This window comes from Scyliorhinus torazame, chromosome 8, assembly GCF_047496885.1.
Source record: "Scyliorhinus torazame isolate Kashiwa2021f chromosome 8, sScyTor2.1, whole genome shotgun sequence".
NCBI classification, from domain to species: Eukaryota; Metazoa; Chordata; class Chondrichthyes; order Carcharhiniformes; family Scyliorhinidae; genus Scyliorhinus; species Scyliorhinus torazame.
This window is the reverse complement of record NC_092714.1, coordinates 207,641,482-208,162,061: the sequence shown is the minus strand read 5'-3', so window position 1 is coordinate 208,162,061 and position 520,580 is coordinate 207,641,482. Positions and strand designations below refer to the sequence as shown.

The 520,580-nt window shown below is 48.2% G+C and overlaps 2 protein-coding genes and 1 pseudogene across 6 annotated transcripts; 1 reads left to right on the top strand and 2 right to left on the bottom strand.

Moving 5' to 3' along the window:
• Positions 1-136,427: 136,427 nt before the first annotated feature.
• On the bottom strand, positions 136,428-423,255 carry atp9a (ATPase phospholipid transporting 9A). The gene is made up of 28 exons (XM_072514714.1): positions 423,110-423,255; positions 376,527-376,665; positions 369,362-369,475; positions 359,397-359,505; positions 351,945-352,003; positions 337,292-337,343; positions 333,719-333,813; positions 331,771-331,851; positions 330,750-330,825; positions 323,373-323,449; positions 321,242-321,402; positions 315,602-315,744; positions 309,449-309,561; positions 304,621-304,833; positions 275,694-275,855; positions 254,008-254,100; positions 250,567-250,650; positions 248,866-249,036; positions 244,942-245,040; positions 238,743-238,832; positions 235,359-235,503; positions 193,398-193,462; positions 191,904-192,059; positions 174,687-174,751; positions 166,179-166,287; positions 161,914-161,971; positions 159,773-159,976; positions 136,428-142,864 (listed from the first exon to the last, which is right to left on the bottom strand). The coding sequence occupies exons 1-28, from the start codon at positions 423,175-423,177 to the stop codon at positions 142,728-142,730; spliced, it is 3,138 nt and encodes a 1,045-aa protein (XP_072370815.1). The 5' UTR covers positions 423,178-423,255; the 3' UTR covers positions 136,428-142,727.
• On the top strand, positions 189,304-189,509 carry LOC140428993 (U2 spliceosomal RNA; annotated as a pseudogene).
• A 45,941-nt stretch (positions 423,256-469,196) lies between the features above and the next one.
• On the bottom strand, positions 469,197-516,478 carry sall4 (spalt-like transcription factor 4). 5 transcript variants are annotated; one of them, XM_072514710.1, is made up of 4 exons: positions 516,265-516,478; positions 483,421-486,042; positions 473,748-474,061; positions 469,197-471,962 (listed from the first exon to the last, which is right to left on the bottom strand). In XM_072514710.1, exons 1-4 carry the CDS (start codon positions 516,329-516,331, stop codon positions 471,519-471,521), a joined length of 3,447 nt encoding a protein of 1,148 aa, XP_072370811.1. In that variant the 5' UTR covers positions 516,332-516,478; the 3' UTR covers positions 469,197-471,518. The 5 variants fall into 5 exon arrangements, with proteins under 5 accessions (XP_072370811.1, XP_072370813.1, XP_072370814.1 ...); XM_072514712.1 differs by lacking the exon at positions 516,265-516,478 and adding an exon at positions 515,655-515,745; XM_072514713.1 differs by lacking the exon at positions 516,265-516,478 and adding an exon at positions 515,009-515,157.
• Between the last annotated feature and the right edge of the window lie 4,102 nt (positions 516,479-520,580).

Sequence of the window (520,580 nt, the reverse complement as noted above, 5' to 3'; positions counted from 1 at the left end):
ATCGAGACCACCTTCAGAAATCTATCGGTAGTTTTGGGGGGAAAAAGGTTTCGGTGTCTTGGAGATAATTAGGAGAAGTGACAGGAATAATGAGACATTTGAAACTAGGTTCTGAGGGGAAATTAAGCCCTGAGGTTTATATTTTATATATTTTTTGAAGCAAAAGGAACGATGATGCAACTTTGACGAATCCTGGAAAGAAAAGGATAATACAGATGCAAGCAGATGTTTTAAATTGAGTTTAAAGGACAGAACCGAGGAGAATGAACGCAAAATTATGCAGGACTCGAGTTTTATTTTTTGGGGTCCTCCAGGTGAATACACCATGTAGGGTGAGCATTGAATTCGAAACTCTACTCATGGGCGCCCGCTTAGCTCAGTTGGCTGGGCAGCTGGTTTGTGGTGCAGAGTGAGGCCAGCAGAATGGGTGCAATTCCCCTCACCTGCTGAGGTTATTCATGAAGACCCCGCCCTCACAACCTTGCCCCTTGCCTCAGGTTAAATCACCACCAGTCAGCTCTTCTAGCAGCCTTTGGTCACCTGGGGCTATGGTGACTTTACTTCATACCCGTTAGATATGAATGGATGATAAACTATCTTTCCTAGTTATTGAGGGACGTGGTTACAAAACTGCCATTGGTCTCAATGGGTTGGGAGGGGAATCATTTGGAGTCTCTGTTTCCTTTTTGCAACCCATTGGAAAACGTGCCTTGGGAGAAGATCAGGAGCAGGTGGAATGCTCTCATGCACCCCATCCAGTTACATGGCATGTTGATCCCACTGACTAAAATGGCATATACAATACAGCCACCTCGGTGAGATACTGATACTGTTGCCACTTTGAACCATTCCCCAGTTTGCGCAGGAAGCGAGTTGGATGGGGAAAGGGTTGCTAGAAGGGGGCTGCAGTGGGGGAAAAAAATCTCCACAAGCTACTGGGCATATGGAATAGCCTCTAAGCTAATGCAATTAACCCTGTGCTTAATTAACATCACTGAAAACAACCTAAGTGAATATTTGGATGTGAAACGATTAAGAGAAAGAAAATGAGGGACAAATGCAGCTATAGAAAGTGAAAGTCTGGACCTGTGTGAACCCTACAAATACCATGCCAAGCAAAGCAAGGCTAGACTCGGGACCTGAATTACAGAATATAAAGACAGATATGCTCAAGCTTTACTAGATTCACCTTTTCCACAGGAGCAAGTTACAGACCTTTCTTCATGGGATTAGATGGTTGGATAGAGTCCAATCAGAACGGAATCTGCATTGATCTGTGAAAGAAACAAATGTAATACTAAAAGAAATGTTGAGGCATTTTCTGTTGTTATTTCTTTACTATTGACTCTTGTATAGCTAGACGAGTGTTAATAAAGCAAAACTGTGATAAAGGAACAGGTACTCCAGTGAAAGAGTATCACGTCTTTGTCCTTCTAATTTCTGTTCCCACTTGTCAAGTGAAAAATAAAATCACTTTAAATTGTATACTTGTGATACATCCACTCCAGCCAGAAGAGAACTTGACATTCTCAAAGTGAGCCAGTAAATACGACAAGTGTTGGAGATCCTTAACAGAAGCAGGACATGTTGAAAACATTCAGCAAGGCAATGTGGAGAGAACAGTCACAGTTACATCTCAGAGATATAGACTGTTCACTTGAGGCACTCCTACTAAAAAACAACACACACTCTAAAACTAAGGCCCTGTCTGTCCTGTCGGATGGACATAAAAGATCACACTGCACTATTTAAAGATGGGTGGGAAGTTATCTCTGTGTCCTAGCCAACATTTAACCATCCAATATTATCAAAACAGAGTAACTGGCCATTGATATTACTTTTGTGCTTTGCCATACTTTCCAAACAATATGGTTACTCAACAACAACAAAAATACTGCCCATGAGATACTTTGGAAAAGTGCTACATAATCTATGTTAATTTTTCCAACTTCTGGCACTATGCGTCATGTGAAAATTGAAATTGTTACATTAAAATGTTTGTGTTTCAGCGTGAACAACTACTGATTGCTGGTGGGAAGTTTTATGGTGATTTAAATCATTATATATCATATAATGGCAGTAGTAGTCGATAATGCCCTTTACCATATCAATAAAGTATTGTTTGCCGCATGGCTCACTGCATTGCAGTGCAAGCAGCTTCAGAAAATGAACTGTAATTCTATTTACAGAAGAGAGAAAACACCATACAGTTAATAATCAATTGCACCTTGTTTTGACTGTAATATTTACATTAACTAAAAGAGCAACTGTGATAATACCGGCTGATACAACGTAGTTCTTTTTTATAGGGGCTGCTAAAGAAGTTCTAAGAATTGTTTATTTATATTATATGAGACGCTTCCTTTCAAACAAACCTTTTTCCTAAATCTGCATTTGTTACCCTATCCAGTTTAAATTCTAATAGCAAGATTATATATTAAGTGTATCAGATGGTTGCAACATTGAAGCTTGAGAGGTGCTGTATGTTGAAGCTAGGTAGCATTTTTATTTTCTATCAGCTCAAGTTATTGGATATGTTTGTTTATCATTCATGAGACCGTTCAGTCATTGAGGCCCTCAGCTCTGGTATTCCCTTCTTAAACCTCTCTACTTCTTTCTCTTTACCTTCAAGGTGTTTCTTAAAAACTTACTTGTGACCAAAATATCCTAACATCACCTTTGTCTGATTATGCTCCTGAAAACATAAGAATATTAACAATGGGAGTGGCAGAAGGCCAAATGGCCCTTTGAGGCTGATCTGCTATTTAATAAGGCCATGGCCGAGCTACAATTTCAACTCCATTTTTTGGCCCAGTCTCCATAACTCTTGACTGCCTCAAATTCCAAAAATCTTAGAATTTACAGTGCAGAAGGAGGCCTTTCGGCCCATAGAGTCTGCACCGGCCGTTGGAAAGAGCACCCTACTTAAGCCCAGACCTCAACCCCATCCCCGTAACTCAGCAACCCCACCTAACCTTTTTTGGACACTAAGGATAATTTCACATGGCCAATCCACCTGACCTGCACTTCTTTGGACTGTGGGAGGAAACTGGAGCACCCGGAGCAAACCCACGCAGACACGGGGAGAACGTGCAGACTCCGCACATGCAGTAACCCAAGCTGGGAATTGAACCCAGGTCCCTGGCTCTGTGAAGCAACAGTGCTAGCCACTGTGCTACCATGCCGCCTTATATATCTAAGGCACAAATGCAAGTTGTTGTTTTTTGACAACTGCTAATGGATCACTGCACGAGGAAGGAGGAAAAGATCTCAAGTCACCATTGGAAAGCACATCTCTGAAGACAGTATTAGGTTGTGTTCTAATGCTGTACATGGCAACTGGCCTGCTGACAACCACAGACTAGGCCACGGCTTGCAAACTTAAAGTCTTCCGAGGGAGACTATAACATGAAATCTGGACTTCTGTCAGTGCACCTGTACTTCTGACAGCCCATTCCAAGCAGGACATTCCTTTTGTCAACACTAATACAGAACGTTTTCTGCAATGATAGTACTGTCTCCCTTTGAGGGGCTGAAAATACCCTTTGGGAGTTTGGAGGCCACGTGAATATTTATGGGAGATCTCAGATAGGAAAGTTTGAAAGTCATTGGTCTAGCCTCACACGGATGAGGTGGAGAAGGATTGCCAATGCTGGTGGAATAATACTCGAGCATGAGTCACTGGCTTCAGGAGAGGTGGGAGAATGTTGGAATTGAAAAATAAAGTGTGTGGGGGTGGGGTGATTTTTATTGCATGTTTAACGGTGCAAGTTAGCAGATTATGAATTGCTGAAGTTTCCTTTTCTCAATATGGATCAGGCTATCCTGTCCAATGTACAATTCTTGGTACAAGCTACCTAATTGAACTTAATGAACATCTGTTCAATGATCAGTGGCAAAGCCCTGATATAAATACATCTTGATCGAGTTCCAATGTGTTTCTGACCCAGTGCTGGAATAAGCATTAGTTTTAAAATAACTTTTCATGATTTTGACAAATAGCAGAACAAGATTCAACCATCCACAAGGAACATCAATATTTGCACTGCAGACAGATGTCTGTCTTTCTGAATTTTAATGTATTTAATAAAATGTTAATGTATTTAATGGCACATACGTTTTAGATGTATATAACTAATCAGATAAACATGTCTTAGAATCAGGGGCGGCACAGTGGTGCAGTGGTTAGCACTGCAGCCTCACGGCGCCAAGGACCCTGGTTCGATCCAGGCGCCGGTTCACCGTCCGTGTGGAGTTTGCACATTCTCCCCGTGTCTGTGTGGGTCTCACCCCCTCAACCAAAAGGTATGCAGGTTAAGTGGATTAGCCATGCTTAGAATCATAGAATCCCCACAGTGCAGCAGGAGGTCATTCAGCCCATCAAGTCTGCACCGACCCTCTGAAAGAGCATCCTACCTAGGCTCAAGCCCTGCCCCATCCCTGAAACCACACCTAACATTTGGACCCTAAGTGGCAATTTACCATGGCAAATCCACCTAACCTGCACATCTTTGGACTGCGGAGGAAACAGACACGGGGAGAACGTGCAGACTCCGCACAGACAGTGACCCAAGCCAGGAATCGAACCTGGGACCCTGGAACTGTGAAGCATCTGTGCTAACCACTGTGCTACCGTGCTGCCCGTGCATTGCAGAGAATGTTGCCACGACTATCACAGCGCCAGGGATTCCGGCATTGGGTGTCTGTCTGTGTGGAGTCTGCACGTTCTCCCCGTGTCTGTGTGGGTTTCCTCCGGGTGCTCCAGTTTCTTCCCACAGTCCAAAGCTGTGCAGGTAAGGTGGATTGGCCATGATAAATTGCCCTTATGTTAGGTGGGGTTACTGGTTTACAGGGATAGGGTGGAGGTATGAGCTTAAGTGGGGTGCTCTTTCCAAGAGCCGGTGCAGACTCGATGGGCCGAATGGCCTCCTTCTGCACTGTAAATTCTATGATTCTATGATTCTATAATAATAACACATCCCATTTGGGAGTTAGGACAGGGGCTGTCTACTTCATATTTGCATATTTTGCCCTGCACAGGAGGTCTAATGTAAATAAATGTAGGATGTGTCTATACATTATATGCAATTTTTAAAATAGGTTTTTTAGTTTCTTTAAAAGAAAACAAAATCTACAAATCAACATTTTCTTTGGAAAAATCTTAGTTCTTTAGTTAAGAACATACACTTGGAATATGCTATTAATCCCATGCCACTTTGTTCCCTCCAAACACACTTTTCTCGTTACCAGTGGAATCATTTAAAAAGCTGGAACGGGGGAAGCCTGGAAATCGCAATAAGAGTTTTGAACACACAAAAAAAAAAACGCTAATCGTGTGTGCCAAATGTTGGAGACTGGAAATATTTTAAGCTAATGTTTGTAACCACGTGGAGACTCCCAAAACAATAACAGTTGTTTTGCCTCCTCTCTATATGTGCCGCCTTTGTTTTCAAGGAGATTGATTAAACGGGTCCTTAAGGGAAATACATGCCATAAATAACAGCCACCTACATAGCAGCAGCCTGCTGATGCTGGAAACAGAGTGTGCAGGCGTCGGAGAAATCCACAACAAACAAATGGATTTTTCCAAATTTTGATTTTATGTCCAATTATATATATATATTAAAATGCCGACGTGCTCAATGGCCAGCCAAATTTCATTTGTTTTTAGGAATCGCCCCAATCCGTCACCTTTCAGAGTGACTTGTCCTGGGCTGGCTGCTGTCTCCATCCCTAGTGCTAAAATGTCCCTCCACCAATCCCACGATGGCACATTGGACGAGTTGAGAGTGTTCGTCCATTGCCGTCTTTCAAAGGGATGGATGTCTGTGACGATGTTTACAAATAAAACACTGTGTTCAGATGGCATTTTTAAAAGCAGAAATAGTCCCGGTGCTTTTCACCAAGTCAGGCCTGGTGCATTTGGCAGAGTTAATCAAAGGGGCTGGTTTTAGGGAGGCTCTTCATCATAGAATTTACAGTGCAGAAGGAGGCCATTCGGCCCATCAAGTCTGCACCGGCTCTTGGAAAGAGCACCCTACCCAAGGTCAACACCTCCACCCTATCCCCACTACCCAGCAACCCCACCCAACACTAAGGGCAATTTTGGACACTAAGGGCAATTTAGCATGGCCAATCCACCTAATGTGCACGTCTTTGGACTGTGGGAGGAAACCGGAGCGCCCGGAGGAAACCCACGCAGACACGCGGGGAACATGCAGACTCTGGAAAGACTTGCATTTGTAGAGCATTTTTCAGGGCCACAGAACCTCCCAAATCACCTTCCAGCCAACGAAGCACATTTGAAATGGAATGGTTGTTGTAGTGTGGGAAATGTGGCAGCTAATTTGTGCACAGCAAGATCCCACAAAAAAAATAATGTGATAATGATAGAGAATCTATTTTGTGGTGTTGATTGAGAGTTAAATATTGGCCAGGATAACAGGGATAACACCCCTGCTCGTCTTCAAAACAGTGCTGATGAATCGTTTAATGCTTACCTGACAGGGTAGTCTTGGCTTAAAGTCTCTGAAGAATGGGTTGAAGTGGGGGAGTGGGAGTGGAAGGGGGTGGGGGTGGGGGAGAGAGTAGTATAAAGGGTTAACAGATGGGTTATGCTAATGTATGATGTACATGATGACCTATCATTGACATCAGTCCGTTATGTGTTGGGCTTAAAGAGAGAGAGAGAGAGAGGTCGGAACACTATGCCGAGGAGCAACGTGCCTACTCTGTAACTTGTTGGAATTGCAGGAAGAATAAATAAATATTAATCAGATACCAGATTAGGGGCGTGATCTTCCCGCCTCGTTACACTCGCGCTCAAGCGTAATGACGGCGGTGAATAGCGGGAGAGGCCAATAATGGGAACCGCGCCAGGCACCAAACAGTTATCGATGCAACCGGCCTGCTCCCTTAGGCGAAATCGGGATCCCGCCGAGAGACCAATTATCACCACTTAAGCCCCATTTACGTACAATTATTGAGAGCCACCCGTCATCCAATGGCCTCCTGTCATTCACCGGCCACCACAGCAAGTTCTCACGCTGGCACCGATTAGTACTCCTTTTGACAAACGTGAACCTGGCGGAAGGACTTCTATGGGGAGCTAAGGAGGTGAGTAGCCATCTTTGTTCACAGGCAAAGAGCCAGGGAGCACTCAGCTTGCTCCCCTGTGCTCAATGGGGGATGGGGAACCCTCGGCTGGGGGTGGGGGGACTCTCTGCAGGAGGGGCCGCCATGGGAGAGTGGGGTGCACAGGGGGGCCAGGGGGGTAACCACTCACTGCACCATCATGCCAATCCCTGCATCATATGTACCCGTTCTGGGGGCAACCCTTGTCCCTGCCAGTCTGCCACCGGACCATCCAAAACCCCCACCAATTCCGAGGCCTCTGGCCATGCAGCTTAAGGCTATTGCCAATAGGGAATTGGCAATCGTGGTTAAGTGAGCACTTCATACATGCCAAGTGTATTCCCGAGGATGGGCGGGTCACGTAGCTTGTGGAAGTCATAGTCTAGCATCCTAATCAGACCGTGATGCCTGGACACTCCGGGAGGCAACATCACACAAGCAGCAGCCAGGTGATGGGAAAGAACCCCAGCGACATGTCCACGGCTGGAGAGTGGTTGAGTGCCATGGGGAGGGGGCCAGCACCCGATCCAGGTGATGTTGTGAGTGGGTATCTGGGGTACAGGGTCTGGGGCCCAGTGAGGGGGGCCTGCTACAGCCTGGAGTAAATGGGGGGGGAGGGGGGGGCATTCCGTGTAGGGTGGTGGGGGGATTCAATGGGGGAATGGAGGGTGCCGGGGTGGGAGCCATTGCTGTTTGGCGGCGTAACCCTGTCTCCCAATGCCTGACAGATATTGAATGCTATGGCAGGGATGTTGGACACAGAAGTTGCCCTAGTGGTGCTGGTGCTACGTGATGTGGCCAGATGCTGGAGAAGGCAGCGGCCCATGTGCCAGACCCTGCCCCACACCTTGAGGACCCGGCCGCCCATCAGGTTAGGGAGGGACCCAGAGTCCCACGATGGCCCAGGGTGTAAAGGCGCTGCTGGTCATCGAACAAATGACGGACAGCATGTGCCGCAGAAGGCTCCATCTCAACAAGGACCTGGCACCACATGAAGGAGGAGGACACCCGCTCCCGGTGGCCATCAAGGTCACTGCAGCCCTGAACGTTCATGCCACAGTATCATTCCAGGGCTCGAGCGAGGTAGTTCATAGCCCTGTGTGGTAGCTCATAGCCCATAGTGCATCCGGCAGGTCATGATTGCCCTGTATGCCCGGCGGAAGACTACATCAACTTTGACATGGACCAGGCCCAACAGGATACCCGGGTAGCTGATAGACCTGCCATCACAGGGATGCCCCAGGTCCAGGGAGTCTTGATGCCACGCAAGTTGCCCTTGGCTCATAGGGCCATCCGGGGGTGCCCTATGTTAACCGATCGGGGTTCCACTCCCTGAGCATACAGCTCATGTGCGACCACCAGATGAAGATAATGCACCTGTGCGCACGCTTCCCGGGAAGTGTGCAGACAGCTATATCCTGGGGCATTCGGTCATCCCTGTCTCTTCGAGGACCTCTCTAGGATGAGCAGTGCATAGGACTCCTAAAGATGCGGTTCCGATGCCTTGACCGCTCCGGAGGTGCACTCCAGTACACCGTTCGGAAGGTTGACGACTTTGTTGTGGTCTGCTATGTCCTCCACAACCTCGCTCAGCAGTGGGGCGACGAGCTGGAGTTGGTTACCAGGAACATGTGGCCACCTCGGCAGAGGAGGAGGAGGGAGACAAGGATGAGGAGGAGGCGCCAGACCAGCAGTGGCTGGAGGACGAGGCCAAGGAGGAGCCTGAGGTCCGGCCGGAAGCTGCAGGACAGGTAGCGGCGATGAGGGCCTGGCAAGCCCGGAGGGCCAGGGAGGCCCTCATACTGGCCCGATTCACCTCGGCCGTGGCCTGGTCCATCGTCACATCCTTACCCAATCACCACCCCCATTTCACACCCTCCTAGAGTATGTGTCACATCAATCCAGGGTGCTGGGACTGTGTCGGCACCGTCAGCGGGTCATTGTTGAGGGCAGGAGTTTGATGATAACCCGCAGAGAGCTGGACGCTGGTGCTCCACAATTTATGCCATAGTCTGACTCCTGCCTGTCTGCTGAGTGTGCGCTCACACCCATCACATGCATGTGGTGAAGCATTATGGAAGGAAGTGACAGAGGCTTCCTACTGGTTGTGCACAAGGGTGTTTATTGTTCAATATATGTCCCCACTCTCCCAATGGTGCAACTCCCCCCCCCCACACCACCATGCCATCAACCTCCACCAATCCCCTACCTACCCCATTCCCTCTCCCCCTGTGCCCTCAGTGATCCTCGATGTGCTTTACCCTCTTAGCTCTACCACTACATCTAGGTGTGTCCCCAGGATGCACATCTGAGGAAGAGGTAGCCAGCTGCTTACCACGTCCCATAGCCTTCGAATACCCCTGGCGGGTGTCCTCTGGGGGCTCTGGGGACAGAAGGTCCCGGCTCACTTGTCGATGGCACATGCACAGCTGCGCCGACCAGTCCCATGTGCTGACCCCGAGATGTGGCCTCATCCCGAGAGGTGGAACTCGGGAGAGCTGGTGGCTGGTGGCTGGTCCCCAGCGCCTCGCCCATTCCCATCTGAGAGCGGGGCATATCCTGCAGCACCGCAAGGTCAGCCTGGTACTGGGTGACATCCCCCAGCGAGGCAGACATATTGGCGAGACCCTCAGCCATGGCCGGCACCGACTGTGCAACGCCTTGGCCACTTTCACTCATGGTGCCGACGTCATAGAATCATAGAATCATAGAATTTACAGTGCAGAACGAGGCCATTCGGCCCATCGAGTTTGCACCGGCTCTTTGAAAGAGCACCACATATCCACCCTATCCCCATAACCCAGTAACCCCACCAAACACTAAGGGCAATTTTGGAAACTGAGGGCAATTGAGCATGGCCAATCCACCTAACCTGCACATCTTTGGACTGTGGGAGGAAACCGGAGCACCCAGAGGAAACCCACGCACACACGGGGAGAACGTGCTGACTCCGCACAGACAGTGACCCAAGCCAGGAATTGAACCTGGGACCCTGGAGCTGTGAAGCAATTGTGCTAACCACTATGCTACCGTGCTGCCCTCTATGCTACCGTGCTACCGTCATGCACCAGGCTTTCCACTGTGGTCGCCACGCTAGCAGTGTTGCCCTCGGTGCCGCGCCCGTAGCCTCTTGGACTCCTCCAATCGGCTATGGATTTGCTAGAGTGACGCTGACATCTCCCTCTGAATGTCCCGGCTGCTCCTTATCGTCTCCATCAGCTCCGGCTAATCCTGTTCCAGAGGCTCAGCATCAGGCTGGGTCCCAGCTGGGTCCAGGGATCCAACAGACCTCCAACTGCTGTCTTGTCTGGGGGTTCCTGCCTCCCCGGATGTGCATCATCAGCAGTGTGGTGCTCACCAGATTATGCCCCAGAAGCCTGTCCATTAACATTTCCCACCGAGGTGTGTGTATCTGCGCTGGTGGAGGGTGGGGATGACAGCTGTTCCGCGACTATAACAATTGCATCCTTGGCGCCCTCCTCCAAGGTGTTCTCCTCGGAGTCAGGAAAGGGGGCCGCCAGGGGTGGGCCAACACCGTCGGCTGGAGGACCTGCCGGAGAATGAACATGTGGTCAGTGGGAGGGATGGGTCAGTCAGTAAGGCAATCAGTACTCACGTTTGACAGGTCCACCTGGTGGAGCCTGGTGGTCCCTCACCTCTGCAGCATCCACCAGCCTCCGAGTTGGTGACCGCCCTGTCCTCGGCCACACCAGTTACCTCCAGGGCCCGCTCCTCGAAGGAGGGGAGGAATCTCAAGTCCGGCACCCCAACACCAGTCTGGGCTCTCTCCCGCCGATTACGGGAGAGCTTTTCCTGCTGAGACACAGGGAGGGCATCGATAGCCATACGCGTGATTCAGAGTTGTGCGCGGGGGGGGAGGGGTGGGGTGGGGGGGGGGGGGGGCTGGGGGCATGGTGTGCGATGGGAGTGTTGATGGGGTGGGTATTTGATTTATTATTGTCACATGTATTAGTATACGTTAAAATGTATTGCTTCTTACATGCTATGCAGACAACGCATACCGTACATAGGGAAGAAAGAAGAGACGACAGAATGTAATATTACAGTCATAGCTAGGGTGTAGAGAAAAGATCAACTTAATACGAGGTAGGTCCATTCAAAAGTCTGGTGGCAGCAGGGAAGAAGCTGTTCTTGAGTCGGTTGGTACGTGACCTCAAACGTTTGTATCTTTTTCCTGACAGAAGAAGGTGGAAGAGAGTATGTCCAGGGTGCGTGGCGTCCTTAATTATGCTGGCTGCCTTTCCGAGGCAGCAGGAATTGTAGACAGAGTCGATGGATGGGAGGCTGGTTTGCGTGATGGATTGGGCTACATTCAAGACCTTTTGTAGTTTTCTGCCGCCTTGGGCAGAGCAGGATCCAAAACAAGCCATGATACAACCAGAAAGAATGTTTTCTATGGTACATCTGTAAATGTTGGTGAGTGTCGTAGCTGACATGCCAAATTTCCTTAATCTTCTGAGAAAGTAGAGTCGTTGGTGGGCTTTCTTAACCATCGTGTCGACATGGGGGGACCAGAACAGCTTGTTGGTGATCTGTACACCTAAAAACTTGAAGTTTCGACCCTTTCTATTTTGTTCCCATTGACGTAGACAGGGGCCTGTTCGCCGCAATGCTTCCTGAAATCGATGACAATTGGCTTTGCATTGCACATTCTCCCCATGTCTGTGTGGGTTTCACCCCCTCTTTCATTTCATTGAAATTTGGGGAAGAGATTATTGTCATCGTACCAGTTCACCAGATTCTCTAACTCATTCCAGTACTCTGTCTCTTCATTGTTTGAGATCCGACTCACTATGGTGGTGTCATCAGCAAATTTGAAAATCGAGTTGGAGGGGAATTTGGCCACACAGTCATAGGTGTATAAGGAGTATAATAGTGGGCTGAGAATACAGCCTTGTAGGGCATCCTCGGTTGAGGATGATCATGGAGGAGGTGTTGTTGCCTATCTTTACTGATTGTGGCCTGTGGGTGAGGATGTTCAGGATCCAGTCGCAGAGGGAGGAGCGAGTCCTAGGCCACGGAGTTTGGAGATGAGTTTTGTAGGAATAATGGTGTTGAAGGCTGAGCTGCAGTCAATAAATAGGTGTCTGACATAGGTGTCTTTGTTATCTAGGTGTTCCAGGATTGCGTGCAGAGCCAGGGAGATAGCGTCTGCTGTGGACCTGTTGCAGCTGTTGGCGAACTGTAGTGGATCAAGGAAATCCGGGAGGCTGGAGTTGATTCGTGCCATGACTAACCTTTCGAAGCACTTCATAATGATGGACGTCAGAGCCACTGGACGATAGGCATTAAGGCACGCTGTTTGGCTTTTCTTTGGTACAGGGATGATGGTCGTCTTCTTGAAGCAGATAGGGACCTCAGATTGTTGTAAAAAGAGGTTCTCTGCGAATACCCCCACCAGCTGATTCCCGCAAGACCTGAGTGCTCATCCGGGTACCCCATCCGGGCCAGTGGCTTTCTGTGGGTTGACCTTCGAGAAGGCTGCTCTGACAGCTGCAAGGGTGACCTCAGATACAAGTTCATCCGAGGCTTCCGGGGTGGAGGGCATGTTCAAAGCGGGCATAGAATGAATGTGTTGGGCTCATCAGGGAGGGGTGCGTTATAGCTGGAAATTTTACATGCTTTCATCTTGTCACCTGTTATGTCTTGCAGACCTTGCCAGAGTCGGCAGGGTTCCGTGTGGCTAGCCTGGGACTCGAGCTTTGTCCGGAACTGTCTTTTGGCATCTTTGATGGATCTCCTTAGATCATACCTGTGCTGATGGGGGGGTGGGGGGGGTGGGGGGGGGGGGGGGGGGGGGGCGGAGAGAGAGGGTTGGGGGTCGCCTGAGGGAATACTCGCTTTGGGGGTGGGATGTTGGTGTCCACTCACTCGTGCTGCCCTCTGTAAGTTGTTGACCTTCTTCCGACACAGGAGGCCAGTCCTCCTGGTCACACTGCCCAAGCTGACTGCTGCCACCACCCCATCCCAGGCAGCACTGGCTGCCTTGTGGCTCACCCTCGGGGACCCTCGGGGGAACAGGACATCTCTTCTGGACTCCACCACATCCAGAAGCCTCCCCAAGTCAGCATCCCTGAATCTTGGGGTCTGTCTCCTAGGCACCATTGTTGCGAGCTGGCTGCGGTTGGCTGAGCAAGTGCACTTTAAGTGCGGCTAGACCTTGTTAACGGGGGGCTGGCGAGCGCTGTCCCGGCGAATCAGCTGACGAGCTGGCATTCGGGCCGAGAAGCCCAATCGGCCTCGTTAAGTGGACCAATTAACGTTGAATAGTGTTGCCGGCCTCGCTGGGCTGAGGGCTGGGAAACCCGCGACAATTCCTGCTCGGTAGCGCAATTGGAAATTTTTCCAAAAGGTCGCGACCCATGTCTACAGTCTGTCTACTAATCTAGTCCCACGTCTGAAGCTGCAGAATCATGTGCAGCAATCTTGTTCCCTAGTTAATTATCTACAGGAAATTCATCTCATTACAGAAGATGAGGCTGCCTTATCTCCATACCCTCAGCAATTCTTCCCATTGCCAAAGTGGAGCAAGATCACACAGAGAGAAGTGTGGCTGGTTTCCCACAGCCCACAGAAAGTAGACAGTCCTCCCAAAATATCAAGTGGAATTCTCCCATTTTGAGACTGAGTATGGTGGCGGGCGGCTCCGGTGACCTCCACTCCATTCTATCAAATGCATTTTATGCATCTAATGACACAGTTGTCTGCGGTTCCAGCCCAAGATCTTACTCTTTCAGCTGTGTGTTCATTAGATGAAGAAATGGTGAGCAGCTGTTTTAAATTGCCCCCAAGTGTACAGTTTTCTCCTGGATGCACTTGTGGTATTTTCAAATTCAATAATTGAAATGAAACGAATAAAACCCTACACTCACAGGGCAGCACGGTGGTGCAATGGGTTAGCCCTGTTGCCTCACGGCGCCGAGTTCCTAGTTTCGATCCCGGCTCTGGAGTGGAGTTTGCACATTCTCCCCATGTTTGCGTGGGTTTCGCCCCCACAACCCAAAGATGTGCAATAGGCAGCTTACATCGCTCTATTTTGCAGATCACGATTACATGTTTGACACATTCATATAGCTAACAAATGCATACCGTTCTCTGTTCAAAGAATGCCTCATCATTGGAATTTTTTTTGACCACCTTTACTAAAAGTAGATGACATTTGGTTGCCCATTCATGAGCTTTGGTGATAGGTAGAATTTCTACAGTGCAAGAGGAGGCCATTTTGGCCCATCGAGTCTACACCAACCCTCTGAAAGAGCACCTGACACAACCCACTCCCCCACCCTATCCCTGTAACCCTCAAAGCCCATAACCGACCTTAGCTTTGGCAATTTAGGCAACCTTTGGACACTAAGGTGCAATTTAGTTGTGGTAAATAGTCCATAGTCCATTGGTTGAATATTTGAACTGAAAGCAAGAAATGTGAAGTGGAAAATAGAACAACAATAATAAAATAACAATAGAACAACAATAATAAAAACAGAAAGTGTTGGATATACACGGCATGTTGGGCAGCATTTGTGACGAGAAACAGAATTAACATTTCAGGTTGATGATCTGATCTGCAGTTATCTTCATCCGCCAATCCTAAATCGAAGCCACATGGCCATAAGATGTAGGAGTAGAAGTAAGCCATTTGGCCCATCGAGTCTGCCCCGCCATTCAATGGATCATGACTGACCTGATTATCCTCAACGCCACTTTCCCGCCTTATCCTCATAACCCTTGATTCCCTTACTGATTATAAACTTGTTTTTCTCAGCCTTGAACATATTCAATGACTCAACCTCTATAATCCTCTGCAGTAAATAATTCCACAAATTCACTACCCTCTGCGAGAAGAAATTCCTCCTCACTGTTTTAAATAGGCAGCCCATTACTCTGAGATTATGTCCTATACTCTCCAACAAAGGGAAACAACCTTCAGCATTGATTCTCACCTGAGAATCCTATATGTCTCAATAATGCTGTCTCTCATTCTCCTAAACTCCAATGAGTAATGGTACAACCTACTCAACCGTTTCTCATAAGAAAATCCCTCCATATCCGCAATCAACTTAGTGAACCTTCTCTGGACTATCTCCAATGCTAGTATATATTTACTTAGATAAGGGGATCAAAACTATCCACAGTATTCCAGGCATGGTTTAACAACTGTCTTGTAGAGTTTTAGCAAAATATCCCTATACTTATTCCTAGTCTATCCCTATTCTATTTATTCCCTTTGAAATAACGGCCACCATTCCATTTGCCTTCCCTATTACCTGCTGAATTTGCATGCTAGCCTTTTGCAATTTATGTCTGAGGACTCCTAAATCCCTCTGTGCTGCAGCTTTTTGCAGTCTCTTTTTAAATAATATTCAGCTTCTTTATTCTTCCCACCAAAGTGCATAATGTCACATTTTCTTAAATTATTTTCCATCTACTAGGTTTTTGCCCATTCACTTAATCTGTCTATAGCCCTTTTTAAACTCTCTGTGTCATCTTCACCACTTGCTTTCCCACCTATTTGTGTGTCATCTGCAAACTTGGCCTTGTCCAAGTCATTTATATATATATTGTAAATAATTGTGGCCCCAACACCATTCCATGTGGCACTCCACTAGTTACAGGTTGCCATCCTGAAAATGCCCCTCTTATCCCAACATTCAGACTTATAATAGTTAGCCAATTCTCTATCCATGTGATACACTTTCCCAACAACATGGGCTCTTAGCTTATTTAATAGCCGTTTTTGAGACTTCATCAAGGAAATCCAAGTATATTACATCCACTGGTTCCCCTTTATCCATATTGCTCATTACCACCTCAAAGAACTCTAATAAATTTGGTCGGCATGATTAATTTATTATTATTATTATTTGCATGGAGAAAAACTGCATAAAGTTGTAACGCAAAGGGACTTGGCGGCACTTGTGCATAAAATATAGAAAGCTAGCGCACAGGTGTAGCAGGTAATCAGGAAGGCTAATGAAATATTGGCCCTTATTTCAAGGGGGTTGGAGTATAAGAGTAGGGAAGTCTTGCTTCAACTGTACAAGGTACTGGTGAGACCACACCTGGAGTACTGTCAGCAGTTTCCATTCCCTTATTTAAGGAAAGATATTATTTCATTGGAGGCAGTTCAGAGAAGGTTCACTAGAATGATCCCTGGTATGGAGATCTACTAATTGGAATGTAGAAGAATGAGAGGTGATCTCATTGAAACATATAAGATTCTTAAGGGGCTTGACAGGGTAAATGCTGAGAGAATGTTTTCCCTCATGGGAAAGTCTAGGACCAGAGGGTGGAGTCTCACAATAAAAGGATGCAAATTTAAGACTGAGATGAAGAGGAATTTCCTCTCTGGGGGTTGTGAATCTTTGGAACTCCTTTCCAAAGAGGGTTGTGAGGGCATTGTCCCGGTGTATATAGGTAGATTAGCTGAGATAGGTAGATTATTGATCAGTAAGGAAATCAAGGGTTACAGGGAAAGGGCAGGAAAGTGTACGTGAGGAATGTCAGATTATTGAATCTATTGAATGGCGGCGCATGCTCAAGGGACCAAATGACCTACTCCTGTTCCTATTTCTTATCGTCTTATGATTTCCCCTTCATGAGGCCATGCTGACTCTGCTTGATTATATTATGTATTTCGAAATGCTCTGCCATTCCATCCTTTATAATGGACTCTAACATTTTTCCAATGACAGATGTGAAGCTAACTGGCTTATAGTTACCTGTTTTATGGCTCCCTCCCTTTTTGAATAAGGATGATACATTGACAGTTTTTCAATCCTCTGGGACTTTTCCAGAATTTAAGGATTCCTGGAAGATTACTACCAGTGCATCCACTACCTCCGTAGTTACTTCCTTTAATATCTTGGATGCAAAAAAAATCAGGTCCAGGGGACTTATCGGCTTTTAGCCCCATTAATTTCCCTAATACCTTTTCTTCAGTGATAGTTATTGGGCAGGATTCTCCAGTTCACCAGCCACGTGTTCCTCGTCCGCACGCCCTCCCCGGCAGCGGGATGCTCCATTCCCGACACCTGCCAATGGGATTTTCCATTGTGGCCACCCATGCTGCCAGGGAACCCACAGGCGTGGGTGCGCTGCCGGTGCAACGCAGAATCCCACCGGCAGAGAATCCTGCCCATTATATTTATATTCTCCCCCACTTTTGTCCTTGATTATTTCATATTTTTGGAATGCAATTCGTGTCTTCTACCATGAAGACTGACACAAAGCATTTATTTAACTCCTCTGCCATTTCCTGGTTCCCCATTATTTTTCTCCCAGTCTGATTCTCTAAGGGGCCTATGTTCACTATGACCTCTCTGTTCCTTTTTATCTATTGGAAGAAGCTCTTACTGTCTGTTCTTATATTACTTGCTATTTTACCCTCATAGTTTATATTATTTTTAGTCATCTTTTGTTAGTTTTCTTTTAAAAAATCGTAAACCCCTGATTTACCGCTAACCTTTGCTCTTTCAGTTTAATACTATCTTTAACTCCTTGGTTAACCATGGTTAGCCCCTTCCTAGAATCCTTCTTCCTCACTGCAATGTATCTTTATTGAGATTCATGAACTATTTTCATAAACTGGTCCACAGATCCCTGAAAGTGGTAATGCAGTTGGATAAGGTAGCTAAGAAGGCGTACGGTATGCTTGCCTTCATCAGTCAGGGCATTGAGTGTTGTATTATGTAATTTGGAATAACACAAGCTGCCACTGGGGCTGTTTAGCACAGGGCTAAATCGCTGGCTTTGAAAGCAGACCAAGGCAGGCCAGCAGCACGGTTCGATTCCTGTACCAGCCTCCCCGAACAGGTGCCGGAATGTGGCGACTAGGGGCTTTTCACAGTAACTTCATTTGAAGCCTACTTGTGACAATAAGTGATTTTCATTCATTCATTTCATTTCATTCACTTGATGCAGTTTTGAGTAAAGGATGCTCCAGACTTTGAAGTGAATTCAATGTGTTTTATTGAACTATTAGCACAGTTCTCAATGAGTTTGACTCTCTGCCAATGTAAATGTAGTAACTCAGTCTAACTGAACCAGCCTTGGTCTAAGCCACGTGCTGGGATGTGATGCTGAGGATACACCCTGTCTCACTCTGTAGATGTTGGTCTGTGGAAAGAGGCGGGGTGTGAGTGCCTCATCCCTTTTATAGTGAGATACCACCCGAGTGTCCTGACTGCTCATTGGTCGTGTCCTATTCTATGTGTTCATTAGCTGCATGTTTGCATATCATGACATTGAGTATAAAAATTGGCAAGTCATGCTGCAGCTGTACAGAACATTAGTTACGCCATATTTGGAGTATTGCATACAATTCTGGTCACCACATTATCAGAAGGATATAGATGCTTTGGAGAGGGTACAGAAGAGGTTTACCAGGATGTTGCCTGGTCTGGAGGGTATTAACTATGAGGAGATGTTGGATAAATTCGGATTGCTTTCACTGGAACGAAGGAGGTTGAGGAGTGACCTGAAAGAGGTTTACAAAATTATGTGTGGTATGGACAGAATGGATAATCAGGCGCTTTTTCCAAGGGTGGAAGATTCAATTACTAGGGGATATAGGTTTACGATGCAAGGGGGAAAGTTTAAAGGCGACGCGAGGCATGATTTTTACACAGAGGGTAGTGAGTGCCTGGAACACGCTGCTGGGGGAGGTGGTGGAAGCAGATACGATCAAGACATTTAAGAGGCATCTTGACGAATATATGAATAGGATGGGAATAGAGGGATACGGACCCCAGAAGTACAGAAGGTTTTAGTTTACACAGGCATCATGATCGGCGCAGGCTTGGCGGGCAGAAGGGCCTGTCCCTGTGCTGTACTGTTCTTTGGTCATTGATCTTTGTCTTCCATTGCTAATCAACTGTCTTTTCTGCTAAACACTTTTTCCAATCCACCTCAGCCAACTCTGTACTCATTCCTCAGGCATCTCCACGATCCTCACGTTCTTCTTCCTTGAGCAATTCTCTAGGTCGTCAGGCTTCTTCCTCAACTTTTCTTGTCTCCTCCACCTTTTGCATTGGCGCATTCTGCGCCTCCAGCCTCTGCTCCACTCTCTCCAGGGCAGCACGAATTGACTCTGTACCCCTCGCCAGGTCCTCTGAGGTCGCCTATCGCTGTTTTTTAAATTCAACTGCAAAGAATTCAACCAACTGCTCCGTCGATCATTGTGCGGGCAACGACATCATAGATCCCTCCAACATCTTTTCCCCTGCTACGCCATGTGTATCCTCCTGTTCTGAAGAGTGCCCCTTATTTGATACATTCTTCTTCTGGTACCCCTTCGACATTCCCGACTGAAAGAGAAAACCTCATTCTTTAAAAGTCCCACTTTTTCCACCCGCAAAACGAGTAGAAAGGGCCAAAAACCTGACCTCAGCCAGGAGCCACCTTATGTACGACCATTCACTTCATGGCCACCACCGGAAGTCTATTTTACAACAATGAGTAAACTTCAAAGTAGACACCAAACACTTTGGTGGGGGAGCTCCTGAAAGGCGCTATATAAATCAAAGTCTTTCTTTGTCTTTCTTCCCCATGGAGGATGTAATTCAGCATGACAAATTTATCTACGCAGTTTCCAGTATAACGTGGACCAGAAATTTAAGATGGAAATAAGAACAGAATGTATAGCTTTAAAAGAGGGACTGAATTAAGTCTGCATATATTGGTCCAATTACCCCTCCCCTCAAGCCTCACTTCATCTGAATGTACACTTTAATGTTTGCTCCCTGTGTGCAAAGTTGACCGGTATGTTCGATATTTATGCAAGAAATTGTATGTTGAGCAAACCTAGAGAAGCCCCTTGCTTGCTGTAGGCCTCCCATTCTGCAAACCAGATTATAAAGTGCCCATCCCCAATTCATAGAATGCCTGTTTTGCGACCTGTAATCCAAGGCAAAGAAACAAGACCGCATTACCAGTATCTGTAGTTTCATTGAGTTAGCTGTAGCTGAAAAGGGAGAAGGTTATGCTTTTTAAAAATGCTTTGGTTCATATAGGGTGACACTGTGGTTAGCACTGCTGCCAGGGACCTGGGTTCAATTCCGTCCTTGGGTGACTTTGCGTGGAATTAGAACATTCTCCCTGTGTCTACATGGCTCGCCGCCGGATGCTCTGGTTTCCTCTCACAGATGTGCAGGTTAGGTGGATTGGCTATTCTAAATTGCCTCTTAGTGATCAGGGATGCTGTTGCAAGGTAGTGTGCTCTTTCAGAGGGTCGGTGCAGACCCGATTGGCTGAATGGCCTGCTTCTGCACAGCAGGGATTCTACAATGCTTGCATTTATGTATTGGCTGCATTAGGCCATTTTGCTTCACAGGCCTCCAGTATTGTCATAATATACACCAGTATATCATGGTGCAGACACACACTGATGGACACACAGTGGGACCAATCAACACACGCAACACCGCAGCCAATCACCACTGAGAGCACACGCACTATAAAGACAGGGGGCATCAGAGATCCCGCTCATTCGAGTTGCAGCTAGCTAGGAGGACAGAGCTCACAGCCTGCAACACCGACATTCACTATGTGCTGAGTGCATTGACTGGTTAGGACAAGGCAAAGGTCTTTAGTTAAAGCAAGTATCATATTAACCCACAATCTGAGTATGTTGAAACAGTTAATGATTCAATAAAATAGTGTTGCACTATTTTGGTGACCTGTATGTGATCCAGAACACCCAACACATCATGATACCAGGAGTGGTGGGATATTGGCACTTCTTAGACCTACCTGCAAGTGATCTGCCTTCCGCCAGCATTCCATCATCCTGCAACATGGACAACATCAGCCCACCACCGCCGCTCCGCATCGCCTGCAACCTCGGGGCCAACTGGAAGATTTTTAAACAGCGCTTCCAGCTCTTCCTCTAAGCCACAGACAGGGAGGGCGCCTCGGACACCAGAAAGATTGCTCTTCTCCTCTCCACGGCCGGGGACCATGCCATCCACATTTTCAACTCTCTCACCTTTGTAGATGATGAAGATAAGACGAAGTTCAAGACGGTCCTCTTCAGGTTTGACACTCACTGCAGCGTAGAGGTGAATGAAAGTTTTGAACGCTATGTGTTCCAGCAACGTTTGCAGGGTCAGGATGAACCTTTCCAATTCTTTCTCACGCACCTCCGCATCGTTGCGCAATCTTGCAGCTACGGCCCCACCTCCGACTCCATGATACACGACCAGATCGTTTTCTGTGTTCAGTCGGACCCCCTACGTCAGCAGCTGCTCAAAGTAAAGCAACTCACCCTAGCGACTGCCATCGAGACCTGTGTCTTACATGAAAATGCCACGAGTCGGTATTCCCATATCCAAGCGGCTGAAACGGCGCGGCAAGGTCCCCACGAGGTGGAACGGGTCCAAGTGATTGAGCATCTCCAGGGCCTCAGCCTGGATGAGGGCAGCCATTTCGCGCGCTTTTCGCGGACTCCCGCACTTGTACGCACCAAACGAGGGGACTGCGATGTTGAGGAACGGAATGCGCAGGCGCGCACCACGCACGACCGCACCACGCATGCGCGGTGGTGCAACGAAAGTGCTGACATCACGACGTGCGCCAACTGTGGCGCCGCCCACTTAAAGCAGCAATGCCCCGTAAAATCTCAACAATGCCTACCATGTGGGAGACTTGGCCACTATGCTGCCTTCTGCCAAGCAGCTTAGCCTGCCAATTCATCTCGCTTCAGCCAGCCTCGCAGGAATGTTCGGGCAATTCAACCCACGGTCACCGAGTCCGATGCGGACCTCCCACACAGCAGTGACACCGAGGACCCGAAGGCGCCTTCTCGAGTCGGTGTCGTAACGAAAAACAGGCTGTCCCCGAAGCAAAGACACCAGCCGCTGTCGGTATACAGCATCGATCCAGACGATGAGTGGTGTGCCACCCTGACGGTCAACCGGTCTCAAATACGATTCCGCCTGGACTCTGGTGCCTCTGCCAATCTCATGGCGTGGTCTGCTTTCCAAAGCCTTCGTGTCAAACCAGCCATCCTTCCATCGGCCTGCCAGCTATTGGACTACAATGGCAACACCATTCCTGCTATCGGCTCATGCCAACTGGAAGTGACGCCCAAGTCACGGAAAGCCATCCTTCCCTTCGAGATCGTGGGCTCCTTGAAGGACTCCCTGCTTGGCGCACAGGCATGCAAGCTGTTGAAACTCGTTCAAAGAGTTCACTGTCTCTCCTGATGATACGTCTGCCTTCCAGGACGCTGACTTCAGAGTGCAACTCGACGCCATCATCGACCAGCACCGCGACGTCATCGAAGGCATGGGCTCGCTCACATATACTTATAAGATCCAACTCAAACAGAACGCCACACCTGTGGTGCACGCACCTCGCAGAGTCCCAGCACCCCACAAGGACCACATCAAGCAGCAGCTGCAGGACCTCCAAGACCAAGGAGTGCTCTCCAGAGTTACGGAACCAATCGACTGGGTGTGCGTAAAAAATCCTTCCGGCGAGCTGAGAATTTGCATTGATCCCAAACATCTCAATCGCAATATCATGAGGGAGCATTATCCGATTTCCAAACGCGAAGAGATCACATGCGAGATGGCTCATGCCAAGCTCTTCATCAAACTTGACGTCTCGAAAGGATTCTGGCAAATCCAGCTCGACAGATCCAGCAGGAAACTGTGTACCTTTAACACCCCCTTTGGCAGATATTGTTACAACAGGATGCCGTTTGGGATCATATCGGCTTCAGAAGTGTTCCACCAGGATCATGGAACAAATGATGGAAGGCATTGAAGGTGCCTGCGTCTATGTCGATGATATAATCATTTGGTCCACCACCCCGCAGGAGCATGTCAGTCGCCTCCAGCACGTGTTCAAATGCATATGGGAGCAGGGCCTTCGCCTCAACAGAGCCAAATGCTCCTTTGGTCAGACGGAACTCAAGTTCCTAGGGGACCACATCTCCCAGTTGGGTGTGTGGCCGGATGCGGACAAGGTGGCTGCTATCACAGCCATGAAAAAGCCAGAGGACATGAAGGCGTTCCTCCGATTTCTGGGCATGGTCAACTTCCTAGGGAAGTTCATCCCTAACCTCGCCTCTCATACCATGGCTCTCAGGGACCTGGTCAGGAAGACGACAGACTTCCAATGGCTTCCTGTCCACGAGGGCGAATGGAGAGAACTCAAAACCAAACTCACCACGGCCCCGGTCTTAGCTTTCTTTGATCCAGCGAAAGTGACAAAATCTTTGTCCGATGCCAGCCAGTCTGGCATTGGGGCAGTGCTCCTGCAACGCGATGAAGCCTCATCATAGGCCCCCATTGCATATGTGTCACGCGCCATGACTCCCACGGAACAGCGCTACGCGTAGATAGAAAAGGAGTGCCTGGGCCTTTTGACCGGTGTCATCAAGTTTCATGATTATGTGTATGGCCTTCCCCAATTCACCGTCGAGACCGACCATCGCCCGCTGGTCAATATAATACAGAAAGACTTGAAGGACATGACGCCTCGCCTCCAGGGTATTCTGCTCAAGCTCCGGCGATACGACTTCCAGCTGGTATACACCCCGATAAAAAGACCTAATCATTGCCGACGCTCTCTCCAGGGCAGTCAACATGCTGTGTGACCCAGCGGGATTCGTCTGCCAGGTTGACGCCCATGTGGCCTTCGTGGCCTCCAATCTACCTGCCACGGATGAACGCCTCATCCAAATTCGCCACGAGACAGCATCTGACCCTTTGCTACAGCGCGTCATGCGCCACCTAACAGACAAGTGGCTCAAGGGCCAATGTCCTCAGTTCTACAACATCAGATGATCTGGTGGTAGTCGATGGTGTTCTCCTGAAACTGGACCGCATTGTCATCCCGCACAGCATGCGCCAGCTCATCTTGGAACAGCTACACGAGGGCCATTTTGGCATGGAAAAGTGCCGCCGACGGGCGCGAGAGGCTGTGTACTGGCCCGGCATCGCTGACGACATCGCCAACACAGTGCTCAACTGCCCCACTTGTCAGCGCTTCCAGCCGGCCCAACCACGTGAGACCCTACAGCCCCATAAGTTGGTCACGTCCCCTTGGTCCAAGGTTGGCATCGACCTGTTCCACGCTGGGCAGGGACTATGTCTTGATTGTCGACTACTTTTCAAACTACCCGGAGGTGGTACGTTTACACGGCATCACATCGTCTGCAGTCATCCGTGCCTGCATGACACCTTTGCTCGACACGGCATCCCACTCATTGTGATGTCGGACAATGGCCCCTGCTTCGCAAGCCTGGAATGTTCCAACTTTGCCAGGAGGTACAACTTTGTGCATGTGACATCCAGTCCCCTGTACCCCCAATCCAACGGCAAAGCGGAGAAGGGCGTCCACATAGTCAAACTGCTCCTCTGCAAGACTGCCGATGCTGGGTCGAATTTCTACCTCGCCCTGCTGGCCTATCGCTCGGCCCCACTGTCCACTGGCCTGTCGCCAGCCCAGCTGCTCATGGGTCGCATCCTGAGGACGACGGTGCCATCCATTCATGTCCCAGACCGCGACCACGTTCTGGTCCTTCAACGAATGCAGCTGTCTCGTGCACAGCACAAGGCGGCCCTTGACTCCCGTGCAGCTGATCTCCCTGCTCTGGCTCCAGATGACAACGTCCGCATCCATCTTCTGGATGGCAACCGCTGTGGTTCTTCGGCAGGTGGCTCCCCGCTCGTTCTTGGTTCGTCTACCGGATGGTTCCATTCTGCGCCGCAATCGACGTGCCCTTCGTCTCATTCCGCGCTCGCTACGTGATCCTCCACCATTGCCACGCCCTCCTGTTGACCCTGACCTGGACTATGCAGAGATTCCGGTCACTCTGCATCCTCCTCACTCTGACGCAGTCCAGCCTGCTCCTCAGCCGGTGGCTCCCGACCCGCCCTTGAGGCGGTCAACCAGAATTCGTCACCCACCTCAGAGACTTAATTTGTGAACTTTTGGACTAATGGACTTTCTGATTTGTTCTGTTCTTCCGTTTAATCGTTCAAGTGGTTTGTATATAGTGTTCATCTCGTTATTCTTGTGACACACTGTTTTTCTGCACCAGGCAGCTTCCTATGTAAATAGCTTATGTACATAGTCCTGTAAATAGTTTGCACACACGTAGTCAGGAACATTCACCATACACTATTTATTGCCACGCAGGTACATTTTTTATAAAAGGGGGATGTCATAATATACACCAGTATATCATGGTGCAGACACACAGTGATGAACACACAGTGGGACCAATCAACACACACAACACCGCAGCCAATCACCACTGAGAACACACGCACTATAAAGACAGGGGGCATCAGAGTTCCCGCTCATTCGAGTTGCAGCTAGCTAGGAGGACAGAGCTCACAGCCTGCAACACTGACATTCACCATGTGCTGAGTGCATCGACTGGTTAGGACAAGGCAAAGGTCTTTAGTTAAAGCTAGTATCGTATTAACCCACAGTCTGAGTATGTTTAAATAGTTCATGATTCAATAAAATAGTATTGCACTATTTCAAGTGTTGCTGACCTGTATGTGATCCAGAACACCCATCACATCAAGTATTACATATTTATTTAGTTCCCCTGATAGTACTTCTTTCCATTATTTTTGTTATTTTGCTTGGTTTGATGTTGCACCTTACAATAGGATGAGGATGGATATTCCTTTAGGGATTCTGAATGTACTGCGTAATTGAAACAAGAAAGAGAATTGAAACACCAATGTATACAGATGCGGTGACATCAGCATCCATTCCCCAGGACATGCATCTGGACATATCAAAAGAGTTTTACCATCAGCATCGCCCCTTCACAAGGCAGGCGACACAGAATTGCGCCATCTGTTGCACATTTATACTACCAGATCCTTCAAAGACACCTTAGGATATTTTTGTCACTGAAGCAATCTGCAGTATCAGGGAATGATACTCACTTGGACGGATTTTTAATCAGCTGCAGGCAGGCTGCTCAATTTCCCAATGCTGAGTAGCGCGACAGTTTACCAACATGTTCCCATCCACAGATCATATTTAAATATGCCAATTTGGGGAGGGGGACTATCTGCTCGCAAGTGATAAGTGTCCACTTATGACCCTCAATGGGCTAGTAAGGCCTTTGTGCAAACACCTGTTTGACTTTTCCAGCCTGCTGCTTGGCCCTTTGTTGAATGGAGGTGGCAGCATAGCAGAGCACTGTTGTCCATATTACATTTTTGACATGCCAGTGCCAACCCCACCAAAACCGCCTTGTCATTTCCAACAACTTCCTATTGGCTTGCCTGCCTCAGAAACCCATCTGTTGTCTTTAATTGGAAATGGCAAGGCAGTTTTGGTGGGGTTGGCACTGGCAAGGTAAACATGCACTCTGGTGTCTAATTGGCATTTTCATAGAATTTACAGTGCAGAATGGCATGCTCATCAAAAACTGCTTTGGGCATCAAGCGCAACCCGATGTAGGCCCAGGACTCGAAAATACCCTCAACGTGGGTGTCTTGACTCCAGCAGAAAATTTCAACTTACTGAGTTTGCAAACACCTCCATAGGTTCTCCTATGGAAATGGTACAGTGAAAAGTATTGTTCTGCGTAAAGTCCAGACAGATCATTCCATCCATGAAAAAACATATGATAGATACACAATGTAAATACATAGACATAGACATCAGGAGAAGCATATGGCGTGTAGTACTACTCAGTAGAGAAGATATGTGGAGAGATCAGTTCAGTGCACAGCGGGTAATTCAGGAGTCTGGTAACAGCGGGGAAGAATCTGTTTTTGAAACTGTTAGTGCGTGTTCTCAGAATTCTGTATCTCCTGCCCGACGGAAGAGGTTGGAAGAGAGAATAACCCAGGTTGGAGGGGTCTTTGATTATGCTGCCCGCTCTCCCAAGGCAGCGGGAGATGGAGACAGAGTCAATGAAGGAGCAATGCTTGTGTTGGAAGCAGTACATTGCAGAGAAGATGAGAGGTCACAGCTTTGGCTTGTTTCATGATTAATGGGCCCCACAATAAATATGAGAAAATATGTCTTGGAAATAATCATTGCGTGAAATTAATTTTGCTTGGAATATTTGTAATCCAAGCATTTAAGTCAAGAATATTTTGAAGGAACAAATGTTTAGACTTTTGGGGCGGGATTCTCCGTCCCGCCGCATCACATTTCTGCCCTACCCGCTGGCGGGAATCTCCATTACGCTGGCCGGTCAATGGGGTTTCCCATTGTGGGGCAGCCCCACGCCGTCGGGAAACCCCGGGCGCTGGCAAAACAGAGCATCCCACCGGCGGAGAACCCTGCCCTATATATTTATTGCAATATAAATGTTTGATTTCAAATATTGGGCAGGATTCTCCGCTGGCGGGATACTCTGTTTTGTCGGTGCCCGGGGATTCCCGACGGCATGGGGCTGCCCCACAATGGGAAACCCCAATGACCGGCCAGCGTAACTGAGCATCCCACAGGCATGGTGAGGCAGAAGTGTGCCGTGGCAGGGCGGAGCACCCCGTCCCATTGAGCACTATTCTCTGGAAAGATTTCTAAGTGTGTTAGCGAGCGGGAATTGCCGTAAGTTTCCCAGGTGCTCGGCCCAATGAGACCGGCAATGCTATTCAACGTTAATTGGTCCACTTAACGAGGTCGTAAATGAAGGCTCGCCAGCCGATTCGCCAGCACAGCGTTCCCCAGTCCCCCGCTAAGAAGGTCGAGCAGCTCCTAGATGTAGTAGAGGCCAGGAGAGATGTCCTGTTTCACCAACGGTCCCTGGGAGACGAGGGACTGCCAGGGGCGAGATGGCTGTGGCTGTAAGCTCCGGGATGGTGATGAGAGGGACTGGCTTCTAGTGCCGTAAAAAGGTCAATGACCTACACCTGCAGCATGGGTAAGTAGACATCATTGTCCCCCCCAAAAAACGCCACAGAGGTGAGGAACCACCGGGCGGACCTGTCAAAAGTGAGGCGTTATTGCCTTACTGCTGACGCATCCCTCCCACGGGCCATATGTCCATTCTCCTGCACGTCCTCCAGCCGACGGCTCTGGCCCATCTTGAGTGGCTCCCTCTCCAGCCTCCCAGGAGACCACCTTGCGGGGAGCTCTGAGGAAGACATGATTGAGGTGTCGCAGCTGTCATCCCCATCCTCCACTGACGCAGATACTCACACCTCGGTGGGAAATGTTAGTGGTCAGCCTTCTGGGGCACAATCTGGTGAGCACCACACTGCTGTACATCAGGTGGAGGCAGGAACTCCCAGGTGAGACAGCAGTCGGAGGTCTACTGGATCCCAGGATCCAGCTGGGTCCCAGCTTGATGCTGAGCCTATGGAAGAGGTATTACTGGAGCTGATGGAGAAGATAGGGAGTGGTCAGGACATTCAGCGGGAGATGTCAGCGACACTCCAGCAGATCCATAGCTGATTGGCCAGAGACCAAGGGCGCAAGAGATGTTGCCGGCAATGGGTGGCACTGAGGCCAACACTGCTATGGTGGTGACCACAGTGGAGAGCCTGGTGCATGACGTCTGCATGATTAAGGAAGGTGTCCAAGGCGTTGCACAGTTGGTGGCAGCCATGGCTGAGGGTCTCGGCAGAATGTCCAACTCGCTGGGGGATGTCACCTAGCACCAGGCTGACCTTGATGAGGTTCTGCGAGACATGTCCCGCTCTCAGATGGGAATGGCCGAGGCGCTGCGGAGCTTGTCCCAGTCGCAGGTGGGCATTGCCGAGGCACTGCAGAGCATGTCCCAGTCACTGAGGACCATCACCGAGGGTGTCAGCCCGATGGTGCAGGCATCGGGAAGCCACTAGGGCTGGCCAAGCCAGATAATGCAAAGGCATCCGGAGCTCAAACTAGCTACCCCCTCCGTCCCAAGGTGGAAAATGGGTACCGCGTGGGATGATGGGCCGCTGAGTGACAACCCAGGCCCGTCCCATGGAGTGGGATGGTGACCTCCAGCTCCCCTGAGTTCCAACCCTCTGATAAGGCCATATGGCACAGTCAGCACCCGTGACAGGGCGTCACGGCTGTGCATGTGCCGCAGACAAGAGCGCTGGAGCCAGAGCCCCCAGAGGACACTCGCCAACGGCATCGTAGACCACGGGACGAGGTAAGCAGCTGGCTGCCTCCACCTTAGATGTGCATCCTGGGAACACACCTAGATGTAGAGATAGAGCTAGGAAGGCAAAGCACACCGAGGATCACAGGACACCTGTGGGGGAAGGGGGAGGGGGGTAGAGATAGGTGATGAGGGGGGTTGAGGGAGGGGCAGCATCATTGGGACAGTAAGGAACTGGAAAACCCCTCTGGAGGGTGCCCCCCCTCTTACCCAGCTGTGGGTCCCCCACACCCCGCTGAGCACTGGGGTGGCAAGCTCAGCGCCCCCGGAATCTTTGCTTGTGAGCAAAGATGGCTACTCACCTCCTTGGCTCCCAACAGAAGCCTTTCCATCAGGTTCACGTTTTTCAAAAGGGGGACCAATAGGCACCAGCGGAACCACTTGCTGGGGAGGCCGATGAATGACGGGAGACCGTTGAGTAAGAGATGGCTCCTGTTAATTGTTTGGAAATAGGGCTTAAATGATGATAATTGGTTTCTCACCATGCTAGGCGAAATCCCAATGTTACCTCTGGGAGCGGCCAGTTGCATCGCAAACTGTTTAGCGCCTGGCACGGCTTTCGTTTTCGGACTCTTGAGCGAGAGCGCAATGAGGACGGAGAATTGTGCCCATTCTCTTGGTGAAATTGGCTGAATCCAGCACAACACCAGGGAACAGCATAAAATCAATGGAGGGGTGGAGCGAAGAGCACAACTTCAATATTGGATGAGACGAAGAGAAAAGAAGAGCACGAAGGGATAGGACGAGAGAGGAGCAGCACAGCTTCTGGTGATAAGCTTGGAGAGTGGCTGCACAGCATTGGAAAATTGAATGGGAGGACACTTTGGAGATCAGACACATGTGAGCTCCTTTTTCAGGTGTAAGACCATCGACAGAAAGCTTGCAAATGATGCAATAATTTTAACTACCTAGACAATAGGCCTTTAATTTCCTTATGCTTCTGCCTGAAGACCACAAAATGAAAGATCTTCAAATCGGCAATGAATCATGCCACAGAAATATTCCAGTGAAACAACAGAATGGCCTTTCTCAATCCTTTCATTGTCATTTTAACATATTTTAAGTGGCCATTTACATTCCTTTCAAGTAGAAATATGGAAGAAACAGTTTTGTAATAATGATTGTAAATAGGTCACTGGCTATTTTTTTGTCTGTGTAAGATTTTAAAATTCTTGATAAGGTTTCCCACAGACTTGATTCTCTGTATATAACAGGAAATCGAGGGTTAAGGTGCAAAAATGAAGATCGCAAGAAGGCTTAGTGGAAAGAGTTACAATATTTGTAACCAAAATTAATTGTCAAAATGTTGCAAATTGCTGCCAAAATTAAAATTGGGAAGCCGGTATCGGGCAGGAACTTTAAATTACTTATCGTGCAAGAGATACAAAACATGAGTAGATTGAAAAGTTCATTAAGAGTTTTCTCCCAGATAAGCCAAATAATACCTTTGAACTGAGAAATGGGCTTGTGCTGCATCTAAGGGCAATCAGAAACTGTTTCTATGACATGTGAAGGGGATGCAAGTGCAGTGGGTGGAAGGGCTGTGGGACCAGGTACTTTCAGTGTGTAAGGGATCATCCAAAACTCGGCTGCTCATATCCCAATTCATACTACGTTCTGTTCACTCCTGTGCTCACTGGCCTCCTAGTCCAACAAGACCTAGGCCGGAATTTTACGTTGCTTGGGCAGGCACTCGCTCAACCGGTGAAATCGCACAACAAGTCGTCGCACGCGCACCCTGATGTTGTTGTGCACTCGCGCGTCAGTGAGAACGCACGAGGATCAGAAACCTGTCTGCCGACAATCAAGCACACAATTTAGCCCATTAGAAGGCCAGTTGAACACAGTTTTATGTGGACCATCTGCTTAAATTGTTGGCGAGTGGACTGATTGGCCAGGCGGTCTTTACGTTTGAGAGCTAACCTTGATCCAAGGAGGGATGAAATGTTTCGGCGAGCGAACACACTGAACTCTTGGTCCGGGACGCTTTCGTGGCAGGCATGCTATCCTCACAAATCCGCTAGCGACTGCTAGAAAAAGACACTCTAGGTCTCAAGGAGGCACGGGCCCTTGCAGGCCCCCTGGATGTGGCCTCCAGAAACGCCCGCGCTTACGTTCCTGACCGCGCGGCAGCCCCCTGGGCAGCGTGGAACCCCTCCGCAGCCGACCCCGAGACATCTCCCATTCCCCCACAAGCCTGTGCTGCAAGGCGGCCTGGCATCCCTGGGGGGCCCCGCTGATACTTTTGCCGGCATGCCAAGCACGCCCGCCAGCGCTGCCCGGCCCGCGCATCCACCTGCAAGGGATATGGTAAAAAGGGCCAATTCGTGGGGGTATGACAGGCCCGTGCGGTTGCTGCGGTCTCCAGCGGCGAATGCGGACCGCCAACACAAACCTCTCCACGGTCCCCGTGTGGCCAGCGGTCGCCGCCATCTTCCTACTCCAGGGCCACGTGCGGCACCCGGGCACCGCCATCTTGTCCCGCGGATGCCACGTTAGAGGGATGGGTGCCGCCATTTTGTGCACCCCCAGCCAAGTGCGACCAATGGGAGCCGCCATCTTGGATGAACCCCCAGGACCCCAGCTCGGCTGACCACACACTGCCCGAAGAGAATACTCAACTGCTGCGATTAGCCTCGGTGACTCTGGATCAGTCCCGGCCTCGAACACTCTCAACTGTTACAACGACTGTATTTATCAACGGGCATGAGACGTCCTGCCTAATCGACTCTGGGAGCATGGAGAGCTTCATACACCCCGACACGGTAGGGCGCTGTTCTCTCCTCGTCCATCCCGTTAATCAAAAAATCTCCCTGGCCTCCAGTTCCCACTCAGTGGAGATAAAGGGGTTTTGTGTAGCAAACCTCACAGTCCAGGAAGGGAGTTCAAAAATTTCCGTCTCTACGTCCTTCCCCACCTCTGCGCGGCCACACTCCTAGGTTTAGACTTCCAGTGTAACATCCAAAGTCTAACCTTCACATTCGGCGGCCCTATACCCACCCCCCCCCCTCACTGTCTGCGACCTCGCAACCCTTAAGGTCGACCCGCCTTCCCTGTTTGTGAACCTCACCCCAGATTGCAAACCCGTCGCCATCAGGAGCAGACGGTACAGTGCCCAGGAGCGGATCTTTATTAGGTCAGAGGTCCAAAGGCTACTGAGGGAAGCAGTCATTGAAGCCAGCAACAGTCCCTGGAGAGCTCAAGTAGTGGTGGTAAAGACCGGGGAGAAGCATAGGATGGTCATCGACTACAGTCAGACCAGCAACAGTTTACGCAGCTGGACGCGTACCCTCTCCCCCGCATATCCGACCTGGTAAACAGGATCGCGCATTACAAGGTCTTCTCCATTGTGGATCTTAAGTCCGCCTACCACTAGCTCTCCATTCGCACTCGTGACCGCAAATGCACTGCCTTCGGGGCAGATGGGCGGCTCTACCACTTCTTAAGGGTTCCCTTCGGTGTCACCAACAGGGTCTCGGTCTTCCAGCGCAAGATGGACCGAATGGTTGACCGGTACGGTTTACGGGCAACATTCCCGTATCTCGATAATGTCACCAGCTGTGGCCATGACCAGCAGGACCGCGACACCAACATCCAAAAATTCCTCCAGACCGCCAAAATCCTTAACCTTACATACAACAAGGATAAATGCGTGTTTAGCACCGACCGGCTAGCCATCCTCGGCTACGTAGTGCAAAATGGAGTTATAGGCCCCGACCCTGAATGCATGCGCCCCCTTATGGAGTTCCCCTTCCCTCACTGCTCCAAGGCCCTGAAGCGCTGCCTAGGGTTTTTTGCTCTTTTTAACCTTAGTCTAGTTGCTCTGTTTACGTCACCTTTGCTCATGAATCGCCAGGTATCTTTATGATACCGCCACGTGGTTCAAGTTCAGGTTATGATTAATAACACAGCACACCGCTTAGTAAGGATTAAAACAACGGTCATTTATTATATACAACAAGCAATATTAATACCCTAATACTACTTTCTATATAATAAACCTATCACTACTGGCCAATGCTTAACTTAGGAAGAGCCCACCAGGTCAGGGAAACGAATGGCTTGTCCAATCAAATCTGGCCCGCGGGATTCAAAAGGCTGCTACAGGTCGGTGGCTAGGTGTCTCTACTGGATAGCGATCGCTGGATGCAAACTTACAGTTGCCGATGGCTGGTCTTGCGAAGTTCTCGAGCAGGCGAAGATGAGAGAGCGCGAGAGATCTGAACTTGGACCTTCACTTTTATAGGGCCCAAGGGCTTCCCGCCTCCCGGGGGGGCCCTTGACCCTGAGTCCCAAGTGATTGGATTCCGTCCCCAATATCTGGGGTCGATGTGTCCAATGGTGAGGCGATTCCTCGATCGGGGGGGTGGTCGCTCACCTGTCTTTGTTTCGGCCACTGCAGGCGCCGACAGGTCTGGCCCGGTATTCAATTGCTAATATGTTGCAATTATTCCCGGGGATAGCCGATTTAACTGTGGATGCCTGAATAGATTAGCTGCAAACAGTCCTGAATTCAACTGCGGATACCTGGGTTGATGGGCTGCTGATAGCCCTGAGTATCGATCTGGGCTACGTTCCCAGAGCCGAATATGCAAAATTGTCTGCAGCTGCCTGCTTGTGTCTTCTTGGCTGCTTTTCCCAGCAGTCTTTCGGGTTAGCCATTTTAAACTGGGTTTTGGCCAGATTAATCGAAACGTAGCCATTTTACATGGCTACAGTTTTTCAGTTATTACGCCCAGTGGGTCCCCAACTATGCGGACAAGGCCCGTCCCCTGATCCAATCCACAGCTTTTCCCCTGTCGATAGAGGCCCACCAGGCCTTCAGCCGCATCAAAGCAGACATGGCAAAAGCCACGATGCATGCCATCGACGAGTCCCTCCCCTTCCAAGTCGAGAGCGACGCGTCGGACGTAGCTTTGGCGGCCACCCTCAACCAAGCGGGTAGACCCATGGCCTTCTTTTCACGTACCCTCCATGCTTCCGAAATACACGACTCCTCAGTCGAAAAGGAGGCCCAGGCCATAGTAGAAGCTGTGCAACATTGGAGGCATTACCTGGCCGGCAGGAGATTCACTCTCCTCACTGACCAACGGTCGGTTGCTTTCATGTTCGATAATGCACAGCGGGGCAAGATAAAAAACTATAAGATCTTGCGGTGGAGGATCGAACTCTCCACCTACAACTACGAGATCTTGTATCGTCCTGGGAAGCTAAATGAGCCTCCCGATGCCCTGTCCCGCGGCACATGTGCCACCACACAAGTGGACCGCCTCCGAGCCCTCCACGAGGACCTCTGCCACCCGGGGGTCACTCGCTTTTTCCATTTTATCAAGACCCGCAACCTGCCCTACTCCATCGAGGTCAGGACAGCCACCAGGGACTGTAAAATCTGCGCGGAGTGCAAACCGCACTTATACCAGCCAGAGAAAGCGCATCTGATAAAGGCTTCCTGTTCCGTTGAACGGACTTCAAAGGCCCCCTCCCCTCCACCGACCGCAACACGAGTACTCCCGGTTCCCATTCGCCATCCCCTGCCCCGACATGACCGCAACCACTGTCATCAAGGCCCTCCACAGCATCTTTGCACTGTTCGGGTTCCCCGCTTACATACATAGTGACAGGGGGTCCTCCTTTATGAGCAACGAACTGCATCAACAACTCAGCAAGGGCATTGCCTCGAGCAGGCCGACCAGTTACGACTCCCGGGGTAACGGACAGGTAGAGAGGGAGGACGGAACGGTCTGGAAGACCGTCCTACTGGCCCTACGGTCCAGGAATCTCCCAGTCTCCCGCTGGCAGGAAGTCCTCCCGGATGCCCTCCACGCCATCCGGTCACTACTTTGTACAACCATCAATCAGACACCTCACGAACGTCTCCTTATCTTCGCCAGGAAGTCCTCCTCTGGGACCTCGCTCCCGACCTGGCTGGCAGCAACTGGACCCGTCCTGCTCCGAAAACACGTGCGGGCGCACAAGTCGGACCTGTTGGTCGAGAGGGTCCATCTTCTCCACGTTAACCCCCAGTACGCCTACGGGGCGTACTCCGACGGCCGACAAGATATGGTCTCCCTACGTGACCTGGCGCTCGCCGGAGCCCCACGTACACCCCAGCCACCAGTCCCACCCTCCCCTCCACCAGGGCACCTTACAGGAGGATCGGTCCTTCCACCGGCCCCGTCTAGCCCCCCCCACCCACCGACGCACCCCACAGGCGCTCCCTTCCCAGGTCAACCGTTTTCCCCACCAGCGCCGTCTAGGAGTGTTGAAGCTGCCATGGAGATCGAAGCCACGCTCCCGGAATCACAGACGCCCGAGCCTCCACCAGAGTCACCACCGAAGCTCCGACGATCACAAAGGACGACCAGGGCCCCCGATTGACTGATTGCTTCATTTTAAATTGTAAACTGTAAATTTAAATCATCAATTGTAAATAGTTATTTGAATTGTAAATAGTTACAAAACGCTGTACGGAGGTATTACGGTACCTCCATAACTAATTCTACCACGTTGCCATGTTTGTAGTATCAGGCCACCACCTTCGCTGGACTCTTTTATAACATGGGGTGAATGTGGTAGTAGAGGTATTATGGTACCTGGTATGCTGGAGCACCATTGATGGAAACTGTATGCTTTCTATTGGTTAAGATGCATGGTAGCTCCGCCCTGCTAGGCGGGGTTTAAGAGCCCGTGCCTCCCCAGCAGCCTTCATTCTGTACCTGAGCTGCTGGGGGAAACATCTAACTTATTAAAGCCTTCAGTTCGACTACAACCTCGCTTTAGTGGTCATTGATCGTGCATCACCCTGTTACTAGGTCTCGATTTTCAGTGCCACCTCCAGAGCCTTACCCTGAAGTTCGGCGGACCCCTGCCCCCCCTCACCGTCTGTGGCCTCACGACCCTTAAGGTCGACCCGCCTTCACTCTTTGCGAACCTCACCCCGGACTGTATGCCCGTCACCATGAGGAGCAGACAGGACAGTGCACAGGACAGGACCTTTATCAGGTCGGAAGTCCAACGACTTCTGCGGGAGGGGGTCATTCAGGCCAGTAACAGCTCAAGTGGTGGTAGTGAAGACTGGGGAGAAACACCAGATGGTCATCGACTACAGTCAGACGATCAATCGGTACACGCAGCTCGACGCGTACCCCCTCCCACGCATATCTGACATGGTCAACCAGATTGCGCAGTATCGAGTCTTCTCCACAGTTGACTTGAAGTCTGCATACCACCAGCTCCCAATCCGCCCGCAGGACCTCTAATACACTGCATTCGAAGCAGACGGCCGCCTCTACCATTTCCTTAGGATTCCCTTCGGCGTTACCAATGGGGTCTCGGCCTTCCAGCGACCGAATGGTTGACCAGTACGGACTGCGGGCCACATTCCCGTACCTGGATAACGTCACCATCTGTGGCCACGACTAGCAGGACCACGACGCGAATCTCCAGAAATTTCTCCACACCGCTAAACTCCTTAACCTTACCTATAATAAGGAGAAATGCATTTTCCGCACTACCCGCTTAGCCATCCTTGGCTACGTTGTGGAAAATTGAGTCCTAGGGCTCGACCCCGACCGCATGCGCCCCCTCCTGGAACTACCCCTCCCCCACTGCCCCAAGGCCCTGAAACGATGCCTGAGGTTCTTCTCATACTACGCCCAGTGGGTCCCTAATTATGCGGACAAGGCCCGCCCACTCATCAAGTCCACAGTTTTTCCCCTGGTGGCTGAGGCCCGCCGGACCTTCAACCACATCAAGGTAGACATCACCAAAGCCACAATGCACGCGGTCGACGAGTCCCTCACCTTTCAGGTGGAGAGCGACCCATCGGACGTGGCTCTGGCCGCCACCTTGAACCAGGCGGGCAGACCCGTGGCTTTCTTCTCCCGCACCCTCCATGCCTCTGATATTCAGCACTCCTCTGTCGAAAAGGAGTCCCAAGCCATTGTGGAAGCTGTGCAACATTGGCAGCATTACCTGGCCGGCAGGAGATTCACTCTCCTCACTGACCAACGGTCGGTTGCCTTCATGTTTATCAATACACAGCGGGGCAAGATTAAGAATGACAAGATCTTGAGGTCATAGATCATAGAATTTACAGTGCAGAAGGAGGCCATTCGGCCCATCGAGTCTGCACCGGCTCTTGGAAAGAGCACCCTACCCAAGGTCAACACCGCCACCCTATCCCCATAACCCAGTAACCCCACCCAACACTAAGGGCAATTTTGGACACTAAGGGCAATTTATCATGGCCAATCCACCTAACCTGCACATCTTTGGACTGTGGGAGGAAACCGGAGCACCCGGAGGAAACCCACGCGCACACGGGGAGGATGTGCAGACTCCGCACAGACAGTGACCCAAGCTGAAATCGAACCTGGGACCCTGGAGCTGTGAAGCAATTGTGCTATCCACAAGGCTACCGTGCTGCCCTGCTGTGGAGGATCGAACTCTCCACCTATAACTACGAGATCTTGTATCACCCGGGGAAGCTCAAAGAGCCCCCAGATGCCCTATCCCGCGCTACATGTGCCAGCGCACAAGTAGACCGACTTCGGGCTCTCCACAATGACCTCTGTCACCCGGGGCTCATCCGTTTTTTTCATTTTGTCAAGGCCCGCAACCTGCCTTACTCCATCAAGGAGGTCAGGACGGTGACCAGGGACTGCCAAGTCTGCGCGGACTGCAAACCGCACTTCTACCGGCCGGACAGAGCGCATCTGGTGAAGGCCTCCCGCCCCTTCGAGTGCCTCAGCATGGACTTCAAAGGGCCCCTCCCCTCCACTGACCGCAATGTGTACTTTCTCAATGTCATTGATGAGTAGCCCCGTTTCCCTTTCGCCATCCCATGCCCTGACATGACTTCTGCCACGGTCATCAAGGCCCTACACAGTATCTTCATCCTGTTTGGTTTCCCCACCTACATCCACAGCGATCGGGGATCCTCCTTCATGAGTGAGGAGCTGCGTCAGTTTCTGCTCAGCAAGGGCATCGCCTTGAGCAGGACGACCAGCTCCAACCCCCGGGGAAACGGGCAGGTGGAGAGGGAGAATGCGATGGTTTGGAAGGCTGACCTGCTGGCCCTTCGGTCTAGGAGTCTCCCGCTGGCAGGAGGTCCACCCCGATGCGCTCCACTCCATCCGGTCGCTCTGTGCACTGCTGCCAATGAGACCCCTCACGACGTGTGTTTGCCTTCCCGAGGAAGTCCACCTCTGGGGTCTTGCTCCCAAACTGACTGACAGTTCATGGGCTCGTCCTCCTCCGGAAGCATGCGAGGAGCTGTGGTAGTCACCACTGCGTTATTATATGTATTATGGTAAGACACGTGTATTAGAGGTACATGGGTAAATCCCTGCCTGCTGGCTCCGCCCAGTAGGCGGCGTATAAGCGGTGCTGCAGCCATTCTGGTGGCAGCTACAGGAGGCACAACATCTTTGCTCAATATAGCCTCGATTATTCCACTACTCTCGTCTTTGTGGTAATTGACAATGCATCAATTTATTGAGCAAAGATTTGTAAAATGATGGGTCTTCGCATCAAGCCTGATCACCTGCAGCTGAGCCCTCAAGCAGCCAACGCTACGTCCGCTTTTGACCACTGGTTAGCCTGCTTCGAAAGCTACCTCCGAGCATCCGCTGAGGAACCCTCGGACGCGCAAAAGCTCCAAGTCCTTTATTCACGAGTGAGCCCTGACATTTTTCCTCTCATCCGAGATGCCCCACTTACTCGGAAGCGATGGCATTCCTGAAGGGACATTACGCTCGGCCAGTCAATCAACTATATGCCAGGCACCTCCTGTCCACGAGACAGCAACTCCCCGGTGAGTCCCTGGATAATTTCTAGCATGCCCTGCACATCCTGGGGAGGAACTGTGACTGCCAGGCATTTTCGGCAGTCCAGCACACAGAACTTTTAATCCGAGACGCCTTTGTTACGGGCATGAGGTCTGCGTACATCCGCCAGCGCCTATTGGAAAGGGATACAATTGATCTTGTGGGAACTAGGCAGCTAGCGAACTTGTTAGAAGTTGCCTCCCGTAACATCCAGTCATACGCCCCCGACCGCACGGGACCCTCATGGGCATCTTGGGCCCCACCAGCTGCCGACTCCAGCTCATCGCAAGCCTGCGCCACGCGGCAACCAGCCAACCCTGGGGGGAACCAAGTGCTATTTTTGCAGGCAGAACAAACACCCTCGGCAGCGCTACCCGGCGCGGAGCGTGACCTGCAACGGATGTTGGAAAAAGGGACACTTTGTTTCAGTTTGCCAGGCCCGGTCAGTCGCCACAAATCGTCCCCTTGTCGAAAAAGTCCTCCTCTTCCATGCGAACCCACTGTACGCCTACGTGGCACACCATGACGGGCGGCAGGAGAGTCTCCGTCCGGGACCTGGCACCCGCTGGTTCCCCATCCACAACCACCACCAACCCTGACCTGGTACCATCCCCTTCCCCTGCCACCCCCGCCCCTGCGCCGTTCATCCCCCCAACAGCGACGCTCACCGAAACCCCCACCCCAGCAGCACCCGTTCCCCGCCGGATCCACTCCTGGGTGAAGAAGGAGAGGCCAACACGCTCCCGGAGTTGCAGGTGCCCGCATCGGCATCCACACCACCACAGGGACTGAGACGATCGCGGCAGAGGGTCAAATCCCCCGACAGACTCGACCTGCAACGTTGCTTCACCCCCGCTGGACTCTTTTTTAAGCAGGAGGTGAATGTGGTAAATACCACTGGTTATACACTACGTGTATTATGGTACTGCCACTGTACTACAGTCAATACAGTAAACCCAGGCCTGCTGGCTCCACCCAGCAGGCTCTCTGTATAAAAGTGTGCACTCTCCTGCGCTGCCTCTATTCTGGTTCCAGCTGCAGGAGGCTTAACATCTAGCGCAATAAAGCCTCAATTGTTCACCATTTCATCTTGTGGTCATTGATGGCGCATCACGTGTCACACTGGCTGCCTGTTAATTGATCTGCCACTGTGAAATCGCATTCCAGGGCCAATTCCACAAGTATCGGAAAAAGTGATTCTTGCCGGTAATATCAGATTTTCCAATTTTCCACACCCCTCACCGGTGATGTAACGATGTTCACATTCAGAAAATGTAGGAACCTTATTTAAATGCATTTTAATATACTTACCAGGCTCTTCAACCGCATGATCCCCCCCACACTGAGCAGTGGCGTTAGCGAGGTTTGCAGCAGGTTCCAAAAGATGTGAGTCAGTTGAGGGAATCACCCCAGGGGTGCAAACGTAGGTGTAGCCCCGAGGGAAAAGGGACATGCCCTGTCCATGACACTGCCTCCGGCACAGGTTGGCACTGCCATGTTGGCACTGACAATCACACAATGTCATCTTGTGCCATGGGGAGTGCCGGAGTGGACCCTCTGGGAGCACCATTGGGGGTGGGGCACACAGTAAGCTTGTTGGCGGGGAAGGAGTTCCTGATGCTGGTGCCTGTGGTGTGTGTGTGGGGGGGAGGGGGGGGGGGCGAAAGCTCTGATGTTACTGGTGGTTGGGGGATGGGGGCATGAGAACCCCAATGCTGATCGTGGTCATGGTTTGGGGGATGGGGAGTGGTGAGAACCCCAATGCTGTTGGAGGTGGGGGTGGGTGAGAACCCTGATACTGATAGAGTGTGGCTGGAGGGGGGGTGGGGGGTTATTTTCTGCACTGCTCAGAGCGCATCGTCGGTTCTATCAGGCTCCACCCCGCCACAGTGATGGATAAAACACGTTCACTGAATATCGTTTTTTCAGAGATTCTAAAAATCAGGACTAAAAACTCGTTAGGCAGCTGTAGACCTACATGTCAGATTGCAGTCAGCACCTGACACTGTGAAAAAATATGGATAAATTCTGCCCTTTGTTTCAAATGTCGCACTGATTTGATAGTTTGCATGTTCTTTTTAATAAAAGTGAATAGAACTTTCAGTAAATTGATTAGAAACCTATGTTTTGTATGGTTTCAACTTTTACTTCAATGATTTACTCAAGATTACAATTCATTTTGTCATGGGCAAAATTTGTGCATTTTATCATTGTTGGTGATTAAAGTGTTTCAATCTTTTAGGTTAGTGTATTTTCTTACCCTCAGGATAATTTGTCCCAATTTAAATGATTTCCAGCAGCAAGCATTTGTGAATTTAAAATTAATGTAGATTATTTATTATCACACTCCAGAGGTTTAAAAAGGTCTCAACACACTATCACACACATTTAAAGCAGCATGACTAAACGTATTTTATGAGACTAACCCATAATTGATGTTTTTGTCTAGTGTCCCAGGCCAATTTGCAGATGATACAATGGTTTATGATATATATGATGTTATCTGTCCAAGAACAGCTCCTGCAGTTATTTTTAAAACCAGATAACAAAGGTTTGTGACCTGTTTCAACTCCGAAGTCCTTTTCCAAATGAGGTGGTGTGTTAGGTCAATAAACATTTTGTACTATGGTTTTCACACTTTGATGGTTTGAAACATCCAAGTTCTTTGTATTTGCATGTGGAGCCATCACAATACAACCAAAGGTCAAAGGAACCCATTTCATATTCGTCTGCCATCCAAAATGTTTTGGCATTGCAGTTATCCAAAGTGGCTGTGAGATTCCTTCACTCAGGCCCACATTTACTCAAGTAAAAAAGTATTGGCCCCAGACTCTAATCTCCAACAGTTCAAATGCCAAATAAGTCACATGGAATGCTGCAGGCATCTTAAGAGTACATGGCCATTTAAAAAGATATATAGGTTTAAAATGTGTAATATCTTCATGCTTATATATGACAATGTAAAGGTTTTTGGCTTTCTTTAGTGAAGTCCCTGTTGTGGAATGTTATGTAAGGTCCTTCCTGATGATTCCCTTATTTCCCCTTTATTTTTGCTGTTATTATTTTTGGTCCAAGTATGCTTAATGGACATGTATCTTTAAACCAAGCAGCAGAGAGAACGAGGAATTGAAGGAGTTGCAACATAGTATATGGTGTGGCTAGCTTTGGACAGCAAGACCCAGACTTCTCGGCACCCGAGAGATGCGGTCGGACTCGGTTTGATTGATTGGCTGGTGGCCAATGAATTGGCCAAAAGGCCGTGTTCTGCCTGGTAACAGGTGGTGACTGAATCCTGCCTGAGTGGAATAATTATCAGAGTCCCAAGGAGTTCAGTTTTAAGTTTTGAACACACAGGGCCAAGTACCTGCCCCCTCTCTTCTTCTCTCTCTCTCCAGAAAGGCTGTGAGTTAATATATTTCTGAACTTACAGAGAAGCTGAATGAACAAATCTACAGTGAAACCAATACAAGCTGCAAGCAGAGACCTGGATCTGAAAGTTCCTTTGAAGGAAGGACTGCTTAAAGACACCCATCTGAAACAAAGACTCTTTTTCCTTTTACTTTTTATTTTCACCCCTCTCCTCCCCTCTGTATTTGTCTGACTTGTGTTTGTTTAGAAGGTGGGGCAAGTTAAGGTGGGAGATTTAGGAATTAAATAACAATTAGCCAGTTGTATTTGATGCAGGTTTCATGATAGTTCGTGTTATAAATCAAAAGTAATTATGCTTAAACTTACAAACCTGGTGACTGTAATTATTGGGAAGCCAGCCAAATACCTCCGGCATTTTTAGAAGACTTATTGGTTAATTCAATTGTGTTGCGACTCTGGGTCATGTGGAGCTGGAATTGGCTGCGCACTAGCCCAGGGTGTCATAACAGTTATCATCTTTGAGAATGCAGGGCGGCACGTGGCACAGTGGTTAGCACTGGGACTACAGCGCTGAGGACCCAGGTTCGAATCCCGGTCCTGGGTCACTGTCTGTGTGGAGTTTGCACATTCTCCCCGTGTCTACGTGGGTCTCACCCCCACAACCCAAAGATGTGCTGGTTAGGTGGATTGGCCTTGCTAAATTGCCTCATACTTGAAAAAAAAAATTGGGGACTCTAAATTTAAAAATATATATTTGAGAATGCAACAAACGTAGGTACATTAATAAAGTAGGAAATGAAAAAGCTATTTTAACATGGTGCTTATTGTAACGTTAATGATCACCTTTGGATAAAATGATGGTTGAGTTCCTTAAACATGCTTATGATAAACAAAAACCATTCCCTTTAGCCAAATTACACATAATTGTAAAGAATCACCTTAAAGTGTCATGGATGTGATGTACTATTTCTTCTTACTGCAATGAAATATACTATTCAGCATCAATCAAATAATGCTATTTTGAGTTTGTTGGGGCTGATCTTGGTTTCAGACAAAGCTCGGCACAACATCAAGGGCCGAAGGGTCTGTTCTGTGCTGTACTGTTCTATGTTCTATGATCCAGTGTTCAGTGACAAGAACACGCAGCACATTTCATAGAAGGTGACAGGCAGTTAGACTTAAAGCACATACATAAAAATAAGCAGGACTAAGTGCAAAAATATTTTAAATCAATCAAACCCAACAGCTAAAATAATTCAGTTAACAGAAGAAAGTGCCTTGGATGTGAATGGGAAAGGTTTGTGCTTATTTTAAATTGATAGCTGTGCATTTCCTTACTTTAAATAGCTCACCTTTCCATCACCTTACACCTGTGTGTTGTGGATTCTATTTAAAAATAGGAGTTGTTGTAATCATTGTGGTTCAACATACAGAGACCATCTATCTGTGCTTTCTGATTAAATGAGGAAGTCAACATTATCTGTTTGGGTGCATCTGCTTCATATACTGTCAGTTTACTGACAAATCCTGCCACAATCTTTTATTTTATTTGAAGCATCCCTTTCACAATAAACAGCGCAATGGAATAATTAGATTCTTTAAATATGTCGAGTCTTGTGCCTGGTTTCCTGCTGTGCTTAATATATGATTGATTTATCAAAATTCTAGCCCATCAGATGAGGCAGTCAACTAAAAGTATAATTACAATTCCAAACAGACATCATTCGAAGAGCAGGCAGGAGTTACCGCTAAAATAGAGTTGTGGTACCTTCGAGGTTTTAAGTCACTAGGCTGTGGCAGTTGTAATGAATTTTGGCCAAGGGAACACACGGATCAGTAAAACACACACAAGGCATTGTGAGCTTTACAAACATTTTGGGATCTTTTGATGTTTTCTGACTGTGACAGAAAATGTCATGTTTTCATTTAGTTTGGTTTAATAAAAGCAATGTGAAGAATATTACAATGCTGACTCACTCCCTATCCATGCGCTACCAAAGGACTGTTTTTACAGGTGACAGAATTTCCCACAGTCACAATGACTTCTGTAAATTGCTGGTGAACTTTAGCATCCAAAATAAAAATGGGAACTTTGTGAATGGAGCACTTTCCTGCTCACTGTCACTATTTCTTCAGTCACACAGGCAAAACTGTGAGAGAAAAAACTGCTCACCTTTGTAGAATTGTGTGGTTAACAAAATCCGAATGTCAGACTTTTGACACCTTGTGCTATTGTATTCAGCCTCAACTCAAAATTGCTGAATGCGAAGCACCCACACGTTAAACAGGACTAAATACGCCACAATTGCAAGAATGCGTCATATCCAAAGTGCACATTAAATTAATGCAACTACTTCAAGTAGAAAATGTTAGCAAGTGATTCGGATTCAGGCCCATATTGCATAAATCTCATTAAGAAATTCAAACATCCTAATTTAACATTTCTTGTCAAATCAGTTATGTAAATACCTGTATTTATCTTCACGATATTAATGCAGAGCTTTCCTCCGGGAAATTAATTGGATTGATTATAGTCCAAAGTAGAACAAATTGTCTGTGATATAAAAATTTAATAAGATGCCAGCAATCTTGTGTCTTCCACTCTCTCCAAAATCAAAATCAATAAATAGTATTTCACATATCATACCTGAGAATGAATCCTTCAACATCAGTATAATATTTTTATGCGTGTGATGTTTTGTGTCGGTAACTTTGCTGGATTACTTAAAGGCAAATGATCAATCTAAACCAATTTCTCCCTCAGCATGTATAAAACCAACTCTCATTCACAGAATGAGGTCAAAAACCTGGAGCTAGGGAAAAGTTTCACTAATTCATAGATATCAAAACAAAATTCATGAACAGGTCATTTTCAGATGCGTTCGTTTGAATAACGAATTCAATTAACATTTACATGTTGCCCTCCTTGGTGGTTTCACCAAGTTAAGACAGTATTTGCCATCGTAAGCAGGAAATAACAATAATAATAAGATGGTAATAATGACAACAACTTAACCTTTGATGCTGATAACACTAGAAGTGAGTTTAAATGGGGTCCATTCATATAATGGCCACATGCATTTGGGGCGCCTTGAAATAATTTAACAAAATGCTAATGTTTGAATCTGTGTTTGAAAGCAGCAAATTAATTGTTAATTAAGTGCTTTGCATTTCAATTTTTGTGAATCCCATCAAAACAATTTTATTATCCCCCTAATCAGAAACTGGACAGAGAAACGCAATGACTGTACAGAAGTTTGATCCAAATTCATTCTCACTTTGATGGTGTCAGCTCCTTCCATTAGCAGACTCAGTAAATCCCACCGATGGCAGACGTCTCATACTGCTCTATGACCCTTTGTACAGTCGCAGGATGACGGCAACAACGACCAGGATCTGGATTGAAACTCTGCATCGATCAGACATCTACTTACTCAATATTTCCGGCAGTGCACCAAGTTAACATTACAGTAGAACTTATTAGAGTCAAAGCACTTTTATTCCAGGATAAGGTGAATGTACATGCAGTCCCTTGGAAGGAGTGGTGACCACCAAGCAGAGTAACTATAGAACTACTTACTAAGAGAGTAACTATGTACAGAGAATGACAATGATGCTACCGATGACTTTGACTCCAGAGCCCGCCCTTAGCCCCAGGATTTGCATTTCTCGGCCTGATTGGCCAAACAGGTTAGGTAATCCTCCAAAACCCCACCCCTTACCGGGGCTCACTACTGCATCCCTCCTCCTTTACATCCATATTAACACATACCGACAAAAGTTAAACCACTTACATTATAACACCATAAAGGAATTTGTTAGCACAGCCAATTCTAAAATCAGTCTGTCTGAGAATTTCCTCGCTGTTTTGGAATGACACAGCTCCACAGGAGGTGTCTCAACAGCAGGGGCAGATTTGGTTTCACTTCCATCTTGTAAAGGTACATCAGTGAAGATCACTTCTCCAGTTCCCACAGGAACACGACTCAACCCTTTCTCAGGCTGTCTTGTTTCCATATTGCTTTCAAACACAACAACATCACTGACAGGCATACTCAGAGCAGCAGACTGCCCCAGCAGTTCTCTAGGTAACTCCCATCTTCTCAAGTGACAGGGCAGCACGGTGGCTCAGTGGTTATGAAAATGAAATGAAAATCGCTTATTGTCACAAGTAGGCTTCAAATGAAGTTACTGTGAAAAGCCCCTAGTCGACACATTCCGGCGCCTGTTCGGGGAGGCTGTTACGGGAATCGAACCGTGCTGCTGGCCTGCCTTGGTCTGCTTTCAAAGCCAGCAATTTAGCCCTGTGCTAAACAGCAGTGCAGTCTCACGTCGCCAAGGTCCCAGGTTCGATCCCAGCTCTGGGTAACTGTCCGTGTGGAGTTTGCACATTCTCCCGTGTTTGCGTGCGTTTCGCCCCCACAACCCAAAGATGTGCAGGCCAGGTGGATTGAACGCGCTAAATTGCCCCTTAATTGGAAAAACTGAATCGGGTACTCTAAAAAAAATTTTTTTTAATCTTCTCAAGTGATCAAGAGTCAGAGTCATAGATGTTTACAGCCTGGAAACATGTCCTTTGGCCCAGCTTGTCCAGGCCGCCCAGTTTCTATCACTAAGCTAGTCCCATTTGCCCACATTTGGCCCATATCCCTCTATAGCCACCCTGCCCATGTAACTGTCTAAATGTTTTTTAAAGGATAAAATTGTACCTGCCTCTACCACTGCCTCTGGCAGCTCATCCCAGATGCTCACTACTCTCTGTGTGAAGAAATTTCCCTTCTACTCAAGAAGCATCTAGATGCTTCTTCAGCTTTTTATTTTGAACTTTGACATCATACGACACTGGGCCCTTTCTGGTCATGACAACACCTGGGACCCAATTTTGACCCATCCCAAATTTTTAGCGTCCACTAGATCATTCACTTCAAATGTTCTCTCAGCCTTTGTAGAACCATGATGTGTCTTTTGCACACTCCTCTTTACCTCCACCCTCTCCACCAAATTTGGAAAACCAGGTCCAACTTCGTCCAAATAGGTCTACCCATTAGCAACTTGACAGGAGTTACTCCAGTGGTCATGTGGGGTGTCGTTCGAGAAGTAATACAAAAACATGCTAATTTGGTCAGCAGGAATGCTGGTGATTGCTTTTTCATGGCTGCTTTAAACGTTTTCACAGCCTTCACCACCAATCCATTTGAGAAGGGGCGCTGCGGTATGCATATGCTTATTGCGATTTGACGACATGTAATTCTGGGACTCCTCAAGTAAATGTTGTCCCATTGTCCGAAACCAACACTTCCAGCAAACCATGGATGGCGAAGGTTTGCCTTAACTTTTCAAGTGTTGACAAAAAAGCCATGGACTTAATTTCATAGATGCTTAGCCATTTTGAGTGTGCATATAAGTAGGAAAATGGTGTCCATGAATGGGCCTACAAAATCAATGTGGAGTCGCACCCACGACCTACCTGGTCACTGCCAATGATCGGGGCTGCTGCCGCTAACTTTTATTGTGTCTGGCATTGCTCGCAGTGTTTAATCATACTTTCTATGTCTGTGTCTAACCTTGGCCACCACACCTAGCTGCGAGCCAATATTTAAATTTTGGACATCCTGGGTAGATGCTGTGTAGTTTCTCCAATGACAACTTCCTGCCGGGCATGGGGATGAACACCCTCGCTCACCACAGAAGGATATCATCTGACAGCTCAGTTCATCTTTCCTTATTTGAAAGGGTTTTAGTTTTTCAGATATTATTTGTGAACACCAGCCATGAAGAACCATATGCTTAACTCTGGAGAACATTGGATCCTTCTGAATCCAGTATATGATCAGCTGCGAGACACGGGTAGTGCGTCGAAGAAATTCAAGGCAAGGACAATTACTTGAGGCAATGTTGGGGGTGGCGTACTTTTCGGCAGTGGGAAATGGTTCAAGGCATTTGCATTTGATATTTATGTCCCTGGTCTGTGCTGGAAGGAATGGGTGGGATTCTCCGTTTGGGAGAGTTTTCCCACCTTAGCTGAATTGCAAACAGTTTATGACCCCCCTGGAAGCGCAAACTGGAAAGTAATTCAGTGTTCAATGCCACGCAAATGTAACCATGATGTGGAGATGCCGGCATTGGACTGGGGTGAGCATAGTACGAAGTCTTACAACACCAGGTTAAAGTCCAACAGGTTTGTTTTGATGTCACTAGCTTTCGGAGCGCTGCTCCTTCCTCAGGTGAATGAAGAGGTATGTTCCAGAAACACATATATAGACAAATTCAAAGATGCCAAACAATGCTTGGAATGCGACCATTAGCAGGTGATTAAATCTTTACAGATCCAGAGATGGGGTAACCCCAGGTTAAAGAGGTGTGAATTGCATCAAGCCAGGACAGTTGGTAGGATTTCGCAGGCCAGATGGTGGGGGATGTGGTGGGCAAATGTATGCATGGCATGGAATACGACGGATTCCCAGGGAATCCCGCTACAGGTCCACCACCTTGAGATGACAGCCCAATAGTGATGTCCCATGGCTGGCCCCGCACTCCCCCTCGCACCACAAATTGGCCCTGAGCCACTTCCCTGCACCGCACAGCAGCCCCCCACCCTCGAATTTCCTGGGTGCCCCCGTACCCCTAAGCACGGGAGTGACCTGACTCATCCACCTCCATGGACCCCTGTAACAGGAAGACCCCCCACAGGGACACCCATAGGGACACTGTAATAGGGAGACCCCCCACAGGGACTGCTGTAATAGGGGGACCTCCCCCCCACTGGCACTATTGTAATAGGTAGACCCCCCCCCTACACACACAGGGACTCCTGTAAAAGGGAGACCTCCCTCCCCACACAGGGAACCTTATAATAGGGAAAACCCCCACAGGGCCCCTGAAGTGTAATAACCCTCCACAAAGACCACTGTAATAGAGTGATCCCCCCCCCACCCCCCGCGAACTGTGCCGCACAGCAGCTCCCCACCCTCGAATTGCCTGGGTGCCACCCCTACCCCAAAGCACGCTGGTGACCTGACCCACCCCTTCCATGGACCCCTGTAATAGGAAGACCCCCCACAGGGACCCCTGTAATAGACAGATACCCCACAGGGACCCCTGTAATAGACAGACCCCCAACAGGGACCCCCATAATAGGGAGACCCACCCCACAGGGACTGCTGTAATAGGGAGAACCCCTACTGGTACTATTGTAATAGGGAGACCCCTCACTGGGACTCCTGGAATAGGGAGACCCCCAAAGGAACCCATGTAGTAGAGCGACCCCCCCCCCCCCCCACAGGGATCCCTGAAATAGGGAGACCCCCCCATTGGGCACTCCTGGAATAGGGAGACCCCCACAGGGACCCCTGTAAAACAGAGATCCCTTTTGAACCCTTGTAAAAGAACCCCCCCCCCACAGGTACCCCTATAATAGGGGGACCCCCCCCAGGTACCCCTATAATAGGCCCCCCCCCAAGAGGACCCCTGAGCACCGTGATCGTGTTGGCGGCCGGCGTCGAACCCCATTTTGCCTGACGCCCGATTCTCTGTCCCATTAGGGAACGCGATCCGGGCATTTCAGGAGAGTGACTCCGCCCTATATTCATAAGTGATCATCAATAAAGCCCAACGGTACATCCTCACAAACGCTATTGAAGGGATGGCTTTATCTTCTCGAAATAAACTTAGCAGGGGTTTATGATAAGTAATTATGGTGAACTGCCATCTGTAAACATATTGGTGGAATTCCCTTATACTGAAGATGATGGCCAACCCCTCTTTTTCCATCTGTGATTGTGCCTTTTCCCCTTAGGAATCTTGATGAATAGCCTATGGGCCTTTCTAACCTGTCCTCCACTTTATGTGACAGGACAGTTCCAGTTCCATAAGGAAATGCAACACAAGTGAGAATCATTACTTTGAAAGGGTCAAAATGGACTAAAAAGCAGGATGATTCCACTTGTCTAAAGGCTTTGATTTGCTGTGTCTACCAGTACCATCTATGGTGTTTCGTTAATAATGCATGCAAATGTGCCAATATCGTGGACAAATTTGGAACAAACCTTCCATAATAACTTATCATTCCAAGAAAAACATTTTGAGTGCGATTCAGCAGACTCATGTTAAAGACCACTGAACGGCACACATTTAGCGGGTTAGCTCCCAGAAGGCTCATTTAAATATTCAGGTCTGGATTTCAGCCAGCGAGGGCAGGATCCTGATTGTGCTGTGTGGAGAGTGTTGGGTGACTCGCGATCGACCCCGCACAGAGCCCAATTTGAGGCGTGGGTGCTATTCACCCGTTGCTCCCGGGTTCATGCCAGGCTCAACGGGGTTGCTGAATTGCCCCCTTTAACTCTGACACTTTCTTTGGGGCTGGTGCTTCTTTAACGACCCTAACTTAATCTTCCATCAAGGACAAACCTTGTGCTTCTGCTCCAAACCCTAAATAAGTCACTCTGCCTTAAAGGTGCATTCAACTCTCTTTAATCTTACTCCAGTTTCCTGGAACCTTTTCAAATCCTCCTCTAGATTGGTTAGGTGTTCTTCTGTGGCTCCAGTGATTAGCATATCATCCAAATAAGTATCTACCTTAGGTAAATCGTGTGAAAGGCTCTCCAGTGTGCGTTGAAAGGTTACACAAGCCGATAATACTTCAAAAGGCAGTCTTGTGTACTGGTATAGGCCCTTATGTGTTTTGATAGTGACAAACTCTCTGGATGCCTCATCCAACTCCAGCTGCTGCTATGGATGAGTCATGTCTAATTTAGAGTAAATTAGACTTCCAACTAGCTTGGCGTAAGGACTTCTATTTTAGGTATGGGATACTGTCAAATTTTTCCACTTGATTCACCATTAATTTACTGTCCCCACATATTGGTAGTCTTATCTGGCTTATCTGCCCACTCCGCAAACTGCACAAGCTTCGTAATGCCCAAATCTTCTAACATTCTAGGTTTGGTTTCCATCTTCTCATGTGAAGAATAAGGCTGGGTCTTGTCCTATAAAGCTTTGGAATAGCCTCTGGATGTACATAAATTTTGGCTTTCAAGCTTTGTATTTTGCCTCGTTCTTCTTGAAATACCTCTTGATATCGCCGGAGGAAGTCATGTAGTGCCCTTCGTGAATTTTGAGAATTTCTAGCCAATTCAATTTTATTTCCTGAAGCAAATCTCATCCCATCATGGGCAGCACGGTGGTGCAGTAGTTAGCACTGCCACCTCATGGCGCCGAGGTCCCAGGTTCGATCCCGGCTCTGGGTCACTGTCCGTGTGGAGTTTGCACATTCTCCCCATGTCTGCGTGGATTTTGCCCTCACAACCCAAAGATGTGCAGGATAGATGGATTGGCCACGCTAAATTGTCCCTTAATTGGAAAAAATGAATTGGGTACACTAAATTATTTTTTAAAATTTATCATTTCAGATACAAAGTGACTTGTGGCAGCCATCTTTAATCTGTGTCTTCAAAAAGTCCTTTTTAAACAGTTCAGTATATGCTTGATCAAGCAGTGAAATTACAGTTTAATATCACCATGCATAAGTCAAATCAATGTGACACTGTATAAAACAAATATTTGGGACACCGTCAATGAACCGTTGACAGTTAATATCAGATTTACAGACTGCGTGACTTTTGGACAGTTAATTTATCACATTCTTAGTTGAAATCCAGACTAAGTAGCAGACTAAGAGGTTAGACTCAATCAGTTGCACCCAAGGCCAAGGTGCAGGCCTCATTGTATATCTGTGACATGTATTTGCATTGTCCAGTGTATGTGACAGACTCTATATAAATGCAAGTGTGTCTTTTTTTTTTAACACAGCATGCTATTTTGTTGTTTTTTCCTGTCAGGTCTGAGTTATGTATTTGCTTTGACTTATTGTCTAGTTTACTTAAGGAACCAACTTTTTGCTTCAAAGATGTTTTATTACATGTTTTGTAATAATTCAAATTGAGAGTCAGCTTAGTTTTAAAAAAAACAAAATCTGGTAAAACTTTCAGCCTGTTAAGCTGATTAGATGCAAACCCGGAGACCAGAGCGTGCAATAGTATATCTACAATACACTTCTGGAATATACAAGGAACATGCACCACTTCCCTGAAAGAATGCTTTAAGTCAACAGGACTCTGAGGTATGTCATGATCAAACCCTTTGGAGAAGCAGGAAATGTAATAAAAAGTAGCCCACAAACTCTGTCTCCAGCTGCTGGGTTACTGGGGAACTGGAATCAGATGTTGTGTGTTTTACCACATGGCTGCTTGAAAACAAGAAGAAACAGACTGTGCTCAGACACACTGCCACATCCAAGAGCCATGAGTCAATCTCCCATATCGTTAGGACCCTAAAGGCCTTGTGTGCACAGCATTTTGATTATTCCTGCCAATTGTTTCTCAAAACTAAAAGATTTGCCCAATCCAGAAAGGTTTCCCCATCAGGAAAGTTCCACTGAACCAGTGACCATGTTAACCCAGAGCATGAAATCCTTTCTCAGCTGAAAATAATGATGATTCCTGACATCTTTATTGTGAAACGACTTCTGCTTTGGAAGTGTTGCAGTGTTGCTGAGAGTAACTCAGAGAATGAGGAGTTTAATAAGGACAGGAAAGCTAGACAGTGCAACACACATGCATCATTTTGCTGCCAAATCAAAGCTGCAGTCCGGCTGGACTGTCCACTTTAGACCATAAAATCAAATTGCTGTAAAGAAGCAGGTCCTGAAATTCACCACAATCAGAGGTTATTTTGTTCTGGTTCACTTTTATTACCAATATTCAGATAGTTGGGTGTTTGGTATCAGCACCAATTGCTATGCTGTATGAAATCTGGGGCTGAATTTTTGTTATAACCTGCCGGATTACTATTGGCTGGGGACTGTAGGGTAGTATTTTAGTTTAATAACGTTATGAAAATACAGAAAACAGTACAACAAGGACACCAAACACATGGCACCCCAGAACACACTTACCACCTCCCCCGCCCTACATCAGCAGAAAGGCACACCAGGCCAACCCACCAGAATACGCCACTCCAACACGGAGCACGGCGGAGGAGAGAGAGAAAGAACAGTCCATCCCTCTCATAATTCAGCCCAGAATAACCCCGGCACATCATAACCAAACCGTACAGAGCATATCAAAAGACAAGGAACAATGCCACCAGCTGACGAGGCGGTGCCTCGCTTGCCCCCCGGCCGCAGAGACCCACATCGGTGGAAGGGCGCTCCGAGCAGCCCAACTCACCGGAAAAGATCTCGCTAACACGGGGTAATGGAAGAAGGAGAGGGAATATCATCACCCTGATGCACTATCAATTACGACGAGACGAGAGTAGAGAGTAATCGAGGCTTTATTACACAGAGATGTGTGGCCTCCTACAGCTGCTGCCGAAATGGCTGCAGTTCGGAGAGCACACACATTTATACTCCGCCTACTGGGCGGACCCAGCAGGCAGGAATCTACCCCCGTACCTGTAGTACAGGGGCCTTACCGTAATACCCCCGTATGCAGTGCAGTATATACAATATAATACAACAGTGGTGACTTACACATTCACCCCCTGTTAAAAATGAGTCCAGCGGGGGGGGGGGGGGGGGTGGTGGAAAACTATTTACATACAGGCTGTCATTAAAATTTCAGAGAAGGTTACAAATTTAGACGGTCGGGCACCTTGATTCCTCATTGAGAGCACCGCAGTGCTGGTGGAAAGTCAGGCGTCGGCTCGGTCGTCAGTGACTCCGGGGGCTTGTCGACATCCTCTTCATCCCCGGGTGGGGCGAAGGAGAGGACCGATTGTCCTGGAGCGGGGGCTGTGTTGGGGTGCGCTGGGGAAAGGGAGGGCGGCGCCGGGGCAGAGGGGAGGGGTGTGTGGGGACTCAGCTAGTGCCTGGTCCCTGAGGGAGACTGTGTCTTGGCGGCCGCCGGGGTATGCTACGTAGGCGTACTGCAGGTTTGCGTGGAGTAGCTGTACCCTCTCAACCAACGGGTCCACCTTGTGGAGCCGCACGTGCTTGCGGAGGAGAACGGGTCCTGGAGCTGCCAGCCATGTTGGGAGCGAAACCCCGGAGGTGGACTTCCTGGGAAAGCCAAGGAGACGTTCATGGGGGATTTCGTTAGTCGCCGTGCACAGGAGCGACCGAATGGAGTGAAGTGCATCGGGGAGGACCTCCTGCCAGCGGGAGGCCAGGAGATTTCTGGACCGTAGGGCCAGCTGGACAGCCTTCCAGACCGTCCCGTTCTCCCACTCCACCTGCCCGTTTCCCCGGGGGTTGTAGCTGGTCGTCCTGATCGAGGCAATACCCCTGTTGAGCAGGTACTGGCGCAGCTCATCGCTCATACGTGAGGTACCCCAGTCACTGTGGACGTAGGTGGGGAAACCGAACAGAGCGAAGATGGTGTTGAGGGCTTTGATGACGGTGGCAGATGTCATATCAGGGCATAGGATGGTGAAGGGGAATCTGGAATATTCGTCGACCCCATTGAGAAAATACGTGTTGCGGTCGGTGGAGGGGAGGGGCCCTTTGAAGTCCACGCTGAGGCGTTCAAAGGGGCGGGAGGCCTTCACCAGGCGCACACGGTCTGGCCAATACAAATGCGGTTTACACTCCGCGCAGACCTGGCAGTCTCTGTTGACAGCCCTGACTTCCTCGATGGAGTAGGGCAGATTGCGGGCCTTAATGAAGTGATAAAAGCGGGTGACCCCTGGGTGACAGAGATTGTCGTGCAGGGTCCGGAGTCGGTCCACTTGTGGGCTGGCACATTTACCTCGGGACAGGGCATCGGGGGGGCTCGCTGAGCTTACCGGGCCGATACAAAGTCTCGTAATTAAGGGTGGAGAGCTCGATCCTCCACCGCAAGGTCTTACCATCTTTGATCTTACCCCGCTGTGTGTTGTTAAACATGAAGGCAACCGACCGTTAGTCTGTGAGGAGAGTGAATCTCCTGCCGGCCAGGTAATGCCTCCAGTGCCGCACAGCTTCAACGATAGCTTGGGCCTCCTTTTCGACGGAGGAGTGCAGAATTTCGGAGGCATGGAGGGTGCGGGAAAAAAATGCCACGGGCCTGCCTGCCTGGTTGAGGGTGGCGGTCAGAGCGACGTCTGATGCACCGCTCTCAACTTGGAAGGGGAGCGTCTCATCGACCGCGTGCATCGTGGCCTTGGCGATGTCGGCCTTGATGCGGTTGAAGGCCTCGTGAGCCTCGGCCGTCAGTGGGAAACCGGTGGAGTGGATGAGTGGGCGGGCCTTGTCTGCATAGTTAGGGACCCACTGGGCGTAGTACGAAAAGAACCCCAGGCATCGTTTGAGGGCCTTGGGGCAGTAGGGAAGGGGGAGATCCATGAGGGGGCGCATGCGATCGGGGTCGGGTCCTAGAACTACGTTCTGAACCACATAGCCGAGGATGGCTAATCGGTTTGTGCTGAACACACACTTCTCCTTGTTGTAGGTTAGGTTGAGGAGTTTGGTGGAGTGGAGAAATTTGGAAAGGTTAGCGTCATGGTCCTGCTGGTCGTGGCCGCAGATGTTGACGTTATCCAGGTATGGGAATGTGTCCGGTAGTCCATACCGGTCAACCATTCGGTCCATCTCCCGTTGGAAGACCGAGACCCTGTTAGTGACGCCGAAGGGAACCCTAAGGAAATGGTAAAGGCGGCCGCCACTTCAAACGTGGTGTACGGGCAGTCTGCCTTGCGAATGGGGAGCTGGTGGTAGGCAGAGTTCAGGTCCACTGTCCAGAAGACCCGGTACTGTGCAATCTGATTGACCATATCAGATATGCGTGGGAGGGGGTACGCGTCGAGCTGCGTGTACCGATTGATGGTCTGACTGTAGTCAACGACCATCCTGTTTTTCTCCCCTGTTTTCACCATTACCACTAGGACTCTCCAGGAGCTGTTGCTGGCCTCGATGATACCTTCCCGCAGCAGCCGCTGGACCTCAGACCTGATGAAGGTCCCGTCCTGGGTGCTGTACCATCTGTACCTGGTGGCGACGGGTTTGCAATCCGGGGTGAGGTTTGCAAACAGAGAAGACGGGTCGACCTTAAGGGTTGTGAGGCCGCATACAGTAAGGGGTGGTAGAGGCCCGCCAAATTTCAGGGTTAGGCTCTGGAGGTTGCACTGGAAGTCCAGGCCGAGTAACAAGGCAGCGCAGAGGTTGGGGAGGATGTAGAGCCGGAAGCCGCTGAACTCTACACCCTGGATGGTGAGGGTGGCGATGCAGTGCCCCCGGATCGCCACGGAGTGGGATCCGAAGGCCAGGGAGATTCTTTGGTTAATGGGGTGTACCGTGAGGGAGCAGCGCCTTACTGTATCGGGGTGGATGAAGCTCTCAGTGCTCCTGGAGTCCAGAAGGCAGGATATGTCATGCCCGTCGACCTTTACCTTTGGCGATGTGGTCGTGAGGTTGTGCGGTCGGGACTGGGCAATTGTGACGGAGGCGAGACGCGGCTGGTCTTCGGCATTGCAGGTGATGAGCGGCCCAATGAGGTGCCCGACGGGCAGGGGTCCTGAGGTGGGGAAGGTGGCGGCGCCCACAGGCTGCACATGACCTGAGGCAGGCAAGATGTCGGCTCCCTCAGGCCGCACATGTCCTGGGGCAGGCAAAATGGCGGCGCCCACAGGCCGCAAGTGTTGTGAGGGGAGCAAGATGGCGGCGCCCACTGGCCGCACGTGGGGGGTGCAGGGACAATAGCGGTGATTGAGCGGGCCTGGCACACTGCAGCGAAATGTCCTTTCTTGCTGCAGATAGAGTGCGCTCCGCGCCGGGCAGCGCCGCTGGGGTTGTTTTGTCTGTCCGCAGAAGTAGCACTTGGGTCCCCCAGGGTTGGTTGGCTGCCGCGCGACCCAGGTGTGAGGTTGGCTGGGGGCGGTCGCTGATGGGGCCATGATGGGGTGGCCGCTGCCGGGGTCCACGATGCCCAGGAGAGGTGGGCCGTGCGGTCGGGGGCATACGCCTGTACGTTGCGTGAGGTGACTGTGAGGGTGAACGCTAGTTTCTTGGTAGCTGCGAGGTCAAGTGTAGCCCCTTCTAAGAGACGCTGGCGGATGTAGGCCGATCCTATGCCCGTAATGAACGCGTCTCTCATTAGCAGGTTAGAATGTTCAGCGGCCGAAACGGCCTGGCAATCACAGTCTCTCACCATGGCGAGCAGGGCACGCCAGAAATCTTCCACAGACTCACCGGGAAGTTGGTGCCGCGTGGACAGGAGGTGCATGGCGTAGATCTTGTTGATCTGCTGAGCGTAGTTCTCCTTCAGTAGCACCATGGCCTCTGCATAGGTAGGCGCGTCCTGGATGAGGGGAAAGACATCAGAGCTCAGCCGCGTGTACAGAATCTGGAGCTTCTGTGCTTCTGGGATTGGGTCTGTCGGTGATCCGATATATGCTTCAAAGCAAGCTAGCCAATGTGCGAAGTCCTTTTTGGCGTGTCTGCTTGAGGATGAAGCTGCAGGCGACCCGGCTTGATGCGGAGATCCATCTTTGTAAAATCTCTGTGTAATAAATTGATGCACTATCAATTACAACGAGACGAGAGTAGAGAATAATCAAGGCTTTATTACCGGGCAGCACGGTAGCATTGTGGGTAGCACAATTGCTTCACAGCTCCAGGGTCCCAGGTTCGATTCCGGCTTGGGTCACTGTCTGTGCGGAGTCTGCACGTTCTCCCCATGTGTGCGTGGGTTTCCTCCGGGTGCTCCGGTTTCCTCCCACAGTCCAAAGATGTGCAGGTTAGGTGGATTGCCATTAGTGTCCAAAATTGCCCTTAGTGTTGGGTGGGGTTACTGGGTTATGGGGATAGGGTGGAGGTGTTGACCATGGGTAGAGTGCTCTTTCCAAGAGCCGGTGCAGACTCGATGGGCTGAATGGCCTCCTTCTGCACTGTAAATTCTATGACTGCACAGAGATATGTGGCCTCCTACAGCTACTGCCGAAATGGCTGTAGTTCGGAGAGCACACACATTTATACTCCGCCTACTGGGCGGAGCCAGCAGGCAGGGATCTACCCCCGTACCTGTAGGACAGGGACCTTACCGTAATACCCTTGTATGCAGTGCAGTATATACAATATAATACAACAGTGGCGACTACACACACCCCCACCAGCATCGGTGGCGTGCACCAAAAGAAAACACAACAAACGGGCAGAAAGAAAGCGAACACCAACCCAGACAGCAGACAAAAAACAGCACCAAGACAATAACAAGCATATGAGCAAACATTAAACAACAATATGCAACAATACAAAGACACCAACCATTAACATGGCCTTCCAAACTTGAACTAGGAACAGTCAATATGTCACGAAAGTGGCCAACAGCCTTCAGGGACGTGTCATTACGGCCTCCAAGGTGTCCGGTTGAGCTGAGCCACCACCGCCCTCCTCCTGTAGTCCTAATATCTGCTCACCTACTCCAGCTGGCCCCCAGTCCAGGCCACAATAGGAGGAGCAGCAGGAACAACATATGGCTTCCAAACATTAAAACAGTAAACAGTCTAGCAGTCCAAACAAAAGCAGCATCAGATGGTAAATCAGTCCTCCAAACCTCCAGCATGTTGCAGTTGATTTGGGCCACCGCCCTTCCTCACCGGCAGCAGGGCACCTAACTTCCTCCCTCTCCTGCAACAAGGCATTCAGATGAACCAGCCACCACCCTTCTTTCCTCCTTCCTCCAAGAGTCAGCAGCAGTAATCCATCAAACAAGCAGAAAGGGAGGCAGGCAGTTGTTAAATCCAGCCTCAGGCTGAACCCCAGGCCAGGCCTTACCAGCAGAATGTCCAGCCCTCGCCCTCATGTTTGCAAACAGCTGTAGCAGTCTTTCAGCAATGGAACTGAGAGCCTCCACAGCTCATGTGTGCTCTCTCCACAATCCTTAGTGAGTATGAGCTCCCCCAATGAGGAGGGTGGAGAAATCATTATGAGAGTCACCTGCATAAATAGAGCTGGTCAGTGTGGAACCAGCTAGAGGAGAGAGCAGTGGTGAAGTGTGCTGCTGTTGTATATATGTAATTGTAAATAAAGTTATTTCTTTCGACTCTACAAACTCGTGCTGGATTCTTCGGGGCCCTCAGAAAAATTTTCATCCAGGTTCAGGAATCTGATTTGGAGACCAGTTCAAGATCCCAACCTTGCAAGGCATGCTCCACACACGCCCATCAGTACCTTTAAGGACTCAGCCAATTTAAAGGCCTGGGAGCAGGGTTGCCATCCAATTAGGGATGATGGGCGGGCTCCTGAGGCCGGAGGGCAAACTGGAGCCTGTGTAGCATTCACATATTAGCAGTCCCATTAACTGAGGGGAGAGCTGCCAATCTGCAGGTGGGGAGGTGAGGCGGTGGAGACGGCCAGGCGACTCATGGGATCCATTGCAGCTTCCCTGCTTCCTGACCTGAGCCCACCACATTGGCCTGGACATGTTCCAGGCAGATCCGTGTTATCCACATGCCAACTTGAAATCCCAGTCTTAATCGAAGCACAGCCAGAGGCAGAAGTGGAGGAGGAGGAGACTGCAACAGCGGAGAAGGTGTGGCAGAGTCAGCAACAGCAGCAGAGGGAGTACCAAAAGGTGGTGGCTGAGAGAATGCAGAAACTCCGCAGAGTCAGTGAGGAGATGATAAGAGACTGATAAGAGACTGGGAACATCAACAAAACTGGCCTAGCTGTGAGGCTCAGGGCAAGATGGTGACCATGAGTGGATACCTTAGACCATAAGACCATAAGACCTAGGAGCAAAATTAGGCCATTCAGTCCATTGAGTCTGCTCTGCCATTCTATCACGGCTGATTTCTCATCCCCATTCTCCTGCCTTCTCCCCATAACCCCTGATCCCCCGCCCACCCCTCCCCTCCTGTCCCCCTGGCCCGGCAGGATTCCAAGTCAGCAGTGTTCCAGCCCCACAGCTGCTGCCCAATTAGTGCTGCAATCCATGAAAGCCTCTGGCTCCAGCCCCAGCCCAGAACCATCCAACTCACTCTATTGATCACTTTTGACCGCTAATGATCGCTTCCACAAATTTAACAAGCTGTGATAGCTTTTGAACACTTTGATAACTCCTGATGTAGGAGCAATCAAAATGAATCATGTCAAATGATGGCTAATCGAGTGCTGTTGATGACAAACGATCACTGTTTATACAATAAAATCACGTTCCAAATTACATCTTTTGACGTCAAATGATACACTGACCATTTTGAGTGAAATTGAATACTAAATCAATCTCAAAATCTTCTGGTCAACCCAGCCTCTCCAAACGTGGCTCCGACTCGTGGTCATGGTACCAACTTGGCATGATAGCAGTATGAAATTGTCAGCCTGCCTATTTCTGATCTCAACTCTGACATTTTTTTGAAATTTCAGCATGTGGGGTACAAAGTTTGATGGATACATCTCAAGACTTCTTTTTATACACAAAGACACTTAAACAAGGACTAACTGTTGGACATTACACACTCTTGTCCGCTCCTGCCATATTAATATAACACTTAATTTTTCTGACAATTGCTCAAGTGCAATGTTATGTATCGTGCTTGAAAGTTGATACTTAAGTTGCTTGAGAGAATGTTCATGTGATATGTAAAACAGCTCCTCACTATAGCAAAATACATCATTGCCACTGATATCCTGTATAACATTCATTCCTCTTGGCTCCATAAATGCCTGAAAACATTTTAAAAGATTTTATCTGTACAACTTGTTCCTACTCGAACAGCCTAGTCAAATATACTGAATTCCGCAGGAAGGCATGAAGTGAATCATCTCCATCAATCTAAAATACGTTTCTGCTGCTCTTTCACACCACTGATATTGTGCGGGATTTTCCTCATGTTTTCCAACGCCGGAGGCGGCTCACCACAGACGGGTTATTCGAATCCCGCCAATGTCTGCATCGTTTGGCATGGCTCACCTGTCTCGCCGCTGGGGAACCCACCTTCAGCCGGACCGGAAGATCTGCTGATGGGAAGGGTTAGAAAATATTGCACATTATGTCTGGAGGCTTGGATGCAAATCAGGCTATTCCTTCATCCTCTATCCCCCAACAACTGGAAGCAAAGAATCCCAAGAATTACTTCTTGTTCCTTTCATAATCAAAATACAAGCAAAATGTCAGGCTGCTGTTGGTTTAGATATTTGGCATAAAATATTGCCAGCATACCAAGAGATGCATGTCTCCATAGAAACACGCCATGCCACACTTCAGGGATTTTGCCATCACTAATAAAACTATAAGGAATTAGCTTATAATTCTATTCAATGTGGTTGTTAAAGAATATGTTATCCCGTGGAAAGGTATTTATTTGCCTTTCAACGTTCTCATTGCTACTCTCCATGTTGTGGTAAACGGGAGAGGACATTGGACGTCAGTGGTAACTCTTTCGTGACCCCCTAAACAAAAATCACCCCCACATCCTTTTCCTTTTCCCAACTCGAACCTTTCCTCTCCACGTAACTGATTCCACTGGGAATAGGCTTGGCAGCAGGACAAGGTTAAGAAGTTCACACCCAAGAATTGGGGGATTATTAAACTACAGAAGTCAAACAGGTAGGGGTATAAAAACTGATCAAAGTGGATTTCCAACTTTATTTTACATCATTCAAATACCATAAACCGACTCAGTACTGTGAAATTTATTGGTCTTTTTCCAGCATTCAAAGTGCGCCCTTTGTGGCCTTTCAGGGAAGGCTGTGTGCCAGCTGCATTAAAAATAACGGGTGGATGAGTCACCTGCAGATAAGCTTCTGCCCATATCTCTCGGAACCAGGCACTGGGTGGAGCCCCGCAGGAATGACTCGTTCCCCTTTTAATCTTCCCTCCCACCTGTACAGGAATGTAGCTATAATTAGGAACTCAGCTTGGTGAGGAAAACAAACTTCTGGGCCATCACTGGCTCGTCATTACTCAATTGGACAATAACAAACTGAGTTCGGTGAGCCAGGCTAATAATTTCCCCAGCAGGTGAAGTATCAACAATATCTCCATGTGTGAAATAGCAGTTATAACATTTACTGCTTCAGTTATTACATCAGCTTCCTAAGGTGATGCTACCTGAGCTGCCCCCCATGTAGGTTGGAAGCACAGGTCAAAGTAAAAAAAAAATCTGGGGTAGCTGACATGTCTCCCAAAGCCTTGGGGATCGCCTCCAAAGCGAATTAAATTGCGCTGCCATCATCATACACGACGGCGATGACAAGAACAAATTTATGTAGCGTCCAATGTCCCAAGCTGCATCACCAGGGCATTCTGGAACTAAATATGTCACCGAGCCACCTGAAGAGATATTAAGTCATATCTCCGAAATCTTTGTCAAAGAGGTTGGAAGGAGCACTGAAGAAGAAGGAGAAGGAAAGAAAAGGTAAAGACAGACGGGGGTGCAAGGAAAGAACCCCGCAGCTTAGGGCTGAGGCAACTGAAAACACCACCACCAATTGTGGAGAGGGCTGGGGGGTTGGAGGTTAACACAGAGATTGGTGTTATGTCTTCTGGTTCCAATAAGTTCAAAATGATCACAATTTCAGCTTCAAAATTCTGGAAGTGTATTTCGTGTTGGGGCGGGCCAGAGAATCGCCAGGGGGGCCGCTGCCAACACCCCCCGACCGGCGCTGCACGATTCCCGCCCCCGCTAAATCCCCGGGGAGGAGAATTCGGCAGCCGGCAGGGGCGGGATTCACGCCACCCCCGGCGATTCTCTGACCCGGCGGGGCATCGGAGAATCCCGCCCCTGGTTTTTGATGCAGAACATGGCCAGCAGTGCAGGTTCAATTCCCGTACCAGCTGAGAATTCTGAGTTCTATCTCTGTGTACCCAAACAGGTGCTGGAATGTGGTGACTAGGGGCTTTTCACAGTTACTTAATTGCGGTGTTAATGTAATGGCTGCAGAATGTGTCCGTTGAAGAAGTCTTCATAGTCTTCTGAACATTAACAGCAAGTCTTTATGAACTATTTGTAACCGTATACAAATAAACAGTAAAGGCTTCAGGCAAGGAGTTATCTCTATCCTCGGGCTTAACACGTCGCTGGCGAACAGCGCACCTACCCTAAGGTACGGGTCGTGAGCCTTCTTATATCACTGTATGGGCAGTACTGTGCTCAGTCCCACCTTAACCCTGTGTATACGAGGACATTTCTACTACATTTCTTGCATCGCTCCATGTGGCTGGTGGACTGATACATTGTTACTCAGCACATGGCCGCAGTGCAACAGGCCAATGTGGTGCCTGTATGCACATTCTCTTAACAAAAGGTTCCTATTGATTTACAACTAACATAACAATTGGGAGGGGCCAGGCCATGGAGGGATTTGAAAACAAGATTGAGAATTTAAAAGTGAAAACATTGCTTAACGGGCAGCCAATGTAGGTCGGCGAGCCCAGGAGCGATGGGAACAAGAGGTTGTGAGAGTTCCTGATGGGGTACTGTAACAAAAAAAATCAAAACATCAAAGGAAACTTACAAAATCAGATTAAAATGGCATTACCGGGGGTGATGATGCACCTCAGCCCCTGCGGTACCCACTGGTCACAGAAAGCCTCAAGTCTATGGAATGTAGATTAACCAGGAGCACATTGGAATAGTGAAGTCTAGTAGTTAACAAATATAAATGAATGAGGGTTTCAGCAGCACAGGAGCTGAGATAAAACAAGCCCTGTGGGTAGAACCTCCACTCAGTCCATGGCAAAAAGCTTCCTGATTCAAAGGGCTGCCAGTTTAATTGTCTCATCAATCCCCATTGTGCACTCGCCTTGTTGGCCCTGGTGATCTTCAGACAATTGCCTTTCTGCATATTTAAATCACAGACCTTATGCTTGAGGCCTGCCATGACTGGTGGGTGCTGTGGGGGCTGACGTCCATCACCACCCTCGATAATGGCATTTGTATTTAATTTTGTAAGTTTCCTTTGAAGTTTTGATTATTTGGCATGTAGTCTGCACTTTATCCCCGTGTCTGCGTGGGTTTCCTCCGGGTGCCCTGGTTTCCCCCCACAGTCCAAAGATGTGCAGGTCAGGTGGATTGGCCATGCTGAATTGCCCCTTGGTGTCCAAAAGATTAAGTGGGGTTACTGGGTTACGGGAAGAGGGTGTAGACGTGGGCTTAAGTAGGGTGCTCTTTCCAAGGGCTGGTGCAGACGTGATGGGCGAATGGCCTCCTCCTGTAAGTTCTATGATTCTATGATTTCAATCCACCTTTAAGTGACATCCAGAATGCAGGTCTACTTATTAAATGCAACACTTAATGCTGTGAAACATTCCACTTCAGGGAGAAAGGGAAGAAGTTGCAAAGAGTAAGGATAAAATGACTCGACCAATCTGGCCTCTAGGAAATACATCACATTAGGTTAACACAAATAATAGTCCTGAAGAAGTCTGCTGCCCAGATTGACTGAGGGGGGAAATACAGTCAGCAAATGATAAAGGGGGGGCATTATTAGATCAAAATTTATAAATTGTTATTCAATGACAATTTATTTAATATAGGTAAAGCTTCCCATCGGGCTGGTTTAGCTCAGTGGGCTAGACAGCTGGGGCGGGATTCTGCGAAAACCGGCGGGACGGATGATGCGACCATCAATTCACGCGAGATAGAAGAGTTCAAGTGAACAGTGGCTTTAATCGACTAGAACAGTGCCTGCCTGCGACTGCTCTGCAAGTGAGAGCCTCCTACAGGGCAGCTGCTCTTTATATCTCCCCTCAAGGGTGCGGAGCCAGGGGCGGAGCCCACAAGGGCACCAACATGATACATTCCGTGTAGTACAGTACAATGGTCCATAGGTGGCGCCCACATGGGCAACAGCGTGATACAATGTAATACAGTAGTGAATGGTTAGTACAATACGTTCACCACAGCGGGCAACTTTGGCATGAAGGAGTGGCGTGAACCACTCCGGCGTCGGGCCGCCCCGAAGGTGCGGAATCCACTGCACCTTCAGGGGCTAGGCTGGCGCCGGAATGGTTTGCGCCACGGCGGCCGGCGTGGAAGGGGCTTGGTGCCTCGCCAACCGGTGCCGAAGGGCCAACGCCGGCCGGCGCGAGTTGGTGCATGCGCAGGAGGTCCAGCGTGCACTGCCGTCATCCCAGCGCATGCGCGGGGGGGTTCATCGGCCATCGCGGAGGTCCACAGCAGCCGACGCGGAGGAATAGAGTGCCCCCACGGCACAGGCCCGCCCTCGGATCGGTGGGCCCCGATCGCGGGCCAGGCCACCGTGGGGGCACCTCCTGGGGCCAGATCCCCCCGCGCCCCCACAAGGACACCGGAGGCCGCCCCCGGAGCCAGGTCCCGCCGGGAACTACCTGTTCTAATTTACGCCGGCGGGACCAGCCGTAAACGAGTGGCCACTCGGCCCATGGCGGGCCAGAGAATCGCCAGGGGGGCCGCTGCCAACACCCTCCCGACCGGCGCTGCACGATTCCCGCCCCCGCTAAATCCCCGGGGAGGAGAATTCGGCAGCCGGCGGGGGCGGCATTCACGCCACCCCCGGCGATTCTCTGACCCGGCGGGGCGTCGGAGAATCCCGCCCCTGGTTTTTGATGCAGAACATGGCCAGCAGTGCAGGTTCAATTCCCGTACCAGCTGAGAATTCTGAGTTCTATCTCTGTGTACCCGAACAGGTGCTGGAATGTGGTGACTAGGGGCTTTTCACAGTTACTTAATTGCGGTGTTAATGTAAGCCTACTTGTGACAATAAAGATTATTTATTTATTTAATGGCACAATCTAACAATTGTCCTCCAATCTGTGAGATATTGAAAATTACCCTGAAACCCACTCAACTCCACTTTGTGACAAACTGTTGCAACCGTTTTCATATTCAGCATTGCATCATCGTTAACATTGCACTTAAACATTGAGTTGCCACTGAAAACAATGGAGCAAGCCAGCATATTCAATTGATATCACTGGGATTTGAGCAGCAAGTTGCACATAGCTTTCTGACACTGAAAATAGTGTCTCCTATCTTCTAGCACCATCTTCTGGACAATAATGTAATAACAGTACAGATGAGTGGTCCCAACATAGAAAATTGCAATTCCTCACGGCAAGCAGGCTTCCCCCCACTACTGTACCTGGAAGACCATTTAAGGCATGAGCCAGCGTTGGTGCGAAGATGTGTTTCTCTTAGAGATCCTTCAGTCGCTGTGTACCTATGTCTTATTGGCACTGAATTATGGCTAAAGTCAAGTGGCCCTGATATCAACTTCAAGGTGGGTTCTGAGGCAGACATGTGCCAAATCCAGATTCTGCAATCTCAGCTTGATTGGGGTAAACATGTCTGGGTGTCTTTCCTCCAGGTTGCATGAGGGCACATGACATGATACTGAAACAGCCAATGCAGAAATCAAATTTGGAAGAGCCAGAGTGTAAATCGGATGGGTGCACACAACTAGGCTGGCACTCAGGTTCAATGAGGCCTCACTGGAATTACACCTGGTTGCAGTCAGGAATAGGGGGATATCACACATTTCCCCAGCAAACGGAGGAAGAAACCCACAAAGATGGGGAGCCAAGCCATTGGGACATTATGTAGTACTCTTGGATGTAATGCAGGAAGTGATTTAACTAGGTCTTGAAAAGTGAAATAAATGAGCGGACTCATTGACATCCTGTGGTGTAAATGTCAGGCCCCAACCACTCTGTCCTACTAGGCCTACTCTGTCACATTCACCCTTCACTTTCTATGTAAATACCCCATCACCCATCTATTGCTGTCACTTGCATAGTTGAAGGGTTGCCCGTGAAAACTGTGGCGGAGGTGGTGGTGGTGGGGGGGGGGGGGGGGGGGGGGGGCCTGTGATTGTTGGTGGCGTTCATTGTTATTTGATCCAGTCAGAATAATTAACTGAACCTTCTGGCTACGAGGGCATCCCAGCAAGCAGTATACACAGCTGGTCTGGTGATGCTGCCCTGCTTTCATGTTGCTTTTCCTCCTCCTCCTCTTCAATGTTCTCCTCATGCCTCCCTCCATCTTTCACGAGTAGCAATCCTTTCTGATGGACAAGGTTATGCTGGATGCAGCACCCCATTATGTTTCAAGACACCTTCACTGGTGAGAATTGAAGGACACCTCAGGATCTATCCAGACACCCGAAACACAACTTCAACAACTTGCTGGCTTGCTCTGTGATGCAGCTGGAGGTCATGTGACTCCTATTGTCATGAGAGCTTATGAGTCTCATTGGTGGAGAGGTAATGATCTAGATTTTAATGCTTGAACAAAAAGGTCTTGCGTATTAGACAGATCGGTATGAATGCATCGTGCGGGTAACATCAGTTCTGCTTTGATGCAAGATTGCCCCTTGAGGTTTATAAACACTCCAGGGGTTATTGCATGCAATTGATGATATTGCTGTGCTTTTTGTTCTATTCACCCATGGGACGTAGGCTTCACTGTTTGGGCCAACATTTGTTGCCTCATCCCTTGAACTGAGTGGCTTGTTCAGCCATTTCAGAGTCATATGAAGGCAGACCAGGTAAGGATGGCAGATTTCCTTCCATGAGGACATTAGTGAACCAGATGGGTTTTAACGACAATCCACAATGGTTTCATGGTCATCATCAGACTTCTAATTCCAGATATTTATTGAATTCATATTTCATCATCTAACGTGGTGGAATTTGAACTCGGACCAGAGCATTAACTTGGTCTCTGGATTACTAGTCCGGTGACAATATCACTATGTCACTGCCTCCTCTTGTGGGATGTAAACCTGAGGGGCAAATACAAATGCTTACTTATTCTCACTGTTGTCATCACAGCGGTTGTTTACAGAACTCTCAACTCTGGCAAAAACTCCATCGGTCACCTGCTGAATGCATTTTTGTGTAACAGATTACCAGACACTCAAAAGTCTCTGTTGGCATCAAGCAGAAAAAAGATCAACGGTGGTGGTGACCTTCAGAGCCACAGGAATTGATAATGCAGCTGGAAGCATTGGGCTGTGAACAGCACCTGAAACCAACCCTGGAAAACCCTCGTTGGAGGCAGTGAATGCAAAGAAATGTTAAAATCCATTGAAACCCCCCCCAATTCCACATAATCTCTGTTTATGCTCATTATCATGTCAAACAGGTTACTTGCATGCAGCCAAACACTCTTCTGCTAAACATGGAGTGGATAGGTTGCAGCCAAGTTATGATCATGCTTCAGTTTTCTCCAATTTGTCTTACCCATCTAAGTTTGGGCATTAAAATTCCCCCAATATCTTGCATAAATCAAAACTTAAAAATAAAATTGCCTCAGAAATCACTTTTCAGGCTTGAAGGGTCAATAGCATTACCTTTCTCAGCATCATTTCTAGGGCTTTGATGTTTTCCTTGTGCCTTGATGACCAGATTTGATGTGTAGAGGGGTGTGACCAACCAGAACAAGATTACAGGCTATTTAGTGTTGTTGCTCAATTAAAGGAATCAGGAGCGAGCAGGAGAATCATTGGAAAAGAAGGATAAAATGATCAATTCAGTCAAGTTAAGAAGGATGAAAAGTGACAATGTGATACAGTGATAGTGCTGAAAAGCAAATGGAATGCAGCCATTACAATTTCTACACACGTTCTTATATTCAGCTTCACTCTTCATTCAACACATCTTGGGCTGGATTCTCCAATTTTCAGGCTATGTCCTGACACCGCATGGGAACGGTGGTGTTTTCCGACAGAAAATTTGGCGCAAATCGGACACCTCCGTTTCGTGGAGGGGCTCGTAGGCAGGCAGCACAGAGCACCCGGCTCTAGCTGCCGATACGGCCCGGGGAATTGCCGGGTCCGTGACCGTGCATGCACATGGCGGCGGCCTGCACCGTGCAACATGGCGCCGGCCATGCGCAGACCCAGCCTGCAGAATAGCGCCCCCCTCTTTGGCCGACTCATGAACATCAGAACACCCCCCCAACAGTGCCCCCAGCCCCTGCCAAAGTCCCCCTGCCCGCAGATTGGCCCTCCCCTGACTGTAGCAGCACTGGACTGAGTCCGCAGCTGCCACACCGGGTTCCCGACAAATGATAGTCGGGAACTCGGCTGGTCGGGGCGGAGCATGGGTGGGGGGGGGGGGAGGGCCTCAGACAACATCCTGAGGCCGTCGATACGATGCGCGGCGTACTCCTAGAGTATGCCGCTTTGGAGGCGTCGGAGCAACGCGAAAACAGCTCCGCCCCCGATTTCGTCGGAAACATTGATTCTCCGGCCGAACGCGATTTTGGCGTCGGCGACCGGAGAACCCCGCCCAAGTGTCCTCCTAGAGTTGCAGTGTCTTGGCTCCCCGATATCTAACTCAATGATAACAATCTAGGGGTCATATTGTAGTGTAAGGGTCTGACATAGCGAGGGTTAATGTGGGACAGTGCTGTCCACAGAGAACAGATGACCTGCACTTAGGAATCAGACTAGTGTTGGACAGAGCCATGTGCGCAAGCAAGCTTGGAGACGTCTCTTAACTCAAACCCTTTGCTGTATATACGTTCATGGTTCTTGTAGTTACTAATTACATATTGGTAACCTAATTAAGACTGTGAAGACATCATTAAGACCTATTGAACAGTATCCCACATCCTACAACACATAGCAAAAAATGTGTACTGCAGATTATGGTCTTATGCACTGCAACCCCATGCACTCCCATCTTTACAAAGGAGGAATGAAAAACAAATCAAATGTAATGAAAATGATGGTGAAGCAATAAAATGGTTTATTTAATACTGAATTTCTGAATGAACAAAATACAGTTCTGCAGATAGGTTCATCTATTTCCTGTTGGTTCACATACCATGAAATGTAGTAAATCCCCCAATTTTCCCCCATTTTGAGCTAAACTCACAGGGCAGGCCCTGAACCAAATGGCATCAACCTTTTCTCTTACAGACCACATACCTCAGCTTGGAGTCTCGCAACCTCTGTCTGGCTGATACGAGACTGAGATCTGCACCTGTCGCAGAATGTGCGTCATTTTGTGGCTAACCTCCCCCTCTGTCAATTAAAGTCTCCACTTTGAACAAAGCCTTTCTTTCATCTCTTGTTGTGCGCCTATTGCCAGACATATTAACAATTATTATTGTTACATGGAAAACCGTTCTAAAAGGAGGTGTGAACGGCTCTGGGAGTTGCCCAATCACTGCTTCTCAATACTTTTCAGATGACAAGATGTTGAAAGAGAGGTGGTGAAGGGAGAGAAAACTCCGGAATATCAGTAAATAAATAATAAATAATCTTTATTGTCACAAGTAGGCTTATTAGGGCAAAATAACATTTAGAAATGATAGCCATGATGGAAAGAACAACTAAGGGAAATTAAATGAGGGGGAAACTTTTTGCCAGCGGTAAGCCAAATTTTGGTTAGACCTAAAATGTCAATGCACTCCTCAGCAGTAACACTGAATGATAAGAGACTAACTGGCAAGGAAGTAGACATTTTGGAGGACAAAGTAACTAAGGGTAGCAAAAAGGTGGAATGGACGCCAGAGAGAAGGAAGGACAGGAGAATAGGAGATGCGATGGTGAGGATTGCCCCAGATGGGTGGAGTAATCAGGAGAAACAATGGGAGAGGCGAATATTGACATTTAAATGATTGCTACGGCAAAACCTAGTAATCTCCAAGCTAAAACAAAGAGAGTTTACAATTAAGGAAAGGCATTGATCTGAGATGGCAAAGGAACAGAATTTCAGTGGTGAAGAAATGACAAATGGAATCAAAGTGAGTTCTGGGGAACCAAGGAAAAGTTTTTCTTAAATACATCTTTACGGGGTGTGGGCTTCACTGGCTAGGCCAGCAGTTATTGCACATCCCTAATTGCCCTTGAGACGGTGGTGGTGAGCTGCCTTCTTGAACCGCTGTAGACCAGATGGTGCAGGTACACCCACAGTGTTATCTGGGAGGGAGTTCCAGGATTTTAACCCTGTTCTAAAATGAAGGAACAGTGATATATTTCCAAGTCAGGGTGGTGAGTGATTTGGAGGAAAATGTCCAGGCGGTGGGGTTCCCATGTATCTGCTGTTTTTGTCCTTTTAGGTGGCAGTGGTCAGAGGTTTGAAACATGCTACCTAAAGAGCCTGGTGAGTTCCTACAGTGCATCTTGTAGATGGTACACACTGCTGCTAATGTGTGTCAGTGGTGAAGGGAGTGAATATTTGTGGAAGGGGAGCCAGTCAAGCGGGCTGATTTGGCCTGGTTGTTGTCATAATGTACATTTTTGTATACAATGGAGTGCAGACAGGCAGTGACTGACGCACAGGATGACCAGTAGGCACACAGAACAGAGCAGCCAATCACCAGACAGGACACAACCACTATAAAGCCAGAGGGCACCAGTTTTCTCGTTCTCTTGGGACCCAGCCTCTGAGACAGTCAGAGTTAGTGAGCTGGCCAGTGCAAACACCATGTGGTAGCTAGAACGTTTGGTTAGGCTAGTATCAGGTCTCCAGTCAAGTCAGCATAGTGTCAACCCACAGTTGAACATGTATAATAGTTTAGATGTTAAATAAAATCATGTTGCATCTTATCAAGCGTTGGAGGTCTGTCTCTCGCTACACTGCATCAAGTGCAGTCCACGTCGACCCAGCCTACCCAACACATCAGTTGTGTCAAGCTTCTTGAGTATTATTGGAGCTACACTCATCCTGGCAAGTGGGGAGTGTCATAATATACACCAGTATATCATGGTGCAGACACACACACACACACTGATGGACATGCAGTGGGACCAATCAGCATACACAACACCGCAGCCAATCACCAGTGAGAGCACACGCACTATAAAGACAGGGGAGAGGAGAGTTCCTGCTCATTCTAGTAGCAGCCAGCTCGGAGCACAGAGCTCACAGCCTGCATCACAGACATTCGCCATGTGCTGAGTGCATCACCTGGTTAGGACTAGGCAAGGGTCAACAGTTAAAGCTGGTATTGCATTTACCCACAGTTCAAGTATGTTAATATAGTTAACCTGATAATAAAATAGAGTTGCACCACTTCCAGTGTTGGTGATCTGTTTGTGATCCAGAACACCCAACACATCAGGGAGTATTCCATTACACTCCTGATTTGTGCCTTGTAGGTGGTGGATAGGCTTTGGGGAGTGAGGAGGTGAGTTACCCACCATAGGTTTCCTAGCCTCTGACCTGCTTCTGTAGCCATAGTATTTATATGGCTAGTCCAGTTCAGTTTCTGGCCAGTGGTAACTCCCAGGATGTTAAGTGGGGTATTCAGTGATGGTAATGCCATTTAATGTCAAGGGGCGATGGCTAGATCCTCTCTTATTGGAGATGGTCATTGCCTGGCACTTGTATGGTATGAATGTTACTTGCCACTTGTCAGCCCAAGTCTAGATATTGTCTAGCTCCTGCAGAATTGGCACAAGGAATGCTTCAGTGTCTGAGGAGTCATGAATGGTGCTGAACAGTGTGCAGCTATCTGCAAACATCCCCACTTCTGACCTTATGATGGAAGGAAGGTCATTGATGAAGCAGCTGAAGGTGGTTGGGCCTCGGACATTACCCAGCGGAACACCTGCAGTGATGTCCTGGAGCTGAGATGACTGAGCTGCAACAACCAGGGTGGCATGTTGGGACAGTGGTTAGCACTGCTGCCTCACAGCACCAGGGACCTGGGTTCAATTCCAACCTCGGGTGACTATCTGTGTGGAGTTTGCACTTTCTTCCTGTGTCTGTGTGATTTTCCTCCGGGTGCTCCGGTTTCCTCCCACAGTCCAAAGATGTGCGGGCTAGGTGGATTGGCCATGCTAAATTGGCTCTTAATGTCCAGCGATGTGCAGGTTAGGTTATGGGATTACAGAGGATAGGGTGGGATGGACATTCGCAAATGACAAAGTGCTCATTCAAAGGGTTGGTGCAGACTCGCTGGGCTGAATGGCCTCTTTCAGCATTGCGGGGATTCTATGATTCTATGAACCACAGCCATCTTCCTTTGTGGCAGGTATGACCAGTGGAGAGTTTCTCCCCTGATTCCCATTGACTCCAGTTTTGCTAGGGTATCTTGATGCCATACTCGATTTAATACTGTCTCGATGTCAAGGGCAGTCACTCTCACCTCACCTCTGGAGTTCAGCTATTTTTGAACCAAGGCTGTAATGAGGTCAGGAGCTGAGTGACCTTGGTGGAATCGAAACTGAGCATCAATGAGCAGTTTATTGCTGAGTAAGTGCCACTCGATAGCACTGTTGATGACCCTTTCATCACTTTACTAATGATTGAGAGTAGACTGATAGGGCGGTAATTGGCCGGGTTAGATTTGTCCTGCTTTTTATGTACAGGACATACCTGGGCAATTTTCCACATTGCCGGGTATATGCCAATGTTGTAGCTGTCCTGGATCAGCTTGGCAAGGGCGTGGCAACTTCAAGAGCACAAGTCTTCAGTACTATTGCCAGAATTGCTTTTGCAGTATCCAGTGTCTTCAGCTGCTTCTTGAAAGTATATGGAATGAATCTTTTGTTTGCACTGAGTGCTGAATGTTGTGCATTTGAGTGCTATAGTGAGAGTTTGGTGACTGAGGGAGTATAAGGGTTCATTTTTATCTAAAGTCCAGTCTTTCTTTTATTTAGTTAATTAACTTAAAAGTTGCTGTTTGGTTTAGAAGAAGGTGAATTTTCAATCAACTTTAAACAAAGGTTCTACTTGTAGGTACTTGCAGCTGGAGCTTGTTAATTAATTAATTGGATTAGGCCAGTTTTCAGAGGCTAGATTCACAGTATAAAAGTGATCCACCTACAGTGCAGACTTTGTTTGCACTGAGTGCTGAATTTGGTGCATTTGAGTGCTATAGTGAGAGTTTGGTGACTGAGGGGGTGCTGAATTTGGTGCATTTGAGTGCTATAGTGAGAGTTTGGTGACTGAGGGGGTGCTGAATTTGGTGCATTTGAGTGCTATAGTGAGAGTTTGGTGACTGAGGGGGTGCTGAATTTGGTGCATTTGAGTGCTATAGTGAGAGTTTGGTGACTGAGGGGGTTAGGTGAGGAGGGAGTAAGGTGCTCCTTTCATTTTGTTTCCTACATTTCTGCAAAGAGCGAGAAGGGAGCCAGGAGTTTACAGAGAGTGCAGCTGACTGGGAGCAGAGTCGGAGGGCGGAGGTCCAGTTGGTCCACAGGGCAGCTATATTCTGTAAGGTAAGAGGGGATGGAGGCTAGGCCAGTTGCATGCTCCTCCTGTAGGATGTGGGTGGTGAGGGATACCACCGGTGTCCCCGCTGACTATACCTGCGGGAAGTGCACCCAACTCCAGCTCCTCAAAGACCGTGTTAGGGAACTGAAGCTGGAGCTGGATGAACTTCGGATCATCCGGGAGGCAGAGGGGGTGAAGAGCTGCAGGGAGGTAGCCACACCCAAGGTACAGGACAAGAGTAGCTGGGTTACAGTAAGGGGAAAGAAAATAAACAGGCAGACAGTGCAGGGATCCCTCGTGGACGTTCCCTTTCAAAACAAGTATACCGTTTTGGATGCTGTTGGGGGGGATGACCTACCGGGGGAAGGCCCTAGCGGCCAGGTCTCTGGCACTGAGTCTGGCTCTGGGGCTCAGAAGGGAAGGGGAGAGAATAGAAAAACAATAGCTGTAGGAGATTCAATGGTTAGGGGAATAGATAGGAGATTCTGTGGTCGCAAGCGAGACTCCCGGAAGGTATGTTGCCTCCCGGGTGCCAGGGCCAGGGATGTCTCGGTTCGTGTCTTCAGGATCCTTAAGGGGGAGGGGGAGCAGCCAGAAGTCGTGGTGCACATTGGTACCAACGACGTAGATAGGAAAAGGGGTGTGGAGGTAATAAACGAGTTCAGGGAGTTAGGCTGGAAGTTAAAAGCCAGGACAGACAGAATTGTCATCTCTGGTTTGTTGCCGGTGCCATGTGATAGCGAGGCTAGGAATAGGGAGAGAGTGCAGCTGAACACGTAGCTGCAGGAATGGTGGAGGATGGAGGGCTTCAGGTATTTGGATAATTGGAGCGCATTCTGGGGAAGGTGGGACCTGTACAAGCAGGACGGGTTGCATCTGAACCAGAGGGGCACCAATATCCTGGGAGGGAGGTTTTCTAGTACTCTTCGAGGAGGGTTGAAACTAATTTGGCAGGGGAATGGGAACCGGGTTTGTAGTCCAGCAACTAAGGTAGCGATATTCAGGACGCCAAAGCATCTAGTGAGGCAATGAGGAAGGGAACACTGACAAAGGAGAGTACTTGCAGGCACGGAGATGGGTTGAAGTGTGTATACTTCAACGCAAGAAGCATCAGGAATAAGATGGGTGAACTTAAGGCATGGATCGGTACTTGGGACTACGATGTGGTGGCCATCATGGAAACTTGGATAGAAGAGGGGCAAAAAGGATTGTTGGAGGTCCCTGGTTATAGATGTTTCAATAAGATTAGGGAGGGTGGTAAAAGAGGCCAATCCACCTAACCTGCACATCTTTGGACTGTGGGAGGAAACCGGAGCATCCGGAGGAAACCCACGCAGACACGGGGAGGACGTGCAGACTCCGCACAGACAGTGACCCAAGCCGGAATCGAACCTGGGACCCTGGAACTGTGAAGCAATTGTGCTATCCACAATGCTACCGTGCTGCCCTTAAGAACAAATAAATCTACACTATATCATTTTACTGTAATCCATGTACCTATCCAATAGCTGCTTGAAGGTCCCCAAGTTTCCGACTCAACTACTTCCACAGGCAGTGCATTCCATGCCCCCACTACTCTCTGGGTAAAGAACCTACCTCTGATATCCCTCCTATATCTTCCACCTTTCACCTTAAATTTATGTCCCCTTGTAATGGTTTGTTCCACCCGGGGAAAAAGTCTCTGACTGTCTACTCTATCTATTCCCCTGATCATCTTATAAACCTCTATCAAGTCACCCCTCATCCTTCTCCGTTCTAATGAGAAAAGGCCTAGCACCCTCAACCTTTCCTCGTAAGACCTACTCTCCATTCCAGGCAACATCCTGGTAAATCTTCTTTGCACCTTTTCCAAAGCTTCCACATCCTTCCTAAAATGAGGCGACCAGAACTGTACACAGTACTCCAAATGTGGCCTTACCAAAGTTTTGTACAGCTGCATCATCACCTCATGGCTCATAAATTCAATCCCTCTGTTAATGAACGCGAGCACACCATAGGCCTTCTTCACAGCCACTTGAGTGGCAACTTTCAAAGATGTATGAACATAGACCCCAAGATCTCTCTGCTCCTCCACATTGCCAAGAACCCTATTGTTAATTCTGCATTCCGCATTCATATTTGTCCTTCCAAAATGGACAACCTCAGAGGTAGGTTCTTTACCCAGAGAGTAGTGGGGGCATGGAATGCACTGCCTGTGGACGTGGGTGAGTCGGAAACATTAGGGACCTTCAACCAGCTATTGGATAGGTACATGGATTACGGTAGAATGAGATAGTGCAGATTAATTTGTTCTTAAGGGCAGCACGGTAGCATTGTGGATAGCACAATTACTTCACAGCTCCAGGGTCTCAGGTTCGATTCCGGCTTGAGTCACTGTCTGTACGGAGTCTGCACATCCTGCCCGTGTGTGCGTGGGTTTCCTCCGGGTGCTCTGGTTTCCTCCCACATGTGCAGGTTAGGTGGATTGGCCATGATAATCCACCCTTAGTGGATTAATTGGCCCTTAGTGTCCAAAATTGCCCTTAGTGTTGGGTTGGGTTACTGGGCTATGGGGATAGGGTGGAGGTGTTGACCTTGGCTAGGGTGCTCTTTCCAAGAGCCGGTGCAGACTCGATGGGCCGAATGGCCTCCTTCTGCACTATAAATTCTATGATAATCTACGATAATCTATGAATCGAATTGGCTGGAGACTGACATCTGTTATGCTGTGGACCTCTGCAGGAGACTGAGATGGATCATCCACTCGGCACTTCTACCTGAAGATTGTTGCGAATGATGTGCTGGGCTTCTCCAACATCTGTAAAGGAATGATTCTGCAAGTATATTTATGTCAGGTTGTTGCTTCACTAGTCTCTGAGACAGGTCTCCCAATTTTGGTGTCAGTCAGTTACTGTTTCCAGTGCCAAGGTCGATGCCGGGTGGTCTATCCAGTTTCTTTCCTTTTTATTGATTTTGTAGTGGTTTGTTAGGCCATTCACATTGCTGTGGATCTGGAGTCAGACCAGGTAAGGACATTAGTGAACCAGTCGGGTTATTTTTAACGACAATCGACAATGATTTCATGGTCATCATGAGAATTTTAATTCCAGGTTTTTATTGTATTCTATTTCCACTATCTGCTCTGGTGGGATTTGAACCCTGGGTCTCCGGATCACCAATCCAGTGACAATACCACTACATCACTGCCTCCCTTTAGGTGTGGTTAAGGGAGAAACAGGGTGAAACTGGGAAAGTTGAGAAGCTGGATTCCAGGACATTTCCATATTCAGGAAAAAACACACAACTTGAAACATTTTGCTAATAATGGAAGAAAAAAGAATGGGCAATAAGCATTTAGAATTGGACAGGGTGGATTTAACGATCAAAGTGAGATTTAAAAATCCTAGATACGTGTCAGCTTTGACTCAGCTCACTTGGTCGCATTTGTCTTGGCAGTACAAGGTTCTGAGTTCAAGTCCAACTCCAGGGCTTGAGCACAAAAATCAAGGTGAACACTCCTGTGCCTTCCTGACGGAGTGCTACATTGCCAGAGGTACCATCCTTCAGATAAAATGGCAAAGCAAGGCCCCATCTGCTTGTTTGGGTGGATGTGAAAGATTCCATAACACCATTTTGAAGAGCAGGGGAGTTATCCCCAGCGTCCTCGTGAAGATTTATCCCTCAGTCAACAGCGTGAGAACACATTATTAGGTCATTAGCACATTGATGCTTGGGAGCTTGCTGTGCTGCTGCCATGCTTTCTACATTACAACCCACTGAAGTTTAACATATATAAGTACATTTTAAACAAGGGTAATGACTCACACATCATCAGGTCCATCTGATCAATTTTATTCATTTTTACCCAAAGTCTTCAACATCAGAATTCAGACAAAAGAGACATGCAATACATGCAAGGCAACTTCCTGAACTATATTGAGTGTCTGCCACACGTTTCTCCAATTTCTCACTTTTTTTGAAAGTATTGACATGTCTTCTATACATCATCCAGGCAGCCATGTTTCACCTGTGACCTTAAGAGAATACGTCAACCGCAGAAGTATCACAGTCAAATTTCCATCCTAATTGTGGTTTCTATCCACAATTTTCAGCAATTATCGCTGGATGATTTCTCACCTACAGATGCTGAGGTCAATAGTGTACTCATCAGTTCATTGAAATCAACAACTGAATGGACAAATCATGGGAGTTGGAAGCTCTCTGGTCTATGGTTCAGTGCCATAGCAGAATTGCACCAGTGAGAAGGCTTGCACAAAAGTAAACTAATGTCAATTCTCCTGGTTCAAAGTTACTCCAATGATGGAATGTAGACACTACTTTCCCAGGGTGACTTTTAAAAAGGAGCATAACCCAACAAGAGTCGACACTCTCTGCACGAAGGTTTGTTCCCCTCTTACTCTGGAAGGTCTCCAGTAACTTTCATCAGTTTTAAGAATTTACACTCGCTTATAGTGGGTAACACCATGGGGGATTCAGTGGTAATGTGCACACATTTCCTATCTGTCACATCACACTTTTGCGGTTTCATACTTCTTTTGCCACACTTTATTACAGACAAATTTATTCAACGCAGGCTTCCTGCTACCAATTGGATCATATATAATTTTCTGAATTTGTTTAAACAAAAGAAACAGCAAGAACATAAGAACTAGGATCAGGAGTAGGCAATATAGCTCCTCGAGCCCGTTCCGCCATTCAATACGACCCTTGCTGATTTCATCACAGTCTCTGCTCCACTTTCCTGCCCCTTTTCCACATCCCTTCAGCCCGTTACTAATTAAGATCTGTCTATCTCTTCATCAGATTTATTCAATGTCCGTCATCCACCATTCTCACGTTGCATTGTACAAAACCGGGGGCCAGTTACCGGGGGCCAGTTTAGCTCAGTTGGCTGGACAGCTGGTACGTGATGCACAAGAAGACCAACAGCGTGGGTTCAATTCCCGTACTGGCTGAGGTTATTCATGAAGGCCCTGCCTTCTCAACCTTGCCCCTTGCCTGAGGTGTGGTGGCCTTCAGGTTAAATCACCACCAGTCAGCTCTCCCCCTCAAAGGCGAAAGCAGCCTATGGTCATCTGGGACTATGGTGACTTTACTTGCTGTACAAGGATTCCTGCATCAAAATAAAACACAAGTTCTGTAGTTCACAATTAGAAGGCTTTTTAAAAATGGTATTATTCCCTCATCTTAGTAAATACTTACACTGAATACAAATAGACCTAACCTAGGCAGCAATGGCTTCAATCTGAATGAACCCAATTCAAATAAAGGTCAATCATTCTGCTAAAGCCAGGAGAACAAAGATCCAAGAGTCCAGATGAAAGAGAAACACTTCCTTGAGATGGCAGTGCCTGCCTCACACACTCACTCCACTGAAACAGTTCAGGCATCAACAAACAGGATATTTTTCACCTATTTTGAAGAGAGGAATCCCCATGTAAGGACAGCTGGTGAGGCAGAAGGCATTACCACGGCAGCAACTTCCACAAGATGATTTCACCTGCAGCATTTTGACACCTAGCCAGCACACAGGTATAGTTTTTACAGCCCGTTTCTTTTCCTTGCCATCTCCGCAGTCCATGGCCCAGAGCGAGGCCAGATTGGGTTTATTCAAATCATCTTCATCAAGCAGCTCGTCAGAATCAATGTGATCCAGACAAATGGAGATGGATAAAGTGCCAGGGCCAGATGGGTTCCCGTGGAGATTTATTTAAAAATTGTTTGATTGACTGGTGTCGTTGCTGGTGGAAACGTTTGAGGACTTTCTTGGAGGTGATTATGCAAGCGTCCTTCTCATTATTAAATGTTAATGCTCAGATTTTGTGAAGGTGTTGTCACTGAGGTTGGAGGGGTGTCTCCCGCAAATTATTGGGGAAGACCAGATGGGGTTTGTGAAGGATAGGCGCTTGTCATCCAAGGCGAGGTGACTTTTTAATGTGGCATTGTCCCCAGCAGAAGGGAGCAAGGAGGAGGTCATTGTGGCATTGAATGGTGAGAAGGCCTTTGATAGGGAAGAATGGGGCTATTTGTTTGCAGTGCTGGAAGGGTTTGGGTACGGCCTAAGTTTGTGGCGTGGGTTTGGTTATTATATTAGGCACCTAAGACTAATGTTTGCACAAACAATGTGAGCTTGGGATATTTTCAGTTGCACAGGGGAACGAGGCAAGGGTGCCTGATGTCGTCCCTCTTGTTCGCATTGGCAAGTGAGCCATTGGTCATTGCCCTGAGGACGTCGGATAGGTGGAAAGGGATAGTAAGGGGGAGGGGTTGAACACAGGGTGTACTTGTACACTGATCATAGAATTTACAGTGCAGGAGGCCATTCAGCCCATCGAGTCAGCATTGGCCCTTGGAAAGAGCACCCTACTTAAGCCCCATGCCTCCACCCTTTCCCCTTTATCCACGTAACCCCACTTAATCTTTTTGTACACTAAGGGCAATTTTGAATGGCCAATCCACCTAACCTGCACATCTTTGGACTGTGGGAGTGTGGTAGTGTGTATTGGGGGTCATGTGGGACTGGAAGCCCTAATGTCATTGGCTGACAGATCCCGGGTCCTGGTTGGCCGTTGACCTCAAGCTCCGCCCTGAAGGCGGAGTATAAGAAGCCGGAGTCTTCCCCCACAGGCCAGTTTACTATCGAGCTGCGGGGGAACAGACACGCTTAATAAAGCCTCATCGACTTCACTCTATTTGTCTCATGGAGTCTTTGTGCGCAACAATTTATTAAGCGTGCCTAAAAAAAAAAGGACTATGGAGCTCAGGATCATTCCGGAATGCCTGAGGATCAGCCCCCACGCAGTGAACGTGGCAGCAGCCTTCAAGCACTGGCAGACTTGCTTCGAGGCCTACCTCAGAACGACTACCGGCCGAGTCTCAGAAGACCAAAAACTGCAGGTCCTGCACTCGAGGGTGAGCACGGAGATTTTCTCCCTCATCGAAGACGCGGAGGATTTCCAGACGGCGTTCGCAGCACTGAAAAGTCTCTATGTCCGCCCAGTTAACCAAATCTACACTCGCTACCAGACGGCAAGCTCCCGGAGAATCGATGGACGAGTTCTACGCCGCGCTGCTGATTTTGGGACGAGCCTGCAGCTGCCCGTCGGTGAACGCAAATGAACACACGGACATGTTAATGCGCGGTGCTTTTGTGGCAGGTATGCAATCCTCCCAAATCCGCCAAAGACTTCCAGAAAAAGAGTCGCTAGGACTCTCAGAGGCACGGGCCCTAGCAGCCTCCCTAGACGTGGCCGCGCGTAATACCCGCACCTACGGCCCCGACCGCGCGGCAACCCATTGGGCCCCGTACGTACCCGTCGCGGCAAACCCCCTACCCCCCCACAGGCTTGCGCGGTCCAAACGCCGAGTCGCACCGGGGGCGCCCGCTGTTACTTCTGCGGCCAGGCGAAATACCCCCGGCAGCGCTGCCCGGCCTGCGCAGCTATCTGCAAAAGCTGCGGGAAAAAGGGCCATTATGCGGTTGTGTGCCGGTCCCGCGAGGTCGCCGCTGTCCCGGGAGAACAGGGAGCCCTGCAAGCAGTTTATGCGCCCCAACCCCCCCAGCACGCCATGTGCGACCCGCAGGCGCAGCCGCTCTGGGTCCCGACCACCGCGGTCCCGGGAGAACTGGGAGCCCTGCACGCCACCTACGCCCCCCAACCCCCCTCCCCGCAGCCCATGTATGACACGCCGCCGGCGCTACCGCTTTGGGTCCCGGCCAACACTCTCCACGGAGAGGAGGGAGTTTTCCGCGTCCCTAACGCCACCCTAACCCCCACCGCGCGCCCCACGCCTGACCCGCCGGCGCCGCCGACCTGGGCCCCGACCACCGCTGTCCCCGGTGAGGGAGCTCCGCGCGGTCCTAGCGCTCGCGGTCCTAGCGCTCATGGTGAGGGAGCTCCGCGCGGTCCTAGCGCTCGCGGTCCTAGCGGTCACGGTCCTAGCGCTCCCCAGCCCCCCCAGCACACCATGTGCGACCCGCAGACGCCGCCATTTTGGGTCCCGGCCACCACGAGGGGAGGAGGGGCGCCGATGTGCGACCCGCAGACGCCGCCATTTTGGGTCCCGGCCACCACGAGGGGAGGAGGGGCGCCGCCATCTTGGACCGCCCCAGATCTGTACGACGCGTGGGGGCGGCCATTTTATCCACCCCCGCCGCCATCTTGTGACCCCCCAGCCACGTGCGATGTATGGGGGCGGCCATTTTGTTCATCCCCGACGCCATCTTGGACGGCAACAACGGACCCCACTCCACTACTACAACCACGGCTCGCTTCGATTACGCTCGATCAAGCTCGGCCCCGGACACTCCAGACGACGACGACAACGGCACTAATAAACGGCCACGAGACGCCATGCCTAGTCGACTCCGGGAGCACGGAAAGCTTTATACACCCCGACACGGTAAGACGCTGTTCCTTAACCACCTATCCCAGCGCACAAAAGATTTGCCTAGCTGCAGGATCCCACTCCGTGCAGATCCAGGGATTCTGCATATTTACCCTAACGGTGCAGGGGAGGGAGTTCAAAAACTACAAACTAAACGTCCTTCCCCAACTCTGTGCCCCCACCTTGCTGGGATTAGATTTCCAATGCAATCTACAGAGCCTTACGTTCAAATTCGGCGGCCCCATACCCCCACTCACTATCTGCGGCCTCGCTACCCTCAAGGTGCAACCCCCGTCCTTGTTTGCGAACCTCACCCCGGATTGCAAACCCGTCGCCACTAGGAGCAGACGGTACAGCGCCCAGGACCGGACCTTCATTCGGTCCGAAGTCCAGCGGCTACTAAAGGAGGGCATAATCCAGGCCAGCAATAGTCCCTGGAGAGCGCAGGTGGTAGTAGTGAAGACAGGGGAGAAACAAAGGATGGTCATTGACTATAGCCAGACCATCAACAGGTACACACAACTAGACGCGTACCCTCTCCCCCGCATATCCGACATGGTCAATCGGATTGCCCAGTATAAAGTCTTCTCCACCGTGGACCTCAAGTCCGCCTACCATCAGCTCCCCATCCGCCCAAGTACACAGCCTTCGAGGCAGACGGGCGATTATACCATTTCCTACGGGTCCCTTTTGGCGTCACAAACGGGGTCTCGGTCTTCCAACGGGAGATGGACCGAATGGTTGATCAACATGGGTTGCGGGCCACGTTCCCGTATCTCGACAATGTAACCATCTGCGGCCACGATCAGCAGGACCACGACGCCAACCTCCAAAAATTCCTCCAGACCGCCAAAGCCTTGAACCTCACGTACAACGAGGACAAGTGCGTTTTTAGCACCGACCGGCTAGCCATTCTGGGCTACGTAGTGCGCAATGGGATAATAGGCCCCGACCACGAACGTATGCGCGCACTCATGGAATTTCCCCTCCCGCACTGCCCAAAAGCCCTGAAACGCTGCTTGGGGTTCTTTTCGTACTACGCCCAGTGGGTCCCCCAGTACGCAGACAAGGCCCGCCCCCTAATACAGACCACGACCTTCCCTCTGTCGACAGAGGCTTGCCAGGCCTTCAGCCGCATCAAAGCGGATATCGCAAAGGCCACGATGCGCGCCATCGACGAGTCCCTCCCCTTCCAGGTCGAGAGCGACGCCTCCGACGTAGCTCTAGCGGCCACCCTTAACCAAGCGGGCAGACCCGTGGCCTTTTTCTCCCGGACCCTCCACGCCTCAGAAATCCGCCACTCTTCAGTAGAAAAGGAAGCCCAAGCCATAGTGGAAGCTGTGCGACATTGGAGGCATTACCTGGCCGGCAGGAGATTCACTCTCCTCACGGACCAACGGTCGGTAGCCTTCATGTTCGATAATGCACAGCGGGGCAAAATCAAAAATGACAAGATCTTAAGGTGGAGGATCGAGCTCTCCACCTTCAACTATGAGATTTTGTATCGTCCCGGAAAGCTGAACGAGCCGTCCGATGCCCTATCCCGCGGCACATGTGCCAACGCACAAATTAACCGCCTCCAAACCCTCTACGGGGACCTCTGCCACCCGGGGGTCACTCGGTTTTACCACTTCATCAAGTCCCGCAATCTCCCATACTCTTTAGAGGAGGTCCGTACAGTCACAAGGGACTGCCACATCTGCGCGGAATGCAAGCCGCATTTTTTCAGGCCAGGTGGAGCGCACCTGATTAAGGCTTCCCGCCCCTTTGACCGCCTCAGTCTCGATTTCAAAGGGCCCCTCCCCTCCACCGACCGCAACGCATATTTTCTTAATGTAGTGGACGAATACTCCCGCTTCCCTTTTGCCATTCCCTGTTCTGACATGACCGCGGCCACAGTCATTGGAGCCCTGAACAGCATCTTCACACTGTTCGGTTACCCCGCATACGTCCACAGCGACAGGGGGTCCTCTTTCATGAGTGACGAGCTGCGCCAGTTCCTGCTCAGCAAGGGCATAGCCTCAAGCAGGACGACCAGCTACAACCCCCGGGGGAACGGGCAAGTAGAAAGGGAGAACGGCACGGTCTGGAAGACCATCCTACTGGCCCTACGGTCCAGGGACCTCCCAGTTTCACGGTGGCAGGAGGTCCTCCCGGACGCTCTCCATTCCATCCGGTCGTTATTATGTACGAGCACTAATCAAACGCCACATGAGCGTCTCCTTGTCTTCCCTAGGAGGTCCTCCTCTGGAACGTCGCTGCCGACCTGGCTGGCGGCCCCAGGACCCATCCTGCTCCGAAAGCATGTGCGGGCACATAAGGCGGACCCGTTGGTCGAAAGGGTTCACCTCCTCCACGCGAACCCCCAGTACGCCTACGTGGAGTACCCCGACGGCCGACAGGACACGGTCTCCCTGCGGGATCTGGCGCCCGCCGGCAACACGCACACCCCCCCCGACACCATCAACCCAACCCCCCCCTTCCTGCCAACGCCGCACCCCGCGACCGCCCCCTTCCCAGGAGGATCGGTCCCCCTCCCCTCAGCTCCGACCAAGAATCAAGCCCGAGCTGAAACCGTACGGCTCCTGGAGGCGACAACACTGGTACAAGCACCACCACCACCGCCGGGGCCGAGGCGATCGACACAGACGACCAGACCGCCCGACCGACTCGTGGCGTCAATGTAAAACAAATATGGACTGTTCACAAGAACATTTTGCTTTTCTTCCTATACCCTCTGTAAATAGTTGCAACAGGACAAAATTGTCCAATACTGTATTGCCATGTGAATGTTTTGTCCTCCCAGGACCAGCCCTGTAAACCCTTACCACCATACGAAGCATCACCCCGCCGGGTTCATTTTTGACAAGGGGTGAATGTGGTAGTATGTATTGGGGGTCATGTGAGACTGGAAGCCCTAATGTCATTGGCTGACAGATCCCGGGTCCTGGTTGGCCGTTGACCTCAAGCTCCGCCCTGAAGGCGGAGTATAAGAAGCCGGAGTCTTCCCCTGCAGGCCAGTTTACTATCGAGCTGTGGGGAAACGGAAGCCTCATCGACTTCACTCTATTCGTCTCACGGAGTCTTTGTGCGCAACAGGGAGGAAATTGGAGCACCTGGAGTAAACCCACGCAGACACGGGGAGAGCCGTGCAGACTCTGCACAGACAGTGACCCAAGCTGGGAATCAAATCTGGGACCCTGGAGCTGTGAAGCAACTGTGCTAACCACTATACTGATGATCTTCTTTGATATGTAATGAATCCAGTCCCCACAATGGGTGATATCATGGCACTGCTGAAGTGATTTGAGACATCTTCAGAGTATAAATTGAATTGGGAGAAAAGCAAGTCTTTCCCGATACCTCAGCAGGGAGGCAGTCAACTTGGGGGTGTTGCCGTTTTGTCTTATGGATTCTCATTTTAGAGATTGAGGTGTACAGATAGCCGGTGATTGGGCCCGGCCTTGGAAATTGAATTTTACGAGCCTGGTGAACAGGCTGAAAGCAGACTTCCAGAAGTACGATAGCCTCGCTCTTCCCTTGGCTGGTAGAATTCAGTCGGTGAAAATGAATGGCCTGCCGCATTTTCTGTTTTTATTTCAGTGATTGCTGTTTTTTTTAACCAAAATCCTTTTTTGAGGGAATGGCGAGATCGATATCGACATTCATTTGGGCGGGAAAAGTAGCCAAGTTTAGGATAATGGTGCTTCAGGGAGGGCAAGTCTGAAATTATTATTATTGGGCGTCAAACGCTGAGAAGGTGCTGGTCTGGGGATCCAGAGTCTTTACGGGTTCATATGGTGTTGGACTAGCGTAGGGAGTTGGGGCTAAGGTCGTTGGTGACTGCTTCTCTCCCTTTTTCTCCAGAGAAGTACCCCAGGAATCCAGTGGTGGTATCCACACTGAAGATACAGAGACAATCTCGACAAAATTTCAAATTGGGGGCGGTATCGAAGTTGGTGTTGGTTTGAGTGAACCACATGCTCGAGAGAGCGAAGTTGGGACACTGGGGGCGCGATTCTCCACTCCCACGCCGGTTGGGAGAATCGCCTGGGCCGCCAAAATTTCCCGCGACGCCGGTCTGACGCCCTCCCGCGATTCTCCTAAGCGGCGGGAATGGCACGGTCGAGTTTCACGGGCCGCAGGCCGGAGAATCGCCCGAGACACCCAAAACGGCGATTCTCCAGCACCCCTGCTATTCTCAGGCCCGGATGGGCCGAAGTCCCGACGGCGTGACCCCAGTTCACGTCGTCACCGTTCACACCTGCTATTTAAAGTCGTCAGCCAGTCGTGCTGGCTGACGCTGAGCAGGGAGGAGGTGAGCGGACTGTAGCGCAGCGCCCGGAGACCGGGTCGGCTTCCCTGAGAAGGCTGCGGCCAAAGGGGGATTGCGGGAGAGTGTGCAGGTGGGGGGGGGGATGAGGGAGAGTGCGCAGGTGGGAGGGGGGATGAGGGAGAGTGTGCAGGTGGGAGGGGGGGGTGAGAGAGAGTGTGCAGGTGGGAGGGGGGTGAGGGAGAGTGTGCAGGTGGGAGGGGAGTGAGGGAGAGTGTGCAGGTTGGGGGGGGGGTGGCGGAGAGTGTGCAGGTTGGGGGGGTGAGGGAGAGTGTGCAGCTGGGAGGGGGGTGAGGGAGAGTGCGCAGGTTGGAGGGGTGAGGGAGAGTGTGCAGGTGGGAGGGGGGATGAGGGAGAGTGTGCAGGTGGGAGGGGGGGATGGAGAGTGTGCAGGTGGGAGGGGGTGAGGGAGAGTGTGCAGGTGGGAGGGGGTGAGGGAGAATGTGCAGGTGGGAGGGGGGGATGGAGAGTGTGCAGGTGGGAGGGGGTGAGGGAGAGTGTGCAGGTGGGAGGGGGATGAGGGAGAGTGTGCAGGTGGGAGGGGGGGATGGAGAGTGTGCAGGTGGGAGGGGGTGAGGGAGAGTGTGCAGGTGGGAGGGGGATGAGGGAGAGTGTGCAGGTGGGAGGGGGTGAGGGAGAGTGTGCAGGTGGGAGGGGGTGAGGGAGAGTGTGCAGGTGGGAGGGGGTGAGGGAGAGTGTGCAGGTGGGAGGGGGGTGAGGGAGAGTGTGCAGGTGGGGGGGGGGGTGAGGGAGAGTGTGCAGGTGGGGGGGGCTGACAAGGTGTGGAAGAACCTCCGTGTAACATGTCGTTTCTCTGCCCCCCACCACCCTCCTGCAGGTCACCATGTATGCCAACCAGACAGCGATGTTCACTGCCGTGGTTGGAGCCGCAGTTCTGGAGTTTGCCATCCGGCAGTATAGAGTCGGACGGCCCACAGTGGCTGCAGATGCAGCGGTTGCTGCTGCAGCAGAGGGGATGGCCGCGGAGTGGCCCGTCGTCGACGCGCAGGCCGCAGGCGCTCAGGACCCAAATGTACAGGGGGATGCCGAGGGGAACATTGACCGCCAGACGGCGAGGAATGCAGAGGAAGTGCTTGGGGGGGAGCAGGCGGAGTAGGAGGAGCAGGTGGAGCACGAGGATCCACTGATGGTGGTGCCAGGGCGCCACAGGCGTCCAGCAAGGCCGAGGGTGTACTGTGACAGAATGTCGTTCGAGGCCCTACCGGACATCACATGCAGGAGGAGACTAGGGTTCAGCAGGGAGACGGTCGCACATATATGCCAGCTCGTGGCGCACCTCGCACCACGTGGAATGGGAGGAGGACACGCGATACCAGTCTCCGTCAAGGTGATGGTGGCCCTAAACTTTTACACTACCGGTTCCTCCCAGGCGCCGAGCGGGGACCTATCCGGGATCTCACAGGCATCGGTCCACAGGTGCATCAGGGCCGTCACCGACGCCTTGTACGCCATTGCGGACAGGTACATTTAATTCCCCGAGGACCGAGCACAGCAGGAAGTACGGGCACGTGGATTTGCCAAGGTGGCCGGGATACCGATGGTCCAGGGTGTCATCGATGGTGTGCACGTCCCCATGCGCCCGCCTGCAGACAGCAGTGACGTGTTCATGAACAGGAAGGGCGCGTACTCCATGAACATTCAGGTGGTGTGCGACCCCCACATGAAGATCATGCACGTGTGTGCAAAGTACCCCGGCAGTGTGCATGACGCCTACATTCTGGCACAGTCGTTCATCCCCGCAATGTTCGATGGATGCCCCCCCCGGCTGAGGGGCTGGTTGCTGGGCGACAAGGGCTATCCATTGAGGTCATGGCTGCTGACGCCAATACGGAGGCCTCACACCAACGCGGAGGGCCTATACAACGAGGTACATGCAGCAACCAGGGGTGTGGTGGAGCGGTGCTTCGGGCTGCTGTGGTAGTATGCATTAGGGGTCATGTGGGACTGTGAAGTCATGATGTCATTGGCTGACAGATCCCGGGTCCTGGTTGGACGTTGACCTCTAGCTCCGCCCTGAAGGCGGAGTATAAGTGCCTGGAGCCCTCCCCCGCAGGTAGTCTACTACTGAACTGCGGGGGAAACAGTCACGCTTAATGAAGCCTCATCGACTTCACTCTATTCGTCTCTGAGAGTCTTTGTGCGCTACAATTTATTAAGCGTGACTGTTTCGAGGCCTACCTCAGAACGGCCACCGGCCAAGTCTCAGAAGACCAAAAACTGCAGGTCCTGCACTCGAGGGTGAGCACGGAGATTTTCTCCCTCATCGAAGATACGGAGGATTTCCAGACGGCGTTCGCAGCACTGAAAAGTCTCTATGTCCGCCCAGTAAACCAGATCTACGCTCGCTATCAACTCGCAACGAGACGGCAAAGTCCCGGAGAATCGATAGATGAATTCTACGCCGCGCTAATAATTTTGGGACGAGCCTGCAGCTGCCCGTCGGTGAACGCAATTGAACACACGGACATGTTAATGCGCGATGCTTTTGTGGCAGGTATGAACTCCTCCCAAATCCGCCAAAGACTTCTAGAAAAAGAGTCGCTAGGACTCTCAGAGGCACGGGCCCTAGCAGCCTCATCGACTTCACTCTATTCGTCTCTCGGAGTCTTTGTGCGCTACAATGCGCTTCAGATGCCTGGACCGATCAGGAGGGGCCCTGCAGTACTGGCCCGACAGGGTCGGTCGCATAGTTGTGGTCTGCTGTGCGCTGCACAACATTGCCATGCAGAGGGGAGATGACCTGCTGGAGGAGCCGGAGGGAGGACCCGACGGCACCGGAGCCAACGCAAACGAGGGGGATGGGGAAGAGGAGAATGCCGTGGATGAGGATGATGGGGCGCATCAGGGTGGGGGGAGGGGCGCAGGACGTAGACACTGCCCGGCAGCTCGTTACGCCCAGGAGGCTGCGCAACGGCACCTCCGGGGACAGCGGGCACGCGACGCGTTGGTGGCCGCACGGTTCACGCACTGTGGGGGTCGGATTCGCTGAACACTGGCACTTGCACCGTCAGTCCTGCACACGGGCACCACACAGCACCCACCACCTCCTCCCCCCCCCAACCCCGCCCCCCCCCCCCCCACCCCCCGCACCCCCGCACCATGTTCACGGCAACAATTCCACATCACCTTACCACTGCGGCACTACGGGATTGCACAACATTGATGATTGTGTAAGCGGGTGTGAACAGTGCAATGTTGAATGATGACAGCCCGCTCTGCGATGAGCTGTGTGCTCAGATTCGCCAGCCAAGGTCTGACTCATGGCTGTAGCTGAACCATACACTCCGGTGGTCACAGCCTTCCTGACGGAGATTTCACCACATGCCCGTGTGGGGTGGCTGGCGTCGGTGTACCGAGGACAACGGTGTCCGATTATGGGGGGGGCGGGGGGGGTAAAGGGTCACCACATCCGGAACAGACCTTGAATGGCTCGTATACCACAACGCCAATCGGGCACCCTCCCGGGCCCCCAGGCACCGGACATAGCACACAGTCTTCCAAGTCAAATTTAACAGTGCGTTTATTCGTGTGGTGAACATAGGTGCCCTACCCACTACAACTAGACTGTGCCCTGCACCCGTGCCAACTTCTTATGTGCCTAACGACTTTGCCTTACAGGCCCTACCACTACGTCTAGGTGTGTTCCCAGATGGTACAGCAGGAGTGGAGGTGGACTGCTGTGAATCACGCCCTTCGACATGGCTCCCCGTCGGCGCACGTTTCCTGGGGCGGCCCGGCTTCGATGGGCCAGGCTGCTCTGCGGGCGTGCTGGATGGCGTGGTGCCACCCTGACCTGCCCACTCCCCACCAGATGCCCCAGGGACGCAACGGGGGGAGGCCGAGTGTACCGGGACGTCCCTTGGTGGAGCTACCGGGACGGGCCCCAGAACCTCCTCCTCCCTCGGGGAGCCCGGTGGCCCATGGGCCTCACTGTGGGACGGAGATGCGCTCGGAGACATGCCCCATCGCATCCCCGACACCTCGCGCTGCCAGTCCTGGAGGCCTGCAGCGGTATCGACCACGGTCCAAATGTTCGCCAAGACGGGGCCCAGGGAGTGCCACATTCCTGCCAAGGTCTGTGCTATCTCAACCTGTGAGTGCGCTACGCCATCCATCACGTGTGCCAGGCGGTCTATGCTCTCCGCGACTGACTGCTGGGACTGAGCCATCGCTTGCTGGGACCGGGCCATGGCATGGTGAGACTCAGCCAGGGCCCGGAGAGCGGTGGCAATGTCGTGTTGGCTCTGGCGCATGGCTACCTGTGAGAGGGCAGCCCGCTCCTGGGCCATGGATGACGCGTGCATGTGAAGCCCAACGCCTTGCAGAACCTGACCCATGGCCAAATCCCCTTCACCCATTGCCTCCACCGCGGCCGCCACCCATGCGGTGTCGGCCTGGGTGGCTGCGATGAGCAGCACCACTCCCTGCTCCTGGACACGGATAGACTGCTCCAGCTGCGTGTGCAGGTCCTGGAAGATGGCCCTCATCCCGTTACTCAATCCCTGGGTGTCCATATGCATCGGTTGTCCGGGTGGGTCAGTTACATCCAGGAACCCAGGAACCGTCTGGGTGGCAGCTGGTTGCTGGGCCTGGGCTGCCCTCCGACCGTCCAGCCCCTCGGCTGCTCCAAACTCCACCTGCTGTACCGGCTCGGCTGTGGGGTGCGCACCAGACCGTGACCCGGGAGCCTCATCACTTATATGCCCAACCGAGGTGAGTGTCTCTGCGATGGTGAACGGTGTGGGAGACAGCAGTGCCGCAAGCTCGAGGTCATCATCCGTCAAGAAGTCTGGTGTGTATTTTTCCCCCTCATGGCCAGGCGCAAGCTCCATGCGGGCCATGTCGTCTTGACCTCCAGTTAGATCCAACGGGTGTGTGGCCGTGATGTGGGCTTCGGCATTACTGTCCACGCTGTGCCCCTGACTAACCTCTGTCCCGGAGGTCTCAGCGTCCCGGTCCTGTGTCCCAGACTGTGAGGTCTGAACTCCTATCCGACCAACTACCAACCTCTGCCGTGCGTCCCTGGGTGCCGTTGCGGTGGGTGGCGTTGCGCTGCTTCCTGGGCGAGACGTTCCTGAAGGTTTGGCGGATGGCCCTGGGGAACATAAAAGATTCGGGGTTCGTTAGACACGGTGGCCCGGGTGTATGGTGATGGTGGGTGCACAGTGTGAGGGGAGATGGGATCTGGGGTGCAGTAGCCAGAGTCTGAGGGGGGAATGGGATCTGGGGTGCAGTGGCCAGAGTGTGAGGGGGGATGGGATCTGGGGTGCAGTGGCCAGAGTGTGAGGGGGGATGGGATCTGGGGTGCAGTGGCCAGAGTGTGAGGGGGGGGCGATGACGGGTTGGGGGTGGAGAGGACATGCAGCGTTCTCTCACTTGCTTCTGCGCCTCCGACCTGGCATGGCGCGACCTCCCGGGTGGCAGATCCCCCAGCGAGGTCCAGGGCCCTCTGCTCGTGAATGGTTAGGGGGTGCAGGACCGGAGAGCCCCCTCCGGTTCTCATGCGCTCCTGCTGGTTGAGTGCTGTCTTGTCCTGGGGGGTGGGGGGGTGGGGGGGGTTGGATAAAGCATCACCATTAGGCGGGTATCATCAGGGCATGCAGATATTGACAACATTGTTGCTGGTTCAAGAGACAGCACGCCATGGGTTCGCTCCAGGGGGGTCCCGGGGCTCATGTGGGTCGAGTAGATAGTTGGGCACCGTGACACCCCCCAAACCCCCTGACCCCCCCAACATCGCCCCTGATGCCCCAGTCCCCCCCAACACTCCCAATGCCCCCCCCAACCCCACCTCTCCCCCCCGCCGTGCCGGGGGAGGGAAGGGGGGGAGCCTGCGGGCACCCTCATGGCACTTACCCTGGCAGCCCGGGTGAGGTCGTGCAGCTTCTTGCGGCACTGCTCCCCCGTCCGAGGGGTCTGCCCCACAGCACTGACTGCAGTGCCCACCTCCCGCCAGCCGCGCCTCACCGCGCTGGATGACTGGCGATGCCCACGTCTTGGGCAGAGGGTGTCCCTTCTCCGCTCTACCTCATCCACCAGGGTGTCCAGGTCCGTATCCCGGAACCTCGGTGCCGCTCTTCGGGGCTCAGCCATCTCCTCAATTCTCCTCTGGGTCCTCTGTGCGCGGTTCGCGCAATTTATGACGCAGTGCTGCATCATTCGGGTGTCGCACGGTGACGACGCGGCCTTCGCGGAACGCCCCCCCGAGGTTCTCGCGGCCCCGATTCTAGCCCTTTTTCGGGCCCTGAATCGGTCGGGATCTGGGCCGTTCCGTGCCGTTGTGAACCTCGACGGCGTTCACGACGGCGCAGCCACTTCGGCGTGGTAGTGGAGAATCGCGCCCTGGGTTTAGGGGATGGGAGGAGAAGAGTGTTGCTGTGGTGAAGGATTTGTTTCCCGAGAGCCGATTTGCGAGCTTTGAGGATTTGGCGGAGGAATTTGTACTTTCACAGACGGATACATCATTTCCCGATTCTAGTGAGATTTTATGCCTGCATTGTTGTTCTTGCTGATGGCTGGTGCAGGTGCAAATTGCACCTCCCCGTCCCCCCAAAGTATCCCAGGCAGTAGATAGGGAGAGGTCTCAGAGAGGAAACAGAGACAGGAAAAGGTGCTAGTTTATTTAAAAAGGAAGAAATAAAGAAACATGCTCCAAGTTAGAGAAAAGACTTTAAGTAAAGACAGCTCAGGAAAAGCCCTGGTAACCGATGATGGCTCAGGGGAAGCCCCGAAGATCCAAGGAGGCAGTCAAAGGTTGGTGACTTTGCGCTGCCGGCCATGGGGTCAAAGATACCCCTTTTGAGGTTCCGCTCAGTGTGGCTAAAGATGTGAAGTTGTGCCTGTAATTTGGTGTTTGAGTGTAGACTCGGGAATCCAGGGGAATGGAATCTCGGGAGACGGGATTGAAACCCTGCGAGGTGGGCCACTGTTGAAGCGTCCGAGTAGGACAACTTTTGAAGAAAATTTCAAGGTGAGATCTTCAGAGGAGAAAATTCAAATCTCTCATCAGAGAGAAAGTGTTGAGATTGTTCGATTAACAGTGTGACTGACGTTGGGTGCGTTGTTGAGAAATCTGTGGGGCGAGATCCTTTGTCCCGCCGCACCAGGGGATTCTCCGCTGGCGGGATTCTCCATTTTGCTGGCAGCCCAGGGGTTTCCCGACGGCATGGGGCTGCCCCACAATCGGAAACCCCAGAAAATCCAGCCCTAGATTTCTGGTGCGACGGGCCCCCAGGATTCTCCATCTCGCCAGCCGGCTAATGGAGTTTCCCATTGTGGGTCAGCCCCACTCCGTCGGGAATTCCCCGGGCTGCCGGCGAAATGGAGAATCCCAACAGGGGAGAATCCACCCCATGGAATCTGGTTTGGTCGCATTTGGCATTTATTATGCAGGGTAGTATGTTCAGCCACAATTTGCCTGTTAATTCATATATACCTCATGGTATATAGACAGATATTGAAATTGTTTTACCCGTCTGACCTTGAAAAGTTTATCTCTGTCAGCTCAAAACCCAAGGAATCTTGCAATGTTCTTCACTGAGCAAGTATCTTGAATCTCACACTTTGTCCACTTTAAACAAACCATTATTTGTCCCTAACTAGAACGTAACAACAACTTGGGGTCTGGCTAAGGATTATAACAAGTGGCGAGATTACTTCACTATTCTGACTCAAATCAGCTTTTTAAAACAGTCCAACATCCGATTAGCTTTGTGTATTGCCACTGAGCATTATTATGATGATGTCAATTTATTGTCAATCAGATTTCATTCAGGGGAGGCAGTGGCTCAGTGGCATTGTCACTGGATTAATAATTCAGAGATCCAGAATAATGCTCTGGGGACATGGGTTCGAATCCCAGTAGCACAGATGGTGGAATTTGAATTCAACAAAAATCTGGAATAACAGTCAAATAACGACCATGAAACCATTGTTGATTGTTGCAAAAGCCCATCTGGTTTACTAAGTCCTTTAGGCAAGGAAATCTGTCATCTTCACCTGGTCTGGCCTACATGTGACTCCAGACCCACAGCAATATGGTTGACTCTTAAATGCCCTCAGGGATGGGCAACAAATGCTGACCCAACCAGCGACACCCATATCCCACGAACGAATAAAGAAAAAAAAAAAATTCTTAAACCTTTTTTTCCCCCAATTAAAGGTCAATTTAGCGTGCCCAATCCACCTACCCTGCATATCTTTGGGTTGTGGGGGTGACACCCACGGAGACACGGAGAGAATGTGCAAACTCCACACAGACAGTGACTCAGGGCTGGGATTGAACCAGGGTCCTCGGTGCCCTGAGGCAGCAGTGCTAACCACTGTGCCAGGGTGTCGCCGCAGATTTTGTTCATTTTCCATGCACTTTATTTTCTCCCCATTTCAGTCATATTTCCTTCCTGGGTGCTCCAACACATCTGAAGCCCTTTGCATTTCTCAACATTGAATTACATGTGCCATCTGTCCAATTCAGTGTTCAAATCCCCCTGCAGCTTATCTCGCTTATTTTTGGAGGGTACCGCAATCATTAACTTTGTGTGTTGATAAACTTAACAACTGTGCTTTTGACTTCGAGCTGCAAATCATTCATAAAGTTATTAAACAAAAACTGGTCTCAATGCAATCTCCTGTGGAGCTCCACTGGCAACATTTTCCCAGGCTGATGAGAATGCCTATACCAATACCCTCTGAATTCTATTATACAAACAATTACATGTCCATTTTAAAACATTTCCACTAATCCAGAGGTCTGTGGATGCTCCATTCTTGAATGTATTTAAGGCTGGGATAGACAGATTTTTGGTCTCAGGGAACTGAACGATATGAAGAGTGGGCAGGAAAGTGTTGAAGCCAAAGAACAGCCACAGACAGCACAAATTATGGAGTGGGCTTGATGTTAGTGCTGTTATTTCTCGTGTTCTTGTGTACTTGTGGAACTGTGTCACAGGATTCTCTGAAATATAAGTACTCTCCGATCCTAGCATACTCGTTGTCAGAGCTTTAAAGCAGCCAGAGACTTAGATTGGCGAGACTTCTTATTCATGGACCCATGCTATCTTCATGATACTCCATGATTTGATCTATTAGATAATTTGCCCTCAATGGAGATCAAGCTCACTGGTCTGTAGTTTCCTGGGTCACTTTTGCTACCTTATTTTAAAAGTGAGAGGCAAATGTTGCACAGTGAATTGAACACATTTCTGCAGGTGACCTTTATATAAACCTGGGTTACAATGTATTATGACACTAGCAGTATAACACAAGTTCTGTGACTACATACATTTTGTATTGTCTGTAACACTTCCTGTGTCTAATCATAAGCAAAATCTTAGGCACATTTCTGCTCCATACTTGTTGCTGATTTGCACAGGAACCAATTTGGAAGTTTTCATAAAACTCTGAATTTATTTGGAAAGTCCTTTTTGTTGCTCTCTTTATATTGGGGAAAACAATGTTAAAGATGTTTCTAATCAACTAAAAGATAAAATGACAATAATAATGATTAAAATGACCTACAGATTTTAAAAATAATTTTGATGGCTTCAATTACGTTTTTACTCACAGGTTTCACCTTCAAAGCATTGAAGGCAATGACTTCTAGAGAGTGCATTTATGTTCAGATTCCTCAGCAGAATACAGGGTGAACATGTTGAAGATAACTTCCAGAATATTCTACCAGATGTTCGACATGAACTACTCAAAGTTTCATTTCTCAGGCTATAACAGAAATTAGAAGTTTCAATTTCCTGATGTCACAAATTAAAGCACGATCGATGGAATTTGTTAGCTATGTTTTGACAGGAAATCTATTTTCATTTGGTCCTTTTTCAACAAGGTCTAAGGCAGTGGAGAGCTTTGAAAAATTCGATGGGCAAGGTTGAGGAAAATGTCAGGTAGAGAGAGACATGCTTACAGATAAGAAGAATGACAGTTGCTAAGAGAAGGAAGCTCTTGGAAACACAGGGGGCGGGATTCTCCCCTACCCGGCGGGGCGGGGGGTCCCGGCGGGATGGAGTGGCGTGAACCACTCCGGCGTCGGGCTGCCCCAAAGGTGCGGAGAAATCCGCACCTTTAGAGGCCAAGCCCTCACCTTTAGGGGCTAGGCCCGCGCCGGAGTGGTGGAAGGCCTTTGGCGCCACGCCAGCCAGGGCCAAAGGTACTCTGCCAGCCGGTGGAAGTGCACGCATGCGCGGGAGCGTCAGCGGCTGCTGACGTCCGCATGCGCGGGGGGGGGGGGGGTCACCTACACGTTAGCCATCGCGGAGACCTACACGGCCGACGCGTAGTAAAAGAGTGCCCCCATGGCACAGGCCTGCCCGCGGATCGGTGGGCCCCGATCGCGGGTCAGACCACCGTGGGGGCACCCCCCAGGGCCAGATCGCCCCCCCCCCAGAACCCCGGAGCCCGCTCACGCCGTCTGTTCCCGCCGGTAAGGGAGGTGGTTTCATTCATGCCGGCGGGACCAGCATTACAGCAGCGGGACTTCGGCCCATTGCGGGCCGGAGAATCGGCGGGGTGGGGCCCGCCGACCAGCGCAGGGCGATTCCCGCCCCCGCCGAATCTCCGGTGCCAGAGAATTCGGCAGCCGCCGGGGGCGGGATTCATGCCGACCCCCGGCGATTCTTTGACCCGGCGGGGGGTCGGAGAATCCTGCTCAAGGAGAGAGACAGTAAATTCTGACAGACACACCATGGGCACGATTCTCGCTCGAGCGAAATGAGGCCGGTGAATAGCGGGAGAGGCCGCAAACAAGAACCGTGCCAGGCGCCAAACAGTTTGCGATGCAACAGGTTCATTCCAGTTGGTGAAATCGGGATCTCACCGTAGCATGGCGAGAAACCAATTATCACCACTTAGCCCTATTTCCATACAATTAACAGGAGCTATCGCATATCCAACAGCCTCCCGGCATTCATCAGCCTCTCCAGCAAGTGGTCACACTGGCTGCGATTCGTACACCTTTTGAAAATGTGAACTTGGCCATAAGGCTTCTGCGGGGAGTCGAATAGCCATCTTTGCTCTCAGGATGAGAGGAGGGAGGAACTGTAGGACCAGTCGCAGGCTGCAGGACAGGCAGCAGCGACAAGGGTCCGGCAAGCCCGGAAGGCCCTCATACTCATCCGCTTCACTTAGGACATGGCCTGGTCAGTCATCGCTACCTTACCCACCCACCCATGGGTATGTGTCACATCACATCTAGGGTGCTGGGACTGTGTCGGCACCCTCAGCGTGGGTCACTGTCGAGGGCAGGGGGGTGATGAGAACGCGCAGAGAACTGAGCACCAGTGCTCCTCAATCTGTGCCATGGTCTGACCCCTGCCTGTCTGTCTGCTGAGTGCTCGCTCACACCCATCATCTGCATGCAGTATGCCTGGGGAACAGGGATGCCTGGAGAGATGGGCCAACAGTCCGGAGGTTGGCCCGCATTGCAGAAGAAGGTGACCGAGGAATTAAAATCAAAGGTGTTAATTGTGTTGAACAATTCCCCACTCTCCAAATGCTGCTGCCCCCTCCTCACCAGCCACCCCTCCCGCAACCCCAACCTCCCCCCCACCTCCACCCCCCACCGCCACACCCTCCCTCTCTGCTGGTGCCCTCAGTGATCCTCAATGTGCTTTGCGTTCCTAGCTCCACAGCTATGTCTAGGTGTGTCTCCAGGATGCAACCAGCTGCTTACCTCATCCTGTGGCCTTCCATGTCCCTGGCGAGCGTTCTCTGGAGGCTCTGGGGCCAGAGGGCCCCGGCACACTTGTCGGCAGCACTTGCACAGCTGTGGCCACCCTGTTCCAGGTGCTGACAGTGAGATGCGGCCGCATCAGAGGACTGGAATTCGGGGGAGCTGGTGGCCACTGTTGCAACTCCATGAGACGGGTCCGGGTTGCCCCCTCCTACTGGTCAGTGCCCACAGGGCCCTGGGTTCACCTTGGGACAGAGGGGCAACTGGTCTGAGCCCCGGCTCCCCCTGCATCATCTGGCTCTGCCAGCCCTGGGGGCTTCCTGATGCCTGCACCATTCCATCTACACCCTTGGCAATGCACCTCAGTGATTGGGCCATGCTCTGCAGCGCCTTGGCGATGCCCACCTGTGACTTGGACAAGGTCCACAGCGCCTCATCCATTTCCATCTGAGAGCGGGATATTGCGCAGAACCTCATCAAGGTCAGCCTGGTACTGGATCACATCCCCCAGTGAGGTGGACATTCTGTTGAGACCTTCAGCCATTGCAATCACCGACTGTGCGATGCCTTGGATACCTTCACTAATGGTGCCGACGACATGCACCAGGCTCTCCTTGTGATTTGATACCCTCAGCAGTGTTGGCCTCGGTGCCACGCATTGCCAGCGACATCTCCTGCGCCAGTAGCCTCTGGGACTCCTCCAATCGGCCATGGATCTGCTGGAGTGTTGCTGTCATCGCCCTCTGAATCTCCTCACTACTCCCTATTGTCTCCATCAGCTCTGAGAATACCTCTTCCATAGGCTCAGCACCAGGCTAGGGTGCAGCTGGGACCTGGGATCCAGCAGACCTCTGACTCCTGCCTCGCCTGGGGGTTCCTGCCTTCACCTGATGAGCACCAGCAGCTGTGTGGTGCTCACCAGATTGTGTCCCCGAAGCCTGACCACTAACATTTCCCACCGAGGTGCATTTGTCTGCGCATGATGACAGCTGTGACACTTCGATTATGTCTTCCTCTGTGCTCTCTTTCGAGGTGATCCCGTGGGAGTCTGGAGAGGGCGCCACCCGGGATAGGCCTGCGCTGTCGGCTGGACGACCTGCAGGAGAATGGATATGTGGTCAATGGGAGGGTCAATCAGTAAGGAAATAACAACTCATGTTTGACAGGTCCTCCAGGTGGGGCCCGGTGGTTTCCCACCACTGCAGCATCCACCAGGCTCTTGCGTTGGTCACCGCCCTGTCCTCGGCCACCCCAGTCATCTCCAGGGCCCACTCCTCGAAGGCACCCCGCCGCCAGTCTAGACTCTCTCCCCTGCGATTTTGGAGAGCGATTTTCCTGAGGTGACACAGAGAGGGCATCGTTTTTGGGAGTTTTGTTTTCCAATTAAGGGCCAATTTTTAGCATGGTCAATCCACTTAACCTGCACATCTTTGGGTTGTGTGGGTAAAACTCACGCAGATATGGGGAAAATGTGCACACATCCACACGGACAGTGACCTAGGGCCGGGATTTGAACACAGATTCTCAGTGCCGCAGTCCCAGTGCTAACCACTGCGCTACATGCCACCCCAGAGAGGGCATCGTTAGCCACACGCTTGGTTCACAGTGGTGGGAGGGTGGTGTGAAGGAAGAGTTGGGGGGGGGGATTGCATTGGAGAGTTGGGGTCATAGATGCTCACGTGGGGGCGGAAAGGTCTCGGCGGCAGGGGGAGGGTGGGTGGGTGTTGGTACCTACTCAGTCGTGCTTTCCGGTGCAGTCCTCCTGGTCACACTCACGGCACTCTCAGCTGCTGCCACCTTGTTTCAGGCAGCACTGGCTGCCCTGTGACTGACCCTCCGGCAACCTCTGGGGAACAGGGCATCACCCCTGGCCTCCACTGTGTCTAGGAGCCCCCCCAGATCTGCATTTGTGAATCTTGGGGCCGGTCTCTTGGGTGCCATTTTTGCAAGCTGGCCGGGGTTGGCTGAGCAAGTGCAGCTTAAGTGCTTGCGAGCGGAGGGCTGGTGAGGCGGGTGACATCGAATCAGCTGGCAAGCCTTCATTTGCAGTGAGAAGCCCATGGGGCCTCGTGAAGTGGACCAATTAACGTTAAATACCGTTGGGTCTCGCTTCCACACTTGGAAATCTTTCGGGAGAATCGTGTCCATTTTGTAAGGAAAGGGAATGGTCGTACGAAAGGACCTTAGCCTCCAGTCAATCCCACACCAGGGGCGAAATTCTCCGGAAATGGTGCGATATCAGCCGACTGGCACCCAAAACGGCGCAAATCAGTCGGGCATCGCGCCGCCCCAAAGGTGCGAAATGCTCCGCATCTTTGGGGGCCGAGCCCCGACCTTAAGGGGCTAGGCCCGCGCCGGACGAATTTCCGCCCCGCCAGCTGGCGGGAAAGGCCTTTGGTGCCCCGCCAGCTGTCGCGGAAATGACATCTCCGGGCGGCGCATACGCAGGCACGTCAGTGGCCGCTGACGGCATTCCCGCGCATGCACAGTGGAGGAAGTCTCTTCCGTCTCCGCCATGGTGGAGACCGTGGCGAAAGCGGAAGGGAAAGAGTGCCCCCACGGCACAGGCCAGCCCGCGGATCGGTGGGCCCCGATCGCGGGACAGGCCACCGTGGGGGCACCCCCCCGGGGCCAGACCGCCCCGCGCGCCCCCCCCAGGACCCCGGAGCCCTCCTGCGCCGCCTTGTCCCGCCGGTAAGAGAGGTGGTTTAATCTACGCCGGCGGGACAGGCATTTTAGCGGCGGGACTTCGGCCCATTCGGGCCGGAGAATCGCGGGGGGGGGGGGCCCGTCAACCGGCGCGGCGCGATTCCCGCCCCCGCCGAATCTCCGTTGCCGGAGAATTCGCCAACCGGCGGGGGTGGGGTTCACGCCAGCCCCCGGCGATTCTCCGACCTGGCGGGGGGGTCGGAGAATCTCGCCCCAGGTTCCATTAGCAAATCTATGTGGCTGCTCAACTATCAACAAGTGCCCTTTTGTAGACCTGGAGATATTTGGAGACTTGAACGTGAAATTTAGCTTATTAACACTCCTTAGAAGGACAAATATAGAGTCACATGGCAGCATCGTTGTTCAAAGCATTGGCACCTCCTGGATTACATCATTATTTGGGTCAGCGATCTAAATTATTTCTGTATCACTCGATCTATGGCCGATTCTGACACCTGCTGGGCAGATTATTAACTTGTCCAATTGGTGATGAACATTCACCTAGCACCAAGACATCGCAAGGCTCCAAAGTCCAGCTGGAAGAAGATCAACACCTCAGCCCTAAAGCAGTCTGACCGAAGTGAGGAATTCCAAGTGCAACTCACAACCACTCTGGTAAACCTTCACACATTCAATCAATTCTAAAACAGTGGAATCAATTAAAGTCAGCTGGACTAGACTCCTTTGGCCAGACCATCGGGGTTGAACATCATTGTCACTAGGACTGTTCAACAAAGACGAAGCTGAAACATGCGACTTCCTGCAACAAGAAGATCGCAAAGTCAAGAAGGCAGCATTGCAACAACTCAAGGCTGATGCTTAAAGGCAGATCTGGAAGATAAAGGCTATTTGATGGGGATTGAAAGTCCAAGAGGTCCAACAATAGGCTTAACATCATGACATGTAAAGCTTTTTGGAAGCCATCAAGGCAACCTATGGACCTGGATTAATTGGACAAAAACCCTTTTGTTCATATGGTTTTGCTCTTAAGGATGTCAATGCTACCTGTAAATGTGGAAAAGAACATTTTGAACAACTCCTCAATTGTGAATCTGCAGTGGCAGCTGACACTCCCCAGGCTATCCCCAGCTATCCCCCTTTATCTAGTGGTAGAATCCATGACAGATCCACCATTGATGGCAGAGCAATCAAACGGATGAACATCAACCAAGTCCGCAGCCTTGATGGTATCCTGTTGAAATATTCAAAGCCGCCAGTCCTTTCCTCACATTAAGACTCCATGCACTCATTCTACAGACTCGGGATGAAAAAGAACTGTCCCCACCCCTCCAAACTCAGGAAGGTATCCATTGTAACTATCTTCATGGCTGGAGATAAGTCACGCTGCCGAAACTATCGAGGCATTTCCTTCTTGTCTATAGCAGGGAAACTCCTCACATACTTTCTCTTGAATCACCTGCTTCCTGTGGCTGCGGAGATCCTCTCAGAGACAGAGTGTGGTTTTAGACTTCCCAGGGAAACATCAGGCATGGTTTTTGTTGCCAGACAAATCCAAGAAAAATATTAGGAAAAGCAACAGGAACTCTTCATCGCATGAATGAATGAAAATGAAATGAAAATCGCTTATCGTCACAAGTAGGCTTCAATGATGTTACTGTGAAAAGCCCCTAGTCGCCACTTCCCAGCGCCTGTTCGGGGAGGCTGGTACAGGAATTGAACCTTGCTGCTGGCCTGCTTGGTCTACTTTAAAAGCCAGCGATTTAGCCCAGTGTGCTAAACATTCATTAAATGGACTAAAATCAATGATTTAGTAAATCATGAGGCTCTGGGGATTGTGCTCCAAAGATTTGGATGTTCAAGAAACTTCATCCTCAAATTTCCTCTTTCTACACCGTGATGCCTGTTTGGTTCTATGGTTCAATGCCTCCACCACATCCTCCAGATTCAATGGCCAATCGAGCAAACATTTGTGCCTTTCTTGAAGCCAGTTCCACAAGCATTCATTTTATTAACTAACAATAGCTGGCAAGGCCTGCATTTATCGACCATCCCTAATTGCCTTTGAGAAGGTGGCGGTGAGCCGCCTTCGTGAACCACTGCAGACGAACTGGTGTAGGTACACCCACAGTGCTGTTAGGGAGGGATTTCCAAAATTTTGACACAGCATCAGTGAAGGAATGACAATATAGTTCCAAGTCAGGGTGGTGCGTGATTTGGAGGGAAATTTGCAGATGATGGTATTCCCATTTATCTACTGCCCTGGTCTTTCTAGCTTATGGAGGTCATGGGTTTGGAAGAAATTTTGGTGAATTGCTGCAGTGCATCTTGTAAGTAGTACACATGATTGCCATTGTCCACTGGTGGCGGAGGGAATGAATGAATGTTTAAGGTGGTGGACGGGATGCCAATCAAGTGGGCTGCTTTGTCCTGGATGATGTTGAGCTTCTTGAGCGTGCTTTGTGCTGCACTCATCCAGGGAAGTGAAGAGTATTCCATCACATTCCTGACTTGTGCCTTGTAGATTGTGGACAGGGTTTGGGGGAGTCAGAATGTTGAGTCTCTCATTGCAGAATTCCCAGCCTCTGACCTACTTCTAACCATTGTATTTATATTGCTAGTCCAGGTCCATTTCTGGTCAATGACCTCCAGCATCTTGATAGTGTGAGATTCAGTGATGGTAATTCCATTGAATGTCAAGGAGAAATGGTTGGGTTCTTTCTTGTTGGAGACGGTCATTACCTCAAGTGACACATCAGTCCAAGCCTGAATGAAGCCAGATGTACTTGGGCATGGACTGCTTCAGTATCTGAAGACTTGCAACTGGTGATGAACTTTGTGCACTCATCACTGAACCTCTCCACTTTTGACCTTATGACAAAGGAAGGTCATTGATGAAGATGATTGGGCCTGGGACACTATCCTGAGGAACTCTTGCAGTGATGCCCTGGAGGTGAGATGATTGATGTCCAACAACAAAAAACATCTTCCTTTGTGAAAGGAGAACTTGCCCCCTGATTCCCATCAACTTCAGTTTTGCGAGAGCCCTTGATGATACTGTTAGCGGGAATGAATCCAGAAGAATCACTCAACATTCGGGTCTGTTCCAAAAGTCAAACAGTTTATTACACTAGCAGGGAGTAAGTCGCTGGATACACCATACATCTAACTGCTAAACATAGGAAAGCATCCATTTTTTATCCCATTCGAACAGTTACACAGCCATCTTGGCTGGATACAATCCAAGTATAATAATTGTTGGTTACTGGGCAACATGAGGCTTCATTCACAATGGATCGAGGCCCTTCAAGATGTTTACCAGGCGCTCTGATCATAGATCATAGAATTTATAGTGCAGAAGGAGGCCATTCGGCCCATCGAGCCTGCACCGGCTCTTGGAAAGAGCACCCTACCCAAGATCAACACCGCCGCCCTATCCCCATAACCCAGTAACCCCACCCAACACTAAGGGCAATTTTGGACACTAAGGGATCAATTGTCTTTAGGTTTTCTTGCTACCTCGCAAACTGAGATTTTCCTATCTCACCCTCATTACAGACTGACACTATAGGCAGCACTCCTTAAAGGTGGCTACTCGGAGCTACTGAAATGGAATGTCTTGCAGAGTAAACCATTTCTGTGAAAGTACGTGGGAACAAATGTGGCCAAGCCAGTTGGCTGAAAACGCCATGATGCCACACAAACTGCTATATTTTATATATGTGATCAGGATTATACATTGTTAGTAGGTGGGTGTGGCAAGGAAATAATATGTATTCAAATTAATATGCGTTCAACACACACACATATATATAATATATATATACATATATATTGCATCTGCCTCAGCTCTGGGCCCATGCCAACAATACTTTTGGTCAAAATAGTGTCTTGATATTGAAGACAGTCAGCCTCACCTCACCTCACCTCGATGTCAACACTTTTGTCCAGGTTCAGACCTGGGTTTTAATGTGTTCAGGAACTGAGTGGCCCTGGCAGAACCTGGTGTCAGTGAGCACCTACAAAACCAACTTTGATGGATTGAGTACTGTATCCAGATGGCTGAAAACCATTGTCCCAACCAGGTCCTGTTTCCCCCAACTCAAATGGCAAATGTTCCAAGGGAGGACAAATAAAACACACTGAAGGCACACTGACGCTCTCCTTGAAGCGTAACAGCATTGGCATTAATGAATGGTAGGAGTTTATTACCAATCATTCAAAAGCAACAACCTTTTGTTGCACGGGCAGCACGGTAGTACACGTGGCTAGCACTGTGGATTCACAGCGCCAGGGTCCAGGGTGGATTCACAGCACCAGGGTCCCAGGTTGGATTCTCTGCTGGGTCACTGTCCGTGTGGAGTCTGCACGTTCACCCAGTGTCTGCGTGGGTTTCCTCTGGGTGCTCCGGTTTCCTCCCACAGTCCAAAGACGTGCTGGTTAGGTGGATTGGCCATGCTAAATTGCCCTTAAGTGTCCAAAAAGGTTAGGAGGGGTTATTGGGTTATGGGGATAGGGTGGAAGTGAGGGCTTAAGTGGGTTGGTGCTGACTCGATGGGCCGAATGGCCTCCTTCTGCACTGTATGTTCTATGTTCTAGAAAGCTGTCCATCAAGCTGCATCACGTTTTCAGTCACGTCTTCTTAATGATGAGACAGAGCAGCAGCAGAGAAGGAAAGTGAGAAAATCCTTTACTCTGGATTCCAGTACCTTGTGGGACATCCGCGCATGTGCCCAAAGCTCCACCGTTCATGAAAAAGCCAGTTCGGTCACATGCAAACTCACGCCAGAAACTTGTGACTGAGCAAACATCATCCCTAAATTGAGGGACAGCAAGCCGATGGTGGTGCAGCCGTTGCTCAGGAACAGTTGCTGTCTTCAGGTTTTCTGAACACATGGGTGAACTAGATCTTCCTCTTGGGACACACTTGACTTGGAAAATGAACAAGGAGCCACGCAGAGCAGGACAAGCTGCTTTAAGGGGGAGGAGAAGGAAGAGAGTGAGAGAAGGAGACTATATTCACCAAGGGTGTTCATGAAGCACTTCTCCCACCTGACCCTTACTGGGATAGAGGTGAAAAAATGTTACTCTCTGAGGGTCATACATTTATGGAATTGAATCCCGCAGAGAGCAGTGGAGGTTGGATCATTGAATATATTCAGGATCAAATTCCAAGACCATGCCAAATATCCTCTCAAGCTCCTTAATTACACTGGGATTGAATCCTGACACAGGACCATACACAGTGTATGTAATCACCCTCGACTAACAGGCACATCTGGGAAATAGCAGGATCAAACTTATGTCTCAAATTCGACGCAATGTGCAATTGGTGCAGTATCTTTCACCGAGTCTCCATCATTCTGTTACATACTGAAATTTTGTTGGCATAATCCCATATACTACCCCATGTCTCCTCATCAACGTTGGTTGCCAAGTTGGGTCATTGGCAAGATAACAAGGTACCCAATATACTCACACAGGATCAACAGCACAAGGTATCTTAAAATCTGCCAATTAACTATTTAGGCAAAAGCCAGGATTTTTTCCTGCGGGTAAATAGAAGAGTCAAGATGCATAGTTGTCGTTATTTAGGATAAAGTCTCTAAGTTGTAGATACTTAAAAAAAGAATATCTCAGAATGTCAAATTGTTGGCATAGCTGCTCAAAGGATGATAAGGAGGCACCAGTGAACATATCTCCCAGCCTACAAAGGCCCCTATCTCTCCAAGTATCAAATCCATGGTCCATTAGACCAGGTGGGAAGTTTGGATTGCCTAGAATGGGAGAAAGAGCGGAAGTCAGTTTAGATCTTCTCCTAATTGACGAACCATCCTCACACCTAGCAGATCCTGACTTAAAGTCCCTGTAAAACAACAAGCCCTGTAAAGGATATACCTCTTGGCCTGCTTCAATATCGACCCAAATGGAGGCGAGGTCCTCTCTGACCCAATTCCTTATGAACACAATATGGGAGACTAACTGGTACATCCTAATATTCGGCATCCCCAGTTTCTCCCCTTAGAACCTGAGAGCTGTAAATTGGCCAACTTCAAGTGAGGCTTCTTTTTATTTCATGTGAACGAGCTGATCATTCCATTAATCTCCTTTAAGACCTTAAATTGGCAACATCTGTAAAGGATACAGCAATCTAGGCAACACAGTTAGCTTAATCAATGTAATCCTATCAACCACGATACTGGCAGAGAGGATCAATGAGTCAAGTCCCAACTAATAAATGCAATCAACTGAGGAAAATTGACCGCATTTAGTTGCTTAAAGAAAGGGGTAATTACAACACCCAGATAAGTAAACCCCACTGTATAGGACCTTGATTAGACTGCACATGGAGTATTGTGTACAGTTTTGGTCCCCTCACACAAAGAAGGATTTACTTGCCATAGAGAGTGCAATCGAGGTTCACCAGACTAATTCCTGGGATGTCGGGACTGTCCCATGAAGATCGATTGCGGAGACTGGGAATGTATTCTCTAGAGTTTAGAAAATGACAGATGGTCTCATTAAAACTTACATTTTTCAGGGTGGATGCAGAAAAGATATTTTCCCTATCTGAGGGCCTCGAACCAGGGGACATAATCTCACGATAAGGGGTAAACCATTTAGGACAGAAATGAGGAGGAATTTCTTTGCACAGGTTGTGGTAAATCTTTGTAATTCTCTGCCCAGACGGTTGTAGACACTCAGTCATTGAGTGAGTATGTTCAAGGTAGTGATCGATAGATTTCAAGATACTAATGATGTCACGGGATATGAGGATAGGGCAGGAAGATGGGATTAAGGTAGACAATCAGCCATGATCGAGTTGAATGGCGGAGTAAGCTCAAGGAGCTGAATGGCCTACTCTTGCTCTTTCTTTCCTTTCAAAGAGCAGCCACTTACAAAATGGCCTCCTTTTCCAATGTTGTATCGTTCGATGAAGACTCCTTTGCAGTCACGCCCGAAGTGGGTTACTAATGGAGTGTAGCTCAAACCAGGGCAAAAGGAGCTTTTGAGAAGATGGAATACGCAGTTGATATGAAACAATAAATTCGCAGTCGCGATATGAAAGCATGAACACGATTAATCAGAATCTTAAGAACAGGTTGGTGCAGGCATAAAATGTGTTGTTTGACAGGTGGATGTTATGATCACCAGGAAAACTTCAAATAAAATCTGGTCACAAATTTTCCACCCACAGGCAAATCTGCATATTTGGTTCAGTCAGTGTGAGGTTCCAGGAACTAGTCTATACTTGGAACTTGAGACCACAGAATGCAAAGTATAACAACATTTACAGTTCGATGCAAATCCAGCATCGCCTACCACCCCCCCCAAAGACATTTACAACAGCTAAGTTAGAGTCAGCAGGTGACTCACTTCTTATCCCTCATCCGAGGAGCGGGAACAGTTGCTTTTTGAATTCCCCTCACTCCCTGTTGGCAATTACTGTCTCAGGAAACCACAACTGAGATTCAAAGCTGAAGAAGAGAAAGAATATTTGAGTCAATGATAACTTTGAGACTAATCAGCTACTTGCTAAGTGTAGATTTCTTACAGTATGATTGGTAAAGGAACACTGTTCACCATAGGCAATGGCTAGCTGCTGTAAAGCAAGGAATAAACAGAATATAGAAGCAATATAACAGCAGAAGAACTAACACTTTTTGCTTACTTGACTTCAACATGATGGAATTAAGAATAAGAGAACTGGCTGAAAAAGACAGGCTTGCATTTATAAAGCACTTTTCACAACCCCCTGATGTCTCAAGCGCATTGCAGTCACTGGAAGATGTTAGAAGTATAGAAACCCTACAGTGCAGGAGGAGGCCATTTGGCCCAGTGAGTCTGCACCGACCCTCTGAAAGAGCACTCTACCTAGGCCCACTCAGCTGCCCCATCCCCGTAACCCATAGAACATAGAACAGGACAGCACAGAACAGGCCCTTCGGCCTTCGATGTTGTGCCGAGCATTGTCCGAAACCAAGATCAAGCTATCCCACTCACTGTCATTCTGGTGTGCTCCATGTGCCTATCCAATAACCGCTTGAAAGTTCCTAAAGTGTCCGACTCCACTATCACAGCAGGCAGTCCATTCAACACCCTAACCACTCTCTGAGTAAAGAACCTACCTCGGACATCCCTCCGATATCTCCCACCCTGAACCTTATAGTTATGCCCTCTTGTAACAGCTACATCCACCCGAGGAAATAGTCTCTGAACGTCCACTCTATCTATCCCCCTCATCATCTTATAAACCTCTATTAAGTCGCCTCTCATCCTCCTCCGCTCGAAAGAGAAAAGCCCTAGCTCCCTCAACCTTTCCTCATAAGACCTATCCTGCAAACCAGGCAGCATCCTGGTAAATCTCCTTTGTACCCTTTTCAATGCTTCCACATCCTTCCTATAGTGAGATGACCAGAACTGCACACAATACTCCAAATGTGGTCCCACCACGGTCATGTACAGTTGCAGCATAACCCCGCGGCTCTTAAACTCAAGCCCCCTATTAATAAACGCTAACACACTATAGGCCTTCTTCACGGCTCTACCCACTTAAGTGGCAACCTTCAGAGATCTGTGGACATGAAACCCAAGATCTCTCTGTTCCTCCACATTCCTCAGAACCCTGCCGTTGACCCTGTAATCCGCATTCAAATTTCCCGACCAAAATTAATCACCTCACACTTATCAGGGTTAAACTCCATCTGCCATTTTTCGGCCCAGCTCTGCATCCTATCGATGTCTCTTTGCAGCCTACAACAGCCCTTCATCTCATCCGCTACTCCACCAATCTTGGTATCATCAGCAAATTTACTGACCCACCCTTCAGCCCCCTCCTCCAAGTCATTGATAAAAATCACAAATAGCAGAGGACCCAGCACTGATCCCTGTGGTACACTGCTGGTAACTAGTCTCCAGTCTGAAAATTTTCCATCCACCACCACCCTCTGTCTTCCATGTGATAGCCAGTTACTTATCCAATTGGCCAAATTTCCCTCTATCCCACACCTCCTTATTTTCTTCATAAGCCGACCATGGGGAACCTTATCAAATGCCTTACTAAAATCCATGTATACAACATCAACTGCTCTACCTTCATCTACACATTTAGTTACCTCCTCAAAGAATTCAATCAAATTTGTGAGGCAAGACTTACCCTTCACAAATCCGTGTTGACTATCCCGGATTAAGCTGCATCTTTCCAAATGGTCATAAATCCTATCCTTTAGGACCTTTTCCATTAACTTACCCACCACCGAAGTAAGACTAACCAGCCTATAATTACCAGGGTCATTCCTATTCCCTTTCTTGAACAGAGGAACAACATTCGCCACTCTCCAATCTTCTGGCACTATCCCCGTGGACAGTGAGGACCCAAAGATCAAAGCCAAAGGCTCTGCAATCTCATCCCTTGCCTCCCAAAGAATCCTTGGACATATCCCATCTGGCCCAGGGGACTTGTCGACCCTAAGGTTTTTCAAAGTTGCTAATAAATCCTTCCTCAGAACATCTACCTCCTCCAGCCTGTCCGCCTGAATCACACTCTCATCCTCAAAAACATGGCCCCTCTCCTTGGTGAACACTGAAGAAAAGTATTCATTCAACGCTTCTCCTATTTCTTCTGACTCCATGCACAAGTTCCCACTACTGTCCTTGACCGGCCCTAACCTCACCCTGGTTATTGTTTTATTTCTCACATAAGAGTAAAAAGCCTTGGGGTTTACCTTGATCCGACACACCAAGGACTTCTCATGCCCCCTCCTAGCTCTCCTAAGCCCTTTTTTTAGCTCATTCCTTGCTACCTTGTAACTCTCAAGCGACCCAACTGAACCTTGTTTTCTCATCCTTACATATGCTTCCTTTTTCCTCTTGACAAGACATTCAATCTCTTTTGTGAACCATGGTTCCCTCATACAGCCATTTCCTCCCTGCCTGACAGGGACATACCTATCAAGGACATGCAGTATTTGTTCCTTGAACAAGCTCCACTTTTCATTTGTGCCTTTCCCTGACAGTTTCTGTTCCCATCTTATGCTCCCTAATTCTTGCCTAATCGCATCATAATTACCCCTCCCCCAATTGTAAACCTTGCCCTGTCGTATGGCCCTATCCCTCTCCATTGCAATAGTGAAAGACACCGAATTGTGGTCACTATCTCCAAAGTGCTCTCCCACAAACAAATCTAACACTTAGCCAGTACCAAATTATCCAGTACCAAATCCAATGTGGCCCCTCCCTCTTGTCGGCCTATCCACATATTGTGTCAGGACCCCTCCTGCACACACTGTACAAAAACTGCCCCATCCGAACTGTTCGACCTTTAGAAGTTCCATTTAATATTTGGAAAGTTAAAGTCACCCATGACAACTACCCTGAGACCTCCACACCTATCCATAATCTGTTTTGCAATTTCTTCCTCCACATCTCTATTGCTATTTGGGGGTCTATAGAAAACTCCTAACAACGTGACCACTCCTTTCCTATTTCTAACTTCGGCCCATATTACCTCAGTAGGCAGATCCCCTTCGAACTGCCTTTCTGCAGCCGTTAAACTATCCTTGATTAACAATGCTACTCCTCCACCTCTTTTACCACCTTTCCTACTCTTACTGAAACATCTACACCCCGGAACTTCCAACAACCATTCCTGTCCTGTTCTAACCACGTCTCCGTAATGGCCACAACATCATAGTCCCAAGTACCAATCCACACTCCAAGTTCACCTACCTTATTCCGGATGATCCTTGCATTGAAGTAGGCACACTTCAACCCACCGTTCTGTCTGCCGGTACACTCCTGCGACCTTGATACCCTCCTCAGTACCTCATTTCTCTCAACACTGGCTCCTGGACTACAGCTCATTTTCCCATCCCCCTGACAAATTAGTTTAAACCCCCCCCCGAAGAGCCGTAGCAAATTTCCCTCCCAGGATATTGGTGCCCCTCTGGTTCAGGTGCAAACCGTCCTGTCTGTACAGGTCCCACCTTCCCCAGAATGTGTTCGAATTATCCACGTAACTGAAACCATCCCTCCTACACCATCCCTGCAGCTACATGTTTATCTGCACTCTATCCCTGTTCCTCACCTCGCTAGCACGTGGCACCGGCAACAAACCAGAGATGACAACATGGTTTGTCCTGGCTCTCAGCTTCCACCCTCGCTCCCTAAATTCCTGTTTTAAATCCCCGTCCATTCTCTTACCTATGTCGTTGGTATCGATGTGTAACGCGACTTGTGACTGTTCCCCCTCCCCCTTAAGGATTCTGAAAACACGGTCTAAGACGTCACGGACCCTGGTACCTGGGAGGCAACATACCTTCCGTGAGTCTCTTTCGTTACCACAGAACCTATCAGTCTATCTGTCCCTCTAACTATCGAGTCCCCAGTAACTATTGCTCTCCTGCTCTCCCTCCTTCCCTTTTGAGCCACAGGGACTGATTCAGTGCTGGAGATCCATTCACCGTGGCTTACCCCTGGTAGGTCGTCCCCTCAACAGTATCCAAAGTGGTATACTTATTACTGAGGGGAATGACCACAGAGGATCCCTGCACTGACTGCTTCCTCCCAGCCCCTCTCACCGTCACCCACCTATCTTGATTCTTCGGAATAACTACATCCCTGAAGCTACTATCTATGACCACCTCTGCCTCCCGAATGATCCGAAGTTCATCCAGCTCCAGTTCCCTAACGCAGTTTCTGAGGAGCTGGAGATGGGTGCACTTCCCACAGGTGAAATCAGCAGGGACACTGATGGCTTCCCTCACCTCAAGCATTCTGCAGGAGGAACATTGCACTGCCTTGCCTGCCATCCCCTCTAGATAAAACAAGAAAAAGAAAGAAAGAGCTTACCTGTTATTCCCTCTACCCCTTAGGTTAGAGGAGGTGGAAGGGTGGGGGACACTACAAGTGTAGTGTCTAGGGTTTAGGAACTGCCCAACTTAAATACAGGTAAAAATAAAACACTTAACCAGCAACCACTGCGCCCCGCACGATAACAGCAATCAGCTGTTATGGGCCCGCGCAAACTATTTAAATCTTTACTACTTACCCAGCAGTCACTCTGTCCTCACTCCGACCGGATTCAGCTGGAAACTCCCAACAGTGAGCTTTTAAAAAATTTACTCCCCTTCTCACCTAACCCCACCGAACCTGCACAAGTAGAGTCACTATTGTAAGGTAGGGAACGCAGCAGCTGTGGTGTTGGGTGCTCTGGTGCACAGATGAGCCAACACAGTTGTATGTGGTACAACTCTATTTTATTTTAACTCTTATAATACAGTTCGTTCTGGATACTCTGCACGTGCTGTCTCCCTGAGTGTGTCGTGTAGTAGGTCTGTCCTGGTCCTCCTCTGCAGCTAATACTGACCACCGGGGGTCGTGTCTGTGCTTTTATATCTTTCTGTCATTGGTTGTGGTGTTGTGTGTTCTGATTTGTCTGTTGGTGTGTCTATCATGATGTGTGTGTTTGAATATCATGACATCCCCCCTTTTTACAAAGATATGTACCTACGTGGTTATAAATATAATTGTGTCGTGAGTGCATCTAAGAGTGTGTGTGTGTTGTGTACAGCGTGTGTATATGACGTAACTATTTACATGGGGCGATGTCGGGTGCGTCACACTAACAAGGTTGTACCATAACAAAACATGGATGCGAGAGAAAAAAAAACTTGAACAGTGGTCCGGTCAGACGATATCTGGAGCAATAAACAACAACAGGTTATAATACAGAAGTGTTTGACTTTTTGAACGTATGAACAGCGTTATAAGTCCAGTCTAATGGGTGACCGCCTCAAGAATGGGCTGGTCCTCAAGCCGGTTCAGCTGTGGAGATTTGTGGTCACACTGGTTCACCTTGGACTGTTGGAGGTGATGCTGTTGCCGAAGTCTCTACTTTACCATTTGTTGTACTTCGTGCAGTGCTTGGTTTTTCATTCGTGCAAATATAACATTCAACATCTTTGTTAGTGTTGCCTTGGCTGTGGTTTGGTTCTGGTGGCGATGGAAGGGGCATGATCCGTGGCATCTCCACGAAGTCATCCTTGGGAACCAGTGGAGGATCCGGCGTGTGCGTACGGTTCAGTTGCGAGCGTGGAAGGCGGCGCAAAGCTCGCTGATTGCGCCTACGCACCAATCCATCCGCCCTGCATGCCAGGAACAAGGTGGAGTCTTTTTTCTTTTTATGTTTGTGGTGGACGGCATCTTGTAGCCGATGGGTCGTTGCCATCGAAGTAGCACCATCACTAATATCATGCAAGGCGATGACTGTGCCAGATGTGGAAGTTGGCCGAGACCGTGCACGCTGGTTCCGGCCACCTGCTGTGCCGGAAGGGCGACTCCGCAGAGAAACGTCGAAGCATGTCGCCTTGGAGAGAGAATTGTTGCTCGCATCAACGTCTGGCGATGGCGCGAATTGGTGTGTCCATCTTGGACCGCCGGTGCTGGTTGCCACTGCCGACCCAGTGGGACTGCCACGCGATCCATTCCCTGTCGCCGTGGCATCCGCCATCACCCTGAGCGTGCCATCACTGAGGCCGCGACACCGCCCGTCCGGAGCAAGGTCAGGCGTGCGCGAATCAGAGTCGGCGCTTGGCTGCTCCCCATCTGGAGTCCGGTCTGCCTTCCGTCGATGCCCCCCGTCCGGAGTCCCAACAGGTTCACTGGAGGCAGCCGAGATTCCCTGAAGCTGCACTTCTGGAGTCGGAACATGCAGGAATGCACCAACCAGTGGAGAGGCTCGAGCCATCGAGGGTGGAAGCGGTGCGCCGCCACCGCAGTCGTCAGTGGTCCCACCGTGATCGTCGAGTGCCTCGGTACGCACTAGGCGAGGTCTGTCACCTTGCACCTTTTGCATGGGAAGTGGGATGCTGTCGTCACTCGTCTCACATCCCGTGGATAGATCCTCATTAGCAGCTTGCTGTTCACTAGGGTTGGGTAAATTGTCAGAGTTTTCATCTGGTGGTGCACACCATGTCGGTGGACTGTCATTGTCTTGCCGTTGTCCTTCGTTTGGGCTTTTCTTCTTTGGAATTTTAAATCTTCCCCCAGACATTGCAGAACCTTGTTTATTACCCCCAAATTCTCCCATATGTATGGTCTCGAATATAGGATCCAATGTTTCTATCGACATTGTACTATTTTCCAAAGAAAATTCCGTTTCACTTTACTTCTCAGGTACCTCATATGTATCTTTGTCTAATGTACATGCCTTCATGGTCTCTGGGTATGATTTTGCTGGGACTGGCATGGTCACAGTCTCTCTTTTACTGTTCTCAATTGCCCACATTATACTCCCCATACATAACTGCTTAATCACTGGGGTTAGTGTGGTACAATGGATAATCGGGTCGACCTTATCTGCATCTTCACCATTAGTGGAAAGCACACTTGGTTCACTTGAAACTGCTGTGGGTTTTAAATTCGTTATCTGGCTACTCGATGTCGGTGTGCTCAGGATTCTTGCTCCAATGTTCTGCTCATTTATCAGTGGAGTGTGTATAGGTTCAATGCAATTAATGTTCCCCTCAAGGTTTGAAGAGTCATTACTGACTAACTGCTGGTCTCCGAAGTTGGGACTTTGCGGCGTTGTGTTGAAGGGAGACATTTGTCCCTGCTGTAGATATGATTCAGGTTGTGTTATTTCCATTACCTGAGGATCAATGTCTTGTCCATTTTTTCGATCCGTACTAAAACACTGGCAATTCTCAGTCTGCTCCTTGCAAGTTAAACATTCAATTAATTTCTTTAGCAAATCCTCAGCATCCTTCTGTGGCCGTGCAGCATTATTAATCTCTGTTCGGCTATAATGATCCTGAAGGTCAGCGCATAAACCTTTTTTCTTCGGGCTTGGACGAGGCGATTCCTTTGGCTTGTCTTCAGTTGGGCTTGAACAGTCTTCAGCGCTGTGCCCTTCATTGTAGCATGAGAGACCGTCATGGTCATGCTGCTGTGTAGTGGAGCATGGTAGGCTGTTATAGCCTTCTTGCTGTTCACGTGAGCATGGCAGACTTGCATCGTCTGCCGCTGGTTGGTCAGGAGAGGTTGCTAGACCCTCATGGTCTTGTTCCTGCAAGGACTGCACATTGGAGTCTTGCGTTGCTTCTATCGTGGAGGCTGTCCACGAGCTCTCTGTGGAGGCTTGTGACACTGGAGTCACTTCTTGTTCGTGCAAGGACTGCGCTCTGGAGTCTTGCGTTTCTGCAATTGTGGAGTCTGTCCACGAGCTTGCTGTGGAGGCTTGTGACACTGGAGTCACTTCTGGTTCATGCGAGGACTGCGCTCTGGAGTCTTGCATGTCTTCTTTCATAGAGTCGGGAACGTTGAGCGGGACGTGGACCACGCTCTGTGTGGCAGCAGGGCGCTCTCCGTGTGCTTGCAGCGCTCCCTGTCTGTTAATGTCAGGCTGCAGCATCATCCGGTACTGATAAGTTGGGACGTCATATCTGCTGGATTGAAGATCCTCAAATCCGAAAAATGAATCCGCATCTGCGTCGGATTCAATGTGGGGGCCGCCAATGTGCAACACGAAAGGTTCGTCCGAGTCATAGTCGTATAGGACCACAGAGCTATCATTGGGCTCGCGAGGTCCGGAAACACTGTAAAGATCATCATCGAAGTATTCGAGGTCGGAATCATCGGCTTGTGCGTATGTAACTGCTTGTCAGAGGGTTCTTCGGAGGTCAAATTCATCTCCTGGGTCAATTTGCGGCAATGTGCTGTCATTCCAGGTGAGGGAAGGTTGTTTTACAGCTTTAACAGATTTTTGTTTTTTTGATTTGGGACGTTTCCCTTTTAAATTGGATTTGGGACGTTTCCACTTTAAATTGGTGCAGTCTGGGGCCTCTGACATCCTGACGCTCGGTATGTAGCACGTAGGAAGCGACTGCGCATGCTCAGATCGCTGTTCCTTTACCGATGGCCGTTTTCTTGACTGCGCATGCGCAGCATCTCGCGCATGCGCAAACGAAACTTCCGGTTCTGCGCACTGCTCGCGCAACTGTGCTAGCGTGATACCTTTAGCAAGATGGCCGCCGACCTCGACCCAGCCCTCTCTCAGGCCTGGGATTTCGGCCTCTGGGAATTCGGGCTCCGGGATCCCAGCCACGAGGTGAGTACTGCCGCTTTTCTTACCTTTACTTGCCGATTGGATTGCGTTTTCTTCACAGTACTTGGAGAATTTGTCCAGGACTGCCTGGTAATCGTACCTTTGCTGCCTCCTGAAGAACCTGAGCCTTGTGAATATTTCTCTTGCCCTTGCACCGGCGATGGTGAGGAGAAATTCAATTTTTTCGCTATCATCCAGGTCTTGGAGTTCAGCTGCCACCAGGAACAATTCGAACACTAGCCGGAATCGCCGCCAGTTTTCGCGGAGATCGCCGTAGCACTGGAGCGGCTGCGGAACCGGGAGCTCTATCATTTTGCCTGGGCACTGCTGGTTGTCTCTGTACACTGAGGTACGCCGGCAGGTATCGATCCACTCCTGTACCATGTGGTGTTGGGTGCTCTGGTGCACAGATGAGCCAACACAGTTGTATGTGGTACAACTCTATTTTATTTTAACTCTTATAATACAGTTCGTTCTGGATACTCTGCACGTGCTGTCTCCCTGAGTGTGTCGTGTAGTAGGTCTGTCCTGGTCCTCCTCTGCAGCTAATACTGACCACCGGGGGTCGTGTCTGTGCTTTTATATCTTTCTGTCATTGGTTGTGGTGTTGTGTGTTCTGATTTGTCTGTTGGTGTGTCTATCATGATGTGTGTGTTTGAATATCATGACAGCAGCCAATTTTAATGATCGGATGGGGGGGGGATATTGTGTGTTGATTGAGGGTTAAAAGTGGCTCGGACAAATCCTGGAAATAACTCCATTGCTCTTCTTCAAAACAGTGCCATTGGATATTTTACATCCTCTATCCTACCCTGCTGAATTGGCAGGTGGGGCCTTGGCTTAACATCTCATCTGAAAGGCTGCAGCTCCAACAGTGCAGTAACCTCTCAATAAATCTTATAGCACTATGAGTACTGCCCCAGATTTTACAGTTGTAATAAAAGCAAATCTGTTAGTATTCCTCCTTAGGTACGGAAAGGATTGTCAGCTTTGATTTTCTGCTGTAGTCCTGAAGTGGGATTTGAACCTGGAGACTCAGACGCCAACAGTGCTGCCAGCTGAATCACAATAACCTGGCTGCAATAACATTTAAATTAAATGGAGAAAAAGAAAAGTTATCAGCACAACGTAGTGGAAGATACATAGGTGCTAATCAAGGAGGCAGAAAATCTCTCTTATCCCAAGTTAAAATCCATCAGAGTTGGGATGCTCCATTTCGCCGGCTGGTCAATGGGGTTTTCCCATTGTGGGGCAGCCCCACGCCGTCAGGAAACCCCCCCGGGCTGCCGGCAGAACGGGGAATCCCGACGACGGAGTTTTCAGTCCCAAGATTTTCTGTTAACTAAATCAAATCAAAAAGGTGGTTATGAAAAAGAGCCCATAATTTGAAAGAAGATTTGATTACAGATATTGAAGATTGAGGGTGCAATTTAAAGGCCTCACCACGCCGACTTGATGTCGGGACAAGGCCATTTAATCTCGCGAGGGGGTCTCTTGCAGGATTTGTGATGCTCGAAACACCACGCAAGATTTATTGAAGTCTTGTGAGACGCGTGAACTGGAGCTTGTCCTCACTGGGTATGATCCAGTTCTGCATATTTATATACATTCCTGGGATTCTTCTGGCATCGGGACCTAACTGACACTTTTGGGAGGCCTCGCCAAGGCGTTGTTTTGTATTGGTTTTCATAAACGTGGACCAGTCGGAATGGCAACTAGGGGGTTCTCCCAGGCCATTAGAGACCCCAGGGTTGTCAGGGACTGGACAAGGTGGCACTCTGGCACTCCCTCTGGCACCTGGTCACCTTGGCACTGTTGGCTGGCACCCTTAGTCCCACCCTCGCACTGCCAGGGTGCCTGGGTGCCAGGTTGGTACTGCCAGGGATCAGGTCCTGCAGTCTTACCAGTTTGGGGGGAGGGGGGATTTGGTGAAGGGTGTTCCCAGGGCCCCCCCCCCAAGGTTGAGGGGAGGGGGAGCTGGAAACAGTGTGGGGGGGGGGGGGAGGGGAGGAGGTAGGGGCAGCATTCCAAACTGGTACCCCAATCTGGCAAGCTTCAGCTGGAAATGACTCTGGATGCAATTCTCTGGAAATCATAGAAATCATAGAATATACAGTGCAGAAGGAGGTCATTCGGCCCATCGAGTCTACACTGGCCCCTGAAAGAGCACCCTACCTAAGCTCACACCTCCACTCTATCCCCATAACCCAGCAACCCCACCTAACCTTAGGACACTATGGGGTAATTTAGCGTGACCGTCCACGCACACTGATGTTGGAGCTTTGGGTGGGATATGACTGGCCGGTGGCCAATTCAGAACGCCGTTCAATGTTTTATTATTTATTTGTTCACGGGATATGGGTGTCGCAGGCAACATTTATTGACCATTCCTAATTCCCCTTGAGAAGGTAGTAGTGAATTGGCTTTTTGAACTGCTGCAGTCCTTGTGGTGTAGGTACACGCACAGTGCTGTCAGGGGGGAAATTACAGGATTTTGGCCCAGGTTTGAAGGATGATGGTTGCTTTTTAGAGCTGTCATGCCAATCAATCAGAAGGCCAGCAGCCCAGCAGCACCACTGATAGAGATGGCCACTGCAGGGTGATGAAGAGGGTGTCTTCATGTTGAGGCACCTGCTTGGAGGGCATCATGGTTTACTTGTTGATGGTTCCATACCACAACGGGGCAGCAAGTGACGTTTCATTGGTCTGTTAACTGGCCACCATTTTCATTGGCAAACAATATAATGGCAAACATCATAATGCCTTAAATCGAGCCATCCGTTTGCATCATCATAGAATCATGGAATCCCTACAGTACAGAAGGAGGCAATTCAGCCCATCGAATCTGCACCGAGCCTCTGGAAGAGCACCTTGCCCAGGCCCACTGCCCAGCAATCCTCAGAACCCCATCTAACCTTTGAACACTTAGGGGCAATTTATCATGGCTAATCCACCTAACCTGCACATCTTTGGACTGTGGGAGGAAGCCCGGAGGAAATCCCGCAAACATGGGGAGAACGTGTAAACGCCAAACAGTCACTCAAGGTGGGAATCGAACCCAGGTCCCTGGTGCTCGGAGGCAGCAGTGCTAACCACTGTGCCACGTGCCACCCTGGATTATCAATCCCACCCTGGCCGTACACAGACCACTAGCACATGGTAATTTTCTGTTCTCAGCACAGTTGTCTTCAGGTATCTACCAGCAATGAGTGTGATTTCTGTACCTTAGTAAAACCACATACGCAGGAGGCCATTGTCTAGGCCAGTTTCTGCAATCAGGGGTCTGGCGGATATTCACCACTCAAGGGCATGTCCTGACACTGTGTGTACCATGGTCCTGTCTTTTCTTTGAAGTTCCATATAAACCTCAGTGTTGATACCTTTGATCAGAAATCTTCTCCCATTATACAATGTCCTCCATGTCCTTACCACCCGGCTCTGAGCTCAGGATGTTGGTCTACCTCTCAGCTGGCTATACATTTAAAAATATATATTTTTTCAATTAAGGGGCAATTTAACATGGCCAATCCACCTAACCTGCACATCTTTGGGTTGTGGGGGTGAAACCCAATCAGACATGGGGCGAATGTGCAAACTCCACACAGACAGTGACCCAGGGCCGGGATTCAAACCCGGCTCCTCAGCGGCGCAGTCCCAGTGTTAATCACTGCACCGCATGCCGCCCTAACTGGTGATACATTTTGACACAAGCATAAAGATAAAATATATTTAAAAGAAACAAAGGAGGGGTTATGTCATCATAGAAATACACAAAATATTAGCATGTCTTTTGTAAAATTAATTTTAAAGGGTGTGGACACCGATGGCTGGACTCGCATTTCTTGCACATCCCTAGTTGCCCTTGTTAAGGTGGCGCTGAGCTGCCTTCTTCAACCACTGCAGTCTCGCAGGTGTAGGTACATCCACAGTGCAGTTAGAGAGGGCATTCCAGGATTTTGACCCAGCAACAGTGAAGGAACGGCGCTAAATTTCCAAGTCAGGATGATAAGTGACATGAAGGGGAACCTCCAGGTGGTGGTGTTCCCAGGTATCTTCTGCTCTTGTCCTTCTGGATGATAGTGGTCGTGGGTTTGGAACCTGGGATCCTGGAGCTTTGAAACAACTGTGCTAACCACTGTGCTACCGTACTGCCCTTATGGATTGTGGACAAGCTTTGGGGGGTTCAGATGAGATACTCGCTGCAGGATTCTTAGCCTTTTGATCTGCTTTGGTACCCAAAGTATTTATATTGCTAGTTCAGTTCAGTTTATGATCAATGGTAACCATCAGGATACTGATTGCGCAGGATTCAGCGATGGCAATGATATTGAATGTCAAGGAGTGATGGTTAGATCCCCTCTTGTTCGAGCTGGTCATTGCCTGGCACCTGTGTGGCGTGAATGTTACTTGCCACTTGTCAGCCCAAGCCTGGATATTGTTCAGGTCTTGCTACATTTGGACATGAAATGCTTCAGTATCTCAGGAGTTGCGAATGGTGCTAAACATGTGCTGTCATCTGCAAACATCCCCACTTTCGACATTATGATGGAAGGGAGGCCATTGATGAAGCAGCTGAATATGATTGGGCCTAGGACACTACTCTGAGGAACTCCTGCAGTGGTGTCCTGGATGATTGGCCTCCAACCACCACAACCATCTTCCTTTGTGCCATGCGTGACTCAACGGAGGTTTTTCCCCTCTGATTCCCAATGACTTCACTTTTGCTAGGGCTCCTTGATGCCACACTTGGTCAAATATTGCCATGATGTCAAGGGTAGTCACTCTCACCTCACCTCTGGCATTCAGCTCTATTGTTCATGCTGAACAAAGGCAGCAATGTGGTCAGGAACTGAGTGGCCCTAGCACAACCTAAACGGAACATTCACGAGTAGGTTATTGCTGAATAAGTGCCACTTGATTACACTGTTGAAGACTCCTTCCATCACTTTGCTGGTGAACGAGACTAAACTGATGGGAAGGTAATTGGGCGGGTTGAAGTTTTCCTGTTTCTTGTGTACAGGACATACCTGGCCAATTTTCCACATTGCCTAATAGGTGCCAGTGTTGTTGCTGTACTGGAACAGCTTGGCTAGGGGTGCGGCAACTTCTGGAACACAAGGCTTCAGTACTATTTCTGGAATAATGTCAAGTATCAAATTTGCAGTATCCAGTGCCTTCAGCCATTTCTTGATATCACTTTGGGTTAATCAACTTGGCTGAAGACTGACATCTGCGATGCTTGGGACCTCGGAAGAGACTAAGGCTGATCATCCACTCAGCACTTCTGGCTGAAGATTGTTGTGAATGCTTCAGCCTTATCTTTTGCATAGGTGTGCTGGACTCCTTGCTGAGGATGGGATATTTGGGCAGCCTCCTCCACCACGGAGTTGTATAATTTTCCACCACCACTCACAACTGGATGTGGCAGAGCTCAGATCTGATTCATTGGTTTTGGGATCACTTAGCTCTATCTATCACTTGCTGCTTATGCTGTTTGGCACACAAGTCGTCGTGGGTTGTAGCTTCACCAGGTTGACACCTCACTTTTCGACACCTCACCAGCATGCCTGGTGTTGCTCTTGGCATGCTCTCCTGCACTTTCATTAAACCAGGGTTGATCCCCTGGCTTGGTGGAAATGGTAGAGTGGGGAATCTGCCTGGTCATGAGGTTACAGATTGTGGCTGAGTACAATTCTGTTGCTGCTGCTGGCCAACAGCATCTCATGGACGCCCAGTCTTGAGTTGCTAGATCTGTTCGAAGTCTATTTTATTCAGCATGCTTGTCGTGCCACACAGCATGATGTAGTGTATCCTCAATGTGAAGGTGGAACTTTGTCTCCACAAGGACAGATACATCTGCGGCAGGCAGGTTGGTGAGGATAAGGTCAAACATGCTTTTCCCTCTTGTTGGTTCCCTTACTACCTGCTACAGTCTAGCTGCTATGCCCTTTAGGAACCGGCCAGCTCGGTCTGTGGTGGTGCTACCAAGCCCTCTTGGTGATGGACACTGAAGTGCCCCACCCGGAGTACAATCTGCACCTTTGCCACCCTCAGTGCTCCCTCCAAGTGGTGTTCAATGTGGATTCATCAGTAAGGAGAGATGGTACTTGGCAATCAGCAGGAGGTTTTCTGGTGCCATGAGACTTCATGAAGTCCAGAGACGATGTCAAGGGTTCCCAGAGCAACTCCCTCCCGACTGCTGCTCAGGACATACCCAGGAATAGTGGTGTCTGTGACATTATCTCTAAGATATGATGCCAAGACTATTTGGCACAAGTCCCAGATGTTAGTAAGGTAGACTTTGCAGGGTCCACAAGGCTGGGTTTGGCATTAACATTTCCGGTGCCTAGATCGATGCCGGGTGGTGCATCTGGTTTCAATGCTTTGTGTTTTCTTTCTAATGGTTGAATACAACTGCATGGCTTGCTAGGCCATTACAGAGGGCATTTAAGAGTCAACCACATTGGTCTGGGTCTGGAGTCACATGTAGGCCGGACCACACAAGGGTGACAGATTTATTTTCCTCAAGGGCATCAGTGAACCGGATGGGTTGTCATCTTTAGACTTTTAATTCTACCATCTTCCATGGTGGAATTCGAACCCGGGCACCTAGAGGATTACCCTGGGTCTCTGGATAAGTAGTCCAGCAACAATACCACCACACCACCTTAATGTCGTAAAATGTCTCAAGGTGCTTGACTTAACACCTCAACAACCCAAAGGGAATGCTGGAAACAAATAGCAACAGAAACATACACTACTGGCAACAAACTCCAAATAAAAGTGTAAAGATATTCAAATGCAAAATGTGATCAGTGCACAAAACTACCAATTTCTTCAAATGTGTAATTTAAAAGAGAAAGTGCACAGCATGTAACTGAGACTGTACAATTCTGACAATTAGTATGAACAGGATGCTGAACTTCAACTCATACACAAAAGCTCCAGACTAAAATGAAAAATTAAACTGCAAAAAAAGAACCTGCTGGCATTATCCAGGTATTATTTTAAAAGCAACAATATTCAAGAAAGTAATCTGAAAAGAAAATTGAATTAAATCAATTGAAGCATCATGAAGCTCATTGTATAAAGTGAACATTCCAAGCCAGCCACCAATATTTTTTCTACTGCTCTGACATGTAATTATAGCAAGCACATCTTAACATTTCATTTAAAAAGAACATCAGATCGCTCTCACGGTATAAACAGAAAGAACGCATGCACAAATATTTATCTGACATTAGTACTCTGTTGTAACATAAAATAGAACATAGAACATAGAAAATACAGCACAGAACAGGCCCTTCGGCCCACGATGTTGTGCCGAACCTTTGTCCTAGATTAATCATAGATTATCATTGAATTTACAGTGCAGAAGGAGGCCATTCGGCCCCCCGAGTCTGCACCGGCTCTTGGAAAGAGCACCCTACCCAAACTCAACACCTCCACCCAACACCAAGGGCAATTTGGACATTAAGGGCAATTTATCATTGGCCAATTCACCTAACCCGCACATCTTTGGACTGTGGGAGGAAACCGGAGCACCCGGAGGAAACCCACGCAGACACGGGGAGGACGTGCAGACTCCGCACAGACAGTGACCCAAGCCGGAATCGAACCTGGGACCCTGGAGCTGTGAAGCAATTGTGCTATCCACAATGCTACCGTGCTGCCCTTGAGAACAAATAAATCTACACTATATCATTTTACCGTAATTCATGTACCTATCCAATAGCTGCTTGAAGGTCCCTAATGTTTCCGACTCAACTACTTCCACAGGCAGTGCATTCCATGCCCCCACTACTCTCTGGGTAAAGAACCTACCTCTGATATCCATCCTATATCTTCCACCTTTCACCTTAAATTTATGTCCCCTTGTAATGGTTTGTTCCACCCGGGGAAAAAGTCTCTGACTATCTACTCTATCTATTCCCCTGATCATCTTATAAACCTCTATCAAGTCACCCCTCATCCTTCTCCGTTCTAATGAGAAAAGGCCTAGCACCCTCAACCTTTCCTCGTAAGACCTACTCTCCATTCCAGGCAACATCCTGGTAAATCTTCTTTGCACCTTTTCCAAAGCTTCCACATCCTTCCTAAATGAGGCGACCAGAACTGTACACAGTACTCCAAATGTGGCCTTACCAAAGTTTTGTACAGATGCATCATCACCTCACGGCTCTTAAATTCAATCCCTCTGACCAAAATAGGTCAATTGGATTCATTTGTCAACCATGGCTTATTCAGTAGCACTCTTGCCTGAGTCACAAAGTACTGGACTCATCCCATTCCAGGACTTTGAGTGCAATAATCAAAGCTGACATGCCACAGTGAAGTGCTGAGGGAGTGCTATTGTGTTGGAGGAGCTTTCTTTCAGATGCGACACTAAACTGAGGCCCCATCTACCCATGTGGGTGGGTATGAAAGGTTCCATGGCACTATTTCGATGAAGAGCAGGGGAGTTAGCCCCGGTGTCTTGGCCAAAATGTAACCCACACCAACATCATAAAAGCAGATGATCTGGTCAGTGCCACATTTGATGTTTGTGGGAGTTAGCTGTGCATATAGTAGCTGCTGCAATTCCTTTTTTAAAAATAAATTTAGACTAGCCAGTTCTATTTTTTTTACAATTAAGAGGCAATTTAGCATGGCCAATCCACCTACCCAGCACATCTTTTGGGTTGTGGGGGTGACACCCTCGCAGAGACTATGCAAACTTCACATCGACAGTGACCTGGGCCGGGATCGAACCCGGGTCCTTGGCGGCCTGAGGTGGCAGTGCTAACCACTGCATCACCGTGCTGCCCATTACTGCTGCAATTCCTACATTACAACAGGGACTATACTTGCAAAGTAGTTTCATTTATTGCAGGTGACACCTCTTGTTGAAACGCGTTATATAAATATATTTTATCTATTAGATAAATTGTATATCCAAATAGTCTGACGTACGTATTGTATGCAATGTAACAACAGATGCAATTTTTTAATATTAACAGATAGAAATTGAAATACCTAAATATTTACTACTTATAAAATGTAATGCCCCAGACTTCGTATGCAGATTACGACACAACTATCTACTCGGCCTGGTAGCACAATGGTTAGCACTGTTGCTTCACAGCGCCAGGGCCCCAGGTTCGATTCCTGGCTTCGGTCACTGTCTGTGCGGAGTCTACACGTTCTCCCAGTGTCTGTGTGGGTTTCTTCCGGGTGCTCCGGTTTCCTCCCACAAGTCCTGAAAGACGTGTTGTTAGGTAATTTGGACATTCTGATTTCTCGCTCCGTGTATCGAATGTGGCGACTAGGGGCTTTTCAGAGTAACTTAATTGCAGTGTTAATATAAGCCTACTTGTGACAATAAAGATTATTATTATGTATCTACGCATGCAGAGTAAAATATGCACATCCAGAGATTGTATTCAGACAATCAATTCTCCGCCTGACATTTGTACTTTGCTGACATTGTTACCTTTTGGAAATTTTAGAAATCAATTGACTTGACATGAATTCCACATTTTACAATTGGTCTTGCTTTAAAAATCCTTAACAAAATTGCATCTTGTTGAGTGATGTGAACTGGGTTTCCAAGAGTGTACCAAGTCATAAATGACTGCTGACCAACCCTGAAAACGAACTTTTATTTGACAGCAAAATTTGATTTTGCTGTCATGAAAATTTTTTAATTTTTAAAATAATGAAAACATTTTTTTTTAATTGATAATAATTTTTCAGGTTCACCCTTAATCCAATCTGACCATCTCAATTGTTATTTCGCTCTCTATAAAATGACTCAAGAAGAAGTATAATCTGTGCTTTTCAGTCTCCTGTAAGAATATTTCAGTGTGACTGGTTCCTCAGCTTCCTTGATGACACTGGGTGCGATTTAATGCGCAAAAACACAGAGTCCAATTTTGGGCGTGTATAGCAGGGTCTTTCTTGGCATCTGTCATTTTCTCTGCCCTCAATTGAGAATGCCCCGCCCAGGCCGCACTTACCTGCAATGATGATCTCAGCTCGTCAGTGCATTTTTAAATGCTGCCTCGATCTCTTGACCCCCCCTTGACTCCACACCATGGCCTCATATGTAGTCATATAAACCATTGTTGTTTCAGGCATATCACAGGCACTGAATCAAGGCTGTATTTGTGTACATAATGACAGCCACCATGCTCTAGAAAAGTAAATCAGAGTGTGACACACTTTTAGATGTTGTTAGACTGTGCTAGAAGGTGCTGTTTAAATACAGGCATTCCTGCAATTAGAAATAGAATATCAAAGGAATTTGAGTGACTTCCCTGTTGTTTAGGATAGAAAATAGATGCCTGGATTTTGCCAGCCTTTAATGCTTGCAGGAAAAATAAAACAAACTGCTATTTATTCACAAAGATGAACAAAACGTATTTTAAGATGTTGCAACTAGACCCAAATGTGTCTTCAGCATAGTGAATTAGTTTTATAACTTAAGTGATGCACTGGTCTTAAATGCTTTGTTCTCTGCTTACAAAGTTAGTTACATCCCAACCTGACCTATTAATCCCAACCCTGTTCCGGCAGTAACAACACACTGTACGTGAAATGTCCATGCCAGCTTGTTATGTTCAAATAGTACACACAGAACCAGTTTTTGGCAGAAGAGTTGAGCCGTATGTTAGTGTTAAACAAAATTTGACAGAGAAGCGGAAAAGCTAGGTCACACACATACCCCAGAAACAACTGTGTCCTGTCGATGCAGGAAGAAGGTTGGGAATAACAGGTCATCATGGAAAACAATTACACTGCTAAAAGTAGTGACCAGGCTACAAGGAGTTGGTTATTCTTCTATAATTCAGCCCAGCTTACAGATGTATATATAAACATACTGCTGAAACAAACATCATAAAACCACTTTTTATTGTGTATTTGATATTGTACAGATAAATTTTGCTCTTAAAAATAATGAGCAGGATTCTCCAAATTCTCCGGCGCCGGTTTTTGGGCGGGGGCCGTTGGCAGTGGCCCTCCAGCGATTCTCCAGTCCCCAATGGGCAGAGCAGCTGCCCGTTTTCGGTCAGTTCCGCTGGCATTAATTACACAAGGTCTGTACCGGCAGGACCTGGCTATGTGGGCAGCCTGTGGAGTCCTCGGAGGGGCACGGGGGGGATCCGGCCCCTGGGGGGCCCCCATGGTGGCCTGGCCCACGATCGGAGTCCACCGATCTGCGGGCAGGCCTGTGCAGTGGGGGCACTCTTTCTCTCCGCGCCAGCCTGTGTAAAGCTCCACAATGGCCGGCGCGAAGAGGAACCCCCCTGCGCATGCGCTGGAATCACGCCAGCGGTTCTGGGAACACGCTGTCGCTCATGCGCATGTGCCAACTCGCCCCGGCTGGCGGAGGCCCTTCAGCGCCAATCACTCCAGCGCCGGCCTAGCCCCCGAAGGTGCGGAGGATTCCGCACCTTCCGGGCGGCCCGGCGCCGGAGCGGTTCACGCCACTCTTTGGCTCCCGCCCACTGGATACCGGAGAATCGCACCCATCGATTCTGCACAGCACAAACACCAACAGTAACGAGGATCAACACAACATTCAGAAGACTTTAATTTCTCGTCCACGACATGCTGCTAAAATAACAACTGCATGTTGAGCACTGAACAGAGTTTTATTTTTAACAAAGCAAATTTGCCAAATGCTTGATCTGAATTATGGGGCAGCCAAACTCAAAAGAATCAGCCAACCGGAATCCAGTTTGCAAAAATAATGCCAAGCCATTTATCCGCACTGGAAGTATTAACCCATCTGGATCGAGATTGCGGGACTCAGTGGGATCCATTAGGTAAAGTGAAGTTCTGTCACCAAGCCATGTGGAGCAGTTGTTGGCGATATTGCTCCTGCAAATTAAAGAGTTCCCAAAAAGTATGGGAAAGTCCTGTTGTTTAGGATAGAAAATAGATACATGGGGCGAAATTCTCCCCCAACGGCGCGATGTCCGCCGACTGGCGCCAATCAGACGGGCATCGCGCCGGCCCAAAGGTGCGGAATGCTCCGCATCTTTGGGGGCCGAGCCCCAAAATTGAGGGGCTAGGCCGGCGCCGGAGGGATTTCCGCCCCGCCAGCTGGCGGAAATGGCATTTGTTGCCCCGCCAGCTGGCGGAAATGGCGTTTGTTGCCCCGCCAGCTGGCGCGGAAATGCGGCGCATGCGTGGGAGCGTCAGCGGCCGCCGACAGTTTCCCGCGCATACGCAGTGGGGAGAGTCTCTTCCGCCTCCGCCATGGTGGAGGCCGTGGCGGAGGCGGAAGGGAAAGAGTGCCCCCTCGGCACAGGCCCGCCCGCGGATCGGTGGGCCCCGATCGCGGGCCAGGCCACCGTGGGGGCACCCCCCCGGGGTCAGATCGCCCCGCGCCCCCCCCCCCCCCAGGACCCCGGAGCCCGCCTAGTCCCGCCGGTAAATACCAGCTTCAATTACGCCGGCGGGACAAGCAGTTTCTGGGCGGGACTTCGGCCCATCCGGGCCGGAGAATTGAGCGGGGGGTCCTGCCAACCGGCGCGGCCCAATTCCCGCCCCCGCCCAATCTCCGGTACCGGAGACTTCGGCGGGGGCGGGATTCACGGCGGCCAACGGCCATTCTCCGACCCGGCGTGGGGTCGGAGAATGACGCCCCAGGATTTTGCTACCCTATAATGCTTGCAGGAAAGAGTAATTTTGGGTATTTCAGAAAGCTTGCAGAAAACAAAATTACACAATTCTTAAGTAAATAAAATTTGGTCCATTGAAACTAGACATTCACCAAAAAGAAATGTGAGAGTGCCTTTAAGAAATGGGTGTTTAAGAAATGTACCTTTAGGAAATGGGTGTTTATCAGTGATGTCAGAGTGTCGGAAAGCTGGGCTGTCTGTCAGCTTTTCACTTTTGTTTTAGGCTGCTTGCTGCAAGGTGTGCTTTAGTTTCATTTTCAATGTTGGAGCTGAAGCCAGACAGAGCAGCTGCACTGTTGATCTCTCCGCCATCAAAAGACTATCTCTTGATCATTTAGTGAATTCAGAGTTATAAATGTTTTCAGTAGTGACTTTAACCTGATGTGCTTCTGTTAAAGGTTTTGTTTTTAAGTCGTATGGAAGTTAAAAGGAAAGAACATGGAACATAGAACATTACAGCGCAGTACAGGCCCTTCGGCCCTCGATGTTGCGCCGACCTGTGAAACCACTCTAAAGCCCATCTACACTATTCCCTTATCGTCCATATGTCTATCCAATGACCATTTGAATGCCCTTAGTGTTGGCGAGTCCACTACTGTTGCAGGCAGGGCATCCCATGCCCTTACTACTCTCTGAGTAAAGAACCTACCTCTGACATCTGTCCTATATCTATCTCCCCTCAATTTACAGCTAAGTCCCCTCGTGCTAGACATCACCATCCGAGGAAAAAGGCTCTCACTGTCCACCCTATCCAATCCTCTGATCATCTTGTATGCCTCAATTAAGTCACCTCTTAACCTTCTCCTCTCTAACGAAAACAGCCTCAAGTCCCTCAGCTTTTCCTCATAAGATCTTCCCTCCATACCAGGCAACATTCTGGTCAATCTCCTCTGCACCCTTTCCAATGCTTCCACAGCCTTCCTATAATGCGGCGACCAGAAAGCTTAAAGGATTACTTAGTGTTGAGTATTTGGGGGTTGTATTTGAATTAATGGTTGCTAAGAGGTTCACTGTATGTTTTAAAAAGGTGAACTTGAGTTCATAGAATAAACATTGTTTTGCTTTAAAAAATACTTTTCGATTTCTGCTGTACCACACTTGTAGAGTGGGCCGTGTGCTCCCCATACCACAATCTATTATAAGTTGTGGGTCAGGTGAATTCCATGATACACTTTGGGGTTCTCTAAACCCTGGTCCATAACAATGGGATGAAAACAAAACATCCTCTAGTCATGATTTACAATACATTCCATTATTTGTGCATCTTCCGAAGAGAGTCTCATATTTTGATCGGAATTCTCCAGTCGTTTGGACTCACTTTTCCAGCCAGCACGCACCCCACGCCCATGGGTTTTCCAATGGTGTGGGGTAACTTCAATGGGAAATTGACAAGCGACGGGACGATCGAATCCCCTTGCCAGCAAACATGCGCCGCCGAGAAACACGTGGTTGTGGGATCGGAGAATCCCACCCTGGGCTACATTCTCTGCCCCTCAGTGCCAAGATTAATTGGGTGGAGAATCAGGCGCCTGGCAGAAATCGAGGTTTGTGCCGGGCGCTGAACCAACCGCTATGTTCCGGCCACCGACTGGCAGCGGGGTCGGGATTCATGCCTGTGCACCAGTGGGAGGATGCTAAGCAGGCCGGGCACCGGATTCTCCGGCTCCGCATGAATTTCCAGTTCTCTGAATTGGTAATCACTTAGGTTGGATTTGCAACAGGTCTCACCAAACATGAGCCCGACATGGTGCACCCCGTGGTGGGCCAATGGAGTTTCCCCCAAAGTCCATCCAAAGGCCACCCTCCCCACCCTACAATACACACCCTGCCTACCCCTCCCCCAACCAGATTTCCCTCCTCACTGCCTCCCCCCCCCCCCACAGCACCCTCACAGAAACCTCCTAAATAGAGGGACCCCCCTCTCCGCCCCCACCCCCCAACCCCTCCGCCCCAAGATAAAAGACCCTTGTCTATAGAACAGTCCAGACTGGGGCAGCGAATAAAATTACAGTTGTACACTTTCCTGGAAGCACCACATATCCATTCCTGGAAAGAGAACATCTGTGACCTGTGCTTAAATCCCTCAGATCCATTAGCTGGAAGCCATTCATTTGTTTCTGGTAGTGAGCTGTGATTGACAAGATTCCACAAAGCGGCTATCAGCCTTGCTCCATTCATCTTCGTTGTGGATGAGTACGTCTAAGTGCTGAAACCACCATATTTACAAACATCAACCACATCAAAAAGAGCTAAGTGCATTCCAATCACGCTCCTTCATGTTTGATTGATCTTGAAGTGCTGAGCTGAAAATTAAATGCACTTAACTCCCTGTGGGGCATCTCCATATTTAAGGGGTCCTTCTAGTTAGGGGGTCCCTGTGGGGTGTCTCCCTATTTAGGGGGTCCCTGAGCAGGGTGGGGCAGGTCGGGTCACCCCCGTACTTGGGGGTAGGGGTAGGGGTGCACCCAGATAATCTGGGGGTGAGGGGCTGCTTTGCCTCCCAGTGTGAGGTGGGGTGTGGGGGGCTCAAGGACCCAACAGGCGAGTTGGGCAGTGGGGGCTCCGGGGCTCACATCGGGGTGGGGGGGGTCAAGACTTTGGAGCGCCATTTTTAGATCTCTTCCTGCACTCGGTGCAGGAAAGGACGTGAAGTGCGGCCTTGGGGGGGTGTTCCCCCTGGGGCCCAAAAACGCAAGAATGCGATTAGATAGTGGGGTCGTTCCCACTGCTGTTTGGTTAGATCGCATCCTATATCACAATTCCATGTGTCCATCCTCGCCCTTAACTCATCCGATTTACCTGTAATACGTCTGGCATTAAAGTAGAGGCCATCCAGCCTTGCCTTATTCCCTTGAAACTTAATAATGCTGCATGCATCCCCTCTGACTTGATAGCTTTACTGTATTATGCTTCGTCCCTATTCTGCTAACAGTCGGTCCCCCCTTCCCCTGTCTAATTAGTTTAAACTCCTCCCAACAGTACTCGCAAACAAGCCAGCAAGCATATTAGTCCCGCTCTGGTTCAGATGTAGATGGTCCCGCTTTTACTGGTGCCACCTGCCCCAGTGATCCAGGAATTTCAAACCCTCCCTCCTGCACCAACTCTTAAGCCACGCATCCATCTGCACGATTCTCCTATTTCTGTCGATATTTCTATCCATAAAGGTAATTCAGTGCACATTTTCTGACTGGCACCAGTATCTATTTAATCCTGGGCTTTCTGTTAAAAGTGGTACTTCAATTTTTCATTGCAATTTTGTTGGTATCACAATATTCACTTTTTCTTCCACACCACCCACCTTTAGGGCCGTTTAACTATCGAATTCCAAAGCATTTTCTAAGGGAAGCAGACATATTAAGTTGCCCCACATACATTATTTTGCTTTCATTATTGGTCATGGAAAGAAACACTCATTTCATGCACAAATGGCTTGCAAAGTTGATTGTTATCTCATTCCCCACCCGTCTATTGCTAGCAGTTTATTAAATTGCTTTTCAATGAGGTTTACAGTGGGCTGCCTTCAAACATGAGGAGTGCTAACAACCTGCTCGACACACAAGAGATGAATCTAATTGCAACCCCCTCAGGTAGTAGTTTCAGATTACACATGCAGAACCATTCAAAATCTTATTCATGATTTCAGCTAATCAGTTCAAGATTTAGGGAAAAATGTCTTTTGCAATTTAAATCTTTAGAAATTTGAGGAAGCGTAACCATGAAAATATCTCTAATTTTTAAAATCTCTTCCATCTCCTGTAGATTAAAATCCAAAACCAAGGTGACTTCGGATTTCTTAACAGTAACCGTCTTAAGAAAAATTTGTATTATTCTACGACAGGATCTTCCCCCATCTCACATTATCTCTTTCTAGTCCTCTCTGACTGAAATATACGCTAATCTGGTTTCAGGAATGCTACTTAACTAGTTAAACTTTTAACAAACAGTTGCATTCTCTGAAGGACTGACCCCAGATTAATGCCTTCCATCACACAGTAATGGTCTGCAAATCACAACAGACATTCCACTTAACAGTGGTAAAGTTTGATATTAATAACCTTACTAGTTCAGTCTGGTTACAAGCTTGTAGAAACATTTTTGCAACTGTTTGAAAATGACTGAGAAGTTGCTTTAATGGTAGCAAAAAATAAGAGACACTGGTCTTTGTTTGGTAGATGAGGTCCATTGTGTCTCCTTGTACTTTGACTCTCAGTTGGTCTTCTAACCCACTAAAACGTCCAGCCTTCTGATACCTCAAACATGCAAACGATCTTCTGCTATTGAGGACTGTGAAGGAGCATAAATGTGGAATCACAAGTTCCTTGGACCAGTTCATATAATAGGCAGCAAGCTGAATGAACAGAGTTGATCAAACTACCTACTTCAGACCTTGCAGGATACTACAATAAGACAGGTAAAGACAATTCACAAGAATGGTTCCAGGGATGAGGAACTTCAGTTATGTAGATATATTGCAGAAGTTGGGACTATTCCCCTTGGAGAAGAAACTGTTGAGAGGATATTTGCTAGAGATATTCAAAATCATAAGGGGCCTGTGGACAGTGTAGATTGAGACAAATTGTTACCATTGGTGGATGGATCGAAAACCGAAGGGCATTGATTTAGCATAACTGGCAAAAGTAATGGTGACACGAGGAAAATATTTTCCACACAGATAGTGGTTAGAACCTGAAACACACTGCACCAGAGTGTGGTGGAGGCAGATTCAATCGAAGCTTTCGCGGGGGATTATTATCTGAAACACACTGCCCCAGAGTGTGGAGGCAGATTCAATCGAGGCTTTCGAGGGGGATTATTATCTGAAACACATTGCCCCACAGTGTGGTGGAGGCAGATTCAATTGAGGCTTTCGAGGGGGATTATTTTCTGAAAGGGAAGAATGTGCAAGGCAGTGGGGAGAAGGGAAGGGGCACTAGTTCCTTCAGAGTTCGCACATACACATTCTATAATTGTGCTTGTCTGCCTCAGATGAAAAAGTAGTCTCTTTGTTTGATCTTGCCTGGCTCAAATTCGGCGTGACATGATTGATCCTGAGAACATCTGTGAGGCAATCTGTCTCTCATGATTGATATTTATCCATCCCCTTGTTGTATTTTGGCATTTTAATCTTGAACAAATGGAAATGAATTGCATCACTCAGGCACATGTTCAAGATTTTACTATTGTACATTTTCTCACTCAATATAGCAAACAGAACACTTTCACATTCAGGTAGTCTAATCTCTATGGTCTGTACAACAGAATATAACCTGTCCATGTGGAGTTTGCACATTCTCCCCATGTCTGCGTGGGTCTCACCCCCACAACCCAAAAGATGTGCAGGGTAGGTGGATTGGCCACACTAAATTGCCCCTTAATTGGAAAAAAAGAATTGGGTACTCTAAATGTATTTATTTTTAAACAAAAGAATATAACAATGGTATTCACTACATAATTTAATTACATTTACCTAATGATTCAATTTTTCATGCCGCAGCAGTTGATGCTAGTGCATTCGTAGTTTGTACTCAACCACAGGCTGAATGTCCCCTCACCATCCACATTCTCCTTGCTCCCAGAAACTTTCCAGCGTGATGTTCAATGTTTCAGACTTACATATGCAAATGATATGACTTGCTTTGGTGTATTTGAAAATTACGGTTGGATTTACTGAGGAATTTGCTGAAACAATGGCAATCATAGTGATGTTGAGGAAACATTCATACCCGAGCAGTAGCCAGCATCCGTTAAGTGACTGGCTACAGGGGCAATGGCAGCAGCCTGGGACTGAGCTTTATGACACCACTCACCGGTACAAAATGCAAAAGGCTAGGTAGATTGTAAATGGGGATAAACTCCAAAAAAGTACTGCTTTCCCCAATATCTATTCTAGAACTGATTTATCTGGATACTTCAGCAAATAATCTTGATTAAAGTAGAATTACTCTTCAAGACATTTTTGATGAAGAAGGTGACCTTGGCAGATAGTTTGCAATGGGCAACTTATATATGTGCAAAGAATGAGAGGAAACCATGGGTGACATGGTGGCAGTTAATGAAAAGTATGATGCATTTATATTTTTTAATGAAAGTAGTCAACCTTCCAAGGAATGTCCCTAAAGTGGCACTGATTGGGAATAATTGTCAGGGGTACATGTAAGAACTGTAGAAACACTTACAGAATGTAAATTCACGTACCAGGCACGACGTATAGGACAGCAATCTCTCATTAAAAGAAGTTTTAAAAATATTCAAATAGAGCTACAAAGGAAATGAATTTTTTTTTGAAAGTAGAGAAGTAGGAAGGTTAATCAATGGCATGACAAAGAGGTATTGTAGAAATTGCACCAAATGCGTATTAGGTCATTAATGAATGAACAGGAGAATACATTTCACAATAACGATTTGATATTTTTGATTCAGTCATAAATCGGAACATAAACAGGACGACAAACAGGCTTCATTTTGCCAAACACAAATTGTATCTGCTGAGGAAATTACTAAGTACATTTTCTGTAGAGCTGAGACCAATGTATTCTGGCAGGTAATGCCATTTTAAAATTCTTACCTCATTATTATTTTGCCCAGTTTTGTTTTTTGTTCCTCACTTTATCACACATCATAACCCTTGAGGCGATGAGGCAGGCTACAAACTTTCTCCAGAGCCAGAATTCTCCAGCCGTTGGGATTCTCTGTTCCCGCTGGCACACACACCCACCCGTGGGTTTCCCAGCGGCATGGGGTGACTTCAATGGGAAATCCCAATGACAAGCGCTAGGAGTAGAGAATCCCACCGCCAGCAAGCGGTGCGCCGCTGATTAGCACGTGGCTGGGGGTACCGGAGAATCTCGCCCCAGGTCTCTGCCAGAAGTTTTTGGAAACCAGTTACCATTACTTGCATGAGGGTAGCCACGTGAGAGACCTTCATGTTTCAGCCATATTTCATAGAATTTACAGTGCTGAAGGAGGCCTATCGAGTCTGCACTGGCCCTTGGAAGAGCACCCTACCCAAGCCCACACCTCCACCCAATTCCCGTAACCCAGTAACCCCACCCCACTTTTTGGACACTAAGGGCAATTTAGCTTGGCTACTCCACCCAACCTGCACATCTTTGGACTATGGGAGGAAACCGGGGCACCCGAAGGAAACCCACCTAGACAGGGGGAGAACGCGCAGACTCCACACAGTGACCCGAGCTGGGAATCGTTAACCTGGGACCCTGGAGCTGTGAAGCAACTGTGCTAACCAATATGCTACCGTGTTGCCCTATCTTGGGCTTCATCCCCGTGTGAAGCCCTTTGCATTTCTTAACATTGCCAAGTACTTCTTTGGACTTCATAGGGAAAATGAGAAACTCACGGTATGGGTGACCATGGCACAAATGCCCATTTTAAACAGTGGGTGAGTATTAGATCTCTATTTAGGTATTCCAATTTGATCAGAAAGAAATTATACTCGCAGTCTCTTCCAGATCCCAAGCAATGGATAAAATAATTCTGAACTTTAAATGCTGCAATCAGACAGCTGGGCTTTGAGCTCTGATATTCAAGTAGGAATTTAAATGATTCACTCAGTTAAGTGGTTATTTTCTTAGTCCCAGTTAGAATAAGATGCTGCAGGAGGCTGACAATGCAGTCAAGAGCCGACAGCATTGATAAGCAAATAGGTTGGAATTCCAATGGTTCTGATTTTTCCCCAATTAAAAGGATTACAAAGAAAGCATCTTAATCATCATGCCCTCTTTCAGGTGAAGCTAATGGGCTTAGTCAGGATGCAGGAAAATATTGTGAATACATATCCCTTCTCTTACAGCATTCGTATTTGCTTGTCCCAATTCACAAAAGCTTCAAAAAGTGTCAGCGTCACAATAAATACAGCTTTTAGACCTTTATCAGACATCTTACTCAAACACATCATTTTAAAGGCATACATACGTTACCCAAAAGGGCAATAGTTACAATTCCATGTAAACTTTAGTGGCCTTAACGAAAAACGAGTCCAGGGCTGCACAGACAGGATTTCAAGGTTGGAAATCAAACACCCAATCACATAGCAGTCATTGCAAAGTTAATGCAAACCATTAAACCAACGCTGCTTCGAGTTCAAGGGATCTCAAACTGTGGGTCGTGACTTCAGTAACGATCATTTGCAGTCGCAAACTCCGAGGCAACAATAGTGACCATTGAGCGAAGACTCTTTTGGGAGACAGTCCTGGGTTCGGCACCGAGGCTCCATTACATAGGCACGCATGATTCCTCGCTTCGAGAATCCATCAGAGTCTTCCAAACGGTTGTGGAAAAAATCATTGGCTCCCGCTCATCTCTGCCCCCCCCCCCTGCTCTCTCAGGTAGCACCAATTTCCACGCATTAAATGGGGTCACAGTAGGGAAAACGTTTTGGAAGCACTGTTCTAGTTAGAAAGCAGCCAGTTTGATTCAATAAGTAAGGCTCTTTAAAAAAAAGTAAAATGTTTGCAGGCATCACTGCTTAGTGTGATCTACATGTGCATGTTTCCATTGTACAATAAAAGATCGACATGTACATTTTTCTCTTGCACATGTCAACCATGAAGTTGAATGTTACTGACAGAGAGGATGCTGTCACAAACAATGATTGGACTATTCTCACCCTCCCTTCCATTCCTAACTGGGCACAGTGTCATTATTAAAGAATCAGTATGTCCTTCTATCACAATTAAAAACATGTTTTCACATTAATATCTAAATAAACTTCAACCTTTTTTTAAAGTATTCTACTCTTTTGACAATTCTCTTATCAAGTCAGGAAGAGAGATATTAAAACAAACATTTGTGGATTGGGCAGAGGGGGACATGAGCAATTGTAGTGCTACCATTATTAAAAAAGTATGATTAGCTAAAAAGAGAATGTGGCTTTGCAATTACTTTGCAGAAACAATGTTAGTCTAAGTCAGCATCCTCGTTTCATTCATCAAAGCATCAGATATCAGAACTGATAGAAGCTTAAAAGAAAACCCTTCTGAACACAGGATAGGAAATGTAGTTGATTTGTCATTCTGGGTGATTAAGCTCCTACAGGAAAGTTTGTATTGGTTATAAAGTGCATATGTAGGCCATGACACATTCAAAACATAGATGTGTTTATAGCGAATTAAAAAGCAAATTAGCTCCTTTGATACATTCGTTCATGAACGAAATGTTTTGATATAGATGAAGAACATGCCCTTGTGTGTTTATTACCGCAGTTAACAGAGGAAGTGTGATCAATAAGCTCACATTGAACCAGAAACCCAAATCTTCGGTTCATGGTCGGAACCTCCCTTTCTAACCTTGATCAGACAAAAACATACGCAGTTACCTTCCTCTGATTTTTCATGGAAGTCTTCCAATGGAGGATCCAGCAGAACTGAGGCAGTGCAGGAAACCTCGGAGGGAGCACCAGAGAGAATTTCTGCAAACCCAACATCCCCTTTTTATGGCACTAGCTGCAGTCTTCTGGTAAGTAAGGAGTTCAAATGTCCCATCACTTCTTTGAAAAGCTAAGGAGAGAACGTCAGTGGGTGAGGGGGTAGGATGGTCGGCTCAGGTAGTGGGGGCATCAGGTCAGGTCAGGGGCAAGCGTGTCAGAGGGAGTCAGGTGATGAGGGTTGGTCAGTGGGGGAAGCAGATGATGGTGTTAGTCAGGGCAGGTGAGTGGGGGAAGCGGGTGATGGGGTTAGTCAGGGCGGGTCAGTGAGGGAAGCGGGTGATGGGGTTAGTCAGGGCGGGTCAGTGAGGGAAGCGGGTGATGGGGTTAGTCAGGGCGGGTCAGTGGGGGAAGTGGGTGATGGGGTTAGTCAGGGCGGGTCAGTGAGGGAAGTGGGTGATGGGGTTAGTCAGGTCGGGTCAGTGGGGGAAAAGGGTGATGGGGTTAGTCAGGGCGGGTCAGTGGGGGAAGTGGGTGATGGGGTTAGTCAGGGCGGGTCAGTGGGGGAAGTGGGTGATGGGGTCAGGGCGGGTCAGTGGGGGAAGCGGGTGATGAGGTTAGTCAGGGCGGGTCAGTGGGGGAAACGGGTGATGGGGTTAGTCAGGACGGGTCAGTGGGGGAAGCGAGTGATGGGGTTAGTCAGGGCGGGTCAGTGGGGGAAGCGAGTGATGGGTTTAGTCAGGGCGGGTCAGTGGGGGAAGCGAGTGATGGGGTTAGTCAGGGCAGGTCAGTGGGGGAAGCGGGTGATGAGGTTAGTCAGGGCGGGTCAGTGGGGGACGCGAGTGATGGGGTAAGTCAGGGCAGGTCGGTGGGGGAAGCGGGTGATGGGGTTAGTCAGGGCGGGTCAGTGGGGGAAGCGAGTGATGGGGTTAGTCAGGGCGGGTCAGTGGGGGAAACGGGTGATGGGGTTAGTCAGGGCGGGTCAGTGGGGGAAACGGGTGATGGGGTTAATCAGGGCGGGTCAGTGGGGGAAGAGAGTGATGGGGTTAGTCAGGGCGGGTCAGTGGGGGAAGTGGGTGGTGAGGTTACTCAGGGCGGGTCAGTGGGGGAAACGGGTGATGGGCTTAGTCAGGGCGGGTCAGTGGGGGAAGCGAGTGATGGGTTTAGTCAGGGCGGGTCAGTGGGGGAAGCGAGTGATGGGGTTAGTCAGGGCAGGTCAGTGGGGGAAGCGGGTGATGAGGTTAGTCAGGGCGGGTCAGTGGGGGACGTGAGTGATGGGGTAAGTCAGGGCAGGTCAGTGGGGGAAGCGGGTGATGGGGTTAGTCAGGGCGGGTCAGTGGGGGAAGCGAGTGATGGGGTTAGTCAGGGCGGGTCAGTGGGGGAAACGGGTGATGGGGTTAGTCAGGGCGGGTCAGTGGGGGAAACGGGTGATGGGGTTAATCAGGGCGGGTCAGTGGGGGAAGAGAGTGATGGGGTTAGTCAGGGCGGGTCAGTGGGGGAAGTGGGTGGTGAGGTTACTCAGGGCGGGTCAGTGGGGGAACGGGTGATGGGCTTAGTCAGGGCGGGTCAGTGGGGGAAGCGGGTGATGGGCTTAGTCAGGGCGGGTCAGTGGGGGAAGCGGGTGATGAGGATAGTCAGGGCAGTTCAGTGGGGGAAGCGGGTGATGGGGTTAGTCAGGGCGGGTCAGTGAGGAAAGCGGGTGATGGGGTTAGTCAGGGCGGGTCAGTGGGGGAAGCGGGTGATTGTGTTAGTCAGGGCAGGTCAGTGGGGGAAGGGGTTAGTCAGGGCGGGTCAGTGGGGGAAGCGGGTGATGAGGTTAGTCAGGGCTGGTCAATTGGGAAAGAAGATGATGGGGTTAGTCAGGGCGGGTCAGTGGGGGAAGCAGGTGATAGGGGTAGCCAGGGGTATTCAGGTCAGGTTTCGGGGAATTGGTGCGGGGAGGGTATTTGCCTGATGGGGGCCAGTCTGCTTGAGTCAAATGGCCGGCAGGGGGATCAATGTGAGTGATTGGTGGGACGGGTAAGTTAGATAGTTCATCTTTCTATCTTTTCGTGGGAAACTATCCAGAACGGTACACGTCAGAACCATCCAAAATCTTTGACTCAAATTCAGAGCTGGAGAGTTATCGGTGTGTCTCAGGGAGCAAGAGAATTGACTGCTGGAAGTTCAACCTTGCTAGGAAATTCCCATAGAGTCATTGCATTGGGACATACGGGGCGAAATTCTCCTACCCGCCCCGCCACATTTCTGCTCCGACCGGCCGGCGGGAGTCTCCGTAACACCGGCCGGTCAATGGGGTTTCCCATTGTGGGGCAGCCCCACGCCGTCGGGAAACCCCCGGGCGCCGGCAAAACGGAGACTCCCGCCGACGGAGAATGACGCCCATGAGTGTATCGATCTGCAGATCAGAAGAAATGGGTCATTGTGTTTTAGCCACTACCTTGAAGAGTGGACAATTTGAATCATGGGATGATGATATTCATTTTTATCCTGTAACTAGGATGAAAACAAGACACAGTTGAAAGCACCCAAGATGAAAACATGGAGGGGAATGAAAATAGATCAACAATTGAAACTCTTTAACAATTGTGAACATAGGTCACAAAGAAAATATAGCAATGATCGAAGAGGGGCACATTTAACATATATTTGTGTCAGTGGCTCAATCACTTTGTTTCATTGAGTGTTTTGTGATGCTTTTTTCTTCATGGACCCTTTTTCTGACAAACTTCCAACTTTTGAACAGGACAATGATTCCCTTTTTGATTCTGCTTGCAGTTAAATCGTACCACTCTGAAGCAGTAGGCTGCATCTCTGAACGTGCCTGCTGCCCAATTGTTACTCATTAGTTGGTCATGACTGTTGCAGTTTTAGTCCATCAGTAGTACTTGAAATTGTCAAATAAATTTCTCAAATTGTAGATGTTAATCCCCTAGTGAGGCAGGATTATTATCCCGGTCGCAGCGTCTATGAGGTAAGCTTGGAGTAGCTTGGTGGGGAGAATCTTCTTCTCAGGTATTTCAGTACGTACAAGGGAAGACAGCTGACAAGAGTGATTACTGTTACTTTCCACAGGAAGGGTAGAGTGATGATGAAGTAGACATCTGCAACAGAAAAGCAAGCAGTGCATGAGTTACATACATGGCTCTTCCAAATCGTACTCAGCCTAATTTCCTTCAGTTCAATTGACAGAATTGTAGTAAAATGGCCCAGAATTTCCAGTCAGTGATGAAGGGACAGCATATCTGCTGACCTTGAACAAAGCCTACCACAAAGATTTAGTGGGCTATGTGATATTGGTTTTCCGAATACAATGCCAATTTTATTCCGGCACCATCTATTGGGGATTACTGACCCTCGGGAACAGTGAAGTCATCTAACAGCCTGAGCAGCCAATTAGGTTGAAGAATTTTCACAGGCAACAAATCAAGTAGCAAAGGGCACTGATTATCATTCATATTTTCCTAAATTTACACAGAGCAAAATAAATGTTTCATTATACACAAGGGATTAAGATAGGAGCTGAAAAAGGTCATCATAGGCGCTGGACGAACTATACACAGTAATAAACAACTACGAAACAGAACACCCGGAGGCCTTGTTCATCGTGGCCGGAGACTTCAACAAGGCCAACCTCAAGAGTGTACTGCCAAAATTCCACCAGCACATCTGTCCCACCATGGGCGACAACACTCTTGACCACTGCTACTCAAAAATCAAGGGCGCCTACCGTTCCATCCCCCGACCGCACTTTGGGAAATCAGACCATAAGAAGGTGATCCTTCTCCCGGCATACAAGCAGAAACTCAAGCGGGAGAATAAAGCTAAGAAGGTTGTGCAGTGCTGGTCCGAAGAGACAGAAGAGCTCTTACGTGACTGCTTAGAGACAGTGGACTGGTCCATATTTAAGAACTCAGCGACCAACTTAAATGAGTATGCCACCACCGTCACAGACTTCATCAGGAAATGTGTGGACGACTGCGTGCCAAAGAAAGCAGTACGTGCGTTCCCCAACCGGAAACCATGGCTCAATCGCGAGATTGACTCCCTACTGAAGGACAGATCTGAGGCATTCAAGGCAGACGACCCTGACCTATACATGAAATCCAGGTACGACCTCCGCAAAGCCATCCGGAATGCCAAGAGAGAATATCAAACCAAGCTAGAGTCACAGACAGACTCTCGGCGGTTGTGGCAAGGACTAAACAACATAACGGGCTACAAAGCGAAGCCAAACAGTATCTCTGGCAGCAGCGCACCCCTCCCCGATGAACTCAATGCATTCTATGGTCGGTTCGAGCAGGTAACCAACAATCCGCTGGCGAGTGCCCCAGCAGCCCATAATTCACCCATACCCACCATCACAGCTTCCGAAGTCAGATTGGCCTTCCTGAAAGTGAACCCTCGGAAGGCGACGGGCCCAGACAGGATCCCTGGTCGTGCACTCAGAGCCTGCGCGGACCAGCTGGCAGAGGTATTCACGGACATCTTTAACCTGTCCCTACTCCACTCCGAGGTCCCCACCTGCTTCAAGAAGACCACCATCATACCGGTACCAAAGAAGAACCAGGCAACGTGCCTCAATGACTACCGACCAGTGGCCCTAACTTCAGTCGTAATGAAGTGCTTCGAGAGGTTGATCATGAAGCGCATCACCTCCATACTCCCAGAATGCCTTGATCCACTGCAATTCGCATACCGCTGCAACCGGTCCACATCAGACACCATTTTCCTGGCCCTACACTCATCCCTAGAGCATCTCGGAAACAAGGACTCCTACATTAGACTCCTATTTATTGACTACAGCTCCGCCTTCAACACCATAATCCCAGCCAAGCTCATATCAAAGCTCCAAAACCTAGGACCTGGCTCCCCACTCTGCAACTGGATCCTCGATTTTCTGACCAACAGACCACAATCAGTAAGAATGAATAACAACACCTCCTCTACAATAGTCCTCAACACCGGCGCCCCGCAAGGCTGCGTACTTAGCCCCCTACTCTACTCCCTGTACACACACGACTGCGTGGCAAAACTTGGTTCCAACTCCATCTACAAGTTTGCTGACGATACGACCATAGTGGGCCGGATCTCGAATAACGATGAGTCCGAATACAGGAGGGAGATAGAGAACCTAGTGGAGTGGTGTAGCGACAACAATCTCTCCCTCAATGCCAGCAAAACTAAAGAGCTGGTAATTGACTTCAGGAAGCAAAGTACTGTACACACCCCTGTCAGCATCAACGGGGCCGAGGTGGAGATGGTTAGCAGTTTCAAATTCCTAGGGGTGCACATCTCCAAAAATCTGTCCTGGTCCACCCACGTCGACGCTACGACCAAGAAAGCACAACAGCGCCTATACTTCCTCAGGAAACTAAGGAAATTCGGCATGTCCACATTGACTCTTACCAACTTTTACAGATGCACCATAGAAAGCATTCTATCAGGCTGCATCACAGCCTGCTACGGCAACTGCTCGGCCCAGGACCACAAGAAACTTCAGAGAGTCGTGAACACCGCCCAGTCCATCACACGAACCTGCCTCCCATCCATTGACTCCAACTACACCTCCCGCTGCCTGGGGAAAGCGGGCAGTATAATCAAAGATCCCTCCCACCCGGCTTACTCACTCTTCCAACTTCTTCTATCGGGCAGGAGATACAGAAATCTGAGAACACGCACGAACAGACTCAAAAACAGCTTCTTCCCCACTGTCACCAGACTCCTAAATGACCCTCTTATGGACTGATTTCATTAACACTACACCCTGTATGCTTCATCCGATGCCAGTGCTTTTGTAGTTACATTGTATATGTTGTGTTGCCCTATTATGTATTTTCTTTTATTCCCTTTTCTTCTCATGTACTTAATGATCTGTTGAGCTGCTCGCAGAAAAATACTTTTCACTGTACCTCGGTACACATGACAATAAACAAATCCAATCCAATCCAATATTTGTTTTAAAAATCAATGGAACTATTCTGCAATGGGAAGATTGACACTTCAGGCTTCTACAATTAATTTTCAGGATCAGAAAGACTGTTCAGCAAGAATTGTGACAGAGTATGCTATTAAAAACAGTTACTTCTCACTGAACAAGAAAACATTTTCAATGTATGTTTGAGAGAATAATGTGTAAAAAGTTAAAGTTCACATCAAATCATTGATTCTGTGCTGAAAGTACTGGCAAAGACTGCAACAGAGCACCCGATGCAGGAGCTGGGTATCAATGACAAAAACTCCTGGTTTCACATTTAACTGTGCATGTGCAAATTCCATAGAAACATAGGAAATGTGAGAAGGCCATTCAGCTCTTCGAGCCTGCTCCACCATTCATTATGATCAGGGCTGATCATCCAACTCAGTAATCCACTTTCCCCCATATGCTTTGATGTATTTCGCCCCAAGAGCTAGATCTGACTCCGTTTCTTGAAAATATACAGGGCGTGATTATTATCTCATCGTGCCTGACTTGGTGACGTGATGAGGCCTTTGAATCTCGTGAGAGGTATCTCTCACTCTCAAATCACGAGATTCATCCAAACCTCGCAAGACGTCGCAATCTGGATGTCGCCTTCGCTGGGCGAGATCCAGATGTACAGTTTTAGCCATACAGTTTTAGACTCCCACGCCGTCGGGAACATCCAAAGTATCTATGCTGTCTAGTCCTGTTAGAATTTTTGAGATTTCTATTGTGTCAGCGAATTTAATCCTGACACAATATCTCCTCATACGTCAGTCCCACCATCCCAGCAAGCAATCTAGTAAACCTTTGCTGCCTTCCCTCCATAGAAAGAGCATCCTTCCTCAGATAAGGAGACCAAAACTGCATACAATATTCCAGGTGTGGTGTCACCAAGGCCCTGTATAACTGCAGCAAGACATCCATGCTACTGCACTCAAATTGTTTCGCGATGAAGGCCAACATACCATTTCCTTTCTTTACCGCCTGCTGTACCAGCATGCATACCTTCAGTGACAAGTGTACAAGGACACCCAGGTCTCGTTGCACATTCTCCTCTCTCACTCTATAGCCATTTAGATGATAATCTGCCTTTCCATTTTTACAACCAAAATGGATAACCTCTCATTTATCCACAGTATACTGCATCTGCCATGCATTTGCCCACTCACAAATAACACTGACACATCTTTGCATCCTCCTCACAGCTCACCCTCCCACCCAGCTATGTGTCATCTGCAAATTGGGAAATATTGTATTTAGTACCCTCATCTAAGTCATTAATATACATTGTGAGTAGCTGGGATCCTAGCACTGAACCCTACGGTACCTCACTGTTATTGCCTTACAAAAAGAGCAGGTGCGGGATTCACCGACCCCCGCCGGGTCGGAGAATCGTCGGGGGGCGGCGTGAATCCCACCCCCACGCCGGCTGCCGAATTGTCTGGCGCCGAGGGTTTTGGCGGGGATGGGAATCGCGCCGCGCCGGTCGGCAGCCGCTGGCAGCATCCCCCCCCCCCCCCCCAGCGATTCTCAGCCCTGCGATAGGCCGAGCGGCCGCCCGTTTCGGCCGGCGTAAATCAAACCAGGTCCGAACCGGCGGGACCTGGCTCCACGGGCGGCCTGCGGTGTCCTCGGAGGGGTGCGGGGGGATCTGGCCCCGGGGAGGGCCCCCACAGTGGCCTGGCCCGCGATCGGGGCCCACCGATCCGTGGGCGGACCTGTGCCATGGGGGTACTCTTTCCCTCTGCGCCGGCTGCTGTCAACCTCCGCCATGGCCGGCATGGAGAAGAATCCTCCTGCGCACGGGCTGGGATGAGCCCAGAACACGCTGGCGCTCCCGCGCATGTGCCAACTCGCGCCAGCCGGTGGAGGCCCTTCGGCGGCAGTTGGCGCGGCGCCAAGCCCTTCCGCGCTGGCTGGCGTGGCGCCAACCCCGCCGCCGCCGGCCTAGCCCCTGAAGGTGCGGAGGATTCCGCACCTTCTGGGCGGCCCGACGCCGGAGTGGTTCACACCACTCCTCAGCGCCGGTACGGCCCGTCCCACCGGGTAGGGGAGAATCCTGATTCCTACTCTTAGTTTCCTGTCTTCGAACAAGTTTTCTATCCATCTCAAAATATTACCTCCAATCCCATTTGCTTTCATTTTAAAAGCAAATTTTTTATGTGGGACTTTGGCAAAAGCCTTCGGAAAGTCCAAATAAACCACATCCATTGGCTCCCCCTCATCAACTCCACTAGTTCCATCCTTGAAGAATTCCAATACATTTGTCAAGCATGATTTCCCTTTTGTAAATCCATACTGACTCTGTCCGATTCTGCCACTGTTTTCCAAGTGTTCTGCTATTAAATATTTTATAATAGACCCGAGCATTTTCTCCATTCCTGACATCAGGGTGACTGGTCTATAATTCCATGTTTTCTTTCTACCTCCCCTTTTAAATAGTGAGGTAACATTATCTACCGTCCAATCCATAGGAACTGGTCCAGAGTCTATAGAGTCTTGGAAGATGACCACCAATGCATCCACTATTTCTAGCGCCACTTCCTTAAGAACTCTGAGATGTAGATTATCAGGCCCTGGGATTTAGAGGCCTTCAATCCCATAGATTTCCCCAACACGTTTTCCCTCAGTTCCTCAATCACACAAAACCCTGTGTTCCTCAACATTTCTGATTAGTTACTGTTAGTTTTACAAAGTAATGGCAAACACTGACACTTTTGCCATCATTATAATCAGAGATTCCGGGGCAATTTAAACAATGGCTGGAACTTAGAGGGTCCAGTCGCCACTGTTGCAAATCCCGTTATGGCCCTTAAATCTCGCAAGAGGGCTTTAACGGGATATGCGCTGGCGAGATAGTGATTTGAGATCTTCCCTGCCAGTGGCGGGATCAGGGTCTCATCCAGAAAGGGGATGAACCTGACTCCCATAAATTTTAATAATTTTAAATGTGCTTAAAGAACTTTGCGATGTAGCATCTACCCACGCTGGATCCCCCCCTCTAAACCACCAACATCACTGCAGCGGCATGAAATTATGCCGGCGCAAATCACTACTGGGTTTCAAAAGTGAAAACCATTCGTGATGACTATGTTGAGGACATGTAAGTGAGTGTAGCCCCTGGGTGGTGAGGGACGTGGCCTCCCTGACACCGCTAACCCGCCATTGGGACTGCCAGGGGCAGGCCCTCTGGGGAAGCCCCATTATTAGGGGGTTTCACTTCTGTGTGTGTTTGTGGCGGGTGGGTGAAATCACATGCTTGAGTAATTGGAATGCACTTAGTGCTTAGAATGCACTTACATCTCTTTGATATGGTCAATGTTTTTACAAATATTGGGGTTTCACCACTTAGGCCACTGAAGCTTGAAGGGATATGATTGGATCAAAGCTGTAGACGGTTTTTACAAGCTGTCAATCAGACCACTGTTGGAAATCTATAAATGGCTTGGAGCTAATGGATCTGTGAGAGAATCCCAACCAGTATTAAACTTACAGAAAAAATATATAATTGTGCAAAGGTGGATGGCAGGTCAGAAGATTGGAGAGAATATAAAGAATTGTAAAGAATGACAAAAGAATTAAAAAGGACTGAAAAATTAGAGTACAAGGTAAAGCGAGCTAGTATTGGCCCTATAGAAAACTGCATCTGCGGAATTGATCATGAAAAGTAGAGAGATGTCATGAATTAAACAGGTACACTGCATCGGTCTTCATTATAGATGATACAAGTAGCATCCCAGAAATAGCTGCCAATCAGGAAATGGAACGGAGTGAAGAGCTCAGGAAAGTTACAATCACTAGGAAAGTGATATTGTGCAATTTGTTGGGGTTGCAGGCTGACAAAGCCCTGGGTCCGAATGGCCTTCACCCTAAGCTCTTGAAAGAAGTAGCCAGTGAGATAGTTGATGCATTGGTTTTAATTTTCCAAAATTCTCTAGATTTGTGGAAGGTTGCATTAGATTGGAAAATAATAAATATAATCTTGTTATTCAAAAAGGGAGGGAGACAGAAAGCAGGAAACTACTAGCCAATTAGCCAAACATCTGTCAAACAGAAAATGTTAGAAGCCATTATTAAAGATGCTTTAGCAGGGAAATGTCGAAAAAAATCAAGGCAACGAGGCAGAGTCAACATGGTTCTGTGAAAGGGAAATCACGTGTATCCAATTTATTGGCATTCTCTGAAGGAATCACATGTGCTGTGGATAAAGGCAAACCAGTGGATGTACTGTCCTTAGATTTCCAGAAGGCATTTTTGTTGAGTGGCCATGTCAAAGGTTATTCCATGGAATCTCTACAATGCAGAAGAAAGCCATTCAGCCCATTGAGTCACCATGTCACTCTGAAAGAACACTCTACCCTAGGTCCACTCCCCTGCCCACCCCACCCTATCCCCGTAACCTATCCTCCATATCCCTGAACAGTAAAGGGCAATATAACATGGCCAATCCACCTTATTGCTGGAAATAAAGGCTCATGAGTAGGGGATACATATTGGCGTGGCTAGAAAATTGGCTGCTTAACAGGAAATAGTGAGTTGGCACAAATGGGTCTTTTTCTGGTTGGCACGATGTGACAAGTGGTATGCCACAGAGAGTGCTGGGATCTCAACCTTTATACAATTTATATAAATGACTTGGATGAACGGACTCAAAATTTGCTAAGTTTGCAGATAAGACAAAGATAAGCAGGAAAGTAAATTGTGAAGAAGACATAAGGAGACTACAAAGGGTTAAGTGGGTGGGCAAAAATCTGACAAATGGGGTATAATGTGGGCAAATGTGAAATTGTCCACTTTGACAGAAAGAATAAAAAACCTTATTATCTCAATGGTGAGAGGTTGCAAAGGTCTGAGATTCAGAGGAGTCTAGGTGGCCGAGTACATGAATCACAAAAGACTAGTACACAAGTAATTAGAAAGGTTAACCGAGTGCTATTTTTAAAAAATATATATTTTATTCAAGATTTTTTGGCCAAACATAACAGTACATAGTTTTTCTTTTAAACAACAATAAAGCAATATAAATAACAGTGGCCAGTTTTAAACAAGTAAATAAATAATATATAAACAGAAACAAAAACAAAACTAAGTGGCAACTGCCTTGTCAAAGATAGTTACTCTCCAAAGATACAATCCAACAGTCCAATATACATTACCTACAACAAATGTCTATACATATACAATGACATCCCTAAGAGCCCGCCCGGATCCTCCCCCCCCCCCTCCCCCCTGGGTTGCTGCTGTTGTTTTCCTTCTTTTTCATTCCCTCTATCGTTCTGTGAGGTAGTTGACGAACGATTGCCACCGCCTGGTGAACCCTTGAGCCGAACCCCTTAATACGAACTTGATCCGTTCTAACTTTATAAACCCTGCCATGTCGTTTATCCAGGTCTCCACGCCCGGGGGTTTGGCTTCTTTCCACGTAAGCAATATCCTGCGCCGGGCTACTAGGGACGCAAAGGCCAAAACATCAGCCTCTCTCGCCTCCTGCACTCCCGGTTCTTCTGCAACCCCGAATATAGCCAACCCCCAGCCTGGCTCGACCCGGACCCCCACCACCTTCGAAAGCACCTTCGCCACCCCCACCCAGAACCCCTGTAATGCCGAACATGACCAAAACATGTGGATGTGATTCGCTGGGCTTCTCGAGCATCTCCCACACCTATCCTCTACCCCGAAAAATTTACTGAGCCATGCTCCAGTCATATGCGCCCTGTGTAGAACCTTGAATTGCATCAGGCTTAGCCTGGCACACGAGGACGACGGGTTTACCCTACGTAGGGCATCAGCCCACAGCCCCTCCTCAATCTCCTCCCCCAGCTCTTCTTCCCATTTCCCTTTCAGCTCATCTACCATGATCCCCCCCTCGTCCCTCATTTCCCTGTATATGTCCGACACCCTACCATCCCCCACCCATGTCTCTGAGATCACTCTATCCTGCACCTCTTGCGTCGGGAGCTGCGGGAATTCCCTCACCTGTTGCCTCGCAAAAGCCCTCAGTTGCATATACCGAAATGCATTCCCTTGGGGCAACCCATATTTTTCCGTCAGCGCTCCCAGACTCACAAACGTCCCATCTACGAACAGATCTCTCAATTGTACTACCCCAGCTCTTTGCCAATCTCCAAATTCCCCATCCATTCTCCCCGGAACAAACCTATGGTTATTTCTTATCGGGGACCGCACCGAGGCTCCCGTCCTTCCCCCATGCCGTCTCCACTGCCCCAAAATTTTTAATGTTGCCACCACCACCGGGCTTGTAGTATATTTCTTCGGTGAGAACGGCAACGGTGCCGTCACCATTGCTTGTAAGCTGGTCCCCTTGCAGGACACCCTCTCCAATCTCTTCCATGCCGCTCCCTCCCCTTCTCCCATCCACTTACACACCATTGAAACATTGGCGGCCCAGTAATAATCATTTAGGCTCAGTAGTGCCAAACCTCCCCATCCCTACTACGCTGCAAGAACCCCCTCCTCACTCTCGGGGTCTTCCCGGCCCACACAAAACTCATAATGCGTTTCTCGATTCTCTTAAAAAAAGCCTTTGTGACCATCACCGGGAGGCACTGAAACACAAAGAGGAATCTCGGGAGAACCACCATTTTAACCGCCTGCACCCTACCCGCCAGTTACAGGGACACCATGTCCCAGCTCTTGACGTCCTCCTCCATCTGTTCCACCAATCGTGTTAAATTAAGCCGGTGTAAGGGTCCCCAATTCTTGGCTATCCAAATCCCCAAGTACCGGAAGTCTCTTGTTACCTTCCTCAGCGGTAAATCCTCTATTTCCCTGCTCTGCTCCCCCGGATGCACCACAAACAACTCACTTTTCCCCATGTTCAATTTATACCCCGAAAAATCCCCAAACTCCCCAAGTATCCGCATTATCTCTGGCATCCCCTCCACAGGGTCCACCACATACAACAACAAATCATCCGCATACAAAGATACCCGGTGTTCTTCTCCTCCCCTAAACACTCCCCTCCACTTCCTGGAACCCCTCAGTGCCATGGCCAGGGGCTCAATCGCCAGTGCAAACAATAACGGAGACAGGGGACACCCCTGCCTCGTCCCTCTGTAAAGCCGGAAATAATCAGACCCCCGTCCATTCGTAACCACACTCGCCATCGGTGCCCTATACAGCAACTGTACCCATCCGATATACCCATCTCCAAAGCTAAATCTCCTCAGCATCTCCCACAGATAATCCCACTCCAGTCTATCAAATGCTTTCTCGGCATCCATCGCCACCACTATCTCCGCTTCCCCCTCTGGCGGGGGCATCATCATTACCCCTAGCAACCTCCATATGTTCGTGTTCAGCTGTCTCCCCTTCACAAACCCAGTTTGGTCCTCATGAACCACCCCCGGGACACAGTCCTCTATCCTCGTCGCCATTACCTTGGCCAGAATCTTAGCATCCACATTTAAAAGAGAAATGGGCCTATAGGACCCGCATTGCAGCGGGTCTTTTTCCTTCTTTAGGAGGAGCGATATCGTTGCCTCTGACATAGTCGGTGGCAACTGCCCCCTTTCCCTAGCCTCATTAAAGGTTCTCGTCAGAAGCGGGGCCAGCAAGTCCATATACTTCCTATAAAATTCCACCGGGAATCCGTCTGGTCCCGGGGCCTTCCCCGCTTGCATGCTCCCAATCCCTTTCACTACCTCCTCCATCTCAATCTGTGCTCCCAGTCCCGCCCTCTCCTGCTCCTCCACCTTAGGGAATTCCAGCTGATCCAGAAAGCACATCATTCTCTCCTTCCCTTCCGGGGGCTGAGCTTTATATAATCTTTCGTAGAATGCCTTGAACACCCCATTCACTCTCTCCGCTCCCCGCTCCATCTCTCCCTCCTCGTCTCTCACCCCCCCTATCTCCCTCGCTGCTCCCCTCTTCCTCAGTTGGTGGGCCAGCAACCGGCTCGCCTTCTCCCCATATTCATACTGTACACCTTGTGCCTTTCTCCATTGTGCCTCTGCATTACCCGTAGTCAACAAGTCAAATTCTACATGTAGCCTTTGCCTTTCCCTGTACAGTCCCTCCTCCGGTGCCTCCGCATATTGTCTGTCCACCCTCAAAAGTTCTCTCAGCAACCGCTCCCTTTCCCTACCCTCCTGCTTTCCTTTATGTGCCCTGATAGATATCAGCTCCCCTCTAACCACTGCCTTCAACGCCTCCCAGACCACTCCCACCTGAACCTCCCCATTGTCATTAAGCTCCAAGTACCTTTCAATACACCCCCTCACCCTTAAACATACCCCCTCATCTGCCAATAGTCCCATGTCCATTCTCCAGGGCGGGTGCTGTTCTTTTTCCTCCCCTATCTCCAGGTCCACCCAATGTGGAGCGTGGTCCGAGATAACTATAGCCATGTACTCCGTCCCTGTCACCTTCGGGATCAGCGCCCTTCCCAAAACAAAAAAGTCTCTCCGTGAGTATACTTTATGGACATAGGAGAAAAACGAGAACTCCTTACTCCTAGGCCTGCTAAATCTCCAGGGGTCTACTCCTCCCATCTGCTCCATAAAGTCCTTGAGCACTCTAGCTGCAGCCGGCCTCTTCCCGGTCCTGGACCTCGATCTGTCCAGCCCTGGGTCCAGCACTGTATTGAAATCTCCCCCCATTACCAACTTCCCCGCCTCTAGGTCCGGGATACGTCCCAACATACGCCTCATAAAATTGGCGTCATCCCAGTTCGGGGCATATACTTTCACTAGAACCACCGCCTCCCCTTGCAATCTGCCACTCACCATCACATATCTACCCCCACTATCCGCCACTATGGTCTTTGCCTCAAACAGTACCCGTTTCCCCACTAATATAGCCACCCCCCTGTTCTTTGCGTCTAACCCCGAATGAAACACCTGCCCCACCCATCCTTTGCATAGTCTGACCTGGTCTATCAGTTTCAAATGCATCTCCTGCAACATAACCACATCTGCCTTTAATTTCTTTAGGTGTGCGAGTACCCGTGCCCTTTTAATCGGCCCGTTCAGCCCTCTCACATTCCACGTGATCAGCCGGGTTGGGGGGCTCTTTACCCCCCCCCCCCCTTGTCGACTAGCCATCCCCTTTTTTAATCCAGCTCCTCACCCGGTTCCCACGTAGCCGTATCTCCCCCCGACGGCGCCCTCCCGCCTCGACCACCCCACCCCATACCAGCTCCCCCTTCTCCCCAGCAGCAGCAACCCAATTAACCCCCCCCTCCGCTAGATCCTTTTCTAGCGTAATTGCACCCCCCATGTTGCTCCCAGAAGTCAGCAAACTCTGGCTGACCTCGGCTTCCCCCCGTGACCTCGGCCCCCACTGTGCGAGGCCCCCTCCTTCCTGCTTCCCTGTTCCCGCCATGATTACCATAGCGCAGGGAACAAAGCCCGCGTTTCCCACTTGGCCCCACCCCTAATGGCCGGCACCCACAATTCCTCATCCTTCCCCCCCCCCCCTCCCCCACGACATGGGGAAGAGAGAAAAGTTACAGGGTCGCAAGATTAACAACTTGAGAGATCATCCCTTCCCCCTTTCCTCCCCCCTTCACTCCACGTAATCACCCCACCACTTTGTCCCAAACGTTCTTTTTCTGGCCCGCCTATTCCAGCTGCTCCTCCACAATAAATGTCCACGCCTCTTCTGCCGTCTCAAAGTAGTGGTGCTTCCCTTGGTGTGTGACCCACAGTCTTGCCGGTTGCAACATTCCAAATTTGACCTTCCTTTTGTGAAGCACCGCCTTGGCCCGATTAAAACTTGCCCTCCTTCTCGCCACCTCCGCACTCCAATCTTGATATACGCGGATCACCGCGTTCTCCCACCTACTGTTCCGAGTTTTCTTCGCCCATCTGAGGACCATCTCTCTGTCATTATATCGGAGAAATCTCACCACTATGGCTCGAGGTATTTCTCCAACCCTCGGTCTTCACGTCATAACTCGATAAGCTCCCTCCACCTCCAACGGGCCCGTCGGGGCCTCCGATCCCATTAACGAGTGAAGCATCGTGCTCACATATGCCCCGACGTCCGCCCCTTCTGCACCTTCGGGAAGACCAAGAATCCTTAAATTCTTCCTCCTCGCATTATTCTCCAGCACCTCCAGCCTTTCCACACATCTTTTGTGTTGTGCCTCGTGCATCTCTGTCTTCACCACCAGGCCCTGTATTTCGTCTTCATTTTCAGCGGCCTTTGCCTTCACGACCCGAAGCTCCTGCTCCTGGGTCTTTTGCTCCTCCTTTAGCCCTTCAATCGCCTGTAATATCGGGGCCAGCAGCTCCTTCTTCATCTCCTTTTTAAGTTCTTACACACAGCACCGCAGGAACTCTTGTTGGTCAGAGCCCCATACTAGACGGCCACCTTCCGACGCCATCTTGCTTTGTGCTTGCCTTCCTTGCTGATGCTCTAGAGGATCCTCCGCAATCCGGCCACTTTCCTCTCCTTTTTCCATCCGTGTCCAGGGGGAATTCCCTTCTGGTTTACCGCACAGTGTTTTTAGCTGTTAAAATTGCCGTTGGGGCTCCTATTAAGAGCCCAAAAGTCCGTTCCATCGGGAGCTGTTGAAACGTGCGACTTAGCTGGTCATCGCCGCACCCGGAACCAACCGAGTGCTATTGTTTGTTGCAGGGAAATTGACTACAAAAGTAGGGACGGTATGCTTCAGTTATACAGGGAGTTGGTGAGACCACATCTGGTGTATTGTGTATAGCACTGGTTCTTTATTGAAGCAATGATTGAAATGTGTTTGAAGCAATTAGTGTACTAGACTAATACTAGGATTGTCTGATGAGGAAAGGTTGGACAGGTTAGGATTGTATCCACTGGAAGTTAGAAGAATAAGAGGCAACTTGATCAAAACATTTAAGATCCTGAGGGGTCTTGATAGGGTGGATGTGGAGCAGATCTTTCTTCCTGTGGGAGAATCTAGAAACAGGGGTCACTTTTAAAAAATAAAAGGTTGCTCATTCAAGACAGAGATGAGGAGAATTTCTTTCTGTCAGGGGGTTCTGAGTCTTTAGAATTCTCTTCCTCAAAAGACAGTGGAAGCAGAATCTTTGAATATTTTTCAGGCAGCGTTATATAGATTCTTGATTAATGCAGGGATTAAAGCAGGGGCAGGGGCGAGTGCAGAAATTGAGACAACTGACATCATGCTGACAGTTCGCAATGAAAAGGTCTAGAGATCAGGCTGAGGAAGTGGGTGCAGCGGCAAAAGTAATGGAAAAGCTCAGTGCTGTGCTGGGCTCAAAATTCAATAAGGTGAGAGGATGAACGTGAGGCCATTGGTGATAATTCTGCCTTCCCATTTGCACTTCCTCTGATCACAACTTATCCTTCTTGTTCCACCATCCCTTTAGCCAGTGAATCTTTCCGTTCTTTCACCCCATCAGAAGCTTTCCCTGTTCTTCTCTCCCCCTCTCTGCCCTTTCCTTTCTTCTGTACCTAGCGGAAATCTGTCACATCTCTATCCTTTACCAGTTCTAATGACAGTTTAGCAACCTGAAACGTTAACTCTGTTTCTCGCTCCACTGAAGCTGTCAGACTGACTTGAGTATTTCTTGCATTTTCTGATTTTATTTCAGATTTCCAGTGCCTGCCGTATTTTGCTTTTGTAGAGTCGGGAATTTGGAGGAGGAAAAAATGTATCCAAGTGCACCAAATGGCTTTTCCCCTGTCATTTATAGAAATATTGTTGTTTGAACGATTTCCCTGGTAATTTTGAGTTGAGGGACAAATGCCCCTGCAACAAACGGCGAGTTTTCAATCAAACCGGAAACCTTGTGAAATTTCAACTCATATCTACAGATACCATTCAGTTTCTTTGCAACAAAAAGAAAGCGAGCTGCACGACATCCGCTTCCTGAGAGTAGGAGTGCGACCATAATAATGTCACTTGAGCCGTATGGAAGTGGAGGAGCCATGAACAGAGCAGCTCCCACACATCCTCCAGTCACCAGTGATGTCACGACGGCAACAGCCCACTCAAGGCGGATGCACTTCAAGCTAATCTTCTCGCAATCAGATTTCTGCTCTTAGTCGATACCAGGCCATTTTGGTTTTAGTACAATCGCTTCATTGCCGCAAAACAGTCTGTGGTAAGTTAAACTTCCCGCTGAAACACCAGTTTGTCACAATTGCTTTGTTTTCCACTTACTATGACAAATGAAACTGCATCCACTTGTGCTAATACTGAATAATTCTAAACTTCAACGAAGTGAATAGAAACTGAAAAGACAGAGTAACTTTCCATCTGTCCCAAATGTTTTAGTTCTTGCTAACAAACACTTCGAGCTACATATATGTACAAATGTTTGTTATGGAAACCACTGTTGCACGCAGGTAAATTTGGGCAGCAGTATTCTGCAACACCCTTCATGTTACTTTGTCTTGGCTTGCTATGAACAGCTGATGACAATGGAGGTGAGAAGAAGCATTCGCTGTGGTTGGGGACAATAGCAGTGAACTACTGCTCCAAGAGTCGGCAAGAGTCATGAGATTGGGTGACAATAGTTTTGAACTGCGTTCCATTATAATTTGAATTTTGAGGAAGCGGCCTAACTTTGCTAATCTCTCATTTACCAGTGGATTGCGTAGCCAGTCTTCCTTCTCTTTTATTCATTCATAGGATGTGCTTGCTCAGCCAGCATTTACCACTCATTGTTTATTGCCCTTCAGAAGGTGGTGATGAGCTGCTTCTTGAAGCGCTGAAGTCCATGTGGTGTGGGGCTATTAGGAAGGGAGTTCCGGGATTTTGACCCCGCGACGGTGAAGGAATGGTGATATAGTTCGAAGTCAGGATGGCATGTGGCTTGGAGAGGAATTTGTAGATGGTGGTGTCCCCATGCATCTGCTGCCCTAGCCTATGTTTGACTATTCAAATAAGCTGAATCCACTGGATTCCCCCTTATCTCCCCCATTAGTCACAACATTAAACAACTCTAACAGATTTAACAAAGATGATTTCACTTTCATAAGTCTGAGTTGGCTCATCCCAATCATATTATGATTTTAAGTGTTCTGTCATCATTCTCAAAAAATAAATTCTAATATATTTCCGATTAATGTCAGGCTAACTGCCTATAGATCCATATTCTCTCTCCCTCCCGGCTTGAATTGCACGGTTACATTACTTCTAATTCCTGAAGACTGTGCTAGAGTCTCGACAATTGTGGAAAATCAAAATCAATGGATTCACTCTCACTCTAGTCAGCATGTAGCCCATCAGGTCAAGGCGATGTGTCAGCTTTTGGTCCCATTAATTTCTCCATTACCGAATCTTTATGAATACCAGTATCCTTAAAACTCCTCACTTTCACTCTGTCCTCGTTCCTAACTACCTCCAGTATTTTATTTGTGTCTTCTAGCATGAAAACAGATTAGTTTAGTGTTTCTGCCATGTCTTTATTCTCCTAATTCTCCTGTAAGGGACTCACATTTACTTTTGCTAATCTCTTCCTTATGTCTAGAGAAGCTTTTGCATTCTGTTTTTATGTCTTCAGCAAGCTTGCTCTCATATCTTACTTGCCTTTTTTAAATTTGTTGGCCGTTTGATAATTTTGAAAATCCTCACATCCTTAGGCTTACTCTTTTGCAACATTTTAAGCCTCTTCCTTTGAGCTAATACAATCTTTCACTTTTCGTTAGCTAGCGTTGGACCATTTATTCAGTGTGATCTTTATTTGTTAAGGGAATGTATGATTATTATAAATTATGAAGTAATACTTTAAATGTTTGCCATAGCATATCTCCTACCATATTTTCAAAATCACATCTCCCATTCTCCTCAGCCAACTCACCCCTAATACCCTCTGCAGTTTGCTTTGTTTAGATTGAAGATCTTGGTTTTGGGCTCAATGAATTCACGCTCAAACTCAATGTAAAATTCTATCATTAAATGATCACTTTATGAACATGAATACTGCCCACTTGGGCAAGATACTAGAGGGTTCCCTGTGCAACTGTATGGAACACATTCAGGAAAGGAGAGAGAACATTTTTAATAGCAAGGTTGGGAAAAGAATACAAATGTGTTGTTTGCACATTCGACAAAGTTTTCATGTTGACCTACCTATAAACTCGTGCAAGAAGACAAGAGAAGCAATGTAGCAGCTGAGACTGAGAAGTTCTGCCACGATCATGAGCCAGTGCCAGGTCTGGATAGTTAGCGCCACCATCAGTAACTCAGTGAGAATAAGCGAGGTAAAGGAAATGGCTACTGCATGTACAAACTCAGAGTCAAACAACAGAAGAGCTCCATACATTATTATACCACCTGGAAAAAAAACAAAGGAGAAATATGGTCATTCTGGAGGATAGCAAATGTTGTCCCCTTGTTCAAGAAGGGGAGTAGAGACAACTCCGGTAACTATAGACCAGTGAGCCTTACTTCTGTTGTGGGCAAAATCTTGGAAAGGTTTATAAGAGATAGGATGTATAATCATCTGGAAAGGAATAATTTGATTAGAGATAGTCAACACGGTTATGTGAAGGGTAGGTCGTGCCTCACAAACCTTATTGAGTTCTTTGAGAAGATGACCAAACAGGTGGATGAGGGTAACGCAGTTGATGTGGTGTATATGGATTTCAGTAAAGCGTTTGATAAGGTTCCCCGCGGTAGGCTACTGCAGAAAATACGGAGGTATGGGATTTAGCAGTTTGGATCAGAAATTGGCTAGCTGGAAGAAGACAAAGGGTGGTGGTTGATGGGAAATGTTCAGACTGAAGTCCAGTTACTAGTGGTGTACCACAAGGATCTGTTTTGGGGCCACTGCTATTTGTCATTTTTATAAATGACCTGCAGGAGGGCGTAGAAGGATGGGTGAGTAAATTTGCAGATGCCATTAAAGTCAGTGGAGTTGAGGACAGTGCAGAAGGATGTTACAAGTTACAGAGGGACATAGATAAGCTGCAGCGCTGGGCTGAGAGGTGGCAAATGGAGTTTAATGCAGAAAAGTGTGAGGTGATTCATTTTGGAAGGAACAACAGGAAGACAGAGTACTGGGCTAATGGTAAGATTCTTGGCAGTGTGGATGAGCAGAGAGATCTCGGTGTCCATGTACATAGATCCCTGAAAGTTGCCACCCAGGTTGAGAGGGTTGTTAAGAAGGCGTACGGTGTGTTAGCTTTTATTGGTAGAGGGATTGAGTTTTGGAGCCATGAGGTCATGTTGCAGCTGTACAAAACTCTGGTGCAGCCGCATTTGGAGTATTGCGTGCAATTCTGGTCGCCGCATTATAGGAAGGATGTGGAAGCATTGGAAAGGGTGCAGAGGAGATTTACCAGAATGTGGCCTGGTATGGAGGGAAGATCTTATGAGGAAAGGCTGAGGGACTTGAGGCTGTTTTCGTTAGAGAGAAGGTTAAGAGGTGACTTAATTGAGGCATACAAGATGATCAGAGGATTGGATAGGGTGGACAGTGAGAGCCTTTTTCCTCAGATGGTGATGTCTAGCACGAGGGGACATAGCTTTAAATTGAGGGGAGCAAGATATAAGATAGATGTCAGAGGTAGGTTCTTTACTCAGAGAGTAGTAAGGGCGTGGAATGCCCTGCCTGCAACAGTAGTGGACTCGCCAACACTAAGGGCATTCAAATGGTCATTGGATAGACATATGGACGATAATGGAATAGCGTAGATGGGCTTTAGAGTGGTTTCACAGGTCGGCGCAACATCGAGGGCCGAAGGGCCTGTACTGCACTGTATTGTTCTATGTTCTTTTTTGAATGGAGATACTGGCACTATTACAATAATTCTGGATGAGCGCAGACTCATCTCAGAGGCAGAAGATTGCTGGTTGAAGTCCCATTCTAGACTTATACTCCAGTGCAGTGCCAAAGGAGTGCTGCACAGTTGGTGGTAAAATCTTTTGGAGGAGACATTATACTGAGGTCTGCTTACTGTGAGGTGAAAGTAAAGCAACATCATTGCAAAGAAGAGCAGGGAAGTTCTTCTTGGGCGTCCTGGCAAATAATTATCCCTCAATCAATATCACTAAAACTGTTTATCTGGCCATTATCACAATGACGTCCATGCGTTCCTGCTTTGTGCAAATTGGCTGCTCAGTTTCCTCTATTACAACAATGACCACACTTCAATGGTACACAATTGTCTCTAACCACTTTGGAAATTCCTCAGGTTGTGAAAGGCACAGTATAATTGCAAGGTTTTCTTTTTTTCACGCCCACTTGTAACAAAATGTAATTTCCATACCTTGGTATATACTAATTAAAACCCAAATCAAGAAGGTTTTAAAAGAGAGTGGTCGACCCTGAAATAGAGGAAGGGAAGAATCAGTTTTACAGACTGCACCTTAGTGTCACAGTTTGATTTCAAGTCAACATTTTAATGCTCAGCACACAGCCATTCTTGCAGATCTTATGCAAGAGAGAACTTACTTTTTTTTAAAACGTGCAAATAAAAATGTTATTTGCAGATTTAAAGGTAAAACTCACCAACAGACTTAATTTAGATTCCTTTGGAAACTAATCAATTGACGCATTTAACAAGTTATGTAGTTATTCTCGTATGTGGAGTTGTGAAGTAGCAACAAGTTCCTGGAACCGTCGCTTTAACTGTATCTGCTGCAGCATAAATTTCCATTGTATCTTTATGAAGTTAGACTTGGGAGTTTTGAAATCTGTCAGCACAGATGCAATGTTGCAGTTATCGCATAATTGCTGAAACATTTGTTTTCAGTGCTGGTAAAAACATCTCAGATTCTTCATTATCTGAAGTCACTGATGAGCTTTGATAATGAAGGAAACTGGTTTGGTCGTTGGACAGTTTCCCTACAGTTTTGATGCAAACGAAAATGTGATCCCTTTTCTCTGGAAGTCATTTTTTCATTCATGGAAGCACACTGACTGTTTACTTAACCATAATTATCGAGAAAAACACTAAAATTGCTACATCCCATTAAAAATGTTTCAGATTCTCCCGGTACTGTTTGTGCTTTTATGTTTTTAAATATTTACAAAAGTTCAAAACAGAGGCTGTGGATATGGTCAATATTTTGTCCCACTCTGACTGTGCTCCAAATGAAGACTTTCTCTGTGTCACTAGGTAACTACAAAGTGTCCTATATACTGACCATCAATCTTAGAAGGGCTGTGGCTGGCAGACCTGAGAGACTATTTACATGTGACCACAAACTTTTCGAAGCGATTGCCATAACCACTAGGCCGAACCAGAATGGTACGTAATCCTGCATCCCCCCCTGGTGGCTCAGCCAGTAAATGTACTGGTGATGTGATTCAAAACCTTCAAACCCAGGAATAATCTACATACAACCCATAAACTGATCTAATTTTACTGACATCAGCCAGCGTAATAGGGGAAGCACTAACAATAATTGTTGTGTCTCAAGTCTTAAGCAAAGGTTCCCTATTTTTTCATTAACAAGTTAGCCAGCTTGCAAAGTGCATCGTGGAAATCGAATAATGATGTGATGACTCCCCCTTCACTGTCAACTCATTTATTTTTAAAATAAATTTAGAGTACCCAATCCATTGTTTCCAATTAAGGGGCAATTTAACATGGCCAATCGCAGAGGCTACGGGCGCAGGAGATGTCACTGGCAATGCGTGGCACCGAAGCCAACACTGCTAGCGTGGCGACCACAGTGGAGAGCCTGGTGCATGACGTTGGCAGCATGAGTGAAGGTGTCCAAGGTGTTGCACAGTCGGTGACAGCTATGGCTGAGGGCCTCGCTAGACAGATTAACTCGATGGGGGACGTAACCCGGTACCAGGCTGACCTTGATGAGGTGCTGCAGGGCATGTCCCACTCTCAGATGGGAACGGCCGAGGAGCTGCGGAGCTTGCCCCAGTCACAGGTGGGCATTGCCGAGTCGCTGCAGAGCATGGCCCAGTCACTGAGGGGCATTGCCGAGCGCGTTGGCACCACGGTGCAGACGTTGGGGAGCCACCAGGGCTGGCAGAGTCAGATGACGCAGGGGCAGCTGGGGCTTAATGCAGCTGCCCTGCCGTCTTGAGGTGAACCCCAGGGCCCTATGGGCACCAACCGGGAGGAGGGGGCGCGGGGTGGGAACCCGGACCCATCCTATGGACTGGCGATGGTGGCCACCAGCTCCCCGAGTTTCACCCTTCTGATGAGGCTGTGTCTCGCATCCAGCACCTGGAACAGGGCCGAACGGCTGTACATGTGACATTGACAAGTGCGCCGGGGCTTCCGGCTCCAGAGCCCCCAGAGGACGCCGGTTTAGCTGAGTTGGCTGGACAGCTGGTTTGTGATGCAGAGCAAGGGCAGCAGCATGGGCTCAATTCCCATACCTGCTGAGGTTATTCATTAAGGCCCCGCCTTCTTAACCTTGCCTCTTGCCTGAGCTGTGGTGACCCTCAGGTTAAATCACCACCAGTCAGCTCTCCCCCTCAAAGGGAAAAGCAGCCTATAGTCATCTGGGTGACTTTGCTGTTTTACCTTCAGGATAGGTGGAGAGGTGAGTGGCTAAAGAAAACAGGATACTCATCAGGCCCATTGGGTGTCATAGTGATCCAATAGGAGAACACGGGTTCAGGTCCAAGGCATTCCCAACACCAGCTCACTTTCCTCAGTTAGATCATTTTCCTGTATTCTCAAGCTGGCTAATCAGGTCACCCTGGAAATTCTGCTATTTTGGGACTCCAGTTCCAGTGTTACTTGAGTGAGCAGAGGAGGAATTAGGGTTGAGATTTGTTGGACTCAAGTTTCCACATCTTTTTTATTGTTTATGAAATTATACCAAAAATGAGGATGGGTATTTCTTCCCTTGACTTTCGTCTCCGCCATGTGGAGGTCACAAGAGAAGAGACAGGCAGAATAATGTTGTTCACAACAGATCTTGCCAGTTCCTACACCACCCATACTCGCACCGACCGTGGCCAAAAAAATGGCGCCAGTTGTGCTGGACCGCGACCCCACAGCCCACCTCCCAGCCACACCCCACTAATCCCCCCAGAACTGGCAAAAGCCCCCCCGGCGAAGTATGGCGGTGCTAGACACTGTCCGTATGCCGTCTCTCTCTCTCTCCTCAGTCACACCAGGCTCACGACCGTTGAGACTACAAGCGGCCTGTGCCTTCAGGGTCTCGGCCCATTGGAGGCGGAGCATCGTGGGTGGGCCCGATAATGAGATGCAAATCCAGTTGCAACTACGTGCGCGACAAGTCGCAATGACGCCAATTTGGAGGGTGCAGAGCATCGCGATTCGGCGCCAAACCACCACCTGCCAAGATTTTGGCATCGGGAGCTATTCTCTGCCCACTTGCTGTTCCCGATTTCGGCATCGGGCAATGGAGAATCCCGCCCACGATCTCTACCACCTACAAGGACAAGGACAACAGGTGCATGGGAACACCACCACCTGCAATTTCCCCTCCAAGACATACACCATTCTTATTTGAAACTATGGACGAGATTCGTCTCATGGAATTTACCCGGCTCGCCACGCCTCATGAGATCTAACGGGATCTTATGAGACATCTCAATCTGGATCCCACCCACAACAGGTGGGATCAAGATTAGGAGAATTTGCATATTAACGTGTTGCAGTAAGCATCACTTTAATATGCACTCGCCGGAGTTACCCAAGGTACGGCATCTAATCCCATGTCTTGGAAACCCTGGGCAAGCACTGGTCTCCACAGTTGGGGGGAGGTGTCTCCCAGGCAATTGGGGGCACCTCGGTGCTCAGAATCTGGACAGGGTGATACCTGACACCCCGATGCCAGCTGGGCACTGGCACTGCCAGGGTGCCCAGGTGATGCTTCCAGGCTGGCAGGGGAACTGCCAGGTTGGCAGTCCAAGGTGCCTGGGTGGCATTTCGTCCACGCTGGGGATGCCCTGCCCTAATGTTATGGGGAGCTCCAAGACCCCCTGATAGGTGAGTTAGGGCTTTGGGGATTTTGGAGGCTGTAGAGGGGGTCTAGAGATCGGGGCACCTGGTGAACGGAGCTCAGTAATGCATGAAATGGGACTGCATGTGGCTTTAGCAGGACATTCCTCGCCGAGGTCGTGAATTTAAGCCAGAGTCCCATTCAATAGCGTGGTCTTTCTCTGCGAAAAGGGAAACAGCTGGCTAAACGCACTCGACACGGGATGCTGTTTCATTTCCATAAATCTCGCCCTCTACTGTTGTTCCTTCACCGTCGCCAGGTCAAAATCCTGGAACCCTCCCTAACAACACTGCAGGTGTACCTGCACCACAGGGACTGCAGCGGTTCAAGAAGGTAACTTGCCACCACCTTTTCAAGGGATCAATTAGGGATGGGAAATTAAAATGCTGGCCTAGTCAGTGACACCCAAATCCCGTGAAAGAATATGAAAAAAGACTGCATATTTATATAAATTTAGATACACAACTTTGTGAGTCTAAATAGATTTAGTTGGACTTTGCAGAATTCTAAAAATGAAATTGAGCCAATATAAATATATGTTACACACAAAATATACATAAAAGAGAATTATTCCAATGTGTACCTTGGTAAGATCTTTGTATAGTTCTGGATAGAGCATTGCAACTTCTGATTTCACATCCTTGTCCAGAACGAGAGAAAACACTGGGAACATTGTATAAATTGTTGAATACCTGAGGGGACAGATATAAAATATTACTTTTCATCTGCACAAACTACCTTTCTCCTTTGACACAATAACTAAGGCCTCCTGATTTTTTTAAAAACAAGATATTTTTGACCTTAGAACAGGGATGGCCAAACCAGGCATGGATCTTTTACAACAAAGATAATTCCTAGTGTTATGAAACCTGTTAACCCGTGCATTGGAGGGATGCTGCCTTGGCCACAAAGAACTTCACAGAGGGAGAGAACTGGAGAAAAAGCAGCAATAAGGAGAGAAATGAAGAGGGTTACAAGAATTTGTTCCAGCTCATCTCGAATTTGGTATGCTGTTCAGTGAATCATGCAAACATATGAATTAGGAGCAGGAGTAGGCCACTCGGCCCCTCGAGCCTGCTCTGCCATTCAATAAGATAATGGCTGATCTGATTATAATCTCAAACCCACATTTCTGCCTATCCCTGATAACCTTTCACCCCATTGTTAATCAAGAATCTATCGAGCTCTATCTTAAAAAATATTCAAAGATTCTGCTTCCATTGCCTTTTGAGGTAGAGAGTTCCAGGGATTCATGACCCTCAGAGAAAAAAATTCTCTTCCAACTTTGGATTTAGATTTATTGTCATGCGTACGTGAAAAGTATTGCTCTGCGTCCAGTCCAGACAGATCATCCCATACATGAAAAACATAGGACATACGATAAATACACAAAGTAAATGAGCGGCACGGAGGCGCAGTGGTTAACACCGAGGGCCCGGGCTCGGTCCCAGCCCCGCGTCACTGTCCATATGGAGTTTGCACATTCTCCCCCGTATCTGCAAAACCCAAAGATGTGCAGGGTGTGTGGATTGGACACGCTAAATTGTCCCTTAATTGGAAAAAAAAAGAATTGGGTGTTTTAAGTTTATTTTAAAAATAAAAATACACAATGTAAATACATAGACATTGAAGCATACGGAGGGAGTACTACTCAGTAGAGAAAATGCATGGAGAGATCAGTCCGCAAGAGGGTCATACAGGAGTCTAGTAACAGTGGGGAAGAAGCCGTTTTTGAATCTGTTAGTGAATCTCCGTCTTAAATGAGTAACCCCTTACTTTAAAACAGTAATCCCTAGTTCTAGAATCTCCCACAAGAAGAAACATCCTCTCCACATTCACCCTGTCAAAAGCCCTAGGGATCTTAAAAGTTTTCAATCAATGTTCTTCTTATTCTTTTAAACTACGGTGGATACAGACCTAACCTCGCCAAGCTTTCCCCATAAGACAACCTGCCCATTCCTGGAATTAGTCTAATAAACCTTCTCTGAACTGCTTCCGATGCATTTACATCTTTCCCTAAATAAGGAGACTAATACTGTACACAATACTCCAGATGCGGTCTCTCAATGCCCGGTACAACTGAAGCATAATCTCTCAAAGTTTGTAATCAATTCCCCTCACAATAAATGATAACATTCTATTAGCTTTCCTAATTTCTTGTTGTATCTGTATACCATCCTTTTGTGATTCATGCATGAGGACACCCTTTGCATCTCAGAGCTGTGCAATCTCTCATCATTTTGATAATAAGCTTCTTTATTATTCTTCCTGCCAAAATGGACAATTACACAGTTTCCCACATTATACTCCAATTGTCAGATTTTCTTTACACTCACTTGACCAGCAGTGGCCGAGACAAAGAAAGGTGAACGACCACCCCCCGATCAAGGAATCGCCCCATTATTGGAGCATATCGAACCCAGTGATTGGGACCAAATCCAATCACTTGGGACCAGGGTCAAGGTCCGCCCCGAGAGGCGGGAAGCCGCTGGGAACTATAAAGATAAGGGCCAAGTTCAGATCGACCCTTCTTCTCCTACTCGCAACCATCGAGACCCTTCGACGAAAGAACAAGTAAGTCTTACTCCAGCGATCGCTACCAGATAGGTGTTCCAGACTATCAACCCGTACCAGCCTTTTTGAATCCCGCAGGCCAGACCCAATTCGATAAGCCATTCGTTTCCCTGACCTGGTGGGCCATCACCAAAGTTAAGTATTGGCCTTTAGTGGTAGGTAATAGTCTAGAAGTAGGATTATTGTATAAGTATTGATTGCTGTATATAATAAATGATCGTTGATTTAACATTTACCAAGCGGTGTGCTGTATTATTAATCATTACTTGAGCTTGAACCACGTGGCGGTATCAGAAAGATACCTGGCGACTCGTGAGCAAAGGTGACAGAATTAGAGCTAATAAAACTAAGGCTAATAAGAGCAACAGTGGTCCCAACCTGTTTCCCCATTGCTCAGAAGACAATCACTCTATACCAGGGATCATCCCAGTGAACCTTCTCTGAACCTTCTCCAATTAAATAATATCTTTCCTTAAATAAGGAGACCAAAACTGCTCACACCACTCCAGCTGTGGGCTCACCAGTGCCTTGTATGGTTGCAGCAAGACTTCACTACTTTTATAATCCAACCCCCTTGAAATAAGGGCCAAAATTCCATTAGCCTTCCTGATTACCTTCTGCGCCTGTGTACTAGCTTTCTGTGTTTCGTGCACAAGTACCCTCAAGTCTCTTTGTGTTGCAGCTTTCTGCAGTTTTTCTCCATTTAAATATTACTCTGTTCTTTTATTCTTCCTTCCAAAATGAGCAATGTCACATCTTCCCACATTATACTCCATTTGCCAACTTTTTCCCCACTTACTTAACCTTTTTCTTGTACTGATGGTGCTTGGAAGAGAATGCAGGAATGTTGATCCTGTGACATTGAAGGAATGCCAGTATATGTTCATGAGCCAACAGAATGTGAACCATGATCAGGTGTGTTCATCACTCTATGGTGAAGCCCACGTGGCTTTGCTCAGACACGTGTCTCATAGCATCGAGAGCCCTACAAGTCCGGGAGCTGCTGTAAAGTCTGCACTGAAGGGCAGGGGTGGGGGGTGGGATGGATAGAACCTCGAGATGGGTAGATGGTCATGGCTGAAAATGAGGGGGGGGGTTGGACTTCTATAGTGGCTAGGCAAGGGTCTCTTGAATGTGTGTCTCAAGAGTGATAGGGGGGATGCCCAATAGTGTTTGAGGGAGGGTGCATGGACATAGTTTTCATTACACTGCTCAATGCTTAGACACATGTGCCACATTTGTGCCCTTATAATTTCTTCATCTTTCTTTTTCTACCATTATGCCCAGATGCAGCCCCAGCATCCACAGTAGTAGGAGAGAACTTGCCAACCACTGCACCCTCTTGCCTGTGATGGCTTTGGCCGCCATCCATCGGTGGTCTGAGTGACAGAGGGCTCTGGCCTGCTGAGAGTCTCCTACATAGGTGCAGATGCACCATCCCTGGCCTGACCTGCTGGTGGTGATGGGGGATCACTGTCACAAAGGAGGTGAAAAGGCAGGACACGATTGGGTGCCTGGTTGGCACTCTCTTGTCAGTGTGTAACAGCACCTCCCTGACTCCTAGAGAAGGGGTATTTGGAAGGAGCTTGAGGTGCCTCAGCCTCCTTTCACCTAGCCACTACTGCAATGCATCCATGGCTAGCACGATGCAGTGCAGATCTGAGCACACATCCGGCACTCACTGAATACTCAGCTGGAACTGGCTCTCTTCGTGGTGGAAGCCAAGCACTCACATGCTGGTGGTCATCTCAGTGCTCATAACATGAACGGACTCCTCAAGCTTTCGATCGAGTCTGCACATGGCTTCTGGCATCTTTGCCTGTCGTTCCCCTGTCTGTCTTTGCATCTCCATCATGTCTTTTAAGGTCAAGTCCAGAAGCTGGTCATCTGAAAGGGGCTCAGTATGGGCCTGAATTCTTGCAGTACCCCACATGCCAGAGACCTCAGCTGTCACATCCTCCATCAGCTGTGGGCACATGTCTGTGATGTGCTCACCAAACGGTGCCCCCCCCCCCCCCCCACTCCAAGCCTAATCTAGAAAATTCACCCACCGGGGTGAATGAGTCTTCACCTGTGGAGGGTATGGGTGAATCCCGTGTTGGTGCACCCTCTGAAGTTTCTGGGCTATCATCCTCAGAGGGGTGCTTGAGATGGAGGTATGGGGAGTGGAGATGGAGCTGCGGTCGGGGTGGGGGGGTGGAGAGAAGTGGAGCTGGGGTGGGGGGTGGCTTGGATCTGGGGATCGGCTGCCTCGTCTTCTTGGTTTTGGATCTGCTATGAGTTCTTGTAATGGAGAACAAAAGAATTTGCTGATGGTTATGCACACATCCTTCTCTGATCAATGTTCTCTGTCCGGTGTTCCAGGCATTGGTCCGATACATCCATTTGTCAACAGAGACTGCAGTCCTCCTCACTGGATTGGTGCACGACTCCAGGCTGGCTACCTGCTCAACATGGTCCTGGTACTCCCCAACAAGTTGGGTGGCCTCCTTCTTGAAGGGGGTGAGGATTCTTATGTCGGGTGGTCCTCCACCAGTCATGCTGTGCTCCTAGTGATTGTGCGCACTTTCCTCTTGCAGACATACAGAAGGATTGTACGTCATCTTGATGGGTGTAAGAGCAGTTTATGAGCATATATGCCTATGACAGCTGCTGAGCCCGACCCAGTAATGTTTAACAACCATACTGTCCTGTAACTGATACATTCACAGCGTGAAATGGCTGCCACACAGTCAGTCCATATATAGCATTTGCTGCTGAGGCCTGCATGCAATCCTCCTATCTGTCATCCCTTGTCATTTGGACATTTACATTGCCTGATGCCCTTATAAATGTCACTTTGCAGTGACTAGGCAGTGCAACTTAACCCTTGCATGATACTGTAGATTGTTCACCCTTTCTCAGTATTGGACGAAGATTCAGCTGAGGGCCCCAGGGGCTCGCCTGCACATCTATTTCTGTCCAGGCCTGGTGAGGGACCCCGACTGCCATCCCTGGCCTGCCGTTTTTCCCAGACCTGGAGGAGAACCTGCAACAAGACTTTGCGGAACTGCGAGGCCACTCGTTATTTGCTCTGAGACATCCTGAATCGCAGGCTAGCAGTGTGCAGGGATGGTGTGGAGGGGGGATTAGAAAATGTGCTTGCCGTATGAGAATGAAAGTGATGCTGCTGGCTTGCAGGGAATTAATTTCTGTCTGGTGCCCTCCAAATATGGTGTGTGGAACTACAACACTGTGAGGTGCTGGTTGCCCCCCCCCCCCCCCCCCAACGCTGCAGCAAGATTCGCTATGTTCCTCATGCATTCATAGCTAACTGGCTGACCTGCCACACAATCCCGTGCCACCATCCATCCTACCCCTGAGCGGGAGTATCACTCATTTCCACGCCTGCCACTGATCTCCACTCCAGAATGGAAAATTCCACCCATTAACTCTATTTCACTCTCCACAGATGCTGCCAGACCTGCTGAGTGTTCCAGCATTTTTTGTTTTTATTTCATCCTGAGTTCTGACTCACAGCATCAAAGAGAAATAATTTTAAAATGACACATGCATCCTGCTAGACTGTGGGTTGAAATTAACTAGTGTATTCCAAAGCACATTCCAATCGCAAAGTTCCTGTATTAAACTCTAAAGGACCATTCAGGCAATGTTTGTTTAACAATTAGGATGTGAAGTCATTAGGCAACACTGATTCATGTCAGAAGAATAATACATTCTCAATTCTATGGTATTACACTGCTGTTCTAAAGCAGCAGATGATTCACGAGCAACGTCACAGGCGATGTTGATATATTCAATAATTTATTTGGTAGTGTTGCTCATGGATGATATGCATGTGGATATCATCACTTCTGCATCAGAGTTTGTTAAATATGTAAAACTATCTACAGTTATAATGTGGAGATGCTGGCGTTGGACTGGGGTGAGCACAGTAAGAAGTTTTACAACACCAGGTTAAAATCCAACAGGTTTGTTTCGATGTCACTAGCTTTCGGAGCGCTGCTCCTTCCTCAGGTGAATGAAGAGGAATGTTCCAGAAACATATATATAGACAGATTCAAAGATGCCAGACAATGCTTGGAATGCGAGCATTAGCAGGTGATTAAATCTTTACAGATCCAGAGATGGGGTAACCCCAGGTTAAAGAGGTGTGAATTGTGTCAAGCCAGGACAGTTGGTAGGATTTTGCAGGCCAGATGGTGGGGGATGAATGTAATGCGACATGAATCCCAGGTCCCGGTTGAGGCCGCACTCATGTGTGCGGAACTTGGCTATAAGTTTCTGCTCGGCGATTCTGCGTTGTCGCGGGTCCTGAAGGCCGCCTTGGAGAACGCTTACCCGGAGATCAGAGGCTGATTGCCCTTGACTGCTGAAGTGTTCCCAGGCTGGAAGGGAACATTCCTGCCTGGTGATTGTCGCACGATGTCCGTTCATTCGTTGTCGCAGCGTCTGCATGGTCTCGCCAACGTACCACGCTTCGGGACATCCTTTCCTGCACAGTTATAGTGTGCTTCTGGCAGCACGGTAGCACAGGTAGATAGCACTGTGGCTTCACAGAGCCAGGGTTCGATTCCCCGCTGAGTCACTGTCTGTGCGGAGTCTGCACGTTCTCCCCGTGTCTGCGTGGGTTTCCTCCAGTTTCCTCCCACAGTCCAGAGACGTGCAGGTTAGGTGGATTGGCCAAATTGCCCTTAGTGTCCAAAAAAGGTTAGGAGGGGTTATTGGGTTACGGGGATAGGGTGGACGTGAGGGCTTAAGTGAGTCGGTGCAGACTCGATGGGCCGAATGGCCTCCTTCTGCACTGTATGTTCTATGTTCTGGGCTGGAGTGTCACAACATCCTTGGCTAGTGTGGGGTCAATTCCAGCCCCACTTGACCCGGAGTCACGGCACAAGTGAAACCAGAAGTTATTTTAAAATACCTGAGGACTTTGGCTGAGTTCAATTAGCTGCAGTCACCAGGTTTGTAAATTTAACACAAATAACCTTTTATTATTTAACAGTAATATAATTAAACTGACAAAAATGTAAGTGACTACCTAATTCCCCTAACCCAAAGCCTTGTTTCCAACATGCCCCACTCTACATATTCACACGCACACACACAGATAACATTGAAGAAAAGAGTAGTGGAGAGGGAAGAAGAATTTATGATAAAGTAAATAGGATGAAAGATTTCCGATGCACTATGATGGCTTTAGCACAGTGGTTAGCACTGTTGCTTCACAGCGCCAGGGTCCCAGGCTCGATTCCCGGCTTGGGTCACTGTCTGTGCAGAGTTTACATGTTCTCCCCGTGTCTGCGTGGGTTTCCTCCGGGTGCTCCGGTTTCCTCTCACAAGTCCTGAAAGACATGCTGTTAGGTAATTTGGACATTCTGAATTCTCCCTCAGTGTACCGAACAGGTGCCGGAATGTGGCGACTAGGGGATTTTCATAGTAACTTCATTGCAGTGTTAATGTAAGCCTACTTGTGACAAAGATTATTATTAAAGATTATTATTAGTTAAGGTCTTTCAGAAGTTCAAGCTTTTGTTTCGATGTTTCTTACTTCTAAGCTTGAGATCGTTTTCTTGAACAAGACTGTCTACTTTCTATGTAGATTCAAGATCATTTCAAATATATAAGGAGTGATTGAACGGCCTCGATGAGATTTGCGATGCTCGCCTCGCAAAATCTAACAAAATCTCACAAGACATTTCGATTAACCTATTTAAATGAGCCATTAGGTTCATTTAAATATATCTGCACCCGATTATCCGAGGCCCGGGAATGAATGCCCACACCTGGGAGAGTCCGCCATAGTACCGTTTCGCACTGTTCCACACAAATGTGGACCAAGTGTAGCGTCACCTGGGGGATCTATCAGGCTATCAGAGGCCCTTGGGTGGTCGGGCTCTGGGCAGGATGGTACCCTGGCACTCCCACTGCCACTCTGGAATCTTGGCACTGCCAGGCAGGGTGCCAGGCTGGCAGTGCCCAGGTGCCAGTGCTAGGGATCGGACCCAGGGACTTGCCCTTCAATTTTCTCCCTTTTGAGAAAACTTTCCCAAAGAAACCCAGCTGACAACAGGAACTAGCTGAATGAAGAATTTGTCACATTTTAATTGGACATAAATGTTAATCTCAAAAAACGTCAGAGTAAAATAGAATACGTATGAATTTTCATTTCGGGCCACACGGCACACTGCCCGTGTGGAGTTTGCACATTCTCCCCATGTCTGCATGGGTTCCACCTCCACAAGCCAATGATGTGCAGGGTAGGTGGATTGGCCAGGCCAAATTGCCCCTTAATTGGGGAAAAAAATGTCATTTTATCCACAGTGCAGACGGGAATTAGGAAGTAAGTAGCAATTTTCTTTTAAGAGATCATTTGCACCTGAATTATGCGCCCACGTTATCACTTTTTATAATATACTCCATGGATTAATTCAGATTTTCTCTGAAAGATGATTCTTTACTCTTTAATAAAGCTAGAAGTTACAGTAATAACTAAAAATATGTAAAACTTACTTACCCGATGACAAGGAAACCTTGGTACAGAGGGATGGAAGCAAAATAAAATACTGACGAAAAAACAGCCTATGGAAAGATACAGAGTTAGTTAACAAGTGTAACTATTTTAACTAGCATCAAAGTTGAATATATTCGTATATGCTTTTGAAACAGATATTACGAAAATATTAGTGGACAAGTGGTGAAATGGAGTCACCACTGTGATCTTCCACATCACTATTTCTGATTTAAGCCAGATTGTTGAAGTTTGTGCCTGGCCCCAAGGAGAGTGGAAATACATCAACTCAATATGTCCCAGTAATTAAACTGGTGGTGAGATAGATTATCATAGAATCTGTACAGAATCTCTACAGTGCAGAAGGATGCTATTCAGCCCATTGAGTCTGCACCGTCCTTTGGAAAGAGTAACCTACCTGGGCCCACACCCCAACCTTATCCCCATAATCCAGTAACCCCACCTAACCTTTTGGACAGAAAGGGGCAATTTAGCGTGGCCAATCCACATAACCTGCACATCTTTGGACTAAGGGAGGAAACCGGAGCATCCGGAGGAAACTCACAGGGAAAAAGTGCAAATTCCACACAGTCATCCGAGGCTGGAATTGAACCAGGGTCCCTGGCACTGTGAGGCAGCAGTGCTAACCAATGTGCCACCATGTCTCTGTATTTTCCACCAGATAAGTGTAGTGAAGAGAAGGTAGCTACTGCCAATATTTAAATAAACACTATAACCTCGTTTTATCAACTCTCAATGTCCATAATTCCATTAACCATTTACTGATATTGTACTATTGTTTGTTATTCTTGTAGATAAAGGAAGAGAAAAAAAATCTCTCAAATGTCTCCTTCTTTTCCTTCTATCTGCCTGCACATTTGGTGACTGGGGGAGGGAGGGGGAAATTTCTGTGCCCTCTGCACCTGTTTCTCCTTGGTGAGAGGTGGCCCACTGTTTGCCAGCAGTCCCACTACTGTCAATGAAATTTCCTATTGAACCTCGCTACGCTGCCAGGAAACCCATGGGTGGGACCGAAAGATCCCGCTGGTGACAATTGCCGGAAAATCCCCCCCGAGGTCTTTTATTAGATTGCCATCCAGTTATGCAACAATAAATCATCTTTATTAGTGTCACAAGTAGGCTTACATTAACACTGCAATTAAGTTACTGTGAAAAGCCCCTAGTCGCCACATTCCGGCACCTGTTCAGGTACACAGAAGGAGAATTCAGAATGTCCAATTCACCTAACAAGCACATCTTTCGGGACTTGTGGGAGGAATCAAGAGCACCCGGGGGAATCCCACATAGACACAGGGAGAGCGTGCAGACTCCACACAGTGACCCAAACCGGGAATCTAGCCCAGGTCCCTGCTGTTGTGAAGCAACAGTGCTAACCACTGTGCTACCGTGCCGCCCTATTAACAATAACCAAAGACGGTGTCAATCCACATCTAACACCAATCTGTATCATGGTATACAAAATAAATTGTCTTTCTCTTCTTCAGAATTTGGGACAGTTTCACTATGTTTTTACAATGCCATAAAGTTATCTTGTTCAAGTTTCATAACATACTCCTGTGTAGTATAATTATTTTTCCAGCCTGTGGCTCAGCTGTCACTGCATGGCAGAGGTTGGGGAAAAAAATAATAAAAAATAATTTTTAGAAACACACTTTGATGGAATTCCTTGGTCCTGGCGGACGTATGGCTCATAAAGCTGTTCACCAATTATAAAACAGCACAAGTCTATCTGATATTTCTAAAGAACTCCAATCCACTGGTACAGCGACATGAAACCCACAGCAACAGATTTAAATTCCACTAAAATGAAAACCTGATAGTTGCTATTTTTGTACTTGAAGCATTTCCAATGGGACATATAAATCATTTATATGTTCTTCACATGCGTGCATGTGATACGCAAAAACTTAAGTCCCATTTTACATTCAATCATGCAATTGGCCTTTTAATCTCCCCAAATACATACCCCAGGCAGTGTCTGTGCCCAGTGCAATCAAGAGTTATGGGAAGAGGAAGACACATGGCAGCAGGATGTCATTGCTATACGGAAACCTGGCTAAAGGAGGGGCAAAATTGGCAGCTCACTATCCCTGGTTATAGAGCCTTCAGACTCGATAAGAGTGGGAGATAAAAAAGGAGGGGGAGTAGCACTTCTGGTTAAAGGATCAATTCCAGATGTGAGAAAAGATGATATACCAAAGAGGTCAACAAACAAGACTTTATGGGTTGAGCTTTGAAATAGAAAAAGGGCAGTCAGACTACTGGGAGTATACTATACACCCCCAAATAGTGAACGGGAGATAGAAGAATAAATATGTAGGCAAATTTCCACCGGCAATGACTAGAGGGCAATAATGGTAGGAGACTTTTACTATCCCAAATATAAACTGGGATTCAAACAATATAAGGGGCACTGAGGGAGAAACATTCATGCAGTGTGCCCAGGAAAAAAATTAGTGGCAAACTCAATGAGAGGAGATGCAATTCTAGATATAGTTTTGGGAACTGAAGAAGGGCAAGTGGGTGAAGTGACAGTTGGCAACCATATCGGGGTTAGTGATCATAATTCAGTAAGATTCAGTATTACCATGGAAAAGGACAGAGATAAAGCAGGAGTAAAAGTTTTGAACTGGAGGAAGGCAAATTTTGCAAGAATGAGAAGGGACTTGGCTGAGGTGAACTGGTGGACAGCACTGCTCGAGGATAAATCAGTGGAAAACCAGTGGGAAGCACTAAAAAGTGAAATCCTGAATGTATAAAGGAGATATGCCCCCTCCAAAAACACAGATATTGGAAGGGGTAATCATAAAGAGAGAGGAATACTCGAAGGGTTGGAATCCTTGGAAGTTGATAAGTTGCCAGGGTCAGATGGATTATTTCCAAAGCTGCTGGAGAGGTCAGGAAGGAAATAGCAGATGCTCTGAGCATGATTTTCCATTCCTTACTAGATACAGGAGAGGTGCCGGAACACTGGAGGAATGCAAACATAGTTCCATTGTTGAGAAAAGGATCGGAGGAAATGGCAAACAATTATGGGCCAGTTAGTCTTACATCAATGGGCAAATTAGTAGAATCAATCCTGAGAGATAGGATTAACTGTCAAGTAGAAGGGCATGGACACGTCAGAGATAGTCAGCATGGGTTTGTTAAAGAAAGGTCTTACCTCACAAAGTAGATTGAATTCTTTGAGAAAGTGACAAGAAGGGTGATGAAGATAGTGCATTGGATGTTCTCTACATGGATTTTTGCAAGGTGTTTGACAAGTTCCCACATGGCAGATTGGCCAAGAAAGTAAAAGCCCGCTTCCGGTTGCGGCTATGCGGAGCTAAGCCGCACGATTCGGCAGCTCCTGCGAACACGGACTTTCGGGCTCGATAGAAGAGCCCCAACGGAATTTTTTCTACAGCCAACCCGTGGGGAAGAGAGGAGAGAGGTCCCCTACTAACTTGTATGGACCGGACCCGCAGCGAAATGGCCAAAAAAGTGGCATTGGAGCAGCGGGAGAAGAGAGGGAAAACAAGCAAAATGGCGGCGGGCGGGGACAAAGAGGAGATGCAGGAATTCATCAAGCGCTGCTTCGAGGAGCTGCGTAAGGAGAAGGACTTAGGGCAACCCAGAAAGCCCACGCAGTGAAGAACCAGGAGATCCAGGAAAAAGTGAGTGAGAATGAGGACGAGCTCTTGGGCCTGGTGGTGAAAGTGGAGCGGCACGAGGCGCTACACAAGACATGGGCGGGAAGACTCGAAGACCTGGAAAACAGGTCGAGGAGAAATAATCTGAGGATCCTGGGTCTCCCAGAAGGAGTGGAGGCGGGCCGACGCCGCGGCATATGCGGGCACAATGATCGGGGCGCTGATGGGTGCGGAGGCCCCCCCCGGGGTTGCTGGAGCTGGAAGGGGCGCACCGGGTGCTGGCGAGGAAGCCCAAGGCAAATGAGCCGGCAAGGGCGATGGTGGTGAGATTTCACCGGTTTACGGACAGAGAGAGGGTCCTGAAATGGGCCAAGAAGGAGCGGAGCAGCAAGTGGGACAATGCTGAGCTCAGAATATACCCGGACTGGAGCACGGAGGTCGCTAAGCGGAGAGCGGGTTTCAATCGGGCCAAAGCGGTGCTGCATCGGAAAGGAGTGAAATGTTGCAGCCAGCGCGACTGTGGGTTACACATAATGGGCAACACCACTACTTCGAAACGCCCGAAGAGGCGTGGACCTTTATACGAACTGAAAAGTTGGACTCTAATTGAGGGTTTGTGAGTGTGGGGGGTGTTTGAGGGTTGAAGTATGATGGTTGTTGTATATAGGGGGGCAATCACGCGCAGGGAATGTTATATGGGCTGGGGGAGAGAGACAAGGCCGCGACAGGAGCTGCGCCAGAGGGGGCGGGGCAGGCTTTGGAAAGCGCGGTTTTTTTCTCTCCCGTGTGCGGGAAGAAAGGCGGGAAGGGGAACGAAGGACCGTATATTGATGGGGAGACTCCCACACGGGGGGGTCAAAGGGATGGCGGGGGAAGCCGGGGTCAGCTCACTTACGGGAGTGATATGGGGGGAGCAAAAAAGCTAGACAGGGACCTAGCGGGGGGAGGGGAACGGGGCGCGGGGGGGGGGGGAGGGGGGGGGAAGGGTTGCTGCTGCACTGGCCGAAAGGGGAATGGGACACAGAAGAGGTGGTCGGGACGGAGGTCCCCCGGCTGGGGGACTGGAGGGTGAGGGAGACGCAAACACGGGATTGGCCCAGAAAAGGTGATGGCTAGTCGGCGGGGGGGGGAGCCCCTCCAATCCGGCTGATAACGTGGAACGTGAGGCGCCTGAATGGGCCGGTGAAGAGGGCTCGAGTGTTCGCGCACTTGAAGGGACTGAAGGCAGGCGTGGCTATGCTCCAAGAGACACACCTGAAGGTGGCGGACCAGGTTAGGTTAAGAAGGGGATGGGTAGGACAGGTATTTCACTCGGGACTGGACACGAAAAATAGAGGGGTGGCAATTCTGGTGGGAAAGCATGTGTCATTTGAGGCCAAGACTATCGTAGTGGATAATGGAGGGAGATATGTGATGGTGAGTGGTAGGTTGCAAGGGACGTGGGTGGTGTTGGTAAATGTATACGCCCTGAACTGGGGTGATGCTGGATTCATGAAGCGCATGTTGGGGCGCATTCCGGACCTGGAGGTAGGAGGACTGATAATGGGAGGGGACTTCAATACAGTGCTGGATCCAGCACTAGACCGCTCCAGATCAAGGACGGGAAAGAGGCCGGCGGCGGCCAAGGTGCTCAGGGGGTTTATGGATCAGATGGGGGGAGTGGACCCATGGAGGTTTGCAAGACCGCAGGCCAGGGAATTTTCTTTCTTTTCCCACGTGCACAAGGCCTACTCCCGGATAGATTTCTTTGTTCTGGGCAGGGCGCTCATCCCGAGGGTGGAGGGGACGGAGTATTCGGCCATAGCCGTTTCGGACCATGCACTGGGTGGAAATGCGGCTGGGAGAGGAGCGGGACCAACGCCCGCTGTGGCGGCTGGATGTGGGACTGCTGGCAGATGAGGTGGTGTGTGGGAAGGTGAGGGGGTGTCTCGAAAGGTACTTGGAAGCCAACGACAACTGGGAGGTGCGAGTGGGGGTGGTATGGGAGGCGTTGAAGGTGGTGATCAGGGGAGAACTAATCTCCATCAGGGCTCATAGGGAGAAGACAGAGGGCATGGAAAGGGAGAGGTTAGTGGGGGAGATTTTGTGAGTGGACAGGAGATACGCAGAGGCCCCGGAGGAAAGATTACTTGGGGAAAGGCGACGGCTCCAGACGGAGTTTGACCTGTTGACCACGGGGAAGGCGGAGGCACAGTGGAGGAAGGCGCAGGGGCGACCTACAAGTATGGGGAAAAGGCCAGTCGGATGCTGGCACACCAGCTCCGTAAGAGGACGGCAGCGAGGGAAATAGGGGGAATCAAAGATGGAGGGGGAACCACGGTTCAGAGTGCAACGAAAAAAAAATAAACAAGGTATTCAAGGCCTTCTATGAAGAGCTGTACAGATCCCAGCCCCCAGGGGGGGAAGAGGGGATGAGACGATTCCTAGACCAACTGCGGTTCCCGAGGGTGGAGGAGCAAGAGGTGGCTGGTTTGGGGGGACCAATCGGGTTGGAGGAGCTGAGTAAGGGTTTAGGGAGCATGCAGGTGGGGAAGGCCCCGGGGCCGGACGGGTTCCCGGTGGAGTTCTACAGAAAGTATGTGGACCTGCTGGCCCCGCTACTAGTGAGGACCTTTAACGAGGCAAGAGAGGAGGGGACCCTGCCCCCGACAATGTCGGAGGCGACAATTTCCTTGATTCTGAAGCGAGACAAGGACCCACTGCAATGTGGATCGTACAGGCCGATTTCGCTCCTCAATGTGGACGCTAAGTTATTGGCAAAAGTACTGGCCACGAGGATTGAGGACTGTGTCCTGGGGGTGATTCATGAGGACCAGACGGGATTCGTAAAGGGCAGGCAATTAAATACCAACGTGCGGTGGCTCTTAAACGTGATAATGATGACATCGGAGGAGGGAGAGGCGGAGATAGTGGCAGCTATGGATGCGGAAAAGGCCTTTGACCGAGTAGAGTGGGAGTACCTCTGGGAGGTGTTGCGTAGGTTTGGGTTTGGGGGAGGGTTTATTAGCTGGATTAAGCTCCTTTACAGCGCCCCGATGGCGAGTGTGGTGACGAACCGGCTGAGGTTGGAGTACTTTCGGCTGTACCGAGGAAGGAGGCAGGGGTGACCCCTGTCCCCCCTGGTGTTTACATTGGCGATCGAACCCTTGGCCATATCACTGAGGGAGTCTAATAAATGGAGGGGGTGGTCCGCGGGGGAGAAGAGCATCGGGTGTCGCTATATGCGGATGACCTGCTGCTGTACGTGGCAGACCCAATGGAGGGGATGGTGGAGGTCATGCAGACTCTGAGGGAGTTTGGGGAGTTCTCGGGCTATAAGCTCAATGTAGGGAAGAGTGAGCTTTTTGTACTACAGGCAGGGGACCAAGAAAGAGGGATAGGGGACCTACGGCTGAGACGGACGGTGGGGAGTTTTCGGTATCTGGGGATCCAGATAGCCAGGACTTGGGGGGCCCTACACAAATTGAATCTGACGAGGTTGGTGGACCAAATGGAGGTGGACTTCAAACGATGAGACATGTTGCCGCTCCCGTTGGCGGGTAGAGTGCAGTCGGTCAAAATGGTGGTCCTTCCGAGGTTTTTGTTTGTGTTTCAGTGCCCTCCCATCGTGATCACCAAGGGCTTTTTCAAGAGAGTAGGTAGGAGTATTATGGGGTTTGTGTGGGCGAATAAGACCCCGAGGGTAAGGAGAGGGTTCCTGGAACGCCGTAGGGACCGAGGAGGGCTGGCGCTGCCAAACCTAGGGAGCTACTACTGGGCAGCAAATGTGGCGATGATCTGCAAGTGGGTTATGGAGGGAGAGGGGGCGGCATGGAAGAGGATGGAGATGGCGTCCTGTAAAGGAACGAGCTTGGGGGCGTTGGTGATGGCACCGCTGCCGCTCTCGCCATCAAAGTATACCACGAGCCCGGTGGTGGCAGCAACGTTAAGGATCTGGGGCCAGTGGAGACGGCACAGGGGTGCAGTGGGAGCCTCGGTGTGGTCCCCGATCAGGGGTAACCACCGGTTTGTCCCGGGGAAGATGGACGGGGGGTTCCAGGGCTGGCATCGGGCGGGGATTAGAAGAATGGGGGACCTGTTCATTGACGGGACATTTGCGAGCCTAGGGGCACTGGAGGAGAAGTTTGAGTTACCCCCGGGAAATGCATTTAGATATATGCAGGTGAGGGCTTTTGTGAGGCGACAGGTCGGGGAATTCCCGTTGCTCCCGGCACAAGAAATTCAAGACAGGGTGATCTCGGGTGTATGGGTCGGGGAGGGCAGGGTTTCGGCAATACACCAAGAGATGAAAGAAGAGGGGGAAGCCCTAGCAGAAGAGTTGAAGGGTAAATGAGAGGAGTTGGGGGAGGAGATCGAGGAAGGTTTGTGGGCTGATGCCCTGGGTAGGGTTAATTCCTCCTCCTCATGTGCCAGACTCAGCCTGATACAATTTAAGGTGGTTCATAGAGCACACTTGACAGGGGCGAGGTTGAGTAGGTTCTTTGGGGTAGAGGACAGATGTGGAAGGTGTTCAGGGAGTCCGGCGAACCATGTCCACATGTTTTGGTCATGCCCGGCACTGGAGGGGTTCTGGAGAGGAGTGGCGGGAGCAATATCCCAGGTGGTGAAAGTCCGGGTCAAGCCAAGCTGGGGGCTAGCAATATTCGGAGTAGTGGAGGAGCCGGGAGTGCAGGAGGCGAAAGAGGCCGGCATTCTGGCCTTTGCGTCCCTAGTAGCCCGGCGAAGGATCTTGCTAATGTGGAAGGAGGCGAAGCCCCCCAGCGTGGAGGCCTGGATAAACGACATGGCTGGGTTCATAAAGCTGGAGAGAATTAAGTTTGTCTTGAGAGGGTCTGCGCAGGGGTTCTACAGGCGGTGGCAACCGTTCCTAGACTACCTCGCGAAGCGTTAGAGGAAGGTCGGTCAACCCTTGGGGGGGGGGGGCGGGGGGGGGGGAGAGATTGTTTGAGGGGAGGGATGAGCGGGAGATAACATGGAGGGTGGGGGAAACTGGCACGTGCGGGCGAGAGCCAGTGTATAAAGCTATGTAAATATACCATTTTGCCATGTATATATCTTGCTCAGTGCGATTTTGTGTTATTTTGTTACGGGGGGGGGGGGGGGGGGGGCGGGGGGGGGGGGTTATTGTTTGTAAGGTGAAAAAATTATGTTGTTAAAAAACTTTAATCAATATATTTTTTTTTAAAGTAAAAGCCCATTGGATACAGGGCAAGGTGGCAAACTGGATAAAACGTTGGCGTAGTAACAAGAAACAAAGGGTAATGGTTGATGGATGCCCTTGCAAATGGAAAGTTATTGCAAGTAGTGTTCCGAAGGGCTTGGTGTTTGGACACTTCCTGTTTGTGTTTTATATTAACAATTTGGATGTGAGCATGGGGGCACGATTGGGAAATTTGCAGATGACACAATTATTGGCCGAGTAGTGGACAGTGTAGAGGATACTATAGGATGCGATTCTCCGGAAAGATTTCTAAGTGTTGTAGCGAGCGGAAACTGCCGCAAGCTTCCCAACGCTCGGCTCAGCGAGACCAGCAATGATATTCAACTTTAATTGGTCCACATAACGAGGCCCCAGAGGCTTCTTGCTGCAACTAAAGGCTCGCCAGCCGATTCGCCGCCACCAGTCAGCTTGCAACAATAACACCCAGGAGATAGGCCCCAAGATTCGGGGATGCAGAACTGGAGAGGCTCCTAGACGCAATGGAGACGCAGGAGCGATGTCCTGTTCCCCTGAGGGTCCCAAGGTTCAGCCACAGGGCAACCCGGGATGAGGTAGCAGCGGCTGTAAGCTCCAGGAGTGTGACCAGGGCGACTGGCCTAAAGTGCCATAAAAAGTCAACGACCTACTCTGGGCAGCACGAGTGAGTAGACAGTAACAACCCCCCCCCCCCCCCACGCGAACATCTAACCACCCCCACAACTCTCCATGCGACCCTCAATACGCCCTTCAAAACCCCTCCCCCAAACCTTCCTTCACATACCCCCTCCTACCACTGTGAACCACGTGTGTGGCTAAAGATGCCCTCTCTGTGTCTCCTTTGTAAAATGCTCCCACAATCACCGGGAGAGGGTCCAGACTGGCGGAGGGGTGCCGGACTTAAGAATCCTCATCTCCTTTGAGGAGCGGGCCCTGGAGGTGACAGAGGACAGGGCGGTCATCCACGCGGAAGCGGGCGGGCACCACAGAGATTAGGAATCCCTGGTTCCACTAGAGGACCTGTCAAACGTGAGTTGTTATTGCCTTACTGACTGACCCTTCCCTCCCACTGACCACATGTCCATTCTCCCGCAGGTCTTCCAGCCGACGGCACTGGCCCACCCCGAGGGGCAGCCTCTCCAACCTCCCAGGAAACCACCTTGGAGGTGAGCTATGAAGCTGACAGGATCGATGCGTCACAGCTGTCATCCCCATCCTCCACTAGCGCAGATTCACACACCTCGGTGGGAAATATTAATGGTTAGGCTTTTGGAGTACAATCTGGTGAGCACCACGCAGCTGCTGATCTGATAGAGGCAGGAACCCCCAGGCGAGACAGCAGTTGGAGAGCTGCTGGACCCCACGATCCAGCTGATCTCAGCCTCATGCTGAACCTCTGGTACAGGGTTACCCCGAACTGATGGAGACGTTAGAGAGTGGGCAGGACATTCAGAGGGAGATGTCAGCGACACTCCAGCAGATCCTTAGCCGATTGGAAGAGTCCCAGAGACAACCGGATTTGGAGATATCGCCGGCAATGAGTGACTGAGGCCAACACTGCTAGGCTGCCGACCACAGTGGAGAACCTGGTGCATGACTAATGAAGGTGTCCAAGCCATCATGCAGTCGGTGATGGCCATGGCTGAGGGTCTCGGCAGAATGTCCAACTCACTCGAGGGTGTGACCCTGTACCAGGCCCACCATGATGAGGTGTTGCGGTACATGTCCCGCTCTCACATGCAAATGGCTGAGGTGCTGCAAAGCTTGTCCCAGTGGCCAGTGGGCATGGCTGAGGCACTGCAGAGCATGTGCCGGTCATTGAGGAACATCGCCGAGGGCATCGACACGATGGTACAGACATCGGGGAACCTGGCAGAGCCAGATGATGGAGGGGCAGCTGGGGCGCTAACCGGGAGGAGGGGGCACCGGATGGCTACCTGGACCGATCCATAGAGTGGCGACGGTGGTCACCAGCTCCCCTGACTTCCACTCCTCTGGTGTGGCCACGTCTTACAGTCAGCATCTGGAACAGGGAGGAACAGCTGTGCATATGCCGCCATCAAGTGTGCCGGGGCCTGCTGCTCCAGAGCCTCCAGAGAACACCCACTGGGGGATCGAACGTCACGGGTTGAGGTAAGCAGCTGGCTGCCTCCACCTACTTCTTGGGCACACAGCTCGACATTGCAATAAAGCTAAGAAGGCAAAACACATCGAGGATCAGAGGGCACCGGGGCGGGGGTTGGGGGAGGGGGTCAGGGGGAGGGTGGGAGAGGGATGGCACCATCGGGAGAGTGGGGAATTATAAAACACAATAAACACCCTTGACCACAACCAGTATGACACCTCTGTCACTTTCGTCCGCAATGCGGCCCGACCACCGAACCGTTGGCCCATCTCTCCAGGCATCGCCCCCTCCCTTTAGCACTCACCCACCCTCTGGCTGTGGACATGTCCCCGGAGCTGTGTCCCCTCCCCTGGGTGTTCAGATGTTGGCTGCTGCGTTGTGGTGTTGCCTGCCGCAGTGTTCAGGCACAGTGTCCATGCATCAAGGTGTGATTGGGATGCGAGGCAATGAGCCTCACATGCCACATGGCCCGCCCACCCGCGGGAATACACTTGGGATGTGTGAAGTGCTCACTTAGCCATGATTGCCAATTCCCTATTAGCGATAGCCTTCAGCCGCACGGCCAGAGGCCTCGGCAGTCGGTGGAGTTTATGGGTGGTTGGTGGGGCAGACGTGCAAGGTCTAGGGTTGCCCACAAATGGGTACACACGATCCAGGGGTTGGCATGCTTTTGCAATGAGCGGTTGCCCCCCCCAGTGACCCCTCCCATGGCGGCCCATCCCTGCGGAGGGTCCCCTACACCCAGTCGAGGGTCCCCAACCCTCCCCCTCCCTCCCCCCCGAGCACTGGGGTGGCGAGCGCAGCGCCCCCAGGCTCTTTGCCTGAAAGCATAGATGGTTACTCACTTCCTCAGTTCCCCACAGAAGCCGTTCCGCCAGGTTCACTTTTTTCAAAAGAAGTACTAATTGACGCCAGTGTGAGCACTTGCTGGGGAGGCCATTAAATCACAGGAGGCCGTTGAATAAAGTTTGATTCCCGTTAATTGTATGGAAATAGGACTTAAGTGGTGATAATTAGTTTCTTGGCACACTACGGCAAGACTCCGATTTCCCCTACGGGAGCGGGCCGGTTGCATCGCAGACTGTTTGGCGCCTCGCACGGTTCTCATTTTCGTCCTCTCCCGCTATTCACCGGCCTAATTTTGCTCAAGCAAGAGCACATCGAGGCTGGAAATTGCGCCCTTAATCTCCAGAGTGATACAGATAGGTTGGTGCGGTGGGCGATAAATTGGCAGATGTATTTAATACAGAGAAGTGTGAAGTCATGCATATCGGGAGGTCAAACAGTTATAGGGAGTACACATAAATGGGAATATACTAAATGGGATACATGAAGTCTTACAACACCAGGTTAAAGTCCAACAGGTTTGTTTCGATGTCACTAGCTTTCGGAGCGCTGCTCCTTCCTCAGGTGAATGAAGAGGTCTGTTCCAGAAACACATATATAGACAAATTCAAAGATGCCAAACAATGCTTGGAATGCGAGCATTAGCAGGTGATTAAATCTTTACAGATCCAGAGATGGGGTAACCCCAGGTTAATGAGGTGTGAATTGTACCAAGCCAGGACAGTTGGTAGGATTTCGCAGGCCAGATGGTGGGGGATGAATGTAATGCGACATGAATCCCAGGTCCCGGTTGAGGCCGCACTCATGTGTGCGGAACTTGGCTATAAGTTTCTGCTCGGCGATTCTGCGTTGTCGCGGGTGATGACGATGATGACATTGATGACGATGAACATCTTGCCAAGGTCATCCCCACACCCCCACTACTTGCCTTCAAACAAGCGCGCAACCTCAAACGAACCATTGTTTGCAGCAAACTACCCAGTCTTCAGAACAGCGACCACGACACCACACAACCCTGTCATGGCAATCTCTGCAAGACGTGCCAGATCATCGACATGGATACCACTATTACACGTGAGAACACCACCCACCAGGTACGCGGTACATACTCGTGCGACTCGGCCAACGTTGTCTACCTCATATACTGCAGGAAAGGATGTCCCGAAGCGTGGTACATTGGCGAGACCATGCAGACGCTGCGACAACGAATGAACGGACATCGCGCAACAATCACCAGGCAGGAATGTTCCCTTCCAGTCTGGGAACACTTCAGCATTCAAGGGCATTCAGCCTCTGATCTCCGGGTAAGCGTTCTCCAAGGCGGCCTTCAGGACGCGCGACAACGCAGAATCGCCGAGCAGAAGCTTATAGCCAAGTTCCGCACACTTGAGTGCGGCCTCAACCGGGACCTGGGATTCATGTCGCATTATATTCATCCCCCACCATCTGGCCTGCAAAATCCTACCAACTGTCCTGGCTTGACACAATTCACACCTCTTTAACCTGGGGTTACCCCATCTCTGGATCTGTAAAGATTTAATCACCTGCTAATGCTCGCATTCCAAGCATTGTTTGGCATCTTTGAATTTGTCTATATATGTGTTTCTGGAACAGACCTCTTCATTCACCTGAGGAAGGAGCAGCGCTCCGAAAGCTAGTGACATCGAAACAAACCTGTTGGACTTTAACCTGGTGTTGTAAGACTTCGTACTGTGCTCACCCCAGTCCAACGCCGGCATCTCCACATCAGGGATACATGAAGTGAGAGATCTTGGCGTACAGGTACACAGGTCCCTAAATGCAGCAGTTTAAGTGGACAAGGCTGTAAAGAAGGAATGGTCTCCTTCATTGGCAGAGGTATAGAATATAAAAGTAAGGATATAATGTTGGAATTGTATAAAACACTGGTGAGGCCACAACTGGAGTATTGTGTGCAGTTCTAATCACCACATTATAGGAAGGATGTAATTGCTCTGGAGAGAGTGCAGAGAATGTTTACAAGACTGTTGCCAGGGCTAGAAAAGTGCAACCATGAGGAGAGATTAGGTCGGCTGGGGTTATTTTCCTTGGAATAAAGAAGGCTGAGGGGTGACCTAATTGGGGGATACAAAATTATGAGGGGAAGAGATAGAGTGGACAGGATAAAATTGTTTCTCTGGATAGAGAATTCTAGAACCAGGGGATATAGATTCAAGGTAAGTGACAGAATGTGGAGAGGGGACATGAGGAAGAACATTTTTACGCAGAGGGTGGTGGGTGTCTGGAATTTGCTGCCAAATTGGTGGAGGAGGCAGAGACCCTAAACTCTTTTAAAAAGTAACTAGACCTGCACCTTAAGTTCTGTAAACTACAGGGCTATGGGCAGTGCGGGAAGTTGGGATTAGAAAGGGCACCTCGCTGTTCTCGGGCTGGCATGGACAAGATGGGCTGAATGGCGGCTGAATGGCCCCCATCTGTGCTGTAACTTTTCTTTGGAAAACTGCTCCAATCTATGGGCAGAGTCTTGTGAAGCTCCAGGGAGTGGGAAATCAGGCGGTCGGGGGCATTTAATTGAATGCAAGGAAAATGTCAGTTTCCCGAATGACGGGATGAAAGTTGGTCATTAATGTGGCGTCAGGTTGAGGGCGTATTATGTTTCCTGATGGCAAGTGGTGGGAGCCTATTTTTAATACATTAGCATGTCATGCATGCTCATTAAAACACAACTGCACCAGACTAAATTGCATTTTTGAAATTACATATGCAGCACTTACGACAAACATGTGCCTTCTAATTCATGGTTGGTTAAAGGCTGCATGCAGGATCGTTTCTCGGCCTTTTGGCGAAGATCAAGTGTAGTATCTGCTCAACCTTTTGGCTAAGATCTGTTATGTCCCTCTTGTGGGGACCATGAATTGGATTCAATATGAATTTGAATTGGGTTTTGGAGCAGGCAAGGAGCTGGATTAGGGGTTCGCCCCTGTCCACACTCTGAGCTCTGGCTTTGTAACTCTGAAAAAGTAATAAAAAAACGGCTGCATGCATCAGGCAAGGTAGCTTTTCTGGTGGATTTGGATTGAGTAGGAGCTGCTTTTCTTGTATGCAGAGCTTTGTTGAACCAGGGAGAGGAGGCATTGATGCATTGAGATTGGGTGATGGCAGTTGTGTGTAACTGCATGCCATTGTAATGTAAGAGTAGGGGTTAATGTGGGGAATAGAGAACAGCACATCTCATGGTGTGATGTATAGAGTCACATGGTAATAGACTCAGAGAACAGTCTGGAAGGAGCCTGCACTGGATCAGCACCATGCACGGAAGTAACTGGGATCTGTACGTAGTTAAGGATCAACAATGAATGATGTACACTTAAACATACAAGTCTCAAGAACTCATCAGTAAGACATCAAACAAACAGATAGAACAACATGGTGGCAACGATGGGATGAAAACTGGTATTTAAATGATGAACCCAGAACAGAATCCCAATATGGAAAACTAAATGTAGCTGGATGCTGGTCAGAGAGTTGTGCGCCTAAGAAGTAAAATTGAAGAAACAGTTGAAGAAGCTTTGCTACAGACTTAGAAGTTGAGGAATCCACCAGAGTGAGTGGCGGTCCATTGCAGAGTGAAGGAATCTGGTCAGATCACAAGATGAGTGAGCAAAACTACAATATATCCATACTTACATTGCAGAAGAGTGAGCAGTTCCAGGTCTCAGCCACAGAGAACAGCTGAAAGGGAACTGTGGAAGGAGTCTATGGCTGGCACGACAAGATGTATGGCTGTGCTGCACTGGCGTGATTTTTTTTAAAGTTCAAAAGCAAAGTGGCAGAGTGGAGAAAAGCCGACAGAGTTGGAGTGAGAATATCGTTTTCAGTTGAGTCCCTGGCATCTTGCTTGGGGAGAAAAGTTCATGCAGTGTTTTAAGGAAAGGAAAATAAGAACAAATTGCTGCTGTTTAAAAGCTTAATAAAAGAACAGCCATGATCTTAGGAAAGTTGTTGAGAAATGAACTGGCTGAAATGAAAATCAAGAACCAAGAATGTCAAGACTTTTGAGCAGTTTCAAGGAAAAGTAGAAGTCCTCACAAAGGAATGTGAAGGATCCCAGATACAATCAGCAGAAGTAAAATTAAAGAATGTGAGCTTGAAGGATAGCACACATCAGACGCTGCTGAGAAAAAAACTGTTGATGTAGGGAACCAACTTTCATGTATGGAAGATGAAGGGTTGGAACTCCAGTGTGAACAGACCAATGACATTCTTGAACTTCGGTCCAATCTGAAGAAAGTAAAAGCTGAGGTATGAAGCGTGGAAGAGCAAATGCTGACTTTAAAAGCAGCACGGGGCAGCACGGTAGCATAGTGGTTAGCACAGTTGCTTCATAGCTCCAGGGTCCCAGGTTCGATTCCCGGCTTGGGTCACTGTCTGTGCGGAGGCTGCACGTTCTCCCCGTGTGTGCGTGGGTTTCCTCCGGGTGCTCCGGTTTCCTCCCACAGTCCAAAGATGTGCAGGTTAGGTGGATTGGCCATGCTAAATTGCCCCTTAGTGTCCAAAAAAGGTTAAGTGGGGTTACTGGGTTGCAGGGATAGGGTGGAGGTGTGGGCTTGGGTAGAGTGCTCTTTCCTAGGGTCGGTGCAGACTCGATGGGCCGAATGGCCTCCTTCAGCACTGTAAATTCTATGAAAAGTAAAATCCTGAGAAAAAGATTAACGATCTATCAAGTGAATGAATGTCTTTATAACATAGAAACTTTCTCTGCAGAAATTGGAGAAATGTCGGTAAAACAAAGTGTAATAAGGGTCCTGGTCAATTGCAGAAACCCCCTCTCAACTTCAGGAACACTGAAGCCAATAGTTACAGAACCACTCTTATATTTATCCAATCAGCTAAGTCAGCACAGTCAGATAACTGAAGCGGCTACCTTCTGGATTGTGAAATTTGTATGCTGTTCATCTTAAATCCACCAAGAAATCAGTTCTGGTGTTGGAATTTTGATGCCTTCTCTCAAGAAAGATAAAAATGGTTGCTGAAGATAGATTAAAGATCTTCCCCCACCCCCATATTTGGCTGATGAAAACTTGCCCCTTGAGTGTGCTCTCGCACGCTGCTCAACTTTCTCCTGCGGTATCCCAAGGAGAACAGGTGGAAGCTGGGATGGGGTGGGAGGATGGAGGAGGGGTGCTGGGAAGGGAAAGAATAATCATAGATGTTATCCTTGTTGTGAAGTGATATGTGAAATTATATATGTACAAAAATGCCATGAAAGTACACTCCAAATGTCACTTCTTATTACAGATGACAACTGACCTGCTATATATCTCCAGCATTATTTTGATGCCTGTGCAATTGTGTCACTTTTCACATTTACTTTGCTATGTTTAATTAAACAATTGTTTCCAAGAACATTGTGGTTTGGTTACCTGCATGGTGCTTATACACAGGCTCCTGTGAATCACAAACTGGCTAAGGGCAGCTGATCTCTTGTAGCTGTTGCGCCCATGAACCATCAGCAACCGGCCAAGGTGTTTGAACTGAGTTATAGAGAAATCTGACGCCAAAGATGCCTGCTTTCCTTCCTGAAGAAGTTCAAACGAAAAATATATTACTTTGTTTTGCAGCATGGACTTATCTTAAATTGCAAACTTTAAAGCGTAGTTTCTGACAAACAATGTCTACCAGGTGGGACAGAAGGAAAGAGAAAAAGAAGCCAACTGAACTAGAATCTCACTGAACTAGATTCAATCGCAGGTAACTGAGATGAAAGGTCAGTGTTCTCACCTCATTCCATGACTTAAATCCAGATTAAGCATGTTCATGTTTACGCCATTAAAATTCCAGCAGTTTGCATTAGTCGCGCAAATAGTGTAAGGGGACATTTATTCCATTCTACTTTACATTCTACAATGATTCATGTAAAGCTAAAGCTACTCCAGTTAGCATTATTTCTAAAAGGATCGGCCGACAAGGAGCTAATACGTCCATCAGTGCAACACACTTAACTAATTCCATTAATTAAACAGTGCTCAAAGTAAGTCGCAAATTCCTCTATCTTATGATCTAGTTTGTAAAGTTGCGAAAGGAAATAAAGAATTTGTGAAGATCTTTTGATATGAGTGGGTATTACTTGAAACCTTTTTTTAAAATCCATTTCCAGAGCCTAAATACTGGTAAAATAAATGTGTCTCCAAACTGTTTTTCTTTGCGTTTTCCTCGGATTTCCGCAGGAAGATTCCTTTGTTTACATATATCTGCCAGTTAATTTCTCCTTGAAACTGGTCTCTCGTGATCACCCCTTGTCACTTAATTCCTGTTTCTTGTGGCCTCAGTCTTTCTGGACTGTGACCTTTTGCTTTGAAAGTACTGAACCTTTCTGGTTGACTTTTCTCTTTGAAACCTTTTTTTAAGCTATAAAATATACACACAACACAATTCATCCACACATTCAAACCTGCCACTTCTTTTGTATAAAATATATATAAATTGCACTAAGTTTCTGTTTTACAAAGCTGGTACTTATGGTCCAGCCTTCTACTTCCCTCGCACATATCTCGGAAACCCCTGACTCAAGCTTAATTTTGTGGTGTTGCCTCACTTGCCATGGCTAGATGCTCTCAGGTAGCACACAACATTGTGCTGGGCCCTGCAATACTGATGCTGGCTCCCTGCGATATGAAGGCAAATTTGCTGGGATGCACTAAAACTGAGAATCGGCTGGTTAGACGAGACCTGTGGCATTGAGAGTGGACACTGCCAGTCAAGATTAAAAGCAGTTTGCGGGAGGGGGGGAATGGAAGGGACCATAGGCCGAGCCAGAAGCTTACTTGAAGTTAACTTGACTTAGATTAACCAGGACAGACCATGAACGTGTGATCAGGTAAACACACTGATGGGTTTCTAAATCCCAATACCCTTACCTTGCCTTCAATCCCCACTCCACAGTCAGCAGCCTGGATCATACTAACGTCGTTTCCTCCGTCACCTGCAAACAAATATGCATATCTAAATTCCAAACTCGTTTAAATCTAACACATATTATGTGCAATATACTTCTCAGTCTCTAAGTGCTGAGTAGGGTAATTCATGTTATTCCTGTTTACTATCAGGACAGGCTAGATGCCATTTAAGGGGACTGCAGAAACTACATTACAAACACTGTTGCACTTGCCTAATCATCCTCTGGTAGAAAGCAGTCTGATGGTTTAGTGAGTAAACACACTGGTTATAGTAGAATATGTGCACCACAAACAGCTCAATTACATTTCTGGATGTTAAAATGAATGGAAAACCTACAGCATATTCTGTTTTAATTTATCTGATAAATAAAATTATAAATGGTCTCCACTCTGAGATTTCTCGGACGTGAAAACGTCACTCCTCATTTCCACAGGCACAGTAACTCCTCTCCCAAATATCCATTTCTCACTTCTCTCTCCCCTTACAATGATTTCCCTATAAAACCAATTTTTTTCATCACTGCCCCACTGAAACCACAACTTGGGCTCATTTTATTCCGCCAGCGTAAGCACCTTCTCAGGTTTCTACCGCCTGGTTTGCAGAGCTCCCTCCTCATGTATGATTTGTGCAAGAAAATTGGGAATAATTTCTGCTTTTTCTCACTTGAGGGATGAGCTGCCTTCCTGCAGCTGGTCGGGAAAAGAAATGAGAGGTTGCAATGTTCATAATGTCAATAATAAAGTGCCAGAGTTCAGCCCCAGTTGGCTGTAACGTTAAACATGCATCATGCAGCTACATTATGATGACTTCAGCCCAAATCCATGAAAGAGTATGAGTAAACCCCAGCTGTTCAAGTGAAGACAAGCATCCAGCAGAGGGCATTAGAGCAGAGCTGCTGATTGGCTGTTGCAGGGGAAATTTTCATACGTCCGTTGTGGTCACCCTAACTTGAAGGTGTACCTGAGCAAAAGACCCTAGCTGTTCAAGTGAAGACAAGCATCCAGCAGAGGGCAGAGCTGCTGATTGGCTGCTGCGGGGGAAATTTGCATACGTCCATTGTGGTCACCCAGCTTGAAGGTGTACCTGAGCAAGAGACCCTAGCTGTTCAAGTGAAGACAATCATCCAGCAGAGGGCAGTAGAGCAGAGATGCTGATTGGCTGTTGTGGGGGAAATTTGCATACATCCGTGTGGTCACCCTAACCTGAAGGTGGTTTGATCAAGAGGAAGGTTCGAGGGCAGGTGGAAGTAGAAAGATGTTGAACCGTGACGTCACAACCTGCAGGTAATGGATTGGCTGGTGACTGGTAAGTAGTTTTTCTTTTCTTTTCTCTCAGGTGTTATCGTGCGGGGCGCAGAGGTTGCTGAGTGAGTGCTTGCTGAGAAGGGGAGTGAATAACAGGTAAGCTTTTTCTTTTTTTATCTAGAGGGGTTCGCAGGGAAGGTAGTGCAATGTGTCTCCTGCAGAATGTTTGAGGTGAGGGACGCCGTCAGTGTCCCTGCTGATTTCATCTGTGGGAAGTGCACCCATCTCCAGCTCCTCAGAAACCGCGTTAGGGAACTGGAGCTGGATGAACTTCGGATCATTCGGGAGTCAGAGGTGGTCATAGATAGAAGCTTCAGGGATGTAGTTACTCCGAAGATTAAAGATAGATGGGTGACGGTGAGAGGGGCTGGGAGGAAGCAGTCAATACAGGGATCCCCAGTGGTCGTTCCCCTGAGTAACAAATATACCGCTTTGTTACTGTTGGGGGGGGGGGACTTACCAGGGGTAAGCCATGGGAGTACAGGTCTCTGGCACAGAGTCTGTCCCTGTTGCTCAGAAGGGAAGGGGGGAGAGGAGTAGAGCATTAGTCATTGGAGGCTCCATAGTTAGGGGGATAGATAGGAGATTCTGTGGGAACGAGAGACTTGCGGTTCGTGTGTTGCCTCCTAGGTGCCAGGGTGCGTGATGTCTCGGATCGTGTTTTTGGGATCCTTAAGGGGGAGGGGGAGCAGGCCCAAGTCGTGGTCCAGATAGGTACCAACGACATAGGTAGGAAAAGGGATAGGGATGTAAGGCAGGAATACGGGGAGCTAGGGTGGAAAATTAGATCTAGGACAAACAGAGTTATTATCTCTGGGTTGTTACCTGTGCCACGTGATAGCGAGATGAGGAATAGTGAGAGAGAGGAGTTGAACACGTGGCTACAGGGATGGTGAAGGAGAGAGGGTTTCAGATTTCTGGATAATTGGGGCTCATTCTGGGGTCGGTGGGACCTCTACAAACGGGATGGTCTACACCTGGAAAAGAGGGGTACCAATATCCTGGGGGGGAAATTTGCTAATGCTCTTCGGGAGGGTTTAAACTAGTTCAGCAGGGGCTTGGGAACCTGAATTGTAGCTCCAGTATACAGGAGGTTGAGAGTATTGAGGTAATGAGTAAGGTTTCAAAGTTGCAGGAGTGTACCGGCAGGCAGGAAGGTGGTTTAAAGTGTGTCTTCTTCAATGCCAGGAGCATCCGGAATAAGGTGGGTGAACTTGCGGCATGGGTTGGTACCTGCGACTTCGATGTCGTGGCCATTTCGGAGACATGGATAGAGCAGGGACAGAAATGGTTGTTGCAGGTGCCGGGGTTCAGATATTTCAGTAAGCTCAGGGAAGGTGGTAAAAGAGGGGGAGGGGTGGCATTGTTAGTCAAGGACAGTATTACGGTGGTAGAAAGGACGTTTGATGAGGACTCGTCTACTGAGGTAGTATGGGCTGAGGTTAGAAACAGGAAAGGAGAGGTCACCCTGTTAGGGGTTTCTATAGGCCTCCAAACAGTTCCAGAGATGTAGAGGAAAGGATTGCAAAGATGATTCTGGATAGGAGCGAAAGCAACAGGGTAGTTGTTATGGGGGACTTTAACTTTCCAAATATTGACTGGAAACGCTATAGTTTGAGTATTTTAGATGGGTCCGTTTTTGTCCAATGTGTGCAGGAGGGTTTCCTGACACAGTATGTAGATAGGCCAACGAGAGGCAAGGCCATATTGGATTTGGTACTGGGTAATGAACCAGGACAGGTGTTAGATTTGGAGGTAGGTGAGCACTTTGGTGATAGTGACCACAATTCGATTACATTTACTTTAGTGATGGAAAGGGATAGGTATATACCACAGGGCAAGAGTTATATCTGGGGGAAAGGCAATTTTGATGCGATGAAGCAAGACTTAGGATGCATCGGATGGAGAGGAAAACTGCAGGGGATGGGCACAATGGAAATGTGGAGCTTGTTCAAGGAACAGCTACTGCGTGTCCTTGATAAGTATGTACCTGTCAGGCAGGGAGGAAGTGGTCGAGCAAGGGAACCGTGGTTTACTAAAGCAGTCGAAACACTTGTCAAGAGGAAGAAGGAGGCTTATGTAAAGATGAGGCATGAAGGTTCAGTTAGGGCGCTCGAGAGTTACAAGTTAGCTAGGAAGGACCTAAAGAGAGAGCTAAGAAGAGCCAGGAGGGGACATGAGAAGTCTTTGGCAGGTAGGATCAAGGATAACCCTAAAGCTTTCCATAGATATGTCAGGAATAAAAGAATGACTAGGGTAAGAGTAGGGCCAGTCAAGGACAGTGGTGGGAGGTTGTGCTTGGTGTCCGAGGAGATAGGAGAGGTGCTAAATGAATATTTTCCGTTAGTATTCACACAGGAAAATTACAATGTTGTCGAGGAGAATACTGAGATTCAGGCTACTAGACTAGAAAGGCTTGAGGTTCATAAGGAGAGGTGGTAGCAATTCTGGAAAGTGTGAAAATAGATAAGTCCCCTGGGCCGGATGGGATTGATCCTCGGATTCTCTGGGAAGCTAGGGAAGAGATTGCTGAGCCTTTGGCTTTGATCTTTAAGTCATCTTTGTCTACAGGGATAGTGTCAGAAGACTGGAGGATAGCAAATGTTATCCCCTTGTTCAAGAAGGGGAGCAGAGACAACCCCGGTAACTATAGACCAGTGAGCCTTACTTCTGTTGTGGGCAAAATCTTGGAAAGGTTTATACGAGACAGGATGTATAATCATCTGGAAAGGAATAATTTGATTAGAGATAGTCAACACGGTTTTGTGAAGGGTAGGTCGTGCCTCACAAACCTTATTGAGTTCTCTGAGAAGGTGACCAAACAGGTGGATGAGGGTAAAGCAGTTGATGTGGTGTATATGGATTTCAGTAATGCGTTTGATAAGGTTCCCCACGGTAGGCTACTGCAGAAAATACAGAGGCATGTGATTCAAGAACAAACAAAGAAAAGTACAGTACAGGAACAGGCCCTTCGGCCCTCCAAACCCGTGCCGACCATGCTGCCCGACTAAACTACAATCTTCTACACTTCCTGGGTCCATATCCCTCTATTCCCATCCTATTCATGTATTTGTCAAGGATTCAGGGAGATTTAGCAGTTTGGATCAGAAATTGGCTAGCTGGAAGAAGACAAAGGGTGGTGGTTGATGGGAAATGTTCAGACTGGAGTCCAGTTACTAGTGGTGTACCACAAGGACCTGTTTTGGGGCCACTGCTGTTTGTCATTTTCATAAATGACCTGGACGAGGGCGTAGAAGGATGGGTGAGTAAATTTGCAGATCACACTAAAGTCGGTGGAGTTGTGGACAGTGCGGAAGGATGTTACAAGTTACAGAGGGACATAGATAAGCTGCAGCGCTGGGCTGAGAGGTGGCAAATGGAGTTTAATGCAGAAAAGTGTGAGGTGATTCATTTTGGAAGGAATAACAGGAAGACAGAGTACTGGGCTAATGGTAAGATTCTTGGCAGTGTGGATGAACAGAGAGATCTCGGTGTCCATGTACATAGATCCCTGAAAGTTGCCACCCAGGTTGAGAGGGTTGTTAAGAAGGCGTACGGTGTGTTAGCTTTTATTGGCAGAGGGATTGAGTTTCAGAGCCATGAGGTCATGTTGCAGCTGTACAAAACTCTGGTGCAGCCGCATTTGGAGTATTGCGTGCAATTCCGGTCGCCGCATTATAGGAAGGATGTGGAAGCATTGGAAAGGGTGCAGGAGATTTACCAGAATGTTGCCTGGTATGGAGGGAAGATCTTATGAGGAAAGGCTGAGGGACTTGAGGCTGTTTTCGTTAGAGAGAAGAAGGTTAAGAGGTGACTTAATTGAGGCATACAAGATGATCAGAGGATTGGATAGGGTGGACAGTGAGAGCCTTTTTCCTCGGATGGTGATGTCTAGCACAAGGGGACATAGCTTTAAATTGAGGGGAGATAGATACAGGACAGATGTCAGAGGTAGGTTCTTTACTCAGAGAGTAGTAAGAGCATGGGATGCCCTGCCTGCAACAGTAGTGGACTCGCCAACACTAAGGGCATTCAAATGGTCATTGGATAGACATATGGACGATAAGGGAATAGTGTAGATGGGCTTTAGAGTGGTTTCACAGGTCGGTGCAACATCGAGAGCCAAAGGGCCTGTACTGTGCTGTAATGTTCTATAAACAAACGCTTCCAGGAAAAGGCTATTGGTGTGTATCCTGCATATAATGAATCTTCAAGGCATGCATTGAAATTAATTTAAACCAGTGTGAGAGGTATGTAATTTCAGAGTACTTAGACCACTGAATCAATGGAAGACAATAGTGGACTCTTCCAGCTTCATTAACCCAGTAGGACCCAGAAAAGTAAACCTTTTCGTCTGTTGCCTCGAGACACATGCTTTGTTACGGTTGGCAATTACACTTTTTTGTTAGGCCGCTTACCTATGGATCCTCATAACGAGAAATTCTGCTTTATGCCTCGCTTGCTCCATTGGAGAAAAAATGGCGGGATTCTCCGTAGCCCGACAACGAAATCGGGAATGGTGATTGGGCGAAGAATGGCTCCCGTCACCGAAATCGCAGTTTGACGCTGGGTCACGATGCTGCGCCCCATCCAAATTGGCGGCATTGAGACGCGCGCCACGCGAAGTCCCAACCCCGTTGGAATGTCATTAGCGGCCCGCCTGCGATGCTCTGCTTCCAATGGGCCGAGTTCCTGACGGTGTGAGCTATGTGTGGCCTCAGTGGTCGTGAGCTTGGTGTGGTGCCTGCGGACGGAGAGAGAGGGCGTGTAGACAGTGTCCAGCACCGCTGCACTTGGTCGAGATCCGTGTCACTGGCCAGGAGGTTTCTGCCAGTGCGGGGGGGAAATGGCCAGGAGATGGGCTGTGGGGTCAGGGTGGGCTGGTATGTGGTCCAGCACAGCCGGCGCCATCTTTTCCAGCACGATTGGTGCGTGTGTGGGGGTATGGGGGTGTAGGCGTACGCGCGGCTGCGGCCTATCAGCCCTGGCATGTGACCCAGCGATTCTCGATTGTCTTCCGTGCGTTCCGTGGGTGTTTCACACGATGCCGGTGCTAGGCCTTCACTGGTAGCGGAATCGGTGAGGTTTCGTGCCTATTTTCCCGTTGTGAAACACCACGGATCCTCCATTGGCGTCGGCGCTTAGCCTCAGGTATGGAGAAACCAACCCCATGTGTCCACCCTTCGGCACTGCCTGAAGATATGTTTTGAAAAGTAAGACCCTGCCCTGTATATCGGAATGGCCGCTGCTTTAAGCTGCGGCACATAACAGCCAATCTAGCAACATACAAGCACCAAGCCAGAGGTATTTCCACACTGGAAGCTTGTGAATGTATGAACATTATCCCAGATATATGGAAAATTGAGGCTTACCACAAACAATGTCTCAAGATGTCCAGTTACAGAATCACAGAATTGTTCAGCATCAACACTTTACATACATCCACTTACATTCATCACTCACTTCTACAGCAGGTTCGTTGATATTTGGGAAAATTGGGAGAATTGTCTTTTATTAGAGTGATGTCAAGCACATCCAGTTCCTTAATGAATAATAATTTTGCATCATGCAACACCGTCATCGAGCTTTGAGTTAAGGAAATGTTATATCTGGTGATGTGTTTCATTCCTCTCCTCTTGTACACTCCTAACTCATATGATTTTGGCAACATAGAACACAACAACCGCAGGTTTGATCCTGGGTATATGCCGAGTTAACTGATCTTAGCTGGGGGGAGTCTTTGTGAGTAATGTAATTAGCATAATTGTTCCTGAGTTAACAAATTGAGCAGGGTGGCGGGGGGGGGGGGGGGGGGGGGGGGGGGGGGGGGGGGGGGTGTAGGCGTGCCTTCGCACTCAAGTTGCGACCTTCCACCTTCAGATGCTGCAGCGATAGCTCCATGTCAAGCCCCATCCGACATGGTGAGCCTTGGTGACGTTTTTTTCTCCGCCAGTTGCTCAGCCTGAATAACAACATTCAGCTTCCTGAGGGATCTTCGTAACTCCGTGCAGGCGTTGCCCGTCTACCAGGACCTACCAAGTGTGTGGAATCTGGTCGCCTCGTTCCACAGCTCTCCCCCGTCTGGACTGTCGGCCCATGTCAGGGAGCCGCTGCTCAAGAATCCGCATCTCCACCAAAACCATTTCCAGTAGCTGGCAGAGGGACAGGCTTTGGCCACTGTGGTGACCAGGATTGGAGACGTGCTGGGTGGCGGCTGGTGTGGGCTGGGTGTCACCCACAAGTAGGCGCATTGTGCGGCAGTGGAGTTCAGCTCATGGCCAGTGCTCCCATAGCCTAAAAATAACCAGGACCCTATGGCACTCGTGGACTCGAGGAGGCACAGTGTGCAGTGAATTCATGTCTGAACGCACTCTATCTCAGATAGAATTTCACATCGCCCCATGCCCCGAATCCCCCTTCAGAGCCAGAGCCCCACAGTCCTTGTACAAATGCCCACCGTGCCCTTTCGCACTGCGTAGGAGGGTTTCCTGTATGGGCTGCTGCTGCATACCGTTCACTTCCTTGCCCGTTACCTGGACAAGCCTTGGAGCGCCTTGTTGCCGTCTGGCAGTGGAGGTCCCTCTGCGGAGGAATCCTCCCCTTAACACTGGGGACCTGGGGTTGAGGGTGTTGCGCGCAATCGTCCCACACAACCAGAGGTTGCATTGGTTTGCAGACTCCCAAAATACTTGCCCTTCTTGCGGCCTTGTGGAGTCTGTGGACTATGAGTATATAGGTAGCTTTAGGCTTTACCACCTTTTCAGTTATTTAGCCAATTTTGGTTGCACTTCAGCCCCACTCTCCTAATCTATGGGCACCAGCAGGAAGGAGGAGGATTTCCTCGTGAACCTGCTCCGGGGCATGGCCAAACTCTCTATAAACAGGTCCAGGCAGCGGCTGGCTGAGGTGGCCATCCAACCCGAACGTCTGCCCCTCTACCACTGTAGCCATGTAAAATGGCTAACTCCCGATTAGAATGGCCAAACCCCGATTTAAAATGGCGAATGGAAGAGGCTGATGGGAAAATCAGCCAACAGGACTCAAATAGACAGCTGCAGGTAAAACAGTGTATTCGCCTCTGGGGAACCCAGACCGAATTCATACCTGCAGCCATCAACATAACAACACCCCAGCCATCTGCATATTAATCAGCAATCTCCAGGAACAATTGATACAAAATAGACACACAAAGCCAACCCAGACCTTTCGGCGCCAGCAGGAGCTGACACAAAGAGAGGTAAACGACTACCCCTCGATCAAAGAATCGCTCCAGCATTGGAGAATATCGAACCAAGTGATTGGGACCAAGTCCAATCACTTGGAACCAGGTACAAGGTCCGCCCCGAGAGCCGGGAAGCACCTGGGGACTATAAGAATAGGGGCCAAGTTCAAATCGACCCTTCTTCCCTTCTTCTCCTCCCGGCTGCACCCTTCTTCACTCTCTCCAACAACAGCCGAAAGAAACGTAAGTCTTACTCCAACGATCGCTACCAGATAGACACGCCTGACTATCGACCTGTACCAGCTTTGAATCCCGCAGGCTCAGAACCCATACGAAAGTCCATTCGTTTCCCTGACCTGGTGGGTCATTTCCAAAGTTAAGCATTGGCCTGTTAGTTGTAGGAAGTAGCTTAGAAGTAGAATTAATGTATAAGTATTAATTGCTGTATATAATAAATGAGCGTTGATTTAACTCTTACTAAGCGGTGTGTTGGATTATTAATCATTACTCGGACTTGAACCACGTGGCGGTATCAGAAAGATACCTGGCAACTCAAGAGCAAAGGTGCCAGAATAAAAGCAATTAAACTAAGGCTAAAACCAGCAACATTTTGGCGACTCCGCCGGGACCCGATCTATAAGTGGAAAACCACTCCGGGAGAACCCTAGAAATTTGAATTAGAAACGCAATTGGATACAGAAAACCACAAATGTTCAAGCAGTTCTGATCAATAGTCATAATTCGGAAGTGTGTGTATGCATGCGTAACTAACAGGGCTATAAGGTAAAACTGATAGATTTTTGTTGCGTCAAAACTGTCGGAAGTCTGTATTTTCGGAAAATAGCGAAAGCCGTACCCGCATCTACACACTGCCTTAGCCCCTTGTTCCAAATTTAGAAGAAGCAGTCGGATAGGAAAGATGGCCATGCAGGCAATGCAGCGCCTCATGAACCCAGAGGAATTTGCGGTCGCAGCGACCAGCAGCAGTAGGGTGGGACAGTGTCCCATTTGGGAGGAGGAAATCTGGAAATATCTCAAGGGCAAAGGATGGCCCCTGTGGAATGATTTCTGCGATAACGATGAATCAGGTCCCGGGAGTATAGGGCATACTTGGTGGGAGAACCTGAGTGAGATACACAAAAAGAGCTTGGGAAAAGCTCGCAAGCCGATGGCAATCGTGTCCTGTTTGGCACAATTGCGAGGCACAGAGGATGTTGTCAAGACACTCCGCAAAGAAGTTGAGGGCATACATCGGATGAGCAAAGTCGATGTAAGCGAAGTTGAAAAAGAGAATTTAGAATTAAGGAGGAAATTGGCAGCAAAGGATGAAGAGGTGGCTGACGCCAAACGGGGTCACCAGTCTTGTCTGGCGCATTTAAGAAGTTTCCAGTCACAGTATGAAAAGGCCTATCAGGACACGCAATGTGCAGTCCTGGTAAGAAAAGAGACAAAAAAACAGGTAGAGACGCTACAGAAACAGTGTAGTGATCTCAAGGCAGCCTTAAGAGCACTCCACGCTGCCACCACAGAACAAAGACAGAGCACCATAGATCATGCAAAGTGCCGGAAGCAGATTACAGAGTTGCAATCAATGCTTTCTGTTCAGAAAGGATTTCAGGAAACATTTGGGGAAAAGTTAGACCAGAAGACGGCCCTGATTGGGAAGAGTTACAAGAAACAGCGCAGAGATATGTTCAAGGAACATGTGCGCATGGAAAGACCCAAAAGAGAAAAGCACCCCAACCCCCCACACAACAGATAGTTCAGGCTCCAATGAACCCTGTAACCACCCACCGCACGGCCACATCGGACGATGCGGAATTTCTATATTCCACTCACTTAACAGTGACCCAATTACGGGACGCGTGCGAGAAGATCACACCGTTCCTCCCCGCCTCAGACCCCCACCATTTATTTGCCACAGTTAGACATCAGGCGAACATGTACGGCCTGGATGAGCGAGAGCATGTAAAGCTCACGGTTTTAAGTTTAGATCCGTCGGTAGCAGCAGCCCTTCCCGACCCACAGAACGTAGGAGGAGGCACCCTTGCAGAAATGCAGACCGCGATCCTGGATGCGATCGGGTATAACCGGGGTGACCCCGTAGGTGGCCTCAACAAATGTAGGCAGAAGAAATCTGAGCACCCCACAGCGTTCACTGGACGCCTGTGGATTCACTTCACAGCAGTCTTCGGAAACGTAGACCGTGCCCATTTGTCCCCAGACAACATGGCCAAGTGGACCCGCACCCTTATCTCCCATGTCACAGATGCAGGACAGAAAGCCTGTGCTAGTTATGATCCCTCAGAAGAAGCGCATAACGAGAAGTGGGCAGTTAAAAGATTGTCCCGCGTTTGGGAGCAATCTGTTCAGAGCAAACCCACCGTTAAAAATAGCGAGGAAAAGCAGGCCGCCGCAGACATGCAGGCAGTAAAAACACACCAGAACCCCGCAGGGGTAAATGAGGGAAAGAACAGCCCCCCACACAAGTCACTAGAGTGTTACAACTGCAGACAGTTGGGACATTTCGCCAAAGAATGCAATGCCCCTAAAAAGCCACAGAGAGCCCAACAGACAGGCACTCTGATTAAGAAAAAGACAGAGCCCATTCATAGCGTTAGCGCCCGTTCGGATCAGACGGACTTGACCGGAACGGACTGACGGTGTACGGGCGCCCCCAGTTGGGTCTGCGACACCTTTTGGGATAGGTCAGGGCGACCCGTAGTCGCAGCGAAAATTCGTGGACAGCCTATCGAATTTCTTTGGGACACAGGAGGGTCCCGCACCACCATAAATTCCTCCACCCTTTTTCAAAAGGACACGTGGCCCACTACAGCCACTATCACCCTCAGCGGCTTTACAGGCCACTCACAGCAGGGACACATCACAGCCCCTGTACCCATTCAAATCGGAACCATAACCACCAAACGCCCCGTAGTGTTAGTAGACCTGCCCCACACAGCAGAACACATTCTGGGAATTGAATTCATGAATTCCCACCAGCTTTCATTCGATCCTGTCAACCAGTGTGTCTGGAAGATGGCAAAATTCGCTAGAGACCCGGCAACGCTCAACATAAGCGAATATATGAACAAAATTAGCGCCGTAGGCGAATTTTGGTTCGACCCGACCACGATCAGCACGGACAGACAGGTTAGGGCAGTCCTGCAAAAGAACAGGGCAGCATTCGCAACCCACAAGCATGACTGTGGACGGATGACTGGCTCCGTACAAGTAACGGGACCTGACCCGAGACCCCAAAAACAGTACTGTTTTCCCCAAGAGGCAGAGGAAGAAATCTCAAAAGTGATGGAGAGCTTATTAGAGCAGGGCGTACTTAGATCAGTAGCCTCCACTAATAATGCCCCGATTTGGCCAGTGAGAAAGCCCGATGGATCATGGTGACTGACCATTGATTATCGTGAGCTCAACAAAGTCACCCTCGCAGCAGCCCCCACCGTAGCAACAAGTCCCGAGATCATGCTCAAGCAGGGATTCAATTCCCGCTACTTCACGGTTTTGGATATCAGTAATGGATTCTGGTCCATTCCATTGGCAAAGGCGTACCAGTACAAATTTGCCTTCACCTTTAAAGCACAGCAGTACACGTGGACATGCCTGCCACAAGGATTCCCCAACTCCCCCTCCATTTTCCACCGACAGCTGGCAAATGGATTAGCAAAATTCTCTCGCCCCGAATGTCTGGTACAGTATGTAGACGATCTACTACTGCAGACAGACACCAAGGATATTGAGCTTCTGTCCGAACTCCTGGAATTGTTACATTCAATTGGTTGTAAAGTCAACCCCAAAAAGGCCCAGATTTTGGAAGAAAAAGTGGTATATTTGGAAACAATTATCACGCACGGTAAACGCGAAATCGAGCATAAAAGAATTGACTCGATTGCTAAATTGCCCCTTCCCCAGAACATTTCAGCCCTCCGGTTGTTTTTAGGACTGGTTGGCTACTGCCGAAACCACATTGACGGTTTCGCCAGCAAGGCAGCACCCCTCTCAGACCTCTTAAAGAAAGGAGCCCCCTGGGAATGGCTTCCGCAGCATACGGATGCTGTGGACTCATTAAAACAGGCACTCATAGCAGCCCCTGCACTACAAGTTCCAGACCTGCTTTCCCCTTACGCCATAGAGGTAGCGACCACAGACCGCACCCTTTCAGCCGTGCTCCTCCAGGAACGGCACGACCAGTTAAGACCCGTAGCCTACGCCTTCTGACTTTTAGATGCTGTGGAACAGGGATTTTCAGCTTGTGAGAGGCACCTGCTCGCAGTTTTCTGGGCAGTCCAGTACTTTTCATATATTACCGGACTGAACCCCATCACAATTCTGACCGAACACACCCCCACCCAACCGTTACTGGACGGATGACTCAAGGACGGTACAATAAGCCAAATAAGAGCAGCCAGGTGGACCCTTCTCTTTTCCACAGTCTTGGATGGGAAGCGCATAACAGGTTGCGGGATTTAAGTCGAGGACGCCCAGGGACGCGCCCTTGAGGAAATAGCGTTGAAACTACCCGCGCAGGCAGCAGAGCTTGCGGCCATTGCATACATAGTTGAGCACCCAGATTCCATCCCCAGCCCAGCAGAGACATACTTGGACAGCCTCTATGTCTATAACAGCCTCACAGAATTTCTGCCCCTGCAGGAAGCAAGAGGATTTGTTTCCGCAGATGGGAAACCCCTCCCCTCAGCCCCATTGCTCCGTCATATTTTAGAAAAAGCCCAGAACAGGATTTTTGGCATCATCAAAGTCCGCAGCTACCATTGTTCCTCCCCCCGCTGGAAATGTAAAAGCCGACGCACTGGTTAAGGCAGGTTCCAGGCATGGGTATTTTTGGAAACCCCCCGAAAGCGCGCCAATGAGTGCAGTTCAGGTCACACAGACTATAATCGAGGATCTAGTAGAGGCCCAGAAGCAGGACAGCAATCTCACTGAGATTGTAAAGGGAAAGTATCCCGCCTCCTACGAAGGATTTAGAAATACACTGACCACACATGACGGTGTGGTGTTAAAGGACACCCTTTATGTGGTTCCTGAACAGGACAAGAACCAATTGATTTGGTTGTTCCATGACGGTCATGGACATCAGGGAATCGATCCCACTACAGCCCAACAGCTTTGTTGGTGGCCAAATTTAAAGGAAGATGTAAGCCATTACACAGAAAATTGTCTTATCTGTGCGCAGAATAACCCCGACAGATATGCCAAAAAGGCCCAACTCAGCCACACCCGACCAGTTAATGGCCCCTGGACTAACCTCCAGATTGATTTTATAGGTCCATTGCCCCCTTGCAGGAATGGCTATAAATATGTACTTGTGGTCATAGACACATTTACAAAATGGGTGGAAGCATTTCCAGCTGCACAAACACTGCAAAAACCACAGCCAAGTTTCTAACCCACCACATCTTTACAAGATGGGGACTCCCCCGCAGCATTGAATCGGACCAAGGTTCTCATTTTATGGGACGTGTCATGCAGAACGTCCTCACGATATTTGGCATCACCCAAAAATTCCATACTGCATACCACCCACAGTCGAGTGGTATCGTGGAGCGCATGAATCGGACCCTACCCTCAGAAAAATGGTCCAGCAGAACAACACCACTTGGGACTCAGTCCTCCCTTTTGAGCTGATGTTTTTGCGTAACACTATTTCTACATCCACAGGTTACACCCCACACACTCTCATGACCGGACGCCCCATGAAAGGGACAGAATACTTGTTAGGTTTGGACCTGACCAGCCCCGAAGTAACGGCCCTCACACACGAGAAAGCCGTGGAGCAATTAGTTGCTAATGTAAAAACGGCTCAGTTAGCAGCCGCAGTAAAATTGGGCACCAAAAAGAAACACAGCAAGGCTTGTTTCGACAAGACAGTGCATGCAATGGAGTACGATATCGGACAGCATGTGATGCTGTCTCTATATAATCCCAGCACATTCCTGTCACCTAAATACTCGGGTCCGTATTCTATTGCGGACAAAGTAAGCCCATCCGTTTACAAAATCAAGTACCCCAATGGTAAGACTGCGTGGTTTCATATTAACCAGTTGAAGGTTTATGGAGCACAGTCGAACCACGCACACCACGTCATGCTTGACGCAGCAGACCACACCCCGCCCACAGCCAACGTAACCCGACCAACCCCCACCACGTCCAGCCCAGCCACGGACTCGACCGCGACTCCACCCCCGAAATATACACTCCGCCCCGGAATTCCCACAGACTGCAGCAGCAGAGACAGCGACTGCGACTCGGACGATAGCCACAGCACGCCTCCCTACTATCCCCATGCAACCGGACACACACCCAGCGACTCCGACTACGATCCCAGTGATCCCTTCCTGATCACTTTTCTGAACAAACCCCACCACCGACCACCGAACCACACTGACGACCCCGATTTTGTCCCCACACAACTAGACACCAATTATTGGCACCGTGACAACTCATACCGACTCGTCCGCCCCCAACTCACACCATGCAGCCCTTTCAGCCCTAATCCACTCCAGAGTTTGGCACCCGGGAGAAGGTGACGACCTTGGGTCTGACTCCCAAGCCACCAACCCCTTTGCGACCCTGTTCGCAACTGAGAACTGAGGTGTCCAGATGATGTTTTAAAGGAATCGCTTGGGAAAAGTGGTGTCCTTCCTGATGGAACCTGCAGAATGTTTTATGTTGTTTGTAAGTTTGTTACATGTTGTATGTCCGACAGGAGAATTATTCTCACTGCCACACGCCCATTCAGCAGAAACCTCTGAGGACTTGCACTTAGAGACCCACCGTTGGCAGACGCTTGTTCAGCGGAACTAGCTTATCTGCAGATACTGGTCAACAGACCACACGCTTGTTCAGAGGAACTAGCTTTTCAGCTGATACTTGTTCGGGTATCGACCCCCGATCATAACTGCCCTTCTGGTTCGAAGGATAGAACCACTGCGGCAGCCCCACCACGATGACTACATTTTTGCCCCTTCTTGTCGGTTGCTCAGGCAGTGGAGAAACGGCTTGAGACCCGCCCTGCCTGGGAACCCCCGCTGGTCAATCACGCTCGGGTAGGGAGATACGGCATTGGTAGCCGTCCTACCCGGGGACTCCATCCACCTCTTACCCGTTGCGGCCCATACGCACCTCATTTGGCATTTTTCATTTCAAAAAGTTTTGTTTGTTTAGGGAACCTTTAGGTTGCCCGCCATCTGCTATTTACATCCTGGAACATTTGGATGGTAAATCAGCACTGGTTCATGATTGGGAAGTGTGCTGTGTCCTAAAATTTGTTTTTTGAAAAAAAAATGAGGGAGTCACACGTAGTGACCAATTATAAAGGGAATAATTGGCACTAAAGGACAGACACACTAGCATACCAGATATTAAACAAAGATAGTTACAGACACTATACTTGTTTTTACAGAACTCCAGAAGCTCCAGGACCGGAGAAAATAAAGAGAACACAAAGAAAGAAAAGGACCAAGAACAGCCATGAGGACTTCCTTCAAGTGGATCACCCTTGTGTTTATGGACATTTGGTTGCGCGTGAACGCGAACCCCATGACTTCAAACCCCCCAGCCGTTAATGTTTCACTGCCCCGCAGTACCCAGAGCCCAGTCGCCAGCGACACTGCATCTTCTTGGTGTGACAGGTTCATAACCTGTCTTATGTGATCAAAACACTACTAGCGTTGGCGATACACTGCTGTGTAGTGCAGACTATGCGCCTACGTAAATGGAGAAGGAGAGCCTACCGCGCTCGAACCCCGGTATATAGGATCAGATCCCCTATATTCGGTTACGACCAGACCCCCGATCCCCGCGATCTATAATAAAATAATAAAGGGCATTCACCTGCGTTTATTATTGTTGTTGGAAATAAAGAGATGTAAAAAACTTTTTCATGAACAAAAATAAAAAATTGCATTATCCTGAGCTTGACTGCCAAGCCAGGAAAGACTGTATGAAATACTGTGATTTTTGTTGTATGATTGAGGAAGATAGGGTAATGGAATGTTTAGCGAGGGTAGTATATCAAGGATAAATTAGAGGTTCCAAGTTTGTTATTTTGTAATGCATGTCCCTGTCTGACATAGCGCCCTTAGAATTGTTAGTTAAAATTTTTTGTGCATAGCTATGGTCAGTGCAGAGGCCATGTAGGAGATGTCCCCCCCCCGGTCAAGGAATGGAAAGTAACAATCATGATGTGATCCTTCACGCTTCGCGTTAGGATCACAAGGAGGGTATGTAGCCATGTAAAATGGCTAACTCCTGATTAGAATGGCCAAACCCCGATTTAAAATGGCGAACGGAAGAGGCTGATGGGAAAATCAGCCAACAGGACTCAAATAGACAGCTGCAGGTAAAACAGTGTATTCGCCTCTGGGGAAGCCAGACCGAATCGATACCTGCAGCCATCAACATAACAACACCCCAACCATCTGCATATTAATCAGCAATCCCCGGGAACAATTGATACAAAATAGACACACAAAGCCAACCCAGACCTTTCGGCGCCAGCAAGAGCTGACACAAAGAGAGGTAAATGACCACCCCTCGATCAAGGAATCGCTCCAGCATTGGAGAATATCGAACCAAGTGATTGGGACCAAGTCCAATCACTTGGAACCAGGTACAAGGTCCGCCCCGAGAGGCAGGAAGCCCCTGGGGACTATAAGAATAGGGGCCAAGTTCAAATCGACCCTTCTTCCCTTCTTCTCCTCCCGGCTGCACCCTTCTTCACTCTCTCCAACAACAGCCGAAAGAAAGTCTTACTCCAACGATCGCTACCAGATAGACACTCCTGACTATCGACCTGTACCATCTTTGAATCCCATAGGCTCAGAACCCATACGAAAGGCCATTTGTTTCCCTGACCTGGTGGGCCATTTCCAAAGTTAAGTATTGGCCTGTTAGTTGTAGGAAGTAGCTTAGAAGTAGAATTAATGTATAAGTATTAATTGCTGTATATAATAAATGAGCGTTGATTTAACTCTTACTAAGCGGTGTGTTGGATTATTAATCATTACTCGGACTTGAACCACGTGGCGGTATCAGAAAGATACCTGGCGACTCAAGAGCAAAGGTGACAGAATAAGAGCAATTAAACTAAGGCTAAAACGAGCAACACACCTACATTCGTGGCTGTGGTATCCCCGGAGACGGAACATGTGGAGACCATTGGCAGTGTCGAGCCTTCCGTGCCAGGTGGACACCACGGGGACCTGGTGCCTTATCGACCCCTTAATCATATTTTGGTTTGATATTCTGGTTTCATTTGTGATTTGTCCCTTTCAGGGACTTTCCCTTTACGTTGTCCCTCGGTTTGTTTGATTTAGTTTCCTTCATTATCTGATTTGAACCAAAATAGTTGGAAATCGGGTATGGCTCCCACTCTTGATTACAATCCAGCCAGTGAGCCCATCCTGTCCCATTCCGTCCTGCCTCACGAACAGTTGTAAGTGCTTCCATGTGGAAGCTTGCTGCGGACAGGATTGGACTCAGCTGTGATCCACTGCTCCTTCTCAACCCACCCGAAGGAATGCCCTACTGGTGCTTGTGTTCCAGCTGTGCGCATGACCAATGGCCACTTTGCGGAGGATCAGAGGGCTGCCAGCAGCTGAAGCATTGTAACCAAACAGAAGTCACAACTCCAGGAAAGGGGAGACAAATAGTCATAAAGAACCTCAGTAAAAAAGCACAGTCTGTGTTTACTGTTAGATCCATGCGCTGCTTTCTTGCAGTCAGAGGGTGGCGCTGTTTAATGGCAGTGAGACTGCAGGTTCTGCCTTTGATCAGAGTTCACATGGGCATTCTTCTAGGTCGCAAAATAAACAAAGAGGTTAACACTTCAATTATCTTTGCACTAAAAATGGTCCCATAAATTAAAGAAATTACAGATTTGTCTCACAATATACATGTTGGCTGCAAAATTCAGCTCTTCAACCCCCATATTTTCAGCACGTTGGGCATTTGTTTTGAATGCAAAAGGGTGTCTGCACCCCCCCCCGGTGGGGCCCACACTACACACCATTTGGTGCGGGTGTTAAGAGCGAGCACCAGAATTATGGAGGGAAGGTAGGCCATGACATCAGTCAGGCTGGAGTGCCGATTTGACTAGGAGTGCCATTTTCAACTTTAACGCATCAGCTGACACCCCCACTTAAACACACACAGTTAAACATATATTCAAAAGCAGGGCTTCCCTCCAGTGTTTCTGAAAGGAATCTTAAACTACTTTCTCGTTAATTTCTGAGTGATTTTTAATGGTTCGGTCTGAGTTTGTAGGAATATTGTGAACTTTCTACTGCATCCACACGGAGGTCTTGGTTCTGGTCAGGTCACTTGTTCTCGGTCACGGGTGCCGTGCTCACCATTCTCCTTGGGCCACAGCATGTCAGGGCAACTGAGCAAAAACAACTCAGAGGGCGGAGAAGGAAAAAGGGGATGAAGGTGGTGAGGGGGGGGGGGGAAGAGTCTCAACAGGAGGCCTTACCTGCCCAAAGTCTTCAGGGAGTATGCCTCTTCCTCAACCATACTGAGGAATAGTGTGCATGACATCTGTGTTTTGCAAACGGTGTGTTCACTGAGCTCCGCCACTTCTTGTCAACGGACCTGCAGCCATTCAGCAGGCATAGGACAATGATGCAAGTGGCTGTAAAGGTGAGAGCGAGAGGGGGACCATCCATTTACTTGTGCCAGGATTCTCACAGACTGGAGTAGGCAACATCAGTAACAACGCCCAGTTTGCCATCCACTGCTGCATAAAGATGATAGACACTTTATTCCAGGAGTGGGGAGTATATTGCAGTCTGAGTCTAGGGCACTCCCCGAGCACACATGGCCCGACTGCGCCGTGGCATTGTTGCTAGATCGCTCAGGAGGATCACAGCAGGACTCAACTGCTATTCATTGTGACCTTTTGTATCGTGCACAAACACGCCATCATGAGGGTACAAGCCCCATTGCTATCATGAGGCTATAGGCCTCATCGCCATCATGAGGGTACAGCCCCCTCGCTATCATGAGGCTATAGGCCTCATCGCCTGTGAGACTCTACTTTGCAAGTCCTTTTGACTGCTGCCATCGACAGCCAGCATACAGGCTGAACCTACATGACCACGGTGAGGGTGCACCATTTTAGTCAGAGCTTCTCCTGGAGCACTCAAGATGTTTGTGCTGCAATGGGACAGGAAACACTGAGCATCAGTTGCTGCATCATGGTTGGGTCTTCTGATGTTCTTCTGGATTTGTCCACCAGTTCCACACTGGAGAGGGTGGTTTCTAAGCTCTGTGCAAAGCCCTGTGCCTAGTTGGTGCTGGCCTCCTCCATGTGCTCTTTGATGGTGACAACCATCTCTCCCGAGCTGGCCCCTGCAAAACGCTTTTTCCCGTCTTTGTCCAAAACCCACTCGTGTCCACTGACTCTCCACATCAGATCCTGCTTTTGCTACCCTCTGAAATGTGCAGTCTTAGTAGCTGAGCTGGTGTCTGTCACTATGTGGTCGAGTCATGGTGTTTCGTCATCAGTCTCTTTCTTACTCTTGTATTTGTTGCTTTTGCACCACCCACTGGGCATTGGAAAAGATTACGGCAGAAGAATAAGGTCCTGGTGTAGGAAGGTGCAGGGTGCTCGGTGGGGAGAAAGCAAGAAGGGCACACTTATACCATTTGCAGCTTGGGAAGCAGACGATGTTGTGGACAGAAGAGGGAAATGGGATATGGGAAGGAAGATCCGATTCTGTTAGCTCCACTGTATACACTCAGTCATACCTGCATGAACAATGACCAACACATTCCGGGGTTAGGACATGCAGCCGTGCCGGTTCCCACAGGTCAGGTGCTGCTACTTTCCATAATGCCCAACCTTCCCTTATGCACAAGGGAGAGGAAAGTATGTCAGTGAGTGTGATGCCAAGTGTTTGAGTGATGTGCCTGTCACGGTTGAATAGCTGACATCATGTGCAATGAAATGAGGGTGTGAGACTTGCAGCAGTGTTAGGCATGTGCAGATGAGATGAAACTATGAATGTGAGGTATGGTTTGTGTTTGCTGGAAACTAATGGCCAGAACATTCCGACTGTTCACGCTGGCGGGATCTTCTGCTCCCGCTGACACCGCACCCCTACCACGGGTTTCCTGGCAGTGAGGATGCATTCAACGGGAAACCCCATTGACAACAGCGGGATCGTTTCCACAAAACATGCAGCGTGTTGCGAGGAAACTCTCACCCTGTGAGTGCAATGTGGGACCGTGGTGCATTCAGCAGGGTGTGTACCTGGGACTGCAGTTTGTGGAGTGCTTGCCATTCAAAGACACATTAATTTGTATGACATCATTGAAAATCTCTTGGTGCCGTGTACAACACCATGGGGCTGTGCTCCTGTTACTGACTGTGAGCAGCTATTGGCTAACATTACCTTCTCAGAATTTGTCAGAAACTCACTTGGTCCCATGTGGATAGAAGGCCTTGCTCATCATGGGAACCACCTGCATCAAGGTGCTGTTGCTAGAGTGCTCAGAGAACGCTGAAGGCTGCTCAGGAGGCCATTCAGCACAACAAGCCCACACCGGTTCTCTGCACGAGCAATTTAGTTACTTCCATTCCTCTGCCCTTTCCATGTGACCGCACAATTTAGTTTTAACATCAGGTCCTTACCTAGAAGGTGGTATGAGGGGAGAGTTCTCAGGGGCTTTGGGAAAATTGGTCGGTGAGGTGAGGGTGCAGAAAGCAGGGATGGCCTGAAGGTGGGGGTTGGGGAAGAGAGCGGGGCTGCCAATCAAAATGCTCATACATGCAGTCACTCAACAGCACGTGGGCTGCCTGCTGCAAACATGATGACCAGGCAGCACAAAGTTTGCACTAGATGAGAATGGGTTAATCATGCACTGTGATCACCACACCCATTTTCAGGTCTTATCCCATTGTCCTTTCACTGGTTTGATATTTGGAGCTTATCCAAGCTATCTTTCCGATTATCATCTCCTAAATCATTGTAAATATGAGGTCACCGTCAATCTGTATTGATATATATTAGCAAGGTGAAAATGGGAGCTTGTTATGACTAGAATTTAACTGATCGATGGGACCGCACTTTGGTACCAATCTGCATTTAGATTGATTACATTTCAAGCAAAGTAAAGTCTTCATGACCTAATGTAAATGGTCATGAACTGATGAGTGTTATTAAATCTGATTTAATGCAAAGATGCATGAAAACTATAGAACACCCACAATGCAGAAGGAGGCCATTTGGCCCATCGAGTCTGAAGTGACACTTCGAATGGGCACTCTAGCCACGTCCACCCTGCCCTATTCCCGTAACCCTATAATCTAACCTGCACATCCCTGGACAATAAGGGACAATTGAACATGACCAAACCACCGAACCTGCACACATTTGACAATGGGAGGAAACCAGAGCACCCGGAGGAAATCCATGAAGACACGGGGAGAACGCACAAACTCCGCACAGTCACCCGAGATCAGAATTGAGCCCAGGGCCCTGGCGCTGTGAGGCAGCAGTGCTAACCATTATTCCACCATGCTGCCCTGTTATGATCATGGCTAACCATCAAATTCAATACCCTGCTCCCACTTTCTCCACATATCCCTTGATCCCTTTACCCAAAGAGCTATATCTAAATCCTTCCTGAAATCACACAGGGGGCTGGATTCTCCGCAGCCCCGCCCGGAATTGCGGCCGGAGCAGGGGCAGAGAATCCACTTTCAAGCTGTAATCGGGTCAAGCGCCGGTACGGCGATTCTCCGGGCCCCGAACATCGGCGTGATCGCGGAGTACGCCGCGTGGCCGATGGCACATTGCCATCTCCACCGGCCGAGTTCCCAACGGCGTGGAACTAACCACCTATTGCCAGTTGGGATGCTGATGTGGCGGCTGCGGACTCGGTCTGCGGCCGCCTCGGTCAGGGGCGGGGGGATCGGAGGCCAAGGACGGCCTTACAGGTGGCCGGGGATTAGATCTGTGCGGTTTCAGCCTCGGGCACGCAGCTGATTGGGGGGTGGTCTCCTTTCCCTGTGTGGCTCCGCAGTCTGAGTCTGCCATGGAGCTCGCCGCAGCTCCTGGAGGCCGCTGCCGTGCGCATGCGCGGACTCTGAACCTGAAGTACGGGGGCCCGTCTCTGCAGCTAAAGTTGCGAGATTTACTCCGGGTCTCTGTTAGCCCCCTGCAGGGCATTGAATTTGATCAACTTTTTTTGTGGGAATTTCGGGAGTAAAGTTCTACCGTTTTTACGCCGACGTGGGGACATAGTCTCATTTTGGGAAAATCCAGCCCAATGTTTTGGCCTCAATGACTTTCTGTGGTAGTGAATTCTACAGATGCACCACTTTCTGCGTGAAGAATTTCTCCTCACCTCAGTCCTAAAAGGTTTACCCCCTTATCCTCAAACTATAACCCCTAGTTCTGGACTCCTCCACCATCAGGAACATTCTTTCTAAATCTACCATGTCTAATCCTATTAGAATTATATAAGATTCTACGAGATCCCTCTCACTCCTGAACTCCTTAATTCTATATAATCCTAACCGACTTAGTCTCTTCTCATATGACAGTCCTGCGATCCCAGGAATCAGTCTGGTAAACCTTTGCTGCACTTCTTCCATAGCAAGAACATCCTTCCTCAGATAAGGACACCAAAACTGCACACAATATTCGAGGTGCGGCCTCAGCAATGCCTTAAACATCCCTATTCCTATACTCAAATCCTCTTACTATGAAGGTCAACAAACCATTTGCCTTCATTATTGCCTCCTGTCCCTGGGTGCTTACTTTCAGCAACTGATGCACAAGGACTCCAAGGTCTCGCTGAGTATCCACCTCTCTCAATTTACACCCATTCAAACTCTCTCAATTTACACCCATTCAAATAATAAATCTGCCTTCCTACTTTTGCTACCGAAGTGGATAACTTCACATTTATCCACATTATACTGTATCTGCCACGCATATGTCCAGTCACTAATCTCTGAATCCTCCTCACAGCTCACCCTCCGACCCTCCTATTATGCAAATTTGGACATAATACATTTAGTTCTCTTGTCCAATCATGAATATTGTGAGGATCCTTCCTGTTTGTTCCTGTTTATTCCCTTATTTCTCCCTTTCTTTTACTTCTGCTGTTAAATTTTTGATCCATGAACATTTAATGGACATGTGTCTTTAAGGAAAGCAGCCTGCACTTTTAATTCAAACAGAAAGATCCAGACGGCTGTGCTGTTTAAGACTGACATCAGTCATGACTCGGATTGATTGATGTGGCTGGAGGCCAATCACTGGGTCCAGAAAACTGTGCTCTGCCCGGTAACAGGTGGTGATTGAATATTGCCTCACTGGAATGTTTGTCAGAGCCACGAGGTTCCATTTTAGTTTATTTTTTGTTCTGCAGTCTGGGTGGAGGATTCCTACTATTTCTCTCCCAAAAGATCCAACTAAACTCTCTCCATAAGGCCACTGTGAGGACTCTCTCTCTCTCTCTCTCCAGTAGGTCTGGGTGCCATTCTCTTGGAACTGCAAAGGCTTTAGGTTAAACCATGAGCTGAAGGCAAGGTTAAGTGGCTCAAGAAAGAAAAAGGCCTGGAAATAACTTGTGTTTTTTAAAAATTCATTCTTGGGATGTGGGCTTCGCTGGCTGGGCCAGCATTTGTTGCTCAGCCCTATTTGCCCTTGAACGGGCACGGTAGCACAGTGGTAGCACTGTTGCTTCACAGCTCCAGGGTCCCAGGTTCGATTCCCGGTTGGGTCACTGTCTGTGTGGAGTCTGCATAGTCTCCCTGTGTCTGCGTGGGTTTCCTCCGGGTGCTCCGGTTTCCTCCCACAAGTCCCGAAGGATGTGCTGTTAGGTGAATTGGACATTCTGAATTCTCCCTCTGTATACCCAGACAGGCGCAGGAATGTGACGACGAGGGGCTTCTCACAATAACTTCATTGCCATGTAAATGTAAGCCTACTTGTGACAATAAAGATTATTATTCTTTTTAAAAAGAACGGAGTAGACTTCCGGTGGCGTGGGCGAGCAGGGCGGCCGCAGCAACAAGAGCTCCCGCCGGTGGCCGCGATTCACGGCGATTTCAGGGAAATTGCCGAGTCTTCACGCACCCCCCGACTATCGTCGGCCTTAGGGGCCGTCACGAGCAGCCAGCGGGGCCAGTTTAAAAACCGGCGAAGAACCCCGCGCGGGTGTCGGGCGCTGAGGCGCTGGGCCCGGCGTGGCGTCAAGGTCAGAGCAGCGGAGGGCGGAGCTACGAGGAGGCCGAGGCGGCAGGCCCGAGGCCAGGGCACCATGTGGGGAGGCTGCTCCGCGTCGGATGGCTCCCACCTAGAAGGAAGAAAGAAGGCTGAAGCCTGGTCCCAGGGGAGCTCTGGGTGAATGCAGAGGAGAAGGAAAGAAGGTTTAAGGAAGTTTGGTAGAAGATTTTTTTTCTCTCCCCCTTTTTTTTCAAAAAAAGAATAAGTCAGATTGATGAAGGCAGGAGGGTGAAGGGGGAGAGAGGAGAAAAGAAAGAAGATAAAAAACAATAAGCCACGAAAGGATGCGAAGAGCAGCGTCAAAGAAAGGAGGAAACGCGGGTTCGCCGCTGAAGAAGACGAGCAAACGTGTTGACAGGATGGCGGAAGCCGAACTGCAAGGCGGGGCCGCACTACTTACGGTGGAGAAGATGACCGAGGTGATGGCTGTGGAGCTGGAAAAACAGTTTGTGAGGCACATGGAGGCCTTGAGGAAAGAGACGGTGGTCGTGTTGAGGTCATTGGTGGAGGAGGCAATCGGCCCGATGAGGGTGGAGGTGGCAAAGGCATTGGCCGAGGTGAGAGAGCAGGGCAAGAAGATGAAGGAGGTGGAAGAGGCCGTGTCACGACACAGCGACCAGGTCACCTCGATGGGGGACAAGCTGCGGAGGGTGGTGGAGGTTAACAGAGGACTCCGATAAAAGCTGGAAGACTTTGGATTTCGGCGGCAGCGGTGCGCAGGGGCCCTCTGGGAGGTGAGTAGCGACGTTAAAACCACTTACCTTTACAGGAGCAGCCCTTTGGATTTCGGCGGCAGCGGTGCGCAGGGGCCTTCTGGGAGGTGAGTACTTACTTTAAAAAGCCTTGCCTTTACAGGAGCAGCCCTTTGGATTTCGGCGGCAGCGGTGCGCAGGGGCCCTCTGGGAGGTGAGTAGCGACGTTAAAACCACTTACCTTTACAGGAGCAGCCCTTTGGATTTCGGCGGCAGCGGTGCGCAGGGGCCTTCTGGGAGGTGAGTACTTACTTTAACAAGCCTTACCTGGTCCCGTGTCTGTTCTTCTTTTCTGTTTTATTTGTTTTTATATAAGGCGGGAGCCGGAAGTTCGACCCGCGGACCTCTGGGAAGTCCCCCCCCCCGCCCACCCCCAACCAATAAATTCTGGTGGAGAGGAAACCCGAGACACTACACGTGTACTGTCTCCCACCCGCCCTCCTCCTCTAACCTAATAATAAGACCCATTGGTGTAAGGTAAGTGCCATATTATATTATTATTATATTATTAGCATTGTGCAGGTCAAGGTTCGGAGGTGGAGGAGCAGTCTCTGTCAGCGAGAGAACCTGAGAACATCTAAGACACTCAGAAGGTAAGAAAGTGATTTTTACTTATTTTTACTTTTATACCTTTTTTCAAATTGTGTGTGTCGGGGGGAAACTGAAGTGACATCACAGAAGAGCTGTGGCCAGAGTGGCTGGTTGGGATTCTACCCTAAATTGAAAAAAATTTTGAGTATTTGGTAACTAATTAAACATAATAACTTAATTATAATTTAGAGGGATATCTAAGCCAGAGATCGGAGAGTATTATAGTTAGCTATCGCATTTCTATTAGAAATCTAGTGCTAGGAAACAGATAGTTGACAGTAACTTTGACATTTTTATAAAAATATATTTTTTTAAAAAGACAAATTTTAATTTTAATTTTAATTAATTGACGCAATGTCAGTTAGAGGGGTGCTGTGCTCTGACTGTGAGATGTGGCAGGTCCGGGAGGCTTCCAGCGTCCCGGGTGGCTTCATCTGCAGAAAGTGCACCCAACTGGAGCTCCTCACAGACCGCATGGTTCGGTTGGAGCAGCAATTGGATGCACTTAGGAGCATGCAGGTGGCGGAAAGCGTCATAGATCGCAGTTATGTAAATGTGGTCACACCCAAGGTGCAGGCAGAGAAATGGGTGACCACCAGAAAGGGCAGGCAGTCAGTGCAGGAATCCCCTGTGGTTGTCCCCCTCTCGAACAGATATACCCCTTTGGATACTGTCGGGGGGGATAGCCTATCAGGGGAAAACAGCAGCAGCCAGAGCAGTGGCACCATGGCTGGCTCTGATGTTCAGAAGGGAGGGTCAAAGCGCAGAAGAGTAATAGTAATAGGGGACTCTATAGTCAGGGGCACAGATAGGCGCTTCTGTGGACGTGAAAGAGACTCCAGGATGGTATGTTGCCTCCCTGGTGCCAGGGTCCAGGATGTCTCCGAACGGGTAGAGGGAATCCTGAAGGGGGAGGGCAAACAGGCAGAGGTCGTTGTACATATTGGTACTAACGACATAGGCAGGAAGGGGCATGAGGTCCTGCAGCAGGAGTTCAGGGAGCTAGGCAGAAAGTTAAAAGACAGGACCTCGAGGGTTGTAATCTCGGGATTACTCCCTGTGCCACGTGCCAGTGAGGCTAGAAATAGGAAGATAGAGCAGATAAACACGTGGCTAAACAGCTGGTGTAGGAGGGAGGGTTTCCATTATCTGGACCACTGGGAGCTCTTCCGGGGCAGGTGTGACCTGTATAAGAAGAACGGGTTGCATCTAAACCGGAGAGGCATAAATATCCTGGCCGCGAGGTTTGCTAGTGTCACACGGGAGGGTTTAAACTAGTATGGCAGGGGGGTGGGCATGGGAGCAATAGGTCAGAAGGTGAGAGCATTGAGGGAGAACTAGGGAATAGGGACAGTGTGGCTCTGAGGCAGAGCAGACGGGGAGAAGCTGCTGAACACAGCGGGTCTGGTGGCCTGAAGTGCATATGTTTTAATGCAAGGAGCATTACGGGTAAGGCAGATGAACTTAGAGCTTGGATTAGTACTTGGAACTATGATGTTGTTGCCATTACAGAGACCTGGTTGAGGGAAGGGCAGGATTGGCAGCTAAACGTTCCAGGATTTAGATGTTTCAGGCGGGATAGAGGGGGATGTAAAAGGGGAGGCGGAGTTGCGCTACTGGTTCGGGAGAATATCACAGCTGTACTGCGAGAGGACACCTCAGAGGGCAGTGAGGCTATATGGGTAGAGATCAGGAATAAGAAGGGTGCAGTCACAATGTTGGGGGTATACTACAGGCCTCCCAACAGCCAGCGGGAGATAGAGGAGCAGATAGGTAGACAGATTTTGGAAAAGAGTAAAAACAACAGGGTTGTGGTGATGGGAGACTCCAACTTCCCCAATATTGACTGGGACTCACTTAGTGCCAGGGGCTTAGACGGGGCGGAGTTTGTAAGGAGCATCCAGGAGGGCTTCTTAAAACAATATGTAGACAGTCCAACTAGGGAAGGGGCGGTACTGGACCTGGTATTGGGGAATGAGCCCGGCCAGGTGGTAGATGTTTCAGTAGGGGAGCATTTTGGTAACAGTGACCAGAATTCAGTAAGTTTTAAAGTACTGGTGGACAAGGATAAGAGTGGTCCGAGGATGAATGTGCTAAATTGGGGGAAGGCTAATTATAACAATATTAGGCGGGAACTGAAGAACATAGATTGGGGGCGGATGTTTGAGGGCAAATCAACATCTGACATGTGGGAGGCTTTCAAGTGGCAGTTCAAAGGAATACAGGACCGGCATGTTCCTGTGAGGAAGAAAGATAAATACGGCAATTTTCGGGAACCTTGGATGACGAGTGATATTGTAGGCCTCGTCAAAAAGAAAAAGGAGGCATTTGTCAGGGCTAAAAGGCTGGGAACAGACGAAGCCTGCGTGGAATATAAGGAAAGTAGGAAGGAACTTAAGCAAGGAGTCAGGAGGGCTAGAAGGGGTCACGAAAAGTCATTGGCAAATAGGGTTAAGGAAAATCCCAAGGCTTTTTACACGTACATAAAAAGCACGAGGGTAGCCAGGGAAAGGGTTGGCCCACTGAAGGATAGGCAAGGGAATCTATGTGTGGAGCCAGAGGAAATGGGCGAGGTACTAAATGAATACTTTGCATCAGTATTCACCAAAGAGAAGGAATTGGTAGATGTTGAGTCTGGAGAAGGGTGTGTAGATAGCCTGGGTCACATTGTGATCCAAAAAGACAAGGTGTTGGGTGTCTTAAAAAATATTAAGGTAGATAAGTCCCCAGGGCCTGATGGGATCTACCCCAGAATACTGAAGGAGGCTGGAGAGGAAATTGCTGAGGCCTTGACAGAAATCTTTGGATCCTCGCTGTCTTCAGGGGATGTCCCGGAGGACTGGAGAATAGCCAATGTTGTTCCTCTGTTTAAGAAGGGTAGCAAGGATAATCCCGGGAACTACAGGCCGGTGAGCCTTACTTCAGTGGTAGGGAAATTACTGGAGAGAATTCTTCGAGACAGGATCTACTCCCATTTGGAAGCAAATGGACGTATTAGTGAGAGGCAGCACGGTTTTGTGAAGGGGAGGTCGTGTCTCACTAACTTGATAGAGTTTTTCGAGGAGGTCACTAAGATGATTGATGCAGGTAGGGCAGTAGATGTTGTCTATATGGACTTCAGTAAGGCCTTTGACAAGCTCCCTCATGGTAGACTAGTACAAAAGGTGAAGTCACACGGGATCAGGGGTGAGCTGGCAAGGTGGATACAGAACTGGCTAGGCCATAGAAGGCAGAGAGTAGCAATGGAGGGATGCTTTTCTAATTGGAGGGCTGTGACCAGTGGTGTTCCACAGGGATCAGTGCTGGGACCTTTGCTCTTTGTAGTATATATAAATGATTTGGAGGAAAATGTAACTGGTCTGATTAGTAAGTTTGCAGACGACACAAAGGTTGGTGGAATTGCGGATAGCGATGAGGACTGTCGGAGGATACAGCAGGATTTAGATTGTCTGGAGACTTGGGCGGGGAGATGGCAGATGGAGTTTAATCCGGACAAATGTGAGGTAATGCATTTTGGAAGGTCTAATGCAGGTAGGGAATATACAGTGAATGGTAGAACCCTCAAGAGTATTGAAAGTCAAAGAGATCTAGGAGTACAGGTCCACAGGTCATTGAAAGGGGCAACACAGGTGGAGAAGGTAGTCAAGAAGGCATACGGCATGCTTGCCTTCATTGGCCGGGGCATTGAGTATAAGAATTGGCAAGTCATGTTGCAGCTGTATAGAACCTTAGTTAGGCCACACTTGGAGTATAGTGTTCAATTCTGGTCGCCACACTACCAGAAGGATGTGGAGGCTTTAGAGAGGGTGCAGAAGAGATTTACCAGAATGTTGCCTGGTATGGAGGGCATTAGCTATGAGGAGCGATTGAATAAACTCGGTTTGTTCTCACTGGAACGAAGGAGGTTGAGGGGAGACCTGATAGAGGTATACAAAATTATGAGGGGCATAGACAGAGTGGATAGTCAGAGGCTTTTCCCCAGGGTAGAGGGGTCAATTACTCGGGGGCATAGGTTTAAGGTGAGAGGGGCAAGGTTTAGAGTAGATGTACGACGCAAGTTTTTTCCGCAGAGGGTAGTGGGTGCCTGGAACTCGCTACCGGAGGAGGTAGTGGAAGCAGGGACGATAGGGACATTTAAGGGGCATCTTGACAAATATATGAATAGGATGGGAATAGAAGGATACGGATCCAGGAAGTGTAGAAGATTGTAGTTTAGTCGGGCAGCATGGTCGGCACGGGCTTGGAGGGCCGAAGGGCCTGTTCCTGTGCTGTACATTTCTTTGTTCTTTGTTCTTTGTACTTGGAAAACCGCTCAAGGCAGCACAATTTGAGAATTGTGGGCTTGGCCGAAGGGACAGAGTGCCCAAGGCCAACGCAATACTTCGCTAAGAAGTTGGCGGAGCTGATGGGGGAGGGTGAGAGCCCCACCCTGTACGAGCTAGACCGAGCTCATCGGTCATTAAGGCCGAAGCCCAAAGTGAACGAGCCGTCAAGGGCAGTAATTATCTGCTTCCATAAATTTTGCATGAAGGGGAAGGTATTAAGCTGGGCGAAGCAGAAGCGTGAGGTGCTGTGGGATGGTACTGCGGTTCGGATCTTCTAGGACTTGACGGTGGAGTTGGCAAAAAGACGAGCGGCGTTTGGGCGAGTGAAAGCGGCTTTGTACAAGGGGGTGCGATTTGGTGTGGTGTACCCGGCGAAGTTGAGAGTAACACATAACGCCAAAGACGTTTATTTTGAGACAGCGGAGGCGGCTGAGGCGTTCGTGAGGACAGAAGGCTTGAGACAGACGTGAAGAGCGGAACTGGAAGAGAGACTGTGGACTGTGTTTGAGCGGCTGGAGAATGTATAAATGTTACAACTTTCTTTTTACTGATTTGTATTGAAATTTACTTCTCTTTGCATTGTTACAGAGTTCATGTTAATGGCGTTCTGTGTTGCGACGGTTAAATGTTATGTTAGTGAATTGTAGAGGTAGGATTGTTGGGTTTGTTTTGGTGTTTCTTTCTCTGGGACTGGGTGGAAGGTGGCGAGAGGTCTTGGCGGGGGGAGCCACCCGCGCTAGCTAACTAAAGTCAGTTGTGAACGGGGGTGAGGTGAGAGGAGGGCTGCAGACGTTGGAGCCTGGATAGCAGGCTTCAATGGGCCTACGAGGCGAGCGAGAGGGAGGGAAGGGATGGATGTTGGGGGATGTTTTTGTAGGGGCGGTTCTTGTGAGGGGGGGAAGGGGTTCGATGTTAACAATGGACAGGGGCGGATCAGGCTTATGGGGAAGGGCCCGGTGGTATGGTGATGGTGGATAAGAAAGGTGGGGGGGGGGGGGTGAGAGACCCCCAGTAAGGATAATCACGTGGAACGTGAGAGGGCTAGGTGCTCCGGTCAAGAGGTCAAGGGTGCTTAACATCTTAAAAGTTTGAAAGCCGATGTAGCAATGCTGCAGGAGACTCACTTGAGGGTGAAGGACCAGGTGAGACTTAAAAAGGGCTGGGTTAACCAAGTGTTTCACTCCGGATTTGATGGAAGGGCTCGAGGGGTAGCGGTGTTGGTCAGAGGATGGGGACCTGGCGAAGCTGGAAAAGAGGAAGGAACTACAGGCGAGCTTCGACCGACTGTCTACCAGGAAGGCGGTGCGCCAACTAAGACGAGCAAGGGGTGCAGTTTATGAACATGGAGATAAGGTATGTTATATAGAACATGTATGTTAGCAGGTCAGCTCCGGAGGGAGGCAGCGGCTAGGGAAATTCTTCAAGTGAGGGATAGGGCAGGGAAGTTGGTGGTGGCTCCAATGCTGATTAACAAGGTTTTTGAGGAGTTTTATGAGAGGTTGTACAAGTCAGAGCCACTCGGAGGAGACCGTGAGATGCAGGAATTTCTAGATGGGTTGGAGTACCCGAGGCTAGGGGAGGGGGACAGGGCTACATTAGAAGGAGCAATAGTGGAGCAGGAGATAAAGGATGCGATGTTGGGAGGATGCAGTCGGGGAATGTGGCAGGGCCGGATGGGTTTCCGGTGGAATATTATAAAAAATTCAAGGATAGGTTGGCACCCCTGATGGTGGGGATGTTTGAGGAGGCGATAGGGAAGGGGGTGTTGCCGCAAACCTTGGGGCAGGCATCGATTTCACTGTTGCTAAAAAAAATAAGGATCCGACGGAGTGTGGGTCGTATCGGCCCATATCACTTCTGAATGTGGACGCAAACGTGTTGGCAAAGGTACTGGCGGGTAGGCTGGAGGAGTGTCTCCCGAAGGTAATAGGGGAGGATCAGACGGGGTTCGTGAAAGGGAGGCAGCTGTTTTCGAACATTAGGAGGGTTTTGAACGTCGTTATGGCACCGGCGGAAAGAAAGGAAACAGAGGTGGTTGTGGCATTGGACGCCGAGAAGGCGTTTGATCGGGTAGAATGAGGGTACCTGATGGCAGTGCTGGAGAGGTTTGGGATTGGACCAAGGTTTGTGAACTGGGTAAAGCTATTATATAAGGAGCCGAAGGCGAGTGTCCGCACAAATAATATCAGTTTGAGATACGTTTCTCTCCACCGTGAAACGAGACAGGGATGTCCTATGTCCCCCCTGCTGTTTGCACTCGCGATTGAGCCGTTGGCCATCGCATTGAGAAGTTCGGGAGCATGGAAAGGAATAGTGCGGGGGGGGATAGAACATAGGGTGTCCTTATATGCCGACGACTTGCTGCTGTATGTGTCGGACCCGAGTGCGACGATAGGAGGAATATTGGAGCTACTGCGGGTATTTGGGTCTTTCTCGGGGTACAAGCTGAACCTGGACAAGAGTGAGTATTTTGTGGTGTCTCGGCCAGGGGTGGGGGCAGTGGTGGGAGGGGCTGCCATTCCGTAGGGCAGGGACTCATTTTAGGTATCTGGGGGTGCAGGTTGCCCGGGAGTGGAGGAGGCTTCGCAGGTACAACATCACTAGTTTGGTGGGGAGAGTGAAAGCCGATCTGGCAAGGTGGGATGGCCTTCCTCTGTCACTGGCGGGTCGGGTAGAGGCGGTTAAAATGAATGTGTTGCCGCGATTTCTGTTTATTTTTCAATGCCTACCGATTTTCCTGCCAAATTCTTTTTTCAGGGAGATTGTGGGAAGGATTACCTCATTCATATGGGAGGGAAGGTGGCCAGAGTGAGAAAGGTGCTGCTACAGAGGGGAAGGCAGGCAGGGGGTTTGGGTCTCCCGAACCTGTTGTACTACTACTGGGCGGCGAATGTGGAGAAGGTGCGGAGCTGGGACAGAGGGGTTGATTCTCAGTGGGTCAGAATGGAGGAGAGTTTGTGCAGGGGGTCGGGGCTGAAGGCACTTGCAACAGCGCCGCTGCCGATAGCTCCGGGGAAATATTCAGGGAGTCCGGTAATAATAGCTTCATTGAAAATCTGGAGGCAGTTTCGTCAACACTTGGATTGGATTGGATTGGATTTGGATTGTCACGTGTACCGAGGTACAGTGAAAAGTATTTTTCTGCGAGCAGCTCAACAGATCATTAAGTACATGAGAAGAAACGGGAATAAAAGAAAATACATAATAGGGCAACACAACATATACGATGTAACTACAAAAGCACTGGCATCGGATGAAGCATACAGGGTGTAGTGTTAATGAAATCAGTCCATAAGAGGGTCATTTAGGAGTCTGGTGACAGTGGGGAAGAAGCTGTTTTTGAGTCTGTTCGTGCGTGTTCTCAGACTTCTGTATCTCCTGCCCAATGGAAGAAGTTGGAAGAGTGAGTAAGCCTGGTGGGAGGGATCTTTGATTATACTGCCCGCTTTCCCCAGGCAGCGGGAGGTGTAGATGGAGTCAATGGATGGGAGGCAGGTTCGTGTGATGGACTGGGCGGTGTTCACGACTCTCTGAAGTTTCTTGCGGTCCTGGGCCGAGCAGTTGCCATACCAGGCTGTGATGCAGCCTGATAGGATGCTTTCTATGGTGCATCTGTAAAAGTTGGTAAGAGTCAATGTGGACATGCCGAATTTCCTTAGTTTCCTGAGGAAGTATAGGCGCTGTTGTGCTTTCTTGCAGGATTGAGGGAGCTGGAAGCGAAGTATGGGCTAGAGCAGGGAGAAGTGTTTAGGTACATGCATGTTCGGGATTTTGCCAGGAAGGAGATACAGAGCTTCCCAGAGGAACCGGCCTCCACATTGCTGGAGGAGGTGTTGACGACAAGGGGACTGGAGAAGGGGGCAGTGTCAGCGATGTACGGAGCTATTTTGGAAGAGGATAAGGCACCACTGGAAGGGATCAAAGCAAAGTGGGAGGAAGAGCTGGGAGAGGTTATAGAGCAGGGGGTCTGGTGAATGCCTCCACCTCATGTGCAAGGTTGGGGCTGAGACAGCTGAAGGTGGTATATAGAGCGCACCTCACGAGGGCGAGGATGAGCCGATTTTTTTGAAGGAGTAGAGGATGTGTGTGAGCGTTGCGGGGGGGGCTCATCACGTTCATATGTTTTGGTCCTGTCCAAAGCTAGGGGAGTACTGGAAGGAGATGTTTAGGGTAATTTCCAAGGTGGTGCGTGTGAAACTGGACCCGGGTCCCCAAGAGGCCATATTCGGGGTGTCGGACCAGCCAGGGTTGGAAACGGGTGGGGAGGCAGATGTCATAGCCTTCGCCTCGTTGATCGCCCAAAGGCGGATCCTGCTGGGATGGAGAGCAGCCTCTCCACCCAGTGCCCTGGCATGGCGGGGGGACCTGTTGGAATACTTGACCCTTGAGAAGGTTAAGTTCGAACTGAGGGGAAGCTCGGAGGGGTTCTACAAGTCATGGGCACTATTTATTATGCACTTTCAAGAACTGGATAGCATCGAACATTAGTTGGGGGGGCGGGGGGGAGGCGCTGTGTAGATTAAGGGTGACTACGGGTAATCCCTTATTCCTTTTTGTCATTTGTTTATGTAAACATGCGGGCTGATGTTTGGGGGTTGGTGGGGGGATAGGATCGTTGTTATTATGGGGATTGACATATCTTGCTGATTATTGTTTATTGTTGATGGGTGTAAATGCGGGAGAAAATGTGAAAAAGGAGAATAAAATTATTTAAAAAGAACTGAGTAGCCATTTCAATGGGAGAAGTTAAGAGTCAACCACATCGCAGTGTGGGTATGGAATCACATCCAGGCCAGACAGGTAAGGATGGCAGATTTCCTTCCCTGAAGGAACCAGATGGCTTTTTACAACAATCAGCAATGGTTTATTAGTCATCATTAGACTTTTAATTTAATTCAAATTTCACCATCTGCCATGATGGTATTTGAACCCAGACCCCCAGAGCATTCCTCTGGGTCTCTGAGTTACTTGTCCAGTGACAATACCACACTTCCACCACCCCCTGACTATTGGACAAGTTGGACTGGAATTAACCATGCACCTGCCCAGTGTGTCTATTCAATATAATATGAACAGTTGGGGTCCTTGCACAGATTCCTGTGGTACCCTACTAGTCATTGCCTGCCAATCGGAAAAATACCTATTTATTCCAACTCTTTGCTTCCTGCCTGCTAAGCAGTTTTCTATCCATCTCAAGACACTACCCTCCCATGCACTTTAACTTTACATAGTAATCTGCTTTGTGAGACCTTGTTGAAAGTTTTCTAAATAAACCACATTTCAAACCACAGATTCTCCCTGGTCAACTCTACAAGTTATATCTTCAAAACATTCCAGTAGATTTGTCAAGCATGATTTCCATTTCATAAATCCATGCTGACTTTGTCTGATTATACCGCTGCTTCCAAATACTGGGCTATGAAATCCTTGATAATGGACTAGCAATTTCCCTAACATTGACGTTAGGCTCACTGGTCTATAGTTTGCTGTTTTTTCTCTACCTCCCTTTTTGAATAGCGGGCTTACATTAGCTACCCTCCAATCTGTAGGAACCATTCCAGAATCCAAAGAATTTTGGAAAATGATCATCAACGGATCCACTAGGGCCACTTCCTTAAATAGTCTGGGATGAAGATTATCAGGCCTTGTAGATTTATCTGCCTTCAATCCTATTAATTTCCCCCAAACCATTTCTCTACTAATACTAATTTCCTCAACTCCTCTCTGAAACTTGTGTTTCTCAGAACGTACGATATGTTATTTATGATTATCTTTGTGAAGACTAAAGCAAAGTACAAATTTAGTTCCTCAGCCATTTCTTTGTTTCCCATTATGAATTCCCTCATTTCTGATGGTAAGGGGCCTACATTAATTTTTGTCAATCTTTTTCTGTTTACATATTTATAGAAACTTTTACAGTCAGTTTTTATGTTCCACTAGCTTACTTCCACACTCTTATTTTCCCCTTCTTAATCAATCCCTTGTTCCACCTTTGCTGAATTTTAAACTGTTCCCAGTCCTCAGGTCTATTGCTGTTTCTTGCTTACTTGTGTGCTTCTTCTTTAAATCCAATACTATCTCTAATTTCCCTTGTAATCCATGGCATAGCCACAGTTCCCTTTCCCCTCTTTTGCCAAATAGGCATAAACAACTTTTGGAGTTCACCGATTTGTTCCTTGAATGCCTACCATTGCTTATGCACTGTCTTTCCTTTCAGTAATGTTTCCCAGCCCAGCATAGCCAACTCATGCCTCATACTATCATAGTTACCTTGATTGAGATTCAGGACCCTGGTCTCAGAAGCAACCACCTCACTATCCACCTTGATAAAGAATTCTATCATATTATGGTCACTCATCCCCAAGGGTTCCCTCAACTAGACTGCCAACTAATCCTTTCTCATTGCACAACACCAAGTCCAGGATGGCATGTTCCCTTGTTGGTTCCTCACCATATTGGCCCAGAAAACCATCCCCTATACCCTCCAGAAATTCCTCCTCTATTGTACTGTGACTAATATGACTCACCCAATCTATGTGCAGATTAAAATCACCCATAATCATAGATGCTCCTTTATCACATGCATCTCTGATTTCCTGTCTAATGCTATTCCCAACATTACCACTACAGTTTGGTGGTAATGCTGTCAAAATATTTCCTGAACACACTCTTGGAACCCTTGCCTCTCTCGGCTCTTTACACTACTGCTATTCCAGTCACCTCCTCGAAAAATTCAATCAAATTTGGAAAACATGATCTCCCTTTGACAAAGCTATGCTGACTATCCTTGATTAAACCTTGCCTCCCCAAGTGGAGATTAATTATGTCCCTCAAAATGTTTTTGAATAGGTTCCTTATCTCTTAGAAATTAGACTCACTGGCCTGTAATTTTGTGGTTTATTCCTACCCCTTCTTGAATAATGGTACCACATTAGCTGTCCTCCAGTCCTCTGGCATCTCTCCTGTGGCCAGAGATGATTTGAAAATTGTCAGAGCCTCTGCAATGTCCTCCCTTGGCCGTGCACAGCAACTGGGATATATCTCATCTGTGCTTGGGGCTCCACTTTTAAGTCTGCTAAAACTGTTAATACCACCTCTCTCTCAATGTTAATTTGTTCCAGTATATCACAGTCCCCCTCCCTGATTTCTATACCTACATTGTCATTCTCCACAGTGAACACCGATTCGAAGTACTCATTTAAACCTCACCTACATCTTCTGGTTCCACACACAGATTGCCATGTTGGTCCCTGGTCATCCTCTTGCCTTTAATAGACTTTTGAAACATCTCTGAATCTCCCCCTTCTATCTCCCTTTGATTGTTTGGGGGCCTATCGTACACTCCCAGCAATGTGATTGTCCCATTTTTGTTTCTAAGTTCTACCCTTATGGCCTTATTTGAGGAAGCTTCTAAGAAATCAGTTTTCCTTACTACAGTAGTTGACTCCTTGATGAATATTGTGACACTATCACCTCTTTTACACCCCCCCCCATCTTGCCTGAAGATTCTATACCCCGGAATATTGAGATGCCAGTCTTGCCCCTCTTCAACCATATCTCAGTGATAGCAATAATATCATATTCCCATGTGTTATTCAACACCCTCAACTCATCTACCTTACTCGCAAGACTCCTTGCATTAAAATAAATGGAATCCAGCCTTGCCATACTACTCCCTTGTGCCTTAACTTGTCTATAGTCATGCTGCCTTTCAGACTGACTTGGTTTTCTTCTATATTTAGCTGTGCATCACCCCCTACTCTACCTCCATTCCATATCTCATCCCCTGCCAAATTAGTTCAAACCCTCCCCAATAGCACTAGCAAAACTACCCACATGGATGTCAGTTCCGTTCTGGTTCACGTGCAATCCATCCAACTTGTACAGGTCTCACCTTCCCCAGAAATGGACCAGGTGATCCAGCAGTCTAAAAAACCTTTGTCCTACTCTATTCAGCCATGCATTTATCTGCTCTATACTCCTATTCCTACACTCACTGGCATGTGGCACTGGGAGTAATCCAGAGAATATAACCTTTGAGGTTCTGCTTTTCAATCTGCTACCAAGCTCCCTAAATTCATTTTGCAGGTACACATCCATCTTTCTACTTATATCATTGGTACCTATGTGAACCATGGCCTATGTCTGTTCACCCTCCTCCTTCAGAATGCCCTGCAATAATTCAGTAACATCCCTGATCCTGGCACCAGGGAGGAAACACACCATCCTAGAGTAATGTCTGCGGCTGCAAAAATGCCTGTCTGCACCCCTCACGATTGAGTCACCTACCACTGTTGCTCATCCATTCTTACTCCTCCTCCCTGTGCAGCTGAGCCACCCACAATGCCTTGAACTTGGCTTTGGCTGCACTCCCCAGAGTAATCGTCACTTCGACCATTTGCCGACACAGAAAAATGCTTCTTGCGTGAGGTGCATTCTGGGCTTTTCTAACTATCTGCCTCTCTACCTTCTTCTGACTGGTGGTCACCCATTCCCACTCTGACTGCACTTCCTTAAGCTGGGGTGACTACGTCTATAGACGTGCTAACCATTTAACTCTCACCCTCGAGGATCAACCTCAGTGTCTCCAGCCGATGCTCAAACTGCGAAACTTGGAGCTCAAGTTGGTCAAACCAGTGGCACTTCCTGCACATGTGGTCATCCAGACTGCAAGGAACTTCTATGAATTCCCACATGCTGCAGACAGTACAACACACAGGACTGACCTCCCCTGCCACAACTTTAGCTACAAGAATTAAAACTTATGCCCAGTAGATTTATTTTGTGGTTGTGATATTACGAGCCCATTTACACCACACACAAAAATAAAGTCAGGCACTGTGAACCTGACAGTTCGTGACCAGTGCACCTAGTAATATTTAATTTTTTCCTGCTGCGCACATTTGATTAGCGAGTCAGCCAGTTTAGATCCCATCTATTACCTTAAAATAGTTTGACACAAACAGGCCACGTTCAATGAACCCCAGATTACCATTTTCATGGTTTCAGCAAATGCTTTTGAACTAAAGCTACAAAATGCAAAGTTTTGTGCCAAATTTATTAGATCAATCAATAATCATAAAGAAGCATAAAAAAAGATTATGGCAGAGAAGGAAGCGAGTCGGCCTATTTTCCGTGCCAGCCAAAAATGAGGTGTTTAGCCTCATCCCACTTTTCAGCTTTTGGTGTGTAACCCTGTAGATTACAGCACTTCAAGTGCATTTCCAAGTACTTTCTAATGTGATTGAAGATTTATGCATCTACCACCCTTTCCGAACCTTTCACTACTCTCTGGGTGAAAACATTTCTCCTCAGCTGCCTTCAAATACATCTGCCAATTACTTTATAACTATAACCCGGGTAATAATAATCTTTTATTGTCACAAGTATGAAGTTACTGTGAAATGCCCCGAGTCGCCACATTCCGGCGCCTGTTTGGATAAGCAGGTACGGGAATTGAAGGCTGCTGGCCTTGTTCTGCATTACAAACCAGCTGTCTGGCCCACTCTGTAAAAGGAAATAGGTGCTTTTTAATCTTTAATTTTACACATTTTATCGCAACCTCCTCTGTTCCTTAGAAAATAATCCCACACTATCCAATCCTTCCTCGTGGCTAAAATTCCCCAATTCAGGCAACATCTCCCATTTTGGCCTCTGTATTCCAACCACATTCTTCCTGTAACTCAGTGGCCAGAATTGAACACATTGGGCGAAATTCTCCCCCAACGGCGGGATGTCCGCCGACTGGCGCCAAAGACGGCGCCAATCAGACGGGCATCGCGCCGGCCCAAAGGTGCGGAATGCTCCGCATCTTTGGCGGCCTAGCCCCAACATTGAGGGGCTAGGCCGACGCCGGAGGGATTTCCGCCCCGCCAGCTGGCGGAAATGGCGTTTATTGCCCCGCCATCTGGCGGAAATGGCATTTGTTGCCCCGCCAGCTGGCGCGGAAATGCGGCGCATGCGCGGAAGCGTCAGCGGCCGCTGTCAGTTTCCCGCGCATGCGCAGTGGGGAGAGTCTCTTCCGCCTCCGCCATGGTGGAGGCCGTAGCGGAGGCGGAAGGGAAAGAGTGCCCCCACGGCACAGGCCCGCCCGCGGATCGGTGGGCCCCGATCGCCAGCCAGGCTACCGTGGGGGCACCCCCCGGGTCAGATCGCCCCGCGCACCCCCCCAGGACCCCGGAGCCCGCCCACGCCGCCTGGTCCCGCCGGTAAATACCAGCTTTGATTTACGCCGGCGGGACAGGCAATTTCTGGGCGGGACTTCGGCCCATCCAGGCCGGAGAATTGGGCGGGGGGTCCCGCCAACCGGCGCGGCCCGATTCCCGCCCCCGCCCAATCTCTGGTACCGGAGACTTCGTCAACCAGCGGGGGCGGGATTCACGGCGGCCAACGGCCATTCTCCGACCCGGCGGGGGGTCGGAGAATGACGCCCATTACTCCAGTTGTGGCCAAACTCATGTTTTATCCAGTCCTAGCTCCCTTTCTTTTTTATAAAAATTTAGAGTACCCAATTCATTTTTTCCAATTAAGGGGCAATTTAGCGTGGCCAATCCACCTAGCCTGCACATCTTTGGGTTGTGGGGGCGAAACCCACGCAAACACAAGGAGAATGTGCAAACTCCACACGGACAGTGACCCAGAGCCGGGATCGAACCTGGGATCTCGGCGCCGTGAGGCCACAGTGCTATCCCACTGCGCCACCATGCTGCCCTATTCCTAGCTCCCTTTTTAACTGTAATTTTAGTACTACTGAATTTCTGGTCTACCAAACAGTCTAAGTTACTTTGGTACTGTGGGATTTTGCTGCAATTGATTTATACAGCTAAAGCATGACATGGGTGGAATGGTGGCGCAGTGCTTAGCCCTCTGCCTCACAGCACTAGAGACCCGGGTTCAATTCCGGCCTAGGGTAACTGTCTGTGTGGAGTTTGCACTTTTTCCCTGTGTCTGCGTGGGTTTCCTCCGGATGCTCTGGTTTCTTTCCACAGTCCAAAGATGTGCACATTTGGTGGATTGGCCGTTCTAAATTTCCCCTTACTGTTCAGGGACATACAGGTTAGGTGGAGTTACGGGGAATGGACCTAAGTCGGGTGCTCTTTCAGAGAGTCGGTGCAGATTCAATGGGCCAAATGGTCTCCTTCTGCACTGTAGAGATTCTACGAATCTACATTGGATGGTGTAAATAGGCGACTGCTGAGTTGTAGAGGTAGCTTAATCCTCGAACACTCGGCCACATAACTAGTCACAAACTACACTATGGTGCACAATAAAACACAGAATGTAGCAGGAAGTCGGGGAGAGTGTGAGAAAGAAAGGCAGCAAGAAGGAACACAAGAAATAGAGAATGAACACAGTGCAGCAGCATTCTTTTATCAAGTGGTTTGACATTCATTGTCTAAGCATCTTGCCCATAGTGGAAAACAACAACAAGGTTCGTGGTTTCTCACCTACTGCACATGTTAATTTGCGAGTCCTCTGCTGCAGCAGGCGTATGATTTGAGCTTTCTGTGTCGGAGCACATCGACAGCAGACTACAGCAGGGCACTGACAGGCCAGCTCCATGAACTCATACTCGTAGAACTTCAGGCATACCTACAGGAGAATGAAAACAGAGGGAGGTGCTCCCAATAGCAACATATTCAATGTGATTTAGATTCATATACTGAGATTAACATTGATAAAATAGTACTTAATGCAAAACATTTTGTCAAGCAAAATCACCAGGACTTTCTGTTAGAAGTACAATCACAATCCTGCCATTTACAACAGTTCCAATGGGCGACACCATTTTATGTCAAAGACCTTTAGGCTTTGCAAGCCAGCCACATTCCACACTATAGTTCTTTATTTTTATAGTAAACTTTATTAATGTCACAAGTAGGCTTACATTAACACTGCAATGAAGTTACAGTGAAAGTCCCCTAGTCGCCACAACTCCGCCGCCTGTTCGGATACACTAAGGGAGAATTTAGAATGTCCAATTCACCTAACAAGCACGTCTTTCGGGATTTTGTTGGAGGAAACCAGAGCACCCAGAGGAAACCCACGCAAACACGGGGAGAACATGCAGACTCCGCATAGACAGTGACCCAAGCCAGGAATCGAACCAGGCCCTTGGCGCTGTGAAGCAACAGTGTTAACCACTGTGCTACCATGCCGCCCTCACCTCATTTCATGCTAAAGCTCCCCCTGGTGTACCCATTTAAAAAAAAATATTCTTTAATGGGATGTGGGTGTCGCCGGCAAGGGCAGCACAGTAGCATTGTGGATAGCACAATTGCTTCATAGCTCCAGGGTTCCAGGTTCGATTCCCGGCTTGGGTCACTGTCTGTGCGGAGTCTGCACATCCTCCCCGTGTGTGCGTGGGTTTCCTCCGGGTGCTCCGGCTTCCTCCCACAGCCCAAAGATGTGCAGGTTAGGTGGATTGGCCATGCTAAATTGCCCTGAGTGTCCAAAATTGCCCTTAGTGTTGGGTGGGGTTACTGGGTTATGGGGATAGGGTGGAGGTGTGGACCTTGGGTAGGGTGCTCTTTCCAAGAGCCGGTGCAGACTCGATGGGCCGAATGGCCTCCTTCTGCACTGTAAATTCTCTGATTCTATGATTTGTTATACATCCCAAATTACCTTGAACCAGGTGCCCTGCCAGGCCATTTCGCAGTCACCCTTATTGCTGTGGGATTGGAGTCCGCCTAACCAGGTAAGGATGGCTAATTGCCTTCCCTAAAAGGGGAATTAGTTAACCAGATGGATTTTTCATGACAATTCCTGATAGTTTCATGGTCACCGTTACTGAGACAAACTTTCAATTCCAGGCATTTCATTTTATGAATTTAAATTCCAGCAGTTGCCATGGTGGGATTTGAGCCGGTGTCCCCAGAGCATTCTTTTAGACCGCTGGATTTTAGTCCAGTAACATTACTGCTGAACCCCCATTTTCCACATGTTTTGATGAAGAAACAATGGTGGATTAACAATTGAAAAAGGTCTCCCTCCAAATGCTTCAATTGGCATCTATCCTCCAGAGTTAAGAGCTGTCAATTTTCAGCTGACCACTTCAAAATCACTCAAGCATGAAAGGGGTGGGGAGGGGGGGGGGGTGGAGGGGAGGGTTGGAATGCAGTTAGCTCTCTTTGAAGTGGTCCCTGTTTATAAATATTGTAATTGGAGCACCACAGAGTTACTGAACCTTGAACGAAGATGTCAGAAGCAAGCCTGACAGCTGTGTATGTAAGCTGTCAATCACAGCCAAGTAAGGGACATTAATAAATGGTTTGCTGCTCAAGAATCTGGAGGGTTTAAATACAGATCACTGATTTTTCTTTTCAGGAATTGGCACGTGGTGCTTTCTGTGTCTGAGCCAGTGGGTGCATTGCCCAGGTGATTGTTACAACAATAATTTTTTTCACTGCATCTGTCTGGACTGCTCTCCTGCTTCCTGACAAGTGTTTCTTTTCTGGCAGGGGGGTGGGGGGGGCTTCCTCACAGGTCTTTCTTTTCTGGGGGGGCTTCCTCACAGGTTTTTTTTCTGGGGAGTCTGTGGAGGGTCTGCATATTAAGGGGGTCTCTATGTGTGGTCTCCTTATTTAGGGATCTCTGTTTTCAGGGGATCTTGGTTGGTGGGGGGTGGTTGGTTGTAATTCACTCCTGGTGGGAGAACATAGGGCTGGATTCTCAGATTGCCGACGCCATTGGGAGGCCATTTTACAGATGACGGCCTCAGGACGTCACCTGAAGGCCCTCCCCGACTCTCCGCACCCGATGAGCCGACCTCCCGATGGCGTGGATCACTTGTGGTCTGAGGTTTCGTCAACCTCGCATGGCGGTTGCAGACTGTGTTCAGTGGCGCCACAGTCGGGGGGGGGGGGGGGGGCGCTCTGCTGGCCGGGGGCTTCGGCAGGGGCTGGGGGGCTGGTCCGGGGTGGTGGGGGGGGGGGGGGGATCAGTGCGGCACTATCTGGCATGCCGAGTCCGCGCACGGCCTGCGCCATGTTGTACGGCGCGACCGCTGCAGGTTGTTGTAGTGCATGCGCGACCATGGATCTGGCAATTCACCATCCGTATCTGCAGGCAAAGCGGGGGAGTTTTACATAGCAGGACTGCTAGCCCCCACATCGGCGCGGGGGCACCAACGACGATTTGGTCGTAATACCAGACACATGCCCCAGCCATAGCCTTAAAATTGGAGAATCCAGCCCATTGTCTCCCAAACGGAGAATTTCACCCAGTGTCTCTTACGTTTGTTTTATTTCCACAATAAATAGAGGTTGCAACATGAAAAATAGCTATTGTACCCACCTGATACCAGGCTACCACATCTGTCTGGTGGGGAGTAAAATCTAATAATACTGACAAAGGGTGAAAATTTGAAACGCAATCTTATTACTGGGATCTTAAACGGAAATTTGATATACTGATCAGTTCACTACCACCATTGGATTTACATGGGTGGTTAAATGGCTCAATGCCAGACATTTACGAACATTTAAATTAGGTCATCGAGACTTCATTGCTGGAATCGAGCATGATTGATGGAGAAAATGACATTAACTTGTGACCACTGGAAGGAATACGGCCAGGCTTTGCCTCCAATGTCCAGACTCAAACATAAGAAGTAATGCTTGTTTAAGGTACAAAAGGAATATTGCCTGCCGCCTGTAAATTAATATTGCCAGCAAGATCTAAAGGTCTAAAAAGGAGGGAATTGGGCAAAACAAAATGACCTACCAGAAATAAACCCATATTGCAGAGGTAGATGGTGCCCTAATCCTAGCATTATTAAAAGAAAACAAACAGAAATCTACCAAATGTGAAGCACTGAGATAAATACTCACCTCTAGTGAGTCACCAGATATGACCAATGCACAATCGTGTTTCCTTCGAAAAGCGTTAAGCTCTAAGTGAGCTTCTCCTCGATTGGTTATCTGAAAATAAACACATTGGAAGCAGTACGGATTAGTGTCTAAAATGCTCATACCAAGAATACGGACATTTGAGGATGATGATGTAAGGCAACCAGGACCCAGAGAACTGTATCCTGGCAGGAATTAATACCTTCAGGAGGGAGAGAGAATTGGCAACAACAGAAGCTACATACAGAAAACACTTGAGTCTTGTTTTTGCATTCCTTTGGCTATATTTATTATATACTATGTATTTATTTATGTCGAAAAGTACAATGAACAAAAGTCAAGCCAACTACTTAGCAAATAACGGACCCAAAAATGTTCCACACTAGTATTCTTTTTGCTTGAAGTGTGAGCCACTGATTTCTTATTCACGTGAAGTTACATTTCAGCTCAGGTAACAAATAAGCTGCAATGTTTTATTGGGAGGAAGCAGGGAAGAAAGAAAACATTGCTTTCAACTGCCTTTGGCCAGTTTCTTCACTGCAATATTCGTAGCAATTGAAAACAAAAGTGACAAAGCTTAAAATGTAAAAAACTAGAACTTTAAAACAAGGGCTGCGATTCAGCTGCCCCATTGACCGCAGGCACGAATCATGTGCTGCTAAATCATGAGCAGCCAATAACAGGATTTACGCTGGTGAGATCTCAGTTTTTTTTAAATTTAGAGTACCCCCTTATTTTTTTCCAATTAAGGGGCAATTTAGTGTGGCCAATCAACCTTTCCTGCACATCTTTGGGTTGTGGGGGTGAAACCCATGCAGACACGGGGAGAATGTGCAAACTCCACACAGACAGTGACCCGGGGCCGAGATCGAACCCTGGTCCTCACCGCCGTAGGCAGCAGTGCTAACCACTGCGCCACCATACTGTCCGGTACTGACTTCCCCGCATTCCCAGTCCCCCCTCCAGTGACATGATCAGCTTAAAGTCATTTCCATATATTGTGATAAATTAACATCTATTTACCAACCTTGACTCCGTAACATCCACCCACTCCATATCTTCCCACCCAGTCGCGTCAAACAACACCGGCATGAAACGCGACTAGTTTTCAAAAACAAAAAGCAGTCGTGATGGCTACACGGGGGGCGTAGAGGCCCGGGGTAGTGCGGCAAATGGCCGGGCAGTGTCCTGGCACCCTGGGCCCTCTGGGGGGGGGGGTCCCATTGTGGGAGTTCCCCTTATGTGTGTTTGGGGGGGAACCCCGATTCCTGTGGGGGTGGGGGGTGTTTGCCATTGTGGTTGGCGGGGGGGGGGGGGGGGGGGGGACCACCACAATGTTGGCAATATGGTGGGGACTGCCCTGATGCTTGGGAGTCGGAGCGTTCCTGATGTCTGTGTGGGGGGTGGGTGCCTTTCATTTAAGAACATAAGAACTAGGAGCAGGAATAGGCCATCTGGCCCCTCGAGTCTGCTCCACCATTCAATGAGATCATGGCTGATCTTTTGTGGACTCAGCTCCACTTTCTGGCCCGAATACCATAACCCTTAATCCCTTTATTCTTCAAAAAACTATCTATCTTTATCTTAAAAACATTTAATGAAGGAGCCTCTACTGCTTCACTGGGCAAGGAATTCCATAGATTCACAACCCTTTGGGTGAAGAAGTTCCTCCTAAACTCAGTCCTAAATCTACTTCCGCTTATTTTGAGGCTATGCCCCCTAGTTCTGCTTTCACCCGCCAGTGGAAACAACCTGCCCGCATCTATCCTATCTATTCCCTTCATAATTTCACATGTTTCTATAAGATCCCCCCTAATCCTTCTAAATTCCAACGAGTACAATCCCAGTCTACTCAACCACTCCTCGTAATCCAATCCCTTCAGCTCTGGGATTAACCTAGTGAATCTCCTCTGCACACCCTCCCGTGCCAGTACGTCCTTTCTCAAGTAAGGAGACCAAAACTGAACACAATACTCCAGGTGTGGCCTCACTAACACCTTATACAATTGCAGCATAACCTCCCTAGTCTTAAACTCTATCCCTCTAGCAATGAAGGACAAAATTCCATTTGCCTTCTTAATCACCTGTTGCACCTGTAAACCAGCTTTTTGCGACTCATGCACTAGCACACCCAGGTCTCTCTGCACAGCAGCATGTTTTAATATTTTATCATTTAAATAATAATCCCTTTTGCTGTTATTCCTACCAAAATGGATAACCTCACATTTGTCAACATTGTATCCCATCTGCCAGACCCTAGCCCATTCACTTAGCCTATCCAAATCCCTCTGCAGACTTCCAGTATCCTCTGCACTCTTTGCTTTACCACTTATCTTAGTGTCGTCTGCAAACTTGGACACATTGCCCTTGGTCCCCAACTCCAAATCATCTATGTAAATTGTGAACAGTTGTGGGCCCAACACTGATCCCTGAGGGACCACTAGCTACTGATTGCCAACCAGAGAAACACTCATTAATCCCCACTCTTTGCTTTCTATTAATTAACCAATCCTCTATCCATGCCACTTAATGCCATGCTTCTTTATCTTATGCAGCAACTTTTGTGTGGCACCTTGTCAAAGGCTTTCTGGAAATCCAGATATACCACATCCATTGGCTCCCCATTATCTACCGCACTGGTAATGTCCTCAAAAAATTCCACTAAATTAGTTAGGCACGACCTGCCCTTTATGAACCCATGCTGCGTCTGCCCAATGAGACAATTTCCATCCAGATGCCTCGCTATTTCTTCCTTGATGATAGATTCCAGCATCTTCCCTACTACCGAAGTTAAGCTCACTGGCCTATAATTACCCGCTTTCTGCCTACCTCATTTTTTAAACAGTGGTGTCACGTTTGCTAATTTCCAATCCGCCGGGACCACCCCAGAGTCTAGTGAATTTTGGTAAATTATCACTAGTGCATTTGCAATTTCCCTAGCCATCTCTTTTAGCACTCTGGGATGCATTCCATCAGGGCCAGGAGACTTGTCTACCTTTAGCCCCATTAGCTTGCCCATCACTACCTCCTTGGTGATAACAATCCTCTCAAGGTCCTCACCTGTCATAGCCTCATTTCCATCAGTCACTGGCATGTTATTTGTGTCTTCCACTGTGAAGACTGACCCAAAAAACCTGTTCAGTTCCTCAGCCATTTCCTCATCTCCCATTATTAAATCTCCCTTCTCATCCTCTAAAGGACCAATACTTACCGTAGCCACTCTTTTTTGTTTTATATATTAGTCGAAACTTTTACTATCTGTTTTTATATTCTGAGCAAGTTTACTCTCATAATCTATCTTACTCTTCTTTACAGCTTTTTTAGTAGCTTTCTGTTGCCCCCTAAAGATTTCCCAGTCCTCTAGTCTCCCACTAATCTTTGCCATTTTGTATGCTTTTTCCTTCAATTTCATACTCTTCCTTATTTCCTTCGATATCCACGGTCGATTTTCCCTCTTTCTACCGTCCTTCCTTTTTGTTGGTATAAACCTTTGCTGAGCACTGTGAAAAATCGCTTGGAAGGTTCTCCACTGTTCCTCAACTGTTTCACCATAAAGTCTTTGCTCCCAGTCTACCTTAGCTAGTTCTTCTCTCATCTCATTGTAATCTCCTTTGTTTAAGCACAAAACACTAGTGCTTGATTTTACCTTCTCACCCTCCATCTGTATTTTAAATTCCACCATATTGTGATCACTCCTTCCGAGAGGATCCCTAACTATGAGATCCTGAATCAATCCTGTCTCATTACACAGGACCAGATCTAGGACCACTTGTTTCCTCGTAGGTTCCATTACATACTGTTCTAGGAAAAGATCGCAGATACATTCTATAAACTCCTCCTCAAGGCTGCCTTGACCGACCTGGTTAAACCAATCGACATGTAGATTAAAATCCCCCATGATAACTGCTGTACCATTTCTACATGCATCAGTTATTTCTTTGTTTGTTGCCTGCCCCACCATAATGTTACTGTTTGGTGGCCTATAGACTACTCCTATCAGTGACTTTTTCGCCTTACTATTCCTGATTTCCACCCAAATGGATTCAACCGTATCCTCCATAGCACCGATGTCACCCCTTACTGTTGCCCGGATGTCATCCTTAAATATCAGAGCTACACCACCTCCCTTACCATCCATTCTGTCCTTCCCGGATGGGCCGAAGTCTCGCTGCTAAAATGCCTGTCCCACCAGCATAGATTAAACCACCTACCTTACCGGCGGGACAAGGTGGCGCGGGCGGGCTCCGGGGTCCTGGGGGGGGGGGGGGGGGGGGGGGAGGGGGGGGCGTGGGGCGATCTGGCCCTGGGGGGTGCCCCCGCGGTGGCCTGGCCCGCGATCGGGGCCCACCGATCCGCGGGCGGGCCTGTGCCGTGGGGGCACTCATTTCCTTCCGCCTTTGCCACGGTCTCCACCATGGCGGAGGCAGAAGAGAATCCTTCCACTGCGCATGTGCGGGAATGCCGTCAGCGGCCCCTAACGCTCCCGCGCATGCGCCACCCGGAGATGTCATTTCCGCGCCAGCTGGCGGGGCACCAAAGGCCTTTTCCGCCAGCTGGCGGGGCGGAAATTAGTCCGGCGCGGGCCTAGCCCCTTAAGGTTGGGGCTCGGCCCCCCAAGATGCGGAGCATTCCGCACCTTTGGGGCGGCGCGATGCCCGACTGATTTGCGCCGTTTTGGGCACCAGTCGGCGGACATCGCGCCGATACCGGAGAATTTCACCCCACATCTTCATGTAACAACCCGCCGTGTCACTTACCATTCATGTTTTCACTTCCTTTTAGTTTTATTCCTTTTAGTGTTCCTGGTCCTATTCACTGAGCTCCCTCAGTCACTGTACCTTATACTGTCGCCCTTTTTGATTTTTGACTATGTCTTCTCTGCCTTACACTTTCCCCCTTACTGCCTTTTGTTTCTGTCCCTGTTTTACTACCTTCCAACTTCCTGCATCGGTTCCCATCCCCCTGCCACGTTTAAATGTAGGCATTTAAGTCAGAGGTCGGAGTGCCCTATCTCGGGATTCCAGGCCTTGCCGGGGTCTTTAGGCTCCCCCCCTGCAGCTGACTCTTACTTTCTCCTTTTAAAACGCACAGAATGTCGTTCAATACGGCAAGAAAAGACAGTTGTGCGACAGCTTCACACAGGTTTCCTCGCCTGAGCCAACATTGCGCATTTTTGGAAAGAGTCAACCCAAGGATTGTGTCTGGCCTGGAGATTTGTTTTTGCATTGCTGTGCCCACAAGATGGTTGTATTTTACAAAGTACCCATTCTACAAACAGCGAGTTCTCTGTTGTTGCTCAACGGGTCAGCCTACTTCATAACTGAGCCGACAGACATCTCAGCTAATTGGAGGTAGCTGCTGAAATGTAGCACACTCTCAGTAATAACTCTACAATCTGTTGAGCTTATACGCTGGAGTGGCCACAGTCTTTGGGTTCATACATTTGAGTATTACTGAATCAAACTGATTGAACATTTCAGGCATGGCAGCAGTGAGGGACAATGATTGGCTTCACTGCCTTTCAGCGGTCAGAGGAGGATAAGGGTACAGGAGTAGTAAGAAACATCAGCTGCTGATTGCGATCCATTGAGCCCTGCTGGATTGGGAAAACAACATTTATTTTGATAGTCAGGCTGTCAAGACACCATTTCAGTTTAGGGATAAAGTATGACTAGTTGGGCAAGGGGTCACTGGTACCTATCATTATTTATGAAACAATAGGGGGCAGCACGGTGGCACAGTGTGTTAGCCCTGATGCCTCATGGTGCCGAGGTCCCAGGTTCGATCCCGGCTCTGGGTCACTGTCCGTGTGAAGTTTGCACATTCTCCCCGTGTTTGTGTGGGTTTTGCCCACAACCCAAAGATGTGCAGGCTAAGTGGATTGGTCACGCTAAATTGCCCCTTAATTGGAAAAAAAAAATGAATTGGTTACTCTAAAAAAAATGTTTTAAATCTATGAAACACAATACATGGCAAACGTTAGCACCATCAGCAGTCGAGAAAGTTAAAATCTGACTTTTCCCCTCCAAGATCTGCAACCGCATTTGTTGAAAGAAAGACTGGTATTGGCATAACCGTTTCAACCAGTGCTTTTGATTTTTAATATCGTAGAGGTCAATGCCGTCCAGATATTTGGGTATCCAGCAGACAATGACAATGACATCATGTTGGAAACACTTACGGTTCGGAAGGTGTGAATGTCTTGGTTTCTGGTTACCAGATGTGCATTTTTTGCAGTACAAGTTGCTGTTTCAAGTTTGTCCCCAGTGAGCATCCACACCTAGAAGAATCAGCGTAAAATTACTAGGGACAATGAGTAATGTCAACACTGATGCAATATGGCACAGAACATAAATTTAAATCTAAGGTTGGCCAGAAACTTGACAAACACATGGATAGGATGGGTATACAGGGATATGGCACAAGGAAGTGCTGAGGGTTTTGGCAAACATTGGTATCGTGGCCAGTGCAGGCTTGGAGGGCCAAAGGGTCTGTTCCTGTGCTGTATTGTTCTTTGAGATGGTTCAGGTACAGTTGAGGTCCATTTTGATGAGGGGGAATGGGAGGACAAGCAAAAACACAGCTCCCTGGATGATGAATGAGATTGAGAGAAAGATGAAGAAGAAAAGGGATTCATATGACTGATGTCAGGTTGATAATACAAGTGAGGACTTCCGGGTGCGGCGATGACCAGCTAAGTCGCACTTTTCGGCAGCTCCCGGTGGAACGGACTTTTGGGCTCTTAACAGGAGCCCCAACGGCAATTTTAACGGCTACAAACACTGTGCGGTAAACCAGAAGGGAATCCCCCCTGGACACGGATGGAAAAAGGAGAGGAAAGGGGCCGGATTGCGATGGATCCTCCAGAGCAGCGGCCAGGAAGGCAGGCACAAAGTAAGATGGCGTCGGAAGGAGGCAGTTTAATATGGGGCCCTGACCAACAAGAATTCCTGCGGCGTTGTGTGGAAGAACTTAAAAAGGAGATGAAGAAGGAGCTGTTGGCCCCTATATTACAGGCGATTGAGGGGCTAAAGGAGGAGCAAAAGACCCAGGAGCAGGAGCTTCGGGTCGTGAAGGCAAAGGCTGCTGAGAATGAGGACGACATACAGGGCCTGGTGGTGAAAACAGAGATGCACGAGGCACAACACAAAAGGTGTGTGGAAAGGCTCGAGGTGCTGGAGAATAATGCGAGGAGGAAGAATTTAAGGATTCTTGGTCTTCCCGAAGGTGTAGAAGGGGCGGACGTCGGGGCATATGTGAGCACGATGCTGCACTCGTTAATGGGATCGGAGGCCCCGACGGGTCCGCTGGAGGTGGAGGGAGCATATGTGAGCACGATGCTGAGATTAAGATAAAGGCCTTATCCACTTGCACAGTGCCGGTCATCCTGAAGTTAAGTCTCGGTTATTGTAGCTGATCGGTGTAGTTTAACTTGTAGTATATTGTGCTTGTATGTCGGAGTAACTCTTGTGTGTAAATAAACCATCTTTGAACTTGAACTGACTAACTGGTTGTGTGGTCATTTGACCGATATACGGGAAAGCCTTGTGATTCAGTAAGAGAAATAGAAACACCCACAGTATTGGCGACGCTGTTGGGATATAACATCATATTGGCGACTTTAAAGAGCAACAGACCCCCACCCATCACCCCCTCCCAAACTCCCTGAGGCCCCGTCTTACCTGCCCTGCACTCTCCCACCCTTCAAACTCCCTTCGCCATCCTCATTTTATGGGCATGGCCCGCTTCGCCCTCTGGCCCTTGGCAGTGCCACCCTGGCAACCTAGCATCGCCACCCTGGCACCCACGCAGTGCTCATGCCGGCTTGGCAGTGCCATCCGGGCTCCTTGGCAGTGCCAGGGTGGCAGTGCCTAGGTGCCCGCTGAGCAGTGCCAAGGTACCCGTACTGCAGGGGGAGGGCTAGGGAGCCACTCTGCACTTACCCTGACCATACTGGGGTGACCGATGGCCCAGGAGACCCCCCGTGTGTTGTTTCGCCTGGTCCACATTTGTGTGGACCAGCACTGATCGGCACCTGCCTGAAGCCTCCCTGGGGAGGCCAGAGAATCGAAGGAGGCCGGTGGATCCCACGCAGGTTGGTCATAAGTAGGTTTTCGACTTACTTCCGCGAGCGTTATTCGGTCACGCCCATTTGGGGCTGGGTCTGATTCCCACGATTCACGGGACTCTGGAGAATCCCACCCGGCATTTTCTGGCCACGTTGCATTCAAGCAAGAGCCCAACGCGGCCGGAGATTCGCGCCCAACATGCAGAAAAAACGTTTTATGCAGCAAGAGGTCAGGATCTGGAATGCACTACCTGAGAATGGGGTGGAAACGCATTCAATCCTGGATTTCAGAAGCAAATTGGATAATTATCTGATCAGAGAACATTCACAGGGTTTTGGGGGGAATGGCAGGGAGTGGGTGCAGCTGAGTTACTCCCACAGAGAGCCAACATGAACACAATGGGCTAAATAGCCTCCCTCTGTGATGTGAGCATTCTACGTACATCAATGCAAAAAAGCCGTCAATGTAGGAGATTACTGGGCACACTAGGATGGGATTTTCTGGCCCATCCCACTGGCGGGATCTTCTGGTCCCACAAAGGTGAACACCCCCCCTCGCCCCACCCCACGCCAGGTTCCCTGACGACGGGACGGGCAAGCCACTCAAATCATTGTAGACATTGGCAGGACTGGAAGATCCCACTGGCAGCGAATGGCGAGCAGCCTCTGTCACCGAGAACATGCCGTGTGGTGGGGGTGGAGGGCAGAAAATCTTGCCCTAAGTCACAAGTTGTAAAGCTTGATCCAGGAGACAATCTCACAGAGAGTGCAGGATAACATCAATTTTATCCTACATTTTAGGTTATAGAATGCTTGCAGTTCGTTGAATCCATGCCAGTCCTCTGATTGAACAATCCATTTCTCCACCTTTTCCTCGTTGCTGCACAAATTTTCCCTTCAGATATTTATTTAATTCCCTTTTGAAAGCTTTGTTTGAATTGGCCACCACTATTCTTTCAGGCAGTGCACTCAGATCAGAACCACTGACTCTATAAAATATTTTTTCCTTATATCGCCTTTGGCTCTTTTGCCAATCACCTTAATTGCACTGTGGTTCTCAACCCTTCCTAGAGTTCCTCTCTCTCACACTACTCAGCCTAGACTCCCATGGTTTTGAATACCACAATCAAAAATCCTCCTAACCTTCTCTGCTGTAAGGAGAACAACCCCAGTTCTTCCAACCCATCCACTGAAGCCAGCTAAGTACATTTTTTATTTTTTATTTTTTTAATTATTCATTCATGGGATATGGATGTTGCTGGCTGGACCAGCATTTATTTGCCACCCCTGGCATTTAAGAATAATTTAAGAATTGTGCTACCATGGGCAGCACGGTAGCACAAGTGGATAGCACTGTGGCTTCATAGCACCAGGGTCCCAGGTTCGATTCCCTGCTGGGTCACTGTCTGCACGTTCGCCCCGTGTCTGCGTGGGTTTCCTCCAGGTGCTCCGGTTTCCTTCCACAGTCCAAAGACGTGCAGGTTAGGTGGATTTACCATGATAAACTGCCCTTAGTGACCTAAAAGGTTCGGAGGGGTTATTGGGTTACGGGGAGAGGGAGGAAGTGAGGGCTTAAGTGGGTCGGTGCAAACTCTATGGGCCGAATGGCCCCCTTCTGCACTGTATGTTCTAACCACATTGCTGTGGATCTGGAGTCACATGTAGGCTAGACCAGCTAAGTTCGACCGATTTCCTTCCCCAAAGGACATTAGTGAACCAGGTGGGTTGTTACGACAATCGATAAAGGTTTCCTGGTCTTAATTCCAGATTTTTTTTATTGAATTCAAATTTCACCATCTGTTCTTGCGGGATTCGAACCTGGGTCCCCAAAGCATGACTCTGAGTCTCTGGATTACTAGTCCAGCGACAATATCACTTTGCCACTGCCTTCCCTACACCCTCTACATGGCCTTCACTGACAAAAAGTTTCCACAACTACAAATAAAATTTCAAAATTACAATATAAAGTGGGCATCTTTCTTAGTCATCCATGACAAAATCTTGGCTCTGCTGTCCATGGGGACATTGTTTTTTTACCTTTATCCCAGCATTTCTCAGCATCTCCAGAGTAGGCCTGACATCAACTTGTAGCTGGTCCTCAACTCCGGTTAGGCAAAGGAGCTCCATTTCCATCTCCAAACTCTCAATCACAGTTGCCACTTTCAATGACCGATCATGCACACTCAGTTTTGCTTGATTGTAACGAGTCTGAAAGAGAGACATTTTTTCCATTCATTTAATTCCACAATAAAGCAGCCTGGTAATTTTGATACAACTTAGTCTAGTGAATGAAGTGATTTTAAAAAAATAATCAATTTTCTTTCTCTCTTCCAAGACATTTGCACCTAGACAGAGCACAGTTCCATGAGTGTCCTTTGGTATCTGACTAAATGGATATTATCACATGAGTCTTGACAGCATGGGACATCATAGCTGAGCCTTCTGCACCCAACATCACATTTATACATTTTCATTACTGGTTTCTCGATCACATTCAGGGGTTGGAAAATTGGTTAAAAGAAAAATGTCCCTCTCCCTAACTCAGGGCATGAGGTTTTAACGAAAGGGAAAATGCTGGAAAATCTCAGCAGGTCTGGCAGCATCTGTAGGGAGAGAAAAGTGCTAACGTTTCGAGTCCGATGACTCTGGCAAAGCTTTGACAAAGAGTCATCGGACTCGAAACATTAGCTCTTTTCTCTCCCTACAGATGCTGCCAGACCTGCTGAGATTTACCAGCATTTTCTCTTTCGTTTCAGATTCCAGCATCCGCAGTAATTTGCTTTTATCCATGAGTTTTAGCTCTTGAATTGCGAGCCTGCATAAATTGACATCTACCCTGAGACCCTCTCCATCCACTGACTAAAGCTGCTCAGCCATTGAGGGTAATATTTTAATTTAAAAATTGAAATAGAGATCATGGGAGGGAGGGGAGTGAATTTTGTTCGGAGGCCATTCCCAATGACATAACGCAAGCATGTGCCACTTCTGGTCTCCTGCTTTTTCCTGTTTCCCACGCAATTACAATTAAAATATAAAGTGCCGCAGTGCGCATGGAAAATATAGACACATGCGATCAAGGGGTGGTGGAAACCACCCTCAGCTGGCAATACAGCAGTACCAGTGGGCTTTTAAAGGGCCTCCTGATCAAACAGGGAGGCTTTCCATTGCAGCCACAATGTTACTGCCCAACTCTATTGTCATTAACATAAGACTTACAGAGAGCATAAAAGGTGGCATTGATGTATTCTTAAAATTAAATTTCACTTGTAAATATTTCTCATTACATTGGTTTCACTTTAGTCATATATGCAGCATCAATTTCTTGTTAAGACTAGCTTAGTCAGAGTTAAACATACTGGCTCACTTTACAGCTGGCATACATTGGCAGCTACAGTTAGGGATGTTTCCTTCATTGTGAAAGAAACAAAGTTGTGCTTTTTATGTTCACTCTCAATTGAATGTTTGCGTTAGGTGAATGTTTATGTCCAGTGTTGTACTTGTCACTCTTCGGGTCATGGCTGAATTTGCAGGCTAGCTGGCCCTCCTTTCTATGTGTGCATCTTGAAGGTAGGCCTTAATTAAAATAAATTTTACACCAATGAATATTCATGTTATGCAAATGTATTACAGGTAGGAACCCGTCATGGGCCGGTGTGAGGCACCTCAACCCTCTGTCGGAAAATCGAGATTTCCCAACTAATTAAGTTACACCAACACCCACAATCCCCCCCCCCCTACCTCAAAATCTTGGTACTGCTCTTCTGTTAGGGACTTTTTGGCAACAACCAGAACTCGAAGTCCCTCTCTGGCCATGTTGCCACACTGTAATCAAACAGTAATCAGAATAATATAAACAAATCAGATTTTTTACATTCATTCTTTACCAAAACATAGTCTATTCTGGACAGAATTAGAGGTATTCTGTTTTTTTTAGTGCCCCGGCAGGGAGACCCCCCCCCCCCCCCCACCCCACCCCGAGGCCTTACACAGCATCATTTCCTGCACAGAGCTCGGTGAAGGAAGAGATCGGGTTGCCATTTTTAAACGATGCCCTGGTCTCTCGACCCCCCCGATTCAACCCCCGAGGCCCCCAGTGCCCGAAGAGAGTCATCGAATACATCCCCCCCCCCCCCCTCACCCCTCCCACATCACACGGGCAGGGCACCCTCAGGCCTGATCCCGACGCAGGAAAATGCCAGCCTGGCAGTGCCTCTGCTAGGCTCGCAGTGCCACCTGTGCACCCTGGAAATGCCAGGCTGGCACCCGTGTGGCACTGCCAGGGTGGTACTGACAGGGTGCCAGGCTGGCAGTGCCAAGATGCCAGGGTGGCACCTGTAGTGCCAGGGTGCCACCATGCCTGGAGGCCGACCACCTGGGTGCCTCTGATCGCCAGGGAGACCCCCCCCACCCCCACCCAAGGTACCCTTCTACAAAACTCCCTTTTGTGGAGACCAGTACTGAATGGCGCCTGGTTGAGGTCTCCTCAATGAGACCTGTAGATGCCGGGCGGCCATTAAATCCAGCGTGAGCACAGCTAAGTGTTTTTTTATAAACTCACTTAGCCTTGCGAGACTGGGTCCCATTCAAGATCACAACATCTCGCAAGATCTGGTTAGATCTCACGATCTGTGAGACGTGTAACGGCCGTCGGGGGAGGCCTCTCCTGGAAACAACCAGCTGTGTCACGCTCTGATTGCGGCCTGAGGCGGCCGGTAGATCGCGCTTCTGTTTCTGACAGGTTATAATATGTACAAAGAGCTTATGAAAAAAATCATTTACATTTCTTCTAGCAAGTCTTTGATTAGTATGAATTTGTGCATCTCTTCAAAAGATTACTATCTCGGAGTGTGATTCAATGCAAACATTTTGGGGAAAAATCAGAGATTGCTCAAGACTTGTTCCTACAAAGTATCATCAGCTCTTTCCAAGCCCTAAGTGCTAAATATCGTCGGTGAGATTCTCCGTTACTGAGACTAAGTGTTGACGCTGGGGCAGGGTTTGTGGACTTCCATGACAGCAAACGTGGCGCTGTACCTGTACTGATTCAGCGACCGTGGAGGGGCTAGCACCAATAGCACGTGGAACACAATCGATTCCAATGAGAACCGGGGCGGGATTCGCCAAGTCCGTGATTGACACTCGGGAGGCTGACAAGCTGCAGTCACATATACATATTACATTCTACAGACACACTCAATCCAGCCAACAAGATCGCACTGGTTGCGCTGGAGCGCACCCACCCCGCGTATGGGTTGGCTGGAGCCAGAGGGCACCAAGGGGGTGCCCTGGGGGACACCCATACGACCTATGGCCCTAGGTTCACAGTGGGCAGTTAATGGTGTGCGCAGCTGCATGGCTGCCTTGCCAACTGCGGCAATGATGTTCCATGCCCATCCACCTCAACACCACATCCCACCTCCTGGCCACCCCCCGCAACTTGCCCGGCCCTGACAGAAGCCCCTCAGCCTGGGGAATAACAGTCAGCAAACTATGGCGAGGTTGGACACTTTCCGCACCGCCTCTCGCTCCCTCAGCAGCTATGGCACCTGCTTCATGATTTTTAACAGCACAAGTAAACCTCGCCATTGGAAATTCGCCCCATCAGAGGCGGAGCATCGCAGAGGCCTTGGAGAATACCGGGTCAGGCCCGCTAATGATATGCCAACGGCGTGTATAAGTTCACGGAGGCAGAAGTCCCATCTTTTTATTTACAAAACCACCAGCCGAACAACCAGGTGCATTCAGCTTGCAGTCTACACTGGGAGCGCAGAGGATCTGACACTCCCTGTTATATACAGAGAAAGGGGTTCCCTCATTGGGCCACTAATCAGGGAACTCATATTCTAATTGACTAATCTCAAAGGACTGGCCTAAGTCATTACACGGCGCTTACTGTACTTGCGTTCTGGAGTGCATTGACGTCGCTATCAAGGCACCAGAGGATTGCAATTTGGCATGAAACCAGCGCCCACCACAATTTCAGCTTCAAAACCGATTTTCTGCCCAATCGTGTTTCCCGCTTCCGGCATCGGCCGATGGAGAATTCATCCCATGTTATTTCTGTGCTGGGTGTCAGTTCCAAATAATCTCTTGCTCCTCACGCAGCAGGCCGTTGGTGAATTTGAACTCAAGACACCCTTGCTAATACAGATTGTGTGGGTTATGTGGTGAGCAGCAATTTCACATCACAGTGTCACAGGAGGCCAGTGAAAGTTTAGTCTCAGGCTTCATTTAGATGTTGGACAGTTGGTCTCCCACCCTAACCCAGTGGACATCACTATCCAATCAGTGGCCAGCTACCAGATTGTAAGCAGCATGAGGCTGCTGCCAGAAGCCCAAGATAACAGCCTGAGCATGAAGGCAGCGTTGGCGGACACAACTGCAATTAGGGGATGGAAATGTAAAGCTTGGGGTGGTTTAATGGGGCGCTGAACCCCTGCTCATCATCTGCCACAAGGAAAGCAATAAAATAATTAATTTTACTAAATGTTCTGAGCCTCTTCTGGTCTCAATCTTGTTTGCAACTGGACAGCACGGTGGAGCAGTGGTTAGCACTGCTGCCTCACGGCACTGAGGTCCCAGGTTCAATCCTGGCTCTGGGTCACTGTCCGTGTGGGTTTTGCACATTCTCCCCGTGTTTGCATGTGTCTCATCCCCACAACCCAAAGATGTGCAGGGTAGGTGGATTGGCTACACTAAATTGCCCCTCAATTGGAAAAATGAATTGGGTACTCTAAATTTTGTTTTTAAATCTTGTTTGCAACCATGTACCTCTAGCAACTCTTGCACAGACATGTGTTGACATGACATCTCACCTCTTACCTATTTCTGAGGCCCGTGTCTTACTGCTGTCATCACTGACCAAAGGGTTGGGTGGCAACGGACAGGAGCGCAGTTTGAAGCTGGAGACAAGATTAACTCTCCCCCAACTCGACTTTAACCTCCTGCCTGCCCTATATCTTTCAGGTGTAGAAATTAAAACTGAGGCTACACTGTCAGCAAACTCCCTTTATAAATAATAAAGAGCACAATGGCATCCAGTTTGGTCACTTTTTATTGTTTCTAAAAATACACGAGAGGATATTTGTGCTCAAATATGTTGCGGTCCAGAGACTGTAGGACCTGATCCGAGAAACTCCCTTTGAACGAGTGAAGAAATAAATGAGGAACGTTACATACCTCTTCCTCAAGCCAGTCATTATACTGAACAATTCCCGTCATGACCACATCAGCCCCTTTCATGTAGAAGGTAATCTCTCCCGTAGATTCATCCTAGTCAAAAACGAGAGACATGGCACTTAGAGCAACAGCTTAATTACTTTGTTCACTGCCAAACTCTTACAGGATGACACTAATGACCCTCACTTAGCTGCTCTTGCACTAGCCAGGTTTTTGCCAATTAAAGGGCAGCATCTCAGGTTGCCAGTCAATACAATTATTTTCATCTAATATCATCGCTTCAATGTAAAAACCAAAATGCTTCAGCAACCTATGGAAGGCACGTGCCTGCACGATGAAGGACAGATTAGAAGTAATGTTGAGATGGGTTTTGAGGTGATTTTAAAGGGAGAGAGAGAGTGAGTTGCCAGAGCTTGGGAAGGGAAAAGAAACAAAATACTCATGAACTTATTTGAAAGTTTGTCTAAGTTAACAGCCATCATTGATCATCTGCTTGTGAAATCTAAAACCATGCATCTTGATCACAAACAGAATGACAGCCGTTTTGCCAACACACATCAAAGGAATACTCGAGGGAGGACTTACAAAAAAATACACAATTATATGTCACAGCCTTTCCTCTGGAAATACTGGATGTAAAGATGAAACCCCATTGAAATGTACCTTTGTTCCTTTTATCAGTATATATCCAAGAAACTGTCCCTCAGTCAGGACTCCATCCCACTACTCATTTTTTGATCTTGCTGACTTCAGCATGAAAAGGAATGTCATTGCACAACTACCCTTGCATCATTCAGTATGCTAACATGCACCTCTTGTGAGCATTAAATACCATTTTATAACACACTGCAAATACAAAGTGCTTACAAATGGGCAGTTGTGTTTCAGCTTGAGATTATCAGCAACCCTAAATTTATTTTTTAGCCTGCAAGTACTCAATGCATTCCTGCTTTTTCCATAAATTGAGCTAACCACACCACTGAAAAGGCAATTCAATCTTACTGAATTCCCACACTTGGGCAGGATTTACCGGTCCCCCGGGGCACGCAGGATTTTCCGGAGCCCCGGCCGCATGTTTCTTGGGCATACTTTGTTCGCTGGCGATGGGATTCTATCCTCCAGCCGCTTGTCAATGGGATTTCCCATTGGAAGCACCCCACGCTGCCGCGAAACCCGCTGGCATTGTGAATCCCAATGGCCAGAGAAATCCAGCCACTTTTTTAAACCAGCCTTGCTACAAAATCACTCAATTCCAATGAATTAAGAGGCATCACATTGCTGTTTTGCCTGCCTTTAATGGCAGAGGTGTTGGCATAGTGGTATTGTCGCTGGACTAGCAAACCAGAGACCTGGGTTCGAATCTCAGTGATGAAATTTGAATTCAATAAAATATCTGAGTCTAATGATGATCATGAAATCATTGCTGTAAAAACCCATTTGGTTCACGAATATCCTTTAGGGAAGGAAATCTACCTTGTCCAGCTTACATGTGGCTCCAGATCCACAGTCGTGTGATTGAATCTTAAATGCCCTCTGAAATGGTTAAATTCAGTTGTATCCATCAACTACGAAATCTACAAAAAGGAATGAAACCGGACGGATGACCTGCATTGACTTAGGGATGAGAAATGACCCTGCAAATTTGCCCTGAGTAACATCTGAGGATCTGGTGCTAAAATTGGGAGAGCTGTCTCACAGACCAGTCAAGCAACAGCTTGACATAGTCATACTCACAGAATCATACCTTACAGATAATGTCCGAAACACTACCATTCCTTTTAAAAAAAATAAATTTAGAGTACCCAATTAAGGGGCAATTTAGCGTGCCCAATCCACCTATCCTGCACATCTTTTTGGGTTGTGGGGGTGAGACCAACACAGACATAGGTGAGAATGTGCAAACTCCACACGGACAGTGACCCGGGGCCGGGATTGAACCTGGGTCCTCGGCTGCGTGAGGCAGCAATGCTAACAACTGCGCCACTGCGCTGCCCTGACACCACCATTCCTGGCAGAGCTGGCAGCATAGTGGTATGCATCGGGAAGGTGTTGCCCTAGGAGTCCTCAACATTGACTCTGGACTCTATGAAGTCCATTACATCAGGTCAAACATGGGCAAGGAAACATCCTGCTAATTACTATGCACCTCAACGCCCCCACCCCCACCCTCCCTCTTCAGCTGATGAATCAGTATTCCTTCATGTTGAACACTAAGTGGCAAGGGCATAAAATGTCAATTACCAAGAGTGGCTCGGTAGCACCATTACTGACCGAGATGGCAGGTTCCTAAAGGACATAGCTGCCAGACTGGATCTGTGGCAGAGGGAACCAAGAAGAGGGAAAGGCTTCACCCTCACCAACCTGCCTGCCGAAGATGTATCTGTCCATGACAGTATTGGTAGGAGTGGCCACCACACAGTCCTTTTGGAGACCAAGTCTTGTCTTCACATTATGGACCCTCCATTGTATTGTGCAGAATTACCACTGTGCTAAATGGGATAGACTTCGAACAAATCAAGAATGGGCATCCATGAACCACAATCTGTAACTTCATAGCTGCATATCCCCCACTCTACCATTACCATCTAGCCAGGGGATCAATCCTTGTTCAATGAAAAGAGTAGGAGGGCATGCCAGAAGCAACACCAGGCATACCTAAAAATGAGGTGCCAACCTGGTGGAGCTACAATACAGGACTAATTGCATGCCAAACAGCATAAGCACCAAGTGATAGCCAGAGCCTAGCGATTCCACAACCATTGGCCAGATATAAGCTCAGTTGAGGCATTTGTTACAATGTTCAACCTGAAGTGCCGAGTGGATGATCCATCTCGGTCTCCTCCAGAGTTCCCCAGCAGCACAGATGCAAGTCTTCACCCAATTTGATTCACCCCTTATCAAGAAAAGGCTGAAGGCACTGGATACAGCAAAGGCTATGGGCCCTGACAATATTCCAGCAATAGTCGTGATGATTTGTGCTCCAGAACTGGTGCTTGGATGGGCGACCCTGGCGACCTGCTGCTCTCCGGACCTGGAATACCTGACCATGAAGTGCCGCCCATACTATCTTCCACATGAGTTCACTTCAGCCATTATCACAGCGGTCTACGTCCCACCCCAGGCAGAAGAGAAGAAGGCACTGGACGAACTGTTATAAACAACGACAAAACAGAACACCCGGAGGCCTTGTTCATCATGGCCAGGGACTTCAACAAGGCCAACCTCAAGAGTGTACTGCCAAAGTTCACCAGCACATCACTTGTCCCACCAGGGGTGACAACATTTTTGGCCACTGCTACTCAAAAATCAAGGGCCCTACCACTCCATCCCCCGACCGCACTTTGGGAAATAAGACCATAAGACGGCGATCCTTCTCTCAGCATACAAGCTGACATCGTTAACCTGTCCCTACTCTGCTCCAAGGTCCCCAGCTGCTTCAAGCAGACCGCCATTATACGGGTGCCAAAGAAAAAACAGGCAATGTGCCTCAATGACTACTGTCCGGTGGCTCTGACTTCAGTCGTAATGAAATGCTTCGAGAGGTTGGTCATGAAGCGCATCACCTCCATACTCCCAGAATGCCTTCATTCACTGCAATTTGCACACCACCACAATCGGTCCACAGCAGACGCCATCTCCCTGCCCGACACTCATCCCTAGAGCATCTCGACAACAAGGACTTCTACATCAGACTCCTATTTATTGACTGCAGCTCCGCCTTCAACACCATAACCCCGGCCAAGCTCATTTCAAAGCTCCAAAACCTAGGGCTTGGCTCCTCACTCTGCAACTGGATCCTTGATTTTCTAACCAACAGACCACAATCAGTAAGAGTAAACAACAACACCTCCTTCACAATAGTCCTCAATACTGGGGCCCCACAAGGCTGCATACTTAGCCGCCTACTATACTCCCTGTACACACACGACTGCGTGGCAAAACTTGGTTCCAACTCCATCTACAAGTTTGCTGATGATACGACTGTAGTGGGCCGGATCTCGAATAACGACGAGTCAGAATACAGGAGGGAGATTGAGAACCTAGTGGAGTGGTGCAGCGACAACAATCTCTCTCTCAATGCCAGCAAAACTAAAGAGCTGGTCATTGACTTCAGAAAGCAAAGTACTGTACACTCCCCTGTCAACTTCACTGGGGCCGAGGTGGAGATGGTTAGCAGTTTCAAATTCCTAGGGGGGCACATCTCCAAAAATCTGTCCTGGTCCACCCATGCCAATGCTACCACCAAGAAAGCACAACAGCACCTATACTTCCTCAGGAAACTAAGGAAATTTGGCATGTCCACGTTAACTCTCACCAACCTTTACAGATGCACCATAAAAAGCATCCTATCTGGTGGCATCACAGCCATGGACCCTGCTCGGCCAAAGACCGCAAGAAACTTCAGAGAGGCGTGAACACAGCCCAGTCCATCACATGAACCTGCCTCCCATCCATTGACACCATTTAAACTTCCTGGGGCAAGCGGGCAGCATAATCAAAGACCTTTCCCACCCGGCTTACTCACCCTTCCAACTTCTTCCATCGGGCAGGAGATACAAAAGTCTGAGAACACGCACAGACTCAAAACAGCTCCTTCCCCGCTGTTACCAGACTCCTAAATGACCCTCTTATGGACTGACCTCATTAACACTACACCCCTGTACGCTTCACCCGATGCCGGTGTTATGTAGTTACATTGTGTACCTTGTGTTGCCCTACTATGTATTTTGTTTTATATCCCTTTCTTTTCAGGTACTTGCAGTTGAGCTGCTTGCAGAAAAATACTTTTCACTCTATCTTGGTACACGTGACAATAAACAAAATCCAATCCAATCCAATCCAGAACTTGCTGCTCCTAGCCAAGCTGTTCCAGGACAGCTACAACACTGGCATCTACCTGACAATGTAAAATTGCAATAGTGCTTTCAATCAGCACTTATTTAGCAATAACCTGCTCATTAATGCTCAGTTTGGTACCCCCAGGTTTACTCAGCCTCATTACAGCGTTAGCCCAAACAGGAAAAGAAAGCTGAACTCCAGAGGTGAGGTGAGAGTGACTGCTCTTAACATCAAGGCATCATTTGACCAAGTATGGCATTAAGCAGCACTAGCTAAACTGGAGACAATGGGAATCGGGGGTAACTCTCCACTGGTTGGGGTCATACCTAACACAAAGAAAGATGGTCGTGGTTGTTGGAGATCAACCAATTAAGCTCCAGGAGATCACGACAGGGGTTCTTCAGGGAAATATCCTAGGCCCTGTAAAGGCCTGTAAGTTCAAAAACAGCTGATGGTTGCGCAATGTTCAGCATCATGCGCGACTCCTCAGCTACTGAAGCAGTCCATGTCCAAATGCAACAAGACTTGGGCAATAACCAGGCTTGGGCTGGCAAGTGGCCAGTAACATTCGCACCACGCAAGTGCAACAAGGGAGCAGTAGCAGTATGTACCATTTACAAGATGCATTGCAGAAATTCACCAAGGATCCTCAGACAGCACCTTACAAACCCACAACTACTACCATCAAGAGGAAGAAGGGCATCAGATGCGTTCACCTGTAAGTTCACTCCATCCTGACTTGGAACTATATCACCGTTCCTTCACTGCTGCTAGGTCAAAATCCTGGAACGCCCTCCCTAACAACATGCTGGGTGCAATCCAATGACCTGGCTGCGCCCGAAAAGCAGCGCGCAATCTCGCGAGATGAATCCCAGCCACAATGAGCGGGATCATTTTTTCACAAATCTGCATAATGGAATGAGGCAGTAAGCCTCACTCTAATTTCATAGAATTTACAGTGCAGAAGGAGGCCATTCGGCCCATCGAGTCTGCACCGGCTCTTGGAAAGAGCACCCTACCTAACCCCACGTTTCCACCCTATCCCCATAACCCGGTAACCCCACCCAACACTAAGGGCAATTTTGGACGCTAAGGGAAATTTGGCATGGCCAATCCACCTAACCTGCACATCTTTGGACTGTGGGAGGAAACCGGAGCACACGGAGGAAACTCACGCACACACAGGGAGAACGTGCAGACTCCACACAGACAGTGACCCAAGCCGGGAATCGAACCTGGGACCCTGGAGCTGTGAAGCGATTGTGCTAACCACTATGCTACCGTGCTGCCTTCCCAAGGGGGGATTTGGGATTCAACCTCTTTGCCTCAGGGTCCTCGGGTGAGCGCTGTTCAGCACTAGTCCCCACAAACCGGGACCAGGTGGAATAGCACTTGTGGATGTCTCCCAGGGGATCAGATGCCCCAAGGTACCACTCTGTTGGTCCCTGGCACTGCTGGTACCACCTTGGTACCCTGGCAGTGCCAGTCTGGCACTCTGGCAGTGCTACCTGGGTGTTAGCCTGGCACTACCAAGGTGCCCAGGTGGCACTGCTAGCTGGCATGGGCACTTCCAAGATGGCAGGTTTGCACTGAAATAGCCGGGATTGCCTGGCATGGGTGTTGGGGGAGCTGGGGACCCTCCCATAATGTGTTCAGGCTTGGGGGGAGGTTGGGGATTGTCTTGGTGGCCTTGGAGATCGGGACGTCAATGATTACTGTTTGTAAATTTCATAAATTCAAGATTTTTATTTTATAGGTCCCTCTTTGCTTTTGTAGAAATAACTACGTAGTGGTGAAATATGTGATTCTGACTTCTCAAGATTGTTACATTTTTTGTTGAAACCAGTTGTTTCAGATGTACAGCTTGTGGACCAAGTCGAAGTGCAATGCATTTAAACATGAATGTGGTTAACGTTGCTTATGAACATAAAACATAAAGTTAGGCTTCCTGTCTTGCGAGTAGCAGCCACAATGCTTATAAATACTGACGGAGTATCAGCAGTCAATGCACGTCAGCTGGTTCCCCACTCAAGTTCAGCAGGAGGTTGCTACTTTCTCAAATGATCCCTGCTGAGTTGTCCAAACTGTAGCTTAGCCTTCTGTGACCCGGCTATGTACATGACAGGTGAAGAAAGGGAACAATTAGAGAAGGAACCATCATCCTGCTAACCAACAGGCAGCTCTAAAGATGTGCAACATTACCTTCCCAATCATGTCAGACTAACTACAAATCTAAAAACTGTTCAGTGAAACGCATGCACTGCGTTTCGATATACACACCAAGTCCACAAAAAAAAACCCCACTTTATATTTTCAATATTTTTAAATAACCAATAAATAAAGATAAATGTAAAATCACTAAGTCCAAGGACAAAGACTTTGCGGCACATGCAAATTACTAGAGGCCAAAGTATTTTTTCTTTTTTTGCAAATTGAACACTGTACAGTTTCAGAAATTGCACATTCTTTCCCCTTAAAGTAATTCTAAACCACGTTTTTGTTCATTTCAATTAAATACCCATTCTATCTATAATCGTAACGAAATTTGTGATTTCAGTGCCTTCAATAATTAGGAACAAGCTAAAGGTCTCGATTAGTTGCATTTAAAAAAGACAAGCACTGGGTAAAGTCCCATGGGGGGGAAGAGCAATGTGACAAGATGGATCATTTTGTGGCTACAGAACAACAAGCAAAAGGTTGCTTTGAAGAAGAGTCACTTGGTAGTGGTGTCCAAGCTTTAGTTGGGTGTACAAGTCCAGTGTGGAGTCGCCTTCTGTTTACTACATTCATTTATTACGGTTAATTATATTTGCAGATGAAGCAAATTATATGGTGCATTATGAGTAGGGAATATGGTGCAGTAAATTTGGATAAACTAGGAAGTGGGCCCAAGACTGACGAATATTATGTGATATAAATGTGCTGGTAATAACACAAGAAAGTATTCGGCTTCCGGCAGGGGAAGAGAGTGGTCGCGGGTGGAGGAGCTCCTTTGGGGGGGGGGGGGGGGGAACAAAGTTGCTTCCCGCTCCTCGCCGAGAACCTGCACCCAAGTGCGCAAATTCATCCGTTTGGGCCCCCCGCAACAAGAGAGTGGGGACGAAGAAGAACCCGGACTCCAAAGCGAATTAAACTGGAAGACCTGGGTGCTCGGGAGTGGAGCGAATCGCCCCCCCCCCCCCCCCCCCCACCCCGCACCCTCCCGGCAGGAGAACGCAGGGTAAGACGAGCGGCAGCCCGGACCTAAGCGGGAACCGAGCGGGGACCGAGCCAGCAGCAAGGACCGACCCCCCCACAGCAACTACCACGAGGCAAGCGGTGGAACAAAGAGGGACTCCCGGCCCGACCAGAAGCCTCTCTCTCACTCGACCCTGGGTGAGCGAGGGGAAAAAAAAAGAATTTCCCCTCACTCAAAGAATTTCCCCTCACTCAAAAAAAAAACGTTGAAAAGAAAACTTTTAAAGGGGAAGAATTTTTTCACTTTTAAAAAAAAAAGCCTTGAAAAGAGTTTCGTAAAAAATAAGAAAAAAAGAAAAAAACGGAAGGTTCGCCGCAACAAAAAGAACTCGACAGACAGGAGCATTTCCCCCCTGGGCCAGGGGGGAACTGGAACCGGAAGGCAGCCTTTGCCGAGGCGCTGAGGGAACATCAGCAGGAAACCAAGGCAGATGCCACAGCAGACATAGAGGCCGCAGTGCAGGCAGCAATGGCCAAGGCCCTGGCGGAGGTGCAGCTCACCCTGGGCAGAGCAGAGGAGAAACCGGAAGCCCAAGAGGAGAAACTGGAAGCCCAAGAGGTGACCATTAAGGAGCTGGAAAAAGCCGCGACTGACATGAGCGACCGGATCACGGTCCTGGAGAAGGAGGTGGCGAGACTGGGCACAACGCAGGGGAGCCTGAAGGGCAGAGTGGACGATCAGGAAAACCGCTCGAGAAGGCAAAATGTCCAGATAGTGGGCGTACCAGAGGGGATCGAGGGTAGAAACACCACGGCATACATGGCCGAGATGCTGGGCAACTTAGTGGGGAGGAAAGCTTTCCCCAACCCACCAGACATGGACAGAGCACAGTGGTCGGTGCGCCCGAAGCCCAAGGCAGGAGACCACGTGAGGGCAGTTATAGCTAAACTGCACCGGTACAAAGACAGGGAAACAATCCTGCGCTGCGCCAGGCAAAACAGAACCTGCAAATGGGACGGCCACTTCATTAGAGTGTACGAGGACATTGGGGCAGACCTAGCCAGGAGACAGGCCAAATTCAATAGAGCAAAAGCAGCACTTCACAAGAACGACGTGCATCTTGGTATGCTGTACCCAGCGAAACTCTGGGTCACATACCAAGAAAGAGAATATTTCTTCACAGCCCCCGCCGAAGGAAACAAGTTTGTCGAGGAACACGGGCTGGAAAAACAGCTAGGGTAGAATTAAGGGGCCCCTGGCAAGGGGCAACAACACGCCGACGACGGGGGGTGGAGGGGTGAGGCAACGCCAGGCCCCCCCACTCTCGCCATGGCGAGCGCGCCTTGAACAAAATGCCAACCACTACCCGAGGGACCGCTTCATGTGGGAGACCAGGCCCCAGCACTAGGGAACGAGAGTAGTGGAGAAGGGAGAGCAAGCGAGGGGAGCACAGGGTAGTTTGGGGGAAGAGCAGGCAGAAAACCGCAGAGGCCGGGCAAGGGAGAAGCGAGAACATAACTCCCTAGAGGGCGGCAACCGCACTAGCAGGAAAGCTAGTGCCGGGGACATGCAACAAAGCAGGGCCGCAGCGCGCCCCCACAGGGGGGACAGCGCCAGGCGGGTGGGGGAGGGGGGTGGGGGTGAAGCAACGCCAGGATCCCCTGCTCCCACCCCTGGCACGGCGAGTGCGCCCTGAACAAAAAGCAAACCACTACCGAGGAACCGCTTCAGGTGGGAGACCAGGCACTAGCACAAGGGAATGAGAGTAGCGGAGAAGGGAGAGCAAGCGAGAGGAGTGCAGGGTAGGATGGGAGAAGAGCGGACAGAAAACTGCAGAGGCCGGGCAGGGGAGAAGAGATACAGTAACTCCCGAGAGGGGGGCCACCGCACTAGCAGGAAAGCTAGCGCCGGGGACATGCAACAAAGCAGGGCCGCAGCATGACCCCAACAGGGGGGACGGTGCCAGGCCATTGGGGGGGGGGGGGGGGGGGGAGAGAGAGAGAGAAAGACATAGGGAAGGAGGGACAAACAAGGCTAAAAAGGGAATAACAATAGGGCTACAAAGTGCCACAACCAAGGGCTCGGAACAATGAATCGCTGCAAGCACCCACCCAGTACGGTCTCTGGGCGAAGGGAGACCCCAGAGTGCAGGGGACTACCCGCATGGCGGTCGCACAGCGGGCGGCCATGTCGGGTGCCCCCTGGACAAAGGGAAACCCCGGAGCGCAGGGACCTGACTGCATGGAGAGAGCTGTGACAGCGGCATCCTGGACGGCCCCCTAACAAAGGGAAACCCCGGGGGGCAGGGGCACGTCCACCAGGTAAGTATGGTTAATCCCACAGGAGTGAGGGGACAGAAGCCCCCACCAGGAGAGTCACCTGGAACGTAAGGGGACTCAACGGCCCAGTGAAGAGATCCAGAGTCCTCACCCACCTAAGAAATATGAGGGCAGACATAGTCTTCCTCCAAGAGACACACCTGAGAGAGCAGGACCGACCACGGGTAAGAAAGGGCTGGGTGGGACAAACCTACCATTCCTGCTATGGGACGAGGGCCAGGGGGGATGGCAATACTGATCAGCAAGAGGACGATATTTAGCGCGACAAAGACGGTTATGGACCCAGGGCGACGGTACGCCATGGTCAGCGGTTGGGGCACCGGTAGTACTAGTTAACGTGTACGCACCCAACTGTGACGACACGTGCTTCATCAAAAAGACCATGGCAGCAATCCCTGACATAGCGACGCACGGACTAATCATGGGGGTGGGGGGGGGACTTCAACTGTGTACAGGATTCAACGACTGACAGATCAAACCCCAAAACGGGGAAAACATCAAATATGGCAAGGGAACTCGGTCACTTTATGGAACAGATGGGAGCGGTGGACCCCTGGAGGTTCACCCACCCAGGGGAGAAGGAGTTCTCCTTCTTCTCCCCAGTACACAACGTATACACCAGAATTGACTTCTTTGTGGTGGGGAAAACGGTGCTTCCGGGGATAGACAAAGTGGAATACTCCACAATTGTGATATCAGACCACGCTCCACATTACATGGACGTGAGGATAGAGACGGGCATGGCCCAATGCCCCACATAGAGGTTGGACATTGCCCTTCTAGCTGACAAGGCCGCCAACAAAAAGATATCACAGGCCATAGCAGAGTACACGGAGAACAACCAGAACGGGGAGGTCTCGCCCTCCACGTTCTGGGAAGTGCTAAAGGCCGTACGAAGAAGGGAAATCAACGCTTTCAAAGCGCGAAGAGATAGGGAGGAAAGGGCGGCTGGGCAGCAGCTGGTCGACTCCATACTGGAGGTAGACTGTAAATACTTTGAGGCCCCGACCGTAGAGCTCCTGGCGGAGAGGAAAGAGCTACAAAGGAACTTAGATCTGCTCTCCACCAGGAAAGCAGTGCACCAACTCCGCCAGGCACGTGAGATCCTATATGAACACGGAGACAAGGCCAGCCGCCTGTTGGCACACCAGCTGAGAAAGCAGGCAGCCACCAGAGAAATTGCACAAATCAGGGATACCAGATGCACATTAGAAACAGAAACAGAAAAGATCAACAAAACCTTCAAGGCCTTCTACCAAGGGCTGTACACCTCAGAGCCCCCAATGGGGGAATCCGGGATGAAACGGTTCCTTGATGGACTGGGCATACCAATCATGGGGGAGGGCAGAAAACCACTAGCACTGGGAGAGATCATGGACTGCATTAGCTCCATGCAGGCGGGGAAGGCGCCGGGACCAGACGGGTTCCTGGTGGACTTCTACAAAATATTTGCGACAGCACTGGCCCCGCACCTGCGGGAGATGTTCACAGACTCGCTAGCTAGGGGCACACTGCCACCCACGCAAGCACAGGCCTCAATCTCGCTGATACCTAAGAAAGGTAAAGACCCAACGGAATATGGGTCATACAGACCCATCTCACTACTGAACGCAGGTGCCAAAATGCTGGCCAAAAGGCTAGAAGACTACGTACCAGAAGTGGTCGCAGAGGACCAGACGGGCTTTGTCAAAGGTAGACAGCTTACCTCGAACATCAGGCGCCTGCTGAATGTGATAATGACACCCTCCGGGGAGAGAATACCAGACGTGATCGTCTCCCTAGATGCAGAAAAGGCCTTCGACAGAGTTGAATGGAAATACCTCATAGAGGTACTGGAGCGGTTCGGGCTTGGAACAGGGTTCACCTCCTGGGTAAAGCTCCTATACAACGCTCCCATGGCGAGCATACGGACCAACAATACCCACTCCCGATACTTCCAGCTGCACAGGGGCACCAGGCAAGGATGCCCACTGTCCCCGCTGCTGTTCGCTCTAGCGATCGAGCCACTAGCAATTGCGCTCAGAGTAGCAAAAAGCTGGGGGGGGGGGGGGGGGGGGGGATCCGAAGGGGCGGCAGAGAGCACAGAGTCTCACTCTATGCCGATGATCTGCTCCTCTACATTTCGAACTACAAAGCCGCATGGATGGAATCATCGCGCTCCTGAAAGAGTTTGGCGCCTTCTCGGGCTACAAACTCAACATGAGCAAAAGCGAGATCTTCCCGGTACACCCACAAGGTGGGGGGGGGTGGGGGCAGCACTAACGGGACTGCCGTTTAAACAAGCCCAACACAAATTCTGCTACCTGGGGATCCAAATAGCCCATGACTGGAAAGGGATTCACAAATGGAACCTCACCAGTCTGACGGAGGAAGTAAAAAAGGACCTGCAAAGATGGAGCACACTCCCACTCTCCCTCGAGGGGAGAGTCCAGACGATCAAAATGAACGTACTGCCCAGGTACCTCTTCCTACTTAGATCCATCCCGATCTACATCCCCAAGGCCTTTTTCAAAGCACTGGACAAACTAATCATGGCGTTCGTATGGGGGAGGGGAAGAATGCTAGGATCCCAAAAAAGGTCCTACAAAAAACAAAATCCAGGGGGGGGCTAACCTTCCCAAACCTACAATGGCCGAGTGAATAAGGGGATGGATCAAGGAGCCAGAAGATGAGTGGGTGCGCGCAAAAGAAGCCTCCTACATGGGGACCTCCCTCCGGGCCCTCGCCACGGCAGCACTCCCATCCCCACCCAAAAAACACTCCAGCAGCCCAGTGGTGATAGCCACCCTCCAGTCCTGGAACCAACTATGGCAGCAATTTGGCCTGACCAGAATGTCGGACAAAGCTCCCATCTGTAACAACCATAGATTCACACCAGCGCTAACTGACGCCACCTTCAAAAAGTGGGGACAGGATGGAGGGATACTGACGGCAGGATCACAACTCTGGATGAACTGACAGAGAAATTCCAGCTAGCCAGGGGGAACAAACTAAGGTAGCTGCAACTCAAAAACTCTTATGAAAGGAGACAAGGACATACCCACAATCTCCACGACAGACATTACTGGAAGAGTTACTGGACGCAAGCATACTAGATAAAGGAAACTGTAGCGACATGTATGACCGACTGGTAGAAGGGGCCAACACCATACTGGACGCAACAAGAAAGAAATGGGAGGATGACCTGGGGATTGAAATAGGGTGGGGACTCTGGAGCGAAGCACTGCACAGGGTCAACACCACCTCCACGTACGCAAGGCTCAGCCTGATGCAGCTAAAAGTGGTACATAGAGCCCACTTAACAAGAACCCGTATGAGTAGGTTCTTCCCAGAGGTGGAGGATAGATGTGAACGGTGCCAAGGAGGCCCGGCCAACCACGCCCACATGTTCTGGTCTTGCCCCAGACTTGCGGGGTACTGGACAGCCTTCTTCGAGGCAATGTCCAAAGTGGTGGGGATGAGGGTGGAGCCATACCCGAAAGTGACGGTCTTCGGAGTATCAGACCAGCCAGATATATTCCTGGGGAGGAGGGTTGACGCCCTTGCCTTTGCCTCCCTGATTGCTCGCCATAGAATCCTGTTCGGCTGGCGGTCAGCAGCACCACCCAAAGCTGCAGACTGGCTGTCCGACCTCTCGGAATCTCTCCAAATGGAGAAAATCAAATTTGCCATCTGAGGGTCAGACGACGGCTTCCACAGGCAGAAGAAGAGCCAGGTAGCCAAGAATCAGGGGAAAGTAGCCAAGGCATGGGAGGGAGAGACAGACTGGGAGGGAGGAGGTGGGGGGGGGGGGGTGGTGGACAGCTAAACCCTAGAGGAAAGAAAGGCAAACCACAGGAGGTGGGGAGGGGGGGGGGGAAGAGTGAAGAGACAGGGAACAATAGAGGAGAACCAGAGAGGTGGTGGTGGGGGGGGGGGGGGAGGCAGGGAAACAATATCAAACTTGGTATCTATAGGAACAGAGAGCAAGAAGAATCCAGGCGAAAGAAGGGACGAACGGCTGAAGCGGAGGTGAGTGCGAGACGACAACGGCAGCAAAACCCATCCGAGAGAAGCAAGTGACAACACCAACACCAAACCATTTGAGTATTGCCCTCTGTAATTTTTTCTCCGGCACCCAAATGTAGATCTACCCCCCAGCCACCCCCCCCCCCCCAACACACACACACAAACAGATGCCTACTTATGTGTTGTAAATAATATTGCCAATTGTAGAGTTGCTGCTGCTGAGCTGGTGCATAATACCTTACCAGTTACTGTATTTTTTATTTCTTTTTTATTATTACTTTTTTTTGGTATGTTTGTGTGTGCCCTTGTCTTTATACATATCATTGTGTACATAACGGTAAATATACTTTGTTCAAAAACCCAATAAAAAACATTTATTTTTAAAAAAACACAAGAAAGTGTCTGTCAAAAAGTGAAAGGAAGAAAGTAAAACTTGCCAATGATCACTGGGTGCTTCATAATGATTCGACTGAAGTGTCACGCTGTTCGCCAAAACCTGAAGGCTCTTGGGCTGTATTGCTCAGACCACTCGATTTAATACTAATGGCTGATGGGGATAGGGTACACCGCTTGGCCCACAATGGGTGCTGGAAGAGCACTGAACCTGGGGGCTGCCAATTCCTAACTCCCTTAAACTGGTTGGCTTTCCTGACCCCAGGAAGCTTGTGCAGCAGTTGGCAACTTCAAATTAAACTTGCAGTTGCACTGTCAGAGCTTTTTAAACGATATCAATAAAGCACCTAGCTCTCCACTGTGAGACACTTGGAGGCCCATTGCTGGAACAATGGTGGCGGGTGTGCGCGCATGTGATTGAGGGTCACCTTCCACTTTTATTCCCACCACAAGCCCCCACAACAAGCACCCCTCCCCCCCCCATCCTCTGTTTCTCACCATTAGGGGGCTAGGTTTATTATTAAGGCTATTCTCACTCGCAAGCAGGGACTAAGAAGAGCAATGAGGACAATCTCCAATCTCAGAACTATGGAAATGAATTTCAAACCATGTCCACCACATCTCCAGGTTCTCCTTTATCCAGAAAATCACTATATTGCAACATGAAGGGACTTTGCAAGAATCTAGGGACAATTACAACTAATGCATTACTATCTCAGCAGCCATTTCTTTTCAGACTCAAGGATGCAGACCATCAGGTACTGGGGGTCCTGTCAGCCTTTTCTTCAAATAGTTTTCTCTGTACCTTCTTCCTGGTGATTGTAATTTTTTTTAAGTTCCTCCCTCCCTTTCGCCTCTTGATTTACCAGAATTTCTGGGATATTATTTGTGTCTTCCACAGTTAAGGCAGGCACAAGTCTGCTCAAAGCTTGCACCATTTCTTTACTTTCCATTACAAATTCCCCAGGTTTCATCTCCAGAGGATCAATGCTCACTTGACATATTCTTTTCCATTAAAAAAGTTTAAGAAACTCTTACAGTCCGTTTTCATATTTAGCTTTATCTCGAACACTAATTTCTCCCTCCTTATTTGACTTTATAAATTCTGAATAAATAAATATTCTTCCCATGCTCCATGTGATTCCTAACGCTTTATTGATTTGCAAGACAATAGGTCGGGGACAGACATTGATGTTGAGTGCTGTGCTCACCTCACAAAATGCGGTGCAGGGGAAAGCAAAGACGCCGGACTGTTAAAAGTCAAAATAATTCTCAAATGGAAAGAAGTGTGCCAGCCTCCCACAAGGCTCAGTCAGTGAGATGCTGAGCAACAAAGAACATTCAGTCAGGCGATCTCAACTGTGACAACAAACAAAATATATGGACAGCTACGGGACAGAGCCCGGACTCCACTGGACGAGACCAGGCAAAAATGGGAGGACGAACTGGGGACAGAGGTAGGATGGGGACTCTGGAGCGAAGCACTGAGCAGGGTGAACTCCTCCTGCGCAAGGCTAAGCCTAATGCAGCTCAAAGTGGTGCACAGAGCGCACCTGACCAGAACCCGAATGAACAGGGCAAATGTGAGCGGTGGCAGAGGGGCCCGGCCAACCACACCCACATGTTTTGGGCTTGCCCCAAACTTGCTGCGTTCTGGGCAGCCTTCTCCGAGGCAATGTCCAGGGTTGTGGGGGTGAGGGTGAAGCCATGCCCAATAGTGGCAATCTTCGGGGTATCGGAGCAGCCAGAGTTACACATGGGGAAGGGGGCCAACACACTTGCTTTCACTTCCCTAATCGCATGCCGGATAATCCTGCTTGGCTGATGATCGGCAGCACCACCCAGAGCTGCAGACTGGCTCGCTGACCTTTCGGAATTTCTCCACCCGGGCAGGGGTTGGCGGAAGGAAGGTGGGGAAACCACGAGAGATGAGGGGATGGCTCCTCCCCCCTTTTTTCTTTTCTCTCCACTCTGTCCGGAAATTTATATTAAAAAAAACTGACAACAAACAAATTCTGCAAATGGGCTCAGCTCCCTTGGGTTAGAATCATAGAATTTACAGTGCAGAAGGAAGCCCTTCGGCCCATCAAGTCTGCACCAGCCCTTGGAAACAGCATCCCACCTAAGCCCACACCTCCACCCTATCCCCGTAACTCAGAAGCCCCACCGAGCCTTTTTGGACACGAAGGGCAATTTAACATGGCCAATCCACCTAACCTGCACATCTTTGGACTGTGGGAGGAAATTGGAGTACCCGGAGGAAACCCACACAGACACGGGGAGAACGGGAAGACGCCACATATACAGACCCAAGCGAGGAATTGAACCTGGGACCCTGGAGCTGTGAATCAACCGTGCTAACCACTGTGCTACCGTACCGCCGGGAAAGAAAAGTTAATATCTTCAATCCTGATTGAAATCCAGGCCTTGATTTATGCCTGGGATCCTGACATCGGGATCAAATGAATGTTCCGACAATTCAGCAATAGTCACCTCACATGGCTTATGGCAAGTTGACCAATTAATGGTCATCTAATTAAGGCTGGCCGTTGGGCTCCCGAATTTGGTGGGGGGGGGAGGTCAGCCAAAGCCTCTCCAGCAATGACACATGTGCAGCCTCATCTTCCGAGGGAGACGCAGTTGATCCTTGCAGAAAAAGAGATGTAGATAGAGATAGTTGGGGGGGGTGGCCCTATCACGATGGCATGCAGCTACCATTATCCTATTTCCCACCTTGAGACTGCACGTCCTCGCACTGTATGTCAGATATGTGGAGGAAATGAGCAGGGGAGTGGGGTCTTAACAAACTCCTTAATTGCTATAATTGGTTCTCCTCTGCTTGCAGACAAGTAGCGGTTCCACCCTTGAATTGGCCTTCTAAAAGATGGCTCAGGGGTGGGATATGATCATACGAATTAGCAGTGGGCCACTCGGCCCCGCAAGCTGCTCCACCATTCAATAAGATCTTGGCTGATCTGATTGTAACTTCAACCCCACATTCCTGACTATCTCTCTGATAACTCCGCACAGAAGCACTGTCTGTGCGGAGTCTGCACGTTCTCCCCTAGTCTGTGTGGGTTTCCTCCGTGTGCTCCGGTTTCCTCTCACACGTCCCGAAAGACGTGCTGTTAGGTGAATTGGCCATTCTGAATTCTTCCTCAGTGTACCCGAACAGGCGCCATAGTGTGTGGCAACTAGGGGCTTTTCACAGGAACTTCATTGCAGTGTTAATGTAATAATAATAACCTTTTGTTGTCTCAAGTATGAAGTTACTGTACAAAGCCCCTAATCGCCACATTCCGCCGCCTGTTCGGGTAATCTGGTACCGGAATTGAACCCGCGCTGCTTGCTTGTTCTGCATCACAAACCAGCTGTCTAGCACACTGAGCTAAACCAGCCCTACATGTAAGCTTACTTTTGACACTAATAAGGATTATTATTTTTAATATAATATTATTATTAATAAACCTTTCACCCCCTTATTAATTAAGAATCTAACGAGCTCGGCCTTAAAAAGTATTCAATGACTCTTTTGAGGAAGAGTTCCAGAGACTCACTACCATCAGAAACATTCTCATCTCTGTCATAAATGAGTGACGCTTTACTTTTAGACAGTGACCCCCTAGTTCTAGATTCTCCGACAAAAGGAAACATCCTCTCCACATCCCCCCTTTCAATACCCCTCAGGATCTTACAAGTTTCGATCAAGTCTTAGTCTCTAGTCTTCTAAACTCTCCAACCTTTTCTTCTAAGACAACCTGCCCATTCCTGGAATTAGTCCAGTAAACTTCCTCTGAACTGCTTCTAATACATTTACATCTTTCCTTAAGTAAGGAGATACACAATACTCCAGATGTGGTCTCACAATGCCTTGTATAACTGAAACATAACCTCCCTACTTTTGTAATCAATTCCCCTCACAATAAATTATAATATTCTATTAGCTTTCCCAATGACTTGCTCAACCAGCATGTGATTCATGCTTTGGGCAACCAGATCCCTCTGCACCTGAGAGCACTGCTCTTTCTCACCATTTAGATAATTAGCTTCTTTTTTATTCTTCCTGACAAAAAAGGACCATTTTACATCTGCCCACATTGCACTCCAATTGCCAGATTTTTGCCCACTCACTGAATCTACCTCTTTGTAACTTCCTTGCATCCTCTTCACAATTTACTTTCCTTCCTATCTTTGTGTCATCAGCAAATTTAGCAACCATACCTTCAGCCCCTTCATCCCTTTATCTAAATCGTCAACTGATGTGTCGGCAGCAACATGAAATTCTGGAATCAGAGAAAATGCTGGAAAATCTTAGCAGGTCTGGCAGCATTTTCTCTTTGGATTCAGATTCCAGCATCCACAGTAATTTGCTTTTATCCAACATGAAATTCTGAGCCTGCCTATCTGGCCTCACCCCTTCTGGTCCCCACTGACCTTCAAAACACCTTGCCAACAGTCCCTCCCCATCCCATAATCCCAGTCCCCTTCACCATTGTGATTCACGCATGAACAATGGTTACACAGGCGAGGGTCAGAAGGGCACAGTGCCCGCTGAACCATATTCCAGGGAGAATTCAGTACAATGAGAGAAGAGAATGGGAGGGGAGAGAGGAGAAGGGAAGAGAGGAGGAGAAAATTGGCAAGAATTTTATTTTTTCTCATTTTGAAGTCTCAGCATCTGCAAGTTCCTGCTTCAATGTTCCTTCCTATTAAACTGTGCATGTATCTTGTAAATATGGCTATGGCGCTCTCTTCATCAGATAACACAAGTCTCCTGGTGTTCACCAAACATCGGAGCTCTGTTCAGCAGTCCTTGATTAACAAATGTTATTTGTTAATAGAAAATCATTGAGTTCAGTGAGTTCAGAGCTATGATGAATTTACAGTGTTTTGAGTGTCTCCTCCATCGTGATGTCAGCTTTAAATATACCCTACCCCTGCAATCATTTTTTCCATGCAATAATAATTGCATTAAATACTTCAAGGATGATGCTAAGTATGTTTGGTCATTTCCTGAGCACAGAGGTCTCTGGCATTTAAATTACACTCCCACGCTCAGCTTTTAAACATAAAGAATGAGGTAGTATCTAACCATGGTTGCTGGTAACAGAGTATCATTGATTTTAACAGAGGACTCCAAACTCATTTCTATGAATGTGTGCTTTTTAACTGCAAGTACCTTCCTTTTGACTTTCACCTTGCACTGGTAAATGTCACTCTTATTTCAAAAAAATACGTTATCAGGTTAATTTCTGGGTTTGAAACAAACTGCAGACAGATAACTATTGGGCCAAAAATCAAAGAGAGCTCAAGAATAAGTTGAGGTCAGAATTTATCTAGTGCTGATCAAATTACAGAAAACCATAAACAGTTTTTGTTTAGACAAATGTTTGAGAGATTAAACAGATCAGTATTTATGTATTTTACCACACAGCAGCACAGGAAATGGTGGTAGCTAAAAATATTAACATGGACAGAACAGACGATAAATATTACAATTTATTTGTGCTGCTAAAATACCATGATTTTACAGGTCGAATTTTTGCCTTAAATGGCAAAATTCTTCAAGCATTCCCCTGTTTGCATCTGACCCACTGCTTTAAAAATATTGCATTTTTAGGAGGAAAATAAATGTTTGGAAAAAATATAAAGGCTCGTTACAGTAAATTTATTGAGTGAGCATCTCATCGCAAGAGCTGGAAGGTCCCAGGTTTGATTCTCCTGACTTTGTTTGGTTGCCTGATATCAATCTTCAGTTGACCTCTGGATATTTGGGCGAAGGAGGGGAAATATTAAGTTAGGGATCCCACACATTGCCCTTAACTAGCCGGATGGATCCATCTGTCAACGCCATTTAAGAACAGGGGGCGGGATTCTCCCCGCGGAGCGGAGAATTGGCGCCGGCGCGGTACCGGTCGCGGGCCGCTCTAGACGGCCGGGCCGTCGATTCTCCGGCCCCGATGGCCCGAGCGGCCGCTCTGAAAAGGCAGAGTCCCGCCGGCGCCATCCACACCTGGTCGCAGCCGCCGGGAACTCTGCGCACAGGGTCGGGAGGTGGCCTGTGGGGGGGGGGGGGTGCTCCGACCCCGGGGGCGGCCTCCGATGGGGCCTGGCCCGCGATTGGGGCCCACCGATCAGCGGGCCGGCTTCTCACTCCCCGGGCCTATTTTCTTACGCGCCGGCCCCTGAACTCCAGCGCCATGTTGCGTCGGGGCTGGCACGTTGAGGGAGGCCACCGCGCTTGCGCGGGTTGGCGCCGGCACCACTGCGCATGTTCTCGTTGATGCCAGTGCCACTGCGCATGTGCAGGTTGGCGCGGCGCACAGTTCGCGCCGGGATGGGAGGCTGGAGCGGAGTGAACCGCTCCAGCGCCGTGCTGGCCCCCTGTAGGGGCCAGAATCGGTACTCCCAGCGGCCTGTTCACGCCATCGTGAAACACGACGGCATTTCCGACAGCGTGGACACTCTGCCGCCGAATGGGAGAATCCCGCCCAGGATCAGCCTGATTGTGATGCACTCTGAAGTTGAATAGCATGCTGGCACGCAAAAGCAACATTAATAATGACCAATATAAACAAAAGAAAAATGCTGGAAACACCCAGCAAGTCAAGTCAGCAACTGCAGAGAGAGAAATTTATCCTTGGTCTGACTACTGAATACTTCCATCTTTTTCTGTTTATATTTCACATTTCCAGCATCTGCAGTATTAAGCCTTAAGCCTATGGAATAATGGCCACTCGGATGAGATGCAGGTGGAGTACAAGGATTTGTGGAAGAGGAGCCCAATCTGGAAGTCAAAGCCTTCAAGGCGGATAGGGAAAACAGCAAGTAAAATGATGGGTAAAAAAAATATAAGGAACACACAGAACAGCACTAGTTAACTCAAAAGCATTTATTTCAATGTACTTTTTCACCACTTACTTTGACACTTTGACAATGATTCCCATGCGCTTGCTCTCATAGGTAAATGGAAACACCTGCAAGATAGTGAAGTTCAATATATGTCCTCCGGGTGTCCTCAGCTGCATAGAGGATTGGTCCCGGCCAACAAGAGTCAGTCCTACACACTCTGTCCACTGCACCAAAGATACCTGAAACACAACAGGGATAGAACATCAACCAGGCTGCCGGAATCCAGAGTTTAAAGGTCACTTAACTGAAGAGTAGTGGGGGAGGGATTGTTAGTCGAAGAAAGCTAATCAACCATCAGGCCCAGGACAACACGTAGTTCCTGCAAGATGACCTTGTAATGCAGACCATTGCCCTTTAATACTATAATTTCCTGAGGGAGATTAAGTACAGCAATTAACAATCAATTCAGATCAGCTGCAGCAATAATCCCTTCTGTTACGATCCTTGTAGAGATTGATCATTTTTAAAAAGATATTTGAATTTCCAGTGATTGACAAAGGATCACATGACAAGATTTCAAGTTTTAAGCACAGCTTATCTCACAGTTGTGCTATTTTCATCTCTCTTTTATGTTGTCTGCTAGGCTTACCTCTCTGTCCAGATTTGTTTCTGGACTTTTTGTCAAAATATGTTCCCCGACATTTTCTGCATAGTTTTCTCTTGACAGGGCCGTAAACATCATTCCCATAGTTCCCCAAGTTGCCACATTTGACACACTCTCTCAGACTTTTCCTGTTTATATTTCCATGCACCTGGATTCCGTTGTGCCACTCGGTTAACCTCTGTTTTCATTGTGCCAATGACAGAGATGCGACTAAGTTGTACATTGTGAAATTGGCTATCCACTGCTTTCAATACAACTGCAATTTTCAAAGTGTCTTCCAACGTTAAGTCACCTTCTCCTTCCAGCAGCTTACACCTCAACTTATTCAGCTTGCAATGCTGGACTATCTGATCCATTGGACAGGATTTTCCACCCACCTGCAATGTTTTTGCGGGTGTGACCCGCTATTGGTTGGCGGTGTCCTCTGTCGCCGGGGAACCCACGGTAGAAGGGTCGCTGTCAGCAGGATCTCGGGAATGTTTGGAAAATCCCACCCATTATCTGGTTGTTCAGATCCATCACAACATAACTGCTTCCATCCAACATTTGCCTCAAACAGGCCACAAACTTGGCGACTGTTTTCCCCTCTTTTCATCTCATCTGACAGTAAACATGCCTATGGAATGTGGCGTTTAGCATCACCATATAATGGTCCCTCATAGCTTTCAATGCACATTCATCATCTACCCTTTCTCCCCTGTCAGGCAAATGTCCTGAAAGTCTCCCTCACTGACGTACCCACATTAAACAACAATAAGGCCTCTCGCTGTGCCTCATCACCATGTCCAAAAACAGATTGTGACTGTCAGCTTATACTTCAAACTCCTCCAGCCACGCTTTCCCTTTCACGATGCCACTACCAGCGTCATCCATTGGATCAAATGATTCAGTTCCCCAGACTGCAGACATCTCAGCTCCATCAAATGCAATGACACAAACGTGGACCAGGCGTACCGGCACTTGGTGGGGGGAAGGTGTCTCCCAGACGATCAGAGGTCCTTGGATGGTCGGGCTCTGTGTAGGGTCGTAACCTAGCATCCCTGATGCCATCTGGGCACCTTGATACTGGCACCCTGGCAATGCCACCTGGGCACCCTGGCAGTGTCACCTGGGTGCCACCCTGGCAGTGCCAGGATGCCCAGGTAGCACTACCTGAGTGGCAGGTCATTGCCAGGCTGGCAGTATCAAGGTGCCTGGGGGTGCCCTGCCTTTAAAAGGTGGTGGTGGTGGTGGGGGGGGGGGGGGGGGGGGGACGACAACAACGACGCGATGACCCTCCTAGTTGTGAGTTGGAGCACTGGGGGGAGGGTTCCGAGGCCGCGGTGGGGGGTCTGGAGATCGATCTCTTCCTGCACAGACGAATGGGCAGGTTAGTGCAGGAAATGGGACTAAGTGCAGCCTCGGCATGGCATTCCTCAGCGTGGCCCAGGAATGAAGCAGAGTCCCGTGTAATAGCGGAGTCGTTCTCAGCGCTGCCAGCGCCAGGTAACAGCTGGCTAAACGTGCTTGAGACGGGGCTCTGTTTCATTTCCATTATATCGCGCCCATTATCTAATACTCAAGTCCACACACAATCAGCTATCTTCATGACAAGTAGAATTCTAAAGAGAGTGCAGAAGTAAAGGGATCTGCGGTTTATATGTGCATAAATTATTGAAGGTGGCAGAACAGATTGAGAGGGCTGTTAATAAAGCACACAGTGTCCTAGACTTTATTAATAGAAGCACAGAGTTCAAAAGCAAGGAGGATATGCTATGCTAGTATAAAACAATGGGCGCGATCTAACCAAAATAAATCGCCATTGTGGGCAGGACCCAAATTGCGACGTCTTGCAAGATCTGGTTAGAGAGGCCTCTCCCAGGATCCACCTCATAAGCGCACCCGTGGGCCTGATCCCTTGGCAACCTGGCACCTGGGTAGTGCCAGCCTGGCACCCTGGCAGTGCCACCTGGGTACCCTGGCAGCACCTAACATCTGTCATAGAGATACTGCCAAATCCTATTGTTAAGGAGGTTATAGCAGGATACTTAGAAAATCATAACGGAATCAGGCAGAGTCAACATGATTTTGTGAAAGGGAAATCATGTTTAACTAATTTATTAGAGTTCTTTGAGAAAGTAACAAACAACATGGACAAAGGGGAAACTGAAGATGTGGTCTACTGGGATTTTCAAAAGACATTTAATAAGATGCCGTATCAAAGTTTACTACACAAAATAAGAGCTCATGGTGCAGGGCGTAACATGTAAGCATGGATAGAGGGTTGATTAGCGAACAGGAAGTAAAGTGTAGAGATAAGTATTTTTCAAATGGTAAGCTGTAACTAAAATGAGTGCCACAGGCATCAGAGCTGGGACTTGAACTATTTACAATCTATATCAATGACTTGGATGAAGGGACTGAATGTAAGGTAGCTAAATTTGGCAACCACACCAAGATAGGTAGGAAGGTAAAGAGGTAAAGATCTGCAAATGGATATGGAGAGACTAAGTGAGAGAACAAAACATTTGGCAGATATAGTATAATGTGGTAAAAACATGGGGCGAAATTCTCCCGAAACGACGCGATGTCCGCTGACTGGCGCCCAAAACGGCGCCAATCAGATGGGCATCGCGCCGCCCCAAAGGTGCGGAATGCTCCGCATCTTTGGGGGCCGAGCCCCAACATTGAGGGGCTAGGCCGACGCCAGAGGAATTTCCGCCCCGCCAGCTGGAGGAAACGGCCTTTGTTGCCCCGCCAGCTGGCGCGGAAATGACATCTTGGGGCGGCGTATGCGCGGGAGCGTCAGCGGCCGCTGACAGTTTCCCACGCATGCGCAGTGGAGGGAGTCTCTTCCGCCTCCGCCATGGTAGAGACCGTGGCGGAGGCGGAAGGGAAAGAGTGCCCCCACGGCACAGGCCCGCCCGCGGATCGGTGGGCCTCGATCGCGGGCCAGGCCACCGTGGGGGCACCCCCCCGGGGCCAGATCGCCCCGCGCCCCCCCCCCAGGACCCCGGAGCCCGCCCGCGCCGCCTTGTCCCGCCGTTCAAAAGGTGGTTTAATCCACGCCGGCGGGGCAGGCAATTTATCGGCGGGACTTCGGCCCATCCGGGGGAATCCAGCGGGAAGGCCCCCCAACCGACCCGGCGGGGGGTCGGAGAATGACGCCCATGAACTTGTCCACTTTGACAGGAAGATTAGAAAAGTAAGCTACTGCTTAAAAGGAGAGAGATTGCGAACTCAGTAGTACAAAGAGATCTGGGTGCTCTGGTACATAAATCAGAAAACATTAGTATGCAGTACAGCAAGTGATTAAGAAGGCAAGTGGAATGTTAGTGATTGTTGCAAGGGGAGTGCAATAAAAAAGTGGGCAAGTTTTATTTCAGCTGAGAAGGGCCTTGATGAGACCGCATCTTGAGTATTATGTTGGTCTCCTTATCTAATGAAGGGTATACAAGCCATAGAGGGAGTGCGGTGAAGATTCACCACACTGATTCCTGGGATGGCAGGACTGCCATATATGGGGAGTTTGGGTAGACTAGACCTGTGTTCACTGGAGTTTAGAAGAATGAGAGGGGACCGCATTGAAACATATAAAATTCTGCCAGGGCTGAGCAGTCTGGATTCAGGGATGTTGTTTCCTCTGGCTGAGATGTCTAGAACAAGGGGTCACAGTCTCAGGATATGAGGTAGGCCATTTAGGACTGAGATGAGGAAAAGCTTCTTCATTCAAGAGGGTGGTAAACCTGTGGAATTCGCGACCACAGAAGGCTGTGGAGGTCAAGTGACTGAATATATTTAAGAAGGAAATAGAATTCTAGGCCTCTCCCGGGATTCCAATGGTTGTAATGTCATTGAGATGTCATGCTCTGGAACTGACCCACAATGGGCGGGGTCCGGACTCGCATTGTTAAGGGAGTTTAGAAACTCCTTTAATTATATTGGTGCTGATTGAAGGCACTAGCAACAGCGCCACTTCCGACGTTCCCGGGGGGATACTCAAGGAGTCCGGTTTGTTGAGAAATTGGAGGCAGTTTCGCCAGCACTTCAGGTTGGGGGCAGGGTCAAGGGAAATGCCGATTCAGGGGAACCATAGATTTGAGCCAGGGAAGTGGGATGGAAATTTTTGGAGATGGGAGGAGAAAGGAATTAGGACACAAAAAGATTTGTTTCTTGGGGGTCGGTTTGCAGGATTGAAGGAGCTGGGAGCGAAGTATGGGCTGGAGCAGGGGGAAATATTTATATACATGCAGGTTCGAGACTTTGGCAGAAAGGAGATACAGAGCTTCCCGGTGGAGCCGGCCTCCACATTGATGGAGGAGGTGCTGACGACAGGGGGATTGGAGAAGGGGGCAGTATCGGATGTGTACGGGGCTATTTTGGAAGAGGAGAAGGCGCCGCTGGAAGGGATCAAGGCAAAGTGGGAGGAAGAGTTGGGAGATGGTATGGATGAGGGGTTCTGGTGTGAGGTACTCCAGAGGATGAAAGCCTCCACCTCATGTGCGAGGTTGGGGCTGATACAGCTGAAGGTGGTGTATAGAGCGCACCTTACAAGGGCGAGGATGAGCCGGCTCTTTGAGGGAGTAAAAGATGTGTGCGAACGTTGCGGGGAGGGGCCCTGCAAACCACATTCATATGTTTTGGTCGTGTCCAAAGCTGGTGAATTACTGGAAGGAGGTTTTTAGGGTAATATCTAAAGTGCTGCATGTGAAACTGGACCCGGGCCCTCGGGAGGCCATATTCGGGATGTTGGACCAGCCGGTGTTGGAAACGGGTGCGGAGGCAGATGTTGTAGCCTTCGCCTTGTTGATCGCCCAAAGGCGGATCCTGTTAGAGCGGAGATCAACCTCTCCACCCTGTACCCTGGCGTGGCGGGGGGATCTGCTGGAATTGTTGACACTTGAGAAGGTCAAATTTGAACTGAGGGGAAGGATGGAGGGGTTTTACAATTCATTATGCACTTTCGAGAATTGGATTACATCGAACATTGGGGGGTGGGGGAGGGTGCTAGGGGAAGTGGGACTGTATGTGTTAATGGTGTCAATGGGTGATTCCTGATTCCTTTTTGTCATTTGTTTGTGTTAACATGCAGGCTAATGTTTGGGGTTTGGTGGGAGGATGGGATCGTTGTTATTGATATGGGGATTGACATTGCATTTCTTACTGATTATTGTTCATTATTCGGTGTAAATTTGGGAGAAAATGTGAAAAAGAAGAATAAAAATCTACATTTTTTAAACTATGTTGACGCTGGATCGAATGGCAACTTGGCATCTACTGACCTCGCAGATGAGACCCCAACCGGGCACTGTTTAGCACTGGTTCCCACAAACCAGGCTGAATAGCACTTGGGGGGAGGGGGGTCTCCCAGGCAATTGGAGGTCAGAATGCCCAGATGGCATTGCCAGGCTGGCAGGGGAACGGCCTGGGAGGCCTGCCCTGGTGAGGTGAGGTACGACGGGCCCCGAGGACCCCCTTATAGGGGAGCTGTGGTGTTGGATGTGGCCAGGGGTCGTGTTGGGGGGTCAAGCGATCGGGTGCCATTTGATCTCTTCCTGCACTGGGGAACTCTGCTCATCAGAGTTCCTCAGTGCAGGAAATTACGCTAAGTGCAGCCTTGGGGGGCGGGTCTCCGCTGCCGGCCGAAATAGCAACAAAGTGCTGATAGATAACTCAGTCGTTCCCGACGCTTCCACGCTAATTCCGCCCAGAACAGACTCTGATTTTTTTTAAATTAAATTGCGCCCCTAGACTTTAAACGTGTAATTGGATATGGGGGGAATGCCGGAATATGGCGTTGAGATACAGAATCAACCATGGACATGTTGCATGGCAGAGCAAGCTCAAAGGGTTGAATGGCCGACTCCTCTTCCTATTTTCTATGTTTCTTATAATACTACTACTTTGACCTCTCCATCCCTGCAATCTTCCAATCCCCATCATCCCTTACTTTTCCAAAAGACTTGAATGCATTGTTGCTTCCCACATACCTGATCCACCTTTCCTGTAATCACATGTTTCAATATCTCCAACAGTGGGTGCGATTTTTGGTCCGCATTGCATCCGCTGCAAATCCAGCTCTGTCCGAAAAACTCCGGGAAAGGCCTGAAATGGGATTTGTGCAGGGCCATGTTGCTGGGCCCTCCCAGCAAATGTAATCAGGTTCACACACAGGGAGGACATGAACCTCATTACTATCCAGTTAAATATATTTTAATATTCAAAATCAGCTTAATACCGAATCTTCTGGCGCCAGCGGGAATCATTACTTGACGTGATGATGATGCCAAGCGGCCTTGGAGGCCGTTGTAGCCCCTGGGTAGTCGGGGACATGGCAGGGCAGTGCCAACATTGCCAGGTTGGCTCTGCTGAGGTGGGGGGCCTGAAGAGGTGGGGCATATAGGACGACCCATTGGGAGGGCGCTGATGCTGGCGATCTATGTTCGGGGGAGTGGGGGTGGTGTCTTTACTTTCACTTTGAGTTTCTTGCCGGCATGTTTAGGCCTCGCCCATCACAATGACGACACAAAACACACGTCCCCTTCTGAAAAATGGCAAAGTGTGGGACAATCTCGTCGGGAAACCTGGTGGGGAAACATGCTGGTTCTCTGACTGAACCTGACTCCTTGCCATTTTGGGGGGAAATTCCGCCCAAAGTCTCTGACCCAGTCACTAAAACAGTCCTTGTGAAGATCACAAATAACATAATTGTCATTGTGATTGTGATATACTGTTTCTTATTGGCCTATCTCTAGCTTTTGTTAATTGACCACACTATCTGCCTCCAACACCTCTCCTCTGTGCTCCTGCTTGGTGGAACTGCCTGGCTTGATTTCATTCCTATTTGTTGAACCATAGCTAGAGAATCAGCTGCAATGACTTTTCCTCTCACTCCTACACTGGTTCCTCCAAGGGTCTGTCCTTGCCCCTCTTCTATTTCCCATCTATATATCAATTAAAACACGTCAGGTTTGACATGTATGCCAATGATACTCAGCTCTAGTTCAACACCAATCTTTAGATCTCTTCCCTGTCCATGATTTGGCACATTGCTTGTCTGACATCTGGGGCGAGATTCTCCGACCCCCGCCGGGTCGGAGAATCGCCGGGGGGCTGGCGTGAATCCCGCCCCCGCCGGTTGCCGAATTCTCCGGCACCGGATATTCGGCGGGGGCGGGAATCGCGCCGCGCCGTTTGGCGGGCCCACTCCCACGATTCTCCGGCCCGGATGGGCCGAAGTCCCGCTGCTAGAATGCCTGTCCCGCCGGCGTAGATTAAACCACCTACCTTACCGGCGGGACAAGGCGGCGCGGGCGGGCTCCGGGGTCCTGGGGGGGGGGCGCAGGGCGATCTGGCCCCGGGGGGTGCCCCCACGGTGGCCTGGCCCGCGATCGGGGCCCACCGATCCGCGGGCGGGCCTGTGCCGTGGGGGCACTCTTTTCCTTCCGCCTTCGCCACAGTCTCCACCATGGCGGAGGCGGAAGAGACTCCCTCCACAGCGCATGTGCAGGGATGCCGTGAGCGGCCGCTGACGCTCCCGCGCATGCGCCGCCCGGAGATGTCATTTCCGCGCCAGCTGGCGGGGCACCAAAGACCTTTTCCGCCAACTGGCGGGGCGGAAATCAGTCCGGCGCGGGCCTATCCCCTTAAGGTTGGGGCTCGGCCCTCCAAGATGCGGAGGATTCCGCACCTTTGGGGCGGTGCGATGCCCGACTGATTTGCGCTGTTTTGGGCGCTGGTCGGCGGACATCGCGCCGATACTGGAGAATTTCGCCCCAGATATTGGATGAACAGAAACATCCTCCAACTAAAGACTAAAGCCATGGGGGTGAATTCTCCGCTTCTCCAGCCATATGTTCCTCGCGGCGCACTGTCGCCTGCAGTGGGATTCTCCGATTCCGCCGCCTGCCAATGGGATTTCCCATTGTGGTCACCCCAAGCCGTTGGAAACCCATGGACGGGGGCGGGGCAAACAATTCATCCCATTGTCTTTGGTTCCCTCCGCAAACTCTTTTCCCAGACCTCTGTTTTCATTGCTGGTGACTTGCTCTTTCAATTCAGGCACAATTTTGATTTTAATCCCCCCAGTGCAGTTGGCCATGCTTTCAGCTGCCTTGGCCCTAAGCTCTATTCCTAAACTTCTTTGACTCGCTATCGCACTCTCCTCTTTCAACGTGTTTTCTCATACCTACATACAAACTTTTGGTCGTCAATCCTGACATTCCCTGTTGGTGGCTCATTTTTTTTATTGATGTTATTCTGATTAAGCAGTTTAGGCTGTTTCACTCTGTTAAGCATGCTAGCTAAATGTAAGTTGTTGTTTACAACCAGAGTGTAGTTAGGCCCGTAGTCTGCACTGTGTACAGTGAACTAAGCTGCATTTTAAGTATTTTACAACCCTCATTATGCACTCGAGTACTCAGTTAAAAATAAAACCTGACATGTTGCTAGAACACACACTTCATCATCTTTGCTGCTCGTGGTTAACAGTCTGTATATTACTCATCAACTACAAAAATGACAACGTCACAAATGTACTTTTACAGTGACTCACCCCAATCTAAATTGTCCATTGGCTAGTGTTAGAACGATAACAGTTCAATGGTGATGGGCTATGTTTGCAATTAAGACCATCCTACAAATGACTGGAATAAGGGGAGGCAGTGATATTATTTCTGGGCTAGTAATCCAGAAACCCAGGGTTACGTTCCGGGGTCTCGGGTTCAAATCCTATGTCAGGTGGTTCAAAGCTATGTCAGATGGTGAAATTTGAATTCAATAAAAATCTGGAATTAAAAAATATCTAATGTTGACCATGAAACAATTGTCATGAAAACCCACCTATCCACTAATGTCTTTTGGGGAAGGATTTTTTTTATCCTTACCTGGCCTGGCCTACATGTGACTCCAGATTCACAGCAATGTAGTTGACTCTTAACTGCCCTCAGGAATGGACAGTAAATGCTGGCCTAGCCAGCGATGCCCATGAACATAAAGTCAATACATCCGCACACTCAACCCTTTAAAATATTCCGCAATAATTAAAGATTCAAACACTCTGGTCTCCATGTCGTGCCATCCCTCTCTGTACCCAAATCCTGGCCGGAGAGAACTCCTTTTACTCTAGGGTCTATGATTTCTCAATGTGAGGTAAATCATAAAATTCATACAAACAGAACATTTTCAGAACTGGACAAGATTAAACAGTGTCTCTAACTTACCCTTTCTTCAAACAGGGTACACCTGTACCCTGTCCAATGTCAGTCGGTTGCTTTCAGATGATGGAATGAGCATTACCTCAGAAACTCTGAAAGCTTCCTTTACTTAAATGAACAAACTGGGTCCAGTTACAAGTCATGCTTACTTTTGTTAATAAATAACATTAGCCCACTTTGCTTACAACTTTGACCTTTAGCCCACAACCTGACATTTTCCTACCCATGATACAACAATATCAAGTCAACAAAAGCAATCTCAAATATTTGTGCTGACAGATAGGTTTGCTTGCTGGAAGTGTGGCTATAAAACAATCATTTGCAGACGCAGTCAGCTAGTTTGTCATCAAATGATTTGATGGGCAGCACGGCAGCATTGTGGATAGCACAATTGCTTTACAGCTCCAGGGTCCCAGGTTTGATTCCGGTTTGGGTCATTGTCTGTGCGGAGTCTGCACATCCTCCCCGTGTGTGCGTGGGTTTCCTCCAGGTGCTCCGGTTTCCTCCCACAGTCCAACGATGTGCAGGTTAGGTGGATTGGTCGTGATAAATTGCCCTTAGTGTCCAAAATTGCCCTTAGTGTTGGGTGAGGTTACTGGGTTATGGGGATAGGGTGGAGGTGTTGACCTTGGGTAGGGTGCTCTTTCCAAGAGCCGGTGCAGACTCGATGGGCCGAATGGCCTCCTTCTGCACTGTAAATTCTATGATAATCTATGATATTAGCCACGCCAGTTATTCCATTCATTTGGAACTGTTTGGGGGAGGCCGTGGCATAGTGACATTGTCACTGGACTAGTGAACCAAAGACCCAGAGTAATGCTCTGGGGACACAGATTCAAATCCCCCCACTGCAGATGGTGAAATTTGAATTCCCTCAAAAAAAAATCTGGAATTAACGTCTAATGACGACCTTGAAACCATTGTCAATTTTTGTAAAAACCCATCTGGTTCATCGGGCTCTGGTCAGGGTGGTACCCTTGCATTGCTGCTGCCTTTCAGGCACCTTGGCACTGCCTGCCTGGCACTGCCAGGTTGTCAGGGACACTGTCAGGGTGGCAGGGACACTGTCAGGGTGGCGGGGCACTGCCAGGGTGGGAGGCAAGGTGCTCGGGTGCCAGATTGCCTGATTTACCGCTCCTGAACCACTTCAAACAGGATTAAGAGCATTCCAATCTGCCATCCTTATCTGGCAATTTCTTCAAAACCAGGTGGATTTGCATATAAAGGAACAAACATTCTTCCAGCTATCAAATTGCAAACAAAAAGTTTATGGAAGAAATCAAGGTGTTTGATGAAATCTCCAAGGACAAGGATGATAAATATGCCTGTTTGCATATCCTGAACAACTGAAGTGCTTGATGCACTGGCACACGGGTCAGACTTCATCATAAAAGATTGGCAAATGTATATGGCGAGAGGGCATGATTTATAAAAAACATAAATTCTCCAAAGGAAAATTGGCTATATATAAATAAAAAGAAGTTCCTTTAGAAAATCCATTGAGACCTGAATGAGCAGGTTCTTACCGGAGGGGGAGGACAAATGTCAGAATTTCTCCACCTAGAGAAATCAAATTCACCGTTCAAGGGTCGTAGGAGGGCTTCCACAAGACGTGGAAGCCATTCACCAACTTGTTCCACGTCCTGTTTGAAGCCAACAGCCAATAGAACAAGGGGAGGGATCGCATAGGGGCCAACAAGACACCAAAAAACAGGAAGAGGGAGGAAAGGGCGGGGCAACAGAAACAGCTGGAATAGACAACAGGGGCCCAACAAACAAGGCCACAAGGACAAGGCCCTGCAGTAGGGCCGAAGGGCTCCAGGACAAAATGGGGGGCCGTACAAGGTCGAACCGCCCAGTACAGGGAGGGAGTTCATGCAAATTCTGAATTTATGGGTGCAATCGAATGGCTTTGTCGCGCCCCACTCGGTGGTGTGATGAGACCGTTAAATCTTGCGCGTTCAGAATGCCTTGCGAGATCTAACGAGACGTCGCGATCGGGATCTCACCCTCGCTGGGCGGGATCCAGATTTACATATTTAAGTGAGCAGTTCATCTCACTTAAATATGTCTGCACCCAATGCTCCCAAGGCTCGGGAATGAACGCCTGTACCTGGGAGGCTTTGCCATGGCGCCGCTTAGCACTGGTCCACACAATGTGGACCAGGCGTAACAGCACCTGGGGTGTCTCCTAGGCCAGAGAGTCCCCCGGATGATCGGGCTCTGGACAGGGTGGTACCCTTGCACTCCTGCTGCCTTTCAGGCACCTTGGCACTGCCTGTCTGGCACTGCCAGGTTGTCAGGGACACTGTCAGGGTGGCAGGGGCACTGCCAAGGTGCTCGGGTGCCAGATTGCCTGATGTACTGCTCCTGAACCACTTGAAACAGGATTAAGAGCATTCCAATCACCTCCCTTCACGAGCGATTTTGAAGTGGTCAGCTAGAAATTAACAGCATTTTACTCTGTTTGAAGAGGTCTAGGAGCTGTCAATCAAAGATTGATGTTTATAAACAGTGCAGTTAGAGTGCTTCAGAATTACCCAACATAGAACATAGAACATAGAAAATACAGCACAGAACAGGCCCTTCGGCCCACGATGTTGTGCCGAACCTTTGTCCTAGATTAATCATAGATTATCATTGAATCTACAGTGCAGAAGGAGGCCATTCGGCCCCCTGAGTCTGCACCAGCTCTTGGAAAGAGCACCCTACCCAAAATCAACACCTCCACCCAACACCAAGGGCAATTTGGACATTAACCTTGAAGGGAGATGAATGGAGCAATGATGCCAGTTGTGTGTGTGTGTGAAAGCTGCCAATCAGAGCTTAGTAAAATCAATATCAAAGAGAAATGAATGAATGGCTAGCAGATCAAAGACCTGAGGGGGTTTAAACACAGTTGACTGGTTTTCTCTTTCCAGGAATTGACAGCTGCTGCTTCCTGTGTCTGAGCCAGCAGGTTTATTGCCCAGGCCAGGCGAGTGTTAAAGCAGTAATCTTTTTCACTGTCTCTATCTGAACTGCTCTCGAGCTTCCAGACACGGGCCTCTCTTCTGGGGGGAGGTTCCTGACAGGGGTCTCTTTTCTGGGGGTGTCTGTGGGGTAGGGGTGTCTCCTTATTTAAGGATAGCTTGGGGGGGCTTTATTTATTTAGGGGGTCTCTGTGGGGGGAATATTTATATCCGGGGCCTCTGGGGAATCTCTTTATTTAGGGAGTCTCTTGTGTCTCTTAAATAAGTGGCTACTTATTTAAGGGGTATTTGTGGATCTCTGTATTTAAGGCATCTCAGGGAAGACTCTTTATTTCGGGAGTTTCTGAGTGGGTTTCTTTATGCAGGGGGTCTCTGCTACAGGGGAGCAGTGAGGGGGTCTGGTCTTGCATTGTGGCCGGGGGGTGTGGGGGGGGGGGTGTGGGGGGGGGGTGGAGTGTGGCCCTCGGAGGAAAGTTTCTGTGTTACCCAGTTGGCCCACTGTGAGGTTGACCGCATCAGGGCCATGCTTGCCAGGACCATTGTGATTCTTGCTCACTTGATTCCCGGTCCAGATGACTGGAAAATCATGCGGGCCTGGAGAATATGGTGCCAGACCGTTAATGGATGTGAATGGGTCTTTTAAAAAAAAAATTTAGAGTACCCAATTATTTTTTTTTCCCAATTAAGGGGCAATTTAGCATGGCCAATCCACCTAACCTGCACATCTTTGGGTTGTGGGGGTGAAACCCACGAAGACACGGGTCCTCAGCGCAGTAGGCTGAAGTGCTAACCACTGTGCCACGTGCCATCCTGTGAATGAGTCTTAATGATCTATTTACATCCTCCCGCTAGCACGGGACACGCACCTCGATCCGGACGCCAGCGGGGGGCTGGAATATCGGAAACTATCCTGTTTCCTTCACGACGCTGGATTTTCCACCTCATCGGTTACTCCATTACCAGTGGCGCAAGGTGGACAATTTCGCCCTTAGTCTCCCAAATGGAGAATTCTGGCCCAGGTTACTGCATTAATGACAATGTGTCTCTCGCAGGACTTTAAAGGGGACAAAAGAGTCGGCGGTGTGCAGTGTGGTCAACCAGGGGAATCATGGTGGCAGCAAATCGCTGTTCATTTCCTGGCCAGGTGATAGCTGGCGGTGATCTAGAATCATAGAATTATAGAATCATACAATTTACAGTGCAGAAGGAGGCCACTTGGCCCATCAAGTCTGCACCGGCCCCCGGAAAGAGCACCCCACCCAAGCCCACACAATCCCCGCAACCCAGCACCCCACCCAACCCCTTTGGCACTAAGGGCAATCCAGCATGGCCAATCCTCCTAACCCGCACATCTTTGAACTGTGGGAGGAAACCGGAGCATCAGGAGGAAACCCACGCAGACACGGGGAGAATGTGCAGACTCTGCACAGACAGTGACCCAAGCCAGGAATCGAACCGGGGGTCCCGGAGCTGTGAAGCAACTGTGCTAAATACTCTGCAACCGTGCTGCCCCCTGTCACATTCATGATGAGTGCAAACATTGGCTGTTAGCAGCCAATGGTTGTAATCTGCAGTTTGGTGAATCACCCCTGCTCCTTCTGGCTCCGTATTCCATTAAATATTTTCACAAACTTATCTTTTTGGTGGTGGCTGCACCAGTCCCATTAATGACCACTTGTTGACCTGGGAGGAGGGAATGGGCACTGTCCCAGATTTTAGCCACAACTTGGCGATCATTGGAAAAGTGTGCATGAGTATACAGTGTATCAGGGACATTTGAAACCTCAACAACTAATTATTTCAATGATATTTCCATAAACCTTTTTTTTTTAATAAATATTTTATTGAAAATTTTTGGTCAACCAACACAGTACATTGTGCATCCTTTACACAATATTATAACAGCACAAATAACAATGACCTATTTTATATAAACAAAAAACAAAGAATGAATAAATATTAAATAACAAAAATGGAAACTAGCCCTAATTGGCAACTGCCTTGTCACAAGTTACACCCCCCCCCCCACCCCCCCCCCCCCCCCCCCACCCACCCAAATCCTGGGCTGCTGCTGCTGCCTTCTTTTTCCCCCCATCTATCTATCCGCAAGGTATTCGACGAACGGTTGCCACCGCCTGGTGAACCCTTGAGCCGACCCCCTTAGGACGAACTTAATCCGCTCTAGCTTTATAAACCCCGCCATGTCATTTATCCAGGTCTCCACCCCCGGGGGCTTGGCTTCTTTCCACATTAGCAATATCCTGCGCCGGGCTACTAGGGACGCAAAGGCCAAAACATCGGCCTCTCTCGCCTCCTGCACTCCCGGCTCTTGTGCAACCCCAAATATAGCCAACCCCCAGCTTGGTTCGACCCGGACCCCCACTACTTTTGAAAGCACCTTTGTCACCCCCATCCAAAACCCCCGTAGTGCCGGGCATGCCCAAAACATATGGTATGATTCGCTGGGCTTCTCGAGCACCTCGCACACCTATCCTCCACCCCAAAAAATTTACTGAGCCGCGCTCCAGTCATATGCGCCCTGTGTAATACCTTAAACTGGATCAGGCTTAGCCTGGCACACGAGGACGACGAGTTTACCCTACTTAGGGCATCCGCCCACAGCCCCTCCTCGATCTCCTCCCCCAGCTCTTCTTCCCATTTCCCTTTTAGTTCATCTACCATAGTCTCCCCTTCGTCCCTCATTTCCCTATATATATCTGACACCTTACCATCCCCCACCCATGTCTTTGAGATCACTCTGTCCTGCACCTCTTGTGTCGGGAGCTGCGGAAATTCCCTCACCTGTTGCCTCGCAAAAGCCCTCAGTTGCATATATCTGAATGCATTCCCTTGGGGCAACCCATATTTCTCGGTCAGCGCTCCCAGACTCGCGAACTTCCCATCCACAAATAGATCTTTCAGTTGCGTTATTCCTGCGCTTTGCCACATTCCATATCCCCCATCCATTCCCCCCGGGGCAAACCTATGGTTGTTTCTTATCGGGGACCCCCCCAAGGCTCCAGTCTTTCCCCTATGCTGTCTCCACTGTCCCCAAATCTTCAGTGTAGCTACCACCACCGGGCTTGTGGTGTAGTTCCTCGGTGAGAACGGCAATGGGGCTGTCACCATAGCCTGCAGGCTAGTCCCCCTACAGGACGCCCTCTCTAATCTCTTCCACGCCGCTCCCTCCTCCTCTCTCATCCACTTACTCACCATTGAAATATTAGCGGCCCAATAGTACTCACTTAGGCTCGGTAGTGCCAGCCGCCCCCTATCCCTACTACGCTGTAAGAATCCCTTCCTCACTCTCGGAGTCTTCCCGGCCCAAACAAAACCCGTGATGCTCTTTTCAATCCTTTTAAAAAAAGCCTTCGTGATCACCACCGGGAGGCACTGAAACACAAAGAGGAATCTCGGGAGGACCACCATCTTAACCGCCAGCACCCTCCCTGCCATTGACAGGGCTACCATATCCCATCTCTTGAAATCTTCCTCCATCTGTTCCACCAACCGCGTTAAATTTAACCTGTGCAATGTGCCCCAATTCTTAGCTATCTGGATCCCCAGGTAACGAAAGTCTCTTGTTACCTTCCTCAACGGTAGGTCCTCTATTTCTCTACTCTGCTCCCCTGGATGCACCACAAACAGCTCACTCTCCCCCATGTTCAATTTATACCCTGAAAAATCCCCAAACTCCCCAAGTATCCGCATTATTTCTGGCATCCCCTCCGCCGGATCCGCCACATATAGTAGCAAATCGTCCGCATACAAAGGTACCCGGTGTTCTTCTCCTCCCCTAAGTACTCCCCTCCACTTCTTGGAACCCCTCAGCGCTATCGCCAGGGGCTCAATCGCCAGTGCAAACAGTAATGGGGACAGAGGGCATCCCTGCCTTGTCCCTCTATGGAGCCGAAAATATGCCGATCCCCGTCCATTCGTGACCACACTCGCCACTGGGGCCCTATACAATAGCTGCACCCATCTAACATACCCCTCTCCAAAACCAAATCTCCTCAACACCTCCCACAAATAATCCCATTCCACTCTATCAAATGCTTTCTCGGCATCCATCGCCACTACTATCTCCGTTTCACCCTCTGGTGGGGCCATCATCATTACCCCTAACAGCCTCCGTATATTCGTGTTCAGCTGTCTCCCCTTCACAAACCCAGTTTGGTCCTCGTGAACCACCCCCGGGACACATTCCTCTATTCTCATTGCCATTACCTTGGCCAGGACCTTGGCATCCACATTTAGGAGGGAAATTGGTCTGTAGGACCCGCATTGTAGCGGGTCCTTTTCCTTCTTTAAGAGAAGCGATATCGTTGCTTCAGACATAGTCGGGGGCAGTTGTCCCCTTTCCTTTGCCTCATTAAAGGTCCTCGTCTGTACTGGGGCGAGCAAGTCCAAATATTTTCTATAGAATTCGACTGGGAATCCGTCCGGTCCCGGGGCCTTTCCCGTCTGCATGCTCCTAATTCCTTTCACCACTTCTTCTACCTTGATCTGTGCTCCCAGTCCCACCCTTTCCTGCTCTTTCACCTTGGGAATTTCCAGCCGATCCAGAAAGTCCATCATTCTCTCCCTCCCATCCGGGGGTTGAGCTTCATATAATTTTTTATAAAATGTCCTGAACACTTCATTCACTCTCTCCGCTCCCCGCTCCATCTCTCCTTCCTCGTCCCTCACTCCCCCTATTTCCCTCGCTGCTCCCCTTTTCCTCAATTGGTGTGCCAGCAATCTGCTCGCCTTCTCCCCATATTCATACTGTACACCCTGCGCCTTCCTCCATTGTGCCTCTGCAGTGCCTGTAGTCAGCAAGTCAAATTCCACATGCAGCCTTTGCCTTTCCCTGTACAATCCCTCCTCCGGTGCTTCCGCATATTGTCTGTCCACCCTCAAAAGTTCTTGCAGCAACCGCTCCCGTTCCTTACTCTCCTGCTTCCCTTTATGTGCCCTTATTGATATCAGCTCCCCCCTAACCACCGCCTTCAACGCCTCCCAGACCACTCCCACCTGGACCTCCCCATTGTCATTGAGTTCCAAGTACTTTTCAATACATCCCCTCACCCTTAGACACACCCCCTCATCCGCCATTAGTCCCATGTCCATTCTCCAGGGTGGGCGCCCTCCTGTTTCCTCCCCAATCTCCAAGTCCACCCAGTGTGGGGCGTGATCCGAAATGGCTATAGCCGTATACTCCGTTCCCCTCACCTTCGGGATCAATGCCCTACCCAGCACAAAAAAGTCTATGCGCGAATAGACTTTATGGACATAGGAGAAAAACGAGAACTCCTTACTCCTAGGTCTACTGAATCTCCACGGGTCCACACCTCCCATCTGCTCCATAAAATCTTTAAGCACCTTGGCTGCTGCCGGCCTCCTTCCAGTCCTGGACTTCGACCTATCCAGCCCTGGTTCCAACACCGTGTTAAAGTCTCCCCCCATTATCAGCTTTCCCGTCTCTAGGTCCGGAATGCGTCCTAGCATCCGCCTCATAAAATTGGCATCATCCCAGTTCGGGGCATACACGTTTACCAAAACCACCGTCTCTCCCTGTAGTTTGCCACTCACCATCACGTATCTGCCCCCGTTATCCGCCACTATAGTCTTTGCCTCGAACATTACCCGCTTCCCCACTAATATAGCCACCCCCCTGTTTTTCGCATCTAGCCCCGAATGGAACACCTGCCCCACCCATCCTTTGCGCAGCCTAACCTGGTCTATCAGTTTCAGGTGCGTTTCCTGTAACATAACCACATCTGCTTTAAGTTTCTTAAGGTGTGCGAGTACCCGTGCCCTCTTTATCGGCCCGTTGAGCCCTCTCACGTTCCACGTGATCAGCCGAGTTGGGGGGCTTCCCACCCCCCCCCCCCCTTGCCGATTAGCCATCATCTTTTTCCAGCTTCTCACCCAGTTCCCACGCAGCTGTATCTCCCCCAGGCGGTGCCCCCCCGCCCATCCTCTCCCGTACCCGCTCCCCCCTTTCCCCAGCAGCAGCAACCCAGTAATTCCCCCCTCCCACCCCCCCCCCCCCCGCTAGACCCCCCGCTAGCGTAATTACTCCCCCCATGTTGCTCCCAGAAGTCAGCAAGCTCTGGCTGACCTCGGCTTCCCCCCGTGACCACGGCTCGCACCGTGCGACGCCCCCTCCTTCCTGCTTCTCTATTCCCGCCATAATTATCATAGCGCGGGAGCCAAGCCCGCGCTTCTCCCTTGGCCCCGCCCCCCATGGCCAACGCCCCATCTCCTCTCCCTCCCCACCTCCCCCCATCACCACCTGTGGGAGAGAGAAAAGTTACCACACCGCAGGATTAGAACATAAAACCCCTCTTCGCCCCCCACATTCGCCCCACCCCTTTATCCAAACGTTCTTTTTAATAATCCACTCATTCCAGTTTTTCTTCTACAATAAAAGTCCACGCTTCATCCGCCGTCTCAAAGTAGTGGTGCCTCCCTTGATATGTGACCCACAGTCTTGCCGGTTGCAGCATTCCAAATTTTATCTTCCTTTTATGAAGCACCGCCTTGGCCCGATTAAAGCTCGCCCTCCTTCTCGCCACCTCCGTACTCCAGTCTTGATAAACGCGGATCACCGCGTTCTCCCATTTACTGCTCCGAGTTTTCTTCGCCCATCTAAGGACCATTTCTCTATCCTTAAAACGGAGGAATCTCACCACTATGGCTCTGGGAGTTTCTCCTGCTCTCGGTCCTCGCGCCATAACTCGGTATGCTCCCTCCACCTCCAACGGACCCGCCGGGGCCTCCGCTCCCATTAACGAGTGCAGCATCGTGCTCACATATGCCCCGACGTCCGCCCCCTCCACACCTTCCGGAAGACCAAGAATCCTCAGGTTGTTCCTCCTTGCGTTGTTTTCCAGTGCCTCCAACCTCTCCACACATCGTTTCTGATGTGCCTCCTGTATCTCCGTCTTCACCACCAGGCCCTGTATATCGTCCTCATTCTCGGCTGCCTTCGCCTTCACGACCCGAAGCTCCTGCTCCTGGGTCTTTTGTTCCTCCTTTAGCCCTTCGATCGCCTGTAGTATCGGGGCCAACAGCTCTTTCTTCATTTCCTTTTTTATCTCTTCCACGCAGCATTTCAAGAACTCTTGTTGTTCAGGGCCCCATGTGAAACTGCCACCTTCCGACGCCATCTTGGTTTTTGCTTGCCTTCCTTGCCGCTGTTCCAAAGGATCCGCTGCAATCCGGCCACCTTCCTCTCCTTTTTCCATCCGTGTCCAGGGGGAATTCCCTTCTGGTTTACCGCACGGTGTTGTTAGCCGTTAAAATTGCCGTTGGGGCTCCTATCAAGAGCCCAAAAGTCCGTTCCACCGGGAGCTGCCGAAACGTGCGACTCAGCTGGTCATCGCCGCACCCGGAAGTCCACTCCATAAACCTTTTTAAAAGGGTCAACACAACATCAGGGTGCCTTCGCAAACTGGTCATTGACAGAATGTAGAAGCGACTTGTGTCTTCAATTTAGCCCATCACTACGAGGCACTTCCCCATGGGAAAGAGGAAAAGAAAATTGGAAGGCGTTACTCAAGCCTGCCCCCGCCCCCCCCCCCCCCCCCCCCCCCCCACCACAAAAAAACTTTTTTTTCCAAATTTTTTACAATTAAGGGGCAATTTAAAGTGGCCAATCCACCTACCCTGCACATCTTTGGGTTGTGGGGGTGAGACCCATGCAGACACGGGGTGAATGTGCAAACTACACACTGACAGCGTCCCGAGACCGGGATCAAACCCGGGTCCTTGGCGCCGTGAGGCAGCAGTGATAACTGCTGCCCACCCCCCAAAAAAACATCAGAATGTCACTATAAAAGTCATGTGGATGGTTGCCAACCACACACATCATGTTCATGAGAAAGCAATCAGAAAATAGGGGAGGAAAAAGTATAAATACCTTGAAACAGTGCTGTGAAAAAACCGCTGCTGAATTGAAAGACTATTTTTAAATGTGCCTTGGACATCCACATTCACCTAATCGCTTGAATAAAGCCACAAGTGGGCTCAATGACTGTCAAACAAATCACATCCTCATACAATAATCTTGGATGTCTTTGATATCAGTTTTTCTTCTCCAGAAAATGGCCATCTTCCACAATTAAATTATCATAAAAGATCAAGCCCAGTCTCTCACCTTTGACCCAGTGGTGCCGAAGATTTGAAAAGGCACTGAACACTCAATGAACTTTTACAATGTTTCTGACCTTTGCACTGCTCAGACCACTAACACAACTCCTTCCTGCCTTGTCATCCATCACTGAAATCAGAGCATTGAAGCTCTCTTGCTAAATGCAAGTTGGCGTCAAGCAGGAATGACACTATTATGATTCCACTGTAATTTAGCCTGAACGCTGGGGAGATATCATATTCCTGACCTCTGTCACTTCTCGATGGTTTAACATGAGAAAAAAAGCAGCTTTGGTATTCATCATTACTTGGCTGGCTTAGAATGTGAACAACGAGTCATTCTGGCATTTCTGAATTAACAAACTCTTTCCCTGAATCGATATATAAACAGCTTTGCAGAGAAAGCTCCTCTCATTAAGAAATCCAGTTTTTTCTTATTAGTGCTCATCCAATATTTGTGTCTGACACTCTATTGATATTGCATTAAGTACCAGAGATGCTGGCGTCAAAATTGACCTTTGAAGCCTCAAAAAATCCCTCGAAAAACAGGGGTCAATTTATCCAGTGACTATAAAAGTGAACCGCCGGCATGTGTATGGGTGGTCGTTATGTTTGCCATTCGCCACGTGGGGTCTGCTCTGAGTGACATGTCTTAAACTCCCGTACATCTTTGAAACACAGCCCGTATCATTTGCCTGATCCCCTATGTCCAGCTATATGGGACGGATAAGTAAAGCATCCATTTGTGGGGTGAAAAATTGAGGCTGACTTAGTGAGAAAATAGCACGTCATGGCTGAAATGGGACATTGAATCATATATGGGTCATTTGGGGCCAACAAAAAAAAGGGTCGCCTCATACGTCAGGTCAACTTGTACGTCAGGATCTATGGTTTCGAATTTCATTTGCAAATTAATTTACATTCAAAGGAATTTTCACCTCTCTCTTGTGGAATGATCTCGTCAACAATTTCACTCTGGAGGTCTTTCGAGTTGACTTCATTTACAAAGAATAAAAGAACGAATAAAAATAGCGAATTGGCACAGCTGCCCATTTGGCTAAATAGCCTGGTATTAAAGTAATCACTTTGCACAGTTGCACAATCAGTGCTTAGCACAACCAAGTGCATTCTGAATCCTGATGGGACTGGACAGGCAAGGTGCGGGAAGGGAAGAATGTTCCCGATGTTGGGGACGTCCAGAACTAGGGGTCACAACCTAAGAATAATGGGTAAGCCATTCAGGACTCAGATGAGGAAGAACTTCTTCTCTCAGAGAGTTGTGACTTGTGGAATTCTCTATGACAGAAAACTGTAGGGGCAGTTTGTTGGATATATTCAAGAGGAAGCTGGAAGTGGCCCCTGCGGTAAAGGGATCAAGGGGTGTGGATAGACAGCGAGGGCGGGATACTTAATTTGCATGAACAGCCATGATCATATTGAACAGTGTGCAGGCTTGAAGGGCCGAATGGCCTACTCCTGTACATATTTTCTATGTTTCTATGTCTATGTTTCTATGAATCAGAGGCCCCAATTATATGTTGAGGGCTTGTTCCCCACATCCCAGCATGAACTTTAGGGTGAGCCTGCCTCTACGCAGCCAGCTCGCACCACTTTCATTTTTCAGATGACACACCTTTATTTAGCATGAGGCGGGGCTTCCTTCCATCTAAAGGAGCAAGTCCCACCTCAAGAAGGTACTGGCCAGAGTCAGCAGCTCTACATACTGGCAACTCCAGCAGGAGCAATGACCATTTTTTTTTTTTTAGAAAATATTTTATTGAAGCATTTGTAATTTTCACAGTTTAACACATTAACATCTCTTAAACAACCGCGCGGGCCGACGCACATAAAGAAAAAAACAAAACAACCTGCAGAACACCACCGACTCCCCCCCGCTCTATTCCCTAGCTGCCTGTAAACTATATTCTCTGTCCCATTGTAACATTGCCATGCCTCCTGTTTTCCGCCCCCACACTTTCCCCCCCCCCCCCCCCCCTTACTGCTGATGTTCAATTTTCCTTGAAGTAGTCTATGAACGGCTGCCATCTCAGGGCGAACCCTTGAATTGTTCCTCTCAAAGCGAATTTAATTTTCTCCAGATTGAGAAACCCTGCCATATCACTGACTCACTCTCCTGACTTCGGGGGCTCCGAGTCCCTCCATCCCAGCAAACCGTCTCCGGGCCACCACGGAGGAGAAGGCCAGAACATCAGCCTCCCTCCCCCCTTGGCTCCCTGATCTTCCGATACCCCAAATATTGCTAATTCGGGACTCGGAGTTACCCTTCCTTCCAGGACCTCTGACATAGCGTCCGCAAATCCCTGCCAGAATCCCCTCAATTTCGGACCCGCCCAAAACATACGTACATGGTTTGGCGGGCTACCCCCACACTGTCCACACCTGTCCTCCATCTCCTCAAAGAACCTGCTCATCCGGGCTACCGTCATGTGGGCCCTGTGGACCACCTTGAACTGGATCAAGCTAAGTCTGGCACACAACGAGGATGAATTGACTCTCTTCAGGGCTTTTTCCTACAGCTCGGATTCTATCTCCCCACCCAGCTCCTCTTCCCACTTCCACTTCACCTCCCTGATAGGGGACCCTTCCCACTCCATCAACTCCTTGTATATCTCCGAGACACTCCCCTCTCCAACCTCTGTTTTTGCCATCTTTATCTAGTAACGCCTCAAGGGAGGCGAGGGAAACCAGGAACCTGCCTCCGGACAAAATCCCGTACCCGGAGGTACCGAAACCCGATCCCGACAGCAACTCAAACTTCTACTCTAATGCCTCCAAGATCAGGAAACCTTCCTGAATGAATAGGTCCCCAAACCTCTCAATCCCTGCCCGCCGCCGTCCCTTACAGTCCCCATCCAGCCTACCCGGGGCAAACCGGTGATTGTTACAAATTGATGACCACACTGACGCCCCCTCTAATCCCATGTGCTGCCTCCATTGCCCCCACACCCTAAGGGCTGCCACCACCACAGGGCTTGTAAGAGTATCAAGCCAGCGAAAACAGCAGGGGCGCTGTCAGTAAGGCCTCCAAACCTGTACCCTTACAGGAATAAAGCTTGGGAGGGCCACGCCCCCCTCTCCGCGACCCCGTTCCAGGAATGCCTTCTTTACTCTCGGAGATTTACCCGCCCACACAAAGCCCAATATCGCCACGTTCATTTTCCTGAAAAAAGCCTTTGGGATAAAAATCGGAAGACATTGAAAAAAGAAGAGCAGTCTCAGACGGACCGTCATCTTTACCGTCTGGAATCCATCTCCCGCCAGCGTCAGCGGGAGCATGTCCCATCTGTGAAAATCCCTTTTCATCTGATCCACCGCTTTGCCCAGATTTAACCCTGAGGCTGTCCCCAATCCTCAGCCACTTGAATCCCCAGATATCTAAAACCCCTCTGAACCACTCTGAACAGCATCTCCCTCAGTCTCCTTTCCTGCCTCTGTGCCTGGATCACGAACATCTCACTCTTTCTCATATTTAACTTGTAACCTGAAAATCGCCCAAATTCTCCTAGTATCTACATGAATTCGGCCACCCCCCCCACTGGATCAAAATCACATCAGGCTAAAGGATATATATATTTTCTGTAGAATGGCAGAGATATATTAGCTTGGTTGACTTCAGCTCCAGCACCTTGCTTTCTTCCTGCAGCTCTCTGGAAACACACAGACACAAACCAACTGCTTTTGCAAACCTGGCTTTCTCCCTTCAAGCAGATCACAGCAAACCAGAACTTCTCAAGCTGCTGTCTCAAACTGGCTTTCTACTTTTAAACTGCTCTCAGCAAAACCAGCCAGGCACTTTTCAAACTGCAAAACCAAACTGCAAAATGGCTGACCTGAGCTCAGCCCCACCCACTCTCTGACATCACTGTTTCTTAAAGGTACATTGCTTAAACATCCATGCCTTAAAGGTACCTTCACATGACACTCTTTTAACCCTCGGAGCACCAAATTTGCATTGCACGTTTCAAAAGAGAACATATATGTTCAATTTTGATACTGCAGCATCAATAAAGCAGACACCGAGTGCATTAAAGTAACACAAATGAAAATCTAGAGTCATCAGTAGTTATTTCTCCGAATGGTGAATGTATCTAATTGTTATGGGCCGGGGTTTAGAGAACCCCAAAGTGTATCATGGAGTTCACCTGACCCACAACTTTTAATAGATTGTGATATGGGAAGCACACGGCCCACTCTATAGGTGTGGTACAGCAGAAATGGAAAAGTATTTTTTAAAGCAAAACAATGTTTATTCAATGAACTCAAGTTAACCTTTTTAAAACATACAGTGAACATCATAGCAACCATTAATTCAAATACAACCCCCAAAGACTACAACACAAAGTAATCCTAAATTTAAGCTTTCCTTTTTAACATCCATACGACTTAAAAACAAAACCTTTATCAGAAGCACATCAGGTTAAAGTCACTACTGAAAACATTTATAATTCTGAATTCATCAAATGATCAAGAGATAGTCTTTTGATGGCAGAGAGAACAGCAGTACATCTGCTTGGTCTGGCTTCAGCTCCAACACTGAAAACAAAACTAAAACACACCCTGCAGCAAACAGCCTGAAACAAAAGTAAAAAGCTGACAGACAGCCCAGCCCCACCCACTCTCTGACATCACTGTAGTAGTAAACACCCATTTCTTAAAGGTACTCTCACTACAGATATTTATATACACATCCATTTACAAACACCCATTTCTTAAACGTACTCTCACATGACAATCTTTTCATCAAAATCACCTTCCTACTCTGTGTATTCTTTAACCCATCTGGCCACATATAAATAACATTTGATTCTGGGCAGCATGGTGGCCCAGTGGTTAGCACTGCTGCTTCACATCACCGAAGACCCAGGTTTGATCCTGGCCCAGGGTCACTGTCTGTATGGAGTTTGCACATTTCCCGTGTCTGTGTGGGTTACACCCCACACAACCCAAAGATTTGCAGGGTAAGTGGATTGGCCACGCTAAATTGCCCCTTAATAAAAAAAATTAAAATTATAAAAAACATTTGATTAGAAACCAGATAACAATGTCAATAAGGATGCCATTTTCGTCAGGACATCATTGGCACAAGGGGTGGGATTCTCCGACTCCCCGCCGGGTGGGAGAATCGGCGGGGCGGTGCGCGAATCGCGCCACGCTGCCCCGATCCCCACACGCGATTCTCCCCCCCCCCCCGAAACCAGCGCCGCGCGAATCGCGCCGGGCCGCTCGGAGAAACGCCGCACACGGCGAGCGGCGACTCTCCCGCCTGGATGGGCCGAGCGGCCGGCGAATAAAATGACAGTCCTGCCGGCGCCATTCTAAGCTGCTCTCCGGCCGGCGAGACGTGGGGCTTCAAGTGCCGGGAGCGGTCTGTGGGGGGGAGGGGGGTTCCAACCCCGGGAAGGCCCTCTGGAGTGGCCTGGTGCGCGATCGGGACCCACCGATCGGCGGGCTGGCCTCTCTGTCGGCGGGCCTCCTTTCTTCCACCGGCGAGCCTAGATCCATGTGCCATTTTTGTGCGGGTCGGCCTGAGGGTGGACGGCCACCCCGCATGCGCGAGTTGGCGCCGGCACAGCTGCGCATGCACGGGACTCAAGGCACCGCGTAAACTACGCGACGCCTTGGGGTCCCATGCATGCGCAGTTGGGCCGGCGCCAACTCGCGCATGCGCGGTGGCCGTCGCTGACACCGCACCGAGACCCTGCCCCTGTAAATCGTGTGATGCCCCTGCTAGCCCCACGGAGGGGGGAGAATAGGGGTCTGGGAATGGGCACCGACGCCAGAGTAAAACACTCCGGTTTTTACTCAGGCGTCAGCGCTTAGACTCCCGTTGGGAGAATACCGCCCAATGTGTCTGCACGGTTTCCTCTGGGTGCTCCGGTTTCCTCCCACAAGTCCCGAAAGACGTGCTGTTAGGTAATTTGGACATTCTAAATTCTCCCTCCATGTAACCGAACAGGCGGCGGAATGTGGCGACTAGGGTCTTTTCAGTTACCTCATTGCAGTGTTAATGTAAGCCTACTTGTATAAAGAAAGATTATTATTATTAGGAGATTAACAGGCAGAGATGTTACTTACACTGAATCAGAATCTACCTCCAGCTTTGGAGAAAAGAGTTGTTATTTAAAATATGCGTAGGTGCAGATCTCATTCTAATATTTAAAGCTAAACACAAATTATTGGTTCATATAAAATACTTCTGTAGTTACAGCAACCTACCAGAGTTCAAAGTAATCATCTTACAAAGCAATCCTAATGGCTGCCTGGTAAGTCAATGCATGGGTATGAATCATGAGTTCATCACACAATCTGGATTATTTGCCCGAACCAGGACCAGCCCAGCTTCAGCACTAGCATATGCTCATCAGGGTCGGGATTCTCCCCTACCCGGCGGAGCGGGAGGTCCCGGCGGGATGGAGTGGCGTGAATCACTCCGGCGTCGGGCCGCCCCAAAGGTGCGGATTTTCTTTAGGGGCCAAGGCCTCACCTTGAGGGGATAGGCCCGCGCCGGAGTGGTTGGGGCGCCGCCGGCCGGCGGGAATGGCCTTTGGCGCCACGCCAGCCGGCACCGAAAGGACTTCGCCGGCCGGCGGAAGTCCGCGCATGCGCGGGAGGGTCAGCGGCTGCTGACGTCAGCCCCGCGCATGCGCAGGGGTGGTTTTTTTTATCATAGAATTTACAGAGCAGAAGGAGGCCATTCAGCCCATCGAGTCTGCACCGGCTCCTGGAAAGAGCACCCCACCCAAGGCCAACACCGCCACCCCATCCCCATAACCCAGTAACCCCACGGGCAATTTTGGACACTAAGGGCAATTTATCATGGCCAATCCACCTAACCCGCACATCTTTGGACTGTGGGAGGAAACTGGAGCTCCCGGAGGAAACCCACGCACACACGGGGAGGATGTGCAGACTCCGCACAGACAGTGACCCAAGCCAGAATCGAACCTGGGGCCCTGGAGCTGTGAAGCAATTGTGCTATCCACAAGGCTACCGTGCTGCCCCCTGTGTCTCTTACGTGTCGGCCATGATGAAGGCGGTGGCCGAGGCGGAGGGAAAAGAGTGCCCCCATGGCTCAGGCCCGCCCGTGGATTGGTGGGCCCCGATCGTGGGCCAGGCCCCCGTGGGGGCACCCCCGGGGCCAGATCGGCCCCCCTAGGACCTCGGAGCCCGCCCGTGCTGCCTAGTCCCGCCGGTAAGAGAGGTGGTTTGATTCTCGCCGGCGGGACAGGCATGACAGCAGCGGCACTTCGGCCCATCGCGGGCCGTAGAATCGCCGGGAGGGGGCCCGTCGACAGGCGCGGCGCAATTCCAGCCCCCGCCGAATTTTCAGTGCCGGAGAATTTGGCGGCCGGTGGGGGCGGGATTCACGCCGCCCCCCCCGGCGATTCGCCTTCCTGGCGGGGGGTCGGAGAATCCCGCCCCAGATATCTATTCTTGACAAGGAAATATTTTTGAAATTTCACCACCCGGTATTGGATCATGGGGTCCCGATTGATGTGCAGTTCCTGTTACACTGTCCCAAGCGACGCCAGAATCTCAACTTCCGACAGTGTCAATGCAAATTTGTTCCATTTATCACGTCCATTCTTGTCATGTGTCAAAGTGAAACCTGCAGCCGAGCACAAATTTGGAGGAGGAGAAGCAACATCAACTTGAGCTGCTCTTACACACCGTGAAGCCGTCAGACCTTACACAATGGGTCTCCTTATTAAAGCTTATGGGGTGTCATTCTGTACATCCCAGCAACAGTAAAACACAACAAATTGTTGTTATTCTAGTCGGTAGAATTGTGGCCTTCCACTTTATACCACTTTGTGACAAAAATTCATGAAAAGTATGAGTCCCAGAACTAACAAGCTCAGCATCTGAAGGTATGGAGGGTATAATCAAACAAATTTAAAAAAAATAATAATGAAAGGTTAAATCCAATCACTGCAAGTGGAATTGGATCTCATGTCGAAGGACATTTGCTGGAGAAAGAAGTTACGCTAGAGGGTAGATGAGAAGGACTAACCTCATCTGGACTGGCTGCTTGGTAAATCCGACATGCGTCCTCATAGTTTTGCTCAGCTTCAGCTTGGTCAGTTGAGTCAGGCCCATGAGACTCGTAGACGGGTGTGACGTTGTGGCACAGTGCAATTGCCTTCACCGCTTCGTGAACCCGAACATTGACGGTTTTACGTATTTTCGGAGTTGTTGAGGGGGGCTTGTCCTGTGAAGCCGGTGGCTGGGAAACAAGAGAATCCAACATTAATTTAGTATACGCATTGTAAACGCCATCATTTATATATGCCATCATTGAGAGGGTGCAGAGAACAATGCAAATAATGTAGAAGCTGTTTGGAATTTGAAGCTAACAACAGCATTGGTTATCTCCATACCAAGTTAGGCTGGTCTGAATGATACAATCTGTCCCCAATTACAGTAACCATTTTTATACTGAGCAAAAGTAAATGTGTGTCCAGGGACTTTAAAATTCGGCATTGTTGTAGTTTGATTTGTGGGCGAGTCGCATCTGTTTGCTGGCTTTCTGAACTTGCATAACTGAAACTTGCGTTCCTTATCTTAATAGCCGAATCCTAACCCCACAAAATGACTCTGGTCTCCTGGAACTACAGAAAGAGCAAATATAAAAAATGGTTTATGTATATCCTGACAAGCACAGGATTAATTTCATGGGGAGTTGGGAAGGTAGCTGCAGCTTAATAATGAAATACAATTAAAAACACACACTTTGAGGAAGTTGTGTGGTGCACTTGTAAACATGGCTTGTGTGTCTTTGGTTCATTTTTCAAATTACTTTGGTTTTTTTGTCGGCAATATAAAATCTGTTATGTAGACTTCCAATGTTGGCTGGGTCTTACACATCTTTATAATTCCAATTTGTGAGCCATTTTCAAAATTCCCAAATTCCCACTGTTGCAACCATAGTCACATTTTATGGTAAATATTCCTCTTTAGAGTAATACTGTATTACATTCCAGTTGTAGAAATAAGTATATCAATGGAAATGGATCGAGTCATCAAGTTGCTGTACTGAGCTACAAATCATGGGCGCAATTTAACCGGAAAAAAATCTATGTCCGGTTTTGGGCCACCACCGAGAATCATCAGTTATTCAGGGGATTTTGGCCTCGGGGAGATTCTCTCCTCCAAGGCCGCACCTAAGAGTAATTTCTTGCTGGTGAGCTCAGCAGGAAAGGCTCCTTGCAGATTGGGACATTTGCTGCCATAATATGCTTTCAAACATTTGCCAGGCATTGGAATGTCCATCTAATAATCAGCTGTGAGCATGTCGTGAATAACTTACAAACGTAGAAAATAGGTGCAGGAGGCCATTCGGCCCTTCGAACCTGCTCCACCATTCATTCTGATCATGGCTGATCATCCAAGACAATAGCCTGATCAAATGATATTGGGGGAAAGCAGGAACAGGTTACTGAGTTGGATGGTCAGACATGATCATAATGAATGGCGGAGTAGGCTCAAAGGGCCGAATGGCCTCCTCACGCTCCTATGTTTCTATGTTATTCACAACATGTTCGCAAGTGATTATTAGATAGACTATCCCTACATTCCCAATGCTTTGCCAAACGTTTTAAACAATTGTTTTCACCATTATAAAATGCAAGAAAAAGGCCATCAGGATAGACACATAGTAACATGTAACTGGGAGACTCTCGAGTTACCTGGGTCTTACTATAGCTCAGCAACCTTGCACAATGGGTAGTGAACCCAAAAGATCTAAGATTTAAACCTCATTCCGCACTACGTCATATGTTCTCAGCAAAGGTGCCAATAGCACTTCTGCATTTGGCTTCGCACCCTTGGATTAGAAAGGTGGAAATCAGCCAGGTTTCCTGCTTTTGGCCAGCATCCAGCAAACACAGATCGAAGTGTACATTTGTGGGTATTAGGTGAAAGCACATTTTGGCTGGCTGTGATGACACCGCAACCAAATAAACAGCTAACACTCACCACCGGGGTTCATCACTTCAATAGGGTACCACAGAACGACAAGTTTCCCTGAACTCATTTCCAATATGAACTCAATGGGTGGAATTCTCCGACCCTCCAATGCCGGCTGTCGAATTCTCCAGCATCGTTTTTTTTGCAGGGGCAGGGATTGCGCCGCGCCGGTCAGGGGCAGTTAGCAGTGCCCCCCCCCACCCCCCCCCCCCCCCGGCGATTCTCCGGTCCCCGATGGGCTGAGCGGCCGCCCGTTTTCGGCCAGTCCCGCCGGCGTGAATTACACAAGATTTGTACCGGCGGGCCCTGGCTCTGAGGGGGCCTGCAGAGTCCTCGGGGGGGGGAATCCGGTCCGGGTGGGGGCCCCCATGGTGGCCTGGCCCGCGATCGGGGCCCACCGATCTGCGGGCGGGCCTGTGCCGTGGGAGCACTCTTTCCCTCCGCGCCGTCCTGTTCGAAACGCAGTTCGAAAGCTTCGCCATGGCCGGTGGGGAGTAGAAACCCCCTGCGCATGCGCAGGTATCACGCCAGCGGTTCTGGGAACACACCGGCGCTCCTGCGCATGCACCAACCTGCGCCGGCCGGCGGAGGCCCTTCGTTGCCGGTTGGTGAGGCACCAATCACTCCAGCACCGACCTAGCCCCCGAAGGTGCGGTGGATTCCGCACGGCCCACCCGCCGGATACCGGAGAATCCTGCCCAATGCCTCTAGCGGCAGTGAAAGGGGCAAAATTAGTGGTTGTGGGAGGGAAAGTAAAATTGTTAACAAAGGAAGGAAAGAAAGCTGAGGAATCTAACATAGGAGGGTACAGTTCATGGGCTCTATTATTTAGCCTGACGAACCACTGTTTAAATGTCACTTCACACATTAACACTCCATTGGGTAACTTGACTCTGGAACACAAACTGTTTAGAGTTAGATTGTATTTTCCACTTGGAATGGGACATTTAGCATCAGTGACTTGACAATCAGATTAAATTACCAGAGTTTCTCTTTACTTGTCCAAAGACTTCAAACAGATGCTATGATTAATTGATATTACAAAGACACAGATCCTTTCAGATGCAGCTTAAAATGTTGTAGAGGGCGGCACGGTGGCACAGTGGTTAGTCACTGCTGCCTCACAGCGTCAGGGACTTGGGTTTTATTCCAGCCTTGGGTGATTGCCTGTGTGGAGTTTTCATGTTCTCCCTGTATCTGTGTGGGTTTCTTCCGGTTGCTCCGGTTTCCTCTCACAGTCCAAAGATGTGCAGGCTGGGTGGATTGGCTTTGCTATATTACCCCTTAATGCCAAAGATTAGGTGGGGTTACGGGGATGCGGCAGGAGAGTGGGACTGGATAGGGTGCTCTTTCAGAGGGTTGGTGCAGTCTTGATTGGCCAAGTGGCCTCCTTCTGCACTGTAAGTATTCTATAGTTGGATTGACCATCATAAAAATTGCCCCTTAGAGTCCACATATGTGCAGGTTAGGTGGGGTTACAGGAATGGGGTGGGAGTTGGACTAAGGTAGGGTGCTCTTTCAGAGGGTCGGTGCAGACTCGATGGGCCAAATGACCTCTTTCTACACTTTAGGAATTCTATGGATTCTATTCTAAGGAAATGCAATCAATTAAAAATTGCTAGTATCACTGAAAGTCAAGGTTGGGATGACACACAATGTTTGGAATAGAACCCAATAGCAACAGGAAATTATGGAATTAATATGTATGGGTGTAAGGACTGAAGCGGTCTTTTGGCAAAAATCAAGCATAGGATCAAGCCCAAGGTCAGGTGCAATGCCTCTTCTTGTCATCTTGGATTTGGGATGTCTCTTTTGTCGGGACCATGAATTGTATTCAGTTAGAATTTGATTGTTTTTGGAGCCAGAAAGGAGATGGATTAGGGCTCGCTATGACTACTCTGTGCATTGGCTTTGTAACTCTGAGAAAGGAATAAGATTATTTTTTAAAGGGTGTAAGGACTGACGGTTTATTCACAAGCCAGATATTTACACACTTGTATTTTTCTTGCCAATCACTGCCCTCCCTTTCTCTTCTGTTTTTTTTAGAACATACAGTGCAGAAGGAGGCCATTTGGCCCATCGAGTCTGCACCGACCCACTTTAAGCCCTCATTCCACCCAACCCCCGTAACCCAATAATCCCTCCGAACCTTTTTTGACACGGAGGGCAATTTAGCATGTCCAATCCACCTAGCCTGCACGTCATTGTTCTGAAGGATTGACTCATGGCTGGGTGTAATTCCACAGATATCAGACAACCTCTGGTACCTTGACCTCTCTTGATGTATGGATCTTGAAAAAGTGCAAAATGGATATGAATCCAAGAGTCCAATTATATCTCTGCTTCATCATCCACACGTACACATTTATAACAGGATAGCGGATCAGCACCTGGAACCATGCTGCAGGATCACTTCTGCGGTCCAAGTCAATTCAGCTGATGTGGCACGCTCCCCCTCGCCATTGCAAGGTTAATCACTCTATATACCACAGGAGAGTGGATAATCACACTTTCAACAGGATTCAAACAGAATTCACCTGTTTTGATCTGTTACACCAAAGTGCAGTCCTTCTCACATTGTAAAATTGAGTGAAATAACTATAAATTAATAAATTATCTGAAATGTTGAAATTTGAATAAGTGAATTACATTTAGATAATAAATGAATTAAGAAATGAAACATCATAATAATCAATGCAAACAACTGTGCAAAACAAATGAGAAAGGAGTGCGCCAGACCCATAATGACAACATAGGCTTTTTAAATCGCTGAAAGGTGATTCACTGGCTCTTTCCTCAGGAATGAAGATCAGAGGCCAACAGTCTGAACAGTAAACAGCACTGGTAACAATTCACCACTTGCCACATATTACCTGTGTATATGCACTAAAAACATGGCTCTCTACTTCATCCATAGAATCCAACCCATAAGACACTGTGCCCAGATGAAGACGCCTGAACTGCATCTCATTCTTTGTAAGAGTTCCTGTGAAATGGAGAGAAAGGCCAAGTTAAAGAGGTTGAGATTTATGCAAGTGCAGTTTAGTTGCATACATCACAAGGCTGTGGTGGGAAAACATTCTTTTTTTTCCCCTCGACATTTTCTCCCCTCCACACAAAAGTGACACAGTGCGAGCAGGTTGTCCAACTGCCTTCATGTGTGAACTTAGGCACTCCATATTGACAGATAGGGGGCGGACACCCCCCCCGCCGGGTCGGAGAATCGCTGGGGGGCGGCGGGGTTTTGGTGGGGGCGGGAATCGCGCCCGCCAGTCGGCGGCCGCTGGCAGCGCCCCCCCCCCCGGCAATTCTCCAGCCCGCGATGGATCGAGTGGCCACCCATTTTTGACCGGTCCCGCCGGCGTAAATCGCAACTGGTCCTTACCGGCGGGACCTGGCTCCACGGGCGGCCTGCAGAGTCCTCGGGGGGGGATGGCCTCGGGAGGGTGCCCCCATGGTGGCCCGGTCTGCGATCGGGGCCCACCGATCCGTAGGCGGGCCTGTGCCGTGGGGGCATTCTTTCCCTCCGCAGCAGCCGCTGTCAACCTCTGACATGGCCGGTGCGGCAGAGAACTCCCCTGCTCTTGCGCTGGGACGACGACAGCATACGCTGGCACTCCCGCACATGCGCCAACATCGCGCCGGCCGGCGGAGGCCCTTCGCCGTTGGTTGGCGTGGCGCCAAGCCCTTCCACGCCGGCTGGCACGGCACCAAGCACTGCGGCACCGGAGGATTCCGCACCTTGGGAGCGGCCCGATGCGGAGTGGTTCATGCCACTCCTCGGCGCCAGAGTGGCCTGCCTCGCCGGTTCGCGGAGAATCCTGCCCTATATGTTCATTGGAGGGCAACACCATTCAACATGACAGTGCGTCCATCTGACCCTAGACACAGAAGTATAACTCAGTCTTACTGCAACTACGTATGATGGGTGATAGCAAATCGACAGTCCACTTACTTTATAACTGATTCTTTTGAAATAAATTTAGAGTACCCAATTCATTTTTTTCAATTAAGGGGCAATTTAGCATGGCCAATCCACCTATCCTGCACATCTTTGGGTTGTGGGGGCGAAACCCACGCAGACACAGGGAGAATGTGCAAACTCCACATGAACAGTGTCCCAGAGCCGGGATTGAACCTGTGACCTCAGTGCTAACCACTGTGCCACCATGCTGCCCTCTCCTGATTTTAATTTTGAAAGCAAACACTGAGAGAATTATAATACTGGCTAGCCGTTCACTATCCTTGGTTTTACACCACTCCATGAAGTCAAATTTACCTACAAGCACTTTTCCATGGGTGTCAATAGACTGCGATCAACAGTGACTCATTACCTCTGCCTCCCTCATACAGGCCAATTATTATGCCCCAATTCCCCTTCTTAATTCAGGGGTACAAAAATTAATTGGAGCACTGAACACCAGCCCAGCCAACAGGACCCAGCTCAGCACAGAATGAGGCTTGATACAGAGGTGTTGCACTCACCAACTGGGCCACTAGGGGAACTACATCCCAGTCTTTAGAAATTACCAGCCTTCCTCCCTATAAACTGATAAACTGATGCCATAGCCATGTTATGACCCCATGGGAGTGTGCACCATCTGATTCCCATTAACGCATAATGAGTATGAACTCACCCAGTCACTGGAGGCGGAGCTTCACTCTTGACAGGGAACGCCCCAGATCAGGGAGTGCAGATCATGAAAGGGGACCCTTTGGGGTGTGGGAGTTGAGTAGTGTGTCTTAATAAATCTCTTTTTTTGTATCCTACTGTGGTAGTCGGTATTAGAGATATTACGGTTCCATGTAATGCTGTAAGACCATTGGTGTAGGAGGTACTGTTTTCATTGGTTAAGCCTGCCTGCTGGTTCCGCCCAGTAAGGCGGAGTATAAGAGCCCGTGTCTCCCCAGCAGCTGCCTTCTGTACCTGCGCTGCTGGGGGAAACATCTAGTGTAATAAAGCCTTCAATTGTCTCCAATCTCGCTTCTGGAGTTATTGATCGAGCATCACCTACCATGTGCTTAAGAATGATTCCATTGGATTTTACAAAGCAGAGAAAAATGTATCAAACCAAATACAATAATAAAGCCATGGTTGTGTTACTTTGCTTGCATTGCAACATCTATCTCTGAAAAAATATACCTCTTCCACAGTGAGACCAAATAGGTGGCTGGGATTTTTGAAGGCAGCAGTGGTCCCATCCACCAGTTGGAAAGTGAAGAATAATACCTATTTGGCCAGATATGAGAGCCCTGACCCAATTTTATGTATAGAAGGCAACCACTACCTATAATTGGGGTTCCCATGGCCAGAATTCTATGGCTGGTTTTCACCCACCCCTCTGAGCATGCTTCCTGGGGCCGACAAAAATCGGGTCAACCTTTAAGAAAAGTTGCAACGTCCAATTTGTTGGAGAGAGCACTCCACCTTTCACAGACAAATTACACCACTGATGAGACCCAAGATAGTTGGCGATCACAGCAAATATCAAGGCGCTATTCAAAATAATAAACCTAATTATGGTTTTCAATATCTTTCCATGAATGGAGTTTTCATAAAACCATGGGCGGGATTCTCCGGGTGCCGACGGCAAAATTGCATTCGGCGATCGGCAAGATTTTTCGACTAAATCAGGTGTGGTGCCACTTCAGTGATGCTCCGCCCCTTCCAAAGCGGCGTACTCTGGGAGTATCCGCATGCTGTATCGAAGGCCTCAGGTCACCTCCCGATGCTCCGCCCCCGACCGGCCGAGTTCCCAACGGCATCGGTCTCTCATGGTCTTACCTGTCGGTAACTCGGCGTGGCGGCTGCGGACTCAGTCCTGCGTCGCCACAGTCGGGGCAGGACCGATCCACGGGCAGGGGCGACTTTGTCAGGGGCTGGGGGCACTGGTGGGGGTGGTCCGGGGCTCGCAAGCTGGGCTAAGTGGGGGCACTATTTTGCGGGCCGGGTCCGCGCGCGGCCGGCGCCTTGTTGCACGCCGCAGGCCACCACCGTGCGCTTGCGCGGCCACAGACCTGGCAATTCTCCGGGCCATATCGGCAGCTAGAGTCGTGTGCACTATGCTGCTCGGCTGCTAGCAAAACGGAGTATCGGTGCCTGTTTTGCGCCGAACTTTTGGTCGTAAAACGCCACCGTTCCCACGCCGGCGTGAGGACGCAGCTTCAAAATCAGAGAATCGAGCCCCACATCTTTAACTTAACTATTGGCTTGTCAGGAATAGAAAACCCTGAAGTGCTCATACTCCAGGAAATTATCCAAGACTAAATGCATTCCAGATCCAGGTGGATTGGGATTAGAATGAATGGATTATAATCTTTTGGTATCGTTTATATTACGTCTTCTTGCAGACACTCAAGGGTGGTCCTATCAGCAAACTATTTGACTGGTTTACATTAAGAAGATATCTGGGAATTAAAACTATCACTATATTCCAGTAATCCCAGGCAAAGGGACTGGATTGTCAAATGCCCATGGGGCTGAGGTCAGGTGCAGGTGTGCTTGGGAAATAGTGCTGCTGGATGTGAGTCCGTCTTTCACTGCTCCCAAAATGTGTTGCAATTTTCAAGTGAAGGTGGAGAGGGAGCTGGCAACCCACTCGTCTCTGATTAAGTATCCTTTAAGCTTCTTGAAGAGCTTGTTAACAGTCCAGAGGAGACCAGAAGGTGATTTTCAATGTGGCAAATGGATGAAGCGAATGCTCTGGTGCATGTTAGCGCACACCTGTCGTGAGCACTGCAGGGAGTGACAAAGTGTTGTTGATGCTGATTTAGACTTTCTTTTTATAAAGTTATTTCATTTTTTCCAATTAAGGGGCAATTTAACATCTTTGTGTTGTGGGGGTGAAACCCACTCAAACACGGGGAGAATGTGAAAACTCCACACAGACAGTGGCCAAGAGCCGTGATCGAACCTGGGAACTCGGCGCCATGAGACAGCAGTGCTAACCACTGTGCCACTGTGCTGCCCTGATACTGATTAAAACTTGAAGAGAAACGCGGTTATGGATACAGAGGGGCACAAGCAATGACTCAGATTTGCAACTGCTGGAACAGAATAGGTTAAATACCTAGAAATAACCGTTTGGCCTACTTGTATGCATGGTGTATTCACTCTGCAAGGCAATGACAAACCCAGCCATAGTTGTTCGCTGTTTTTGAGCACTGCACTCCATAATCAGTTCTTGTCCCCCAGCAGTGGCCGGCACCATTAATTGGGCATCAAACTTGCTTTTGGTCCAATTAGGGACTTTGCATATATCTTTTTTAAATTTAGAGTACCCAATTCATTTTTTCCAATTAAGGGACAATTTAGCGTGGCCAATCCACCTACCCTGCACATCTTTGGGTTGTGGGGCGAAACCCACGCAAACACGGGGAGAATGTGCAAACTCCACACGGCCAGTGACCCAGAGCCGGGATCGAACCTGGGACGGGACCTCGGCGCCGTGAGGCAGCAGTGCTATCCATTGCGCCACCATGCTGCCCAGGGACTTTGCATATTAAAATAATGTGAGCAACATACGATTAGGACATGGAAATGATCTGAGGTGTCACGTTTCCAATCTAGTTACGTCAGACAGCCTCATCCCTTGTGTTTTCCTAGTGAGCCACTTCTGCACCTTCTTGACATATTTCCTAATGCAAGGCAGCCATGCTACTCTAACTCTGACCTAACCAATGATTTGTCTAGGTTTAGAATTACGGGCAGGATTCTCTGGCCTCCCACCTATGTGTTTCTCGCCGGCAGGAGGAGCTTGGATTCGCTGCTCCGGCCGCTGTCAATGAGATTTCCCACTGAAGCCACACCACATCGCCGGGAAAGGTGCGCTGCCAGCGGGACCAGAGAAATCCGCTGCCAGCGAAAGGCCGAAGAATTCCGGCCTACAACTTTGCTTTTGAATTCTGTGTCCCATTTAGAAGTCTAGCAGCCTATGTGTATCTTAGTAAAGCTTCACCAACCTATTGTCCTACTTTTAATGATTAGTAAATCTGAGTCTCTAACTTTATATGCCTCCTTCCCCGTTCATCAGATATGTTCTCTCCTTATTTGCCAGCAGAAGAATTGGGAAACAGTAAAATATTTCTGACCAGAGGCTATTTCCCCTCAAGAAGGGAAAGCAAAGAACTCCATAATCCCTTTGTCACTCACCCTAGCTTTCCTAAGGTCCAAATTCACAACATTAAAAACAGTGATCTATTCATTTATGAGAAACTTCATTAGTTTTCCATGAAGGGTTATAAAGCACCAAAGAACATAAAAGGGAATTTCTGCATCTTTAAAGCAACAAAATTCAAGCCTGCAATAATATTTTGGTCTAGCGATCACAGACTAAAAAGCTGCCTGAAGGAAGAAGGTAACATAGTAATTTAAGGAACAGCAACAGAAAACAATATTAACTGTTTCACTTCCTTAGGGGATTGCTCTATGTTTATTTTGTCTTAGATTTTATTCAAAACCCTTTATCCTTCTTCAGAGACGAGTAGCTTATTAGTAGCAAGTAGCTGTGACAGTATAGGATGCGGTATTACACATCAATGCTCTCAGTAAATCCAGGTCATACAATTTTATTGCACTGAAGGAGGTCATTTCGCCCACTGTGCCTGCATCAGTTCTCTGAAAAAGCTATCTACCTAAACCTGTACTCTATACCCTTTCAAATCCTTGTTTTTCAAATTTTCATCCACTTTCCTTTTAAAAACCATGACAGGTTCTGCTTCTCCTGTATTCCAAATCTTACCTCGGTGTAAAAAATCTTATCATCTCTTCCTTTATTCTTTTTGCAATCATCTTAACTTTATGCCCAACTAACTGCTGACTCACTGAGTATTGAAAATGGAAGTTTGTCCAAATTTACTTTAGCAAAGCCTTTCTCAACGTCAATCTTCTTGCAGCCTTCTTTGCTTTGATGAAGAGCCTCAGCTTTTTGATTCCTTTCCCCTGACCAGTGAGCTCTCTTCCATAGCCTCTCCATGACCTTGTTAACCTTGAAAGTGCTCGTGGATGGGCATCTGAATGCCATTACCTGTCTTGTCTGTGAGAACGTAAGAAATTCTCCCGAGTTGCTCTGGAATGGTGCTGGCTCGTACCAACGTGCCAGGGATTTTAGAGTCTTTCCGAATCATCAAGCTGTAAACCATCTTTCCCATGTCCAGGTTGACACGTATACTGTGTGGATTAGAGAACAAAAGACCTCAACACATTTGGCCAAATAAACAACTGTGTACTCACTGACTGCATTGAACACGTGAAGATTCCTTCCAGTATCGGAATTAGTGTTTGACCAATAATTTTTTGGCTGGAAATGTAAAATGTTACACAAGTTTCAATGCTCCTGTGATAGAACAATTTCCAGCATGGTTTCCAATTTTTAATGGACAAATTCAAATAAGATTTAGTGGAACTGGTAACATCCTAAAATGCAAATATACTCGGGGTCCGTGTGGAAATCCTTTCCTCCCCTCCACTCTTCAAAGGCATGCTGACATACATTTCAGGTATCTTCTGGTACTTCACCCAAACAAACATGTATTCATGCATGAGCCTTGTTCTGATGATTTTCTGGCAGCTAGGCAACTCAACGGAAATATTACAATACTGGAGCGATTTTGACCCCACGTCAGCCGTCAGCGGGAAGGGCAACACAGGCGGAAAATTTGGCAAGAATCATAAAACATGATTCTTGCCGGCACGATTTCCAGGCCGCATGTCGGTGGTGTAATGGGAAAAATGGCAAGGAAGGCCGGGAACCTCATTTTAATACGTTTTAATATCATTAGCGAGCCCTCCTGCCAGGAGTTCCCCTCTCAATGATTATTCATCGGTCGTTGTTTCATTGTTTCCCCGTGAGGTTAGAATGCAGGTCCATTGAATGCACTCAACTGCCATCACTCCTCACTCTTGGGGGAGTTATGTGGCCCACCGAGGCTCAAGGGTCAAAGCGCTTCATTTAGGTGAAGTTGAGAGGAAAGTGGCTATTGTGTGACAGGGGAGGGAATGAGTCTCAGTGGAAAAGCACTCACATAGGGGGATGCGCATGGGTGGATGTCCCAGATCCTGTGATGGCTGAGGGTCAGGGAATTGTCAGGACTCCTCATCGCTCACTTTGATGTTCTCTTCCTTTCCGTTTTTGATTCTGGAGAATGATGGAGCCAGTCGAGCTGGCAATTCTTTTGATTGTGATCGACCAGCAACAGTGACATCAATGTGCCACTGCCCAAGGCCAGGTACAGCACCTTGCAGAGGAGGGAGAAACAGTGCCCTTTACTCTTCCAGGAGCAGGGCCACAGGTGACGGAACCTCGGTGGAGGCACCACTGGCCACAGGTATTCCGGTGAAGAATTTTCAACCTCCAGATGTCAAAGGTCCAGTGCCGGAGAAGACGACGTATGTCCCGTGGGACAGTGCAGCACCTGTTCCAAGTGATGTAAGAGTTACACCATATAGAGTTGGAGGTCATCCATTGTCTGTAGCCTTAAAGCCACTGCTGCTCTGAACGTCTATGCCAGCGGCTCATTTCGGGGCTGCACAGGTGATCTGTGTGGTATATTCCAGTCAGCAGTACACAAGTGCATAATTGAGGTCACAGATGCGCTATTTTCTCTCTCCTCATATGTTATTAGGTTTCTCGGCTCGGGCATGAATCCGGCAGACTGTGCCCACTCATGCCAGTAGTGTTCAAGTTTGTCCTGCAATGAGACAGATGGGGAGATTGTAGGCGGGAGTCCTGCTGGATCAGATGATGGTGATGACTCGCCTGCATGGGACATGATTCGTATCGAGGATATAAAGAGCAGATTGTCTACTGGGAGATCATGGGGAGTTGGAGTGGGAGGGTAGCATGTCAAGTGTTGGGAATCTGTGAGGGGAAGCACAAAAAGAATCATAACCTCAAAAAGATCATAAACTGTTCCCTGTCCAATTGGAAGTCAAGACTGGCAATCAGGCTGGCGTCTGGGTGGCAAACCTTTCCATGGTATTGCAGGTGCACTGTGGATTAAATCTCCAGTGTGTGGGTGATTTCTAGCTTCCACTTTTCCCATGGTGGATCAGATAAGATATAATCCAGCCCACGGTCTGTGTTCTTTATACAAATCGTCCCAGCAAGCCAGTAGAACCTAATGAAACATATTTCTCAGGCAAATATTTGGTGTTCTCAGCTGGGATGTGCACATGATTATGTAAAAGCATTACTGACAGAACTTAAAATTAGTATACATACAAATGTTATTGCAGATGTCACTAAATGTTTTGTTAGGTGTATTTAGACTAAATGGAAATATCTATAAATATTAAGATGCAAAATCGGAACGGTCGCCCTGCCAGATTAGTTTGTTAGCATAGAACTGCAAAGCCTAACCAGCCATTAACAAGTTATTAGCAAAAGCATTACAAACATGCTGCCTTAACTCATCCTCTATTTACATCCCATACATGGGCAGACACAGCAGTCAATTGTGCATCAGCCTTTGATTGAGGAATGGAGCCCATCTATTCAGGAAATTTCTGAGTTCACTCTAAAACAAAAACAGAGCCCCTTTGATAGTTCACCAAGCTTGTGCAATGAATAGCTGTACCTTCAAAACAAACCAGGAGGGTCCTGGGTTTATACAATAGTCTGCGCTAAGATGACTAATTTCAGCTGGCTAGGCTCCAGCAGCCATACAATTAGCACAGCCGGGTTTGGGAGGATGCAAGCAGCCAGAACGTGTACTCCAATCCTTGTTAGATGTGGACTGGTCAGCTGACCTTTGTTCAGCCTCAACTATGGTCCCTTCCATGAAAATTAGACTGCCGTCACTCACCACCAAGATAGATGCATAAAGAAAGGACCACTGGGAAAGGTGCTGTTGGGGCAAAGGGAGCTATTTTTCCTGACAGGAACCATTCCCAAAGTGAACTCCTTCATGAAGGGACCAGGAAAAGACCAAAAGAAAGGAACAGAAATACAGAAGTACTCAAAACAATTTCTTCGGGATCTTTTTTAGAATCATAGAATCCCTACAATGCAGAAGGAGGGCATTTGGCCCCTCGAGTCTGCATCAACCCTCTGAAAGAGCACGCTACGCAGGCCCACACCCCCACCCTATCCCTGTAATCGCACCTAATCTTTTTAGACACTGAGGGGCAATTTAGCATGGTCAATCCACCTAACCTGTACATCTTTGCACTGTGGGTGGAAAGCAGAACACCCAGAGTTATTCCACGAAGACATGGGGGGAAAGTGCAAACTCCACACAGACAGTCACCCAAAATGGAATTGAACCCGGGTCCCTGGTCACTGTGCTGCCCTCTATATAGGTATACAAGGATAAGGAATGACAATGTTGTAGAACAGTGACATATTGCTGTCTCAACATTGCTTTTTTTTAAACAACCAACCTCAGATGGAATTCCTTCTAAATATGGGACGTGATTCTCTCAAACGGGAACAAAGTCCCCCAAGTGAGCGCTTTTAGCCACTTGTTTCCTGGTGCTCACAGTGCCGACAAACACATGGCTATTCAACGAGACTCACCTTCTATAAGGGACCTGACCGGGGAACGTGTGGCCTAGGCCGCACATAGCCCCGTTTTGTACAGTCGGGAGCTCCACTCGGCAGAACTCTCCAGTTTAGCAAGATCACCGAGGCAATCAGGTCTTCTCTTTTTGTCTGGAGATAATTACAAAGTACTTAGGCTAAATTCCCAGCTCAACTTTTTGCTAATAATTGCATTCTCTCAATCCTGGTAACATCTTTGTAAATCTTTCCTGCACTGTCAGTGCTTCAGTATATTTTCTGTCAGGGATGAATGACTCCCTCTGAAAGGGTGTAGGATTCCAATGAAAATAAGTAAAGCTGAGTGCGAGTTGAACTGTAGAACCAGTTGGGAAATCTTGCTTTCTATATGCCTTTTATAGCAGATGGACCAGAATGTTGCAAGTCTGTTTCAACCAAAGTTCTATGCAAATATAACATTACCCTCCTGATTTGGTTTTCAATTCCACCAGAAACAAACCCAAATATTTTCTTTAGACTTTCAGGCTAAACTATTTGTTGTTGCTACATTTAGTGATCGGTACAAGTATACTCCCAGATCTCTTTACACCTCTATCGTTTTTAAGTCTTATCTGCCAAATAATGAGTGGCTTCTTATTCCTCCCACAAAAATATACCAGCACATATTTTGTTGTACTGAATTTCATTTGCCATTTATCTGTCCACTTTGCAAGCCCGTTTACGTCATCTGTCTTTTTGGGGTGGTCTTCTGCATTAAAGCTACTTCCTCCAACTTGATAGCATCTTCAAATTTGAACAATGTAGCTCTGATGTCTAAGTTTTGGGGCTCGATTCAACCAAATGGGAACAAAGTCCCATAGCGAGTGCATTTACTTGCGTGTTTCCCGGCACTCGCAGTGCCAAGAAACACATGGGTATTCAACGCGACTTGCATTGCATAAAGGGCCTCAGCATGGAACATACAGCTGAGGCCGCACATAGCCCCATTTTGTTCCGGCGAGTGGAGCTCCCCAGTGTAGCGAAATATCAGGATGCCATTGTTAAATGGCAAAAAATGCCAGCTTGGCAGTTCCCATGCCAGCTGGCAAAGCCACCTGGCCACCTTGGCAGTGCCAGGTTGGCACCCAGATGGCACCACCAAGGTGCCCAGATGGCACCGCCCTGCCCAAATAGCATGCAGCTGGGGGCCTCCAATCTGGGAGACCCCTACAAGTGCCATTTTGTCTGGTCCCTGTTTGTAGATTTTTTAAAAAAAACATTTTTTAATTTTTCCTTTTCTGAGTTACCAAGCCAGGGCTCAGAGTGTGGGTCAGGGGCGAACCCCGAACCCAGCTCCTCGCCTGCTCCAAAAAACTAATTCAAATTGAATCCAATTCATGGTCCCCACAAGAGAGACATACCAGATCTGAACCCAAAGGCTCAATCTACAGACACTTGATCTTAGCCAAAAGGCCAAGAAGACTGTTTGTAGATACCAGTGCTGAGCAGTGCTCAACCAAAGTCTCCAAGGCAAAGGGAATGAATCCCAAAGCCTCAGGTACCTCGGGAATCTGCACATTAGAGTGAGACTAGCTGTCTTGCTCTAATATGCAGATTTGCCAAAAAGCGATCCCGTCACAATGTGCGGGATTTACATTGCAACGGCATTGCGAATCAGGGAGATCCTGGGAGTGAGGTTTCCCGGCTTTTATAGGCCACGCTGCGCCGCGGCGAGCTGCTTTTCCGGCACAGGATGGCCATTGGATCGTGCCCAAATCAATCACTTACTCTCTGTCAGTCTGTGATACATTCCTTAACTCCTACTTTCTGTCTCGTACCCATTTTTCAATCCATTCTGTAACCTGTGCCTCGAGTCGTGTCCTAAATTTGCTTGTGCATTTTGAAGACCTTCTGAAAGTTCATGTGTACCACACCACTATGTTACCCCTACTCTTTGTGTAGTGGTAATGGAGTCCTCATCTGTGCTGAGACCACTGTTGTCTACCACATGCATGTAAATGATCTAAACTCAGAAATTGGCAAAATAGATCAAAATTTGTGGAAGATACCAAATTGGAGGATATGTATAATATATAAATTAATGCGGCAAAGGACATAAAAGGAAAATTGGAAACTATGGTTGCTACTGTCAGATAGAAACAGACCAAATTCAATTGGCGCATTTACCTGATTGGAACTATGTGGGAAAACAGAAGGAAAAAGCGGAACAAGTGGAGATACCAGCGACCCCTGAAGTGCTGCAGGGAAATCATGACGAGCGACAACACCACCAAGGCAACAAACAGGATCTTCATTAAACAATTCACCTCCAGATCAAATAGCCCCATCTAGAGAAAAAAAGAATCAACAAAATTGTTTCTTCACATGTATATCCACAAATTTAAGGCTCCACAGCATTTTCTCCACAATAAGAATTCGATATGAAATAATGTTACGGCGCCAGTAGGTACATTAATACCATTCAATTTTATTATCTGTGAGAACCGGCAGCTACCTTGCTTGTGATCAAGAATAATGACACAAGAGTGGTTCAATCAAAGTTACCAGCTAACAAGAGGCACCAGGATATCATTTGATCATGGTGTCCATTTTTTTTAAATGAGATTTGTATGGTGGCATAATTTCTAATTCTGGAATCAATTTCATAGCAAACAGTGACCATGGTTCCATTCCCACTCATAAGACCGGTCTTGATGTTACTCCTGCTGCCATCTTGTGGTAAGTATATGGGAGAAACTCCTCAGTCACCCACATGAAAAATAAACAACTTAAACCTTCAAAAAAAATCATAGTAACTTGAAGGGGATGCTTAACATTGGTAATTTTAGCTTGCATGTTGGGAAGCCAGGGAAATTTCAACCTATGGATCAGAAAAAGGAGGTGTGCCATTGAGAGGCAGGCCAGTCATATTTAAAACGAGTTGAATTCAATTTTGTCAATCACAAGCTGCAAAGCATTTTCCATCCATTATTTTCAAATGTAATCATTAGCTCTTTGCAGATAGGTTTCTTTTTAAGTTCCGTACTCACCAAGGTGGTGGTTATTTCATAGAATTTACAGTGCAGAAGGAGGCCATTCAGCCCATCGAGTCTGCACCGGCCCTTGGAAAGAGCACCCTACCCAAGCCCAAACCTCCACCCTATTCCCGTAACCGAGTATCCCCTCCCCACTAAGGGCAATTTAGCATGGCCAATCCACCTAACCCGCACACCTTTGGACTGTGGGAGGAAACCGGAGCACCCAGAGGAAACCCATGCAGACACGGGGAGAATGTGCAGACTCCGCTCAGACAGTGACCCAAGCCCGGAATCGAACCTGGGACCCTGGAGCTGTGAAGCAACTGATCTAACCACTATGCTACCGTGCTGCCCTCTTCCCTGAGGAACATTATGACTGAGGAATGGAATACTGACTGTCCCAAAAATTCCCTCAGTCGAGAACTTCCTAGGACAAACACAGCACTGTGAGACAGAGCAAAATTCTCTCTAGTTTGCACTTAATCCCAACCTCTGAACAGCATTCACCAATGTGATATTTATCCAACTCTGACACTCTGTGCCCTTTGTGCATCAAATGAACAATGTGTTTAGACAGACCTATCCCCACTATGAACGGACGAAAGCTGCCCAAAACACACTTCCCCAAAAGGACTCTTGCAGCTGACTGACAAGAGATTAATGTTGAAAGCTGAATTTGAACACAGTCCCACAAATCTTTATCTGGCCTGGTGCATAGCATATTACATTTTTGATATTCTCGAGCATTTCCTTTTGGACTGTACAGTTGTTTTGTTTTCCTCGAATGGAGTAAACCCAGCAGCTGGAACCCATGACCTTTTCGTGGGATTTCTTGCCGATCCCAGGTTTCTCGAGGAGCAGAAATATCCCAAACAGCTCAAACATTCCCCAAAACCTCCATCCAGTGTTTTTACTTTAAAATTTCATTGACATCAATAGGCAGTAGGCATATAAGTGCATACATTTTTCACAGTGTTTACACATCCTATCAGATGAGCAAAAACATTCTCACTCCTTTCAACTTAGGATTTGGGAAACGTTTGTATAAATACTGTGGCACCTTTTCTAAATGCTGGTGTTTAGATATTGTCATTATGAATGGGGAATGGTTTTCACCACTATTTGTCAAAAAATCTAAATTTTCATGAAGCATAACTTCACTAAAAATAAACATTATCAAAAGTATTGGGAGAAATGCCTCAAGTGTTACTCTTTACATAGAGAGAGAACTGCGGAATTTATTGCTAACCATTTTCTAGCCTAAGATTTTCAAACTGTACCTTGTTCTTTGGATGTGAGGTATTCATAACACTTCGCATCTCTTTGCCTGTGTAGATAACAACACCCACTGCAGTACCTTGAAAAGAGATTACATCAGAAAACACAGATAAGCAAGTCCCAGAGTCAGACGTAAACTATTCTAAATGACATGCTTCCTTCATTGGCCGGGGCATTGAGTATAAGAATTGGCAAGTCATGTTGCAGCTGTATAGAACCTTAGTTAGGCCACACTTGGAGTATAGTGTTCAATTCTGGTCGCCACACTACCAGAAGGATGTGGAGGCTTTAGAGAGGGTGCAGAAGAGATTTACCAGAATGTTGCCTGGTATGGAGGGCATTAGCTGTGAGGAGCGGTTGAATAAACTCGGTTTGTTCTCACTGGAACGAAGGAGGTTGAGGGGCGACCTGATACAGGTCTACAAAATTATGAGGGGCATAGACAGAGTGGATAGTCAGAGGCTTTTCCCCGGGGTAGAGGGGTCAATTACTAGGGGGCATAGGTTTAAGGTGAGAGGGGCAAGGTTTAGAGTAGATGTACGAGGCATGTTTTTTACGCAGAGGGTAGTGGGTGCCTGGAACTCGCTACCGGAGGAGGTGGTGGAAGCAGGGACGATAGTGACATTTAAGGGGCATCTTGACAAATACATGAATAGGATCGGAATAGAGGGATATGGACCCAGGGAGTGTAGAAGATTGTAGTTTAGTCGGGCAGCATGGTCGGCACGGGCTTGGAGGGCCGAAGGACCTGTTCCTGTGCTGTACATTTCTTTGTTCTTTGACAGGCCAAATCATTCTGCTCCACAGGCTCAGTGGGTACTATAATGGTCAATGTGATAGAATTCCTGCAGTGCAGCAGGAGGCCATTCAGCCCCATCAAGTCCGAATTGACCCTCTAAAAGAGCACCCGAACGTGGGCCCACTCCTCCACCCTATCCATGTAACCCCACCTAACCTGCACATCTTTGGACTGCAAGAGGAAACTGAAGCACCTGGAGGAAATCCACGTCGACAAGGGGAGAAAGTGCAAACTCCACACAGACAATCACCCAATGATGGAATTGAACCCGGGTCTCTGGTGCTGTGAGGCAGCAGTGCTAACCACTGTACCAACGTGCCGCTTATCATGTGAGAGTACCTTTAAGAAATCGGTGTTTATAAAGAGGTGTGCATATAAATATCTGTAGTGAGAGTACCTTTCAGAAATGGGTGTTTACTACGGCAGTGATGTCAGAGAGTGGGTGGAGCTGGGCTGTCAGTCAGCTTTTTACTTTCGTTTTTGAGCAGGCTGCAGGGTATGTTTTCAGTGTTGGAGCTGAAGCCAGACCAAGCAGGTGTACTGCTGTTCTCTCTGCCATCAAAAGACTATCTCTTGATCATTTGATGAATTCAGAATTATAAATATTTTCAGTAGTGACTTTAACCTGATGTGCTTCTGATAAAGGTTTTGTTTTTAAGTCGTATGGATGTTAAAAAGGAAAGCTTAAAGGTTTACTTAGTGTTGTAGTCTTTGGGGGTTGTATTTGAATTAATGGTTGCTAAGATGTTCACTGTATGTTTTAAAAAGGTTAACTTGAGTTCATAGAATAAACATTGTTTTGCTTTAAAAAATACTTCTCGATTTCTGCTGTACCACACTTGTAGAGTGGGCCGTTTGCTCCCCATACCACAATCTATTAAAAGTTGTGTGTCAGGTGAACGCCATGATACACTTTGGGGTTCTCTAATCCCTGGCACATAACACGCCCCATTGTAAATGGATAAAAAGTTGTAAAAGGTTTGAAAATGCATAGGGTTAGACCGCTTAGAAAAGACCCAGGTTTGATCACAGGCATTTGTCAAGTTAGTCAATCTCAGCTAGCAGCAGTAAGGATAATTCAATTGGCAACAATATTCCTGGGGTTGGGAAATGGTACAAAAAGATGGGAAGAAGAGAAAGAGGTTGAGATGGGGTAGGGTGGTAAAGATTGAAAATATACAGCAAAAGGAAAGACAAAATGGGAATGGCTAAAATAGTTCAATGTTAATGTCACAAAGTACTGGGGATTTTGTGTCTGCATCAGTCAAGGGAACTCCTGCAGGTTTCACTGCATCAGCAATCCACACATGGCAATTTGAACAAAGAGGCATTTCAGGATTTGTAAATCAGAATGGAGTAATTACCCAACTGCTCTATCACAAGTGACCTTGCAATTTAACTACTGTGTAAGGGGGAACACAGAGCCTGCAGTGTCTTTCAACACAGTCACGCTTCAAGAGAATAGAAGGTCATTATTAAGAGCAAAGCTTTGACATTTTGTTAACACAATTTTAACACTGAGCTGTATTATCTTATTTTAGGGCTGTACAGCATACAGCGAACAAAATACCGGGGACATGATTATTTACTGGAATACACATTGGGTAAGTGGTGAAAGAGGCATGTACTATGGCTGCATGCTGGCTGTCGCAAGAGGCCCACTCACTGGACCACTGATAATGCACAGCGATAAGTGAAATATAGGAGTGGGATACTCCGCTGCCCGTGGCGGAGTTCCCAATTGGTGGAGAATCATGCCTCAGTCAAAAAACATTCTGATGACTCAGCAATTCCCATGGTTAGGGTGGGAGTGATGTAGGTGGGATGTCATTTCTTGCCAGTGACGTTGGAGAGGGAGGGCTAGATTTGCATTGTGGGGGGTGGGGGGAGGAGGAGCCAGCCACGCAAACTGACAGCCCAATAGCGGGATTCAGAACAGAATCCGGAGAGCTCCCCGCCATGTACAAATTAGCATGGCAAGGGAGAGCGAATGGCTCCGGGGCGCCGCTCCTAGCACCAACACAGACCAGGAGCAATTGTATGCCGGAGAGAGGTTGATCTCCCAAACGGAGAATCCTGCTTTTTTAGGCCCGATCTCTCCAGCCTCCAGCCATTCGCTGGCGGCGGAATCTCTGATCCCGTAGGGAGCGCACCCTCCCTGCGGATTTCCCGGCAGCATGGGGTGGCTTCAATGGGAATTCCCATTGACAGCGGCGGGAGCACGGAATCCCACCAGTGAACGGCGCGCCGCCAAGAAACACGCGACTGGGAGGCCGGAGAAACCCACCCAGTAAATCTGATAATATCACTCACTTATCCAACAAGAAATTTCAAAATGCCGGAAACACATTGCAGCTATCAACATGTGTAGGGAGGAAGGATTCTTACTCAGTAATGGAACAAAAGCAAAATATTTAAGAGGGCTGAATAGAATGAAGTAGCTGAGGAGGTGACAGCTGTGAGATTTATATAAGAATCACAGAATGATTACAGCAGAGGAAGAGGTCATTTAGCCTGTGGTGTCTGTGCCAGCTCTCTGCAAGAGAAACTCGCCTTGTCCCACTCCTTGCCTTTTCTTGTTGCCCTGCAAACATTTTCTCTTCTGATAATTGTCCAATCCTCTTTTTAAAGTCACGATCTGTCTCCACCAAATCCCCAGGCACTGCATTGCAGAACTCCACCACTCGCTGTGTAAAACAGCTTATCCAAATGTCAGCATTGCTTCTTTTACCAATCACCTTAAACGGTCTCTATCCTTCCATCAACATGATTTTGAACACCTCTTATCGAATCTCCTCTCAACCTTCTCTTCTCCAAGAAGAACAAAGTTTTATCCCACGGCAGATTTATAGACTTAGAAAAATATGCAAGACATCAAATCCTGGATTTTGACCTGGACAAAGCTTTTTGGCTAAATTGTATTGAAAATATCAGAAAATGCTGGGTACAATTTTCCATTCTGGAGACTAAGCTGTTATGGGCCAGGGTTTAGAGAACCCCAGAGTGTAACATGGAGTTCACCTGACCCACAACTTTTAATAGATTGTGATATGGGAAGCACAAGGCCCACTCTACAGGTGTCGTACAGCAGAAATCGAAAAGTATTTCTTAAAGTAAAACAATGTTTATTCTATGAACTCAAGTTAACCTTTTTAAAACATACAGTGAATATCTTAGCAACCATTAATTCAAATACAACCCCCAAAGACCTTACGACACTAATTAAACCTTTAAGCTTTCCTTTTAACATCCATAAGACTTAAACACCTTTTACCAGAAGCACATCAGGTTAAAGTCACTACTGAAAACATTTATAATTCTGAATTCACCAAATGATCAAAAGTTGTCTTTTGAAATGAAATGAAAATCGCGTATTGTCACAAGTAGGCTTCAAATGAAGTTACAGTGAAAAGCCCCTAGTCGCCACATTCCAGCGCCTGTTCGGGGAGGCTGGTTCGGGAATTGAACCGTGCTGCTGGCCTGCCTTGGTCTGCTTTCAAAGCCAGCGATTTAGCCCAGTGTGCTAAACCAGCCGCTTGAGAGAACAGCAGTACACCTGCTTGGTCTGGCTTCAGCTCCAACACTGAAAACGAAACTAAAACAAACCCTGCCGCAAACAGCCTAAAACAAAAGTAAAACGTTGACAGACAGCCCAGCTCCACCCACACTCTGACATCACTGCAGTAGTAAACACCCATTTCTTAAAGGTACTCTCACGACAGATATTTATATACACACCCATTTATAAACACCCATTTCATAAAGGTACTCTCACATGACAAAGTACTGTAGTGTGCTCGAGTGTCAGCATGATTTCTGCTCAGTGGTGGAACAGGTGAGCATGCACGATCTTTTCCTTTTGAACTTATTTGTTATGCATCAGTGAGGAGCTTGGGCAATTGCACGGCAAAGTGGGCAAGAAGTAGGCCACCCTACCATCACCTCATGGGATCGAAGGTCCTGGCTCCATTTTTAAATGGCACCCAGACACACATTTACTCATTGCAGGCCAGGGGCTCCTTCCTACTCCTGCAGAGTCCTTTTGGCTTGTAGATGTGAGCAGTCAAATGCTGAGACATAAGAGGGCACCTCCTGCATTGCCTTTCACTCATTTCTAGATAAGAGCACTCCCGGCAATATACCTATGGTTCGGCAAATGCTCGCTGTTGCCGAGACCCCACTGTCTCTTGTCGCTCAGGCCTTTGCTCCTCATGACCCTGTGTTGAACAACGATGAGCCCTCCTTCTCCCCATCTGAATCACAGCCGTTTTCTTAGCAGAATTACCTGCAGCCGGTATCAACTCCTCAGTGGATATGTGATAATTAGTGAGGATGTCCTTTACAGGTTTCTCTCCATCACATAGGCAGCAGGCAACTGCTAAGCCCATCACCTGATCTGGCCTAGACATGGCATCCTCACCCCACATCTACCAGGTAAAGGACATCCTGGAGGACCAGAGATGGGTGTTCCTCCCATTCATACATGATTGCATATAGGAGACATTGCTCGTTGATCAAAGTAATGAGAGCCATGTGCAAGAAGCCTTATGTGGACATTTTTCACTTGTCTCCACTATCTACAAAACTCCGTAGAGACCATTGCCTTGGTAGTTTGGAAAGTCTAACCAATGAACCCTCGTCAGCCATGACCATTCACCCAGGAGGATGGAGGTTTGGAGTCGTGAGTTGGCTGCCCTGCACCAGCCAGCCTCTCAAAGCCATTTCCATCTCCCTCCCACCCTGCTTCTGACAGCAAGCGATGGCAAATGGCACAGAATGGCAGCAGCGCCAGACCTTGCTGGGATTTCAATGTTAAGAGACCCATAAGCCAGGAAGAAACCTGCTGCTATGCAGGCTTAACCACAGAGAGGAGAACACAAATGAATATCTTTGACATCCAGTGGCCTCATAATTATTAGGTCGTTAGACAGCCACTTGTGCTGACCTTGAACTTTTCCCACCTGAAAATACTCTTCCTCTCACTTCAAGGGATCTCACTGACTGGCTGAAAGGGTGGATTGGATTGGATTTGTTTATTGTCTCATGTACCGAGGTACAGTGAAAAGTATTGTTCTGCGTATAGTTCAGACAGATCATTCCGGACATGAAAAGAAAATACATAATAGGGCAAACATAAAATACAGAATGTAAATACGGAGACACAGGCATCAGGTGTAGTACTACTTGGTAGAGAAGATGTGTGAAGAGATCAGATCAGTCCAAAAGAGGATCGTTTAGGTGGTCAAGGTCAGTGAATGACCTCCACATGAAGTTGCCTGCCCACCGGAACACCCACCCTCCCACACTGCTCAATGCATCACACCTCTATCACTCACTCAGCAACACTCTCTGGCAAACGTCGTCAGCCTCACACGCACATTTTACTGACTCCACATAATTTCAGCTATTCAGCTGCTACAGGCACTTTTGCCCATACGCAGCGTGTCACAATCACTGGCATTCTGCCCGCTTTCTTGCAGGACAAGGTGGCACATAGTGTTAAGAGGCGGGGTGGGGGATTGGGGGGGGGGGGGAGGGGGGCGGTGAAGAGCCTGCAGGGTGCTTGTATCTCCTGAGCCCTGCAGAGGAGATGCTTCTCTACATCATGGTGCCAGCTGTAGCACAGCCCATGACACTCACCAGGGGCTGGTTTAGCACACTGGGCTAAATCGCTGGCTTTTAAAGCAGACCAAGCAGGCCAGCAGCACAGTTCAATTCCCGTACCAGCCTCCCTGAACAGGCGCCGGAATGTGGCGACTAGGGGCTTTTCACAGTAACTTCATTGAAGCCTACTTGTGACAATAAGCGATTTTCATTCACTCATTTCATTTCATTACTGAAACCATTGGGTGTGATGCCATGTTCCTGCATAATGCCCGTTCTCAACTTTCAGCTCACCATCATCCTGCTATGCAGCATGACGGGAAAGCTGCTAATGGTGTGGCTGTGAATCCCCTGCTTCCCACCTCATCCGCTCTACCCTTCTGAGTTACTGCTACATACACCTGGGAACTTCCGCCCACCCAATTGCAGCAGCTAGTTGGGTTGTTGATATCAAGATAGCAGCAAATCAATGTGTTTCAACACACACAGAGGGCACACTCTGAGAACACCACATGGACTGTGCAAGCAATGGTCAGAGGAGCAGCTAGTCCTGTGAAAGTCAGATGGGCCTTCATATTGCATTTAGAAGTGGTGCTATACAAATGAATTTTGCTGCCACAATCCTCCTGAAATCATTTGACAAACTATTCTTTGCTTCTGGATGGAAGCAAAACATGCATTTTTCATACAATAAGTTATTCTCATTTAATTCAGCAGACCATGTGCTTGCAAACAAACAATAAAATGCTCTGCAGATCAATCATATGGAATCAAAGCCTTATTATATATTATATTAAATGTCTGTGATGGATGTTGCCATGAAGGTGGCTTCTCCTGAAAGGCCCATTTACTAGTCAGCAAGACCGAATCAACAGGAAGCAATTGAGAGGTTTACAGGAAAGCTTTGAAAAGTTGGAAAACAAGGAAGACACAGGTTTCTTTCCTGTTCCTCAATGGAAAGAGAAAATCACCTTACCAGAAGCAATGACAGTACTGGCCCACAATGTGTTCTCGATGCTCAAACTCTCATTAACTGGTGGGTCACTATCCTCCTAAAATGTACAAAACCAAGAATTATTCTTCCAATTCAAATAGTTGTCAAATCTCAAAGCATCGCGAGTCCTGAACTGCCAAAAAGATTCTAAATAGTATCACATCAGGCTGCAAATTAAAGCAGTATACTCTTCAATATGAATACATTCAGCAAGAGTGCCACTCCTGCTACCTCACAAAGTGACAATTTTTATTGTGCACTAGCTAAGCAACTGTTCTTTGCCACCAAATCCCAGGCACTGGTGAGCACAATTGGCTCACTCTTGTGTAGTTCACTCCAGAAGAATCAGTTAAATTAGTCAAGTACTCCTGCTTCCCCCATGACTGAGGGATGAGCTGGAGACTCTGAGCCAAATGGACCAGAAGAATTTTGTTGCTGGATCCTCAGTCAGTGCTGAGTCAGCTGTTCTCAACAGGATGGTCCTGTGAGCTCTATAACTGTCTCCAGGGTCACTGGTGAGGAGAGAAGAAAACTCAGAAAGGATTCCCATTCCTGATCTGCATCCAGCGATCTCTTTTCAAATCTCTATTGCAATATTGGGAGAAAAGTGCATTTGTCATAGCTATGCTGCACTTTCCTCTGCTTGACTAAACAATCCACATTCCCTTGAAACTCTCCAATGAATATTGGTCACTTGGGCGAGGATTCAGAGGCCGACCCGTCCCTGTGGAACAGTAGGCCAGGAAGTTGCCAACACCTTCAGGAGACAATGGGAGAAATTGGAAAGGCAAAAATAAGTTAAAAGCAAGTTTCACCATTTGCCCAGAAAACATGGGTAAATCCATGTTAACGCAAACAATAAAACAAATGAAGAAAGCCCCTCACAATAAAACCTTTTAAAAATGGAATGGCAATAATATATCTGGCATAACATTGGGAAATATTGAATTATTGCCAACCCCTGTATGGAACAATTTCTTCACAGTCGCCAAATTTAACTCACCCGAGTGAATGTCCCAATAAAACTGTGAATGTCAAGGTTTGGTTCTTCTGCGTAAACGTAAGATCGTGTCTGTAGTAGATCCTGTGGGTGAAAATGAAAACAGATAAGAAAATCATCTGTGAGCCATAACCTGACAGATGGTGACTGAAAGATAACCTGACACCAATCCCACCCACAGGAAACCAACAAGAGTCAGGTTTTGTTATTTGTTGACTGGGTAGATTTGGCTCAATAATCAATGCCGTATCTACTTACAGACAAATTATTTTTCACAAGATTTATCGGTGGTTGTCAGAAACCACAGGTTGACCACTTTGGGAATTTCCTGATACACATTGCACACATGAAGCCAGAGTGTTTGCAAGGCTATATTTTTAGGCGTGCAAATGTGTTACAATATAAAAAAACCATAGTTACCTTTTCACAGTGACCCCAGTTACTCCCTGCATGAATCTATACCCTTTAGATTTTTCAGTTAATGCACAGGAGCAGTGCTGTAAAGGCATTTAGTTTATAGATTAAGGTTCTCTCCTCTTTTCTAAGCTGTTGTGATTCTCGAGGCCTTTCATACTTTTGAAAATCAGCACTCTGTGTGGTCCCAAGTTGAGCCTCAACTCCATATCCCCTTCATCACAACTATGCTTACTTTCACCTCTGCAATATCATACATCTCTGCCCAGACTCAACCAATTTGTTAAAATTCTCGTTCATACTTGTCACCTTGAGGTTCGACTAATTCAATCTTCCTTTGGCTGATCTCCTTTGAAAGCTTCAGCTCATCCAGAATTTTACTGCCCATATTCTGCTGAACACCAAGTGATGTATATTGGTTCTCTATTTCACAACTAAAATCCTCATCCTCATGCTTAAATTTCCCTGCAAATTTTCCCTTTCCCCTCTTAGATATATAATGTCTGTGTCTGCCTGCTAGACATGGGATTCGCGATGGCCCGCAGAATTCCGTGTTGGGACGAAATCAGGATTTTCGGCAGGTGGCAGACCCGTCGAATTTTATTTCTAAGTTCCTCCATCTTCTTCTTTTACGGCCCTTCTAAAACCACCATTTCAACTGAGTTTTTCATCATCCTCCCAAAACGTCATTTGACTTATCGTTGTTATTGCAGTTGTTCAAGGGGTAGTAATGTCCACATTACGATAGGGTTCAATGAGCACTGTTCACATCCTGATACCTCCTCAAAGCAGCCATTACTTACGTACGGGCAGCATCACAGATGAGCCCAATGTTGGTTATCCCACTCAAGCAGAAGTCACTGGGCATCAATATAGGACAGACCTCTTCAGTTTCCTTATCTCAACAGAGGTGCTCAGGCCAACAGTGGCAACCCTATTGCTGCCCCAGCTGAGGCCAGTTACTTTAACAGAGGTTGACAATTAACCTGTGGTTATGCAAGTTCAACTACTCGCTATTGTTCATCCATCAAGGGTAGGAGGAGGCAGTCAGTTCTTGCCAACAAAAACTGAAAGCTTCCCTGTTAAGCATCCAAAATCAATTTTAAAAAGCTTTAAAACGGGCAAGTTATAAAGGCAGCTTTAGATCAACAGTACTGCAGCTAAGAGCAATTAGGGATGGGCAATAAAAGTTGGCCTAGCCAGCGAAGCTCACATCCCATACATGAATAACGAAAATGTGAATTTAGAAGATGGCCCTCATTTTGAGCTATTTTCTCTTGATCCAATACCCAATCATGCGATTTGTTTGGCACCAAAAAGTGGTCAAAAAAATCTCATTGCTGCACCAGTAGAAAAATAACAACAGCATTAGATGAAAGAACAAAGCACAGATGTTGTGATATTATTTGTATTTGCAGAGGGAAGGCAACTGTGGAGAGAGAAAAAAAGACAAGCAACTGCGCGGCAACAAGAGGCGGAATTCTGCAGACCATCTTCTAGCCAGGATTTTCCACAAAGTTATTCCCGCAGTACTTACAGCTGCTATGGGTAATCTCTGAGTACAGCCAACAGGCAAACGCATCTTCCAGTCAGTCTCACCATCCAGCTGATCGGTACGAATAAAGCAGGAACCTGGAGGGCAGAAGGAAGGATGCCAATCACACATGTACAAGCCATAGGCAAAGAATATAGACGCATTAACGTTCTCGGCCTTTTGGTTGAGATCAAGAGTAGGATCAAGTCTGAGATCAGGTGTAATGCCTGCTCTTGTCAGCTTGGATCTAGAATGTATCTTTTCTGGGGATCATGAATTGGATTCAATTCGAATTTGAGTTTTTTATTGGTGCCAGCAAGGAGATGGATTAGGAGCTTTCCCTATTCACTCTGTACATCGGCTTTGTAACTCTGTGAAGGGAGATTTTTTTTAAATATTGATGCATTAATGGCCCCACTAAGAAGATAGTGAAATACAGCAAGTGGCTGTTAACTTCACCCAAGTTAATTTGGAAAATGCAAAACCAAGTAGGAATATTACTGTGTACGAACCAGGGGCTAAATTCTCCCCCAACGGCGGGATGTCCGCCGACTGGCGCCAAAGACGGCGCCAATCAGACGGGCATCGCGCCGGCCCAAAGGTGCGGAATGCTCCGCATCTTTGGCGGCCTAGCCCCAACATTGAGGGGCTAGGCCGACGCCGCAGGGATTTCCGCCCCGCCAGGTGGCGGAAATGGCGTTTATTGCCCCGCCAGCTGGCGCGGAAATGCGGCGCATGCGCGGGAGCGTCAGCGGCCGCTGCCAGTTTCCCGGCGCATGCGCGGGAGCGTCAGCTGTCAGTTTCCCGGCGCATGTGCGGGAGCGTCAGCGGCCGCTGTCAGTTTCCCGCGCATGCGCAGTGGGGAGAGTCTCTTCCGCCTCCGCCATGGTGGAGGCCGTGGCGGAGGCGGAAGGGAAAGAGTGCCCCCACGGCACAGGCCCGCCCGCGGATCGGTGGGCCCCGATCATGGGCCAGGCCACCGTGGGGGCACCCCCCGGGGTCAGATTGCCCCGCGCCCCCCCCAGGACCCCGGAGCCCACCCACGCCGCCTGGTCCCGCCGGTAAATACCAGGTTTGATTTACGCCGGCGGGACAGGCAATTTCTGGGCGGGACTTCGGCCCATACGGGCCGGAGAATTGAACGGGGGGTCCCGCCAACCGGCGCGGCCCGATTCCCGCCCCCGCCCAATCCCCGGTACCGGAGACTTCGGCGGGGGTGGGAGCGGGATTCACGGCGGCCAACGGCCATTCTCCGACCCGGCGGGGGGTCGGAGAATGACGCCCCAGGAGTGCTGATTTTCCAAATCCACATGCTCAAAGAACTAACTGAATTGTTCAATTTCCACTTTTAAATCATCGCTAGTAGTTTTCAGAATTGATACTAATGTAACCCAGACCCACCCAAGGTACAGGTCTTACATGAGTGCTAACTGAGACAGTCAACAATAAAACTAAGGATGGGGTTCTCTGTTCCCGCCAGCAGTGCAGCCCCAATTCTCCGTCCTTTCGAGCAGCGGTAGCGGGGTGGACTCACAATGGAGGATCACAGCCTAAATGTCACCCTTTCTGCAAACGAGCCAATATATTTGTAATATCCCGCATGGAGCGTACAGGGTTGGGAATACTTGTCGTCCCCATGCTCCTTGCAGAGTACAAACTCTCCCTGCTAGGGACAGGGTATCTCTGCTCCCCGGGGTATGTAAGGTCAGCCAGTAAGGCACCGACCAGTGAAGTGTCCAGTATGGGACTACTGGGGAATGTAAATATATTGGGTGGATTCTCTGTTCCCCGAAGCCGATTTCGTAATCTGCGATCGTCCGGAGGATCTATTTTTACGATGGAATCGGGGGCGGTGCCTGTTTTCAGATGCTCCGCCCCTCCAAAACACCATCATAAAGGAGCATGCCACACGCCATTGGGATGGCCTTAGGACGTCACCTTTGGCCCACCCCTTATGATTCGCCCCCAATGGGCCGAGTTCCTGACCGCGCGGGGTCATGTGGTCTCAGCGGTCGGGAACCAGGCATGGCGGCTGCGGACTGTGTCCAGTGCCGACACAGACTGGTAGGAGCCGTGCTACTGGCCAGAGGGGCTTTGGTGAGGGCTGGGGGAACTGGTGGGGGGGTGGCCAGGGGATGTCTGGGAGGGCACTACCTGGCAGGTCAGGTCCGCCCACGGCCGGCACCATGTTATACGGTGTGGCCGATGGAGGCCACTGACCCGGCAATACTCTGGCCGCTTTTGTCGTGGAGGCCGGGTATTTTACATGGTATGACTGCCCTCACCGGTCGGAGGATCGGTGCTGGGGTGGTGCCTGTTTTTTGACGTAAAACGGCACAGACATCGCCTGGAAATCAGAGAATCCAGCCCATTGTTTGTAAATAAATAAAACTTTGTTCTTACTTTTACTCGGTTTGGACTCCCGCATCCTTATTAAAATATTCTTCACCCCCATCCCGGTCGCTGTAGCGACTTCAAGAGGTGTACTGGAATTTTAGGAAGCTCTAATTTAGAACTGGTTTGCCTTAGTAAGCTCCACTCCTCCGGTTCAATTAGCAAGGCTAATTTACAACATCGGACAGCAGAACAAATCCGTGGTCATGTTATTTTTCAGATCAACAGGACTGTATAAAGTCAAACTATTCTGCATTAACTGTACCACCTATTGTTTAACAGACACTCCAATCAGTGACATGACAGTGTATTTAACCTGGTTGCATCTTTATTGGGTTTGAAGGGGGAAGCTGAATTGAGATCGGCGCTGTGAAGACTACTGCCAGGATTATTAGAGGTCAAGGCATGCAGTTTTTGGCACTCATCTCTACAGCTTGCTGTGGGGGAGGAAAGGGAGCGATAGGGGATGATGGGTGCTGTCATGGTTACTGATAAGCAAGATTTTTGGGCAGCTGTTTGAATCTGTTACAGGTCTGGGAGCTGGACTCACAGACACAGCTCTGAATTAACTAAGCAGCCAATGGATTGGTTGTCACCTTGACAGCTGATCTTTCCCATTTGGGTTGAACAATACAGATGAGTAAAGGAAAAGTGCTGAGAGCTCAAAAGCCTGCCAGTTTGCTATTATCTGGGACCTTCCTGGGTCTAAATGGCTCAAATATCCTGAATAAGCTCAATGACCTACTGCCAGGGCAAGGGCAAGGGATCGATCATCTCTTTCTTTTAAAAACCCGTTTACAGCTGCTCTCTGCCGCATTGGTCACTGTTCACTTGTAGCACTGTCATAAACTCAAGCATTGAGAATTATACAGGCACATCAAACAATGAAAAATGGACTGAAAAATACAATAATCATAAAAATAAAGAATTGGACTACTTTTCCAGGATTGGGACAGTTTAAACACCATTACCTAATTGCAATTGATTATACTGAATTATTACTGATTAGATATGCAGATTGGATTAACTCGGCAGTGGAACCATTAGTGTCTTAATGTACTCAGTATCAGAAATGTGACCAATTGGATATTCAAACAAAGCAGCCACGTCATACTGAAGAGGGAGGCAGCTGAGAGGGAAACTCTTTAAATTTTAAATGAATTACTCAGCTGAATTACTTACCACTTTTATCTGATGTTCGGAGGAAGATCATGTCAGCAGGTACCCGCTGATTCTATAAAAAAAGAAAATCAGAAAACAGCTGGTATAACAGAATTTGCAAACAACTCACAAATGAAGAAATTACCGACAAGATTTCATCTTTTGTCAGAATCAGAACCAAAGCAAATTAAACATGCATTGACAGGCGCTTCAAATAAAAGAGTAAACAACTTTAGATTGTCAATACAAAAAAGGCACAACTTACACAAGCACTCACATCATTCCTCACACATATATGGCAGTACATGAAGTTCCAAAGTTCTCCAACTCAGCCTCCACTGTGTAGGACCTCTCACTTCCCCACAATCCATTTGGCTTTTGAGTCATGTTTAACAACAGATGCATTCTATCCGAGGTCTCCAGAGACAGTTAACACCAACAAAGCACACGTCTATGAACCCTCCCTTCCGCAGGTCACATCAGTCCTGGTGGTGTAGCTTTCCAGCGTTCCTTTTCAACTAAACAACCCAGTACTACCCAGTTCATGATCTGATCCTCTGACAGCAACTCTCAGCTTTTTCGTATGCCTGAGCTATTCTCGTTGCTTTTAGGTCTTGATCGTTCATACATCGTTTTTCCGGCAGGGTCTGGAATTTTGTGTTTCTTCATACTGCCTAACAGAAAACAATTTTTTTCATCGCGAGCTTTGCTGGCTTCTCCTTTGCATGAATTCTGTGTTTCTCTTTCTATCTGTCTGCTTTCTCGATGTGCCTGCACCTGTGTGCTGATCACTTTCTACCTCTAGCACTATTCTTCACAGCAATAGTTTCTTTGCCTGACCACATAACTTTTATTGTTAACTTAATAATAAGAACCTTTACTATTGTCACAAGGAGACTTACATTAACACTGTATTGAAGTTACTGTGAAAATCCCCTAGTCGCCACACTCCAGTGCCTGGTCAGGTATACTGAGGGAGAATTCGGAATGTCCAATTCACCTAACAAGCAAGCATGTCTTTAGGGACTTGTGGGAGGAAACCGGAGCACCCGGAGAAAACTCACGTCGACACAGGGAGAACATGCAGACTCCGCACAGACAGTGACCCAAGCCAGGCATTGAACCCGGGTCCCTGCTACTGTGAAGGAAGAGTGCTAACCACTGTGTTACCATGCCACCCATTCTTGCCAGTTGCTACCTCTTTCAAGTCAAGGGAGGCCAGGAGACATGGACCAGAATTATTTATTATTCAATAAAATTACAATTGATCCAAATCCCACAGAAGTCCTTTGCAAACATTGTTAGAAACAATTACAGACCTTTTAAAGAAATTACAAATTTGTCCAACTGCACTACTTCTGGGTCAAAAGTCATCTTAGACCAATCAAGACCTCCATACAGTTGGCTACTTATTTTTCAAGATTCTAACATAAAGTTCCATTTGCTGTTGATAACCAACTTTATTAGTCTACACAAGTTACAAGAAACTTTACGAAATAAAACAGGCCATTTCGGCCCAAAAATCTTTTATTCCTTTCAGTTGTTATATTAGTTTCTTGCTCATGTAAATTATCTAGCTTTTCTTTAAATGCATCTCTGCTATGCACCTTAATCATTATTGTGAATTCCATTTTCCCATCACTCACTGAGTAAATTGTTTTCCACAAAATTCCTCACTGGTTTTCGTTTGTTGTTGCCATAGCCATAATGAGGCCATTGGCATTGCCTTGCTTCTTCTCTGACTTACTTCAAGCCATCCTCAGTCCACGTCTCAATGTCATCCATCCATCCAATTTTTCGTCTGCCTCTTCTGTTTTTACTCTCAATTTCTCTTTCAATTGTTATCAGGACAAGCTGTCAAGTCTTCAGTTCCAACCTGGCTATCGACACGGGGAGAATGATCTCCCTCTCTTTAATTGTACTTAGCAACCCTTTTCATTCCTGAACTTCTACACTTGATCTAACTTACTCATTTGTCTTTCTGGCCATGCAGCTGGATCTGAGCATCCTCTACCATACCCATATTTCAATGGCCGTTATCCTTTTCTCATTCTCTTTCCTTAAGAGTCCTGTTTTCGCATCCATGCTGTGCAACTTTACTCAACTTTATCAGCTTCACACTGATGTTTTGGACTTCCAGGCACTAAAGTCACTGGCTACACCTCTTGCCATAGATAGCCTACCCTTGGATGTAACTTTAGTGTTTATCATTGAGCCAGAGTCCTTATTGGATTTATTCTTAACTATCCTGCAGGAAATGAAATCTTACAATTTGCGGCTGTACAGTTGGCATTGACAAAAACTGTAACAAAACACAAAAAGACTTCAACAATTTGCAGATTGAGTTTGTAAATGGCAATGAGGTTCAGTAATAATAAGTGAGATGTTGCATTCAAAAGCAAAGAGGTTATGTTAAACGTATATAGAAGCTTGGTTCAATCATACTTTGTGTACTGTGCACAATTCTGGGCCTCCATATTACAAAAGGGATATAGAGATCTGGAGAAAGCGCAAAAGTTGTCTTAGAAGGTTGATACCAGAACTAAGAAGATGCAAATATCAGGAAGGACTGAATCAGCTGTGGTTTTTTTCTCCACAATGAATATAACTAAACAGTGACTGTTCGGGAGCGAAATTCTCCCCAAACGGCGCGATGTCCACCGACTGGCGCCCAAAACGGCGCCAATCAGACGGGCATCGCGCCGTCCCAAAGGTGCGGAATGCTCCGCATCTTTGGGGGCCGAGCCCCAACATTGAGGGGCTAGGACGGCGCCGGAGGGATTTCCGCCCCGCCAGCTGGCGGAAACGGCCTTTGTTGCCCCGCCAGCTGGCGCGGAAATGACATGTCGGGGCGGCACATGCGCGGGAGCGTCAGCGGCCGCTGACAGTTTCCCGCGCATGCGCAGTGGGGAGAGTCTCTTCCGCCTCCGCCATGGTGGAGACCGTTGCGGAGGCGGAAGGGAAAGAGTGCCCCCACGTCACAGGCCCGCCCGTGGATCGGTGGGCCCCGATCGCGGGCCAGGCCACCGTGGGGGCACCCCCCGGGGTCAGATCGCCCCGCGCCCTCCCCCAGGACCCCGGAGCCCGCCCACGCCGCCTTGTCCAGCCGGTAAATAGGTAGTCTAATTTACGCCGGCGGGACAGGCTATTTATCGGCGGGACTTCGGCCCATCCGGGCCGGAGAATCGAGCGGGGGGGCCCGCCAACCGGTGCGGCCCGATTCCCGCCCCCGCCGAATATCCGGTACCGGAGACTTCGGCAACTGGCGGGGGTGGGATTCACGGCGGCCAACGGCCATTCTCCGACCCGCTGGGGGGTCGGAGAATGACGCCCCAGGTCTTTAGCATTATGAAGGGGTTTTGGAATGCAGGTGAAGAATGGATATTTCCACTTGTGCTCTGCCCAAAACAAGGGGCCTTTAATACAGGATACATTAGTCCCCCCATCCCTCCCCAAACACCACATACATATGGACTTTCCCCACCCCCTACAATATATGGATGATAATGGCATAGTGTAGGTTAGATGGCTTTTGTTTCGGTGCAACATCGTGGGCCGAAGGGCCTGTACTGCGCTGTATTGTTCTATGTTCTATGTTCTAATACAGAACAAGAAACCCCAAATAACCTGAAATCTATACAGAGTAGTAAAATAATCCCAAGCTAACCTTTCCCATCCACACCCATTAAAGTCCTATTTAAATACTTTTAGTACAAGTACTTGTTCCATGGCAAAAGCCTCCACCTCCTCCAATGTATCGGAAAAATGGGGCGGGATTCTCCGAGGCCAACGCCAAAATCAGGGGCGTCATTCTCCAACCCCCCAGAGGGTCGGAGAATGGCCGTTGGCCGCCGTGAATCCCGCCCCCGCCGGTTGCCGAAGTCTCCGAAGGGAGAAAAGTCGCCGGGGCGTTAATGGCGCCGCTGACGTCGGAGAATGGCACGGGTGTGCGCAAGGCAGCCGATTTTGGGCCTGCCGATATTCTCCCTTCCGGATGGGCCGAAGTCCCGTCGACGTGATGACCGTTCACGTCGACGTAAATCAAACCTCCTTTTCATCGGCGTGAACCTGTGCTCCAGGTTCACGCTGACCAGCGTGGAGGTGAGTGACAGCCTGGAGGGTTGGCCGCTGGGCAGGCGATGGCGTGGCTGCAGTCTGAATGTGTGGGAAGAGGTGTGTCTCGGGTTGTGTGTGTGTGTGTGTGCGGCGGGGGGGGGGTGGTTAGAGTGGGCTGGGCTCCGGGGGAGTGCCGGGAAGGGGGTCCGTGCCGGGGAGGAGGATGGGGGGTCCGTGCCGGGGAGGAGGTTGGGGTCCGTGCCGGGGAGGGGGATGGGGGGGGGGTCCGTGCCGGGGAGGAGGATGGGGGGGTCCGTGCCGGGGAGGGGGATGGGGGGGTCCGTGCCGGGGAGGGGGATGGGGGGTCCGTGCCGGGGAGGGGGATGGGGGGGGTCCGTGCCGGGGAGGAGGTTGGGGTCCGTGCCGGGGAGGAGGATGGGGGGGTCGTGCCGGGGAGTAGGATGGGGGGTCCGTGCTGGGGAGGAGGTTGGGATCCATGCCAGGGAGCGGGATGGCGGGGGGGGGTCCGTGCCGGGGAGGAGGATGGGGGGGTCCGTGCCGGGGAGGGGGATGGGGGGTCTGTGCCGGGGAGGGGGATGGGGGGTCCGTGCCGGGGAGGGGGATCCGTGCCGGGGAGGAGGTTGGGGTCCGTGCCGGGGAGGAGGATGGGGGGATCCATGCCGGGGAGGGGGATGGGGGGGTCCGTGCCGGGGAGGGGGATCGGGGGGTCCGTGCCGGGGAGGGGGATGGGGGGGGGGTCCGTGCCGGGGAGGAGGTTGGGGTCCGTGCCGGGGAGGAGGATGGGGGGGTCGTGCCGGGGAGGAGGATGGGGGGTCCGTGCTGGGGAGGAGGTTGGAATCCATGCCAGGGAGCGGGATGGGGGGGGGGGGGGGGTCCGTGCCGGGGAGGAGGATGGGGGGGTCCGTGCCGGGGAGGGGGATGGGGGGTCTGTGCCGTGGAGGGGGATGGGAGGTCCGTGCCGGGGAGGGGGATCCGTGCCGGGGAGGAGGTTGGGGTCCGTGCCGGGGAGGAGGATGGGGGGATCCATGCAGGGGAGGGGGATGGGGGGGTCCGTGCCGGGGAGGGGGATGGGGGGGTCCGTGCCGGGGAGGGGGATGGGGGGGTCCGTGCCGGGGAGGGGGATGGGTCCGTGCCGGGGAGGGGGTTGGGGTCCGTGCCGGGGAGGAGGATGGGGGGCTCCGTGCCGGGGAGGAGGATTGGGGGCGGGGTCCGTGCCGGGGAGGGGAGGAGGTTGGGGTCCGTGCCGGGGAAGAGGATGGGGGGGTCCGTGCCGGGGAGGAGGATGGGGGGGGGGGGGTCCGTGCCGGGGAGGAGGTTGGGGTCCGTGCCGGGGAGGAGGATGGGGGGGTCTGTGCCGGGGAGGACGATGGGGGGGGGGGGTCCGTGTCGGGGAGGGGGATGGGGGGGGGGTCCGTGCCGGGGAGGGGGATCCGTGCCGGGGAGGAGGATGAGGGGGTACGTGCCGGGGAGGAGGATGGGGGGGGGGGGGTCCGTGCCGGGGAGGAGGGGGGGGTCCGTGCCGGGGAGGAGGATGGGGGGGGGCAAGTGAGTTGGTCCACCTAGCCAGGTGCCAGCCTCCAACAGTTGGACTCATGCGGTCCATGCCACCTGGCTGGGGGGAAGGAAGGGATATGGGCAATGATGACATGTCGTTGTTCCCCCCCCCCCCGCCCCCCCCCCAACCAGGCCGTCATGTTTTCTGATCATCCAGCGATGTTGGCCGTCGTGGCGGCAGCCGCTAATGTCCATGTTGCCCTGGATGAGGAGGAGGAGCGTGCCAGAGAGGCGGCGCAGGCTGCCGCAGAGGGGCAGGCGGCAGCCGCCCAGGCTGGAGGGACACCTGACCGACAGGACGAGGAGGGGGAGGAGGACGTCGCGGCCCCACGGCAACGGAGGCACCCGAGGCCGCCCCGTGTGTACCGGCCCCAGCAGTTATAAAAGGACCTCACGGACCGGGAATGCAGGAGGAGATTCCGGATGAGGCGGGAAACCGTGGCACACACCTGCTGGCACACCTGTCACCGCGTGGCACTGGCGGGGGACACCCTCTCCCCGTGTCCGTCAAGGTTACGGTTGCCCTGAACTTTTATGCAACGGGGTCATTCCAGGCACCGAGTGGGGACCTGTCCGGCATATCGCAGACATCGGTGCATCCGGGCAGTGACAGATGCTCTATATGCCATGGCGCACCGCTATATCCGCTTCCCTGTGGACCGGGCCAGCCAAGATGCCCGGGCCGTGGGCTTCTCTGCCGTGGCCGGGTTCCCCATGGTCCAGGGCGCGATTGATGGGATGCACATCGCCGTGCGGCCACCTGCAGATAATAGGGCCGTGTTCACCAATAGGAAGGGGACCTATTCGATGAACCTACAGGTGGTCTGCGACCACCGCATGATGATCCTGCAAGTCTGCGCCCGTTACCCAGGCAGTGTACATGACTCATACGTGTTGTCGCGGTCATCCATCCCCGGCATGTACGAGGGACGCCATCCCCGGCTGAGGGGCTGGTTGCTGGGTGACAGGGGCTACCCATTGCGATCGTGGCTGATGATGCCTGTACGGAGGCCACGCAATGAGGCGGAGAACCGCTACAATGATGCCCATGTAGCGACAAGGGGAGTGATAGAGAGGTGCTTTGGCGTGCTGAAGATGCGTTTCAGGTGCCTGGACCTCTCTGGGGGCGCCCTCCAGTATCGGTCAGATAGGGTCGGCCGCATCATTGTGGTGTGCTGCGTCCTGCACAACATAGCCCAACAGAGAGGCGATGTGCCACAGGCAGAGGAGGGCGGAGTGGAGGAGCAGCAGGAAGTGCCGCAGTCCTCCCCAGATGAGGGCGATGGGGGCAATGGTCAGGGCAGATGGGTTAGACACAGGCGGGTGGCTGTCCACCGTTACCGGCTGGCCCAGCGGGCACGGGACAGACTGATAGCCGCCCGCTTCACTGACTAGATGGGCGTGGGAATCGGGTAGTATGGCCACAGACCGCACACCATGGCAACAGCCAACCACCCACACCCCCCACCCATCCACCCACCCAGCACCCTCAACCCCCTCCCCAACCCCACCCACCCCACCCGCATGCACACCACCCCCCCCATTGCCGATCCACCTGCGGCACAACGGCCGGGCTCACACAGTTGCGGGTGGACGCGTGTCTATTGCAGGCCATGGAGGATGATGACAACCCGCCCTGCGGTGAGCTCCTGGCTCCACATCGTTGGACTATGTCTGACCCATGGCCACAGTACCACCATCCACCCGGACCATCCCTGCATGCGGCTGTGACACTGCAGCGCACGGTCCCGTCCTCTGCCCGGGGGATGTCGATGGCGGCCCAGGGGAAAGGGGGCAGACTCACCTGGGGCTGAGGTAAGACCACCCCTCACACACACACTTGCGCTCAACATACATGACACCCCCGCACGCTTTGGACAGAGCACAAAGGCAGCTTCTGTAGGTGTAACATTGACTTTAATAACCAAACGAGTTCATGCATGTGCCCTAGCCCCTAAAACTCATCTGTGCCCTGCACCCGTGCCAACTTACTCAGTGTCTAATTGTTTGGCCTTACGGGCCCTTTGACTACATCTACGTGGTTCCCCAGACGGTACAGCAGAACTGGAGGTGGACTCCTGTGATTCCTGCCCTCTGACACTGGATCCCTTTGGCGGCCGTTTCCTGGGGCGTCCTGGCCTAGATGGGCCAGGCTGCAGCCCGGGCGACTGGGATGGCGAGCTGCCAGCCTGTCCTGCCCGTTGCCCACCCGATGCACCTGGGACGGAAGGGGGGGAGTCCGAGGTGTCGCGGTGTACCGGGACCTCCCCTACAGGGGAAGCCGGGACGGACCACACCACCTCCTCCTCCCTCGGGGTGCCCGATGGCCCACAGGCCTCTACATGGGTGGGGGATGCGAACGGACTGGCCATCCGACGCCCCCCCCGGCATCTGGCGTTGCCAGTCCTGGAGGCCTGTGCTGGTATCGACAGGGGTCTGCAGGTTTGCAGCCATGGAGCCCAGGGGGTTGGCAAACCCTGTCTGTGACAGTGCGACGCCGGCTCGCACATGGCCACTGGCGCCGATGCCCTCAGCGATGGCCTGCTGAGACTGGGCCATGGCGTGCAGAGACTGGGCCATGGCCTGCTGAGACTGGGCCATGGCCTGCAGAGACTGGGCTATGGCGTTGAGCACCTCTGCCAACTGGCGCTGGCACTGGCTCATGGCCTCCTGTGAGAGGGCAGCCATGTCCTGGGCCACAGACGCCACCTGCACGGAAAGCCCCAGGCCTCGCAAACCGTTCCCCATGTCTGACACCGTCGCACCCATTGCCTCCACCGCGGACGCCACCCGTGCGGTGTCGGCCTGGGTGGCACGCATGACTGGCACCACTTCCAGCTCCTGGACGCGGGTGGACTCCTCCACCTGCGACTGCAGCCGCCGCAAGCCGGCCGTCACCCTCTTCGCTCGTCTCCTGGTCGGTGGTTGCATCGGATCTATGTGTGGGTGTGGAAACTCCAGGAACCCGGGATCCATCTGGGCGGCAGATGTTCTCTTGGGCTGGGCTGCCCTCCGACCGCCCGGCCCCTCTGCTGCTCCTACCTCCATCTGCTGTACCGGGACGGCTGTGTTGTGCGCACCAGTGAGTGTACCAGACGCCTCATCACTAAAGTGCCCAACCGAGGTGAGTGTTTCTACGATGGTGGAGGGTGTTAGTGACAGCAGTGGCGTTGTGTCGTGCTCTTCGTCCCACTCTGAGTCCATGGCACTTTGGGGTGGGGGTCCACTCTGAGTCACTGTCTGGTATTTTGTCTTCCTGGGTAGTGCTGTCCCGGGTAGGGGTGTCCTGGGTAGTGCTGTCCCGGGTAGGGGTGTCCTGGGTAGTGGTGTCCTGGGTAGTGGTGTCCTGGGTAGTGGTGTCCTGGGTAGTGGTGTCCTGGCTCGGATGTGACGGGGGCCTGTGGCTGCCCCCCTCGTCGCTGGGTGGCACACGCCTGCGGCGTCGCTCCCGCACGTGACGGGGGTGTCGTCTCCCTGTTGCTCCAGGTCTCTCCGTCTCCCGTGGTGTGCGAGGGGCATCCTGCGGGCGTCGCATGCCGGAGGGTCCGGGTCTCTCCGTCTCCCGTGGTGTGCGAGTGGCATCCTGTGGGAGTCGCATGCCGGAGGGTCCGGGTCTCTCCGTCTCCCGTGGTGTGCGAGGGGCCCCCTGCGGGCGTCGCATGCCGGAGGGTACGGGTCTCTCCGTCTCCCGTGGTGTGCGAGGGGCATCCTGCGGGCGTCGCATGCCGGAGGGTCCGGGTCTCTCCGTCTCCTGTGGTGTGCGAGGGGCATCCTGCGGGCGGTCTGCATCTGCGGGGATGGGTGCCTCGACGTTTGCTCCTGCGATACACAATGAAGCATGCATGGTTAGACACGCAGGCAGTGATCAAGTGATATGGGGGAGGGGGATATGGGGGAGGGGGGGATATGGGGGAGGGGGGGATATGGGGGAGGCTGGATATGGGGGAGGGGGGATATGGGGGAGGGGGGATATGTGGGAGGGGAGATATGGGGGAGGGGGGATATGGGGGAGGGGGGGTATGGGGAGGGGGGATATGGGGGAGGGGGATATGGGGGAGGGGGGATATGGGGGAGGGGGATATGGAGGATGGGGGATATGGGGAGGGGGGATATTGGGGAGGGGGAGGGGGGATATGGGGAGGGGGGGATATGGGGGAGGGGGATATGGGGGGATATGGGGAGGGGGGATATGGGGAGGGGGGATATGGGGAGAGGGGATATGGGGGAGGGTGGATATGGGGGAGGGGGGATATGGGGATATGGGGGAGGGGGGATATGGGGGAGTGGGGATATGGGGAGGGGGGATATGGGGGAGGGGGATATGGGGGAGTGGGGATATGGGAAGGGGGGATATGGGGGAGGGGGGATATGGGGGAGGGGGGATATGGGGGAGGGGGGATATGGGGGAGGGGGGATATGGGCGAGGCTCACCCTGGCTGCTCTGACGAGATCGTTCACCTTCTTGTGGCACTGGGTGCCTGTCCGTGGTGTCAGGGCCGCAGCGGTGACGGCCTCTGCCACCTCCCTCCACAGACGCCGGCTGTGGCGTGGGGCAACTCTGCGGCCGTGCCCGGGATACAGGGCGTCCCTCTCTGCTCCACTGCGTCCAGGAGCACCTCCACATCCTGTGACTGGAACCTCGGGGCTGAGCGGCGACCAGCCATACAGTCGGGTGTTCCAGTCGGGTGGGGGGGGAGCAGCGCGGCCTTATGAGCCGTCACGCCGTGCGGCGTATATGACGCTGCACGGCGTGAACCACGTGCGCAAGCGCGGGTCCCGTCACGTCGCTGCTAGCCCATTTCGGGCCGGAGACTTTCGAACCATTTTTCCGACGTGACGCAAGTCGGATTTGCGCCGTTTTTTGCGCCGATAACAGAGAATTTCGCCCCAGGATCGGCTATCAGGGGAGAATGGCTTCAGACATCAGGGGCGAAATTCTCCCCCAACGGCGCGATGTCCGCCGACTGGCGCCAAAAACGGCGCCAATCAGACGGGCATCGTGCCGGCCCAAAGGTGCGGAATGCTCCGCATCTTTGGGGGCCGAGCCCCAACATTGAGGGGCTAGGCCGGCGCCGGAGGGATTTCCGCCCCGCCAGCTGGCAGAAATGGCGTTTGTTGCCCCGCCAGCTGGCGGAAATGACGTTTGTTGCCCCGCCAGCTGGCGTGGAAATGCGGCGCATGCGCGGGAGCGTCAGCGGCCGCCGACAGTTTCCCGCGCATGCACAGTGGGGAGAGTCTCTTCCGCCTCCGCCATGGTGGAGGCCGTGGCGGAGGCGGAAGGGAAAGAGTGCCCCCACGGCACAGGCCCGCCCACGGATCGGTGGGCCCCGATCACGGACCAGGCCACCGTGGGGGTACCCCCCCGGGGTCAGATTGCCCCGCGCCCCCCCCAGGACCCCGGAGCCCGCCCACGCCGCCTGGTCCCGCCGGTAAATACCAGCTTTGATTTACGCCGGCGGGACAGGTAATTTCTGGGCGGGACTTCGGCCCATCCGGGCCGGAGAATTGAGCGGGGGATCCCGCCATCCGGCGCAGCCCGATTCCCGCCCCCGCCCAATCTCCGGTACCGGAGACTTCGGCGGAGGCGGGGGCGGGATTCACGGCGGCCAACGGCCATTCTCCGACCCGGCGGGGGGTCGGAGAATGACGCCCCTTAATCGGGGCAGGCGCCGCTGTAACACCTGTTGGCGGTGCTCCAAATTGGCATCATCGGGATGTGTGCCACAGGCAGTCGCAATGCCGTTGGCGCGTCATCAGCAGGCCCACCCGCGATGCTCCGCCACCGATGGGCCGAGTTCCCGATGGCGCTGGCCACGTGTGGTCCCAACGATCGAGAACCTTGCGTGCCGGCTACGGACAGTGTCCAGCACCGCCACACTCAGCCGGGATCCGTGCTGCTGGCGAGGGGCTTCTGCACAGGCTGGGGGGAGTGGTGGGGGATGGCCTGGGACTGGGCGGATACGTGGTCCAGCACGGTCAGCGCCTTGTTTCCCAGATCGGCTGGTAGGGGCATAGGCGTGCGCGGCTGCAGCTTGTAAGCCCTGCGCATGCGTGGCCCGGAACCCAGCGATTCTCCGGCCGTGAACCGCGTGTTCTCCACGTGGCGCCGGTGCTAGCCCCTCACCGGTACTGGAATCGGCGAGGGTTTCGCGTCGATTTCCCCGTCATGAAGCCCCAGGGATTCTCCACTGGTGCCAGCCCTTAAACACGGAGAATGCAACTCTCAACCTCGCCGGATAACCATTCCAAAATGCATTCCACTCTTACATAGCACCGACTTAATCTTATTAAAGGCTGCATGTTTCTTCGCTAGCTCTGCCCCTGCGTGCTGGTAAATCCGAATGTTGCTTCCTTCGCACCTCACTTCCCGTTTCCCTTTGGCTCATTTGAGGTCCCACTCCTTCTTCTGGAACCTATGGCAACAAGGTGGCTCATGCGGCTGAGGTCTCTACTGGATTGTTCGGTGGGCCCTATCCATATCCAGCTCAAGAAGGGACATTTGTTCATCCCTCCATCGCACCCGCACCCCCCACCCACCCACGTCGCAAACATCTGTGAAAAATACTTGGTAGCCTCAGGCCCTCCAACCCCCAGCAGCAGCCCCACTGTCCTAAGGGTCTGTCTCCTCGATCTGTTGTCCAGGTCCTCGACCCTCAGGCTTGTGTCTCTCTCCTCCACCAGCAGCATCTCAGCTTTCAATAAGGCAATTTGGTCACTATGCTGCCAACAAGATCCTTTCAGCATCTCTCCATGCTCTTTCACGGCCCCCAAAGTTTTTCCCAATGTCTCCCATGTCGGGCCAAGTACCTCCTCAATAGACATTTTGAGGGTCTCCATCATCTCCCTTCCTTGCCAGGGTGGCACGGTGGCGCAGTGGTTTGCACTGCTGGCTCATGGCGCTGTGGACCCGGGTTCGTCCCCGGCCCCAGGAGTGTAGAGTTTGCACATTCTCCCTGTGTCTGCGTGGGTCTCACCCCCACAACCCAAAGATGTGCAGGGTATTTGGATTGGCCTCGCTAAATTGCCCCTTAATTGGAAAAAAAAAGAATTACACATTCTAAGGGGGCGATTCTCCGAGCTCCACGCTGGACCGGAGAATCGGCGCAACCGCGCCACGACGCCGGTGCGCGATTCTCCGAGGTGCGGAGAATCGTCGCCATTTGCGCCAGCGCGTTTGACGCGGCACCGGCCGCGGGCCGCTGTAATCGGCAGGGCCGTTGTAATCGGCATGGCCACCGATTCTCCGGTCCGGGTGGGCCGAGCGGCCGCGTGGATACGACAGAGTCCCACCGGCGCTGTTCACCCCTGGTCGCTGCCGGCGGGATCTCTGCGCGAAGGGTCGGGGGCGGCCAGTGGGGCGGGGGAAAGCGCTCCTTCACTGGGGGGAGCCTTCGCTAGGGTCTGGCCCGCGATCGGGGCCCACCGATTGGCGGGCCGGCCTCTCCCCCCCTGGGCCTACTTTGTTGCGCGGCCGGCACATCTTTGGTTTGTGAGGGTGAAACCCACGCAAACACAGGGAGAATATGCAAACTCCACACGGACAGTGACCCAGAGCCAGGATCGAACCTGGGACCTTAGCCCTGTGAGGCACAGTGCTAACCACTGCGCCGCCATGCTGCGCCCATGTACTCTAAATCTTAAAACTCCCTTCCTTGCCTTTCAAAATATTTACCAAATTGTTTTTCGAATTTGCTGGCCTTAACCCCAATCAGCGTTTCCACTGTGATAGGAGTCGTCCCCATCGCCAAGGTCGGCTCTGCCATCTTCCCACCCAATGCTCTTCACACTCTCTCTGCTCCGTCGAAGGACTACCAGTTGTACCCTTCTTTCCAGCAGCCTTTTTTGTAGCTTTCAACATACTTTCGTCAATCAGGTTTGTCCACCAAATTCTCCTGAAAACCAGGCAAAAAAGACCCCAAAAAACCCAAGGAGTCTGGTGGGAGCTACCTTATGTGCGACTTTCTCCTACATGCCACCACCGGAAGTCACCATTTACCATGTTCTGACAATTGGAGTAGCTACCTTAAACCACTACTCTTTTATTTCAGTTTTGTAGCCAGTCTGCAATCCGTTCTGCCACTTGCTCCCTGACTGCACATGCTCTAACGTTAGTTAGGAGTTTTATGACCATGTTTATTATATCAACTACACTACCTTTATCAACCCTTTCTCTTGCTTCTTTAAATAATTCAATTCATCAGAGTCCACTTTCAGTCACAAAGCAACAGCACCCAACACCGACCACAAGTCTTTGTGAGCTATGTGGGGTGAAATTCTCCAATCCTGATGCCAGGTTGACTCCAGCATCAAGTCAAGGGGATCCTCCCGGTGCCCAGGGGCAGCAATGTCATCACACAGTATAAGCAGCCAATCATACTGAAGTTTCCTCCCAGACAGCAAACCAGGAAATAAAATCCACTCAATTCCTTCACAACTCTAACTCTACAGATAGTAAAATAAATGATTGGGCCATGCACATGGAATTAAGTACAAGCTAAAATATCAAACAAGCTTAAAGAAGAATTAAAAAGTGGATATTTTATCAGAAAATATAAACATACTTTTTCAGGACCAATGAAAGCTCTTGGCGGTCATCATTAACTTAGTACACCATTGGAAACTCAATTACACCTCACTCAACACAGTGTAACTTTTCCAAGAGTTTTTTCAGTGAAGCTAAACAGTGGAAATTTTCACCAGTTCAGTTATTTCTAATTAATTGCATTCTGGGGGAACGTCAACGGTACACCCTTTGGATGACCACAGAATCACTGATAGCAACCTCCAGATTTCCATGTTTAACTCCATGTGTGACTCCAGAAGCTGCTGTCAGTTCCAATGGAGTAGCGATGACGAATACGAACAGTTTCATCATTATTACTGACTCAAAACCAGACAACAAGATCTTCCCTGTAGGGAACTGTACTGAATATTCTTCCTAATACTTATCGGCTTCCAGTTGTTGCTAATGTATTTTCTATAACAATGAGACTCTACTAATTGAAAAAGATCTTTATTTTTAAATCCAAATGAAAATACCAACCTTATCGACAATAATCAAATCACCGACTTGAATGTTTGAGCTCTTGACAACCACAGTCCCTAAAGTGATGAAGGAAGAATACATTTTAACACAACTTCATCAAAATTTAAGATTACAACTAATATCCCATTTATACTGGCAAATGAAGGATGGAGCCTGACACATCAGAGCCCAGGTAAGTACATTATTTTCTCAACATTCATGCACATACCCATTTTCCAGAAAAGGTGTCTTTCTATGTTTATTCTCAATAAATACCTTGACCTGGCCTGACACCAGGGGTAGCGCACTTCCTCCACTCCCAGTAAGATAAATTGACAGTATAGATCAGGGTTGGGATTCTTCGAAAGGGGCGGGCAACTCTGGCGTGAAGGAGTAGCGTGAACCACACCGACGCGGGCTGCCCCGAAGGTGCTGAATCCTCCGCACCTTCAGGGGCTAGGCTGGTGCCGGAGTGGTTTCCGCCACGCCGGCCAGCACAGAAGGGGCTTGGCACCGCGCCAACCGGCGCCGAAGGGCCTCCGCCGGCCGGCACATGCACGGGAGCACCAGTGTGTGCCGGCGTCATCCCAGCGCATGCGCAGGGGGTGGTTCATCTCTGCGCCGGCCATCGCAGGACATTACACCGGCCGGCGCGGAGGAATAAAGTGCCCCCACGGCACAGGCACACCCGCGGATCGGTGAGCTCCGATCGCGGTCCAGGCCACCATGGGGGCAGCGCCCGGGGCCAGATTCTCACGCCCCCCCCCCCCCCGCGAGGACGCCGGCGGAGCCAGGTTCCGCCGGTAAGTACCTGTCGTAACATACGCCGGCGGGACTGGCTGAAAACGGGCGGCCACTCGGCCCATCATGGGCCGGAGAATCACCAGGGGGCCCACTGTCAATGGCCCCCCACCGGCGTGGCACGATTCCTGCCCTCGCCAAATCCCCGGCGCCGGAGAATTTGGCAGCCAGCGGGGCGGGATTCACGCCACACCCCCGGCGATTCTCCGACCTGGCGGGGGGTCAGAGACTCCCGCCCCTGGTTCTGGTTTTGAGGGAGCCAAACCAAATGGGGGTGGGATTGGAATTTTCTGCCAGCATGCCACTCGGAGCCATTTTTTAAAAAATTGGTTGGGGCAGAACTAAGTGGCGGGTAGCCAATGAAACTAATTAAGAGGTTTATTAAGGCCCTTCCCCCATGACAAGTGAGCAGGCTGGTCCCCTGTGACTGCGGAAACGTGTAGTGTTAATGTAAGCCTACTTGTGACAATAATAAAGATTATTATTATTATTCCGATGTCTTTATAAAGTGTTTAGGGGGCGTCTCAAGATGGAGGTGCCGTCTCTCTCTCTCTTTTATGAACACTGGCAGTTTCTACCTCGGATGGTAGGGCTGCCAATGTGTCATTGCTGTCTCCTACTGACCCCCAAGACGTTCTCTTGAAATCAGGTTCTAGGCACCAGAAGAAAAATCTAGCCAAGGAGTTTCCTTTGCCTCTGTAATCAATGCTACACTAGGCATTGCAGTTCTCGATGGGTACCTGTTGAATGCTCACTATTTCAAGGAAGAAAGGTGTGGAAACTTTGCCCCTCCCCATTCTCTGAGGTGAAAGAGCTAGAAAGGGAAAAGGTTCCATGGTGCAGAGAGGAGTATAATGGATTTCGGTGATAGTTTTCTGTGTTAACATTTTAACTTAATTTAGAAACAGCCTATGGAGGTTTAGTGACAGAAAATGCTTGCATTAAGTGCACAAAATTGAAGTTGATAAAATTAGATAAACAACAACAGCTCATTAACTACACCACAATAGACAACTGACAGATCCAGCACATTTTATACTGGAGAAAGCACTATACTCTATCTGAACGCAAGATGAAGCTTTAATGCTTTGCAGTTACTGCTGGAATCGCATTTCCGCACAGAAGATGCTCATTATGGTCAATAACAACTTCCAATTATAACAATAAAGATCCATTAAACAATGGCCCTTTAGCCTACATGAAATCAATTTTAAAAGTTCAAGAAGCACAGATAATTTCATTCATACTTTTTTAGGGACGTCTTGTGGGTAGATTCCCTGCCTCTGAGTCAGAAGCTCCAGGTTCGAGTCCTACCCCAGGAATTAATTGCCAAGGGAGGTGTGTTCATAACGCAGCCAAACAGGTTGAGTGTGTCAACCTGCGAAATCCTTCCAAACACAGCAATGGCTGGCAGTAAGAGCGGCAGAGACTCCTGGTCAGCCACCCGAGATGTGGAATGGAACCCCCTCAAGCTATAAGCCCCTGGTGACAGACTAAGCAACCTGTTCTAAGAATTACTATCTATGGGAATAAGCAAAAGTCTGTCTTAGCGCACAATTAGGTGCGGGAAGAGTATTGGAACTGGAATATATTTTTCGGGTGACATTCAGTTAATCATAAACTCGCCAGAGGACAATGATAATGTAAGCCTACTTGTGATAATAAAGATTATTATATTATTAGTCAAGAGGGTAAATGCTCTCCTCTCCTTACCATTTTCAAACCTCTGTCAATACTACTGAGTTGACCAACGGGACGTTTGCAAGTGCAACACTTACTTTCCGCTTTGAGTGTCTCCTCAAAAGCAATCTGCATGCATTGGAGCCTTGTTGAGAACTATCCCTCCCAAGGACTGCAGCTATGTGAATCAGAAGACTAAACGAAAGCCCGAGTTACAAATTCTGATTACATATGAAATAAGAAAGCCCAAGTCAATGCCAAGTTTGCTGATCTCAGCTAGGGTTCTAATTTGCTCTCAGTGGTCAAAGGTTAGAAAGAATAAAGAACTGTGTCCTGATTTCTAACTCCCGATTTCTAATTCGCAACCCCTGCTGAAAGTGCTGGTGTGCGGACATCAGGGCCGGGATGGAGTGGCGGGAACCACTCCGGCGTCGGGACGCCCCAAAGGTGCGGATTTCTCCGCACCTTTAGGGGCCAAGCCCTCGCCGTGAGGGGCTAGGCCCACGCCGGAGTGGTTTCCTCTCCACCAGCTGGCGTGGAAGGCCTTTGCCGCCCAATTGAGAACAGGCTGGGGCACAGTTGTAATGTTCGACACAGCCTAGAGATTGTTAACATTTGTTGCCAATGCCACTCTTGAAACCAACAGGGGGGACAACCAACAAGGGAGGGTCAATACCATTTGCAGGAAAGAGGTGAGAAAAAAATAAACGTAAAACATAACATAAGCAACTTTTTGTCTGCCTGTCATAAAGCTAGATTATAACAATAAAGTCTTTGGACCCGATTTTCACTTTAGATAAAACACAAGTCTTCTTTCAGTCGAGTGAAAATATGAGTGGCTTTTATTGGCGCTTTTTCTCACATAGCATGAGATAATTTAAATGAAAGTGATTGTGGTCATATAATGATGCTGCAAAAATAGGTCCATCAAGGCAAGCTGGGCCTTCAGGACTGACTTTTTTCAATACATTTAAGGTTTGGGATATTTATGCAAGATGTGACCGAGTAGAACCTTAAGTCCAGCTGCAATAATAATCTGCAATGTGTTACATTTATTACCAGGCGGGCAGCCAGTTCGGGAGGAAATTAGCAGAAATGACAAAGGTCACATTGGCTTTATTACTTAAAACACTTCATTTACATCTCCTTGCAGGATGCACTTCACGACACAGCTTCAGATTAACAATAACCAGCCCAGCTCCCTGACAGTCCAGCAACAAGCAGCAATTTCTAACACTTCCACTTTGCACTTAAGTGTCATTAGACTGGGCCCTACCACAGCTCCCTCAGTGTGATTCAAGCCAAAGGTTTGAACAAAGCAACTAATAGATCCAAACAATAAAGTTCAACGATATTTCCCTCTTCCTTTCCTCCAATTCCCCACAATTGCACTTCTTTGGTCTCTACTATTCAGCAGCTGATCTGTCAAAATTCAGAATGACAACAGTATCATAGAATTATAGAGTCCCTACAGTGCAAAAGGAGGCCATTGGGCCCATCAAGTCTGAACCAACCCTACAAAAGAGCACCCTACCTACCCTACCCTATCCCTGCAACCCTGTAACCCTACCTAACCTTTGGACACTAAGGGGCAATTTTAGCATGGCCAATTCACCTAACCTGCACAGCTTTGGACTGTGGGAGGAAACCGAAGGACCCGGAGGAAACCCGCGCAGACACGGGGAGAACGTACAAACTCCACACAGACAGTCACTCAAGGCTGGAATTGAACCTGAGTCCCTGGCGCTGTGAGGCAGCAGTGCTAACCTCCGTGCCACCGTGTGACATAAAATGTCATTCTAGTAATGCTCCGTGTCAGATTGATAAATGTAAAATTCATCGGGTTTCTTCCCCTTGGGTCACTTGATGAAAATTAAATTTATGCTCATCAGGAAGGAAAGCATTTAAAAAAAAGGATATTCCAGGAATATTATTGAGCTGTCGGCTGGGAATTAACATGGAAGCAGTGGCCCCACCCACAGCTTCAAGGTCAGGTGGTTGGGGGGCAATGGGGGGGATAAGATGGCAGGCAAGCTGCCTCCGCTGACCCTGGAAGTCACAACTGGATGTTATGATTGTCGGGCATTTAGTTGCCTCAGATTGCGACTTTGCGTTCCCCACCCCTCAACCTTCAATCGTGAGGCCAGGGGGCATTCTTAATGTAGGGTCAGGCACTCATGGGGCACCTCTTTACTCAGCCCACAGTCAGTGTGATGATGTGTGCCTTTGTGCATTATAATGTAAAAGTGCCTAGCAGAGCAAGGATTAATGTGGGATATGAGAGTGGCACTGCCCACAGTGATGTATGTAGTCATACGGTAAGAGAACAGGTCATAAGAACACTCTGTAAGCAACTAGCCTGCATGGTGTGAGCAACAGCGTGCAAGTCCATACCTGGAACTGTAAATAATTAAAGCTCACCAATGAAAGTGTTAATATTTAAACACACAAGCCTCAAGATTTCATCAATGAGTCACCGCCACAGCAGCTTACAAATTCCATATTATGACAGGCAGGGTGCCCAACAGTTCCTCCCACAGTCTACCAGGATTCACCTGACCATTGGCCACTTAAGGATCTCAAATAGCCAAAGGGTGAGCAGGCTGCCCACCACCTACTCCACCAAAAGAAGCAGGTAGGCTATTGGTACCCCCACCACCATAGCATCTGGTTTTAACACACCCATCAACCACACTTTCAGTGGTGGGGTGCATAAAATTCCAGCCATAGCATTCTCTCTCCTTTTAAAATCATCCCTTATATATGGCAAATTCTGCACTACAAAATGCAAAGGAAGACTGATTTTGGAACATAGGGAGCGGGATTCTCCAATAATGGGGCTATGTCCCCACGCAAGCATCAAAACGCGGGCATTTCACTCTGGACTTTCCTTAAGAAAGTCCAGAATGATTCTCCAATTTTCAGGGGGCTAGAAGGCCCCTGGAGTGCTCCTCGCAGCTCTGGGTGCGGATGCGGAGCCCTGCACATCTGGTCAGGAGTCCGCGCATGCGCATGGCGGTGGCCTGCGGCGGTCTCCCCGTGCGACATGGCGGGCTCAGCCCACGGAGCGGCACCAGGAATATAGGTCCCCCCGAAATCGCAGGTGCCGCCCGATTGCTTGCCTGGCAGTCTGTGAGGCCCCCCTCCCCCCGGTGAAGGATCCACAGCTGCCACCGGCCGTTCCCGACACACCGTCGGGAACTCGGCCAGTTGTCCTCAGAGAACTCAGAGAATCGACGCGGAGGCCTCTGTCAATGGCCGGGGACCCGAGAATCGTGGGACATTGGAGACGCTTCATCAGCACCAAACAGAATAGAAGTCTATAGTGTTTATGAACCAAATATTTGAAGGTAAATTAAATGTATCCTAAAACATTTGAAGTATTACCAATAGCACAGAAATGGGCTCACTGTAAACACTATCGCTAAGATTTTCTGGTCCCGCCATGGCGGGATTTGCGGATGCAGTGGTCCATTTAAATTCCCGTTGACTTTGGCAGGGCCAGAAAACCCTGTCCTATGTCAATATATTTTTGAAGTGTCATTGAATTGATTGCAGAATTGGTAATTTTGTCATGAGCCTCCCAATAGGAATTGGTTACCGTTCTTGAGCTTGATAAAATAGCCTGTTGCTGCTCTGATTGAATTCTCACCTCTTTTCCACAAGCTATGGAAAGAATACTGTGTGAATTGAGAAGACCTGCAGAGATGTTTAAGAGTATGAACAAATGACCAAACACGCTGAAAGATATACAGTGCTGACAGGGCGTCAGACCTGACCTCATTTTTTATGAGATGGCTGCTGTGTTTAACCCTGACAGATGGCCATAACAGTCCCATGAAATCTCAATGTCGTGGAACTAATCCAATCTGAAATGGGGTGCAAGGTTGGGTTAGAGAACTGAACACAATCTGCTTTTACTAATCTGCACTGATCCTGTAGGTGTATTTCTATTTCGGGCTTCTTTGACAGGTTTGAAACCGATTCCTTGTATGATTAGGCCAGTTTCCCACCAAGTCATTGTTATAGTACACAAATATTGTTCTTTGCGTATCTGACCAATTACAAGAGTGTTTAAGTACTCAGTCATATTTTCTGCTAAGAGTATTGTTTGTATCTAGTAATTTATTCAAAAATGTTCTTAAAGGGCTGGTTCAATATAATTACTGAGCATTTCATATCTTGTGTTAAGTATGTACATTAGCATGCGGTGAGGTAAGTATAGAATTCTGGATCTTAACCAATCAATTATAGTGGCTATTGGGCAATAGTAACACCAGGCGATGGTTTATAATGGACAATACTCAATTGCCCTCCCATTATACATCTCTCTCAATTTTTTGTTTCAGTTAAAGTCAATGGAAGTAAAATTTGGAAATATGGGGCGTCATTCTCCGACCCGGCGGTTTTCTGGCCCTGCCAAAGTCAACGGGAATTTAAATGGACCACTGCATCCGCAAATCCCGCCATGGCGGGACCAGAAAATCTTAGCGATAGTGTTTACAGTGAGCCCATTTCTGTGCTATTGGTAATACTTCAAATGTTTTAGGATACATTTAATTTACCTTCAAATATTTGGTTCATAAACACTACAGACTTCTATTCTGTTTGGTGCTGATGAAGCGTCTCCAATGTCATGTCACTATATATTTTTTTTGTGCAGGGGATGTGAAGAAGGTTCCGCATTTACTTAGAAACCTTCTATTAAAGGAGATTTAAAGCAATAAACCTGAACTAAGACTGAACCTAACAGCAGTCTTTTTTTAACCAAACCATCTTTGCTATGCAAATGACAGATACATCATAAATCTCTAGGAGTTCTCCAAATGGGGGCTCTGTCATATCACTTGTCTAGCACTGCAGAAACAGCACATATGCTCTCCCGGAAAAGAGCTTTGATTTTAAATGTTGCTCAATTTAGTTCAATCCTACTGTTTTAGCAGCTGGCAACAGGATACAAGAAGCAGGAGCAGGGCCCTAGGTGCTGACCTCTTGTTGTGAGCTTGCTGTAGATCTGGGAGTTGACTTCTTTGTCTCGGACATAACATCGGATCTCCTCCACTGCTTCTCGAATGATTGTAACTGCCAAGACAAAACCCTGCAAGCCAAAAGTAAAATGAAAGTCAATACTTTTAGGGTTGGTAAACAAGTTTGTTACCACGCACTACCCTCAATAGAAACACAGTACCAGGAACTGGAAATTGAACAAAATTAAATGAGGTATCCACTGTAGTGATTGCCTGAATCCAACCTAAGGCAGTACACAGCAGATTTAGCAGGCTTCCAGGCTGGAGAGCAGTATTTTTAAGTGCAGGTGTATTATTAGTGAAAATTCTGTACTTGACCAACCACTGATCTATAATGTACGGAACCACTCCGCCTCGCTATTTCATATACTCCAACTAGATATAACTGTTACTGGGTTTTCTGAAGTTTCTTTTGAAAAGCTGTTCTCAGATCTTCTGATGTGTCCATCCAGACTAAAGACCCCAGGTTGAATTCCTGACATTTACAGATCTCAGCTGAAACAGCAGTTTCTGTGTAAAAATTAGTCCCAGCACCCAAGGCAAGGGAGGGAGCAAACATTCTTCCAGGTTTCCCATTGCTGCTTCCTATCCAATGGTCACTGCATCTTTGTGGAAATTAGGCAGGAACCTTCAGGTTCAGTTGTGATGCTTTCCACAGTTGACAGTTCACCCCACTAGATTTATGTAAAAAAGTGTCACTTGGATAGAGTTCTAGAGAGTTTCTGACAATACTGAAATTCTACCACAGTACCGATCAGCACCATCCAGATAGAAAGGAAGAGAAGATAAAGAAAATGAGATGTGGAATGCACAGGGAACTCCCAAGAATGTTTCAAAACAAACAAAAGCATAAATTTTCTGCCAATGTCCTTGATTTCGCTGAGCATTAAAGAATGTGGAAAACCTTGGAATCATTGAAGAAGCAGTTTGAGGCTGGCATGACAAAGTGCTCAATCTTGATTGATGAACAAAGATGGGCCAAATGGCCTTTTACATCTATATCTGCATTGCATCAGTGACACTACATTTGGCCGCTATGATCCTGAACAAGGGATGGAGAAAACCAACTAGAATCCTGCTGCAGAAGGTAAATCTTTATTGGCACGGACAGGGTTAAATGTGATGCTCCTTCTCTCCAGCTGGATTATTTAACATTACTCAGTTCTCTGGGTTTAAATATAATCAGTGGCCCAAGTCCCCCATGAACCAGCACTTCCAAAGGAAAGAAGTGGTCAGGACAGAAAAGGTACAAAAAAGAAAACACTTTTCTTCGTGCAGATGGAGATCAATGCCTGAATATTGCGCATGTACAACTCTGAGCTTTATATATAAGTGCCGCTTCTATGCCTAATGAGAATCGCAGGCTAAAGAGTTGAGGTCCACAATCTTTGTGTGCTCACTATCTTAAACCTGAAATGTACCTTCACTGGAGTGTTGGATTCCAATCCAGAATGTCACAGACAAATTCTAACCCCACTATAATAACTCATAAGGAAACTGTCGTTAATGAAGGTGAATTTATTTACAAATTTACACAAGTCTGCTTAATGTAACATCTCACTCCCATTGCAATCCTAGCTGGAAGGATTTGTTCTAATCAGGCCCTGAGTTGGGCCTGCTTTTATATCTTGCTTCTAACGAGCCACAGGTGGTTGGCCTCTGCCCCCTATCCAGGGAGCTTGTATTCCACCAGTCCCACAGGGAGATCAATGATTGTTTCCCCATGGTCCTCGTGGGGGTTATAACACCCACCCAGAACTTTCTGAACTCAACTCCAAGCCTGACTGAGAATTCTGCCAATTCTCAGCTACTAGACGGAACACAAATCTCAGTGACGGAGACACTTAAAGCACCAGTCCACCCTATCTCTCACTGGTCAGCCAGCACAGTAAGCCACAAGACATTTAGCAGCCTTGGCTGTTTCCCCTCGCGGCTAATAAATAGCAGCAAATTTCACTGTAACTGAACAGAGGCAAGAGAGGAAATACAAATGTACTCGCAAACAATAAAAAGATTGGTTATCAGATTTACAGCGATTAATGGAGCTCTGCCGATAAAAAAATAGTAAGTTGATTCCACAGAATTTACATCCTAGTGACAAGCCTGTCTCCACCACATTGCCGCACCCTCTCATTAGAATTCTTGTTATAATAACACAGGTGCAGCTAAACATTTTTTTTTTAAATGATCTAACATCCAACGTAAAGTTTCCTGTGGTCACCCCCAACCCACCTTGAGATTTTACAGTGAAAACAAAATTAAATGATTATGGCTCAGATATTCTACTTTTACAGAGCTGGGCATGTATATCAGCAGAACGACTGCCCACCATAAAGATGATGCCCAACCCAGGTCATTTACCAGCCTTAGGTCCTTCAGCATAATAATGACGGGTTCTCCAACTACAGCTGAGGGAGGCTAACCTGAAGAGGACACAGTGTTCTGCTGTCAGCAGAAAATGTGCTTAAAAAGTTTTGTCGAGTAATGCTGAAAGCATAATAGGCTTTGTGGCCTTCAGGGGGAGACTGGCTTGCTTCGAATCCAGCTTTACTATGGGGCAAAAGATATGCCTGACAGGAATACTCATTACTTCAAAATGCCTCTGTTGGAGCATATCCCTCGCTCCATTTCTCAACTCCTATCATCCAGTTCTGCAAAAACAATGGTAGAGGTTAGAACTATGCTGTAAAATCTATACCTATAAATCAAATACCAGCAGCCTAGAAGTGACTAATAGTAAATCATTGATTCTATTTAAAATACCATCACTTCACTTCCTGAAACGCTCTTAAACTGCACTGCCATGGGGCAGCACGGTGGCACAGTGGTGAGCATTGCTGCCTCACGGCGCCGAGGTCCCAGATTCGATCCCGGTTCTGGGTCACTGTCTGTGTGGAGTTTGCACATTCTCCCCGTGTTTGCATGGGTTTCGCCCCCACAACCCAGAGATGTGCAGGGTAGGTGGATTGGCTGCGCTAAATTGCCCCGTAATTGGAAAACGATGAATTGGGTACACTACATTATAAGAAAAAAACTGCACTGTCATAGCTGTGTGCTGACATCATCCTCAAACTGCATGGATTGCTTTGACAAAAATACTAAACTAAACATATCACTTAACTACCTGATTAAAGGGCAGCATGGTGGCGCAGTGGGTTAGCCCTGCTGCCTTGCGGCGCCGAGGTCCCAGGTTCGATCCCGGCTCTGGGTCACTGTCCGTGTGGAGTTTGCACATTCTCCCCGTGTTTGCGTGGGTTTCGCCCCCACAACCCAAAGATGTGCAGGGTAGGTGGATTGGCCACACTAAATTGCCCCTTAATTGGAAAAAATGAATTGGATACTCTAAATTTAAAAATAAAACTACCTGATTAAACCATCTCAACAGGTTGAAAAATCTAAAGTGAGCTTCTGACAGTGAGCTCAGCATAGTTTTCAGCAGGAGGTTTCCTCTCCACTCTCCTGAAGGAACAGACTCTTATGGGCTGACTTCTCCAGCTCTTCCTACCGACGGGATCCCCCAGGCCCAACGATATTGACTCCCACCGTGGGTTTGTCCAACAGTGATAAGCCTGCGGAATGTGAATTGCCATCGACTTCGGCAGGACCGGAAGATCCCACGGGAAGCCAACAGTGATCAGTCTTCGCCACAGGGAAACCCACCATGGGATGGGGGTTGGAGAAATCCGCCCTTAGTTGAGACACACTTTCATGAGGGCTGTAAATCCGGCATTATCACAAGAAATTGATTATACTGACAGTTAGTATTAGCAGGGTATTGAACTACGGGGGTGTCACCAATCTCACAGATCGGACATCTGTACACACATGCACACACCTAGACATTTTCAAGCAGTGGTGTCTGAAATGCGATCAGCAGCCAGACTACCAACTTTAGGTGCTCCTTAACCTCAGGATATGAAAGCCAATTGTGAGACCCCAGTGGTGATCAGCTAGATCAGCCTGCACTGGAGTTTGCAAATGGATCAGTGGGATTTAGAACCACACAAAATAAAAGCATCAGAGCAACTCCAGCACCTTGGTCTTCGAATATCATTATGAGGAACACAAGGTGACATGCGTCTCACAATAGATGTTAAGTAAAGACCTTGGGTGGAATTTCTCTGAAAAATGACAAAGTATCATTTCAGGCCCAAAAGCCGGTGCGATTCCTGCTGGCTCGGCCGGTGAGATACTTCTTTTAATTAATATAACTTTAGAGTACCCAATCATTCTTTTTTCCAATTAAGGGGCAATTTTAGCGTGGCTAATCCACCTAACTTGCACATCTTTGGGTTGTGGGGGTGAAACCCACTCAGACATGGGGAGAACGTGCAAACTCCACACGTTCCCAGGGCCGGGATTCGAACCTGGGTCCTCAGCGCTGTAGTCCCAGTGCTAAGCACTGCGCCACACGCCGCCCTATCCGGTGAGATACTGATCACAACTTTCCGTACACACCGAGCTGGAGTCCCCGGGCGACTAAATTGCCTGACTTGAGACTCAGGTATGCACTGCTAACAAGGGGGAGCTGGATTTAAATGGTCCCTCTGCACTCCTCCCAGTCAAGCCAGGAGGACGGCAGGGCGAAACCTTGCTCCTCGATTTCTGGAGAGAGACCTGAACTTGCTTCTGGATGCTGTAGAGGAGGGGCAGAGCACACCATACCCCCCGTGTGGGTATGAGACACCAAAGCAATGTGAGTAATCCCGCCTGAGATGTGGTGGCTTCTGCAGTCAGTGCCAGCAACCTGAGAAGGAGGACCTATGTCGAAAGAAAATGAAAGACCTGCTACGGGCTGCAAGGGTGAGTTCCCACCTGTCTCCTCCTGACATCAGTCATATCTGTCACCCCCGGAATGTCACCATTAATCCATTCACTGCCACCTCGTAGCACCCCACCTCCCCCCACCCAACATCCAACCTCTCAGTGTCTTCCTCAGAACCCCTCGCAATCTGCTGATGCACATCTGGTGGAGGCAGGAATGTCCCAGGGATTGGGCAGTCGGAGGTCTGTTGGACCTCAGGAAAGAGCTGGTCCCCAGCCAGCTTCCATGCCTCTGGAAAAGTTTCTCCCTGAGCTGCTGGAGATGCAAAGGCAGAGCCGGGAAACGCTGTCGAACATAGAACATAACAGCGCAGTACAGGCCCTTCGGCCCTCGATGTTGCGCCGACCTTTGAAACCACTCTAAAGCCTAGGGGTTGTCAGCGACATTCCTGGAACTACCAGGCCGATTGGAAGCATCCCAAAACCTTCAATCGTAGGAGAATTGCCGGCGTTGCATGGCACCCAAGTCAACATTGCAAGGTTGGTGACCGCAATGGAAAGCAAGGGACAGGACATCAGAGCCATTAGTGGTGGAGTCCAAGGCATGGCTCAGTCTTATTATTCCCTTCTACCCAAATCAGGAGCCTCCATCCCTCAGGCCACTGGCAGCCAGAATCTGGAGTATTCTGCTCAGTTCTCCGGCGCCCAGCCTGAAAATCCAACAATGGCTGCGGGAAGGTCACCATTCAAGAACCCTTGCACTCGAATGTCTGAGTTCAGCCACTTGCTTGGATGGGGGGAAAACCTCACAAACCAGCCACGGAGCTCCGTCTTGATGGAGAACGAAAACAAAAACCCACTGGAAAAAAACTGAGTTCAGCCAGGCCTCAGGTGTGCAATCGAGGAAGCTCTTGCGAGTTAATAGGGCATGAAATGCAGCACAAACAAATAATCTCCAGAGGTCCTATGAAGCAGATGGCAGCTGGCTAAACCGCAGTTGCTCATAAAAGTTCCTGGGGCATGTAATCAAATATAAACAGACAAGTACAAAGGTATAAAAGCAGTCTGCAACAGTGAGACCACAGAGCCTATTGTAACTGTTAAGAGGTGTTAAACATGAAAGAAGGCAGGCTTCAAGGCTTCACAGATCCACTGCGATTCTCATCCCAGGGAAGACCCTCGACCTGGCCCCCTCCAGCCAGCCCGATGTCCCCAGTGGGTGGGGACAGTTGGAGGGGGTAGTATGCCAGAGGGTGGGGTGGGGTGTGGGGGTTGTGGGGTGGAGGTACCCATTCCACATGTGCCACTCTGCAGAACCAGGGACCAAGGTGGCTGATCAGTGGTGTGGCAGCAAGATGACTGCCTTACAAGCCGCGGCAATGGTGGTCTGTGCCTAGACACTGCCCAGTCCCCGTGGGAGGAGGTCACCCCATGCCCACGGCCCCTCCCCCCGTCATCCCTCCCCCAAATCCCCAGCCCTTGCAGAGCCGACCAAACAGCACCCCCCTCCCCCCACGCCAGCCTGCCCTGCCAGTGTGCAGCCCTGCAGCCCATGGTCACGCCTCTCCGTGTCCTACCTCCTCTCTCTCCCTCATCAGCCATGGCACCTGTTTCCTGATTTTTAAAAGCACAAGTCAACCTCAACATCAGGAATTCCCCCCCAATGGAGACAGAGAATCGTGGAGGACCCGGAGAATACTGGGTCAGGCCTGCTAATGAAATGCCACCGTCCTTTACTATATGTGTGGAGTGGAATGCATTGATGCCGCTATCGAGGCACCAGAGAATTCCAATTTGGCGTGAACTCGGCATCCGCCATGATTTCGGAGTCAAAATTGATTCTCCGCCCAATCGCATTTCCCGATTCCGGCATCGGCCGACGGAGAATCCCACCCATGAAACTTGACCTTTTCTGCATCTGTTCATCCTGGAACCTCTAATCATTTCAAAGGGCTTCAGTAAAACAAATGGAAGATTGGTGTTCCAAAAATTAAATGGCAATTACGCAATAAATCTATTTAGCACAGTCCCAGGAATCATAAAATGCAGTTTTGGTCTGTTTACAAGCTCTGTTCAGAAGCGTGTGTCATTTTGATGTGCAGAAACAGAACTGGCCAGAAAACCACGAGAAATCCAAAGCATATACCAGCACATTTTCCATTCATGCCTTTTCTTTTAACAAAAACATTTAAAAAGTACAACAAAGAGATCTAAAAAAATATAGGTCGCAAAGAAAATGCTCAACAGGAAGCAGCATATCTATTTTATTGTGATAACAAGACAAGACTGAGTGATTGATTGTTTCACTAACTGTGCAGAACCTCTGCTCCAGAAAGTTAATGCCAACTAACAAGGCGTCTTTCACAAACAAACTTGCCCCTCAAATTCCAGAGTCCAGATGTTTGTGTAAAAGCATACCCTTACAGTTTGATTCATGCATAGAAAATAGTGACAATATTAACCATCAAGATCAAGGATTCAAAATATAATTTATTTCAGCAGAAACACATCATGTGCATTCATGACATTGATCCTCATTTAATGAGCAAAGTTTTCCACTCTGTTCACGAAGAATCTGGAGGTGTGGTCTTTGCATCGCAGTGATGGGGCGGGGGCCTGATAGATCCGACAATGTCGGCCCCCACCCTCCCTAAGCAGAGCCCCGCACTCCCCTCAATCCCCATTGTGGACCTTCCCAGAGGGCAACCCATCCCTCCCCCAGCAGGGCCATCCTGGCAGTGCAGGGGGGCAGTGTTCCTCCCCAACCCCCAGGTGGCTATACTTATCTGGCGCCCCCGGCAGGCTCCCCTCCACTGCTTCACGTTTTTAAAAAGCAGTTGTATACCTCGCCAACGTGAATGAATTCTATATGTGCAGGGAACATATGGCAGGAAAGCCCGATACTTACATTTAAATTTATTGAAGTGCATTGAAATGAGGTTCCCGTCTCAGGGCACCGGCAAGAATCTCATATTCCGATTCTCGTGGGATTTTGGCCCACTTCGCCATTTGCGTTCACGGCTTACATGGGCATGAAATCGCCCCAATATGTCAATGGCCAAGTAAATCTGATGACGAATTTCCATTATGATAGCCAGATTCTAATGCTTTGACAAATATTCACTGTGCTGCATTGAGGCGACTATCAGGGTTACTCCCACACACTAAACTTTGGAACTAATTACCAAAGTCCATGACCAGTTCCCATCAAACCCAGTTGGAATGAGACTGGTGGGCCGGACCACATGGATTTAGACTACTACCGGTGACCCATGAAACTGCACAACAACAGGAGAATAGAAATTGGAGAAGGGATGGGACCGAACATCTAAACCTAACAGGCGGAATTATCCCCCCCCACGCCGGGTGGGAGATTCGCGGGGGCGCCGCGCGTGTCCCGCCACGCCGCCCCAACACCCGCACGCGAGTCTCCCACCCCCCCAAACCAGCACGGCGAGAATCACGGCTGGCCGCTCGGAGAATCGGCGCTCGGCGATTCTCCGGCCCGGATGGGCCGAGTGGACTGCCCAACACGACGGGTTCCCGCTGGCGCCGCCACACCTGGTCGCTGCCGGCGGGAACAGCGTGGGAATGCTGGGGGTGCGGCTTGTGGGGTGGGGGGGAGGGGGGCTCAAATGGGGTCTGGCCCGCGATCGGTACCCAACGATCGGCGGCCGGCCTCTCTGAAGGAGGAACTCCTTTCCTCCGCCGCCCCGCAAGATCCAACCGACATCTCCTTGCGGGGCGGCCTTTAAGAGGACGGCAACTGCGCATGCGCGGGTTGGTGCCGGCCAAATCGCGCCTGCGCGGTGACGTAATTTACGCGGCACCGGCCGCGTCATTTACGCGGCGCCGCTTTTACGCCGTGCCAAGGCCCGGCGCGCATAAATGACGCGCCGCTGCTCCTAGCCCCCCGGGGCCAGGAGAATAGGGGGCTGGGAGTGGGCTCCGACGCCGGAGTGAAACACTCCGGTTTTCACTCCGGCGTCAGCACTTAGACTCCCGATGGGAGAATTGCGCCCAACATGTTTGTGGGCGGCTGCTACTGGCCACCAATATAACCATGATACTTACTTTGACATCTCCTAGTCCTGGAGCCTTCTTATGCTAACTTTCTTGAGCGCAATATGTGTACTCATCTGGCTGAGGATTAAAATAATGTCAGAATCTGAATTACAGACCTCTGCTTTTAGATCTCAAATTGACACTCATTTGCCTGGGGTGAAGGATCAATACTGTCCCAAACCTCACTGTTAAAATGGCACAGGGTATGAAAGCAACATGAAATCCAAACAGCACATTGCCATATTCATATCAACCACATGCCCTATTCTTGTTAAACACGAGAGCTAAAATTGGTGCTCATTGGACTGCAGTATTCATTAGGACAATATTCAGCCTCAAACATCATGGGCGAAATTCACCGGTATCGGCGCGATGTCCGCCAACCGGCGCCAAAAACGGCGCAAATCAGTCGGGCATCGCGCCGCCCCAAAGGTGCGGAATGCTCCGCATCTTGGGGGCCGAGCCCTAACGTTGAGGGGCTAGGCCCGCGCCGGACTGATTTCCGCCCCGCCAGCTGGCGGAAGTGCCCCGCCAACTGGCAGGGAAATGACATTGCCGGGCGGCGCATGCGCGGGAGCGTTAGCGGCCGCTCACGGCACCCCGCGCATGCGCAGTGGAGGGAGTCTCTTTTGCCTCCGCCATGGTGGAGACCGCGGCGAAGGCGGAAGGAAAAGAGTGCCCCCACGGCACAGGCCCGCCTGGGGATCGGTGGGCCCCGATCGCGGGCCAGGCCACCGTGGGGGCACCCCCCGGGGCCAGATCGCCCGCACCCCCCCCAGGACCCCGGAGCCCGCCTGCGCCGCCTTGTCCCGCTGGTAAGAGAGGTGGTTTAATCCACGCCGGCGGGACAGGCATCCTAGCAGCGGGACTTCGGCCCATCCGGGCCGGAGAATCGCGGGGGGGCTCCGCCAACCGGCGCGGCGCGATTCCCGCCCCCGCCAAATATCCGGTGCCGGAGAATTCGCCAACCGGCGGGGGCGGGATTCACGCCAGCCCCCGGCGATTCTCCGTCCCGGCGAGGGGTCAGAGAATCTCGCCCCATGTTTCTTGGACATTCTGAGCAGTGTAATGAAGTCAGGTGAATAATGGTGGACTTACCAAAGGAGCCCAATATGTGTACAGGGCACCAAGTCGCAAATCTGGTACAAACTGGGAACATGCCAACAGCAGGAAGTATAGATTGAAGAAATACTTAAACTGGTTAAAAAGTACCTATAAAAAAAAAAGAAAAAGAATGCATTAGATTCGAAATGAAAGATCCCAACCTGAAGAAAAATGAGTTGATTTTTAAACAATTATATTTACAATATTGTTTTAAAGCAATGGGTTTTCTCAATTTTAGACAACTTCCCATGCATGATCCCAATCCCAAAAAAGGGGCGAAATTCTCCCCCAACGGCGGGATGCCCGCCGACTGGCGCCAAAGCTGGCGCAAATCAGACGGGCATCGCGCCGGCAAAAAGGTGCGGAAGTCTCCGCATCTTTGGCGGCCTAGCCCCAACATTGAGGGGCTAGGCCGACGCCGGAGGGATTTCCGCCCCGCCAGCTGGCGGAAATGGCGTTTGTTGCCCCGCCAGCTGGCGCGGAAATGCGGCGCATGCGCGGGAGCGTCAGCGGCCGCTGTCAGTTTCTCCGCGCATGCGCGGGAGCGTCAGCGGCCGCCGAAAGTTTCCCGCGCATGCGCAGTGGGGAGAGTCTCTTCCGCCTCCGCCATGGTGGAGGCCGTAGCGGAGGCGGAAGGGAAAGAGTGCCCCCACGGCACAGGCCCGCCCGCGGATCGGTGGGCCCCGATCGCGGGCCAGGCCACCGTGGGGGCACCCCCCGGGGTCAGATCGCCCCGCGCCCCCCCCCAGGACCCCGGAGCCCGCCCACGCCGCCTGGTCCCGCCGGTAAATACCAGGTTTGATTTACGCCGGCGGGACAGGCAGTTTCTGGGCGGGACTTCGGCCCATCCGGGCCGGAGAATCCAGCGGGGGGTCCCGCCAACCGGCGCGGCTGGATTCCCGCCCCCGCCCAATCTCCGGGAGCGGAGACTTCGGCGGGGGCGGGGGCGGGATTCACGGCGGCCAACGGCCATTCTCCGACCCGGCGGGGGGTCGGAGAATGACGCCCAAGATCTTTCGACAGCGTATTTGCAAGATGTCTTGAATCTACAAAATACTCTCCCCAGGAGAGAGTTAACAGGGGCACTTGACATGGGTAAACGTTCTACAGTGGACACATATGGCAAACTGGGGGCAAATTGCAATTGAAACGGTGTTTGTTTTCTGTTATAGTTCAGGGCCAGGATTTGCCACTGTGTGCCTTCCACTGGGGGATGCAGAGGGCCATTTAAATTGCCATTTACTTTGGCAGGATTATAATCTCTTTCCAGATGGAAGGAGCCATACAACCCTGGCCCAAGTTTCCACACTAACAACTTTCTTTACATTATCAAAACGTACGGTCCTGCCCACCAGTGGAATGTACTGATGATGCCGATTTCAATGGTTTGCCACATCCACCGCAGCAGGACCCACCGCGCTGGGGCCTGGAATTCCTGGCCAAAATCTTCATGAACCAACACAAACAGGCAGTGTAGTAGAACATAATTGCTTTCTTTTCCTTGCATTAAAAAATTGCACACCCATATTTAAGAGTGACAACTTTGTTTAATCAATAGAACAGAAAGAAAAGTGAGCAGTCAACCGCTTGTGAATAATTTGATTTGAAATCACTGAGATGACTTTAATACTATGCAGAACCCATGACTAGTTTCACTGGGGTACATTGGTCAGCTTCTAGGTACATTACATTTTTTTAATATTTGAAAACTTTTGTAAAGTACTTTCTGGTGCCTTTGTCTTTAAAAAAACAAAGGACATAAGTTGAAGAGCCTCCTCTAACAGTCACAAACAGGTGCAAATAGTGGAAACTCGCCCTGGTTATTAATTCAGCCTGGGCAGTTTTCAAACCAGCATTAAAGATCATGGAAACACAGTTTATACTTGACATAACTTGTGCTTAAAATTCCCCAATTTAGGGCAGCACGGTGGTGTAGTGGGTAGCACTGCTGCCTCATGGCGTCGAGGTCCCAGGTTCAATCCTTGCTCTGGGTCACTGTCTGTGTGGAGTTTGCACATTCTCCCCATGTTTGCGTGGGTTTGGCCCCTGCAATCCAAAGATATGCAGGGTAGGTGGATTGGCCACGCTAAATTGCCCCGTAATTGAAAAAAATGAATTGGACACTCTACATTTATTAAAAAAGAAAAATTCCCCAATTTATTTTGATTAATTCCAGTTAAACTGTGCTGAAAGAAAAAACAGCGCAACTTTCTGGCACCATGTTTGAAATCATTGAAACCGCATCAGCCTAGAAATAGTCTCAGAATTGTAGGATTATGTTACAGCTGGGAATTACATTCCTCTAAATGTGTGTTTACAAAGGATACACATCAGCAAGTTGTGGTTTGCATATTGATGCTGTTCAGGTACACATGGACTATGGGGAATAGACAAGGGGCGCGATTCTCCCAGCCCCGCGCCGGGCCGGAGAATCGCCGCAACTGCGCCACGCCGCCCCGACGCTGGCACGTGATTCTCTGAGGTGCGGAGAATCGGCGGCATTTGCACTGGCGCGTTTAGCACGGCAGCGGTCGCGAGCCGCTGTCCGCAGCCGAGCGACCACGGGGACACGGCAGTCCCGCCGGCGCCGTTCACCCCTGGTCGTTGCCGGCAGGAACTCTGCGCGAAGGGTCGAGGGGCGGCCTGTGGGGGGCGGAAATGCGCTCGCTCCTTCACCGGTGGGGGGCCTCCGATGGGGTCTGGCCCGCGATCGTGGCTCACCGATAGGCGGGCCGGCCTCCCCCCCCACCGAGCCTACTTTGTTGCGCTTCCGGCCCCAGAACCCCCGCGCCATGTTGCGCCGGGGCCGGAGCATTCCGTGAGCCTACCGTGCATGCGTCGGTTGACGCTTCGCCACTGCGCATGCGCGGGTTGGTGCCTCCCCCAGTCCACGCCAGGATGTAAGGCTGGAGTGGCGTGAATCGCTCTAGTGCCATGTGGGGGCCAGAATCGCTACTGCCCACGCCCGTTTCACGCCGTTGTGAAATGCAACGGCGTTCACGACGGCACGGACACTTAGTCCCGCGATCGGTGAAACGCACCCAAGGACTTTATTTTACATTAGCTAATATCCATGGACTGGATTATATGCTGGAGGCAGGCTGGCTCCCCGCCCCCAGCATAAATTTAAGAAACAAACCAGCCTCTGGTTGGCCCAATCACCCTGCTTGAATTTTTGTCAGGTGACTACACTTTAATTAGTACAAGACAGGGATATTTGTCCATCTCCAGGTGGAAGTGCCGCTTCATAGAGCTCCCAGTCAATCAGCATCAACAGCTCTGCACCACACCAGGTTTGGGGGCCACTGTAGTCCTGCAGGAACCACAGGAGGAAGAGGAACCACGGATGTCCCCAAACCCAAGGAAGCCCAGGATCCTGTTAGGGCTGGGTTGGCAGATTCTGGCAAGGGGGCTACGGGGTCCACACCGGGTTGCAAAATGAGGGTGGGTTAGTGAGGAGGGTCTCTACTTGGTGCAGGGGCCTGGAAGGAAGGCACCCCACCCTCACCCTTTCACTGATCTGCAGCCCAGAGGTTAAACCTGCCAGGCTACACGTCAGGCACCAGCCTCACCCACTGCCCATTGAATCGAAACAATGATGGAATGAGGCCCTTCGTTTTTTTTTTAAATTTAGAGTACCCAATTCATTTTTTCCAATTAAGGGGCAATTTAGCTTGGCCAATCTACCTACCCTGCACATCTTTGGGTTGTGGGGGCGAAACCCACTCAAACACAGGGAGAATGTGCAAACACCACACGGACAGTGACCCAGAGCCGGGATCGAACCTGGGACCGAATTAAGGGTTATACATAGATTACTGTAGTTGTGTGGGGTATTTATGTTGGTAGTTGATAAAATGCTTACTGTGTGTTTATAAAAATGTTAACTAAATTCATAGAATAAACTTTGTTTTTGACTAAAAATGCTAAGGCCTCTGTTGAATAACACCTGAAAGGCAGGCCCTTGTGCTCATCATAACCAAATTAATAAATAATTGTAGGTAAGGTGAACTCCATGATCTACTTTGGAGTTTTCTAAACCCTGGCCCATAACAAAAAGATGAAGACAACAGGCTGGATTAACCAGGTCGCCTGTTTCCTGGTTGCAACACATTTAAAAGGTGAATGCCCTGACAAAGGCCATGATATACACTACTACTGCAGTCAAAACAACAACTGCATTTGTATCCCACCTGTGATGGAGATAAAATTGCCCAGGTGCTTCATAAAGGCATAATTAGAAAAAAGAACCCAATGTGAATCATTTCAGATAATGCCCAGAGAAAAAAGAAGCACCTTTACAGAGTCCAAAAACAGGATGCTCAGCCAATGCATTGGGACGTGACGTGGACATTATTACATATTGGAAAGTTTACAGACAAGTTTGGACGGCATGGTGACACAGTGGTTATCACTGCTACCTCACAACGCCAGGGACTCCGGGCTCAATTCCGGCCTTGGGTGATCATTTCTCCCTGTGTCTGCATGGGTTTCCTCCGGGTGCTCGGGGTTTCCTCCCAAGTTCCAAAGATGTGTAGGTTAGGTGGATTGGCCATGATAAATTGCCCCTTAGTGTCCAAGGATATGTAGGTTAGGTGGGGTTACAGGGATAGGGTGGGGGAGTGGGCCTAGGGAGGGTGCAATTTCAGAGGGTCTGTGCAGACTCAATGGGCTGAATGGCCTCCTTTTGCGCTGTAGGAATTCTATGGTTTGAAGTTTAGGAAGTGAGCTGCATTACTTGTAAATATATATTGATTTGTAAGCAGGTCACAGTTAATAATTTTTAATACATCTCTAACAGCTCAATGGACAATTTTCCACAAAGCAAAATGAGCTTCAAGAGAAGCCATTGAAAATAAGAATTTCCATTGAAATTATGAAACAATAAAACATGAAGAAGCCATTACAATCGGTAATGAATGCATACAGAAAACAGCCAACGACTGTTCATTACACATGTGAAAGATTCTGAGCTTCCATCAGAATAATCTACTCAAAGCTGAATGGAACAAGGGAACTGTGAAAAATTGCACAAGCCATCGAGTCTGCTACTAAGTCTTTTCAACAGACCGCATTTGACACTTGGGAACCTCCATCTGAAATACTGACCTTTGGAAAGATCTGGGTGAAAACCCAATCCATGTGAGAATGCTAATAATTCTAGCACTTTGAAAGAGGACCATGGTAACAGCTACTTTATAGATCAGCTACTATCGGACAATGTAGTCTACTTAGATTATTAAATAATAGATCTGATACGGTATACAAGTGAGTTGCATTTTTGTCCTTGAGAAGTCTAGATAAAGAACATAGAACATACAGTGCAGAAGGAGGCCATTCAGCTCATCGAGTCTGCACCAACCCACTTAAGCCCTCACTTCCATCCTATCCCCGTAACCCAATAACCCCTCTAACCTTTTTTGGTCACTAAGGGCAATTTATCATGGCTAATCCACCTAACCTGCACGTCTTTGGACTGTGGGAGGAAACCGGAGCACCCGGAGGAAACCCACGCAGACACGGGGAGAATGTGCAGACTCCGCACAGACAGTGACCCAGCAGGGAATCGAACCTGGGACCCTGGAGCTGTGAAGCCACAGTGCTAATCACTTGTGCTACCGTGCTGCAGAGTATCGATATGCAGAATGCCATCCAGGTTAGAAAAAGTAGAAAATATTTTTTAAAGTTGAAGTCGAGACTTTCTAAATAGTAGCACACCAATCTAATAAGACAGGACCACAACCCCCTGCCCCCCCCCCCCCCCCCCCCCCCCCCGAGACTTACCTTTTCAAAGGTTCTAGGACTTAGTCCGAGGCAGAGCGCTGCAATGCCGCTTCTGGCCACTGCAGTGCTGTGCCTCATTGCCTTGAAGAACTGTCAGCCAATCTGATTGGACGACACCTCCCATGGGCAGGACTTACTTCTGGGGTGGACGGAAGACCTGCTCGCTGCCAATCAACATTCAAGTGAGCGTTAAAAGCCAGTTGGACTTAGAGGGCGGCAATCACTCACCATCATTATCATTATACCCAATGTGTTTGTCTTTCTCAGTCAGTAAAGGAACTGAATGTCCTTTTGTCCACCTGTTAATTGTTTTTTTCAGTTTAAAGTGCCCAATTCTTCTGTTTTTCCAATTACAGGGCAATTTAGCGTGGCCAATCCGCCTAGCCTGCACATCTTTGGGTTGTGGGAGTGAGACCTACGCAAACACGGGAAGAATGTGCAAACTTCACACGGACAGTGACCCGGGACCGCAATCGAACCCGGGTCCTCAGCACCGTGAGGCAGCAGTGCTAACCACTGTGCCACCATGCCACTCTTTTATCCACCTATTAATGATCAACTGATGGTGATGCAGGTCACCTGATATTTCTCTTAGCGAGGGAACGTTGTGAGACTTGAAGGAGATCCAAGGAAAGGTATGGAAAAAGCAACAATAAACCATTCTTACCACCAAATTATGGGGGTTGGTTTGATCAGTCGGCTCGACAACTGGTTTGTGCTGTGAATCGACACCAACTGCGCAGGCTCAGTTCCTGTACCGGCTGAGATTATTCATGAAGGCTCCATCTTCTCAACCCTGCCCCTCATCTGAGGTGTGGTGTCCCTCTGGGACATGTACAACATTTACACCAATTTAGAGAGAACCATCTGTTTCCTTCTGAATAAAACCAGAGGATCGTGGAAAGTCTGGCCAAAGTAGGTTTTGCAAGAATTGAACGGCCTGATGTGTATTTATTATCAGCGGCACTCAAAATAATTAATACATGTTTGCACAAACGAGGGCATTTGTATTCACACACAATCCAAAATTAGATGGATAAACAAACTGTACGCAAAAAGAACACACATGATTCTTCATGTGGGACTTTGAACAGTTTTGATTATTACAGTTCACTAGTAGAGGCAACACGGTGGCTCAGTGGTTAGCATTGCTACCTCACGGCGCCGAGGTCCCAGGTTCGATCCCGGCTCTGGATTACTGTCCGTGTGGAGCTTGCACATTCTCCCCGTGTTTGCAAGGGTTTCGCCCCCACAACCCAAAGATGTACAGGGTAGTTGGATTGGCCACGTTAAATTGCCCCTTAATTGGAAAAAAATGAATTGGGTAATCTAAATTCACTATTTGTTTAATAAAAGGGATTCATGAGTTGCATACCCCAGGAAGAAAAGTGAAGAAGTTGTACTTCTGATTGTTGATAACATTTCGTGGATATTTATGTTCCCGCTTCTCTGGATGTCCAAGCCACACCGTGCGAGGTTTGAAATCCCTTCCTCTACAGCAGCAGCCACAGCACCTTTAGAAAAGAGATATCTACATTTAGAACATATACTGGACAAAGAAAATACTGGTACTGTAGACCTTTTTATTCAGAGAAATTACAGCGTTATTTTACCTGACATCAGTGTCACATATTGTCTCAGTCCTCTCCTGATCAGGGAATATTTGGGGCTTACAGCGATCAGTGCAGAATAAGCATAAATCAAAATGTTTGCATCAAATTAGAATTCATGTTGTGTGCATTTTTTCCACTAACAGCAAGACCCTCAGAATGTTCATGTGTAAATGTACTGAGTTTGATGTTCAAAGTAGGGCTTTCAGGAAATAAACTGACTAAAGCAAGTTATTTTACCTTTCTGAGTCATTAATTCTCTTAGGAAAATCACTTTTAGTTACAAATTAACAAATTATGCATTCATCTTTGCCAGACGAGTCCTGAAACATTCATGTATACACTGATTATAACGTGCTAGTTGAAGCAATATGCATCATTGAAAGACATTAATAAAATAATGTGTTTGATTTAGGTAGTTTCACAAATTGGATGCCATATACAAAATTAAAGTACATTACAACAATTTTGTAATCAAATATAGAGAGTGGATAAAATTCATAGGATGTCTGCCCTCTCAGGTGAGCAAAAAGGACTGGAGCAATTCAAGGAACAGCAGGGGAGCTCTGGTATTTAGGCCAACATTTATCACTGAACTAACATAAACAATGAAAGATCAACTGCTATTCCATTTCTATGGTGCTTCTGGACCATTGGTATGAGTAGATTTGATTGCTGGGGTGACCTACAATGACAACACTTCAAAGGGGATTTGCTGCTGGAAGGAAGCATAGATGTACATGGAGTCGGCGGAATACAGAATTGGGGTGAGAAATTGGAAGTCAATGGGAAGGGAATGGAGCAACAAAAGAAACTGGTTGGGTTGTACCAATCTGAGTAAGAAAGCAGTTCATGAGCTCCTCATACTTATTGTTGGACATTGGCATGGGCAGGGGACAAGAGTTAAAGACAACTGTTGGCAGTAGAGAAATGAAGCAGGGATTATCTTTGTTCACCACAAAATTGCTGGAGTAGTGATTGGTTTTTCAGAACAGTGATGCCTGATGAGTGAAGGGGGATTTTGTTGAGGCAATAGAAAATTATATCAAGGTGGATAAAGACAAGTTGAGTGAGACAGGAACGAACAGAGAGTTTACTGGTTTGCACCATAGAGTAAGACCCAAACTGAAGTCACTTCATCTGAATGCCCAGACCGTCCGCAAGAAGATAGATAGCACAAATAGTAGCATAAATAATCTGCAGTTTATCACCATTACAGAAACATGGTTGCAAGGTAACCACGGTCAGGAAATCAATATTCCAGTGCACACAACATTTTCAAAAAGACAGGTAGAATGGGAAAGGAGGAGTGGTCGTCATAATAAAGGATGACATCAGTATATTGGTGGCAAAGGACCTTGGCTCAGTAAATCAGGAAGTAGAATCAGTGTAGGTGCAATATAAGAATACCAACAGTGAGGGAACGTTGGTGGGGGTACTTTACAGGAGTAGTTTATAGTTTATAGTAGCAACACTGTTGGACAGGGCATTAAACACCGGGTGGCATGGTAGCACAGTGGTTAGCACTGCTGCTTCACAGCGAAAGGATCCCGGGTTCAATTCCCAGCTTGGGTCACTGCCTGTGCGGAGTCTGCACATTCTCCCCGTGACTGCGTGGGTTTCCTCCGGATGCTCTAGTTTCCTCCCACAAGTCCTGAAAGATGTGCTTGTTAGGTGAATTGGACATTCTGAATTCTCCCTCAATGTACCCAAACAGGTGCCGTAGTGTGGCGACTAGGGGTTTTTCACAGTAACTTCATTGCAGTGTTAATGTAAGCCTACTTGTGACACTAGTAAAGATTATTATATTACAATAAATTATTGGAGCTTGTAATGAAGGCAATGTAATAGTTTTGGGTCTTTAATCCTCATACAGACTAGACCAATCAAATTGGGCCCAAAGTTATTTTGAATCTATTTTAATGACAAAGAGACAGGGAGTAACATATCTAAGCTTATTCATGATACAAAGTTAGATGGGAATGTGAGCTGTGAGAAGGGTACAAAGAAGCTGCAAAGAGATATAGACAGGCCAAGTGAATGGCCAAATGTATGTCAGATAGAGTATAATGTGGGGAAGTGTGAGGTTATTCACTGTGGCTGCAAGAATAGAAAAGTAGACTTTTTTTTAAAAAGGTGTGAATCTTGTAAATGTTAATGTTCAATGTACTGGTATAAGGAACACATGCAAGTACAGCAAGCAACTAGGGGACGTAGTGGCACAGTGGGATTGTCGCTGGACTAGTAATCCAGGGACCCAGTAATACTGGGTTTGAATCTCACCATGACAGAATGTGAAATTTGAATTCAATAAAAATCTGGAATTAAAAGTCCAATGATGACCACAAAACCATTGTCGATTGTCGTGAAAAATCCATCTGATTCGCTAACATCATTTAAGGAAGGAAAGCTGTCGTCCTTAGCTGGTCTGGCCTACAAGTGACTCTAGGTCCACGCAATATGGTCCTCAGGGAAAGGACCCCAGCCAGCAAAGCCCACAAAACCACTGTCGATTGTCGTGAAAAACCCATCTGATTCGTTAACATCTTTTAAGAAAGGAAAGCTGTCGTCCTTAGCTGGTCTGGCCTACAAGTGACTCTAGATCCACGCAATGTGGTCCTCACGGAAGGGACCCCAGCCAGCAACACCCACAACCCATGAATGAATAAAATTAAAATTAGGAAGACAAACGGCACATTGGCTTTTATTGCAAGGTGGCTGGAACGAATTCTTGCTACAATTGCACATTGCTTTGGCAAGACCATGGGCATGATCGAACAGAATCATCGGAGCCAACTCAGTGACACGACGGGGATGTTAAATCTCGCAAGAGGCCTCTCACAAGATTTGCAACATTCGGAACTCCTTGTGAGATCGAGCTAGATCTCATGAGATGTCGCAATCTACATATGTAAGTAAGCCGTTACGCTCATTTAAATATGTCGGTGCCCAATTCTCCTAAGGCCCGGGAAAGAACGGACATACCTGGCGGGCCTCACCATGGTGCTATTTAGCACTGGTCCACACAAACGTGGGCAGCTGTAACTGCACCTGGGAGGAGGGGGGGTATCCCAGGCCATTGGAGACGCCCGGTGGTCAAGCTTTTGGCAGCATGGTACCTGGCACTCCTACTGGCACCCATATACCTTGACACTACCAGTCTGGCACCTTGGCAGTGCCACCTGGGATCTCTGCCCAGATGGCACTGCCAAGGTGCCAGGATAGCAGTGTCAAGGTGTTCGGGTGCCAGGTTGCCAATGCCAGAGATCAGAGCCAGGGGTGCCCTGCCCTTAAGAGCTGGGGTGAGGTGGGGCTCAAGGACCTGCTAAGAAGTAAGTTGGGGTGTGGGGTGGGAGGTTTCGGAGATGGGAGGAGAGGGGAGTTAGGATATTAAAGGATTTGTTTCGGAGAGGCCGTTTTGCAAGGCTGGAGGAGTTGGGGGAGAAATTTGGACTGGGACAGGGGGAGGTATTTAGATATCGGCAGTTCCGGGATTTTGCCAGGAAGAAGGTTCAGAGCTTCCCTATACGCCGGCATCCACATTGTTGGAAGAGGTATTGACGACAGGTGGAATGGAGAAGGGGGTGGTGTCGGCAATTTATGGGAAGATTCTGGGGGAGGACAATGTATCATTGGAGGAGATTAAAGCTAAGTGGGAGGAAGAGTTGGGAGAGGGTATAGAGGACCGGCTGAGGGTGAGGTGCTCCGGAGGTTAAATGCCTCAACCTCGTGCTTGGGGTTGGGGCTGATACAGTTGAAGGTAGTATATAGGGCGCACCTCACGAAAGCGAGGTTGAGCCGACTCTTTGAGGGGGTGGAGGTTGTATGTCAGCGCTGTGGGAGGAGTCCCACAACCCATGTTCACGTGTTTTGGCTCTGCCTGAAACTGGAGGGGTATTGAAAGGAGGTTTTTACGGGCATCTCGGGGATGGTGCATGTGTGGTTTGAACCAGGGGCCCTAGAAGCCATTTTCGGGGTGTCGGACCAGCCTGAGTTGTAGCCGGGTGCGGGGGCAGATGTCTCAGCCTTCGCCTTGCTGATTGCCCGAAGGCGGGTATTGTTGGGGCAGAGGTCAGCTTCCCCACCCTGTGCCTCGGCTTGGCGGGGGGACCGGCTGGAATTTTTGATGCTCAAGAAGGTGAAGTACGAGTTGAGGGGGAAGATGGAAGGGTTCAACAATTCATGGGCGTTGTTTATCCTGCACTTTCAAGAATTGGATGCCATCGAACACTGCCGGGGGGGTGGGGGTTGCCATGTATGGGATGACCGTGGTTTCTCTTTTGGTCTTTCGTGTTTTGTATTTGGGATGTTGGAGTGATGTTTGAATTTGTATGTTGGAGAGGGTGCTATAGTATTTGTTATTCTTGGTTATCTTTTGTTGGTTGTATATTTGATGAAAAAGTGGAAAATGAGGAGAATAAAAATATATTTTTTTTAAAAACAGCTCAAGGATTTTGCCTGGCTGCCCACAGATTTTATTTTTTTTTTAAATATATTTTATTCAAGATTTTTTGGCCAAACATAACAGTACATGGTTTTTCTTTTAAACTACAATAAAGCAATATAAATAACAGTGGCCAGTTTTAAACAAGTCGGGAGCTGCGGGAATTCCCTCACCTGTTGCCTCGCAAAAGCCCTCAGTTGCATATACCGAAATGCATTCCCTTGGGGCAACCCATATTTTTCCGTCAGCGCTCCCAGACTCGCAAACGTCCCATCTACGAACAGATCTCTCAATTGTACTACCCCAGCTCTTTGCCATGCTCCAAATCCCCCATCCATTCTCCCCGGAACAAACCTATGGTTATTCCTTATCGGGGACCGCACCGAGGCTCCCGTCCTTCCCCCATGCCGTCTCCACTGCCCCCAAATTTTTAATGTTGCCACCACCACCGGGCTTGTAGTGTATTTCTTCGGTGAAAACGGCAACGGTGCCGTCACCATTGCTTGTAAACTGGTCCCCTTGCAGGATGCCCTCTCCAATCTCTTCCACGCCGCTCCCTCCCCTTCTCCCATCCACTTACACACCATTGAAATATTGGCGGCCCAGTAATAATCATTTAGGTTCGGTAGTGCCAACCCCCCCCCCTATCCCTACTACACTGCAAGAACCCCCTCCTCACTTTCGGGGTCTTCCCGGCCCACACAAAACTCATAATGCTTTTCTCAATTCTCTTAAAAAAAAGCCTTCGTGACCATCACCGGGAGGCACTGAAACACAAAGAGGAATCTCGGGAGAACCACCATTTTAACCGCTTGCACCCTACCCGCCAGTGACAGGGACACCATGTCCCATCTCTTGAAGTCCTCCTCCATCTGTTCCACCAATCGTGTTTAATTAAGCCGGTGTAAGGTTTCCCAATTCTTGGCTATCTGAATCCCCAAGTATCGGAAGTCTCTTGTTACCTTCCTCAGCGGTAAATCCTCTATTTCCCTGCTCTGCTCCCCCGGATGCACCACAAACAACTCACTTTTCCCCATGTTCAATTTATACCCCGAAAAATCCCCAAACTCCCCAAGTATCCACATTATCTCTGGCATCCCCTCCACCAGGTCCCGACGGCGCCCTCCCGCCTCGACCACCCCACCCCGTACCAGCTCCCCCTTCTCCCCAGCAGCAGCAACCCAGTTAATCCCCCCCCATTCCCCCACCCCGCCAGATCCTCTTCTAGCGTAATTGCACCCCCCATGTTGCTCCCAGAAGTCAGAAAACTCTGGCTGACCTCGGCTTCGGCCCGTGACCTCGGCCCCCACTGTGCGAGGCCCCCTCCTTCCTGCTTCCCTGTTCCCGCCATGATTACCATAGCGCGGGAACAAAGCCCGCGTTTCCCACTTGGCCCCACCCCTAATGGCCGGCGCCCACAATTCCACATCCTTCCCCCCCCTCCCCCACGACATGGGGAAGAGAGAAAAGTTACAGGGTCGCAAGATTAACAACTTGAGAAATCATCCCTTCCCCCTTTTTCCCCCCTTCACCCCACGTAATCACACCACCACTTTGTCCCAAACGTTCTTTTCTGGCCCGCCTATTCCAGCTGCTCCTCCACAATAAATGTCCACGCCTCTTCTGCCGTCTCAAAGTAGTGGTGCTTCCCTTGGTGTGTGACCCACAGTCTTGCCGGTTGCAGCATTCCAAATTTGACCTTCCTTTTGTGAAGCACCGCCTTGGCCCGATTGAAACTCGCCCTCCTTCTCGCCACCTCCGCACTCCAATCTTGATATACGCGGATCACCGCGTTCTCCCACCTACTGTTCCGAATTTTCTTCGCCCATCTGAGGACCATCTCTCTGTCATTATATCGGAGAAATCTCACCACTATGGCTCGAGGTATTTCTCCAGCCCTCGGTCTTCGCGTCATAACTCGATAAGCTCCCTCCACCTCCAATGGGCCCGTCGGGGCCTCCGATCCCATTAACGAGTGAAGCATCGTGCTCACATATGCCCCGACATCCGCCCCCTCCGCACCTTCGGGAAGACTAAGAATCCTTAAATTCTTCCTCCTCGCATTATTCTCCAACACCTCCAGCCTTTCCACACACCTTTTGTGTTGTGCCTCGTGCATCTCTGTCTTCACCACCAGGCCCTGTATTTCATCTTCATTATCAGCGGCCTTTGCCTTCACGACCCGAAGCTCCTGCTCCTGGGTCTTTTGTTCCTCCTTTAGCCCTTCAATCGCCTGTAATATTGGGGCCAGCAGCTCCTTCTTCATCTCCTTTTTAAGTTCTTCCACACAGCGCCACAGGAACTCTTGTTGGTCAGGGCCCCATACTAGACGGCCACCATCTTGCTTTGTGCTTGCTTTCCTTGCCGCTGCTCTAGAGGATCCTCCGCAATCCGGCCACCTTCCTCTCCTTTTTCCATCTGTGTCCAAGGGGAATTCCCTTCTGGTTTACCGCACAATGTTTTTAGCCGTTAAAATTGCCGTTGGGGCTCCTATTAAGAGCCCAAAAGTCTGTTCCACTGGGAGCTGCCGAAACGTGCGACTTAGCTGGTCATCGCCGCACCCGGAAGTCTCGCCCACAGATTTTAATCATCCTAGCATGCTTAACACAGTCCAGAACAAGAAATGCAGAGAGTTTATTGATTGTCCTTTGAACAGACCACACAATTTTCATGGTTGTAGACTCTTATTTATTAATCTCCCAAGGGAAAAAAATAACGATAAAATTTCAGAACAAGCTGCATATTTCAGTCAGCAGGCTATGATAACAATCGTCCCTCTTTTGTTGGCGAGAGATCTGGGGATGAGAAGCAGGAGATAATTCACTAATGAGTCAACCTCGTTGATGTGACGGAGGTGAGAACATCTAGCACCAGCAGTTAGATATTTTCTGCTCAGTTCCAGTTAACAACAGAAGACATCAAGTAGGATCATTCAGTTTAACCAGAAACAAGGGCAACTTTAATGCTGTCACTAGTGGCGAGTCTAATGCTATGGAGCGGTTAATTGGGTGCGAGGTGGCAGGGCGATACCACCAACTTCCTGTCTCTGTCCCAATTATGTCTGTGGCAGGAAGACTTGGGGACAGCCTTCCTGCTCGCTGCCAGTTGAAGCTTTAAGCTGGCTGCCCATTTAAGGGCCTCATGCTGCCACCATTGGTATTCACCCAGCAGCAGATGGGTCTTGTCATATGGGAAGCCCAGAAAGAAATACATGTTGGGGTTTTTTGCAGGCTTAACATGTTAGGGTTATTTGCAGGCTTCTGGGGGTCTTGGGGGTGGGGGAGTGCGGTCAGACAAAGACCCAATCAGTGCTCGATCGAGGAACCCAGCATCAAGAAGGGAAGCCTGCTGATAGGCAACCCCTGCCCTTGCTGCTGACCGCACTTCCCACCTCACCCTGCAACAACAACCTTGGGACCAGCCTCCCACCCTCACTCATCTGTACCTGGGTTCATTCTCAATCCTGAACATCAGGTGGGTGTGGTACTGGTAGCAGTCACCACCTCCCCAATGGTGCTGTCTCTGATTGGCTGGCAGCCAGGACTATCTGTCCCAATACCAGGGACAGATCTCTCCTGTACAGTTAAGTGCCTGATTGTCTCTTAATTTAATTGAATCTCCTGAAAAGAGGTGACATGAGGCTCTTGCTAGCTGGCAGCCAAGATCACCATTGCCATGCTATCCAAGGTCACTGGTACCCTGTGTCAGTAATTTGCACAGTTTTACTTGATTGAACTCTGATGACACTGCTGCATACAATTAAGTATTCCTAAGCCTTGCCTCCAATTGACCAACACCCACATTCTTATATGGAGTAAGGAGTATGTCCATTGTGGCATCTCAGGTCCTTCCTACTAAACAAACATTCATTCTACTTATATGGTTTTATTAATAGTTTAGTTTGAGCAATTAAAAATGGTGATGTTATCTGGCTGACAAGAAAAGGTAAGGTAGAAAGGTATAAAAACTGTGCAGGGAAATGAAATATTTTCATTTGATACACAAATAAGTCATCACCGGACTATATTTACACTATCTGATGCACTGGTACTGAATATAAACAGAATGTTATTGTATTTCTGTACAGGTGTTCATGTGATATTGGTAATGAGCCCCAGTGTCACAAAAGTACTATTTCTTTTAATTCTGCATGTGTTGTCTAATGGCACTGGGTTTGTATAAATGTGAAGATTTATTTCCTAGTCCACTCAGGAACTCACCAAATAGCAAGTTTTCAGGATGAGGAAATGCATATATATTTAACAAATACAACACCTGCCCTTTCTGCTACTGGAACTGAACAAACAAAACTGTACCTTGGTCGTATTGAACTTGAGCATTGCTGAAAAACAGTCATGCTGTTGAAGCTTTTGGTCCAGCACATCCAGACATATTTGCAAGAAAACCAAATCTCAATGGGAATGTACTACATGAGGAGAGGGTTTTGATTGGTTGGCAAGTGGACTCTGATTGGTAAAGTCATTGCCATGGAGATTACGCCAGGAAATGGCCATCTCCCAAGCTTTTGTTTAGTTGTAAAAGGTGCAATGCGTGGACATGTCCTTTCTGTTTGCCAAGGACAGGACCCTGGATGTGAATATATGTCGATTTTTTTTAACAAACAATTTTATTTAGGTATTTTAGGCATATAGAAAAAGTGACATTGTACAGTACAAAAAAAGATGTCAAAACACAAATTAAGCATAGTGCAAACCACGGCTCTGTTCACGCACGGACCTGCCTCAATATCCCCTTACTCTACTCTACACTACCTTAACCCCCCCCCCCCCACCTGTTGATGCTTACTCCTCTCCGAAGAAGTCAATGAATGGCTGCCATGTTCGGGCAAACCCTAGTAGCGAACCTCTCAAGGCAAACTTGACTTTCTCTAGGCCAAGAAAGCTCGCTGTGTCCGATAGCCATACCTCAGCCCTCGGGGGCTTTGAGTCCCTCCATGCTAACAGTATTCATCGCCGGGCTACCAGGGAAGCAAAGGCCCGAACGCCGGTCTCCCTCTCTTCCTGGACTCCCGGGTCCTCTGAAACCCCAAAGATTGCCACCTCAGGACTCATTACCACCCTAGTTTTCAATACCCGGGACATGTCATCTGCAAATCCCTGCCAGTCCCCCCTGAGTTTCGGGCACAACCAGAACATGTGTACATGGTTAGCCAGCCCTCCGGCGCATCCAGCACACTTGTCCTCCATCCCGAAGAATCTGCTCATCCGGGCCACCGTCATGTGGGCCTGGTGCACGACCTTAAACTGGATCAGGCTGAGCCTGGCGCATGTTGTGGTCGTGTTTACTCTGCTCAGGGCTTCCACCCAGATACCGTCCTCCATCTCCCCCCCGAGCTCCTCCACCCACTTAAGCTTCAGGTCCTCGGTCTGTGTATCCTCAGCTCCCATTAGTTCCTTGTAGACATCTGAAACTCTACCCTCTCTCACCTCTCCCCTAGAAACTACCCTGTCCTGCCTCCCCTTCGGCGGGAGATGTGGGAAGGACGGTACCAGTCTGCGTACAAAATCCCGCACCTGTAAGTATCTAAAGTCGCATCCCCTCCTCCCCCGCTGGGGGCTCAGACCTGTACAGATCCCCATAGAAGTCCCTAAATACCTCATTTATTCTCACCGCACCGTATTCCCCCCTCTATCCTTAACTCCACTAATCTCCCTCGCTGCCTCCCTCTTACGAAGTTGATGTGCCAGCATCCGACTCGCCTTCTCCCCAGACTCATACATCGCCCCCTGCGCTTTCCTCCACTGTGCCTCTGCTTTCGCCGTGGTCAACAGGTCGAACTCCGTCTGGAGGTTCCATCTCTCCCTGAGTAGCCCCTCCTCGGGGGCCTCTGCATACCTCCTGTCCACCCTTAAAATCTCCCCCACCAACCTCTCCCTCTCCCTCCGCTCTCTCTTCCCCCTGTGGGCCCTAATGGAGATTAGCTCTCCCCTGACCACTGCCTTCAGCGCCTCCCAGACTACCCCCACCTGCACCTCCCCGTTGTCATTGGCCTCCAAATATCTTTCAATGCACCCCTCACCCGCCCGCACACCTCCTCATCCGCCAATAGTCCCACATCAAGGCGCCACAGCGGGCACTGGTCCCTCTCCTCCCCCAACTCCAGCTCCACCCAATGCGGGGCGTGGTCCGAGATGGCTATGGCCGAATAGTCCGTTCCCTCCACTTTCGGGATTAGCGCCCTACTCAAAATGAAAAAATCTATCCGGGAGTAGGCTCTATGGATGTGGGAAAAGAAGGAAAATTCCCTGGCCAGCGGCCTGACAAACCTCCATGGATCCACTCCCCCCATCTGGTGCATAATCCCCCTGAGCACCTTGACCGCAACCGGCCTCTTACCCATCCTGGACCTAGAGCGGTCCAGTGCTGGGTCCAGCACCGTGCTGAGGTCCCTCCCCATTATCAAGCTTCCTACCTCCAGATCCGGAATCCGACACAGCATGCGTTTCATAAATCCGGCATCATCCCAATTCGGGGCTTATACGTTCACCAGTACCACGCGCACCCCCTGCAAACTACCACTCACCATCACATATCGACCTCCATTATCCACTACAATATTCAGTGCCTCGAACGACACCCGCTTCCCCACCAGTATTGCAACCCCTCTGTTCTTCGCATCCAGCCCTGAATGAAAGACCTGCCCTACCCATTCCTTTCTCAGCCTAACCTGATCTGCCACCTTCAGATGTGTCTCCCGGAGCATAACCACGTCTGCCTTCAGTCCCTTTAAGTGCGCGAACACGTGGGCCCTCTTGACCGGCCCGTTCAGGCCCCTCACATTCCAAGTTATCAGCCGGATTGGGGGGCTACTCGCCCCTCCACCCCCGCCCCGGACGAGTCATCTCCTTTTCCAGGCCAGCCACGTGCCCGCGCCTCTCGCACCCTCCAGTCCCCCAGGCGGCTGACCCCTGCTCTGACTTCCTCTCCTACTTCCAGCTCCCCTTTGGCCAATGCAGCAGCACCCCAGTCCCCCCCCTCTCCCCCTCCCTCCGCTAGATCCACATCTAGCCACACTCCCATAAGTCAGCTGACTCCTGCTGACCCCGGCCTCTCCCGCCATTCCATCGACCCCCCAATGTGAGAATCCCCCCACCCCTTGGCAGTCAGTGTGCGCTCCTCTCCAGCACCACCCTTCCCCCCGGCCCCACCCCTATCCTTCCCTACCGCGGGAAAAAGCCCGCGCTTTCCTGAGCCGGCCTCGCCCCCTCTGGCGCAGCTCCTTTTTGCGGCCTTACCCCAACTCCCCATCCCCACGCCTCCGCTCCCCCTCTTTCTCCTAGGGGCCCTGCCCCTCCAACACTGACGCCCACACACTCCCACAGCCCCCACATCAAATCCATTCACCCATCCCCACCCAGCACTCAAACCAAGAGAACAATCCCCAAACGCAATAAACACAGTAAACATCCTCCCACGACCCTCAATTTGAGTCCAACTTTTCAGTTTGTATAAAGTTCCATGCCTCATCGGGCGTTTCAAAATAGTGGTGCCGATCTTGGAACGTGACCCACAATCGCACTGGCTGCAGCATCCCGAACTTCACCCCCTTCCGATGGAGCACCGCCATAGCCCGGTTAAAACCAGCCCTCTTCTTAGCCACCTCCGCACTCCAGTCGTGGTAAATTCGGATCTCCGTGTTCTCCCACCTGCTGCTCCGCTCTTTTTTGGCCCATCTCAGGACACACTCTCTGTCCATAAAGCGGTGGAACCTCACCACTACAGCCCTCGGCGGCTCGTTGGCTTTGGGTCTCCTTGCCAAGACCCGATGAGCCCCATCTAGCTCCAGGGGCCACGGGAAAGCTCCCGCGCCCATCAGCGAATTGAGCATCGTGCTCATATATGCCCCGGCATCGGGCCCCTCCACTCCTTCAGGGAGACCCAGAATCCGAAGATTCTTCCTCCTCGACCTATTCTCCAGGTCCTCGAATTTTTCCGCCCACCTCTTGTGCAGCGCCTCGTGCGCCTCCACCTTCACCGCCAGCCCAAGATCTCATCCTCGTTCTCCAAGGCTTTTTGCCGCACCTCCCGGATCGCCACCCCTTGGGCCTTCTGGGTCTCCACAAGCTTCTCAATCGCCGCCTTCATTGGCGCCAGCATTTCTGTCTTCAGCTCCTCAAAGCAGCTTTTAAGAAACTCCTGCTGCTCCTGCGACCACTGCGCCCATGCTGCTTGGTCTCCACCCGCCGCCATCTTGCTTTTCCTCCCTCGCACTTTTCGCTGCCCCAGGATCACTTTTTTAACCGCTCCACTCCTGGTCCAATCCATATAATGTCGGGGGGACCTTGCTGTCACCTTCCCACACTGGAAGCCGTCGAACAACTGCCGTTGGGGCCCCTCTAGAGAGCCCAAAAGTCCGTTCCCGGCGGGAGCTGCCGAACGTGCGACCTACCTCAGCATAGCCGCAACCGGAAGTTCGTCAGTATAATTCTCAGCACAAGCAGGATTGTTTAACAAGTGTTGCCCAATCGCGGAATCGCATCTAATGTTAGACACTATGTTCTGAGTTTTGCAACCACGAGCTAGCTGAATACAATCAGTACTTTGCGTGTTGTCAGCAGCTGAAGGGATGTGTTGTTTGATACAATCTACCCTACAGCCTACACCGCTGATGTCAGGCTGGCACCAAAATTCATATACAGATTACTCATTTGTGTGGCAGGCAGAATGTCATTCTGGGTTTTCAGTAGCATCCTGTTAGGCGAGGACACCACTTGTGGGGCAACTGCAGATTAGAAGCATGAAACAGCTAGTTTCACCTGTTGCTCAATTTATACTGACCAGTGAAAGTTGACAGTAGTAGACAACTCTGGGGGTAATTTTACAACTAGCACATCAGGGAAAAGGAGCTCATTTGCCTGCTGCATTTCAATGGTGAATTTGAGCAGTGGAATGAAGTTCAGTCAGGTGTGTAAAGAAATTCTTTCATACAGCTGCAGATTCAAATATAGCAAGTGTATCAATTACGTACCGGAAATATACCGGTTGGCGGTTAGGTGTTATTTCATCAATGACATGTTTCTCATGGAAACCAAGATAGGTTGACTGGACTTAGAGAGGCTCCCAGGTAATCTGGGCATGCCCATTGTCATTAAAACTGAACCCACGAGTTGCTAAATTCATAAAGCCGCGGTTACAGATTCTATCAATGGCGGTAAATCTAGATTTGCTGCAGGGCAAAAGTCGATGGCTTCCTTGTGCAGTACATTAGTGATGAGGCTAGAAATATCCAAAGAGCACATGGGCACGGCTATCAATATGCAAGTCCTGTATGGTCTTCGCAAAGGTAAAGGAATCTTTCACTGCGTTTGTGGAAACCCTGCTCAGAACTGTTGCTCAAACATTTGGCCAATTCATGTTGTGCAGAGCCAGTCATAGATAAGATAGAGCAGAGCGGGACGTGACTTTTGTATGGCTTGAGCAGCCCATATATACGTGGGCGCAGTGAGCCCTGAGGACCAATTTGATCATATGCACCAACAGGCAGCTGGTTGCTTTTATACAAGTCTAACAAAACTAACTATTATTGCTGAGCATAATGACTGGCAAATTCTAGCAGGTACAATGATGTACCAACTGATCACTGAGGTTTTTAAATGCTGCATCAAGAAGACTTACAAGTGTTTTACTAAATGAATACAAAGAAGCAAGTCACAGTACTCAGTTAAATAGTATGCATGAGTAACATTTTGTCTCCATTAACGCTACTTTTGGAAAGGTGGAATAACTTTTAAGCATAAATGAAAAACAATAAAACAACATGACAGAGTTCGCTGAATTCCAATGATTAAAATTGACCTACTACAGCTGGATTTTTGAAACAGGTTATTCCACTACTGTACGTAACCATGGATGGGAACACCGCAATATGACAAATCATCCAGTTAAATTCAAAAAGCTTCACCAAACACATCACACAGGTTTAAACAGACAACACTTTGTCGCAAACAAGACACGCATCGGTTGGAATAGTGTGTGGAAATGAGCGCAATAAGGCCTGTAATATATTTGAAATAATATATATGCTGAATAGAGCAACGGTTATGGGGTCTGACACCATGCCAGCTACAGTACTGAGATGTGCTGAAAAACTAGCCATGCTTCTAGCCAGCTGTTTCAGTAGTGACAACATTGGCATCTACGCAACAACACGGAAAATTGTTCAAGTATGCCCTGTCCACAAAAAGCAGCACTAATCCAATCTGTCCAATTATCATGCTATCAATCATCAACAAAATACTATCAAGTAACACTTTGCAATAACCTGCTCACCAATGCTTAGTTTGGGTTCGACCAGCACCAATTGATTATAGACCCATGTATATATAACCTTGTTGCCGCAAAGAGATAAGATATGGAGGTGCCCAGAGTCTAGATTCTTATAAAACAAGATGTGAGGTTTATTAAGGGTGTTGCTCATACAATCAAGATGGTGATCTGCTCAAAACCCGCACAAATACTCTGCTGATGTCACTACACATCAGGAGATGCAAAACCAGCAAGAATGTAGTCCCAGATACATAACACCCCTCCTTCCAATCATCAATAGTTCAACAACAACAATTAACATTCATAAAACAAGGGCAGCACGGTGGCGCAGTGGTTAGCCCTGCTGCCTCACGGCGCCGAAGCCCCAGGTTCGATCCCAGCTCTGGGTCACTGTCCGTATGAAGTTTGCACATTCTCTGTGTTTGCGTGGGTTTCGCCCCCACACCCAAAGATGTGTGCAGGTCAGGTGGATTGGTCACACTAATATGTTCCTTAATCGGAAAAAATTAATTGGGTACTCTAAATTTTTTTTAAAATATTCATAAAACAGATCGCCAGGTGTCATTTCTGTGCATACATACAATTCAATAGGACAGACTCTGTGGTGGACATCTATTCCTTTTTGGTATAATTCAGCCTTCTCGAACTCGGCTACTTGCCACCTTAGAAGTGTCCTCATTCCTTTCTGTAGGTGGTACTTCTTGAGTAGTTAATTCAGCATCTGTCGCTATGGGCATTGAAAAGTCCTCAGAAGCAGAATCTGAATTTGTCACTGTCTGTGGTTCCCATTTCAAAGTATAGCTCTCCAGATCTTCTGAAGGTAGAACCTCCTGAGAGATTTCTGCAAACTCACTTTGTGCAGCAAGTAACTAATCAACATGATGTTGCCAAACTCTTTCATCATCCGGCTGTATGGTGTATAATACTGGACCTGTCTTTGCTGGGACCATAGCTGGTTCCTATTTCTTGTTAGTGATGCAATTCCCAGCTAACGCTCTCTCTCCCTGGTAAATACTCGTCTTTTAGAGATTTTCTCCCTCCAAGTAATTTGTGTTTATTGTTGTTGTTTGACAATCTCTGAAGTATCAGGTGGAGTTAATGAATCAAACCGTGTTCATAGTTTCCTCTTGAACTTGCCGGTGAATTTTGTGGTAGCATGTGCTGTTCCGATAAGATCTGTGAAAATTGTTTACTATTCTTGGATGTCCCCTGGCCCTTTTAAGCTTACATAGAATGCATTAATGATTGTACAAAACTTTCAGCCAATCCATTTGCTGCTGGATAATATGGAGCTTACTTGACATGGTGGATACCGTTCCCCTTCAAGTAGCCCTCAAACTCCTTCAAAGTAAACTGTGTGTCATTATCACTGAAAATCTGATCTGGGGCGAAATTCTCCTACCCGCCCCGCCACATTTCTGCGCCGACCGGCCGGCGGGAGTCTCCGTAACACCGGCCGGTCAATGGGGTTTCCCATTGTTGGGCACCCCCACGCCGTCGGGAAACCCCCGAGCGACGGCAGAACGGAGACTCCCGCCGGCGGAGAATGACGCCCCAGGTGTTCCAAATTTTGCAAATATTTTGTCTTGTTTTTCAAAATTCTACTCAGTCATCGTTGACTTTATTATCGCAATTTCGGGTCATTTCAAGTGCCTGTCCAAATCATTAGGAATATGTGTCCATCCAGTGGACCAGGATAATCGATGTGTATTCTCTCCCTTGGTTGAGTTGGCCATTCTCACAGATGTAATGATTGTGATGGTGGAGTGTTCCGTACTTTGCACAAGATTGACGTTGCCCACCTTTCACTTCAATTTGAGCATATAATCCTGGCCACCAAAAATAACGGCATGCCAATTCCTTCATTCTTACCATGCCAGGGTGTCCCTCGTGCATTTGGTCAAAGACTCTACTACACAAGCACGGGGAATAATCACATGGATTCCCCCATAATATAACTCAATTCTGTACTGTCAATCAAGTCTTTGTGTCAGTGATTAGCTCTGCTGCCTCACGGCGCTGAGGTCCCAGGTTCGATCCCGGCTCTGGGTCACTGTCCGTGTGGCGTTTGCACATTCTCCCCGTGTTTGCGTGGGTTTCGCCCCCACAACCCAAAGATGTGCACGGCAGGTGGATTGGCCATGTTAAAATGCCCCTTAATTGGAAAAAATTAATTTGGTATGCTATATCTTAAAAAAACGTAAGTCTTCGTGTGATGCAGGGCCTAAGGTCTGGATCTTTCTTATGAACGTCTTGACAGCTTTCCTTTTTGAACCAAATCTATCACCTTCCCCATCACTGGATCGGTTCTTTTACATTGTTGAACTTGTGATGAAGTCATAGATACACCATCCACGAGCGAGAAATACAAAATATTGACAACATTTTCTTCTGGATCATGCTTGACTTGATAAAGCATCAACGTTTGCAAGCTGCTCAGACTTGCGATACTGGATATCGTAAGTGTGTGGCAACAATATCGATGACCATCTTTGCAATCTACGAGCTGTCAAATGTATTCCTTTATGCGGTTCAACCATTATAGTCAAGAGTCGATGATCCATCAAAAAGGTAAAATGATACTCATAAAGATAATGGTGGAATCCTCTTACACCAAAAATGATGCCCAATTAATTTCTGCATAATTAATTTCTGTGCTAGTAAGAGTGCGTGAAGCAAATGCTACCAGTCATTCCTGTCATGAAGGCAAATATGCGACATGACTGCACCAATCCATAAGGTGAGGCATCACAAGCTAATTGCAAATTCATTTTTGGATTAATGAACGATCAGCTCTGATTTCAGTAAACCTTCTTTCACTTCATTGTATATATTCTTACATTGTTCTCCCCAGTGCCATGCCTGTCTGACACATAGTAACATGTGTAAAGGCTTTGATTGTGTTGCTAAATTCAGTATGAATTTACCATAATAATTGATCAACCCTAAAAATGTCCTAATTGTGTCACATTTTGAGAACATGGTGCTTTGAAGATTGCTGAAATTTTCTTTGGTTATTTTCAAAATTGTCTTCTTTTTTTAAACTTAAAGTGCCTAATTCTTCTTTTTCCAATTAAAGGGCAATTTTAGCGTGGCCAAATCACCTACCCTGCACATCTTTGGGTTGTGGGGGTGAGACCCATGCAGGCATGGGGAGAATGTGCAAATTCCACATGGACAGTGATCCGGGGCCGGGTCGAATCCTAGTTCTCGCTGCCATGAGGCAGCAGTGCTAACCACTGTGCCACATTTGTTGGTGATATAACCAAGGTAATTTATGGATGACTTGAAAAAGTCAAGCTTTTCCTTTTTAACTCTCAGGTTGTGGTTCTGTAACCGCTTCAGGGTAGCTTCCAAATTCTCCAAGTGTTGCTAATCACTTGAACTGGCGATGAGTCTATCATCCAAATAATACTGCACTCCATTAACCACATAGAATTTGATCCTTGGATCTTCGAAATAGAGCAGGTGCAGATGTTATTCCAAAAGGAAGTCTTCTGTAGTGAAACAGACCTTTGTGCATCACGATGATGAGTAATGCTTGTGACTCGGCATCCACATTTATCTGTACATATGCCTGCGAAATATTAATTTTACTGAATTTCTGTCCTCCAGAAAGTCCAGCAAATAAGTCTTCAATCAGTGGCAGTGGATAATGATCTACACACAAAACTGAGTTAATAGTAGTTTTAAAATCTCCACAAATTCTCACTAAGCCATCCCGTTTTAATACAGGAATGATTGGTGATGCAACAGGTTCAATTCCTCCTGTCCTTATCAATCTTTTGAGTTCTTCTTCAACCAGAGCCGTAATGACATATGGCAGTTCTAGGTTTGAGGCAAATGAGTGTACTACCTGGCTTTCTTTTTTTAGGTGTAGCTCAACTCCAGTCATAGGGCCGAGTTAATCTTCAAACACCTTCTTGTACTTCTTCAGAAGTTCTTGCAAGTTGCTCTTTGAATCCACTAATTGATTGACTGTTTCCCAGTTAAGCCTAATCTTAGCCAACCATGCTCTGCCAAATAGTGCAAGAAAATTTCCACGGACAACATGAAGAGGCAACTTTGCAGTCTGCCCACTTTCTTTTACTTGCACCATAATCCTTTTAATGATATGTGTGTTCAAAAGCATTAGGTAGGGTAGACAAATCCCCAGGGCTAGATGGCATCTATCCCAGATTACTGAGGGAGACAAGAGATGAAATTGCTGGGCCTCTGACAGAAATCTTTGTGTCCTCATTGGCCACAGGTGAGATCCCAGAGGATTGGAGGATAGTCAATGTTGTACCGTTATTTAAGAAGGGTTGCAAGGATAATCCGGGTAATTATAGGCCAATGAGCTTGATGTCAGTGATAGTGAAATTGTTGGAAGAGATTCTCAGAGATAGGATCTATGCGCATTTGGAAGTGAATGGTCTTATTAGTGACAGACAGCATGGTTTTGTGCGTGGGAGGTCTTGTCTCACTAATTTGATTGAATATTTTGAGGAGGTGACAGAAATGGTTGACGAGGGAAGGGCTGTGAATGTTGTCTACATGGACTTTAGTAAAGCATTTGATAAGGTCCCTCATGGCAGGCTGGTGCAAAAGATCAGATCACATGGGGTCAGGGGTGAACTAGCTGGATGGATCCAGAACTGGCTTGGCCTTAAAAGACAGAGGGTAGCAATGGAAGGGTGTTTTTCCGAATGGAGGTCGGTAACCAGTGGTGTTCCGCAGGGATCAGTACTGGGGCCTCTGCTCTTTGTAATATATATAAATGACTTGGAAGAAAGCGTAGCGGGTCTGCTTAGCAAGTTTGCAGATAATACTAAGATTGCAGGAGTTGCGGATAGTGATGAAGATTGTCAGAGAATACAACAGGATATAGATAGGCAGCAAAATTGGGCAGAGAAATGACAGATAGAATTTAATCTGGACAAATGCGAGGTGATGCATTTTGGTAGATCCAATTCAGATGGGAGCTCTAAAATAAATGGCGGAACCATCAGGAGCATAGAGAAACAGGGAGATCTGGGTGTGCAGGTCCACAGAGCCTGAAAAGTGGCAAAATAGGTGGAAATGATGGTAAAGAAAGCATATGGCATGCTTCCCTTCATAGGACAGGGTATCGAGTATAAAAGCTCGAAAATTATGTTACAGTTATATAGAATGTTGGTTATGCCACATTTGGAATACTGTGTCCAATTCTGGTCACCACACTATTAGAAGGACATGAAGGCTTTAGAGAGAGTATAGAAAAGGTTTACCAGGATGTTGCCTGGTAGGAGGGTATTAGCTATGAGAAGAGATTGAATAAACTGGGATTGTTCTCCCTAGAGAGATGGAGGCTGAGGGGCGACCTGATAGAAGTTTATAAAATTATTAGGGGTATAGATAGGGTGAACAGTTGGAGGCTTTTTCCCAGGGCAGAAATTACAATTACAAGGTGGCACAAGTTCAAGGTGAGGGGGGAAAGATTCAGTGGACATTTTTTTACACAGAGGGTGGTGGTGGCCTGGAATGCACTGCCAAGTGAGGTGGTTGAGGCAGATACGTTAGCGACCTTTAAGACGTATCTGGATAGGCACATGAACAAACAGGGTATACAAGGATACAGGCGGTTGGTCTAGGACACATGATCGGCGCAGGCTTGGAGGGCCGAAGGGCCCGTTCCTGTGCTGTTCTTTGTCCGTTGATATGACCTCTTTAGTATACATCCTTAGGATCACATTTGACGGTCTTAAAAGCAGATGCTTCAGCTTTTGATTGTAAATTGTCTCAGGTATTAGAGATACTGCTGCGCCATTATCCACTCCTATTTTAATTTCATTTTTTTTGTTATAAATTTAGAGTACCCAATTCATTTTTTCCAATTAAGGGGCAATTTAGCATGTTCAATTCACCTACCTTGCACATCTTTGGGATGTGGGGGCGAAACCCACGCAAACACGGGGAGAATGTGTAAACTCCACACGGATAGTGACCCAGAGCCGGGATCTAACCTGGGACCTCGGCGCCGTGAGACTGCAGTACAGCCACTGCGCCACCGTGCTGCCCTCTATTTTAATTTCATGACCTTCTAGTTTTGGATATGCCAAAAATTTTGTTGAAATCCCTGCATTGACAAAACACCAAGCTTAAGCTCCTGCAATAGCTTGGTTTCACTGACTTTTGAGTAATCTTGAGCTTCATCCATTAATTTGTAGGCATGACTGGATTGTTTGCTTGTGTTGTTCTTCTTGCACTTTCTTGGTATAGGAGACGTTTTCTGAGTCCAACAAGCCTTGGCAATATGGTGCTTCCTGCCACAGTTCATGGATGTATCGGATTTACTCCAGCATTCCCACACTGAGTGTCCAATCTGTGTCAAACAATGACATGTTGCATCTTTTTGCCTTGTTCCTTGAGATGTCCATTTTGTGGATCTCCAGCCCCTATCTATGAGCCGTCTCTCATTGCAAGCTCCATAGATGTGACAGCTTCCACAGCAAGTTTCAGAGTTAAATCACTTTCAGTAAGCAGCTTCTTCTGATTTGTTTCACTGCGCAAACCAGCTTGTTTCAAAGAGTGTCATCAAGTGTTGTACCAAATCCATAAAATTTAGCTAATCGTCTTAAAGACTCTACCAACTGTAAAATACATTCACATTCTTCCTGACTATGGCAGTGGAATCGAAACCTTTCTGCAATCAATAAAGGTTTAGGAGAGAAATTACCCTCTAAAATTTTCATTAATTCACGGGATGACTTGTCTCCTGGCTTTGCTGGGTGAACAAGATTCTGTAGCAGCAGAAACATTTTACAGCCAACTGAGCTGAGAAATTTGCCAACTTGAGGTCCTCCGATGCCTGACTAGCTATTAAAAACAATTGGAAACTTTCATCATGTGAATTCCATGTTTTATAATCCTCATCAAATGCGTCCATGGCACCCATTTCTTTTGCCATTATTGGATCCTGGCTCCTCAGATCTACACTCCCTCTCTTACAATTATGTTAGAAAGTATGGCACAAATAATCCTTTGGAAAAGCAACTAGGAATGCTTTACTCTTTGTTTGCCTGAATATTTCGACTTTTGTCCGAGTTGCGGCCCCTGCAGAGTTGGCAGACTTCAAAACCCTCATTCCCTGCAGTCAGTGTAGCTTCATCACGTGCATGGTCCCTGCAGCCGAGACACCACTTACTTCAACGCAAGCAAGGCTTCTTACTGTCGGTCTTCTTACTCACTGTTGTTGTCAAAAACGTTTGTTAAACCTTCACATCAGCAGTAATGCATCGGCCGAAGTCTTGTCTGTGTGTGTGTTCGAGTCCAGTCCCAAGAATCTTCCATTGCCGTCCCACAATTAATCAACGAAAATCTTCTTTCCAGCAATTCTTCTGCCTCAATCCTCATCGCTCGTTTTCTCTCCTGGTAAATTTCTTTGTTGCCACAAAGAGAAAAGGCATGGAGGTGCCCACACTCTGGATTCTTGCGAAACATAATGAGAGGTTTATTAAGGGTGTTGCTCACACATGCCCAGTTGGTTGGACAGCTGGTTTGTGATGCAGAGCAAGGCCTACAGCGCGGGTTCAATTCCCGTACCAGCTGAGGTTATTTATGAAGGCCCCGCCTTCTGAACCTTGCCCCTTGCCTGAGGTGTGGTGATCTTTAGGTTAAATCACCACCAGTCAGCTCTTTCCCAAAAATGGAAAAGCAGCCTCTGGGACTATGACAACTTTACTTACTTTACTGTTCATACAATCAAGGTGGTGATCTGCAAATACTCTGCTGATGTCACTACACATCATGTGACACAGAACTATCAAGAATATATTCCCAGATATGTAACAATCTCATTATAGCCTTGGTCCAAATATGGACAAAAGAGCTGAAATAAAAACTCAACTCAAACTGCTGGAAGTACTCCGCAGGAAAGGCAGCTTCTGTGGAGAGAAACAGAGTTAATTTTTCAGGCTGAGATGACTTTTCATCAGATCTGAAGAAAGATAGAAATATAAGAATTTGCAAGCAAAATTGAAGTAAATGAAAATCAGGAAGAAAACTTTCCACTGGCTGGAGTCATACTTAGCACAAAGAAATATGGTTGTGATTGTTGAATCCCAACAAATGCATGGGAATACCGCCACCACAAGTTCCCCTTCAAAGCACATACCGTCCATAACAACTGTGCCTTCACTGTCACTGAATTTAAATCCTAGAACTTCTTTCCTAATATCGCTGTGGTTATACCTACGCACATGGACAGCAACAGTTGAAGAAAGAGGTTTCACTACCACCTTCACAAGGTCAATTAGGGATAGGCAATAACGAATAAAAGAATCTTTATTAGTATCACAAGTAGGCTTATATTAATACTGAAATGAAGTTACTGTGAAAATCCCCTAGTCGCCACACTCCGGCGCCTGTTCCGGTACACTGAGGGAGAATTCAGAATGTCCAATTCACCTAACAAGCACGTCTTTTGGGACTTGTGGGAGGAAACCAGATCGCCCGGAGGAAACTCATGCAGACATGGGGAGAATGTGCAGACTCCGCACAGACAGTGGCCCAAGCCGTGAATCGAACATGGGTCTCTGGCGCTGACCACTGTGCTACCATGCTGCCTGCTGGCTTAACCAGTGATGCTCATATTCCATGAATGAATTTTTTTAAATCACCTTTTATTCCATAGAGAACGTAGTTGATTTTTCTAAGCAGTAAATGCATTGTGGATAAAGATTGTTATTTCATTCTAAAATTTGACATCCTTCATAATTATGGGCACTGCTCTTTTCAATTCCAGATGACTCCACCTATTGAAAATGTCAAACTGATACTTTTAGAACAAATGGTTTAATGGTTGATTATATTGCAGCTGCAAATTTCCAGTTACGAGCTCCAGTACAAATGTATAGGTTCTGTTTTGAAATATTTTTGTCTATGATGCTTATTGATTGGTTTCTTTCAAGTGTATCACATAGGGTTGAGACTTCATACTGCTAGCTGTTACTGGCAGGCTCCAGAGGGTATGCACCCCAGACTGGTTGACGAGTGAGTTGGATATTTCTATTAGTTTTGGAAGGAAACACATCGAATTGATTAATCAATGTGATTGGAGTTGATCAATGGGCTACATCATTCAATTCAAATATAAGTATGTTAGAAGGCTTTTCACAGTAAATATTTGTTGGGCAGAAAACACTTCTTTTTTTAAATTAATTTAGAGTACCCAATTCATTTTTTCCAATTAAGGGGCAATTTAGCGTGGCCAATCCATCTACTCAGCACATCTTTGGGTTGTGGGGGTAAAACCCACACATGGGGAGAATGTGCAACCCCCACAGCCCAAAGATGTGCAGGGTAGCTGGATTGGCCAAGTTAAATTGCCCCTTAATTGGGAAAAAAAATGAATTTGGTACTCTAAATTTATTTTTAAAAAGAGATGGTCATTGCCTGGCACTTGTGTGGCACAAATGTCAGTCCAAACCTGGATATTGTCCAGGTCTTGCTGCATTTGGACATGGCCCTTGAGGTGATGGTGATGCCTCCTTGAACTGCTGTTCTGTATGTGGTGTAGGTACAATGTTAGAGAAGGAGTTCCAGGAATTTGACCCAGGGACAGTGAAGGAATATGGGCTGGATTCATCCGCCTCGCCTGCCACAAGATCTCCATGGGAGGGACGTGGACCATGTAAAAATCAACTAATTAGTTTCTAAACATTTGTGAATACACTTTGAGTTATTTTTAAATGTTTAGTTTTAAAACCTTCCCCAAATTTCATAACAGGGCAGGTGTTCCCATACTACCCAAGCCTGGCGCATGCAATAATTAACTCCGGACATAGCTCCCAAATTATACTGCCAATTTCATACTGGATTTCCCACAACAGCATTGTTTCATGTTCACAATTAAAAATCTGTTTCTATAGACAGATGGAGCTTCTATGATCAGAAACGACCTCCCTTTTCTTATAGTGCATGAGATGAGATATACCAGTTTAACAATTACACCTTAATTTGCCGTGGGCAAATTGGGGATTAGGTGGGATACTAATCACCTCCCCCAGAAAGTAGAAAACAACACAATGCCAGTCCAATACACACAGGCTAAAAATTATTTATCAATGTTATTTCCACGTAAATTATAATATAAAAGTGAAATCATACAGCAAGATTCTAAATCAGCACAATACTTCCAAACCAAATCTTTTTTTAATAGAAATTTAGAGTACCCAATTCATTTTTTCCAATTAAGGGGCAATTTTGCGTGGCCAATCCACCTACCCTGCACATCTTTGTTTGTGGGGGTAAAACCCACGCAAACACAGGGAGAATGTGCAAACTCCATACGGACAGTAACCCAGAGCCGGGATGGAACCTGGGACCTCGGCAGTGAGACAGCAGTGCTATCCACTGCGCCACCGTGCTGCCCTTCCAAACCAAATCATTAGGAAGTTGTCCATTAGAAATTCAAATACAATTGTTTCAGGCCATATGTCTTTCTGATGATCTGATACAGGGCCATTGATCTGAAACGTTAACTCTCTCCACAGATGCTGCCTGATCTGCTGAGTACCAATTCTCACCATTCTCAATAGTATTTTCATAGAATTTACAGTGCAGAAGGAGGTCATTCAGCCCATCACGTCTGCACCGGCTCTTTGAAAGAGCACCCCACCCAAGCCCACACCTCCACCCTATCCCCATAACCCAGTAACCCCACCCAACACTAAGGGCAATTTTGGACACTAAGGGCAATTTAGCATGGCCAATCCACCTAACTTGCACATCTTTGGACTGTGGGAGGAAACCGGAGCACCCAGAGGAAACCCACGCACACACGGGGAGAACGTGCAGACTCCACACAGACAGTGACCCAAGCCGGGAATCGAACCTGGGACTCTGGAACTGTGAAGCAATTGTGCTAACCACCATGCTACCGTGCATTCCTCATCCAACCACTGGTATTCACCAATTTCAGAATTTGGTTGTCTTTTGCTTTGAAGACAGCTACAAAGTTCTTAATGCTACCATTAACACTCACTTTGTCTTGTGCTCATAACACCCTTTTTCAATCACCTCCTTAGCTCCAACCCATGCCTGATATTCTATTCTGCCCCTCACCACCTCTCTAACTATATAATCTATTACATTTCTACGCCTTTTCAGAATCAAGAAATCATACAAACTTAAAATGTTAACTGATTCTCTCTCCACTGATGCTGCCAGAGCTGCTGATTTATTCTATTTTTATTACAAAGTACTGAAATTTGCTCAATGACACTGCCATTTCCATATTCCCCATTGTAATTTCTTCAGTCTCCGTAAGGAACTCACCTTTACTTCCGGTAATCTCTTCCTTTATACACACCTACTGACGCCTTTACAATCTGTCTCTTTGTTTCTTCTTAGCTAACTGTTTGTCATATTCTAAATTCTCTATCAATTCCTTGCTCATCCTGACTAATCTCTAGAACCGCTGAAACCTGAGGCTTGCTACTGTTCTTGGCAATATTATAAGTCTCTTGCTTTAATCTAATATTATCATTACCTTCTTTTGTTAGCCACGGTTAAACCACTTTTCAAGTGCTGGTTTTATTTTTTAGGGGAACTTATACTCATTGCAAATTATGAGCTCTCTCTTTAAGTCTTTGCAACTACCTACCGGTTGTCATATCTTTTAATCTACTTTCCCATCTACCTCAGCCAGTTTGCCATTTATGCCCTGGTAGTTTGCTTTGTTCAACTAAAAAATAGGTCCTCTATTTTATTTTGCTGGACAAACTGACAGCAGCCCATGATTCTAAAATTCTTTGCCTGTCAGAAAGATTTCCATCAAATTCCTCCACATTATTATCCACTTCTACAAGAGATTGTTCCGCGCTGAACAATCTTGCTCCACAATGTTTTATTCTGAGTTCACAAATCAGCCTCCTAAACCATCTTCTGGGCTTCATCCAGTGTATCCATATTTTTCTTGTCCAATGAAGGTGGAAATTAAACACAGTGGCTGGAATTCTCAGACAATTGGGATTCACTATTCCTGCCGGAGCGCACCCCCGCCTGCGGGTTTCCCAGCAGCATGGGGCGTCTTCAATGGGAAATCCCATTGACAAACGGCAGGAATAGAGAATCCCACCACCATAGAACGGCGCACCGCTGGGAAACACACAGCTTGGGGGCACGGAGAATCCAGCCCAGTATTTCACACTTGGCGTCACACAAGATCAGGTATAATTTCAAAATGCCCTTCTTAGACATGATAACAGACGTAGTTTTTTTCAGTTTCTGATAATTTTTAAATTATTATTCATTTATGGGATGTGGGTGTCGCTGGCTCGACCAGCATTTATTTCCCATCCCTAATTGCCCTTGAACCGAGTGGCTTGTTAGTCCGTTTCAGAGGACATTTTTCTTTTTTTAATTTAGAGTACCCAATTCATTTTTTCCAATTAAGGGGCAATTTTGCTTGGCCAATCCACCTACCCTGCACATCTTTGGGTTGTGTGGGGGTGAAACCCACGCAAACACGGGTAAAATGTGCAAACTCCACACAGACAGTGACCCAGAGCCGGGATCGAACATGTGACCTCGGCGCCGTGAGGCTGCAGGGTAACCCACTGCGCCACCGTGCTGCCCCTTTCAGAGGGCATTTTAATTGAGCCAATCACATTGCTGTGGATCTGGAATCTCATGTAGGCCAAATGAGGTAAGGTCAGCAGATTTCCTTCCCTCAAGGATATTTGGGTTATTATGACAATCGACGATTAGACTTTTTATACAGATTTTTATTGAATTCAAATTCCATGATAGGGTTCAAATCTGGGTTACCTGGGTATTACCCTGGCTTTCTGGATTACTAGTCCAGTGACAATACCACTACGGCATCGCTGAATACACCAGCTCAATAGTTCCCATGATCGACCAAATCTTTCAGATCTTTTTCTTGCTCTGCAACCTCAAGCATGTGTACAAATAATATAGAATCTAAATTCCTACTATTTTTACTTACACTCATCATGAACTGTTGAATCGTGACACTTTCTTACTCCTTAAACTAGCTTATCCAATTCCCAGTGTACTGCTGAATGTCAACATCATTTGCTAATAATAATAATCACTTATTGTCACAAGTAGGCTTCAACGAAGTTACTGTGAAAAGCCCCTAGTCGCCACATGCCGGTGTCTGTTCGGGGAGGCCGGTATGGGAATTGAACCTGCGCTGCTGCCTTGTTCTGCATTACAAGCCAGCTATTTAGCCTACTGTGCTAAACCTACTGTGCACAATCTGATACCAGCCACATTGCCATTCTGGCTACCTGAATAGTTACACAGAAAATATTAGTAATTTAATTACTGTCTAACTCTGAGGTAACTATACAACTGATCCCATCTCCTCCCTCAACCTGACCTGGCCAGCCCTCACCAATCCACTCCCCCTCCCCGATGCCCTGACAGCTGCCTGACCTCACCGGTTTTTATGCCCCCAACGCCTTGCTTCCACAAAATAACCCCCATCCCCGCATGAACTCCCATCTAGCATTTTCAGTTTTCCATGGAACCATAGAATACCTCCAGTGCAGAAGGAGGCCATTCGGCCCATCGGGTCTGCACCATATCTCGGAAAGAGCCGTCTACCTAAGCTCACACCCTCACCTTATCCCCGTAACCCCATAATCCCACCTTGACATCTTTGGACTTTTCATTACAATTTTCCGTCTATTCTGTAAGATAGTGCTTCTCAATCCTTTTTGACTGAAGGACCCCTTTACAAATAGAATAATAATCATGGATTCGCAGTCTAAATTATAATATGACATAATATTCATAATAAGGTACGTGCATGTGAGTATGTTTTAATAATGTTTTTCAGAAAGCAGTTTCGGAAAGCATGGTATCTGAATTTACCTTTAGATACAATGAGATGGGTGTGCTTGCTTTTCATGGTTGTGCGGCTTTCTTTGGCAGGAGCCCTGAGAAGTCAGGAAGTCAAGGGGAACAGAAATTAGAAAAAGCACTCGGGTAGGAGAAGGGGAATTGGAGCACTGAGGATGCAGAGCACAGAGAGAACAGGAGTTTGGGGAGAGCAGATACAGCAGGAGCACTGTGGGAGCACAGGACAGTGGGAAAAAAGGCAACAAAATAGCATTTTGGCAGCAGGCGGAAGAGCAGTAGCAGAGTTGTCTCCATGTCTCCAGTCCCCACTCACTCTTGACCAGGGTGCCCTGGGTAATCACCCATGGGTCCACCTGTAAGACCAACCCAGCGTCAGGGACTCCAGGAAGATTTCTGTGAACCCCAGTTTGAGAACTACTGCTGTAAGCATTCACCTTCTGAATAATTGTTATGTGGGTTAAAACCAAATGCGTTCCTGAAATTCCAGAGAAAGAATGAAAAGAGAATTGAATAGAGGCTCATCACATCCTCAGGCTGAAACAATGTTCACTTTAAAAGCGCAGTTACCTCTGTTAGGTAGGCGGAAATTATTCACTCCTTCAGTCTTATTCATCAGATCTGTAATCTCAAAGTGTGTCAGATTATATCTGTTCCTTCTAAACTCGCGCTAGTTTTTCGAATAAGACCCTGTCCTTCCAAGTGGCCCTCTACATCAGCAGTTCATACCCTTTTTGGTTTTGTGGTCAACCCCTCCTCCCGACTGTTATAGGTCTTCCACAGTCTCCTCCAGCAGAAACACTTTTCTGTAGAACAAGTAAGTATACAACTAAATATATACATTTACTTACATTGCTTTAATGTGAAACATGTTGCAGGCACTGAGCAATAATTTTGTCACCATGTGCAGTTATCTTCGATAATCACACTCATGCAGTGGTCAATCATAGAATCAAGGAATTTACAGTGCAGAAGGAGGCCATTTGGCCCCTCGAGTCTGCACCGGAACTTCGAAAGAGCACCCTACTTAAGCCATGCCTCCACCTTACCCCTGTAACTCAGTAACCCCACCGAATGTTTTTGGACACTAAGGGCAATTTATCATGGCCAATGCACCTAACCTGAACATCTTTGGACTGTGGGAGGAAACCGGAGCACCCGGAGGAAGTCCACGCAGACACGGGGATAACGTGCAGACTCCGCACAGACAGTGACCCAAGCCTGTAGGTTCGGTATCTTGTTTTCATTGATGTTGTTGCTGAAAATCCAGCTTAACACAGTCGATTGTGCCAGTTGTGACCAACATTTGTAGTGCTGCAGAAGAAGCTGTATTCAGTTGCACCACAGCAAACATGATCCTTACTTCATATGATAGCTGCACACATATACTTTCCAGCAGAGGTAGGTCACTGGTTGCAACCAGCAGCAGCAGTCCAGACTGACTTTATCTTACCCATCCAATATCTGTTGGAGAGACACTAATTGCTATTCAACTCAGGACAGCAAATTGAGCACAGCGTAGGGGTGAAACAGGAACACCCATCTACTAGTATCACTTTGGGTTAGTGCATAATCGCGAGTGATTCAGCAGTGGGAGCCTGTCGACTTGTTATATGTAGAACCATAGAATTCCTACAGTGCAGAAGGAGGCCATTTGTTCCATCAAGTCTGCACCGACCCTCTGAAAAAGCACCCTACCTAGGAACAAACCCCCACACTAACGCCAACTAATCTGCACATCTTTGGATGCTAAGGAGCAATTTGGCATGGCCAATCCACCTAACTTGCACAACTTTGGACTGTGGGAGGAAACCGGAGTACCCGGAGGAAATTCACGCAGAAGCAGGGAGAAAGTGCAAACTCCACACAGCCAATCACTCAAGGGCAGAATTGAACCTGGGTCGTTGTGAGACAGCAGTGGGCAACATGGTCGCACAATGATTAGCACTGTTGCTTCACAGCGCCAGGGTCTCAGATTTGATTCCTGGGTCACTGTCTGTGCGGTGTGTGCACATTCTCCCTGTGCCTGCATGGGTTTCCTCCGGGTGCTCCGCTTTCCTCCACAAGTCCTGAAAGACGTGCTGTTAGGTGAATTGGACATTCTGAATTCTCCCTCTGTGCATCCGAACAGGTGCCGGAATGTGGCGACTAGGGGCTTTTCACAGTAAATTTGTTGCAGTGTTAATGTAAGCCTACTTGTGACAATGAAGATTAATATTATTATTATTATAACATTCCTGCCTGGTGATTGTCACGCGATGTCCGTTCATTCGTTGTCGCAGCGTCTGCATGGTCTCGCCAATGTACCATGCTTCGGGACATCCTTTCCTGCAGCGTATGAGGTAGACAACGTTGGCCGAGTCGCACGAGTATGTACCGCGTACCTGGTGGGTGGTGTTCTCACGTGTAATGGTGGTATCCATGTCGATGATCTGGCACGTCTTGCAGAGATTGCCATGGCAGGGTTGTGTGGTGTCGTGGTCATTGTTCTGAAGGCTGGGTAGTTTTCTGCAAACAATGGTTTGTTTGCGTGGTTGTTTGAAGGCAAGTAGTGGGGGTGTGGGGATGACCTCGGCAAGATGTTCATCTTCATCGATGACGTGTTGAAGGCTGTGAAGAAGATGTCGTAGTTTCTCCGCTCCGGGGAAGTACTGGACGACGAAGGGTATTCTGTCGGAATGTTCCCTTCCAGTCGGGGAACACTTCAGCAGTCAAGGGCATTCAGCCTCTGATCTCCGGGTAAGCGTTCTCCAAGGCGGCCTTCAGGACGCGCGACAACGCAGAATCGCCGAGCAGAAACTTATAGCCAAGTTCCGCACACATGAGTGCAGCCTCAACCAGGACCTAGAATTCATGTCGCATTACATTCATCCCCCACCATCTGGCCTGCGAAATCCTACCAACTGTCCTGTTTTGACACAATTCACACCTCTTTAACCTGGGGTTACCCCATCTCTGGATCTGTAAATATTTAATCACCTGCTAATGCTCGTATTCCAAGCATTGTCTGGCATCTTTGAATCTGTCTACATATATGTTTCTGGAACATACCTCTTCATTCACCTGAGGAAGGAGCAGTGCTCCGAAAGCCAGTGACATCGAAACAAACCTGTTGGACTTTAACCTGGTGTTGTAAGACTTCTTCCTGTGCTCACCCCAGTCCAACGCCAGCATCTCCACATCATATATTTTCAGGTAATTGACAGCAATTAATGGACACACCTCAATGCAAATAGAATCTAATGCAAATACAAAATACGAGTGGAATCTGCTCATGTTAATTAGGCTGCAGTGTAAGAGAGACCAAATGAGAGAAAAAGGAAATGTGAGATTTTTAACCTGAGAAAAGAACAGTGATTGGATTGAAAAAAATCTATAACCGGAACTGAATTTTGGCAGAATAAGAACTAATTTACAGATGAAAGGCAGGCAGTGGTCTGCTTGGTCACTGTTGAAATTCTTTTGTCCCTCACACAAAGGTAAATTCTGACGCAATGTTCAAATTCTTAAAACAAAGAAAAAGTCAGCAGTTATAAAATGATGACATTTTTGATTAAATGCCATTGAACATAGGTTAGAAGTGTGGAAACAGTCAGCGGAGAGCTGAATGGATGAATGACTGAAGAAAATGCATGTTTCTTTCTTGAAGAAAGTGTTTGATAAAAACAAGCAGATGTCAAAAGTTAGTTTTGGAGGGGATACAACTAATCCACTTTTATCAGTTTTTAAAAGCAGAGATAGATGAGTTTGATAAACTTCTAAGAAACAGTAAATACACAATGAGGGGGGATAGGGATAGGTTAGCATTCAGGGATCGAAAACAATCAGAACAGTTTTGCTGAGGATATTTTTAGTGACTGAAGAAAGCTGAGCAATGTGGTGGGTTTTATTTAAAACAGACACCTCTTATAGACAGGGAGAGACAAACCCCTGAATTTTACATTTGAGGCATGCCCGAAGTCAGAGTAGGAGGGAACACAAGCGAAACTCGCTCCAAACCGAGATTGCGTTGTTACATTGGCTGGCCAATTAATGGCTGAGCGCTGCAAGGGAGGGCAGGAGAAGGGCGGGTGCTGAGGAAATGGAATGTGTGGGCTGGCTCTTCCAATTCCTCAGGGGATAAATGTTGCGGAGCTGTCTGAGGGAGCTGCGTAGCTGTAAAAATTAAATATTAGTGGAAAAACTATGCCACCACTGTGTAGGCTGCACATTCAAACACATATCTCATCCCCCAGACACATTTGTTAATTTTATTTGAGTCTTGACTTTCACCCCATCCTGGATCAAGATTGCAGCTAAAATGTAAACGCCACCTTGCCAATCAGCCCGCCCACTAACCGTAAAGGCAGACAGGCAACGTAAAATCCCAGTCAATTGTTGCTCCGTTCATTTAAATTGGCTTCTTGACTGTTGGCAGGCGTGCTTCGTACTCACACCCGCACCTGCCAACAGAAATATCACATGAAGGGCTATCACATGACAATGGGACATGCACCCGACACCTTCTCGCATAGTATTTTGTGCTTCCAAGTCAAGTATGCGCTCACTTGAGCAATGTAAAATTCTGGCTAAAGTCATGGTGCAGACAATTCTGGGGCTTGTAGATAGGACTTTACATTTATAATAAGAAATAATCTTTATTGTCACAAGTAGACTTACATTAACACCACAATGAAGATACTGTGAAAACCCCGAGTCACCACATTCCGGCATCTTTTCGAATACACAGAGGGAGAATTTAGAATGTCCAATTCACCTAACAGCACATCTTTCGGGACTCGTGGGAGGAAACCGGAGCAGCCGGAGGAAACCCACGCAGACACGGGGAGAACGTGCAGACTCCTCACAGACAGTGACCCAAGCTGGGTATTGAGCCTGGGACCCTGGAGCTGTGAAGTAACTGTGCTAACCACTGTGCTATTGTGCTGCCCATGATAAATGAGGATCTGTATCCTGTAACCATTTTTGGTAGATGTCTAGGTTCAGAACCCCTGCTCTACATTACATCCCAAAAAATCATGAACTTTCACAAAAGCAAAACCAAATCTCACATTCCAGTAATTTGAAGATTCATCCTTTGTCACTTGTTTTAAGAAGAGAGGGGAGAGGGGCATGGTTGGTTTACATTTGCAATTTTCCAATCCTTTACTAACAAGTGAAGAGGGCACTCAGTAGAGTGCATGCCTCTGCCAAACTAGGCGAACAATGTAGTTACAATTTGCAGGTCTTCCTTAAGGCTTTGCCCTTCCTGATTGATGCTTTGTTACTGCAAAGCTGAAAAATAAATATTTTTATTCAGAGCTTCTATCTCACTGAGGAGGCTTCAGGGCCAAGTACATCCAACAACCTGTTCTGAAAACCACATTTTGACAGCTGTGATCACTTGTCACACAACAGCTGAGACATTGCACACGATCTAAAATAAAGCAACCCGCAACATTCTAAAAGATCATCAGTTTGCCGTATCTTCCAATGTCAAAGGATCCTTTAAAATTCCACGATCCAGATCCAGTGCACCCATCTTCACCAAAGCTAAATCAGTTCTTGAGCAACATCCTCAACTAAGCCTATCAGCAGCAATGGATGAAAATGATCAGATTCTGGTGTATTATTTACCTTCAGTTTCCTAAATCTTCCTCCTCTGCCTCCCTTTGTGATACAACAGGTTTCCAATCTGCACCCATCCTTATAGCCCGCTCTCTATCCAGGAGTGTCATCACTCTTCTAATTGTAAAGACCGATAGAAAAGTGAAATGGAAGGAATATCCTGCCTGCATTGTTAGATGCATGACAAACTAAACCAATTTCTTCTCCTCAAGGGAAGCCAACTCATACTGAACACAGTACCATATCAGCAGCTTTTTGTTTTCTTCAACAAAATGTTTGAACCTGATTCCCTGCCTCCTCCAAACTGCCACACAGAAACATTTTTCAGAATGCATTTCTTGATAGTGATCACAAACCGGAACCTTTGTCAATTTTCTTTCCCCCCCCCCACCCCCCCCAGTCTGAGGAAATTGAAGCAAACTATGTTTCCCACTGCTATCTTAACTGGGGTCAGCTAATGGAATGCAGCACTGACAACCTACTGACCTCGATAGCTCAAATACCCCTCAATACACAGCGTATGCCCACTGAGCCAACACAGGACTCATCATTTCTAAACTTGGGGACTCTGACCGCAGGTCATGGCTGCAATTAATTGATATGGAGTAGAAGGTCCCATTTACACTAACGTATCTGCTAAGATCCTAAAGGAACCACAAACGTGGAAGATAGAATAAGGCTTGGTTTTAATGGTGTCACACAGGTGAACTGTCTACCAACCCTCGGTGTTCAAATTCATAATTGAAGAATAGATGCACAGGCATGGTACCCAAAAGCATCTACCATCCACTGAACTGCACCTACCATACATCACTAAGTTCTAAACAGCAGGGTGTGGCAGGAGGACAAGTAGAAGAGAAAGAAAAAGGACAAGTCTTGCAGTTATAATTTTGGCTTCTCACAATGCTATTTGTGAGAACAAGGCAGCTCCCATAAGCAGAGCCATACCTCCAAGGAATTGAAACTTAGGAGGATCGATTACCAAGCTCCAGGATTAACAATTACTCATTTCTCAAGTTACAAAGCAGGAAAAAAACACACATCAAAAGCCCATCGTACCCTCCTCATGGCCACCCTAATAGATCATACACTTCATATTAGACTACAAATTGTATTTATTAGAAGATGTATACAGAACTAAACTATATTGGCAGGCAAACAGAAGTACAATACTTCGCTTTTACTGGTGCAGTAAACCATTTGCTAAAGTTAAAACAATAACATATTTTGAATTAAACTGAGTCTCTTTAAAGATTATGTTTGGAGCATTCCTTTACCCCTCGAGAATTTTACCTCACAGCAATGATTTGCAGATAAATTGTTAAACCAATCAGACAAGATATGGACAACGGCTGTCATTGATATATTTCATCCAGGCAGCTTCTGACCTCAGATCAAAAGTAGACTTATTGCAATAGACATGTCTTTGAAGAAACCCCAAATTCTCTCAGTGAGCTGGTCGTCAATATTAATTACTTTCATCAGAGATGGGAAATAAAACTCCTCTACTTCTATCTGAGGAATTCCATTTTACGTCTGACATGCCACCACCTCCCCTAAGAAACATGATGTGTGTGCAAGCTATGGCATATTATCAAATGTTGCATAGACCAGACAGAATTTCTATTCTATACACATGCACGCACACATACTCACATGGAGAAACAACAACATTTCAAATCATAACTTAGACAAAATTCATCTGAAGTGACATTTTATAACATAATGCAGGACACCGCCCATATCTGTTCAGACACATCATTCTACAAAGCGAAAGGATGTAACTTTGCATTCCTAATATCTTCATTTTCCCAGTCTATTTCAGTGTCATGACTTTCATCCATTGGGGAATACTTTACTGAGCAGAAATATATAATCAATAAACCTGTAATTTTGTTTCAAATTTATTAACAGCGAGCTTCATTTAAATAGCACCTTTCATATAGAATGACAAATAAATGAGGAAGACAATCCAAAGGTGGATCCTTAGAGGATTCCAGCACCAACTGTATGGGAGTGGGAACATTATTCAGCAATTCAGCTGGGGCTGTTTACCACAGGGCTAAATTGCTGGCTTTGAAAGCAGAACGAGGCAGGCCATAGTTCGATTCCCGTAACAGTCTCCCCGAACAGGTGCCGGAATGTGGCAACTAGGGGCTTTTCACAGTAACTTCATTTGAAGCCTACTTGTGACAATAAGTGATTTTCATTTCATTTCAATTAAACAATCTTAGAATAGGCTTGTCTAAACTTGTTGAATATTTCATAAATTCTACTACTGTTGATTTGGGCGATGCCTCTTTTAATTTCACCTCCATTGATTCAGGCTGATTCATCCTACCTCATGGTATGTCCATAAACCAGAAGAACAAGTCTGCATCCAGGATGCACAGACAGGTAAAATGAAAATGCATAAAAATGCATGGACACATAATTGGACCCTCTCCCTTCTTTAGTTGTTCTATATTAAAGGTGCTATATCAATAACATTCTTGGTGTCTTGATCTTTAATTACAGACTAAAGGAATTGGATTAACAACATGGATGGATCCTGCTGAACTGTTTTCAGACTCTGTACACAGGGCTAGGTCTATTCATCTGCTGTTAAAGAACCTGACCAATCTTTCCAAAAGGTGTACAGCTCACCTTCAGCAGGTGCATATTTAGAAAACCCATTTGCATTCCACATAATGTCAATGAGGTGAAAGTGACTGCCTTGACATCAAGGCAGCAATTGGCCAAGTGTGGCATCAAGGAACCCTAGCAAAACTAGAGCCTTTGGAAATCAGGGGGAAATCTCTACTGGTTGGAGACATACATCGCACAAAGGGAAACTGTGGGCAATCATTTCAATTCTAGGACATCACTGCAGGAGTTCCTAAGTGTTCCAGGTCCAACCACCTTCAGCTGCTTCATCAATGACCTTTCTTTCATCATAAGGTCAGAAGTGGGGATGTTCACTGATAACTGTACAATGTTCAACACCATTCACAAGTCCACAGACACTGAAGCAGCTTATCTCCAAATGCAGCAAGACCTGGACAATATCCAGGCTTGGGCTGACAAATGGCAAGTACGATTTGCGCCGCACAAGTTCCAGGCAATGACCTTCTCGAACAGTGAGAATCTAACCATCGACACTTGACATTTAATGGCATTACCATCACTGAATCCACCAGTATCAACATCCTGGGAATTACCATTGACAAGAAACCGAACTGGTTTTGTCATATAAATACAATGGTTACGAGAGCAAGTCTAGGCTAGGAAACCTGTATCGCGTAACCCACCTCCTGACTTCCCAAAGCCTGTCCACTATTTATAAGATACAAATCAGGAGTGCAATGGAATAATCTCCACTTGCCTGGATGAGTACAGCTCCAACAGCACTCAAGAGGTTCAAGACAATCCAGGGAAAAGCAGTCCGTTTGATGGGCACCACTTCCACAAACATTTGTCTCTCTATCACCGATGCATAATAGCAGCCCTGCATATTATCAACAAGATGCACTGCAGGAACTCACCAAAACTCCTCAGACAGCACCTTAAAAACCCAAGACCACTACCACCTAGAAGGAAGAGGGCAGCAGATACATGACAACACCACCACTTGGAAGTTCCCTTCCAAACCACACACCTTCTTGACTTGGAAATATATCGCCGTTCCTTCACTGTCACTGGGTCAAAATCCTGGAACTCCCTCCCCAACAGCACTGTGGGTGTCCCGACACCACGGGCGCAATTCTCCGAGCCCCGCGCTGGGCTGGAGAATCGCCGCAACCGCCCCACAATGCCCCGGCGCGACGCGCGATTCTCCGAGGCCAGGGGCGCCAATTCTCCGGCCCGGATGGGCCGAGCGGCCGCGCGGATACAGCAGAGCCCGGCCGGCACCATTCAACCCTGGTCGCTGCCGGCGGGAACTCTGCGTGAGGGGTCAGGGGGCGGCCTGAGCGGCGGGGAAAAGCGCTCCTTCACCGGGGGGGCTCCAATGGGGTCTGGCCCGCGATCAGGGCCCACCGATCGATGCTTCGGCCTCTCCCCCACCGGGCCTACTTTGTTGCGCGGCGGCCGCTGCACCCCGACGCCATGTTGAGATGTTGAGTCGGGGCCGGTGCGCTGAAGAAGTCCCCCGTGCATGCGCAGGTTGACGTGGCCCAACTGCGCATGCGCAGATTGCCGCGGCGCCCATTTGCCGCTGGGAAAGGAGGCTGGAGCAGAGTGAACCACTCCAGTGCCGTGCTGGCCCCCTGTGGGGGACAGAATCGGTCGTCCTCGTGCCCGTTTCGTGCCATCGTGCAACGCGACGCCGTTCACGACGGCGCGAACACTTGGTCTCCATTTTGGAGAATTCCCCCCCCCCCCCCCATAGTACTGCAGCAGTTCAAGAAGCCAGCTCACCACCACCTTGTGAAGGGTTATTAGGGATTGGCAATATATACTGGCCTAGCCGGCAAAGCCCACATCCAATGAATGAATATTTTTTGAAAAACTATATTTACCATAGGGTATTTCAAATTAATGAAGGTGAGTCGCCAAATCATTAATGATATAGTTCTGACAGAGGGTCTACATTTGAAGCTTTCAACTATATTTTCTGTTTATGGATTAGCAATTTCATATCACACCAAAACACCACCCACCATAAAGCAATTACTGTATGTATCTTTTAATTTACTTAATGGAGCCATGTCATCTATAATCATTCTTTCACAATACAATTAACAAAAATGGTATTGCCAAATCCAACAGTATTAATTACAATTAAATTGCAATTACACTTAACGTTGCCCATCGTTGGTGCACAAGACAGTCTAATTTACATGTCTGACAATCCTTCTTACATGGCAACATCATAAACAGATGCTGTGGTGCAAGGAAGGAAGTGAAAAATATGACTTAAAAAGCACAGATCAAAATTCTGATCTCGTTATGTCCCATATTAAAACATTTGTAAATCACACCTTTGGTTTTCCTGTTCCTCATGTACACAAATAAATACAAACACACAAAGAAGAATGGCTGAAATTAGAATCTTTTCTTGTCTGTTTCATATTGATAGAAATCATAGAAATTACAGTGCAGAAGGAGGCCATTCGACCCTTCGACTCTACACTGGTCCCTGAAAGAGCACCCTACCTAAGCCCACATCTCCACCCTATCCCCGTAACCCAGCAATCCCACCTAACTTTTGAACACTACGGGGCAATTTAGCGTGACCAATCCACCTAACCCACCCATCTCTGGACTGTGGGAAGAAACCGGAGCAACCGGAGGAAACCCATGCAGACACGGGTGAACGTGCAGACTCTGCAGAGTGACCCAAGCCAGGAATCGAACCAGCGTCCCTGGTGCTGTGAAGCAACAGTGCTAACCACTGTGCTATCGTGCCAATAGTTTGCTGGTTGCTGTCTTTGACTCTTTTTTTCACAGTTTTTGTTGCTAATTTCCTTTTCAACTGTTCATTTACTTTTGGCTCCTGCAATTTCCACATTAATCTTTGTCTGCTCACAAGTTTCCTTCTCAGCCCACTTCCCCTCATTTGCTCCAGTCTGAATTCTCGCCTCCTAAGGGTAAGTGCACATATTACAATAAACAGTCAAAAGTTATCATGGAAAACACACAGGCTAGCTTAGTTGCATATATTCTCCAAGAATATCAACATTCAGGACAGCTGACCTGAGTACTTGAAAGCCCTATGTACCAGGTAACCTGAATAATTCCTTCTCCAATGGCAGGTCTTTTTCACAGCGATGTGAGTGTAATTTGATCACAGAGAGCTAATTTTAACCAGATTATTTTCTATTGCAATGAATAGAAATTATTTTGCATCTCAATGGAAATTTTCATCAGAGCTTAACTCTGTGGTCTCCATACGAATTTAGAGCATTAACAAACCCATGGGCATTTATTCAGCTGTAAAAAGGACATAAAGTGACAGGGGCTGAGCACAAATCATAAATTTTACTCAGAAGCAAGCCTTTGTCTGGAGACAAAACATAAAGACTATTCCTTCTGCAAGAATTAACAAGCACTTGTCAAAATCATGGGCGAAATTCTCCGGTATCGGTGCGATGTCCACCGACTGGCACCCAAAATGGCGCAAATCAGTCGGGCATCGCGCCGCCACAAAGGTGCGGAATGCTTCACATCTTGGGGGGCCGAGCCCCAACCTTAAGGGGCTAGGCCCGCGCCGGATTAATTTCCGCCCCGCCAGCTGGCGGAAAAGGCCTTTTGTGCCCCGCCAGCTGGCGTGGAAAAGACATCTCCGGGCGGCGCATGCGCGGGAGCGTTAGCGGCCGCTGACGGCATTCCCGCGCATGCGCAGTGGAGGGAGTCTCTTCCTCCTCCGCCATGGTGGAGACCATGGCAAAGGCGGAAGGGAAAGAGTGCCCCCACGGCACAGGCCCGCCCGCGGATCGGTGGGCCCCCATCGCGGGCCAGCCACCGTTGGAGCACCCCCCGGGGCCAGATTGCCCCACGCCACCCCCCCCCAGGACCCCGGAGCCCGCCCGCGCCGCCTTGTCCTGCCGGTAAGGTAGGTGGTTTAATCTACGCCGGCGGGACAGGCATTTTAGCGGCGGGACTTCGGCCCATCCGGGCCGGAGAATCGTGGGGGGGGGGCCCGCCAGCTGGAGCGGCGCGATTCCCGCCCCCGCCGAATATCCGGTGCCGGAGAATTCGGCAAGCGGCGGGGGCAGGATTCACGCCAGCCCCCGGCGATTCTCCGACCCTGCGGGGGGTCGGAGAATCTCGCCACCTGTCTCCATTTTTTTCCAGCTCTCACCATTTTCTCATTTGACCCCATCACCGAATTGTATATTTATTCCTATCCTAGTTTAATTGCTGCTTTCATTCAAGTTAAAATTCACATGTATTTCCAATTACCTACATCTCTTGTCCAAATAATTTTTTACATTTTAAAATTATATTTTTCTGGTGTGTTTATGATCTGTTGTCAGATGACTGCTACAAGCAGATTTCAAAACATGTGGTTTTGAGAGTGTGTCATGTTAGAACTTAAACTCCAATTGTGATGAGACTGAGACCTCACCCAGTATATATATATATATTTATAAACTATGTAGCGATATGCTCATTGCTAGCTCTAAAAATTTCAAACTGAACAAAATGGCTGAACCTACGTCTGTCTGTGACCCGGACAAAAGAACCTACCTACACAGAAACTTAGAAAATAGGAGCAGGAGTAGGCTATTCGGAACTTCGAACCTGCTCCACCATCAATTATGATCATGGCAGATCATCCAACTCTATAACCAGTTCCCGCTTTCCCTCCATATCCTTTGATCCCTTTAGCCTCAAGAGCTTTATTTAACTCCTTCCTGAAACTTACAATGTTGTGGGAGAGAATTCCACAGGCTCACCACTTTCTGGGTGAACAAATTTCTCCTCATCACAGTCCTAAATGGTTAACCCTGTATCCTTAAACTGTGAGCCTTGGTTCTGGACTCCCCGCCATCAGGAACATCCTTCCTGCATCTACCCTGTTTAGTCCAGGCGTAGTCTCACCAAGGCCCTGTATAATTGCAGCAAGACATCCGTGCTACAGTGCTTGCATCCTCTCGCTATGAAGCCCAACAAACAATCTTTCTTCTTTACCAACTGCTGCACCTGTACGCTTACATTCAGTGACTAGTGTACAAAGACACCCAGGTCTCGTTGCACTGTCCCCTCTCTCAATCTATAGTCATTCAGATAATAATCTGCCTTCCTGTTTTGCTCCCAAAGTAGATAACCTCACATTTATCCACATTATACTGCCATGCATTGCTCACTCACTCAACTTGTCCAAATCACACTGAATCATCTCTGCATCCTCCTCACAGCTCACCCTCCTACTCAGCTTTGTGTCATCCGCAAATTTGGAGATATTACATTTAATTCCCTCATCTAAATCATCAATATATACGGTGAATAGCTGTGGTCCTAGCACTGATGCCTGCGGGTACCCCACTAGTCATTGCCTGCCACTTGGAAAAATACCGTCTTAATTCTACACTTTGTTTCCTGTCTGCCAAACAGTTTTCTATCCACCTCAATACACTAACCACAATCCCATGCACTTTAATTTTACATGCTAATCTCTTCTGTGGAACTTTGTCGAAGGCCTTCTGAAAGTCCAAATAAATCACACCCACTCGCTCCCTCCCACCAACTCTGCCAAACAGTTTTCTATCCACCTCAATACACTAACCACAATCCCATGCACTTTAATTTTACACGCTAATCTCTTATGTGGAACTTTGTCGAAGGCCTTCTGAAAGTCCAAATAAATCATATCCACTCGCTCCCTCCCACCAACTCTACATCCCTGAAGAATTCCAGCAGATTTGTCAAAAATAATTTCCTTTTTGTAAATCCATGGTGACTCTGTCCGGTCCTGCCACAGTTTTCCAAGTGTTCTACTATAATAAATATTTTATAATGGACTCTAGCATTTTCCCCACCACCGGCATCAGGTTGACTGGTCTATAATTCCCAGTTTTCTCTCTACCTCCCTTTTTAAATAGTGGGGTTACATTAACTCCAATCCATAGGATCTTTTCCAGAGTCTCTCGATGACCATCAATGTATGCATTTCGAGGGACACTTCTTTTGATTCATTCATGGGACATGGGCATCACAGGCTGTGCCAGCATTTATTGTCCATCCCTAATTGCCCTCTAGGGGGAAGTTAAGGGTCAACCATATTGCTATGGGTCTGGGGTTACATGTAGGTCAGACCAGGTAAGGATGACAGATTTCCTTCCCTAAAGATCATTAGTGAACTAGGTGGGTTTTTGCAACAATCGATAATGATTTTGGAGGGCAGCATGGTGATGCAGAGGGTTAGCCCTGCTGCCTCACGGCACTGAGATCCCAGGTTCGATCTCGGCTCTGGGTCACTGTGGAGTTTGCACATTCTCCCCGTGTTTGCGTGGGTTTCGCCCCCACAACACAATGATGTGCAGGGTAGGTGGATTGGCCATGCTAAATTGCCCCTTAATTGGAAAAAATGAATTGGGTATTCTTCATTTAAAAAAAAAAAAATCCCCAACACCAATACCCTACTAATACTGATTTCCTTCAGTTCCTCCCTCTCACTAAACACCCAAACATTTCTGGTACGTTATTTCTGTCCTCCTTTGTGAAGACAGAACCAAAGTATGTATTTAGTTGGTCAGCCATTTCTTTGTTTGCCATTATAAAGTCCCCTTTTTCTGACTGTCTTCATCAATCTTTAGTATTTGTGTATTCAGGAAACTCACACATCATTATTCCTGAAGAACCACTAACTGCTGTGGACTACACAGACCAAATTCAAACAGAGCTATACAAAGGCCATCTGCATTCTATTACTCAGGTTAGCCAACAGGAGTCTGGTTGTTTGCTAAGGCAAAGGGCCCCACAAAATTCCTTTCAATTCTTAATGGTTGGGACATTTAATGATCTTGGGTCAGATGAGTGATGACAAGGTCTTTTGTCAAAGACAGTATAGAAACGTGGGAGCCATGTCACATGGGCCTCTGGCTTGCAGAACTGCAAAGTCTCAGTCTTCGTTTTATCATCTGACTAGCAGCCTCACAGACAAGGAACTCTGGCCACTGGTCACCTGGCCCCATTTGCATTGCTCCTGTTAAAAATCCTATACCATCACCTACAAGGCTGATTCATCTCTGCATGCCTATCTCATTGTGTGAAGTCAACACCACCAGTAAAATGAATTGTACAGCACTGGTTTTCAGTCTGGCGACCTGCGTTAAGGAATACCTCATTGGACTTTGATTCTGGACTCTGGAACATATGTGAAACAATATTTATTTTCTCTGGTCTCTGCACTGTAAATCTTTATGTTCTCTATAGAAGTGCAAAAGAGGCAACATTGTGACCCTCCGCCCATGTTTGTGGGTATGCAAATAAACTAACCCTTTGAGTTCATCCTATCTCAAGTTTGCTGTGGGATTATTAATAGAAATGGGATCAATCCAAAACCGAGGGGTTGGGAAATACACCACCACTTATAAAAGGAAGCAAATAAAAACGTCTTTCTATATGGATGGGTGGTGAGTGGAGAAATTAGTTTAGTCCTGTCCGTAACACCTACTCAAAGAGACTGGAATAAGCCAATTAGAGCACAACCTGACACAGCAGAGAAGTGCTCTCTTAAAAGCTCCAGGCATCACTTGTTTTCTGTTTTGTAGGAAGCTGCTAATAATACTCAAGTCCAAAATACTCATTCTCTTATTACTGTGGAGATCAAGGTAATACCTCACGCCACATCATGTCACTCTTTGAGCAGGATATTCCCACAGACTCCAGGATTTGATGTCAATAAGAAATGGTGGTCACAAGCCTGCACTTGCCGGGAGCTAGGTTGGCAGAGCTGTTTTCCTGGAGGTCATCTTCAAATTGGCCGCCTCTGCGCTCATTGTCCAGTTGAGGATGGATGGTTTGTTATAAAATCCAAAGAAGGTTAGGGCCATCGGACAACCCCCGGCCTCATATGGCACGCACATTCCCCATTGAATAGAGCCTCTGGCTTCAATGACCCTCCAACCTGCTGAAAGGAGCTATACCTATTCAACTGATGGTCTTCACACAATGCAGCGCCACCCTCCCCAAATCTTTGGAGTAGGCTGCCAATGCAGCCCCCCACTATTTTCCCATTTTGCCTTCCCCGCAAACCCCCTTTCCCTCAGCTTGCCGCCACCGGGCTGGGGAACTTTTAGCCTTTGGTTTCTGGTTCTAATGGGCAGGTCACAGAGTAGAAAAAGAAAAGGTTTACACACGAGTGCAAAATGAAGCATTCTCACAATTGATACTGGTGGATGTATGTACTGCAACCAAAATGAAAGGCATCATAATGCACCTTATAGAGAAATATGATCCAATATGTGGAAAACTGCAACTGCAGATGATTGACACTTCAGGTGCATATCTTGACAGGGCAACTCCAAACACATGCTCTCAGAAAGCAAGTTCACTGGTCTGACCGGGTGTTGTGCAAGCTCATTGTTTTCAATGTGTAGCTTGAAGAGGGCTGAGCGGTGCGCTGCCATTTATTGATCAGAGCATATCTAAACTCAGGCCTGAGGAGGGGTTGGGCCCAGCATTTGATTTGATTTTTTTTTTTTACGGGGTGACGGTGGGAGAGCAGCAAAGAGCCAGAGCGACATTGTGGAAGGGAGTGACAGTGTGCGTGTTCTACCCTGAAACCAAGGTACATGACAGAACCATGCGATCATCAGAATATTTGGGCAGGGGTCACCATAGAAACACCACACCCCACCAAAAAAAACCCTTTTAACAGATCAGGTTCCCGTCCTGGAATATGACGGCCTCTCGCTAAATGACCAGAGTTTCTGATTGTCGGTGAGGGACAGTTTCATTTCACACAACAGTATTTTCACACGTTGCTGCTCTGATTGATCGAGGCTGCTGAAGGGTGCGCCACACTCAATGGCGGTAAACCAGGAAGAACCTGCCAGGAAATCCTCCCCCTCCCCTGCACACAACAACCAAACTGATCCCCCACATCCCCCCCCCCCCCTCCCCCAAACCTGGGCAAGGGGCAGCACCGACAGAAAATATTACTTCAAAACACCTGCAACTCGACCAGCCACAGTGACATCTGTAAACAATTTATACACAAGAGAAATCTCTGCCGCTCGCCCGAAAAATTTGCCTATGTGTGAGTGTGTGTGGCTGACAAGAGGAGGAATCCCAGTCTTTCGGCTTTTCCGAGTTAACAACAACCTTTTCCTCTATTGCTATAAACAACCCTGACATTCCCCGGCTGAGTGCTGCACGCAGTTTAAATAGATAGGTTTAATTTTATTTATATGGGTATTATAAACAACTCGATGACAAGTCTCCCCCCTTTCAGGTCTGAATGGATTGAAGCTACAAGCTGGAGAAGGGTCAGCCAACCACTCCACGCCGCCCCCAAAACCACCCACCACAATACAACACCCATCGCCAGCTCAGCCTCGGGATAAAGGCGAGGGGGAGCTGACAACCAACATTCCAGACCCCGAGATGTATCACATTATTTACTGTATGTTTTATTTTATTTTTTTTAAAACACAATCTCTTCAATCCGAAACTACAAATAAATAAAAGCAAACGAGGGCAGTTTTTTTGTTGCTGGTCTCTTACCCGCTCCTCTGTTTGGAGTCATGGATTTTCTTGTGGCGGACAGGCTGCAAAGGAATATTATCCGACATGTTTGCAGCACTGTCTCTCCCTCTGGTATTAGGTGGTGTAGTCTCTGCTGTCTACCCGGCAGCCTCTCTCTTTTCTCTCTCCTTCCCTCCCTCCCTCCTTGTCTGTCAACCTGCCAGGTTCGAACGTACGATGTGGGTACAGCCATGACAACTATTTGAAGCCAGCAATAGGCGCTCACGCACAGAAGAGACGGGCCTGACAGTGACTCGTTGAAAAAGCAGCGATAATGACTTCTGCGAGAAAATTCTCCGCATGCGGGAAGTGACTGCTTCTGCGATGTGATGATTTTAAAAATTCCAATTCAGGGGCAATTTAGCGTGGCCATCCACCTACCCTGTACATCTTTGGGTTATGGGGGTGAGACCCACCCACGCAGACACAGGGAGAATGTGCAAACTCCACATGGACAGTGACCCAGGGTCAGGATCGAACCCAGGTCTTGGCGCCGTGAGGCAGCAGTGCTAACCATATCTTCGCATCAAGAAAGTAGACATGATGGGCCAATTGGCCTCCGTCTGCACTCTAGCTGTCTGAGATTCTATTAAAATGTGATTTACATAAAAGAGTTGGCAATCCATTCCACAGTTGAATCCAAGCAATCCTAATCCAAGGTCAACATGCACTTTCTAGCAATTGTTTTTGACTTGTTATCATCATCGGGAGCCCTGACTGATGTTGTGCCCTCCCCTTGCTGAAGCAATAAAGCACCCACACCACTGTTCAGGCTTAGGTTTATTGCTTGAAAGTACACAGATTTAGGGGTGCATTGCTCTGAAGTTTAGTACTGCAACCAACCAGGAACTCACAAATTTCAAGGTCATTTAAGATGACAGTTTAGTGCATGATTTCATCATCGACTGTTCCACAATTCGAGGATCCATAAAATCTCTACGTGCAGAAGGAGGCCATTTGGCCCATCAAGACTGCACCAACCCTCCAAAAGAGCACCATCCCTAGGCTCCCTCCTCCGTCCTATCCCCGTAATCTACGAGCATCGATTCAGGTCACGGATCTTTGTGTGAGTAGCCAATTTCCGACCGGCAGATCTTTGGGTACACGGGGCAAGACATCCCAGAAGGCAGTAGGATACAGGGGAGGCAGAATTTGCTTCTTTTCTTTTCCTTCCGCTACTCTGCCTCACCCTGAAGGTGTTTGGACTTAAAACATGGACAACTTGTCACATTTTGAGTGATTGGCAGCAAGCTCCTCCCATTCATTAATATAATGCTGTGTGCTTCATTGAGTGCTTCAGGGTGTCTTTGAAATGTTTTTGCTGTCCTCCCCTGGAACTATGATCATTTCAGAGTTAAGAAAACAGGACATGGAGGGGAGATACATTCCGCAATCTGGACACAGAGTCAGGTTCATTTTAGTTGATGTTGCAGTGATTGTGCCTGAATACTTGTGGAGCTTCCTTCAGGAAAGACCCTAACGTTTGATCAATGGTCCATCAGCAAGATGCGGCAGAGGCATTGCGAATGGCATTTCTCTGGCAGTATTTTCTGAACATCGTATTGTTCAAAATGAAGCTTTTCAAATGAGGTATTAGACTAAGGTCTTGTTTGGCTTTGTAGAGAGATGTGCCTCACAGAAAAGAACACCAAATAAAATGTTTGATCTTGCCCTGCAACTGTTGGGTTTCCCAACTTACCAGCAGGGACAACACTTCAAAGTAATTCATTGGTTGTTAAACCTTGAGAAGTTCTGAGAATGAGTCCTCTTCAAAATAAACATTATGTCACATTTTGAATGTGTTTCTAATCTACGGCACTGATTGATTATAAATGTTAACTAACATTTCACAAATGTTAGCAGTTCAAGAAAAACAGCAAAATAAAAACGGTTCAAAATAGACTGTTATTGTTCAGTTTTTGAAAACACGCACATAAAAACATCACAAGGAATGCATTGTTCATAGGGCTTCTTTATCAATGTACATTCAAGATTTAAAACAATAGATTCTGATGGTATCTTTGGAATCAAAGGCCACTGAATGTTCTAGTGAGAAGTCAAATTATTTTTTTATTTATGAAAGGAGATAAACAATATCCACTGAAGCCCTTCAGAATCAGCTTGGTGCAGTTGGAAGCACTCTTGTTCTTAGACCAGAAGACTGTTGGTCTCAAGCCCACTGCTGTCGAAGCACCCACTAGACTGCTACAATCAACCCTATATGCTCATAAAAAGCAATTATATAAATTCATGTTCATCCTTATGGCTCAGTTTGCAGAAACACCATTAGGTATACTGCTGGTCAAAGCAAAGTAAGGAAACTTAAATTTGAGCTACAGTTGACTCCATACCCAAGGATAAGGGCCAAGAAAGCAGCCAGAATTCCCACTTTTGAACCCCCCCACCCCACCTTTTGTTGAGCAGCCTACTTTTAACCATTTGCTCGAGGACCAGGAATGCCTTAGGTTATGATTTTACTCTTTTGAAACAGAGTGAAAATGAAGAGGACGGTGAAAGATGCTAAGCTTCTGATATTGTATTTTAATCCAGGACTGTTGAATTAAAGAATATTGTTGCCTTGAAACTAAGGAATATTGACAAGTTTTCAAACAAAGGGTACAGTATATTCAGTGTTGAAAAGATTGATTGTTTTACTGACAAATAATGTCCACATTTTTATAACTTTTAAAAATGTACTTCCACATTGGTTACTCAAATCCATTCATAAAGAAATGCGTTTCCTTGCAATGCCTTCAAGGACTTATTTGAACAAAGGGGTTTTCGATCCAAGCTCGCATGTAATCCAATGTTACAGCTCCTCATCGCCTGGGAAAACAAGAAGTGTCCACGTGGATTGAGAAAGTGGACGGGGGGTGCGGGGGGGGGGGGGGAATTTTGAGTCTGTGCAGTGTTTCATTTTTTAAATGACTTTCACCATTTTATTCCGAGATTCTCCCTTCACTGCTCACATTGTGAATGTTGCTGCTGAAGAGAACTGCTTCACATCTTTCCAACATGAACACAAAATCAAGAATCTGTTGACTTTCAGTTCTCTCAGTTTTAATTGTTGTTTTCCTTGCAATTAATACAAAGGACAATTTTTCTGCCAGATCTTTTGCCATACCGAATGCAAGATATTGTCCATGAAATTACATTCTTAAGATTTATCTGATGAAATAAAATTGATAAAATTCAGGCAAGTTTGGATCAACTGTCATGTAAGTGTACCTTTAAGAAATGGGTGTTTAGGGCAGCACGGTGGCGCAGTGGTAGCACTGCAGTCTCACGGCACCGAGATCCCAGGTTCGATCCCGGCTCTGAGTCACTATGCATGTGGAGTTTGCACATTCTCCCCGTGTTTGCATGGGTTTCGCCTTCACATCCCAAAGATGTGCAACGTAGGTGGATTGAACACGCTAAATTGCCCCTTAATTGGAAAAAATGAATTGGGTACTCTAAATTATTATTTTTTTTAAAATGGGTGTTTAAGAAATGTACCTTTAAGAAATGGGTGTGTATCAGTGATGTCAGAGTGTGGGTGGAGCTGGACTGTCTTGTCAGCTTTTTACTTTTGTTTTAGGCTGTTTGCTGCAGGGTGTATTTTAGTTTTGTTTTCAGTGTTGGAGCTGAAGCCAGACAGAGCAGGTGTACTGCTGTTCTCTCTGCCATGAAAAGACTATCTCTTGATCATTTGGTGAATTCAGAATTATAAATGTTCTCAGTAGTGAATGTAAATCTAATGTGCTTCTGTTAAAAGGTGTTTCTTTTGTCTTCTGGACGTGTTTGGGAAGTTATTAAGGATTACTTAGTAATGCATTATTTGGGGGTTGTATTTGAATTGATGGTTGCTAAGATGTTCACTGTATGTTTTAAAAAGGTTAACTTGAGATCATAGAATAAACATTGTTTTGCTTTAAAAAATACTTTTCGATTTCTGCTGTACCACACCTGTAGTGTGGGCCGTGTACTCCCCATACCACAATCTATTAAAAGTTGTGGGTCAGGTGAACTCGATGATACACTTTGGGGTTCTCTGAACCCTGGCCCATAACACAACCCCCTCTTTGTCAAGGTCAGACATTGTTTTTTTTAAATTTTAAGTACCCAATTCATTTTTTCCAATTAAGGGGCAATTTAATGCGGCCAACCCACCTACCCTGCACATCTTTCTGAGTTGTGTGGGCGAAACACGGGGAGAATGTGCAAACTCCGCAAGGAAAGTGACCTGGGACCTCAGCGCCGTGAGGCAGCAGTGCTAACCCACTGCGCCACAGTGCTAAGGTCAGACATTGTTAAAGAAACATAGGGCGCCCCAAGTGTGGTATCGAACAGCAACTGCCGTGAACTTCCAGACGCTTGTCCCAGCGAGGCCATCACCGCTATAAAACATTAATTGGACCACTTAACGAGGCTACTTGGGATTCACGCCGTAAATGACTGTCGAGCTGGCTGATCGGCGGGACCACGCTCGCCAGCCCCCTGCTAACAAAGAGAGCAGCACTTAAATCACTCCTGCACAGCCAACCCCACACAGCTCACAGCCATGCCACCGAGGAGAGCAGCCCCACGATTCGGGGATGTCAACATGGCCAGACTGTTGGATGCGGTAGAAGTCAGACGGATGTCTTCACGGGTCAGCCACAAGATAGTCTGTGCTGCCTGGGAGGGAGCATCACCAGGAGGATGGACAGGCAGTGCCATAAGAAGGTTAACATCCTCCACCGAACCATACAGGTGGGTTGGCACCGGACCCCGACCCCCCTCCCCACACAAGCATGCACCTGGCACCGGCCAGCACCGTTCCGTGCCCCAGCCCACCAATGTGCAGCAGTGCCATCCCCACTACCCCCCATGCTCCTCCCCAGCACGACTCCCATGCTCCTCCCCCACGCGACACCCCGTGCTCCCCCCCACACTACACCCCATGCCCCCCCCCACACTACTGCCCATTCTCCACCCTCATACACTACTTCCCATTCTGCCTCCCCACCCCTGCAATAAACGGCACGTGCATCTCACAATGTCCCGTGTCCCCACAGGAGAACTTGGTCCACAACAGAAGGGAGTGGGCCTAGATGCGTGACGGGGTGCTAGACATCAGAGCCCTCACCCCCAATGACGAACTGGCCCTGGAGGTTGTGTGGGTGGTCGAGGACAGATCTGTCACCGACGTTGAGATTAGAGTATAGAGTATGGCGCAGAATTGAGGTTACATCGGCCCCCACCCAGATGGCCTGTCAAACGTGAATTGTTAATGCAATAAAGATTGATCCATCCCTCCCACGAACCACATGCCCGTTTTCCCACAGGATCCTCATCCAATGGTGCTGTCCGGGATAGTCCCCGACCCCGCCTCATATGAGAACACCTCATTCCCAGCACAGCTGTCATCCTCACCCTCCACCATCGCACATACACACCTCGGTGGGCGACAGCAGTGGTCAAGCATCTTGGGCACAATCTGGTGAGCACCTCACAGTTGCTGATACACATCAGGAGGAGGCTGGAACACCCAAGAGAGACAGCAATCTGAGGTCTGTTGCATCTCAGGACCCAGCTGGGTTCCAGTCAGATGCTGAGCTTCTGGACCAGGTTTACCTGGAGTTGATGCAGAAGCTAGGATGCGGCCGTGATATTTAGGAGGGTGGGGGAGGGGGTGTCAGTGACACTTGCAACAGGTCCATAGCCGACTGGAAGAATACCAGAGGCTACGGTCGCAGGAGATGAAGCCGGCAATGCGTGGCACCGAGGCTAACATTGTTAGGGTGGCAATCACAGTGGAGAACCTGGTGCACGACATCTGCCGCATGAGTGGAGGTGTCCAAGGCGTGGCTCAGTCGGTGACGGCCATGGCGGAGTGCCTCGACACATGTCCGAGTCGCTGGGGACGTGGCCCGGTGCCAGGTGGACCTTAATGAGGCGCTGTGGAGCATGTCCCAGTCGGGCATTGCCGAGGCCCACTAGAGCATGTCCCGTTCTCTGGGGGAAGTGTCCTAATCTCAGGTTGACATTGCTGAGGTGCTGTGGAGCATGTCTCAGTCACTGAGGAGCATCGCCAAGGGTGTTCACACTGTGCTGCAGACATTGGGGAGCCGCCAGGGCTGGCAGAGCCAGATGGCACAGGGGCAGCCGGGGCTTGATCCAGTTGCCCTTCGGCCCCGAGGTGAATCCTAGGGCCCTATGGGCATAAACCAGGAGGGAGCATCAGGTGCCAACCGGGAGCCACCCAATGGAGTGGCGGCGGGTGGCCACCAGCTCCCCCAAGACCCACCCCCCTGATAGCAGCGAGTCTCTGAGTCACACCCCTCTGCCCCCCATCCGCACCCAGGCACACCATGTGCATGTGATGGGTGTGAGGGAGCACTCAGCAGACAGCCAGGAATCAGACTATGGCCTAGATTGAGGAGCACCCACGCCCTGCTCGTTATCACCCCCTTGCCCTCGACAGTGACATGCTGACAGTGCCGATAAAGTCCCATAATCCTGGAGTGATGTTACACAGACCCTGGGACGGTGGAACAGGGTGGGGAAGGGATTGGGCAGTGAGAAAGCTGAGTGGAATGATGGACGAGAGCACATCCTATGTGAAGCGGGTGAGGATGAGGGCCTCCCTGGCTGAACCCTCTCTGCTGCCACCTATCTTCCATCCTCTGGCTGTTCCTGCAGGTCCTCCTCAAGCTCTTCCTTCAGCCCCTCCTGGGCCAGCGCCTCTTCGTCCTTTTCGGAGTTGGCCACATGTTCGTCCCCCTCCACCTCATCACCTCACTGCTGTGCCAGGTTGTGGAGGGCACAGCAGAGCACCACAAAGTGAGCAATCCTCCAGGAGGTGTACTGCACTACTAGAGGCATCAGAACACCATTTTGACGAGTCCGATGCACCGCTCAATGACAGCTTCATGGACCTCGTTATATCGGGTCTCCAGATTGGTTTCCGCACTGCCGTCATTAGCCAGGTCTTCAGCGGGTACCCCTTATCTCCCAAGAGCCAACCAACCATCTTTGATGGTCCTTAAAGAGGCAGGGGACGTCCGACTGCACCAGGATGTAGTTGCACACTCCCTGGGAAGCGGGCACACACGTGCATGGTCTTCACATGAGTTGTATGTTCAGGGAGTGGAACCCCTTCTTGCTGATGTAGGGCACTCCCTGACGACCCAGTGCGCCAAGGCGACATGCATGCCTCTACTACCCACTGGACATGGGGCAATCCGGCTATGATGGAGAAACCCGCTGCTTGGGCATCCTGTTAGGCCTGGTCCATGTCAAGGTTTATATAGTTCGCTGCCTGGGCAAACAGGGCATCCGTGACCTCAAGAATGCACTTGTGGGCTGGAGCTTGTGAGATGACACTCAAGTCCCCACTCGAGCCCTGGAATGATCCTGAGGCATAGACGTTCTTGAAGGGTATCCGCCTCCTCCATATGGTACCAGGTCCGCAAGCACATGGCATAAATGCCGCACTGTCGCCTTGTTGAGGCGGAGCCTCCTGCAGCACACCCTGTCTGTCATTTGTTCGAAAGATCTGTGACACCTGTACATCTTGGGCCGTCGCCAACCTCCCCCTCTGGGTCCCTCGCTGGCCTGATGGGAGCGCCCAGGTCCTCAGGGTGTGGGGCGGGGCCCTCCACATTTGCCACCACCTCAAGCCTCTGTCTTTGCTGTCACCGCCTCCTCTGGCATCTGGCCACCTGGCCTGCCAGCAGCACCACGAGGGCAGCTTCCACGGGGTCCAAGATATCAGCCATTCCGTGTAATATCTAATATCTGTTAGGAAGTGGAGGGTATGAGAATGATAATCAGCACTGTCTTCCCCCCATTGCTGCCCCCTCCCCCACACCCAGCCCTCCCTGCCCACCCCCGGCTGGAGTTGGGGTCCCTGCTCACTGGATCCGAAATGCATGCGTAACAGTACCTGGACCGGGCACTGGTCCCTTCCCCGCCCCTCTGCAAACACCCACCACCTGACCGCTGATATGTTCCCGGCGCTGGGTCCCAGCCCCTGGGTGTTCAGGTGTTGGCTGCTGCGTCCGTGGTGTTGCCTCCCACAGCTTTCAGGCATCATGGTCTGGATGGGGTGCTAGACAGTAACTCCCACATGTGGCATGGCACACCTACCCACGGCAATCCACTTGGGAGGTGTGAAGTGCTCACGGGACGGGAACACACGATCCAGGGGTTGGCATGGCAGACCCACGGGGCATTGAGGCATCCATCTCTTCCCCCCCACACACCCCCCAGGCCATGGGCAATCCCACCGCTCCAGGCCATGGACAGCCACCCACCCTCTCCCGAGCACTGGGTCATTGCAGAGGGACGAAGATGGCTGCTCACTCCTCGGGTACCCGCAGCAGCCATTATGCCAGCTTCATGTTTAAAAAAGGTATACTAATCGGCGCCCGCGTGACCACTTGCTGGGGACGCGGTTAGATCATGGGAGGCCATTAGTTAGGGGGTCGCTCCTTTAACTATGAAGATTGGCCTTAAGTGGCGATTATTGGTTTCTCGCCACTCTACAGCGGGATCCTAATTTCGCCAGTGAGAGCACAAACAGATCGGCGCCCGACGCAGTTCTTGTTTTTCACCTCTCCCGCGATCTAATGGCCTCGTCGCGCTCTCGCTTAAGCGCAATGCAGCCATTAAATCGTGCCCATAATATAGTTAAAGTGCAATGATGAGGAACGAAACTAGAGCACCGCAATACATCCTCTGAGCAGTCCAAAGTATTCCATAGTCAGTGATTTGTTTATGAAACGTACCTTTTTTTTTGCACATTTTATCAATAATAGCTTGATTCTGTTAAATTAGGGAGTGTGGCAAACTGGGAGAAAGAAAGCAAAAAATTGTATAGACTGGTAGCAAATACTGCTAAATGTGGATAAGTATGAGAAAATGCTTTTTGGATGGCAGCATAAACCTGGTGGAAGACACAAAATGACATGGATAGTGTGTCCAAATATATATGAAATGAAAACAGATTTCACTGGAAATACTCAGTAGACCTGGCAACATCTTTGAAGAGAAAGTTGAATATGATTCAAATATGACGTTATGAGTCATATTTAACTCAAAAATGTTATCTGTTTTTCACTCTCTACCGATGATGTCAGACCTGTTGAGTATTTCCAGGACGTTGCTCTAACATTTTGCCATTCAAATATATAATACCATGGGCAGGATTCTCCGACCCCCCCCCCCGCCCCCCCCCCCCGCCGGGTCGGAGAATTGCCGGGGGCTGGCGCGATTCCCACCCCCTCCGGTTGCCGAATTCTCCGGCACCGGATATTCGGCGGGGGTGGGAATCGCGCCGCGCCGGTCGGAGGGCCCCCCAGCCGATTCTCACCGCCCCGCCGAATAGGAGTGAATCCCGGCCCATATGTCTGAGCACAGAATCTTAAAGGCATTTATCAAAGGTCAACAGCTGTTGATGTAGCTTAGCACACAGGAGTAAAATAATTTGCACAAAGATGTTGTAGGCCACAATCCCACATAGAATTATTTAAAGTCAATCCATTTGGTCCAACTGGCCTGTGTTTATATTCCACACAGGCCTTCACCCATCTGACTTCATCTCACGTTATTTTTTTATTTTTGAAGTGACCAATTCTTTTTTTCCCCCCAATTAAGGGGAAATTTAGTGTGGCCAATCCATCTATCCTGCACATTTTTGGGTCGTGGGGGTGAGACCCACACAGACACAGGGAGAACGTGCAAACTCCACACAGACAGTCACAGGCGCCAGGATTGAACCAGAGTCCTCGGTGCCATGAGGCAGCAGTGCTTTTTTTTTAAAGTTTAGAGTACCTAATTCATTTTTTCCAATTAAGGAGCAATTTAGCGTGGCCAATTCACCTAGCTTGCACATCTTTTGGGTTGTGGGGGCAAAACCCACGCAAACACGGGGAGAATCTGCAAACTCCACACGGACAGTGACCCAAGGCCGTGATCGAACCTAGGACCTCGGCGCCGTGAGGCCGCAGTGCTAACCCACTGCACCACCGTGCTGCCCTGAGGCAGCAGTACTAACCACTGTGCCACAGTGCCGCTCTTATCTAACCTTATTAACATAGCCTTCTATTCCTTTCTCTTCATGCATTTATCTAGGTTCCCCTTAAACCAATTATGCTACTCACCTCTCCTACTACTCCTTATGGTACTGAGTTTCACAATTGCTCTCCAAATAAGAAGTTTTTCCCTAATTTCCGAATGTATTTATTAGTGATTATTGTTAGGATCTCAGTTGATGTTATAACTGGATGGGAAAATCCCAGAATGGAACCGTAGCTCAAAGGACTGTAAATAACTTTTTTTTCCAATAAAATGTGGAGGAACAGAGTCATGAGACCCCTAATTAGTTCTGTTGCTTTTATTAGCTCTGATTATGTCACCTTTGCTCACGAGTCGCCAGGTATCGTTCGGATACCGCCACGTGGTTCAAGCTCAAGTTATGATTAATAAGTCAGCACACCGCTTAGTAAGATTGAAATCAACGGTCATTTATTATGTACAGCAATAAATACTTACACAATAATCCTACTTTCTCTATCACTACCTACCACTACTGGCCAATACTTAACTTTTGGGGATGGCCCACCAGGTCAGGGAAACAAATGGTTTATCGAATTGGGTCTGGCCTGCGGGATTCAAAAGGCTGATATGGGTCGATGGCTAGGAGTCTCTATTGGGTAGCGATCGCTGGAGTCAAACTTACAGTTTCTGGTCGAAGTTCTTGCGAAGGTTGCGAGCAGGAGAAGAAGGAAGAGAGAGCAATCTGAACTTGGCCCCTCAATTTATAGGGCCCAGGGGCTTCCTGCCTCTCGGGGCGGCCCTTGACCCTGAGTCCTAAGTTATTGGACTTGTTCCCAATCACTGGGTTCGATATGCTCCAATAATGGGGCGATTCCTCGATCGGGGGGTGGCCGTTCACCTGTCTTTGTTTCGGCCACTGCAGGCGCCGACAGGTCTGGCCCGGCATTCAATTGCTAATATGTTGCAATTGTTCCTGTGGATAGCCGAGTAAACTGCAGATGTCTGTGTTGATGTGCTGCTAATGGTCGCAGGTATCGATCTGGGCCGACTTCCCCAGAGCCGAATACACTATTCTGTCTGCAGCTGTCCGTTTGTGTCCTGTTGGCTGCTTTTCCCATCAGCCTTTTCGGTTAGCCATTTTATATCGGGTTTTGGCCAAATTAATCGGGAATCAGCCATTTTAGGTGGCTACAGGCCCTCCTTGTGATCCTAAAGCGAAGCGTGAAGGATCACATAAATTTTGTACTTCCTGTTCCCTGACCGGGGGACACCTCCTACATGGCCACTACTCTGACCCTAGCTATGCACAAAAATTTACCTAAACAATTCTTGAGGGCGCTATGTCAGGCAGGGTCATGCACCTACAAAATAAAAACTTGGAACCTCTAATTTTACCTAAATACACTCATCAAGCATTGCATCATCCTATCTCTCTAAAACATACAGCAACAATTATAACATTCAATATACTCTTTCCTGGCTTGGCAGTCAAGCGCAGGATCATACATTTTCTGTTACTGGGGTTTTGTACATTATTTTTTTTATTTACAGAAAGACGCAAGTGCATGTTTTTATTATTATGGTTTTATATGTCGCGGGGGTCTGGGGTCTGGTCATACCCGAACATAGGGGATCGGAACCGATATACCGGGGTTCGAGCACGGTACGCTCTCCTTCTCCATTTGCGGAGGCGCATAGTCTGCACTGCACAGCAGAGTATTGCCAACGCTAACAGTGCTTCAATTACGTAAGACAGGGAGTACCAGGTTATGAACTTGGCACACCAGGATAATGCAGCGTGGCTGGTGACTGGGCCCTCGATACTGCGGGGCAGTGAAACATTAACGGCTGGGGGGTTTGAAGTAATGGGGTCCGCCTTCCCGTGCAACCAAGTGTTCATAAGGAATATGTTGAGCACGATGAACGAAGTCCTCATGGCTGTCCTCTTTCTTTGTCTTTCTTTGTGTTCTCTGTTTTTCCCCGGTCCTGGAGCTTCTGGAGTTCTGCAAAGCAAGCATAGTATCTGTAACTACCTTGGTATAATATCCGGTATGTTAGTGTGTCTGTCCTTCTTGGGGCCAATTAAACCCTTATAATTGGTCACTATATGTGACTCCCCCAATTTAAAACATTTTTTTTTTTCAAAACAAATGTTAGGACACGGCACACTTCCCAATGGTGGACCAGTGCTAAGTTTATCATCCAAATGTTCCTGGATGTAAATAGCATGAGGCAGCAACCCAAAGGTCACCTAAATAAATAAAACTGTTTCGAAAGGAAAAGGTCGAATGAAGTGCGTATGGGCCGCGACGGGTAAGATTTGGATGGAGTCCCCGAGTCGGACGGCTACCAATACCGTATGTCCCCTACCCGAGCGTTTTTGACCAGCGGGGGGGTCCCCAGGCAGGGTGATTCTCACGCCGTTTCTCCACTGCCTGAGCAACCGACAAGAACGGGCAGAAATGTAGTCATCATGGTGGGGTTGCTGCTGTGATTCTACCCTCGAATCAGATCGGGTGTCTGGCACTCGAACTAGTACCAGCTGAAAAGCTAGTTCCTCTGAACAAGCGTCTGGTCTGTTGACCAGGTATCTGTGGACAAGTTGGTACCGCTGAACAAGCGTCTGGCCGCGGTGGGTGTCCGTTGGAAAGAGCTAAAAGGTTTCAGGTGAATGGGTGTGTGACGGTGAGAAACATTCTCCTGTCGGACGAACAACACTTAAACAAAACATACAAACAACATAAAACATCCTGCAGGTTCCATCAGGAAGGACAACACCTTTCCCCAAGGGTCTCCTTTAAATCATCATGTGGACACCTCAGTTCTCTGTTGCGAACAGGGTAACAAAGGGGTTGGTGGATTGGGGGTCCGACTCGAGGTCGTCCCCTTCTCCCGGGTGCCAAACTCTGGAGTGAATTAATGTTGAGAGGGCTGCATGGTGTGAGTTGGGGTTGCTTTTGTTGTTGCGGACGAGTCTGTAGGAGTTGTCGCGGTGCCAATGGGTTTCGTCGAGTTGTGTGGGGACAAAGTCGGGGTCGTCCGTATGGTTCGGTGGTCGGTGGTGTGGTTGGTTGAGGAAAGTGATCGGGAAGGGATCACTGGAGTCAAACTCGGAGTCGCTGGGTGTGGGTCCTGTTGTATGAGGATAGTAGGGAGGCGTGCTGTGGCTATCGTCAGAGTCACAGTCGCTGTCTCTGCTGCTGCAGTCTGTGGGCGTTCCGGGGCAGAGTGTATATTTTGGGGGTGGAGTCGGGGGCGAGTCCGTGTCTGGACTGGACGTGGCGGGGGTTGGTGTGGTTACGTTGGCTGTGGGCGGGGTGTGGGCTGCTGCGTCAAGCATGACGTGGTGGGCGTGGTTTGACTGTGCTCCATAAGCCTTTAACTGGTTTATGTGAAACCACGCAGTCTTACCATTTGGGTATTTGATTTTATATACCGATGGGCTTACTTTATCCGTAATGGAGTACGGACCCGAGTATTTCAGAGACAGAAATGTGCTGGGGTTATACACAGACAACATCACTTGTTGTCCTATATTATACTCCGTTGCATGTACTGCCTTATCAAAACAGGCCTTGCTCTGTTTTCTTTTAGTGCCCAGTTTAACAGCGGCTGCTAACTGAGCCGTTTTTACATTCGCAACTAATTGCTCAACGGCTTTCTCGTGGGTGAGGGCCGTAACTTCAGGGCTGGTCAGGTCTAAACCTAACAAGTGCTCTGTCCCTTTCATGGGGCGTCCGGTCATGAGGGTGTGTGGGGTGTAACCTGTGGAGGTGGAAACAGTGTTACGCAAAAACATCAGCGCAAAGGGGAGGACAGAATCCCAAGTGGTGTTGTTCTGCTGGACCATTTTTCTAAGGGTGGTTTTTAGGGTCCGATTCATGTGCTCCACTATACCACTCGACTGTGGGTGGTACACAATGTGAAATTTTTGAGTTATGCCAAATATCGTGAGGACGTTCTGCATGACCCGTCCCGTAAAGTGAGAACCTTGGTCCGATTCAATACTGCGGGGGAGTCCCCATCTTGTAAAGATGTGGTGCGTTTGGATTTTGGCTGTGGTTTTCGCGGTGTTGGTGCGGGCTGGAAATGCTTCCACCTACTTTGTAAAGGTGTCTATGACTACCAGAACATATTTATAGCCATTCCTGCAAGGGGGCAATGGACCTATAAAATCGATCTGGAGGTTCGTCCAGGGGCCGTTAACGGGTCGGGTGTGGCTGGGTTGTGCCTTTTTGGCATATCTATCTGGGTTGTTCTGTGCGCAGATGAGGCAATTCTCAATGTAATGGGATACATCCTCTTTGAGATTTGGCTTTTGCTAAGCTCTTCTTATGGATTTCACTCATGTTCTCCCACCAAGAATGCCCTATACTTCCGGGACCTGAGTCGTCATTATTACAGAAACCGCTCCACACGGGCCATCCTTGGCCCTGTAGAAACTTCTGAATTTCCACTTCGCAAATGGGACACTGTCCCACTTTAATGCTGCTGATCGGTGCGACCGCAAATTCTTCGGGGTTCATGAGGCGTTGCATTGCCTGCATGGCCATCTCTCTTATCTGCTTGCTTTGTTCGAATTTGGAACAGGGGGCTAAGGTGGTGTCGTAGATGCGGGTACGGCTTGCGCTAATTTCCGAAAATACCGACTTCCGACAGTTTTGACGCAACAAAATCTATCAGTTTTACCTGATAACCCTGTTAGTTACGCATGCATACACACACTTCCGAATTGAGAATTATTAACCAGAACCGCTTGAACACTTGTGGTTTTTTTTGTTTTTGTTTCCAATTGGATTCTATTCAAATTTCTGGGGTTCTCCCGGAGTGGTTTTCCACTTCTATATCGGGTCCCGGCAGAGTCGCCAATTATGTTGCTCTTATTAGCCTTAGTTTTATTAGTTCTGATTTTTCTGGGAGGTAAGTTTCTCCTTTAAAAACACTTACTTTCACAGGAGCAGGCCATTGGATTTCGGCGGGAGCGGTGCGCAAGTGATTTCTGGGAGGAAAGTTTCTCCTTTAAAAACACAAAAGCACTTCTTTTCTGTTTTATTTTTTTCGACTTGTGGACTTCTGGGAAGGCACCCCCCCCCGCCCCCCCCCCACCCCCCCCCCCGCCCCCCCACCCCCCCCCCCGCCCCCACCCCCCCCCCCGCCCCCCCGCCCCCCCCCCCCCCCGCCCCCCCGCCCCCCCCCCCGCCCCCCCCCCCCGCCGCCCCCCCCGCCGCGCCCCCCCGCCCCCCCCCGCCCCCCCCCCCGCCGCCCCCCCCGCCGCGCCCCCCCGCCCCCCCCCCGCGCCGCGCCCCCCCCCCCAAACCAATAAATTCTGGTGGACAGGAAACCCGAGACACTACACGTGTGGTGTCTCCCACCCACCGTCCTCCTCTAACCTAATAATAAGATCCATTGGTGTGAGGTAAGTGCCATATTATATTATTTTATTTATTTTTTTTTAAATTTACTGATTAGCCAGATCTTGGTTGGAAGTTAGAGGGATGGCAGGGAAGGGAGTGCAATGTTCCTCCTGCAGGATGTTTGAGGGGAGGGATGCCGTTAGTGTCCCTGCTGATTTTACCTGCAGGAAGTGCAGCCATCTCCAGCTCCTCCAAGACCGAGTTAGGGAACTGGAGCTGGAGTTGGATGAACTTCAGATCATTCAGGAGGCGGAGGGGGTCATAGATAGCAGCTTCAGGGAATTAGTTACACCAAAGATTGGAGATAGATGAGTAACTGTAAGAGGGACTGGGAAGAAGCAGTCAGTGCAGGGAACCCCTGCGGTCATTCCCCTGAGTAACAAGTATACCGCTTTGGATACTTGTGGGGGGGGGGGGAAGACTTACCAGGGGTAAACCATGGGGTACGGGCCCCTGGCATGGAGTCTGTCCCTGTTGCTCAGAAGGGAAGTGGGGAGAGGAGCAGAGCATTAGTAATTGGGGACTCGATAGTCAGGGGCACAGATAGGAGATTTTGTGGGAGCGAGAGAGACTCACGTTTGGTATGTTGCCTCCCAGGTGCCAGGGTACGTGATGTCTCGGATCGTGTTTTCCGGGTCCTTAGGGGGAGGGGGAGCAGCCCCAAGTCATGGTCCACATTGGCACTAACGACATAGGTAGGAAAGGGGACAAGGATGTCAGGCAGGCTTTCAGGGAGCTAGGATGGAAGCTCAGAACGAGAACAAACAGAGTTGTTATCTCTGGGTTGTTGCCCGTGCCACGTGACAATGAGATGAGGAATAGGGAGAGAGAGCAATTAAACACGTGGCTACAGGGTTGGTGCAGGCGGGAGGGATTCAGATTTCTGGATAACTGGGGCTCTTTCTGGGGAAAGTGGGACCTCTTCAGACAGGATGGTCTACATCTGAACCTGAGGGGCACAAATATCCTGGGGGAGAGATTTGTTAGTGCTCTTTGGCGGGGTTTAAACTAATGCAGCAGGGGCATGGGAACCTGGATTGTAGTTTTAGGGTACGGGAGAATGAGAGTATAGAGGTCAGGAGCACAGATTTGACTTCACAGGAGGGAGCCAGTGTTCAGGTGGGTGGTTTTTGGTGTGTGCACTTCAATGCCAGGAGTATACAAAATAAGGTAGGGGAACTGGCAGCATGGGTTGGTACCTGGGACTTCGATGTTGTGGCCATTTTGGAGACATGGATAGAGCAGGGACAGGAATGGATGTTGCAGGTTCCGGGGTTTAGGTGTTTTAGTAAGCTCAGAGAAGGGGGCAAAAGAGGGGGAGGTGTGGCGCTGCTAGTCAAGAGCAGTATTACGGTGGCGGAGAGGATTCTAGATGGGGACTCTTCTTCCGAGGTAGTATGGGCTGAGGTTAGAAACAGGAAAGGAGAGGTCACCCTGTTGGGAGTTTTCTATAGGCCTCCAAATAGTTCCAGGGATGTAGAGGAAAGGATGGCAAAGATGATTCTGGATAAGAGCGAAAGTGACAGGGTAGTTATTATGGGAGACTTTAACTTTCCAAATATTGACTGGAAAAGATATAGTTCGAGTATATTAGATGGGTTGTTTTTTGTACAATGTGTGCAGGAGGGTTTCCTGACACAATATGTTGACAGGCCAACAAGAGGCGAGGCCACTTTGGATTTGGTTTTGGGTAATGAACCAAGCCAGGTGTTGGATTTGGAGGTAGGAGAGCACTTTGGAGACAGTGACCACAATTCGGTGACTTTTACGTTAGTGATGGAAAGGGATAAGTATACACCGCAGGGCAAGTGTTATAGCTGGGGGAAGGGCAATAATGATGCCATTAGACATGACTTGGGGGGGATAGGTTGGAGAAGTAGGCTGCAAGTGTTGGGCACACTGGATAAGTGGAGCTTGTTCAAGGAACAGCTACTGCGTGTTCTTGATAAGTACGTACCGGTCAGGCAGGGAGGAAGGCGTCGAGCGAGGGAACCGTGGTTTACCAAAGAAGTGGAATCTCTTGTTAAGAGGAAGAAGGAGGCCTATGTGAAGATGAGGTGTGAAGTTTCAGTTGGGGCGATTGATAGTTACAAGGTAGCGAGGAAGGATCTAAAGAGAGAGCTAAGACGAGCAAGGAGGGGACATGAGAAGTATTTGGCAGGTAGGATCAAGGAAAACCCAAAAGCTTTCTATAGGTATGTCAGGAATAAAAGAATGACTAGGGTAAGAGTAGGGCCAGTCAAGGACAAGGATGGGAAGTTGTGTGTGGAGTCTGAAGAGATAGGCGAGATACTAAATGAATATTTTTCGTCAGTATTCACTCAGGAAAAAGATAATGTTGTGGAGGAGAATGCTGAGACCCAGGCTATTAGAATAGATGGCATTGAGGTACGTAGGGAAGAGGTGTTGGCAATTCTGGACAGGCTGAAAATAGATAAGTCCCCGGGGCCTGATGGGATTTATCCTAGGATTCTCTGGGAAGCCAGGGAAGAGATTGCTGGGCCTTTGGCTTTGATTTTTATGTCATCATTGGCTACAGGAATAGTGCCAGAGGACTGGAGGATAGCAAATGTGGTCCCTTTGTTCAAAAAGGGGAGTAGAGACAACCCCGGCAACTATAGACCGGTGAGCCTCACATCTGTTGTGGGTGTGGGTAAAGTCTTGGAGGGGATTATAAGAGACAAGATTTATAATCATCTAGATAGGAATAATATGATCAGGGATAGTCAGCATGGCTTTGTGAAGGGTAGGTCATGCCTCACAAACCTTATCGAGTTCTTTGAGAAGGTGACTGAACAAGTAGACGAGGGTAGAGCAGTTGATGTGGTGTATATGGATTTCAGTAAAGCGTTTGATAAGGTTCCCCACGATAGGCTATTGCAGAAAATACGGAGGCTGGGGATTGAGGGTGATTTAGAGATGTGGATCAGAAATTGGCTAGCTGAAAGAAGACAGAGGGTGGTGGTTGATGGGAAATGTTCAGAATGGAGTTCAGTTACAAGTGGCGTACCACAAGGATCTGTTCTGGGGCCGTTGCTGTTTGTCATTTTTATCAACGACCATGAGGAGGGCGCAGAAGGGTGGGTGAGTAAATTTGCAGATGACACTAAAGTCGGTGGTGTTGTCGACAGTGCGGAAGGATGTAGCAGGTTACAGAGGGACATAGATAAGCTGCAGAGCTGGGCTGAGAGGTGGCAAATGGAGTTTAATGTAGAGAAGTGTGAGGTGATTCACTTTGGAAGGAATAACAGGAATGCGGAATACTTGGCTAATGGTAAAGTTCTTGGAAGTGTGGATGAGCAGAGGGATCTAGGTGTCCATGTACATAGATCCCTGAAAGTTGCCACCCAGGTTGATAGGGTTGTGAAGAAGGCCTATGGAGTGTTGGCCTTTATTGGTAGAGGGATTGAGTTCCGGAGTCATGAGGTCATGTTGCAGCTGTACAAAACTCTGGTACGGCCGCATTTGGAGTATTGCGTACAGTTCTGGTCACCGCATTATAGGAAGGACGTGGAAGCTTTGGAACGGATGCAGAGGAGATGTACCAGGATGTTGCCTGGTATGGAGGGAAAATCTTATGAGGAAAGGCTGATGGGACTTGAGGTTGTTTTCGTTAAATAGAAGAAGGGTAAGAGGAGACTTAATAGAGGCATACAAAATGATCAGGGGGTTAGATAGGGTGGACAGTGAGAGCCTTCTCCCGCAGATGGAAATGGCTGGCACGAGGGGACATAGCTTTAAACTGAGGGGTAATAGATATAGGACAGAGGTCAGAGGTAGGTTCTTTACGCAAAGAGTGGTGAGGCCGTGGAATGCCCTACCTGCAACAGTAGTGAACTCGCCAACATTGAGGGCATTTAAAAGTTTATTGGATAAGCATAAGGATGATAATGGCATAGTGTAGGTTTGATGGCTTTTGTTTCGGTGCAACATCGTGGGCCGGAGGGCCTGTACTGCGCTGTATCGTTCGATGTTCTATGTTCTATGTCACCTTTGCTCACGAGTCGCCAGGTATCTTTCAGACACCGCCATGTGGTTCAAGCTCGAGGTATGATTAATAAGTCAGCAAACTGCTTAGTAAGATTGAAATCAACGGTCATTTATTATGTACAGCAATAAATACTTACACAATAATCCTACTTTCTATATCACTACCTACCACTACTGGCCAATACTTAACTTTTGGGGATGGCCCACCAGATCAGGGAAACAAATGGTTTATCGAATTGGGTCTGGCCTGCGGGATTCAAAAGGCTGATACGGGTCGATGGCTAGGAGTCTCTGTCGGGTAGCGATCGCTGGAGTCAAATTTACAGTTTCTGGTTGATGTTCTTGCGAAGGTTGTGAGCAGGAGAAGTAGGGAGAGAGAGTGATCCATACTTGGCCCCTCAATTTATAGGGCCCAGGGGCTTCCCGTCTCTCGGGGCGGCCCTTGACCCTGAGTCCCAAGTGATTGGACTTGTTCCCAATCACTGGGTTCGATATGCTCCAACAATGGGGCAATTCCTTGATCGGGGGGTGGCCGTTCACCTGTCTTTGTTTCGGCCACTGCAGGCGCCGACAGGTCTGGCCCGGCATTCAATTGCTAATATGTTGCAATTGTTCCCGGGGATAGCTGATTAAACTGCAGATGTCTGTGTTGATGTGCTGCTAATAGTCGTAGTATCGATCTGGGCCAACTTCCCCAGAGCCGAATACGCTATTCTGTCTGCAGCTGTCCGTTTGTGTCCTGTTGGCTGCTTTTCCCATCAGCCTTTTCAGTTAGCCATTTTATATCGGGTTTTGGCCAAATTAATCGGGAATCAGCCATTTTAGGTGGCTACAGTTCAAACAATATTGAGACCCAGGATGGCAAGCGGTAGGATGAAGCTGGTTCACTTACAGTCACAAAACCTCTGCCTACGGCAGCAAATATATACAGAGTTCAGTCCTGTTGGGACAACCAACATGCCGGTCCCTGGCTGGCTGGCCTTTATACGAACATTGTGAGCCCTAGCTGGATGGGCCTTTGCCCACAAGCAGGAAAGCTCATAATCCCCGAATCCCATGGGGAGATCAATCAGGTTAGCCTAGTGGGATTATCAGATACAACAAGAAAAAGAATCTTCTCCAGCCTTGTTCGGCCACATCAACGCTGAATAGGTTCCCTTTACTACATGAGGGGCAAATCTGCTGCTTGTCCATTAAATTGCACAGTTACTTCAAAGTGGCCTTTCAGTGGAACTTTTAGAATCATAGAATTTACAGTGCAGAAGGAGGCCATTCGGCCATCGAGTCTGCACTGGCCCTTACAAAGAGCACCCTACTGAAGCCCATGTATCTACCCTATCCCCGTAACCCAGTAACCCCCACTTAACATTTTTTGGACACTGAGGGCAATTTAGCATGGCCAATCCACCTGACCCGCACACCTTTGGACTGTGGGAGGAAACCTGAGCACCCGTAGGAAACCCACGCACACACGGGAAGGATGTGCAGACTCCGCACAGACAGTGACCCAGCCAGGAATCGAACCTGGGACCCTGGAGCTGTGAAGCAACTGTGCTAACCACTATGCTACCGTGCTTTGCATGGGTTCAGCACTATCCTCGACAGCCTTAGGGAATATGTTTACGTTTCTCCTTGTAGACCGTCTCTGGCACCAACAGAACTTACATCCTTACTGGCTGTCTAACCAGCAGTGGAGTGACCCAGTATCGGTGTGTAGGAATAGCAATGACTAGCACATTCAGTGATAACTCCTCCACTGACAGTGAGTTGCTTTGTTTTCAACCAACCCTTTTGTACAACATGGACATTCTTCCTTTTGTTTTGTCTAAATGCTGCCTAGGATTTGTTTTTGCTTAATTTTACTTAAAGCTTGCTTTTTCTTCCTGAATGCACGCGGTCCTTTTAGTCCACAACTTTGACATTCCATGGGCTGGATTATCCGCTGGCGGGATCCTCCGTTTCGCGGGCAGCACACTCATGCCTGCAGATTTCCTGATGGCGTGGGGGTGCCCACAATGAGAAATCCCATTGGCTGGCTGCCGGGACGGAGAATCCCGCTGCGTGCGGGGGTGTGCCGCACCAGAAAATGGGTGCGGCGGCGCGGAGAATCCAGCCCCATGTCTTTACACAAACATTCAGCAACAGATTGCCTTGGCTATGCACATCGGTAACATGCACAAACCTCGCATTTTAGGCATCAATTCAGCAGCCAGTGTGTGTATTCGAACACACAAAGTAATTGCTGAGCTTCCTTTGCAGCCAGCTCCATAGAAACAGCGATTTCCATAGCCTTCTGCAGAGTAGGATTACTCTCAGTTAGTCTCGCTACTTACTCTGTGTATACCACAAACAAATCTGTCCCGAATAGACTCATTCGGTACATTTCCAAACTCTCAATATTTTGCATGTCTTAAAGCACAGCCACAAATTGTGCGATTGACTCCCCTCTTCTTGGTTTATTTTATGGACTCTAAAGAACTCTGCAATCACCAAGGGTTTCGGCAAAAAATGTGCTTGCAAAATATTTACAATCTGCTTCTCTGGCTAATGCCTGGCTTCTCAAGTTACACTAAACCACGGAGATGGAACATTTCTCCCCCCACATCACATTCAGGAAAATGGACACCACATTATTATCTTCAGCTAATTTGTTTGCCTGCGCAAAATAATCAAAATGCTCAGAATAGGAACTCAATGGCTCCACATTTTGAAATGGTCCCAAGGTGCCAAAAGCCCCCCACCATTTTTCTACCAATGGAGGTTTCCCATATGCACACTTCACAACTGCATTTTCAGAAGCTACCTTGATTCACTCACACACAAGGCAACAACCCAAGCTTCAGCCTCATACTCATCACATAATTCTATAATCTGTTCTGCAGCCAGATTACTCAAGACCACCTAGCCCATTAGTTCTCCGTAGCACTTGTTGTACCCAGTTTTCCCTGGTAAATTTTCTCTTCCTGGGTGGCTAGCCTCACCACCAGTTTTATGTTGCGTTTTGGAGGTGTGATACTAACAAGAACTGAGGTTTAAAATAACCGAGCTTTATTTACAATGTGTGATCTCTTACAGGCTGTCTCTCACAGATTCCCACCCTAGGACTTCCGATGTTACTTCTGATCAATACATTAATACATCAGAGCTTCACTAGAGCTAATAAGAATTAATGCAAGTAGATAACTCCAGGCCTTTCACTTGCTGATGGTTGAGACATTTAACAATCTCAAGGATGCAGATGAGTGATACACATCCTTTGTCAAAGACAGTGCGGGCATGAGCCTCCAGCTTGTGGAACCAGTAATATTGCCTTGCTGAACTGCAAAGGCTCGGTCCACTTTTTAATTATCTGGCTAGCAGCTTCAGAGACAAGGAGCTCTGGCCCAGGTTGGACACTTAGCCCCACCGACACGGTTTCTGCTGGAAATTTTGTCCCATCGCGTACAAGACTGATTCATTTTATGTTATCTCATTGTGCAACATCAACACCACCAGAAAAATGAATTATATAGCATTACCTCCCATCAAGAAATACTCATTGGACTTTGGTTCTGGACTCTGCATCAATGTGAATCAATATTTATTTGCTCTGTAGTCGCTGCACTATAAAATCTTCTTTTATGTATCTCTCTTTTGCTGTATGAATGCAAAAGGTGAGGGAGGGGGATTTTGCAAGGCCTCTTTTCACATTGAGTATGTGCAAACAAACTGACTCACTGAGTTCATTCTGTCTTGAGTTTGCTGCGGGGTTAATAGAATGTTGGATCACATCCAAAACCAAGGAGTTAGGAAACATGACATCACTGATAGAGGAAGCAAATCAAAAACACTTTTCTGTTTACAGACAGGTGGCGAGAGGAGAAATAAATACTGTTTGAATTAATCCCCCTCTGGTCCGTAACACGAAGGAAAATGGAAGATAAAAGTAGTGAGGTTTTACTGAAGCTGTGCAGTGCCTTGTTAAGACAACATCTGGAATACTGTATACTGTTCTAGTCTCTATTTGAAAAAAACATATATAATTTTATTAGAGGCAGTCAGAGAAGGTTCACTTTACTCATTCCTGGGATGAGGGTCTGATCTTACAAGAAAGGTTGAACAGGTTAGGCCTATAACCACTGAAACTTCAAGGAATGAGAAGTGATCTTATTGAAACATATAGGAGATCCTGAGTGGAATTGAAAGGAGATACCCAGAGGATGTTTCCACTTTTGGAAGAGACTAGAACCAGGGGGCACCATTTAAGAATAAAAGGGGAAGTATAAGTAAGGCGGAGATATGGAGAAATAGTTTTCTCGCAAAAAGATTGCTGGTATTTGGAATTATCTTCCCCAGAAAGCAATCGGGCCCGTGTCATTGATTTTTGATAGTTAAGTGAATCAAGGGTTATGGGGAATGGATGTCAAAGTGGAGTTGAGGTCAGGAACTTCTCAGCCATGATCTGTTATTGAATGGCACAGCAGGCTCGAGGGGCTGGATGACCTACGCTGCTCCTCCGTTTGATATTCTTACTTGCTTTTCCATTGGTGGGTGGGGGAGGGAGCAGAATTCAAATAAGACTGCTGTTCATATTCTTAAAAAATGGTAGCTTGGGTAGATCATGTCTGCAAAGTTATCTTAGCCAGTGTCTCATGACCCAGGTCATTAGATTTAATGTCCCATTTCCAACAGTTGGGCCTGAATGGCTTGCTAATGTCACAGGAGATGAGGGTCACGTTCCTCAGGTTTATTACCTCTGGAGGTGTCTTATCAGACCTGACATCTCCAGCCCTGTGAAGTGGATTATGGACTACATAGTGTTTTGTTGGCTGTGATTGCCAGCCACCCTTTCTAGTCTTGTCTTAAAAGGTCTGTTCCTAAAACTTCAAGTTCAAAAATCCAACCCGTTGATTAAAAATCACTATTTGATAGGAGCACATCTTTATGACAGGTACCATCTCATGGTGTTGGCTGAGACCTTATAGTGCTTTGAGTTAACCCACAATATTTCAATTATCGCCATTGCCAGTGATTTTGAACAATTTCCTCCATAATAAAAAGGGAAGGTCAGCAGAGTCTGCAAGTGCAGCTATTAGAACGGTAAGTGCAAGAATGGACTAACATGACCATTCAATAAAGAGTGAGCAAAACAAAAAGAAAAAAAACACAATATTGTTTCTTCCACAATAAGGTCATATCCTTAACTGCCTCTATCAAGGGGCAGGATTCTCCATTATGAGTCTGCCTCGCTGCCGCTGCCAGCGAGGACGGAGAATTTGGCGCAGGCAGCGGGAATGGAGAATCACGCCGGTGTGAAGGAATGGAGAATCAAAGCAAAGATGCCAACTATATGCGAGTACATTTACCACTCCATGTTAATCTAAACAAATAGTGATGAAGCACATATGAATGAAATGAACCAATGTAATGTGAAATATGTACAAGCGCAATTAATTTAATTTTGAAAAACACCATGTCACCTTTATGCTCTCAGTACGTCTGAGGTGAATGACAATGGATTTGGGCAGGAAAGCTTTGACTATGATGCAGAGCTTCCGGTTTGACCAGGAGACACTTTTATAATTCACCCATAACTGCAGCATTGTCAGCTGACAGTCAGTTACATCACTGAAAAGCATCCCCGCCATACAATTGCATGTGTCTCCCTGCATGCTGTGGCAATTTAAACTGTAGTTGTATGGGAAATGGTAAAAAAGAGAATGGAAGTGATGCACACTTATGGGTTACATCATTAGCAATGGCACGCTATTGAAAAACCCCTGCCCAACAAACAAGACAGATTCGGGAATGAAGCTCAAGTAGGGCGCCACAGTGGTACAGTGGTTAGCACTGCTGCCTCACAGCGCCAGGGACGCAGGTTCACTTCTAGCCTTGGGTGACTGTCTGTGTGGACTTTGTACATTCTCCCCGTATCTGCGTGGGTTTCCTCCAGATGCTCCAGTTTCATCCCATAGTCCAAAGTTGTGCAGGCTAGGTGGATTTGCCATGTTAAATTGCCCAAAAAAGGTTAGGTGGGGTTACGGGGATAGGGTGGGGGTCGTGGGCCTTGGTAGGGTGCTCTTTCAGAGGGTGGGTGCAGACCTGGTGGGCCGAATGGCCTCCTTCTGAACTGTAGTGACTCTATGATTCCAAGTTAGAAGTGTTTCTTTTCAGGGCAGCACCGTGGCACAGTGGTTAGCATTGCTGCCTCAGGGCATTGAGGACCCGTGTGGGATCCTGGCCCCGGGTCACTGTTCATGTGGAGTTTGCACATTCTGTGTCTGCGTGGGTCTCACCCCCCTCAACCCTATGTGCAGGGTAGATGAATTGGGCATGCTAAATTGTCCCTTAGTTGGAAAAAAAAGAATTTGGTACTCTAAATGTTTCTTTCTTACAAATAGCTTTTGTGGCAGAGACAAAAGCATCAAAATGAATAAAAGAATAGAAATTAATTCAGACAGGTCTGGGGAATAGGATTATTAGACCAAAGAACTCCAGTTGAAGATTTGGCAGCGGTGCAGGGACAATGCCGGAGGAGAGAGCCGGGAGATTTAAAAAGATTTTAAAAGCGCGGGAGGAGAGAGCCGGGACAGCGAAAACAGCGCCGGGGGAAGAGAGCCGGGAGATTTAAAAAGCGGGGGAGGAGAGAGCCGGGACAGCGAAAACAGCGCGGGAGCAGAGAGAGCCGGGACAGCGAAAACAGCGCCGGAGAAGAGAGCCGGGAGATTTAAAAAGCGCAGGAGGAGAGAGCCGGGACAGTGCTGGGAGAGGTGAGTGCACAAAAGGTGTGGCAGGAGTGCCTTTAGTCACGGAGTGCTGATTGGAACAGAGTGCATCTGAGTTTAGGTGAGTGACTGAGTTTGGGTGAGTGGTGAGAGAGGGCTGTGTTTTTGTTGGTGTTCGGGTTTATCCTTGAGGTTCTCTAAAGGAATTTAAAAAAAATATATATTTAAATTAATTAACTAGTTGAATATGGCTGGACAGGTGATGTGCTGTTGCTGTATGATGATGGAACTGGTGGATCCCATTGAGACCGTCAGTGACCACATCTGCAGCTGCTCGAGGAATTCCTGTTAATTCGGACAGTGGTCAGGGACAGAGTGGTGTGACTGCAAGGGAGGCAGGTAGGGGGATCCTGAGTTTAGGAGTTGAGGAGCCTCAGCCCTTGACCAACAGGTATGAGGTACTTGCTCCCTGTGTGGATAAGGAAGAGGGCTGTAGGGAGGATGCGTTGACTGACCACTGCACCGTGGTACAGGAAGCCATTCAAGAGGGGGGAGCAAAAAGACAAGTGGTAATTGTAGGGGATTCTATAATTAGGGGAATTGATGGCATCCTTTGTAAGCCAGATCGAGAGTCCCGCATGGTATGTTGCCTGCCCGGTGCCATGGTGAGGGACATCTCTGATCGGCTTGAAAGGATTTTGGAGAGGGAGGGGGAGGATCCAGTTGTTGTGGTCCACGTTGGTACTAACAACATAGGTAAGACTAGGAAAGAGGACCTGTTTGGGGATTATCAAACACTAGGGACTAAATTAAAGAGCAGGTCCTCCAGGGTTATAATCTCTGGATTACTACCCGAGCCACGTGCCAATTGGCATAGGTTGAGAAAATTATAGAAGTTAACACGTGGCTAAAGGAGTGGTGCGGGAAAGAGGGATTCCATTTCATGGGGCATTGGCATCAGTACTGTGGCAGGAGGGACCTGTACCGTTGGGACAGTCTTCACCTGAACCATTCTGGGACCAGTGTTCTAGCGAATAGGATAAATAGGTTGGTCACAATGACTTTAAACTAGCAAGTTGCGGGGAAGGGAAGTGTAAAGCTATGGACAGTATAATGGTTAATGGAGATCAAGGCAGCAGGTTACGTGACAGGTTATTATGTAGAGATATGGGTTCAAAGACAAGGAAAATTAGGAGAAAGGGTAAGAGGAAAAATAAATTGCGAAAAGTTACTGATCAAGGTGTTAGGATTCATAACAAAGATATAAAAAACAGCATAAGTGTACTTTACCTGAATGCTCGTAGTATACGAAATAAGGTAAATGAGTTGATGGCGCAAATCATCGTGAATGACTATGATTTAGTGGCCATTACTGAAACATGGTTAAAAGATGGTCACGACTGGGAGTTAAATATCCAAGGGTATCAGACTATACGAAAGGATAGAATGGACGGTCAGGGCGGTGGTGTAGCTTTGTTGTTTAAGGATGGCATCAGGGCAATAGTAAGGGATGATATTGATGCTATGGAGGACAAGGTTGAATCAATTTGGGTGGAAATCAGGAATAGTAAGGCGAAAAGGTCACTGATAGGAGTAGTTTATAGGCCACCAAATAGTAACAGGATGGTAGGGCAGGCAATAAGCAAAGAAATAACGGATGCATGTAGAAATGGTACAGCGGTTATCATGGGAGATTTTAATCTGCACATCGATTGGTTTAACCAGGTTGGTAAAGGCAGCCTTGAGGAGGAGTTTATAGAATGTGCCCGGGATAATTTCCTGGAACAGTATGTAATGGAACCTACAAGGGAACAAGCGGTCCTAGATCTGGTCCTGTGTAATGAGGCAGGATTGATTAATGATCTCATAGTTCGGGATCCTCTTGGAAGGAGCGACCACAATATGGTGGAATTTAAAATACAGTTGAAGGATGACAAGGTAAAATCAAGCACTAGTGTTTTGTGCTTAAACAAAGGTGATTACAATGGGATGAGAGAAGAACTAGCTAAGGTAGACTGGGAGCAAAGACTTCATGGAGAAGCAGTTGAGGAACAGTGGACAACCTTCCGAGCGATCCTTGACAGTGTTCAGAAAAGGTTCATACCGACAAAAAAGAAAGACGGTAGAAAGGGGAAAAATCGACCGTGGATATCTAAGGAGGTGAGGGAGAGTATCAAATGGAAGGAAAAAACATACAAAGTGGCAAAAATTAGTGGGAGACTAGAGGACTGGGAAGTCTTTAGGGGACAACAGAAAGCTACTAAAAAAGCCATAAAGAAGAGTAAGGTAGACTATGAAAGTAAACTGGCTCAGAACATAAAAGCAGATAGTAAAAGCTTCTATAAATATATAAGACAAAAAAGAGTGGCTAAGGTAAATATTGGTCCTTTGGAAGATGAGAAGGGAGATTTAATAATAGGAGACGGGGAAATGGCTGAGGAGCTGAACAGGTTTTTTGGGTCAGTCTTCACAGTGGAAGACACAAATAACATGCCAGTGACTGATGGAAATAAGGATATGATAGGCGAGGACCTTGAGATGATTGTAATCACTAAGGAGGCAGTATTGGGCAAGCTAATGGGGCTAAAGGTAGACAAGTCTCCTGGCCCTGATGGGATGCATCCCAGAGTGTTAAAAGAGATGGCTAGGGAAATTGTAAACGCACTAGTGATAATTTATCAAAATTCACTAGACTCTGGGGTGGTCCCAGAGGATTGGAAAGTAGCAAACGTGACACCACTGTTTAAAAAAGGAGGTCGGCAGAAAGCGGGTTATTATAGGCCGGTAAGCTTAACTTCGGTTGTAGGGAAAGTGCTGGAATCTATCATTAAAGAGGAAATAGCGGGGCACCTGGAGGGAAATTGCCCCATTGGGCAGACGCAGCATGGGTTCACAAAGGGTAGGTCGTGTCTGACTAATTTGGTAGAATTTTTTGAGGACGTTACCAGTGCAGTAGATAACGGGGAGCCAATGGATGTGGTATATCTGGATTTCCAGAAAGCTTTTGACAAGGTGCCACACAAAAGGTTGCTGCATAAACTAAAGATGCATGGCATTGAGGGTAAAGTGGTAGCATGGGTAGAGGATTGGTTAACTAACAGAAAGCAGAGAGTGGGGATAAATGGGTGTTTCTCTGGTTGGCAACCTGTAACTAGTGGGGTCCCTCAAGGATCAGTGTTGGGCCCGCAGTTGTTCACAATTTACATAGACGATTTGGAGTTGGGGACCAAGTGCAATGTGTCAAAGTTTGCAGACGACACTAAGATGAGTGGTAAAGCAAAAAGTGCAGAGGATACCGGAAGTCTGCAGAAGGATTTGGATAGGTTAGGTGAATGGGCTAGGGACTGGCAGATGGGATTCAATGTTGCCAAGTGTGAGGCTATCTATTTTGGGAGGAATAACAGTAGAATGGATTATTATTTAAACGGTAAGATGTTAAAACATGCTGCTGTGCAGAGGGACCTGGGTGTGCTGGTGCACGAGTCGTAAAAAGTTGGTGTGCAGGTGCAACAGGTGATTAAGAAGGCTAATCGAGTTTTGTCTTTCATTGCTAGAGGGATGGAGTTCAAGACTAGTGAGGTTATGCTGCAATTGTATAGGGTGTTGGTGAGGCCGCATCTGGAGTATTGTGTTCAGTTTTGGTCTCCTTTCCTGAGAAAGGACATATTGGCACTGGAGAGAGTGCAGAGGAGATTCACTAGGTTGATCCCAGAGTTGAGGGGATTAGATTATGATGAGAGGTTGAGTAGACTGGGACTGTACTCATTGGAGTTTAGAAGGATGCGGGGGGATCTTATTGAGACATATAAAACTATGAAGGGAATAGATAGGATAGATGCGGGCAGGTTGTTTCCACTGGTCGGGGAAAGCAGAACTAGGGGGCATAGCTTCAAAATAAGGGGAGGTAGATTTAGGACGGAGTGTAGGAGGAACTTCTTCACCCAAAGGGTGTGAATCTCTGGAATTCCTTGCCCAGTGAAGCAGTTGAGGCTCCTTTTTTAAACGTTTTTAAGAAAAAGATAGATGCCTTTCTAAAGAATAAAGGGATTCGGGGATATGGTGTACGGGCCGGAGAGTGGAGCTGGGTCCACAAAGATCAGCCATGATCTCATTAAATGGCGGAGCAGGCTCGAGGGGCCAGATGGCCTACTCCTGTTCCTAGTTCTTATGTTCTTATTGTGTGCTAAACGTATTTGCTACTGGAAATTTATGATTTAGCTGTCAAACAATAATTGTTGAAAACTTTAGCACCTCAATGCTCTCGAGTGGATTATAATCTATTTTCACAAATAACCTCACTTCTAACCAACTCCTTCCAGTTCAAACTCTGAACTTATTTTTCTGTTGCTGAGTTTGATCCTAGCCAGGGCAGTGCTGTTATTATTGACCTCATTACCACATGTTTGAAATTAGGGGGAGGAGGGGAGGTGTTGACATTAAGAGGGTTGACTCTAGTCCCCTCCCCACGGCGCATACCCCCTCCCTGACACGCACCCCCCTACCCAACCCCCCTTACCCCACAGGTTCCTGGCACTGATCACTGTACAGCTTGTACTGGAAGTGAAAATATTGGTGCCAGGATTTGTTTTGGCTATAGTCCCTTTAAAGTCAAGTAAGCTGCCAAACATGGCTACTTCAGTGAGGTACTGGAGGGTGAGCAGCACCTGTGAATGATATACCAGTTAAAGAGTCAACATGCCGGACAGGATGGAATGAGAGAAAAATTTAAAGTTTTTTTCCATCGTCTGTGTAGAATAATTCATGAATAAAACATTGATCTTCATGCACCAAATATGGAAACCCTGATCTTCTGTATTCTCTCACCAGATATAATTGACTACACAGTTTTCACTTAAGCTTGTTTAAATATGGTACATCCAAATCATTTTGAAAGTAAGATGTAATACCAATCCTTTCTTTGTTCCATTTTTGGGGCTGTGAGAGCCGAAGTTTATAATCAGCCAAAAAATGGGTGTGAAATCATCACACATCCTGAGACCGTGCCTGCAAAGAAAAAGGTAACTGGAAGGGCTCCTCATTTTCAGATGCAACATTTGGAAGTGCTGGCTAAAGAGGAGTCAGCAAGAGGAGGAGGAACCTCTGGCTGGATTTGCCATTCCTGAGACTAAGCGTTGACACCGGAGCAAGATTAGTGGACTTCCTCATCAGCAAAACTGGCGGTGAATCTGGATGGATTCAGTGACTGTGGAGGGGCTAGAACTGGCGCCACGTGAAACACAGTCGATTCCAATGAAAAACGGCGCGGGATTCACCGGGTCAGTGACTGACACTCGGGAGGCTGACAAGCTGCAGCCGCATATACACCTTACAATCCCCACATAATCATTCCAGCCAACAAGATGGCACTGGTTGTGCTGGAGCACGCCCATACAGCTGATGGATCGGCTGAGGCCACAGGGCACCTAGGGGGACACCTATACGACCCGTGAAGCAGCAGTGCTAACCATTGTGCTGCCCCCTCCAGCATTCATCTATAACTCACTGCAGTTCAGTGCCGCTACTGCTACTCCATCTGCTATCCATTATCATTTTCTTCACCTCCTCACATCAGTACCATCTTTCAAAGACCAACAACACTATTGTACCTCATGTGCAAATCCTGAAAACATTGCACCAAATACACCAAACACAAGCCCCTTCTTTCTTACAACAATAGTTAATGCACATTTTAACATAGAACAGGTTGCAGGCAGACACAAGTTGAGCTTAAGCTCCAAATACACATTTGGTTCCTCTTGAAGAATCAGAGGTAGGGAATGCATCATGAGAATTGCCTCTCCAGAGGCTAGAGGAGAGAGTCCTCCAAGAGTTTTCAGGAATCTCATCCCCTTTCACTTCTCCTTAAAAACTGCACGTGACAAAAGAACTGTTTTAGCAGGTATTTCATTCATCAGTCCCTACTTGCCCTGGTTAACCCTCGCCCCCACTTTTCCCTTTCAGATCCTCAATCTCTAGAAGACATGGGAGTAAGGACAAGTGATAGGATGTGCATTGCTGATGGGTGACCTTGTATTATTACCTGCCAGCTGACACTTCGGAAATCAAACCCAAGACAACTGTTTACCATACAGTACAGCATAAGCATTATGTGCATTGGACAGCTTGCTAGCAAGTGCCACACAATGACGGAGGGTGCTATGCAACCAGAGCTACTCAAGCTCATATACCAGTTGAGTTTTGGAGCCTTCCACCCTTCCTTGCTGGAGCCATTGAGGAGCACGAGAATAATTAAGCACAAAAGGACAGGGGCTAGGGTGGTTTTCAATTCAATATTATCAGTGTAAGCATCCGTCAAATGAAGGGAAACGTCATTTCTTGAAGAGAGGGCTTAATCTTGTACAGAGCAGAGATGGCCCTGTGCAAGCATTGTGCCTTGAAAATCCATCAGATCTTGCAACCACCAACACACCTTTTTCCTTCTTACCAACCTCTAATAAGTTGATACATTTCTGGCACTTAAGAGAACATCGGTGATTTCCTCAATTGCAGTGTCCAGAGCAAACAGATTTGTTACCTACGTCACCCACTGGATGTTAGAAGGGCAATAAAAATTTAGAGATGTTCACAGCCATAGGCAGCACTACAGATGCCTTGATGCTCGTTTGCAATTGTTGGTAAACAAGGTGGCAGAGCTCATGCAATGCTTCCATAGAGAACCAGAACCTGGGGCGGGATTCTCCCCTACCCAGCGGGGCGGGGGGGTCCCGGCACCTTTAGAACATAGCACATTACAGCGCAGTACAGGCCCTTCGGCCCTCGATGTTGCGCCGACCTGTGAAACCACTTTAAAGCCCATCTACACTATTCCCTTATCGTCCATATGTCTATCCAATGACCATTTGAATGCCCTTAGTGTTGGCGAGTCCACTACTGTTGCAGGCAGGGCATTCCACGCCCTCACTACTCTCCGAGTAAAGGACCTACCTCTGACATCTGTCCTATATCTATCTCCCTTCAACTTAAAGCTATGTCCCCTCGTGCTAGACATCACCATCCGAGAAAAAAAGACTCTCACTGTCCACCCTATCCAATCCTCTGATCATCTTGTATGTATCAATTAAGTCACCTCTTAACCTTATTCTCTCTAACGAAAACAGCCTCAAGTCCCTCAGCCTTTCCTCATAAGATCTTCCCTCCATACCAGGCAACATTCTGGTAAATCTCCTCTGCATCCTTTCCAATGCTTCCACATCCTTCCTATAATGCAGCGACCAGAATTGCACGCAATACTCCAAATGCGGCTGCACCAGAGTTTTGTACAGCTGCAACATGACCTCATGGCTCCGAAACTCAATCCCTCTACCAATAAAAGCTAACACACCATACGCCTTCTTAACAACCCTCTCAACCTGGGTGGCAACGTTCAGGGATCTATGTACATGGACACCAAGATCTCTCTGCTCATCCAAATTGCCAAGAATCTTACCATTAGCCCAGTACTCTGTCTCCCTGTTATTCCTTCCAAAATGAATCACCTCACACTTTTCTGCATTAAACTCCATTTGCCACCTCTCAGCCCAGCTCTGCAGCTTATCTATGTCCCTCTGTAACTTGTAACATCCTTCCGCACGGTCCACAACTCCACCGACTTTAGTGTCATCTGCAAATTTACTCACCCATCCTTCTACGCCCTCCTCCAGGTCATTTATAAAAATGACAAACAGCAGCGGCCCCAAAACAGATCCTTGTGGTACACCACTGGTAACTGGACTCCAGTCTGAACATTTCCCATCAACCACCACCCTTTGTCTTCTTCCAGCTAGCCAATTTCTGATCCAAACTGCTAAACCACCCTGAATCCCATGCCTCCGTATTTTCTGTAGTAGCCTACCGTGGGGAACCTCATCAAACGCTTTACTGAAATCCATATACACCACATCAATTGCTTTACCCTCATCCACCTGTTTGGTCACCTGCTCAAAGAACTCAATAAGGTTTGTGAGGCATGACCTACCCTTCACAAAACCGTGTTGACTATCTCTAATCAAATTATTCCTTTCCAGATAATTATACATCCTATCTCTTATAAACCTTTCCAAGATTTTTCCCACAACAGAAGTAAGGCTCACTGGTCTATAGTTACCGGGGATGTCTCTACTTCCCTTCTTGAGCAAGGGGACAACATTTGCTATCCTCCAGTCTTCTGGCACTATTCCTGCAGACAAAGATGACTGAAAGATCAAAGCCAAAGGCTCAGCAATCTCCTCCCTAGCATCCCAGAGAATCCTAGGATAAATCCCAACCAGCCCAGGGGACTTATCTATTTTCACATTTTCCAGAATTGCTAACACCTCCTCCTTATGAACCTCAAGCCCTTCTAGTCTAATAGCCTGAATCTCAGTATTCTCCTCAACAACACTATATTTTTCCTGCGTGAATACTGACGAAAAATATTCATTTAGCCCCTCTCCTATCTCCTCGGACTCCACGCACACCCAGGACTCCACGCACAACTTCCCGCTACTGTCCTTGACTGACCCTACTCTTACCCTAGTCATTCTTTTATTCCTGACATATCTATAGAAAGCTTTAGGGTTATCCTTAATCCTACCTGCCAAAGACTTCTCATGTCCCCTCCTGACTCTTCTTAGCTCTCTCTTTAGGTCCTTCCTAGCTAACTTGTAACTCTTGAGCGCCCTAACTGAACCTTCATGTCTCATCTTTACATAAGCCTCCTTCTTCCTCTTGACAAGTGTTTTGACTGCTTTAGTAAACCACGGTTCCCTTGCTCGACCACTGCCTGACAGGTACATACTTGTCAAGGACACGCAGTAGCTGTTCCTTTAACAAGCTCCACATTTCCATTGTGCCCATCCCCTGCAGTTTTCCTCTCCATCTGATGCATCCTTAGTCTTGCCTCATCGCATCATAATTGCCTTTCCCTCAGATATAACTCTTGCCCTGCGGTATATACCTATCCCTTTCCATCACTAAAGTAAACGTAATCGAATTGTGGTCACTATCACCAAAGTGCTCACCTACCTCCAAATCTAACACCTGTCCTGGTTCATTACCCAGTACCAAATCCAATATGGCCTCGCCTCTCATTGGCCTATCTACATACTGTGTCAGGAAACCCTCCTGCACACATTGGACAAAAACAGACCCATCTAAAGTGCTCGAACTATAGCGTTTCCAGTCAATATTTGGAAAGTTAAAGTCCCCCATAACAACTACCCTGTTACTTTCGCTCCTATCCAGAAGCACCTTTGCAATCGTTTCCTCTACATCTCTGGAACTTTTCAGAGGCCTATAGAAAACCCCTAACAGGGTGACCTCTCCTTTCCTGTTTCTAACCTCAGCCCATACTACCTCAGTAGACGAGTCCTCATCAAACGTCCTTTCTGCCACCGTAATACCCCCTCCCTCCCAACAGTATCCAAAGTGGTATACGTGTTACTAAGGGGCACGACCACGGGGGATCCCTGTACTGACTGCTTCCTCCCAGCCTGTCTCACCATCACCCATCTATCTTTATTCTTCGGAGTAACTACATCCCTGAAGCTTCTATCTATGACCACCTCTACCTCCCGAATGACACACTGACACACACACACTGACATACACACAGACACAGACACACACACAGACACACGGTAGCGAGTGGGAACTGCCACGAGCTTCCTGGCACTCCACCCAGCGAGGGTGGCAACGCTATTCAATGTTAATTGGTGCACTTAATGAGGCCCCACAGGCTTCTCGCCACAAATTAAGGCTTGCCTGCCAATTTGCCGGCACCCCACTCGTCAGCCCCCCACTAACAAGGTTGAGCAGCACTTCCTCAGCACGCCCAAGCTAACTTGCAACAAGGGTGGACAAGACACAGGCCCCAAGATTTGGGACTGCAGACTTGGAGAGGCTCCTAGATGCAGGAGATGCCAGCAGAGATGTCCTGCTCCCAGAGGGCAGAGACGAGGTGGCGGTGGAAGCTCCGGAAGCGTGACCAGGACGACTGGCCTCCAGTGCCGTAAAAAGGTCAACAATCTACACTGAGCAGCACGAGCGACACCACCCCCCCCCCCCCAACCCAGCCACATATGAGCCTTTCCACAGCCACACGAGCATCCACCCCCCAACTCTCCATGCAAACCCCCAACCCTCCCTTCACCCCCCTCAACTTCCCGCAACCCTCCCTACACCCCCCAACCCTCCCTTCACTCCCAAACCTTCCCACCTCTGTGAACCACGCATGTGGCTAACAATGTCCTCTGTCTCCCCTCTGGAAAAGCTCCCCCACAATCGGCGGGAGGTGGCCCAGACTGGCGAGGTATGCCACACATAAAATCCTCACCACGGGCAGCACGGTGGCACTGCGGGTTAGCCCTGTTGCCTCACGGCGCCGAGGTCCCAGGTTCGATCCCGGCTCTGGGTCACTGTCCATGTGGAGTTTGCACATTCTACTCGTGTTTACGTGGGTTTCGCCCACAACCCAAAGATGTGCAAGGTAGGTGGATTGGCCATGCTAAATTGCCCCTTAATTGGAAAAAATGAATTGGGTACTCAAAATTTAATTATTTTTTTTTAAATCCTCACCGCCTTTGAGGAACAGACCCTGGAGGTGACTGGGGTGGCCGAGGACAGGGTGGTCACTAACATAGAGGTTGTCGGACACACGGAATCACCGGGCTCCACCCGGAGGACCTGTCAAACAGGAGTTGTTATTGTCTTACTGACTGACCGATCCCTCCCACTGACCACATGCCCATTTTCCCCACAGGTCCTCCAGCCAATGGCGCCAGCCAATCCCGGGTGGTCCCCTCTCCAGCCTCCCCAGAGACCACCTCGGAGGGGAGCTCCGAGGAAGACACAATCGAGGCATCACAGCTGTCATCCCCACCCTCCACCAGCGCAGATACACGCACCTCGGTTGGAAATGTTAGTGGTCAGGCTTCTGGGGCACAATCTGGTGAGCACCACACAGCTGTTGATGCAGATTAGATGGAAGCAGGAACCCCCAGGGGAGCAGTTGCCGCAGGTGCTGATTGGAGGAGTCCCAGAGGCTACGGACGCAGTAGATGTCGCCGGCAATGAGTGGCACCGAGGCCAGTCATGCTTTAGTGGAGACTGCAGTGGAAAACCTGGTGCACGTTGTTGGCACCATGATTGAAGGTGTCTAAGGCTGAGAGTCTCGGAAGAATGTCCGACTCGCTGGGGGACATTACCCAGTACCTGGCTGACCTTGATGAAGTTCTGCGGGAGATGTCCCACACGCAGATGGGAATGGCCGAGGCGCTGCGGAGCTTGTCCCAGTCATAGGTGGGCATTGCCCAGGCACTGCAGAGCATGTCCCAGTCATCGGGGAGCATTGCCGAGGGCATTGATACGATGGTGTAGGTACCATTGAGCCGCCCAGGCTGACAGAGTCAAATGATGCAGAGGCAGTCTGGGGCTTGAACCAGCTGCGCCTCCATCCCGAGTTGAACGCCAGGGCTCTCTGGGCACCGACTGGGAGGAGGGGACGCTGGGTGGCAACCCGGAACCATCCCATGGAGTGGCAACGGTGACCACCAGCTCCCCCGAGTTCCACCCCTCTGATGAGGCCACATCTCGCAACCAGCACACTAGACAGGGTGGCACGGCTGTACATGTGCCACTGAGTTCGCCGGGACCCTCCGGCCCCAGAGCCCTCAGAGGATGCCCAGGGCATGTCAGGGGCATCGAAGGCCACGGGATGAGGTAAGCAGCTGGCTGTCTCCACCTCAGATGCGCATTCTGGGGACACACCTAGATGTAGTGGTAGAGGTGGGATGGCAAAGCACATCGAAGATCACGGTGTGCACCAGGGGAGGTGGCACTATTGGGAGGATGGGAACTTGTAAAACACAATAAAAATCCTTGACCACAAGCATTAAGATGCCTCTGTCACTTTCTTCCACAACGGTTCGATCTCCGAACTTTGAGCCCATCTCTCCAGGCATCTCCCCCTCCTCGTAGCACAAACCCACCCTCCTGCCGTAGACATGTCCCCGGAGCGGTGTTCTATCCCCTGGGTGTTCGGATGTTGGCTGCTGCATCTGTGGTGTTGCCTCCTGCAGTGTCCATGCATCAAGGTGTGATTGGGATGCTAGGCAATGACTCCCACATGTTACATTGCCCGCTCACCCATGGAAATCCACTTGGGTTGCGTAAGGAGCTCACTTAACCGCGATTGCCAGTTCTCCATTAGCTATAACCTTCAGTAGCATGGCCAGCCACACAGCCAATGGCCTCGGCAGTCAGTGGGTGTTATGGGTGGTCGGTGGGGAAGACAGGCAGGGGCTGGTTTGCCCACGGAATGGATACACATGATCCAGGAGTTGGCATGCTGGTGCCGCAAGCAGTTGCCCCACAATGCCCCCCCTTTCCATGACGGCCCACCCCTCCGGAGGGTGCCCACCACCCAGCTGAGGGTCCCATACTCCCTGCCGGCAAGTCCAGCGCCCCCGGATTCTTTGCCTGTGAGCAAGAATGGCTACTGACCTCGACTCGCCACTGAAGTCCTTCTGCCAGGTTCACGTTTTTCAAAAGTACTAATCAGCGCCAGGGTGACCACTTGTTGGGGAGGCTGCTGAATGACAGGAGGCCGTTGGAGATGGGGTGTCTCCTGTTAATTGTATGGAAATAGGGGCAGCACCGTGGCGCAGTGCGTTAGCCCTCCTGCCTCGCGGCGCCGACGTCCCAGGTTCGACCCCGGCTCTGAGTCACTGTCCGTGTGGTTTGCACATTCTCCCCGTATTTGCGTGGGTTTCGCTCCCACAACCCAAAAACGTGCAGGCTAGGTGGACTAGCCACACTATATTGCCTCTTAATTGGAAAAAATGAATTGGGTACGCTAAATTTTTTTTAAAAAATTGTATGGAAATAGGGCTTAAGTGGTGATAATTGGTTTCCCACCATGCTCCAGCGAGATCCCAATTTTTGCTGACGGGAGCGGGCCGGTTGCATCGCAAACTGTTTGGCGTCTGGCGCGGTTCTTATTTTCGGCCTCCCCACTAACCATCGGCCTCATTTTGCTCGAGTGAAAGTGCAACAGGGCTGGAGAATCGCACCAGAGATGTGAGGATGGATTCCTAAAAGTTTGCTGCCTTTCAAGAAGTATAGTGGTAATGCCCCCGAACTAACTCCAGACACCCTGGGCGGGATTCTCCAAAATGGAGGCAGAGTGTCCGCACCATCGTGAACGCCATTGCGTTTCACGACGGCGCAAAATGGGCTCGGGCACTACTGATTGGGGCCAGCACAGCACTGGAGCGGTTCATACCGCTACAGCCTCCCTTCCCAGCGGCAACTGGGCGCCGTACCAACCTGCGCATGCGCAGTGGCACGTGGGACTTCTTCAACGCGCCGGCCCTGATGCAACATGGCGAGAGGTTTCGGGGCCGGTCGTGTAACAAAATAGGGCCGGGGCTGGAGAGGCCAGCCCGCCGATCGGTAGGCCCCAATCGCGGGCCAGACCCCATCGGAGCCCACAGGCCACCCCCCAGACCCTGTGCGCAGAGTTCCCGCCGGTTGCGAGCAGGTGTGCACGGCGCCGGCGGGACTGTGCCGTTTCCGCTCGGCCCATCAAGGTCGGAGAATCGGCGGCCCGGCCACAGACAGCGGAAATGGCACCGATTCTCCGCTCCTCGGAGAATCGCGTGCCGGCGTCAGGGCGTGGTTGCGGCGATTCTACAGCCCAGCGCGGGGCTCGGAGAATCTGCCCCCAGACTATTGATCAGGGGACACAGTTCAAACCCAATATGGCAGCTGGTGGAATTTAAATTCAATTAATAAATCTGGAATTCAAAGCTAGTCCCAGTAATCCATCTGGTTCACTCTAAAACCTTGAATCTGTGTCCCTTGCTCCTTGTTTAGCTCAGTGGGCGAGATAATTAGTTTGTGATGAACAAGGCCAACAGCACAGGTTCAATTCACTTACTGGCTGAGGTTATTCATGAAGGCCTCTCCTTCTCAACCTTCCCTCGCCTGAGGCATGGTGATCCTCAGATTAAACCACCAGTCAGCTCTCCCCTCAAAGGGGAAAAGCAGCCGATGGCCACCTGGGACTTTACGTTACCTTGTACCCCATCAGCTAATGGGGAGTTGTTTTCTTCTTTGTTTAGATTATTAATCAGTCATGATCTCGGATACTTCTATAAATCTCCCCAAAATCTCTTTTACTCCAAAGACAACACAAACTTCTCCAACCTAATCTTGTAACTAAAATCTCTTCTCCCAGAAAACATTCTGGTGAATCACCTCAGCACCCTCTTGGGGACTTTCACATCTTTCCTAAAGGTATACCCCAAACTCTGGGTCGACCACAACTAAAGGTTCAGCAAAGCTTCCCTGCTTTTGTACTCAATTCCCTGTATGTAAGAAATCCAAGATCCCATATCCTTTGCTAATTACCCCCTTATTACGTCCTGCCGCCTTCAAAGATACACATGAACTCTCGGAAGTGTTTTGTTTCACAAAATCTTCATGTTGCCATTACATACCAGAGCACAGCATAATTGAAAACCACATTGTACAAACATTAGCTCGTTCTTTGTCCTTTTACAGCACGAATACATTAAAATACCGAAACCTGATAATCAGCCATGAAGGAAGAGCTGCAAGATCAGGAGACGTAGGGCATTGGTACGCAAACGTGGGTGAACAGACGTTCAATTTCCTGATGCCACTCAGTCAGTGATTTTGCACAAGGAAGGGAAAGCAGAATGAGCAATTCATCCAACTCCGGTCAACGTTCAAAAGCACGTAAATAAGCTTACAGTGCCAAGGACCCAGGTTCGATTTCAGGTCACTGTCCGAGTGGAGTTTGCACATTCTCCTCGTGTCTCACCCCCACAACCCAAAGATGTGCAGGTAGGTAGATCGGCCATGCTAAATTGCCGCTTAATTGAAAAAAAGTATTGGGCACTGTAAATTTCTTTTCTTTAAATGGGCAAACAAAGTTCAATCCAAATAAATGTGAAGTAGTACATCTAGGTGGGATCAAATTTCAACGTCAAATTAAATTCCTGCCTACCATGATAAGCTTTCATTCCCTTGTTGATCAAAAATCTTTCTCCTTAAAAGATATTGAAAGACTCTGCCTCAACCCACCTTTTGAGGAAGAGAGTTCTAAAAACTCACTGCCCTCAAAGAAAAACATTTTCATCTCTGGTCTTCAATGGACCACCAATTATTTTTAAACAGTGGGCTGGATTCTTCCATTCCGCCCGCCGCAAGATTGACATGGGGGGGGGGGGGGGACGCGGAACATGCTACGGTCCATTGACCTCGGGTGGGAGTTGCGGTCACCGGGCGGGCGGGACCCCGAGAATTCCACCCAGTGACTCCTAGGTCTAGATTTCTCCACAAGAAACATTCTTTCCACATCCAATGGGCTGAACTTTCAGCACCGCCCCGCCCCCATCAAACTGCAGTGGAGGTAGCCAACCATTGGCCGGTGGCAGTATCTGCTGTCCTGCCGTCGGGGAACCCGGCTGGAAAATTCCAGCCAACGTGTCAAGTCCCCTCAGGATCTTATATATTTCAATCAGTGACCGCTTACTCTTCAGTGTACCCGAACAGGCGCCGTAGTGTGGCGACTAGGGGATTTTCACAGTAACTTCACTGCAGTGTTAATATAAGCCTACTTATGACACTAATAAAGATTATTATTCGAAACTCCAGCAGATACCGTTTACTCTAAACTCCAGCAGATACAAGACTGTCCTATCCAGCCTCCCCTCAGAGGGCAACACCTTCCAGATATTAGTCTTGCAACCCTTCTCTGAATTGCTTCCAATACATTTACGGAACGGCACGGTGGCACAGTGGGTAGCACTGCCGCCTCACAGCTCCAGGGTCACATATTCAATTCCGGCCTCGGGTTACTATCTGTGTGGAGTTTGCACTTTCTCCCCGTGTCTGCGTGGGATTCCTTCGGGTGCTCCGGTTTCTTCCCACTTTCAAAGTTAGGTGGATTGGCCATGCTAAAAGCTCTTAAGTGTCCAGAAAAGCCTAGGTGGGGTTACGGGGATAGGGTAGAGCTGTCGGCTTAAGTAGGATGCTCTTTCCAAGGGCCAGTGCAGACTCGATGGGCCAAATGGCCTCCTTCTGCACTGTAAATTCTATGAATCTGTACAGCTTTCCTTAAATAAGAAGACCTATACTGTGCACAATAGTCTCATCAATGCCTTGCGCAACCTCAATAATCCTTTATTCAATTTCCCTCACAAATAATTTTACCCATTTGTGTCATCAGTAGCCAAGGCGTAAAATAAATTTGCTTCGATGCAATTCCGTACAGGATAAAGTGCTGGAAACGGTAGCACAGGTTAGGTGGATTGGCCATGCTAAATTGCCCTCAGTGTCCAAAAAGGTTGGGTGGGGTTACTGTGTTACGGGAATAGGGTGGAGGTATGGGCTTGGTTATGGTGCTCTTTCCAAGGGTCGGTGCAGACTCAATGGGCCAAATAGCCTCCTTCTGCACTGTAAAATCTATGATTCTATGAGAAAGTTCAAACTCGGATTTTGCCTTTGTTTTCCCACACGACAGATGAGTCATTGCAGCTGTCTTTATCAACTTAAGTTGCTATCGATCAGCATGGCGCTGCTGCCTCACGGCGGCAAGGACCCGGGTTTGATCCTGGCCCCAGGCCACTGTCCGAGTGGAGTTTGCACTTTCTCCCAGTGTCTGCGTGGGTCACACCCCCACAACCCAAAGATGTGCAGGGTAGGTAGATTGGCCACGCTAAATTGCCCCTTATTGGAAACAAATGAACGAGGTACTTTATTTAAGTTGCCATTGTTGCTCCTATATCACTAGGGTCACTTAACTAAACTTTATATGATTCAGCAGCAGTCAACATCATTTTTCATTTTTAAAAATAAATTGAGTGCCCAATACTTTTTTTTCCAATTAGGAGGCAATTTAGCGTGGCCAATTCACCTACCCTGCACATCTTTTTGGGTTTGTGAGGGCGAGACCCATGCTGACACGGGGAGAATGTGCAAACTCCACATGGACAGTGACTCGGGGCCGGGATCGAATCCCGGTCCTCGGCTCCGTGAGGCAGCAGTGCTAACCACTGTGCCATGGTGCCGCCCCATCATTTTTCAGACATCGTAGATGATTTTTTAAAAGCACAAATGATAATTACCTGCACTTCCGAGAGGTAAATGTACCTTTTCCACAAAATGTGCTGACTCACATCTCCGTTTCCTCGGTCGCGGACATATCAGCACAAAAGAAATGCACAACGCTCTCTCTCTTCCTGCTTTTTTACTATGAAATAATTCTTCTGACCATTCAGGATTGAACGACTTCTTTCTCCTTTGGCAATTTGAACTGGTGAATAGCCAGGGTGTGGGTGTAACAAGGACAATGCTGGAATCTTTTTTCCTCACTGGATAATCACCGACCGTGAAATGATTTTGAATGAGTGATTTGGTAGTGGCGAATAAGTTTGGTAGGACATGCTGAGGAAGGCATCTATAGGATGCAGGACAGGTCTGTCAGGACCTTTCTTCATCAACACACTTGACCAGAAAATGATCGAGGAAGGTGAGTGACATTTCGCCCATAGTGGCCTTTTGGAGCCACACCCCATGGCTCTGTCTTTTCGGATTGATCACTCATTGGTCAGTGAGTGTGTGCCCGCAAAATGAACAGATCATTCCTCAGCTGGTCTGTGCAATGCTGTGAGGCAATGAGGTTTTGAAATACTAGACCCAAGGTCATCCAGGATTACAACAGGCCCATTAAGCAGTGAAGTCCAGACTGTCCAGTAGAGAACTGACATCTGGTTAATCCAATTGAGCTCAATAACCAGTGCCACCCTTTTAATCACATAAGGACCCATCGGTGCAAGTGCACCTGCACTCAACTAATGCGTCGGTGCCAGGTCTGTGGTTTCCATGTCTTCAGAGTTCACCAGCCATCCAAGAACCCACTGGACTGCTCCTCTCCACACCTGGCCCTGTGGAAGACAGAAAAATTAGATCATGAGAACTTGCCTCTGACAGCTGATGTCCCTAAAAAGCTGAGGCTTCTCTAATAGAGTGAGAGTGGGGGTGGGAGAACGTGTGCGAGCAGGAGAGGGGGAGGTGAGTGGGTGCATGTGAAATCAAAGGTGGGGGAGCACAGGAGAGTGGAAGGGGCATGTAAATCAGGGGTAGGCACAATCGAGGGAATACTTAAAAGGCAAGAGCGTGGGCATGTTCACGAGGACTCAAGCAATTGGGCATTATTAACGTGGCCAATCCACCTGAGCTGCACATCCTTTTGGGTTGTGGGGGTGAGACACACGCAGACATGGAGAGAATGTGCAAACTCCACACGGGCAGTGACCCGGGGCCAGCATCGAACCGGAGTCCTCGGCGCCAAGAGGCAGCTGCACTTTCGGCAGTTGGTTACCGTTGACTGTTGGGGGGAGACTATTTCTGTTTGGGTTGTTTTCTATTGTAAAATTGTTGAAAATTTGTTGAATAAAAATACTTTCAAGAAAATAACGGTGATTTAGTATATAGTCGAAATTCTAACAAACTACACATATATAGATTACAGCGCAGTACAGGTGCTTCGGCCCTCGATGTTGTGCCGACCTGTGAAACCACTCTAAAGCCCATCTACACTATTCCCTTATCGTCCATATGTCTATCCAATGACCATTTGAATGCCCTTAGTGTTGGCGAGTCCACTACTGTTGCAGGCGGGGCATTCCATGCCCTTACTATTCTCTGTGTAAAGAACCTACCTCTGACATCTGTCCTATATCTATCTCCCCTCAATGTAAAGCTATGTCCCCTTGTGCTAGACATCACCATCCGAGGAAAAAGGCTCTCACTGTCCACCCTATCTAATCCTCTGATCATCTTGTATGCCTCAATTAAGTCCTCTTAACCTTCTAACAAAAACAGCCTCAAGTCCCTCAGCCTAATGACATGGGTCCCTAATGACATGGGTCATTAAAATTTGTTTATATAAAATCAGATGCACAATTTATCATGTTTGTCCATAGGTCCAATGCCACTTCCTTTAATGCAGATGTTAGCACTTCATATAATGCGCAAGGTAACAAGACTGTGGGCAGGATTTACCGACCACCCCACTGCGTGTTGGGAGGCGGTCCGCCAGTGGGATCTACTGGTCCAGTCAACGAGAATTCCCGGCGATAGCACCCCTCGCCACCAGGAAACCCGTGCGCAGGCGTGGGATCGGAATTTCCCGCCGGCAAATGCCCGGTTTATCTGCCTCACTGAGATATGCATGCCAATCCTATGCCATACTCAAATCAATGATCCGTGAAGTTAGCAAATTTCAACCAAAGCAGAACCTACACCGTAATAATTAAGCTTCAATCTTCATTGCATAAAATTGGCTGGAGAAACTGCAATGTTAGAAACCATATTTTAAACAATAATTAAACCTCTGGTAGATTACATACTTATTGCTAATAAGACTGTTTGTCAGGCATCACAGTGATCCATTCAAGAAAATATATTTAACAATTGACTGTTCGTCCGGTGATCATCAGTCATCAAGGTCTGGCGAATGCTCTCTATGACAAGCGTAGCTCACTTAAACCATGTCAATCTCCCCCTTTGCAGTGATCTGTACTGTTGAATTTCTGAATTAACACTTACCTGTAAGAAGGCTATTCAGTGATGCATCATAACAAAGTCATATTCCATCCTCATTTCATAGTCATGCATACATACTTTCTAGCAAGACTAAGACCAACCAGACAAGTGTTTGAAAATTGCAAACCTTTGCAAATTTTTGGTGCGCCCACACAATCTGCTTCTGGAGAGATCAGATAATGCAAAGGATGAAGCCTACATCTTTCTACTAAAAAGGTGTCATCAGGTCATCATAATAAAGAGCATCAATTGCTGGTTTGAATGTTCTCATGTTGAGAATTGTAATTTTGTATATGAATAACAAGGATCACCAGGTGACTGTGACAATGCTATCCTGCATTTATTCCCATATGCCAGAAAGAAAATCAAGTTTACATTCAGTAGATGTACTAGAGAGCCACTAAAACATTCATGAAAAGACAGCATATTCAAGGCATCAGCAACATGTAACAAAGATCCATTTTTCATGTAAACCATATGGATTCTGCAGATTCAGTTACCAATGTCAGTCCACTAACTGTGTTAACATTTGAAAGCACCATGAAAATTATTGTGGTAAATTGAAATCATAAAAGCCAAAGTGAAGCAGTCATTTCAGAACTTTAAAGAAAACACTGCGTTGAAATGATAGCTTACTCTTCCATACTGGCATTGAAATTTACTCCGGCTACAAGAGCCTAAAAGTATTCCATCTGTAAAGCAAGAGGCGGTGTCCATTTTTCCAGCACTCCAGTTGTACATTCAGTGTTAAACTATAACACGCAGAAATGTCCATTTTTTAAAAAAAGAAAACTTTATGTAATGCTCTCAAATCCCTGTCGATGAAGGCTTGGTCCATTTACTGATGTAACCACTGTCCAACTGCACAGGTGTCTACTTCAAGCCAGTTCATTTTACAAAAATGGTCAGGTTCTACAAAAGTAACCAGTATGACCAAAACAAAAAAAAAAAAACTAAAATTAGAAAGTGAGGTAGTTAACAAAATTTCTTCAAGTTCGGGGCCCACTCTCCCCACTTCCCTCATATGCTACATGTGGGTCTCCTTTGGCTAAAGCATAAATGGTGTACCATCCACAAATCAAACAAGAAACTTGGTTAAAACAACCAAGGTAGGCAATGTTTTAAATCGATCAAGAATGAACTCTTGTTTTAATCAGTATTAAGCAAAAGTAAGTCAATGCATCTTAGTATAATGCTGCAACCCTTTGGTTTCTCAAGTTGACTTTAAAGAGTCACATGATTAAAAAGTCCCATAAATATCATCTTTGCAAGATGAACAGATACCGAATTCTCCCAAATCTCAATTGTAGCAATTGTGAAAGTTGTCAACTGTCCAGGTATATGAAGGAGTTATATGAAGCAGTTGCATCTCTTTACCCCAACCCCACTCCTCCAAGCCAAAAATCTATTGGGACCAAATCTAATTTAAAGGTCAGTCAATGTACTATTTTATAAATTATATAAATCCTATTTATTTGTTTCAACCAAGTCCTTAAAGCATCTGCACAGAAAGGATAATTTTCTTACAAATACATTTTTCTCCTTTCTCTAGTTATTTCTCTCATCTTCTCTTAAAAAGGCACCAATTTGAGCTGATTCTTTTGATGTCTGCTGGCCTCTGTACTTTTCCCAAATAGCCACTTTACATGATAGTGCCGGTTATTTGTCCGGAACGTTTTACAGCGGATGCCAATCCTGCCCTCACCCAACCTCTAACCATTCTCTTTCCAGCAGATATTAGTGCACTATGATCGGGATTCATGATTCTTTTCACCTGCCCCTTCAGGTCAAAGAAAAGGAGGCCAGGCCCATTGCCACCCCGAAACTAGTACTTCTGCTGAAAAAAACAATTCCTCTACCACCTCCACCCCAAAACCGCCACTAGTTATTTGGTTCATGTCCACAATTGGCAGAACATTTCTCAGCTGAATGGGGATCTGCAAATGTTTCATTGGCTTTAAATGATATTTGACGGAAGTTAATCCCAAGTTAAATTAAGTAATTTAATTCACAGAATGTGCAATTCTATAAATTCATGTTACATTCTGAGACTGCATTTAAAACAAGAGTTCATTCAAGATTTTTTATTTAAATTGTCATTAGAATTCTAAACAGGTGGCACCAATTGACATTCTAGAACAGTTACCCGCATAAATGGTTTTAATGTATAAACAGTAAATACAATTACACACATTCTCAAAAAACAAATCTCTATAGTAGTTTATGGAAATGATTCATTTCAATTTCTACTCATTATTTCAAAACTAGCACTAATTACAGGATTTGTTTCAATCTTTGGATTCATAAGGACCTTGTAGTAAAAATTCATGAGAAAGAGGCTGTACACTTCAAATATTGTAAACTCAATTCAATATTGTAAACGCTTCACTTTGCAAGACCCGCTTTATTCTTTTAGATAAATCCCAGAGTTTTATACAATAAATTTGCAAAGCAATGATTGTACTCATAACATAAATTCAGGAGGTACCCAGCAGTTCTGTTAGAGACAGCTACAGTAAAAAAAAAAAAAATATTTTTACATTTTTGGGGATTATATGAAAATAGTAGCCCATATTGAGGTCGGTGGTTGTTTTTCATAAAACCTAAGACTAAAATGTACTCTACTCTGCACATGTGCTACAGAATGTCATTTTTGTTTAAATTAACAGCTATTTTGCTTTCTTCCACAAAATGGGGAATATGAGGCATAGCAACACTTTCAGAACTATGTTTCTCCTCATCACTGATTGCTGGACTAATGCCAGACTGGGACGCAGCCACTTTGGAAATTGGAGTGCTAGTGCTCACAACAGAACCGCTTGCCACACTAACGATCGGAGGAATACCACCATTCTGAATTACAGAGATCTCGTTGGTTTTCAAAGCTAAGCCATTGGCAAGCACGGTGGTGTATTGGTTCCAGATGGTTGATTCAATATTCATTGCAGGAGCCATTATATCCTTTGGGAACATCTCAGAGATCTTCTTTGGGTCATTGCCAATCAGTATCATAGGACTATCTAGTGAAAGACGTCTCCCACGCCTGGCTGAATTATTCCACATGTGAGTTCCAACATGGACCTACAAGACAAAAAAAAAAAGGAAAAAAGGTAATCAGATTGTGAAAACAAAACCTGGAAATTTCAGCATCAAGCATTCTCTGGAGTTAATGCAGCTTAGTTCCCTCTGGACTGCAACAATCTTCTTTCTCCTCACTTTCAAATAAACACCAACAGAGGACCTATTCCTATATTGATCTATTTCCATATTAACCATATCCGTTACTATATTATAATCAACACTATTCACTACCCATCAACTCCCACCAACAAGCTTTTTGGCGATGGGACTGGGTGAGGAAGAGGGGTGGGCATAACCAGTGATGAGAGTGGATGAAGGTTTGAAAATTGTGACAAGGAATCACATAAATGTTATAGTGCAAAGCAAAAAAAGTCACTGCAGCCTGAGGGGGCTGGAAAATAACACTTTTTTAATAAGGGGTGAAATGCAAATAGGTCACATCAGAGGAAGAGTGGAATTATTAGATTTCAACTGGGTAGAAATATTAGTTTTCCATTTTTTCTGACCTTCTATTACCATCAAGAATGTGGACCAATGCATTTGTTACAAATCATCAGAGTGACCTCAGCATCTGACCGCATGCACGTCATACTGGATGAAATTCATACTAGCAACAGAACATGACCTGGCTGGATTTATGTACATGCAAAGCAAGGCAAAGAACTACAGAGAGGCTAAGACGGATGTCAGAAAAACATTTCAGCGGGAGAATAAATCAAAGTCAGAATTTCACCAAGAGCTGGAAATTTCTCAACCCCGCTATTAACTCACTCAACATCCACACGGGTATTTTTTAAGCATTGATGATCAACAAGTAGCAAAAAAACTTTACTCCCACTTGCCAACTATTGGAGCACTGAATCAGGTTTCAGTGCCTCGACGAAAACCACATTGGAGATAAGTTAATTCAGCACAGACCAGAGATCAAACCTGTGACTTTTCATATCCAACTCCCATATTAGGCTGTGCTTTTACCCACTGAAATATTGATGTGAAACGTGTCCAGATTTTAAATGAAAGCATTGTTTCAGCAAGATGCAAGCGAGCCTCACACGAATCATCTGCTGCTGCAAATAATGGCCTGGATTTTGCAATAGGCCATTAGCACTCACCATTATAACAGAAAATCTGACAGCAGCTTCCGTAATACGCATACTTAGAAAATCATAAATCCAGAAGATATTATTGTCAGAGATACCCTGCTCGTCCACAGGGTGCATTGTAACAGTACTTACAATAGACTCAGCTTTGAAAACCACTCACAGAATGAACTTGGGGTACTTACCCCCTCGTAACATGTTAGGATTGGTACTTTAAGATGGCAAGTAATAATTATAGCCAAACAACTTTTCTAGCCCTGGAAAATGTATTTTTACAACTATGGATCCTCATTACTTCAGCAGTTAATGAACATAGGAATTCGGTCTCATATTTGTCTTTAATCCCACACATCTTTCCTAATCCTTATTTTGCTTTCTGTACATAATCTAAACTGTTTTTTATACTTTGCATGCTTCCATGAGGATTCTTCAATCCGATTTGTTGAAGGGCCTGGCTGCTTCACATACTGCTCACAGACACCATAGATCCCCTGAAGAGGGCACCTTATTGAATCAGATGCTGGATTAATGCAAATCTACCTCGAGAAACCTGGGCTTACTTTTGTGGGCAGCTCTCATTGAGCTGAACAGCGATTGTCGCTTCTTCGCCATTGACCACAAATTTCGGGTCATTAATCTTGAGTTTAATATGTACGGTAGCATTTTTTCAATCTGAAAAAGTTACCTTGAGATTTCCTTTCGTTGTAAAAGCTCTTCCACAGATGGTGCATGCAAATGGCTTTTCACCAGTGTGCGTGCGTTCGTGAATCTGCAGAGCACTTGCTGAGGAGAAGCTCTTTCCACAAGTAGGGCAGTTGTGTTGTTTAGGTGTACGACGGGGTGGAGGTGCCAAAATAGGTGGCATGATTGGAGCCAAAGCTGATGGGGCAAGAAACTGTGCAGTGGTTCCTGCTGGTCGTTCTCCATGGTCGCTTACTTCCACTTTGATCAGACAAGGAGGAGCCCTGATAAAGGAACCTGCAGGAACTTGAACAGCACCTAAAAACATACAATGGTTTTTCACTGTTTAGTCTAATCGGGTGGTAAATTATACATGGTGGATCCCTAGAATTAATTCTCAATTGCCATACCAAAGTTTACAACCTCAGCTACAAATACAAATGCTTTAGCAGCAGCGAGATGAATCGGAGAAAGGCAGCTAACTGAAACACACAAATCCACTCATTCATTCCTTCTACTCTTGCAGTGGTTTATGGAATTCGACTGGAAAAGGTCAGCATAGATCATTTGCACAATTTTCAGCAAAATTAGCGAACACCCTGGGTACATTGCGCTGCTCAATATACAGGGAAACCCCATTGAACAAAAAAAAAAGTTAACTGCCAACTTTGGGAAAATTCAGAAATGCTTTAATAAAATGGCCCTTGAACAATCAAATGTGCAAAAAATGGAAGTATCCATTAACTGACCATTGCCGTTTTCACCTGTGCGATCAGAAGGCAGCCTAGGAGAAAAACAAAACTCCTCCTGTTTGAAATCATGAATTTCTATTCGAGTGATGTGACAAATGAGAAAGGGTGAAGTTCTGCTCAAAAATAAATCCATTCTCAAGCTGCCTAAGGCCAGTGGTTCTATAACATAAATACATGACAGTAAAAGTGGGTGGAGGAGCTTGGGGAGGAGATAGATGAGGGTCTGTGGGCTGATGCCCTGAGTAGGGTTAATTCTTCCTCCTCTTGCACCATGCTCAGCCTAATACAGTTCAAAGTTACTCACAGAGCGCATATGACAGGGGCAAGGTTGAGTAGTGTTCTTTGGGGTGGAGGACAGATGTGGGAGGTGCTCGGGGAGCCCGGCAAATCAAGTCCATATGTTCTGGTCGTGCCCGGCGCTGGATGGGTTTTGCGAGGACTATGTCCAAGGTGGTGAACGCCCGGGTCAAGCCGAGCTGGGGATTGGCATTATTTGAGGTATCGGAGGATTTTGCTACTATGGAAAGATGCGAAGCCCCCCAGTGTGGAAGCTTGGATTAATGACATGGCAGGGTTCATCAAGCTGGAGAGGATAAAGTTTGCCTTGTGAGGGTCTGTGCAGGGGTTCCTCAGGCGGTGGCAACCGTTCCTAGACTATCTCGCGGAGCGTTAGAAGGTCAGCAGCAGCAGCAGCCCAAGGGAGGGGAGGGGGGGGGGGGTGGGGGGGTCCTATTTGTGTTTTTAAATGTTTTCTGGGGGGTATTGTATTTGGGGGAAATCCAATGTATAATTTCTGATTGTTGTGTTCTTGTTTCTTTCTTTTAGTTGGGGGGGGGTTGTTAAAAATTAGTTGAAAAATGTGAATGTGAATAAATATTTTTTATTTTTTTTAATAAATACATGACAGTGGCAAGCACTGAAATGTATAGTGGCATCTCTTCTCCCAGTTTGATTCTGTAGAATTCAGGCCCTTTTAAGCAATGTATTAACAGTTTGCATTGATGGGGCATGCCCTGCTTTTGCAGGTAAAGCAATAGATTAGCCGGATAACAGTCGGCATCCACAATCTTCTCTTAAGAAACTCAAATGTATCCAAAGTAACTGTCACCTTAGGTGTTTATCAGCATAAAATAATTGGATACTTAATCATCTGGTACCCCACATCAGAATCACAGGTCAAGCTTATTTTACTCTAGTCCTTCTAAAGCATCCAACAAGCAATAGTGCAAAATTTCCATTTCTTTCAACAAGCTATTTATATGTGAATGTCAAGGACAATGCACCACACACTATTTCTGGGTCACAACTTTTTTATTGTCGGAGGTTAGTACAGGAAAAAAAACAAGAGAACAAAGGCCACGCCCCTATACTCAGGTGATAAGAACTGGGGAGGTGGTGTGGGGATGATTGGTCAATACCATATTTTGGGATTTATACCCAAAGATCAGCAAACGTTGGTTGATTTAATTTCATTTTCTTATGGTACTGTTAAGGTACTTTTACCTTCCAAAAGGACTAACCCCCATAGTTGCACAGGCTATTTAGATGCTATTTAAATAATTTCTAGGAATGACACACAAGTCAGCATAATTCTAACATGAAAACCCAATATTAGTTTTGAGACAATGGGGTTCATTAACGGTGGTCCTGAATATTTGTGGCTATTATGATAGAATGATTTTCATTTATTGCACCCAGGAGGCAGCTCAGCTGGCCAATAACACTGCTGCAAATTTCTACTCCAAGAATTGAACAAGGTAACTTTAGCAGCCAGACAGACTAGCACTCCATCTGCAGTGACAATGCAGTCAGCGAGAGACATTGAAAGGTCTCACTATCCAGACAGTGAAGGAGGTGAAAGATACTCCAAGCCGAGGTATGAATCATGTAGTCCATCACAAAAGTTCAAGGTTACCTAATTTTGAAGTTGAGTTTCGCCCTTTATTAGCAGAAGTGTGTTATACAAGAGTGACAGCAAACAGATGCATCTCATTCATTCCCATGCACAAGTGTTTTTCAATTCTTCTGAAGTTACAGAACACATATGACATGTGCAAGATCTATTATACATACAATAAAGGGATCTGTTAAGATTCTCAGATTGTACTATTTTGTAAGGCATGCTCCAAATCTTAGAGGAAAAAGTTGGCTTACAGAAATAACTGGTTATGTCAGAACCGAATGAATACCTAAACATAGATCATTTAAATTTACAACTGGTAAGGAAAAAACAAGAAGCAAAGGTTCAGCAAAGCGATGAGATCAGACAATCTCAAACAGCAAAATTATAGGAGGGATAACTAGTTGGGGATTTGGTGGCCTATACCAAAAGGTTGGATACCTATGGTGCAGTTATTACTATTTATGGCAGTGCAATAGACTGATGATGCACAATTCAGGTATCAGTATCAGATACAAATCACTCTGCATTTTTGCTCAGGCAGGATTTATTTCTTGTCCAGCAGTATCACTCTGTGGGCAAGTAGAATGTACTTTTCTTATGGACCACATTGTTACATGGGTCAAAAGGAGACATGCTGGCACAGCGTTTAGCACTCTTGGCTCACAGCGCCAGGGATCCGGTTCAATCCCGACCGCGGGTGACTGTGTGGAGTCTGCATGTTCTCCCAGTGGCTGCGTGGGTTTCCTCCAAGTGCCCGGCTTCCTCCCATAGTCCAAATAGGTGTAGGTTAGGTGGAAAAGAGAAAATGCTGGAAAATCACAGCAAGTCTGGCAGCATCTGTAGGGAGAGTAAAGAGCTAACGTTTAGAGTCTGATGACTCTTTGTCAAAGCTAACAGAGAAAGTGGGAAATACTGTGGAGTGAGAATGAAAGATGAGTCATAGCCACAGAAACCCAGGGAAACCAGGTGCTAATGGCCACAGAAACCAAGGGGAAAGAAAGAGTGCTAATGGCAGTCCCCAGAGAGGATAAAAGATGTGAATAGGTCAAACAGCAGGGAAACTAACATCAGAGGATGAACTGTAGATGTGGGGGAGGGGAAGGGGGAAGCCACGAGGAGAAAGGTGGATAAGATTTTTTTTGGGGGGGGGGGAATTAAATGTATATTAAGAAAGAAAGAAATGGTAAAATACAGTTAAAATGAAATGAAAACAAATGGGTCGAGGTGGGGTAGAGCTGATCATCTGAAGTTGTTGAATTCGATGTTCAGGCCGGAAGGCTGTAGCGTACCTAACCGGAAGGTGAGATGTTGTTCCTCCAGTTTGCATTGCGCTTCACTGGAACATTGCAGCAGGCCAAGAACAGACATGTGGGCATGGGAGCAGCGCCTTTTGTGAAAATGGCAAGCACCAGGAAGGTCAGGGTCCTGAATCCGCACAGACCGAAGATGCTTAGCAAAAGCGATCACCCAGTCTGCGTTTGGTCTCTCCGACATAGAGGAGACCACATTGGGAGCAGCGAATGCAGTAGACCAAATTGGAAGAGATGCAAGTGAAACGCTGCTTAACCTGGAATGAGTGTTTTGGGCCTGGGATATTAAGCATAGAAGAGGTAAAGGGGCAGGTGTTAGACCTTCTGCGATTGTGTGGGATGGTGCCATGGGTGATGGGAGAGGTATTGGGTATGGCGGAGGAGTGGACTAGATTGTCTCGGAGGGAACGGTCTCTGCGGAATGCTGACAGAGGGAGTGAAGGGAAGATGTGTTTGGTGGTGGCATCACGCTGGAGTTGGCGAAAATGGCGGAGGATTATGCTTTGCATATGGAGGCTGGTGGGATGAAATCTGAGAACGAGGGGGACTCTATCCTTGTTCTGGGAGGGAGTGGAGCGCCACTACCCTCGCCCCCTCCACTCCCAACAGCCTCCATATGCAAAGCATAATCCTCCGCCATTTTCGCCAACTCCAGCATGCCACCACCAAACACATCTTCCCTTCACTCCCTCTGTCAGCATTCCGCAGAGACCGTTCCCTCCGAGACAATCTAGTCAACTCCTCCACCATACCCAGTACCTCTCCCATCACACATGGCACCTTCCCATGCAATCGCAGAAGGTGTAACACCTGCCCCTTTACCTCTTCCATGCTTAACATCCCAGGCCCAAAACACTCATTCCAAGTTAAGCAATGTTTCACTTGCATCTCTTCCAATTTGGTCTGCTGCATTCGCTGCTCCCAATGTGATCTCCTCTATATCGGAGAGACCAAATGCAGACTGGGTGATCGCTTTGCTGAGCATCTTCGGTCTGTGCGGATCCAGGACCCTGACCTTCCTGTTGCTTGCCATTTTAACAAAAGACCCTGCTCCCATGCCCACATGTCTGTTCTTGGCCTGCTGCAATGTTCCAGTGAAGCGCAACGCAAACTGGAGGAACAACATCTCATCTTCCGGTTAGGCACACTACAGCCTTCCGGCCTGAACATTGAATTCAACAACTTCAGATGATCAGCTCTACCCCACCTCGACCCATTTGTTTTCATTTCATGTAACTGTATTTTACCATTTCTTTCTTTCTTAATATACACTTAATTTCTCCAACCCCCCCACCCCAATCTTATCCACCTTTCCTTCACCTTTCTCCTCGTGGCTTCCCCCTTCCCCTCCCCCCCACATCTACAATTCATCCTCTGATGTTAGTTTCCCTGCTGTTTGACCCCTCACATCTTTTGTCCTCTCTGGGGACTGCCATGGCACTCTTTCCCCTTGGTTTCTGTGGCCATTAGCACCTCGTTTCCCTGGGTTTCTGTGGGTATGACTCATCTTTCATTCTCACTCCACAGTATAAATATTTCCTACTTTCTTTGTCTGTTAGCTTTGACAAAGAGTCATCGGACTCTAAACATTAGCTCTTTTCTCTCCCTACAGATGCTGCCAGACTTGCTGAGATTTTCAAGCATTTCTCTTTTGTTTCAGATTCCAGCATCCGCAGTAATTTGCTTTCATCCTGTAGGTTAGGTGGATTGGCCATGCTAAATTGCCCCTTAGTGTCGATGTGCAGGTTACCTGGGGTTACGGGGAGAGGGTGGGACAGTGGGTCTGGTGGGGTGCTCTTTCGGGGGGTCAGTGCAGAGTCAATGGGCAGAATAGCCCTGTAGGGATTCTATGGATATACACAGGCAATTAGAGCATAGCCATAATCATTTCAAATTAGTTCTGGGAATCAGTCTACAGCTCAGAATTTACATTCCCAATAAATGTAAAAGCACCCTTCAGTGGGGGTGTGTTTGTGGTCAGGGATTAATTTATGTGATCAGCAATACACCACCTAATCCACATCATGAACGATGTAACTAGCTCGGTGCATGCAAATCACCCGAGGAAGCTAGACAGCATCATGCCTGGCAGAAGAAAAGGAGGCGGAGGCAGGGAAAGGCAGAATAAAGCGACACGGCAAAGTACTGGCTCGCCGTGGAGAGCAGAGATGTGGTCACCTACACCGAGCATGCCAAGTGCAAGACTGTCCCTATCATGGATGTGTACGCTCTGAAACGCCAGGGCCACACACACTATTGATTCAGTGGCTGAGCAAATCGACTCAATTCTAACGAAACCCAAGAACAATTGGATTTTATGGAACCACAAAATTAAAACTTATGTTCAAGACCAGGGAAAGAGAAAGATCATTGCTGTGGGCCTTACAGGATCATTTTAACAATTGAGGATTTTTTTTTTGAGGAAATAATGGATAAAGGAAATGCAATTAGGTACAGATATTGATAAAATCAAAGGTGCAGGATATCCAAAATCCATAAACTCAAGCCCCAATTTAGAGATTTGGGGATATAATCCAGGCCAACACTTCCAGTGCAGTTTTGCAGGAGTGTTGTGCTGCCAAAGGTTCCATCTTTTGGCTGGGACATTAAACCAAGGACCCATCTGCCCTCATAGGTAGTCATAACGGTTGAATGACACTATTTAAAGAGACCTCTACAACTTCTAGGCCAATGCTTTTTCCTCACGAGTGATCTCGTCATTTATTTAATTGCTGATTATGGGACCTTGATGTGTGAAAACTCACCACTAACGTTTTCTATATTACAACAATGATCAGATTTCCAAGGTACTTTTAAGGACATTCTGATGTCATCATAGATACTACATAAAGGCAAGTTCTTTCTTTTAAGGGGATTTGACAGCATCCTTATGCAGGGGAAACATTTGGGGATTAAGGATTGTGTTTTGAATTGGTATCATCCAGGATGAAGGTTTGCAAATGACTTCAGGGGTTACAAACATACAATAAGAAGGGTAGTAGTGCGACTTGGGGCTTAGATAAGCTGTGTTAAAAGTGGGAGGGTAAGTTATAGAGAGAAATAAAATATTTTTTTAAATAGGGGCATGGAGTACAAATGCAAAGTATAGCAAGAAAGAAGGACCTGCATTGAGATCAACATCTTTCATAAGCACAAAAGCACTTGAAGCCAATAAAATATTTCTGAAATACAGTCACTATTGCAGTGCCAAATTTGTAATGGCCATTAGGCTGCAATTCCAATATTAGTTCCACTTTTGGGCACCTTACTTTTGAGCCATGGAAAGGATGCCAAAGAGATTCATTATGACACCAAGGGTTAGGAGCATTAGTTCCAATGGAAAGAATAGATTTAAAAAGGACGGGACGCACGGTAGCACAGTGGTTAGCACTGCTGCCTCACGGTGCTGAGGCCTCGGGTTCGATCCCGGCTCTGGCTCACTCTCCTTGTGGAGTTTGCACATTCTCCCCGTTTTTTGCGTGGGTTTCGCCCCCACAACCCAAAGATGTGCAGGGTAGGTGGATTGACCATGCTAAATTGCCCCTTAATTGGAAAAAATGAATTGGGCACTCTAAACATTTTTAAAAAGGCACTGTTTTTTTTTTTTCCAGATCTTCTCAATTTTAAAAAAAACAAACGTAAAATGGTAAATGACTCCCCCTGGTCAGCATGTCTGAAACCATATGACATATTTAAAGATTTAAAGTTATTGTCACAAGGAAGATGCTAATTACATGGTGAGGTTTAGAATATGTGTATACACATCTTGCCAAAGTGGTAAAGATATAATCCAAAAAACAGAAGCAAATCTTTGAAAAGAAATGTAGCTAAAAAGGTGAAAGGGAATGGAATAGACTAATTGGATGTACATTTGCTGAATCACCATCGAGAGCAATCACTACTCTCAGCATGTTCAAGCATATCTTTGAGACATCAAAAATAGCTTGCGAGAGCTGCAACCATGAGCATCTAGAAGGGGCAAGAGAAATTTGAGGCAATTGAGGTTAAACATATGCCCTTCCAGCTGGAGCTGCTGGACAGTGGGGGGACGGGACACAAACGAGCCATGGAACAAGGAGGAAAAGAGGAGGGGGTGCAAAGGCACGCAAAGGAATCAAGAGTGACAAGGGACAAAATGGCAGGGGATTGTTCGAAGGGCAAGTTGAAGCCCAAACTAAACTGTAAATAGACAATCATAAATACATGCCCTGGCCACACTGGGGTTTGTAAAATATGTATTCCGTCTAAAGGGGGGCCATGGCCACAGCAGGAAGGAAGGCAATTGCCTGTAAATATATGTGCTGATTTTGGTCTGTCTTTTTTTATTTACTTTTTTTGCATGGTTTTGTAACATGTAACTTATGAGTCATGAATAAGTTATTTTTAAAAAAACATTTTTTTTTAAAAAGCATAAACCTAAAATACACTCCGGTCCTGGTAGTACTTATGCGAGCAAAAAAGGTATCAAATTTAAAGGCAATGAATAATTTTTTTTGCATATAAATTTAGAGTACCCAATTATTTTTTTCCATTTAAGGGGCAATTTAGCATGGCCAATCCACCTACCCCGCACATCCTTGGGTTGTGCGGGTGAGACCCATGCAGACACGTGGAGAATGTGCAAACTCCACACGGACAGTGACGCGGAGCTGGGATTGAACCCAGATCCTCGGCAAAGTGAGGCAGCAGTGCTAACCACTGCGCCGCCGTTCCGCCCCTTAAAGGCAGTCAATAATCAAAAGTTAAAGAATATGATGCACTCCAGAGCATGACATTTTCATATATGGGACTCGAGCTCCATTAATCTCTGATGGATTTGATCAAGACACTCTGCCAGCTGTAAGCCCCAACAACAAATTAAGGACATGTACATCCAGTTCTTAAGAATATATTCCCCAAATTTGTGCCCATCACCTTCACTTTGTAAACCTGCTGGGACATGAATTAAAACAGTGAACAAGGAGCAGTTCTCCCTGATGGTGGAATTGCAAATAAAGCAGACTGTTGAAAGATGCTGTTCATTTACAGACCATAAAGCATGTGGTCCAGACAAATATGTAGCCGCATTTTACAAAATTCTCAGGTTCAATCTCTGATCTCATGAGTTCACTGATCTCAGTGCTACAGTTGGCTCTAAAGCCCTCAAGATACTAGCGATATGTGAACATATAAAGGAATCAGGCAATGCCATCACCATCATCAAGATCCAGAAAAGCCTGCAATTTCACCTTCAGAGGTCTAGTGAGTGCAGGGACAGCTGTGGACACGCACAAAAGGTTACACATGAATGTTGCCCACGATCTCCCCAACTCAGTGCTCATGAAACTCTACTTTCGAAGGGAATGGAGACAATTGTCACTCTTTTTTCCCCTGTACTAAAATAAAACATCCATCATTTGCTGTTTTACACCACAAAGGTCATGCTTCACTCGATCTCAACACTGAAGCTCAAATGTACTTTGCAACTGCACATAAGCTTTTACTCTTAAAACTCGTTAAAAACAAGTGGCTCAATTTTTTTTTTAATTAAAAAATAAAAGGCTCCAAGTAATTATTATTAGGGTCCATTCTATTGAGCTATCAAATTATCTCAAGTTAGTCCATTGAGCTGCATTTATGAAATTGCAACGGAGACTCAAAAAAAGACTGGAGATGCTGCTGAGGTTATTCACAAAGGTTAAACTATAATAATATATATTTTTTCATACTCACTGCAGTCCCCATTAGTAAATGGTATACTAGGCACTTCTTCCTTAATTTTGCGATGAATATTGGCAGATGTTAAATCTAACGCACCATCATTTGGTAGTTCAGATGACTCAACAGGCTCAATTTTTGTGCCTGAATTTTCACATGAAGCAGGAAATCCTGGTGACTTTGACAGGTGACTACCATTATAACTGTTAGCAGGAGACGAAGCTTGGAACAATACAGGTTCTGAAGCACCTGGACTCGGATTATTCTGGCATTCTTGATCGCCGACTGCCGAAGAAGAATCATTAGCCATACTCTCACTTTCTGGGGAGCCATTCTCACTGGATTTCAAACTGCTCTGTCGTTGCAAGTTCACACTAGAGTTGATCATTTTCATCTGACTTTCCAAAGCAGCTATATTTGAGAATACCAACAAAGGAGAGTTGGCTGGCAAGTCACTGTAAGGCAAAACTGGTTTTGAATATTCAACTGTAGGTGCCTTCGTACCCTTGTCCCCTTCCAACTCGGATTCATCCATATTTTCATCAGTAAAGCTGCTGTCTAGTTCAGCACTTTCATCAGCTAAAGTTGGCTCTGGGTCAGAACCATCATAATAGCCCTCAGGCAAAGGGGTATTAGGGATCTGACCTCCCATGTGCATTCTAATATGCTGCTGAAGAACAACAGCATTGGTGAATCTCTTGTGGCAGATAGGACACGAATGCTGCACTCGCAACGGTGGTTTTGCCCTATGTACCCCATAGTGTGTCTTGAGGTTGCCTTTTGTGGAAAAAGCCCTGCCACAAACTTTACATTTGAATGGCCTTTCACCAGTGTGAGTACGGTAATGCATTTTTAATGAACTCTGGCAACTCAGTATACGATGGCACACAGCACATTCGTTTGGGTCAGTGGATGCTTTGTCTATGTTTTCTACCAGCTGTTGGAGTTTGGATGTCTCAGATGCTTGGCTATTATCGAGTGTGTTACCAAAAGTAAGCTTGGGCTTTGAAGTTTCGGACATTATGGAAGTAGCCAAAGGTGGCACACTGCCATTTTCAGTTGTAGATTTAATTTCTAGGTTAGATTCGTAGTTGCTGATATTTGATGACATAGAAGCAGTTTCACTTACTGCTGGAGACCGTCTTTGCAGAAAATCACTCACAGGTACCTTATCGAATGTATCCTCAAAACTAGTCGACAACTTCAAGCCAACTGAATTGGACAAGGTTTGTAAGACAGGTTTGGTGTCCACCCAGTTTGCCGAATTGTCAACAGGTATTGACATGCCATACGGAATTCCACTGCTTGTTGGAACATTGTCCAGATGCTCAGGAACAGGATACGGATTCATTCGGATATGGGGATATTTCTCCTTATGACGCTGGAAATGGACTTTCAGATTGCCTTTGGTTGTAAAACGATTGCCACAGATGTTGCACTTGTAAGGCCTTTCACCAGTGTGGGAACGGATGTGAATCTGCAGAGCGCTGTCATTTCCAAATACTTTGCCACAAAACTTACACTTGTGTTTGAAAAAGGACTCTTCTGAACTGGACTTGGTTTCAAACACTGCAACATTTGGAGGCTTGCCCTTCTGATTTCGTGCGGCTGAAGCTGCAGATAGTCCCATCAGTGAGCTGTGAATAGTTGCTGAATTTGGAGACCGAGGTAGCAAGGGGTTTGGAAATCTTGCAGCTGGGCTTGTAAGGTTGCCATGTTTGAGCCTGGAAGGGTTTTCAGAGCAAGAAATGGAATCAGGCTTGGAGGTTAATGAAGCTAGAGCACTAGTAGTTTGGAGAGATCCTGATTCAGAGTGGTGTAAAACCTTGTTAAAATGAGTTGTACCAACAGAAGAATGAGGTAGCTGTACTGGCTTAAAACCATCTATAGTAAAGGTCTGGCTACCAACTTTCTGGCCAATTAAAGCAGCAGCGGCAGAAAGCTGTTGTGACAGGTGAGCCCCCAGTGTTTTAAGGGGGTCTGCAGCTGCAACGATGGAAGGATGCAGAGAATGCGGTGCCATCATTGCCACCTGGATGCGGATTTGCTCAGTTAATTGAATCTGCTGAAGCTGCTGCTGCTGCAAACAGACCAATTGCTCAAGCAATATCGGAATAACGTTGACAGTTCCAGTTGCATTTGAGTTGCTGGCGGGCACATTGTCTGGAACATGCTGAGTCACTGCCACTTTAGTGTTCCGAATCGTCTCCAATGTGACATTAGTGTTTGGTATTTTAGATTGGGGGACATAACTCGTGTCAGAGGCTGGATGTAAACTTGAGGCAGCATTTGAGGCACATGATTTTTGAGATTCTACAATATCAACATTCATCTCAGCAGATTCACTCTCTTCACGTATTTTTTCTTCAGGGCTATCATTGCTTTTAGATTGATCAGTCAGTTGGCCATTTGCAAAGTTATCTGGGCAACATTCTGGGCTGTTTTTTGGAGGCATTTCCCTCTCGCCTTCATTCATAATCAAAACTGGTGGGTTTTTAGTGCAATTTTTTCTGTGCTCAAGGAACTTGGAGAGATCAAAGAATTCGGCACAACATTTTTTACAGATGTTGGTTTCCTCGGTCCTGCATTTCTTTGCATTTACTTCCCCATCGCCATCATCTTGACATTCCTGAGAACCTGTGAAAAATATTAGAGAAGCACAGTAACTACTTAGTGTAAAAGACTAACGTAGAAGCCCCTTGATGGTTCTTAGCCTGGCCCAAACTGATTCCATATCCTGATTTTCTGATTTAAGATCCTCTCTCGCTAATGTACTGATCCCATCATTTATGAAAAGTGCACAAATAGCAGTGAACAGTTATGAGCCAATTGCATTACAGGAGGGTAACCAAGGTTGGGAATTGAATGTTCAAGGGTATTTGACACTTAGGAAGGATAGGAAAAAAGAAAAAGGAGGTGGTGCTACACTGTTAAGATGGGACCAACACATTAGTGAGAAGGGATCTCAAATCTGAAGTTCAGGACATTTGGGCGGAGGCAAGAAACAGCAAACATTGGATGAAGTTCTTTATAGACCACCAAATAGTGGCAATGTGGGGATGGCATAATTCAGGAAATTAAAAAAGCGTGTGTAATAAGGGCAACACAGTCATCATGAGGAACTCAGACTGGGGTAATCCAATTAGCACTAATGCTGAGGAGGACGAATTCCTGGAATGTTTACACAATGGTTTTCTAGAACAGTATGTTGAGGAACCAACTAGAGAATGGGATATTTTAGATCTAGTATTGTACCATGAGAAAGGGTTAATTATAGATCAGGTGGCAAAAGGAGCCTTTAGGGAAGAGTGATCATAAAGTGATGTAGTTCAATCTGAAACTAGGATCCAAACCTAAAATTTAAACAAGGCAACCACAGTGGATGCGGCAATCCAGCCAAAAGTCCATTGACTTGGGACACATAAATTCCACCAGCAGGCAGGACCAATGTGTCAGTCTTCATGGAGGAAGACAAAAACCTTCCTGAAATATTGGGGACCAATGGGACTAGTGAGATTGAGGACCTGAAAGAAATTAGTATCAGTAAAAAAGTAGTACTGGAGAAATAAATGGGACAGGAAAGCTGACAATCTCCTGGATCTGATGATTTACACCCCAGTATTGAAAGAGGTGGCTGAATGAGATAATGGATGCATTTGCATTGGTGGTCACCTTTCAAAAAGATTTTTGAATGTGTCTGAGAATGGGAAGGTAGAAAATGTAACCCCACTATCTAAGAAAGGAGGGAGAGAGAGAGAAAGAAAATGAACCACAGACCTGTTGGCTTAATGGGCGACATTCTCCGACCCCCTGCCGGGTCGGAGAATCGCCGGGGGCTGGTGTGAATCCCGCCCCCGCAAGTTGCCGAAGTTTCCGGCACCGGATATTCGGTGGGGGCGGGAATCGCGCCGCGCCGGTTGGCGGGCCCCCCTGCTCGATTCTCTGGCCCGGATGGGCCGAAGTCCCGCCGATAAATTGCCTGTCCCGCCGGCGTAAATTAAATCACCTACCTTACCGGCGGGACAAGGCGGCGTGGGCGGGCTCCGGGGGGGGGGGGCGCGGGGCGATCTGACCCCGGGGTGTGCCCCCACGGTGGCCTGGCCCGCGATTGGGGCCCACCGATCCACGGGCGGGCCTGTGCCGTGGGGGCACTCTTTCCCTTCCGCATCCGCCACGGTCTCCACCATGGCGGAGGCGGAAGAGACTCCCTCCACTGCGCATGCGTGGGAAACCGTCAGCGGCCGCTGACGCTCCCGCGCATGCGCCGCCCGGAGATGTCATTTCCGCGCCAGCTGGCGGGGCAACAAAGGCCGTTTCCGCCAGCTGGCAGGGCGGAAATTCTTCCGGCGTCGGCCTAGCCCCTCAATGTTGGGGCTCGGCCCCCAAAGATGCGGAGCATTCCGCACCTTTGGGGCGGCGCGATGACCGTCTGATTTGCGCCGTTTTGGGTGCCAGTCGGCGGACATCGCGCCGTTTCCGGAGAATTTCGCCCAATATTAGTGGGAGGGAAATATTAAAATCTAGAAGGATGTGACAACTGGACACTTAGAAAATAATGGTGGGGTTGGGTTTAGGATTGAGTCAACATGGATTTGTGAAAGGGAAATCATGTTTGACAATCCTGTTGGGAGTTTGTTTGAAGCTGTTACTAGTAGAATAAATAAGGGAGGACCAGTGGAGTGGGTATTTGGACCTTGATAAGGTCTCACACTAGAGGTTAATAAGCAAAATTAGAGCACATGGAATGGGGTTAATATACTGGGCATGGACTGAGGATTGGTTAATGGAATGAAAACAGAATGTAGGGATAAATGGATCACTCTCAGGTCGGTAGGCTTTAACCTAGTGGGTACCACAATGACCAGTGCTTGGGGCCCAGCTATTCACAATATATATCAATGATTTGGATGTGGGGACGAAATGTAATATTTCCAAATTTGCTGACAACACAAAGCTTGGTGGGAATATGAGTTATGAGGATGATGCAAAGAAGCATGGGGATTTAGACAGGCTAACTGAGTGGGCAAGAATATTTCAGATGGAATGTGCGAAAATGTGAAGTTATCCACTTTTTCATGGGAAAAATAAAAATGCAGAGTATTTTTTTTAAATGGGGGGGCGGGGGCACACCTGGACTAGTGTGCACAGTTTTGGTCTCCTTTCCCAAGGAAGGATATACTGGCCACAGAGGGAGTGCAATGAAGGCTCACCAGACTGATCCCTGGGATGACAGGATTGCCATTAGAAGAATAAATAGTGATCTCATTCAAACATACAGAATTCTCACAGGGCTGATGCAGGAAGGACATTTCCTCAGGTTTTTAAGGGTCCAGAACCAAGGGAGGGTCTCAGGACAAGGGGTAGGCCATTTCGGACCGAGATGAGGAGAAATTTCTTCAGTTAGCAGATGGTGAATCTTTGGAATTCCCTATCCCACAGGGCTGTGGAGCCTCAGTCATTGAGTATGCTCAAAGCAGAGGTTGATAGATTTCTAGGTACCACTGACATCAGGAGATATGGGGATAGCATGGGAAGATGGTGTTGAAGCAGAAGATCAGCTGTGACCTGGTTGAATGGTCGAGTGGCCTGCCCCTATATTCCTAACACTCATCATGCTTGCAGATAGGATCCACAATGGGGAGGATTTCCTCCAGATTTTCCACTGCATTGAAATCTTCCTGTGATTTGTCCTATTCCATTCATTAAAATTGGACAAAGAGGCCAAGAATTTTAAATAGAAAACCTTTCTTCTCTTTGACCAAAATTACTGGAAAATACAAAAACGGAGGGCAGGAACAAAAAAAAAATTTGTAAGTAAGCACAAGCCAAGAGGCAAAAACCATTCATAAAGATTATTAGCAGTTTTTTTTTCATTTCTAAGCAAAGGTAGGATTCATTGCTTGTATTTTTGATCTGGTTTTAGTCCTCGGATCTACGGTCAACTCTTCTTGCAATAGCTGTCCCCCAATCAGATAAAATTACACTTATCTCCAGTGCCACCTCTGGAGACATGAAAATCTCTGTTCAGGACATCATTTTATTATTAAATGGGCAGGAAGGGAAATCACACTGGTTTCGATCTAAATAAAAAGGCTGGCTGTAAAACAGCTTCTCTTCTCTATTTTCCTTCCAGTTTCCCTACCAGTCAGATTACAAAAGGTCAACAGATACAAAAAGGTCAACAGATACAAGCAAGCTAATAAAAAAACAATAGGATTCTTTGTTTAAAAAAAAAACAAATATTAACATTTTGCCGCTGTTAATGGATTAGTTTCAATTTGCAAGTATTGCAGTGGCAGGACTTGCACTTAAACCCAAAGTTGTTTTTCAGTAATTCAGCTCCCATCTCACCGTTGTAATCTCCATTTTACAAACCCTTTTCAACATCAAACAAAATGTGCAAGTGCTCTCTCAGCAAGTATGGCTACTCAAAAAACAAATAGTAGGGCAGCACGGTGGCGCAGCGGGTTAGCCCTGCAGCCTCACGGCGCCGAGGTCCCAGGTTCGATCACGACTCTGGGTCACTGTCCGTGTGGATTTTGCACATTCGCCCCGTGTTTGCGTGGGTTTCACCCCCACAACCCAAAGATGTGCAGGCTAGGTGGATTGGCCACGCTAAATTGCCCCTTAATTGGAAAAAATGAATTAGGTACGCAAAATTAAAATAAAAAACAGATCATAGATCATAGAATTTACAGTGCAGAAGGAGGCCATTCGGCCCATCGAGTCTGCACCGGCTCTTGGAAAGAGCACCCTACCCAAGGTCCACAGCTCCACCCTATCCCCATAACCCAGTGACCCCACCCAACACTAAGGGCAATTTTGGACACTAAGGGCAATGTATCATGGCCAATCCACCTAACCTGCACATCTTTGGACTGTGGGAGGAAACCGGAGCACCTGGAGGAAACCCACGCACACACGGGGAGGATGTGCAGACTCCGCACAGGCAGTGACCCAAGTTGGAATCGAACCTGGAACCCTGGAGCTGTGAAGCAATTGTGTTATCCACAATGCTACCGTGCTGCCCCAAAATAGTAGTGGCAAGATAGTAGCATCTCCGATTGAATACGGAGTTCTGTTTCACATATACAATGACGGAAATAACTCGTTATTTAAATTGCCTTAGATATAGATGTAAAAACCTCAAACACAAATCGAAACTTAAATTTAAAATTCACAAGGGAACGGTTGTACCACATAAATATCTGAAGGGAGAAATGACGAGTGGCAGAATCAGGCACTGCAAATTAGTTCTTTGCATTTTTCTTCAGAACGACTGAACTAAATTAGACAGAGAGTATCCGAGAAAAGAAACGGAATGATCTGGAGTGCAAGTGAGAGGAAAATAAGGGTGGCTAAAGGGAAAATGTGGTAGACATGAGGAACAAATATTTTCTGACGGGGTCATTAATGGTGACGCCTTGGTCCCAGGTTCGATCCCGGCTCTGGGTCACTGTCCGTGTGGAGTTTGCACATTCTCCCAGTGTTTGCATGGGTTTTGCCCCCACAATCCAAAGATGTGCAGGGTAGGTGGATTGGCCACGCTAAATTGCCCCTTAATGGGAAAATGAATTGGGTACTCTTTTTAAAAAAAACTTTACACAGATGAGATGCTATCTTTTGTTCATGCACAGCTCAGCTTAGTGCTATGCCATTTGTCACGTTACCCAAAACATCAGGAGTGCATTAACGGATGTATAATCCCAATTAGAAGGGACCCCCGATTCTGCCACCAGACAAAAGGGCCATCATTACTCAAGCTTTCACAACTCTAAAACAAAACTGTCCCAAGTAGCATATTGTAATGTGCAGTGCATCAGATACCAGCAGCAAATTGAAGTCAGCAGGGTTCAGTTTGGAGCATTTTAAAAAAGTGATTACAAATTCCTAAATATTTTAACTAATGGAATGCTTTTCAAGGTACGTTTTACAAGCGATGACTGTTTCTGTTTACAACCGTTAACCGCTTGCTTGGAATTTCATTTCGAAAGGAAGACTACATGGCTTAAGTGGACGAAACTAAAAATTAAAACGACGAACAAATCAGCTTAATTACTGCCAGTTAAGTCCGTTAGGAAATGCCTGAAGGTATTGTCAGCAACACTAAATAAATGCCCAGATGGCGAAAAAGTTCTTTATTCTGTCTCAATGAAAATGCCCATAGGATCTTTTAAATTCTCTTCTCGCCTCACCTTTCTGTTTTCCAAATACCATCCCTCCATTTAACTAGCAGTTTCAACAGGAGAATCTTAAGTTAGTAAGAACAGCCAGCAGTTGAGATAATACACAGGTAAAGTCTCAACTTCTAATGAGAAGCAACACTGCAACCATAAAGTATTCTTGGTCAAAGCTCACACGTGAATTTTTTAAAATGCATATGGGAAACCCATGAGATAGTACTCAACTTCCTGGTGGTTTACACGCCAACATGGGAGAAATCTGGTAGAAAGCAGTTCATAACAGACCAACTAATGCTTGGGGATGAGGTGTGGAAGTTAAAACAAAGATGCCAGTCAAAAATGTACAGTGGAAAAAATGTTTTTAAACCCAATATGACAAATTTTCTTTTCACTGAATTCTGCAGAGAGCCCAGATGAAATTCTGTACAGCCAGGTTTGTCTGACTAATTTACTGTAGAGGGAGCAGTAAACACATTGGACAGGTTATACTTCAAAGAGCAAGTTAACTACTAAAATCTTTGAGACAGAAATTAACTCAAACAAGCAATTCATGCTTTTTTATTCCCATGGATGGGGAAGGAGTTGTGGTTCAACGTCGAGGTTCATATTCCATTAAATAGCTTCAACTGGCGATGCATCTTGAACTTGGTTCTGGTGCATGGAGGTGCTGCTAGCAGGTCAAATTACAGTCATGCACGCATGAGCAGGTTCTTCCCAGGGGGTGGAGAATAGGTGTGAGTGGCACGCAAGGGAACCAGCGAATCACGTGCATATGTTTTGGGCTTGCTCGAAATTGGTTGAGTTTTGGACGTTGGTATTTAAGACATTTTTGAAGGGCAGCACGGTAGCACAAGTGGATAGTACTGTGGCTTCTCAGCGCCAGGGTCCCAGGTTCAATTCCCCGCTGGGTCATTGTCTGTGCTGAGTCTGCACATTCCCCCCATGTCTGCGTGGGTTCCCTCCGGGTGCTCCGGTTTCCTCCCACAGTCCAAAGACCTGCAGGTTAGGTGGATTGGCCATGATAAGTTGCCCTCAGTGACCAAAAAGGTTAGGAGGGGTTATTGGGTTACAGGGATAGGGTGGAAGTGAGGGCTTAAGTGGGTCGGTGCTGACTCGATGGGCCAAATGGCCTCCTTCTGCACTGTATGTTCTATTGTGGGGGTGAGAGTGGAGCCATGCCCTTTGGTGGCAATGTTTGGCAGATCAGAGCTGCCGGAGAGGAGAGGGCCGTTGCCACGGCCTTCACCTCAGTGCCCGGCAATGATTCCTACTGGGTTGGAGGTCAGCAGTACCACTGAGGGCATTGCCATTCTTGGGGGATGTGGCAGAATTTCTGCAAATGGAGAAAATTAAGTTTGTCTTAGGGGGTCAGCAGAGGAGTTCTAGACATGATGGAGGCTGTTCATCTTGGTTTTCAAGGATCTGCTTGTCGCCAGCGAGTAGATGGGGAGAGGGGGTTGATAAGAGCTAGTTTGTTAAAGGTGAAAAATAACAAACTAGTTGCATATTGTCTTTATGAATGTGGAACTTTCTGAATGGTTTGGAATAAACCCTGGGCGGGATTCTCCCGCAAATCGGCGGGGTGGCCGAATGCCGGCGCCAAGAACGGCGGGAACCACTCCGGCAACGGGCCACCCGGAAATTGCGGAATCCTCCGCACTTCCGGCGCGAACCACTCCGGCATCAGGCCACCCGGAAGTTGCAGAATCCTCCACACTTCCGGTGGCTAGGCTGGAGCCGGAAGTGTTGGCGCCGTGCCAACTGGCGGCGAAGAGCCGCCGTGGTCCCTCGAATGCGCAGAACCGTCGGCGCGTTCTTGCGCATTCGCAGGGGGTTTCTTCTCTGCACCGGCCATGGCAGAGCCCTACAGAGGCCAGCGCGGAAAGAACGAGTGCCTCCATGGCACAGGCCCACCCACAGATCAGTGGGCCCCCCGGGGACGGATCTCCCCCCCCGAGGACTCCATTAGACGGCCTACCAGCCATGTCCCGCCATGTGGGACCATGTCCATTTCACGCCGGCCGGACTGTCCGAGAACGGGCGGCTGCTCGACCCATCGAGGCCCGGAGAATTGCCGGGGGGGCCGTTATCAGCGCGGCATGATCCCCACCCCTGCCCGAAAACCGGCACCAGAGAATTCGACAGCCAGTGTCGGGGTGAGATTCACACCGCCTCCTGGGGATTTTCAGACCCAGCGGGGGTGGGGGGGGGGGGGGGGGGGGGGGGGGGGGGGGGGTCGGAGAATCCCGCCCCCTATATTTAAATAATGTTAAGATATTTTGGGATGGAGACAGCAACCTTCATATTATTATTACGGGATTTTTTTCAGCCTATCAGTTAATATTGTCAAGAATGTGATTGAACCCCAACTACCGTGCTCCCAGCACAATCAGTGAAAATTCACTGGAAAATGGACTTAAGGATTGAAACAAGGGGAATTTAAAAAAAACTAAAATGATTCGAGGTTCACTGCTGCCTCATGGCGCCAAGGAGCCAAGTTTGATCCAGGCCCTGGGTCACTATCCGTGTGGACTTTGCACATTTCTCCCCATGACTGCGTGGGTCTCACCCCCACATCCCAAAGATATGCAGTGCAGGTGGATTGTCCATGTTAAATTGCCCCTTAATTAGAAAAAAAAAAGAATTGGGTACCAAATTTATTTTAAAGAATGATTTGAGGTTAACAATTGTGGGGGATATTCTCCAATATGGAGCCTAAGTGTTCACGCCGTCGTGAACACCGCGCCAAATGGGCGCCATGCAAACCTGCACATGCGCAGTTGGGCCGCACCAACCTGCAAATGCGCGGGGGGCTTCTTTAGCGCGCTGGCCCCGACTCAAGATGGGGTCGGTGTTCAGTGGCCGGCCGCGCCAGAAAGTAGGCCCAGGGGGGCGGGGGGGAATAGAGGCCAGCCCGCCGATTGGTGGGCCCTGATCAGGGGCCAGAGCCCATCGGAGCCCCCACCACCAGAGGCTGCCGGCAGCGGCCAGGGGTGAACGGTGCCAGCGGGACTCATCGTATCGGCCCGGCCGCTTGGCCAATCCGGCCCGGAGATTCGGCGGCCCCGCGCCAAACGTGCCAGCACAAATGGTGCCGATTCTGCGCACTTCGGAGAACCGCGCGCCGGCATCAGGGCGTCGTGGCGCTGTTGCAGCGATTCTCCAGCCCTGCACTGGGATCAGAGAATCGCCCCTTAATGTCAGCAAGTAGCCACCAGAAAAAAATTAACATTGGTGCAACTACTAAACTACTGACCATAATAAAATGTTACAGGAAAAGACAATTATGTATCCTGGATTTTAAATTAATTAAATATTTGGCTATGGGGTTTAGGGAGGAGCATTGATTTCTGTATGCAGATGTTCAAGAAGCTCAGATCTGGTAACAAGGTATTATATGAATATGCCTCTCTACTGCAGTTCATCCAATGCTGTGCCATGACCTAACAAGCAACAAATTTTGTCCTATATTGGCCCGTGGCCCAGCTGTGCCACAAATTTAAAAATCTTGGTTTCCAAATCTCATCTTGGCCTCGCCCTACCTCCCCACATCTGTAACCACCTTCAGCTCTGCAATGGTCTAGAATTTCTGCACTCGAGCAATTCTGGCTGCTTGCACATTCCCAATCACCTCATCAGTGGCAGTTGTATCTTTGACAGCCTGCACCCTAAATTCTGCAACACCCTCCCTCAACCTCTCCACCTTTCTGCTGGTCCCTTGTCCTTAAAATGCTTGACTTTGACCAAGCTTTGCTCCAATAGCTCCATACACTTCAGTCAGGTTTTCTGATAATGCTTTTGTGAAACACTTATTTTATTATAAAAATACATTATATAACCAATTTTTTTGTTAAACTTGATCAATTATGGAGACAGATATTAAAAGATTTACAATACCCAGATCATGAAGTGTATGGCAAAGGAAACACAACAACAATTAAATCATAACTGCCTTTGAGTCTGGCCATATTCAAAGCAATAAATGAAAACACAAGAAACTTGAAACAACAGAACAGAATCCCACTTCCCAAAAATTATCTCAAAACGAGAAACTGTATAAAAGTAGGTTCACGATACAGAGAATAAAGAGATAACGGTTGACTGTCACATCACGTAAATCAACTCGAGAAATAACTGGTGGCAGACTCTGCCCAGTATCTTCAGGCTGAGTATCATTCACCTGAGGGAGGAGCAGTGCTCCGAAAGCTAGCGATTCGAAACAGACCTGTTGGACTTTAACCTGGTGTTGTAAGACTTCTCACTGTTCAGACTGAGGAAGTGCAGAGAGAAAAAACAACATTAGGTTCTGCTGTGATAACTTACAGTTAAAAAGCCTGCCAACACACATGGCCAACATGCTATTTGCTACCAAACACCTTGCGTAGGAGAGGAAGTTAGAAAGAGAAGAGGGATAAAAGAGTCAGTCTACTTAGAAATGTCCAATTCACAGATCACAATCTTCAGGAAGAGGAATGTGATAACAAAAACCCCACAAACCCATAGAGCACAAAAGTAGTTTCAAAATGTGACTCTATTGAAATGTTAACCCAAGGGGGTTTTACAACATTTATCAACGCAGATATTCTTTCTGGGAGATGGAAATTCTACACGAACACATAAAACCGGTTTGACATTATCAAAAAAAGGTCATTTTTCATGCACTTCTCATACACTATTCAAAATATAAATATCTATTAGGAGATTCTGTTTGACATTCATTGGATTTCAACTCAGTAGGGAAGTTTTGCAATTGTGTTTTGCGAAGCTCTGCTTACACCTGAATGAAGAAAGCCATCATATTACAAGCTGATCCACCCCAAAAATCGGCAGCCCAATCAAATCAACTTCACAGTTTCAAGCATTTCTAAAACTACCAACTTAATACAATTAAGGAAAGGTCTAAAATATCTGAAAATGATGCAAGCACACAAGTCAGTTTTCAATTACAAACTGAACGGAAATGCTTAAAACATTTCAGGTGTGTATGCTTTAGAGAAAAATGGTGCACAAATAGCCAAAATCTATCCTTTTGCTCGGCAGCATCTTCTTTTGTCACTCTCTCGTGAAATAAAAGTGACCTGTAATCTCAAAGGAAGAGCTTGCATTTAAAAAGTGCCTTTCACAACCTCAAATGTCTCAGTCAATTACTTTAAAATGCATTCACTTTTGTAATGTAAGAAATGCCATAGCCAATTTGTGCGTATCAAGGTGCCACAAACAGTGATGAGATAACTGATCAGGTCATCTGTTTTTGAGAGGCTGGTTGAGGGATAAAGTGTTGGCAGGAGGCTTTCAAAACACCTACCCTAATCTTCTTCAAATCATGCCATAGGTATTTTACCTCGACCCAAGAGCAGCGTCAGGGCACCGGGGTGAGTGTTTCAATTCCTCAGTACGGCACCGAAAGTAGGAGGTTAGATTATAAACTCAGATCTGCGGAGGAGTAGGGCTTGAATCACTGTAAGCAGTGAACTCTGCTCAGAGAAGCTACATACTGCCGCGAGGTGGTGCTCTCCCCAGAGATTATTTCAGTAATTGTTTTGTTGTATTTTCAATTAATGTTTGCTCGAAAGACAAAGGGCGTGATTCTCCGTTGCCCGACAGCGATATCGTAATAGGCGATCGGGCAGAGAATCGACTCCGACGCCCAAATCGGGGCCGGCGCCGGTTTGACGCTGGTCAGCCATGCACCGCCCCCTCGGAAACGGTGTAATCGCATTGCTGCCGTTGCTATGGTGCACATCGGCCGGCCCTCCCGCGATGCTCTGCTCCCGATGGGTCGGGTTCCCGACGGCGCGGGACACGTGTGGTCTCAGCGGTCGGGAATCCGGTTTGGTGGCTGCAGACTTTGTCCAGCGCTGCCACACTAGGCTATGATCCATGCCGCTGGCCCGGGGGGGGGGGGGGGCTTCCGCGAGGGCTGTGAGGACTGGTGGGGGGGTGGCGGGTCGGGTCCGCGCACAGCTGCCGCCAAGTTGGATGGCGCGACCAGGGACCCTGCCATTCTCGCCGCTTGAACCAGGAGTTTCACCCGGTGCTGCTGCTAGTCCCTCACCGGTCCTGGAATCGGTGGGGGGTTGGCACCAATTTTTCCATCATAAACCTCTCGCAGATTCTCCGTTCGAGCGGCAGAGAATCCAGCCCAAAGTTTTGGTAAGAGGTCAGGTTCCCCACCAGTCCAATTTTCGCCAAGATAATGAATTTCTCTGTTGTGTTGGGGCACCAGAAGATGTCCCATCTACAATGGTCATTATTCATGTACAGATTCGGTCTTCAAGTTTGAGCAAGTTAGGTAGGAAGGCAATAAAAAAGGACTAGATCAGATTTTGCCCAATCACGTCCTTGACAAATATCCATGCATGCACACTTTAGCCAGAGTCAGTGCATCATGATCATAAGTAGGTAGATTTCTTTTACTTTAGTTCAGGGATGGAAGCAAAACTCCCAGACTCGGACTACTGAAAAAAAAAGTTACTTCCCTCAGTAGAGCTTATTACGTGTTTGTCGAAAAAAGCACAAACTGTAAACCAAATAAAAGACAAACACCGAAGTTTCTTACTACCAGTGAAACAAATCAGATACTTTAGATACCATCTCATAGCAATTAATTGCTTCAAGAGATCAAAGTAAAAAAGTTTAGAAAATGACATTGGCAAGATACTTGACTATTAACACTGCTACGCAACAGCCAAGCTCACCTTCCCATCCTGCACTGAGGAAAATATTACAATGTGCTCAGGTTAACTTTCAACAACTTGCAATCAATTTATTCACATGGTGAAGTGCAGCAGGCAATGTAATGAGCAACTCCCATTTATCTATCTTTGGGTATAAGTTCCGTGTTCAAATCTGATGACTGGAACACTACTTGTAAAGGCACTCATTGTAAAGGCACATTGTAGTTGAATGGCTGGGATAATGGAAAAATAAACTTTATAGAAATTGCAACACAAATCAGTACCTTCACAGGACGAGCAGTTCCAATTCCATCTGCCTGCTATATTCAAATAACCTTTGTATCTCAAAGCTGCTTCTATCATTCTAACTATTTTTTGGGAAGAGGGGAGATACATGGTCAGTAACATTATAAGATCCAAGTAACATCATAGGCCCCGATTATTAATTACTATTCTGAAAGTATACTTTCAGAAACAAAAGCATCCTGCGCTAACTTTCACAATTAATGTAACTGTACAGGATGTGGTGAGTGATGACCTTTGATAAGCCGAACAATCAAATTGGTTACTCTTTTACTGGGAAGAGAATGTGTATCCTGGAAAGACTTTGAAGAATGTGCAAGTTATTTATCTGATTGTGGAGATCTTCTCAGCTTTAGTACTCTTTTGAATAGTAACACTGAACCACTAAGTCGGATGTCATTACCAGATCCAGTGAAATGCAGATCTGTACAAGCTTCTCATATTTCTTCAGTGTCTATAATATATTCTGTTTTGTAACACTAATGCATTTTCTTCCTATGTAAAAGGAGACTATGGCGAGATCTTCCGGCTGCTCACGCCAGTGGGGTCTTCTGGCCCCGCCAATGGCGCACCCCTGCCGCTGGTTCCTCAGCAGTGTGGGGTGGATTCAATGGGAAATCCCACTGACAGCAGTGGGACCAGAAGTTCCGCCAGACAAACAATCGCGCTGCATCGCATGCTTCGTGTTCAGTCTACAATTTCCCAATCCAGACAGGGGGTGGGATTCTCCCCTACCCAGCGGGCGGGGGACCCGGCGTGATGGAGTGGCAGGAAACACTCCGGCGTCGGGCCACCCCAAAGGTGTGGAAGTCTCCGCACCTTTAGGGGCCAAGCCCTCACCTGGCATGGAAGGCTTTTGGCGCCACACCAGACAGGGCCAAAAGGACTTCGCCGGCCTGCACAAGTCCACGCATGCGCGGGACCGTCAGCGGCTGCTGACGTCATCCCCGCTCATGCGCAGGGGAGAGGGTCTCTTCCGCCTCCGCCATGGTGAAGACCATGGCAAAGGCGGAAGAAAAAGAGTGCCCCCATGGAACAGGCCCGCCCGCGGATCGGTGGGGCGCGATTCCCGCCCCCGGCGAATCTCTGGTGGCGGAGACTTCGGGACACGGCGGGGGCGGGATTCACGCCGAATATCCAGTGCCAGCGATTCTCCGACCCGGCGGGGGGTCGGAGAATCCCGCCCCTGATCTCAGCAAATGTTATAGGGACATATGTGGCAGCATTTCTACAAATATATGTTTAAACAGAAGCTGAGATGAGAAGAGTGCAGATTTTGAAAACTGGGCCGGGATTCTCCCCTACCCGGTGGGGCGGGGGTCCCGGTGGGATGGAGTGGCGGGAACCACTCCGGCGTTGGGCTGCCCCAAAAGTGCAGATTTCTCCACACCTTTAGGGGCCAAGCCCTCACCTTGAGGAGCTAGTCCCGCACCGGAGTGGTTGGCACGCCGCCGGCCGGTGGGAAAGGCCTTTGGCGCCACACCAGCCGGCGGGAAAGGCCTTTGGCGCAATGCCAGCCGGGGCCGAAGGGACTTCGCCGGCCGGCGAAGTCCGCGCATGCGCGGGAGCGTCAGCGGCTGCTGACGTCATCCCCGCAGCCGAGGCGGAAGGAAAAGAGTGCCGATCGCGGGCCAGGCGACCGTGGGGGCGCCCCCCCAGGACCCCAAAGCCCCGCCCATGCCGCCAGTAAGGTAGGTGCTTTGATTTACGCCGGCGTGACTGGCATGACAGCAGCGGGACTAGCGTCATGAAAGCAACAGACCTTTGCAGTCCCTGTACGCCCTTCTCCCCATGTTTGCGAGTGAGGGAAAGTTCAATGGCACACTTTAAATCCAGCGTAGGTTCCGCTAACTGCTTCCGTTGAGTGGCCGAATCATTGAAATCACACACTAGTCTGCACCATAACATTTCTGAGAGGTATGATGTGGAGATGCCGGCGTTGGACTGGGATGAGCACAGTAAGAAGTCTTACAACACCAGGTTAAAGTCCAACAGGTTTGTTTCAAACACTAGCTTTCGGAGCACTGCTCCTTCCTCAGGTGAATGAAGAGGTATATACAAAGGTGAATTTATTTACAATTACATGCTTAGCACAGCATCTCACACTCCCAGTGCAGACCTTGCTGGGAGGATAGATCTGATCAGGCCCTGAGTTGGGCCCACTTTTATCTCCTGCCTTGATGAGCCCCAGGTGGTTGGCTTCCGCCCCCTGCCTTGGGAGCTTGTATTCCATGAATTCCACAGGGAGATCAATGATTTTTTCCCCTTGGACCATATTCACAAAAAGTATTTTTAAAATTGCCATCATCACAATCTGCAGCAGTGTGGTATTAGGGTTTTAGAGTTCAGATAATGTTTCTGAAAGGTGTTGTCCATGACCCTATTTTTGAGGGGTTTGGGAATGGTGTGTGATTGGGTGGGGACCAGAAGAGTCCTACGGGGGTTCCGACATTTCATTGCTGTTTGTGCAACTTTGCTGTGCGTAAATTGGCTGCTATGTTTTCCTGCATTATAACCGTGAATACACTTAATTGGTTGAGAGGTCCTGGGATGGCCTGAGGTCACAGAAGGCTTTTTAAAATGAAGGCAAGTTTCTTTACCATTTAAACTGATTTGTTTTTGCCATGTGCCTGCATGGATAGCATGGCGATGGTTAAATACAACTCTTCTGGCCACGCGCCCAAATTAAATTGGATGGATTTCCCACCCCAAAGAATACGGTTTAGACACAGTTTTAAATGTAACTTGAGCGTTTTGGACACTGCCAAGGAGGAGCTCTTTACCATGAAGGTCTTCACCAAGTTTCTAATGAACTTGAAGGTGAATATACCTTCAAAATAAAGATCTGGGGCGGGATTCTCCGACCCCCGCCAGGTCGAAGAATCGCCGGGGGCTGGCGTGAATCCTGCACCCGCCGGCCGCCAAATTCTCCGGCACCGGATATTCGCCGGGGGCGGGAATCGCGGCGTGCCAGTCGGCACCGCCCCCCCCCCGGGCGATTCTCCAGCCCGCGATGGGCCGAAGTCCCGCTGCTGTCATGCCAGTCACGCCGGCGTGAACCAAACCACCTACCCTACTGGCGGCATGGGCGGGGCTTTGGGGTCCTGGGGGGGCGCCCCCACGGTCGCCTGGCCCGCGATCGGCACTCTTTTCCTTCCGCCTCGGCGAAGTCCCTTCGGCCCTGGCTGGCATTGCGCCAAAGGCCTTTCCCGCCGGCCGGCAGCGTGCCAACCACTCCGGTGCGGGACTAGCTCCCCAAGGTGAAGGCTTGGCCCCTAAAGGTGTGGAGAAATCCGCACTTTTGGGGCAGCCTGACGCCGGAGTAGTTCCCGCCACTCCATCCCGCCGGGACCCCCGCCCCACCGGGTAGGGGAGAATCCCGGCCCAGTTTTCAAAATCTGCACTCTTCTCATCTCAGCCTCTGTCTAAACATATATTTGTAGAAATGCTGCCACATATGTCCCTATAACATTTGCTGAGATCAGGGGCGGGATTCTCCGACCCCCCCGCCGGGTCAGAGAATGGCCAGCACTGGATATTCGGCATGAATCCCGCCCCCGCCGTGTCCCGAAGTCTCCGCCACGAGAGATTCGCCGGGGGCGGGAATCGCGCCGGTCGGCGGCCCACCCCGGCTATTCTCCGGCCCGCGATGGGCCGAAGTCCCGCCGCTGTCAACCCTTTCCCGCCGCCGTAGATTAAACCACCTACCTTACCGGCGGGACAAGACGGCGCGGGCGGGCTCTGGGGTCCTGGGGGGGGGGGGGGGGGGGGGGCGCGGGGCGATCTGGCCCCGGGGGGTGCCCCCACGGTGGCCTGGCCCACGATCGGGGCCCACCAATCCGCGGGCGGGCCTGTGCCGTGGGGGCACTCTTTCCCTTCCGCCTCCGCCACGATCTCCACCATGGCGGAGGCGGAAGAGACTCCCTCCACTGCGCATGCGCGGGAATGCAGTCAGCGTCCGCTGACGCTCCCGCGCATGCGCCGCCCAGAGATGTCATTTCCGCGCCAGCTGGCGGGGCACCAAAGGCCTTTCCCACCAGCTTGCGGGGCGGAAATTCGTCCGGCGCGGGCCTAGCCCCTCAAGGTTGGGTCTCAGCCCCCAAAGATGCGGAACATTCCGCACCTTTGGGGCGGCATGATGCCCGACTGATTTGCGCCGTTTTGGGCGCCAGTCGGGGGACATCGTGCCATTTCCGGAGAATTTCGCCCAAAGTGCCTGAAGGTTTGTGAAACTGAACCCAGTACTGTTCAAGAGCTTTGAGCAAACTGGCACACAAAAAAACGGCAATCCAGGAAAGAAGGGGACTCTTTTGCAAAGCTTCTCTACTACGAATATTGGATGTTACACAAGATTTAGGAGTGCAAAAGCCACAGTCCCCAGAATACAGTCAAATCGGTGTTAAACAAATTGCTCATTTATACCTAAATGAGAAGCGGGCCATTTGGAAGTACAAGAGATATTCTAGCCATTGCAATAATAGCACCCTCGCTCTTCCTTCCCACACCCCACCCCTCCCAAGCCCAAACAAAAGCTTTCCCATTCTGACGAAGAATTGTGCCATTCAATAAGAGCAGTTAGCACATCACCGCATTCTCCACTCATACACAACACTGAAGAAGTGGACCAATCCAACCTACTTCGTTTTAATCTCCTGTAACAAGATACTATATTTGGACCCTCAGTTCTCCAATACATATACACTTACAGACAGTCAAACGGAAGGCAACTGAACACTGTAAACCAGTTAAAAGCCTGAGAAGAAACAGTTGTCTTTGTCTCATTAGTGAGGCTCTCTGAACTTCCTGCAGATTGTAATCAGTGTTCTTACCCTCACTGAAGGCTGCTGGTTTGGTCCCTGTTGGCTTCAATTTCTCAGATAAGGTCAAAAAAACTAAAGCACTTCATTGATTTGGAAACTGTTAAGTAGAACAGACATATTCTCGCCTTGCACGGTATATATCAATCCAGTACATGGAGAACTGTGGAAACTGAGAGAACAGTAGTGTAGGTTTCTGAATAATTAAAATCTAAGTAGTTGGAGTAGTGGTCAACCCCTCACAGGGAGTCTGCATTAGTAATCATGACAAAAGTAGAGTAATATTGCTGTTGAAAAGTTCACTCATCTCTCAAAACTCATTGCATTATTCATAATATCTGAAACAGTCCCAAGTTCATCTCCAAATATTTGGGAACACTGGTTTCTATTTTTAAAAAACAAACCAACCAAGTTTCAGAGATACTACCCAATTGTGGCGGAAAGTGCGTTAAGGAAACACCAACAAAGGAAAATCGTGACACATTTTTAAAAATTGTTATTTACAGGAGATCTATTAAAAATAGCCTAATCAGGGCCAGCACGGTGGCACAGTGGTTAGCACTGCTACCTACGGCACTAAGGACTGGGTTTGAATCCCGGTCCTGGGTCACTCACTGTCCGTGCGGAGTTTGCACATTCTCCCCGTTTCTGCATGGGTTTCACCCCCACAACCCAAAGATGTGCAGGGCAGATGAATTGGCCACGCTAAATTGCCCCTTAATTGGATACTAAATTTATTTTTTTAAATAGCTAAATCAGGCTGAAGAAAGCCAGAACCAAAGAACACTTGTTGCTGTCATAAAGTTTTCTTTTTATGGATAAGAGCAGCAAGCACAGGCGAGTGTTTCACGCTTCACTTCACACAGAGGTCAAATGCCCTCTAATAATACCGGTTGCTTTCAGAAACTTAAGGAGCATGCCTAGTTTTAAACAAATAACTGATAAAATTGTATAACGACTGCACTATAATGCAGTCTTCAACAAAAAGTAGTTATACAGTTTTAACTATTACAGACCAGAACAAATTATGCTTATCTTGGACCAGACCACATATAATGCACAACTACACTGAGACATTAATTGGGGGCGCATTGTTTTTTCCATTATTCTTTTATCTAGATCCTAGAATTTCAAGAATGTAATCTCCAAGCATCCTGTAATCCAATAAATGTTGGGAATGCACCAAACTCAGCAGGGAATTGAGATCCAACTGTTGCCAAATGGTATTAAGACAAAAAGAAAGCATTAACTGACTCCAACAGGGCAATGCAAAGATAAAAGTTGCTTTATACTTAGTCAACTCACAGAACAATTAAAAAGATGTTCAAATTAACAGTTTAAATACCCTTTCAATAGCATCAACCTGCATTTTAAAATGCAAACAAAATACCCTCAAGAAAATTAAAAAGTTAACCGTAGTATTTGAGAATGGGGGGGGGGCGGGGAAGAGATGAGGGAGACAATGAAATATAAAGGTGTACATAAACCAGATTATACAAACTGGATAATTTAGGACATTTAATACAGAGGCAGTAGTTCCTTAAGTGATTTCAGTAAACCACCAGTCAACAATTGTACATACAATAAAATTTCTTGAAGTACTTCACGATTGAAAAATTGTCAACTTTAATTAGGACACAGCAAGCTTTTAGGCAAACTATTAAGATTATGTTGAAATCCCGGACAGGACAAAAAGGTTATATGTTATTCCTGAAAGTGGCAGCATTTCCCATTTGGAACAGCAGAAAGCTTTATTTCCAAATGCCCATTTATAATCATTATAATTTTGCACCAGAATACCAGACTAGTAATATTTGACTTTAATCTCCTGGCTAAAACAAAGATAGAATTCAACCTCCCTAAATATCACTCAGCCACCTTACCTTTGGCATAGGTGAATAAACCACAGAATTTACCAGAGACTTTTTTTATTTTGTTTTTAAAAAAAGGGGTTTTATTTGAGACTTTATGTAATTAATATGGAACATTCCAATTCATGAAGGAATGACGAAACGTCACCTTGGATAAATACAAAAGCAATGCAACACCAAATGCTTGCATGTCAAACACACTACCCCCTTTCATTTTTAAGTTTAAATTCTACCCGTAATACAGTAAGAAAATGCTGTCAGGGGCAAACTAAGCAGAATTTAGTCTGAAAGTAAAATTAACATGCTACTTACCAAACCAATAAATGTTGGCATTGCAATTTTTAGCAATAGACAACAATTTTAAGTTGTGGAAAGACACTGCCAAATAGCACATCAAATCTCTGTAAACAGAGACTGGATCACCTGCTGGGGGCAGAATGCTGAAATCTCTCTGATAAACATCTGTTTTACTGGTGTGCCGCTTACACAATGACTGCAACTAGAAGGATTAACACAGGAGGGCACCCAAGTCAAGCAAACAGTGCACAAAACTGTTCACACTACAGAATTGAAGTGATCATGAAACCAGCAGATATTGATTTAATTTCCAGCTTTTCCTTAACATCCACTCAGATCTGATTGGGGCAGCGTGTTAAATCACTGACTGGCCTTTCACCCCAGAACATTATTATTATAATAAACAAAATCCAGCTTTGATTGATCGGGTCAAAGTTTTCTTGGTCTACAAGGTGATGATGCGAAACAAGCTTGGATAGTACAGTCTCAACCTTGTTCCCAGTGGCATGGATCTACAGCATAAAAACTACCTCGATCTGACAATCTCACTCAGGAGGTCATAGGATGCAGATCTGGAAACTTGCGAGTTAGGGCAGCTGTATGTAACTTTGGTGCACTTGATGTGGTGCACTTGATGCAGACAAGTCCCTCAAAGGGGGAACTTCCATTCCCCCCCACAATAACACCTTTCACTTGGAGTATAAAAGCTTTAACAGGTAGAAACAAAAAAAAAGAGAATGGGAATATCAGAGATGCATAAAGTCCGCACAGTGCAGAAGGAGGTAATTCGCCCCATAGAGTCTGCACCAACCCTCATTCTACCGAGGCCCCATAAATCCACCTAAGCTGCACATCTTTGGACTGGCATGGGCAACCTGGCACCACTGAAGTGCCACAGTGCCAGGCTGGTAGTACTAAGGTGAACAGCTGGCAGCGTGAGTGCCAGGATACTACCCTGCCCAGAGCCTGACCACCTGTCCTCCTCTGATGCCTGGGAGACCCGCCCCCTCTAGGTGCCGTTATGCCTGGTCCACGTTAGTGTGGACCAGTACTGAACGACGCCATGACGAGGCTTCCCAGCTGTTCGTCCGTTCCTGTGGGCCTTGGGAGAATCGAGTACAGACATATTTAAATGAGTCCAATGGCTCATTTAAATATGTAAATCTGGATCTCCCCAGCGAGGGAGAGATCTCGATCGCAACGCCTCACGAAGCGTTCCGAGCATCACAAATCTCGCGAGATTAAACAGCCTCATCGCTTCACCAAGTCGGGTGCTGTTTAATCACACCCCCATGAGGGCTGTACGGTAGCACAGAGGTTAGCACTGTGGCTTCACAGCACCAGGGTTGCAGGTTCGATTCCTGGCTGGGTCACTGTCTGTGCGGAGTCTGCACGTTCTCCAAATGTCTGCGTGGGTTTCCTCCGGGTGCTCCGGTTTCCTCCCACTAGTCCCGAAAGACATGCTGTGAGGTAATTTGGACATTCTGAATTCTCCCTAGGTGTACCAGAACAGGTGCTGGAATGTGGCTACTAGGGGCTTTTCACAGTAACTTCAATGCAGTGTTAACGTAAGCCTACTTATGACAATAAAGATTATTATTAATGCAAATACCAACAGGGATAATCAGTTAAAAGGGTCTCAGGATACATTGAATGCAAAACCAGACAGTTGGATATTTTACAAGCTACTCAAGTCATTATGTAGATATCACATCATCAGGCTAAAAGTACAAGACTAGCTAGTTATTCATGGCCAAGGCAGAAATTGAGGAAATGAATGAGGGAAAAAAAACATAAAATCAACTATCTACTGCACTTTATTCTCAGTATTCCTATGCAAACAATTCATTACAAATTACATACCTCTGGTCAAGTGCTACACTTGAACTCAAGGTGAACAAAATGTGCACTCATTTCATATTAGGGCCACAACAGGAAAGGTTCCACAAGTGAGATCAACAATAGTTTGCATTTATATAGTTTCTTTAACGCAGTGCAGTTAAACAGGTCCTAAGTGATCCCTGGGTGAATTATCAACACAATATTTGATACCAAACCAAACCAAACCATATGATGGGATATCAGACCAATAGTTTGGAGCATGGATTAAGTTTTAGAGGGGTGTCTGAAAAAGGAGAGAAGCATAGAGATGTGGGGCGATTCGGGAGTCAAAATAAGTAAGACCCAGCAGCAATGGAGGAGTGATTTAAAAATCAGGAACGTGAAAAGGGCAGAATTGCAGGAACACAGCAATCTTGGCTGCGGGGAAAGTTGGGGGGCCTGGGAAATGTTGCAGGGCTGGTGGAGGTTACAAAACAAATATACGTGGTCACAAAGAGAATTGCAAGTTAGAATGGATTTTTTTATTTGAATTGCTGCCAGAAAGGGAGTCGTTGTTCATCAGGGGGAGGTGAAAAGGTGTAAGTTAGGATACAAGTCGAATTTTGGATGAGCACAGGTTTATGGAGGGTTGGAAGTTCAAAGTTTCACAACATGTAGTTTAAATGATTTATTTCATCAATTTGCTTACCTCCTGTTTGGTGCATCAACTAGCTGGGCAGTGTTTCACAGCTGCCTCCAGCACCTCATTCAAGTAATAATTCTTCACGCATTACTATCACAATGAGAGTCACAAAGCAATGCTGCCAACAGCAGAGCAGAAAAAAATACTGCCAAGTCAAAAGAGGTTCCATCCATATTTCCAATAGAATGACGAGAAGATGTTAAAACTCTACATTTTAAAACCAATTGTAGCACCCCTAGTTACCAAGTAGCACTGACCAAGAATCAAGCTGGAGATCTTCTGGTCTGTATGCTGCACTTGATGAAATACAACATGTTGCTGTAGCTGTCCTTACACTGTCATCTCGTTCCGCTAGCTCCTGATGGCATGGGCCTCTCACAGCCAGCAGCATACGTAAAGTAAATTTATTAAGTTGCCAAGGTTGGCAGCAGTGAAACAGCCTTTCCAACAGCCAGCTTCAGCAAGGATGGTGGTTGCTACAGTTGCAAGGACAACACTTAACCCAATGTAAAAGCCACTCAATTCATTAGGGGAGTGGACAGTGAGTGGTTTGATTTGAATCAAATTCTCATGCAGTTGTTACTGGTGTGATAGCCTGTAAGCGATTTCTGCAGCAGGTTAAAAAAATCATAATACTTATAGCATAGGTAGCAACACAGCACAACCAGAAGACTACATTTACAACATTCAAAGTTAATGATGAAAAGGAAATGGCATTGCTTCTCAGTAGTTTGCAGGAAAGCTATTGCAGACCAGGAGGGTTAAAAAAATGTTTTCATTATAAAATTATCTACTTTTTTTTCATATCTAAAGCAGTTTGAATTCCTTACTTTGAAGGATTGCAAGTTATTTCATTCAAAAAGTTTCTGCATCAGCATGTCAAATGAAAGATTAAAAACAAATTAATTTATGAGCTACAATTAAAAAGGTTGCTGATGACACGAAAACTACCAGCACTTTTGATTCAAGTGAATAGTTGCTAAACAACTTAAAGGGCCTAGAAAAAGAATGCCTTCAAAAGAGATCTGAAAACAATGAACCCCTGTGCATTTCCAAATCTTCCGGAGGAAAAAGTACTGGGCAGAAAGATTAACCCAGAGACTAAAATTGTGCGTTCCTCGTAAGCACCTCCAATAAGCTGTCGTTGGTAAACAGACTATGCCAAGTCATGCTTAACACTACCATGGTGTTAACAGTAAACTAAACAACACAAAACCCTGCTGCCAAGGTCAATTGCTTGGGAACCCTAATTGTTAGCTTGACATCAACTTGCCACCCAGCAGGCCCAAGAAGGCAAAGGTTACATCAGCAGTTTCATGAAGACATTGGTGCTCTTGCAGAAATCTGCTATACAGTATTACATTAAGAAACGTACACATGCGGAAGAAGACTTGCCCGCTCTCTTTCTTCATCAGAATACAGACCCATCAAGCCAAAAAACACCATCATTGTTTAGCTCATAAAATAGAAGATTAGAATTAATGCGCCATTTGGACAGATTTCAAGAGTTTGGGAAGAAAATTAAAATCAAAACTAAGCAGATATCCTTTGAAATAAAATCTCACAGGTGCTCATTTGGGAATTGCCAGTTGTAACAATTTATAGGCTCGGCATAACCCAATTAGTTTTATGGACCATTTCAAACTTATTCACTGGTGCAGATCTGTATGGCGATGTGGTGTCGGATTAATTTACACAAGAAGCAATTGGAATTGCTTTAAGAGGTCTATGCTACAGATCCAAAAACTAGACTAATCTGGACAAAGCAAGCTCAACCACAGCAATATTAAGTACTGTACCAATCCACATAACTTTTCTCCTATATCCATGTAGACTGAATTACTTGGGACATTTTGCTCACAGCAGCTTTCAAAATATATTTCATTAACAAAAAATGACTGAAATACAAAATTTACGTAAAGCATAATCAATTGGAACTTATGGAGGAAAAAAAACAATCAATTCACAGTACGCAGGGTAAATTTTTTAAAAAGCAATCATGTCCAATATTGGTTTACTTGAAACCCTCCAACACTGCAGACTGAAATATTTTAGGCAGAACTAGTGAACCACACACAGAAAGGAAAGAAGAATGATGCATCCTTGACAGGAGTTGCACTCCTAGGATTAAAATTTCAATTAAGAATAAGAACCGGAAATGGGGGGAAACACACACCCATTCTTGGAAAATATTTCCTGCCCGTTACAGCCAACAATGAAAGCAGAGGAAGAAAATACAAGTCTTCCAGCAAATCAATTGGGTCAATTTATTTTTAAACATAGTTTGGAAAGTTTCAAGACGACAATTTTCTCCTCACTCTTCTCCCACCTTAGAAGAGGTCAAACTATTAAAAGGTGAATAACAAAGACAGCTATAATTTACTGTGTTCTTTGTACACAACTGTTTAGATTCAAGGCAAAACAATGCTTAATTCGAGATAAAACACACACCTTTTAGTTGGTTACTGCCACTGGGAGTTCTACAACCCCATAATCTTTTAGAAAAACATTTAAGTTTCACATTTCCAAGCATCTCTTTACTGCATCGCAGCTGGCAAGATCCAAAACAATGCAAGGCTGATGCAGAAGCACAGTCTACAATTACTGTGGTTTTAGAACAGTGCTTCCCAGATAAATCATTCTTTGCTGCCATTTGTAATATAATTGCTGAAGCAGAATAACATGCAGCAACTTCAGATTTTTGTTTTCCTGCTGCCTTTTCCCAAAAAGAGAACGGGTGAACACTATAAGAGAATGTTTTGGAAGTCCACTGATGTGATAGAAAGGTACTGGTAGAACTGGAACAGACAGGGAAGTTTAAAAATGGATATGTATAAAAGCTAAATTGCTGGGCTCTTCACATTTCCTAATAAGGTAAACTGGCTGATGACGACATATTGCCAACTTTAAGTTTGGAAGCATAGGCTTCTTGTAAAGATGTGATCATTACTCAATTAGTTTAATATTTGTATTTATTGGAGCCTGCTAGCAACCTGAACATTAGTTGTATATTGCATCTACACATAATTCAGCTTTGCAGAGCCTTTTATAATTACTTTTAGTTTGAAGACTTAGAATGAATAGTTCAAGACATATTTTACTCTTTCCATAGTTTGTGTTAAAAAAAATTAAAATCCTTTCATTTGGATGTAGCCAAAGAAGCTAAAACTACACCTCTTAAAAACACACTTGAAAGAGTTAATAAATTGACATACCCTATATGATAAGATTTATCTAATTCTGCATATTGTCGCCTCTTTTGGTCACTTTGAAGCACTTAATTGCCCTCCAGGTGAAGGAACAGATTGCAAACTGCATTGTTTTCTAGGGTGGGACTTTAAATTGTTGCTTTATACACACAATTCACACGAAGCCGAGAAACCATCTAATATATTCAGGGACAATCAGAAGCAAAAGGACCAACAAGAAACACATCGGCAAATACAGCAAAGTTTTGTTGAGTAAATCAGAGAACTTTTTCTTTCGATAATTCATTTCCTAAAAGGAAGCAAAAACAAGCCTTGCTCACTACACACCCAAATTAGAATCAACCTGGCAAAAGAAAATGGTTTGGATGAGAGGTCACAATATTTTACGACTGTCCTTAGATAGTTCTCCAAAACAAAATTACCACCCTCATCACATACTAACTGATCCTAAATATAGTCATACTGACTAACTAAGGAATCCAATTATTTTTTAATAAATTACAGTTTACAGAAGATTGGGGATAGTTTAAGATATACATGCGCGGCGGCGGCGCATAACTGTGTATAAATGAATTTGTGACTACAATATAGTTGATATGCAAATCATTTCCCCCTTTCTATGGTGTCCAACAGATTAGTCTCAACTATATTATAAATCCTGAGCTCTTTGTGCAACACTGTGAAATACTTAAATAATTTCCACTTGAAACTGTTTGATCCAACAAGCACAATATTTGACAGTAACAAATAACCCAACAAGATTGCTGGAATGTCTGGAGTTTCTATTAATTTGATGATGACACTAGATTGTATGAACTTGCACCATTGCCTCTGAAGGTATGCCTCTGAAGGTAGCTGGACAAGGCAAATTTCCAGTGACTGTTACAATAATTGCAGTTATCACTGCATAGTATAGGAAAATTCGCTAATCCACAGAGCAATATCTGGTACCTTAAATAACCTAGTAGACAGCCAGAAAGAGAGTCCCATATCAAGTTGCAGCCAATGAAATAATTACTTTTGGAACGTAGAAAACAGCCAAGTTTCATAAATTGCTCATTCAAATTTACCAGTATGCTCATTTGTAAAATTTTAAATAGGGAATCACCTAAAACTTCATGAAATATTATAACCTCATCACTCTTCCCATCCCCCACTGCACAGAGTAAAGTGACTCGAAAGAATCTGTGCATACCAGCATGGAAACTTCTCAACGGGAAAATGTTGTGTACTAAACAGCATCCCTTAAAAAAAAACTGTGTTTCAGGTAGTGTTTTTTTTTTAAGTCTTGTTTGTACCGTTATATCCATCTCATATTGACATGTGTTCTTCCTGGAAATGACAATGATGCATGCTTCATCAAAAAGTTAATATAAGGGTCATGTTTAACATATTGTTTCTTGTATCGCATTGCAACCTACAACTGTGCCAAGCTACAGTAAGTGCTTTTTTGGCTTGTTATTGTCTTTTAACACTGCATGTAAATACACCGAACCAGACCAGCTCAAATTGATATTATCCCATTTACACCAAATATTTCCTTCAAAGTTGAATCAAAATTAATGCAATTTGTCATACCAATCATGCACACATTAAAGAACAAATGGGGTTGTGGATTAAAACTGGTTCAAGATTCATCAAGAGTGATGCCAGAATGCAGGGCAGCACGGTAACACAGTGGTTAGCACAGTTGCTTCACAGCTCCAAGGTCCCAGGTTCGATTCCCGGCTTGGGTCACGGTTTGTGTGGAGTCTGTACATTCTCCCCGTGTCTGTGTGGGTTTCCTCCGGGTGCTGCGGTTTTCTCCCACAGTCCAAAGATGTGCAGGCTACGTGAATTGACCATGATAAAAAAATGCCCTTAGTGTTTAAAATGGTTAGGTGGGGTTACTGGGATAGGGTGCAGGCATGGGCAGGGTTCTCTTTCCAAGCGATGGTGCAGACTCGATGGGCCAAATGGCCTCCTTCTACACTGTAAATTCTATAATGTAAAGCCAACTTGCTCCAACTCAGCTCCAGGATAACCTCTTAACAATTCAACACAGGGAACACAATGTTGTGCCTCACATCTCATTTTACATTTTGTATCGAGATTCAACACAGGCAAGTTTTTTTAATAAAGATCTATTGTTTTGCATTGACCAACCACTTTTGAAGTTAGTTGTAAAAACATTCAAATGGAATCAGCATGTAAAGTGGAAGCAAAGTAGCAATATCTTCCAAAGCGAACATTTGTACCTAATTTGCAAGATTTGGGGTTTATTGTCAAACCTGACTATTTGGTCAAAATTATGAACATGGCAGCAGTGCTTGCTGTCATTGGAGTCTAAATGCGACAGCTTTCATTATAACAAAGTTGCAGCAGGTATCAATAGAAATCAGAAGGAAAGAAACTATTTGTACCAATGTATCATCCGAAACTAGACTTCACTCTGTGCTCACCCTCTCCATATTTAAATTTAACCCCAAAATAAAATTTAACCCCAAAATAGCCTCACATACAATTGCTTGAAGAAACAAAATAAATTAAAATCATGCACCAAGTTAAAGATGAACAGTAGGGGTGAGGGGAATGCTTAGCAGAATAAATTATAAGATTAAAGGCATGATTCCTTAAACCACAGTTCCTACAATACAAGGGTCTCTGTGGCTCTCTTCCTCGACCATATACCCCCTCCCTCAAGTATTCTGCACATTAATGCTGCTCACTCCATACAGCAAGAGAAAGGACACTTACTCTTGCTCATGAAGCTGGCATGCAGATGAGCTTCTTTGTGACAAGCGGATACCCAGGGGTTTCGCAAGCTTTTGTGCCATGTGTTAGAACATATACAGGCACTACCATTCCATCCCCCACTTGCACTCAAGATATAAAGCACTGAAGTAGAAGTTACAGAATGATTCTTCAGAGCACATTAACATTCAAAATGGTTCTTTGAGGATTTGCCACTGCAAACAATGGGTGGGACATAGAACAGTTAAGCACTTGGACAATAACAAATGGGGGGGGGGGGGAGGTTCTACCACTAGCATAATTGTTGTGCAAGTAAATCTGTTTAATTTAATTTTACAAGCAATGACAAAAAAGTGTGTTGGTGAGTCTGGTCATCCATGCTTCTTGCACACAACTGCAATACTAATGGGTTCCAGCTGTATTACATTAGGGAGATATAAATAAACCCCCTTCTGGGGGGGGGGGGGGGCGGTAAATGCAGCAACGTTTTAACAACTGATAAAATTAATTTGTCGAAAAAAATGCTCAGTGCAAACGTTCTTTTGGGAAAGAAAGTGTGCACAACACTTCACAACAATATTGCCATTAAGGATAATTAATGTCAATCGTGGCTAAAGATATTTTAATGTCCAGATGCCGACTAACGCAAAAGGACCACCACGTGCTCCAATCAGATCCCAATCGATCATTCATGATGCAACGGATTTTTAAAACAAGTGTGTGATTTGCAATGTTGTAAATGCCAATCTAAAGCAGGTTTTATGAAAATTGGACGCATCGGCGATAAACGGCGCAACACCCCTCTTTCTTTAACAAAAAGCACACCAAGGCAAGAGATGCAACAGAGCGGGTGTGCCTTTTAAAACCTTTGATATTGTAGCTCAGTCCCATCTCACACCGACCACACTCCAGAATGACTTGCAGCGGAGTACTGTACAAGTCTAAAAACAAGCTTACTGTCCTCGCGAATTAAAGTTTGAATATCCCACCATGTAAATCCAGATGATTGGCATCAGTGGATTGCAGGTATCTCAGGTCGGATTTTTAAAAATTATTATTAAACGGGTAATATTTAACCTGAATCCCCCTTTGCCATACAACTGCAACTTCTGTGACTTTTTAAAAAAATAGAACAAATGCGTCCATTGAGTGGCTGTAGGAAGTCGGAAATCAAAGATGGCTGTAGGTCATGGCTCGGAGTCCAGGGCGATCGCGATCTCGCCCTATCATCAGCACACACAAAAAGAAACCCTACCACCACCTTTGAAATGAAAAGCAACTAGCAAGCTTTTTTATATATGTATATATAGAAAAGTACCAGGAGCAATAAGTTTCTCAAAGTTCGTCAAAAATGTTAAATGTAAATAAAAGCTATATTGAACGTTTATTGCAAACGAATGTGAAGAGTACAAATCGCGAAACATGATAAGCGTCAGCCTTTCCTTTTAACAAGTTGCAACATCAACTGGTAGCGAGCTGCACTGGGGGGGGGGGGGGGAAAGGCACGGAGCCTTAAATGATTACAAACTTGTCGGGAGACAGGTAAAGGGAGGAAAATGAAATATATGCAACATAATTGGGACAAGATAAGATAGGATCTTCTTTGTGTTACATGTTGTAACTATTTATACCTACCTCGATCAATAGGAGTGAGTCACGCTAAGCGTGCGCACCAGACCCGTCCCATAATTGAGTCAAACACTTCCCCCCCCCCCAAAAAAAGATACTTTTACAGTAAATCTAGTCCCACAGACCCACATATGGAGAATTAAAAGTTTGCAATGCACGGGAAGCAGGATCTGCTCTTCGATTTTTTTTCTGGGAGGGATTTGCAGTCGGTCAGCGGTCAGAGCCCGGGTCTTGCTCCCTCCGGCCATGGCAAGGACACAAGCACTGGTCATTAAAAAAAAAAACTCCTTACCCTCATCCCAACTTTTGAAAGGAATTCAACAACTTCTCTTTATTTTCACCCCCCTCCTCAATATCATCCCAAGTTCCTGCCCCCCCCCCCCCCTTCAAAAAAAAGAAACTATTCTGATCTTTCGATATTTTCATATCTGATAACCAGTTCAAGAGATGTTACGATCTTAAGGAGTCGAACCGGACACGCACTCCATAGAGGGGGAGGGGGGGGGGGAGAAATACTCTTTCCCCAATAATCTGTTGATCAATCGAATAAACCATGAGAGATGAATTGGAAAGATTTCTCTGATCCCCCCCCCCCCCCCTAGAAAATGCATCTTACCGTTTCCAACTATGAGCTGCTCATCCGAGTTGATGTGCTGGGGTTTCGCCTGCTTGCGACGCGACATGGTAGATGCATCAGTAACAAATAACAAAAAAAAAATTCAAACAAATTCTTGGAGTTGCCAAATTACTCCATTAAGTGGAGTGCGCATGTGTCATGGTAATTATGATTATCAATAATGCATTGCGATTTATCATAGGCTCCTGACAGCTGATTGGCTTGGATCCAAGTGCTCTCAGATTATTCAAATCAATGGGGAGCGCGCGCCCCCGCCGCGCGCGCGCCCGCCCCCTCCCCACCAGGTCGCGCCCCCGGGCCAGTGCACTCTGGGGACTGTAGTCCTGGATCCACAGCTGACCGCCCCCCCCCCGAGGTTTGCAATTGTCTTCCTTTCACCGAGGGTTACATTTGCAACACTGTCACACGGTTCCCCCTCCTCGTGGATTTTGTCAATGCAAGTTGACTGCAGAAATTCTTTGATGCAGCCTTTTGACCTTTATCTTTGTCCCACTTCGTTATTTAGCTTTACGTTACTGTTGTTGTCTCTGCACAAGTGATTAAACAGTAAATGTGTCGCCTTCGCAGCTACCGAGGGCTGGTCACTTCCAAGTCACAGATTGAAGCCTGTTGCCAATGATTTAAAAAAACAGCTGACCTCGGGTGAAAATACAAAATCAGGAGCCAGCAAAGCAGTAACATACCTCCCACCTACCCACCTCACATACAGTACAGTAGACAATGGATGTTCAACAGGTGAGGGAACGTTTTTTTTAAATGTGAGAGGTGGGGCACCAAAAGCATGAGCAAAGAGTAGGACTTTTCTGAGGTTTTGGAAGGACGGTGGAAGGTAGATCTGGAGAGGGAGCTGCAGATAGCAGTGGCATGGTGGTCATTTTCATAGAATTTACAGTGCAGAAGGAGGCCATTCGGCCCATCGAGTGCACCGGCTCTTGGAAAGAGCACCCTACCCAAACGCACACCTCCACCCTATCCCCATAACCCAGTAACCCCACCCAACACTAAGGGCAATTTTGGACACTAAGGGCAATTTATCATGGCCAATCCACCTAACCTGCACATCTTTGGACTGTGGGAGGAAACAGGAGCATCTGGAGGAAACCCACCCACACACGGGGAGAACATGCAGACTCCGCACAGACAGTGACCCAAGCTGGGAATCGAACCTGGGACCCTGGAACTGTGAAGCAATTGTGCTAATCACTATGCTACCATGCCGCCCTTTTGATGCAGAGGGATTGAAAAACAATAAGTATTTGGGTACCAGGCAGAAAACATGCAGAAACATATGGATAGAGGAGGCATGTTACAGCAAGGCAAAGGTCGGATTTGAAAGAAAGATTGAAGATGCCAGTTTTCTGAAGATTGGAAAGAGTAGGGATGGCAGGGTGCAAGAGTAAGTGGCCGAGTTCACAGAGTTTAAGGGACCGAACGGGCTGGAGCCCAATTCTGGACTCCACCTTTTACAAAAGATGTTATAATGTTTAGTACGGTAGGGAGTACAGATGAGATTTAGAATAAATATATCTTTTTTAAAATAAATTTAGGGTACCCAATTATTTTTTTCTAATTAAGTGGCAATTTAGTATGGCCAATCCACCTACCCTGCATATCTTTGGGTTGTGGGGGTGAAACCCACGCAGACACAGGGAGAATGTGTAAACTCCATACAGACAGTGACCCGGGGCCAGGATCAAACCCGGGTCCTCAGCGCCATAAGTAGCAGTGCTAACCACTGTGCCACCATGCCACCTAAGGGGCAATTTAGTGTGGCCAATTCACCGACCCTACACATCTTTTTGGGTTGTGGGGGTGAGACCCTGGGAGAATGTGCAAAGTCCACATGGACAGTGACCTGGGGCCAGGATTGAACCCTGATCCTTGGCACCATGAGGCAGTGTTAATCACTGCACCACCGTGCTACCCCTAATCAAGGAGAGATTTAACAGAGGTGTTTACAATTATCAGGGGCTTTGTTAGAGAAAAGAAGGAAAAATGGATACCACTGACAAGAGGGCCAATAATCAGCAGGTGCAGATTTAAGATAATTGACAAAAAGTCCATAGAGGAAATGATTTTTGTTTAATTGTAGTGAATTGTTATGCTCTATTATGGAATGTCTGAAAGGAAGATGGAATTCAAATGTTTATTGGATATATACTATAAAGGGAAAAATGCAGGGGAAAGAGCAAGGGAATGGGAATAAAGGATAACTTTTCAAAAGATCCAGCACTGACATGATGACACAAATAGACTCCTTTCATGTTGTAAAATTCCATGATTTCTATGATTTGCAGTATATGCACATTTCTACACTTCAGTGAGGGGCAGATGCATTTTGCCGACATAAGATTAGTCAGCCACTTCTGTCGCTTTTAAAAATCCATGAATATCATGGGCGGGATTCTCTGACCCCCCCCACCGGGTCGGAGAATCGCCGGGGGAGGGGGAGGGGGGGGGGCGGCCTGAATCCCGCTCCGACGCCGGCTGTCAAATTCTCCGCCGCCGTTTTTTGGGCGGGGGCGGGGATCACGCCGCGCCGTTCGGAGGCCGTTGGCAGCAGCCCTCCCCAACAATTCTCTGGGCCCCGATTGGCCGAGCAGCCATCCATTCTCAGCCAGCCCCGCCGGCGTGAAATAGACATGGTCCATCCCAGCAGGACCTGGCTTGGAGGGTGGCTTGCAGAGTCCACGAGGGGGCGCGGGGGGTTCCGGCCCCCGGGGGCCCCCCCCGGTGGCCTGGCCCGCGATCGGGGTCCACCGATCTGCGGGTGGGCCTGTGCCGTGGGGCACTCTGTCCCTCCATGCCGGCCTCTGTAAGGCTCCGCCATGGCCGGCGCCGAGAAGAAACCCCCTGCGCATGCGCAGGAAACACGCCGGCGGCTTTGCGCATGTGCCAGAACACGCCAGCAGTCCTGCGCATGCGCCAACTCACGCCTGCCGCCCTTCGGCGCCGGTTGGCACGGTGCCAACCCTTCCAGCGCCGGTCTAGCCCCCAGAAGTGAAAGGAAATGAAATGAAAACCGCTTATTGTCACAAGTAGGCTTCAAATTAAGTTACTGTGAAAAGCCCCTAGTCGCCACATTCCAGCGCCTGTTCGGGGAGGCTGGTACGGGAATTGAACCGTGCTGCTGGCCTGCCTTGGTCTGCTTTCAAAGCCAGCGATTTAGCCCAGTGTGCTAAGCAGAGTATTCTGCAACTTCCGGGCGGCCCGACGCCAGAGTGGTTCGCGCCACTATTGCCGCCGGTACGGGCCGCCCCGCCAATTGCGGGACAATCCCGCCCCATGTGTTTGCTGGTCATAGGAGAGAGCCCGTTGTTTATTTTCCTAAGTGAAATAGATTCATGAAAGTACTACTGTGCACAGATGATAATAATAATAATAATAATCTTTATTGTCACCAGTAGACTTACATTAACACTGCAATGAAGTTACTGTGAAAAGCCCCTAGTCACCACATTCCGACGCCTATTTAGGTACACAGAGAAGAATTCAGAATATCCAATTCACCCAACAGCATGTCTTTCAGGACCAGTGGGAGGAAACCAGAGCACCCAGAGGAAACCCACGCAGACACAGGGAAACATGCAAACTCCACACAGGCAGTGACCAAGCCGGGAATCGAACCTGGGACCTTGGAGCTGTGAAGCAACAGTGCTACCCACTGTGCTACCGTGCTGCCCACAGATGATACCTAGGTGAATCCATGTCCTTTTGTTTTCCCTTAAGAAACAAGCACATCACACTGCAAACATCTCAGGTTCAGCCTTAATGTCTCCAGAATGCCTTCTGCATATAACCCAGTATTTCCCAGTGCCCGCCTGTCTTGATTACAATACAGAAAACCTTGAAATCATCATCAAAGTTCACTTTGTTCTTGCCCAAACGTAATCATCACTTTGATTTTCAACCTTGAACAATATCAAAAATGTGACCCATAAAGTTATCTTTAGAGTTATTAAAAGAACAATAAAATATATTAACCCATAAAAAATACTTCAGGAAAATATCCAGTGGTTAATTGGGTTACGTGTACACTTTCATCATAGTTATTTACCACAGAGCATCGTTGGTGTATATTCAATGATAGCTCTTTGTATGCAATGTTATAATTAATGAATATAATTTTAGTTAAAAATGTTGGCGACAGATAAAACCCAAGCTCATATCATGTGACATCATCAGAATTACATTTGAGTTAAAAATAACGAATGGAAAATAACTTGCTGCATTACAGAGACACACTTCATATGTGGTATAAATTGTGGTTATGACTTTGGATCAGTAATTATAGA

What these genes read in the sequence shown, in the direction of transcription:
- sall4 (XM_072514709.1), bottom strand. Translation starts at nt 505,650, where the DNA reads ATGTGCTATTTGGCAGTGTCTTTCCACAACTTAAAATTGTTGTCTATT. An exon ending in ATTTACTAATGGGGACTGCA is followed by an intron (nt 474,062 to 483,420) that starts GTGAGTATGAAA and finishes GTATGTTTTTAG; the next exon opens with GTGCTGTTCAAGTTCCTGCA. An exon ending in CAACGAAAGGAAATCTCAAG is followed by an intron (nt 471,963 to 473,747) that starts GTAACTTTTTCA and finishes TTTGTCTTGTAG; the next exon opens with GTCCATGTTGGAACTCACAT.
- atp9a (XM_072514714.1), bottom strand. Translation starts at nt 423,177, where the DNA reads ATGTCGGATAATATTCCTTTGCAGCCTGTCCGCCACAAGAAAATCCAT. An exon ending in CAAATTAACATGTGCAGTAG is followed by an intron (nt 193,463 to 235,358) that starts GTGAGAAACCAC and finishes ATTTGTTTGCAG; the next exon opens with GTGACGGAGGAAACGACGTT. An exon ending in TATACAAAGATCTTACCAAG is followed by an intron (nt 161,972 to 166,178) that starts GTACACATTGGA and finishes CCTCTATTTCAG; the next exon opens with GGTCGACCACTCTCTTTTAA.